This window comes from Larus michahellis, chromosome 2 (assembly GCF_964199755.1).
Source record: "Larus michahellis chromosome 2, bLarMic1.1, whole genome shotgun sequence".
NCBI lineage: Eukaryota > Metazoa > Chordata > Aves > Charadriiformes > Laridae > Larus > Larus michahellis.
In genome coordinates, this window is record NC_133897.1 from 78,784,302 (window position 1) to 79,361,017 (window position 576,716).

At 41.2% G+C, this 576,716-nt stretch overlaps 2 protein-coding genes across 2 annotated transcripts; one reads left to right on the forward strand and one right to left on the reverse strand.

Annotated features, from left to right (window-relative positions):
- The first annotated feature begins 364 nt into the window (after positions 1-364).
- On the forward strand, positions 365-4,738 carry FOXC1 (forkhead box C1). Its single transcript, XM_074576071.1, has one exon. The coding sequence runs from the start codon at positions 2,358-2,360 to the stop codon at positions 4,080-4,082; it is 1,725 nt and encodes a 574-aa protein (XP_074432172.1). The 5' UTR covers positions 365-2,357; the 3' UTR covers positions 4,083-4,738.
- A 10,883-nt stretch (positions 4,739-15,621) lies between these two features.
- On the reverse strand, positions 15,622-443,259 carry GMDS (GDP-mannose 4,6-dehydratase). The gene is made up of 11 exons (XM_074576072.1): positions 442,948-443,259; positions 374,626-374,670; positions 370,810-370,897; positions 366,150-366,259; positions 275,079-275,271; positions 274,119-274,223; positions 246,305-246,432; positions 99,239-99,357; positions 89,943-90,039; positions 16,987-17,055; positions 15,622-16,595 (listed from the first exon to the last, which is right to left on the reverse strand). Exons 1-11 carry the CDS (start codon positions 443,050-443,052, stop codon positions 16,533-16,535), a joined length of 1,122 nt encoding a protein of 373 aa, XP_074432173.1. The 5' UTR covers positions 443,053-443,259; the 3' UTR covers positions 15,622-16,532.
- Between the last annotated feature and the right edge of the window lie 133,457 nt (positions 443,260-576,716).

The following is a 576,716-nucleotide window of genomic DNA, read 5'->3' on the forward strand; positions in this document are numbered from 1 at the left end:
CAAAATGAATGAAGAGCACTGGGTTGGATTTCGAACATCTGAAGTAGTGTCAGAATACTACTGTGCAAATACGTATACGAATCTCCTCGTGTTTTAAGTCCGAAAGGAAAATCTTGTTTCTTAAAATACAACAGCAAATTAAAAGGAAAATTTAAAAAAATAAGTAACTAAGCCCTCACTCCATGCTCCCTTTGAGCTCCCGTTAAATTGTTATTCTGATTAGAGCCCAAATATTCTTTCAGATATTTAGACAAAGGCAACAGCAACGCAAATCAAATCTTCACAGCAGAACTGGCCAAACAGTTTAAGGAACATTAATTTTATTGTACTTTTCTTTTTTCATTTTTTTTTTGTCTTTTGACACACCTGACATACCACGGAGTCCACTCTGAAGCAGATTAGGAACAAGAGTATGCCCTCTCCGTCTTAAATAAATAAATAAAGAAACCAAGGACCCGCTTTCCCTGTCACATCCCATAAGGTCTGTAAAGATTACCTGAAACGAGCGAGCTAAAAAAGACCCCGTACAAAGAAACGCGCCCGTGTTTATAAACAGCAGAGGCGGCGGGCGCTCGCTTCGCAGACGGAGAGCGGAAAGCCCTCGGTGGCTTTGATTAATAAAAAAAAAAAAAAAAAAAAAAAAAAAGAGCTTTGGAGGACTCGTCAAAACCTTGTCAACCGGAGGAATGCAATCTCTTCAGGAGCCTTTGGTCGGGCAGCCGGCTGCAGTGCCGGGGCAGGAGCATCCCACCCTGCGCACACACACTCACACCCCACCACTGTCCCCTCCGTCCCCGCGGGCGTGTGGGGGGGCTGGTGGGGGTGGGGGTGGTAGAAGGGAGCCGGACTGAGGCAGAGCCCTCCTGGCCGGTGAAGGCGGGAAGCCAGCCGGCACACCGGCGCGGAGCCTGCCCGCCGACACGGGCGGCAGCCCGGGGGTAGGGAAGGGGAGGGGAGGGAGGAGGGAGCCCGACGGCAGCCCGCGGAGCAAAACAGATCGACGAGGGGAAAAAGAAGAAAAAAAAAAATAATAAACTGGGGGAGAAACACGCGTGGCGGAGCGCGGGGTGCGCGCGTGGGTGGGAAGAGCTCCGGGGAAGCATATACATATATATATATATACACACACACATTGGTGTAGGCATGCACGTCGTGCGTGTGCCTGGGGCGCGTGTGCCAGGGCGACCGGGCGCGTAAGGACGCGGGTGGGTGCGTGGGCAGGCAGGCGTGGGGCCGTAGGGCCGTCGCGCAAAATCCGCGGGCGCGGAAGGGAGGGTCCCCGCGGGTGCGGTGCGCAGCGGCCCCGCGCCCGCCCGGGGCTCCGCGGCGCTCACGGCGTCCGCCTGTGCCGGCGAGCGTGTGTGGCCGGTCCCCGAGAGCTGCAGCTCCCAGGGCTGCTGCGGGGATTTTTATTTTTTTTTTCTCTTCATTTTTACTCCTCTTTTTTTTTTTTTTTTCCCTCGGTCGCTCCTTTTTTTTTTTTTTTTTTTTCCCTCCTCATTCAGAGCCCCGGGTGTCTCCCGGTTCTCATTGGCCGCCCCGGCTCGGCGGGGCGGAGCTGGACCGCCTGCAAAAGGAGGAAAAGAAAAAAAAAAGAGAGAGAGAGAGAGAAAAAAAAAAAAGGAGACCAAGAGAGGAGAGGGAGGAAAAAAAAAGGGAGAAAACTGTAAGTGCGTAAAAAAGTTCTCGCCGTGGTGACGGATGCTCAAAAGTTCAGGAGTTTTTCCGATGCTTCCCAAAGCAGCCTGCGACTGAAAAAGAGACTGAAAAAAAGCGAGAGGGAGAGAGAGAGGGAGACTTTGCACTGGGAGATCGGGAAGGTGGATTTTTTTCTTCTTCTGCTCGCTTAAAAAAAGCCAACAAAACACATCCCTCTACTTTTGTCCCTCCTTTGCAGACAACTTGTTGCAGATCCCCGTGGAACAAGGAACTGGGAGCGTGGGAGCCTCTTTGCAAAGGTTTTATTCTCTTAATACTCTTTCTGCGTTTGGAAGTTGCTTTCTCCGCTGCGATTACTTTTTTTTTCCCCCCCTCCCCCGTTTTCTTTTTAAAAACATTTTTTCCCCTTTTTCACCCCCCTCCTTTTTTCCTCTTTTTTTTGAATTTTTTTTCCCCCCCCTCCGCGTGGAGTGCGGCAGCTTGCCGGTGGGCTTTTCCTGGGCGACGAAGAGGAGACTTTCGGCGCTGCCGTCGTTATTCTTCCTCCCTTTTTTTCCGCGCTCCGCCGGGGGGGTGGGGGGGTGGGGGTTGCCCGGCCGCCCGGTCCAGCTCGGTCCGCGGAGCGGCGGAGGGGTGGAGGGGGAAGGGACGCGCTGTTTGGTCCGGCGGGGAGGGTGGGGGAAAGCTGACGGGAGGACATGCAGGCTCGCTACTCCGTGTCCAGTCCCAACTCCCTGGGAGTGGTGCCGTACCTCGGCGGAGAGCAGAGCTACTACCGCGCCGCCGCGGCGGCGGCCGGCGGGGGCTACACGGCCATGCCGGCCCCGATGAGCATGTACTCCCACCCGGCCCACGAGCAGTACCCGGCCGGCATGGCCCGCGCCTACGGGCCCTACACGCCGCCGCCGCAGCCCAAGGATATGGTGAAGCCGCCCTACAGCTACATCGCCCTCATCACCATGGCCATCCAGAACGCGCCCGATAAGAAGATCACCTTGAACGGGATCTACCAGTTCATCATGGAGCGGTTCCCTTTCTACCGGGACAACAAGCAGGGCTGGCAGAACAGCATCCGCCACAACCTCTCCCTCAACGAGTGCTTCGTCAAGGTGCCCCGCGACGACAAGAAGCCCGGCAAGGGCAGCTACTGGACCCTCGACCCCGACTCCTACAACATGTTCGAGAACGGCAGCTTCCTCCGCCGCCGCCGCCGCTTCAAGAAGAAGGACGCCGTCAAGGACAAGGAGGAGAAGGACCGCCTGCACCTCAAGGACCATGCCCCGCCGCGCCCGCCGCCGCCCGCCGCCGCCGAGCCCGAGGGCGGCCCCGCCGGGGGCAGCGCCGCGCCGCCGCCGCCGCCGCCGCCCGTCCGCATCCAGGACATCAAGACGGAGAACGGCACGGCCTCGCCGCCGCAGGCCGTGTCCCCCCCCGGCGCCGCGCCGCCGCTCGGCGCCGTGCCCAAGATCGAGAGCCCCGACAGCAGCAGCAGCCTCTCCAGCGGCGGCAGCCCCCGCAGCACCCTCCCCTCCAGCCGCTCCCTCAGCCTGGAGGCCCCCGAGCCGCCGCCGCCTCCCCCGCCGCCCCCGCCGCCGCCCCCCCACCACCACGGCCCGGGCTTCAGCGTGGACAACATCATGACCTCGCTGCGGGGCTCGCCGCAGGCCGCCGCCGCCGAGCTGGGCGCCGGCCTCCTGGCCCCCGCCGCCGCCGCCCCGCGCACCGGCATCCCGCCCGCCCTCTCCCTCGGCGGCTACTCGCCGGGCCACAGCTCCGTCTACGGCTCGCCCTGCGGCCAGGCGGCCGCCGGCGCCGCCGCCGCCGGCACCTACCACTGCAACATGCAGGCCATGAGCCTCTACGCGGCGGCGGGCGGCGCCGAACGACCCGGCCACCTGCCCGCCGCCGCCAGCCCCGCCGAGGACCCGCTGCCCGACTACGCCATGCCCACGGGCGGCGGCGGCGGCGGCGGGACGGGGGGCGGCGGCGGCGGTGGCGGGGCGCTGGGGCACGGCGGGCTCGGCGGCGCGGCGGGCGGCCACCAGGAGGGGCACCACCCGCACCCGCACCCGCACCAGGGCCGCCTGGCCTCCTGGTACCTCAACCAGGCGGCGGCGGCGGCGGCGGCGGCGGCGGCGGCGGCGGGGGAGCTGGGCCCGCTGGCGGGCGCGGCGGGCTACGCGGGGCCGCAGCAGGGCTTCGCCGCCGGCCCGCGGGAGGTCTTCGAGGCGCCGCGGCTGGGCCTCAGCGCCTCGCCGGGCGGCGGCGGCGGCGGCGGTGGCGGCGGGGCGGGGGGCGGCGGAGGCGGCGGCGGCGGCGGCGGCGGGGCGGGGGGCGGCGGCAGCTGTCAGATGGCCTTCCCCGGCAGCCAGCCGCTCTACCGCACCTCCGGGGCCTTCGTCTACGACTGCGGCAAGTTCTGAGCGTGTCCCCGTCCCCCCGTCCCCCCCGTCCCCCAACGCCGCGGGGAGACCGGCGGGGAGACCGCCCCGCACCGCGCAGCACCGCGCAGCACCGCGCCGCCGGCCCCCGCCGCGCCCGCGGAGGGAAGCGGGCGCACGCGAAAAGCTTTTGTACAGAGACAGCCCCCAAAGCATGTCTTGGTTTGTTAAAGGACAGTGTTACTCCAATAACACGTAAGTTGTTTTGTTTTGTTTTGTTTTTAATTGCTTTGAGAAATACTTCTTTTCCCGCCCCCCACCCCTCTCTCGTCCCCATCCCTTAAGGTATCGTCATGCCCCGTGTTTAAAAGGGGGCGAAAAGTCCAGCGTAGAGTACCAGCTTCTTCCCCCCGCCCCCCTTCCTCTTTTACAAGGACTTGTTTTAAAATGTAAATTGCGACATAGTAATTTATTTTTAATTTGTAGTTGGATGTTGCGGACCAAACGCCAGAAAGTGTTTCCCCCTTCCCTGAAAAGTGACGTTAAAATTGACTGAAACGCTGATTTTTTTCACTATATATGAAAAGGGAAACTGTATTAATCTTATTCTATCAATATTTTTCTTTTTTTTTTGTTGAAAATATTCTGAAGGTATTGCATTGTTTGTTTATTAATAAATTACCATTCAGTTGGAATGATCCTTTACACGTCTGTATATTTTAATACTTTCATGTAGAGAGAGAGAGAGAAAGAGAGGGAAAAGGGATTTCATAACTAACTTTGTCGCTGGAACAGCTCGTTCCCCTCCGCACAAATTCCAGAGACCATTTAGGAACTGCCAGGTCGAAAAATCCCTTTTCAGTCTCTTCTGCAATATGTTCCACTTAGTCAGCTCGCCTTATCCGCTAGGAAAAAAATACTTTCCCATGGCAGCTCTGAGTTGGCAAATAAACAAACACGTTTTCTTAGCAATTAATGGGCAAGACCTGGAAACATTTGACCATACACAGTAGTATGACAACATTACGGCTTTTTAAATAATATGCCTGTGTAAGGATATATTAAGCGATAACTCCGAGGTAGAAGTACATGCACTAGATTCCTGCCCTTGTGAAACTGTGTATATATCGAGCTATCGATCTCTGTGTGTGTATTTCAAATGTATTTATATATAGGATTTACATATGTATCTATATTTAAAGAAGGATTACGTATTTATTTATAGCTTTGTATACGCATTGCATATGTTTCTAAACTCTACAGTGTATAGTAGATGCCAGATATTCTGTAGTACGTATATTCTTAAATACAGTGTGAGCGTATAAATCCGCATATAAATCACTGCTTCGTAGATCTGATAGCAATGCGCGCAATCACATCCGTGAAGCCGCTTCTGTAATATATATATTTTTAAGTACTATTTTATTGTAGAAAAAAAAAAAAGTAGTTGGTTCAAAGGGCGCTTGTACGGGCTGCCCTTACACCTTTATAGCTCAGCTTTACTCCTGTTCTTTAGGGACATTACTGGTCTGTTGGAAATGCCCTATTTGCTCGGACTGAAATTATTTTAGAAAGACTTTGTGTGAGAGAATTTTTCTTCTGTAGTTGTTTGGGCCTTTTTTTTTTTTTTTTAATTTGTCTCTCTTTCCCTCCCTCCTTTTTCCTTAAATCGTAAGGGAAAAAAATATTACCAGGGTAGCAGCTGAGTGCTGCATAGACTGACGTCTTGTCAGATCAAGAACCTCACCTTCTGGACAATTTGCAATTAAGAACCTACGGGCAATGGGGATCACCTTCCCCCTTTGTAAATAACCACCAAAATGCAATAAATTCATTAACTTAAAAGAATCTGCCTTGTCAGTCAGACTTGGGAAGAAGATTATTTGATTACAGAAATTTAAGGCCTAAAGTTTGCTTTCAAGATAATACAGTTTCCTATCAGTCTCTCTTATCTAAAGACAACACTTAGCAGTAATTGCTGTTGCATTGTTAAGGGTTACACTGTAAATAAATACAGAGGTATTTACAGTTAAACCTTATTACCTCGCTTTTGAGCTGCGCTTCCCCTCCAAAGCAATAATCTAATATTCAGAAAACACCTTCAGCAGCTCGAATGAACTGGGGAGGGGAGAAGGTTGTCATTTTGTAACGTTGGCTTAAAATATGTTTATTTAAGTATCGCATAGTCTCTGCTTTTTCGTGCTAGTCGCTCTACAGAGATTACCGGCCTTATTTATATTTATTTGTTTGCTGAGTTGGGTGAGAGAAACTCAAAACGCTCCGTAGTCCGCTTGTGGTAAAACTGAAGCGAAGCTGAACTGAATCGCTCCGGGGGCACGTTTTAATAGCAGCTCCCCTTTTTTCACCAGCAAAGGGAAATTAAATGTTACCTATTCCCGGTCGGGCTCACCTTCTGCTCCCCACCGTCCCTCTCCCGATACCGAGCGGAGGCAGCTCCCGCCTCCCCCCTCCTTGTGACCGGGGTTACCGGGCCGGGGACACGGCGGGGCTTTCACCGCCTCCCTCCTTCGCTCCCCCTCCCTGGAGAGGGGAGTCCCAGCGGCTGCAGCTCCCTCTGCCCCCGGCAGCCGGGTGGTATGGCTGCCCGGTAACGCCGTTCTCGCCTCCCTGCCCGGTATTTAAAATAAAACTAAAAAATTAAGAAAGAAGAGGGTAGAGAGGCGATTGCATGTGCTATTTGCCTGTTATTTTTGTTGCGATCAGGCGCCGGCTTTCCGGTATTTTGGGTTTTCTCAGCGGTCTTCAGCGGTAGGGTGTTTGTGGCAAAAATAAATAGGAGGGAAAGCAGTTTGTTAGCTCGGCTTGTTTAATCGCCCGTTGCATTGGTAGTGGTGCTGCTCCGTTAGGGGAGCTGGGGGGGGTTGTGCAGAGCTTGAACAAGTGCCGTCTATAGTTACTGCTAATGCCCCGGCCGCCCCGGGGCGGCCCGCTGCCCTCCGCAGCCCCGGCACCGCGGGGCGGCTGCGCAACTTGCGCTCCCCGCGGCCCTGGCTGCAAAAGGGGTGGGTGGAGGGGACTCGCCTGGCCGGGGGACGTCTGGCAGTCGGGGGGGGGGGGCGAAGGGGAACGCGAGGTAGGTCGTGCCGGGATCCTCTGGCCCCGGAGGGGATCCCTTTCCTGGAGTGACGTGCGTGGTCGCGGCGGAGGTCATCTCCCGGTTCTCAGTGCGACGGTCTGGCTCACCGCACGCGCGTGCTTCGGCTTGGGCTTTATTAAAAAAAATATTATTTTTTAAAAAATTATTATTATAATAATAATTTTCTCTTCCCCCGTCCTCACAGAAATCGTTCATAACGAAAATAATAACATTAGCGGTGCTGAGGGTCCCTCCGGCGGGCAGTGAATCGTGCGGGCTTGGCAGCGGGACCCGGCCGGGGGGGGGGGGGTGGTGGTGTCCCTGCGCGGCGCTGCGCGGGGCTGCGCGGAGATGGGCCGCTCCGCGCTCCGCCGGGCCAGGGCCTCCGGCGTGAGACGGTTCTGCTGCTGCTGGGAGGGGGGGAGACCCGGCGGGCTCTGTAGAAACCTTCCCGAGCTAGGGCAGAGCAGCGGGGCGGGGGCGGAGCGGGGCGTCCTCCGGCGGGCAGCGGGGCCCGGACCCTTGTCCCTCTTGTGCTTCCCTCCCCTTGCGAGCAGGAGGCAAATGCCGGTGTCCCTTCTGACCTGTGATTGTCTCCCAGCAGAACCGGGCCTTGCCCTGAAACGCCAAAAAGAGATGCGGTCCGACCCTGCGCGGCGGCGGGCACGGGACGCCCGGGCGGCAGCTGAGAGGTGCCTCCGTGAGGCCTCTGCATCTTTGGTGGCAGCCCCGACAGCCAGCGGGGACTCTCGGCCCCAGCCCGGCCTGCAGAGCCGTCCATTAGGTGCCAGGTTAGCACGGCGCTTTTTGTTGTATTTTCTTAGTTCAAGCTGCATTTTTAGTTCAAGCTGCATTTTTTTTTTCAAAACTATTGCTTTGCTTTCCGTCTAAGTAAAAACCCCATTCTTTTATTTTATTTCATTTTTAAAAATCATTTGAGGGACAATTCCGTTTATCTGGTTCTGGTGGTTTCTTGTATTTTCTCACCTCTCACTTAAACTGAAGAAAACACAGAGAAGGCGAATATTCTCCCTTCTAAGTTTTCTCCTCGGAATTTCTTCTTCAAGCGAGTGACAGTTCATATTATGTTCTGCAAAGGTCATAACCAAAAATAGCAGAGAAGTGCATGCAAATAGTTGAGAGGACATGGATTAAAACCCCTTCCCTACCTCCTCCACAGGCCAGGTCAGAGGGAGAACACGGTGGACCGTGTTGTGGATGGAGACGTTAAGGGAATGTTTCCAAATGGGCGTTTTACGATGGCTGGGGCACTTTCTGAAAGCCGCGAAGTTCGGGAAAGGCGCTTGGAAGTTAGCGCGGGAATATTTTCATAGTCGGGTTTAACTTTGTAACGCTACCGGTAACCCGGCGGTTCCAGCCCATTGACCAGCCTGTTGCACTGCCGTGCCGGGCTGTCCTCTGCTCTCGTCTCTCCCAAAAACACGGGGCGACCTTAAAGTTTCGCTCGGGGCTCTGGAGGATTCGCTTGCGCGTTGCGCGCAAAGAGCGCACGCAAAGGCCGGCGCGGGTTTTGCGGGAGGCCTTTGAGTGGGGCCGCCGCGCAGAAAGCTGCGCAGCGGCCGCCCACGGGCGGGGGCTGAGCGCGTCTCGGTGCCCACGCGAAGACGAGCGTGAGGTAACAACGCGCAGTCTTCATTACGTCGCCTTGATTGCGTAGGCAGAAGCGTGCAGCGCCGAGGCGCGCACATGGCTGCGCTGCGCGCAGGCAGGTAGAGGAGCGCAGCGGTGCGGAGCCTGGAAACGCTCCCCCCAGCCTCTCCCCGAAATCACCCATTTCAACAGCAACCGCTAATTGAACATTAGCTTTCAATTAATTTCGCTTGTAAAGTAATTTAAACCCCTCGGCGTGGACAGTCCGTTTTTCCCCGGTTCCCCGTGTGGTGGATGTTGGCTAAATGCTTCCGTCGTTTTAAGATGCGCCGGTGGGGGGTTTTTTTCGGGGGGGACGGGGATAAGGAGCGCGGCGGCGGGTGCCTCCGGGGTGCCCGAGGCCGAGCTGTCGCTGCGCGGGGGCGCAGGTGGCGCGCCCGGGTTTACGCGGCAAGCGGCGCAAGAAGCGCTCCGCGTCGACGTCGCGGGCCTAAAGTGCGGCGTGAGGGAGCTGCTGGGGGCTCCCCTGGGACGTGCGTGGGTTTCGATCCGCCGGCATTTCGCACACAAGCTGGCGGGCTGGGAGGATGCCACTTACTCTTCCCGTGTGCGGGTTTTTTTTCCTTTTTTTTTTTTTTTTTTTTCCCTTTTCCCTTCTGCCTTCCCCTCCCCGGCGGCTTGTCTGTGTTGTGAATCCGCCCCAAAGGTGGTGCGGTGCCGCGACGAACGTAGCCCTCCTGGTTTAATTACGCTGGGGCTCATAAAGCCATTCGCTTCTTTCCAAAGTAATAAACAAACGTCGCGTTAGGTCAAGATTGATGGTGTCCATGCAATAAAAACGGGCCAGGTCAGGAAGGAATAAAATTCAATCAGAGCTCGCGGAATCATTTTTCAGGGGACAGAAAGACAGAAAAGGAGACGGGGGTCAAGGGAGACGATGTCGCCATTCACAACACACCAGCCGGGAGGGAGGAGGGCGGGGGTTAACGAGCGATTGTTTTTTATCAAGCGGAGCCTAATTGAACGAAACAATAGCCGCATCGGCGGGGGAGGGACGGCTCCTTGCGCGGGGGAGTCCCTGCGGGGCCGGGCTGCAGCCCCGCACCCCGGCGGGCACCGGAGACCCCTTCCAGCAATGCTGGTTCGTCGTCCCCCCCCTGAAAACTTTACACATGCACCTGGGGCAAGGGGCAGGTCTCCTTGTGCTAGCTGGGGGGCTGGCAGTGCAGACAGCGGTAGCAAACGACCGGGCGCTTAGGGGAAGAGAGCAGGAACCTCGTTTTGCAAGAAAGCGTCCGAAAAAAGCCTGTTTGGAGGGCTGAAGTAAGCCCCAGGTCTCCCGAGGGTCACTCCCGGTTGATCCGGCAGGAGCAAGGGGCCCTCGGTGTCACTTGCAGCTAACCCCTCTCCCCTTGGGTTTAGTTTGGTGCGAACGCTGCTGGCGCCCGGAGATTTGGGAAGCGGCCGCGGAGGTGGGATTTGATGGGCACCCCACGGGCGGTGGACGCCGGCCCAGCGCCGTCGGAGGGTGGCCGTGGTCGGCGGAGCGGGGCCGCGGTGTGCGGGGAGCAGGCGGTGGCATAGCCCGGCAGGGAAGGCCCAGCCGTCCGAGGGGCTCATTTTCGTCCCGTCCCGGCCTCGGCTGCTTCGCCATCCCGACGGTGTTTTGTGCTGCGCAGGCCGGGGAACCGGCCGGCAAATGCTCCCTCCCTCCCGTGTGCCAGCAGGGGGTTGGGGGGGGATTTCTCTCTCGCCCCCCCCCGACAAGCAAACGCGTTTGTGGCGCGCAGCTCCGCGACCTTCTAGGCCTGTAACTTGCGCCTTGCCTGGTATGCGTGTGCCGCAAAATAATAGCTATTAAAAAGCACTGGGATGGGGGGAAGGCGGCCCGGGCTACCGGTGAGAGAGAACTCACAAGCTCTCCGGCTGAATGGGAATTGTGTGGTCGGCAATTTTTTTTTTTGCCCCCTAAATAAACACAGCTTGAAACGACTTGGGTGGGCAAGAAGGGAACAATTTGTGAGCCAGAGAGCAAGTGAGCTGGGCAGGCAGCCGGCCCGCGACTTACCTGCTGGAGACTTTCACCTGACCTTTAGGTGTCAGGGGGCTTGGTCGCGCAGCGTATTACCCCACATTCAGGTCAGTTGCTTTGGGCTGCGTTCAGCAGAATTAAAACAACAACAATGAAACCCCCAAACTGGAATCCCCCCTCCTTTCCAGCCCCCACCACCTCTGGGGAGAATGCAGGAAAACCAACACATTTAGAACCATTAACTCTTAAAATAGCCGAATTTCCTCCAGTAGAAAAAACGCAAATTATTACACTCATGAGTTCAGGATATTTATATATTATATGAATCGATGAATAAACGAGTCATATCGCTACAGCCGTTGTCCCTCGGAAGGCAAGTGCTCGGTTTTGAAGTAACGCTATAGCCGTTTTCTCCCCACCGTTCCTGGGATTTATTTACTTGCCAGAACATTTAAGCGGCCGAGTTTAAATTTTTTTTTTTTTAATTTTAAATAAATATTTGAAATAAGGAAAAAGAAGAATGTTTTCCATTGAACGATAATGTAAAAGTACTGATAATATCGTCCAAAGCAGAAGAGAATTGTTTAAACAATGTCGGTGCTTGCAAGATTGCCCAGTATAAATACATTCGCTCTGCCTTTTTGATGCGAGTTTCTACTGGGACTCTTTTTCTGCATATGCGTGTGTGGTGTGTAGATATATATTCCACCCCCCCACCCCCTTCCCATGGCGTGAAGTAGGTCTGCAGCCGCAAGCTAGAGGAGGGGCAGGTCGCCCTGCCGAGCCCCGTCGCCCCGGGACGGGGGTGCCCGGCTGCGGGACGGGGCGACGGGTGGGATCCGGGCGCTGACATCCCTCGCTTCTGCCAGCGAGAAGCTGCTCGCCGCTTTCCCTCAGCGAGGATTTATGAAAGTAGTCGCGGCCAGCGCTTCTAACCTCGCCTCTCAAGGATGGGATGGATTTAAAACCGAATAACGAATTGCAGAAAAATTACGGTTTTCTCCCGACGCCATTCCCCGCCCCGCAAGCGCTCCGCCGGGGGGGGGGGGGTTAGGGGGGGAACGGGGACGCAGCGCGGAATGAACCGGTGCGAGCTCATTAGCAAAGCAAAGGTTGCAATTAGCGTCTGCTGCGCTGCTAACCGACCTCTTCCCCCCCGCCCGCCTCCCCTAACCCCCATCACCAAATAATTGCAAAGTATCTGTTGATGTTTTTCTTCCACCCGTCAAAACGTTGGAGCTCTGCCTGCTCCAGCGCTCCTTTCTGGGTTTGTTGTGTCTGGAGACAATGCTCCGCCAGCGAAGGACCAGAGGTGAAGGGGGGTCATCGCAAGGGGAGGCAGGGAGCGCGGCCCTGCCAGCCGGCCGGGGGCCTCCCCTCGACTCCCACCCCTGCAAATCTGCCGCCCAGAGACCGGGGGGAAGGCGGCGACCCCCGCCCGGCGCGGCCGGTCCCCTTCTCCCCGCGCCGGCCTTCCCGGCCGGGCCGGCAGAGGATGCGACCCTCATGTCCGCCCGGAGGGGATGCGGCTTCTTTATGTGCAGAGAGCCGGGGGACGGGAGGGAGCCGGGGGACTCCTCGGTTCCCCCAGTTTACACCTAAAATTTATTTTTCTAAATACGTTTACAGCAATCGCTCCGTCTCCGTGCGCGACCAGGGCTGGCCGCGGAGCCATTTCCCCACTCCGGGCACCGAGTAGCGGGTCTGTCCCCCCTCCTCCTCGCCCCCCCCTCCCCCCCGGCTTTACTTTTACCCTTCAGGCTGACGCTGCGAGCAGGAGGTGTATTTTTAGATGGCGCTGGCTGTTTTGCTACGCGACCCCGAGGAAAACCCCGTCGCTTTGTCTCGCCGGCCTTCCGCGGCGGGGCCGGGGCGGCGGGCGGGCTGCGCCGCCGGCGGGCCCCGGGGCAGGACCGACCCCCGCCCGGGACCTCTTGCAGCGGTGGTGGTGAGGCGGGGGGCGGGTTGTGCTGCCGTGGAGCGACCCCACCGCAGGCCCCCGCCGCGCTCCTTGCGGGGATTTTGCGTCCCACGAGTGGTCTCGGTGGTCCCGAGCGCCCCTGAAAGGCCTCAGGGGAAAAAAAATTATATATATATATATATAAATAAAAAAAAAGGCTTTCGTGGCAGTTTTACCTTTGGCTCCGGGGGAAGGGCAGCGGCCCGCACGGCGGAGGCGAGGGGCCGAGTTACGGCTGCGAGATGCGCGGCGGCGGCGCTGGCAGGCGGCGGGGGCAGGGGAGCCAGCTCTGCCTTGGCGGCTCCCAGCTCCCGGCGCTGCGGGGCTGGGAGCCGCGGGCAGGGCCAGGCGGGCTCTGCCGAGCAGGCCCCGGCCCTCCACAAGCTCCCGGGCAGGCGCTGGACCCGCTCTCCTCTCCCTGCCCGCCTGAACCCCCCCACCCCTCCCCGACGGGGAGCACGCCCGGGCAGCCCCCACCGCCCCGCGCTGCCGTTACCATCCCGCTTCTCCCCGTAGTAGCGGCGCAGGGGGATCCCTGCCGCTTCCCAGGAGGCGGTGGGACAGGCTGCCCGGGTGTGGGCCCCCCAGCTGGCTCCCGGCTTCGCGTTCCCCTCCCCGGCCCCCTGGCTGGCAGGGCGGCCGCACGCTGGCCCCGGCGGGCAAGCGGCCTTCCGCCGTCCGCGCTGCCGCTCGGCAGAGCCGGGGAGCAAAAGCAAAACCCACTTCGGCGTTTGCTTTGTTCGCTGCAGCCGGTGGGACGCTTGTGAAAGGGACAGGAGACCGCGGGCCTTTTAAATTAACGCAGCTGTAATGACCCCTGGTGAGACATGAGACGGGCAGAGGGGAAAATGCTTGACACACACATTAAACTAATGTACAGAACATTAGTCTGGAACTGGTGTCATACCTAAATACATAGATGGAATCTTCCTAAATCGGCGCATGTTGTTGGGTTGGTTTTATTTCTTTTTTTGTTTGGTTGTTTTAATAATTATTTATTTCGTTTTCAAGAAGTGATTCCGTGGTCATTGCAAAGAGCGGTACTTTCGGAGGAATTTAAAATCGGGTGGGAAGGTGGTGGTGGTGAAACCGAAAAGCAGTTCGGAGCTTTGCCAAATTGTAAGAAGCAGCGGGGCAAGTGCTGGGACGCACGTTTTGTGCTGCCACGACCAGTAGCAATTTTTTTTTTCCTTTTTTTTTTTTTTTTTTACAAAAGCAGCAAAAAGACATCCAGCACAAGGTCACCACGGAGCGACCGCTTGGTCTAGAACCCTTTTTTGCCTTCTCATCCCTTTCCCCGCTCGCCCCTCAATATAGAGACCGAAAATGGAGAATAAAACTGCTTCTCCTGAATGCGTCACAGTTAAGAGATGCCACAGGAAAAAAAAAAAAAACAACAACAACCCAGAGGTCGAAGGAAAACTGGCAGCTCATGTAAAGGTTCCCAGCCCTCTGCAGAGATGTGTGAACTCATATTCAGATGTACCAGCAAGCCTGCCGGTGAATCACTGTAAGCAAAAAATAGTTCCCAGCAATACAAAAATACCTTGTCATAAAAGCGCTTTAATACCTTCTTTTTTTTTTAATTACTTGCGCCACCAAAGATCCGCCACCCGCAGCCTGTGACCGCTTATCCCAGGCCCCGTGGCTGAGGGGGGAGGGAGGGGAGGGAACCCCTCTGCCGTGGGGATGTGCGGCAGCGACCCGCAGAGCGCGGCCGCAGCCCTGCGGCCACCCGCGGGTGGGTGCCCGCGGCACGGCGGGCGAGCGCGTACTGTCGGGCAGCGCAGCGGCCCCACGCGGGGTGAACGCTGCGGGGGGAGGGCAGCTAAGGCAAAGGACACGCACCCACGGGAGGGGTTTTATTGTTATTTTACTCTAAAAGAAAAAAGCGCAGCGGCGGAGTCGTGCCCGCACTCCTGGGGTAAAGCACCCCAGCAGGCTTTGTATAAATATACCCACGCGTGGATGTGTACGTGGACGTGGCAGCGTGTGCGTGACGCTGCGCGCTTCCAGGCCTCCCCACCGACGGGGCGTTCCGCGCTCCGCTGGGCGCTGGTCTGTGCCGGGGAAGCCCCGACGGCGCCGCGGGGACCGTGGCCGGGGGGTGCTGCTTGGAGGAGCGAGTGCGACGGGGACACCAATCCCTCGCCCGACAGGTCCCTCGGCTCCCCCCATCCTCTCCGCCCTGCGAGGGCGCGCACTCCGCGCACCTGCAAGCAAGGGCTCCCACGCAGCGGCCGGGCTCCGGGCGTTTCTCCTTCCCCGTGTGCTGGGGCTGGCCGCGCTCCTCCTCGCTCCTGCGGGGACAGGCCCCCGAAAGGAGGCGGCTGCTCCCCTCCGGCTGCCCGGGGCCGCGGCCACCGTCAGCTCGCACATTTTTCCACCGCACCTCTGGCAAGTGCCCGCCTTCCGCGGCAGGCGCACAAAGAGCTCTCTCTCTCTCCCGGCGGCAGCCCCCTTCCCCGCAGGCTGCGCCCCAGCCCCGTCCCCCCGCACCCCTTCCATCACGAAACCACTCCCGAGCCCAGCTCCCTCTGCCCCCGCCCCGTCCCTTCCCTTTTCGCAGGGGTGTCCCCCCAATACAAAGTAAAAAAAAAAAAAAGCGAGAGGTGCACTCGGAGAAGGTGTATATTCTGTGTGTCTCCCCCCCAGCCCCCGTGTATCTCGCCCTTTGCTCATTTCCAGGCATAAAGCTAAAAAGATGGGAATAATCGGTGGGTGGAAGATCCTAAACCAACAGGAAATGTATGGGCTCGACGACCTCTGGATAACCCGGGCACCTTGGCACGAAAAGTGCAAAAATATTTACTCACCTTGAAGTTTCTATTTTTTTTTAAAAGCTTATTTATTTATTTATTTATTTTGTTTTTTATTTCTTAAGTCATCTTTTAAGATGGTTCAAGCTCCCGTCTGAGGTCTAATTATAGTAAGCAGGAAAAGGATGGAAGGGGAATGGGTTGATTTGGGGGGGGGGGCGGTGTGTGCAAAATCCAAAACACACTAAACCCCCAGATCGAGAAGGCGCTGGACAAAAAGGCTTTCTGTGACTCACGCACACTCTGAAATGAAGATCTGAAAAACGCTTACAAGCCCCCCTCTGACTGGTTTGAAAGCGATTCCAGCAATTAGGAATTAATTCGGCATGGTCAAAAGGCGATTTCACTGCAAGTTATATCAAGTTATCCAAACTTTTACAGAGTTCAAGTGGTGGAAATGGGCCGCTGGGGTGGAGGTAAGGCTGCAGGAAAGAAAAACAAGGAGTGTTCAGGAAAGGCAGAAGAGGGGAAGCCATGGAGCAAGGGCCGGAGGGATGGCGAGCCCACGTTTGCGCCAGAGGTTTGCTGCTGTTGTTGCTGGAGGAGAGGGGAGGTTTGGGGGGCGGAGGGCAGGGGACACTTGTTTTCAAATGGGAGAAAGTACTAAAAATGTGCTGGAGGGCCTAGGTAATAGAAAGATGAGTTTTAATTAAAAACGGAAATCAGCGGGCTTGCTGGCTCATCGGTAGCGCAGGTACAGTATCGGGGGTGTGTGCGACCCCTCCCCAGTTAATGTCAGGAGCCAGAGTTAGCCCAGGCAGGGTTGACCCTGGGATGACGTGTGGGGCGAGAGGTACCGTGAGGGTGTGGAGGGTGGAGGGGGGGATAAAACCGGGCTTTCACATACAGGCAGGCCAGCAATAAAACCACCACGGGGAGGGGCGGCCACCCACCCCGGCGGCTCATGGCAGTGCTGGCCGTGGGGCGCACCCCTGGCATGAGTCCTGTGACGCTCGCTGGGCCCAGCCAGGGCTCAGGCGTTGGGGTTGTTCCTCATAAGCTCCACGTCGGCGTCCACCATCTCCCTCACCAGCTCCTGCGAGGAGGGAGAGAGGCAGATGAGGGCCCCGGCACAGGGGATGAATGGGCAGCATGTCAGGAGCACCCCACAGCGTGATGAGCCCCCCTTAACCCCCCGCATCAGGACAAGGAGGGGACAGGGCTTTGCTGGGCTTTTCTCACAGCATCCCTGGCCCCAGCCCCAGCGTGTGTGTCGGTGTGCTGCTGTGCACCGGGGCTGCCCATCGCTGCCATGGTGGCTGCTGTCTTCAAAGCAAGAACCCAGGCAGGGTCACCGAAAATGGGATTTCTCCGTGTGCCTGAGTCACCCCACACAGGGGTCCCCCCTTCCCTTTCCCGCCCCGTGGATTTCTTTTAGAGGACACGAACACCCGGCAGGTACAAAGCATGCCAGAAAGGCCACTCACATCAAACGTGACTCTCGGTTTCCAGTTCAGCTTTTGTCTGGCTTTGGTACAGTCCCCTTGCAGAAAATCCTGCGGAAAAGAAGAGAGAGGTGATGCGAGAAGTGTCCACCTTCCCCACTTCGATGGCTCCCTGTTGCTCGTGCTTCCCCATGAGCTGAGCATGGCTTGGGCCACTGCTGGGACTCTTCTGAGGACAAAATATTTCTTTTTAAGATGCAATTTTAGTGGGAGCTCATATGCCTATAAATCACCAGGAGGCAGCATCCTTTCACCAGGCTATTTCAGACTGAAAGAGTTATTCTTTGTTTTTGTGTGTGCGCGGGGTTTGAACTCCAGCCTTATGGCTGTATAATGCTGAACATTTTAAAAGAAGTCATCATATGTCTTAGTCATGCTATTGAATGAGCTGTTTCAAATTCTTTTTTCCCTCATTTGTTTAAATAATGTAAATCACAGAGCAAACATGGCAACTAGTCTCTTTCAAATAAAAACGTGATCACAGACAGATGATGCTGAAAGACTGTTATGAATATGGGTAACCATATGCAACAGTAGTAAACATCCAGCTTTTGAACACCTACATCTTTTTTATAGAGTATTTTGAGCATCTGCATGCAAAGAAAAGTCTAAACACCTCATAAATGAAAAGAAATTATCTTGAAACCATTACAGAAACCAAGACTTTGGTCATATTCGCCTTACTGTTCAAGTATTGTTAAAAGTGCTACCACACCAAAACAATCCCACAACTAGTCATCAAAAATAACATAACAAAATTAAACAAAGAAAAAAGCTCCATTGACTGCATTTCTAAGTGAATGAAAGAAGTGACTGAATATTCGTTTAAAATGCAAATACTGTGTTCAAATAGTTACCTTTCCCCAATTGTATGTGTTGATTTAATAAAATATATCATCTCTCCTCACAAGCTTCCTTTCTCTGTAGCAGTAAATACTACAATTATATCTGTCCGGGTTTAAAGAAAACCAACTCAACCCAACTTTATTACAGAACAAGAAGGCTAAGGCTGAATTCTGCTCTTGCATTTGACTTTATGGTGGTAACACAGCAGGCTTTCCTGAAAAATGCCTGGACTGCCTTTCTCCTCCCTCTTCCACTCTCTGGCCAGCGGTGGAGCCAACGAGCATTTTCTGGCCGTAGATTTTTTAACTGTACTGCCGCACACTACATTTTTCAGATGCTATCTTTTGTGCATGTGTGGTTCAGGTCATGCTAACTTCCAAAATCACCTCATCCTGTGCAGTAAAACGTAGGAAATTCTTCTTCATAATTGTGCTCCAGAAAGCTAGACAGCTCGCTTCCAGGAGCAGAGGAAATCCACCAAAGGAAATATCGCACCGAAGAAAGGGATGTGGAACAAACACGTCTGCCGAGGCTATTCCAGGCAGCAGCGTTTTTACTAGTTCAGTCTTTAGGCTAAAAACATTTCAGCCTGCCTTCAGAAAAGAGTAAACAGATGGATCAGAACAAAATGATATGAAAATAATAAAAAAAAAAAGGCTGTGATTTCCTTAAATTAGACTAAATGATTTCCTACTGCGGCCCTATAATGGGTTTTTAGAAACTGCAGCAGACATTTGAGGCCAAGTCATGCAAAACCGCGTCAGCTCGAGGGATCCCCTGGAGGGTCGTGTGAATATGGATTGCAAAATCTGGTTTGAAATGGGAAAGACTCCCACTAGCTTTGATAAAATTTGGATCAGACCCTAATGTGCTCATGGAGGTATGCCTTTTATCTGGAGTTTGGTTTAATTTACACTATATATGTGTGTATATATGTGCCTGGAAACAAGGACATCCTTCTTATAAATAATAATTTAGGTGGAAAAACAATTGCCTTTTATTCAGTCCTAATTCAAGCCATTAACTAGAAGTGAAGTGTTTTAATACCATCTAGTTTTAAGTCATAAAAGCCATACCATAAAACTTAGGGTTTCATTTTCATAAATGCCGTGTAAGTAATAATTTTACATCTACAATCTTTATATTGAAACATCCTTTCAAACCGAGCCTATCTAGGATACCGGCTTCCCATTTTTATTATTTTTTTTTAAAAAAAGGACCAGGAAGAACAGAATGAATTGCCATTGCCTGCTGTATGTAGCTGCATTCTGCTTTTGAACAGCTTGGGAGCAGTCTTTTAACTTTCTTGGACAAATGCTTTTTGTTAAAACAGTTTATCTAAAAAAATACTTTACCTAATTCCAGCCCTTCATTCAAAAACATAAACACTCAGCTGCTGAATAGGCCAAAATAGGGTTGGGGGGATGGTGCAAATCAGTAAAGTGAAGTTACTTGCAGTGCTGGATTATACATAGAGATAACACAAACAACTAGTATATCAAATCAATTTAAATAATTTAAAAAAAAAAAAGAGTATTTTTCCTTTAAAAGTTCACATGCTTTAACAATGATGCAGTAAAGGTATTATGGCATAATCCGTGAGCAAAGGAAAAAAAAAAGAGAGAAAAAAGAAGATTTAATATATATGATAATACGAATTCCCCAGCTGACTTAGGTTAAAAGATTTTTAATGGCTCTCCTGAAGAAGCTTGTGTACTTTTGAGAAACACTACTTCATAGTTAGATTTACTTGAAAATAGCATTACGGATCAAATGTCTCCTAGACACTTTTTAAAATGTTCTCTTATAGAAGTTACTAGGTATAGAGATCAAATGAAACCGTAATATTACCACCACATTACATCTAAATTCAAGGTTTGATTGCATTCTTCTTAGTCAAAGTTTCAACACTGAATGGAAATGATGACTGGAACAAAGCTATTCCTGATTAAAGGATTGTATTGCAGTCACGTTTCCTGTATTTTTCTACAAGTAGCTCATAATATGAAAACAATAAGGTAATTACAATAAAATAAGAATATTAAAAAAAAGCTCCTCATGGAACGGAATGACTGCTTGTTTATATTATTCAAGTCTTTCACTGAAACCAGAGATGCATCTGTCAGGCTTCCAAAAGGGAAAAAAAAAAAAAAAAAAAAAAAGGCACAAAAAACCCCACAACCGAAAAACCTCTGGCATGCTGGTCATTAAAATGTATTGATTCTTCAGTGTCAGGGCTTCACTTTCTGGAGGTACAACCAGATCAGAAAGCAAAGAAGAGGTGAAGTTCCACAGGAGAAAACCTGGAATTTTTTTTTTTTGGGGGGGGTGGAGTGGGGTGGGGTGGGATGGGAGAGTGTTCTCGAAAAACAGCAGCTGCTGCAAGTAAATTGCCCAGTATCCCTATTCCTGATGGAAAGGCACCTGATGAAATGACACAAGTTTACGTTTTGTATTCCTGCAGGATAACTTTTTCTGCGGCGTGGCGCTTTACCTACTGACAGGAAAACAAAGCCCTTTGACTCCGTGAAAACCCTGAGGATTTAGATACCGAGCTGAGAGTTTGCAAACCTGAAAACACCGATTAAGGCTTTCTGTTGTTTTTACAGTACTCGGATCATGAACATAAAATTAAGTCTTTGGTTTTACTTATACATTTTGGGAGGAACAAGCCCTTATTTTCCATGCAAATGTAGTTAACATAAGTGCACAGTAATGACGAGTTTTAACTGCAAGTTAAAGAGTTAGAAATAACATCCAGGTAAATATTTAAAGGGCAGGAAGATGGAAAAGACAACAGTCAAATTCTCTGTTGCCACTTAATATGAGAGTAAACTCTCCTACGGCTTTATAAGCACCTCAATGTAATAAGACTGGCTCTCAGAGGAAAGAATGGGTTTATCCGATGTGAGTTTTTCTGTTTTAGCTTTTCTGTAAATGAGGCTGTGGAACTGCGTAGAAAATATCCCGGTATTACTAAATCTGATTTTATAATAATTAATTTTTATTGTCCAAAACCATACATGCAAATACATACAGAAAACAGAGAGAAATTTGCTATGCGATGTAGTAAGGCATTTTTAAATTTGGTTTTAAAACCATGAGACAAAAATGTAAAGTATTTTAATGTAAATATCACATTTCCCAAGCTCTTGTTCTGAGTGTCATCACGACTCCTATTTTGACTCGCGCAGTGATTGATCTGGTTTCACTGTGCAATGTATCACTGTCTCATTCAATTAACTTTAACTGAAAATTTAAAGCCTCGAGACAATGTGAGAAAAAGGAGATAGCATGGCCTGAAAGAAGGCCAAGGCTTCCTTTATTCCGACAACTCAGCTGATTCCCTTTAGAATGTGCCTTCGCTGAAGCCAGCACCGAGCGCCAGCTTTTGCTCTCTCTTACACCAGAATAAAACTGAGACCGAGTCCTCAGCAAAACACCTGCGATGGAATCGTGCCCAGCTCCGCTCGCTGCAGCAGGGACAAGGCTTTACCTCTAAAAATAAACAGGCTCGATCTAAGCACACAACAGTTTTACTGCATCTGAAAGGCGGCCAGGGTTACGTTCACAATCAGCACGGCTGCCTGGAAGATGATTTGCTACATCAGAGCTCCCCTAAGTAAAGAGCACAGCCCCAGCTCGGCGCAGGCTCTGGCTTGCGTGTTTAGTCTTGCACTCTTTTGTCGGGAAGGATTTCAAGAGTGTAGGGGCCAAAGTTTCCTGCAAACCCTGCTTGTGTTTTATTTGCCTTATTTCCTTCTTAAAACAGTCGCCTTTCAGCTTTAACTCGTCCCATTAAAAGCAAAATTAATAAGCATAGCTACTTAATTAGACAACATTAGCTTGCCGTTTTGCATTTTCACCATTATATCTCAGTGATGTATACATCAAAGTTTATCTTATGAATCATTCTCCCCTTTTGTGCACTTTTTGGAGCATTTTTCGTAGCAATTTTTAATGAGGGTTCACATAGCACATCTCAGTAGTAACGTCAGCCCCATGATGTATCTGGGCATCTGCTGCAGCTCACTGCTGGAAGAACAGCCCTGTTAAAGTGTTTGTTGCAAAGAATGAGGAGACTGCATGCGTTGCCCACCAGGCAGCTCTTCTACCATCACCCTTATCCCTCCGTTCCCTGGTGTTCTTGCCACCAGGCCCGGGGACGTTGTGTCTTAACCCAGATGCAACACTGGCGAGCAGCTTCTGGGACTTCAGCCGAGCTATTCCCTGTCCAACTCCGTTAAGAAAAGTAGCAGGATCTCACTGAATTCAGAGCTGTAGAGCCTGTAAACGTGCACCTTGCTGGTGCAAAATTCAATGCACGGTTCAGCTAAGCTCAGATCAAACCCCAGAAGGAGTCACAGTAATAAGCGCTGAGTCTGCCGTACGTCGCTCTGTAAGTGCTTTACGGAGATCCACGAGGCAGAGAGCGCTGGCTCGATTTCTTTGCAGAGGGTAGTGTTTGTTATAATAGCTATAGTAACAGGGGGAAAAAAAAGCACAGTTATAAAGCAAGAGACTCCTATCTCCACAGAAAATATGAGGAGACTGAAGATAAAACATGTCAATGAGCAAAGCCCAAGCCTAACAGGAACACAGTAAACATCTTCAGGAATTTAAGAAGAGCCGTAATGTGTCGCTCAGTTTTCATTTTTTCTTTTCCACTGTTCTTAGAAAAGCAAAGTTGTGGAGCAGTTAGGGTACCAAGGGAATAGAAGAATGCCAGTGAATTTGGTTCCTGATCTAAATTTGTTTTAATGCAGCATGAACAGACTGCTTTCCACTCTTGGGTCAGCAGTCTTTTGCAGAAAGACAGTATTGTTTGCAAAGAACCACAGGAAAAGGCAAAAGGCAAAAGCAACCAATAGGCTGAAACTCACATATAACAAAATGCCATTTAAAATAAGAGGCATAATGTTTTTTCCCCCTAGCGTGTTTTCCTGTGCAAATCCCCTCCTTATTCAGAAAGCTCCACTTTTACTAAAACCGTGTCGAGGGGGGGAAGGGGAGGGGGAAGAACGACTTGAGGAAAGGGCTGATTCTGCGTGGGGCTGAGCCCCGGCACTTCTGACAGACCTCGGCAGGCTGCGAGTGCCGGGCATCTTTAGGGTAAGGTCTTATCTCGGGACTCCGCTGTATGCCAGCAACAAGGTGTCAACACAAGCCGGACGGTCAATAAAAACCTGAGCACAGCCTTCGCTTTTCCGCCAGGAACCAGGGGCGTTAGAACAGCGGCTTTATCTTATCGGTTTGATAATCTTTAATTTGACCAGCTTCCAAAGGGTTAAGGCAAATGAACTCGGTGCAGCAATAAACATTAGGGCGATAATAACAGTAATGGAGCTCCTCTCCCTCCTCCTCCTCCTCTTCCCCTCCCTCCCCTGCGCCTTTTCCACTTCGCTGCTGCCTATCAGCCCAAACCAAAGCCGAAGCCAGACCTCTCTCTTTCAATGACAGGGGGTGATAAGAGACGCAGAAGAAAACAGCAAGCTGTCTGGTCTGCTCAGGAAGTCGGGGTCGGGTGGTATTGTCCATCAGCGGGGGCCACGCGGCGGCCGGAGGCCGGGAACAATGCTCCGCTCCGGGGAAAGGGGCTCCCTCAGCCCCGGCCCTTGGCAGCCCCACCGGCACTGCAGATAAAGCGGCGAAGCAGGGGGAGCCGGCCCCGGGTGCCTCGGGAGCCTCGTTGCCCGAGCCTAATCGCAGTGCCCCAGTGAATGGAGGAGAGGCCACGGCCCGCACGCATCCCCCGGAGACCCACGTGCAGACCTCGTCCACGGTGCAAGCACTGGCGGAGCTGCAGGCACAGGAGCCCCCTCGCAGGGCTGAGCACTGCTCAGATCTATTAGCTTGCCACGCCAAGCCTGAGAAAACATCTTGGCCAGTGCTGTCCCTCGAGCCAGATAAAATTCCTCCCGAATTACAGCCCGATATCCCTGAAGCCAGTGCTGAATTTCCCTTGCTTTGGATCTGGAGCTGAGCTGTCTCGGTCAGGAGCCGTCCCGCACGGGAATCAGCGTAGCTCTGCGCCAGGGCATCCCGCCGCGAGTTGGGCCATGGGTGCTTTTCGGGATCCCAAGCGTGAGGTGGGCTGAAGGGTGTCCGCATCCCCTTTGCCAGCAGGGAAAGCCCCGCTGCTGCCAACGGCAAAATTGCTGCAGCTGGCTGCGGTGCGACGGGTGCTTCCCTCCCTCTTGCTTTGCCCCGAGGCCCAGCTCTGCTCTCTTGAGAAGATCTGGAAGGTGTTCCCCAGCTTGGACGAGAGTGTAATTGTAACCTCAGCTCACAGCTCTGCAAAACACTGAAGCAGCTTCTGAATAGAATGATAGAATCATAGAATAGTTTGGGTTGGAAAAGACCTTTAAAGGTCATCTAGTCCAACCCCTCTGCAGTAAGCAGGGACATCTTCCACTAGATCAGGTTGCTCAGAGCCCTGTCCAACCTGACCTTGAATGTTTCCAGGGATGGGGCATCTACCACCTCTCTGGAAAACCTGTTCCAGTGATTCACCACCCTCATTGTGAAAAGTTTCTTCCTTATATCTAGTCTAAATCTTCCCTCTTTTAGTTTAAAGCCATTACCCCTTGTCCTATCACAACAGGCCCTGCTAAAAAGTTTGTCCCCATCTTTCCTGTAGGCCCCCTTTAAGCACTGAAAGGCTGCGAGATTGTTTCTAGTTTACGGGAATGCCTCTGCTGAAAAAGCAGGGAACTTCTGGAGGAGAGGAAGAAGATCAAACCCATTTAATTTGCCATGTACAGACCATAATTATGATAGTTCAGGTATTAGAGCTGGACACATAAACACTTTCTTTCTGCTATGGCATACCCAGTCATCCCAACGCACACATCACAGCTAAAAACCTTTAGCATGTTTGCTAAAATGCAAACTAATACTTAAATGCTATGTGTTATTACGAACCAAACTAAGCTTTTCCAACTCTTCTAACAAAATAGAATTGCTCTTTGCGAATGCTGGGTAAAGGTGGTACCACTCCCATTGGCCGTCACTGCCCTGTAGCCTGGCTGCCGATAGGAAACGACGTGCGAGCTTCAGGCATGCTTCAAGCTAACCTGTGCATAAAAGAGGTGTTTGAACAACCTGGATTTTGCATGACATGGGTTAGAAGCGTTTGTACATTTTCTCTTTGCAGCAGAGGTTTTGGGAAGGTTGCATACGAGCAGGTTTCTTCAGGCTCCCGGGCCAGAAGGTAGAGCGAGCGGCCGTGTGTCACCTTCACATCACTAAAAACCAAGGCTCTGTGGGGGACGAATCTCTTTCACATGGGTGGAGATCAGCTGCAGTATAGGAAAAGAACAAGTTCCTTCTTTTTCCGCTCCAAGTCCTGCTTTTGTTCACTATTAAATGTGTTTGCTTCTTGCTTCATTGTGGCCTGTTTGCTACTCTGACAACAATTTTGGGTGGGGGAGAGTAAGATAATCATGTCTTCAGTGGACATGGTTTGATTGCCACACACAGTATGTATTATTTAGGCAAGGGCATGGTACCTTTTAAAATTATTAAATGCGATTCGCACAATTTTTTTAATCCACTCCGATTATTTTTTCTCATCGCTCCCTACTCTTCAAATTTTCTGCAAACACCAGGAAAACACTCTTTGAAGCTGTTTGATTTCAGAGAGGTTAATTGTGTAGTAACGGCTACATTTCTTCCTGGAAAATGGAACATGGGCCCTTAGGGTTCGCTGCGTTCACTGATTGACATGTCAAGGTGAATAGGAAAACTGATAACCCCAGAAATCCATGCTGGAAGGCTACTTAGTTTCTTCTCTTCTTCCACTAAAAAAATACTTAATTTATAACAACTTATATTGGAAAAGTTCATAGGTTTAGTTATCATTGCCAGTCAAATACCAAATGATAAGCAACAAAACAATAAACATTAGGACAGTGATCTTGTATTCTACCTATAGATATTTATCTATCTATCTTTACAGCATTAAGCAGCAATTTAATGAATGAAGATCTATGATTAGCAGGATATTGCTACTCCATAGGATGAATTCTTTATCTTGTACAGGATGCATTGCTTGTGGTGATTTTACTACCCCTATGGATATTCACCCCTCTGAAAAAATCAAGGCGTTTGTTATGTTAACATCAAAATGATACTAATTGTTGGTTTTTTTTTTTTTTTGGAAGGGTGTGCTGTTGTATTTGCTCTGATAAAAAAAACACTCAAAATGTCATTTTTCATCTAAGGAGCATGTCATTGGAAAATTCTAACCCACCTGTAAGAGCAATTGCTGCCTTTGCCGTGTGTGCAGTGGTCATCTCACTACACTGAAGGCTTGCCTGTGACTCAGGTTGGGCAGAAGAGGTGACACTGCCTCCCTTACCTGTTACGTTACATTACCTCTCTCCCCCTGAAGCTTGTGCTAAGATTGGGGTGGGGAAGGACAGAGAAGGGATGGATACTTCTCTCTTCCTGCCTTCCTTCCTGCTATGGATTAACTAGTACAAAAGGGTTAGCATGGAGGATGGTTAGTCATTTCTCATTGTTCGAAAAACAGTTGTAAAATACTCCCTCCCTGCAGTACAGGGGACGAAGCAGCGAGCTGCCACTTCTCTGGACAAAGCAGTTAGGTACTGCCTTTTACTGCTGACTGGTTTTTTTTTTAGAAGCAGCATCCCTCTACATGGTCATAAACCTGACCTAATTTATGAGATGCATCACCTTCGCCCCCACCCCTCACTGCATTCCAGTTTCTCACTAAAGCCCCCATCTGATTTGAAAACCCTTTTCAAGACACAATAAATGGAAAGAATTTAAGCTGTGAAAGGCTTAAAAGGGAGCTCATGAGCTGAGGCTTTGTTACCCAAGGAAAAAAAAATAAATCCATTTCAAACACAGTATATGGAGGGGACTCAGGACAGGATACCATGGGTCTCCTGTCTGCAAAAGTGAAGCTATCCTGGCCCGAACACCTCTAGTTACAGAGCAAGCAATGGTCCGCAGAAGGGTTAAAGTAAAACAAGGTAGGATAATTTCTGATTGTGAGTACGTCCCAAATGTATTCTCCAGCACGCTTGATAGAGAAGGAAGTCCAAGCAGTGGCCTTTCACATGACATCATAAAAGCCTAATTTATCACCAGCCACCAAACATCTAGAAAATCATAACATCCTTTCAGGAAAACCACGTGCAAAATAATCAGATTTACTTTGATGAAAGCTTTAGTGCTTGAGTCCAAGTAGGACACTACAAAGAATAACCCTTTGCAGGTACTGGCATACAACAAAGCAGGTCACGTTTAATGCTTCAAACTCATGCTTTATCCATTAAAAGGCTTATGCATTTCCTGCCCATAAACAAATGTATTTCTGTTCTGCATGTGAGTTCAACCAAGACTGCCAAGATGAAACACTGGTCACTGGTAAGTCCATGCAAAGTAGCCAGCTGAATGTTTCCTTTAGCGATGAAAAGCATGCTATTGCTGCAAATCACAGAATCGTAGAATCATAGAATGTGTTGGGTTGGAAGGGACCTTTAAAGGTCATCTAGTCCAACCCCCCTGCAGTAAGCAGGGACATCCTCAACTAGATCAGGTTGCTCAGAGTATCATCAAGCCTGGCCTTGAATGTCTCCAGAGATGGGGCCTCCACCACAAATAAAGTCATTGTGCTCCCCCCAGTCCCTTGCAACTATGTTAGGGATGTGGGCTTGCCACAGCATCTCACAGCTTTTGAAAGGATAAAGCCCTCCCAAGCACAGTCAGCATCATGCTTATGCTGAACCAAGGGCTGCATTCCACCTGACAACCACCAAAACACTTTGCAAAAGACACTCCCCTCCTGTCTATCCAAGGCTCTCACTGTTCTGGCTTTTCTGCATCATCATTTTTTGATGGCCACTGTAACCTGACTGCCTTGATGGAAAAATACCGCTCAGCAAGCAGTATATCTCCGTAAAATCAATTGGTTTCACGCTTGCAAATGAAATCAAACAAGTCCGCTTTCTGTGTTGATTAGGTAGACAAAACAGATTGCAAAGCAATTCATGAATGGCTACAAATATCAGCTACATGGTGTTCAAGATTTTTTTTGTCTGTGATGTAAGTTGGTTGGCATATATTTAAAGACACACAGATTCCAATAGCCATTCATTTCACTGATCCTGCTGCTGAATAATCTGACCCTTAGGCTCCTGCTGGTCAATGGCCACAGGTTCTTCTGGTCTGACTGGAAAAATAACTGGATTTTCCACACCATTCTTGGTAGTTTGTTGTTGCATGTTCTCTGATCTTGGTTAATAAAAATAACTTCCTATTACATTTCCTGCACAGGAAAGCCTGGAAAACAAAAATCACAGTTTTTCCTATTCTATCTTTCACTTTCTCTCAGAGCAGACATCTGACCCACCACAAAATCTTCCAAGAAAACAATAAAATTAATACAGCTATTTTATTTTGAAGATCAGTATTTTGTTCTGTTCCGTCCTTCCCTTTCCTTGGTATTTAATTTCTCTCACTTTCCTTGTTGTTTAAATCTTTCCCATGATTTGGCTAATTTAGTTTCCTGTGAAATATTATTTATCTCTTTTTATTGTAAGACATTTTTCTTTCCTAATTTGATGTCTCTCCCAATCTCTCTCTCTCACTCAAGCTCCTCCCATTTCTCTTTTGAGCATCATTCTCCTGTTCCTCACAAACATCCTCTTAAACCTGGCCTTACTTCCCCATCTCTCCTTCACCCTTAAAATATGCCACCTCACACTGAGATTTTGTTTTCCTCTCCTTTCTGCTATAATGATCTTCTCCCTTGAACATTTTCTCATTTTTTTCCCCCCAGGTACTCTTTATGTATCCTCACAGACCTGTTGCTTTTTCTTTTCCAGTGGTACTACATCACATACCAGTGTCAGCTTTCTCTTCATTCAGGTTCTGGATTTTGTGTACAATATTGCAGGGTTTGGGAGACAATTTATATTACCACTAACACAGCAGAGGTTTGCTGACAGGGCTGAAGTATGTTGAAATAAGTTTTAAAAAAGCAAAAGGACCTCCTAAAGCTTACAGTGCCAGTTTCAGTAGGGGTAAAAAGCAGATTCATTTACTGCTATTACTGTTCACAGTAGCTGCCTATAAAATTCCACAGATTTGGCAGTGCGTTCGCCATATATACTTTAAAAGCATGCATAATATACTCTGTTTCTTTCCAAAGCATCACCAAATGCAAATACCACTTCTTGAAATCTGTCCTCTCAATGACCTTCTTCTCTTAAACAGTTTCAATTAAACGAGAAAGGAATTTTTGATCTGTTACCAAAAAAATTCTTCCTTATTTCACCCTGCAGCAGTCAAATATGAAAAAGCATTACAGAAGGAAAACAGTTCGCATTGTCTAATGGTCCTGCCCTTCTTACCAAACCTACTTCAGTTCCACAAAGCAAACTACTCAGACACACAGAGTGTAGGCATGGGCTCAGAATAATCCAGTGCTTTCACCTGTATAATGTTTAAAATGCGAGATGCCTCATCCATCACTTGACTCCTTTACAAGGAAAGTGTCTCTTGAGACCATTGACACAGGAATTGTCTACTGCCAGGTTTCGATATGAAAGAAAGAGCTGTTTCTCAGAGAAGCAATCCTATTTTTCGTTCACGTTTTGGCAGGGCAGAGACGCCAGTTAAGGGTCCCATCATACATTGCACAAACACGGAAATGGCAGCCCTTTCTCGGAAAATCTGTCAAAGTCAAATATCACCTCCTGGAATATTCTGTTAGAATTCATCTACGACTCGCATCTCTTTTCCAGTGCAGGTCACCAGTAAACCTTATGGCTGGGTTTACTTTGTTTGATGTAATTGGAATACGTACGGACACATAAAGCCATAAATGACAGAATTGTCATGTATCTACAGAGAATCTAAAAAAAAACAGCTGAAGAAATCTAGATAAACTTCTTGGCAGCTTCATTCCACTTGTAACCTGAGCAAGACTTCAACTAGATGTAATACCATTTAGACAAAATAGAACTGCTTCACAGCAGCACTACAATGACTATGAAGGACCACCAGAGAAGAAAGGTACAGATTTTATATAATTAAGCAATAGTAATGACATTATAATAGCAAGAAAGCACTGTCATCCCCATTTTACAAAGCTGAGAGGCAGGATGATTTAGGGACTTCACCAACACCTTGGCGGGAGGAGCAAGAAGAGAACCCAGGCTGTATCCCACCACTTCCCTCTGATATATGGCTTACTACAGATAAAACAGCTGCAGCGTTCACCTCACAGTGCATCTGGCATAATTTGCCCTGAATAAGTCCTTGCCCTTGATTTGTAGCAAGCAGCCCCCCAGCAGCAAACTGCTCCAAGGATGAGTGGACATACGGCACCTTGATGCAGCAGGTGGCTTATTTAACCACGTATTTCTTGTTTGTCTGAAGTTTCACTTCTATTTCTGCCCCTGGATTTCCTTTTGTATCTTCTTTCACATAAAAATCAAATACTCACCCTAGTAATGTTAAGAAATTATCATCGTTTGCTCAACTTTTCCTCTCCAGGCCCCTATTATTGACTTTGGAGTAGCAGAACTCATGAGTTTATTGGTTTGCTTTCTGTCTCTCAAAGATTTTCTCTACATATAAAAGGTCAGAGCAAAAACGTAACATGTCAAAAAGTTGAGATTTGTATAATCACAGGATTCCAGAAATTTCTGCTTTATGAAAACAAACAAACAAGCAGGATAATATGGTATTAATTACAGGACTGCAAAGGTTGGCAACAAAGAACAAAAAAATTTATTTCACTTCACTGCCGTTCAGGCAGGGATTCACTTTGTCATTTGCAAGGAAGGACCCTGAAGTGCACTGATGCTGCAGCCCACAGAGGAATGCTTTCCCTTTTCCCTGATTCCATTTTCTCTCCCAAAGACATCAGACTTCAGCAAAACTTTTTAGAAGTGCATCATCCCATGCATTTGTTTGTTTGTTTTTAAAGAAATATAAAAGCATTCAAACTTATCACAAAAGCTGGTCAACACTTTATAAACTTTTGCCACGGTATACACAAATTATATAATTAAATCCCCACTTACTCTTAGAAAAGTATCAGAAAAGATGTCACGTTCTGATAATGTACTACTTACTACCAGTTGAACAGTGCTACTCACAACATCTCACTGCAGTAGCACACAACTGACGCATTAAAAAAAACCCCAAACCTTTAGTAACCAGAAAAAGCCAAACCAAAATGATACTGCAGCTTCTAAATGAGCTTCACAGTACGCTAGCACACGGTATACGGCAAAACTGCTAATTTCTGTGGTCTTGAGGTCTGATTTGAAAATATAAAGACTGAAATTGTTCACTGACATTAAAAAAAATAAAATCATATCAACCTAGATGGGCTGTCTGGCAGTTTAAACTAAAAAGACCCAAATAAACCAATTGTATCTTTCAAAAATAAACCAGTATATATTTTAACAGCACATACTGCAGTAAAGTCCCATGAAGTTACTATTCCGTACAGGCAGCGAACTGAGAGAGCTCTGACTTCTCATAGCACCTTTTGGCATCGTTTATATTTAAATAATAACAGTCAGGAACATTTTCATTCAACATGAAAAAGAAGTTCAGATCTAATCAAGAGACAGCACTGTCTCCTGACACTGCCTGCTCTATGCTTGCTTGAGCACGTAGGCAGCAGCTGGCGCTTCCACGGCTTGATCATTACTGTTGCTCTTCAAATTATGCCTGTCACACAGGTTAGGAAAACATGAGTAATTAAACATAAACAGCGTCATAAAATAATAGTAAGAAAAAAATTAATAATCATCCAAAAGAGCGTTTGGGGCGCCTCCCTAAAGCACCTTGGATTTCTGCCCCTTCTGCTCAGACAGTTTTCCTCTGCGTACTTTTTAATTATTTCCTTCATGAGTCCTTTAAGGCAAAGAAGTTTGTAGAGGCGGGAAAAAAAACACATATTAGATCTGATGAGACCAGTGATATGCAAAAAAGCGAAGTGCCGATTAAGTATTCTCTGAACTACTGCAGCCTGATTTTGAATTGCTTATGGCAAAGACTTAACGCCTCACGACGACACAGCTAGTTCAGGATGCGTGTACTTTAAATGCAAAATTTCAGAAGCTGCTCATTCCGTATTTGAACCATCCGCTACGGCTGGTCACTGGGTGCAGTATCTCTCTTCTGGCCCATATGCATATGCTAAGCCATATGCAGGTCAATGCAGAAATTCCGCAGTCCTGCAGCCCCAGCACTACATGTGGATGTACGCCTCCTTTTGCTCGAATAGGCAACAACAAAACTCATTCCTACCTCATTTCTCTTGCAAAAACAGCGTAAAACAACACAACAATAAAGACTGAGACTTTGGACCATGTTATTAACCGTCCTAAGCAGCTTGTTGCAGCCTATTTTTGTGCACGTGGTTACTGGAACTGAGCATGCAATTCTGGTAATTGCATACAAAAATGGCCAGCTACATGAGTAACGGGACATTTACCATCTGCAATTATTATTGTGCAGGAACTGTGTGAAATGTGTGATCCTTCATGTTAGCAGACATGCAAATATTAGGTAAAAAGAGCATTGTTTTCAGCTACTTTACATTCAGACTAGTTATTCATGTATCTAACCAAAAGGTGCAACCAATTCAATTTACTCCTACTTGGTCCGTGTTTTGCATGGGTATGAATTAGACAAAGTACAACGTAGGGAAGACTTGTGCCTGTCTACATAAGAACTAAAATAAGTGCAGTGACATACATAATGTTTAACACATTCAAATCCACACATAAAAAGCACATTTAGAGATGGTTCTTGTTCTCATTGGGTAATTTTTGCTCAGATGTGTGCCGTAAGTTATGTATTTTCATATAAACTTCAGCACCTCTCTGAAATAAAGCTCTTCTTCCCACAAATCTAAGTGTTTCACTTTCTATATTCAAGATCAGAATTGTTTAGCTTACCACATCAGAGGTGCTAACTAGTGTACTGAAAATACGCCAGGAATTCAATACTCTTGCTCAAGCTATCTAACAGAGTAGTTTGGCAGGGAATTCCCATTTTTGGGGAGGAGGGACTCGCACCTTCTCATGCGAACACCCACTGAAATCAACAGGAGCCTGGCCAAGCAGTGACCGAGTGGGCTAAATACAGCCAAGCTTTGTAATGGTCACCATCACTGCTGGTGGCATCCCACCAGCCTCAACTCACAAATTTGACAGTAGGAAGAAATGAACTGTCTGCATCTGTCATTATTCCTGCTCTTTATATATCTCCTTGATTTAGTCTGCTTTCCACTAGCTTGATGTAAAGACCACTAAACTCAACAGCAGATTCTCTCTTTGACTCTAGGGTTTAGTTTAAGCTCTTTTTTACTCTGCATCAACAGATAACACAGGATGTGTACCCAGCTTAGTTCCTCCTTGGACCAAGTGTCCTCGTACATTCTTAACATCTCCAATTCATGATTCTTTTTATCTTCCTTTTGATGTTTTTCTACTACACTTTTTTCCTTTTTCACCATTACCTTCCTCCCCATCTCCTTAAAGGCTCCATCCCTTGACTTCCTATTCCCCAGCTCAGTTCAATCCCCGTCTTCTTCTTCCTTAAGGCTTTTCTGCCTTTCACATGTATAAATATATATACTTCAATCTTTGGTCACATCCCTGGAGAGGGTGTTCAGTTAAGTTGGCTCCCCCCGCTAATCAGCTTTCCAGGAGTGTTTGCTTGCCAGGACTGGGGCAAATTATACTCAGATTCATTAATTAAGATATAACAAACTCCATTTACTATTTACTGATGTGCCATATTTGGCAAAAAAAAAAAAAAAAAAAAAGAAAAAAGAGAAGGTATACGAAACCAGGAGACTCTCTGGCTGGTTTATGGACCCAAAGTCTTTCTGGGTAGGTCACAAATCTCCAAGATATCCCTCACATTAAGTTTTGCACTTGGATTTCTAATTTAGCTGAAAGATGTGTAAAAACACATGCAGTCAGACAGCTCCTTGGCTATACATCTAAAGAAGCTCAAAGCATAAGTTATTACTTCCAAAGTCAATTGTAACTTATGCTCACTAAATTGGCTCCAGATCCACCCTTTTCAGACAGTAGTATAGGAATAATTTATTCTTTTGGTGAAAAGCACCCATTTTAGCTAAACCACACCCCCAGCTGGGAGTCTCACCAGCAGAAGTGCCAAAGGCAGGGGGATTCAGAGGCGCACAGGGCTATTGGAGGCCAGCGGAACAGGGGTGAATAAAGCACAGCATGTAATAGTGTCTGTCAGCACGCTGAAACGTATAACCTCTCCCTAACACAGGGGGTCCGCAACACAAATCCGAGAGGAAAATTTGTTCCTGTGGTTCAATCATCACGTTAGACGAAGAGGTTTCCTCACAATTTATACCAGAGGTCTTACGCATAGTGGTGAAACCATTGCAGCTTTCTGGGGACCTAATGTTTTGATCTATGCCCTCAGTGTGTATCTTGTTTTCTCCCATCAAGAAAACGCTGTCCGTAAATATGGCACGAGGGGTTTGAAAGCTGTGATTTTAGACACCTAACCCAGATGCCAAGTTAAGAGCCTAAGTAGTGCAGAGATACAAAATCTACTTAAACTAGGAGATTTTCTCTCGCTAATTACACTGGAAACCTGAGCTAAATGACTCGCATGAATTTAGCCCCTTCCGATGGCAGCAGTGACTTGAAGCAATTTGCTCCACCAGAGAGTTAACGTCCCCACGAGAGACTGCTTCACTAGGGAGCTGCAGAAACACTGCCCTATATACCTTGCAAAGGCTTTTCTTTCCCCAGGTGAACTCCTGCATCACCAGCTATCCAACAGGAACCTCCTTATTTGAGATCTTTAATAGCAGCAGCTGCTGAAGGAAAGGGAACTGCAGAAGCACGCTTGTTGCCAAACTGTGCATTTAAATGGAAGGAGGAGAACCAGATGGGGAAATCACTCTTCAGTGTTTACTAGCACAATCAGCACCTGAGGCAGCACTTATTCAGGTGCTGAAATTACAGAGGTAAGTTTTATGATGAGAAATCTGTTCCTCATATGACAGCTATATTTCTCATCATGGATCATAAAAAGCAGATGATCCATCAGATAACTACTTGATTGTAATGTGCATCACAATAAAACCGTCAACTTTCTGTTTTGTTTTATGACCCTGGTTACATCTGGAATGCTTTCAAGAAGGATGCTGATGTTCGCTTTGGGTACAAACTGACTCAGGGTACTTCTGGATTGCTACTTATGCTGTAGTAGATAATAAGGATAATGAGAAATGATAGCAGAATTACCTCCAATTTTGCTACCAGGAAGACTGCTATATTACCACCAATATAACTTTATTGAATATTTTTCTTGGACTGGACCATAAAGAGGATTCTTAATTGTCTAACACCTTTCTCTTCCTTTACAGTCAAACAAACTATGCCTTTCAGTCTTCTATTTCCTCTTACATTACAAATCTTTTCCACAACTACTAATTCAATAATAGTAATGAGACTACTAAAACAGGTATTTGTACTAACTCACATAGTGCCATAATTCTATCATAATAACAGTAATTTCTTATCTTCACATAGTATTTGTTGTCAGGTCATTTCTAATTGTTGTCCTCTTAGAGGTAGACAAAAAGGTGAAACTACTTTGCCAAGGTTGCAGAGCAAGCCTCAAGTAAAATTCCTGATTTACCTAAGAGTATGTAGTGGAAATGTGAGCTTTGCTGTAATTCAACGCCCCAAAGAGACACATTACCAAAAGCAATTTTTAAAAAGACTTAAAGATCTGCTCTTGAAGATTGTTGTGATCTCAGCAGAGCACTAAAATTGGAAAAAAGTTGTCCTTACTGATGTGCAGTCTGCCTCTTTGCTTGGCAAGGTCACAACCCCATTAAACTAAACAAAACAAAACAAACTAACCCTCTGCTCTTGCACAACTCTGCCAGGAGGGCTTGCAAGTTCTCTGGACAATTGAGGTTGCTCTTAAATTGTGGGGTTGATCCATCACATGTCGAAATCAACAACACTGAACCATAGCTCAATATTCAAATCAGTTCTGCATGGAGGAACAGCATTTCTGTAACCCGCCAGGACATTGAGTCACTTCATTCTTGACCTTAACCAAATGGGGTAAAGCAACATATACTTCAGATTGCCCTGCAAAAGCTCAGCCGTGCTTGGTATTAGTGAACAGTTTCATTCATTCCAAGTACCAGACTTCAGCCATTTTTTTTTCTGACTGCATGATAAAATTCAGATGTTTTAGAAAGATCCTTCTTCCCTACGTGTGCCCACCCAAGCAGCAGCAGCAGGGTTTCTGCTAAAACCTGACAATGAATTTTGCCTTTGGAGAAAGACCAAGCATGGAAAACTTCAGTGTAAACAACAATTGTTTCAGAAAATTATGAGTGCACCAGCCTGGGGTAGGGGAGTTGTAAAGGAATATCTTTTGCCAGCTCAAATTCAACAGACTTTATCAATCTCCCGCCTTCTTAGTGCACCATGAGTACAGACATTTAAAGTCTCTCATCATACAGTCCAGGCCTCCTCCACTGCACTTATGGTGGTCTGACCAGCCCTTCACCTCAGATCTCACCTTTCGTCCAAGTGGCAGCAGAGTACTGTTTAACCTGGATCCATAATCTTATTTCTGCCCCAACTGATGGGGATTCCAGGCTGTCCCCCCATGACTGAACTCATACACCCTGGACTGAGCACCAAACTCCCACTGTGTCTGGCTCAGTTACACAAATGCTTTTTTCTTTTGCAATAGTTCCAGTAGGGATACAGCCAGCTCCTAAGGGGGCTTTAAGCGGCAGACATCAGTCCCCAAAGGCAACTGTGCCTATGTGTCTGCTAAATCACCAAGCTACTCGTGCTGAGTAGCTAGAAACAGAAATGACTGAGCCCATCTTTTTCCTTGGTATCTTACCCTACAGATATTGGGGAACAGCATGGAGGAAGAGAAACAAAGATTAAACGATGGAGAAGAGTGCCGTGCTCTGGATCCGTAGGGACAAAATGGGCAGGAATAGGGACTGCACTTACAAAAGAAATGGGATGTCTCTCTATTGCGAGGTAGGTGTTCTCACTGAAGGTTCTAGAGATGCTTATGTGTCATTAAGATGGTGAAAGGACCTTTAACACCTGCCTGGTTGTGCACAAACAATGCCCCATCAAGACGTAGATCATGCTACTTATTGGATGGAAACAAACACACTGGAGGGAAGAAGTAGGGCTTGAATTGCAGAATGGAAAAGAGACAGCAAGCAATATGTCTTCCTTCCCCCTTTTTTGGTTACAATTACAGTATTTAAACTCAGGGGTGTAACTAGAAACTGGGAGTTTAAAAAAAGCAATGAATATCTTACCTGTATCCACAGAAAGCAAGCAAGATGCATGCAAGTGTTGCTACTGCATTTCTACAATCTTTCATGTTATCTAATAGGACTATTATTTCATCCTGCAGATGAGGCATTGCTATTTTAAGTTAAAAAGTATGTCTAATTAAATATTCATGTTTCATTGTAAAGTTAACCTCTGCAAAACATGCCTATATTTACAAAATCAAGAAATACATTGGAAGCACGTGCTTTTAGATGCTTCTGTTACTGCAAGCACCAGCTATCAGAAAGAAGAAAAAATTATCCACCTTTCTTTTTCTTCAATAGTTATTAATTTTTGTATTCCAGTAGTTCTCTACAGTATGTAAAGAGGTGACTTCACATGTAGGAAGACGGAAGCTCCTGTATTTTATAAGCAGAAATTCCTTTTGACAGGGAATCAAACTGGGATTTAATGGTTGTTCTAAAATGCTTTTAAGGAGCTAGCCTTCATTTATCTGCTTATGTCATTAGTTGTTGATACAATAAAAGTTTGGGTACTCTCTGATGAACCCCAAGCAAATTGAAATAAATTTATATATTTTTTTTTTCAATCAGGCTATTACCTGATATTACTCACAGCTGGGGAGGGGTCCTGCACTTTTCTCTTAGTACGACATTCAAAATCTCTCATGATAGTTAACTCCAATAACAAGACATACATTTCGGTGTCATGAGATTCTGCACCGGGGTTTACTACTACGCTTTCTCCTTGAAGGTCCTTTTCCCACCCCTGCGGCAATATCTCTCTGCCAAACCAGTCCAATGTTCTCCTCACATTTCAATTGAGGCTAACTGGATCCATCTGCCGCATGACTCAGGGGTTGCTCTGAACCTTAGAGAAAAGTCCATTCCTATGCCAGATCTTAGAGATTTCAGCCCTGCTTTAAGAGAATGCTGTTTTCTGTTAAAATTTTATATAACGGAAGTTTAAATTTTAGCACAGATGTTGGCACAGCAGTGAAGAGCTGAGTAAGACACTCGATGCATCTCTGTGAAGCAGCCTCAAGTCAAAGGTAACAAACATATGGTTGATACTCTGCCTCATAGCTTGCTTGCTCTTATTCCTGATGCTGAAAGGTCAGTCCACGTTTTTACAACTCACTACGCTTTTATTAAGGCCTGGGACCTGACAGCATGCTTCGGCTATCACAGAGATTGCTGCTGTCCTTGTGCATTATGATGGGGAGTGTTTACAAATGCCTGCGGAGATGGGAAATACTTATGCCAAGTAAGTGTTTGAAATGGGCACTAACGTGAGGAGGAGTTTCTACTTATCATTGCTGACAGCCAAAAAGAAGGCAGCATTTAATAAGTAGGACCCGTGAGTGGGTGAGTGTGTGTGGGGGGAGCAACGCTCAAACAAATTGGAGCATATGATTACTTTTTCACTGGCAACTGAAGAATCGCAGTATCATTTTGACATAGCTTGGCCACTGACATATTTTTAACTGAGGCATAAACACATAATATCATATTACTTCAACTGCTATTATAACATTGCATACGAGTAACTCCTGCTGATTTAACAGTGCTTGGAAAAAATAATATAGCATTTGTCTCCAGGGAATAAAATTCTGGAAGATCCTGGCAATTAGTTGAATGAAGCAACAGAAGCAACAAAAATACTAAAAGTGCTAAATAACTAATGGGAACCAAACTTGAGCAGCTTCCCCTATGCCAAGAACCATAGAGACATAATCTTGATTTTTGGCAGTTCTGCCTTTAACAGAACTCCTAGTGGTTTATATTGCTCTAAGAATTAGTATCTGTTTCCATGAGTTCAGTCTTGTTCTTCCTAAAATGCAGTCTGAAGCAGTAATGAATAAATCGTACATTTTGGGGGCTACTACTGAATAATTTACTAAAAATGTGGAGGCATTTGGTACGTCCGTGGGTGAAGAATTTTCAAGTCACCATCAAGTGCTGAACTGTTCCGCTCAGCACTAGAGATCTTCCATACTCTTCAAAAAGCTGAAGTGCCATGACAAAGCATGATGGACCTCTCCAAATATTTAAGCAACAGAGAACAATGGTGTGAGACAATACTGCAAGACAGTGTTGCATGCAGGGAGTGTTGCTGGCCTTGAAGTCACCTCTCAAAGTGTCGTAACACCCTAGGGTGTCTCCTGCCATTGCATCACTCAAACTTGAGCGTGGTTCTGTGGGTTTCTGTGGCTCTGGTCCACCATGAAGTTTACACTAGAACTAAGGTGAATGTAGCCAAGTATTTCAAATGTCTTGATTCCACTGAGCAAATATTTTCAGATATCATCCTAACTCAAAAGTTTTCCATGTTTGATTCCAAATGAATCTTTTCTATTACAGTGTTTATATTTGGCTACCTGCCGAATCACACCAAAGGGTTTCTATGGAGCTATGCTGGGAAGGAATTTGGCCTATTCTCTTTGAAACATATTGTGCTTGAAAAGATGTGACTTATGATGCCAACTGGCTGTCTTTTATCTTGAGTTGTTTCAGATAAACAGGGCCTGTTTTCTAGTAGGCTGAAGTACATCCATGGGACCACTGCTTCATGGGAAGTGGAAAAGAAATACTTCCATTTCAACTGCAGTCACCTTACCATGTTGAAAGCCAAACACTCTGAATGGCACTGTAGTCAAAAACAGCAGACACACAAGTTTAAACTGTATGTCAGATTTGAAATAGGTGTGCAGTGGGTCGCTTTGATTAAGAGAGGCGTATTTCACCTGCTAGCAACTGAGGATTGCATTCCCCATTCTTCTGCAAATCAACTCTGGCCGCACCTTATGTTTGCTGAAGTCATTATTGAGAACACCTACTCTGCCAGCAGAATATTGCACGTGAACTGGGAAGTAAACTGCTGCTTCATCGTGGGTGTCCACTGCTAAACACTTGGAAAGGCACAGACCGTGAAGCCCCCATCGCTGTGAATAGCACTGTTATCTGATACAGCAAGACATGACACAACCAGTCATGGACAGGGAATAAACTTTTCATCAAACACCATAAGTACACCTAATAAAAATAAATGCTGGCATGTCTGTTTAAGTGTGATTTTTAAATTAGGCTTTTAAGAATGTGATGAGCTAGCTTTGTTTTGCTGACATGACTTGCTTCCAAAGAGATGCAGATTGACGTTTTTGTCCAAAGTCAAGTGCCTACGGGACTGGTGGATTTTGCTTTGTCACCTTTGTGCAACCAGGTATGTCTGACATTGTGTGCTACAGAACCAGAGCTGAACACTATGACTGTAACATGTCAGGACGCTGTCTTGATTTCAAATACAAAGCTTGTTGGACTTCCAGGTGTTTCAGTTATATTGTAGACTGATCTTACATGATAGGCAATTTCATGAGCTCTAGCGGTTAACTGATGCACCAACTTCCTTCCCTAGAACTGATTCAAAATTGTGTAAAAAGATACTTCATGGTACAGATTGGCTTTTTGAAGTCCTTAAGGTGATTTGAATTGATATAGTTTCTTGTTAGGTTTAAAAAAAAAACCCAAAAAACAACCCACAAACCAATAGGTCTTCCGTTTAGCAGGCTACACGTACATTAATGTGAGTGAAAGAAGAAATACACCCTGTACCAGAGTCACATGAGGATACAGTCATGTACAGAGATCTAATCAAAGCAGTAAAATGAAACAAGCATGTTTTAGCATATTTCAGTTTCACTTTTCAGGTTTACTGAACATTAGCTGCATATATAATGAAAATAAATTGCCTGCCTTCAGTCTTCATTAGCTAATGAAGTATGCTATAGTGATACAAAGCTGTCGGAGTGTGTGAAATACATCTACTTTGTAGAATATCAACAAGCCAAAAAGCCACAGCATCGTGACAGGAAAAGTAGGCAATACTTACACACTAAGTCTAAGTACAGTTGATAGAAAATAATTTCCCCTAATAATTATTTTTATGATTCTTCAATTGTAATTTGTAAATAAATAATAAATAAAAGCTTGCAACTTACAGTTGTCTTGTCTATTAGCAATTAACAGATATAGACAGAGGCATTTCTGTTTACAGAGAAAGTGCTTGAAGAAAAGGGGCCTGAATTATTTAATAATCTTTGGCATGAGAAAAAAAAACCCACCATGAATTCTAACATTTATTTGCAAACATGCAGGCAGTCCTGTATGACTATTATGTGTATGATGTCAGCATGCTTTTAAATTGTAAAAGATATGAATGACTTAACATATAAAATAACCCCAAGATGTCATTAGGAAGCTCTGACAGTCATTCCCCCTTTAATTTTCCACATAAAACACCAACAGCCGAAATGGTTCTGGAGCAGACGGCTATGAAAACAGAGTGGCAGTGGGAAAGCCCTCCTTTTGAACTCCTGCGAGATAAAAGATAATTATACTGGCTGCACTGCTGTGTTTTTTTTTCACTGCTCGCTTAGCATACAAATAGTGCAGCCGGAATGAGATACATCGGCTGTAGAAAATGCGCAGTTCCTGGCCTGTCTGCTTGGATTAAGATGGCTCATTGCGTGTTGGGACCTGCGCGGTCTTGGGGACACGCCTTTGTGCTAATGCCAAGGGTGGCAATATGCTCCGTTTCATGTAAATATGATGCAGCCCTTGGGCTCCTGGCAAGCCGCCAGGGCAGCCCACAGCATTCTAATGAAGGTAATACTACTGTGATATCCTACAGAAATCAATCAAAATGCTGCAGCCACTTTAGTGTCATCTGCAGCACGTGGGATCCCCTAACCTAGAATTTTTAAGTATGATTAAGATGTATATATTTATTGTAGCCACATGCGCATATGCACAAAAGAGCCGGAGTGGTCTCAATAACTTCTCCTAACTGAAAGCTGAAAAAAATGAAAAGACGAATGCAAGGGCTTGGAACTGGATTTTAAATGTGTTGTGCAACATGTTAGTGGGACCACTTCCACCACTGACAAAAGAGTCCATTCCTGCAAATCTGTCTCGCTCACTAGTTTTCTGGTAGTCCCTGTGTGATATTGGCAGGTTAATAATAACTTTTTGCTTTTTTCTCCAGGCAAAGCCATACGTTTCCCTAATATCACAGTGGGTTGTCATGAAAATTAGCATACTACAAAATGAGGATGGCAAATAACTCCATTTCCAAATGCTATGTTCAGCAGCCAGAGGTATTCGTGGATTTGGCATCATTTGCCAGCTCCTTTGCACATGAATTAACTCTACTCACATGGTTTAAACAAATGAAACTAGGATAAATGAGATTAATTTGCCAATAGCAAATTACATTCTATTTAAAAATGTGAATAAGCCTGTATCAAATCCACATGTTTTTTATATATTTCCCATATAATTTTCATGCATGGAAACACTACAGCAGTCTAGCCGAGAGTACAGGCTGCAGTGCACTCAAGTAGTTGAAAACGAGAGGAGCATCCTAGAGCAGCGATACCTTTCCAAGTGCCTGGAGACCGCAGACAGGCATGTCGCAGGGACCTGACCCAAGAAGAAAGAGCAACCATGAACCTCTTGCACAGCTCGTGCCACTTTGGAGAGGAAAGAACTCTGTGTTAGAACGGCCTTAGTCAACATGCCCAACTCAGACGGAGGGGAACATAAAGCTGGATTAACCTACTCTTGTACGTCTTGTTACGTATCTAGCCATAGCTGGGGATACTGGTTATCCTGTCCAGTGGAAGGCAGAGTGTGCTGTAAACACAACATCAAACCTAAAAAGGTTATTTCTCTTATTGTCTGCTTTGTCCATCACATATTCAAACTGGTCCTCCAAACTCCATTTTGTCCTCAATTACTGCATTCCTCAATTGGCTATGTATGTAAAGTCAGCGTAAGTATGGGAGTTTAGGTCTCACTGATGGACAGTGAAGATTTTTTGATTAAAATAACTTTTTACTTGAGTGCCACAAATACTCTATTAAAAACGTCGTGTTCCCCTCTCTATGATCTTCATATATCCTCCCCTTTAAGAAGTCATGATCTCTCCTTATCTTTCCTTGGCTGTTTTTGTTTCCTTCATTGCACGCCCCTTTTCCACTTGCCATATTCCCCTCTAAATCACCTCCATTTATCTACCCCTTTCCCTCATAAGCCTTTCTTCTACCATCTATTCCATTCGTCCTACCGGGACCTTCAGACTTTTGCCATTTCTTCCCTTCCCCATTTCTCTGAAGGGTTTTTTCACTCTCTTTTATCCATTGGGACTTCTCCTCGCACCCTGGCTTTTGTCCCATCACCCTTATATAGCAAAACCGTGTGCTAGCTACTCCATCTCCCAAATGCAAAGCCTTCAAGATGGGGCCTAATGCCAGTGGAGGCAGAGGGAGCACAAAAGCTGCCTTCTCTGCTTGGTTCTTCACCTGGGAAGAGTCACTTGGAGCACAAAATAAGGAAAGGCTCAAGAGGGCCTCCTTACTTGGAGATGACAGTATGGGTTAGACCATCCTTCCTGCAGGTAGTTGCATGGGACCATTCACTGTAGGACCAGTTGCACGACCATCCATGACAAGCTCTGACTACAGAGAAGGGTAACCAAGAACACAACGACTCCCTCTAGTGATGAATCTTTCCACACCTTTCAGGATTGGCATGACCTGGGGACAGATGGTGTCTTCCCTTGATAAAGTCAACTAACTTGGAGGCGGGATGGAAACATCCTTCTCTTAAAAGAAGAATAGTCCTGTTTTAAAGGTTATCACTTATCACCCAGAAAATTACATGCTGGCTATTTCAAAACTTCTTGAAAAGCAATAAAAAAACAAATAGCAGAAAAGTGATGTCATTTCTGACATTGTCAGTGTGGAAGCCTCCAATAGGAATTATTGTAAACCATTTCCCAATCTGTTTTTATACAGGCCTAGGAATTAAAAAGAAAACTTTAGTGTTTAGTGCTTAAACCAAATGTTTAATTTTGAACATCCACATAGAGTCACACTGCAGTGTGGAGGTTGCAGTTAAAAGCCCAGATTCCTTCATCTTCCTGACACTGAATCTACAGTATAACAAAAACATTTTGAAACTAGTGTAGAAATAGTTCTAACTGGAGCATTAACATAATTTACTTCAGTCACGTTCATCGGGATCATTTATATCTTACACATGTGATGTGTAAATATTCACCCTCCCTATACATATACAGTTGGATTTTAAATATTATATATAAAAACACTCCCTTAGAAAGTATGATTCATTAGTTTAACTGTTGGCATTTTAGCTTTTCCAGGATGTTCAAAAGCAGTTTATACGTTTAGAAGTATGATGTATATAATCGTTACTGCTTTAAGTAGGGTCTTATCCCATCTGTATGAGAAGACACATTACACGCACGCTAAGCTGAGCACTGAAAACTACTGAAAAAATTCAAAGCTGTGGAAGAACAGCGAGCCAAGATTTGGCTGGCTGTTTTCTGTGCCATTAGGAAGTGGTTTACTACCCGATTTATAATTATGGATAGTAAAATATACATATCAAGACAAAAGAGTGTAAAACGCTACCCGTTACTGTGTACAAGAGCTGATCTTACAACAGGGTGTGCCTCGGCCCAGGAGCAGGACTGTGGTACCTCAGGATCAGAGAGCAAGATTTGGAGTCAGATCCCATGGTCTGTCCTACCATTGATCTGTGGGCAAGTTGTCCAGTCTTCCTGGGCTTTGGCTCCTCAAAAGGAGTGGCAAACCTTATCAACCTAACCTGTATCTTGAAGTTTCTTACTTAATGAATCTCTGAAAAACACAGAGATCTGCTGACTGGCAAGAATTATCCTATTTTCTTTTGACATGAATGAAAGGCATCCCCACTGAATACACACTGAATATCAGCAAACCTAATGTAAACACATCATAAAGAACATCCTTACACAAACGTGGAAGCAGTTCACATGCATGTGCAGAGAAAATGGAAAAAATTCTTGCCCCCATCCAGAGTAAAGCTTGCGCCATATGTGATCACAAGGACTTGTAGGCTGAAATGTGGCTGGGTATATTCAACATTTGGATCCCACGTTGGCTGTTATGGATCTTCTTAATGTTGTCTCTCACAGACAGCCCACCCACACATGCTTTTTGAGACAAAGGAGAGCATACTCCTTTTTTGAGTGACAGATGCAACTGAGAACCTGCTTCCCTGTTTTGTTTGCAGCCAAAGAATATTTCATGGGACCTTTGCTGAAAACAGTTAGGTTAGATAATCGCTAACCTGCTGGGCTTTGAGGCGTGTGCTGTCTCAATGTAAGCAATATACTTGGGAATAGAGCTCTGTACCAAGTGGCTCCTCTAACGACAGAGAATGCCATGTGTTGGCACAGATTCATTCAGTTCAAAATGACGGTATCGGCAGGGTGGTGGGAGCATGCTTGATGATCCCCAGAAATAACACATCACATTTAGCACCATCAGAAGTCTGAATACGTTGAATATGAATTAAATATTCTGCCATTTTACCTGTAAAAATTGAAGACTTTTTGCTAAGTGTGTGTAAACTGTGATTTCTTTCTAAATGTCATAATGTGCAGTGATTTTCACAGGAAACAAAAAAGGATGTCAATGACACACAAGCGACAGTATCGCCACATTTCAAGTTCCCACTTCAAACAGGCTGTTACCGAAGTCCAATGACAACAACCCATTTAATTTCTTTTCTGTAATGATTATTGGAAATTATTTTGGCTGAAATTTCCCAAATTCTTTACCTTGGGGCAGACATTTAACATGGAAAATTTCAGCCAGAGTGGATCAAAATCCAGAAACTTGCTCAGAAAAGAAATAAAAATGATACGATAGGAAATTCTGTATAGTACAAAGAAGGCAATACCTTTTTGTTGACAACATTATTTGGCTGGCAAACCCAGACATACATACTCTGTATGCAAAAACCCTTCTTCGGGTCTGAATTAAGATCAGCAGACCAGACTTGCCTATGATTAAAATCCCTCAGGATGTCTTGCTACCTTCTCCTAGCAAGTGTATATTTTGGGGCCTGCCTGGCAGTAATCTTGAATATTTAGGTTGCCACACACCAAGCTGGACAGTACGAGACAGGAAATATATAATTGAACATTATGCTTTCTCACGTTAGAAGGGCAGCCCAATTCGTTATTCTGTCTAGCACATTTCCTCAAGCGTTGTCCCAGGTCACTCGGCACCCGCTGAAAGCAATGCCTGACCAGCAATCAGCCGCACGCCTATGCACTAGGAAACCATGAAACTTTGTCCTGGACCTGACAGCCCCCCACAAGCCCTTGGAACGGGCTGCACTCCTTCCTTAGAGGAAGACATCTCTGTCCAGGTTATGCTGGAGAAAGGCTCTTCATCAAGTGAATTGATAACAGGGCTGATCAAAGTCTGGCAGTTGTACCTTATCTGTCGGGGATCATAATTCAGGAATGAAGCTGCCCTTCAGTTTGCTCCTCCCCACCATTAAATTACATTCAATCACCGCACGGAGAATGCAGCCCATGCGCTCGCAGCCAGATGTTATCATTACAGGCCTTTTCTTATAAACTGATGCTGAAACCCGAGTGGTTGATGAGACTAGCTAAGCAGTTGTACCTTTGACCTGATTGCATTAAACTTGCCCTATCAATTTAAGCTTAGTATAAACACCATTTCCCAGAGTCCCTCATGACTTCAGTAGTGAGAAGAAGCTGACTAAGCCTAAACATTTTTTAACAGCAATCTTGTCTTACAACACCAAGGGGATTTGCCATGTATCTGGGGCTTTATAAAACCATATGAACATGCTGAAAGAATTAAAGTCCTTTAAAAAAGTAAAATTGATGGTGACAGTCCTTTTAGAAAACCAGTTTGTAGAATGTCAGCACAAGAGGAGTTGGAAACAGGACTAAAATAGTTTTAAAAAATACAACAGATTTGTGTTTGTTTCACACAGTTGTTCCTGAATACTGACATTTAGAGTTAAAAGGCAAAACAAAGGAAAAATATCTCCCAAACTGAATTCACCACCAATTAAAAAGAACTGCCCCCCAGCACTCCACAGCTCCAAGCCCTTTCAGATATATCACTCATCTGAGATCTCCCATAAAACATAGAGCATCTTTACCACACCATTTCAGATTTATTTTTAATAAAGCTTGGTCTATTTCACATTGAGGATAATTCAGTTAATCCTATCAAAAGTTTCTATGTAGCTGCACATAAGCTCCAGCATATGGTATAACATATGGCCACCAAAGCTTGGCTAGGCTGAAGAAAGGGGGACACGCTTATAACTGTAAGCATAAGAATGGAAGTATCATGCTTAAGTCAGCTGTATTGCCTCCCATGGAATGATAAAGCAGTGGTTTGGTACTTGAAACGTTGGTAAAACAATGGGAGGCAAACCAGCGGAATATGGATCTTTATCTCGCCAGGTTGCAAGCGCTCTGGCCCTGATGGGGAAAAACACACTTGAAGTTGAGCAGATGAGTATTCCTGCTCATTTAACTGAACCTTTGACCCAGAATTAGAAAACGAGAAAAAAATTAAAGAAATATCCAAGACTGGCACTCGTTTTAAAACAACAGCAGCTTTGTGCTGTTGGTTGGTTATACTAACGTAACAAACCAGTCCATGGAACTGCTGCTAGAAGTGCAAAGAGGAAGCGCGTTAAGCGCATTAATGATTTCATGCTTATGGATATTCATGCAGAACATGACTCAGAGCACTGAAACCTAAAGCACGTAAAAAGGCAACAAAAAATTGCTAACTTGTTTTCCTGTTTTGAAATCTAACAAAGAACATGCATGTAAAGAAACAAACAAAAAAACCCCAAACAAACATAAAACCCCAATCCAACCGACAACTACTGCTACTTAAATAATTATGGAGAAGTTTTTTCAAGAACTAGTTTAGCTGAGTTGCTGCCTTGATTACTCTTAGCAGCAGCAGCATCCGACTTCAGGTACATTAAACAAATGCCAGTATTCCACTGTGGGAAGAAAGTGCAGGTAAGGACAAAAAAAATATCTGGTGCATGATTTTACATAATATAGAGGAAGAAAGTAATCTAGAACTTGATGCAGAGTTCTTTTGGGATTCGAATTAAAGCGGGGTCCTTTTATGCAAAAACCTAAAGTACACATTTAAATGACAAAACCTAAACCCAATGTTAAAAGAAGACTTGTACAAATTGCTTGCCTTTCAGAAAGCATCTTTGTTTTTCTCCTTTTGGGATCATTTGAGATAGGACAAAACCAGTGACCTTGACTCTCAATCCAGAGAGGAGAAAAAATAGAAAAAAGTATCAACTCTTTCCTGCAAACTTTCTAAAGTAACATTGATTTATCTAGCCATGCCCTGTTACTACAGAAGATACTTCTATCTCATAGCTTACAGCACAATGTGGAAGCATCTGAGCAGCCTTCACCCTACATTTGCTATTAAGAGTGACGTAGCTGTGCCATGATAGAGCACAATATAGACTAATTTACCCTTCCAATAACTGGAGTAACAGCTAAGCTGGAGAAGATGAGGTACAGCAGAGCAATAATAAAATATATGAAGGGGGATGGCAACAGGTCGCAGAAGGGGAAGTCTTAGGCCGGCATGAAGTTACTGGTGGGGCTTGTCATTATCAGTCTTAAGAGTCACCACAGGCACTTTCAAAAATATTACAAACAAGCTGAAGAAAGTTGGTGATGGCTTAAATTTGAGAAACATCAGGACAGAGGAGGCTCAGGTTTGAAAGAAACACCTGGCTCAGCGTGAAGGCTGACATCATGGAAAGGAGTTGACAGAGTCAAGAGGAAAAAGCTCGAGACAATTCACTTAGAGGCTAGAAACAAAAGGCTCACTGTATTTTGAAATAACTGGTGTGAAGAAGAACCTGGAGGTACCAGTTCATCACAGGTGACTGTGAATCAGAAGTGTGATGCAACCATGAAGGGAAACACAATCTTAGTCTGCGCAGTACGAGGCGTTTCCAGCGAAAACAGGGGAGTATTTCTGCTAGCGTATGAGACACTGACTGATGTGTCTTTTATTTCAAATAACGTGTAGCATTTAAATACTACTCTTGGTAGTGTTGTTAAAAGAAAACAAACTGGAATTGGAGCAGACATAGAGAAAACTTGTAGGGATGGTCAAGGGGTGCAGAAACATCTTATAAGAACACAAGGATGAATTTCGTTTGTTTAGTCAACCATACTAAAACTTGGGAGGTGACGTAAATGTGTACTATACAGTCATTTGGGAGAAGATGTTATAGCGTCACCAAAGGAAAGAACTATTTAAGTGAAGGCCAGTGGTATAAGAGTAGATAGATACAAGCTTGCCAAAAATGCCAGTATTGTGGGAGGTTAGACGAAAATTCCTAACTATAAGATCAGGCAGGCTCTGGACTGCTGTACAGTGGGATTAGCTGGGGCTAAACATCCTCGTGACTTTCAATGTGCAATTCACGAAAAGGGTTTCGCGATGTGACACCTGCACCAGAGATGAAATGTAGGTATCTTCCAACTTGCTGTTAACATCATGGCTATAACATGAGCTTCAGCATCTGGTAATGTTCTTACTCTTCTTAACGATTTAATATCTTAAATTTATATAATACTTTTCAACCCAAAGGATCCCAAAGCAGTTAAAAAAATGCAACTGATGTGCAGTCTCTGAAGAGAGGGCTTCATTCACTGCAGAAATAGAGCTGTAGCGCAGGTGAGAGGCAGCAGCTGTTTAAAGTGTGGTTATACTCAAACTATAAGGAAGTGTTTACATTTTATAATAGGGAAGACCAAAGTGGTCTTTTGGGGGAGAAAGTATTTTCACTGGAAAAATGTAAGTACTCTGTCTTTCCTATTTTCTTCTCCAGGCAGTTCTGCTGTTGATGTCATGGAGGGACCAAGGTGCAGCAATCCTAGTAGAATGGAGGCAAAAATATTTCCCCCCTTCATGCATCTACTACTCATAAAAATAATTTTGCTATGATGTGTACTGTTGCAAACCCATCACTATCCTCTTATTTTAGGGACTTTCCTGCCTTCTTCAGGGGATATTATCTCAGGAGGTTCACTGGGACTTGATAAAATTAATCTCTCTAAATCAAAGAGGGTACGTTTGTGCAGGATACCCCAGTGAGTGGGACAATTGCAGGCTACCTTCCCTGAAAACCCCCAAAAGTCAGAATGGACATTTGCAGGCCACATACAAAAGCTTGGCCAGCTGTCAAACCCAAAACTTCAAAAACCGAGACAGGCTTATGAGTAGGATGATGCTACGCTCCCTCCACCTTGACTTTGGGATTGTTTTGATTTGTCTGTGTTAATAAAAACTGAGAAAGCTTTTTTTTTTCCAATAAAGGCACGACATATAATCACACTGCCTAAAATACAGATGTGACTTTTAAGACTGTCATGTGGCATCTTTCACCAAACGTGACTGCAAAGAAAAGTGTGAGCTCATAAGAGCAGTAGTTTAAGAGTTAAAACTTAGCATCATCAGATTCGGTTTAGCTTTGGAAAACGGTCAGGACAGCACATTGGTCATCCCATTATCAGATATAAGTGAAAAATAAAGTCAGTTCTCTGTAAAAAGAAATCCCAGTGCAATTGTGATTCTTTCAGCGATAAAACAGAAGTAACATATAGAAACTAAAGAGAGAGGACCGTTGTTACTGGTAACACCTGAAACAACAGGCAAATTACTAGCTATCATAGGCTCAAGGTCTATTGTTCTGGAAGCTGCAAAATGACAGCAAAAACAACAAAAAAGAAAAACCCTGCTTGAAGAGTTTACAGTAAAAGCTCAGCATACTTGAATGTTCAGAACGGTCTGAAATCCAGATAAGGAGAAATCAATGCCATGTCAAACTTGGAAATAACTTTCTCAAAATAAGCCAAATAAGGAAATTTCCCTTTTAATTTTAAGGAATGAAAGTTTCTCTACAGAAAAGCTGAAATAATCATAGATGTGTCTCTTCCATGGCTTTTTTCTTTTTTTCTCCCTTTATTCTGCATTCCGCAGCTCGAAATGGAGAAGTCATCTGCAGGTCACACCGCTGCCTCCGGTGCTACTTAAACAATTTTTAAAAATGTATCTTCACACTGGCAACACGCACAACCCGTGTAGGTTGGATTTCCACGAGCGGTTGTTATCTGAGCCCCCCGCTGCCGCCCCGACCCCCCATCCACTTCCGCCTCCTGGCTCCCGCGCTCCCAAGGCTGGCTGGGATCAGCTGCCGGGCTGTCACAGCACCACTGCCGCGGGGCTTGGGGAAATTTTAGATAAGCTCCCTCACTTCCATCAGGCTCTCCTCCCAATGAACAAACGCACGCCCCTGAGATGCCTCCAGGGCATCGGCTCACCTGAAGTATCTGACACGGGCTTCCTTGTAAGCAGCAGCAGTTGATAGGAGGCCCATAAGGACGGTGCTAACCACTGTGTCACTCAGTGGATTACCAAGGAAACTTCTTAGAGGAAAAGTGCTTGCTTGTTTCGGCCTGGTGGTGGGCTCAGCTTTCTCCCGTCCCAGGGCTGCCGGGGCCTCATCCAGCCTCTAGCGAAAGCCACCTGGCAGTGTCCCAGCAGCCCTGGAGGACGCGTGCCCACCTGCGCCTCCTTTTTCTCTTCTTCCCAGGACACTGGGTGAAAAGCTGAATCCTACCACCTCATGCGTTGGAAATGTCCCTCTTGGCCCCTGGCCCCTTTTTTTACCAGCCTGGGTGGAACAGAGGAAGACTGGGACCCTGCTCTCCATCCCCAGCTCCTGGGTGTCTCCCCTGGGGCATTATTTCTCCATAACGCCTTGGCTGCTGCCAGATGAAACCCGGGGTCTGTTTAGAAAGCTCTATCCCTCCTGTATTTTACAGCTGTGACTCAAAATAAAGCAGAGATTTGGCAGCTTTGCCAGGTATGTGTGTTCTGCCACCCTGGTGAAAGTTCACCCCAGCCTAGTGAATACATGTGCCTTTGAAAAAACTGAAATATAGCAGTTTGCACATGCTCAGCAGAGACCTGATAGGGATGGATAGCTTAAATTTCTGGACAGTCCAACCTCCCTCAAACATCTTACATGCTCTGGGTATTGGCTGGACAAAACAAGCAGGTAACCCCTGTTTTGACATACAAAGAAGGGGGCCAAGCGAAGATCCTGCAATGCTTGCGTTACCTAGCTTCTAGGTATTTGACTTTGTACCTTAGTAATGTTCCTTTAACTCATGTGTGGTTTCTATCTTTTTTCTTTCTGTTTTTCTAGTGTATAATACTGTGTGTACACAGACAGATAGACAGACAGGCAGTTTCTGTTTCATAAAGGAGGAGATTCCTGCATGCTCTGCTTGCACTAAAAAGAAACTGTGTTCAAGAATGAACTGGCAGACAAGTCAGTTTGTCGGTTCATAATATAGCTGGATTGCAAAGGGAAGATAGGAAATCAGTGATTTTGCCTAAGGGAGCAATCTTAAGTATAAAAAGAAGAGAAGAGGGAAAAACAGACTAAAAACCTTTAAAAAACCTTCATTGTTTAACTAGAAAAAGAAAAGTAATCCCAAACCATCAATTACTGGAGCATGTGAACATTATTTAGAACACATTTTAAAATTTAAAAAAAGAAATACCTTGGATCTAATTTTAAACAGGTTTTGCACGGTGTGACACCATTGATGTCAGCAGAATAATTTCCAAGTTATAAATTTGTTAACATAAGGTTAGTGCAAGGTTGCAGTACAGTGGATGAGAATCGCTTTGAAAGTACAGTACGAGATGGAAGACTGTATGCTAATGCTGAATAGTCTGCTAGGAGATTATTTGCTTTCTGCCTACACAGCCAAGCTACGTAGGAATTAATGTTGCCGCAGAGACTGTCATCTCCTAAGGCATAAAGCAAAACAGTAATATTCTAACATTAATAATAATTAATATTCCCTCTTATGAATATTGTTCAAATAAAAGGATGTTGTATTTTAATACACATGTTTACCAAGACTGTGTAAAATAAAAGGCTCCTATTTTACTTGTTGTTCTTCTGACAAACATAGACAATCATTAATAAATACCTTTGAGCTGATGAACAAAGATAGGGGGTTACATCTTTAGAAAGCAATAGCAACCTCCTCAGAAATTTAATTTGGCCGTAGTTCAAAAACCAATGTAAACAGCCTGGACACCCATCTTAAACAAGGCTTATTCACACTTTGAGCCAACAAGAGTCGATGAAACAGTCTTTAACAGCCTGGTTTTGCCTTCTCAGACAGACACACACATGCAGCCCTCATAGTTAAATATACAGCAACAGCCTTGGATGAGGCAGGGTCGGGAAGCACCTCTGTACCATGGGCATCAGCTGGGCAGGTGTTTTACGGACAGCTGGCCTGGCTTCCTGACTCCTTCATGGCTTTGGGTGGCTGCAGGAACACTTCCAGCTCTTGAAAACTCCTACGTTGAACCAGTGAGACAACATTCAAAATAAAACCCCAGCAGCAATACTGAACACTGGGAAAACTCCCGAGAGACGAGCTGGACCATGACCTGCTGCTCAGCTCCAGAGCCGCGAGGTGGTGGCTGAGCATGGGACAAATACCAGGTCACAGAAACCAAATTAAGAATGGAAAGTGGAACAGAGGCTCAAAGCTCAGTTGTTACTGATGTAAACTAGGGCTGCATTTATTATTTAGGAATGAGGAAGAAGGCGGAAGGACTACATCTCTATCAGTGCAACAACAAGCAGAACTGGGAACAGCATATTGACCTTGCAGGGTAAAACATGCACAGGAGCAGGGAGCGGAGGGCAATCTAGCAGGCTGGGGTGCTCAGGGAAATAATGCAGGAATTAAAAATATAAAGCAAAGAAGTCACTGGCTTATGAAAAGTGAGAGGCCAGAGGAAAAGAACAAATACCCGATGCTGGTGCCATGGGAGTAAACAGTAAACCCCAGAAGAGTTGTGTGGCAAGATAAACTGAAGAAGACATGACATTTAATATAATAATTTATGCATTGTGACAATGGCATTTGAAATAAAAGATAGTTGTAGTCACAATAGTACATGTAAACGTAGCACTTTGAGAACCAGAGGACATCTAAACAAAGGACGTCTTGAGAACAACCAAAACTGGCACATCTGACATGCCAATGTTACAGAGGTCAGGATACTGGAATATGATGAAGACTGGAGAAGACATTGCCTGCAAAAAATAATTCAGAGGAATATAAAAGTCTCAAAAACATAAGAAAAAGAATTAACTAAGAAGGGAAAGACTAGGGAAAAAAGAATGCTCTCAGAGAAGATTTGAAAAGGCCGACCGTGTTCTTGGATCAAGAGTACTACAGTACCCAGTGTGACACACTAGATCCTCAGGAATGAAAAATAAAGGGATATTAAAGAAGTAATGGATAAATATGATGAAAAATGGCATGCAATACAAAGGTTCAGAGAGGAACAAAGCTTCAAATCTGATAGAAGGCAGAAAGCAGTGGCAAGATTTCATTTCCACCCACTGCTACCACAAACAGTAATTGAAATAAACAAACAAACAAACCCCTGTTCAATTATTCAGACCAGTTAATTTAGAGTTGTTTGTTTGCGGCAGAGGACCGAGATCTTTTGTTGATATAACTGAAATCATGCCAGTTAAAGGTTAAATTCTGCCTGCCAGACATAACTTGGGGTGCGGAGAATCATGTTACACGTCTCAGAGAAAACTCAGGCCTCCAAACACCCCTCAGAGATCCCGTGGCTGGTAAGGGCAAATCGTGCTCTCTGCTCTCTGCTGCACTCTCCTACTGAATTCATGTTGCAGCCCCTCCTTCAAGAACATCATGATCCCAGATCTTTCTGAAGCCTCAAGATCTTGTGTCTCCTGCAGTGTAGGGACTGTAGTTTCTCCTAGCACTTAGATGGTTAAAATATATTTATTTTTGCATTTCCCCCCTTGTATTTTAGTTTGCCCCTAAGTTACCATTCATACTTACTTTTCTCCTCATCTTTTCTATAAGTAACTGTACACTGCATATGCTGCACGCTGGCCGAAAATAAATATAATGTCAGAATTATATTCAATACTGTCTTTGATTGAAGCACCATGCCCTTCCTTATCAACGACATCAAGTTCCTACTTTGTAATTTCCCATTTCTAGTTACAGGCTTCTGATGCATATCTGCTTTTTGCACTGAGGTATGGTTCGATGAATACACCTCAGTCTTCTTGCAAGTTGCTAAAAATAGCGAAGAATATCTGACTCTATCGAGTGGAGTCACCCCATTCTGTTGAGTAGTCCGCCTGAGAAACCTCCTTGAAGACAAAAGGACAACTCCCATATTTTCATGATGGACTTGTTAGTGGGCTTGATTCACTGTTTCTCCATTCCATCTTTACGCCAGTGTAATTAAGTCAATGGGGGTTACATCAAGATAAAACTGAAGAGCATAATGCAAAGGTGAGTCAGACCCCACATGCTACAAAATGTAAAAGGACCATTTCATAGCAGGATAATGTCAGAAAACACGTGCTTCAAAGTGATTCCTGATAATTTTGGAATTGCCATTACAAAATCAGCATAGGTTGGTTCTACTGTTAGTCAGATCACAATTGGGCAGGAAACGTGCCAACGCAAACCTCCTGAAAGATACTTCATATTTACTCTTGAACAATGAATTGGTCTTCCAGAGGGAAAAAAAATACAAGATTGACAATGGACTACATTGTTCTTTGATGTTGCAGCATGGACAAGTCACAGGTGTATTACGTAAATACCTGTCAAACTGACAATTAATATCAATTAGGCTTTAATCTGACATATTACATTGGGTGCAGCAAATGCAAAATCTGTTCAAAGTAGATCATAGATATGTACCCTTCAATTAGACATGAGGGAGGAGGAAATTCTGCTCTCTGGGAAAGAACTGCATTTAACTCCTGAACTGCTAGAGACCTCTGCGGACGAAGTTCGTCCTTGTGAAGGTGGCCAGTCCAAAACTTTTTTGAGTCCTAGCAATTTCAAAAGCGTAAGTGACATTTAAGTAGTCAGAAGGAGCTGTTCCTCCTCTCTCTACAAACACACATACTCAAGTGCACAGTGTTGATCAGCTTCTTTCTTTGACACATAGAAAGGCCAGAGTAGAGGAAATAAGACAGATCTCTCTGGATCAGACCTCCTGAAACAATCACTTTGGAGTCAGAAAGTAAGAGAGTACTCACAAAGCTACACAGGAGATGAAAACAGGCACTTTTATTGTGTGTCTCAGAGCTGGAAACTGGACTAGAACATACATCAGACATACAGTCGCAGCTTCCCCAGACTAGGTATGTACGTGTGAAGAGTTCCCTGTATGACCATGTTTGATACACCTCTGTCATTTTTTTCAGGCTTTACAACATCAAACAGACCCCTAAAACACTGCAATACTGTAATCTCTCACCAAAGTGAGAAACTGCAAATATATCACCAAAATGGACCCAAAAGATTATGCTGCAATGGGTTGTCCTGGGGTTAATCAGACAGAAGTAAACCACACAACAGATAGATTCTCAGCAAGACTCTCAAGCAAGCCACAACTGCTGTCATGACTTAATACCTCAAAACCTCAAAAGAAAGCAGACATGACTACATTATTTTGTGGCATATGAAGAATACATAAATGAAGCAAAAAGCACATTACTTTTCCTCCTTCTGGAGTAAACATCTAACCTGTGCAATGCTATTTCTACTGTTTCCCAGCTTTCCTTCACATATGCTACATCTGCTTCCCCATTTTGAATTAACCTTTTCATTTTATTTATTATCTCCTCTATTGCCTCCAAAATAGGATGCCATCTCAATTTTTATCCAGCACTACTTTTTTTTTTATTTTTTATGCTGTGTAAAGCTTTATGTATTCATGGACTTTTCAGAGAGCTGTCTGAAAGAAAACGCTCACATAACTTCTCATTAGTCCTGAAATATGCAGATAGAATTTTGGGTCTTGTCAGCTACCAACATAAGCTAAAAATTTCGTTGATCTGACATCCCACTAGCCATGCCTCAAATTCATATGAGGTTTAGAAATGCAAACATTCATCAGGATGCCTTTAAATCAGCAAATATGCTCCGTAACAGAGATTTGCAAAAGAATGACACTTTTAAATAACTCTACTGTCATTTAATAAACATTAAACATAATCTCAATAATTTTAATCAGGGCTGAACTAATTGATATTATTGAAAATCTCCCCTTTTGTTTGAGAACATAAACACCTACTCTTCCATCCAGTGATTTCATACTCTTGAGATGATGTTACACATTGCCTTCTGAATCCAAAGATGGGAATGACTTTGTACCTCTCAGCTCAGAAGCGAGAGAGGAAATATCAGGGAAATACACAGTGGCTTTATTTTCAGTTTAAAAGGAGAAGGAATGTGACTCCTGGCAATTAATTGATAGTATGTATTAGATAAAAACTAGATTTAAAAAAGGAGTAAAAGAAGAACTTCACACCTAAACAAGAAAGCCACTGCTATGTGGGACTCATGTTTTCAGTTTTGTGTTTACACAACGGAGGCTAAATTCTGCTCTCTTTGCTTGTGGGATGAAGTACTCTTGACTCTGGTGACCTCCTTATGCCGAGGAAGTAAAGGAGAATTTAACAGTTCCCATGGTTGTCTCTGGAGAAGTTTAACTCATGTCATGGGTAACTCAGACAATCATTGCTCTGACAGAGATTATGTTAACAATATTATCTCATGAATTCTTTTTCCACTGCTTTAGGTACATACAGGCTTTCATTCACCTTTATAATAAGCCTTCTACTGCTGCCACACAGCATAGAGTCTTCGACAAAACATTCAGGAGCAAGAAAATCCCTCTTCCTTCTTCTACTTGGCATTCCTAACTTTGTTGTTGACCTTCAGTAAGGTGGAATACCTACGAAGATTATTTTTTCTGTCTTTTAGGATGTGAAGCTCTGGGATATCTACACAGCTGCCAAGGGAGCACTTCTGAACATGAGCAGCATTGGGGTAATTCTTGGTGTCACCTTTTGGAGATGTCTCTACTGCAGTGTTTGAAAAGCAGTGGGAGAAGCTTTTCATTTCACTTTGTACTTTCACAAAGCATTTCAAGCTGCTGTCCTGACATGTCTGAGTGAAGCAGGAGGAGGCCTCCTGCCAGAGAGCTACCCCGTGGTATGCAGCCGCCCGCCGCTCCCTGCTCCGGGGCTGCCTTTGCATAGTCAGGTGGCCGGCTGCTGTCGATGGTGTGCATGCCTCCCAGAGAGTAGAGATCAATGTGAGGACAAAGAAGGGGAAACAGGCTATCACTTAGTTCTGTCATAAATTCATATGCATAAGGAAAAATGAAAAAGGGAAAGAAAAAGGAAAAAAAAAGAAAAAGAAAAAAGGAAAAGGAAAAAGAAAAAGAACTGGAAAAAGAAAAGGAAAAAGAAAAAGAAATGGAAAAAGAAAAGGAAAAAGAAAAAGGAAATAAAGAAAAAGGAAAAACAAAACTAAAAAGTAAAAAAAAGAAAAAGGAAAAACAGAAAAAGGAAAAGGAAAAAGAAAAAAGAAAAAAGAAAAAAGAAAAAAAGAAAAAAAAAGAGAAAAGGACTTTAATAGGAACAGACATGTCTTAGAGACCCTTTTAAATAAAAAAATCCCATTCGAATAAACTGTGAGCCACCTAACAGACATTTGTATAAATAAGAGCAGTTCTAGTTAATCTCATGGTCCCAGTCCTGACCACATTGAAGCTAATGACCATATTTTCAGTGAGGTAGTAGCAACTATGTCTGTAGGATTTCCAAAATCCTTACTTTTCCAAAGCCATCATTATTTCTCTTTCTGTCCTCTGCCTCTCAGTATTATTTTCCAGTATAATGACTATGCCGTTACTGATCAAAGTTATATTAAAAAAAAAAACCAAAAAGCTGAGCCACATGTACTTTATGACCTTTAGAAGTTACTTGATACTGCACTATTACAGCAGTCTGATGGAAACAAACCTCAAAGTTTTGCTACATTTGTTAGAGCAACGTATGGCATCAAGTATATCTATTATTACTGTACGTAGTTCCATGTCCAAAAAGTAACCTGAGGAGGATTCATACCACATACTTCACATGAAATATGAGCACAAGTTTAGGTAATATCCACCCTTCACTCTATGAAGAATAGAAATTCTGGGATTTCCAAAGGCTCCTGAGCTTTGCTAGTGAGCCGAGAGTCCAAAGCAAATGGCATTCCCAGGAAACACCCACAACACAGGACAGGCAGTCTGGCCTGATGCCATTCCCTCCCAGTTACAGATATATGGCAGTGTCATGACTGTGGCTGAGGTATGCCATACTCTAGCCATTGACGGTAACACAGAGAGAGAGCAGCAGGCAGGCCTGTCCCAACAAGGAAAGAGGGGATTTGATAAGTTTGGGGAGGAGAGGGAAGGGATTATTCTGGGCAAAGCAGATCAGGGTTCACCTATCATCAATCCACCAAAAACACAGCCAGATCCTTGGATCAACACTGCGATACTGCGTGGCCATTGTCCGTTGTTACAACATTATCAGTATGTGACAACACAATGCAAAGGCACAAACAGAGTGCATGACTGGCCTCACCTTAGTGTGAATTATTGCATTTGTTACTTTTTTTTTTGCTGTAGTGCTCATATTCTGAGTCCATCAGCTGCTGTGAGTGTCAAGCATGAACTACATTTTAAAGCAGTTCATCAAAAACATCAACAGTCCAACACAGATATTATTTTATGTACCTTTCCACAACCTATGACATATATGTCAACTGGGTTCTTTTACAGGCCTCTGTCATTTGGCTTATTTTAATCCTTGCTCCACAAGCTACTCGTAACTTCACTGTTGACTTTCCCAGTTTAACGAGGGAAAACGGCAAGAACTGCTCTTCCATGTTTTTAACAAGAAATGCTTCTGTTTAACTCGGGATTCCCAAACAGCAGCTGGCACTGCTTCTGCAGAGACCTGCTGCACCTAAAAGCAAGGTGATCATCTCATTGGAAACAAAGCTACATTATCCTTTGAGGTGTCTTCTCCTTCCAAGAACTTAATCAGAGGAAAAATTGTAACATTCTTAGCACCCAGTGCCAAGCCCATTGATTTTCTTTCAGCTGACATAAACTAACCAAGTTATTATATAACTTTTGACTGTATGTAATTTTTGACTAAGGACATGATCCAAAATGATGGATTTAAAGTAGTTCATGGATTGCCATCCACTAAGCTGAGCAGTAGCTCCCAATAGTGGATCCTAGCCCACGTAGGTAGCTAACTGAAATACGTTCACCTAAACCACTTTCACATTCTACAAGGAATTTGAAAGGAAACGTAGTTAAAGTTGTTATAATTAAGTTCCCTTTTAACATACTTAAAATATACTAGTAGGTAATCTTGAGCTACTTAACTGGTACCACCAGTTCCTACTATCGCCTGTTCTGTGGTTTTGCATGCATATCCCACATCCCTCCAAAGCTTTTAACTTTTTACTAGTTATTATTTTAGAGGAATGTGATACATAAATTTAAACATGTCAGACACAGTGTTCAACACTTCTAATGATCTATTACCCTCATATTATTGAAGTCCCTGAGGAAGTTTGGCAGACGTCATTCAATCATCAAGCTATCATTACTATGCTTTAATTTAAAGTGCCTAAGAGCTTTGTGCTTCTTAATTCATATTCTATCACTCTTAGGGAAAAAAAAAAGGGTGGGGGGAACGGGTGGAAATAGTTCACCTTAACTGGCCTACAGTTTGTTGTATTTGGGGAACAGATTTTGGTTTTCCAAACTAGATTACTTGTTCTTGTTTTAGCTACAAACATATTTCCCCTAAAGTTCTAATGGTATCTCAATAATTAGTTAATATACATCTGGATTACATTATGAGAAAAATAGCATACTATGGTAATACAAAGGACTTCAAAAAAACAAGAGCTGTTGATCTATCTAAATCTTCTCAATACGTGAAAAGAAGTGCAAAATTAACAGCGTGTGCACAAATACATTATTACTTATAACTCTGTCTTGTAGTACCGCTGCATTATTAGTATATCAGTTTCTCGTTACCTCTCGCAGGAAATTCAGGAGCATACCATTATTAAGCAACAGTATGGCTTTATGATTACCTCGCTGTTTGGGTACTTTGCTCCCTCTGTTGAAGACAAGATTCAAACTGTTTGTTGTAGGCAATAATACCTCAAGCGATGATTCAGAATGTCTGCTTTCCAGTGTCCTAAATTCAACAGGGCCAACGTGGGTGTGTATGAGCCCAGTTGCACTTCTGTGGGCCAGAACATGTCCAATTCATAATGAAACTCCACCTTAACATAGGTAAATGCCTAAACATAAGGGCCCTCATGCCCTGTGGCTTATATGCACCATTGGCATGTGTTGACCAACCTGAAACCAGCGTATAGCAGTTGTTGCGGCCACAAGAGATGATATTCAGATTTTGTGCAACAGATGAGCAGTTACAACATATATCAAAAGACATGGGAGGTCTGGGTTCAGTTCCCTTAACATCCCAGGAAACCTTGCAGTGGGAAACATTTTTTTCATATCTAACAAACCATTTTTGCTGCAATTTAGGATGTTATTTTTTGTCCTGTTCAGTCAATCCAGAGAATAGCCAGCTCCCTTCCCCTTTATAGCGTCCTTCTACCTGTTGAAAGACTTATCAGGCTTAGTACAGAGCCTCCTCTCTGTACTAAACAAACCAGTAACCCCATCTTTCTTTAAAACTTACGCTTTCTAAACTTTCAAACAATTTTGTTGCTTTTCCCTGAATCAACCTATGTCCTCCTGCAATGTGTCGTGCAAAACAGACACCACCCTGCGTCTTGCCAGCACTGAGTAGAAGGATCACTTCATGTTTTAGACGCAATGTTCCTGTTCATCAGTTCCAGTAGGATACCTGCTTTTCCACAGTACTCTGACAACACTAACAAGGCCATCCCCTGCGATCTCTTTTCTGGAAAATGGCTTTTTGGCTCTTGTTTTTCATCCTATACTGGCAGGTTTGATATCTACTCCTTAAGTACAGTGCTCTGCATGTGTTCTTGTTGAATCATACCCTATTCATGTCAGACCAATTTGCCAATAGTCAAGATCACTTTGAACTCTGAGCATTTCCTCACAAGTTGGTATCAGGTGCCTTTCTGGCCTTGAATGCTAAGCTAATCCCGTCTAATGCTCTTCAGATTCAACAAATATGCCGCCTATCCCATCACTCCAAAAATACTGATGAGACTTTTGTAAAACCCCGTTTGAAACTTGTTTGTAGGTTGAAACTCTACACAAAGGCAGAGTATTGCTTAAATATTTCTTTGTATAGATCTACTTCAAGATACTACAACTTCTTCAGTAAATCCTCTTCCAATCTACACCCTCCCCTAATCAGAAATGAGTCAGGATGACACTTAGTCAACCAAAAACAGATTCTGGCAAAAAGAGACAGGATTTATTTTTTCTGGATGGAGAACATTCCTATGCAGGGTAGAAAGCTAAGTCAACAAAACAGTACAAAAGCCCAGCTCTTGCCCACAACTATCCTTTCTATGCAGACGATTGACACCAGGGTGTGATTCTTGGGAACAGCCCACTGGATTTGGCTCCCAGCCGAGCCCAAGGAGGTACAAACACCGTTCACCCACCCCGTCTTCCAGAGCGGCATACAAACAGGCAAGGCTTCACAGATCCTCTCTTGCCACCATCATTTCCTTTCAAACAACCATCTCACTTTGCTCTCACAACAGGTATACCACGCAGACTCGAGTCACATACACTTCTAAGCCAAAAAGAAAGTAATGTGCTGAGTGTTGAAGATCTCTTCCCGTGCCCACTGCAGATAATGCAAGGGTTCCCACTCACCTGACGTGTTCACATGTCAAGTGTTCACAGGGCCCTGTAAAGCTAGCTTTCATTTTTAAATTGTGATCCAAATGGAAAGAACAAAGCTGGTTATGTGTTAAAGACCAGCTCGAATTCCACCTGCAGCAATTAGAAAGGGTATGTTGCAAGGGAAAAGAGCAAAATCCAAGCACAGGCTGCTTTCTAGCAGCAAACTGTGTAAGTCGTGAGGATCCTTGGGGTCTTATGGTTTTCAGAACTTTTTATAATGATTTAATTAATTAGAAATTAAAGATAATGGAGACATGTTATTTGAATTGTTGAAAAATCACAGAAAAGAAATGAAAACAATGGGTTGGATGCTTTTTTTTTTTTCTTTAGGTTGATCAGTTTGAGGCAGAGTCTTTTAAGATTGCTTCCAACATCAGCCCCTTTCAAGTCTTCTTTTTTTGGGGGGGTTAAAATACTACATTTGTATTTTCAAACCAATTAGAATGTATTATAGGATTAGATTGCTGGGAGCTGAGGCCTATCTGGGGACATAGAAAATTTATTCACACAGAGTGTCATTTTACCATAAAGGAAAATAATTTACATTTGACTACAATACTTCCTGTATGTCCCTTCATATGTCATGTTGCCGTTGTCTGCTTTCATACCACAAGTTCTTTAGGATGAAAACATTCTTTAGTTTTGCCTTGTGTGGTGCCAAATACATTGCCGGTACTTAAAATAAATAGCAGTAATACAGGCTCATTATCATGCAATTTAAGCCCTGGCAATCTATACTTGATCCAGGAAAGCCAGTTTTTTTCTGACACTATCTGTGCTATCTGGGGAGGGACTGTGCTAATACCTTCCATGTGTGTTAAAACAGCCCTTGCTAAGAAGGTTTTCATGCTGGCTCTGAATCTGATTTCACATACCCGGTTTCACACTGATGTAACTGTTTTCTTCAGTACAGTTGCACTTCACACAGGGCCTTCTCCCAGTCACTCTCCACGAGAGAGAGGGAAAATGTGAACCATTGTTTCTTGGGCCAATGAGAACAAACCTTATATGACTTTACTTTTAAATATTTTTTTTAATAATAGATGCTGCAGTTTTGTGATTACTTTCCAAACACTGCCTTCATGTTTCCCTTAGGACCTGAAGGAATTCGCCATTTCTCTATCATTCCACTTCCCACCCAGTGCACTGGCAATTTAGGCAAATTTTGCCTTTGTGGTATTTAATTTAAGCAACTGGAAATGGGTCTGTGCTGTGTGGATTGTGCCGGAGCACAAACACGTTTGCAAGAAAACAGGCTTTACAGTGCTTTGGGTGCCCTGCAGCCACAGACTCCCGAGACAGGAAATCACAGCATTAACCTGATGATCAAGCTGCAGACAGCAGCGTCTATGTGCCACGAGAGTCACTGTATTCTAAGTGAAAGGCAAAAGCAATGAAACCAGATTAAAACACAAAAATCTGGCAAGCCAGGAGAAATTTGTCTCATGCCTCTCTGTCTACATGCACATATACAGGCGTATACAGACAAACATACCTCTTCTATGTGTAAACAAACAGAGAAGATATAAACACAAATAGATTTCCAACTTCTCACACAAAAAACCTGCGTTCTGAAATGATTCATATTACCTTGTGGTGTGACAACATATTATTTAATAGCGGTATAAAGCGACACATGCTCTGAAGGAGCTTTGCTCACAAGAAAAGCTTCTTTTGGAGTCAGTTGCATGCATTACATCACTCGTGGCCACATGTGAATGTTATTTGTGTATGTACTCTGAAACAAAATAAGGGGGGGTAGACAAAGAGATATTCCTCCCACACCCTGCATGCCAGAATCTCGTTTCCTATCCTCAGCTGGTGCTCAAAAGTCTGACTCCAGCAACAACAGTCTCCCACTGAGATTAAAGCACTGGCAAACACAGCTTATCTTGGTTAATGTATACTTAAGTTTTGTGTGTATTATACATACATATATTTACATATATAGGGGCGCACACACATGTGTATATATTTATATCTCTCTCTCCCTCTATGATACACATTTTGTGTTTATACACATTTATAAATATGATATGTAAGAAATCTTTTGCAGAGAGGAAATAGTCCGCGGGTGGGAAAACACTAGTAAATTTGAGCCCAAGCAGATATGAAATTTGACTTCAGCAGCTGCCCCTCCCTGGTCCTCTGCAACTCAATGGACACAACCAGTCTTGGAGATCTCTGGCTCCTTCCCGCAGGGAACGCTGGGCTCTGCTTCTGCTGCAGAGCTGTGACTCCCACCTGGCCGATCCCGGCCACTCTTGCAGGTACAGTTCATTCCTCCACCTCATACGAACTGTGCTAACACCGTCCTAAAGCCCAAAAGGCTCAGAAACCTACGTCAACCAAAGCAACAGACCACGTTTTTGTGGGATCATGGAACAACTGTGCCTGAAGTATGCAGGACAGACCCTGAAGGCGTTGCTCGGTGACTAGCTTGTTCAGCATTTCTTGAGGCATTGCAACATTTACCAAATTTCCCCATGGGGAAAATCATATTGGTAAATGTGGTTTAGTTGATGATCCTCTTTAAGTTTAAATTAGGCTGGGCAGACATATTTAGCAAGGGAAAAGACACGAGAAAGTGATCTAAATTTTGTGGCTCATAAACAAACACTTTTGTGGACTGTGACCAGGAGAAGATTTAGTGGGATACGACCAGCTCTTACTTACTCCAGGTAAAGCGATAATAATGATCCTGAAAAAAAAAAAGAATAAAACACCCCTGCTAGCAAATGGTAACTCATTAGGAATATAGAAATATAGGCATGTATGCCCATGCACGCATAGTTGTCAGCAGCGAAGGGTTTGTACTTCAGATTTGTGTGACATCTGTTGATTACCAGAGCAAATTAACTTCCCCTGAAAACCAAATGGAACTGTACCACGCGTGTACACTGGTGCTTAGAAGATACAAACAAACCAGGAACCTTCATACAGGGGAAATACTAAAACTGCCAATTCTTACTATTGCATCATTTTGGCACAGAAAAAGGGAAGGACGGGATGTCCATAAATAAAAGCTGTTATTTTAAATCTACTGAAAAACTCAGGTATAAATACATACCAGTGAGTCAGAAAAGTGAGATACAAGTAGGTGGAGTTTGATCATGCCCTGTTTTAGGCAGATACAAACGAGATGGAAGCAGGGAAGTTAAAACCTTTAAGTGCCTGAAATTCCAAGACCAAGTCGCAGACCTGTAAAGTAGTAAGCCAAGGAAACCATGCTAGCACACCTGCTGGAAAGAGAAACAGATATAGCGAGAGTACTTCTATGCTAGGATCAGCAAGGTGGAAAAGTTGTGAAGGACAGAAAAAAAAGGAAATACTGTGGAAAGGTACAGATAAAAGAAGGAAGAGATTATGGCAAACGATTGTTCTTTAACACCAACAAATGCAATCCAAGTCTACAAAACAGCTGAGGTTCCTCTGAATTTACAATATGCAATGCGACTAGAATTCCTTGGGGGTAAATAAATACCTGCACATGAAGCATTTGTATGAAAAAAGAATCAGCAAAATATTTTTGGCAGGTGAACTACCTATATATGCATAATATATTTCAGTAAGAAGCGGTCACATAGTCTGAGAGCATTTAAAATGAGCAGCATCAGATGCACTGGTATAAAACAAGAAAAGCATAGGAGAAGGAACCTCAAGCCCAAGCCTATCAGTCTCATGAAATGGTTTCTTCCCAGCAGCTGGTCACTGTGCTCCCGGTTTCTTTAAATGTTTCCCTGAGCTCAGCCACTAAGTGAAGCATCATTCTACTCAAATATCCATTTCATCCTGGCAACAGTGTGTTCACTTCAATGGATATGTGTTGGCTTAAGCACAGACGAAAGTCTGCTGCTGGGAATGCATCTAGGAACGAAATCTGTTTTCACAATGATCCTCACCACTCACGAAAATGCCCAATTCCAAAAACTCCTGCCCATTCATATTTTCAACTGAATTCATATGTCTATAACTTTGTTTTCTGTGGGGCTCTGAAATCTAAACTTCTAACATAGATTACTTTTCTTCACTGAAAGGCTTTTCAAGCATTAGAAAAGGTTGCCCAGGGAAGAGGTTGAGTCACCATCCCTGGAGGTATTTAAAAGATGTCTAGATGTATCCATTAGGGGCATGGTTTAGTGGTGGACTTGGCAGTGCTAGGTTAAAAGTTGGACTCGATGATCTTAAGGGTCCTTTCCAGCCTAAATGGTTCTACTTCCTCGGGACATTTGGGGACAGACTTCCTAAGGGTCTCACCTGAGCAGATCCTTGACTTATATGTCTTTCTGTGATGAGCACCAGCAGAGATGCCTTTCCCCCATCCACTGGCTGGATCTATTTTCCTCCACCTTGTCATATAACAGATTCTGCATTAATCTGCAGAAGCAAACAACTACAACAAAACTTTGCTACTCCTAATTTTTCAGTTCATTCATGTTACCGCCTCAAGCCAGCCACGGTACCGAGAAAAAGGACACTTTAGCTGTAAGTCTTGGTTCTAATCAACGTTGCCCCTTAAAAGCCCTACAGCTCTTCCATCCTTTGGGATGCCCACAACCTACTTTGAGCTCAGCACCGCTGCTCGTGTAGAGAAGTGCTGCCGGATTAGCCTATGAAGTCAGCTGTTTCTTTACACAGCTTTTCACAGGGTTTCTTTAAGGTTCTGATTCTTTGAGTGATAAAGTGAAGCTGCCAAGGAGAAAGGCCACATTATATTGAAAATCCCAGCAAAGATATGGGAAAGATGAATGGCTTACATCCATGGAAACTGAATGGCAAACATGGCACTCGGAAGCAGGCAGATTTGGTTGCACCTTCTGAAGGCTGGAGGTGTATTAAACACAGCCAGCCCTCACAGTCTGCCTCGGCCGGATCTGAATTTATCAGCACACCACAATTCAAGTAAAGGGCAGCCTTAACTTTCATTCTTAGATTCGTGTTGCCCCTTGAACAGCATTTCACTCCAGGCTGAAAATGTGGACAGATACCCCTCAAACATCATCATTTTACATTGATCGCTTAATTTTATTTCATTTTGAAAACTGGAAATCTGAGACTATTAGCACATTTAGAGAAATAATTGGATTAAAGCAGCAAGGGCCAGCAGGGATGGAAATTGTCTATCCATTAAATAAATCTTAGTGACAAAAGCAGAATGTGTGAAAGGCATTTAATGCTGCTCCTTTAGTGCAGCCCAGCAACACGAAAGGCAACTTTTAATTTTACAATGGGCTTTGCGCCACCAGAGATATGATGGAAGGGAGTGGGAGTGAGAAATGAAGCTTAGCTAACTAACGAGTTAGGGCTATCCGCTGTTTTTGGCTGAAGAGCTGTTGCTTAGTTAAATATAGCAGTTATTCTCCTGGCAGTGCAGAGATGAACACCTCATGAAATGAATTAGTGACATTCCTATGGTTTGATTTCTCATGATCTGTAAAATTTTAAAACTGATCCTAATTCCCAGATCTTAGTTTTTGTGCCAGATTCACCAGACAGGAAAATATTAATCTGCTGGGATTTTTCAAGGAATTTTCTACATCTAGGGATGCTGAGAATATGTTTCGCCACAATCAAATAATAGCCATACTGCTCTCATCCTTGCCCTCAAAAACACTTTTAACCTCTGCAACTCTACAGTGCCTGTACCACTCAGTCTCCAATGGCTTTTGAAGGACAGGAGTGGAGGTAAATCTATTCCTGCTCTTTCCATTAACCCACCCATGCACAAGCCCTGTTTCTCTCTGCTCTTTCCTCTCTTGAGACCAATAACAACCTTCCCTTTTTGGTGCTCAATTCAGTGTTGGAAAAACATTGTCTATGCAGGAGCAGGAGCTCTGCAACTTCATTGAGACTTCATGTGAGTCCTGCTTGGGACTTTGTGTCACTGCTTTGACTGCCACTTCCCTGGGCTCTCTTCACCCCAGGGAGAAATCAGAAGATGCAGTGGGAGGGTGCAGGTCACCGCAGAGCTCTGCACGCCAGGACTTCAAGACCAGTACTCGTGGGACATGAAGGACAAGGTGAATGCGGTAGAACGTACTGAATAACTGAGGGACAGACTGAGCTCCCATTTCCGTGCTCAGAACCTGCTTCAGAAAATGTGAAAAGCAAACAGCTAAGTCTCTGTAGCTGTGACAATCTCTATCATCCCATGGCTACTTTGGATTCAAATATGCTAGCCTGATTCCCCTGCATCATACAAAACGGGGAAAAAAATTTAATAAATATGGAAGAAATTAATGTCTAAACTCTTGCAAGGAGAGAACACCCAATACAACCAAATGACACTCTAACATTTGTGCAACTGGGAGGAGGCATAAAGTGTTTAATGACAAGGCTCACGAAGCTTGCTCAGCCTGTGGATATTTTCCAGGAAGAGAAGCTCTGAATGGGCTGTGTCAACAAAACTATCCCAAATCCTTATGCCTGCCTTTAAAACTGCACTGAAAAACAAGCCAAAGAGGGTATAGCAATTAATACCAGCAAAAGATCCTCAGATCTCCTCAAAACTTGATTGTACCTTGCTTATTTATACATAAGGTGATACTTAAATGCTGCTGTCCGTATAAAATTGAGAACTGATACAGAGTGGTAGTCAGGCTGACTTTTGAGTCAAACATGCCCATCTGAAAATAATACAAAAAACTAGCTGAAGGTTAATCCTGATAACAACATTTTGCCTCCTCAAGGCAGACATGATGTTATAAATGTAAAATTTCCAAGTTTTGTGGGGCGTGGGGGATTCCTTAAAACTGACGCATCTCTTCCCTTGGGCATTGTCAAATCTCAAACTGAACTGGGAAGCCAACACTACTCTTCCTACACTAGACAGACTCAAAAGGGAGAAGATTCTGCTGGAAACATCTATGTTAAGCTCTGCCAAGAAAGTGTGTTTTCTCAACAAGAAATGACACTCTATTTGCTTTGTGACAGACAAGCAAACAAATTATTTACTTGATTATTTCACATTTTGGACATGACAATCACAGTTTTGATAATGAAACTCCTTCACACTTTGGAGCTTTTAGATTGAGGTGCCCCATGAATGCATAATCAAATACCCGGGAGCCCTCAGAGGGAATTCAGTACAACAAATACCTAGAGCAAAGATTATAATCTATTTCCCCTCCACAGAGTCAACAAGACGAAGGACTGCCCACTCGATTGTGTCCCTTTCCTCAGGGCAAGTCAGAGATGCAAGTCAAAGTTACTTGCTTGACAGAAAGCACAGGAAGAAAGAAAAAAAAGCCTGAATTTGCAGCCTGGATGGGTCATGCCTGGTGGCAGATGTGGTGGGCTGGGGGTATAATGGCATTTCTTACTGTCTGACTTTGCATGTGTCGAGGCTAAGAGCCCAGAGTCTGGACCTTTTTCTGAGCAAGTCAAATTACGCTTAACCACATAGCCACACTGCCCCATCTGTGACCTCTTCTAGATCTGGAAGGACCCACCCTCTCAGTGAAAGACAGTTAATTGCATCTCCGCGATAATTTAGCCTGAAGACTGCTAGTAAGTAGAGGCTATCAATTGTGTTGAAGTATGACTGTTGCTTTTTGTGTTCCAGATTACTATCCACCAAGGATTTCCTAATGCTGTTGGACTCCAGCCCATATATGCAAAGACAATCTGAAGTGTTAAATGAGATGCTTGAATTGAATTGTAGCTCTTGCTATGGCCAATGCAGATTATTTCCACTGAGGAAACTGCCCCCTTTCTTAATTGCAGGGAGGTGTTTTACTTACTCATTTTACGGCCAATGTTTGCATCGTACACGGAGGTAGCTGTGAACTCACAAATGTAAAGTAAGAATTAAAAAGTTTCCAAGGTTGCAAAGAGCACAGCAACTTAATAAAAACTTGTTTAAGAAGCCAAGCATAATGTGTGTTATGTTATACCAATCCTATATCAAGAGTTTAGGACTGAATACACAGAGAACTTTAAAGTCCCCAAAAGATTCTTAAGTTGAAAATCTTGCTGAAGCAATAATTATTGTTTTACTTTCCCAAAGAACATTTTACTTTGGAGAAATATTCTTTTCACTTCAAAATGCAAGTAACTTCGACAGTGAAAAACTTTTATCAATTTAACTCTGAAAGTGTACAATGACTCTTCTGCTTGTCTTCACAGATGTCACATTTCTCCAGCCCAAGGACTGAATTGTTACTGAATACATGCATGATTTTGTACTTGTACTATTCCGTGTCGTCTAAGTAGAATTTGTTATTCTCAGCTCACAGCACCCCCAAATAAAACACCAGCATTTTATCCAAAGGAAACTGAATAAGGCTATCAACAGAAAACACCACTTAATTGCCACCTTAGTCACTACTGAAGACAGTCATGCTTGGGCAAGGTTACTTGTGGTAAATATAGTGCTTTCCTTTACCATGTCAACAATGCCCGTCAGTCAGTATTAGCTGATTTGGAAAACCAAGGTCACTTCTGACACACTGATATTACGAACCTTTGAATAGGGTAAGACTGGTGAAATAAAATACTTGTTTTCCAACGGATGAAAATTTACAGCTAAAGTAAGCCTTCACTCAGTGTCTGTCTTTCCACTGATCCTGGCTGTGGGGGAGTATTTATACCACAGCCCTGCTGAACTGCAGACCTTTTCATAGTGCTCCAGCTTTGCTGGCAAGCATTTCAACCCTAAGGGCCAAGACACCAGCCACCCCTTCCTTCCCCTGTGAGTAACCCTGGAGGGGATGCCTCGCTCACAAATTCCACCCCGAAGCAGGACTCAAGATCCCAGGGATCTGTCTGCAGCTCTGAGGTCCAGTGTCCCTCTAAGCCTCTACTCTAATATTAGGATGATTACTGCCAGCTATTAATGTGAGACTGACTTTGGGAGTGAATTAAGCATGGTATCACCAGCTTTTTTGCTTCAAAGCTGACTTTCAATTGATCACAGCAAGTAAGTGTAAGCATCTGAGTGGCAATGGAGCTATTGCTGCTCTTGCAGCCACACAGAAGGGGAAAGCTTTATAAACTCATTCTTTAAACCAACACTTCAGAGCAGCTGTACAGTGATACTCATAAGCCTCATAAGCAATTAGAAATTGCAGCATTTCATCAGAAAAAAGGAGAGGGAAAGAGGCAAAGGTTTACGAACTGACAGGACAGGTTACCTTAACAAAAGAAAAGACTGTACCTGCAACTCCCTTTCGTACCCTGACCAGATGTGGGGTGGGATTCCCGTCCCCTCCTCCTGCAGTCACCCCACTGAAAACCCTCACTGAGGGGCATGAAGCATTTTGCTGAGAGCGTTCACTCTCCAGGCACCAGGATCCCTTTTGTGAAAATACACCTGGGCTCCACTGAAGGCAGTGGCCAGGATTTCAGCCTCCACCTGACTCCGATCATTTCCATACTTTACCACTTTGGCCTCTGTATGCTGCAAGGTGGTCTATGACAGGCGCCAGCACCGTAGTACATTAAAATCAATCTCACCTCAAGAGCCAATAGCTCCATTTGTAGTGTATGTCAAGTGTTAAGAGATTTGTTTCACAGCCCACAACTTGCAACCATATCAATTCAACATATTTCCTAAGAGGATGTATACCATTTGTAAGGCTACCTTCTCATTCTCAGCTAACAATAGTCCCCAAGGTTCACTAACTTTTTAGTGCGCTGCCTTGGCAAAAGATTACAAGCAGGAAGGGTAAATAATATGTACTTAATTCGAAGATGCCAAAGTCCAAATATCCTTGTAGCCAGGTTATAACTCGTAGCACCATCAAACATTCCCTAAATCTGCTCTGCTACAATGCAGATACCAGTTACTTTGTTATTTTTGAGCATAACACCAAGGCAATCCAGCGGGAAAAAATCAGTAATAACAACTATGACATATTCACCACTCACAATTATCCGTTGTCGTTTATCTTTTCTATTGCCGAAGCTGTCTCTGCTTAGCATCTTTCTTTAGCATTCCACTCATTAGCCAATACCCATAAACAGAGGTATTTATTTTTAATAGTGCTCCCTATTAAAATTCCCTTATAAAATTCTACAGTTTTCTACACTAACAGTCCCTAGCGCTTTGTTTTACAGAAGTGTTAGGATAGTGCTCTGGGCAATTACTCAATAGTATTGGAGTACCGGAGTTGTTAACCTATGGCTCTGAATCAGCAAAGCTATTAATACACCCTAACACATTTTTTGATTAAAAGAATGGTAAACTTCCAAACACCTGTGCTTCTTCAGATAACCACCTGCAAATACATCCAGACAGGGACTTTAGAGATGGGTAATGGAAACGTGTATCAGAAGTAGAGAACCAAGTAGAAACATTCACGTTGTTGGTGATTCAGGTAGGAGGAAAAAAAGTTTCCTTCAATAAAAAGCAAAAGATTTTGTTTTTCTTTCTATGTAGTAAACAGCAGATTTTTATAGGTGCTTTCAGTCTTCTCTGAAGCTGTGTGAAATACCTTGTCAAACAAATCTGAGAAAGTACCAATTTGGCTGTGAAGTTCTGTCATTTTCTGTTTTGTAATCTTGTCCCTGGCTAAGCATAAGAAACTGTACAAGATACAGACTTTGTAGCTCTTAAGAGAGTGTAAGAAACACTTTCCAAAAGGCAGTGGCTGAGGTCTCGTGAACCCCTTTTTCCCTCTTTTATGACTCCTCAGCAACTCAACCGGTTGCAGAGCGCTCTGTAGAGCCGTCCCTCCAGCTGGAGTTTGCCTCATGACAGAGTTGCACATGGATTACAACTCCCAGCAGTCACCGAGCACTGTTTAAATGGGATTTAAACAGAGAAGAGAGAGAGAGAACTCACATGTATGTGCACGGCACATGCATCTCATCAAGAATGAGAACCAAATCAAGTTCTGTTTCACTTACTTACCAATATCTGGGAAAAAAAAAAAAAGATCAAAAAGTTGGACTCTCTCCCCTTTTTTTTTGCCTGTAGAGTACTTCCAGGCATGTACTTTTTTTGCTTTTGTTCTGGGTATAAGCACAACCTGTGATTCTTGGGTATCTTTTTAAAAGGCATCTCCTAGAATAAAACCTAAAGTTCTCTTGGTGCAGAAAGACCAAGACACTCGTGTGTTCACCGAGCTGGGCAGCAAAAGCAGAGAGCAGCAGTAGGTGCTGGGGAGTAATGGGAGTGGGGAATTTGTTTTCTAGGGCAAGAGCCTTATATTTCTTTTGGGGAAAAAAAAAAGTGTTAAGTAAACCCAAAGTATTTTAGCTCTGAAGAAATTTAACCGAGTAAAAATGCAGTGTCTGAATACATTTCAAAAGGCAGAACTAAGTGATAACAGACAATTGTGGGGAAAGAGGAAGGAAAATACTAGAATGACTAATGATGATACACGAAGATGCGTGATTAGATGATCCCAATACAGAGACTTAAGTGGAAGTCTAGGGAGAATAATAAAGACAGTGTAAGTCAATAAAGAGGTATAGTCACCCTTTACACAAGCACATGGTGAGAAGAAATGGGAGAGGAGACAAGCCTCAGCCCTGCAAAAATATTCTGCACTCTCCACATTACATGTGCCAGTAGCAGAATTAAGCTGATACCTGAACCTTTGCTCAAGTAGTTTGATAATAATGAACTTCCCCTGTCAAGTTCATTTTAATAGAAGAAGTATAAGGAGGTCAGAGTGTAAACGAAAATGGGTTCCCAAACTCTCTACACAAAACTTTCTGAGTCTTTAGCATCAGAAAGTGTTATGTAACTCACACAAGCGGACACAGCAAATCAATCCCCTTAAACCATCTGATCCCTAACCCTGAGTTTTCTATTTTTAGTAGAAAAAATACAGGATAGGTCTATCTGGATCTATTACATACTAAATGCATCTTTTTGAAAGAAGAAAAGGGCAGGTGCCATAAAATCCATATAGGGGCTAGATGAAACCACATTTACCTCCTACAATATTTTAGTAATTTTGAATATAAAATATGTCTTTTTAAAGTACACCACCAGGAATGTTTTTGAAGATATCCTGCAATTGCTGAAAATGTGCACTGGTTTGAAATTTATAGTAGCACGGTTGCCAGTATAACACTTGTATGATATAGCCAACAAGCCACTAATTGTAACATTTTTTCCGCATGAAGACTAAATTTGTAAAATTGGCTAATGAGCTGATAGTGGAGACCACAGCTCTATGCCAGATATTCTCATTTTCTTTGGATCTTCCTTTAACTGCAGGCACACGAGAGCTTTATATTTAAAAAATGTGTCAGTACAAATATGTGAGTTTACAGTTGCAGACCATTAATTTGAAACTGTAATGCAAAGAAAGAAGGGCCTAAAATTGCAGAACAGAGTTCCATTGATCCACCAAAGAGTGGAAAGAACTAATAAAAATACCGTAAAACATTTAAAGATGGTGTCCAAGGAGTTTCCAGGAAGAGGATGAGCTCCTTGGGTCTCAGGGCACTGAAAAGCCTGTCCTGTTACCCAGGCACTGAACTAGGTTTGGTGTGCTTGCTTTGGCTTTTGCATGCAGGCGGAAGTCTGCGTTTAGGGGTCAGAATCTTAACAGATGTAATAAGTAGCTTCCCACACATGTTGCTCTAAAGTCTTAGCAAAGATATAATGGAGATTATTACAGTTTGTGTCTGAAAACCTCTGCCATCAGCCAGGATCCTCCTGCTCTAGCTGTGTTGCAATCCAGGACCAAAAGAAATGTTCCCGCACAAAGTGTTCATAATCCAAGATCATGCTGCACATTGCTGAACTAGCTAACAACACGAAGCCATACTGCTACCGTGACAAACATGGGGGTTTATGAGCTAATTTACCCTGCATCTGCCACACTGAAGCATTTCACACTCTTCTGACCAGATTGTTTCCTTTACTCAATCTAATTCGTGAGGTCAAGTTGTGTGCACACGCCCTCAGTACGTGAAAGAGAGCACAAATAAATAGAGATACAGGGCAGTGGGAGAAGACAACAACAACCAACAACCGTGGTCATCAGGACGCACAAGAAGTCATAGCTCATCATGAGTACAGTGATTTTTGAGGGCAACAGAAGAGTTTTCAGCAGGGATCTGAGGGTACAAAAAGAGGAATCTGTTTGCCGCCTTTGCAGCAGCAATCAATGTAGAGAAGGCTTTGTAGAGGAGGCAAAAAAGAAGCAACAAAACAGAACGCTTGTAAGCTCCCCCTCCACAAAGCATCACCTTATTAGGCAAAATAAAAATGAGGACAAACCAAAGCAAAACAATATTTGGGACATGAGCAAATGATCTTGTCGGCATGCCTGGAACTTAGTTTTGGAGGGAGCCATCTCTATATCTATGCCTAAGGCCATGTGAATATGCAAGGCCACTTACCAACATGATATTCATTGCTATCATTTTAGTTCAGGTCCACATCAGGTCTACCATGCTCAAGGCGCTATGTATTCTTTTTTTTTTTGAAGAAGAAACTTAAACTTGCAGCTGAATTGTACTCGATTTGACACAAAAGCAACACGGGAAGAATCTACCTAAAAAAAAGATATTAATCCCTTTCACAGTGCTAGGCTTAACTGTACAAGTGTTTCTGGAAATGTTTAATAGAATAAAAGTAGATGAAAAAAGGCAAAAAGCAAAAAACTGCAGGCACAGCTGATGTAAATGTTTTGGTTTGTTTTTTTTTTTTTTTTTAATAATAATTTTTATATTGCCTAAATCCCTAAAGTCAGTGTCTGGACTCTGTCTGGAGGCTTCCCAAAAATCACTGCTTGTCAACACCCTTTCCACAGAAATAAGTCTGTTTGCCTCCACCCGTGCATTGTCAAGTCATCTCTTCCCATTCGCATTGCAGTTTAAATTGGTATCCTTACAGAAATGTCTATCCCTCCCTTTCCTTATCCAGGAATCTCTCTAATATCTAAAGCCCATGTTAAAATAATTTATATCAACAGAATGCCTCTCCTCAAAGTGCATCTCTACAGAGATCGCTGTAAATGTTTGGACAGTACTTATTATGAGAAGATAAAAATTTGGCCAGTTGATAGCAACGAACGAAAGGGTAACTCAAAGAATTCTAATTGGATATTCATTCACTTTGAATCCTGATCCAAAAATGAACATTTTCCTGTAGAGGAACTTGATAAAAAGTTTCTCCCTCTGCTTGAACAACCTACTCACGGCTTTTGGAAGAGAGACGCAGGTGTGATACATCTGCTGGAGCGTGCCCATCTCCCGAACTGTCTTTGACAGGTTACACAGGATCCCTGAGAAAGCCTTCACATCACCTTGTGTTTGAGGGCATTCTCAATATGCTGTGTCTTGTGAAGTTTTGCTCGTTGGCAACTGCAAACACCGTCAAGCCAAGTTCTCAGCAGTTAAAAAAGACACTGGAAGACCTGAGGGACAGCCCAACTTCTTCAGGCTTTACAGGGAAAAAAAAGTAGTCAGTAGCAAGGGGAAAGTTGATACGCAAACGAAGGATGCATCCACATCTATTGCATTTAGCTCTTTCTGTCTCTAGCAGTCACTGTCATTCATCAGTGTGTGGAAAATGAGTTACTGATTACATTCCTCTCCCCACTGCACAGATCCCTTCAACAGACCCTTTCCTCTTACCACCATAAAGGGGACAATCCTTGGCAGTACCAGCCAAAAGCAACAGTGACTCCAACTGCTTGGTCACATTTCTAAGTAGTCCTTCCCAGCTCAAAGTCCTGGTGAGCCGTACATGCATCAATGGCAGCTGTCTGTGTTGTCCCAGTGCCGTAGCTAAACCTTCCAGTCAGTTGTCTGTATGTCAGTATACAAAATGGCCATTTGATGAGTTCCGGCACATACTGCTGATCCTCACAAAACCCACAGCAAGTGCATCAACTGACACCTCTCACACCCCTACGGACATGGAGGGTTTCTCCCGGGAGTTTTCCCCTGGCAATCACGGCCTTGACACCTGCTTCCTCTGAAAGCAAATCACTAGCTGAAGTAGCTGCTGGATGCAGATGTTTGCATCCAGGGTATTCTCAGTCATAGCAAGCTATGCTATCAAGGGTATAAAAGATAATTGTTCCAGGCATTAGTCTGGAGTAGGAAATCCTTCACAAAGCTATATTTAAGAACTTAATTAAGTCAATAGTTTTTTTTTAACTCCATCCAGCAGTTAAGCCAAAGTAGAACTAATTGTGATCGCTAATACTAGAAGGCAAAAATAAGAATACTTCTTGTGAGCGTTCCAGCACACAAACTGCCTGTCATCCATCACCAACTCCCTTTGGCTGTTCTTCAAATGCACATAAGTCTTCACTGTTGTGAATCTCTACTGTTGAGAATAATGCACCTTCCTGCGTTTCTGTTTTCACTCCTGTGTCCACCTTCCCCTTTCATTCATTATGCCACACAGCTATTGAATTATCAGAGAGGTGGGTGGCTTACCTTTAGGGTTAGTCAGATTATAATCATGCCAACTTTTTGTTTACAATGCCTGAGCTGTCTGAGTCTTTTGAGATTCACTTCATCAGTCAAGATTAATTTTGGTCTTTATTTTAAGCCTAGAAGCCGTCCAGAAGGCATCTAACAAATATGCGAAATACAGAGATAATACCAATAAGCACCTTGGGGAGGAGACAGGGAAAGAAAGGTCAGGAAAGGCACCTAAATACTACTTTGGATACTCATCTGCAGCCCTTTCAGCCAACTGTGTGCAGGATAAAAGACTGTGGTAACCTTATAGGATTAGCACCACAGAAGAATTGTTTAGAGTGAGGAGTGAATGTCACAACATGTGATCAGTGGTGACACTGCAGTATAAGAAGAGGCCCCAGTAGGCTTTGTTTCCTGGCTATGAAAACAGTGCACAGAGCAAACTTGGCCCTATCACTCACCTGAGCTCTTCCTAAGACCTCACATTTCCTCTGTTTCCAATTTCACCTTCATAACCCACTTTTTAATCTCCCCCAGCACATGGAAACAGAAACTAGGATCAAGAGGGGAACGCTGCCAAAGATTAGAAGTTTGGGAATTTACAACTGTTATCTAAGGGAAAACTATAGTGGGAGCCAATTGCTTTAGTCAGAAGTTTTTGTTATTGTAAAGAAGTTTTAATATGTGTTTTTGCTTTCTAAATCAGAAAGTGGAAGTGTAGTATTTTATGGGGCTAACAGAAGAAAAAATAAAAGCAAAAGCAATTCAACTCCTAGTCACCCAATCTGGAAATTTGTAAAACTAAGGTCTGCAAAGCACTAACTCGGCAACAGATGTAGTGAATTATAAACATGAACTCGTCACAGATTACTGTAAAAAAGCAGGCAGGCGTCCTATTTTAAAACACCTTTTTTGTTTCCATTATTGTTAATTCACCTTTCCCCTTACAGCTATTCAATACAAAGCACGACTGCAAAGTACTACCAGTTAAGCAATCTGGAGGAATAAAAAAAAAAAAGCGTTTTCAAAAATTACCGAACAATGTTCCAAGAAGAAAATCTGATTTAAAAACTCATTTCTGTTCAGCAGTCAAGTGGTCTGTTTTGAATTTCAATGGCTGTCGGTAATGCTGAGGTTTCTGTGTCATTGCATACAGAAAAAGCTGACGAGGAATGGTGCTGTCTTACTCCATTCCTAACCACAACCGGGTAGATAAAGTCTGAAGTCACAAGTCAGCTGAGAGCTCTACTAAGTCTATTAAAAAGTACTGGCAAAGCTGGAAGGAAGAAATTTAAATGAGGGCAGGTTAGATGTTTCAAAGGGATGAGTGACTGATCCTGTTTTATGTTATGCCAGACAATGCTAATAATTTAAACACTAGCTCTGTCAAGTGAGAAATAGATGTATTATCGTCTGTGAATTATTAAAATTGACTTCACCTACTCACCTTTAGACTTTTCTGGCTGAAAGGAAAAAAAAAATCAAGAAGAAAAACTCTTGCAAGAGAGGCATGCACTCTTAATCTATTACTAATGTCTTCTCGAATCCTGTTAATATTTTTCATATTGTCTGCTTTGGTGAGCTCAGACACTATATGTGAGGAATGAGCAAAAATTCCAGCTGATCCTAGGCATAAAGCCCTTTAATGTTTAAGTCTCCTCTGCCCTGCAGATAATTACTGTCTCCTCTTTCACCCATCCAGCTGGGACATCAGACAATTTGGGGAGCATCCAAGATGGGCATGAAGATCCATTTCCTGGTTCATGACAAATACTGTAGTTGTTTATGTCACAGAGATAATTTTCCAGGGTTTTATTCAACAACAAACAAACAAAAAAACTTTTAAAAGTTGTTTAGATCTACAAGGCTTAATCTCCCCTGCAACTCAAGCACACAAACTCCCCTTGAACACTAGGGAAGTACTAAGGATGCTAAAAAATAATTAACAATGTAAAATGTTTTTAACTTCTGAGAAGGTCGGAATCATTGCTACAGGTTTTTAGTGGAATACAAAGATGAGACTTGAAGATATGGAAGGTGGTTAAGCACTCATCAACATCATCACGACAGGGCAGCAACAATAACAAAGGTCCCACCTCGTCTACCTCTATCACGAAGCTGTTAATTTACAAATGATGACTCTAAAGGTGATAGAGGGGAAAGGTGAAGGTTTATTTATTTTTTAAACAACCACTTCCAAACCTCCGCTTCCTTTCAACCATTTGCCCCTTTGAGAGAAACTGTGAACAGTGAAGGACAGAGATATAAGTCTGAACAAAAACTTCTTGTGGATTTTTTGGGGGAGACTGAAGACCTCTAGCATCAGTCTAAAAGAAAGCCTGACCACTCCGGAAAAGTACCTTCCCCCTCCCCAAATTAGACTTTTCTTAGAAAAACTGAAAAGCCACTTTTGTTCTCTTTTTTTTTTTAGAATATTTTTTGACCTTTTTTTCCCAAAGGTAAAGTTAAAACATTCCACATTTTCTAGGGGAATAAACCTCAAATAACTGAAGAAATAAAAGAAGAAGGTGAAATAAGCCTACTGTCATTATTGTACTGTGAAACACCTGAATAACATAAAATGAAAGCTTTAGTAGACAACGCCCCAAGCGCCGCTGCTTCCGCAGAACTGGCTGCCTCTTCATGCATTTCTCCTAACCTTGTCCACATGGCTGTTTCACGCTGCCCGAGGATGTCCCTCTGAAGGACAACTGCACTCACTCTGATAATGTCTTCAGCAACACCAAAGTAACACTGATACATATTTTGCAGGAGGTGGCACAGGACTCTGAGAATCTGTAGCTTGAAGTACCGTCTTTCAATTAGGAAAAATGCCAGGTGCCATGGCATACCCAGGCTCGAGACAGCTATGTCTCTGGCAAACCACTGACTGGAAGACTTCATGCTGAAAAGGCTGATGTCAAGGCATCTGCTGACCCAAACTCGGCAGAAGCTGCTTTTAATGACACTAAAACCATCTCATGGCTTCTCAAATGAAGCACACAAACACTCTGTGGCTGTCGTCTTCCTTTGTGCACCCACTCACCCATAAAATAAAATACAAACAGCTGAAGGCAGGCAAGCTCTTGCGAAGGCTGGAGAAATAAGACAGGAGTCTAGCCCTTCATTCCAGATTTGCTGAAGGAAACCTCACCTCTGTCTCATATCCTCTGTATTCAAAAGCCATTTTTATTTTCATATAAATCATGTCACTTACAGTTCTGTGCTGCCGTTCTAAAACCATTGCAAGAGTTGAGTTGGCACAGCACTCTTAAAAGAAAAGGTTACAACGTGGTGGGAAACACAGTCAAAATGTGAGCAGCATTGTTAATGTATTGCTTGACTTTTAAAATCCCATTGTAAAATAAAATAAACAGCTTCTGAAAGGGAGGCAGATCTTCAGACATACTCCTACTTTTGAATGCGAACCAGCAATCAGGTCTGTAAGTGACCTCAACCACCTCTGACACCAAGGTCTTTAGAAAGCCCTGGTGGGAACATGGGAACACTTTTGTGTTGAGCCACTCTGCCAGTACTCCAGTCTCACTGGGCTCTCCAAAATGTGGTCTGAACCACAGTTCAGCTCTTTTGAATGTCTGATCTCATGTAGGAAATGGGGAATAGGCTGTAGGTGGTGGAGACTGTTGGCAGGAGGGAATACGTGGCAGTTGTGACAAATGTGTCTTTGGTGCTGGGCGAGCCTGGACTTCTGTGGTGGCTTTTGCCTGCTCCTACCCACGTGACTTCCCTTCAGAGGCTTTGCATTTCCCACCACATCTGCTGGAGCACAGGGAGTGTTTGTATGGGACAGGCATAGGACAGGCAGTGATAAGAAAACAAGGGATGGTCCAAATGAAGATGAGACAACGGATAGAGATAACAAGGGGGAGGAGGAGGCCAAATGGCAGGCCAAGAGAAGGGGGAGGCAAGGGGATAAGAAGCGAGATAAAGAGAGACTTACTGTGCATGAATAAACATGAATAAGTGAAGAGGTGGCGGTAAGACCCCCCACCGCCAGGAAGGCAGAGAAGAATTACGGGCAGGAAACATCACTGCAGGAGCAGTTGATTAAAACTACAAACTGCATGAACTTGGTCTAATCCCTTCTTGCCTGCAAAGCCACCCTAAGAGAACCTGGTTAAAGAAACTGTCTTGAGTTATTTCAGCATCTCCACTCCCGAGTGCTGTGCTCGCGTACAACGGGGCAGGCAAGCAAGAATAATCAGCTGGCACCTCCTGGAGTTCCCACAAACATATGGGCTGGACTTCTCCGTTCCCATCACAGATAAATTGCTTTGCTTCATATTAAGATGCAGCAATGCACGTAAGCACACTCGTAGCTCCGAGTATGGAAACTGTCCCTATTAACTATTCATGCCCTTGAAGTGAAGCACTTGCTTGGATGCTTGGCTGAATCAGGCCCTAATTAAGCAGGTAAACAGCCTTCTATCCTCATTCACCTCTCCCTCAGCCTTAATCCTCCAGTCATCTAAGTTTAATTTAAAAATCTGTTTTCAGGAGTTGAGCCTGGATCTGTCACATCCAAGATTGCCACTAATTGCTATGTGTCAACAGCATTTTGAAAAATGAGCAATGACTTAAATTCACCAACCCTTCTGCCTGGATGACAGCTTTATCTTTACACACTAGCTTTTCAACGGGGTTGCAATCTCTTTACCCACACAGAGTGGAAAATTGCCTTGCCCAAATGCAGTTGGAGGTTTCTTCAGCTCGCCCAAACATTTCTGAAGAAAAACTACTGATCTTGTAAGTGAACATATGGAGCAACACCCAGGGTGCAAAACCACTCCAACTTAGAGCCCAGGAGGTAAGGACACCCTCTTCCTCTCGCTAGTCTTGTCAGATAGTTGCGGTATTAGGGGATCAGAAACCAGACTCAGAGAGACAGGCTGATGTTCTCAGGAAGATCAATGAAGATGTGAAGGTCACAGATGACACATGGCTGGTTTCAAAACCTCAGGAATGACAGCAGGGAAAGAGGTGGTGAAGAAGGAAGGGGAACAGAGCCAGCTGTAGAAGCTGCCAGAGAAATATTTTGTTGGAGGCACAGCAGAGGAGGAGCAGGATGACGCAAAGAGAAGCAACTGAGTAAAGCACAGCATATGAGGACTGCAAACAGGGGAGTCCAGAGGGATTCCTTTACGGGATATGGCTGTCTAATACTGATGTAATGAGCTAGTTATGAAGCAAAAAGTCAGAAATGTGTGTGGGAGTGTTGGAGGGGCACATATTAGGTATCTGCTCCCACAAGAAAGGAGGTAAGCTAGGGCTCCTGCTAAGAGTCTGTTAAGAGGATTAAACAAGACAGTGAGCAAGACTGGACACGAGCCTGCTGAAGCTTCTCAGGTTTAGTGACATATTGAGAGGAAAACCTGACAGCAAAAATGATCTTCCTATTTTCTGAGGAACAAATAAGATGAACAGAATCAGGGTGAGTTAAAAAAGTAGAAAGCTGCCTGTGGAGGGACAGTTGTGTCCACTAGGAATGGCAGCAGAGCACAACGCCACCAGGCCCTCCTCCTAACTTTGACGCCGCCTCATGATTTCGCTCAAGTAGCGAAAATGTCTGCTCTGCCATACATGTGTTTCAGAAGCAGAAACCCAGTGATGCTATTTTTTTAAACCTTTTTCACATGCTTGTTGAGAAACATTTAAAATACATTAACTGCACAGTGCCTTGTAGATGCTATACAGAGACGAGTCACTACTAATCATTATTTTACTTGGCTGAATTCGACAAGCGTGTTTTCAGAGATACCTCTGAAATGCCTGATATGTAAGGCCTTAACTAAAACAAACAAACAAAAATCCACTGCAGGTTTTATTAGCAGGAGGGACAAATAAAAGGAAGAGGGTGGCAAAGCAATGCAGAGATAATGTTGAGTTTGAAGTAAGGAATGATACAAACGTTTTGGCTGACACAGCAGCAAAGTCAGCTTGGAGGAGAATTAAGGACAACAGAGCTAATCATTTACCAAGGCAGTAGTTTTCAGATGCTGACATACATTTTCAGAACAAGGAGAAAAAAAAAAACAAAACCAACAGATAAGAGAAGACTGTCAGAATTACGCAACTTGCAACTTCTTTACCTGGCTGCTAGTGAGGAAAATAGACAGGAAAATCATCTGAAGATTATTCTTCCTTGAATGCTCCCATTTCATTTTCATGACTATTAATACAGGCCACATATTGACACTGATGAGCAAAAAGATCCTTGAGGAAGGGAAGCACGTGTTTCCTCCTGCAGACATCCGAACAGTTTGCAGTCACAGGCGGCTCTGAACTTAAGAGTAGGAAATGAAGCTTGTATGAAAACTAAAGTGGAAGTGTGGGGCATTTAGGGTTTTGTGATCGTGGTTTCATTAGACTCTAAATGCTCTTTAGAGCAGGAACACTTAGAGGAGTTCAGAAATGTTTTTGACTTTAAGAAAGCTGACTTTGGGAGAATGTGATATGCCCCAAGGAATTTTTACTGGAATCCTATGAAACATGGGAAACATAGAGCTGAATTTTTAAAAAACATCTGAAGAGACTGAAATTTAAAGCCGTCCTGCTTAATTCCAAGGCGGAAAAAGGGCAACTGAGGCCAAATGCAGTTAAGTAAAGATGTAAAGTTTCATGTAAGCAACACTAACTAAAGGTTTAGTCTAGTAAGCAACTAACTGAACTAAGACTTGGGAAATTTCTGTTCTATCTCTCTATATATATATATCTGCAGATATTTAGATACTACAAACAATCCTTTGAAAAGTAAACAACCTGGTAAGGAGGGATACAGAACTTCTTCAGAGTTAGAAAGAGCAATTGGAAAGAAATAATTCGGGAGGATGAAGTACCTTTTGACACTGCCATGAATTCTTCTCCAAACCATTACATGGAGTTTCATTTACATCAGTGCTAGAAAGGACTGGCAGAAAAATGCTTGATTGCTTAAGGCGTATAACAAAAGGAAGAAGTTAGCAGGTTAGCATGCCCTTTTTTCTTTGAAGAATAATAAAAGGCCAGATGACTGCTTAAATATTAGCATCACATTGTGACAGTGTTTCCAGGGCTTGCTTAAAGGAAGGAAATTTGCATTGATGTATGTACATCCTCAGAGTTACAGCCATGCCAGCCCATAACAAACGCGATGCACGAATACAACCTTCAGTTCCTATCCTAGGCAAGCTGTAGGACACCTGCAGAAGCAGGTGGGAGGGAAGGGGAAGAATCCATGTAACACATGCAGAGCACTAGATTCAGAGATAAAAGCAACATTTACATATGGCTGAAAGTTTCTTTTTTTTTTTTTCCCCCCCTTTTAAAAAGTAACCTAAAGTCCTAACTGAGAGACAGATACATCTTAAGTTCTGTGATGACAGGACAGACCACTGAGACCCGGAGTCAATCTTCATTGTTGCAGGGAAGGACAATGAAATGAAGCAAGCTCCTGTAGAACTGTTAACTTAATATCTGCCATGCAAAAATAAGGGAGGCAATTTTACTCTAACACCTTCACAGGCACAATTTGATTAGAAGCAATTGTGCAATTCTTGGAGGGAAATTTCTGCATACAAATTAATAGTAATTGTCTTGCTGAAAGATAAGAAAATTAAAGACAGGCCCTAATTCTCTAGAAATTACCCAACTTCAGGGGCCGAGAGACCTGATGATTCTGACATCCTGTGCTGCAGGGCTGCTTCTTTCCGCCGACTGCCGTGGCTTGTTGAATTTCGGTTTTAACTTTGAAAAGGAATTTAAAAATAATTTTAATAGTATATTTTTGTGAATACCAAATGGACTATTTAGATCCAAGTATAGACTAAGTTGCCTACCTACAATATGAACGTTCTGATTGTAACAAAAGTAGAAAAGACTAGTGAGATAATTTCTGAAGTATCTACATTTTACAGGTGAGTAAATGGTAGTGGAAACTGTAGTGGAAACTTATCTTTACATGCTTAGGGCAGCAAATGACTGTGAAGTATGACCTTCCTAGCCATGTGCTAAAAAAGCCTGCAAAATGTGTGAAAGCATCTTTCACAGTGCATCAAGTTTAGTATAAAAAGCAAACTTGTCACGAACCTCCTGTGAAAAAGGCTGATTTTAAGAAAGGCCAAAGTAATCATTTTTCCCAAATCCTTGCAGCAAGTTAGAGTCTCCAAACACAATTAAAAAGGGTCAGAAAAGATACCAATAGGAATTCGATGCAAGCCGAAAGAAACGATACCGATAGGTTTGTAGTTGGCAAGATGCAAGGAGGGAAGGAGGGAGACAGGCATTAGAAGCATTAGCAGGAACAATTCCCAAGGCCAGTAAATATCAGGGGGCCCCAAAGCAGTCAAAAGCAGAGTGAAGAGATTTAGAGTCAAGGCATTCAAAGGGTCTACTTAATTTGACCAGAAGACAGTCTCACATTTCAAGGTTTCTTCTTCAGTACAGCTAAGCTTTTCAATGGGAGGCCTTGACCCCAGGGATCACCAACTGAAGAAAACAAATGTGTTTTCAAATGAATGTATTGGCACTGTCAGAACTGACTGTACACAAGATTAAATGATATTTATTTTCACTTTCCAGAATACCATGTTAAATTTTAGAGAGACAGACAGACAGAAACGTTTCCAAATAAGACATGAGAATCTGAGCATCAGATTTTCTGTGTCAGCGGGGATTCAACAACAGAATTCCTGTTAACTGATCTGGCTAAGCCTCCTTCCAAAATGTCAACCTGAGGCTTTCTTGCCTTCAGTGGTCTTGGTGAGGGTGGCGGGAGCGGACACGTGCCGTCAGTCCATTTCAGTTCTCTCATTGCTTTTCCTCGCTTTCTCACGATGGATTGGATTTTTGTCTGGCATTTTGGAATTGCACAGATGTGATTCCCTGAGTGAAACAAACAGAAGTTTGCCTGCCTTTGATAAGGAACAGAAATAAAATCAGAACAACAAAAATGAAAGTGATTCTGTGTACCCATCCTGAGATGCTCTAAAAAGGAAACTTTGATTGCAGGAAGTGGATGCCAAGCCAATCGCCAAAAATCACGGCACCCAAAATAACAGCTGAAAGTCCTGGAACACCCCTGCCCCGCTTCTCTGTGTGGATGAAACAGATCCAAAGCTATTAAGTTCTGCATCTTACCAGCTTTGAGAAGCATTGCGTACTTGAGGATTTAGGTTGGATCTTCTTTGCATCAGGTAAGGAAAATTAAAGTTACAATCAGATTCAGTGTCTTTGCTGCTTCCCATGGAAGAACCATCCCCAAAGAAATCCCCATTCAGAAGTTATGTGGTTGACATTACTATACAAGAAATGCAGTCAGCATAAAAATATAAAGAACTGTTTAAAAAGCTCTTTGCTGTTGTCGGTCAAGAGAAACCAGATGACATGATGAGTATTTCAGTTGGTCCCCCATGTCTTTCATGCCACACATGAGTAGTCTTGCCTAAACTACATGGACACATGTTTTACTGTTTCTGAATATGTGGATGACAGAGTCCACTTAACTTAAAAATTTAAATAAACCACTGCAAATCAGGACAGGTTAAACTGGCTTGGAACTAAACCAGGGAAAGATACACCAACCTTTGCCATTTCGTAGGCTGAAAAAAATAACACCACTTCTGTATCCTCCAACAAGCTCATGACAACATGCAATAGGTTCTACCACATCTCTGCATAGAGGACTTTGCTCACAGTTCATCTGCATATTCCTTAAGACAAAGATACTTCAAAACCCATTTTATGCTTCTACCTTGATCGCTCTTGAGCAGCTTCATGGCCTTCTTGTGTTCCACAGGAGCCAAGTGGGAACCGTGTTAAACACAGGGCAAGATGAGGGCAGTGGAAGAGAGAGATGGAGCCCAAGGAAAGGTGGCCTAAGACAGACCAGATAATTTCAGACATCTACTAGTAGAGTTTATACGCAGTGCTAATTCAAGGCCACATTCCACTCTGTATTTGAATACATCCCTATACTCATATATGGACCCACTAGCAATTTCATGAGCATTCCTGAGGGACCTGTGCTTACTCACTGTCCCAAAATAGACATGCGTATAGTGAGCTAAATCTAAAATCCAGAAACTGTGCTCCCAAAAGGAGACCAATAAGGACAGAAAGGAGACCACAGGCACCACTGTTTCAGCAGAAAATAGGCACATGAATAAGGTGGAACTAGAGCGAGGGCTTCAGAATAGCTATGTACTACCCATGAATTTTGAGAGAGTGAATATGTGCTTGTTAGTAAGAGGTATGACAAAGTAGGAAAGTGGGTCTCACAAAGCGCAGACTTGTTGGGTCAAGTGTCCTTTTCCTGTTTGGCAAGTCCTTTTGTCTCTGTGTCCTCCTTATCATCCTGACACCTTACCAAAGCACAGAATGACGGACAGCTCTTAACGACTTCCTAGTGTTTGATTCTGATACACAGGCCTCGCCCTATTTTGAATAACATGAAAGTCTCTATTCCCCTCTGACTTTCCACTTTAGAACCCATGTCCACTTCCACACACACGGGTCCCCACTCCCACCCTGCAACCTGTATCAAGACAGACATGCTCTTGTCACACCTTGCTTGAATCAGGCGGCTGAAGCCAGCACTTCAGAACAGACGGACTGACAGCCGATGCTGCGTCAGCAGCCGGTGGGACTGGTATCACCCTCCCGAGGGGACGAGAACATCCTCTCCTGGGCACACCCGCTCCCACACCGCACAACTGGGGCTATTGTTCCCTGTGTCCAGAAACCAGGCTCCATCCTGCACCATCTCTGTGCGCTGCCACCACCCTGCCTGATTTGGGAATACTGTTTCTTCCCCTCTCCCTAGCATGCTCATTAGGCCATTTGAGCACAGGGGTTAGTGGCTTGGTCCTGCCAGCAGTGTGCGCAGGCTGGGCACCCACAGTAGACTTCACTGAGGCATTCCTGGGAGTAAAGACATGTTCTGCAGATGAGCATTTACTGAGCGGGACCCTGCAAGGCACCCGAGAAAACAAAGCACACATGCACTTCTAAAATGGGCATTCTGTGGTACCCACAGTTACAAAGATCTAAGCTGAACGGGGGATACTCACTGGGTGGAGTTGAAACACTGTCACAAAGACACAGAAGGAGGTACTTTAAAAATCAAATCTATAAGTGCCCACCTTCCTCTCCGCTCCCTTCTTGTGGCTGGAGAGGTGACCACATACCCATTTGAGACCAGAAGGAACGAGAAGTTTGTTTTGCACTTTGTTATGTTTCCCATAAGGTGATGTTTCACCCTCCCCAGGCATCGCCTCTCCTGTTCAGAGAAGATGACCAGAGCAGAGCAGTGTCTCTGTGACAGGATGAACCCGCTCCTCTGGGCAGCGCTGCTTGCTTGCTTGCTTGCTTGCTTGCTCGCTCGCTCGCTCGCTCCCAGGTAGCTGGCTGTGAGGGGGCCAACAAGCAGGCTAATTTGGAGCTCTAAAAGCTGGCAGCAGGAGCACAATTAAACCGTTTTCACAGACTGCTGGCCAAATGCAGCAATTTATTGGCTCAGTGATTGGATTATTCATTTGCAAAGCTAAGAGAGGGCATTTTCTTACCACTTCAGTTGGCCTGTAGTACTTGTGATTGACTGTCACATGAATCTTGCCAGTCTCTTTGCATCGTCCTACTTCATTTTCATTCTTCCCTTCCCACCTGTAAAGAAGATAAACATTTAATCAACCCATAATTACTTTAGTGCTCTGATCTTACCAACATTTGGCCTGCTTTCATTTACTTGAGGCTGGTGTCAATTCTCCCTGCAGGACAGTATAAACTCATTAGCTATAGGAACAAAGGCAGAGTTTAGACTTGAATGGAGCAACAATGGCTTTTGAAGTCTCTTTGTTTTGGTTTTTGATTCAGAGGAAGGTCTAAAATACAGGACTTCCAAATTAAACACATAATGCTAAGGGAAAATAAAATGTCCTGATTTCAGAATGTCTCATGTATCTGCAAATAAATATGACTGTAAGGTTTTTCATTTGTGGATTGGTTCAAAGCTGTTTTCTTAAAATATTTTTAATTCTTGTATTTTGGCCAATACTTTCAGGAACTCTTTAACCTACTAATTTTATGGACGTGAAGCTCTGTTTGAATAGCATTAAGCTGCATAATTTAATTTGTGCTTAACTAGGAAAAACAAAACAAAGACAGTTCTTGAGTTTTCAGTCCTAGCTCGACATGGCACTTCACATACACGTACTGTAAACAGTACTCACTACCTGTGAGCTGAAAGCCCGCTACTTTGTCCAAATTAGTTTCGTATGTGTTGAACAGCCTGCAATTTGCTGTAATTTATGTGATCTGCTTGTGCCGTGAACTATTTTGTTAGCAACTGTCCTGGTCTAAAATTTCAGGAGCAGCGGAAGAGGAACGGTTATGTGGGTGACTAGCTCTGCCTTTGGAGAGGCCAGCCTGCAGCCTGGAAATGAGGACAATTCTCTCTCTCAAAACAAATGCTTCAGATGACACGTGTAGGAACATACATTGGTGCATCAACCCGAATCCACTGAATGTACAAAATCCAGGGTTATGATTGAAACTCTATCCTCTCTTTGCTTTTTGCCTCCCAGTGTATACCGTGGGGCTCCGAACCAGCTTGGCATAAAAGTATAGTGATGAAATCCTTTACATTTTTTTTGTTCAAGTAAAATCTACATAATTTAAATCAGCACTGTGATTTAGACTATTTAGCCTCAGTCACCAGCAATGAAAGAAAAGTGCCGCTTGCCTCCCACTTACTAACTGTACTGCCAGTTCTTGGGATTTTGTCACAGATTTGATTTCTCCTTGCTCCCCTGCCCCCCTGAAGCGCCTAGAAGAATTTAATTCTTTGACAATCTCAGCCTTCATTTTTGAGTTTCTAGCCCTAAGGGCTAAGGAGGAAAGTCTGAAAATGTGACCTCTGTGTACCCATGAAGGTTAAAACACCGAAAGGCAGAAGGAAATACCAAATATGCGTTATTACTAGTTTTTAAATCCCACGATTTTTTAAGTACAACTCATGACTTTTGGATGACTAGCAAAGCCTGTAGGATGCTTGATACTGGGAACACTTCACATTGAAATAATTTCCAAGAGATAACAGCCACAGTGAAGTCAGCTCTTAATAGTCATGCCATGATGCTAAAGATGATTTATAATTTAAATTTTCTTTCTTTCTTTTTCACAGTTGCTCTGTTTGAAGCCTGAACTGCAAAGTTTTCATTCAGAAGCCAAAACTAACATTAGTCCCTCCCTTTAAAGGGCAGAGGGTAAAAATGTGCAGGACTCAAATGAGCTTAATAGAAAACTAACCGTCACCAGTAAAACAACAGGAAGCGCTTAGATCAGGAGACGTCAGTTGTTGTTGGAGGTCACTGAGCAGAGAACCCCATTTAACACCCAACAGGCTCCAGAAGGCTCGGCCGAGCCAGTAAAGACTCACTTAATGTTGCTATCAAAGTTATATAACAATAGAAACAGCTTAAGAAGAAATCTCCACCCGTTTTGTTCAGCCCAGTAATGTGAAAAGTTCACAAGGGAAAAAAAAAAAAAGTACTTCTCATTGTGAACAAAGTAGCATTTGACAGCCCCACTTCTAATTACTGCTGGCACCTCGGCGCTCACAGCTGGGGACACCATACTGCTGATAAAAGGGATCGTGCGGCGGCCAGCCTGACACCAGGAGCAAGACATCCATTTCGCTAACCAGCTCCCCCTCCCTCCCCTCTTCCTCTAACCACAAGGAAAGGACAAAAAAACCCCCACCAAACCCCTCCTTAATGTATAGTCAAATTGCGGTCAGAGTTATTAACTGGAAAACGTAATGCCAGCTTATCCTGAAGGACGAGCATGGTGGAAGAGGCATGGAGAACTCTCATGTTGCTGTGATTTTAGACAGCTCTAGCCAGAAGGACTTTCTGCTCCTTAAGGCAGGCGCCCAAGTGGGCAAGAAAACAGCCTTGTGTAACTTGGGGGAAACACAAAGGACCCCTGTCTAAAGAAAGTCTGGCTAATCAAGGCTGGGCTAAATTTACAGAGGATAGGGAGTGGATCCCACCCCAGCTGGTGTCAAAGCCCAGGGCTACCAGGCAGGTGCCTGCTAGGCTAGTATAGGCTTTTCACAAAATGCTGGTCCTACAGCCTGCAGGCAGTGAGCCACTACAGCAAGACCATTGCCTGCCCCACGCTGGGGAGCTTCACCCTCTGACTGAAGCAAAGGATGGGTTTGCTCTCATGGCTGATGGTGCCAGCCACACACCGGAACGCTCTGCACCCAGAGAAAGATGCATGAGACCACGCGTCTGCTACTGACAAAGCAGGTTTGGTGCCCTCTGCGTCCACCCTTCCACGTCAAATACCTCACTGTTGGAGATGGGTGCTTTGGGATTGCCTAGTATGAGAGTCATTGGCAACTCTGATGGATACTGCTACTATCACTGACCTCAGAAATTTCCATAAAACGAAGGTAATCACATTTCAAATGCATATGCAAGTTTACTTGCTTAAAAGGCTCTTCAGCTCAAGAGCTTTTACGCTTTGGATTTACAGACGAACGGACTTCATTTAACTTAAGGCTAATTCCATATCTGCAGCTCACTACTGTTCTAATACTTATTATCAGCGGTGATGAATGCTCCTTTCCTCTTCAGCTCTGGAGATTCCAATTATTTTTTCATTTCCTATAACTATTCAGTAAGACAGCAAGCTTCAAGCTATAAAAACATCCACAGGTACGGAGGATTTTCTGAGGACGAAGAGCTGGGCTGCCCACCCGGTGGGGTGTGAGGTAGGCAGGGAAGGACACAAGGAAGCCAGGGTGATCGAGGAGGGTGGGAATAGCACTGCAATGGACCAAATGGTCCAAATGGCTGTAACTGAGAAGCAAACAAGGCAAAGTACGTATATTTTGTAGGTGGTGGTGAAGTCAACTAAAAATGAAACCTTCCACAAAAGCACAGAAAAGCAGAACAAATATATGCATTTCATCTTTACATAGAAACAGAACTGATTGCATTTTAAAAAATGGTAGCTACAACTGCTTAGCCTCTTTATGGAAAATAAAACTACCACGTGCGCCTTTTAAATCAAATATATGCCAATAGAAAATACTTTCACATTTGAAAATGAACAATAAATTAATTTAAAAAAAATTAGGAAAATTTTGCTCTTCCTCCACAGCTAATATGAGATACCATTTGCGTAGACTTCTCGGGTTTGTGGCCTGATTGCTATTACACACGCAGTTAAGCCAAAGCACTTCATTCTGTCCTAGCACTTTATAAACAGCAAAACCGACACCATATAACAGATCATTAATGTCTTTTGCAAGTAATCTTTTGTAGGGAAACTTTAAATATGTTCCTTTGCCACCAGTTCAACCACCAACCTTGCCAGCAGCTCTGATGCATCAAAGCAATCAAGGATATAGGGATTGCTTAACCACAATCTTGTGCTTAAATCTAAAGAACAAGTAGGCTACCATAGAGGGATGTACTTAAATTTTTTTTCAAATACTCTGATGAATCAGGTCGTCAGTGTTTGTTCACTAAAGGAACACAGTTAAAACAATGCTATTGTTGTTGTTATGCTCCCAGCATTGTCAAGCTCAAGTTTCAAAAATCTAAACTGTGACTCCCCACAGTACAAGCCTTTAAAAAAGAATACATGCTAGGCTCCCTATTTTTTGGTTTCTTCTTTTTTTTTTTTTCAGTCCATTGGAAATCTTTTGAAGCTCTTTTCCCTTTACTCCAAATTGTGAAAGTTGGTGTTGAGAGGAAAATGTTTTCTCAAAGAATATTAGTGCTTCTGCAAAAATCAAAACATTTTGGAAAGAAAAGTTTTAGTTTCCAGTGAGTTCCATTACTGTCAACCTGAAACAAAATTATATTAATAATATCTAAAAAGGATACTTTGACATTTTCAGAATGGATTTTTTTTTCTTTCAGAATGGCTTTAGAAATTCTTTTTATGTTATTCTTTCTTTAAAAGGAGGTTAGAAGAGAAACAAAGCTGTCCAGATGACCTGAAATCAAACGCTTTTCCAAATTGCATTTGTGAGAATTATTTTCAATTCCTTTTTTTTTGGGGAAAAAAAAAAAGGAAAGTGGCATTTCCCATGAAACACCACATTTAATTCTCACCCAGTCTTCCTATAGGAGAAACTCTCATACTTCTTATGATGTATGAAATCTTATAATTAAATTGTTACAGCCTTCAAACTTTGAGTTCTGAAACAGTTATCATGTCTGCCTACAGATAAAATCTTGTATCAATAAGAAAGTAATAAAAGCCTGCTCAGCTGGAAGAGTTAATTCTCCAGCTGAAGTGGGTTAAAAGCCGCCCTAAAACATATACTCCACAGTGAGAATGGTGACAGAAGTGGTGCAGTCCTAAGCGAGGACACTTGCTCATGTGAGTTTACCCAGGCCAGCATCCTTCACCGACCTGGCTGGGTTCCTTTCAACTATCATCTTCAAAATGCCTCCAATTTCTGTATGAGATTCTGTTCCTTTCCTTCTCATCTAAAGGCTTCTGATTTTCCTGAGCTGTTAAATACAACACATAGCACTGGCCAGCCAGCAATTTTTGGTGGACAAAAGCCAGATCTGGAAACAGCAGCTGTTTTGATGGTGACTTTTGATGGCTCTTCTTCCATGTCCCCCCAGCACCATTACTAACATATTGCTGCCTTTCCAGTCTTACAGCAATCGTTCAAATCTCATGTGTTTCTGTAACCCAACCTTCCATTTTAAGGTAAAAAGAAAAAAAAAAACCCAACAAACAAACCAGAAAAACCCTCCTCCCTCAGTTCAATCTCAGTTCAACCTTCACTGTCACTGAAGAGGCCACTGCTCCACTTCTGCTAGTAGTTCACCTCATTAGACCTTATAACTGATCTGCAGACTTCCCCTTTTTTTGGTGATCTTTTATAAGACCAACCGGCATGTTAGTTAAGATAAAATTTGTATGCAGAGCCAAGTGACTAGAATAAAATATTCATTTTTACTGAATTAATTCTGAACTTGGAAGCAATGAATACAACAAATGTGCCTGTATTTTTGTATTAATAAAAACCACAATAAATCTTTCCACTGCTTGAACTTCTTTTTTCTTTTTCTTTTTTTCTTTCCACAGTTGCAGACAGCAGTCTTTGCAGCACTCTGCAAAGAACTCTGAGTGCTGTAGTGGTTTCAGGCTATCTTTGCAATCCTGTTCTAATTTAATAAGATTAATGACAGAAAATTAGTCAAGACAAGCGTTTGCCTGTTTCGTTTACCCCGCTGTAGTTCAAATTATAGGCGGGAAGTGTTTCCCCCAAGTACTACTTAATTAGTAATAAGTAGAAGGGAAAGTAAAAGAAAAAAAAGTGTAATCCTTACAGGGGGAAAATATTTGTAGCTCTGAGGCTTTCCTGTTAGTACAAAGGACTGAATTTGAATGATTCAGAGGACTATATAAATACAATTTGAAATTTCTCCCTTGAAAAAGAAATGTTACAAGAAAAAAACCACACACGGCAGATAAACCTCTGTGTACAGTTTACAGTCAGTTTCAGAGAGAGAATCAGTCTTATTGCAGCTGTACATTTCATTAGTTACAAAAATGTAGTAAAGTTTCTCTCTCCCTTATTTTGGCTAGAAGACATAGTCCTGACATGTGCGAATGACTAGCTGTGACAGTCTTTCTTGGAAAGACTTCTTCGGGCTGTCCTGGATTTTCATCTGTATAAGGTAATGTGAATTGTTAAGAAGACAAAAAACTATAACAAGAATAAAATAATATTTTTAGTTGGTTCATTGGGCAAGCCATTATTGCTTTTCTTCCTGTTCTCTACTGCAATATCAAGATGTGACAGCTAAGATTTTGTTACATTTGCAACTTTCCCTGCCAAAGCACAAGGTAGGGATGGTTAAGAGTCCCTGCACACGTGCCCTGTGTTCTCAGATGTGCTACGAGCTCTGCCAACTGCTGCTTGCCCTAACATCCCTCCTGGCCGTTTACTCCATCATTCCATCAGTTTTGAAAGGCGCATTGTACAGCGCAATACTGGGAAGCTGTGCCATCACTTACAGCAGTGGAAAGGACGGCTGGAAATTTCCCAGATAAGATTTTGAGATTGCAAAATCTCATAATGCCTGCAAACCTGCAAAAAAAAAAAAAAGTGTCGAACAACTCAACCAAACTTTGTGGAAGGAAGATAGGAAGAAAGCAGCCATCCTCACAGGAACTCATAAATTGCAAAGAAAACAGATCAATGGGACTCACCAGCAGGGTCCCACAATGCTAAAAGGGAGGATTTTGCTGCCAGGCTACTCCCTGAAGAAGATATATTCAAACTGGAGGAGGTGGGAGCAGAAAGCCCTTGGGGGTTACCAAGAATGTAAGAGGTTACCAGCTGGCTGGCCAAGAAGCCAGCGAGGGTAAGGAGAGAGCGTGTGTGTGCTGCAAAAGCATAGGCTGGCTGACACCTAGAAAAATTATGGTGGTTCTTAAAAACCTTTCAAATCCTGAGAAATATTTCACATCTAGCACAATTTGAAAGATGAATGATGGCTACAGGATGAGTAGTGGGTCTGTTGTGACACTACCCCCACCCTGGGAGCAGGGGGAACGAACGGCTGGCTTATCTGGCTGGACTATACCTAAAATGACCAGAATTACACCACTGTCAAAATGATCAGCAACAAAATTGTCATTAGCACCTAAAATGCCCCCACATGTATAGCTGTTTATATACCACCTGTAAATGGCTTAAGGAATTCATAACTTGCAGAACTGCCAGGGGAATTAGAAGACCAAGCCCTCTTTCTAAAGCGATTTAGGTTCCTAAAAATCCACGTCACTAGATGTCATGTGGATTCCTAAGCAATTTGGGAAAATTACTTTTATTGATTAGTAAAAAAAAAATAATGCAACTATGCCTTCGTACACACGAAATACCTGCCCTGCCTCACCACTCGGAGTCATACTGTAAGGTTTCCCTGAGAGAAAAACTTGTGACTGATTGATTCAGTCCAAACACTGACCGCAGTAATCACCAACATGAATGTCCACCGTATGGAGCCATATGTGAGCAAAAAAATTAAACAAACGGGACACAAAATTTCGTGTGTTAGGGCCAACTAAATCTAAAGTAAGCCTTTAATATCCTCTCTATAACAGAAGCTATTCATAAAAGAGCTGTTGCTTTTATTTGTGTAATTGTTGTTCTTTTCTTTAGGTTTTCTGGAGGGCTTAATTTGCTTTCTGAAAAATACATGCTGATTTATCAAACTTGCGAAACGCTGAGATTTCTTAGGCCAACACCAAAGCAGGGAGTTTAATTTTAAACTAATGGAAAAATGTATTGACATCAAAAGAAACTGAGATGTTGAGAACATCTGCAAATAAAGACATTCAGCTAGGTACTGACCTATACAGTTCAGTTTCTAATTTTAGGTAATCAAAATTAAAAAAAAAAAAAAAAAAGAAAGGCGTTCACCAAACATTCGTTCTTGCTTTTGCAAACAACATTAGACAGGGACAAAATAGTTTTCAAAATCACAAGAATTCTAACTTATATGGAGCAACTGAATGCACAGCATATTCGTATCAATGGGAGAATTAGCTTATGAAGACAAGAAGTAAAAGTATAGAAAAAGGAGAAAAAATAAGAAAGACAAAGCAATTACTGGAGCTCCTACTACCACCCCTTTACCCTGTCAAACCCCACTACTGTTAAGGCATATGGCACAACGTGTGATCATACGGGGACATCTCGCTATTGAGAGATGCTAAAAATACGGAGAGAAACTTATTCCCAAAACTGAGCTTTTGGGCTAGAAATTCTATTTATACAGCCTCTCTCTCCCCCACCAGAATTTTTTCTGGAAGTTGATGCCAAAAATTGAAACCAGACTAAAAACTCATTGAGGAGAAAATGTTATTACCTCCCCAGCCACCCACTGGCTGTTCAAATAATATTGTATATATCTGTGCACTTCTGCATATTTATTGAATTTGTCAAGTTTTTGTTCCCAAGTAAAACTTATTGGCCCTGTCAAAAGTTCACCAGCTGCACAAGTGACTTTGATGGCCTGAGGAACAGCCCTGGCGCTAGCGTCATGGAAGAGCCTGTGGCTTTCCTCTCCCTTTTCCAGCTGAGATCGGTATGTTGATGCATGGGGCCCAGAGAAGATACAGAAGGAGGGAAATTGAAAAAATAATAAACAATAAAAATATAAATTACAGAAAGCGCTCACCAAGCCATCCTGGTTTTATTATATGGCCTTGAGAAGGAATTTTGTATTTTCAATCAAACTATGTGGAATATGCATTGTAAACATTCTGCACCCACTGCTCAACATTTTTATGGCTTAGTAAGGGAAGAGCTAATAGGAACGTAGAGTGGGTTGCTACATAATCCTTGTGATGTGGCTGATGGGCTGTCACGTGGGAAGAACAGGGTTGGCAGGTGTCATCTCTTGACATTGCAGAGGATGGGAGCAGGACTGTGGGGATCCGGGGGAACGAAACAGAGAACTGGGCAGAAAAACCCCTTTTGCAGCAGGGTGATGAACAGCACCCTGGTACTAACGTCTTTGGAGGGGCATCTGTCCCCCAAGGTGGGGAGCGAATGGGAGAACAGAGACTTGGAATAAAAAATTAAGACATACTCGCCTACATTTTTCTCCTAATGATCTAGAGGGCAACACTAGATATACATGCCGTGGTAGTCATTCATGCCCAGAAGGCCTCACACGTTACAAAATTAGAAAGTAAGGTGGAGGGAGGGGAAAGAAGAATGTAGAGAAACAATACTCTGTAACACAGCAAACGTAACAGGCTAGAAATGTTCAACCCATGTCTATCTCATGTTGGTACTTACACAATGGTTTTCCCAATGTGCTTAAATGACTTCTCCACAAATTCACGGACACTATGGACTTCCCCAGTGGCTATGACAAAGTCCTCAGGCTCATCCGTTTGCAACATCAGCCACATGGCCTGCGGAAAGACAAAGTCAGATTCAGTGCACATGTAAGTGGCCTCTTTGGTACATGATATTATATTACCGCATTTTTGATTTGGAAATAACTATACATACACATACATATCCCAAGATGGGAAAATTAGCACTTTTCTAAAATGGTGGCTATTAACCAGTTCAGTGCAGCGCTGAAAAGAGTTCAATTGTTTCTTATTATAGAAAACAATGCTGTATTTTATTTTCAATTTGTCTCACAGCAGGGGTTTCTGCAGGGGAGACTTTAATATGTTTACTTTTGAACACTGAGACTAGCTTTAGTGCTCAAGAGCATGGATTCACTTGTTTAAAGCACTGCATGAATTGACACAGATATGGGGAAAAGAATAAAATTTTGTAATGTTTCAGTCCTGTTGTCTGTCATAGAACGATGTCAAACATATTGAATAATGAAACTATGGGTCCTTTTGGCTTTTTCTTCCATCATATTTATTTTGGCTAAGTTGAGATTTTAATTACAAGTAACTAAAAAGGTAACTAAGAATAGTCAACAGTGTATTTGACCAGATTAATCTGTTTTTCCCCGCTAAATATGTGCTGAATGTTACATATTAAAGCACCATAGCAGAAACCTTTTCCTTTGCCACAGGAACACAGAAAATGTTGGTAGACAAGTGAGACAACCATTAACATCTCTCTCAGAGAACCGTTTGTGTAGCGGCAAAAATCGCAACAGGTTTTGAAGCAAAACTTCATGAGATTGTCAACATATTTGCATTTCGGTCGAGCAGGTTTACTTCCAACAGCAATGTCTTTCCCAGAGTCCCCTCCCACAAACAAGTAATGATGGATGAGCACCATCTCAGAGGGTTGGCCAGCTAAGTCAGCATGAAAGCGGGAAAGCAGATGGAAAAAGAGGCAAGCAAAGACAAGCGTGACTTGTCTGAGCTATAACGGCAGGTACATTTCAGCATTCTGATGTGCAAGCCACTGCTCTAGCGACTGGACTATTTGACTGCCTAGGAGCTGTAGGTGGACAGAATAATTATTACTTTAGATCAATCAAAATGATGTAAACACTTCATTTCCTTTGGAGAGGAAAAGGGAATACCTGTATGGCATGATCCTCATTTAATAAATAACCAGAAAAGAAAAACAAAATAATTCAACTTTCTCTCCATATGGTAAAAAGGACTGTCATCTTCTCACAGCGTAATCCACAACGCTATTTGCATTGACCTCTTCACATCAGCTTTAAAGAAAACAACTTTAGTAGGTCCCTTGATGGTAGTGGATACTCTGCAAATCAGATTAATAAAAGCTTTGGGACAGCTCAGTTTCTCTTGGTAAATACCACCTGAAATATTCAATTTTTCCCCTCTATTCTTAATAAATCAGTGTCCAGCATAGCAAGGCGATACATTCCACTTAAATGGTTCTATTTGCAAGTCATTTTTCTTCCCAGTTATTATTTTATGCATCTTCCAAAGTTTTGACAAGATTTTATTAACATGTTCCTTTTGAACCTTTTTGCTTCTTAAACGTGTGTGGAAGGCTGGGGTTTGGGCAACTGCTGTGTAAGTCCTTGACATTAATTGTGCTTTAGGGATATGACCTGCTGGGCAGGACAATGGCAGCAACTTTATTTTTCCTTTCCAGGGCTGAACATCCTAGCCAATGACGCAGAAATACCCGACTGGCTGATGAAAATCCTCTTGTGGAGAGGAGATGTCTTAACTCGTATCTCTCATATGAGCTTTCTTGGAACACTGGGGTTTCCCTGCTGATTTGAGAGGTCGCCGTAAATCACCAACTCCTGTTTCTTCATGACTGGACAAGCTTGCAGGATTCACAGTAGCAACAGCTTCACAGAAAGGTAAAACGAATATCTAAAATAAGTAATTGATAGCTCTGGTTCTCCTCGTCCCTGATTTCACAGACCTTCAGCTTTCATTAAGTAGCTCAGTTGAAAAGAGAGTTGAAAAGAACAAACTTCTTCCTATGAAGGCACTATTAGAGTGAATAAAGATTTCCAAGATTAGACAGTCAATCAGTCAGAGTCAGAAGTTATAGCAGTCCTCCTCCCGACTTTAGTGGCTGTTTGCTGTACATAACGAATTCAAGATCTTGCCTTTGAAAGGTACACAGCACTGTAGTCCAGTTACATCTGACAGAGATGTAACAACCAAACCTCATTTATTGGTAAAAATCACATCCACTCCCAAATTCAGTAGATTGACCAAATATGCAATATTTACTACACACTTCTGTAAAGTAGTGTTAGCAGGTCTATGTCGAAGCAAGATCAGACTTATGATAATTTTTTGCCGTCCCTCCACTTGTCAAGACCTCAGTATTGTAATTCATTGGCCACAAATTTAGTGAGGGTGCTTATGTTGAGACATTCAACAATCCAGTGAGTGTTTAAAATATTTACACATTAATTTTGTGTATTAATATAAAATACCATTAGAGGTTTCTCCTTGCTCTAAATCTTGCGCGACATTGAAGGAGACAGCTACAAAATGCTAACAAAAACCCAGCCTTCGACAATTGGTCCCACCAAGTTTTACGCATTTGGATGTATCAGCTCGTCTACCATTTCAAAGAGCAAGCAATCACCATCTTAGAAATACAACTTAAACTGCAGTAAATTTCTACCGGATCAACTTAGCAATGATCAAACAATGCAGATAGAGTTGATAAAAGCAATTTTTGCCTCAGCTCCTACCAGGAAAGAATGTTTAGATTAATGATTACTTGAGAATCTATCACTGCTGGTTCTTTTATTTTTTCTGGCATTCACAATTGTTGGCACTTACAGTTACCTCCATCAAATCAGGTATGAAAAAAATGAACATGCTAAAAGTTGCAAACAAAGTAAGCGATAGCTCTGTTTTGCTTTGAGGAAGGCGACCAAATGCTCTTGCTTCGAATGGGTCTGCGTGAACGGTCTGTAAAAAAACCACAAAGGCGAGCCAGAAGATAGGAAAATCTTTGAACAAGCTCCGTATTCAAATCTGCATTTCCACAGGTACAGCCTGTGACAACCAATGAGAAATCCGTGTACGAGCAGTAGCTATACGCTTTCCCTACAGCAAGCGCCAGGAATGTGCTTCCCCCCACATCAGACTCATAAAGGCCCTTGACCTATCAATTTCTAGGCATTTCCTTTAAGAGTTCACATTGTACCAGACTCTGAGCTGAGAATGAGAGGAAAGGGGGAGATACAGCTCCAGGTTTATTTGTCATTACTGAATGGCTTACTGGTTTTAACAGAGGGGAAAAGCTTTGTTTAAATTTCCACTGAAAGTAATTAATGGTTATTGACTGGCAAATGAAGAACAGGTGACACTCTGAATTAGAAGATAAATGATCTCATGTTCTAGCGTGATAATGGGTTAGTAATTGCTACAAAGCCTCAGCCTAGTGCGTCCCATCATAATGCTAGATCATGTCCAGAACACAAAGGCCTCTGTGTGAGAGGTATTCAGCCGTTCACCTCCTGATACAGCTGCAGAGTGATTTGCTCCATTTATTCTCTGATGGACTGCACAACTGAGGCAAAAGTTCACCCATTCTCACCTTCCTGTTCACATGCTGAACCACATGACCCATGACATGGCTGAACTGGGATAAAAACATTGCCCAGCTTTGGCTCTTGGCTATCTTTTAACCATCGCAAGGTCATGTATTTTAGGAATTTTTCTGGTGCAAGAATGGAGAATCGTGGATTTTCCTGTATTTCTTTGCAAAGGCTTTTTTGGACAGGCTGACAGCAAGTAATGAAATTACTTGTGTTCAGTTCTGCTCCCTCTCCACAATCTTTTGCTCGATCCAGTTAACTAAATGTGGGCAAATGCTGCAAAGGAGGAGAAAACTACTATGGAAACAATTCAGTCTTTGGCTCTCTTAGAACAAGACTGTTCCTTTAATGGTGAATGTAACAAAACATATTTTTCATATTTGAACTCTTTTTGGCTCTGGTCTAGTGACTCACAAAGTCTAAAGGCAATACTATGTCATTTACATTTAAAGACAGAAACCTAACCAGAAAGAGATACGTAGCAAGTCTAGCAAGCGGACACACTTTTATGATTATGTGGACTAGGATATCTGTTCTGCATGCCTGAACTGCAGCCTCTGCCAAAAGCTTTCCTCTTTCATCTTTCCTCTCTTCCCTTTTCTGTATATAAACCCCTGCCAGTACTAAGCACCATTTTCAAGCAACAGATCTAAAACATGAACCAGTCTTCTCCCTACCCAAATTTCTTTGCTTACATAGTGTTTGCACCTGGACTAGTGAAGGGGAAAACCCAAGCTGGACTAACACAGGCCCCATAGAGGTACATTCTGTTCATGCCACTGCCATTATGGTTGTAATGCGCCTGCTTGTCTTGAGCATCTGGAGTACGTTGTAGGTGTGTTTCACCATTAACTTCCAGTCCAGCATCCCAGTGAGAAAACATTTATTAACTGGGCTGTCATCCATGGATAACAAAGACTCGGTAGTTGAGATTATGTTTAACTCTATATTTTTGATACTTTTCTTTCACTGTCTGCTCTAGCACTGTATACTGTTAAAATGGGCCCATAATCAGGTATCTGCCTATTTAACAGACAAAAGAAATACAAATCCAACTTTCTGAGACTTTAAAGCACAACCAATGATTTCTGCTCTGAAAATAAAAGATGATTATGGAAGAGAATGAATAAAGCTTTTTCTTATGTCTCATCCGATGCAAGACTCAAAACAGATATGAATAAACACACAATGGGATAAATGGAATATGTTCGTGTTGGTACTAATTACTATTGCCCTGCACTGCTACAGAGCATTTTTTTCAAGCCCTATACTGTCAAAAAATCTTCTGTACATATTTCTAGGTATTATGCAGAGGAATTCTGACTTCTTTGCCACACACACACACACAAAAGCAAACCAAATCAGTAATGTTTACTTTAGAAGATGGAATAGATAGTTGTAGCTTGATGCAGGGTGCATTGTCCGTGTGTTTCAGAAACAAAGAAGCAGACTGGTGAATGTCTAGCTCTACTTACTTATCACTTGCAGAGGGCATGGGTTACCTCAAGGCTGTCAACAATTAAGGAGCAATTTCTGACTAAGTCAGAAAACACTACCACCCAGAGAGACCCAAGAGTACATTATCACCATTTATAGAAATTCTGTCTTTACAGTATTCCATACTCTATTGTCTAGAAGTGGGAAGAAGAATTCAGTGGGTTGGACATGGTACTCTCTAGCGATCCCAAACCTAGCTATCCTGCTGGGGTCACCACTGAGAAGGAGAATTGAGCATTTTGGGCCAAAGCATGATGAGCCTTCACAGGGATGTGGCAGCAAAGGAGAACCTTCTTCCCATATGGTGAGCACAAAGGCCTGGCATGACTGCTGTTCCTGCATGCATCATGAGGGACTGCTGCCTTCGTGCCACAAAAGACAGGGCTATTGTGTCACCTCCCTCTCCGCATTGTCCCAACTCAATTACACTGGCATGGAAAGAAGCTGCTCGGCATCTTCTGTGCTGCACAACGTGGGGAGATGTCATGCCCATACACTTCCTGCCTGCCTGGATGTGAAGCCAGTTCCAGATGCCATCACCCGGCTCCTGCTGACACAACCCAGCTGACTGGCTGTGGTTTCTCAAGATGCTACAGAAATTACCACAATTGCTGATTGTGCCTTAGAAAAGTGAGACTGGGGACATCGACTCAGAGCTCTGAACCCAAACTGACTTCCATTTTACCTATTTATTTACTTTTGGAGGAGCAGGGAGGGAAGGAGAGGTGCTACACTGGCTGAGTCACATACATCTGATTGACTTCTGCAACTGTTAAAAGCGTAGGTGTGTACTGGGTGTACCCGGTAGGCATGAGAGTGTGTTATATAAGAAGACTATATAAAGAGACAGTGATACATACATATAATGCACAACAGAGGGGAAAAAACCTCCTTACACATGTTCTGCACACAATGGGGGCATAGCACATATGGCTGAAAAACACTAACAAAGCTCAATTGCAGCAAAAAAGGTCTTGTGATCAGAGTAAAGTATAAGCTGCCTCTGCCTGAAAGCCAACACAAAAGCGTTGGGCATGATCCCATGCTCCCTGCCACAATGGGAGTTCAGTCTAAGTAATGGCTATTGCTTTAGTACTTGTTTCTGACGATGTTATAAGGCAAGGCAAGCACGGCAGGGAGTGTCTTGCCAAAGAAAACCACAGGGATGTGCTGCCAGGCACGCTGATACTCCCAAGGAGCCAGTGACAGCAGGAATATGGGAGCATGTGTAATCAATGTGCTCCTATGCTTTTTTTTCCTAAAATACAACCCTTCCTGCTCAGTTACTTAAAAAGTAAGGGTGCACACCTGTCAAGCAAGAACCTTATTACGCCATTACAGTTTGTATTTGAAAGGCAAACTGAAGTTCATGACTGAGGTCATTGTCTATCATTCCAACAAGAGTGACACTTTTCATAAGCTCAACCCTCTCTCAAAGCCTACAGTAAATGAGATATTGCCCAAGAAGCACAGGACACATGCCTCTTCCTTTCCCCTGAAGAGTCATCATCCTGTTTTCTCAGATCACCAAAAATCACAGCGTTGGTGCAAGATCTGTTGCTCAAGGAACCTCCAGTCATGGAAAAACCCTTCTGAACACCATTTAAGTATCTATCAGATCTCATCAGTTTAAATACGTTTTGATATGCTTCTTCCTTAACAGGGTAATGCTGAACATAAGGACTCCAATGTCTGTGTACAAAGCTTTTCCTTTAGCGTTGTCCTTTCTACTCACGCAGAGGAGACATTGAGTACTTATGACATGGCAGCTGCTTCCATTCAGAAGAGCGACGTTTGCAAACCATAGGCAGTTACATCACCGACAGAAAAGGTATAAAATGAGAACAGATTCGAGATGAAAACATTTTCCTCTGAGAGGAAAACCACACCATTTGATAAAAAACAATAATGGAAAATTTACCTTAAGAATCCCAAGAAAGTAAACAAACAACAAAAATTACTTTTACCGATATACATACTACAAGTATCCTCAGGTATGGTTACAGAGATAATGTATTGCGACTCATTTTATAAGCTTTCTCACAGATTTCCAAAGTTACAGTTGATAACTTGCCACAGAAGTAATTTGAAGTACTCTTGCTGATTTAGTCAAATCCTACGGTTTGGCTGTAGATGTGAACTTGTTCAGAGCTGAACTGTGTTCGGATCCATGATTTTTTTCTTTCAAATTAAAAGAGTGTAGTTGATAATATTTAAAGATAATAATCCAACAATTATAAAGTTACTAAGATAACAAAATACCTGATAATCTTAGTGGAGCATCTTGAATGAAAACAATATCAATGTCTTCTGAAACAAAAGCCCTCACATCTGTAGGAAATACTAGGAAATGCTGTCTAACTTTTCTCTTGTAAGCAGATAGGCCGATTGTTTTACAGATCTCAGGGAGGACTCGTGAAACTTTAGTAGGCAGTTTTATTAATAAAAACCACAAGAATTATAATCCAGATAAACCTTAAAGGTCAACCTTCCCTGTTAACGCAACACGATGTTTCTCACATGCACCTTGGTTGAACACAAAGTTCTCATTGTGTTATCAAAAACTAGATTACTGCTTCTTTTTTTTTCTTTTTTTTTTTTTTTTTACGTGTGTCACTGAATGTCAAAATATTGTTCTTTCAATACATGGAAGTATTTGTATACAGTTTTATAACTGATCTTTAGTTGCTAGCTGGAGGCAAAAAAGAAACAGTAAAGCTGCTTGTTGGGAAACCTTACCAACAATGAAAATTAATATAGTCCTTTTCTCCTGCCAAAAAAATTTGAACGGATTTTTAGGTCCACAATGGTTTGTTTATTCTTCAAATGGTTAAATTGGAAGTGACATGTGTGACACAAAGCAATTTAAATGAAAAGATACAGAAAGGATGCATATATGCTCTGTTTCTTTCGTTTTAATTTTGGAGGATATTGTCGCAATTGCTAACAAAGGGGTGCCTTGGATTCTGTTTAAGAAAAAAGGGAAAGAAATTCAAAGCTAAACAGAGAAAAATGAGAAAAATTTGAATTACAGAAAGTACGTGTGAGTTTTAACCACTCAGATTTGTATTACCTAGACAAGACTATAGAACAAATAAATGTTTCCCAGGCTCCACCTAGCAGACAATTCTGAAAGATATTTGACCCACTTCCCCCTCCCTTTTTTTTCCCTTCCAGAATTAATTTTCCCTGCTATTTTTATACGACTGAAAGACAAAATACCTCTTCACAAAGAAGCAGACTCCCATTTGACAGGATTACTCACCACTAAAGTAAAGGGTTGTACCCAGGTTGCGGTGAGGGCAGAGAAGTCTTAGGGACCCATGCCAGGAAGGACTGGTTGGGGCCACGATCTAACCACAAGAAAACAGACGAGGCTTTCAAGTCAAGTACTGGCATGTCTACTGGAGCAAACCGAGCAGCCCCAAAATAACGATCACAATGTAGATATTGATCACAAAATGTTTACAGTGCAACATTTGACTATAAAAAGATCCTGGTTCATGCTTCTGACACCTGTTTGCCTCCTATTTCTTTCCTGGATTGCTCAGACACTTACAGCTAAGTGCAACCTGACGTACTCCTTTTGACCGGGGTCAGAGGAGCAGCATGATGTATGGGTCAAAGTACTATTGATCTCCACACAATCAAAAATGCTGTTACCTATACCATGATTCAGGCAATTACTTGGTCTCTCCAAATCTTCCTTTACTTTCCTCCCATTTGTGAACGTTGCCTCTTCGGCTTGCTAGCTTCCCCACTCAAGGTTTATAGGTCTGCAGGGATCTGCCCAGTGCCTATCCAGAAAAGGGCCCTGACTCAGGTTAAACCACTAGTAGTGGTGTAAAAAAATGCTGAGAGCAGCAGAGAACTGCCAGAACACAGGTAGACAGGCTCAGAGATAATAAATCAGTACTTCATAATGTTTATACACGTTTGAGGGTATAATTGGGAAGGAATAAGAGCAAGCCTTTATGATAGTAAAAGCAACAAAGCAAGAGCACCAAGATAAAATTTATGAATAGTGGTGGTTTTTTTTTTAAAGAAATACAGAGAGATAGAATGAGTTCATAACATAAAATTAACCTGAATTCTATCTTATAATTTACATTTCCCCCCCAAATTTCCAGAATTCTTGCTTCATGCTTTTGAACATTAAGGCATTTTCTCCTCAGACTGCTACCAGTTTCCAAATGATGTTACACTCCTGAATAATAATCTAAGACAGTTGACTTGAAATGTTAATTTACTTATCCTGAGGAAAACATTTACTATTCATTGGGTTCTTATAAAATTAGAGTTACCCTCGTCTGAATAATCTGTGTAAATAAAGAGGCGTGCTATCTTTAACACATCACTGAAACTTCACCTTCTGATTTTAGTCCAGTTTTCAGTCTACTGGAGTTGGAAGTAAAAAAAGATTTTCACCATTAAGTCATCGCTACTTACAAGGCAGTGGTAAAAATGCAAGCATCGTTTTACTAACTATAAAAAGCAAGAAGTCACCTGAAAAAGTATCAAGATGCTGAAGTAATCTCATTCCCGGTTCCATGGAATTTTTCTTTTCCTTTACCAGAACATTTCAGGTGACAACATTTTGGAATTTGATGCTAAATTCTCTCGGTTGAGTAGAGGCAGAGACAAGAGCACAACCTTGATGCCTGGGGGATATGGTAATGCAATACAGAGGGATTTATTTTCTTTTTTATTTTTACCTCATGTCACAAGTTCAGTTTTAGGCCAACAGTACCCAAAACCTCCACCATGTGATGTAGCAGTTTATGCAAAGAGTCTGGCGGTTTTAACCCAAACCCTAGGAGAGAGGAATCCGCCTCACAGATTTGCTGCCACAGCGTTAGCATTAGTGTTGCTCTGACCAAGTTCCTCCATGTTCAGGGTCGGATACCAGCTCGTTGTCTATGCCATCTCAAATCGGGGCATGGGAATTTCAGCTGGAAAAAGTTAACGGGACAACAACCCCAGAAACCAAAGGACGTATTTTAGAAGTCTGTCTCTGCAGCGCAGATGTGAAAAGGCAACAGGAAGATTTGAGCATATTCAAAAATACATTTGGAGGGCACTTCGCATTGACCTTCCCTTGGCTAGTTCTGGTCATTCTGATTCCACCGTCATTAATAATAACTACTTCTGCAATGGCAGTTAGTCGCACCAAATCCTAACTCAGGGAAAGGGAAGCGTCTGCATTAAAACTGTAGATACGGCTGCTCTCCGCGGGCTAGTGTCAAACTGGAATAGAAAATTTTATTCAGTTTGTTCCCAGCAATAAATACAGTCCTGGCATCCTGGATAAATCCTTCACATAACAGCATGTGTTCTTTTATGCACCCTGGGAGCGATTCTATTTAAAGCCATGGAATTGTGGGTGTGAGACTGTAAGCACATCCACTTACCCAAAACAAAATTAAAACCTGTCTTATATTAGAGTCAGGAGAGCTGTTACGAAAAATGCAAACCATATGAAGTTTTAAGTATACTTATGTTTTTTATCTGTCTCTGTGTAGCATATACAATTGACTTTCACTGCCTGAGATGAAGTGCTGACAAGTGTTTTACCATATTATTACAGAATACCCCAGTAGCATTATCACACTTCAACTTTTGCTGCAATAAATCTCTGCTGCATGCACGTCAGAAGTCATTGCTCATATCACATCCAGACAAAGTAAGGGCCCTCCCTCCCCAATGGACACGAACGAGACTCTACACACAGGAGGTATTCTGCCATTAAGGCTGGAATAACCCCCACAGGCCAGACACCAGGAACAACATTCCCACAAGCATTACTTGGCGAGGGCCAGAGGTCTGTTCTCAGGCAAGTAACAGTGGCACAGGCGTGAGTCATTGCAGAACGCAATGGATTTATCACCAGAACGACATTATCTTCCCTTATATGTTGGTTTCCATATGCAAGTCTCTTTTAATTTTTTATTTTTATTTTTATAACTCAACCGCTGAAACACGTTTCACATGAATGCAACTCTCTGCTCTGTATATTCTTTTTAAATAGCTGTACCACAAACCATATTCTAATTGCATGGGTCCAGCTTCACATCCAGCCTGTTTATTGATTTCAGTTTGGTCAAAGCAAATGACGAGCAGACCACCTCCAGTGTCTCAATCTCAGTGGTGACAATGACTCGCTTTATGGCCTTGACTAAAGCATTTAATCTTACCTCCTAAATTCTGCTGTCTGTGAAGCTGGAGTGACAATATTTATGCAATTAGAGTCCTGTAAGAAAGTTAAGGGTAGCACAGACATTTCAAAGTGCATTATTTGTTATAGAATTAGATAGCTTTGCCTGCACTTTTATAGTGAAAAAAGTATTTTTCCCTCTAAAAGGTGGGAATTCAAACAGTCTTCCTTTATACGCTAGCTCTGGACTAATAAAAAAATGAATTAAAGGAGCAAGGAAACACAAGGACGAGAGCGCGCAGAAATGATTGTTAGATTACACATTCTGAAACTCAATGAAATAGACATTTCTTGAGATACTGCACATTTCCGTTGTGATGCAAGAGATAAGTGAGATTAACTACTCAGGCGATCAAGATACTAATAAGCAAGCTACAGTGGTTCCTTGGTGTCTTTCTCTCTCTCACCTAACCTTCAGCAAATTTAATTTTTTCCCCTTTTGCACAATAATTGCAGGAAACCTAGGAATAAACTCTTTGAATCTTTTCCCATAGAAGTGAACTTCATCCTGCAAACTGTGACCGATTCTGACTCCCCAGGAGATTAATTTCATGAATTTCTACAGCCTAACTGTCAATGTAAGAGAGAGGAAAGTGGGGCCTGTAGTTCACGTTAGCGTAAGCAGCTCTCTGACGCTGCAGGATTTTCTACATCAGACCCAAGATGTGGTTGTAAACCCAGGTATGAAATGAACTGTTGCATCAAATGGTGAAACAATAACTAAACTTGCTATTAAACCTCCTCCCTTAGCATTCTTCCCCTTTCCAGCACAAAGAAAAAGACCAAAGCATGAGACCATGTGGGAAGGAAAGGGAACAAAACCATCTAAACTGCACATCCCAGGGAAACATCTAAAGCCCGAGACCGCCGCAGCCAGACCTCCCTTGAATCCCGCTCTCTCTAGCTGCCACCTCTCCTCAGTCCCCATGCTGACCCCCTGAATCAAGCCAGATGGGACTGGCGGAGACATGTCAAGGAAGTGCTGAAAAGGTGACTTGGGTCTCTGGCAGCTAGTCTGGAGCTCGTTTCTATGCAAAATCTCTGGGGGCTGCTGCTTTGCAATTTCTCAGGAATGTTTAATTCTCCTCATCCCTTTGCTGAGTCTCTCTGGAGAGGTCACGGAGGCCTGTGACATCCCTGGAGGGCACTGCCTAACTAAATTAGCATGAGATAACTTTGGACTCTCTTCCAAACAAGAAAATACAAGGGAGAGAATTTCATTAAAAGCAGAAGACTAGGTGATCCAAGTTAATCCCAGCCCAGAGCTGCTGCAGAAATGTTCTCTGTTTATATTTTGACTTTACTCTCTGTTACAGAGTTCACTGACTATAATGGAAGCTGTGTTAAGTGCACAACTTGACCTCAGTTGACCAAATCTTAGTTTCATAATAAAGACAAAAAGTGGGTTTGGCGGCTCTAAAAGGTTTGATTAGTCGCTCTTTTGCCTGTTTGTGTGTGGCTACGTAGGGTGGTAAGTAAATGGTAAAAGATAAACACTGATGTACTTCACTCTTTATATGAGGTTTTAAATCAGGAAACATGAACTCTTTAATATGCAACAGTATTATAACTGATAAATATACATGTATAGACTTAGCATTTGTTAGCAAAGCAAATACGACCAAGTCCCAAACTTGCTTTTTTTTTTTTTTTAAGACTTGTGCACACAAAGTTTTGTTTAGGTTCCCTCAGTGGATGAAAGAAAAAAAAATCTACCTCAGGAGGTAAAAAGAAAAAGGCAACTTAGAGAGAGGGAACACCGACATCTGCACACACTTCTGCAATAGCCCGTTTCCCATGCAACTCAAGGGAAGGGTAAGACACAAGGGTAGCTCAATGCACCCTGCAATAGCCCACCTCATCTTCCAGCAGTGAGAGAATCGTAGAAAACACCTCACCAAATACCTCCAAAACAGGGATTCAATGCTCTGTATACAAACAGGATGGGGAGTGAATTAGAAACTTTTCACTTGGGCTGAGGTCATAATAGCTGACTCTAGGGAAACAGGGGATGAAATAAAAATGTACTGAAAAAAACTAATTGCTTGAGCTTGATCTATTGGAAAAACTGGGTTGGCGAGACCCAGGAATTCACACTTCAAAGTAGTATTAAATATACCGGTAGTAATAAACTGAGACCACCTAACTTAGTGCAATATGAATGAATACCATATTATTCTTACAAACCTGAGATTAGAAAGTGATTTAACATTATTAAATGCTGTTCATAAGCCAGTCCTGCAAAACAGCATGTTTTGGATATGTTGGGACAAATACTTCTCCTTCTGAGAAGACAAGAAAAAAAGGAAAAGGTACAAAAGTTCATGCAGTTCACATTAAGGACAACCCAATGTGCTCTCTCCCTTCAGGAAGGAAACATTAGCATGGCCTCTTAGCTACACTCTGAGGGCAACGATCTGCTGGGAAACATGACTTCGAGTAGACAAATCTTGGGGCACCAACAGGCTAGACTAGACTTCTTACTCCTGTCATAACTGTCTCCTTTTCACAGGAGGACTGCTGCTTTGCCATGGGTGCCACCGAGATTGTACACGCACCGTTAAAAATCCAAGCAAATTTTCCGGCTGAGCTTTTCTGGGAGAACTGAGTGTCTGTTTACTAGGTGCTTTTTCTAGTCTTTCTCAAAAAGACGAAGAGATACACCAAAGGAGGAAGTTATTCCAGCATGGGAGTGAAACTGGAGAAAATGCATGAAAATCAACTCTTCCTTCCACAGTGAATACTCCTTCCCCCTCCCTAAAGCTTGTTTCATCACCAAAAGCATACCCTGAAATCAGGCATGTGGGCCCAAATCCTGCCCCCCTGGACTCAGCCAAATCTTTGCTAGAGACTTCTGTGAGGGTGGAATTTCATTCTCAGTGCAGGAGCCTGTCACGGCCAAAGGGGAAAAAAAAGGGTGTTTTCCACACAGGCTCTGCTTTTCTACTTTCATGCCCCTTGGGAAACTGGCGCAATTAGATCCCTATTATTATATACTGGAAGGGCACATTTGGCACTGCATGTGAGTTATGTACTTTAAAAAGTTTATATGCTTAAAAAACAGAGGGAAATTTTAAATATAAGCTACTTTCCTTCAAACACCAGACTTTATATATAAACAGTTTGGAGCTGCTATGGTCTGGTAAGTAAATAATTAGGAAAAAAAATGCATGTGAAATATATGATAAGCTGGCAGAGAAAGATTGCTAAATCAGATTCTTCCCCCTTTTTAATGCCAAAACAAGAGATAACAATTCATATTTGTGTCCAAAAAATAATCAAACTAACTTCAAATATTTGAATGAGAACCACGAGGAAGGAGACCTTAAATTTATAGCTACAGGCTTTTGTCTTCAGTGTAGGGCTCCTGGAAAGGTGCAAATAGGAAAATTAATCCAAACAAACTAAAGGTGTGATCTCAACAAATCTACTTATAACTGCATTAAAGGCATTCTTTGTCAAAATGAGAGTCCTCCCTTTTATCTACCTAAATTCAGAACACACTGGTCCTGAATACAAGCCCACATTGGGGTTTAATGCAACTGAACTGATCTACTTTACGATCTCATCCAGGCTGATTTGCCTGGACTAGACCCATCGGTCTACTGCACTGCGAGGAACAGTTTGCATGATGAGTGATAGACTCTTGGGGTTCTTACTATAAACACTGGATTTTCTTGTTTTTATTTTGACCTAAAGACAGCTCAGCTTGCGTTCTACTTCCTTAAGAATCTACTTTCTCCTCCACGAGTTTTAACTGGATACATCAACCTGCATTGCCCTAAATTATCAGCAATGGTATTTTGAAGCATTTACCAAATAATCTGTTTTGTCTTCTGAGAAAGCAGCAAGTCAATGGTGAAGAAAATCCTTGCTTTTTCAAATACAGCATGCACAGGATACACATACACTCTATCTATCCATCCTCATATATCATATACATATCCTGGTATGTCAATTAGTCTGTAATACGCTTTCATATATTTCTGGGTAAAGGTACAACAGAAACCTAAATAATTTTAATCACATCTGAGCTTTTATATGCCTTACCGGAACAGACCTAGATAGTGAGGAAGTGTTTTGTCTTTATGTCGCAGGGCAAGAAAGGAAGATGTCTTTTTTTCCCACTCCCCCAGCAATTCAATGCCTGGAGGAGCAACAGGAAAGAAACCACGGTGACCTTGCTGAACTTATGGAAGCAGCTGCCAGCTCAGCAGGAGGAGCATTGCTGATGGACTGGAGTACCTACTGCTGGAAGAAGCCTTTAAGCCAGTTCTTTCCCTCTCTCTATCTTTTTTTTTTCCACATCCTCTACCCCTAAATTATACAAATGTAAGAGCAAGAGAGGACTTTCAGAAACCTCAGAAGTCAGCTTGTTATTAGACTGGATAAAGAAGTCGCCGAGTTAAAGTTTCCAGTTATCCATACACAACCAAAACAATATAACTGCCGTATTGAGCAAGCAAAGCATAACTTTGTTCAAGGTATGATTTATGTATTATTTCAACCTTCTCAAACACTTTGTCTTTTGACACATTAACATTCTTGCTCTCTGAATTTAAACTTCTAAAAAATATTTAAACTTCCAAAAAAATTAAAACTTGGCAGATGTGAAAAACCTGTGTCTCATACGTAGAGAAAAATATCACATAAAAGGAAAATGCTGACTTTTCTAATTCTAGTTTTAAAGGTGCCTTTGAAAGTCTTCTAGACAGTTATCACAATAGAATTCAGCAGCAACTTATTTCCTCCACCTTTGAGAAAATGAAGTTATTAAAAGAATAGGAAGCAAAATAAGCAGAGATAGTGAGAGGAATTTTTATTTTTTAAGATTAAAAGTGCGAGAATGTCAGGGAAACCAGAACACAGCTGACTTCCTGATCCTGAACACTTTAATACACGCACGTAACCTTAGGCATCAAAGTGGTCTCATGCACATATACATGGGGGAAACGCACACATCTTCTCGTTGTACCAACGCCATGCAGAGATGCCACATGGCACTGAATCATGACAGGAAGTTAATCAAGGTTTCTTTTTGTTTCCCCGGTTGTGAAGTCAATGTAAATGCATCGTTTTAAGGCTCTGTTAGAGACCTTTAAGTGAAGGCACTTGTGCTTGTGATGGGTTAGGAGTGCACAGCAAATCTGCTATCCTGGCTCAGCTACACAAGGCAACTCACTAAGCCACAGTAACTTGTACATGTAACTCACCGCTAAGTGCCTGTTCTTCTTCTGCGTTTAGTTTTTTGTTTGTTTTGGGGTTTTTTTTGTATGTTTGTTTGTTTTCAGCCCCAAATCTAGGAAAGTCAAGCACAGGCCCTGGTTTTGCAAATATTTCAAAACACAGGGTGTACACAAAACAGGGCTCTGGCCGGAAGCTTCATCAAACTCAGACCTTTAAAGAAGAAGTTTAGGCCCTGCAGTTGAACGAAAGAGGTGTTATGGGGCTCAATGCAAAAGGCAGAAGAAGAGGGAGGGGGAGGAGAGAAGGAGAACGTTTTCTGGCATCTGACTCAAGTTTAAAACTGTGTTTCATTTTCTTAAACAAAACCAAAACACTCCTCCAACTTTGGGAAATCCCTAGAAAAACAACAGAAAACATTGTTTCAGAAAGCAATTATGGTCGCTAAAATGACACATCGTTTATGAATGAAAGTACTTAGAAGAGAGTAAACTAATTCTTAAGGACAATAGCAAACACGCATTGGACCTAAATTTGCTGTTTCCTTGGCACTGTTACATTAGAAATTCAATTACTCAAGATTTGCACTACTGTAACAAAAAGCAGAGCCAAGACCCTTATTTCCATCAGTGACGAAGAAACACTTACATCCTAACTGTGGAAAAGTCTTAATAAGACTTCACAGAATGAATTATTTAATCAGTAAATGAAAACATAGACTGATCAGAAAATTCCTAATAGTATTAACAATAATAATAACGGTAATGATTTGGCCATACATTACAGGCACACATTATTCAGCTTCAAAAGGATGCCTCGGTCTATCAGTTGTATAAGTCAAGAACGTTATAATTGTCCGGTTAAATGATATCTACGAAATCATAGAGCTCAACAACTAAAGATGTGCTAAGCAAAACTCCTGTTGTTAATTAGTAAATTTACAAAGGCTAACGTGTCCGGTTTAACAGCATCTCAATAGTACAGATATCGAAATCAAAATAGTAGCCACCAAAAATCAACCAGTTCACAAGTCAGACTTAAGATTGCATGTCGTAAAGAAAAACCCATTCTTTAGCATCTGATAAAAGTAATGTGTTTGTTTATTGTCAAGGTCAGATTTAAGGCTTTCCATGTCGTTACTTTTAAGCATTCCAGTCTTGAAAGCAAGAGGATGAATACTTCCAACTGCATTTCCCCCCAGTCACCTCTACTGTACAGTTAACCAAGCTCACAATAAAAAACTTTTCCTCTCCTTTTATGTATTTAGTGTAAAGCAGGCACATCTCACCAGATTTCTAGTTTTGTTTACTGATGAAACAAGGCTTATACACTTCACATGCATACGGTTGAGCATCCAATAACTCCTACTTTCCTACTGGCTTCTTTCAATCCAAATTTGGCAGAGGGACAGCACTACCAAAAATATTAAATGACTGCAAGTCTTGCTGAAATAGGAGTTGCCAAGGGGGGAGATACCCTATTGGATCACTGAGGGAACAGCCAAGCCTGAACGTAACTCCTATTAGGTACCAGGCAATGCACAGAGGAAGAAGCTATTGCAAAGGCTCAGAATGCATGGGAAACTGCAAGCGGAGGTTGCAGCTCGTTAGATACTAGAGACGAAACCATGTGTTATAAAACAAATGGCTTGCTTACAGAACTACATCTTCAAAAAACGATGTTCAGACTTGCCAGCTTTGGAGAAAGATTTACTGTGCAGGAACACAGCCTTTGTTTTTTTGATTCATTTTAAACGTTGTTGGCTTGCGTAACAACTAACACATAATAATTACAAACGGACAGGCTGAGGTTTGCTCAACACACCTGAGCAGCAGTATGAAATTTTGTGCGAGTTTCCCCCCCAGCTGCTCCTATCCTACCAAGGCAAGTGCATGGGATGCTGGCAGGGAAAAGCTTTGCCCCTTCCAGTCAGCTGGATACTGCAGCACCAGTGACCCAAAGAGCAACTTAACCTGGCGGAGGCTGAGGGCAGACCAAGGCTGGTCTGGAGGCCCACAACAATAGCAAATTGCTTCCTGCCAGGACCAAGGGTTAAACCAGGAAACGTGCTGCTGTCTTATCATTGCAGTGCACTCCCAGGTCTGCGGACGGCATCTGTTTGCTTGCCCCCGATTCCAGGCAGGACCACGCATGGATGGCATAGCCCCAAACAAGACACCAGGTGGGCACCCAGTTCTCTGCTTTCCTATGTGGATTGACATATAGAAGTTAGTTTGATCAAGGAGACAAGAAAGTGTAAACAATGAATTGTAGCCAGTTCAAACTGTTTTTTCATTTCCTAGCACTCTCCGATGAAATTGGTTGAGAGAGACTACTTCCCTGTACTCCCTGTCTCAGCCCAGATGTACAGAAAGCTCTCAGTGACCACCACCCTACAGGTTGTACCTGTGGCTCTGACTGTGGCAGCTCGGTTGGACAACGGGAGCCTATAACATCCTTCAACCACAAGGGGAGAATAAATGTCTGCCAAAGTCCTGAATAAGCTGTCATCAAGGCACTTGTCTTGGATCAGCCCTGATCTCACCAGCAGGCATTGCTGCTCAACTGGAACACAAATTCTTTGTACATATGCCAAGACATTTCATCTCTTAATTGAAGTAAAAACATCCATATATGTTGGTCTCTAAAGGAAGCCATACTTGCCTTGTGCAATCCCAACATACCCCTTTCTAAACACCTCTTCAGTCATGACTCAGACCCGCGAATGCCATTGAGGAAGAAGAAGGATGCACCGCAGCACAAACACTTGCTAATCCAGCCAGATTACTGTGGGCTATTGGGCAGGCAGTTTAGAGATGGAGGAACATCAGAGAGTATATCATGGTCTCTGGGGTAACAGAAAGCTGGCAGATCTTTTATTTTGTATCACATTGTGGTATCTACCAAAATCCCTTTGAAAATTTTCACAATTAGATGCTATATAATATTTTACCATGCATCAACAATGTGAACAGAAAGTATTTATTGCTGTTTGGAACAGTAAGCTATATTAGTCCTATGAAAAGCATTAAGCCATCATCTTTCACAAGTAGGATCATAAGTATTTTTCTTCAGATGTCTGTGTGAGTTCAGTTTGCAGCTCCATGCCATTAGAAGCATACAGATGTTCTTGCCTCTTGGTAAATACTATGTAAATTTGTTCCTATGATTACAGCACTTGCTAAAATGAGCATAATAATTAGGAGGCAATCCTTACTTTATGAATTTTCCATAGTAGGTTTGATGCTGCAAGATAAATTTCCAGTTCATCAAAATAGCTGTGCATGTGCTTAATTTTAAACACAGTCTTACTCCACCACAATTAAGCAAAAGACTTAAGTACGTGCTTGTTCCTTGAAGGAGTTTAAATCTGTTGACTTTTAATTAGATTTATGTCCAGACTGAAGTTCTTCCCTGAATTGAGGCTTGTGAAGTACAGTGCTTTGAAAAAGGAAGTACTGAAGGAAAACTAAGAGAGCCTATTCGGATTATCATTTTAATATGAATACTTTATATTTTTACATTCTCCGTATGCTTTTGCTATTTAAGACCTACATCATTATGTGTAAAAAAGATAGCAAATGCTTTTACTTTATTTTATGTTATCCAAATCCGTTGTAAAAAATCCCACGCTTATATCAAGCCTCATAAATAGCAATTCGAACTACAAAAAGCAAACTCTTTTCCTTGTGAATTAGTCTTAGGAGAAGAGACAGAAAGGCTGTTGTAGATAAAATAATCATATGCTTCTTATGTGATTACTTGTGGCTTTTCAGGACAATGTCTTTATGGACACATGCATATATTTTAAATGGTTTGGTGGCAACTTTTCTACGTACATACTGTATTAAGTCTTCTTAACAATTTTCTTTTAAAAATACCTTCTAAATAATGAACAGTGAAGCAACCTCCATAAGAGAACTAGATACTAATCATAATTTGAAATCAGACAGACAGGAAATTGCCACACCCTCCATTAGCAAATGCATCCAGGTCCCATGGTAGTCTTTATAGTGAGTTTAGATTGTCTATGGGAAATGAAATCATGTGCCAAAGGCCAAGTAAACCCAAAATTAAAATTCACAGTAATGTCTCCCAGTTGCATTCATAATCCTGCTTATTACCTCTTACATCATTATAAAGTGTTCTCCAGAATAAAACAACCCACTGCTGTGCTATGTATACCACTGATACGCCATAGGCTGTCCAAGTTCTGCTCCAAAGGCCAAATATCACCCACTCAGTTTTAAAAATTGTGCTGAAGGTCATCATTCATGTCTATGTGGTGGTCAGACTCTGGGATACTGCATGCCTTGGAATTATCTGCTGATAATTCCCAGGCTTGTTTTATCATAAGCCTTCTAATTCACTTTTAGATATTATATTCTATATAATGACGACGAAAGCAACTACAATCTACATGCTATTATGGAACTAAAGAGTGGCTCTTCAATTACCAGAAAGTTATCACTGCAATTACTTGTGGTGGCATTTCTGGGCAGTGCCTTCATGGACGCGTGCATATATTTTAACTAGTTTGGTGCTAACTTTTCTTTTACATGCATTTGTAATACCTACCATCTCTCTAAAGTACATACTCGGTGGTCTCAATTCCCTTCACTGTTATTTGCAAGAACAGGAATTAGAAACTTTGATGACCTGGTGAAATCACTCACTCAAGAAATTAAACCAAACAATAAAACTAAGTAGCCTAAATATTGTTTAGCAGAAACGTGGCACCTGCAATCCATTACTGAAAGAAGAACTCAGTACCATAAAATATAGCGATCAAATTTTCAGATAGTGCAAAAGATGTTAGTGGAGAATGAAAATAGAGTAAGTTTATTTTCTTCTGGCTTCTAACTTCATTTAGATTTTGTAGTTGGCAGCATGTCAGGACCAACAGGCTTCCGGCAGGAGATCATTATTTTAAAACATTAACTCCCATGTTAATGTTTGATTTTGCTAATGTTTAAATTGGGATATATTTCTGAGCAGGAGAATGGAGGGGGAAAAGGATCACACACAACGCTATTTCTCTAGTAAAAGTAGCCAGAGGTGGGTTACAGGAAAAAAATAAACAATAAAAATCACCCAAACGTGATTTCTTCCTCCCTTTATAAGAGACGTTGCCTGCTTAAAATTAATTGCTGATATTACACTCAACCCAACTTTTAAAACACATTTAAAATGTACCTACTTAAGCTAACATAATGTAACAGACATAATGCAACGCACAGCGGTAACTGCTAAATCCAAGTTGCAGGAAAGACAGGAAAATACAAAGAAAGAGTTTAGTGATAACGGAAGCAATTTATTGGGCATAGCAGCCTTTGCCAGATTTCTGCTATCCCACTATTTGAGTGAGGGCCTCCTGCAGAGCATCAGCTTTGAAGCTTTCTGTCATCAGAAAGGCAGTGTTTTGGGAGAGACCTAAATCTCAGCCCCTGACTATGGGAAGTCATCAGAGATCCCACCATGCTTTTCATTAAAAAAAAAAAAAAAAAAAGGTATTAGCTCCTGGTCAAGTAGTACCTGGGTTAAATAATTGGCAATCTGGCATGGGGAGTGTGGGAGCGCAAAGACAGAGATGAATCACAAATGCATAAAGGCAGATCATACAAACAGAAATTCTTGCCTCTTGGGTTACCCTCCAACTTAGCTCCATAAAATAGCTGATGATCTCACATAAGTTCACTAATGCAATCTTCAAAATAAGAGACAGATTTTTTTAAAGAACCTCTACCAATTTTAGTGACAACAAGGCACCAAAGGACTCTGAAGTATCTGAGCTAACTCTGAGTTGGATACCTCAGGCATCAGAGTAATCAGGATCCATTGTGTGTAGTTCCCTACTCTGCCATCCACTCCTGCAGCCACACTTATCCCCGTCGTCCTTGCAGTTCTGACTGCATCACATATATTTCATTCTCTATTGGTAGCCTTGTGTAATACTACTGTCATGCCTTAAAATTCGGCTCACACCTCATCTAGTTTCTACATTTTTTCATAACAGGAAACGTGATTCATACATATCTTTAACTACATGTATCAATGTAATACACTGAGCTGTTGCAATAGTAAAGCCTGGGTATCAAAACTTTTCCAAAAATTCAGGGTGGTTTTATAGAAGAAAGGATTTCATGCCATGATTTTCCAGTGACACTCCGTGGACTCTTTAAGAAGACCGTGACTCCAACATTGACATCCAGCTACCAACAATCATGAACTTTTGTCCTCTGCAAGGAGAACTTTAATCAGAATTTCACACCACTTCTTACATAAGAAGGCACTCTGCAGAGTGACACTAAATCTAGATACAAATGAGGCTTCATCCGGGTTTCAGAGGGCTGATGTTGCTGAAGCACCCTTACGGGCAATCTAACCAACAAAAGACTGTACAAACCAGCAAATTAGAAAACTACTTCTGAGATGACACGGATTATTCCCATTAGTTTAGTCAGCATGATGCAAAACACAAAAAACTTATGCTACACTAAGAGGAAGAACAGTAAATATCATAATTTTCTTAGCATCTAAAAGTAACAATGCAGATTTTCAGTCCAGTTGTGCACTTGCAAAATGAAGTGATTGTTCATTGCATAACCCAGTGGGAATTTACAAAAATAGAATTAAAAAAATAGAGAGCAGATAAATACAGAATACTGTCCTTTTTGAGGACTTTAATTGCCAGCGTAACAAGCTGTCTCTACTGTCAAATAATTGTTTTTCATAAATAGATTTTGTTAACTACTCAGTAGCTCAATTATTACTTTGTTGTCTTGTGTCTAAATAATGGAAGTAGAAGTGTAACTTAAAACAAGAAATATCTGTCAAGCAGGAAAGTTCAAGATACCTTTTATTAACATACCAGTGAGCTGTTTTACTGTGCTGCTGCTTCTTTTGAACTCCTAGATAATATCAGCTGAGGAACATTAGACTGTTCTACGTACATTTCCCTCATCACCATAGTATCTGAAAAGCTTCCAGTAGTTCATTAAGCAACATGACTAACCTCCCTCATTTGCGGTTTCTCCATTCTCTCTCTCATCCTCTCCCTAAGGGAAGAGCTCTCTGCGTGTGTGCGTGCAGTGTTTTGGTTCATTGTGTTGGTTTGTCTTTTTTTTTTTTATTATTTTAAATTTTATTATGTGCATGCTACTCTGCATTTATAATAAAGAGATACATGGTTTTATCTCACTTAATTTCTGGCTTTGCTACTTGCATATTACTGAGCGTAACCCGCATTCCTTGCCCTACCTCTTTCTTTCAGTACACGCTCCCCTGCCACTCTTCCATACGCCTAAAGGACACACAGCAAGTTGATGCAAAGTACAAAAAAGATCAACTGTGTCGGAGAAAGAGAGTGGAAGGGTGGGAAAAAGGCCTCATAAATTATGCAGGCCATGACTTCATGGCTGCTGAAAGGTCCTGCATTTTGTAAGATGGACTACAAAAATCATTTTCTCTGCCATTAAAGTGGATAGTGAGCGTATGAGAATCCCTGATAAGGGTGCATATGGAGTTGCAAAATTTGTCTACCGTGCATGAGGTGCTTACATAGGTTTTTTGTTGCCATTATACAACTGTGTGAATGGAGACAGCTTTTCACATCTAAAATGCAGATATGAAAAACTTCAAGAAAACTAAGCCTGGCTCTTCCTCTCCATTACAGTAGCATATGCGGAGCATAACTTCACTAGCTCAGCATATCTCTGTGCAAGGAGAGACTACATCTTGGTAGCATATGTGTCATTCTTTTCAAAGCCCAGACTGAAAGACATTATGATAGGTAAAGTATTTAAGTTAGAGGTAGACTGCCATGAGTATTGCGCAAAGCTATTTCAATTTTCATGCATTCACCAGCTTGGTACCGAAACACTAAGGACAGCCTCATTTCCTCTAGTCAGTATTTCTGCTATCATCACCTCTCTCTATTCAAGTTCATATGCAAGTCTAGCTGTAACAAGCAATATAAAAACGCCCCCTATTTCTGCAATGCTTTTCCCCAGTACATCTTGAAATGGCTCAAGAAAGAGCAATATCTGTTATTATTTTATTGATTAGGAAAGTGAGAGAAAGAAAACCAAGAGGACTCAAAGTCAGTCAATAGATCAGGGCTGAGGTCAGAGCGAAACTTCAGGGCTTGTACACTCCAATATACTAGTCCGTTCACAAAGCAACACAGCCACACAAAAGTCTATGGTAACCCTAAAGAATCTGCTTTACAATGAAAGGAAAAATGACACTGTTTGCTGGTGTATATACAAAATTAGCTTGATTTATTTTTTTTCTGAAGGCAAACTTCTGTGCAAGTTATGGGAGATCTAGTCCAGCATTATCTGCTATTTGATTTCTGTCATCCAGAATAGTTGCAGGTGAGTTGAGACCCTGTCCCCTCAGACAGGAGGAGACAGCTAATAAATGACTGAATATTTAGTCGTGTGTTGAGGACATTTCTGGAAGCCTTTACTATCGCAACACTTAAAAACCAGGAAAGCGAGAGTAAAGGCTATTATGTCTTAATATGAAAAAGACTGGGAGCAGGGCTAAGCTCTCTGGCTGATGAGCATGAGCCTTACATCCTGCGAGACTCTGAATGAAATCCTGAGGGTTTGCCTGCTGCCTTCAGATGGCAACATGTCCAGAAACGACACACAGAGCTGGGCGTCAGCTGTCATTGCAAGGGTCTTGCTGAACGTTAAAATACTCCCTGCACCAAGCAAATGTGATTTCTGGTGTAAAACCAGCCATTCAAGGGCCAGCTCAGTTCCCCCTCAGCTTACCACTGACAGTGAGAGCAGATGGGGAGGAAAAGCAGGGGCCAATTTTTTCTCCTCGTGGTGGCTTTCTTGCTTGGGACTCAGCAAACTGCAGCACTGATATCAACAAGTGTCACAATAAACCTGAGCTTGCTCTTTCCCAAAAGCCAGCAACATCATTCTGACATGCAGAAACAGCATGATTCTAGACAAGTTTCTTAATTGCTTAGGGATTTCTGGCTGAGCCTTCTGATAATTTGGCTCGCTTTTCACCTTGAAACAGTTTTGCCTCTGAGATACTCTCCTGGTCATAATTTGTTTTCTCAAGTGTTTTTTTTTTTTTTAAACAAGTTTTCTTGGCCAAAATCTTTTCTTATGGTTTTAATCTGCTGCCAATCACCTGAGAATTTAAGCGTGGGTAAAATCTAAGATAGCTGCTTCTTAGCAGAGTTTGATATACAGCAGGAATGATGCAGATTTCCACAGTTGTCTTGGGTTCTGAGAAATCTTTTCTGGTTTTCTTGTCTTTTCTTTTTTTTTTTTTTTTTTAAACAATAGCAACATCATTATTTTTCCCACAGCACTTGTAACATCTCGGCCATTTACACCTTCTTTAGGTCTGCACACACTGTAGAGGGAAGGCCAATCCTGTCCTCTTATTCGTGGCTCAGACTTTTGCACCTAATGGAAAATAAAGCAGTGCCTTCACTGAAGGTATCAGAAAAGGACGTTACAAAGATGACAAAGAAAGTACAAGCCCAAATGACTGAGTGGGAAATGTGCTGCTATTAAGCGATACAATAATAGATGCAAGGGCAATTGCTTTCATAAACAAGTAGGCAGAGAAAGGCCCAAAGTATACCGACTAGTGAGGTGTTTTGTGTGTGTGTGTTTGTTTTTTTTTTTAAAAAAAAGAAATAGCAAGTTAAATATTGTCCAGACATTTGCTGGCTTAAGCTTAAGGGCCTGTGTGCAGAGTACTCACACTGGGACTCTGCTCTCTTCTCTCAATAACATTATTTCAACTATTGAGTCGTGCTGCCACTGGGAAAATACGAACATTTCAACAAAGAAAAATAAATTGCATTTGTGTTCTCACTTCAGCTTCCAGTTTCTCGCTGGAGTGGTGCCAGGCCAGTGTTTCAAGGTGCTGACTATCTCCTTCTAGCAAAACAGAACAGATGGGACAGGGAGCTAGGCCGGGACTCGGCGTCTAGATGCAGACACATTTAAGTCCCATATCAGGGCAAGGCTCTTTTCTCCCCTTACCCTCTCCACCTCGAGTACTTTGGATTTCAGAGTACGTACATCTAAACACAGCAGCTAGGAGGGAACGATGACACATTCGGTTCATGCGTTGCACCATGTGCTGATGTGGTTTGGACGCAGCCAGGACAAACAAAGTTCGCTTCCCTCCTTTGTCACCTGTAACCTCAGGAAAATCCCTCCACAGCTCTCAGATGTAGTTTCCCTCCAATGCAACAGGAATAATCCTCTCTTCCTGGGATACAGTGGTATGCCAAAGGCTCCAAGATGGCCTGACACTAATACTTCAAGGCCACATAAATGAGGTGGGATCTACAGCTTGTGCCTGTGTGTGTGCACTTCATGTCAGTGGATGCTGACACTCTGCCAACTTTGACAAGACGGGCACAACAAGCGCATTCGTAAAAATAACCCTAGTGTGTTATCCCCACAAACTATTCACAGGAGCTAGTTAAATAAAACATGGCATTTGGTGGCCGTGAGCAGTGGAGGAAAGGAGGGAGGGCGTGAAACATGAGCCTAATCGGAATTGGGGAGCTGGGGTGAAGAGGGTTACGACTCACATTTGCAGAACACTTTTTGAATACCAAAAGCTTTCCTCTTTATAAAACAAAAACTTCGTTCACTTCAGTTCACTCACCATGAATAATGAACTGGGGAATTAAAAGCTTTAAACCTGTTAAAGAAGTAATATTAACTTAGGTATAAATATAGCTGAAATAATCCAGACAGTTTTATGACCTTACACCCCCAAACGAAGGTGAAACACAGAATTCTTTCCCCAGGAATAGTGGTAAACACAGCTAACAGATGGAAGAGCTGAATGGAAATTTCAATAAAGTAGGCCACAAAGAAACATTTGTAAGTGCAGGGGTGCTCACTTAAAAAAAAAAGGGGCGGGGGGGGGGGGGAAGAAGGCTAAAAAATGGAACTTTGTTTTATTTTGATAGAGTGCCAAAACAGTACTGCATTCCTTAAAGAGCAGAATAAAGGATCGAGTTAGACTGGCCTTCTCAACACCTCAGCAAAAGCCCCCATGGGTCTCATTTTGCTAGGATGACTATTTATATGACAGGTAAGGGAATAATTTTGTTGGATTCAGTTACACTAGGCCTCCGTGACCTCTGGGTCAAAAGAGCAAACGCAAAAGTGACAATGTGGATAATTGCCTGTTTAGGATAATGGAATACTGATTGAGGGTCAATTATTATAACACCTGAAAGATAAATGAGCTGATGTGAAAGGTTCAGCAGAGACAGCAAACAAGGAGAACTGTCTGCATGCACCATGCCATGGCTAATAATGCAGAGTACAGACTGCTGCGTTTGATAGCAGGGAAGCATATTTCCTGAGCTGAGCTACTAACGTGGAGCAGTTTCCAAGCCCTAAAATATTTTAGTTTGTAAAACATGCCATAAAATAGAAATTCAGCTCAACTGCCCAAAGCTGCAGGATTAAAGTAATATTATTTAACATGCTACCCAGTTAATTTCCATTATAGCCCTCGTCTGTGCCTCATGTCCCAGACTCATTCTTTCTTCTGTCTCCTGAGTGAACTTTCTTCCATTGCTACACAAATAAAGAAAACCAGCTTTGACATTTGTGTTTCTAAATCCCAGCAAAGGGGAAACACCATTCAAGCTGCTACTGCAGCGAGGCACTGTGGTTCATAGGGTTTTTAAAGAACTGAATTTTGCCCACAGAAATCTTTTGAAACTTCTGTACATGTGGCTAGCCTGGTTACATTGCTCTGCATTGCTTTTGGGTGGTGTGATTCTTGAAACGCTCGTTCCTCACCTTGGTTTTCTTCCTGTTTCTTGTGCCCCACAAAAGACGAAGATCCTTCTTCCCTCCTCTACACATCATGACAGGGAAAAGGCATTTTCAAGGGGAAAGCACAACTCGCCCCTCTTTAGGTTTACAGTCCAACAAGAGTTCAGTCACTATCCTCTCCACCACGTGAAGGCACATCAACATGTGCAGTGCTTTGAGGTAGCAATATGCTTAGAAACTGTCTTCCACAGAAGTGTACTGGAGTAAGCAGATGACTAGCATCCAGACAGCTAGAAAGCTCACTTCTGGTGTGCAAAAAATATTTCCAGATAATTTGAAACATCCATTTTCTTGTAGCATCAGATGAATGAGCAGTAAGAAACATCTCCATGAAGAGCAGAGCTCTGATAAACTGCTCTTGATATGAATATTCATGGTTCAAAAGTATGCCACAGCAAAAAGTGTTATTTAGAAGATATTTCACTCAAGGGAGGTGAAAATGACTCAGGGAATCTTCTGCAATAAACTCACAACTCATTATGAGCCTCCCTCAGTGCTCTTCCACTGCAGCATGTGAGGACCTTGCCTGCTCTTTCTCCGCAGCCTCTGTGTGAACAGAGATCTTGGAAAGAGCAGCAATAAGGCATGTCTAGATCCTTATGACACTGTCAACAGAATATGTTAGAATACAACAGGCTACCAAGGAAATGAAAATATGAAACTATACCACCTTCAAGGGGACTGGATCACTGCGTGAGTCTGCTGCTAGGGGCTATTGCCCAGTTTGGCTGCAACAATCTAGATCATTACTGCCCATGCCTCTCTGCTGGATATGACATTTTCCTTAGTAGCTACAACAATGTTAACCTCCCAAATTTGTAATCTCATATTTTGGCATAAATCTACCTCTGTAAAAAATTACAGCTATAATGACTATAAACACAGTAGTAAAGTTATTTCTTCCCCCCCATCTAGCATATCAAACTCTTATAGTTCATTTGTACTCATCATGTAAGCTGGGAAAAGGTGAATGACCTGACCATGAGAGGAGCTTGTGTTTGGTTCTTATCTCTTATTTATTTGATGCGAACATCACTACCTCTTCTGCAATACCATCAGCTACAGGAACAGCAGCTTTGATGCCAACCAGGAGTTTCAAATCCACAATGAAACTCCCATATCTGCATGGTAAAGGATGAAAACTAACCAACTTAATGAGAGCCCAAGTGTCCTGCTGGAAACACCCCTGGTAGGAACAACAAGGATGGAGAGTAAGTCACATGACTTCGGGTAAGAAAACAAAACAGAAAAAAAATCCCAACCCTGGGCCAACGATCGAACACTGTCTCACAGTGACTAATTTCTGACTAGAACCCTACTGCTTTGGTTTTCCTTTCCCTCAGACAAGATGAATCACTGCGTGCAGGCTGAAAGAAAGAGAAGGCATCCTTTTCCTTTAGCTGCCAAACCCCTCATGATTTTCCTGTATGACAACAGTCCATCCGGCAGCAATGAGAGATCTCTCAAACCCACTGAAGTCTTCAAGGCTTAAAAGATTATTGAGATCTCTTCCAGCATGGGGATAAGTTAGCTCCTATTTCAAATATGATGTAATTTTCTTTTCCACTGTATTTAGCTTCTGCAGGGAGCATACCTCTCAAATGTTCCACGTTTCAGGAATGGCTCTCATTTTAGTCTCAAAGCTATTTATCTTCCTTGCAAATTTGCTAGGTCTGTGCTTTTGTTATTTAAAACTCTTCACAGGAGTAAAAACAAAACAAAGGAAACCTTCTACAAGCTGAGCTGACAGAGACACACACTTAAAGGAGTAATTTCCACAATGTTTTCAGTTCCCTGCAAACATATGTTTTCTGTCTCTTTAGACCACATTTGGGTGCTGGCACTCCAAGAGCCATACGCAAAGGTTTCTAGCACAGAGATCCAGTGCAAGTTTCATGAAGACCCAAAAGTTCGAGGCAGAGCCCTCTCTTCCCTCCCACCTATGTATGAGGGACCCACGGAGCTACTTGGGCTGTCCTAACAGAGCATCCCCAAGCAAAGCTTGTTCCTGAAACCAGCTGTGATGGGCTATGCTGGATATTTCACATTTGCATAAGTTAAACATGGTCCTGAATTCTCATAAGTTACAGGAACTGATTACTGCTGTAAAACAGTACAGAGCCTCTGGAAAGCACCATGCAGTTTCATTCTATAAAGGTCCCACAGGGGATTCTTGTTCTGAGGCAGCTCGTACAGCATAATCAAGCCCTCAAGAGCAGCTCTGTGCACGACTACTGCGTAACATCCACCAGGTAAAATACGGAAAGTGACAGTTATGATTACATATATCTCTTGAAAGAAATGCTGTTGCTGAACGAGTAGAAAACCAAATGTGAGGGCAACTGATTCATTAGCACACCTCCAAAAATTGTGAACCAAACTTGCCTGCAACAGCGAGACAAAAACCTTAGCCCCAAAAGAGACCAGCAGTGATTTTGCAAAGGATGAGAGAGTTAGTGATTTGTTACGGCTCCTTTTAAAATAGCTATCCTACCTCCCAGTCTGTTCTAAAAAGGCCACTGTCCTGGAGAAGCAGGATGTGCAGGAAGCTTGTAAAACCATAGACTTGGCTGGTTCTCTCGGGGATAAATGTAACACCTGGTTCCACTATTTATTTTTTTGGAATATTAGATTCTGCTTCCTTACACCTTACTTATTATTTGTGTAACTCAGGAGGGATGTCCCTTATGCTGAGGGCCTCTGCAATGGGTACCTGGGGCCACAGGAGCTGCCTCTGGCATTTTGGCTGGTGTTGATTCCTGGCTCAAGAGTTCCTCTGTATGGTACAAATGTTCCAAAGGAGCCACTGGCTAATGTTAGCCTGCTTGCACAGCACAAGCCTCATCAGCCAGAGGAAGCTCTGACCTGTGGGATCTTTGCTGCTTCTCATGGAAATCTCATGAAGTCCAAATGACTAAAAATTTTATCATTCCATCAGAAAACTGAAGGTGTCTTTAGAGAGATTCAATAGATATTGTGTGGAAAAAAGCCTTGCAGAGTAAGGGAAAGAAAATCTGAAGCGACAGTGAACTAGGAACCTAGTGTGTGGATGGGTAAGGAAGAAAATGAACCCTTTAAGTGTTTTAAATGGAGAATATCTGCCATTTAATTAAGAATGAAAGAGGAACATGATCTGTTGTGAACAAACACCAAACTCAAATGAGTAACTTTGGAAGAGGTTGATAGCAAACACATCTGCAGTAACAGCCAATATAACTAAGGCAGACCAAGTGCTGAAAAGCCAGCAGGAAGAAAAGAGGAGACTTCCTGCATAACAGAAATAAATTCCTAATGTTATCCCGTCTTCAGCTAACTTACATAGCTTGAAAGATGGGAATAAATCAAAATCAAACCCATCTTTATCAGCAAAGAAGTTGGTAGGTCTACTCTGTAAGCTGGTAAACTTCTGAAGATCACTCATGAGGACTTAACTCACTAGACATCAGCTTAAAATAGCCTCATATTTGAGGGTTTGCTGAATATGCTGCAAAAGGCAACTCCTTAGTGTAGTTTTGGAGGAGAAGTTTCAGAATGATGAAAAGGTAAAAGGGGCTTTTTCCTTAGGTAGCAGGCTGGGAAAATTGTTCCCAAGAATTATTTCAATGCTTTTGGGCTTCATTGTAATACTAATCGTCATGGTGTCAAGGAGCTTCCTTTTTCTTTTTTTTTTTTTTAATTGCATCTTCTTATTTCCATTTCAGTAAAGGCAAACATTCTGGGATGTTAAAGCTGAGTTGTCAAAAAGGACATTACAGTAATCTAGATGGTAAGTACCTGAACTCAAAAGTAAACTTACTGGAAGGAATCTAGAACAAGGTGCTAAGAGCTGATCAGATGTATGTACAAGAAAATGAGAAATCACCTTTGAAAAACATGTTTTTTCCTGTAGCTTTTGTCATTGATGTTTTTTTCTCTGTGAAAGAATAATTTTGCAAGTAGCAGCAATGTTACTGAAGACGTAACTGAAGCTTCACAGTCTGTGTGATTAAAAGCAAACTTAAAAGTAGATTCCTACACAAAAACATGCTGTATCTATTAAAAATGAAAAAGGACCGAAGTCAAAGCAGTGTTCAGATTGTTTTTAGACAGGCTGCCAATACTCTGCGCTTTTCCCCTTTTTCTTTGTGAACAGTTTGTATGCTGTTGTTATGCTAAACTACTAACATAACCATGATACAATGACAGAGAAAAGATGCATGCCTGACTCAAGTAATTCTTAAAGACACCCTCACACCCCTTAAGTGAAACCAAAAAGTCAACTGCAGGCTGCAGTCAGCCATGAGAACTCTCAGTCAACACCACCACAAAAAGCTCTCCAAAGCGTCATCATAAGAAAACCAGATATATGAATAGAGACATCCGGAACAACATCCCAATTCGGCTCCAGCACTGCAGCTTAATATTTGGCATCACTGCTGGCCCCAGGGTGGTGTGATACGATAGGTTTCCCTTCTCCTTCTGATCCTTAAAACCGCACACCCCACACCCACGTACTTTCCCAGCTTCTTCCCAGCCTGCCTCCTGTGTCCCTTGCGTGAATGAGGAACCCAGAAGCTGGAATGGACAAGGAGGGTTTCCCTTGCCGCGGTTTGAAGAAGTCAGGAGAATAAACTCAAATGAGACATGCTGCAGAAGGGAACACCTGAAACTAAGTTTTCTGTTGAGTTATTTTATGGAATCTTGTGGGTTTGGGAGCTATGATGACTGGGAGAGGAAGAAGGAAGGAGCGTGAAACGTCACATTTCAGAGGAAGAACTGAAATTAACATCAATAGTGAAACTCTCTGATTAAAGGGAGGCTTGCAAGAAGAAATATTAATTAGCAGTTTAAGCAAGCCCTTGAGACTTTCAAGTTTTTAATATACAGATTACAATGAAGTCATCTTTCCTGCTGTTCTCCATGAGGTTAATATTCACAGAGCTTTAAAAAATGGTGACCTACTCCTGCTTGGATATGCCACACGAATTCTGAGAATATGCAGGATGGGGAAAAAAATTCATTAGCAATGAAGGAGATGATGACAGAAATAGAAAAATCTTCTGAAGAAGATCTTAATTTTAAGTTTTCACTGAGAGAAGCTTAGGGCTGTTTTTGTCTTTCTTTTTCAAATCAGTATCTTTAAATGGTTTCTGAAATAAATAGGACATTGTAACATATGAGACGTGGATAGTACAAAATCTCTATTGAAAAATCTGAAACGGACAGGAAACTTGAAAACGGAAGGCACGGGTTCCATAGCTGTGCCACGTACCATTTTAATGACCCAGGCACGTCAAGGGAAACCAACATAGGCGGCGACGTACTAAACTTATATTTCACACAGACTTTAATCTGCCATACCAGAAAATGGATGTCCATTTTTCCCCTAAGGGGAAAAACATTTATTTTAACAATAGTCATTTACTTCAACAGGTCTGTATCAGTCCCTTTCCTTATTTACAGAGAAATAAACCGCTTGCTGTTTAGATAACATTCTCTTCAGGGCAGGCGTAGCTTATCGGGGCTGCCTGCTGCGAGCCGAGTCCAGGTTGCAAACAATACGCTTTTACCAACTCTACCGCCTTGAAATCTGACAACATAAAGTAATGCACAAATTGCTTCCCGAGCCTTTCTTCAGCTTTCCTCAGCATAGCTGGGACAGACTTGGCCCATTTATACTAAAAGTGAGAGAGAATGAGAGTGAGGGTATGAGAGTGTCAACTGGCTCCTCCAGGGAAAATCCTGGCCATGGGCTGGGCATCCTGTCTAGGAATTTAACCAGCCTTTTTACCGTGGTGTGACATACTCCTCTGGTAGATTTTTAATCCATTCACTCAATAGCACGCACAGAGATAAAACCAGCAGAAGCCGGGAGCAAGAAACTTAGTATTTTGTGCCACTCTGCTCTTTCATCGCTTTCCATTCGCTCACCTGTAACTTATCCTCTCTCGCGGCCTTAACTCTATGGCTGTGAGTAACTTCAACGCACACTTAAGGCAGGCGAAACAGCTTTTCGCAGTTGCGCTGTATTTGCGTGCACATGAAAAAAACTCCGATGCGGTCACTCGCCTGCCGGAGAGGAGCTGCCCTCCCCGCCTGCCTGTGGCTGGCAGGAAGGGCAGGCAGCAGCGAGGCAGCAGCAGCCTGTCCGGCCACCAGCGCCTCCATCTGCCGCGAGCCACCGCAAACGTGTCACGGACAAACTCCATGCAAGCAAATAACACAATGTGACCTGTGATGTGCCTGTCTTTTTTTTTTTTTTTTTTCATACCATGATCCAAGCCAGGTTGGCAGCTTTAATTGTCGTCCCTTCCAGCTGACCTACATACACTCAGGTTTGAGGCATCGTTCTGGAGCGGTCTCCAGGTTTTGGGAAGTCCACCTCTCTCCACGGCTGACACCTCTGCGAGGTGTCTCAGAAAAAAAACACCCCAGGATTGAAATTCTGGCAGGGCACTGAAAGAGGGGTTGGCCAGGAGGTTTCTAGTTCTGCTGGCATTAAACCAAAACCACATCACTTTGTCTTCAGAGGAGTCCAGCTCTAAAGCCTCTGGAGGTCCTGCAGCAAGAGGCACTGCTTCAGGGCAAGGTGCAGCGAGTGAGGGCAGCCACTCTCTAGAGTTCTCCTCCCTGCTTTGACAAACAGTCCGGTCTTTGCACCTCCTGTTTGAGACTAATAAACTCTATAAAATATCAAAATTACCATTACCAGGGGATACGCCAGTAAGCCAGGGATTTCTCTATTGGCTGTGTAGTGGTTTGGTGCGCTGTGACCCACCACCTTCAAAATTATAATCCCTTCACTGAATGAAACACAATTAAAAATAATATAATATTTCAAAGGACTAAGTGCTCCCATATGGAGATCAGTTCTTTAAGTGTCATAATTTGCCAACTATAAATATGCTGGAATTGTTTTAATGAAATATCCTGTGCTATTATGTAAGTACAGTATTGTTTCCATTCACACTTCTGTTCTACACAACTATTCCAGATGGTCTACCCACCATCTCAAGATGTTCTTTAGGCAAAAAAATATATATACACGTGTGTACACATTTAAATATGTATGTGTATAAAGAAATATATATGTGCATAAAAACCAGCTTAATAAAATAAAACCTAACGTTAAATGTTTTTACATTTAATAGAGGTTCTCTGGGCATGTCTTAATCTTCTTTTAATGAACCTGCAATCATATAACTCAAACCCTTAAATTATCGTGATCCTAAGTTGTAGTAAAAACAACAATAAAAGTTTACTAGAAGGGCAAAAACTGTCAAGTACAAGCAAGAGAAAATACAGAGATGCAGAAGCAGCGGAGAGGTCAAGTAATTCTGAAAAAATTCAGGTACTGTACCTTCAAGTATATTGCAGCAGTAGGTGACTGGTTACTGCTGTTTTATTTAATAAGACTTCACATAAATTCCAGCTGCTAACCATGTGATAAGTCCATCTCAGAACAGAAGGGCTTCTATTCTCCTGCCCCACTGTGATCCTGACTTCCACCCACCTCGCTGGGAGTTACAGCTGTACCGAGGGCTGAATAGATCCCATGGACCATTTTCCTGCATTCACATTTGATTATAACGCGTGAGTTGTGTGAACGAACAATCTTCGGATTTAAGGAAAAAAACACCTCATTTTATGTAACCCTATATGTGGTATGGTAATAATCCTGGGGCTTGACTGCACAGCAATTTTCTCAGTGCTGTAATGCAGTGATGGCACTTTTTTAGAACAAGAAGCAGGAGGGTGAGGGGGAAGGAAAATGCACACAGGAAGAAGAAGAATGAGATTAAAAGATTAGCATCTCTGACTTTTTCTCCTCTTGCTCCTTCCCCCATTCTCTTTTTTCCCTGTATTCCACTTATCCCGCTTTTTATTACGTAACTCTCGCATTTGTATTAAGGATCCAATCCTTTGCAAAGTGCTGAGGGCCCTAAACTTTCATCTTTTTCCAGCAATTTTACCCAGGGAAAATACTTTTTTTTTTCCAGGCAGTCTGTGCAGCTGCTCCGTAATTCCCACTGCAGCCTCAGGTGGTGGTAGGTTCTGCCATACAAACAGGTATTTCCCCATACGAGGAGGAGGTGGACCGGAAGATCCACATGGCAAATTGCCGTCCAGCCCTGGCACTATGTGACTGATAGGTACATCAACTGAACAGGAATCGGGGAAAATAAACAATGTAGATGCCGGTCAATTAGCGAAAATTTGCTATTTTTTTCCCCTATAAAAAAAAGGAACTTCTGTTGTTGCCTCTTCAGCAGTCTGCTTCCACTCTTCCATGTGTCATTTTTTGTAGTCTTGGATAGTTGGAAATGAAATATTAACAACTGGGGAAACACGGCGATACTTTGCCCCTGGTTTATAATGGAGGTTTTTGAAAATAAAAGTAATACCATAATTTTAGTGATGTTTTTCCGTCATTAAAATCTTATTGAAAAAAAATGAAAATCCTAATGACAAGAAAACTATTCTATAAAATAGTTAGTGGTGAAAAAAACATTTTTTGAAACGGAATATTTACTATTAGTGGATGCTTATTTCAGAACAAAATAAAGGTATAAAATAAATACAACCTTTCGTTTTTCTTCTAACGATTATACAGACAGAGCTGTGTTTTAAAGCAGTATGTAGTGGTTTTTCACTTTAACATTTTTAATCTCTTTGCAATGTTCTCCTTAAAGGAAAACTTAATTATTTCTCTTACAGTCGGGAAGCCTTTCTCTGGAGACCTACATCAAGTATCTGTAACACAAGCTGAAACTACATTTAATAACGTCCACTGTGCCAAATTCACTCTTTAAAAAGCAAAAGCTTCAAAATCATTACAGCATAAGTGTTTAAAAAAAACACGTGTACAAATTGTTTTAAAAATTCGCTTTTTAAAACGTTGGACATAGCACGTGTAGGTCGTCAAGAAAGAGCGTGACAGCCTGGGAGGGTGGTGAGGACACGCCTGACCAGCGACCACACGGTCACAAAGAAATCCAGATCTGGACAGTCATGCACACCAAACATGCCGGTGTGAACTAAACCAGCAAACACACCAGTCCTAGCTATTTGTAGAAAAATAACAATAATAAAAACCAAAAACAAAACAGCAACCCAGGTGCTGTTCCAAATTCATATTTCTCTGCTGCAAGCTGAGTTACACTATGGCTGCAGCCCTTGTTGCCTGTGGGGTCAGCACCCAGGCAGCCCAGCTCTGACCCAGGTGCAGCCTCCACTCGATGCTCTCGGCATCCCCGAGCAAGAGCGTGGACGTTTTTGCCAGGCACGATGCTCTTTCGGCATTTTTTTTCCAGGATCTGCACAGTGAGCAACTGCAGACCAGGCAACGGCCTGGCGCGGAGACATGCAGGGAAGGGGTGGGAAAACCGAAGGAGGCTTGCTGAAAGGGTGACTGCAGTAGCTTGGGATGATTATACAAACTGCTCTGCATCTTTTGATGTTTTTCCTCTTTTCTAATAATCAGATGGTCATCTGCACGCTTTGCTTTCTGAGAAACGCCGCTTCATTTCTCTCCCATAAAAATGGTGTGTTTTCTCTCAGCGAACAAATTAGAGGAAGAGGCCTACAATAATTTACTGTATATTAGACAGTTATTACTGTGCAATGATATAAAATGGTGATTATAGTAAGTGAGAACTTTGGTAAAATTCACCTACTGGAAACGGAAGAGTAAATTCAGATTTGGTGCCACGTGTCTGAAGTCAAACCATCCGGGGCAACACATAAATTCCAAATCCCAATCACTTTACTCATTCATGTAGTTTCATCATGATTATTCGAGCACTGACGGTGTGATCATGCCATAAGAAATAAAGAAGATGAGAAATTACAAGGCTGACTTGTGTGAATACGACAGGCACCGTTTGGCCTCCCGTGCCAAAGCATCATAGCGAGACCACGGGGGGGTCTTGCTATTGCGACCTTTGTGCGTCCTGAGCATTTCTTAGTACAGCTTAGGACAGAAAAATGAGGAGGAGAGGTAACTTGTTAGCTCCTGTTTAGCACCCAAAACACGAGAGGCAGAGCTCTGTGAAGTGGGACGTATTTCATAGACCTGATACAATTCAAGAGTTCAACAGTGTCACAGCCTGGCATCCGCATTAAACCTTATTTTTTATTAGCTAATGTGCGTGTTACGTTTTAATGGATGCTAATGTAAATAGATGTGCTTATTATGACTATAGTGCACTCACAACAGCTTAATAAAGCATTTTTATTGTCATCATTTATTGCCACATTCTTTTCGCACTTAGAGTGGTGTAAGTCCAAAATAGACCCCTAGAAGTCACGGGTTTACCTAGGTGTAAATCTGTGGTTACTTTAGATGTTTATCGGCCTGAAAGGAGACTCTGGCTCACAGAATCTAAATATCACTTTGATTTAAGTGCTGCTGAGTTTAAGCAGACTGTAACCAGATCCTGAAGAATCACTCTAGCTTGGGAGGAGAGGAGTAATAATTTTAAGTAGGGGAGATGTCTACTCCTTTATGTAGCTTTGTTTTAAAAAAAAAATAATTTAAAATAAGATGTCTTGCTTTCCCTATGAAATCGCTATGAAAGAAAATTAACTTTCAGAAGGTTATCAGACCATTCGGTGTTAGCTTGCAGGTCCTCAGTGCCTTTTAATTACTTTACCCTTGAGAAAGCGTAGTCTGCCACAGCCCCTTTTCTCCTCCTCGTTTTTCAGATTGATTATCAACGTCATTAATAGTCTGACACATCAAAACACTGAGAATTTTCATCCCAGGAAAGGTTTTTACACAAGAATACATAATGAAGGACATGGGAACCACACAAAGTACCGCTGAAACGCAACTGCACCTTAAATGAGCCCAGCCAGGTTTAACAGGGCAAAGTGATGTCAGAGAGTACATTATGGCCAGAAAAGAGAAATAAGGGGACCTCTCAGGGGAATGGGGAAGACCAGCAAGAACGTAAAGCATGGGAGATCATACACATCTACACCTGCAGCTGCGGGAACAAAACTGGCTTGACATTTTACAAAAGGTCATCAGATTGTGAGCACTCAAAAGATGTTATTTACACATCACAGTGAAAAAAAAAAAAGAAAGGCAACTTTAGGAACACTGTTCCCCTGAGTCAGAACTGGTGTGCTGATCAAGAAGAGCCCAGCACCAGAAGATCAGGTGCTATGAAAGATGCCACCTAACTGAAAGCACGACTCGACTACTGCGGTACACGCTTCTTGAAGGACGCAACCAACCACAGCTGAGCATGAAAGACTTGGGAGGAGGTAATCTCAGATTGGCAAAGTCCTTGATAGTATATAGGCAAAGTCCTTAATAGTGTATAGGGAGACAGACACTGGAACAAATCACCCCAGCAAAAAATGAGAGCCTGGCTCCACGGCACGTCAGTGGTACCCTGGCAGCAGCAGCAGCACACGCATGCAGAACTGCACAGAAAATGCTACACTGCATTTATCACAGCAAGAACACCCTACGTGGAAGCATTTACCACAGAGCAGCTGAAATGCTGCGGGTATCTTCAGGTAACGCATTATATATCCGTGACTGGTGTTTTCCCCAAACAGTTTTTCCTTGTGTCAGCAAGCTCAGACAAGAGAACGTGCTTTCGCTCTAACCAGTCAGGGACGCTTCTCACCTTTTTTCCACCCAAGCTCACTCGACTTAATAGCTCTCCCTTACAAGACTTCACCATGACTCAAAATTTATGAGGGAAGTTTTCTAAGGTAAAAGGGCAAGCAGGTGCCTGGTTTCCAGTGACTACCAGCACTTTGCTCCTACATGTGCTGCTGAACGTCTCCCCAAACTGGCTCTGTAAGTGCCTGTGAAAAGCAGGCTGAAGAACAGGCGATCCAGCTGGCACCTGCCACAGCCAATATGCCCACAGAGACGTGAGAAACTTTTGCAGTGAACTCCCAAATATCCTCTGGATTTCGGCTTCATTACAAGTACGAATTTCAGGCCAAGTTTGCCAAAAGGCTCGCAAAGGTGTGCGTACCTTTCTGCAGACCTAGCCCCAATTATGACTTCGGGTAAAAGCCATGAGAAAAACCCGTGCCTGTTGTTTCTTCCTGAAGCCAGGCAACCGTTGGCAGTTTAGCATCAAACCCGCAAGTCAAACACAAAATGTGAGACAGGAACAGTAAATGAAGGAAAATTTCCTATCAACCTCTGCAGGCTAGAGCTGCGTATTGTTACATGCCTAGGAACACCAATTTGGAAGGCAGGGATAATAACAAAATACAAAAGAAAGACAGGAAGCTGGGGTGAGAATCTCCTGATGTGCTAATTAATTCTTGATTCATTCTTCCGCTGTAGGCGTATAAGAAACTATTAGGGAATTGCACAAATGCCTGTGTAAGCTGTGGGCCCAAATTCTGGTTTCTGTTAATCTGGCAGAAACCTTTTACGCTGACTATGGCAGAAATAAATTATTTAAAATGACGTAAACCTGTGAAGCACAAACACGCCTTACCCTTGACAGAAAAGAACCTACTCATTTTTTGTCTATTTTTCTAAGTTCAGAATCTTGAATACAATGTAATGTGAAACAATGAGGAGGAGGGGGAAAGCATGCACCCAACAACACACTCAGTTTACTGAGCTCAGATTAGTTTTTTGAAGAAGCTAACACTGAAACCAGACTGAACCTAACTTTCTTTTCCAGCATTTTTCAAAGGTAATACAGGAATATTGGACCAACAGAGCATGTAGCAAATCCTCAAACACTTTGAGTTCAGTAGCTTGGGGATCTACACCCAGATCCTTTCCTTCTTGGTGGACTGGGTCTGCACATCTCAACAAAGCACTCGTGCTGATCACAAGGTCTTATCATCCCGTCGCAGTCAGTCGTCTGTCAACAACACAGAAGGTCTCACCTCTCATCTGTCAGTAAGTGATGAGCTTGGGGATTTCTCCAAACGAACGATCTCCAGTCCCAAATGGAAGCAGCCACCAAGCGCTGCTTTGAACAGGCTGTTTTGCTTGCATTCCCCTTGCCACCCCATCATCTCCTTGCCCCTGGAGTGCTGGAGCACCCCGATTTGGGAGGAGCTCTGAATTCAAGTCTTAGACCTACCATTGACAGCATGACTTGGAGATTGCCCTAGCCTCAAATGCATGTTGCATCTACACATGCAAATAGTGTCTTTGGCAGAACACATAAATGCCACTATCCCACAGCGCAATTAACAAATCCATGGTGAAAAATTTTGTATCGATTCCCTGCTCTCACACCTACACAGGATTTTTGTGGCCATAGCTACTGAAGGTCTGTCTCTTCAAGGAAATACTCTGTGCCTGAAACCTGTGCTGCCTCAGAGGCACATTCCACTTCCTCAAAGACCTAGCAAAAAGCCGGCTTAGTTATACCCACACAAAGCTACAATCACTCCCTAAGTCTTTGGAAATCCTGGCTTTGGCTTGGTTTTGTACTGAAGTTCTTGAGAAAGCTGCCATTAAAACAGAGCATCCACTTTTCGGAGACCCAACCTGCGATCTGAAGAAACAAATCTATTTTACTATTCTGTGCCTAGGCAAAGCCCTGAATATGACTGCTACATTTCACAGTACATAAGCACAGTTATCACTCCATAGTACCATTTTTCTCGCAATATCAAGAGAAAGCATATAATTTTTTCACAGATTTTGCATTAATGATTTCTCAGAAACGTACTTTACAGTAGTATAAGACAATACATCTTTCCTGCAGAGTCAGTTGTGAGCTGAATCACTGGATGTTTTCCGAAATGCCTACTTTAAAAATACTTTCACTGAATGACTGCCGTTCAAACAATGTAAACAAAGGTTATAAAAGGCATCTTCATAACATGGGGTATCCTTTAACACAGTCACATGTTTTCAAGCCCAATTTTAGGGATGCTTCCTGAGATTAATTTTAACAGCAAAAGCAGGTGGTGTGATGTCCTTCGTTTTTAAGATAAAAAAGACATGGCCATGTAACACACAAGTCTCTTGCATTATATAATTCTACAAGCATGCGTGTACACTGAATCACATCCAGGTAAAATTAAGCTGCAGAAGAAAATAATATGTCTTTTTGACCTCCCATCTATCTCATAAATAGGAAAAAAAACCCCAACCAACCCCACAACCACAAAATGTAAAACCACTGAAGTCAACCCTCCCCAAAACCCTGCAACCCATGGATATCACCAAGAAGAGCCTACTTTTCAGTACTTTTTGATGGTTCATCAGTAAGAATTCAACCAAACATTCTGGTTTTCTCCCATGTCTGGGCAACTTTCCAGAACTTCTAAGCTCAACAGGCAACCTTTAGTCCTATCTAGGTTGCATTCCTTTTTGCTACTTGCGTGTTTCCTCCCTGTTGACATTTGCACAAGCTACAACAGCAGTTGCAGTGATTGATTCCTTCACTAAAATAGTGCTGCAGTGCTGTCTTCAAAAACATTGAAAAAACTTACCAAGAAACAGAGAAAGATTGACAATACTCTAGGAATCCAGAAGACAGATACCAAAATTTGCACGCTGTGTATAGATAAACCTTCGTTTAACCAACTGATCCTTCATTTCAAATAATTTCCTCTAGTCAAACAGTTCCACACCTCCTCACCTGACCAGATGGAGGGATGCAAAACATTATCCTACCAAGTTTTACCTCCTTGTCATCTGATTCTTCTGGGATTTTATTAGCCCATGCGTGGATATAAAAAGGGTAGCGTGCACATAAGTTGACAAAAGACAGAAAGAAGGAATGACCTTATTTTTAAAAGAAGGAACAACCTACACAGCTGAAATGAAGATAATATGTACAATCAAATGTTTACTTCTGAACACCTCCAGAATTCCGGACAGAACAAAAATCTGCACAGAAGCATAACACAGTTAAGGAATTTACTTCATTTCATGATTCATCTAGATTTTCCTCTTCTATCCTCCAGCTTTCTGACCAGGTTTCCATATGCCTGTTTAACTTTTTAAAACTCCTATTGTTCCAATAAATAGCTTTTTGTTTACAGACCACGTGCCTAAAAACTCTTTTTCTTACGGCATGAAAAAACCACTAACAGAAAAAAATACATTTCTCTATATCCATTTGCTTCTAAGATACTTCTTCTTAATCTTTACAATGGTTCTCTTCTAATCCAAAGCCCTGGAGGCATTTTAGAAGGTAAATGAGTGATTAGAGGCATTCCTGCTGTAATTTATACGCTTTGTAAACCCTAATTGTTCTGAGTCAAAGATTTCATTTTTCCTAAAGTGCCAAGTTTAGTAGGCTTCAAGGCGCACAGCAAGATGTATCCGATTGGTCAGGCTTTAATAGATTCTAAGCCCACCTTGATGTGTGTTTTGCTTCATATTTTGAAATACAGAGATTACTGTTGTTGGAAAAAAAAAAAAAAAGCCCAACAATCTTTTTGATTACTACCTGAAAAATGCTTTTGGTCAAGATGAAAATTACATTTTGAATTTAAAAAAATCTTGACTGGCTCTAATGTTAAGTCATTTCCTCAGGTCTTTTTAGATGCTTCTAAAACTTACATATCTTATAGCAAAGATGAAAGAATATAAATATTAGGTCCAGCAATTTGCTATTGACTGGAAAACCAACCAAACATACGCCAGTTGCATACCTAATATGTGTGTCACAGATTCACTGACTGCATGATAGTGTACCATAATACGGGGGGTTCAGGGGTAATAGCTTGGAATGACTTGCTTGGAATAAGAGCTCATTTATAGCTACTTATGAATAATATGGCCAATAAAAAATGCTACCAAAAAAATCTTCATACTTTGTCGTCATGTACTATACATAATAACGCACAAATGCCTAAGGAGAAAACTCTGCAGGCATGATAAAACCATGCAAGTCCACAACACTAGGTGGTGGCTATACAGCAAGAAGGAACTAGCTTGAATGGAAAAAATGTACCTATAGTTTATGTACACAAACATTTAGCATGTATAGAGAGGACTAAAAGGCATATCTCAAACTAATATGCAGGAAATGCATACAATTTAGGTTTTTGCTTTAGGTACAATATACTTCTCTTTCTAACTACTGGGCATCTGAAATCTTGTTTCCTTCAGCCCAGTGTAATTTCATGCTTAATTTACAGAAAGACAATACCCAAGGACTGTTTGAAAGGTAGAAAATATGGATAGTATAACATTAGTACAGGGACCTGCTACTCTGTTATTTGGCAAGCAGAGGGGTCTGTGTAGTTTCTACCCTTCAGTGCATCAGAGTAAGATTCCAGCAAAAACACATGTTAAGGGAGGGGAGAAGGGAGGGCTGGGTGTTCAGCTGAATGAACTTACTGTTACCTTTTTTTTTTTCTAACATAAGTCTTCTTTTTCCTGATACTGTCTGAATTTGAAACATCTAATTTAATCCATTGAAGGGCCCCGTCTTCCTTTTATTTCCTGTCTGTACTGGAGCAGTCGCCTGTTTCAATTATGACTTTCTCCAGCTCCTACATTTTTCGTGCTCCAGCTGGCTCAAAGTGCACTTCCTTGGAAGGTAAAATGCACTAACGGTGCTGATCGGAGACTGATAGCTGGAAAGCCACAATATTTAATAGCTGAGCTGATAAGAGGAGGGGCTAACAAAAAAAACCCCAAGACCCCACAACAAAACCAAACAAAATCCCAACAAAATAAAACCGCCAACCCCCCCAACACAATTTTGAGCCTAAACAAAAGGATATTATATAGCTGCATGTTCAATTAAGGCCCCATTTAAAATATATATGTACATAGAACGGCAGACTGCTTACATAAATTCATACTTTTATGGTAAATTGTATCCACTTCTATGTATGTGTGTTAAATGCTTCTTTCCTGCTTTTCAGTCAGTTAGTGCTGACTGGGGACTAACTCGATGCAATTATTTCAAAGAACAGGATTGTGGGATTGATATGGCACTACTGCAAAAGCCTTTCCAGCTAAAAATAAGATTGTTTTGTAGTCAAGACGGCAAAAGGAAAAAAAAAAAAAAAAAAAAAGGCTCTGAGCTGTAAACACCAGTGAATGTATTTTTTTTCTGCTTTATGAAAACCACAAATCTTTTTTTTCCCCTTTCTTTCTTACTCACAGGGCAGTTTAATTACAGTTTAATCTCTTTCAGTAAGCACCCCTTGAGACCTTATTGTCCAAGTACTGTATTATCAAGGCTACAACTACAATTTACTGCAGTAGGTGGGGGCTCACTTTAGGAAGGCCAGGAGGTACCAAAGAACTCAAACGAAAAAAAAAAAAAAAGGAAAGCAAAGAAAAGAAAAGGTAGTTCAGATACTTTATTAATAACTAACAGTGCAAAGCTTTACTGGACCCTAGAGGTACTACTCCAATAATTAGAGAAACACTGCAAAGGCGATGGCCAACACTCCCCCTCTCTAATGCTCCTGCGTCAGTAAATCTGAACGAAAACTTGAAGTTAACAAAGTTGTTCAGTTGCTGCAGCAGCTTAGATACATGGGGGGAGGCGGAGAAAGGGGGGGGACAAGGGAAGAAGTTAATGAAGAAAAGCAGGTTGTTAGGTGTGAAATGCAAAGCATGGATATTTTGTTTAATAGAGTAGTATTGAAAATAAGCAGGAATTAGTCATTAAAAAAAAAATAATCTGCAGACCCATACCAGCTTTGTTTTCAAATCAATTTGAAAGTGTTTCCCTGAGATGTGAGAATGACTTTGGGTGTAGAAAACCAGACTTAATTCAAGCTAGCAATGTGGAGGACATTGTAACAGCTAGTTTTCCCCTGCTGTTTATACTGGTAAAAGCACTGTGAAACAAATGCAACCAAGAAGAGAACTGGTCCGCTATGAAATGACTCATGCTATTGAGGAGAGTGTAGCTACCTGATCTTTCAGGTACGGTTTAACTTTATGTTTGCATAGGCAATCAAATTATATCCAGGCACACAGCATATAAACATAGTGTAGTGAAATCTAAGTGATGCATTACTAATATCCAGGAATGACATTCCAATTATTTTTTGTTAAAAAGCCCAGCTCTACCGTCCCCCGTCTGCTGTCTCACAACTGTGTGCTGCACACGGCAGGAACTTGTTGCCAAGTGCACAGATACGATACGGTATGTAGACAGTGACCTAAAGGGAATATTTATTTCTGTGCAGCATAATAGGTTATGGTTACAGCTATCAAGCTGTTTCAGTCACTGATTTATTCACCCAGAAGGATAGATACAATATTTTTCTAAATCTGTTTCCTATTAACTTTTCCTCCCCCCTGCCACGGCCACCTCCCTTCAAGATTCCTAAAATGGATGAAGCCTCTTCTTTTCTCAGCCACAAACCAAGGTATACAGTATATAAAAAGCCCCTCATCCTTGAGGCGATGATCAAGGAACAGGATATCCTGGTTAATACTAATGCGGGAAGAAGGCTTGCTCATTCTCACAGACTTTTCAACCCACTGGTGCCTTCTGAACCAGCCTAAGGCATGCTTTCCTTTTCTTTGCTGGGGAGAAAAAAAAAAGAAAAAAAAAAAAGAAAAAAGGAAAAGAGAAAAAAAAAAGGAAAAGAGAGAAAAAAGGAAAAGAGAGAAAAGGAAAAGAGAAAAAAGGAAAAGAGAAAAGAACAGAAAAGAGGGGAAAAGGGGGGAAAGGGGGGAAAGGGGGAAGGGGGGGTAAAGGGTGGGAAAGGAAAAAAGGAAAAAGGAAAAAGAAAAAAGAAAAAAGAAAAAAGAAAAAAGAAAAAAGAAAAAAGAAAAAAGAAAAAAGAAAAAAGAAAAAAAGGAAAAAAGGAAAAAAGGAAAAAAGGAAAAAAGGAAAAAAGGAAAAAAGGAAAAAAGGAAAAAAGGAAAAAGGAAAAAGGAAAAAAGAAAAAAAAGGAAAAAAAAAGAAAAAAAAAGAAAAAAAAGGTAGAGATTGCTTTAAAAAGTAAATCTGCCACAGGATGAGGCAGCATGGCACCGCAGATGCGTGCTCCATGACAGGCGAAGGCACGTTGGGCAGCAGTGAGGAGCCACATCGCGAGCACCACGTGTTTCCAAAGAGCCGTGCTCCCTGAGCCCGCACCGCTTCCGGGCAGAACTACGTACGGCAGCAAATATTACTAAAAGTAATAATAGCAGTCATGACAACAGAAGATATTCCAAAATCTGTTTGCGGAACGTGGAGAAGGTCCCAAATAACCTGCAACTGCAGGTGACAAAAAACGCCTGCAGAAACAACCCACAGAAATAGTGCTATTTCTCACACACAGAACTGGCCCCTCAAGAACGAAAAAGAAAAGTCAGTAGTACACACCAGGGCAAACCACCCATTTTACAACATACAAACACATGCCTCACTGTTCAATATCCCCTATCTTGTTGTCTCCTGACTGCTGATAAATTACCACCAATTAAGACGGATGCTGAGAAGATAAGGTTTTTAATAACTGCTTTTATTTCCCAGAGCAAATGTTTATGCAAGTAGCGCAACACCTTGTTCTTTTAATTTGTTTTAAGACATTATGCAAATAGCAAGATCTAATCAAATGACAAACATGTTAGCCACATGAATAACTGAGCAGCCTTTGGTTTTACTCCTTTTTAACACCTATGATACAGGTGGGCCTTGATTATGCGTGTTTTATATTGGTATAATCTCACTAATTGAAGTGGAAATAATCCTGATTTATCTGCGTGTGAGTCAGGAGGGCAACAAGAACCACAATCACTTAAGCATTAAAAAAAATAACAAACACAAAAGCTTCTCCTGCTAGATACAAATCACTGTGAAAGAAATAAAGCCAAAATTATTTACCTACACACACAACTATGAACTCATGCAATGAGATTGTATTAATTCCCTATGGTGTTACAAGACTTCCTTCTAGTGAGTCAAACAACTTTATTAGGAGAATTTAGTCAGAAAAAGAAAGGAATTAAACCCCCACATTCAGTTCAGGAACAGCACTGAATTCTTTCTTGCTTATCACAGGGTGATTTTGCACTAGTGATTTTTTTTGTTTTCTCTCAATGCTATTTTCCAAGATTAATTTTATGCTAGTGTAAGCCACTAATATTTCAGCCATTTTCTCCACTGCCTGGACTTACTAAATACCATGCCTCATAAAACAGGGATTTAAATCTTCCCAGAATAAATGCATTTTATTTCTCGCACTACCCCCTCCTTCCCCACCCAAGGTTTCTACTATAAACGGCTGGTTACAGCCCAATCAAGAGCATAAAAGCAATTGAATAAATAAAACTATGAAGTAAGTGTAAAATATTAGTGTCCAGACATGCAAGATGTATGCAGGTACTATGAACCTTCCACAGCTGTATGGGCCTGGAGCTCATGCGGTGCCACAGGTTTAACAGGACCCGCTACCAATAAGAGTTTTATTTGCTTAATAAATTATATTCAAAAGCACAATAGTCCGGGCTCTTAGCTGTAAAATTGCCAGATATTGTCAATGACTGCTCTCTGGTTATAAATAGTAAAATAATGCACGACTCATTAGATTTTTGATTCCCTATGCAATTCTTTCTAACCATTACTCAGAAACATAAAAAGTGACTCTACACGACATTTTATAGAGGTTATAAATTGCTATGAGGAGATGACATGGGATAAATTTGTAGGCAGGGTGAAAGGGACCCAGTCAAGCCAAATGTGTAAATTAAGAGTTCGAGTAAAGTGTGGGACTACATGAAACAATACTGAAATCATAAAGATAGACGGATAAGGATTAACTACAGCTAGAAGAGGTTTACACTGACGGAAAAAAACACTAATAGACCTCTCCACTGAAGGCAGATAAGTTAACTGTTCCGGGTAGTATATAAAAATCTTAAAATCAGATCCATTTCAAGTAACTTTAATGTCCAAAGTAAGATTAATTAAACTTGGAGAAGCATTCTACAATAGCCATCTCATTTAGATGAGCCAAAGTTGCAGGATTTTCTATTTACTTTTCAAGATGAGTTTTGGCAGCTCTACAATAATTTTACTGGACCATAGGGAAGATAAATGTTTCACTGGACAATGTTCCCAGAAAATTAAACAAGTTCCTTATTTCTTTTTAAATAAAGGAATTTTTTTTTTAAGACACACAAAATGATGGTTTTGTATTATGCATTTACATACTTAATCAACATCGGAAAAAATACTTTGAAACAGCCCAACAAAGGCTTGCAGGATTTATCACGGTATTTCCCTTTCGGCATTAGGAAATAGGCAGAGAAGCTTTTTCTTCACCACATTATCTCAGTCTCCTTGAGGGACACTAACATTCAGAAGATATTGCACAGCAATTCTTGCGGTCTTGCGAAATTCTGGGTGCTTTTCATAGGCTAGAATTGCCTCAGCTCCCAGGATCCTGAGCCCGTGATCATTCTCACACCTTAATGGAGGTCCACATCAACAGGGCGCACCCCTGAGGTTCAACAGGGGTAGGATTTCACCTCAGCAGTTGAGGCACTCAAGTCACTTGCAGTGTCAAGCGCTGAGGTTGGTGTATTTGGTTCTCACCGGGTATTAAAATGACTTAATAAAAATGCAAAGCTTCCCAGAGCAGCAACTGTATTGTCTCCCATGCTTCTCACAGAGACTTTCAAAAAAGGCGTTTCACCTGCTCCATCTGAACAGTGTTAAAGCCCTCTTTGGTAGTGCTGAACTTGGCATCTCCTATCCAAATGACTCTACAACCCCAGTGCTATGCAATAAATGTGAACCTGAACGTCTTGATGTACACATTTCACTGCTGGGACAGTATCTAATAAACATCTCTCCACTAAGAAATGTGCCATTTCTTTTGGACAAAAACCATGGTAGAAAACAGAAAGATATTTTGACAACCTCATTCACAACAAAAGCCTTCATCAGCTAACACCTTTACATAGGTACTGGTATTAGAATAAAGCAAGATAAAGTTTTTAGGGAGGAACTATAGATTTTATGAAGTCAAATGATACAATATGGAAAACCCCCAGCCCTAATATTTTCACACATACAAGCCTTTTTTTAGGTCTTGATCTACTTCAGTTAGTGCAATACATGGTACTGCCTCCTCCATACAAACTATGCCTCATCTACAAGCTTTCAAACAAATGCACTTTCTCACCTACTCTCCTCCTTTCTTAAATGGGGGGGGGAAACGTCCCACAACACTGAACATTTCCCACCGATAAATTAACATGGCAGAGGAAAAGTGCTCCCAGTGCAATCACAGCAGCAGGGTCCTCCAGTGGCAGAATATCAGCAGACTGTCCTATGTGCAGCTCTGCCACGACTTGACCTTTGGTACCTCTCTAACCATTCCCTCTTTCATCCGTTATCTGGCCTGTCTATAACAGATTGACAGTCCTTTGGGGCAGAGCCTACTCTCTCCCTACATATTTTTGTAGTGCCTAACACAAAGGAATCCCAATCTGCTTTTAGCAGTGTGCAAACACACAACTGAAAATGCAGCTTCTTCCTCTGGGACTTCGCAATCTCGGGCAAGCGACAACAGAGATACACGTCAAACAGATGAAAACCACAAGTTAACTCAGAGCTCCAAGTGGTCTGTCTGAAAAGCAGAAGCTGGTTTGCTTTGCAAAATTTGGCTTTTACCGAATTCTGAAGGCCCCCATTAAAACTCTCCGAACTCTCCAGCAGTGATCACTTTTCTATGCTCTTTAGGTGAAAAAAACCCAGCTTTATGGTAAAATAAATGGGATCCCTTCTCAGGAGTCATTTATTGCTTACAAATTTGCATAGTGGAATTTCAAAACCGAAAATAGGATATGGCTGTCTTCTTCCATTTGAGCAGTTTATTTCCAGCATTACCTTGTACTTTGCTGGTGGTTGTTTTCATCTGTTGTCTCTTAGATCTAATCTTCTGCGAACAGATTATCCTTCTGCTGTACACATACTGTGCCCACAGACCAGAGATCCTGGACTAGGAGATAGGTCCCAAAGTACTACCTCAACGTAAAAAGGAAACGGCAACAGTTTATAAACAAGTGAAATATCAACCACTGTTCTTGTCCGTATATTTGTGATAGGGGAACTAGATTGTCTTGGTGTTATCTGAAAGCAGACGCACAAGCATTTGAATTCCCTGTGAGCTACAACGGTTATCTAAAGAAGTTTAGAAAGCCCAAGATACCTGACAAAGGAGCTCATAGGGAACAAATGATAGACTTATTCTAAGAAAAAAAAACCAACTGGAAAAATATCTGATGTGAGCTGGGACATTTCCTATGCTTACCCAGATGCCACAAATCCCAACTGAGTCACAGGCAGCAGTAAGGGCATTTCCAAGGAAAAAATTTGCAACCTCCTAGTCAGCTATCGTTTTTTTCATGGCTGAATGAATTGGGTCCTCTCAGGCTAAGACCTCGAAAAATCAGGACCTTGTAGAGCTTGCTAACTGTCATCTCTCTCATTCATGAAAAGTCTAATCTGCTGGGCCAGTAAAGAGCTATAAATATAATTTTTACCCTGTTTCTTTTTCATATTCCTGGCTCCTGGCCACCTGGATTTGAATAAATCCATCACCGGAAGATTCCACATGTTTGCTATTTGAGCAAACATCTGTTGGTTAAGCTGCTGTTCCCTTGGGAGTATGGCCTGGCTGCTCCACCAGTCAGTGTGGTGGCTTGGTTTCCCTTGTATGCAAATGCACGTTGTTTTTATTAGCTCATTCCTTTTCTCTCCAGCTATGGCAGAATCCACATTGCGCTCTGACGTAAGCTCCAACGCTTGGTGCCCTTTTATTGCTCTGCTTAGTTCAGTCCTCTTATTCTTTTGGAGGATTGCTAGCTTGGTGATTGTCCTACTAAGGACTTCACTGACAATTATTTTTTCATCAAGTATATTCTGAAGGATTTTTTTTTTTTTTTGATATTGGGAAATGATCTAGACAAGGAGTCTTTCTGTAAACACAGTCCTTTTTTTTTTTGTTTGTTTGTTTTAAATTATGTGGACCTGAGTATGTACCACCCTCAGTCTACTTTCATGAGTACTCCTAAGATCTTTCTCTCCTCTTCTGTTTCTCCACCTTTTTTTTTTTGGTTTCACTTGAGGCTTTCCCACCTTATTATCTTTCTACTCCTTCCGTTACTTTCCTTATAGCCTAGCCTCTCATTAACCATCTCCCACCACCTAAAACAATTGGTAATAAAATAAGTAAGAGTTGATTACAAAATCAACAGTTGTATAACAAATCCCAAATGAAACACACACACATATGTACATATATACAATGTCTTTCTGAGCTATAGCTTCAGGCAGTTTGCAGACTCAGGAAGACAGTGTGGAATTGGTTATAGGCTGCGCATTCATGAGTCATATCACCAGTCTAGACACCATTGCTTTAAATTTTCCTCTGAGGATTCAGCTGTCTACGAATGAAGTTAGTCTCTGTGTTCAGGCCAATACCAGGCAGACACAGCACAGAGATTTGTACTGTTTTTTTGGGAAAAGAGATAGGGTCCACTGAGAAGAAAACGCTAATTTTATTCTTCAGACTGATTCAGTCCTCTCTTTTATTGAATAATCTATATTTACTGTCAACATGCAATTTCTTCCCCTACCCATTCTATTTTTTCACATATGCTTGTCCGCTTGAGAAAGCTCTTGTGCGGAGGATTACAACCAAGTTTCTAAGGATGAAATACCTAGAACACCCTGTTTCGGACAATGGATCCTCCATCTCCAGCTAGCCAGCATGATTTTCAGGTTTAGAAACATGTTGGAATATTTGCACATTAGAACTGGTTTGGAAGTACTGAGATTGTCTTAAGTGAAGAGACATTTTTAAAAATGTGATTTTTCTCTCTTAACCAGACAATGCTGGTTATCTCAATTTCAAGGCAAAAAGTGGTTAGTCCTTCTCAGAGCTGCTTCTATTTTTATTTCAAAAAGCAGCGATAGGCCCCTTCTGATGACATCTGGAAGGGTGGAGTCCTCACAACAGGAGTCCCAGGGGGCCCACAGATGGGCCCGTGTGGAAGCAGTTGCAAGATAAAGGCCAGAAGTATCGAATGCAGGATTTGCTCCATCAATCAGTTTATCAAAACAAACTATTATTTAAGCTTGAGAAGGCCAAGAGCAGGATTGTATCTCTGTCAAAGAACTATTTTTCTGTTTGTAAATTTTTTGTAGTAGAGGAAAATCTGGAGAAAAGCAAATCAATTAAGTTCAGTTTCCTTTTTATTTTTCCTTCCACTTTCAAAAATTTAGCTTCTGGATTTCTCAAGAGAGAGAAATAAACCCCGGGGAAGGGGAGGGGGGGAATATTAACTCTGGATTCATATTTCCTCTAGCTCTCAGAGACATCTGGTAGTAGCCTGGAAAAGAGGGATCATGCATCTGTGTGAAGACTGAAGGAAGCGCCTCCGAGACACGTGTGTCCCGTTGAGAAGGATGTTTCCCTGCATAATTCTTTAGATTCGTGGCCTAATCTGCTGTTCAGCAGGGAGGGAGCTGTATCCAACTTCAGCTAATGTCTTCTTGTCACAGTCTTCATATAAGGAGCCAACAGCTTTGGCTTTCTGGAGGCGCCCCACGTTTCCTCTTCTTCATGCTAAGTCGCTTTTTGGCAAAAGGTCTTACGACGCAGCAGAAGACAGCGCATTAACCAGACAATCAGCTGAATTCCAGAACTGACCGAGCAGGCAAAAAATGAAATCAGAAGTCCTCACCACCAGCAATGCATTTTGCGAGCTGAGTTGTCCATTAAGCACTGTGGCCACCTGGGCTAAACTGCAACGAGCGCTTACTGCCAGCTGGCCTTGTCATCACTTTCCCTCTGCGGGCCACGGGCCGTGCAGCCGGAGGAACAGACAGATGATAAATTGCAAAAAGAATTAGAGGACCTGTTGTCCCAGCAATTGAATTTTTTCAGACCAAATAAATGGACATTTTTCTCTTTGAAGGAAGCAAGGCAGCACATCTGCTTCAACCTAAGAGCAAGAATAACTGGGGAAATCTCACACCCTCACCACGCATACGTGGTGTGAAGGGAAGGGGGGTGCACCCATCAATCAAATGCAGCTGTCTCTGCCAAGAGCAGAAAGCTCTGATGGCTGGCTCAAGGACTCCTTTTCTAAATTTGCACTGGGTCTTATAATATTTTAAATTAGACCACCATGGCTGTGTGAGTTGAGCAGCTTTAAACCTGTTTGGCAACATCTTCCCCCTCCCACCCATTTAGGGCCAGACCCAGCAAAGCGTTTCTGCTTGCCTTTCTCTTTAAAGGTCTCATATCAGTCCTTTGAACTCAGCAGACTATTCCCATGCTTAAATGCTTTGCCGAACACCAGCTGAAACGGCACCAGCTCAGCACCGATATGATCCTCCAAGCGTGGCACAGATGTAAGCGTACCTTGCATGCTGGGATTACATTAGATGGACTCCTGGTCATCCCTACCAACATAAGAAGTCATAAGGAAGTCAGAAGATGAGCATCTAGTTTTAAGGGCTCCAGTTACATGAGCGTAATTGGTCACTACTCACACTACACCTTACACTGCTGTCAGACTGCTATTTTTTTTGCCCAGACTTCTTTCTCCAAAAATGTTTTGGCAGAAAAGCTTGCAGGATGGAAAGAGATGCAGAAGCAGTGGAGCCAAACTCCTAGAATCCAAATTCCTAAAAGGTGTGTTATGGAATGAAATCTTAGAATAATAAATGAGCGTGGCTGCTTTGGAGATACTTCCCCACAGCTTGAAACGGAGATGTGGGAATGTCTACGCTTGTACTCAAGCTGTTTGCATGTACATTTAGTAGAACTCTAATATTCATCACTCGGCAGAAATTGGGCTGATATTAAAGCAAATGTTTCAAGAGAAGATTTATGCCCAAATCTGCTTCTACTTAAATTGTTTCTAAAATATGAGTTCATTCACCACGTGCCTAAAGCAAGGACCAAAATGAAACAGCTGGTGCACGGACCAGAGGAGAGAAGCACATGCCTGTTGAGATCTGCTGCATCAGCACTTTTTTTTTTTTTTTTAAACATATGACTCTGCACTAACGAGAGCTCCGCCACAGACCTGATACCAGTGATGGAAATTCAGGTTGCTTCTGCTCCTCTGATTTTATTAGAAGGTGAGACGGGAAGCCAGGGAGCACAGGAGGAAGGTGCCACCATCAGTCTCTCCTGCCACAGGAGCATAGCAGAGAATCCAGGCCAGAAGGATTCATACCCATTGCAAAATGACGGACTTGCTCGTGCTTCCAGCTGTAATTGATGCGAATGATTTCATCCCCAACAAGCCTTGTTCACTCAAAATGAGCAGAAATCACCTCATAACTCCCTTGCGGTGGTGAGATTTACAAAAGAGACATAAAATGCGCATACAGTGCCAGGTTCTTATTCATTTAAGCAGGACTTAAACCCAGCAAATGGTCCCAGTAAGTTCATGGGTCTGGTCGCAGAGCAAGTCATGCCGCGGGACAAGGAACTTGTCCCACTTCTTGCCTTAAACTATCTTATACTGTTTGATTATGCACAGCACACCTCCCCCCACCCCATGCATGCCCCTGGTAAATCACTGGCCGATTCATCAGATGTACATGCCTTTCTACTATCTTTAATAATTATTCTCCTCAAAACATCCACCACCACCAAAGTTTTTCCAGGTTACAAGTTAACCACCTGCTGAGTGACCAAAATGCTGGCCCAAAACTTCAAACACATTCCATTACTTTCATATGTGAGTAATTTTATGCTCAGGAATAATGTCAAATGAGTCATAATATCCTTTGAGTTCACTGTCTGAAGGATCAGAGTCCAGAAGTATCCTCAAGTTCAACAGTTGCCATGTTTTCCCCTCAAAGCAAAAAGGAAAAGAATGCACTGTCTGTTTGCCTTTTTCAGGAGTAAGATGGCCAGAAATACTGTGGTTTGTTTTTTTTTTTTAATATTTGATGTATAAGTCATAACTAGAAAAATTTACCTTGTACTTGGAAAGTTTTCCCCTTGTTTATACGGGTAAAAAGACTCCACAAAGAGCAAGTTTGATTGCTTTTCTTTAGCAATGTAAAACTCAACTCAGTTTCACATATTAACACAAAAGCAATTTTTCAAATTAATTCAGGCAAGCATTTAACTTACAAATTATAAGTTATTTTGGCATTCTAATATGAAAACTTTAATACAATCATGATACAAAATACTGGAAAATCAGCACTATGCATGATTGTAACAACCTTTATTTATTTTTGATTTCCTGTAGCTTATTTGACGAGCTGGAATAGATCTTTCCCTATCTAAACTCACAGTAGACGTAGCTGATACCTACTGGCAGCGTAATTCTTTAGAAGGAAGTATCTTCTCTAAACACATAAATATTTGGTGTTATTTCCAGACCCTTACTAATACAAGTTGTACTGCAAATTTCAAAGCAGTAGTGAGAAACTGCAATTAATGGGAAAAAAAATAATTTTGTATTGTTCATGCGAGAAAACCATTCCAGCATGACCTGCCCTGGCTCTGATTCAAGTAAGTCTTCAAACATGCAGTTAAGTACAAGCACAGATGTTGTAAATAAGAAAGGAGTAGGCTACCCCATGAGAAATGAGTAAACTCTGCGTTGCCCAAAATGAGAAGCGCATGGACTCCCTTCACCTGCATTTGCCCTGATCTACACTACGGCAAATACAGAAGCTGGTTACCTGGGCCTCTAAGCCAGCCAAGTCTCCGTAAATCAGATGGCCAAGCTCACCAGCAGGCCATCATAAGAAAGCTTCAACGTTTAGCGACTCAGTCACAAGGAGAGCCTGTGCTGCAGAAAACACGTGCTATTTGTAGTCAAAATGACTGCACAACAACCATTTGCAAGAGTTATTCTGCTCCTGGCACAATTACGCTGTTACCTGGAACAAAGATATGACTTATAAGTTCATTAGCCGCACATTCTTTTTAATATCTCCTTGACAAGTAGTAATGACAATATTAATAGTTATAATTAACTTAGTTACAGCATCCAAAGCAGTCTCCTAAATCAATCGTCTGGAATACACCTCCTTGCTTAGTCTGGACTTCTTCAAATAGAGGGGTTGAACAAATCTGCTTCTTTGCAATGTGTAATACCTTGAGCAAAAATAGCTATCTTTAAAGATTTTTTTTTTCCCCTCTTTCAGCACAAAATATACAACACAACTTGACGAAAGGAAGACTCCCCTGCCTAGGATAATGACTTGTTATTCAAGTCTTGGGAGCCAAGCTGCAAGTGGGCCTGCCAGGGATGAGAAAATAAATTGCTAATTCTGACGACCTTGAAACAACAATTTTTCTCATTTAATTTCCAAACTTAAATTAAGTAAATATTTCAAGAGATACACACTTCTAAATTCAACACAAATTACATGCGTTTGAGTAACGATCCTTGCACACTGGCTGAAGACTGCAAGAGGCAACGTGCTTCAGAGCAAAGCTATGGTTTACTCTGACACTGGCAATTGAAATTATATCCAAGAAACACAATAATTACAAACGAAAGTTCATTACAGACATTTTATTTGTAGTATATAACTGCATAAATTCTTCTGCCCATTTTCAGATAAAGTTCTTACAAGCCGACACTTACCAGTAGCCCCAGCAGGCACACCTGATCAACCCTTATACTCAGCTGTGCCATCAGCTTCATGTCTGAAGGGGATGACGTTACCATGCAGTGGATGCTTCCAAACTTTTACAGCAGGCCAGAGGTTCAAGTCTGGCACTGACTGATAACTAGACAGTTGTACAAGAGAGACATACCGGAAGTTGTTTACAGTGATGCTAAGAAACACTGGCCTGAACATACACCAGGTTCTACAGGAGGCACAAGGAAGGAGGTTTGAAGTCATGTTTGTGGTAAAGCTGGGAGAAAGGCAGCGTACCAAACGCTTCCCATTTCTCAAGGCATTTGTCTCTGAGGCAGAATCCACCTTCATGTTAACCGATGTACCCTTAATAGGCTGAATAAAAATGTTGGTATCACGCATTCCAGATGTAAGAGAAGACTAACATGCCAATTCTGTGATGAAAGCCTGACTGACCTTTTAAGAAATGCTAGGAGGACAGGGGATGACTAAACGCCTATCCAGCATTCTTTCCCTTAAAGCTAATAGAAGACCTTCCAAAAGAAGCGAACTTCTGATCAAATTTGACAATCAGTTGCAGCTACTCTTTACCAAAGAAAGAAAGAAAGATGCATTTGGAAATAACATAATTTGTTTATCTAGATGTAGCATTCTAATACTGCCAGTTCCCAGGGTTCTCCTAAATTAAATGATTGTTCTCCACAGCTTTCCCTAATGCAACATCCTCTGGTTTTTATACAGTTCCGGTTTTTAATCGGTGCATTGCTGGATCAATTTTATGTGTTAAATACTGGTTACATTCAATGCTACTGTTTCCTGTCTTCTAAGGCAGACTAACCCTCAAATACAGATGAGGACATGACTTCATAGGTGACTAGCAGGCTAAATTAACAAATGAGAGACAGCAGCAGAACATACTATCAACTGATTATCAAATTAATTCCAGTTGTCTTGCTTTTCCCAAAACTCAGGCTTTGAAAGGCTTAGAATTAGCCCTAATAAAGCATTCACATTAAAATGTTTAATAGCTATAGTACCGTAGTACTCCTCTGACTATCTCCAGACTACCTGTGCAGCCTTACTGGTTACAAGCTGCACTGTCAATACCGAAGTCTGAGCTTTATCAGTTGCTTCTAGCAAATATCCTATGTGTAACACCTACATGCAATTTTAATTCCTTCAAAACTCTTTTCAAACTTGGTCCATATTGAATGAAGAGCTAAATTTAAAATACATTTTCTGATGATATTTACAAAACTTAAGGTGAAAGGGAAGATCCTCCCTTTGTGCTCCAGAGCCCAAGCTTAATGGTTTCATGTCATAGGGTCCATTCACACTCATAATAGATAGTGACTTTAAAAAAAAAATAAAAAAAATACTTCATGCATATATGCTAGCATGTAACTGTTCTACACAAAATGCAACAGTGTCAGGAAGAAAAAGTACCTGTGATTTAAAACATTAAATTATGTGATTGAGCTGGGGCAGAGATTTGCACAGAGGTAGTACAAATAAAAATGCAACACTCTTGATTTCCATCTTAGCAACAAGCAATGGAAGAAGAGAGAATGTTCAGATCAAACTGCATGAGAACTTCTCTTTTTCTTCCACTTCGGTCTCAGTGGATGAAGAGACCTTTTTGTGATAAGCTAGAAAACTCCCTTATTACTATTCTTTGCAGACATGGTACAAATACTTTTGAAGATTGTCCTGTAGCTGCTGCTGTGTCCTGGTCTCCTTCATTTATTGTTTGTCTGCATCTACTTGTGTTTTTATTCCTTGCTTGTAAACTTTCCAGAGTGTGTTTGTCCTTTTGCACTAAAGTTAACAGTGCAAATAATGGAATTCTGGTCCAGGAGTGGGTTCCTAATACAACTGCAAAACAAGCAACAGTTTAGGCCAACTGATTGGAAGAGTGATCTGAACAAAATTATCTCAATGTCCAGGATGTGACCCATCAGATGTAATGTGAAGTGAGATAGGATGTGTTATTTTACCGTTCTTCACAGTAAATTATTGCTCTACCCTCTGCAAAAAATGGCTCTTAACTTGGCGTCTCAGAAACACCAGAGATTATCCAGGTTATGCAGGAAAAAATCCATATTAAACACTTTGAAAGTTAAAAATTTTGCAATTTGAAGAAAAATAGAAAATCTGAATGGGAGAGGCCTTTCGAAGTACAGCCCTATATTTTAAAAACGCACGTCCCAGGGGATCACCAATATTATATTGTGCCCAGTAGAGCCAAACTTTATATGTAGTCAGAACACAGTGGATCAGAGATGATAGCGATGAGGTTGGTAACAGCCATAGTAGTAATGGGAACTTGACCAGGCTAGGAGAATGGATGGGGCAGCAGGGAGGAGAGAAGGGGGATATGGAGAAGATGCAGCGGGGAAAGAACTACATATTTTTTGATAAAAACAACAAAAGTCAGACTTTATAGCTAATAAGAGACTTTGTGAGAAAGTAAAAGAGGTAATTGTTCACATTCCAAACATTTTGATATATAAACTGCACAACCATCACCCATGAATAGCCCAGCTGTTAACAATTTCCCTCCCCCACCCCCACTTTTTTTTTTCTCCAAGATAATAATCAAGCTTCATGCCAAACAACTTTTCTCCAAGTGAATGATATTTTGAAAGTCTGTTCCAAACATAGCTGTGACATAATAAGTTTTTAAAGAGCGCAAGTGACTCTGAAAAGATCCCAGTCTGGGTTTGAAAGAAGACCCAGTTTATAACCCAATTAGGAAGAAAGCACTTTCAGGCTTTCACTCTAGTGGAATTCTCAGAGAGTCTCCCAAAAAAGCCAGCCCTGCACGCACATCTGTTTCCAGTGCGATGCTGGTATGCAAACTATTGTCTATTGGAAGTGTGTTGTGGTAACGTTTGCCAGGGTTAAAGACTGGGTCAATTTGATCAAGAAGCTAAAATTAGCTTCTGTGTGTTTTCCTGAAAAGAAAAAAAAAAAAAAAAAATACTGTAAAGCTCTTTGTTTTCCTTCAAGTCTTGTTCTCAGATTTCTGTTCGGCTGTGTGAACTACCATAAAAGAAACTGTTCCAAAACCTACTTCTTCCCTACTTGTTCTTTTTAATTGATGCAACAAGAGCAGCAGTCATTAGCTTCTACATAAATGAACAGTCTGATTCCATATTTCATTCATCACAAGAGTTTAAAACTCATCAAGGCACTTAAAATACCTGCAGTGAGACGGATGCGAGGAAAAAATTTTGTCTAGTGAAACTAAAACAAACAGAATAATTTTAGCTACTAACAGAACTCAGGAAAAAAAAAGAATTTATATTTCTGACAGTGATAAAGTTGTGGATGTTTCTGGAAATGTTTTAGTGGTTTGTCTTTTAGTCATACGCACCTTTAATTATCCGTCACTTGTATCTGCTATATTACAGTCGTATACACAGGAACAATTTTATGTCTATTTTCATAAGAAACACAACAACTAATTTATTCTTAAAGCACATAATTAAAGGAAACTTCTTTATATGGAAATATTTACTAAATTAAATGCTGGTAACACTGTCCCTGTTTATGAAAGCTTTTAATTAAAAATATTTAAATTACTTAAAGGTAAAAAAAACATATTAAAAGAAAAAAAAAATCACATTAAAACTGTACCTGTCAAGATCATTGGGTTCAATCTTTACTGACCTCAGCATAGCAGGTTCAGTTTGGGAAGAGGATCCCCCTTCCCCAGAAAGCAAAAAACCATGAAGACAAAATACTCTTCACACATTTTGCTTACACACACTTTAAGTGAGGCTCCTACAATGGAAGCAATTGAAATGTTCATTTTAAAGCATTATAAAGACAAAGATGTAAGTATGAGAACATACAATAGAATACAAAGAGCCTGGGTGAAAAAAAAAAAGTCAGCAAAGGCTCTGATCTTGAAAATAATGTCACACGAATACTTTGATAACTATGAATAACCACAAGAACTCTACTGAGAACTACTTTACATGTGTAAATGTTTTTAAGTTTGGTGCATCGAAGCACACAGTATAAAAGTAAAAAGTTACTTTACATACTCATTTATTGGTTGGAAATTCTGTAAATTAGGAGACAAAAACTTGATTCTCTAGGATATGCCATCTTAAAGCAACTGCTTTTTAAACTGGCTTGAATTTTGTCAATGTTGATGGCCACAAAGGCCTAGGATATCAGACTTACACCATCAGAAAAATCAGTTATTTGTTATTACATTGGCTCTGGGAAATAAAGAAATTACTGGAAACGTCTTTCATTTCAGCCACACTGTACAAAACAGCCCAAGACCAACACTGTTTCCTTGCTGCAGATTCTCTTCACAGAAATGTCCCTTCTTTTACTAAAGACTAGCTAATCTTTTAACACTTAAGAAGTAATAGGTTATTATAAGGCAGTGTGGAGTTACGTGTTTATTTCCGAACGAGCAGTAGTTTTAGAACTCGTTTGCTAAGTTAGCACTAAAATGTCAAAATTAGAAAAATGCCAGCTTGACATATCATCAGTGTTCAACAGGCTACCCTGAATTTAGTGAATATGTTTTCTGTTCAGTCAGCTATGGATCCAGGACCAAACTGAAGTTAGCTGAGCAGAAGAGAGGTTTTTTTGAAGATTGTATGCGTATTATCAGGTCGTGGATTGTCTTTGTTTTTACATTAACTGCACACAGTGGCCTACTTCTATTGTTCCAAGTACAGGTTTGTCCTCACACACACAAAAAATCTCCATAAGCTTTCCTATAGTTCTTCAAAATTTGCAAGAAGTCTATCTTTTAAAGACAGATAAAGCTTAATAGGCAAGAAGTTAATATTTTAGTCTATATTTTCTGGCTTTTCAAACCGTACACACTATGTTTTCCTAATTTTTAAACTTTTACTCTACCTTATACTACTAGATATTTACTAGATATTACTCTACTAGATATTTAAATCTAGTGTATGGATGTGATACGCTATCTGTGTTACCTTCATCACCCTTGAAAAGAGAATTTTTAGAAAGACACATACACACACTGACATTTCAAATCCACTCCGATAAACTGAACTGAGAAAAGTTTACTGGCATCAGAGATAAGGATTCTACATCTGATATTGCATTTCTGCTTTCTCCCTCCACCTCCCAATAATAAACAATGGTTTAATTTCCTGAGCAAGTAGTTTTGAGGTGAGCATTTTATGGTGTACCTCACTATTTCTTAGATACAAGTTACGCTCTCTGGAGGTGATCATGTAAAGTCACTATATTCCTAGTAAAATCAAAGGCCACTTGCTCAAGAGCTTCAAGCATCTGGTTCTACATGAAACACTTTCATGCAGAGTTTTCCCATGGGCTCTCTGGGCCACAGATTGTAGCTGAGGGGAGCTTCTCCTTGGGAAACAGAAATACAGGCAGCTTTTTACTTTCCTGGGAGTGTTCACCATGTCCCTGGTTTTATTGGGGATAAGCCTATGAAAGATAAGAGAGACCAAGAAATTCTGCACTACAGTGAGTTCAACTGCATGCAAATGTCTACCCGGAAATACAGCAACATCTTTCAATTTCTCAATCAAGATGCATTTCAAGCAAGATATGAACTTTATTTATCCTTTCTATGCCTGGCTCAGAAAAAAAAAAGCTGAAAAATATATTACGCGTAACATCAGTAACTTTTTAGAGCTGCTTGTAGCAAAATAAGAGTCCATCTTTATTGAGACACAAACAGGAAACTAAGGGCATTCTTTCTCTCGCAGTTGGCAATGAGTTTGTGCACGAGTAACATATATCCCATCTTCCAACATAGTCACAGTTTACCTGTCTACCTCCAGCTGGGGTAATGAAATCAAGGGACTCGCCTGTTTCTTCTATTGAAGATCATCTCAAGAGCTTTAGAGTTTCCTGCAGTGGCTGAAATCAAGCTCTGGGAAAGGGACCAGAGACATCCACAGGCACCCAGAGCACTCCCTGGTTGGTTGGAGAGATCACCACATGCCCCAGCAGTTGCACAACGCAGGCCCTACAGTTGCACAGCCAAAACACAGTGGATTTCATCAGCTTAAATTCACGGAGCTGACTCTTGGGTGCATGCTGGCTGTACACCCTGCAGCCCATCTGTCTGGAGAAGTATGCTACACCAATGAGTTTCCAAGACTAACCACGATCTTTATGGAGATTTTTAGGAGCAGCTTTTTTTCTAGATCCCACAAATCAGGTAGCTGGAGATTCAAGGCTTAATTATCATTTCTGACTAGCATTTTTGTATGTACAGAACAGGGAAGTAAGAAGAAACCTTAAAACAAGACCAACACCTTTGCGACTGCTCCCAACTCTACTAGGTTGCCTCAGAAAAGCTTATCTATACATACAGACCTCGTTTAATTTTAAAGACGTTCCCTCATGCTTTGTCCTGCATTTCATTATACCTTTGCCTCTTTTTCAGCTACTGAGGAGTATGCAGCTATTATTTGTTTTGGATAAGATACCTTCTTATTGTGCATTTCTCATTGTGTGCATTGCCCTGTTATTAAGGTAATTTGAAACAGCCACGTGCAAAGTAACAGGGGAAATCTCTCTCAGTCATATGCCTCATCCTATGGGCACAACTGCGTTCACATTATTCAAACTGACTCTTATGTTACTACAGAAATGTTCTTGTTCAAGTGTGATTCAGTATTTTTTCTTAAAACAGGCAGGTTATTAAAAGACAACGTTTTAACTGCAGAATTGGCTCTCATATATAAATACTAAAAGGAAGGAGGAAAAAAAGAGTTTGCTAAATTAGATTTTTTTTTTATATTTAGCCAAAGTAAAACACAGTGGAGCACCAAAAGGAAAGTTAATGTAAAACTTGCTGAACGGCTTCTGTAATAATACCATTTGATGAGCTCCTTGAGAAAAAACATTCTGGAAAAACATTACGTGTGCTGCCCCCAAAACCTCAACCAAAAAACAAACAAACAAACAAAAAACCAGAAGAGGAGAGAAGTTATCATTTTCTAAGGAAGAAGAGTTAACATTTTCTGTCTCCACAGCCACCATACAGATCACCCATTTACGCAGTAAGGTGTGAGGGCCACACAAGGAAGGAAGGCTTCAGCTACTGAAGATCATGAGCAGCAACGAGGGAGGCCGCTGTCAGTTGCTTTGGACTAGTTTCTCTGGATACTTGTACAAAGGAGGGAAAATTATCGGCGCCACTGGGCCTCTGCCCAGGTCATCCTACAGCTGAACACATGAAACGTTATGCCATGAGAATGAATGCCCTGGAAGAAGTCGAGGGGTGGTTTGAGCCCCTGCGTACATTAATCACACTGAATGTGGTCTCATGCTGGGATTCACAGCCAAGGCAGCCAGCAAGGTTGACTCCTCTGAGAAGGGGAGGCGTCAGAATAATATTAGAAGCATCAAATGTCCTCCCTTTCCCTGGTATGGAAAGCTCATCTAGGAGGTGTCAGGATAAAACATGAGAGCTGCAGTTGTACTTAGAGACATGAAGGAGTGATTCACTGTTTCATGGCACAAGTGGAGGAGGAGGCTGCAATAAAAACTTTTACAAGGTGAGATCTAAACCCTGAACGCAGGACAGGATTACAAAGCCTTTTTTGTCTTTTCTCAGGTTTTTTTTTTTTCTTTCTCCTGAGAGAGCTGAGCGTGTTGTAATTAAACTGTAAATTTCTTTAAGCGAAAGCACAAATGATTATGTTCCTGACACACCTGCTTTATGAAAGTTACCCACACACTCACATGCATTTTTGTTGACCTGCACTCTTTAAGAAGGAACCCAAAAGACTTAAACGGGAAAAGTATGCTGCAAACTGCTACCTATGAATGGCCACCTTTTAATTAGTAAGGAAGGCAAAAAAAAGATGGAAGGAAGCACCTCCTTCATGCCTCCTGGGGAATAAAAGCCAACAACCAAACCTTTGGGAAATATACACGTCTGAGAAAAAGAAATTATTTGTATTTTATAAAAATTAAAGTATAACTGCTGACATATTAACTCTTTACAAATATATGTTAATTAGCATTTATTGTCTGATTAATTTTTTGGAAGGTACTAATAATAGTAAGACCTCTGATAGGATTACTCAAAATTTAATGGTTCAAGGCAGAAATATATCTGCCTGACAAGGCCTGATGAGCGAATAATAACACATTAATATTTCAGATACAAGTTCTATCCATTCAGGAATTAAGTCATTTAATGACAGCTAAAAATCAGGGTAAATCATCAGGAAATGATAAATTACACAATTAAAGCAGTAAATTTTCACTGAAAAACAGGAGAACCAGACAAGGAAAGAAGCTTTTCCTGTGATGTGAACATGCTCACTCCTCCAGCAACAAATTTAGGATTATTTCTTATTTCTGCTGTCCAAGCAACTCCAAATTTCACACAATTCTCGGCCTTGCCCAAATCTAACAGAAATTTAACTTTAAAACCCCAAAGCTAAAATGTGCCACGATTCAACTTTGAACACTCTAGTACAAGCAGGAATGTTTTATTTATGAGAGAATATTGCTTTTAAGGCTATATAGGGCTGGTGAGAAGTCGAAATGAATAATACCATTCTGGGCTTCACTGAGCTACAGAAAAGCTTAAGTTGCTCATTACGCTTAAAAAAAAGAAAAAAGAAAAAAAAAGAGAAAAGCGCTCCTATTCAGCATTTGTTGCATGCGTGCCATGTTGTCCAAGATACGTACTGTATCTACTTTTGGCTTTACTGCCATATCACTCAGATAAACAGAATATCTTCTTTTACATGAGACACCCCTACACCTGTCTTCCCTGCTCAGAGAGTCTTCCAGGATCTTGGCTACAAACAATTATGTAAATTTTTTCAGTTAATCTCACAGAAACTTAGAAATATAATTCCATACATAAGTGCCGAAACAGAGTCAGGCCTTGAAAAATTCACAGGAATCGAACCCCTTGCTCATCGTGGAAGCTGGGAAGGATCACTTACAAGCTTGCCTTGTTCCTATGCTCTTTTCCCAAGCTTTCATTATTGGCTACTGACAGCGACAGGACATTTAGCAAGGTGAAATTCTGGTTTGAGCCAGCATGGCAGTTCCTATGAATAGTTAATACACTGTTGAAAGTTCACTATTTTCATACTAGTTACTCTCAAGATTTCCTTGTAATCCTCTGTGATGGCACATTTCTCTAATCCTTCTCACTCCATCTGTAGACCAGCTGGAGTCTTAACCTGATACATCCCTGGTCTGATGTTTCTTTAGCATATATATAAACTGACTCGCACACAAAATTTTGCTGACTATTTTAGTTCACCCTCTCTGTATTTTCCCCTCGGGGTAGGAAAGCATTGGCACTTCATGTCTGTCACTCTGCTGGTCTTCGTTCAAGCAGGTTTCCAGAAGAATACTCTGGAAGCCAAATGACTTTCTTTGACTGCAGCGAGCCTTGCTCATACCTCCCTATAAAAAACAAACTCACTCTCTCTGACTCTTTGCATTTCCTTCCTGTTTCCACTTAACGTTTTTAGTAAGAACATTCCGACCTTTTCAAGCTGTCACTTGCTGTGGTGCCAGGACCAAGAAAAGATAGCAGGGCAAAGCACAGAATCCTGGTCGATGAGTAAAGATTTATGGGTCCCAGCTGAACTCCCCCAGAAAGAGAATGCTGCTTTGGGTGATTTCAGACACCTGTGGTCCCAAAGTCCAAAACCTGTTCCCAGCGACTCTAAGGACCCAGACTCAGCTGACAGGGTCTTCATCCCACTTCTAAACAGGAATTAAGCACCCTGCAACAACAAAGCCTGATGGAGTGCAGGGAAAGCCTGAGATTAAATAGGATTTTTTTTCTTTTTTTAAATGGAGAGAACTCAAACAGAGAGGTAGAAGTGGTATGAATTGCAGGACTGGCATCCTGACAGTAATTCTGAAATTACTTAATTCTTTTAAAAATAGGACAAAGACAGAGATGCACTGAAACATTTCCAGACTTCAGAGTCTTTGGGTGTGATTGCTCTTTCCTAATTTTCTGGACTTTGTCCCTGAAGACCTTTAAAGGCTGGAAAACTGTCCTCAAATATATGTCCAAGCTTGAAATGACAAAGAGTTTCAGAAGAGGGTCTTGGCCTCAAGAAGGTTGCAGCTGGAGTTTGGCAGCCATCAGACCATAACATATGCTACACCTGTTGAGGAAAGTTTTCAAATGAATAGATGTAAAAAGGGTAGTGTGGAAAAAAAGCAAAGCTAACGCAATACTGATCATCTGGCCCCTACATGATGACAGTATTATGTATTTTAAGTTTATGAGCCATACAAATATTATTACATATTTTAAAACATGCTAAAAAATAAAAGTAATTACACTATGATGGTGACAGTTTATTGTCTGCAGGTGCGCAGCACTGGAGGGTCTGTCTCTCTGGATTAACAAGCAACAGCACTGGCAGATACAGACAGCTGTCAGTCATCTTGCCTAAACTAGAGAAGTATCCCAGAGATGATGCAAAAAAAGACAACACAACAACCACAACTGAAAAGCACAGGTGCAGACTGGAGACTAGATGCACAAGAATCCAAAGCTCTAAGAATCATCTTTAAAAAAAAATAAAATACTTTTTTTTTGGCCATCCTTGAAAGGATTTAGCCACAGGAAATGCAACTGCTCTGCCTGGTATTGTTTGGATTCCTATGTAAGCTATCAGGTTACAGTCAGAAATTACTAGGCAAGTGGCATGTACAGATGGTGCTGTCACAGCCTAGAAAGGTGTGATTGTCCCACAGCCGATAGGAGAGCTTCCATGAAGTATGAAGACCAGCAATTCTCTCTCTGAAGTCCACTCTTGCAACAATTTGTCCTGTGAGAAGCAGAATTAATGATGTGTCTTCTCACGGATTTATATTTTTTAATGTCCTTCCCCATCTCAGCTGCTCCCTCACTCCTCCAACAGCTCCTGCTCTTCATATGATCCCTATAGCACCTCCCCAAGCAAGAGGCAGCCTCTGCTAGAGCCAGGCAAGAGCATATGTGTGCTGTCCGACCAGGCAACTCCTGTAAAACAGAATGGACAACAGCAAAGTTGTACTTACCATTCCCTCAGTGGGGCGTTAATTTTGGTTCCTCTCCCTTCCCTGGCCACTGATTTTCAGACTTAAAGAAAATTAATTACCTGTGAGACTCTCACTTGAAATTGTCTAGCAGGTTCAAAAGCCCCCAGGGAGGAGGAAGGCACAGAAAAACAGTGTGATTGCCTAAGCCTTGTTTCCTTAGGAAACCAGCCTAAACACACATTCAAATGAGAAAAACCAACTGTAGGCTTCCTCTGGTCTGGTCCCTTAATCAGCAAACATTAATACCTGTGTGGAAACAGAGGGGAGTATAAAGAAGTTAATTTCGAGGGAAGGTTTTCCTCTTAAGGTATTACTACTGTTCTCGGCCTCTTCGACTAACTTCAGCACCGACACCTGCTGCAAAAAGGTCTCGCTTAGAGCATACTTGCAATAAGACAACGCACTCACAAAAGGGCTGGAAGGGTTACAGGCAGATCTGGGTGAGAAATCACTATCTTGTTCCTAATACCCTTTCTGCAATGCTAAAACTTTCCCACTTTACACCAGTCTGAACCCAAGCCTTTTGAAGTTGAGCGAGGGAAAGCAAAACAAAACAGTGGCTCCAGGAGAGACCTATCCCAGAAACACCTGTTGCTCAATGCATAGAGAACCCTTACCCATTTCTTAAATCCCTAGTCCACTGAAAACACATCAGGAGCTTGAAACTTAGCCTTTCAGACGTATCCTTTAAACATCTTAGTGGTTATTCTCAGGCTGTCCCCATGCATCTTTTCTGTTGGAGTTGTGACACCTTTGTATAAATATTTTCCTATTTTTATGACCAAAGAGCACACAGCTCTACAGACAACAGACCAGAACTTTCAGGTGGCATGTGGGAGACCAAGTCATTGCTTGCAAAATTATTTCTATGATCTGTAAATACCCATTTTAAAATATCCAGCCGTGTGGTAAAATGTACTGCTGTAACGTGGGATTGAACTTGTAGGTCATTGGTCTAAAATTGGCAGTGCTGGTAGGGATAATGATGACTTGAACCTGTTTTTTTGACCACCACTGAAATTGGTATGCTCCTGTAAACATTTGATTTAAACAAAATGACATTTTTTTTCATGATAAAATATTTCATCAGAAAAATCCCGAACCAAACTAGTCACTGGAAATTGTAACACAAAACAATTCCTTCTCACTCTCTAGGGGATAAGGGTAACACTTCTCCAGCGCTCCCATGCTCCTCAGGGCAGTGTTAGAGGAAGAAGTCCAAGATGTAATTTGATTCCCCCGGGGCTGGGTGCCATACCAGTAGCGGACCACTCTGCTGCCTCCAAATTTAAATTACTTTTTAAATAAGTTAGAGAAATTTAAAACAAACATTAGAAGTTAGAAATTAACCACGTCGGTTTATCAGGTAATGAATAAGAGTGCATGCCATTTTTGCTTTAACAGGAATGCACCCATCAGAATATTTAGTTTTAACGCACACAGAAACCAGAAACAGATTTGCCATCAAACATCCTCTCTTGAACCAACCAAAATAACGCTCTTCTTTCACTGACACGAAATGACGGGAGGAGGGACGATTTGAGGTGGGGCCAGGGAAAGGGGAGTCATTAAAGTCCTTGTATAAACTCATGTTTTTTCACTGAACTTTGTAAATTTCATCTTTTTTTCTCCCATAAATTTCTATTGACTCTACTTGTAAACCTCTTATTTCCACTACAGTCATGCTTTAATTCGGAATGGAAGACACCTGAATTACATAAATCTCCAATACAAAGTAACATTTTCTGTGCAAAGTAAGAGCTGTCATGAAAAAGGTAATGAAGAAGAATAGCTTGTACAGAGGGCTCTAATGCTATCCAGCTGCTGCTATATGGCACTCGCTGATAAGACTTTGTTTTAACTTTACAATAGAGAAAGTTTGGGAAAGGTTAAAAATCAAAATACAGGAAGTAAAACTCTTTATACTTCATCTGTTACATTTCCTCTTAAGTAGCATTTATTTTCTTACATAATTTAGTTTTCCATAAAGAACATGTATGTGTGCCACGTTCTTTTTTAATAAAAAGAGAAGCAGCATTTTAAGTTGTGCTTTTTAGGTACATGTTTTTAGGCAGCGTTCCTATTTTTCTTGGGAGGTTTAAAGGAAAGGACTGTGAAAGAATGGAGTGACACAAAAACTCCATCAGAGTTACAAAAAGCATAGTACGATTCAGAGTTATGTTTTTGGGATACTCCAATCATAACAACACTCTGACACTGCTACCATCCTGTATCCACCATTACATTTTAAAAAGGGGCTAGTTCATTCTAAATTTAAAATGCCAGGAATGTGCAAATAAAGTGCTATTATGCTTATTACTTTTCTCCGTTTATGCAGCAACCATTGGGAACATGTTGTTGAAAGACTTTTTACCAATAACTCTGTTGACAATTATATTCACAAACCAATTTTTCCACAGACCTATAGAAATAACTTTTAGAAGTGTGACTGAAAAATAAGCACAGATGTTAAAAGGGGATAAGAAGGGTAAACCCGGCCTTCCAGTTTGACAAATGCAATACTTTCTTGTCATATTGAGGTGCAAATGCAGTAATATGGTGCCCAGCCACAAAAACTAGGATGACCTCGATTAGAATCAGACTAGAAACAAAAGTGAAACTGACTAAATTATTTTTGTTTCCAAGAGAGGAGAACCAGCAAAAACTGTAAAAAAGGCCCCTAGAGAGAACTTGTAGCGTTAGTATTTCAGAGACTATATCATGAATAGCTGGCATTTTGAAATATGTCTAAAATTAACCAACTCTTCAATTGGCTTAACCTATGTTTCAGTGATAAATACATATCCTTCCCCCCCCCTATTTTTTTTCTTCAAATTTATTTAGAGCTCCTAGAAGAGAGGCCAGAAGAGGCAGATATTTACCCTACGTGTCAAAAAATGATGCAGGCTGATAGCGATTAGCGTAGAGCAATGAGAAGCTCCATTCTTCCCTTGCAGGGCACGTGCAGTATCTCATTAGAGTTAAATATGTAGGCTGAGGGAGAGCAGAGCCCCAAGGAACAGAGTGAACTACACTCCAAAAACGTTAGCATGCAAACCCCTTCACACATTGTGACCATTTGCTGGTAAGCCAAGCTAACCTGTTGATGCTATCCTTTAAAGTGTTTTTATTAACCTTGATGATAGTGAAGATGAATTTCCAAATACTGAAGTCGACATCAATAATCTCTGAATCAAGCACTACTAACATCTCCCTGGGGAGGAGTGGGAAAAAATGCTGTTGTAAAGGCTCTTAATGGCAAACCTCTGCTAGCAATTATTTCAAGAGACAATGAACATTTGGCAAAAAAAAGCCAAGGCGGCTTTGTTGAGGCAGCTTAATGATGTAGGAGCCAAAGAGTTAAAGCAAAGCTGCGAAGTTGTGCAGACTGCTGAAACCTTCCTGTTGGGAGTTCCTTTCAGAAGGAATGGGAAAGGAACAGTATTAATAGCTATTGCTGGGCTGCACTTTCCCACAGGTCTGGACAGGATCTCCACATTGGCTTTTGCCTTTCTGAAAGGAAGACCTGAAATGACTGCAGACATTGGAAACCTCTGGGCCTCACAAGGAGGAAACAGGAGGACCTGAAAGACAAGCCAAGGGCTGTGCCATGGATGATGACTGCCCACAGCCGAATGGCTGCAGAGGAGAAAAGGCGGGGGGGAGCGGTGAGAGAGGAACAGCAAGCAAGAGGAAGAGAAGGCGGCAGCAAGCGAGCAACAGCAGCACTGATGTCAACAACAGGTCGCTGTCACGTGGAGGCCACTCACACAAACTCACTCTTTCCCCGAGGAACCTGGAGAAACTTTCTGTCCCAGCAGGAAGCTTGCTGGTACAGGAAAGGATTAAAAAAAACCCCAAGAGGCCTCAAAACAAACAAAAAAATCCCTAAACAAATAAATAAAATAGCTCAAGTTTGTTACGAATCACCTCATTTTGCACGCTTGAGTCAAGGTTGTTGTTCTCAAAGAGTTTTACCTCTGGGAGGCAAGAAGACACAAACTATGTCCTCTTTATTACCATAAGTAGGAGGACTCTGTCAAAAACTGTAGAGATCTGCAAGTGTACAGGAATTTACTTAAATTTATTCATGCTGACAGTAAGTTGCTTTGTCTTCACTGCCGCTTACATGACTACCACTCCAGTTAACTCAGTCCAAGTTAGAGCTGTCAACCTGTAACCCAGCACAAGCTGCCAGAAGGAACTGAATTATCGAAGACCAACACATCCTGCTCCATTACAAGCAGCGGTCAAGCTTTCAAGTCACTTCCCTATCTCTGCCACAGCTGGTCAACCTGGGTATAAAGAACTATACTTAAGACTTTTTTTGAAAACGACCAGGAATTTTTTTCAACACTAAACATATATACCTTCAGTCACCTTTTTATTCATGACAATTTCTCACAGTTACATAAATTTGGCTTAGTTTGCATTGTTCCTTTCAAACCCAAAGATTATTAAATCCTGTTTGGCATACATGTGAAAAATTATGCTTCTCATACATGTGAAAAGTCATTTGCCTTTCCTCCCAAATAGATCCTCCTCTTTAAGTTGAGCATGATTGCAACAAACCTTTGGTGATGCAGAACACCAAATGGACTGGAGTCAAGGGGACAGCAGGCAGGAGCAGAAAAGTTTATCTTTCAAGCTTCTCAAAATAATGGGATTTAGCTACAGAAATTAATTTCTTTGAAAATGGGATGTGAGACAGTTTTGGGGGCTACCACACCACTTCTTTGAAAAGCATTTTAAAACCTCTTTGCTCTGTTCCAAGATTAAATAATGTTCCCACAAATCTTGCAAATGAATCTCTTCTCCCACCAGACCCTGTGCTAAGCCCCTCCTTCTGCAGACAAATAGAAAAATTATTAAACAGTGAGCTGTACTAAGAAGAAACTGGTGTCTAGTTTAGGTGATCACCTAAAATACAATAGAGGAGATTCTGCAAGTAATAAAACCTGCATCAGATGTACTGTGCATCAGTTTCCAGTATTTGAAACCACATTGACTATCAACCATGGTTTTAAGCATATTTGGAAAATTTTGGCTAAAATGTTCCACAAGTGCAAGGTTTTAGCAGATCACCAAGAAGAGCTTATTCAAGAGAGGATTACCCAATGGTAAAAATCTGCTTGGGAGCAGAGGCAGGGAAAGAAAGGAATTTGTCACAACCATTAAATGCAGACATGTCTATCCATGTTGCTTTCTGAATGTAAAACAACTCAGAAAAAGATATTACAAAGCCACTGTTGTACCACAACTTTAGTTTTTCCTTACATTCAACTTCAGGGAAGAGTTGAGGACATTGTACCGTGATTACATTCACTTTTGAGATTCAAGCAGGAACAGCCTAAGGATGTTTATTTTAAACAGTAAAATGCTGAGTGAAGTAAAACGAAGTCACTGTAATGATTAGTGGGCTTCTTTTTCTCTTTAACACAGAGAAGATTTAGTTTTGCTTGGTACTGTGATGTCTATGAGTAAGCAATCATTCTACCTATTACTATTATGTTAACAACTGTAAACCACCTACAATTACTAGCATGATCCCTAACCTCTGAGAGGTGGTAATCCAGTATTGGTTGTTAGCTGTCAAATTTATTTCCCTTTGGTGAAATATACCCTGGATTTAATTACCAGTCATTCTTGGTACTTTATGGAGTTGAGCTCAAGTACTGTGGCTCTGACATTTAACCCATGACCCTTAAATATTTACCAGCTTTACTGGTTGTGTACAATTATCCCTTCAAGTATATCTCAGATCCATCATTCTGCCCATGACTTACTACTCCAGTCATTCTAAATCGGATACATCTTCTCCCTCCCAATGAAAGGGGAACGTTTAATTTCCACTCTAAAAAATAATAAGAAGAAAATATACCGTTGTACTGAATTGCATGGTGTGGTCAGCATCTGCTAACCGCACTTTTACTGTGTTAGAGGATGACTTGCATCAGAGGGACAATAAACTCAGTTGTGGGCAATGTTTATTAACAGAAGCATCAAACACGGTTTCTGTTACCCATTACGGGCTTGGTGTTCCTCTCCGGTAACAAGAGTGGACTGCAGGGTGAAGAACAACAATTCTCTGACATGCTTAAATGATGACACTGAGCCCACACAAGCTTTTCCATGGGGTCAAGTTCCCATGGGTGAGAAGATGACAGTACCAGGGAGTAGCCATACTTCAAACAACACAAATAACTTCTCAGAGTTAATGCTACTCCAAGTCACAAAAACTCCTCCAGATGCTTCTCTCTAGCAGATAGGGAAGAGGCCGCTGATGGCCCTAGAAAAGCCACCCATGCAGGGGGGAAAGGGTAACATGCATGTTCCCAGAGGCGAAGTCCGCCTGTGAGGACTCCGGGTTTGGCAGCAGGGTTTGAAGCAGATAGCTAAGGCCTTTCTGTGACCACCAAAGATTACAAGTTCTGCACAGAGCTGGAGAGAGAATTCAGAGCAGTAAAATCCTGTGCAATGGCCTGGGTATGCTGTGCTTCCCCCAAAAGGCTTTTGAGAGTTAGTACGACATGAGCTTTACTTCATCTGATAGGGATAGCAGGTTACTAGATAATCTAAAAAACTTCCTTCATAGAAGCAGCCAGCCTCGTTTAAGATACGCAAACTTATCCTCTGTGCTGCCAGCGCTGCTATAGCCCAATCTAAATGTAAAGAACCTGGCGAACAGCACAGGAAAATACTGCTCAGCTGTAAACAGGCATTTTTAAAGTGTAACACATGGCAGTTTACAGTGTTTGCCTATGCAGATGCACATACATAGCTTTGCAAACAGGATCTGAGCCTGAAAAGATTTACAATTACCTTCGATTTCACTCAGCTTGACTTGTCACCTCGAGGGGAATACTCACATGGCACAGCATTAAGCATACCTGCCAGGCTTTGTAGGAGGGGAGCCACTGGCACACATGAGGTGATTCATAAGTAGTGTTCAGCAGACGTATTAGCTTCAGAATATTGCTTTAATACAGTTAATCAGCAACCTGGCTCAAGAGTGTGTAACCTAACCTCATTGTTTCCCCTCCAAAATCCAAGTCACTGCACAAAATACGTATTAAGAAGTTTGCAAGTTACGTATTTTTTGGAGTTATCTTACTTTCAAAAGTGTTTAATTTGCAGGTAATTTGCACTCTATACAATGTATTTTAAAAAAGCACAACTAGATACTGCCTTTAAAATTGCATATTACTTGTACGCATTACATAGTCAAAAGCATTTTAATCTAATTTTTCATAAATATTAGGACTCAGATAAAACGTATGCAGTGTGTGTAGCTTTTCAGAGGTCTTTTAAGGTTTTCTTCCAGGATTCCATCCTGCATTCAATCGTTTGGGAAGTAGGAAAGGACATATTGGTTTCATGTACGTAGTTAAGAAACTGCAAGTACTTATAGGATAAAGTCCTTCCGTTGAATCAAGCTTCCTGCAAATGTGAACATAAGCCTCACTCAGAGCAAGAAGTCACGGGATGGGTGCCCAGACAAGCCTATGAAAACGCTAGAAAAAATCCTATATTGGATTGGGCTAAGAAGATCAACAGAAAAAAACCCCACAGCAAATATGGCATCCTGCTAGATTAGCACAGAGTGGCTCAAGTGAATCTGTCCGCTCTTTCTGCTATCTACAGAGTAACTTCACTGTAAGACAAGGCTCATTACAGCACCGTGCACTTCAGACCTCCAAAAAAATAAAATAAAATAAGTTAGTTGCACTTCACAGTATTATCATTACACAAGCATTCACCATATGAATGACACTTTTCGTATCTCTGGGAAAAACTAAAGTCAAAATAACAATAATTAATTTATTTCTTCTAGACACCTCCGATTTTAATCAGAAATACAGCCTTCTCTTGAAATAAAAAGAAAAAAACAACCACAATTCATAGTGTATGCCAATCCAATGCATGTTTATGAGCATGAGTTATAAAGCATTTAAAAAAAAAGACGACAAAAGGAATGTAATCCTTCATCACCAGCTTCTAAAGTTATTAGTGGGCAATGATACCTACGAGATTATTACCTGTGTGGGAGGGGAGAAGTAAGTATACCCCAAACGAATACATAACACACTTCTGGCTTAAATTGAGCAAATTAAAGACCAAGAAGAAAACCCTAACTAATTTTTTTTTTTCTTTTGTACTGGTATAGAACCCTCTTTTTAGAGATACAACACTATGAAGAGCCAAATCTTAAAATAGCTGACACACGTGACATCTCTAATTTTAAGAAAGCACTAGCAACCAATTTATATTACGTAAGATCAGAGAATTACAGAATAATTCAGATTGTAATGGACCTCTGCAGCTCATTTAATCCCAACTGATCTAATCATATTTGCTATTCAGACATTTTCCCCTACACCCTCCCTGCTTCTGGTTTCTCTTGGTTCTCTTGAAACCATCTATGCTACGTGAATCTTTTGGCTTGCATTTCACACTTAGCAGGATAATTTACAACGTGATGATGTCTTTATGAAAGTCTAAGAGATGCTTCAGACACAGGAACACAGCTTCTGACAATGTATGCTCTGTTTTTCTGCAATTTCTGAATTCTCTATAAAAATTTATTTGTGAAACTACTTGTATTCAAAACCATGTTCCAATGTTTCTCCCCCACACCCCCCTTCCAACGTGGGCACAGTCTAATTTATTACTGTAGAAGAATGAATTATTGGCGACAATCTTGCACAAGGATAGCTCCCAGAATACATGACTTTCATTTGCCAAGATTATAGTGGCTCTCAACATGCTACAGCACAGACATTTCTGAGATAACTTAGCTGTTCAGTCAATAGTCCATCCCAGTATTGTTCTACATGAGACTTAAGCATCAATGTGAGGAAAAAAACCTAATGACCTGCAGAGTATTTGCAATGCCTAGGTGACACACTGCTGAAAGTGCGCACAAAATCAGGTCCCTTATCAAAGGCAGCAGAAACTGCTATCAACTTTTATTTGCTTTGGTTCACCTTACCCTGTCTTAAAACACAGGTAAAATTCACCCATTCTGCAAAGCATTTTGCATATTTACAGTAAGAGAGTGCATAAATAGGTGTAACCTAAGTAATTCTCCAGGATATGAGGAAGTGTTTTGATGAGTTAAAATAGTAATGATGAAAAAAGTAATCACTCAAATCCATATCAGTTTGTCCATAAATTCCTGTAAACGATGTTCCTAAATCCCCAAATCTATAGCTGTGCGTTCAAATTTCAATTACAAAAATGCAAACCATACCGTGTTTTGTTCTTTACAGCTGGAAGAAATTCTTGACCGAGAGAAAAAAGTAAACATTATAGCAAGGCTTGAGTCTGGATAGTACACAGAGCAATAGCTCTGCAACTGAACAGTGTCCATGTTAATTTCAGTGATATATTAATTAACCTTTCTGACATCTAAATGAATTACTTCACGGTGACCAAAAGCATGAAAGAAAGCACAGTGTCTCCAACAGAGATACACTTTGATTAGCATTTCATTCTTACATTAAGGACATTGGTAATTGAGAGGCTCTTACCTCTTTTTACCTATCTCAAAGGTGAGGCCAACTCTGAAGCAATCACTGTCCTACACAGCATCTTGAGTGACACAGGGATGCCAAGAGAAACACGCAGATCTACTCAAACTTCATTAAGAGTAAGAGCATTAAATGCAAACCGAGACCAGTGAAACATGCAGTTGTGTTGCAAAAACTACAGAACTGATTAACTTGGAGACAGAAGCAGCCTCTCATTCCAGCATTACAAAAACCAGTGCAGTTAGAAGCACACCTAAGCCTTCCCCATCCCCAATCTGACCTGATCTGTAAGGAAAACTACTATCCTAGCTTTCATAGGTAGACCTGAATCCCTCAGCCGTTGCCTGTGTATCTAAACTAGCTCATCAAGTCCAAACAACCATCTGCTCTTGTCTGATTACACTCATCACCAGAGCTACAAAATCAGAACAGAGGTAGCCATTCTTCATGTGTCCTTTCTCTTTTCTTCTTCTTTTAGTAGGAATATTGTAGCATGCTCAGACAATCTCTGGAACAGTCTAAACAGGAGTTAAACCAATGGCAGTTTTAAAGGTGAAAAACTTATAAGAAATGAAGCAACAGAAAAGATAACATTATGTGAGAAAACTGCCAATGTAGGTATAAGGAGTGGAGAAATCATGAGCAAGGAAATGTCCTGTTTGTCTTCAACCAACCTAAACCAGTTTGGTTACCCACAACTTTCAGTGCAACCTATGCTGCCACAGGATCCTGCAGGGAAACCCCGATATCAAAATCATTTCAGACCTGCACTGATCAGTGATGACAGAGAAACAAGGAAGAGGAGAGAGCGTCCTCAGCTGCTCCAGAGTGCAGTTTGTCTTGTGATCGTCACCATTACTGATATTGTATCTTAGCCAACAGAACCGAAATGTGCGTTCTCCCTGTTTAGCCTCCGAAGTCACTTGATGTATCAAAACTACAAAAGGTCAGGGGATTAGTTTTACAAACTTGCACTGGCATCTGGAATACGTAACCACGTTTTGGAAGAGGTTATCAGGGAGAGTACAGGTGTGGAGATCAAGGCTGCATACTAAATGCAATGTATTACAACACCATTCAGCTTTTCACCACAAAGGTATTACTGCCATCTTGATGTTTCAGTCCTATTCCATTCTCCACACTGGAAATGACTCCAGAGTTTTAGATACCAGAGGGCAGCCCTACCCGTTCCCCCCCAAAAAACAATAAGACAGTCAACAAGCAGTCAAAAGTAGAGCACAGAGAAATAGTTTTTGGAATTGATGCTGCTGCTACATACTGATCATTTTATAATCCACTGCAAAATCTGCTGTCTCCAAGACATCATAAGGAAAAACCCAAAGAATTCTTGCGTCTTCCAGCATATCCTTATCTGCCAAACAGAGCAGTAATTATTTTCCGGTCTTATTGAATTCAGTTTTCTAAATGACCATTAAAAGGCTCTGATGCCACAGAATCTGACTGAAATGACAGATTATTACAAGGTCACTAAACAGCTCGTCGTGAACTTCCTGATATTTTATAAACTAGACTGCCTTCACACATTGTGACATACGAGCGATTGCAAAACTCCTTTCAACAAAGAACTTTTCAAGGCCTTTTGTCTTTAGTACTAGAAGTGCTTGGAGGGAGAGACAGCGTTCTCCGAAAAATACGAGGTTTAGTTTTTCACAATGAGGAAGCTGAGTCTTAAAGAGCTTTTGTCCCTACTGAAAAGCCTTTGAATATAAAGTGGAACTGGCTAGAATCTCCTGTAAGTGATCCCTGGATGAAGACATAACACATATCATAATGCATTTCTTCTTAACCTTTCCACCTTCTGCTCCTTGCTTGCTGAATTCTTCCAAATCAAATCAGGCAAATGACAGCAAAGTGCACTTTCATGCACTTTTGACTGTACCGTAAATGAAGAATGTCTGTCAAAAATCAGTAAGCACAGTGGTAAGGATATTTCTGCGTTAAAAGCGTTCTCCATTTCAAATAAGGAAGGAACCACTCTAAAGCCTAAAAAGGCCTCTGTGAGTGTCATGTTGTCAGCTAGGCTGATAATGGCTCAAAATGCCACGATTCATTAAAAAGTTATGGTTTTGTTGGTTTTTTTTAGTACTACCCGCACACCAAATCTGGATCATTAGTGTTTTCTGTCTTTACCATAGACAGTAAGATCCTGACATGGTGAAATGCCCTTTTAAAATGTCCCTCTGTCGCCATAAGAATAAAAAAAGTAAAATTTCAAAACTATACCTATGTGTTAAGTGATACTTTCATCTTGGTCAGTTTTCAATTAATTTACAATACTGTGTTGTTTATCAGGGCGGGAGCTGAGCCAAGCCCCCAGCCCATCTGATGAGCCTCACAATAACCCCGAATGCACCTGTTAATTTTGCCTCTGGGTAAACAGTTGAAAACTCCTCAGCTATTTCCTCAAGTTGGGTGGAAACAAAGAAACATGAGATTAAAAAAAAAAAAAGGGGGCTAGATTAGGGAATTGGAGATGCATTAATTTAAGAAAGGAACAGGGTCAAACTAGGGGCTAGGAGGCTAATAAGCACAGAGCACACAGCAAGAAAGCTCACAGCAGGGTAAGAGTTCACTTAATTTATTCAAGCGATCTATTCCAGACGCAGTAAATGATACATTATTGGATCCAGACCTGCAACTGCTTACTAAGACCAACCTCACTTAAGTGTCATTACCCTCCCCTTTAGAAATATTGCTATTACCCAAACCTGTTCACAGTGAGGGCTTTACTCAGCTGGCAATCCACTAACTTTTGTTCTTTATGATGCTCCCCCTAATTCCCCCTCTCTGCTGTGGGAATTAGGCATAACAACCACCATGCTAACCGCAGAACACCCAAGTTGATCCAACTCTATGAGATTTTTAGTACTTTATTACACCGAAAACCAATCCCATGGATAGCAGACTATAAACAACAGCAAATGCTATATCAAGCAAGCAGTAAGTGGTTAAGGACTTAGAGATTTACTAGAGGGTTTCAATCAATCAAAGTCTCCTTCGTACAAATTAGAGAAACCTGAAAAAGAAAGCAGAGAAACATTTATCATGGAAAATTTTAAAGGAACTTCAATTTTATGGCTTTTTCTTTGAACAAAAGAAATAAAGGGCAGATGGTTTTACTGTAACAGATTGACGACTTTTCCCCCCCGCGCTGAATTATGATTAATGTATTTATTAAGCAAGAACAAAAAGGAGCACTTTTATGATGGCGAACCTTTTCAGTAGCTGGCTGTTGATGTCCTTAAGAACATCCTCTCATCCAGCGATCAGGTTACACAAGATTTCAGAACACATTAAAACTGCACGGTACAGACAGAAAGCGTAGGGACTGTGAAGCACATGGAAGGCATAAACCTTTGCTTAGCGGGACTTTCTTCAGTCCTTGGAAACCTGGTAAGGTCACACATTAAAGACTGCTTCTAACTACCGGTCCTCCCATCCCAAAGAGACAATGAACCCTTCTGGTTATTGTGGGAGGGGCTTTAAAATGAAGTGAACCACAAGTCCCTGCCATTCTTGCTCTGCGCTTGGGCAGTTTCTGAAGATGGACAGTAGTCAACAAAGAGAAGATCATAACCCACCACTGCATCACGGAGGGAGACCATGGTGCGTACTGGGCTGTGCTTACAGATTACAGCATGGGTTTGCCTGTGCTCGCTTCTGTACTGTGTTGTGGTTTAGATGGCAACCCCGATGAGATTTCACAGTGTGGGGAAGTCCCTCTGCTAGATAGCTGTTTTAACGCGTACTTCCCACACGGCTGGGGCAATAATGTTCTTATGCTGCTAGAAAAGGAAAGGCTAATCAGCCACGACAAAGATAACTGCTGCAAAACCTACAAAGTTCCTTCTGTCCTCCCCTGGCCAAAATTAAGTAACACTTAGCTTGACACCAAACACAGAACAGCTGGAGTAGTGGGGAACTACTGAAGGTTTTGTTTGTTAAAAAGTTAATTGACTGAAACTCATATATTCAGCCATTTGCTTCCCATGTTTGTTAATTTCCACACTTAATAGCCTTTGCAAGGTCTTTTGCATTTCTCGCTGGGAGCACTCAGTTCTTTATCTCTGGAAATTAGCACCTCTGGAAAGAAAACAATAGTAAAAGGCTGCTCAACAGAAGCCTGTAGGGTGAGAGTGTTATGTATCTTTCAGATTTGGTGTCCATTTGCAGAACTGATTGCAAGGCTAATGACGGTGTCAGCCGCTATTCTACTTTATCTGTAGCAGAAGACCAACAGCTCTTCATAGTGCTTAAAAGAACATATTAAAAAATAACGTTTTGGTCATCTTTCTCTACTATAAAACGTTACAGATTCCCCTCAAATGCTTTTGTAACAGGTTAACAAAAAACAGTTTGGCTCACAGTGTGAACTTTCAAGATGGTCCAGCTCTGGGGTTTTAGGTTGGGACAATCTAGAAAAGATAATAAGCAGGATGCACATCTGTCTCTGTATGTAAAAATCAGAAACAACTAACCCTAAGACTTTCCTTTGCCCGCCTCTAGGTGATAGCATTAATAATTGGAGTGCTGGTGGCAATTTGCATTCCAAACAGCTCTATTCAAATTGATTATATTCAAAGTATTACCACTGCAAGCCTTCAAAAGGCCTCTGCAAAAGCCATAAAACATTCAGAACTGTAGTTTCTAGATTTTTTTTCGTTGTTACATATGATCTTCTAGCATTCCGATTTTCATTCTTTTCTTGGAAATCTCAAGGGCCGCAAAGCAAAAAAGCTGAGATCTTGAGGTAATCATCTAGCTCCGGGAGCTGGGGCTTTAAGAAAACACCAGGTATTGCAAGACCCACACTAAAATTGTGAGAGCTGGAAACGCTGTGTGAGGCTTTGGTTTCTCTTTACAAAAAGCACTGAGGAAAAAAAGCACGTAAAAAAGGTGATTAGATCACTAGTCAGATTTATAAATGTAAGGGGGCTTAAAATACCCAAAATATATTAGACTGATAAAGAATATTTACTACATCTGATATATCTGTAATGTACAAAAAAAATCAGAGTATCATATACACAGACCCAAACTAAAGCCATTCATTTAAAAATCCCCTGAGTTTGTATGACTCACGTAAGGTGAATTTTTAATTTTAAGTTATTTTTCCCTTCTGATACCAGTGCCAACTCTCCCTGACCCCTCGACATGATTAGCAGCAGACAATGCCACCACTGTTTCCAGAGCAAGGACATAAGCTAGGAACAAGTAATATAACAAAGTTGTTCATGGCTCTACAGTTAAAGGTTATGTCAGCATTTTCATGATAGAAACCCTGTTTCAGAAGTCAGTAATTCTTCTGGAAAAGCTCACTCCATTTAGAAAGTTGGCACAGAGGGTTCCTGCCATAAGACACATTCTTTCAGGAAAAATGAACTACATGCATGTATGTCTGTGTATATATATGGGTAGCTACAATGAGACCATAATTAAGGGTGCAGGATGGTCTTGACTTGAAGTGGAGTTCTGTTTCCTCTCTAACATTCAGACACGCAGTGTGATTTGAAAATTGTTAGGTCAGGTCCAGGACTGGGACAGTTCATGGCAATGTGACCTTACTTGATCAAAGGGTTCCTACTATATACCTTTGCTTTTAACCTCCCACGACCTGGCTTTTTAAAATGCAACATTTATGAAACTTTTTAAAATTTACAAACAGGGCTATGGAAATGAGCCAACACTGTATGAAACTCTTGACACTGAAATCCTGGTCTAGTATCTTCATCAGTGACCTGGAGGAGGAGATGGGATGCTCCCTCATCAGATTCACAGATGACACCAAGCTGGGGCAAAGAGTTGGTATTTTTTTTTCATTCAGAGGGATCATGACAGCTGGAGGAATGGGCCAACAGGAACCTTGTAAAATTCAACAAGGTCAGATGCAAATGGGACAGATTAATCAACTGTTGAAATATAGCATGGCTAGCTAGCAGCTCTGCTGAAACAGACCCCAGGTCCTGATGGCCAGTAGGCTGAACACTGCCCTGGCAATGTTGAAGGCCAACAGCATCCAGGGCTATATTAAAAGTCCTACAGCCAATAGATCAAAGGAAGTAATAATTTCCCTTTATTCGGCACTTGTTATACTGCATCTGGAATGCTATGTCCAGTTTTGAGTCCAACAGCACAAGAAAGATGTTGAAAAACTGGAGTAAGTCCAATGGAGGGCTGCCAAGATGGTTAGCTGGAGTTGGGAAAAATTTTTGGATAAGGCGAGACAAGCAGTAGAACAGGTTACATACAGGGAGCTTTCACAGTCTCTGTCCTTGGAGGTTTTCAAGACCCAACTGGACAAAGCCCTGGGCAACTGGAGCAGTGTTGACCCTGCCCTAAGCTGGAGGTTGGATAAAGACGTCCTGAGATCCCTTTCAACCTGAATGATTGTCTGACTCCAGTCTGAAGTACACTGGTGAGGCTGGGACTTCACCACCCCAACCTAGATAATGGACAGTCACTCCAAATCCAAGCTGGGCTTCTTTGGTTCATGAACACATTTTTCTCATTCTCCTTTTACCCTTCTCCGTAGGGTTTCCAATCGTGCTGGTGAGGATTTCCAACCATGTGCTGCAAGGTGGCAGATGAACTAGTGCACAAGGGCTACAGCCATCATGGCATGTCCTACCCCTTTATCAATTTATGCTCTTGACATGGAAATACCACACTCGGTAATGAGGAGGAATGGTTATTCATACCTCCCAACTTTAAATGCCTCAGTTTAATCTCTCCAACTTTCCTCTACAGTCAAGTGAGTGAGTCATATCAGCCTGATTTGGTGTTTTTACATGACTTTGTGGATGATGATCTCTGTCTTTCCATCAACCAGGGAGGGAAAATAGAAGATCAACTGATGCACCTTGCCAGTTAGGCTGGGTGTTGTGAATAACGTGTAAGTCTTTATCCTCATTGTCCCACAAATCAGCGCTTACATGGGTAGCAGTTTCACACTTGTGTATGTCTCTCCTCTTATCTGCTTTATCCAACTAGGGACAAATATGTGAGGCTCTGAGAGCCCTGCAGGCAGCGTTGACATGCAGGCAGTTTCACAAGGAACCTCTGGGCTGGATGAGGCAATGGACAATGAGGCAACAGGCACATTTGCCAACAGAGCACCTGGCTGATAGGAGTATTCAGTGTAGCACTTCTTGAGACTGATACTTAACCCCCTGATGCAACCACGGAATTACTTATTTGTATTACTGTGGCATGACCTGGTGTGGGTAAGCTACAACCCTTGCCATAGTAGTTCACATAGTAGTAGTACACACATGAAACAAAAGGTCTCAGAGAGATGAAACCAATACAGACAGAGATATCTTCAAGTGGCAGTGCTGGAAGAAGGATGTAGGAAAACAAGCTTGACTGTCATGACAGGCAATGGTTGCAGTACATCAGCTGTCTAACCATTGTGAAGATTCCTGTTGGCATTGCATGCTGAGATTTGAAGCACAGCAGTGATGAAACATCTTTGAGAGTGTTTACAGCAGGCTCCTCCCAAGCCTGACCAGTAGCACGGAAGAAAGAGAGAGGTGCTTGTTTGAAAATTTAAGAAGTGGGTGCTGAATGTGGGTGTTGGAAGCTGGCTGCAGGCAGGAGTCGGCCAGTCGATAGTGAAGGAGAGATGACAGATAGAGTGAATACAAGACATGAAAGGCCTGTGAAGTGAAGACAAGTAACGCTGGTCTGATGTGATAGAGGAAAAGGAGCTACCAAAGACATATGTGACATGCTGAAAGCAGAAACCGAGGGAAATGATCTTCCCAGAAACCTTCTGAGTTGACGTACACCAATTTTGCACATCCCATTCAACAAGCCCATAGAAAGGGATGCTGCCCCACTTAAGACATGAAATAATGACAGCCTGAGTGTGCTAAGCAGATGGACAGAAATTAGCATCTTTTAAAGACATCATGCACAGAGACTCGGCAAAATGTAGACTTCACCTGGTGCATCTCACTTTGTCTACGTCTTTGGCCAGAGAGCTTCTTATGAGCTCATTCAAAGACTGCATTTCTTTACCCCCACTGCCAGGGAGAAGATTGTAGCCTGGCCTGTCTTTTTCACACAAACCTTTACACCATCGTTGCTTCAAAAACCCCTGCGACAGGTCCAAGTAGTTAGGTATGACAAAGGCTTGAAATTTATATTTATTTTCTTGGCAGATTCACGGTTTCTTCCTTCATGTGTGGACAATAATTTACTATTGGTGAGTTGCCAGTCCATTCTGTCCACTGCCATTTGTGCTTGTGTGCATGTGCATATTTTTCTTTTATCTGACCACTGAAATGCATCATATGCATTTAGTCTGTACCCACCTCACTGTGTGTACATTAAGAAAAAATTATATTAAATCTGCAGAGATACACCCATATACTGCAAATCTTGGACATATGCCAGAGGGTGCAGTTGGACAAACTGCTCTGGCTGTTGCTGATCTGAACACTCAGTGTATTCTCATTCCTTTTCTGCCTGAGCCAGAAGTTTCCCTCAGATCTACTGGTTAAATTGTTTATTTACTAAACAGGATTCTGTTGCATTTTGAGATTCCAAAAGAAAAAGAGAAAGGTGGTACCAGTTATTCCAACAGAACTACTCACAAGAGTTAAGATAAGTACGCGTCTACACTTCTGTACAGTTTAGGCCAAATACGTTAAGAAAGAAGGAAAAGCTCAGCTCGATTGAAATTGGCCAGAGGTGTCAAAAACTTCAGGTACATAAACAACAAGCAGAAACAGAAGGAAAATATTGGTCCACTGTTAAACAGAAGAGGTGAACTAGTCACCAACAATGCTGAAAAGGCAGACTTTCTCAATGCCTTCTTTACCTTGGTCTTTACCAGCACTGTTGGGCCCCAGGTCTTGGAAATAAAAATCCAGTTTGCTGCAAACACAGACCCACCACCAGTGAAGGAAGAGTTGGTATGCGAACTATTACAGGAGCTTGACCCCTACAAATCAATGGGGCCTGGCAATATCCACCCAAGGGTGTTCAGAGAGCTGGCTGACATCATTGGGAGGATGCTCTCCATAATCTCAGAGAAGTTGTGGAGATTGAGGGATGTCCCAGAAGACTGGAAGAAGGCTAATGTCACCCCCATCTACAAGAAGGGCTTAAAGGAGGATCCAGGAAATTATAGGCCCATCAGTCTTACTTTAGTCCCTGGGAAAGTTATGGAACAAATCCTCCTGGGGGCTATCACAAGTCAAATGAAGCACGTGATAGGCAAAAGCCAGCATGGATTCACCAAGGGCAAATCATGCTTGACAAACCCGAACGCCTTCTATGACAAAGTAACCTGCTCAGTTGATGTGGGGTGAACAATGGACATTGTCTACCTGGATTTCTTCAAGGCTTTCGACACAGTTCTCCACAGCCTTGTGCCAGAGAAACTGATGCATTATGATCTAGACAAGTGGTCTGTGCGGCGGGTGGTGAACTGGCTGACAGGCCACACTCAGAGGGTGGTAAATAGCTCCTTTTCAAACTGGGCACCTGTTACAAGTGAGGTCCCCCAGGGATCACTATTGAGCCCAATGCTGTTTAATATCTTCATAAGTGATCTGGATGATGGGGTCAAGTGTACTCTGATGAAGTCTGCTGAAGCTAACAAACTGAGTGTGGAAGTGGACACTTTGGAAGGGAGAGCCACTCTGCAGGAAGACCTGGATAGGCTGGAAGAGTGACCTAACAAGAATTTTATGAAGTTCAAGAAGGACAAGTGTAAGGTCTTGCATCTGGAAAACATAATCAAGGAGTGCAGCACAGGCTGGCATCTACCTGGCTGGGGAGCAGCTCTGTGGAAATGGACCTGAGGATCCTGGTGGACAGCCAGGTCAATATGAGTGAACAGTGTGTTGCTGCAGCAAAGAAACTCAACAGGATGCTGGGTTGCAGAAAAAAGGGCATCATCAGAAGAGATAAAGAAGTTATTCCCACTCTACTCAGCGCTTGTCAGGCCACACCTGGAATACTGTGTTCAGTTTTGGTTCCCACTGTGCAAAAAAGATGTGGGTAGGCCAGAGAGGGTGCAGAGAAGGGCCCCAAAGACAACCAAAGGACTGGGAAGCCTGCCCTACGAGGAAAGGCTGAGAGAATTGGGTTTGTTCAGCCTTGAGAAAAGAAGGCTTAGGGGAGACATCATCACCATGTCCAGTATTTAAAGGATGGTTACAAAGAAGATGGAGACTCCCTTTTTACAAGGAGTTACATGGAAAAGCGGAGAGGTAATGGGTACAAATTACTCCTGGGGAGATTCCGACTGGACACAAGAGGAAAATTTTTCATAATGAGAACAATCAGCCACTGGAATAATCTCCCCAAGGAAGTGGTGGATTCCCCATCACTGGACACTTCTAAGAGTCAGCTGGACAGGGTGCTGGACCTTCTTGTCTAGACCATGCTGTCCTGGTTCTGGTGGGGATAGGGTTAATTCTCCCCAGCCTCTGGCAAGGACACAGGTATTCCATGCCATGTGAGCCATGCCCACCCTGAGCTGCCGGGGGAGGGGGCAGGAAGTCGCGCTTGGAGCGGCCTGGGGCATCCCTGGTCCGGTTGGTGAGCAGCGGTTCCGTAATCGTGGTTGTATATTTCTCTATCCGTGGTATTGTTGTTGTTTTCTTGCTACCTTTGCTGTTCTGTTAAATTGCCTTTGTCTCAACCTGAGAGTTTTGCCTTTTTCTTCCGATTCTTCCCGTTTTGGGAAGGCACGAGAGAGCGGCACGTGGTTCTTTGTTGCCGTCTGAGGCTAAACCACGACACATGCTCTTGCCAAGAAAAGTTGGACCAGATGATCCTTGAGGTCTCTTCCAACCTGGTATTCTGTGATTCTAAGGAAATACGAGGCTTTGTCACTGTTTATCTCAGCTACCAGAGACTAGGAAAACAAAGACAAACCCCAAAATATAGTTAAGTTCAACTTGCTTGGGTATTCTATATAATTAGAATAATTCAATAACCATTAAGTCAATAAGTAACTTGTTCATACCAAATGGAATTAGGTAGGTGATAATTCTTTTCATACATCAGCAACTTTACAACATTTTTTTAGGTGCATTATTATTTGTCATGCTTGCAACATTACAAGAGCTTTCCCTGAAAAGAAGCTATAAGCCACACAGTCTCATCCAAAACTTGATCCTATTTTAACTGAAGTCTAGGGCTATAGTTGTCTTTATTGGTACAGGATCAAGATGCTGATGTGAATATACAATATTTTTTTCTTTGCTTACCATCCATATGGAATAGAACATAGAACAGAATATTCTTTTTAAGCAGGCAGCTTTAGGAAATGACGTCCCCGTCCTCAGCTCTGTGGTAACAGCCAGTCAAAAACAAAGCCAAGGATTGTTATTTTGACAAATTATATACTATTCATTCAAACCAGCTCTGAACTGCCAACATAAATTGCAGACAATAATGTGTGTACATATACACATGTATATATACCCCCTAAAATTAATAATTGCTATTCCGAGGCCTTTGTAAATTCTGAGGACTAGGATTTTCATGCAGCAGGTGTGGAACGTCACTATTACTAGGTTTTGATAGACTGAGGATGGACTGCAACCAAGTTCCAAAACAGGGGCGTGGATGGGTTAACTCTGCTACTATTGCACCGCTTAAGTGCCTAGCAGTCAAAATTACACATTAGGTCCCCATGGAAGGTAAGGCCACAGAGTCTAACAAGACACCCTCCCCTTCAGCACTATAAAGTGGGTGAGAAGCTAAGAAAACAGGCAAGGGTCTCCCACCGGGGGAGAGGGGCCAGAAGATGCCCTTGAAGACAGCTGCAGTAGTAGCAGAAAGCCAGCCAGGGAATTTGCGAATAATCTGGGACAAACTGGCAAGGAACTTTTCAACAGAGAGTGTTGCAGGCCCTGCGGAGTGGTTGAAACAGCTGTGGCGTGCCCTGAGCAATGCCTCCAAGTGGGTGTTCTGCTCCCTCCTGGCCCCGCACCGGTGCCTTGGGCAAAACTATTTTCATTAGGCTTTACACGGGGATGTGAGTTCCACCTTCAGCGCCTGCATGAGGAAGCTACGTTAATGCAATAAAAGGAGCGCAGGCTCTCCAAGAGCTGCCATGGTCTGAAGCATGGAGGTCCTCTTAGCATTGCTTAACACAAGAAGTAGTGACATGGCAGGCTACCGCACGAGAGCATGAGAAGACAGGGCTCCATAAACCTTGCAGGTTTAAATGGCCCTCATACCCATCTGCAAGTCACCCCAGCATGATTTCACTTCCATCTAATAGAGAGGCAAAGGAAACTGATGAAGCTGGATTCATCCATAGTCCAAAAAGATTTTTTTTTTTTTTTTTTAAATAATTTGCTCCTTAACATGGCAAAATAGCAGAGCACAAGCATGCAAAATACCAAAATCAGAACAGTGACGGCACTATGGAATGAGTACCTGCTAAGAGCGAGCACCAGGACCACCCGCACGGCACGCTGTGGCTGTTGGGTATTGACAAGGACCATCTCAGGGGAGGAGCACGGATGGAGAAGCACCGTTTCTGCCAGCGCTACACAGAAGCATGCAATGTGACACAAAAGCCGGGCTGGTTCCTGCACCTCCACAACGCTGCCAATTTCTAGCAATAATTGCAATATCTGAGGGGTTTATGTTTTCATCCAAAGCCCAATTCCAGGAGCAAGTACACAAGAATAACAGTTTTCAAAGATAAATACATACTCTTTGAGGTTTTGTATTTGCAGAAAAATGCCTGACACTACAAACCCTAAAGGCTTACGAACCAGCAAGAAGTAAGGAGGAAAGCGATACTATTTTAAAAGTCTCCTCATCTTTAACCCAGTGTAATGATTTTTTTTGGATTCTCATTCATGGCTTTGAAAACTCGGGTGTTTCCAGTTGTATACTCATCTGAAAATAGAATTTTCCCTTAAAAGACAGTCCAATATACATACAGAAATATGCTTTTCTAAATGGGACCTCATTTTAATATTCTGCAATCTACTTCATCCTATAAAGCAATGGTAATTCTTTTCAGTATGATTTCTCGTGTGCCTTTCAATATTTGTCGGTGTTTTTTTGGCTGCCAGTCTGAGACTCTAATGTTTTAAAAAGAGCTTTTGCTGCTTGTGAAAATCTTTAGTCACCAGAGAGATAACACACATGTAATGGACTTGATGATAATGTCAAAGTCATATACAATTGACATTTTATCATATACTGTATATTTATTAATATCTATGCATAACTATAAAAGAACATATTTTTAATCCAGGGCTGGGATTGCCATCCTTACCGAAACCATGGATTTGAATATCCCTGTTGAGTACAAAATGCAAAAACAGACAAAATGCAGCTATAAAGCAATGTAAGCCCTTAAGCAATAATAAAACACAAAGAAAAGTACTTGAGACGTTACCCCTCATTTCTTGCAAAGTAAGCTCATATTTAAGTTCAGATGGACCAGGTTAACAATCACTATTTTTAATGTTAAAATGCCCTGGGGAAGTTATAAACTCACCAAATATGCTGTTAAACTTACTTTATATTGTGTGCAGCTGTATGGCTTCATACCAGTGACCAAACTTCCTAAATGGGCCAGTGAAGTAAAAGACGCTCTCCCTTCCCCCCTCACACCCTCCCCCCCTAACAATGACTTACTTGTCACAGGAATTTAATATATTTTGGTAGTATGTCAGGCTACTATTCAGTTTTGACTTTCCCTACCTCTCTTACCCTATGTTTTTGCATCTGGTAAGACCAGGATGAAGGAACAGATAAAGCAGGAGAAGTATTAAACATGAGTGACGCTTTCTCCCTCATAGCAGTCATTGCTATGAAACATAAAGGTCAGATTCCAACTAATTTTGAATTATGCTATATGTACCACTTAATATGGATTTATTTTATATTCACATTAGAAGCATTTCTCTAGAACTATCCAGCATAACCAATTCCACTGGACTAGTTCTCAAGCTAAACCCCACACTTTTCCTTTTTTCTTTTTTTTTTTTTTCCCCTCTATAGATCAAACCTATAAGCCTGCAACATTTATTTCTTGCAGTAAATGTATTTTCCTGCAAATGTTTCTGTAGCCTGTATTGGAGGTCTTAAAGGAGGAGGTCTGGCCTGTGGATTCAGATTTTGTGAACTTAACAAGGAGGCCGTTATGAAATGGAGCTTTGGCACGCCATGGCTCATTGGCAGTGATTAATTGACCGACATAGTTTCACATGATCCATTCCGACATCTAGACACAGACCTCACCTAGGAAATCGCAAGTGGATATTGATACTGCATCACCAAACATAGCATCACGAACACTTTAAGGCTATTTTAGGCTTTGCTGGCAGAAACTGCTTCTCCTGAAGCCTCAGCTAGGATAAATGGCCATCAATGAAATAATTACCGAAAAATGGATTTCAGCCTAGATAATAAATAATAAATCCGTGGAGTCAGAGCAATAAGGAAAAACTGTGCCAGGCTGAAATGTGTTTCAGAAAACCAGGCTCTTCAGTAAAACAGCAGACTATACACAAATTAGCAAGATAACTGCTGTCAACAGCGCAGCAAAAGGAAAACGCTCTCCCCAGTATGCTTTGAAAATCTGTATTACTTTTGGCCACTAACAAAAGATAATTATTTTTCCTATTTATTTTTTGCACAGAAATCACTTCCAAAGCTCTCAAGACACATCTAAAGCACAAAGATAAATATAGCCAACCAGCTTTTAGCTAGGTTCAAAAGAGATGCTTTTTAGATCCCCGGTCAACTGCTGTACTTCAGTTATAGCACAGAAGAAATAATTTATTTTGCTACATTATAGTATAGTCATTTTTCATTATAAAGAGATAGCTGTCTTATTCAAGAAGAACCTTGATTAAAACCAGATGTTTTTTAAAAAAGTCAACAAGTTTAAGTGTACTATTAGTGCTTTAACTTGATTGGATTAGAAGCCTATAAAAATCTTCCCGTAATATATACATATTTGTTTTAAAAGTAATTCCCTGGATTTCAAGTACAAGGTCAATCAGCCGCCCTGTCCCGTTGGTGACCAAATCTGCTCCACGGCATGCTGTTGGCAGAGAAATGAAGGAGCCGGGCAAAATTAAATCACAACACAGCATCCTGTCGCTAAGTAAACAGCGTTGCACAATGACATCAGAGGAAATGAAGGGAAGATAAAATAAAAGAACGCAAAAAAGTGCGAATATTCCAAGTTTGCCTATGTGAAAACAAGCGGTAGGAACAGCTACCAAAATGTTCAGTGCCTGGGGCTGAGGCAGGATCAGACTTTCAATCAAATTAGCCAAGGGGCACTAGTGCAAAGGGGATACTTCTCAGATCAACACTGACTTGATTAGCAGTTTGCAGGTAAATAAGGAGGGCAACATTTGCATTAGCATTAATAGTGAATAAATAGTTTAGCTCAGGGCTGCCACTAATGCAAACTGCAAAGTTCATTGTGTTGATTCTTTGCATGTATTTTTTGATTCTTTACAAGTATACCATGGCAGGCTCTGTGAAATATTTAGTATTTATTTATTTATTTACTTTTAAGGTTAGCAAAGCTTACACAGCAGCAAACATACCACAGACCCCAGGTATTACTGAGAACGGCTTTCAGGAGTACTGACCATCTTCCTTTGTTCTGGATTTCAACGGAAACAGCTTCACTGGAAATGGACTCCCTTGCTCCCGCCCTCACACTGTTCAGCGCTGTAGTCATACAGAAATGTATTCCTATGGTCCAGAAAACATTTTCAGCCCATAGTCTTTGCTTAATAAAAGTCTAGAGATAGAGGAAACTTATTTGCTTTAGAATACCTTTTCTTCTAAAGAGCAATATTTCATGGAAATGTATCTGTTTCAGTGAAATTATTCAGGATGGAATTTCTAGTGGGTGTGAGAAAGAGTTCAGCATCAAAATGAACACAAGTCCCAAAGCTCCTCTCCCCTCCCTTAAAATGAAATTGTTGGTCTCTGACTGGACTTGACTCTGGTGGAGTTCTAATGGGATAATTGCACATTTGGAAAGCTAAAAACACAGAAACCAGTGCATTAAATTAGGTTTAAAGCATCTCTCAGCAGAAAAGACACGGCTATCCCAAACTCTGGTCACCATTTCCATGAACTAAAACCCCCATACAACACACAAAAATGATGCAGATCCACACCGTCTCAAACTAGAAACCAATAAAAAGAGGAGAGCAGGCTCATCCCCAGCCGTGCCTTACCTACAAGTGAACTATGTCTATCACAGAAAACCTGAATCCACAAGCAGGCATTCAGGTCAGTGGATTGGGAGCTTATGGAGCCCAGGCTCCAGCAAAAGACAACCTTGAGAACTCACAGTTCCCTCTAAGGAGAATATTACAGGCACTGCTGCTAACGTTATACCATTACTTTATTATACATAGATGTGAAAGTACCTGTACGATGTATGGAGGAAGGAGATCGATCTGGAGTGTAAACAACTGTGCAAGAAGGCCAAACGATTAACCTAGTCTATAAAGTTTGCAAAGCCAAAAATAATTTGCGTGGTTTTATGAGGAAAATTCTTCCTCAAATAAAAACCATCATGTCTTTTGCAGCTGTTGGAACTTTACAATGATTAGAAATCAAATTGGGATTAGAAGATATTGGGCAAAATTTAAGCATGAAGGGCAATACTCCCTAGCCAGTGAAATCCCTGCTGAGAGCTACTGTGCAGGCACACAAATGCAGGAGAACTCTGTAATGTGCTCAAGCAGTAGCTAATAAAAAAAATAAAATATATTTATGGAAACTTCTTACATGTTGTAAATAGCTCTTGCATGTTGCAACTCGTTATAATTTGGGGATTTCACTGGCTATCCCCCAGCGTATTCAGGCAGAGTGTGAAAAGCAGTACGCAGGAGAAAGTTACAAGGTCCTTTAGAAAGTAATGAGTATTTTTTCCATTTTCCAATGCACAACAAATAGATAGTCTCACTTTGTTAGTACTGAATGTAATGAGCAGTAATGAATAGCCCAGGCTGGTTTTGGTTTGACTGCTGTTCCTCTCGCCTGTCTCCCTGGTGTTAGGCCACCCCTGCATGTCACTGCTAGGACAGAACGACAAAGGAAAATCTTAGTGAGGGCCATGCAGTTCTGGTGGGGATGGATTCTGTCATCACCACAATAAAGTAACGCCCAAATCCAACCTGAACAAGACAGGCAAGTGGGGATAAAGGGCAGGAATGTACCAACTAAGTCTCTAGTACAAAAGGCCTATTTTGATGAAAATGTGCTCCTGTGCTCAGCCAGGTACGGGGCAGGCTCCTTTTGCCATATACCTGCAGGTGCATGAGCACAATGAAGCACAAGGTATTTTTCCAAACTCTCTTCCTCTGCCTACCTGTTCCTAGAGGCAGGATTTCTCTACCAAGGATAAAAATGGGGTTACATTTGGAAACATTAAATCAAATTGACCTTCGACAAGATGCAGCAGAAAGATTTCCATACACAGCAGACGATTTCCAACTGATTTCAGTAGGAGCTGGATCAGGACTTCACAAAATAACTGATGAGGAGAAAGACAGCGATGACAAGATGAAAGAGTGGCAATCCTGAAGAATACTCATCCCCTATAAGTCAAACCGGTGAAAACAGCGTTCCATCTGACGGTTGAAAGTAATTCATTAAACAAGCTCCAGCTTATACAACAGTGTTGCTATGACTATAATGTGTTAGTGAAAGAAAAAAAGAAATTCAGTTCAGTGGCTCCTTCACTATATACAATAACCATGAGCAAAAAGTAATGGGAAGGGACATGCCAAACAATTGACCTGCATAATATTTTTTAAAGCTTAGTCCATTTTATCAGTGAAATCAGTTTGACAAACATTGAATCTAATTCATTCAGTTTGAACCTAGTTACAAGAAGAATAACAACAAAAATGTCATAGCATAATTCTTTTAAATATTTGTGCAGAAGTAGTATCATATGTGCAGTTTCATGTATTTAGGAATTATCTGTTCCAAAAACTTGATCCAAGAGCATTTTTCTACGGCTAGTTAGTTGTAAAAGCTTTTATTTTAAAATACCGACTCCAATTTCTACTGGGACTCAGCAAAAGTACGTTACTGTATGATTAGCAGAGCTCAATCAGTACTTCTGCTTGCATAACACTGGAAAAGTTAATCTGTCGGGAGTTCATGTCTAATGTGAACGTTCCAAACAGAAAAGTCAGGTCGGACAGATTCTGATAGAGTGGCATTTGCCTATAGCAGAAACACCTGTGGCTGTAGTAGACAATAATACTAACTGATTGACCATTACCTACAATTTGAATGCTTCTGAACAGAAAAGACTCTGTTAGAGAGACTAGTACGAAACCTGTAAACCAATACAATCTACAAAAAAAGGCCTACCCTAAATTTCAAAATTCATCAAGATGATAGAGAAGATATTCAAACACAGTTCTGCAAAACAACGCAAGCATGCATGTGCAGTATCTAAACGGATAACAATACAAAATACTCCTAGATGAACCAAGTTAATTAAAATAAATATCTATTCCTTGAATAAGATAAATCACAATATAGTATTAACTTGACAGTGTGAACAGTGTAAATCCAAGGAATTACTACTTCACATAGTAAAAAGAAAAATGAGGAAACTCTGATTTTAGACACTAAACTTAACAACTTCTAATTCTTATCTCTAGGTCTTGATAACCTTTGTTACCTTTATAGCTTTCAACTATGTGTACCTAGGACCTGGAAAATGAATTAGAGTTGCCCATTAGTCTTTTTCTGGACTCTGAATCTTAAATCATACTATTGTTTATTCTAACCTTCACATGAAAACCCTCCGTTAGAAATGTACAGCCCAATGTTTTACTCTTAACAGGGAAAATGAAAAAAAGTGACAGGTAAAATTAAATGTTTCAGATGTTTTCTTTGGAAAGTTACATCTCAACTATTTTATGGGGGAGGATAAATGAGGCGAGATCATTTTAACATACTACCTCAATAATATATGCAGAGTGCCTCAGGAAATGTAAGAACTGTTGGCCCTATAAATGAAAAATTAAGAGGAAGACAACTATTTATTTCATTAGTCATCTGTATTTCTACTAAGAATCGTTGAATAACCTGGAGGCTCCAGCTGGCTAAAGATTCCTTGTGATCTCAGAAATCAGGAATACTTAACCCATCTTTTAAGATAACATTCACTTTATTTTTCCCTCAAGTCACAGTTGTATAAGTTTTCTGGAATTTTAGAATATGTTAAGATATGTCTGAATTGCCGTTATTTTGATTTGCAAAAATACATAGTAGCTTTATGGGCTAGAAAACTGTATTCCTACCCCCGTTTCCAGCACCCAGTCTTTCTACCGTGTATCTCCAAGATAATTAAGGGAAATAATCTGTTTTCCTAATGCTAATAATTGTTCATTTCCCACTCCCATTTTTTGGTATATTTATCAGTAGAAAACACAGTATCTTTAGGCATGCGTCCACTATTAAAATCTGATAGGCTCCTTTGCAGTAAGAACTGTGACTGCAACCTCCAGTCACACAAATGGCTACTGTGATGGGTAAACACCTTCAATATCTGTTCATGTCTTTAATTTGACACTTTCTTTATGAAATTACGGGTCAAAATACAGTTCACCTTTTCTAAATCTCAAAGAAGCAGATTGCGATAACTGGTTTTGCAATCAGGAATTTCAAACGATCATGGTAGGCTTTTTGTTTTTAAGGAGATATATTTAGGTCTGAAAACACAGACCAAATGTTGCCATGTCTCTTCCATTTTTTTGGTCACAAGAACATGCTAGTCAATAACGAAACCAACTGAATTAAGTCATATTTGGAGGAGTCCAACATTTTGATGAGTCTTCAAAAGGAAAACAAGACACTTTTCAGAGCTTTTGAAGCATTAATAATGATTAAAAAAGTCCATTTGGAATAGTCAAATCTTGTAAGAAAAATGTGCTCCACTTGGAACTCAAAAACCAAAATGAAATCATATCACCACACTGAGGGAGCTTTGTCCTTACTTGTGTTTTTTTAAAGGTATGTTTATTCCCAATGACTATTTGAAAGTAACTTAGGATGAGTAAGTGTTAATGATTATAACTGATATTCAGAATATTTTTTCATAGTTGTAAAAAACTTAAAGATGGATTGTAGTATACTTAGTTGTGATGGGAATCATATAAATTTCTTTTTTTAACAGCTATATTCTGCACCACGTAGACCCTCATGAAGTCACGACCACAGTCAAGAGACACACGTGCATCCACACGAGGTAAAACTTAGTACTAGGTGCCTTGTGTGAAAAAATTAACATGACTTCAGAACAAAAAAGGAAAACATATCCAATGTGTTACAAACAATAAACTCGATATTCTGTGATGCACTCAGAATAGATCATACAGAATTGCAGGATCTGGCCTTGCAAATCTCCATCAGGCATTTTCACCCTGAAGTTATGGGGCCTGCTCTTAAGCACAGAATTACGGACACTTAAACTCTTCAGTATCCTATTTTTACAACATTTAGTACATCCCAGGTCTGAAGGTGCCTGCTTCTAAAAACTCACAGGAGTTGGACTCAATGATCCTTAAGGGTCCCTTCCAATTCGAGGTATTCTATGATTTCGATCTTTTACAACACACAACACCGGTGTAAAGAGAGGGGAAAAAAAAAAAAGTAAACCAACTAAATATCACAGCACATTACACAATCATAATTGTACAAAATTTACCCAAATGAGTGAAAGTCAAGAACGAGAACAAGAAAATGGTGATGATCTTATTATGAAAAAAGGAGAAAGGCAAACCTTGGGACTTTTAACACCACTTTTAAAATGAGGAAAAGCCTTATCAGCCAGTACCCCTCGGGTACCCACTAATCTAACAAATTGGAAATTTGATCTCCACCTTGGCCTCCACTCTGACGTCTGTAAAAGAAATTCCTGTCAAGACCCAGGTAGTGACTCTCCTGTTGTCTTTTCCAGCACGATGTTTTTTGACAGACAAAGAGGTCAGTGATATTCTATATACTGTAAATTCAGATGATCTTTCTTTCACTCTCCCTCCCCTGTTTTTTAAATGTGGCTGTTCGTGTACAATTTCTTTGGTTTCTAACAGAATTGTGATTTGCGTCTTTGATACCAGATAAGAATCTTTTGCTCCTATTTCAAATATGTTTCTATTAATGTGCGTTATGGAGGAATGGGAAAGTTAAGTTTGAAACAATTTTTCTTTTAGAAACTTGGCATCAGCTGTTACACACTTTTTCACAGCTTTAGTACTAAGTAGTGGTTTTAACAAACTTTTGAGTGATTATTATCTGAATAATGCCTACATTTTAGATTGCGTTTTTATGTTTGAAAACTAGAAGCAAATTGTGCCAGCACTTGTTACTTTTATTAACGCACAGCCCTCTTCTAGCTGCAGTTCTATGTGGCTTCTTACTCCCTTACTCCATATCTGTGTTTTTTTCCCACTTCATTTGTATCCTTTTTGCAATTTTTGCATTCTCTTTTATTTTCACACCAGTCAGCTTTGGGAAAACTGACAATGAAAGAATGAAAGTGGTGTGAATCATACCTAAGAACACCTGGTAAAAGTTTATTTTATGGCATCAAATAAAAATGCTGAAAAATACCTGTCAAACGATATTTTTTTTTAAAAAAACAGAAAACCAGAAGCTTGAAATACAGAGAAGCAAAAAAAAGAGGTGTAAATTTACAAGAAGCTAGGCAATGGTGATAAAAAGCAATTTTGCAAAAGTTAAAAAAAAGAAGAAAAAGAAAAAAAAAGATTAAATGACATTAAAAAATACCCAAGTCTTCATTTGATTATCTTTAATCTAATTATAAAAAGGAGCTGCTTAGTTCCCTGCAAAACAAGGAGACCTTAGATGGTTTAAGCAGAAAAAACAGAGGCTAGCGCAGCAAAAATAGTGCTAAATTAAAGCACTTGGAGGCCAAGGGCTTTGAACCTGGGTTTAAGCAGTCATTCCAACCTTGTGAGGCAGGGGCTACAGAAGTTTGGGCTCCTGCTAACAGAGCCCTCATTGTTCCACCAGGCAGCTAGAAAAATGCTGCTTTATATCTCCTCACACCACAAGCCCAGCACACAGAGCCTAGGAGGAGAAGGAGTCCGAGGGTGTGCTATCCATTGAAAAGCCATTTTTCCGCTATAAACTACCCCATGCTCCAGCCCTGGCTCGCCAACCGTGCTAACGGGATGTTATGATGGTGCATAATTTATAACTGGAAATTTCTGATTTATGTGGGATTTGGGGCATTTGTGTGCCCGCCCTCCCAAACTTCCCTCCTTCACTCAACCCTGGGCACGGCGAGGTGAAACCTTTCAAACTGCAGAGCCAAAGTATCCACCGCGCTAGTAGATAAACATTGCACAGTTGAACGTTCGGTTATTCCACACCTGTTTAATATGTTTATCCAGTAATTAAAGATTAATGCCTATTCCAGACTAGATAAATATGTACTGTACACACGCACGCATTCTGTGAGGAACAAAGATTTTACTGTTTTGGGCTACTTCAGGGTACCAAAACATACAATTTTAAAAAGCCCAAGCCATGTCACATTTAGGCTGTGCTATAAATTACATTACATACGTTGGTAAAAGATGCTAACAGTAGGTCAGTCGGAAGAATTACCAAAGACAATTTAGAGATGGGTCACCATTTATTTGCATGGCTCATAATTATGGCTGTTTGCAGAGATGGCTATTGTTCATTGCTGTTCTGCAGCAAGCTCAATATAAAGCATATATGATGATGTTTGCATGATTTAGACTTGCTGAACCTGTAATAAAATATATTAGGTTGAAGTGCTCCAAAATGTTTTATTCATATATATGTACATATATAGAGAGATAGATTGTATGTCTATACTTTTATATACATAGCTACACACAAAAATATTCTTCATATGTATGTGCACACACAGAAATTATATATATGTACACACATACACACAAAAATAAATGAAGAATCCTTTCATAAGTTTTCCATATGCAAAAACCCACACAAAATAAAAGGGCCAGATCCATTGCAATAATAAGATGATAATATGAGACCTTAGTAGGATGTATTGCCAAAAGAGTATTTTCACAATGATTGAGAAAGACTGTCTTTTCCTTAACAAATGTCCATTTTAAAAACTTCATGTTTGGCCAGGTTAATAAATAGATGTAACATAACAAATCTCATCTAATTTCTTTTTTTTTTTTAAATGCATAGGGGAACAGATATATTCTGCTTACATCCTGATACACTTCAAAGGAAGCTCTACATGTACCTCTCCTAAGGCTCTTTTGAAAAAGATCTGTTTTTCTGTACACAACCTCACTGTGCAGTGTACCATGGAGGTTGGAAGCAACATCTTCACAGTCATAAAGGGCCATGGGAATAGCTGAATCATGGCTGGCTGCTGAATTCACACCAATTATGCTAATTCTGTAATTTCAATTATTTGAAGTAATCAAATACAATTCAATTAACTCTGCTTCTTATAAAGTTCATAGGTTTATAATCAGAAGCACCTGAATAGGAAAAGATTTTTTTTAATTGTGTTATTTGGGATGTTGTTGTGCTTAATTAAACCTACAAAGCTGGTAAACTAGCATGCCTGCCATGCTGGAACTAAACCACTGCTAAGGAACACCTCCTTGAAATACTTTTTAGGGGGTTTTATATTTGTAGCTCCAAAGAAGAACAGCAGCTAATGATGTTCTTAAGGTTAAATCAATAGTTCCTATGCAAGACTAAAAGAATATACTTCAGTGGACTTAATGTTTAACCCACGCTCTGCGCTGGACTCTTATTTTGCATTGGTAATGCTCCCAGCCTCTTTTAAGGAGAAGGGTTCAGCCAGTACTGATTTTTTTGGAGCCTCTACCCACTGCATGGCTTGACCTTGCTCCCATTTAATAAGGGTAGGAGGCTCCGTACGCCTGAATGGGGAGCAGGGCAAGCCCTGCACGGGATGAAGAGCAACTTCCAGCAAAGTGCTCTCAGCCCGCTCACCAGCTAGCAGAAGAGGAAAAACGGGTCAGGGTGATTCACGTGTAGCAAAGGTCTTCCAAGTTTGTTTTTTAATTATTTTTGGATATATCTGCTGTTGCTGAACTCACTGCAGTGCCTCTCACAGAAGCAGTACACATCTTGCTTTGTCTAGCGTTTTCTAGATGGCATGTTAAACAACTCAGAGAAAGGCACGTATGAGTGCATGTGTTCAAAAGGAACAAGTTTGCTAAAGCATTACTATAAATTCCCAAACTGACTCCTGTATGCAATGGCATGGATTTCTGACCAGTCATCCTGCTCCCTTTCTCAGAGAAACAGAAGAACTGTTCTCAGTTGTAAGGCAACGCATGCCAAATTGCAGTGGCATACACTTTGCGTGCGTGTGAAGTAGACATGCATCTGTAGTAGTGTGTGCACAACTGAGTACAGTGGTCCTTCTCAGGGCCATAAAAATAAATGCGAGAATAAAAATCATTAAATCAAAGCCACAAAATCAGAAATTAAAATCTCAACAGCAGAATTACTTCATGTTCCAAATTCTGGAAATGACAAACTTTCTTCCGTCACTTCCGCAATGCAGTGGGCAGAAAGGAAGGCAAACGGAAAGGAACTGTATATCACAAGAGTCCTGACGCATTCTTAGCTTTCACGATGCCCCTAGAACTGTACAGAGCATCAGTAACCGGACACAAAGAAAAGGTGCTTCAGATCCAAGTCTCAAATCAAGGTTTCAATGCAGGGAATCACAGGCTGGGTTAAAAGGCACCTCTCGAGTTCATCTGGTCCAGCACCCTGCTCAAAGCAGAACCACTTTAAAGTTAACCCAATGTCTTGGTTAAAGCACACAATGTAGAATAATCCAGCTATTCGAATACCATTCTGGTCAAGCAGCAGTGTGTATCTTTGCAGAAAACAGAAATGTAGAGGAATAGTGTACTATGCTTCCACTTGGAAACAGAATAGCAAAGACATTTTGCTTGTTTTAGCAAACAATAGCTCTCTCGTATTGTCTTTTTTAACTAAGGGGCAAAACTCAAGTATTATTGTTATCCTTCAGTGATGTATACCATTAGCCTCTATTATCCCTGTAACAAAAATTGTGTTTAATACAATTAATTTGCATGTAATTAGTGGGAGGATCTGTTTGGGGGTTTTTTTTGAATTTTTTTATTTATTTTGTCTGTTGTAGTAATAGGACTGTGAAAATATAAAGCCTAAATAAAGAGTGAGTTCTAGCGAGCTTGTCACTCGAGCACATCGTAGTACTAGGCATGTACATTAGAGGCAGATGTAAATAGGAAAAGCACGTGAAAAGTTCTCCAAAGGTCTTGACTTTTGGATGCCAAATCTGAGCTTTCTTATTGAAGAGTATCTCTGATTTTAATTCTTCAGCCTCAAAGAGATTTTATTTTTAGCAGCGTAACAGATTAAATTTCTGAGTAATTTGTTAAAGGCATACAGATGAAATCTACACATATATGTATCTTAAGGTAGGATACATGACTGGCAACTAGTCACCGTTGAATTTATAAGCCTTGTCCAAATGCAAAAAATTTAGTTATAGAACATGTAGTTCAGAACCAGAACATATTATTTATTGATAATTAATTGCATACCATAAAAATGTCTCTACCTATCTACTGAGATTTAATTATAAAGGGAACACAACAAGGCACAGCACAAGAGGACACTGAAATCAGCGCCGTGCTAAATTCCCCACCAATGCACTTGGTACTGTTTTCCAGGTACAGAGAGGGCAGGAAGGGACTAACCTAGTCCTGTTAAGCTAACAAATACGACAGAAAACACAAAAGCACATAGGGATCTCTGGGTTAATAGCTATACTCCTTCACCCTGGGCAAATGCCTCCTATCTTGCCTCCGCTGCAGCCAGCTACACTGGATTAAGCAGACTCCCGAGGTTTAAACAGAGAAATGAGTCTTCACACAAGAGAAGTAATTTGAACAGGCATTTAATTACTGCAGCCATCCGAACTGCAGTGAGGTAAAAGTGCAGTCTTAAGGGGGTAAAAAACCCAACCAAACCAAAAACTCCAAACACACGAACAAGTCAAGCCTATAGCAGCTGGGAGCTGTTTGTGACTTCTCTGTTTCACTCCTTTAGACTTTCTGGCATTTTTATTGCCTGTTATCCCAGTGATAATATGTAAGCACGCAGATATATTAAATTGAGAGGGAGGGAAAAATAGGGGCCACATAGAAAGCAGCAGACTTGCAGTAACTAATAAACATCATTTTCTAATAAGCTAAAAGTTTCTAGAAGTTTAGAAGTTAGCAAATAAACTGTTAAGATAATATTCTGATGGAAAGCCTAAAGGGAAGTTTAATATTGGTAAGAGCAAGCATTCAAAAATCAGGGCTTTAAGCTTCCCTACCCCACTGCTCATTTGAAAAAATGGATACACATTATTATTTTTTTGTTTTTCTTCTTGTTTTTGTGCTTTCAGGTTTTGCTGTATAACCCAGAGTGCCATAATCCTCCCCTCTCTTTTTTTCTTCCAAATGGCAACTGGTATTTTCATGAAATCATTTGACTCCGGTGCTGAGGTTTTAAGAAAAACAAAAAAAAAGCACACACTCTCCTAACTAATGAGAAAAATGAAAAAAGTTGGAAATGCTAGGGTATGGTTAAAAATATCTCTCTCATTTAGAACCAGATGTTACCATAGATCTCACAAAAGTCTATGAAAGATGGATGGACCAAATTTCAGTCAAAATTACAGGATCTGGACATACTGCTTTGCAAAGGTGAACCAGCTAGAATATTTACCATGGTTATATTTGTTTACTTGCTCAGCTAATGAAATTATGGAAAATTCTTTCATAAACACAAGCAAGTTTGGAATGCCTGAAAATGGGCTTTTTGCCAAACTAAAAAGAAGATATAGTTAAAGCAAAACCTTAAATAAACCCAGGCCACATGGGAAGAAGTTTCGATCTCACTGACTTCATGGGTCCCAGCATTTCACTCCTATATAATGAGTCCATTAAGAATGAGGATAAAGCTACTTTCATTATTCTCCTCAATTCAAAATCAGAACTGCAGCCTCATTTTCTTCATTGATGTGAAGCATCTTTACAGAGAAGTCATGTATCTCTCATTCAAACACTGTAAAACACCAGTCAGGCAGTCACTGGAAAGTACGTACCCATTTGTACCGTTACTGCCTGGAGCCTCATCTCAAAATAACACTAAGCTCCCAAAGCCCTCAAAAATTAGATAAAATCCTGGCCTAGCGGAAAGGATCCCACTGAAGATTTTCAGATTAATTCTCCAAGCCCTTGTGCATCAAAACAAACGAAACACCTTTCCCAGTTTTCCACGGGGAAATGATAAAAGGCGCAGTGAAATAGCCAGCAGCTCAGTGGGCTCAGTGGCCTCCCCGGGAATGCCAAAGACAGAGGCGCAAGTCCCTGTGGCATTTGATCGATGCTAGAGGCTTGAACCTCTCTCTCTGTGATCTGCAGTGAATAGCACAAACATCAGCTCCTTAATTAAGCCCGAGGCTGGTGAGCATTGGCCTCTTTTGTGTATCAACCGTAATTCTCATCCTTGTCAAAACTGATATGCACAATCCGTCAACAGCTTTCCCTTTTGATGAAACAACACATGAGAATAATTTCTCCTCACCCAACCGGCCAGAAAACACCCACGTCGTGGGGGATGCAAGAGGATAAAGAACTGTAGGCAAGCCCCTAACTTAGGAGTCTTCTGATGGTTGGCTTTGGGGAAAAGCACAACACATTTAGGAAGAGCCATGGGGACCACCAGGATGTTCAGCAGAGGCAGCAGAAGGGGAGCCTTCCCTAATGTTAAGTAGCTGCAGTGGGCTCTGCTAAATTAACATGACCGAAAACAAAGTGATTGCCAAGTTGGGAACCAGTTTAACAGCATGAGCACCTGAAAGTTCAAATAAGAGGAATGCAATAGCAAGGGTCACTGCAGGAACAGGCTTGTAAGGGACTGGTAAGGTTTATTAAACGCCACTCATCGCTCTTCGTTTAGTACAATTGTGGGAAAAGAAGATTTTATAGCCCAGTAATCCAGTCTACAACAGGAGTCAAATCTGCAAGACAAGTCCTGTTTCTTGGGAAGAAATCGCCCTTTAGCTGTGAGAGAAACCACATTTGCTTCTTTGGCAAAACGTTGGGGACTCTCCTCCCACGCAGAAATCAGACAAGACTTCTATTTAACTAAAGATGCCAAGAACTTATTAATATATATTCACGTCACCGTTCTACCACATTCTTTCTAAAGGTATCGCTAACATTACATGTGCACAACCCCTTACAACAGGACCATATTTGTGCTTATAAATTAAGCAGCCCAGTTTCCAACGGGCATGTGTATGGAAAAGCGCCACCTGAAAAGCACACAACCAGAACTAAGACTGAGAGTCAGAAAAAATATGCCCTACATATCTAGATAAGCTGCAGAGAAAGTGGTCAAATTTATTAAAGAAACACCAGAATCATATTACAGGAGTTACTCCTAGTTTGCCGAGAGGATACTCACTTCACAAGAGGATGCAGGATATTTTCAATAACTGGGAAACAGTTACCTCTTTTTTTCTTTCATAACTATTCCTACATAAATTGAAATAAAGGTATTCTACTATAAAATCATACTCACTTTTAATTAGCTACTCAAAAATAAAGTTATAATCATGTTTTACTAAAAACCCAAAAAAGAAATTAATGCAATTTTCATTATACCTCAAGGAGGTGGGTTGCGTTTTCTTTTTTTACCTGCAGCCCTGTCAGGCCTTATTATTTTCACAAAGATCTGACAATCATAGGGTCATATTTGTTAGCTGCTTGTGACAACATTCAAAAGGTGCACTATATATCACCAAAACAGCTCACAAACTGGCTAGTCACATTATTTATTATGAGCCACACATGTGACAAATTATTTAACTCAGTGACTCCTAATAAGTCAAAGAGCAAGCAATTAGCTAACGCAGTATGAGGGCTGTTTGTGGCAATTTATAGATGCTCTCAAGCTGTCACAGCACTTCAAAGTACCATTGGGGGGGGTGGGGGGGAAAACCTCTTAATGACTCACTTGAGATGACAAGCATTACACAGCACACATGGCAGCGATGAATTTGGCAGCCGATTCTGTTACTTGAAGCTTCCTCCCCTTCCCCCAACAGCTGTTTACATGTTTGCAGTTTGCATTTCTCTCCCGCGAGTTGCTCATCGCTGGAAATGCAGAGAGGGAGGCACTCTGCTCCTTTGCAACCAGAGCAAATGCTGTTCGGGGCCACTCTGTGGGCAGGCCCTCGGGACTACAAGGAACTCAGAGAGCTGCACGACCATTAACTAGAAGAGATACCACAGGTAAAACCTGCTGGATGCATATAAAACTGCTATTTCCAGCTCACATGGAGATTGGATTGAGCCTGATGGAAGTTGGGGTCCTTTTCCAGTTAGCTGGGATTACTCTTTGTAATAATTATTTTTTACAGCAAAGGAAATGAGGACTCTTGGACAAGATGACCTCCAGACTTTTCAACCTCAACCATTCTGTGAAACCAAAGATTATCACTTGGAGTTCACTCAGGATCCAGGAAAGATGCAAGCTTTAGAGCTCAGAGACCAGCTTCTAAAGCTCAGTCCCTAGCCCTCTGTAATGAATTACAGCAATTGGCGACTATCTTGCATTTTCTTCTTTGCACCCCGTTGAAAAAGTAAGTGTATCCCTTTCTCCCGAGTCCCCTCTGGTGTTTCTAGTGGCACTCAGTTGAGCGACTCCTCAGCTGTATCAAACTTAGGCACCTCGTTGAATTACGGACTAATGCTGAAGCAAAGATCCCATGGGATAAATCTAGTCTGGGCGTTCCCATTCATACGAATGCAGCGACAGTGTACGACAAGTGTAGGAATTAAAAATAATCTGGCAGCATCAGGTTAAAAAACCTGGTGATGATTAGCAGATACTCTGTGTTGGAGAGTGGGGAAGTAAGAAGTGAAAGAGGGAACTCAGGGAGGGGGCAATTAAATGGTTACTTTGTGGAAACTCAAGATGATAAAACAAAGGTCAAAGAGAAGAAAGATACAGCTTGAAGCCACCGTTACCCTAAAGGTTGTACCTGCAGCTATGAGAGCATGACATAGCTATGCTTGGTGAAAGACGATAATTAATCAATGGGACTGACTGGGTGACACTGAAAAAACACAACGTGCTGCCACAACTGGACGTGACTGTTCTATTTCAGGAGGGGAGGAGAGGGTAAAAAAAGCAGATGTCAGACACGCATTCAAAAGCAGTCACTCCAAGCCATCCAAGCAAAGGCTCCCCCACACCATAAGACATGTAGCAGGAGCAATTAAACCTCTCTCCGCCACACACATTCCTTTTTAAAATGCAACGAGTCATTGACTGTGCTTTAGCATTCCTCAGCAGCCACAGCTGTATTATAGCAACTCTGTTATTCCAGATAGCTTGAGGGGAAAGTACCTGCAGAGAGGAGTGTTAACCTCTGCCTTTAATTGCACGGTGACATCATCCACGAGATTTAACTTGTGCTTTTGACACAACATCAGACTTTCAATGCAAAAGCTTCATTTAGTACAACCATGCAAAAGTGTTGAAATCCTCTTCAGTATAAAAATCAATAAAGTTTTATCAGGGACAATGCAAGTCTAAAAATGCAATGAAATGTTTTGTCTATGAGAATAGGTTTCTATTTCCAAGCCTAAATTTGCATATTGAGATTGCTTTAAAATGTGGGAAGTAAAAGGTAGAAATTATTTTAAGGTGTGGAGTTTGAATGACAGGAATACCTTTATGAATAGCTGTAGCACAAGACTGCATTTTCCAAAAGCACTTTCTAAGTTCTTCCCAGTTACTTGGGAAAGAAAAAGCAACATACTCAAATCTTCATATAAAAATATAGCAATCTTCAAACAATATTGTTATGGTTTCTTTTTTTTTTTTTTGACAATGTTCACTGCGGTCCTTAACTACCTGACATTTCATCAATCTTCTGGCACCTTGCCCTTTTTTTTTTTTTTTTTCTTTCTTCTGGTATCACTTCATCTTTGTCAAGGTTTGCTTTTCTTCCCATGCATTTATGCCATGCTGCTGAGCTTTTCAGAAATTACAAAGTAGAACTATCTGAACACTGTGCCAAAGATCATTTTACTGCAGTAATGTAATAACTCATCAATCAAATTTTGGATATCCAGGTATTACTTATTCTGCTCTTCTAACTTATAAAAACTGTTATACTCTCGGGGAAAAATCTTTCTAGACAAGCCAGGTTTGGGTAGTGGGGAAGACTCCAGCTTGTATTAGGCAGAAAAAGGCTCAGTAGAAAAGAGAAGAGGTAAGAGAGTGTTTCTTGAAGTGTCACTTTTAAAACTGAGGAGTTATCACGTTGGCTGTTTGACCAAAAGCCACAAGTGGTAGAATACAGATTTCACGTATTGTAGCACATGAACAGGGTGGTGATTTTTATTGCTACTCTCAGGATCTTTGGTCCTTTCCTTAGAGCCCTTCCTTCCAGAGTCATGAGATTTCAGAGGCCTCTCAGCTTTCTTTTTAAAAGAAATAAAAATAAACCAAAAATATATTAAAGCCTCTCTAGTTCCAAGGGAAAATTTAAAAGCAGAACTTGAGTATTCCCTGAAAGTTCAGAAAACCAAAAAGGCAAATATATCAACACTTACTCTTTTTAAGTGAAATAAATCATGAGATGTTTTTTAATCCTGTTTTGAAGATCCACTTCACTTTCCATTTATTTATTTATTTAAACACAGGGGAAGAATCCATGGTGAATGCAACAAATCATATTGTAGGCAACCTCATACTCCTCACAGGTACTTTTCATCAGGATAACAATTTCCAGTGACACTCATAAAATGTATTCATATTTTTAAATACCTTCTCTTTAATCATCATGACTGCTTTTTCCCAACATCTGATCGCCTAGTAATCAAGGAAAACAAACAGCCTTCTTTTGCAATCCTTTTCTAATCTGTGGAGAAAAGGACTAATAGTACAATGGTGCCTATTCAGAAACAGTCAAAATATTATTCGAACACTAAGCACTAGGGCAGAAATCCTTCAGGCTCTCCTGCTTTCTGACAAAGAGACACAAGTTTGGTGAACGTATGTAAAGTGTATTTCTGAGGTGAGCAAAACTAACCTCTGAATTTTGTTTTTGAGATGCTCATATTTAAAAAGCAGAACACAGCAAGCATGTATACAAAAGTAAGCTGGAAACTCCAGGATTTGGGGGAAAGGGTAGATGGCCATGCCGAGGTGGAAAAGATGATATCTTACATAGATAATCACTTCGTACTTAATTTGCGCTTTATATTTTGCCACTTTTATTTTGCAGGTATGTATTGTGTCCATGGCAATCTATTAGCAACTGTAGCAGTCCGTAACCCAGGCTTATCCTCTGAACTGAGACTTAGTGCATGCACTAAAACCTGTCACAAAATAAGGCTGTGGCTGAATCCTTTTAGACAAGGTGCAGGGGACAGGTTTTCAGTGATGACAGCCCTGGCTGTGGGGTTTACAGTCGGCAACAGAACACAATTGGAAATATACAAAATTGTGCCTTAATTTGGCGGACTCCTTATCTTCTGAAACGAGCTTTGACAGGACATTATAAGGTCACATTTCCCAAGTAATACATGAACAAGAACACATTAAGGTCTCCTCCATGTGATTAAGGTGTCCCATCTTGCCAATAGGGTTCTAAGGAGAATCACTTGCTGCGGTCCATGAGCTATTCCTCATGGCTCAAGTGACTACACCCGCCTTTGGAGTGGAGCAAAGAACAAGCTCTTCATAAATCAGATGTGTCTATAATCTTTCTCCATCATATCAAAACTATTCACCCTCTTTTGAATGCAATTATATTTTCATTACTTATACCATACTATTTCTTTTCCTCTGACCAGGATTTTTTTTTAAAGTAAATTTCTTCCTTCCCCCACTCCAACATCTCCTTTATCCCATTTCCCCTTGTGCATGTTTTAAAAAATGGCCAGTCCCAACTGTTAACAGCATCTCACACACCCATATCTGTTTGTTCCTTCCCAGCTCCATTATTCTGATCAACTTGAGTTTTCATCTTTCAGTAACTCTCCGGATATTTTTCACTCCACACGTTCCTGAAGTGCAATGTCTTTATCTAATGCCTGGTGATCTCCCTTCCACACTGCTATGTTTCTTAGCCTGCCTGTCTCAAATTACCAAACTGGTATATTCCCTGGATATTTGTCATAGCAAGATGTTATGTGCATATAGAACACTCATACCTTGAAGATCAGGGTAAGGAGACACAAAAAGTATGTGGAAAGCATTGTTAAATGATGTTAAGGACAGTATGTGGTCAAATTCATACCATTATGAATGAATCCCGAGAACCTGAAAATCCTTCGCACCGTGTGAGAAGCGTTTCTCCTGCATTGATGTGATAGACAGCAGTTCAGCAACTTGAAAGGGCAAAATATTAGTCACTCTGCTCAACACAGACGGCATTTAGACCAAACAAGGTCTCTGGTGAGCCAGCTGGCCCACGTTTGAATGGGTCAGCTAGCTTCCAGCTAGATGCATCACAGAGCCACGTTCCCTTCGCTCTCCCATTGGATATGGCTGGTCTACTACGTTCTTCCAAATATTTCAGGACGGTCAACCACAGAAAACATTAGCTTTGCTACCTTAATGCTATGCAGAAACCAGTCAGGCTACTAAACCACACTAGTAAAACGTAGAGTGGCTGCACAGGAGTTTATTTCCTGCCTTTATTGGCCCAGATAGGGCAGAGTCTGCACCTCATTTGTGAGAAGTCTTGCTGAATGCAGCTGTCAGTCGTCAGAAGGACACCCCGCTTACACAAAGTCATTGCTGAAATGAAATGCTGCACGCAGTAATCTGGTGTTCAAACGGGTGTTGCAGACAAGCTTGCAGAGAACATTGCAAAGAGTCGCTGAAGAAACTTCCAGGGGTTTTGAGCGCGGCTCAGCGCTCCCCGCTCCAGCATGCAGCCAGGGTTTAGGCTATTACTACCATGAAGCATCCTCGCTAGACCAATGACTGTCTGAAGTCAAAACACACAGAAATCACTGACAAACTTAAAAACCTAACAGAACACCAGAACCCCCCCACAACACTTGTTTGCATCGTTATGTTTTGTTTTTTTTTTTTCCTTCTCCTTCAACAGCTCTGGGTGGAAGAGAGACCATCTTCATAAGAAATCCTGCTAGGTCAAACTGAAATCTGAGGATTCAGATTACACCATATGATCAAGAGCATCTGCTTTCATCTCAGGCACAGCAGGGACGGGGCAAGAGTCATCATTCAAGACCTGAAAAATGAATCAGCAGCAAGCGTGGCACAGGGAGCACTCTAGTGGGAATGGAGACAGAACAGAATCAGCAAATTTTATTTTGCTCGTTTGCATTCCTGCTTGCTTTTTTTTTTTTTTAAATAAAAGAATCTGCAGTGTTTATGTGTAGGTGTGCATGCGTAAGTGTGTGCACACAAAATTACGCAGAGCATAATCCAGCATACTATGTGGAAGAAAGTGTGAGAGAGTCAAAAATTTCAATTTATAGTCATTGTAAAAAGCCCATGTCACAGAAAATGTAAGTCCTCAAGCACTGCAGGATTCTTTGCAACCTAGTTATATGGAAGAACAGCTTCACAAAATGATTGCTTAGGAAGGGACTGTGCGCTTTGAGAGCACACTGTGTACAGACACATCTACTCTCTCAACTACACAACTACAGGGCTAATTTCAGAGTTATTCTATTTTCTTTCAAAGAGATCTTCATACTTTTACTTATTTTTTGAAGCAATGAAGTCCATTTGACAGGTGGAAAATGTAGCAAACACCCAACCACCTCCCCCACCGCCAAAAAAACAAACGAGAAGAAATCAGAAGAAATCAGAAGAATTCAGCTACCGACCTATACTACTTGAAAATGGAAAACTGGAAATATTTCATTTTACTATATAAGACAACATCCGTTTTCTCTTTATAACACATTTATACTGATATTGCATTGGCCTTTTGAAGGTTAATGGCAGCCTTTTTAGTCTCATTATGAATATTACGGTACTCCCTGCACAGCAACCAACAAATGGCTTCAACAAGGGCACATGTTATCTCTTAGGTGACGACAGTTGTGACATTTGTGCAAGATCTCTGCAGTAGCAGCAAGGAGTCTGAGACATCATTTGTGTGAGGATTCAGTTCTACCTGAAGTGCCGTGATAAGGGACTACATTCTCAAATCTTCTTAAAATATTGGATTTCCAATTCTGCTTGTACATATAAAACTCAATTCCTTATACTTTCTAAAGAAAGATAGATGTTATTTAGAGAAAGGTCATTTAGCTCTATCACATCAACAATATTTGCACCTAGGTTTTCTACATTGAATTTTTTATGTATGGTAAATACATCAACACAGAACAGACACCAGCATTAGCCATATTTAAAAAACACACAACTGAAAAAAAAAAAAACAACCCTCCAAAAAAACTTGGGTTTGACTCCTTGTGCTTCAGGGTACAAATGAAACTCTAAAAGAGGGAAAGAAGAAGAAATTTCCCTCATGACGCATTTATTCCACAACTGCCCACTCCAAGTTTCTCATCCTTTCTTGGTAGGCATAGCGAGCTGGCGGCTGTCAGAGACACTGGGCTGAATGACGGCTGGGCTGGGCTGCTTCGGCAAATCCTATATTTAAATGTACAAGAATTTGTCCCTTCAACAGTCTGGGTCAGATCTGCTTTGCTCAGCAATGCAAAGAAACTTTTAATTTTGCTCTATTTTTAAAGAACGTGAGCACACGCGTGCAGGTCAGAAGGATTTGTACAACAATTTACAACACTTTGCGGAGCAGATTAACTAGATTCTTCCCTGCTGAAAGGATTATATGAAGATTAAAACATTCAAAGTAGAGAAAAGCATGTAATACATAAGGGTAATTTACGCTAAACCCATTATTAAGGAGATGAATATATTTAATTAAAAAAAAAAAAACAAAAACAGGACAAAACCTGAGTCATGAAGCAGTGAGATGATACCCCTTTAAATGAGGGCGGCCTTCAAATAAAGCTGTGGTAGAAGTTATTTCTTCACCAAAGTGGCATTTTTGCCAACAAGACTCTTGGCAGCCTTCAAGGGTCGACGCTAGCACAATTGACCAAATATGGTTGGGAATTTGAAAACATTGAAGATATTAGCATTTGTTCCTGAGTCTAACATAACACAGTCCAGTCTTGCCACCAGAGCCTATAACTACTAAGTGATAACTTAAGCACTGGAATGCAAATAATCCATTGGTTCACATTAGTGTCATTTCCATTTGTTGATGTTCCCAGTCCCCTTCAAATCCTGGCAGTACCTTACTTGACTTCTGAGGGGAACAATCCACAGGAAATGTACTAAAAAAAGTTAAATGACGAGAGCAGAAGTCAGCGGTGGTTTACTTGCAGAGAAAGGAAAAAAGACGATACATTAAACTACACTGTCCAGAGTTACTTGACCTCAAACTGATTGCTGTTAAATTGCTTGAATTGAAGTTAGTCATTTACCTACTGGCAGCTACTCAAGATTTATCTTTACAGGCTACAAGGTTTTATCATTTGTCCGTAAACTCCCCGCCAAATGTTAACTTTCAAAATACTGGTTTAACTGTGAAGTGTAGGGAAGCTTTGCCGACGTCAATGAAAAATTAACGTAAGTGCATGATAAAACATTAAATACTTAAATAACTTGGCACCTCTCCTCTGAGAAGATAAAAGGATGCTTGAACACTTAATGGGTAAAATAGAACAGCATAATAATTTTTAAGAAACAGTCTGCGATCTGAAGTAATTTGACCTAGAAATGTCATAATGGGCATCTCTGTTGGAAAAATAATAAGAGCCTATAATTTATTAGAATATACTAGACAAAAAATTAAATTATGGTGGAGATAAGCTTCATGCTACAGAGATAAGCACAATTACTTCTCATTTTAAAGAGAAATAAGAAAAGTTACCCTGGGAAAAATGAAGTCCTCCCACACTTTTAACTACACCTTTATCTAGCACATATATCAATTTAATGTGTCCACACATCCCAGCAAAGAACTGCAACCTTTAATTTAAACCTGCATTCAAACAGATACAAGAAACAGGAAGATGAGCAGTAAAAAAAAAACCCATAAACAAAACCCAAACCCTGGATTTCAACAAACTCTGTAGTTGTCATCAGGGTATTTTTTATTGGAGGGGGGGGGGGGGGGGAAGAAAAAGAAAAGGACAAAAAGACGATGAAAGAATGCAAAAAATGACAGTGACCTTACAGAAAACCTGTTGTGCTTCTTAAACACTGTATTTTTATGGAGAGTGAGCAGCTGCAGGAGGACTCCAGCACTTTGCTGGACTGGATCCTGAAGCTACGCCCCAGAGACCATCAAATTATTCCCCTAATACGCTTCACAGCTGACTTCGTTCCTTTCTTATTGAGGCCGATCGGCGATGCAGGCAAGGGTAAAATGCAAGTGAAACGAAAGACACTGAACTCTGAAGAAAAAAACTCCACACCAGCCTGAGCTCTCCCTCCCACAATCCAGCGCAGTGGAGCATTAACCAGAGGGAGGGCATTACAGCCCAGCCCACGGCAGAGCACCTTAGCTGAACCGCTCTTGAAGAGCCCAAAGTTACAAATATCTTCGTAGTTTGATATATTTTCCAAGCCAGTGCTCCCTCCAGAACCTAACAGGTCGGACAGACCTCCATACCTGAAAGAGGTACAAGCACAGACTTTTCAGGCCCAAGAAAAAATACTCAGAAATAGGGAAAAGTAAATTTTTTTCAGCTATGTGCCATACTGCCAGACCAAATTATTTATTATGCCATTCCCCAGAGCATCAGAATCAAAGAAAACTGAAAATCCTGAAGCCAACAATTAAGTCATCAGACACATCAGCCTCTTCAAAGATGTTCCGCTGCATGTTAGAAAACCTGTGTCTCCCTGGAAAATGTTTGTATTACTTTTTTTTTTTTAATTCTTTTTTTAATTTATTTTACTTAAAAGTAGTAAGATAAAGAAACAAGTATTTCTGCATTTTCAAATGTTTCTGCATTTTCAAAAGCAGCCCTTTGCTATAGGCACCTCAGCTCCTGAATGCTCAACTTCAGATACTGAAAAGGGACTCGATTTCCTAAACTGAATGGTCCTAACCTATTCAACAGCCAGACTAAGTCTTTACAGCAAAATGAAAGCATTCAAGTCCTAGAGCACTAATCTCTTTTAAAAGTAAAAATGAAATGTAGAAGATTGTTAGATTTATATTCCATCTGCCCATTCGTAAGACCATGCATCCATAAGACCAAGCATCCACATTTCCAAGATGCATCCCATTCCAAGCTCAGGAAAGGGATTTTCACAACTTCCATGGACATCTAATGTCCTTTTTTTTTTTTTTTAAAAGAATGCAGTTGTGCCTGGATGTCTGTAAAGACAATGGAACTCTTCATGGCTCAACTATTTTGTTCTATTTGTAAATCAGAGAGAGATGCACTTTGCTGCTGTCTCTCCAAGTGTATCATTCACTTGCGACTCTCTATAAAAAAAAATCTCAGTGAACGAGATTCTCAATGGAAAAACTCAAATGTGAAAGGTGCCCTGAAATGATTGCTACTGTACCTTCCCACAAGCAACATTTCAGCTAATTTCAACAGAGTTTCCAAGTAAGCTGGGAATGCCGGCAAAGACCTGGATTCATCTGTATCGGATAGTTCCATCAGATGGCACTATGCAGATGAAACAGTAACTTCTGGTATGGAAATATTTTTGCAACACGGAGTCTAGATTTTTCAAGAGGCATTGAAAAAGATATGTTAAAAAAGTGAGCTGGGTACGCATTCACACATAATAAATAATATCTTAATAAAAGGAAAACTAGAGGTTGTTGTAAAACTAGAATTTTAGAAAAAAAAAATCTAAGCATCCTGAGATTAGGTCAATAGTTTTGGATCTAATAGGAGAAAATGCTTCCATTTTCTTATACACTTGCAGATTTACTCAATTTATTCAAGAAGTACTTACTCAAGAGCTACTACTTCCTTTCCCTTCTTCCTCCCTCTCCCTCCAAATTCCTAGAAATTATTTTAATATGTTATCAATACATTCACTAAAAAGCAGAACATAACATTCCCATGGAAAAGGTAACTCTGCCTGATATCTTAACTGAGAGATTAGATTTGAATGCCCCAATAGTCTATGTAAACTTAGTTGTGACAGTCTAAACCAGGCTTTAATTTTAACAAATGATTATTTGCATAACGTCCCCCTTTCTCTTTGGCATAAAACCTACTATATGAATTGGTTTCCCATCAAATATGCCAATTGGCTTTGTCATACTTGTCTTCCTAATCTATGTTAGTAATTATTTCTAAGAACCTTTGCCTAATGCATAAGAAATTAAATCAAATGATCACATACATTTTGTATACAGACTTGTAAATTGCTTTTCTCATTTCTTTTTGGCTCCAAGACACTATTCAAAACATTTCTAGAATAACAGAACCATATTTCATAGATAAGAAAAAAGGGTATGTGTGCCTCAGTAGAGAGAGAGAAAAAAAGTACAGCAGTGTTTTAATGCCAATGTTTTGACATTCTCTAAGGAAGATAGGAAAGGGTATTTGCCCACAGAATTCAACGATTCTTGCATTTCCACTTACCCATTTTCCTGTCACATATCACAGCTAGAACAAAATGTTAACTTCCAAGAAAGAAGGCAAATGGGAAAACAGACATGAACCCCACAGGAAATCCAAATTCTTTTTCATTTTGGTGTGCTTATAGAAACAAAGTCTGGAGTTTTATGCAGTTCTAAGATGCAGATTTTGAAAATAAAAATAAAAATTAAAAAATCTAAGCAATATTCTGTATAGAATTTCTGAAGACATTTGTGGCCAGCACCTTTTGTCACAGGCAATTTAAAGGACCCATAATAGAAACTACAAGGTATTCAATGGCAAAAACATTATGAATAATGACTTATAAACAAAACTAAAAGAGCATTCAAAGGCAACCAAGGCTGTGTCAAAGTATATAAAGCCATGAACTCATAATTCTTAAATAAAATATATGGCTACACCTTTGCCTTAAACAAAGTTTTCTGGAAAATTATTAAGAAACTTCTTTTTGCACCTAGATTTTACAATGAAGTGAGTTTGTAATTTGATGCTATTTTGTCTTATCCTCACACTGCCTCTTTTAGAATAATGGTTTGCAGCATGCAACTACCTATCTTTAATTAAAAAACAAGCAATACCTGACTATTTTTTATTGCTGCTTTGTTTTTTCTGGATTGAAACATCACTAGTGTTCAACAAAACATTACACAAGGTGTCTTCTACTGAGAAAAGTTCATTGGAGATCCCATTTCAGAAGCACCAGAGGTGAAACAGCCTCCTCGTTTCCTTTGGCCATGTGAACATGAGGAAGAAAAGCTGCTGAGAGAAAGAAGCCAAAAACCGAGCTGGCAAGATCCATGACAAGCAGCTGAAAGAGGGACCTTGGGACAACAATGTCGTCATCAGTGTCCAACTTCTTTCTTTTTTTTTTTTTTTTAAAAGCAGCTCTCACATTTTTTCCCCATGACGAACAGCTGTTTCCAGAGGTCCCCTCCCACTCCTCCCTCAGTCTCTACACAGCAGCACCATTCCACGTGTCTGCTCTATTCTACTTTTTCATGTAGTATTTTCTTACCCTATTCTCTTTGCACTCCTGCCCATTTCCCATGTCTATTTAAATGTCTCATGGTGTTCATGCTGCTCAGTCTGGCTGTGTAAAAGTGTAAATTCCTTCAAGAGAGGACTTGCCACGATCTCCTCGAGGAGTTCCTGCAGAACCGGGGCTCTGATCTTGGTCTGGGTCCCAAGAGAATGGGCAACACATAAAATAAACAATCTATTTCATGATCTAAGATGTTTGCACAATCAGTAATTGCTTCCCACACAGAGTCATACTTCAGAAACAACTCAGTAGTAGGTAGCTTGCACTGAGAGCTCGTTGAGTGACGAGGAGATCTTTAAAACATCTGGGGACATAATTGGATGATGAGCATTTCTGAAAACCTGTCCTCGGTGCTTTTCCCTCCCTGAAAAAGTGCAGACTATCTGCAAATAATTTTAAAGACGTTGATTCCCACACTGCAGTTGTACGGGTCAGCTTCTCAAAGACAGCACTGAAGTTAACAACTAGTATGAGTGAGTCAGCTGTTCCAAAGTGTCAATTGCCCCAGCACTTTTGCAGCAACGTACTAGATATCCATATAATTGAGATGACATGGAAAAAACTCAGAGATCATCATACTAGGCATTTTTGCAAAATTACATTTCTTCACTGATGGGGGAGTTCCCAAAATCCTTTATACTATAATAAAAATAAGCAGGCACACGGCACACTAGCCAGAGTCTCTTCTCTGCAAGTGCAATAACCAGAATAAATGCTGTTTACCTACATAACAGTTCCATATAAAATTCTAAAGAAATAAACCTACAGAAATATTTAAGGTTGTCTTGCTTTAGTATATCATACATTCCTAGACTAACTTGTTTAAAACTAAACACAGGGGACAATGAATTTTATTTTTAATCCTGCTTTATTTTAGATAGAGTAGTTTAAATTATCATTATGATCTTTTACCATGAAGTTGTACGCTTATGACAAACAAGGCTTTTTTTTTCCTTTGATTAAGAGAAAACCCCACAAACTTAAGCAAGTACTTACCGTTAGGCAAAGGCATAAATTCACTTCATTAAAAATGCTCATCTACTTCATGCTACTAGATGGTCATATTTCTTTTAATCTTTTTTACCCATATACAGATGCTGACATGTAATTGTCATGACCCTGAACTTCAGCTTTTGCAGCCGAGATCTTCTAAAATGATGGTGACCAAGATTTTACAGGGAACATAAGCTTTAGAAGGCAAAGGAGGACAAAAATGTGCATGCGATGAAGGTAATGATGCATACAGGCATACGTTGGAAGCTATTAGTTAAATTGTCAGTAGCGGACGTCAAGAACTCTCTTTCCCTTCCTTTGGAAGTCAAATAACACTTTCTAAATAAAAATATCCAATGGACCACATTTTCCTTTCAGAGCTGCATTGTAATCCTACCAATATTTTCGAAGTGTTGGGGAAAAAAATTCCACCCACACAAAAACTTACGAATGTAGCTGAGGATGCTCATACGAAAAACTCTGCTTTTCTTCCTCTCCCTCCTGATGGTATCTTTGTGACTTCCACTAACCTCAGAAGATATATGCCTCTCCTTACCTTCACTAAGTTGTAAATTAGTTATTTACAACTAATAACAAATTTAAAAAGGCTGTGATTTTTTTAAGAGATTCTACTACAAACAACAGGAAACAATCCCTTTTCCTTAAATACAGATACGGTCTATTGGACAAAGTGTTATGTGGGCACATAAGTCTTGTGCTGTGCTCCCTAATTATTGTGATCTATATACAGGATCAAAAAGTATTTACATAATCACAGTGTATATGCATACTTTTCTTCTTAGCTGCAAGACCAGACTTTCTGAGTGTTGCCTATTTTGGAATTCTAGGTTTGCCAAAGGGCTTTCATTAACATGTCTGTCTCTATAAACTGCAAGACATGCTAAGGTTTTCTATAAAAGTGCAACAATAAATCCATGCTTAATCAACCCTTTGTTGAGCTGCACACACATGGACACTGTAAAATACAACTCAGATCTAATGGCAGGACCTCTGTTCATCGCTTCAAGTTCAATGGTGTTTAAGACATGGAAGTGTTACTATTTTTTACCCTTAGCCGTGTAAATACGAACACTTGATGCCTTGGACTTCTTTGATTAGACATGCATTCTCACCACACAGCTGCAAACCTTTTTTTTTTTTCCTTCCTACTATTGCTCCCAGATAAAACCAAGCTATTTTGCCTCAATACTAAACTCAATCCTGGTCTTCACTGCCAGTTCACCTCCAGCTGCCTGTACAGAGTTTCACACTAAGCCCCTTGTTTATATCAGTGCTGCAATTAAGCCCAGGCCAAGAAGAGAAGTCCCTCAGAGGGTAGCAGAAGTGCAAGGCTAAGAATTGATTTTCAACTTCTGCGACGTAGCCCATACACATCCTTTCGCCCCAGGAAAAAAAAAAATCCCCAGCCAGATCTCCTCACGCCCCACCTTTCTTTGTGTGTGTTTTTTTGGCTTTATTTTGCTTTCGGTGGCCATTTTGGGACATTTTTCACAAGTTGAATCCTGTTTCCAAATTGGCCAGTGAAAAGTTTTAGCCATGCTGAAATCATTTCCAGGGCTAAATTGGGAAACCTGAGGCAGCTGGGCAATCTTACAGCTGGCTGAACTGTGGCTTGCAATAAAAGGCAGTGTGAATAAGGTATATTGAAGCTAAATTGGATTCGTGTGAAGGGCCGTTTATTCTGAAGGGGGGCGTGGGGGAGGAATTAATGAACAGAAATTAAATTAGCTCAACCAAGCTTTTAAAAATATACTGAAAAATACCTGACCTGCTATGAACCTTTTAACAAAGCAGGAACTTTGGGCTAGCAGGACCAGCTTGGCTCAGTTTCATTTCCCTGCCAAAGGTACAGATTTCAGAGGATGTACACTACTTCTCCGCCTGATAAGAAACCAGGTTTGCGATGGATGGGGCAGGCTTTATTTCTCTAACCTGAAATCACCGCAGCACACGGTCGCTGCTATGGGAAATCCCGTGTAAACCAATATGCGACCCAAATACAGAGGTCATTGTGGCTGATGAAAATATTTAATTAAGTAATCAGCGGACACCTGGAGACAAAATAAACAAGCTCTTTCATCCTTGTTGCCAAAATTGTCTTCACTGAAATACAAAGAAATGGCAGACTACCCTGTTTTGGAAAGATTATTAACCTTACAAATATTAATATCATAATTAACTAGAATAATATTTTACTTACACTCTCTAATCTAATCTAGGACCTTTTTCAACGAAAGAAATGCTATATGACTACAAAAAGTGGCTGATTTCAGAATTGAAAGCCAAAATTTCTTTAGGAGGATCTGTTTCAGGAGGTTTTTTTGGGGGTGTGTGTTTGGTTGGTTTTTACATTTTTTTTTTCCCCGTAGTGCAATTAAATAGTCAAACTGCATATTCCTGAAAAGCAGGACCCACTTCACTGATATAGTTAAATCAACCATAAAAGCCACTTGGCTGCCACAAAGTTTCACTTTGAATTGTGACTCCTATTACATTTAACTTTTATATCTATACAAGGGCTAGTACTTTTTCTGAAATCCTGCAAATTTGTACATGTACCTCCAGAATAACAGTATTTGTAATTAGCTATAATAATACCTACGGATGTGACAATTTACAGCTTAACTACCATTCTTAGTAAGCTTGGCTTCGTAACCGTCTCCATGAGGCACCCAGACTATGTTCATTTTACAGATGTAAAAACCAAGAACAAAGACTGAAGGAAATCTTGCTCGGACATTTCTGACACCTTATCTGCGGCAGTTCCTTTGGTGGCCATGGCATCTTAAAAATAGAAAAAAATTCTCCTGAAAAATATGCTCAGGGATCAGATGTTCTCAGTCACATTTGTTGAGGCAAAATTCCAGAGACACCGGTACTTTGTGCCATTTCTTTCCCAAGTGTGAGAGGGTTTTAGGGTGGAGTGATGGTTTGTCTGTTCCTCCTCTCTTCTTGCCAAGAGGTGCCACCTTCCCCCCCACCTTCTTCCAACTATGAGTCATAATATTATGAACTCGATGATGGCAGAAATCAGATTTTCCATCACTCCACTGTAATCTTGACCTGGGTATTATTCATCATCCTCCCAGCCCCAATTCTAGCCACAGGAGAGTCAGTTCCTCCAAAGTCAGTCACAATAGAGGTATCTACAGTATATCTAGAAATAAAATATAATTTATGTGTCTGCGTAGTGACATCTTTCCCTCTATATGAGTTGAAGATTTGCTGGGGGCATGGGGACTGAGTGAGCTGCGGGTGTCACGAGCAGCCCGACAGCCTCCCTAGGAGCTGTGGTCACATCAGATCCTAAAATACTTGAAGTATGGAATGGATACTCTATAGATACTGCTGCAGGCTGAAATCTGGAATCATAATGTGATGAAATAAATTGGGTCATACTGCACATGCAAAACATGTTGCAAGTGAGAATGGGTAAAACTTAAAATGTCTTCATTTTATTTTGTTTATGAATAGAAACATATCCTTTGTGCATTAAGTTATTGCTTGCGTTTTAACAGTGGGCAGGAAGGAAAAAGAAAATGGTTTCTAAGGGACTTCACAGTCACTTATATTTATTGTATTGATTGGCTCCTCTGGACCCTGTTACCCGGCTGTGGCAGGCAACAAATGCTTCTAAACCTGATCTCTTTCCCTGCCTCAAATTCAGTTTTGAAGTTTTCATACAAATTTCTGAGAACAAAACAGCATTTCAGACAGGCTTTAGTGTATTTGAGGATCCCCCAATTTAAACTCTTCTATAGCTGGTACTCAATCCAATATGTCTAGGAAGAGGCAAAGGTATCAGGCAATTTACATTGTGTCCTGAAGGCTACAGATCCCTATTCCGAGATGAGAAGGAAGCAGAAGAGATCAAAGCCTGCAACCAGTTCAGCTCTGTGTGATGCTCCAGAATTTGTGGCTGGCACCTTAAGTGAACCCCTAGTTAGTTTAAATGCGCCACAATGCAAAAAAGCCCAAATGGACCCACTGCACATTTCTTCCAAACAGGCTTTCAGTGTAGATCATGTGTTGTGGGGGCTGTGGGACTGAAATCAGTCGAGTTGTATTGCAGGACTGTATAAATTCGCATTGGGATCTTGCAATAATCACTGCTGAAGTTTCTCAATGTTTTTTCATGTTGCAAATTTCAAATTTCCTTCCCATGAGTAAATTCCATTTAAAAGAAATGGAATTCTTAATAACCTGAGCCAAATGCAAACTTGTCCCAAACTGAAGCCACCATGTGTAGGACCTTCAGGGTGTAGCACCAGCATGCGTGGTCTAAAGAACGCTGCAGGAGTGTTCGGTCTGGCCTGCCTCTCTGGTTTTTAGAAAGGGATGCACTACTTTCTAAGACAGAATAGTTGAGGCAGTAAATTTTATTCAGCAAGCAACGCTTATCTGGTGGCTTATTGACTGAGCTGACTGCCAGATCTTCTCTGCCAACAGTAAACTGGTATTTAATTCAAGCTACTTTTTATCAGTTTATAGAAAAAAAATAAATCGCTACACAACAAGCATGGGGGGGGACAGGGGTCAACTTCCACAGCACCGCAAACCAAACAGAAAAACCAGTGAATAGACCTGAAAATAGAGAAAGAGGAGTCTCCGGACATCACAGAGACCTCTGAGCAGGATCACTGTCCGCACCAGCTTCTGTAAGAGGCACGGTGCCTGGAGGGCGGGCAGGAGGGAGAAGCAGGCCCTACTTGATACCTGGTGTCTCCTAGCTGCCGGAATGAGTCCAAGGGCCCCAAGCAACCTGTGGGCGGTGCAGTCTGTAGCCAGCCTGGAAGTGCTGCTGCAAATAGAAAGATGCCATTGCCCCTTCCTTATGACGCGACTCAGCAAATTCTGGGCACGGCCAAGGCTCCTGACTGTACCCTGCACACTGATTATTCATAATAATAACTTACATGCTGAAAAAAAGACATTACACGTTACAGACAGAATATGAACCCAGGCTAAATTCAGTATAAAACTTTACACCTGGGCTCCAACATTGCTTGTCAAAAAATGAGCTGGGTAATTTTTTTTTTTTCCTGTTTTCAATGTTAGGTTAAAAACGCAAGAAAACATTCTCTGTTAATGGAAATACCAAGAGACCCCTAATTATAATGACACGAACAGGCAGCACCGTGTAAAATTTCTGAAACACATTTAAAAAGCCAAGTTACTAAATCTAAACAAAGTTAACAGATCTACTTGTATATTTTTCTAATCCCTACATGTTTCATTATTTCACCCATGATAATTTTCATCACCTATTCTCTGTTCCGAAAAGGATATTTTTTTTTTTTTTATAGAACGCATTACAATGGAATGAAATGCACTGACATGTTCCTCTTTTTCCATCTCAGTTACCTTCTTTAAACCGTTGCAAAATTTCTATTTGTAAAAACATTATTACAAGGAAGGGACTCCTCACCACCCACTCAGCTCCCAGAAGCCAAGAGAACAAACTTGAAGATATTGTTTTTCTAATTTTACACTGATACTCTTTGGCCTTAAAAAAATGTTCCAGGTCTAGTGTGCATTTTAAAGGGATTTATAAAGAATTAGCTCAAGCAATGCCAAGAGCTAACTTCAAGCTTATATTAATTTAAAACATGACATATAGGACAAATAATTCACTAACTACTTTTTTCCTCCCTTCCCAACTTTCACATTTAAAATGCTCTCTCTTTTTTTTAGGACAGAAACATTCAAGGGCTATGGAATAACCTAATTTCTACAGCTTTTAACACATATCATCCATACTATGGAATTCTGATCTTAGAAATATGAACAATCAACCAAAAGACCTCAGTCAACTTGATTTGAAGCAGGAATGTGTTGTTTTTTTTTTTTTTCCTTTCTTCCCTCTAGCTAATGATGAATTATTATATTAAAAATATATATTCCAACTTCAAAGAAAAGCCAGGTTGTTATAAAATGCAGGCGTTCAGAATTAAGTTTGAAAAGATTTGACCTTTTGCACACAAAAACTAACACCTACATGAATGAAGTACTGTAGTAAGTGATGATATATGATGGATCATTTAAAATGTGTGTATGGAGCCATGCACATTTTTTAAGGCAGGGGCAGATGGTGGTTACAGCACATCCAACATTTTCCAATTACTTTGTTTTTTCAAAATATATCCAGCCCGTAAAAATATTAGCAGAATCCTTGTACTTTCGTAGTAATAATACTTTTCAAATACAAAAACTTTAAATTATATTTAAGTTCAAATTTAAGTTCAAAAAATATCTTCAGACAATCCCTTTCTCCCTCTCTTCCACAGTTTAATAGGTTGCAAAGGAAGAGGGAATTACGAGGTGCTAGACCCAGAGTTTTATCCCAACACGTTAACTAGAAATTTATCCCGCCTCCTTAAATGGGAGATAGGAACTAAATACAAAGAGCTGATCCAGCCTGATCTGCTTTGAAGACAGGGCTGGTCAGATGCAGGGTTTTGGGTTTGTCCGAACTTCAACAAAAAGGTATCTAATTTGAGACTGAAGATAACGTGAAATCTTCTACCTGCATGAAGACATCAAAAGCAAAATGGGGAAAACAAACACAACACTATTAACACTTTCAGATAATGAAATTAATATTTCTTCCAATCTTTATCCAGTTAGATAAAACTCTAATACAAGATTTCAACAAAACATACATTGGGCTGTCAATGGAGCACGCACATCTTCAAAACAAAAATCAAATAAGAAATATGTTGGAATTGGACCTCAGTGTGAAGGGAAACAAAAGTTCACAAACACAGCTCCCTTCCAAGTTAGGCTGTAAACCAGGAACACATGGAGAGAAGAAAAGGCTGTTTGTATTGTTCCAGGAAACTGGACCAAGGATTATTCCATAATTACATTAAGCAAATACAGTGCAATATCTTACATAGTGAAAGGTTCAGAGACATCATAGGCTAAGTGATTGACTCTAAGAGATCACAATACGCTGCAGTCCTGTAAGCCATTAATTCCTTGATCACTACAGTTACAAGCATTGTACACCAATATTGTTGTGTTCTATAGCCGGGAAATGTGGAAATAGTATTCTGAGACATTTTCACTTTAAGCACAATTTTTTTTATTCGTTCATTTTCAATTTAAGGTCCCATCGTGCCTATGCTCATGAGTTGATGAGTTGTACACAATAAAGTTCTGAAGCAAAGATAAAAAAATAGCTTTTAAAAACTGTTACTGAACTGACGGAGTTGAGACTCACACTGTTGTTTCAAGATGAATACGAGTTACTACACCAAGCAATTTCCATACTGTAGGCATTACTTACATCTTCCAAAAATCACATTATTCCTATTCTTACTGACAAGAAAACTCAGGCAATGCCTTCCCATGGGTCTTCAAGTCAACAGGAGCTGCTGTGCACAATGTCATTGAGACCCAGAAGAGAGACTGAGGAGAATTTGTTTCTGCTTCCAGCACTGCAGAATACTTCCGTGGTGACTATAACACCTGCGTATACCCAAGACAAGATCTGTTACCGTACCTTTACACAGACCTACCTGCCTTCAGGCTGCAGGGAAGAGGGGAAGAAGTACTGTACTACTATAATTCAGCTGATTTAAGAGAGGCAGATCCCTAAAGTAGATACAGCTTGATCTAAAGCTCCCTCCAGTTGATTTCAGAGACCCACCATGAAGACAAACCTGCTGCACGGTACACAAAACTTCCTTGCCTGCCTGTCTCACAGATACACACTGTCCAAGCTAATAAACTTCCTACCATCCAAAAATGATACCAAGAAAAGTCCAGAGATACCCTAGAGAGCTATGCAGCCATCATAAATTAGCATAATACTATTGTTTTGAATGGGATCCACTGACTTGCATCAGCTGAACAGCCAGTTGTCTAAGGAAGGAAGGAAAGATTTTTTTCCAGAAGTGCTAAGGACAAATCATCCAGCATCCCTGACAGCCAGGACACACGCCTTGTGCTGTTCATCTGAGCCCAGCTTTGGGAGGTTCAAGATTCAGCATAATTCCCCACATTAGAAAGCTGTCATCTTATCTTCTGTACCACTCGTCTCTCTTTGGTTCTGCAAGCATGAAATAAAGAACCTCACTGGCTGGCTCCCAAAGGGGTCTCAGCCTTCCCAGCAGGAAAGACAGTGACTGGGATGAGAGGGCCCCCATTACAGGGAGGGCGAAGACGGGGAAATGGGGGATGGGGTCTCAGAAGAACGGACAGGGATGGTGGGGACCACCCAGGAGATAAAGAAAACATGGGCTGAGGGGAAAGCTGGGGAAGCTCCTGAGCATGTACAGTAGCTAATTGTCAAATTTTAACCACTTAGCCTTTTAAATCTCTTTTTTTTTTTTCTCTTTCCTTTACACACACACAGAGCAAAGGCATAGTTCACTTTCAGAAGTAACAGCTTGCGAAGGCATTTAAAACTAAAGCAGATTTTTAAATTTAGCACAGCCTTCTCAGTGTTTTCTAATCCTGGCTCAAAGGCTGAACTTTGTTAAAATTTGTTACATACAAAAATGTTAAGAAGTTCCCAGACTTTGATGGGCTTTGCTAAATTTAAACTCATGGTGAAATTTTTATAGAAAGTCACAAACTGAAAACGGTATAGCCATAAAGAAAGACCACAGCAGACCTTCTTATATGCGTTTCTCTCTTGCAAAGCTCTGCAGTGCTGGTGTCACAACACCTAGCTCCCTGTGCAAGAGTAAGTTTCTCTCCTCTGGTGCTCTCTCGTCCAGGCTTTCCCCTGCACAGTAATGCATTCCCAAAAGTGACTCTACAGCAGCCCCCGAAAGGAGAGAGGAGATGGAGTGTGGGGGCCAGGCTGGCCGCCTGAAAGCCATCTATTGTTCCCAGAGGCGAGTGGCCCTGCAAGGCACACTGACTCCCTGTCTCCAGAGTGAACGCCTGCGTGGGGCTTGCTCTCCACTGCCCAATATGCTGGGGCACAGAAACACTATAATTTGGTGTTAATTGGGTAAACCTCAACTTTTAATTAAATGAAACTCCAGACTCTTCCCGTTCTACCTGCAGTTATATTTTATTATTGTTTAGTTAAAACAAATATGCTCTGGCAGTGGTTCCTTAGCTTCACTGCACAAGTGCTCCACCAGAAGTCTCCTTCCTTCTCGCATTGAGGGCTTGCTCTACAGATGGGTCCAGGGGCTCCATTTCAATCCACGCCCAAATCTTGCCTGAGCTGGGCTGTGAGCGTACCTTGGCCCCGTTCTGTCACCTGCTGTCCTGGCTCACTCACTGGTTCTCCTGGATGGTCTCCAGACCCTTTTGTTGCTCTGACTGGACCCCCTGGATGGAGTCTGGACCTGATTCATCACCTCACCTTGGCTGGAGCTGTCACTGGGACCTTGTTACCCGCACTCAGCTCTGCCTATCCAGTTCAGATGCTGCAGGACTGTGCCCTGGTTGGTGAAGGCATTGCCTGTGCTGGGGTCACTGTCAGCGCCCAGCCTGTCCCCCTCATGTTGCAGCCCCTCTCCTGCTGCTCCCTGACACTAACAACCTCTGCAGCGTGACAGGGACCTTCTCCTCAACTCTCCCTGGCATCAGAGAAGTTGCCAGTTAAAAGTTGTGGCATGTTTACTCTTTTAGCACCTGTAACTAGTGTCAATAACAGCACCAATAGCAGCGAGATCCGTGGCATGTAAAACGGGTATGGCGAACACATCAAAGACATGAAGCAACATTCATCTGGGAGCACGCCAGAGACCAGAGTTAAAAAGAAGGAACTGCTATTGGAAGAAGTAGGGTATGAGGAAGACAGCATAGGTAAAGTTTGATGAAGAAAATGGAGAGCATCTCAAAAGCAAGACTGCGTGGAAAACATAGAGGGGTTGTGCCAAGAGACTTGAGATATGAGCAGGGAGCTTGAAGGTGGCTAGAATAATGTTGAAGGGCTCCTTTGGAGACAGGACCACACATGAGACAACCCAACATAAGCTGTCCTTGGGTGAGCTATGGAAGACCGTGTACACAACCAATGTTGCAAGTTTCTCTGAGGCACAGTGACTCTGCAGAGGAAACGTATCATGGTCACTGGCTGTCTCCTCACTGCGCAGGAGGATGGACTGCTGAAGAGCAAAACCTATTACTTGCTAGCCATCTGACATACATGTTACAGCCAGGGCTCATCACAGTTCTGCTTTGCCAACGTGGCACAAATGTGCATCTGCCATGTGCAACAAGGACAAGCCGCAGACGCAGCAGGACTGTGAACCTGACACTGAACTTCCCTCAAACCCTGGCTTTCACCAGGCCTTCTTGGGGCCTTAACAAAGAACCATTACACTCTTGGCTCACATTTTGCAGAAATAAGACCTTAATCTAACCCTTTTGTCCATCTCCTTATCTCCCCCTTTTCTGCCTGCTTTGCAAGGTGGCACTCATTTATTCTGGGCAGAGAGGAGACTGGAAAGGATGTCACCTCTCTATGAAGATACATAAGTAAATGAATACACAAGTCCATATATATATATATGCAGAGAAACATCCCGTGCCTAGGAATACCCAGAATATCACAACTGACTGCTATATAAGTAGTGACACATCTGTCACTACACCAGACTGAGGAGCCAAGGGCAGCCCTGCACTGCTCAGTGGATCTCTCCTGCCGTCCCAGAACCACTCATCCAGGTCTATGAAATTTTAACGTCACATCTCATCAGAGAACGTATGCACACTCATTACTTACACACAACAAATTCCAAGAAACTGAATTATTTTCCAATTATGAAAATAAATGTTGGATTAATCTTATTCAGGCAATTTATTTAATTTCAACATAAACAGTCAGATACTATTATTTTAATTTTTTTCCCAAGAAATTGTATTTCTATGCATGCAAAAAAGAGTGAGCGTAGCATATACCGTGTCCCACAACTGAGCTGCAACACTCTTTCACTGCCTGTCGCGTTTTTAAAAGGGGTCATTCCATGCACACTGTTCATTTAAATTGCTGTATCTTTGGAACCGAAGTTGGAGTTTTACGAAGGCCATAACGCAAGCAGCATGCAATTTAACTGTATTTTATGTATTTATATTCAAATATACTGAATTTAGATACATGAACATTTCCATATCTGTCCCTATCAGAGCCTCAGGAATCTTCAGCTAAACTATTTTAGTCAAGATGACTTTCAGGAATTTAATGTAAAACAGGCACCGAGCAAACTCAGTCACCGGCCATGCCACATTTATATTTTTTTTGACCATAAAAAGTGCAAAAGTTCACTCACTGTGTTAGTTTTATCCCACTCCTGATTAATGTTGAACATTTGAACAATTATGTTCTCTGCTGCTGTTAGAAATACACACATGCATGCTTTGTGTTTTTTCAGAGGTGCTCTAGCATAGAGCTTGTCTTGTTTTCCGCCAACACAGATGCTATAAAATCATGCTTGATTCAGTTTATTTCTTTCCTCCCCTCCCTTCTTCCCTTTTCCTCAGCCTTATCCTCCTCCATGTTCTTGGGTGGGCAGATTCATGGGGAGACTTGGTTTTAGTATAGCCACCACCAGGCAGTTTGCTACTCTCCTGAAGCACATCTGGGCTTTATATCAGGCCTTTAATTAATCCTCAGTGAAAGCCAAGCTATGACATTTTGACTGGGCAGGCTCCAGTTTTGGACAGGTCTTGATTTATTGCGACTGAGTCTCAACCTACTTTGATTTATTTCAGCTTTGGGGAGGAGGGCAAGCACTGAACAGAAAAAGCACTGTTGGATGCAGAACATGTGATGCACGTAAAGGACCTCCAGAGTACTGTGGCCCAAATGACAAACAGCTCAGACAATTTGCAATAAAAATAAAATAAAATAAAAAAAGCCTAAGTGATGAAAAGATTTTGGTGAAAGAAATCACTTAAAGCAACAACAACCGCCACTACCAAAAAAGCAACAACAAATAATAAAAGGCTTAGTGAACTAGGATCGAACTATTTGGCAGAAAGTGCCAACGAAGGAAGCCCGTGACTTATCTCTAAGTAAACAATAAATCCCTGGTCGCTCATTAGTGTTAATCGTGCCTCTCATCTGCATTCAGCTAAATATGGAGAGGCCGGACCAATGCTTTCCTGATGAGTTGCTTTCAATGAAAAGGATGTTCTGCTATTGTCTGCCAGCCCGCCTTGGGTGGATGTCCTTTTTGCAGGTCTCCCTCTCTAACCGTATTCTGCACGGCACGCAATGCGCCAAGTCTTCTGGACAGCAAGAACAAAGGCAACCAGGGCCAAACTCTTCACCTAAATAAAGCAACGAACACCACAATAATAGGAGCCACTGAGTAACAAATCCAATCTGCTTAAGGTGTAAATCTTTATCGTTTCTATGTGCGGGCTTGCTCTCTTACTTAGGCCCTTTTCTTGTTGTAATTAAAATTCTGTTGGACTAGATGACTCAGCGAGTTAATTCTGAATACACTGTAGCTACTTCCAATTAATTCCTGTTGTGTGTACACGCAAAGAAACTCAGTATCTTGAAAATTCTAATGAAAACAAGTAATTTTATTGTTTTCCTTTAAGTGTTTTTGTTAAAAATTCAGATGCTCTGATTTCTCCCTCCCTTGTACTTCCTTCTCACCAACTGAAATTCAGTTTTTGTTGTTGTATTTTTTCCCTTCTAACTATGGGAACTAGAGGATTTATGGCTCTATCAAAAGAGAAGAAAGAGTGAAGTTCCAGCAACTGAAAAGCCAAAAATTTTTAGCCTAAGCAAACTGGTACTTTTTATTTGTTGACGCCTATCAGGCTCTGGTGCCTAGTGAACCTCCAGCAGAAAGGATGTTTTTGGTAAAGAGTCGTCACCGGCTGCTATTGAAATATCAGTAACACCTCAGATGCTACCTCAACAGTCCGCACACAAAGCCTTGGGAGGACAAATCTTTGCGCTCCTGTTATTCCCTGTATCGCAGGACGGAAGGACAACCCACACGTGGCACGTGCAAGCGAGGCATCTATCTCACAAATCAGGTACAAAAACATTACTTTAAAAACATTAAAACTGAATGATTGAAGACATTAGTAAAAAGACGTCTATGTGTTAATTTTTAATTTTCAGGGTGAAATCTGGAAGAAAGGCCTACCGTAGTTGGTTGATCAGATGCCTGTGTCAGTGAAGGCTGCAGTCCAGCCGTGTATTTTGCCACCAAGCAGGTAAGCAGTAGGGCTGAAATCACCATCTGGTTTAAGATGACTTGGGTCTTCTGCTAATTGAGAAGCAATTACATTGGTGTTCTCAGTCTAATCCATGTCACATTGACTAGTTTTATCATCTGTAAGAAAGTTGCATTTATTTTAGCTGTGGTAGGCTGGTAGGCCTATTTCTGCTGGTAGGCTACCCAGGGTGCCTCTGTTTGTTGTCTTGTCCCCTAACTGGGTGGGCAGGCTGAGGTGGCTCTCCGTGCCCAATACAAAATTACTGATTCTGCAGAAATGCAGAATATTCATATGCCAATAAATGGCCAATCCCTTTTAGTTTTAGGAGTAGAAGTCAAATTGGTGTTAAGGACAATTCTCAAGTCAAAGTGTTCTACTGAACACATATGTCCCTCACTGCTCTTCACTCTGTGAGAAAGCAAATCATCAAAATCTAATGCAATTGTTCTCTATTTTCTATGTATGTTTGTGTTTTGTGCCCCACTCAGTTTGGAGAATTTCAGGCTCCTTTCACAGGCAGAATCAAGCGCAGTTGCAGCTGGTGGTTTACTTTGGTCCAAGAGCAGGTGATGAGAACACAGCATTCCCTTATCAACTCGGGTCTTAATCCTCGTCCCCCCATATGGGGATGCAGCATATCACCATTGGCTGTGCTCCTCCCGAGGATAAACTTGCTTTTGTCTGCCAGACGGTGCTTCTTTAGCTGCTGCAGAGCTGGTTCTGTGTGGGATTCCAGATGCTAGCTTTCACCCTGAGCCTGAACACCACCATTTTTCTTACAGGCAGTTTTATTTTCTAATTTTTATCTGCCTTCATGAAATATAAAAGTTGGTGTAATTTTTCCTCTGAAGAAAATGTAGTAACACTGTAAGCTCCAGTAGTACTTTCTAATACCAACACAGCTGGTATTTGCAGTGACAAGGTAGTAGGCTATTTCAGTGAAAGAAACTTCATATGAACCAGCATCCCAGCGAAAGCCCGTATCTAGGCAAAAAGGATCCCTTTAAGATACTACTAATAAAACTATCAGCTTGCCTAGTCAACTGTTTTACATGCAACTCCAGAACGTAAAAAACTATTTGAGACAGTGTTAAGATAGTGTTTTCAGAATTTGGAATTTTTTCCCTGACTTGAAGTATTTATGACACATTGTATTTACATGTTCAGCCTGCTACAAATCAGTGCAACTAAATGCTTATCATCAACATGCAATTTTGCTACGCAACTTGTTTAGAAACCTCGTATGAATAAATTAAACCAAGGGAACGGACGCTTGTTTTTCTTTACCACATAGTGTATTTTAAAGGTAAATGTCAAGCGTGCATGATTCTGCTATTATTTAACACTATTTTCTGTAATCACTTTAAAATGAATGTGGTAACAATGATGATTAATTTACTTTCTTTTTGGGTGGACTTTTTACTCAAGCTTGTTATTCCGCCAGCTACACTTTTACACACGTGCCTGTTGTTTTTACACTGCCCTTCTTTAGATCTGACCTTATGAAAATCAGCAACAAAAAAGCCTTCTTTGAGGAAAGTCTAATTTACTTAATTACAAGGAGTGGGCAGTTGTGCACGAATTTCATCATTCTGTCGTACTTGAGGCTAAAAACTGGCACAGAGTGGGCCAGGTGAAAACTCTTTATTACGCTTCCTGTTTATATTGGTAACGCGTTAAATGGAATTTTAATGTCTCCTGAGGTCATTTTTAGAGCCAAATTGTGGCTGTCCCTATCGCAGGTGTACTGAGTAACTCTGTGCCGGCACAGAGCCTCTTTCTCTCCTGCCAGCCTCCACCTCCCCCTGCATAAATGTAAGACGCAATGGATGAAGTCAAGTCCCACCGAAGTCAATAATCATATTATTAGAACAAGATCTCACTCCAAACCAGTTCCTGCAGTTGGTTTGCAGCCTGCTCGGTCCTCAGGCTTGCCAGGAGAGCAGGGAGGGAGTGCACCGCCCTCCAGTGCTCTTGGGGCTTGCGCACTTCATGCATTTATTGCTATCAGGATCAGAGAGAGTATTTTGAAAAATGTTTTCTTAGCACCCATATTTGTAAGACTCCACTAAAAAGCTATACATGATATGAAGTGTTACGTTAAGTGCGCTGAGGCCATAAGAACTTGCACAAGCCTCCAACCAACACCAGTTCTAAACTGCTACTCACCTGCTCTTGAATTACTTTAAAAAGAAAAAAACCCAAACTATTCTCCTAGAGATGAGGCAGCAGATAGTACAGCTAGCCTGGGAAAGCACCTCAGAAGGCGAGCTCCTTCGTGCTCCAGCTTGGCATCCCTGGAAAGCAGAGCACAGCTGCGTCCTGATCCACAGCAGGCTCCTCCTTGCAAACCAGTATCATTTCTGCCACCGGTACTACCGATTCAGAAAGCCACATTCCAGTGGTGCATGCCATGATTATGGCACAGGAGTCACCAGAACTGGTTTATAAGGTATTATGGGCTGGAGTAAGACATCAAAGAAACGTATACACAGAACATGCACAAATAGGAGCAGTGTTGATCCCCTGACCGCACGGAATATGCCCTGAATATGCCCCTTCAAACACAAACTCCTCTCAGCACGGGGGTTCAAGAGCACGGCTGCTGACAACTAGGAGATTACGGTGGTAAGAGGCACAGTGCCCAGCAGCAGCCGAGTGCCTTTTGGGCTTTCCCTTGTCAGGAGACAGACCTGTCTTTTCTTGATGTACATCTGTCACGTAGCCTACAGACCATCCTATCTCATGCCAATAACCCCAGATCTGCGTGTAACCTGGGAGATGAACACTTTTAAACTGGCAGTACTTTTAATATATATCTACCTTGGATATCAGTAACAACACTGGAAATAAAATGAAAAGGGTTTACTTAAAATATTTTTCCCTTGTCAATTATTTCCCCTTTAAAATAAATACGATATATTAAAAACCTGATGCTTGCTGAATTTAAAACACCTCGGAGGAAGACAGAAATTCCCACCAGATACAGAAAAGTAAGATTTGTCTGGAAATAAACGCAGTGTAATAAATTAATATTGAGGGGGGAAATATGCCTGTATTGCATAAGGAAAAAATACTGCATTAGCAACACAAAGCATTACTTTTTCTTGTAAAATAAGGCACAGTGCAGCAAGATTGTATCATTTGTACCAACTTTTCGTTATGTCAAGAGTAACATGTGTGCCTGGTATTATAGCATTAGGGTTGCCTTGATAAACAGTTACAATACAGAGTAATATCTCACTTGTTAGAGGTTAAGGCAGAACTAGGAGTAAATGATCTACAAATGCAATTTACCACTCCTTAAAGAAATCTGTAAAGTGCACTTGGAAGAAAGAAAACCTCTTTTGATATTAAAAAAAAATAATAATTTCAAACCCATTTGCCATTTGCAGATCAAGAAATAACAACACACAACTTGCACTAGAAATATCAGCTTCTAAAAACTACAAAGCTTGTTATTAAAAGCTAGAGAGTAAACATATTTTCATGACATTTAATAGAAGAACAGCACGAGTGTAAGTAACATTGGTGCAACAAGAAGTCAGTCTGAACATTCCCAACGCTCCTATGGACCCAGCAGTTCAGGGAATGGCTCACAGCAGGGGCTCCTAGCAGGAGATCATGGTTCTTTGAGGTTTCGAATGGTTGAGTTTGCCCCGCTTGTCTCATGCTATTGCGCAAGAGAGACGAGGCTAGGCACAATGTGCCTAGGCTGCACTCAGCTCTACAAATAATTTGCCCTTGCAGACAGGCAACATTTCATATAAATAGTTTGGGATCCCCTGCTTTTGCTTCCTCAAATCCAATGCCAAAGATCCTTTAATCCCGCTGCACAACAGAAAAGCAGAAAGCAGATACATGGGCCCACTCGCTTAAGAAACACCACCAAAATCCTGATTTCACTAGAAGCAATGGAATGGCCACCAATCTGCCTGGCACCAGGAGCTGCCCTGTGCACCAGCAGGGCCTGGGGGGAGGAAAGCCGCTGGGCGCCCCTGCACCTGTCAGCCTCCACCTGCACGGAGGAGGACGAACTAGGAGGGTTTGAGGGAACCACCAGCTGTTTTGCGCAGACCTCACGTAAGCTGCAGACACAAGATGTTGTCATGGATCCACAGTTTACTTCATTCTCCTTTTCCATGGCTGCAGGCAAATCCATCCCAACCCCACTGCTGAGCTAACTGGGGACAGGGAAAAAGAAAATGCCAACGTCACTCACCTACCTTACAAATGTAACGCTCCTCATACTCCCGAGGAAACAAACAATTGCTCTTGTTACAGAAATCACACAGTTTTTGAGAGGAAGGGAGAGAGGAGTCAAGCACATGACAGCAATAAGCTTTCTTCACATACTTAACCTGGTAACCAAGTCAACCGTCCCCGGGGGAAACTTAATGCCGGCCAAAGAAGGCCAACTGGAAAGTTCAGCTGCTCTATCTTTGGACCATTAATGTTGGTTGTTAGGTCAAGGCTTCATCCAAAAACACCTACAGCTAAAATTCAAGTATTTCTGCTAAAACTAAAAGTGGCATATTAAGTGCACCCTGTGGGTTTGGGGAATGTTTCCCACTCAAACAAACAAAAAAATCGTATTTTTTTTCCATACCCAGATCAGGCAAGAACAGTCACTCTGCTGATAACCAGTCTTCTTAATAATACACAGAATATTAACAGCTAGAGTACAATAAAAGTGAGCCCTGACATTTTAATTTATCCTCTGAAATATTTCTTCTTTCAGTGGAATGACCTGAAATTCTTGGAGGGCTAAAAACTTTGGTTCTGGGAATGCACTGCCCATGATGTTTTACTGGCTTCAACTCAAATGAAAACAATTACCGCGTAGTGAGGATGTTACCACACAGACATAACACCACCATTAACTATTTTTGACTTCCAGTGTAAATTGAACCATTATGGGGTTTTAAAAATGTCCTCATTAAATTTTAATGGTCTGTTTTAAGAGATTTTTTCCCCCCTTATTAAAATTAAAACCAACTATGCTATACAGCTTTCTCAGAATGTGGTGCATGACTCTAAGATTCAAATAAATCTGTAAACCATAGATTAGTTAATAAAAAGAAACTATCTATCTGGGTTATTACAGGTGGGGTTGGTAGCAGTACCTGTTATTAATGTTGCCTAACATTTACCAATAAAAGATGCTGCTTCCCGTTCTTTAAAATGTTGCCAAATACCATCTGACTGAATAAAAAATTTCTGAGTTCAAAGGTGGACACACCTGGTTGGGTTTTCAGGTTTTTTCCTTTTTTTTTTTTCTTTTACCCCGTCTCATGATAGAAAAGAGACCAAAGAAAGGAAGGAAAAGTGTCAATTGATATGATTCAGCTGATTAAAGAATACATTTCATTTGTATTAACTGTCCCATAAATCTCAATTATTTTTTTTCCACGAACTCAGGGTTTCCTTGTTGTATGGTAAGTATTTGAAATTATGCGGGCAGAGGGTTAGAGAATGTTTATGAGAACATTTCCATCAAATGTGTCCTGAACTTGCCCAATTCATAAACTTTGTGTGGACTAAAACAGAAAAAAAAAAAAAAGTTTTAAGAAAATCATGGGTTTATATACAATGAGGAGAAACTTGTAAGACCTTTGCTGTTAAATTTTGTGAAGATTCACTTTACAGTGAACACGCTCCATCCCGTGATGGGGCAGTGGTTTCCCTCCAGGCGCAGCTGCAGCCTCAAGCAGGCTCCCTGGTGTCCTCGCTCCCTGGGTGCAGGCAACCCCATCTCCCTCGGGAGATTCAGCTCTTTCCCACAGTCTCACCTGCAGTTGCCCCAAGTTAAAACCACCACTAGACTGACTGGAAGGTGGGACAGACCTTCTTATAAAAAGTCTCGTTTGTTTTCACCCTGGTGTTACATTGCCACCTGCTAATGAGTAAACATTGTCCTCCAGCACGCACCGACGTGGTACTGCAATGACAGTTTACGTATTGCATTATACAGTCTCTCTGCTGGCATCCGTATGTTTTCTTCTACCCTATCAAAAGTATAAGTAAAGCTCCTAAACACCTAAAGACCCTGTCATAATTTTACTTGTTTTTCCACACATTGCCAGACAGAGCAGAAAATTAAAATCATAGGAACACAGCATGCATTTAAAGTTCTGAAAAGCGCCTTAATTTGGTATCCTACAAGGAGAACATACTACAAAAGCAGAATTTTTCAGGAGGACTCCTGTAGTTGTGTTATTTGAAGAGATAGTGTTTTCAAGCTACAATGGCATAGTAGGTCAGTCTCAAAAATATGACAACAATACATAATTTATCAATCTAGAAACCTTATACTTGAAAGAAGCCTTAGTCTAACCTTTCCATCACTCCAATTGAATTGTAAGACCACCGCCGTAACAAGACCACTTAGAAAACCACCGGGGTGGCCTTGATAATAATACACATATCATTGTTGAGGCACAGGAAACTAAACCAGATGGTTTTGCTGAGGAAAGCACTTTTTTTGGCTTTGTAAAGCCTAAAAACATTAATAGGTCAAACACAGAAGTGGTGAAAAAGAAAGCTAAAGGAAAACTTATGTAAATAAGAAAAAAAGATTTTTCACAATTATATTTCCCTCACATAAAAATGGTTGCAAGAAAATAAAAAGGGGGAAATGGTGCTGTAGTTCTGAAATAGATCAGAATGGTTTTCTGAAAGGAAAAGGTCTAAGAGCAACACTTACAGTAGGCACTGCTGCTGGAAATCAATACCATATGATGTGCATTAGACAGAACACCTACGTATTGTAATTAAAACCCTTTTCTTTCCGCATTTTTATGTTTTAAATATGGAGAACATTCATGTCTACTGCAACCATGCTCTTTCTTGTTCAATCTCTTATTATTAACAGTCATACCAAACTTAAAGAGAAAATAGCACAGGCATGCACCTCTTAAAATACATGAAATTGAAAAGAATTTCCTCAAAATCATCCATGCACAAACAGAAACATGTATACACGCACGCACACATATATACACACAGGTGGGGTGTGTGTGTGCATGTGTTTAAAGCATGTTGGAATTTTCCTACTTATACTGCTGCAGTTGTTTAGAATCACATTATTTACACTCTTCAACACTTCAGGAGGTTTATAACTAAAAACCATGAAGAACTTGGTTTTGCTTTTCTTTAATGCAGACACCATCTACATGAGTGAAATTAAGATGATACTGCATTACTCTGCTGAGAATTGCAACTATTTCTAATAGTCAAGAAGTCTAATCTAAACTACATGCAATGAAAGAAATGTATTATAAGCTCTCCTATTGTGAGAGCTTACAAAAATGTAAGCTTTTATTTGGCATTAAAAAAGAAAAACTTTTACTATCATGGTTGTTCTAAAACATGTTCTCTCTTCATAAGGGAAGGTTTGCCCATATTTTCAAAATCTGAAAGAAGACGTTTGAGAATTACACCTACATTTTGCTGCTATAAACTCGTGCTCTATCTGAAAGAAAGCATCATTATTTAAATACCAACATTTTCTCTGCTTGCATGGGACAACACAGAACATTGAGAAGAGCTTCACTACATGCTTATCACTTTTAAGATTTCATTTTGGTACTGCTCAGAAACAGCCTTGGAGGAAACGTTCCAAGTCTTCATTTCAACTCCAAAGTTCTTAACTAAAACTAGAGAGTTAAAAGAGTGGTTTCTGAAGCCAGAAGTGAAGTGGGATGGACCACGGGTACCCTACTGAGCCAAGGGAGCCTGATGGAGCCCACCTGGACAGCAACAGAGAGGGAGACATCACAATGGGGTCTGGGGTCTTACAGCACCCTATTTTGATTCTGCATGAGAGACATGATGGGGAGATGCCTGCTTTGTGGTCAGTGACAGCATCTACCACCTCATGTCAAGACTTGAACACTTTTGTAGGGTTGGAACATTTCAGTTGAGGGGCAACGTGTGCAAATAATTCACTAAATCAGTGGCATCATGAATTTACTCCGGTAATCCACTTCCCTGTGTCTTTTCCCTGTACACTCAACCAGAGGGAAGTCACTCTACTTCTCCTTGGACCTGCTGTTCCAGCACTCTTGTTGTGTCACGACGAAGTGGCTCTTTTGCAAATGCCAGTGCCTGTGGGTCAGTGCTGAGTGAACTTCACAAAGCAATTTGCCATCTTTTGTTTGAGCCCCGTTATCAGTGCTGTGGCCACTTACATTGGCTGTGCCGTAACCTGAGAATTGTATCATGGTCAACTGTGACTTCCTTTACCCTGGACACATCACACCTCCACATGTCCAAAGTATTTACATGAGGAAATCGAAGAATATTCTGACATTGGTAAGTGTGTACTTCCTGTGGGAAGGTACTGCCTTCTCAAAAAGCATTTCAGCACGAGGCTGGCTTACTTCGACATCTTACGAAAAGGACAACAGATTTTCAAACTATCAGAAAGAAACTAAGGTGGGACAGTCATTGTCTCCGATACACACACTTCTAGAAAAGATACTGCTTCAGCAAATACCTGTCAAGACTTTTATGAATGTTCAGTAGTTGTGCCAGACAATGGAGCACAGTCCACCAAACTTTTCTACTAAAGGTTCATACATGCCCTGCTGCTCTCACAATTACTTCACCTAGATGGCAGCAATAAGATAATCAGTTCAGTTGATCGTGACATCAGTCAGAGCAGATTGGATATAATTTTAATACCAATTTGGCTTAATAGAGCCAATAATTATCCAAGCTCAAGCAAGCTGATGGAAAGAAAAAGTTCTATTGGAAATAGATAAAATACTCTTGAATATCTGGATGGCTCAAAAATCTTTACGCTTACACTCAAAGAAGTGCAACATTGAGGGTTTAAAATTATTTAACTTTTGTTAGAAGTGATCAACTTTGATCATAAAAACTAAGCAGTAAAGAAGGAAAAACATTTTTCATTTCAGTCCATAACAGAAGGGTAATAACCCTCACTTAAAAGCATGCTTTAAGTTCATTAGCCAATCTCCTAACTACATGAGGTATTGATGCACAGACAGATATAACTGACTTTCCTTTTATAACCAACAATCCTCAACAAAGCAAGACTCTCACAAACAAGTATTCTGCTGGGCTGATGAAAGGACGTGTCAGAAAAAACTTCAAGTCTCATCAGACTAAGGTAAAACGTATCTCAAAAAGATGATACATCCTTAACACTCCAAGAAAACAAGAAAACAGAACCAGAAATGCCTTGGCCAACAGTCTCCCTGGCTGAATCCTTTTCTGATGTACAAGAGTAAAGTAAAATTTTAAAAACTCTTGCCAGACAGAATTATTTATATTTAAACGTACACACAAACATACAAGAAGGGATTTCCCACAACAGAAATGGTAGCAGCTGTCTCTGAGGGTCAGCCTCTACCTATTAGAACGGTGAACAGAAGAGTCGTGAATAAAAGACCAGGTGATGCTGACTGGAGATTTAAACGCAGAAGACGTCACTGTAGATTAGATTTTACTATCTCAATTTCAACATGCACAGAATAGTTTAAGACAATAAAAATGACTGCATTTTCTTATGCATTTTAATTACAAAGTAAAGTATGAATCAGTACCAGTATCAACTGAAAAACAAAAAAAAGATGGAAAGCCTCTCTCTAAACAGTTTCTTAATGTGCTTGGCTGGATTGTACAATAATTTACTCTATTATTTATAAACTGTTATTTTTTTGCTTTGGTGTTTTTACATTATTTAAATATAAATTAATGGAAGCTGATTGCCATACATTTAGAATATCAAATGGTCACTGATTTCACCATGAATTCAGGCACACGCTCAATGTTAAGCATTTAACTAGACCTGTGATTAATTTAATTGGAGCCAATTATGACCCACTTATGAGTCCTCTGTAATTATTGCTTGAAATACTGCTGGATTTCTATTGAAGGCAAAAGAAAATATTTCTGATCTGTACGAATATTTAAAGACTATTAAAACTGTTACCTTCGACCTGTTCTTTTACTTTTGTAAGATATATATTGATAGGCTTTTCCACAGCATTCATCAGTGCAGTATTTCTGCTCTGTGCACAGCACTGAGGTGTGGGCAGTGCAACTGCAGAAGGCAACCTGAACGTCAGTGGGTGATAAAGAAGAAACTGAAGGAAAGGAAGAAAAAGCCTCAGCTGTCGAACTCTAATACAAACTTGGTCTTTTCCCAGAGCCACTTTCCAACATGACTATGTTCTATCTGTTGGCTTTCTCTTTACATCTTTACAAATAAGTGTGTCTGCTACATCCCCAAGAGCAACACTTTAAGGTTTCAGTTGCACGTTACCTTCACGACTTCAGTTACCATATTTAGCAAGTAGGAAATTAAAAAAACAAACAATTAGTGATGGATTGATAGGTATTTTTTAATGGTCCAAGTTAAATGTTTCTGAGAATCTATATTGATTTCAAATAAGGCTCTTGAGTGAGTGACTGAGGAAATTCGTATGATGCCTTGTGTTTTATAAATGGCATAGAAATGAGTCAGACTGTTAAGGCTTGCTATTGTACTAATATTTGAAAATACCTAGCAGATGGCTTACTAGAACTTTCTGCAACAAAGAAAAGGTGTACATTACCCTCCCAAAACAAAACAGTGCACAGAAGATTCATATATCAATAGTGCTGATATATTGTTTTTCCTCTTCCCACTCAGTGGCATTGATCGTCGTCTCTAATACTACCCCATGAGACTTGTGCTGGATCAGAGTAGAGTGAAAATAGAGAAAGGGGGAGTAAGAGGCAGCAGCAATTTCTGCAAAAATCTTAAGAGTTACTAATATACTTTTAGGATAAAACTAATAATCTCCCCCCCCCCAAAAAAAAAAAAATTTCACTGCCTCCTTATTTATATTTTGTTCTCTTCAAACAGTGAATGGAAACCTTTCTTTCTAGTGAGTTAGACTTCCTGATTTTCATTCACCAGCACGATGCCGCTGTACCTGATTTTCATTTTCTGCACGTGGCAGTTCAAGTCCCAGCTCAAAAACCTAATCAAACTCATATTCCAACTATTGTCCCCTGATATGAACCTACGTTTAAACTTCTGAATCACCTGCTCTACTAAAGCTGACCTCAACCCACAGCCTAACACTGAGCACGCTGGCAGCCCATCCCTTGGTGGGCACCTACATGCTTCCATGCAGGCACGTGCTTCCATGCTTTACTGTATACAGAAGTGTTTGCCCAAAATCACAGTGGCAGTCGGATGAATGTCTGTGATCAAAACTCAAGAGTCCTGACTTCTGCTTGTGCTGTGTAACCACCAGAAGTTCTCCACTCCAATACATACAGGATACGATCTCTCCACCAAGTCAATGGGAGTTTGGTCATCAACTTTCATGAGATCAGGAATTGACCCATAATGTTTTATAAATCAACAAAAGGGAATGTATTTATGGTTTTATTATTATCCCTAATAAGGAAATAAGGAGAAAGAAAACACAGTACATGGTCTAGTCTATACGCACATGTGTTACTTGTATTAATATCAATGGGATTTAAAAGTACATATGGAGAGGATAAGATATATCCCTATGTGTTCAGCCATATGCTTAAGGAAGCTCCCCAAATGCTTGTAAATACGATCATGCTTTCTAACATACTATGTATTTATTTGAACAACGTTAAATCTCTAAGCCCTACTTTCCAGTCCATTAAAGCCTCAAATAATTGTTTATTTCCAGTTTAAAGTTACTCTCTTTTTTAGCCATTAGAAGGCTGCCTGTAACCACATTTCCACGATATTCAGGGAATTAGAGAATTGATAATAACTCTCCCATTATCCAAAGGGGTACCTCTCTGGGAAGAGAAATACTCAAGATGTACTATATTTTAGTGAGGAATTCTTTCCAGAAGGTTTTGGGACAGGCCCAAAATGTGTAGCTGAAAGGTCTGGAATGCTACTTACACAACAAACATGTGTTCGTGCTGTAGACCTCGGACAACTACATTCCTTCTGGAGGCCAAAGGCCTTGAAAGCTAGTCATTCTTCTGGGTAGACTTGTTCTCATTTCCTTTTTGTTTTTAAAGGTTTGAACACAGGACAACGGTCTGACCCACTAGGCACAAGAGGGTTATTCTGGATTTCCCTTATGGAAGAAGACATCAGAATGCATCCCACAATTTATGATCCGGTGCAAGTTGTCTTGGAATGAGATAGCCAAAGTATTTATGGAATATCTAATGCCTGCTAGCAAATTATGCTCATTATGTTCATGCAATTGAACATTTCCTTTGGCTTATCTTTTACTTCCTTTCAGTTGAGACTCGGTAACTGACTTTATGAACGCTCTTGACTACAGTTTTATCCATTAAAAAGATGCTTGGGATCATTTACTGGATTAACTGCTTCAACTAATGTAGCCACAGATATAAAACAATAGTCACGGAAGCATAGTCCTGACATTCACAGTGCCCTTACCACCTTACAGGCAAATTCAGCACCGAACCAAAAGCCAACTTTATTTATAGCCAGCTGTGAAAAATCACCTTCTTTGCTTACTTGATGTAACCCTTTCAATGCCAAGGGGATACGGCTGTTTACTTTTTTAATATCAACCAGAATGAAAGTTTATATTGTGGTATTATGATTTTGTTTTCTTTCTGTTTCTTTTTGACCATAAACAAGATTGGAGAGCTCGCTTTTATTTTACCTTTTAAATCTCAATTTACGATAAAGGTCCCAAATCAGACTTTTTCCTACTTCTTACTTTGTAATATAGAAAAACAAAACAAACAGTCGTCATCTTTTTAAACTACATCAATGAATGGTGCAGCCAAATCCGGTTTCCCAGCAAGGAATTATTAAAAGACAGAAATAGTCCAATGACCACAGGAAATCTTTAAGCACCAAAATGGGGACAAAAGTCCCCTGGGGAAAAGACAATATTTCCTACATGGTCATTCATGTCTCCTTGTAATACAATACAGGGGTATTGTTTGTTTATCTGCTTAAGTAGATGCATAGAATAAAATTAGAAACAAATCCTGACTACGAAAACATTTCAAACACTAGATGCAGGCACATGTGCTGCAATACCTGCCATCGCAACTATGTTCTGATGCTTCTGTCTGATGCATAACCAGCTAGACCTTTGATCATTAATATATACATCATTCTTGCCTCGTTATAATAAAGGCCACCAACCTCCAGCAGGATCTTTGACTTCAGGTCATACTGCATCTTGCTGCAATCTTAAAATTTGTCAAAACGATAGGAGAAATTCTCTAAAACAGATGCACTTTATAGTCAGCCCCCTCCCCCAAGGAATCCAGTCAAGGAATGTAAACCCAAAGATTTATTTTTCTGTTCAGGTCACGCCTGGGGTAGACTGCTGTGTTACTAAATTCCCGAGTCTGAAATCAAGAGCAAGATAAAGTTAACAGGCCTCAATAGGCAAAACCATCCTGAGATAGCCCTCCGTGGACTATGACCTGAAGTTACAGCAATAAGCATTATCCCCACCACAAAGATGATTCAGAAAAAGGCACGTGGTCCACAGCTTACCTCAACGTAGTCCCTGGCATGGCCCCAGTCTCTCTTAGCATCCAGATTGCCCAGGCTGAAACAATCCAGCTGTCCAAGGTGAATCTTTGCTACCGATCGGCTAATTTTTCGAGTAACAAAGTTAGCCCCTGGAATAGAAATAAAAGGCAGCATTCAGCATAGCCACAGTGGCAGATGATATGGCCATAAGAACCACCTTGTATAGCTCAGCACTTGCTACTTTCAGCCTTCATTCACTCCCCTCACACCACCTAGACCCATGCCGTCTTTTATTGTTTTAGTAGGCTAAGAAGTTTCCAGTGCAAGTGTCACGTTAAGCTGCACTTCCGCAGCAAACATCTTTCTTTGTGGGACTTCTTAAGCATTCCTAATTTGCTGCCTCAGTATTCAAGTCCAGGCATAAAGCCAAAGAAAATCACTTGGAATGTCAGTTCTTAAACACAAAATGCAAAAGGTTACATAAAGAAGACAGACATCTTAGACCACCCTCAAGTTTTTTGTCGCTGTTTCTTTTTTCCTTTTTAATTTTTGTTTTTTAAGGAATGCATACATCTAAATAAATTAGTTTATTAATAATAATAAAAAAGAGACTATCCAAATACTACATATTCTCCAAAGGACTGTAATGGTTAAATGTGTTCTGCTTTTCTAGTTATTTGGGATTCTTTGTCCCCCAGGTTCAGTGAGATCATGAAATTGTGATTTCAACTTCATCAGTTGAAGGCTGTACCTTATTTTATCATATTTCTGTATTTTGTTCACAGTATTGCTTTGGAAAATTTGCATTCCCATTTCTGCTCCCTGTAGAGTTGCTTTAAATAATATTTGTTTCTAGTTATTTTCATATCTTGATTTTTAGATTATGACGGCTGCGTTTCAAAAATGTGGTCAACAGTCTCCTCAAAAGCAAAGGGATTTGAATTTAGACCATGAGTTCTGGCTAAACAAGCCCAATGGCATTTGCACACTAATGGGCCACAAAAATTAAAATTACATGCCTTTTTAATAGCTAAAAAAAAAATGATTGAGTGGTGACAGATGATACTTCATCCAAATGGAAAGCAGGAAAGTTAGTGAAAATGACTGCACTTGTAAAATGCTCTTAGCAAATTTCAAAAGTCCTAAGTAGTGCAGCTTGTACATTCAATGCATATATGTAGGTTTTTCATTATGGAACTGCTCTTGAGATATGCATCTCAATATTATCTGTTTCCTGTCAAAAAACCAAAATTATTAAATAACATGAAGTGTCTTTTTCAGACTACTAATTTTTCCTGTAAAGTCAAGAGAACTACAGTACCTTTTTGTGTCATTTGACTCTGCCAAAAGTGGAAAGAACTTCTTCCTAATGTTTAATCTAAACCTACCCTGCTCTAGTTTAAAGCCATTACCTCCCGTCCTGTCACTGCATGCCCTTGCAAACAGCCCCTCCCCAGCTTTCCTGTAGGCCCCCTTCAGGTACTGGAAGGCCGCTATAAGGTCTCCCCGGAGCCTTCTCTTCTCCAGGCTGAACAACCCCAAATCTCAGCCTGTGGGAGGTGCTCCAGCCCTCGGATCATCTTCGTGGCCCTCCTCTGGATCCGCTCCAACAGGTCCACGTCCTTCTTGTGCACAAACTTATGAGGATTATCTCTGGAACTTCCTAACCTTCTGCACTGAAATAATTTCAGTTAGCATTATTATTCAATAAATTGCAGTTGAAGGAGAAGCTCTTTATCTAGGATAAAATATACGGCTTTATATTCCAGACTGCAACTGCATAACAAGCAAAACTGGCCGCTTTCAACGCTACGTTCCCATTTGCAGCAAAAGCAGTGAGAGTTCTAGTCATCATCTTCATTAAAGCAAGTTTTACTGTCAACCTACACGACTAACGATCGTCAGCTTCCAGTTTGAAGCAACCACTTCCTCAACATAAAAAGAAAAAAAAGCATATTACGTTGTGTGTGCGTGTAAGAGAGAGAACTTTTACGCTATCAATTTAACTTGAAAGACATGAAAGAGAATTCACAAGAAAAAGCAGATTCGTCTAGCACGACAGAGCAAATACTAGTGACTGCTGTCTTCTTGCAGAGTCACTGGTATCTGGAGAGAAACAGTCTTCAAAGTTCTTCTCCAAGCAAAATCAGAATATACCTCAAAAAGCTGAAATGAAGAATTAAAGAGCACCACAGTGAAAAATGAAAACTTTTATTTTCCAGAAATATTCCAGTAAGGGTTCAACAAAATAATACCAACCTTCTTCTTGGAAGTGCCTCAGCATTAAAGCTGTGGAAGAAAACTATGCTACTGTTCATCCTGAGAAATGTGATTAGATTTTTTTTTTTTTCATGCAACCAAGGACTTAATGGCACATTTCAGAAGCATTTAAATGATATGGTTTGTAAATAATGTTTAAATACTGATTCTCTTCAAACACAGTATCTTAAAATATCCCATTACACTATATGCTTGATCCCGTGTCATTAAATGCACATCATAACTAGAATTTAAGCTGATGACCACTGGAGTCATACAAAAGAGTTAAGGCTATGTCAGCATTTCCATTATAAACCCCTGTCCTAGGGGTTTGCAATCGGGCTATAAAATCTTGCTTTGGCCTGAAACTTGGCAGACATAACGTCTCTTTCCTCAGGAATGATTCTATCTAAAATTCTATGCGGAGTGCTACAGATATCTTTATATAACTGAATACGAAGTACCTTTTGAGACACAGAAATGGTTAGCTTCCTTCTTCCCCAGGAGGTATTGAGGACATGCTAATGTTGAACCTACAAGAGCATTTTCCTCCATAGAATGGCCAGTTAGTACCAGTAAGAGCATCAACAGAGCCGCTGGTGTGTTAATCACTTCACCCTTTGTGTTGATTTTCATCGGACCAAGATGATGCAGCAGCTAAAATGCCACCAGCTGTCACTGCTGAATAAGGCCTACACTATTATCCTACTAACATTACTAATTCACAGGGAAATATGTTGGTGGTAGCAAGAGAAACTAGCTTAGGTTGGCAGGGAAGAGCGAGGTCAGAGCCCCACATTTGTCTCCTGGCTTTGTTCTGCTTCCTCAGTTCAGAGGGGTTTTGTAAAACACACCTCCCTCCTCACACCTAGGACAAATGTGGAGTGTTCAAAACTCTATAAACACATGATATATTTTGAGTTATTTGAAGATTCATTCAAAACGTGGGAGGGTTGACACTGTTGTGGGAGCTTACTATCCTACTGTAACCGAGAGAAGAGTCATTCTTGCTCCCTCGGTAGGGCCAAGCACGCTGGGATAACTGCCTCGCGTAGTTTCCTATGCAGCAAATACACCCGAAACATGACGGACCAAGTTATGCTCTGGTTTGCATCGCTACTGACAGCGCTGGAGTTGCTGTACCGCAACAGCAGAGCTCTGGCCAGACATTGCAAAGGATGCTTTGGTGAGTCCGCACATTTCAGTAGTTCCAAACAGGCTTGGTTGAGGAGTGCCTTACAAGTTTTTAAATTTTAAAAGGGACCTTAAACATGCGTTTTCATTATGTTAACAGCTGGTTCAGCAACGCTGGGCATTGTCTTAGATTTGTTTTCAAAAGCCAAGCCCTCCCTCTGAGATCATTAGCATTTCAATAGGATTCATAAGGTCTGATTTACAAACCCAATTTTTCCTAGATACAATTTAAAGCAAGGATTCCTCATCAAGGAGACCTGATCTGTAAAACACATAACTTGTCAGCAAACCACTATAGGAAGAATACTCCAACAAAAAGAAATAGTAGAGGTATAATGCAACAGCATCAGCTCTCCAGCCCAGGCCTGTCGCCCACTGCACCACCTGGCTCAGGGTGGAAAACACCGCTCGTAGCACATCCCTCTGAGAAGGACACTGCCTACAACTGGCACAGATACAGTTTTGAAAGCTGGACATGTGTTTAAAACTATTGCTTTAGGAAGCACGCTTTCAAGGCACCTACAGTTCCAAAGCTGGATGCCCCGAGAAAAAAAACAAATCTGTGTCTCTGCATCAGTACCCCATTCCTCTTATCAGCACTGGGGTTTCACCCTTTGTGTATCAGCAGGAAACCAGCTCTTTGAAGTAGGTGTTTTTTCTCTAGAATCTGTGGTTTATAAGAGGCAGCCAAATAGATGAAGCAGCTTTAAGAGCCACTGTTATAGTAACTATTCCTTTTCAAAACCCCTCATTTTCCAGGCTCTCAAGGCTACATACAAAACTCAACCGATGACAAAACTATGGTCTTAGTAAGACTGCTATCCCTGTATAACAGTAGTCATTTCATGCATAAGAAAATCCATCATTAATCCTAGTAATATCACACAATAAAAGTCAATCTGATCGCACTTAACAGCCACACTTATCTATCAGCTGAGATGCAGTCCTAGCACAGTCTATCAAGTTGCCATAACATCTTTTCTTAATTTTGCATAAAATATGATAAAAAGGTTTCTGTCTCTAAAGATGCTGGCACAAGAAAAAGGGTGTTGTTTTTTTTTTCCTCCAGGTTTCTACAGTTCTGGCATAGATTCTAGTGGAAGCCTAACAAGTTCAAACACATTGTGTACCCAGTGCTTCTACTAACCCAAAGGAACATATTTCTTTTAACGTATATAGGTTGTAAATGACACATTTAGTGAGATCATTATAATGTTTTGATTGCCTGAAAATCCACACTGCTCATCATTTCCATTCTATGAGAAGCTTTTCCATTTTTGTAGCAAGCTGAAATTGAAAAACAAAGCAACACCCATTTTTTCTAAGAAAAGAAGTCCAGAGTCTCCTTTAGCTTACACTGATGAAAACCAATAATAATTATTCTGAAGTCAATGGTGTTATGTCAATATAAGTCAAATGAAAAATCAAGTTATGCATCTTTAAATTCACCTTCCATATTTTGTGTTTAAATGGAACTTTCAAGTGTACCATGATTGAAACAACTGATACAGCACTGCATTTTGGTAAAACCAGTAAAGCAGATACTTCATAGATGTTAAACACTCACGCGTTTTAATTGTGAATCCACTCTCAACTTAAAATAACAAATTGTTCTTCTCACAACAAGTTATACAAAGTAGAAACATCACTGCTTGGAAACAAAGGAAAAATCATCATTAAAAGGGGCTTTTTCCTTCCCAGCTCTTCTTAATATGCTGCAACTTTTACACAGCAAGTACAGCTACGTTTGGATGAGCTTGCCAGAAAGTCCACAATCAGATTTTTGCAAAATGAAACATATATGAAATAAGGGTGATATGATTCATAAGCAACTCATTGTAAAGTCATGCACTGCACGGAAAACACCTTCCTGACCTGCGCAATAAATAATTTTATTTTCTGAAACGTGAGATACAGTGCTTTAATCCTTACACTTTAACCCTGTACAGCATAGCTGGAAATACTTTGCTTCATCATAATATTTCCAATCTCTTTGTCTGACCTTTAAAATTGTAATAGTGCCTTATGACAGTGGGTTTCTCAGATTTTTAATACATTTGCAATGTTCTTCCCACATTTTCAGTTTACACACCCCCAGCTGTTTTCCAATGGATACGTGATGTCTAAGCAGGAAAGATAAAGCTACTGATAATAGGCTTGTTTCTAAAAGTTATTCTTCATCAGTCTCCTGGGAAATAATTACCTAACAATAAAATCCACAGACTGCAGTTTGAAAGCAATGGTGCAATAACATGAGGATAAAATTGTCCCTCCTTACCAAGTGATCCTCATTAGGTATTACTCTAAAATGTGTGATTTCAATAGAATGAAACGGTACCAATTCCTTTAAATATTGCTAACAAAGCTGTTAATCGGCATATCAATTGAATTATTTCCCCGTATTGATGCATATTTTGAACTTTCTGATGCCAAAAGTAAAATGTACTAAGTCTGCCTGGCCCCATTGTCCATTTGCACCATGCTTTTCGATAGAATTCCTCGGGTAATGGAAAAAATATACCACTACCTGTATTTTAAAAATGAGGAGACTGAGGCAGAAAGGTAAAGGTGCCCAGAGGCAGGAAGCATCAGCAGCGGGAGGGCAGCACAATGGAGGAGGCTGATGCTCTTCAACGCAAGAGCACCTCTGCCCCTGACATCTGCTTGCACACGGAGAACATTTGGACAGCTGAGAGCAACAGGAGGGCATGTGAACTAGGCACAGAGGGAAAAAAAATTATTGATTTTTATAATCTGAGAGGAAAATAAGAGCGAGAGACAATCTTGTGAGCAATGACAGGGTACAGAAATTGGGAGGGAATGCAAAAAGTAGGGAGACTTTCCTTTTTGCCAGTGGGTGGAAAGACAGCACGAAGCTTATGTGGAGGGACAACTAGTAAACCCTGTAAAAGAGGCGCACGGAAGTAGGGCAACTGACCTACCAACCACCACCAGAGGATGAGACTCAGAGGTGACATTTGTCACAGCACAGCCAGTCAAGCACCCCTGTGATTCAGTGGAGCTAACCCTCAGCCGGGGATCTGTCATCAGGGCTTTAAACTCTTCACGACTGTTTTGCATACAAACAGATATAGGTTTCCCAAAGAACAACGACAGGATGATTTCTATGACTACACAGCAGCAGTTCCCTAAAGTGACTGTGAAAAAAATGATGTTTAATTAGCAGACAATCTGCATGTGTAATGCATAACACAAAGCTATTAGATTTCACGTTCAAAATCCCCTTATTCAGGACTAAGTATGCACATCAGCTCTATCATATGGGCTTGTTAAAAGGGTAGGGTGACACACCAGCAATAACTGCTGGGTAAAAAGTGCTATTTTAGTATATTTCCTCCATATAATTTTTCTTAAATTAAAATATTTTCCCCTCAGGAACTGTGCACTGAACAGGAAAAGGTGAGGCATCAAAGATGCCAAAGGAAAAACCAAACATTAATACTGAAAACAATATGTAAAAGTGTTATTTCTGTTCCCGAGTTTATGCTGTTAATGGCACTTACATAAACAGAGCAGCTTTTTGCTTACAGAAAACTTAACCTTTTGCTCCAAACTATTCACTTTCATTTCTTAATCGCAGTTCATATGCCCTAAATTTTAAAACAAAGGTAAATGCCTTTAGCCACTCTGATTTGTTAACACTCATTTAAGCCGTGTTTTTTAAATTGTACAACTAATGTTACTGAATTAAACCTCTCATTTAAGCTGTTACAGAATTAGGCAAGCCCTTGCATGTATGCGCTACGGGTAACCATGAGCATGCTCACCCATCAGCACAGACTCTTTATATTGTTTAAGCATGTGTAAACAATTGGAGTTAAGTACCTGCTTTGCTGAATTGTTGCTACAATAGCAAGAAACATACGCAACCAAAAGGGAAATCCAGCACTTACACAAAATGGAAATATCATGCGGTCTAAGGCAACTTGCACAAAACAGAGATTTTAAATTACCTTCTTAAATAACTATCAAAGTTCAGACATCTGTGCCCTTAAATTTAACACCCTCTTCCTTTTCTCCCTGTCTTTCCCCTCCTCCATCCTCTCAGCAACCAGTAGCACATCAAAAAAGGTGCTGTTTGATGGTTCAAGCTGAGACATTCAGCCTTTACCCTATCACTCCCTTGAGATGAAGCAGGCGAGGCTTTTAATCTTACCTGGTGACACATGACTGACTAATACAGTTTCTTGGACCTTCTGACCTCTGAGGGACTCAGTCTGGTTGGTCTCTCAGCCTCTCCAGGTGGCTGGGACACCAGCTTGCGGTGGGCTGCTGTATAATCAACGTTTTGCACAGGCCGTCTGTGTCTTTCTGTGCACCCACATAAGTGCTAACTTTTCGTGTGCAAATTTCTGGGTATAAAACGTGTTATTTCACTTCAAGTCAGGTGTAAAAAGAACTTTCCTTCGCTTCTACTGTAGGCAAAAGAGACTGTAATAAGAGCTAGCTTTAAAACCAATCGCAGCAGCACACAGCTTTGCTGAGTCAGTGCTGATGTATTTTCTTGGAGAGAGAAAAATGGTCTAGCTACAGCCAAGTAACTTATTTGAAACTTCGCCTCCCACACAAACTAATAAGCAGTACTAGATGGGTTTGACACTTATACAGCATAACTCGAGATGTCCCTAAATCCGTGTACCTCCCTTTTGAGCTTTGTTGCTCAACTGTTTTTCTCTTAGGACTTTCTTCTGGTTAGCTTTGTGACAGTGGTAGTCCTCAAGGCACTCTTTAGGAAGCCCTCGATACATCGTTTGGTAAATGTGTTTCAATTTTCATAAACCGCCCTTTGCTACAGGAGTCCTGGAGCCACCAAGAGGGGGTCCTGGAACACAGTTGAACTGTACTCCAGGGAGCTGGAAAGAGCCATGGGCAAAGAGCTGATCGAGAAGTGACAAGGTGGGGAATAGTGAGAGCTGAAGTAAGGAGGAAAAGAAATCTCAATTTCTACAAATACAGGAAGCACAATTTTTTCTAGTTCTTGAACTGGGCACATAAAACGCAAGGCGCTACATTTCGTTCCATCTTCTGTGTTATGAGTAATTAGATTCTTGGCTAGGATGTGGTGAGAAGTACATCTCCAACACCAGTGATGATACCAACAATTCAAGGTACAAATCATCAATTGCAATGGACTGCGATTACCAGCACGAGGACAAATTGTTCCAGCTACAGATACACCTTCAGACTCATAACAGACTAACCTAAACACGTAGCTCCGACAGATGAGCCAAAAAGACCTTCATTCACAGTGCGTGCTGTGGCGTGCGGTCAAGTTGGCGTGCGACCAGGGGTATGAGATTGGCTCACAGCGCTTGCAGCCCACCCTGCCTGCCCCGGCAGTCCCCAGCTCCCCAGCTCTGCTTCTGCACAGGGACAAGTGGGGCTTCTGAGGACAGAACAGGACAAGACGGGAAGTCATTATTTTGGATAAAACTAAAGCAACACCCCTCAAATGTAGTATTTTAACAACGAACCCTCTTGAAACAAGCTTCAAAGTAATTATGGGGGGGAAACCCAACCCTAAAGTAAACTCCCAACCCTAACAGTTAAAGAAGAGGATAGGAGGGAAAGGCAGAGGCGAGCTGACAATATACCAGGAAGAGTGCAAGCCAACAAAGACAGCATGTCCCTTCTCCTCCTGAAAGACTTGGACATATTTGGCCTAGCTGTGTTGACCTCCTGTATACAGAGAGCCAATAAAAACATTATTTTACCTAGCTGTAGTTACTGCCGGTTGCCTAAACTTCCCATAAAAAGTTATGTCCTTATTTCAGAGCAGGCCATGATCGCTCTCAGGGGACCCTGAAGTTAAGCAAGGGTGCTATGGCTTCCACACCCAAACCCTGAACTGGAAATGCCACCAGGCAGAGCGGCAGCTCTCCCACAGGCAGAAATGATATGTCAGGGGGTTGCACAAAAGCCGTTGCTGAGAGCAAACCCCCCCTCTGGGACAAACCCTGGGCATGTTGCTAATTTTCACTTTAAAATGAAAAAGGCACCGAGACAAAGAAACGGACACTGAATTTACTGAGAAAATCACTTGAACACAGTAAAACAGTAAAATTACAGCAGCTTTTTTGAAATGTACATACATTTCAATGAATATTCCCTTTTTCTAACATTGCCAGTGAAATTGAATCCCACTTTTGCATTCTTTCCATGTGGGAATAATGTTTCTCTAGTGTAATTAATACTCAAATTAAATAAAAATAAATATGGAGCTATAAACCCAGAGAACGCAGTTTTCTGGCAAGACAAATTGGTGCAGTTTCACTGAAGTCAGAATACTTAAGTTTACAAAGAAGGCTCCAAACTTAAACATTCATCCATTAGCACGTCCAATAGCCACAAAAATTTTGCATAAGAAAATGCAAAACAAAACATCTGGAAAACGGTTAAATGGCAAAAACCAGAGGGTCTAGATAAAATGTCTATTTACCACTGTTCAACTTGTCATGCTCACTACTGTTTTAATATCTGTATTTTTAAGAACATGTCTTCCTTTGTGGACTCATGAAATTCATTGTTATCCTGTTTTTGTGATATTTCTCATTTAAGTTAGTTTACACTTCCTCTAGGAACAGAAGAGGCAGTCAGATCACCTGCTGTTCTGAGATGCCTACAATACTTGAACACAATGGGGTGAAACCAGGACAGAAAGTTAGCCCAATTCTGAATTTCCTGGCTTTGTATTTTTAGTGGGACCTTTCGCATAATTTTAATATCCCCATAGGTAGCTGTGCATGCTCCCAGAAACACACACATACACACGCTCTGTACATGGTCAGGAAGAAAGCTCTAAATTCTAGCGTTAAAAGTTTGGATTACGTGTGCCAGTCTTGTTTTTGAAAGCACAATGGTACAGTTTCATAAAACACCTCTAGATTAATTACATATGGCAATTTTTTTCCTAATAGGATCGTCACCTGTGCAGAGGATAGACTTGCTCTGAGAGCAGAGACTACTGTCTTGTGAGAAATTCAGTAGGCTGGGATCCTATGGAGTCCGAAGCTAAGGAGAGATAAAGAACTGCAGAAAGAGAAATGATGGATTCACAGTTCAGTCTGACTGATGCTGCGATGGAAAAAATGAATACTACCCTGGCTGCTTCTGCACATTCTGAAAAGGTGCTTAGAAAGTCACTTAAATCAACTCATTTAGTCGCTGCTCCATATTCTTCTGTGTGCTTGACTACCAAGCACTCAGAGGCAAACAGATGGGAGTTGTATTCTGAACACCAACCAACCAGTCAATGCTGACTTATATTTTTCATGCCTTAGTTTCTCACTCAAAAAACGGAGATAAAATGCCAACATTTTACAGGAATTTGAGAATGTTAAGTATCTTGATATTTGTGAAACAATGCCAGTGAAGTATCCTGGAAGAGACAAAAAGGCACAAAATCATTCTCAGTGCAAGGCTTGAAGAGCAGCCTTGAAAGGGATGCAAAGTAAGCCTGCTGTCCAAGAACTCCTCTCTTGCCCTCTGACCCCAGAGAATGAACATTTAGGCATTCAGGTGAGAAATCCCCATCCTGCGCAAGGAATAAGGGAGAGGGAGTCTGGGGGTGGTGGGGGGGGTGGAAACAAAAGTGCAAAAAAGGGCTTTATCAGAACACACAGGCACAAGTTTGAGTTAAGTTTGTGGAGGCACCCTTCCGTCAGCCCTTACGCAATTTTTGAGCTAAACAAGTTTGCAATGTTCCTTTTCCCCCGCTTCTTAGTTTTCAGGATGTCTTCATATTTACCTCATTTCTCGTGCCCGCACTGATGTCTTTGGATGGTGAGGAAGACCGTAACTTCTGTGGCCACAGAGCACAGCCTTCTTAAATTTCCCTCTGCAGTCTAGAACCCACTTTCAAAACTGAACTTTAAATAGTTTCCCAATGCGCACTGAGGAGTTCGTCTCTCAAAGGGCAGTTTATCAAGGGGCTTGAGGAGCAGGGAGGGAAATCGCTGAAATTTAACCCTGAACCCCATGTGAACCCAGGGACTGGGACTGCATATTTTCCACTGTCCTGCCATCTGCTGCTTCACTGCACATGGTAATCTTTGGCAACCCCACTGAGAGCCGCCTGGGCTATGGCTCTGTTCAGACAGGGTGTAGAAAGAAAAGACACTGAGAATGTCATGGCTGGCTGACCAGACTGCTGAGATCAGAGAGATTATGCCTCATTTGCTCACCAAGCCCTGCCAAAAGCAACACCATTTAACTGCAGGTACTCAAAACCCAACAGGCATGTTTAAAGGAATTCTAGGCTTAAAAAGAGGACCATTCATAATGTGCATTTGTTGGGGATACCGTAGCTACCACCTTTTGGCAATTATTCATGAGAGTTTTAAAAGAAAGTTTACACTGCCCAGCGTTTCGGGTATAAGTGATATCCGGCAGAAAGCATCATACCTGATTTACAGGACATACGGACCTGGAAGATGACTCAAGGCAGGGATAAAGAAAAGGGACCTAATAGCCCAGCAAACAGAGATAAACGGAGAAAAAACATAGCTGTTATTTTAAAACAGCTACAGTCTGTTTATCTCCCAGCTGTGAAATGCTGCACAGTACGGGAGTGTGAGGGTTTGGAACTTATATGCATAACCCTCATATGTCATCTCATGACAAGGGACCTCCCTTGAGCCGGAGCCAAATCTACTTTTGTTCCCCAGAGCATCCCCACGGGCCCCGAATGCGGCAGGCGAAGAATCAGCTCTCAATCTCTGACTTCCTCTGGCCACAGTCTTCTGGGTAAGGGCCCCAACCGTTTCAGTGATAAAGTACCAAAGGGTTACCTATGGAATTTACTATTTCCAAATGATGACTGTAAAAGCTAAGGAATATTTCAGAAGTGTCTTAGAGCTGCTAAGGGATATTTTCTAAGGGTGTTAGACCTGCAAGAAAATTACCGTAGGATACAGAGTTACTGTAGGATTCAGAATCAAATCTTGCCGACACCAACTGCCTGTTGTTACCATATCTCCCTCATCCTCTCTGCTTCTGCCAGAAGTACTAGAAATGAAAATGTAATTGTATATGTGTCTACAACAACATCCTGCCCTATTTCTTCACTCAAATACTGATCTTGGAAATGACAGTGCCTTCTCGTATCTGCTTGGGAAAACAAAGGCACTTCAGTAAGATAAGCTTCTCCAGGGGCTGCAGAACTGTGGCTGGCAGATGTCAGGGTTGAGAAATGTTCTTCTGATTGCAAAGGGACACTACAAAATTGTCCTCTGACTTGGAATAGACAGCCGCTGTCACCCTCTCTTCTTCCCTGCTGCTCTACTGCCTCCACTCTGTCTGCCTCACAGGGAGATCGGAAAAGAGACAGAAAAAGCCACGTCAGAGAGGAGGAACAGACATCTCTTTCCCAGCTCCAGCTGTGTTGGAGCCAACAAGCTCCATTGTTTTGATGATTCCGGGACCCTCGCGTCTCATTTCATCCCTGCTCGACCGAAGTGTACAGCAGAGGTGGGAACTGCCTGCACTTACAGAGGGAGCTTCTGAAATCCTTAAGCTGTTTCCTCCTCAAAACGGCATGTCTCTCTGAGAGCTGAAGTCAAATAACCTCGATCCCAACCCCTTGTCAGTAGGTTCTGCACCCAGGTAACCCTCGTGGCTCACAAGGGAGTTTTGCTAGTGCTGAGCTTTGTAAACAAAAGGCAAGGCAGAAGCAATCTACTAAAATCAGTAAGGCAAAGAGATCAAACGTGCTTTCCACAGTATTTTTCTTTTGCCACAAATGCATAGCTTGAAAAGAGTAGGTTTGAAGTAAAAAGCTACCTGTTAACATCCTTAGTTTAAACTGCTTCTCTGCTGCTAAGCTCCACTGAATCAGAGCTCCCCACTCCCGCTCTCCTTCTTGACTCATAACCTCAGTGACAGCCATGAAGCCGGGCAGGGCCACTTCATAAAATGTACTAAATGAAGCAACTTTTAGTAATAACAAGGACTGGCAGGTAGCCATGTCAGAGGAGGAAAGACCTAGTAGGAATGTCCTGCAGCATAAAAGTCTCTGTTGTTCTCATTACTGCAAAGGAAGAAAATCTCTTTAAACGCTTGTGATTCAAATGATCGTTTGACAGAAACGACAGACAAGACAAATGGCTGTAAAACAAGGCAATTGGATTTCCTACTGCGACAATATCTTACTTGGCTCCCATGACACAATTTCTCTGTTATTCTGCCTTGCCATGGTAAAGTAAACTTACAGGCTACCCAGAAAACAGATGAGTGTAATCCGTCCTTTATAAATTATATCCCTTCACTCAAGGAAAGCAAATAACTTTGCCTGCTCTATAATAACTGTTTCTAATACTTCATTTATTCTTTAAATTGTTTATAAAACACTTCAAGAGAGGTCAAGACGAGAGGGCAACAATAATTGGAGATTAAGGAGACTCTCTAAGTATTTTGCGCCTGTGAGTAAACACTTTGGCAATTGTTATGATACAAGATAGATCTACTAAAAAAAAAAATCAGCTTATTTATGATTTTTTTGAACACACAAGTTATTTCATCTGAGAGAGAGTCCTCGTCTTTTCCACCGCTATTTCAATTCAAATTTAAGCAGCCGCAGAGTTGCCTCATGTCACGTGATGGGCAAATAACAATAGATTTAACCTGGTCTCTTATGGAAGAAATCCAAAGGAACAGTGAGCCAAGGGTAACTGATCTTGTTGTGAATTTTTCTCCAAGTCTCCTGAGGAAGCAGAGGCTTTCCTCCTCAGAGACAGATGTTTTAAAGCCCACAGAGTCAGGAACAGGCAGTACTGAGCCTGAAGGACAGGGATGTGAACTTGCCTGGAGGACTGGTGTCTTTAGGTGGGGCTTCAAAAAGAGATTTCAAACAAAAAGGGGCTATCATGTCCTTTTACAGTCCCTGTGGCATGGTTCTGCCCATTCTGGTTTTTGTTCTTCCTATGCCCATGCACAGCACTAGCAGTGGTCATGGCACTGCTCTGGAAAGGGAACTTGACAAACTCTCTGCAACATCGTCTTTTGAGCTGCCCAGTGTCACAACTGTGCAGATGCTTAATGAAGCTGACCTGTGATGCATCGATTAACACCAATCAATATCATCCGTACGTTGTCAGTACATATGGATAAAATTATATTAAAATCTTTAAACCCTCAACCCATTTGGTTTTTTGTTTGTTTGTTTCTTTTTCATAAATAGCACATCAGAAAAAAATGCTGCAGTCATGTTTCTGCATAGCCCAGAACAGGCTGCTAAAGAAACCACTCACGTCCCCTAACATCTCACATCACCAATTAAAAAAAAAGAACCCTAAAACAAGTTGCTGAAAAAAAAAAATCAACCAAATTCTGAGTAATTATGCAGAAATAATAAACTTAACAGAAATATCTGCTGAGAGATTTAAAAGTAGCCAGCACTATAGGCATATCGGCTTACTAAAGTGAAAGCAAATTTTTAAGTTATTCTCAAGAGTTTCAATGGAATTCAGTAAACAGTATTTTATTCATGACAAAGTATTCACTTTACCCCTTTTGTACGATGACAATGTTATACAAATGCAGGTTCAAGATTCACATTTTATATCGTCCCTCTTCCCCTCTCTTCTCCCTTTTTTTTAAATACCCACATTTCCTCGATCTTCGCAAAGGCACATTGTCATGTGGATCTAGACACAAACACAAGCTCTCTCCAAACTACTTCAACCTAATACCAAATCAATACGGATTATTCCCACAATTTATTTTAATCCCAGCGAAATCTTTCTCCTTGAATGCACACATTCCTTGGCACTACTTGGTAGCCGAACACTGCAGCACTGTAGAGTGCACATGTCAGCCCGGAGGTATACTACAACCAAATAAAGCAGCTTACCCAAGCAGAGTGAAGTGCACGATGTAAGTAAGCAGCACCAAATTATGAAAAAGCTGTTTGGGATTGTTTGTTTTTTTGTTTTTTTTTTTTTTCCCCCCACAGTCAAACTGAACCAAAAATTGTTTCAACTGATTTTTTTTTTTTCTAAAATGGGAACTGAACCACAACTGTTACCTGAACCAAAGTCTTTGTCGAACCTAATCCAGAACTGAACCAAGAAGAAAATACCTGATTATTGGGTCAAAATAATTGTCTAACAGATAATTTCCCATAGGAAGTTCATTTATCCCACAATTTTACATTTAAAAATTTTGTATTTTTCAGCATGAACTGACTCAGAAATACCAAGGCAGATAAATAACTATTGATCTCACCAAACTGAACTGACTTGAGTCCGACTCAAAGAAAAACTGACCTGAACCAAACCATTTACTGCTTCTCCATGCTGTTTTACTTGTTTTTTCAACTATTGGTATTTTTTCAAGCACCACAAGCCCATGTTGTTGTACTACAAGAAACACAATTTTGATTTAATTTTAAAATGAATGATATTAAACTTAGCAGTTTTCCCCACAAACATTATTTTAGAGTAAAAGGGAAATGAGGCTAAGCAAACATTTCCAGGTAGCTGCCACCTACATCATTACACAGTTGACTAGTTCTGCTTTTACAAGCAGGGAATTATCAGGTCCTCTTAAAACTGTTCCTTAGTGTTATGATTGTGTCCTGAAAGCCTTCTCTAAAGCACCCACCCTTTCAATACGTAAGCCTCCCGGTGCTTTGAAAAATCCGAATGCTCTTGTTGTCATTAAACAGCAGGTTTGAAAATTTGATCAAGGCAATTGAACTATTATTCATTTACCGGTAATAACATTCTTTTAAAATAATCAATAGAACCAGACTTAGAGTCAGAGCCTGTAAGCGTCAAGATGCCTCTGTAAGTATTTCTAGGATCACAGTGATAATACTCTGTGCAATAAAAGGCAGAAACATTCAAAAAGAACTTACTGCATCATGTGTCTGCATAAGCATTTCTTTCCGGATAGGCTACGGAATAATAAGAGGCATTTCCCTTAATCCATTGAGGATTAATGTTCTCGTTTTTCCCCTCTTAGTACTCTAGAGGAAAAGCATGTTTTTAAAAAGTGTTAAATCTTTCAGATTTTTTTTTATTCACTACCAAGCCTTTTGTAGTCATTATTAAACTACCTAATTTTAACCTGTGGAAAAAACATTTAGTTTGAATGAACCGTTATGTACACGATCATTTTGGACAATTTTGATTCATTCTGCTTTTACAGCAAATTTTACTGAACATACTAATTCTTTCATCAGAATTTCATGTGCAGGCAGTCATTTTCAAGCATCATCCACATACTCACATGCATACATAATTTTGGAAAAAGTGAATGAACATTCCCTCATGACTGTGGGTTTCTTTATGGGTGTTGATGCCTGGTTATCATTGTCTATAAATGTGACGGTAAACCAGATGATATCACCCCACCACCAAACCCACAAGGAACCTGTAGAACCAAAGTGACAGAAGACACTTAACTTACTTGCAAGTAGACCACAGTTGTGCAATAACTGCAGCACACTAATGAACTCAAACCCAGAATTGCTTCATCCCATGATTTCAAAACAAAGACCTTATTTTTCCTTTAAGTGCAATTTAAGATTATGATACTTCTCTTAAGAAAAGCATCATTATGAGACACAAGTAAAAATTTAATAATGACCTGTTATTTATCGGTTAGTTTTCTGACACTATTTTGGCAATAGATCTTGGATTCATCAGCATGACAAAAAGTCTTGCCAGTTCTTTAGTAACACCAGCACTTTCAGAACTAGGCAGCAAAGGTAGCATTTGCCTACTGCTGTTACATGAAATCAAGCTTTCAAGTTCCCAGCCTGAGTTACTGTTACACTAATCTAGATCTGGCTTTCCTTAAATATTGCATGGTCTGTGGGGACCATTAAATATGCAAAAAAAAAAAAAAAGAATTATGTCCGTGCAACCCCCTTTTTTTTGGTGTGAAACTCAAAAAGTTTAAAGAAAAATGCCTATTATTTGTACTACATGTCATTTGACTAGTTTATGGACTCATTCACAGTAGCATCCTCACCTGAAGATGCAAACGAAACATGAGCTACCTGGTGTCCATTGCGTATGATTTAAAGAAATGGACTTGAGACTATGAGAACATCAAAATTGTGTTAGAAAACAGAGTACCTGAAACTTGATAAGGACTGCAAATAGAAACCATGAACTAGAACACAGTAAGGTCTGTGATGCTAGAATATGCTGAGCTGAACACAGAGACACTCTCCTAAATGTAGGAACACCAGCATTTCTATGAGGACACACCAAATATATAGGAGACCCGTGGAGCTACCTTCTAGCCCAGATGCATGACAAGCACATGCAATTTTCACCAAAAGTCAGATGATTCAATTCACTACCCAGAAATCACAGCGTTTCTGGACAGGTTATGGCCCAGGACACACCGCAGCACACCATTCTGTTACTCAGAAAAGGAGAAGGGCACACACTGCCTAGTTTTAGACCTTGCAGAGAGAGCAGAGGTTTGTCTGTGGTACCTGAATGACTACCCCAATCGAGAATGACAGCAAATCACACTACTGGCACTAGTCTATCCCATTCCCCTATTAAAGAAGAGACAGAACACTTCTGCCGTCTCTTACTTTCCCTACCTAGAGGATATCAAAAATCAGTGCAAGGATTTGAGAAAAGGAAGTCACATTCCTGCATAAATGCTTAAAATGAAGTATATCACTGGTACCAACCCTAAACAACAGAGTGCTTAAGACCAGGGAATATTTTCAATTTAGTCCATTTTCAAGAATTATATACAATTTGGGAAATTTAAGAACTGTTCCTGATCTGCGAAGGTGCACAATGTCTCCATTTGTCTTGAAGAAGTGCAATACTGCTAACAAAAGATCTTGTATTCCTTTTTACAGTCTGCAGCAAATAGACGTTCAGTGTAAGTGAGGCAACCAGGCAACTCAGGTATCCCTAATAGATGCACACATGCCTGCCAGTGACTCAGAATATGGGCATGAGGTGGGGCTGAGAAAGGTGTCAAAACAGCACGCACACGGAAGATTCATAATTTAAATGCAACTGTTTAAAAAAAAATTCACAAGACATGTAAAATAAAATGTTTATGTGTGTTACTGATGCTTTTGTCTTGTCATGCCGATTTCTTTTAAGTCCAAAATGAGCTCTAAATTTTCCAGATTCACTCTGCCTAGGCTTGGGATTACTATAGGATTTTATTTTAAAGTTTCTGGCAAATATTCCCAGCCCACCTATTGATGGATATTGATGCAATGAATAAACACCTTCAATCTCTTTTAATGTAACTTTTTAAATCTAAATGAGGAAAAAATAATTTAAAAAAAGGATGTCAACTGGAGGTCTGAGTTGCTTTGCTGGACAATTTTTACTACTTGTAAATCTATTCACATTTAATGTCATGAAATCAAGCTCTCACCGCCAGAAATAAAATTCTATCGACATTCCTGCAGCATTTCTATAGCAGTGGTTCTCAAACTCACATGTCCTAGGGCAAAAATTAAGAGAAAGTGGAGAAAACATGGTATTATATTCTCTCTGTTGGCTTAGTTTTAATCTGTTTTCCCATACCAGAGAGTAACCCTGAAGGGTTTCATGGGAAACCTGCTAACTGTGACAGCTTTTTTTTAACAGCTATCATTCTATATGGATGAGATACAATACACATCAAAATATGCAACTGATATTGCAACATCTAAATAACATGTGGTATCAGGTTTAATTACAATAAATACTTCTAAAGTGTTTGAGAATACTCATGCTTTTGGACATAGCTTCCATTTGCCAATTGGTGCCTAACAATTAAGTAGAACACATAATTAAATTTTAAGTGTCTATGAAAGGCAAATCCTTGAAAAGGAAATATTTTATCATGGTTGGCAAGGTGTGCACTCCAACAGCGTGGGAAATGTATAACCGACATTATATACTGCTGTAAGTCCTTGTAACAGAGGTTAAAATCTGCTCAAGAATACCTGCAGTGAGATGAGCAAGGCTGACACAATGCAGTGTGTCCCGATGCTGAGACTTTCAGCTATTTCAAAGTGACACAGATTATGTTTATAACTGGAAGTCTTTAATGCACCCCCAAAAAGTACATAATGCATTTAATGGTCTGAAATCAAACTAACTATACATGCAATGTTTGTCTGTGTGGCTTTGCTTTGTATTTTTAAATACACCTTTCTGGGAACTTTCAGTAAGGACTTAATGCAATCAAGGCAGAAAAAACTATGTTCGTAAGTTTAAACCAAGCTCTGACCAAATGCTCTGGCCCTAACCTTCTCTCTGACCTCAGATAAAGTAGCTTACCTTCCTGTGACACCACTATAAAATCCTACTAGATGATGAACCTTATCAGAGGTGACATCTGATTACATTGCATTTCTCATTTATTTGCTTTCAATGAAGCCTGAACAGTTTATTGAGGAATAATCAGTTGACATTTCCTTCTGCAGTCTTTTTTGAGCTACTAATGGTGGAACTGTCTTATGGTCAATTAGAGTCTCTCTTGTTCAGTTTCCCAAATGACAGAGTGGGTTAATTTCAAATAACCTTCCCAGAACAACATGCACTTTCAATGGACCTACTTTTAAAATACTTTTATTAAATTATGCAAGAGAAAGTAAGTAGAGTTCTAATGAGAGGGAATCGTCAGCCTTTGGGAGAGCTGTTTTAAGAAAAACAGGGGGCACACTGCTGAGAAAATGTTTTAGATACTAAGGTGGGCCTGGTAAGCGTGGCAGTCACACCATCGTTGCAGCATGCTTCTCCCTGGCAACTGCTGTGTCTATCAGCAATGCCCAAGTGTTGTACACGTACGAGCTGTGTGTATGAACCTCCTCTCAAGTTTCTGTACCTGGTAGAAAATGCCACCCAAAATTTGAAGGTTGCAGAACAAGGCCTGCAGAGCCTCATGTTCTTAGTAACAGCTCTGCAGTGATACTCAGCACTCTGAAGATGAGCTGTAAGCAATTTCTAATGGTTGTTACTTCACATTCCCAGGGGAACACTGGCATCACTGACATTGGTTTACGCACTAGGAAGTAGACAAAGCAGAATTGCACTAGAGAAATATATATAGTTGAGAGAATTTATGCAAAAAAATGATAGTGAGACACAAGTCCTCAGAAGTTTAGGAAATAATTAGTACAATAACAACTAATAAAATACTAAACATTCATGACTTCTAGAATATCAACACTGTGAGATAGATTCATTTATGCAACCTACCTCTTGCAATAATGATGTGACCCTTGCTCTTTGTGTGATATTTTTCCTTTCTTGCCTCTGACTATTTCAGAAAGACAACATTATTTAAATTTGAGGGGGAAATGCAGGAGGAAATCTGAGTGAATCACAACAGAATGAAATAATCAGGTAGAGGCAACTGCAAGAAAAAAGCCCCAAGTGACAAAACCAAAAATTACAGAAGTGGTTGGCTGTGGCTGAGTCTCCACATCTGGGGAAACTGTCCTGTGGTATGTTCTCTTGTCCTAGACTCTGGCTAGTATTTCACTTCGTGTTCTCATTTATACATAGGCAAAAAAGCAGAATGGTCACATTTCCCACTGTGTTTTGCCCAGGGATAAATAAATGTAACAAAGGGAAAAAAAACCAGGGAATTAGGCACCTAAACCACATAATTTCTAAAAACCTTACTACAAGTTTATGCATTAGCAAAGCCATAAGAACACTACAGGTGAGCACATGCTCTGACTACTCCATTTCCCACTGCTGACTTCCTTATCTTCCATAACATTTTATTTCAAAGTTTTGGGCTGGTATTTCATTAGAGAGAAGAAGTCTGCAAATTCTTAGTTTAAGAAACTAACACTGACATCTGCTAATATAACTTGAGAAATGTTAAGAATTACATGGTAAGGCTTTCTAAATTTAGTAGCTTGGACATTTTGTAAAGTGTGTGGATGCTCTGCTTTTTTTTTCATATTTAAAAAAGTTGAAATCAATCATGGAATATAGCAAAAATTGTAACCTACTTTCTTCTCAACACAGCATAAGCCACAAGGGAGCACATGATTTAATGACAAGAAGATGCACCTGATAAGATAATATTTTGCTCAAGGAGAGATCTGGGTTGCGAATGCAGCTGTTCCAAAAATCTAAACCCACAGGCAAGAAATTACTTAGTTTTTGTACGAGCTATATCCATAACTATTTAGATAAACTGATGACAGACCCCAGAAAAGTGCATCAGATAGAGAAGTATAGAATTGAGGCTACTTTGAGATTGAAAAGAAAAAAATTCAAGAGATGGTAAGGATTCCCACAAACTATATTTGCAAAGACTGAATCAAAAATAATTCAATAATTAGACTATTCAACACAACATCTTCCTTCATCAGTGACTCACTTGAGAAAAGTCTATCCCGATTCAGTTCATGAACATGATTGTTTGTTGCCATATGTGACAAGTTCCGTGGCTCTCAGCTGGACTACCTGGATGCCCATAGCTAAGGGCATGCAGAAATGTTCTCAGCCTTCAGTTCTTATTTCAGAAGTCTGGCACTGCTTTTAAAACACAAGCCCACCCATATTTTGGTGCGATTACACTGCATTCATACATCAGTATTGGCTAGTACTAGGAAAGTGACACCAGAACTCAAGATTAAAATGACATAAAAATTAGACAAAAAACTTATACTGTGATGTCCTCTGATCAGCACTATCTAGTTAGTCAGGTTCTACATCAGCAGAACTAACTGAATTCACTTATTTTGGAAGGTCAGATCTTTTTCATAGGAAAATGTGTGTACTTAGGTAAAATAGCAGAGAGGCAATTCTGGCAATACCTGGCAATTCTCTCTTATTACAGTCAATATTACCGCAAATCCGTCTGTACAAGTAGACCCCAATGCCCACATATATCCCTACTGACGTTTCACTGCATGTGTAGATAAGAAAACACCTGCATGGATCACTTAGCAGGATCAGTCTCACAGCAGGGAGAAAAAGCCAGTAAGAATGCATGTCTTCAGGACACTGCATGCTTTCTCTGTTGAAACATGCAAACTAAAAAGCATGAAAAGATCTTGGCTTCTATAGAGCACACAACTGTCTGAGCAACTCCTTTTACATTGGCCATGGTACCTTGCCATCAAGTTTTCAATATGTTAGGCAGACGATCCCCGATGATACTAGCCAGCCTGCATTCTTCTCGTCCAGCAAGGAGTCAGCAAGACACAAGGCAACACTCTGCTGCCTTCTGCTATTCAGATGTACTCACGGGTTGAGAAATTCTGTATTAAATGAAAGAGACATAGCTCTGCACTGAAAATGTTACACGCTTACGTCTCTCACTTGCAAATTGAGCAGCAGCAAAAGCCCTTAGTATTTCCAGTGCTATTAGGCTGACCAAGCTCTTCTCGCACAGAACGTGTGTAGGGAGACTAGCAATTAGTCTCCCTGACCAAAGAAACGAGAAAGGGAAATCTGGCAGATGTTGGCTACATCTCTTTACAGGAGATGCAGAAGAGCAGCTGTTACCGTAGGGATTGTAGGGATTTCTTGTGAAAGTCGGTAGCAGATGTCACCATCTGCTTCTGCCCTTTCTATTAAATAGAGGCAAAAGGGAGACTGAAAGCTTGTTAAAAAAAAAAAGTAACACCAAAAACCATAAATTCAAAAGATACCTAAACATATTTACAGTGAGTGGGGGAACCCCTCACCCCCTCCCTCCTGGCAAAACTGTGATCCAGATGCACAATAAAAGCAAAGAACACTCCCCATTCTCTTTAACTCATGATTTCTTTTCATTTTAATCTTACTACATGTACTTTGACAACCTTCAGCCTGCAATCTAACACCTAGCCATTTCCTTCCCGGCTGAAAGAGATCACAGAAATGAGCAGTTGTATCCTTTCCCTCTGGCTATACAGCAATGGTCTGATGACAACTGCTTTACCAGGGCTGGTATCAGACAAATAAAAATTCCCTACTGAATGATCTACGCAATGATGTCATGTGTGGAGGCAAAGTATTTATTACTTAAGGAAAAAAAAAAAACCAACAAAAAACAAACAAAACTTCTGTTGCATTGTGTCAGGAAACATGCTGTACATGTTTGTACATCTTGGCAGATAAAGATCAGATGAGGCAAGCAATGAAGTGGTTAACCAAATCAGAAAGTTATCTCAGACATCCAAAGGCACATCTTGTAAACCTGAGAAAACTCCCTACACAGAACTGAGGAGAAAAAAGGGCTTGTCTGGGAAGAAACAAATGACACTGTCAACAACTAGTTTGCTTTCTCACTAAGTAAAGAAGGTATTAGTGAGATCCAGAGCCCAACAAAAGAACAGGAACCTTTCCAATGGTGTAAAAAAGGCTTGGATCGAGCCCCAGCTTTCCTGAAAACTAGACTTGCTAATTGCCTCACTCTTCCACTGTCAAAACCGTCATCTCTCTGAACTGAAATACCCTTCCAGTATTGCTATAGGGCAGACATTTCCACACTGGTAATACCGGGAGCCACATTCAACCACCAGCAGCAACTTGCTGGCCACCATTTCCCCTATTTGGTATCCCATAGTGTTGTCTTCAAAAAACAAAACCAAACAAAAAACCAAACCTAAAAAAATCCAACAGCATTCTGGAAAAGTTTTTTAGGTTTTGTTTTGTTTGTTCCTTTTCGGAAAGAGAGGCCACCTTGTAGCTTACTACCACTGTAGAGAGCATTTTGCTTTCCAGCCAGTTTCATATTTAGACAATAAATAAGCTTCAGAAATGGAAGATCACATTCTCCTTTGGTATTGCCATAAATCAGAAAACACTTGAGCTATACCTGGTAAAAGGTGATGAAAGTAACTGAAGAAACCAGCTTTAGCAAGGTGTACTGCTAATACAGGCCTTTTCCCCAAAGCAAGCAAATTGTGCTTATCTTACACTACCAGACCGTCACTGGAAGTATTATGCCAGAACCCTCAGCTGGCATAAATCAACATGACCCTATTCACATCAGTGCAGCTGTGTTGATTTATGTGAGCTGAAAAGTATGTACTGGTTAAAAAGTGACTATTTCATCTTCTAAAACTATAAAAGTGACTACGAAATGAAAATTAGTAAGTATAATATAAAGAAAAAATTTGAAAGGAAAGTACTACAGAAAGGCTCAAAGTAGATGTATATTTTCTTAAGATTAGTCAAACATAGCCGCTCATTTACTCCATATGACATTTTAGATAATATCCTCTGCTGTCGCATACACACATATCTTGAGTATTGACACAAGTATGTGTGCAATTTAATAATGCTGTACTATTCCCAAATTAAGACGTAAGGCTCAGGCAGTGGGTTCAACCAACCTGGAATTTATCACTGGTGGTTTTTTTAAAGTTACTGTGGCTGTCAGAACATGAAACATCAGACTTAAAAGCAAGCCCAAACAGTGAACTTAAGTGTTCAGATTTGCAGTATGGTGTCACATCTTAAGAACTACTCCTGTTACGGTCTTTCTCTTATAGAGTAAGACAAAAGTAGAAAAATCAAACAAACTTCTCCAAGCCAGCACTTTTCTCAAGCCTTAGTAATTTTCAGAAATAGGAAACCTCTCATATTAGACTTAAGCACTCTTTACCCTTATGAACTCTGTGTAGACTTCCCTATTATTATAGAGGCTACATGAGATTAACTATTGGTGCTCCTTTCTGAGCTAAAACTGAGAAGGCTAAGGAGAGGGATTGGTATTCTGAAATAAGAGGGGTATATTCCTAAATTCCTTTCAAAGGGAAGCAGCTCTTGAGATTAGAAAGTTCTCATTTTCACTAGGCTCATGTACCGCTGCCCCAGCAGTATAATATCTGAAAACCATATGAAGAGAGATCATGAAACAAACTCTTTACAATTGTCTGTTCAATTCAGCCTCAGTGACCGGCTGCTAACAGCCACTCGTCAGACAACTGCAGTTCATCGTCCTTCACCATGAGTACTGAAATACTCTATTTGATCACAGTCCACAACACAGGCTGCCAGGTACCAAAAATGCATTCTCTTCATCCTTACCACTGCCTGGCAGTGTAACACACTTCACAGATGTCTGCCTACAAGAAACAGGAGGATTTGTCTCTTCACAGTCTTTCCCTATAAATACATTCACTGTAGGAAGCTTACAGAAATTTTCAGAAGTGCAATTAACACTTCGGATATGGGGAAAAAATATGCACAGTCTGCCGGGACAGATGGACCCTGCACCTCAGCATGCAGCAGTGCCACAAACCCTCCGCTCTCCACGGATTCCCGGGCATTATGTTTTGTGCGGGCAAGATGCACGTAGTATCACCATCAATGGGATGTTGTATTTGATCAATTCATAACATTAAACCAATAATGGTATGTAATATTGGAATAAAATATGTATTGTTTTACTTAGGTATTCCCAATCTCTGAAATCAGTAGAATTAAAAAAAAAAAAAAAGCCAAACCATAAGGCATTTTAAAACTTCCATGTATATTACCATCTCTGCATAGGAATTAGAAATCCCAGTTAAACCCTCTTTTCCTCCCAAAGCGCCTTTGCAGTCTTCAAAAACATTAGGAAAGTGATGAATGGCTATTAAGAAACAGCCTCAAAACTACTTTTCTTCCATTGTCTTCTCTGCTTAAATTTTCAGACTTTCTCCCATAAAAACACTAAGCAAATGGCACTGGGCTGCGGTTACAGTTGCTTTCATGGTGTGTACTCCCACTAATGTGAACGGAGCCAAATGAAACCATTTCTAAAATGAGATTCCTGTCCGTGGCACAAGGGGCTTAAAACTGCACCCAGCACATACACACAACCAAAAGCATGGCCTCAGACTTCAAAGCGCAGGCTTGGGTTCTCCACAGGGACGTTGAGTGTGTTGAAAAGAGACTTTGGATTGGCATCTCCATTGCAGCAGTGTCAAAGCTGGAACAAATGTCAGAGGGATCAAAACAGCAGAGAGCACTGAAGTTTTCCTCTTTCAAAATGGCAAGAGCCTATAGAGGAGGAGCACAAATGGTAAACGTGTTCCTATAATTTCCATCTCATCTTGTAGTTCCTTAGTGTTACTAGAAATCATGCCAAGCTAATATCTGTCATTGCATATTCCCTCATTCTTTACGTTGGTCGGAATGTTTTAATTGCATAATGATAACTCAGAGCAACTTGGACATCAGTTTGCAGTGCACCAAGAGTATGTCACAGTGAACTGTTTAAAAGAAAGCAAAGTATTGGGGCTTCTGAATGAAACAATCTAGTGAATTTGATTCTCTTTTAATTTTGGACTTGTACTGTCATCTGCTCCAGTGAATTGATGCACCAACTTCTACCACCACGTATTTGATGCACCACTTACTGCAAATGCTGCCTACACACTGCACTTGAGGTTTTGCAGCTGTGACTCCCAACGACTGAAATCGATATTTAAATCCTATTGACACTGACTCCTTTTTTCTCCTCTTCTTTTTTTTTTTTTTCCAAGCAGAGTTGCAATTATGGTCTATTTTATATTTGTAAGTATGATTAAAATTATTATATTTTGTGCCAGGCTATAATTTATATAATTGCATTCCTGTAAAACTTGAATTTATTTTTCATTTAGAAACAGCCCACAATAAAAAGCTTCTGCACTGAGAATCCAGTTTTCTGTGTTAATTTAAAGTTTAATTTTAAAGTGTTTTCTCCAGTCGCAGCACTTCAAGGGCAGAGGAAAACTGTCATTGTATAAGAGACTTTTAATCAACCGTGGACTCTTACTCAAACTATATGCCAGTATTAATTGTTCATAAAGTACTGCAAGAGGAAAAGGGGTGATTATGTGGAATTTAAGCTGTGTTGCTATTAAGGATTAAACAGAAAGGCATTTTAAAGCCATGTGTTAAAAACCATCTTGTCAGAAGGTATGGGCCATAATCCATAATTTTTTCGAAAGATACCAGGCTGCACTCATTAGTCTTATGAATTTAGAGGGTCTATTGTTTTTGCCTCTTAATTTGACATTTATACATAAATAAAAACCTTGCGTACAAGTCACACCTGAAATTGCATCTGTTACGCAGTTGCCCACCAAAATGTTTAGAAAACCTGCCTTTTAGTGTGTCACTCTAACACTTTAGCCTTAACTTACCATCAAGAGGGAAAGAGAACTCACAGGTGTTACGTTATTGCAGTCTCTTGAGAGCACTGATACCCAAAATCAGCTACACAAGCCTCCCTTCAGCATCAGAGGACTACGAAATGCAGCAAGATGCTTGAAAGAGAGAGCTGCTGTTCTGCAGGTTCCAAGACTGCCATGAGCAGGCTACGAGTCATGACACCCTCCCTGCAGAATTTTGGCAAGTTTAAATGAAACCTGTGGATGCATTGTTTCATTTTTCCGGTCAGAGGTACGCAAAGTTGGGAAAAGTTTCACACGGGTTTTTCTAACCTCTCCTGGGGCTTTCGTGATTGAAGAGAATGCCGTTCACAGCAAAGAGATTGTAGGCCTCTCTGAAGTTCACCACAATCCAGTAGGCATACAGCTTTGCTGCCCCTAAAAAGTAATTTTAAAGCGTTACGTATACCCACTCTGCTCATACACAGCTCAGACACACGCATACACACCTCCCTCATATGCCTGGTGAAGTCCAATATTCAACAGCAGAATGCATTAGAATTTGATTCATTCCCTATATGTGTTGACATTTCATATGGAAAAAATATCCAGCAGCTAAATGGGAAAATACTCCTTTTCTGTGCAGCCTCTGAACTGGCCAGGAGGTGTTAGGGCACTTTCTCACTTGTTTTCTTATGCACGCTCAAGCATAGCACTTTTTCTTTTACAATATAATTAACACAGCCAGAGCGTGTGAAATATGCCACTGTAGTGACCTCCGCTAATAAAAAAAAAATAAAATTACTTTGGAGGAATAAAAGCGAAAATCTGGTGCCTTAACACTCAAATTGATTTGAAACTTTATCACCAAAGGCCTCCATGCACATTGCTTTAATAAGTGTTTCGAATTTCACGCGAGTTCATGAAGGAAGAAGTGAGCTCTTGGGAGTTTTTCATTTAGGCAACAAAAAATATGAAACCTTATCACTTCAGTGGTCTCCCACAAGCCTTTGTGAAGGAAGAGCCGCCCTTCCCCCCCTCTCTGCAAGAGCTCTCAACCTCTGAGCTGAATGAACACGGTCTTGTGAAGTGAGACGCTAGTTTCCAACCCCCGGGCAATGGCAGCAAATACTTTTTATATAGTAATTCATAAAGGTATGCCTCTCGACATGTCTAGTCACTTTAGCTCTATCGTCATTCTCATCTCACACCCAAATGACTTCAGCCCTGAGACATGAGCAGGGAGAACAGACAGACAGACAGACACTCCACACAGGCATCAGCAATCCTCACCGTAAGGCGATCTCGGGTAAAAAGGGGTGGTCTCCTTTTGCGGGATTTCTTGCACTTTTCCAAAAAGTTCACTGGTGGAGGCTTGGTAGAACTTCACAGAGTTGATAAGGCCACAAGTCTTAATAGCATCTAGGAGCCGTAAAGTGCCAACCCCATCAACGTCAGCAGTATATTCTGCTAGGTCGAAAGAAATCTTGGGGAGAGGAAGAAAAAAACATCATCAGTTTTACTAGGGGAGCCAGAACATGCCGTGATCATGTACAACCAAAGTAATACATCACTTGTCACAGACCATCTAGACACTTTTGTACAGAATAGATGCTCAGTTTACAAAAGTACCCTCAAAGGATTTCTAAGAATAAACAAGTACTTCCATAAATAGCAGAACCAAAAGACTGGTGTTCCCTGATCTCTCTCTCAGGATTATTTTCCCATGTGAAGTAAGGGGTAAGCCTCCCATGGGCAGGAGCATTATCAGGCTCTCTCTCATCCCCACAGCTGCCAATTTTCACAATATTCACTTGGGCTTAATATCTTTGACACACTTGAATTTGGATAAAATTATCCAAAATATATTTAAAACAAATACTAGGTTAGACAGACAGCATGACTACATAAAGATTTATTAAAAAAACCCACAAACTTTAAACACGGTCCAAAGTTTTGTAATTTAAACACACATCAAAATGGAGAGAAGACTAGAAATATCTGCTATCAAATGAGACTCTCAATGCCACCTGACTAAGGTGTACCAGAGTTGTGGCTTTTGCACAGAGGTTAGGGGGATGATGAAGTGGGAGAGCAAGTGATGAAGTGGAGGCATCCAAAAGAAAGCAGCCATCTCCCCCAGCTAACATATCCTTCAAAGTATGATAATGAACTCATGTGCGCTGCTGGGCCAAGTCTCCTCTTTCTCTCCCCGCTCCGGTAGTTCTCCGTTATCTTTGCAATGAGCTTGATTGTGGCATAGGCCACAAGACATGCTTGAGTCTAAGCTTTCAGAGTGTTTAAAAAAATATATTAATTATATTCCTTGCAGTTTCAGAAGAAAAATAAAAACTGGGAAAAGTTAGCTGAAGGTAAGAGATGTGTTGTGACCATCCCAATCTGCGGGCAGTAGAAAAAATGCTCGGACAGGAGTTGACTCTGCTTGCTTGATGGGTACAGGCTGGTTGCTCGGACATGCCATCAGAGCTCCTGGAGTCTGAAGAACTTTCTTCCACCAGTGCCCACCGAAGAGACACATTCCTCCTTCCTTCTACGTCCTCTCTCCAACCCAGGATTTTGCTTCTGTATGGCAGCTTTAAAAAAATGTTTCCTGATTATACTGCCAACATCATAAAAACTGAAAGGGGAATGGACCTGTAGAGCAATCTCTTCCATCTCTCGGACCCAAGGAAGAACTATTCTACCGACGTCCCCTCTGACTGACAAACAACTTTCAGGAACGAGCTCTAGAGTGATGGCAACGTTACAGTCTCTTTACATGATCTAGGCTAGAGGTTAGTGAGACACCACCGAAGTCAGACACTACAAACGTATGATCCCCCCCTTCGTTAGTCTTCAGTGACATGGTAACTACTAATGGAGTAGAGGGTAAATGACCATAGCTGGACAAGCTGTGCTATCACAGTGAAATCAGTGGGAAACCTCTCACCAGGTATTTTTTCAGGCTCTGTGCAGATTCAGACAGATAGCCCTGTATAGACTTCTCCTGTTAAGCCACTTTCCCTATTCAGTAATCACTAGAGGTTTAAGGCTTATTTACACAGCAGATGAAATAAAAATAATTAGATTAATTTGAATTTGCACTTATGGTTAATTCAACACAGATATGAAATAATCTAAATTGTGTTACTGTGCTCCAAAATAAAAATGTTCTCACATAGTTTTGATCTGAAATGGCTAATGCTATGAACGAAAACAAACTTTACTTTTTAATTTTTTTCAACCAAAATGAAAAAAAAAAAAAAGAAACCAGATACTTTGGCTTGTTAACCTGGTATGACCCAGCTGAAATTGAGCACTGATCTACTAAGAAGTGCTGAGCATTTTTTGTTTTAATCCATTTGGCACAAAGATGACAGCCACTTAAGGTCTCTCGGCTTCGCTGCCAGAGTAACTCTTGGGAAAACATCTTAATGAATAGGTGATGCAGTCAATAATGCACTAATGAACATAAATTAGTATATCTACCATATGGCTAGCACCTTCACATACTCACTGTAACATCCTAGCTCTCTAAGTAGAGGCAAAACCCTTACTAATTGTAGCAGAACTAGGAATTTACCTATATTAAAGAACGGTTTCCAACAAAAAACCTGCTAAAAACATCAACCCAAAATGCATACCTTTGCTTACATGTTCTATGAGGGTAAACGGCACATGTAACTGAGGTGCTCTTAAATCAGGAGATTCCAGATTATGAAACTTCTTAAGCAGCGTGTGCAATGAGCCTGCGGCAGCAGTACCAGGGACTGCTCTCCTTGGCTGATGCAGAGACCAGTTTCACAAGAGATGCTTTTCCCTATTGCCTTATGAATGACCTCAGTCTTCACCTAGAAAAAATCACTCCCTGGGGTGTGAGGTAATTCTGCCTCCGCGCTGGCTGGGTCTGAGTGTCCCCGAGCAGAAACCGCCAGCTTTGTGCCTATTTGGTGGTTTTGTAATGCGGACTATTGTTCACCAGGGACAGGACTCAGACCACTAAATCCATTTCATTTTGGAGTGCAGGTTAGACTAGAATGGCATTCATGAAAATAAAAAATGGTTTTATCCACTAAAACCTCCAACACCAAAAACATAGGACTGTTAAGACTGTAGGGCATTATCATAGCAAATACAGATAAACGCACAGTGGATTCTAATTCAGAGTTAACAACGTAAAGGAGTTTGATAAAATACTGGACTGATGAAGCAGTTACAAATGAAGCAGGGCAGAACAGGAAAAATTGCTGAGTTATCCATTATCACATTATTTTCCTCTCCTTATGCGTATTTATCTTGTGCAAGACCAACAGGAAGACCAAAGTAAAAATAAATAAATAAATAAAAATAATGCAGGGACCTCATTAAGAAGGATGTGCAATAGAGAACTGATATGCACGCACAACACAAAAAAGGCCAGGGTCTGTGTTATAGAAACAAATATTGAATCAGATTCAATAAATGTTACTCACAGAAATAATCTTGGCTGGTGCACTGAGCTCAGAGAGGCTACCTGAGAGAGTAAAAACTTCATGGAAATTACTGTAAAGGCAGGTGTAGGAAGGCTAAAACCAAGCCACGCTTTCTGAAAGATTAAACATTTATACAGGGGGGAAAAAAGAGTGTAGGTGATGAGTTTGGATGACCTTAGATGGGAGTTTTCAAACAGTCTAATTTACGACAACTATCTTAAGTGTCTGAATTAGAAAGCTCATCTCCCTAAAAACGACAGTGAGGGAGAGCAGAAAGCCTAACAGAGATGCTCTTGACTGCTTTGGAGTAACTATATACGCACTAGTTTAACTTAGCTACCTAAGACAGATGCTTCATTCTAACTTCAAAAATCCAAAACTATCAGTTACTGTCAACCGTGTAAAGCAAGCCATGCAAATAACTTTTTCTGAAGACAACACCGGGAGTTTTTGTAACAACTGGAGTAGAGGAAAGAAGCTTCTTTGCCTGGCAGAAACTTTAAACCTGAAAGTTTTCTCAAAGAGTATTGAAGGCATGGATCCAATACTTCTTTGCCCCCTTTGGACAGACTTTGTGACAAAGGGAAAGTGTAACGTACCAACTAAACAGAGACTGTCTACTTGGAACGTGTTAGCCTGAGTGCCCTGGCACTCCCTTCCCACGTACAATGGGGACAGCATGCTTTTGGATTTGTCATAGTTGTTCTCTGGAGGTACTGTGAATGCATACGTTTCAGATGCGTCTATTTATTCCATTCAGGAAGTAGTGATAGCGGTATATCATTAGCAGAGGACAGAACAACATGGAGACACTTAAATCCTTGGCTAAATGTACTTCAGTTCCAGGTTTTCAGTCCTGAACACCTTGCAGAATTGGCTTAAAGAATACTAAAAAGGAATTCTTTCGTACATAGGACTTCTATATACCGAGTATATTCATCCCTAATACAGCATATTTCAAATATCTTCTTGGGCAAGTATAAATTTCCACTGCAAGGCTTACTCATAAACATGATAAAATTTTCTTGAGAAAAGCATGGTTTCATTAGTTGTGTCCTGTGATTCTAGGAATGTTACAATACAAATACACTGAAACACATTATGGCTCTTCTTTCACACAGTTCCAAGAATGACAATGAGTTTTGTGAACTGGTTTCTACCTTTTGAATTTGAACTCTTCCCCCCGCCCATTTCTTTCTTTCTTTCTTTCTTTCTTTCTTTCTTTCTTTCTTTCTTTCTTTCTAATGGCCAGATTCAATCTTTTCAAGAGATTTGAATTTAATAGAGCAATGTTAAATATGATGTTTCCCAACTGATTATTCAAAACCAAGCCTAGCAAGATCTTTAACAAGATTTAAAAGCTTACTGAAAACTATCTAAATGAAAACATATGGGTCTTACCCTCCACAAGAACACATTCCTATCATGTCTACAAGTACTATATACAAGCCTGTGGACTTAATAATACTTGCTTCTGACCAACGCGTTGTCAACTGTGGTGATACTCTGAAAAAACGTATCAATTTAGCACACACACAGGTTTGGCTTTGCGAAATACTGCTTTGTTTTGTCATTTAGAACAATACAACTGATGGTCTGCAATCATATTAACTATTAGCTTTCAATCAAAAATAGCGTGTACTAGCAGAACATGTTTCAATGCTCTACCGAAGGAATATAAATAATGATTTGAAATTTCATCTCCTTCTTACAGCCTTCTCTGTTTCAGAAGATGGGATTCCTGGAAGGCTGGTGTTATGAGAGGGAAGCTCATGTGAAGGCCCAGAAGGAAATAGGATAATATAAATGTAAATTATTATTCCTTCACTGTAAAAGCAAAGGTGGCTAACCTAACTCTAACATTAAAATAGGCATTTTTGCTCTCTTGAAAAAACTTATAGTAGATTCTTTAGATTTGTATCAGGTCTCTTTAAGCATTGAGAAAGGTTTACACCTGAGAAGCAAGTCACGAAGTGGAAAAACTGCTCAGAAATGTTTCAAGTCTCACAAGTATCACAGTGGTTACTTTTTTGTATTCTTTAAAATCAATTCTGTTTGCTTTGAATATTCAGTGTGCCTTCCACTGCCAATAAAAACCACTGGGATCACTTATATCATCTCAGTAAACAAACTGCTCAACCCCTAGGAACAGGCATTTAAAGCAAAACATTCCAGTTGCTAAATCTAATACAGACTATGGGCCAAGCATTCCTATAAAGTCCTAACACATTGGGGAAAAAAAAATACTAGGGATTTTAGGAAATACAAAGAATTTAGGGGATTTGGGGGGTGTCAAGAGGACAGGGAAGAACCTATATATATACTAAAATGTCAGGTAACCTTCCAGGAGAATATGACAATTCCTCTCCCCCCCAACCCCTTAAGTCATAATGAATGCTTAACTCATTGCCCTCTCACCCAATGAAAGAAGTAGTTGCAAGATACCAAAATCCCCCAAACAACTATATATTTTTTGTTATATAGAAAAATAATCAATTCAATAGCTCTGAACCGCTTATTATTAAGCAACACTCTTGATATCTTAAAGCCCTATTCAACTTTTTAGCTAAATAGAAATTGACTGAAAAAACAATGACTAGAATTTCAAATAAAAGGAATACGCCTTTTGTGGATTTATCTTCTTTCCTATTTCTTTCCCTGTCCTCTTATAAATAAAACAGAAAAAATAAAGTGATTTGTATAAAATCAGACTAATTTGAAAACATGATTGTAAGCAGAGAATTAGCAAGAAAGAGTTTTGTAAGTGGAAGAATTTTTTCCTAAAATTCGTGTTAACCCAAGCTATTCACAACACTGCTGTAGCAAGAGCGCTTGGATAACTTGGATTTTCAAGTTATTTGTGATGCAAAGGAATAAGCAGTGCAGATGATAAAAGACCTGTTTCTCTGCTAGAGACTATGTGGAAGCCCTGGTGGTTGACTTCCACTGCAGTTCTGTCATACTCTGTATTGCAGGCTGAGTCACCGGAAAGACCTCATGAAGTGGTCTGAAGTTTGCTTTTGACACCAGTGGGCCCGTATTTCACTTTCACCCCTAAGTGAGAAGACCCAAACCAAAGTGCAAAAATAAGCTATTTGCTGTTTAGTGATCTTAAAATGATCTTCATGTTCTATCACCTGCCATAAACCGCAACAGACTCTGCTTCAGGAGCCAGCTCAGTCTTACACAAATAGCCCCGAAGTGGTTTTCATTACACACAAAAAAGGGGAGCTTGAATGTAAACCTGTTGATCGCCCCAAACACAGACACATGCCTTTGCACCCTCAAAAGGAGCACAAACGAGGGATGAAGCAGAGCTGAGCTCATTCATCGCTCCTCACTGTTCATTTCTCCAAGCATATTGAGATACGGGAAATGTGGGGGCGATAAAGGGGTGGAACGAAGCCGAAGCTTCACACCAAAAATGTGCTTCTAAGTCTGAAAAAAAATTACTCAGGATAACAACAAGAGCAAAAATATGCATCACCTTTCACTATGTCCCCAAGGGTCAGGCACTGCAGAATCCAAAAGCAGCTACTACCTTTCACCTCCATGAGCACTAAAAAGTTCATGAACGGCCAGTTCTACTCCTATTGCCCACACAAGATGCAACAGGAGTGATGCTAGACTGCTTGAAGTCCCCAGCTATCTTGAACTGCCCCACAGTAGAGCCTTCCCTTAGGGCAGTTACTTTCTTTGTGCAGCTAAAATACTCAAGGATGTGGGGCAAGCAGCCCCTCACATACTCCACAGTCTATGTCCGTATGGCAAGTTCTGACGGTTTGGCTTGAGTAAGTTTTTCTTATAACTCTCCTCCTGATTAATTTCAAGTTCTTGATACAAACTCTCTGAAGTAATTTTTAAAGAGAAATAGCTTAGCATTATTAAAACAGGTTTCCTTTTTCCCTCTTAAGAGTAAAAACTACTACTTGATTTTTGCTGGGCAAAAAAAGAGAAAGATAAAATCCAACACAAAGCAGAGAATACACACATGGAGAATAGTTAAGGCTTTATATTTATCAGACTAGTAGGGGTTGATAGTTGAATTAATTATTCAGTTTGTTTAACAAGTGCCTCCTCAGGGTACCCTGGCAAACCACAGGTGTAGTTGTAAATCCAGCTCATGAGGTCATCACATTCACCTGTGCCTTCAAAGCAGCCCACTAGTAGATGCCTGACCAGTTAAAAGGTATAGAAGAACCACCATTATTTTTAAAAATTTGAATGCCACAATCCTTAAATTGGAGTATCCATTCCCTTTGAGATCCATTTTAACAAAACAAAATCTCCTACATCCTGTACAGTTGTCTTGGCTGCTGACTATTGATTGAAAGGTGTGTTTCGGAACAGATATCTAAATAGAGACAATTTGTAAATTGTTTATTCTTCTGTTTCTTGGCTAGCTAAGTCAGTGGATTAATTTCACAGACTGGATTAAAAGAGAGTTGCCCAGAGACAGGTCAAAAGGCAGTGGACATAAGTTGAAACATGAAAAATTACAATTAGATATTAGGAAAAAAGGGTTCACAACACAGGTAGTCTAACACTGAAACAGGTTGTGCAGAGAGGCTGTGGCATCTCCACCCTTGGAGATACTCAGAACTCACTCAGACATAGCCCTGAGCCACCTGCTGTGAGCTGGCCCTGCTTTATGGAAAGAGTTGGTCCAGGTGACATTCAGAGATTGCTCCCAAACTAAATTATTGCACAATTTTAAGAAGACACAGAGATGGGGTTACAGCAGTGTGTTTCAATGCTCAGACACACAGCACCATCCAATGAGTAGAAAGCAGATGTACAGTGTGCAAGGACGAAGCCTAATCTTGTAGAAAATCAAAGATTTCTACAGAGGGAGTGAAGAGTTGTTCACAGCAGCTTTTCAGAGACACATAGTCCAACTTGCTATTCATCATATCTCCTCCACAAAAGAGCTTCAGATAGAGGAATGCTCAGATCTGATAGTAAAAAAAATACCAAAGTGGAGGAGGAGAAGGAGGAGGGATATCACAGAACATGAGATTCAGTATGGCCATAAACCTTTGTCACAAAAATGTAACCTCCCCATTAGTTTTGCTTATCTTCTCATCCATTTGTTATTAATTTGATGGAACTGGGGAGTTGTCAGGGTTATATGATGCAAGGGATTTATCTTGCAGAACAATCTCTAACCCACTGTTCAAAGTCTTTAGTTTCAAATTACACAGATCAGAAAAGAAGCTTTTAAAAAAGAAGCGTTGCTTCTTTATTAGTTTTCAGCAGGATTTTGTTCAGGGACAGTTTCAACAATATACACGTTTACCCGAGTCTTTAAGTGCAAGGCACAGGCAGCAAAGTCAGGATGGGCTTCGATGTTTCAAATTTTGTGGCTTCAATGGCTAGTGACACTATAATACCCTAAAAGCTTTCTTACGCACTGAAGTCCAGCTGTGCCAGAAGCTCTGAATGCTATTTAGTAGAAAGACAAAAAGGGGTAACTTGCAGAGTCACTAGAGAACGTTCAAAGGGAGATGTAAAAAGATAGCCAATTCATTTTGCTTTATATGTACCAGGGGAATAGAGAGCTATGAATAAAATGCATGCAGGGAATGCAGTCACTTTGGAAGAAATAGCACCATTTTTACTCCTTTTCACATGTAAAGAAATTAATTGAAAACATACAGGTTATTTAAAATTCTAACATGACAACTAGGTTATAGTATTCTTTTTTTCTTTTTTTTTTCTTTACTTCTCATGCTTTTTGAAAAAGTTTTATCCTTGATTCCTTGATGCTTTCAGAACACGTAGAAAGATGCTTTGCACAGAAGTGATAAAACCTCATCACAAGCAAAAAGAAAGAAGAGAGAAACAAAACCCACAGAAACCAACAAACTTTCAACACTTTATGATTTTGACAGACTTTCGCTGGATGGCAATATATATATATTGAATTAAAGTAATAATCTACTATTGTACAGGTTTATTGACAACAAATAGTATCTCCTCTCTTTTCCTTCCTAGCCAACAAGACTGCAAAACATGACTCAACACAACGGACCCTCCCAAATGTTGATACAACTTTCGCGTTGCCTAGAAGCTAGAATTACCGCAATGCTTTGCAAATGAGTACCTTGCCCGACTCTCTTGTAACTCCTACTGGTGCATAAGGTAAAATTTCTCTAGGTTTATGGGCCCTGTCAGAAGCCTTGCTTTTAACACCACAGCAAAATTATATCTTTTCAGCATTTATTATTATAACTTAAGATGATTACTTCTCAGACTGCAGTCCCTCATGCCAAATGACACAGTTTTAGAAAACTTAGAAGCAATTCAAACAACTGGTTCTCAGGTACCCCTGAAGTACCAAAAATGCTCCTCCTTCCATGAGGAAATAAAATATTTCATATATGGATTTTTGGCAAATTTGAATATGGACTAGGGTGGGTCTTTTTTCCTTATAAGGGCATTTAGTCTAGAAATAAAATTTACTGGAAAAATGCATAACTTTCATAAAATAATTTCTCAAATTTTTCAAATTCAAGTAAGCACAAATTTAAAACTTTCTATAAAATTGCAAACTTTTTTTAACAATTTTTTTTTTTGTGTTACCTTTCCCCCCCTTCCCCACACATTAGCTACCGACAATCCTCTGAGCAGTTCTCCAAGTTATCTTTTCTTTATTTTGGGTTTGGCTTTCTGTGCTATATCCACATAGTAACTGATGTAGCACAGCTATCATGATAACAAGATAAGAAAAAACACTGACTGCTGGTTAAGTCCTATAAGTCATTCTGATGAAGCTGAGCACACTCTGAATGAAGCATCTGTAGAGATATGACACATACTTCATAAAAAAAGCCACACTTTCTGTAACGTTTAACAAAAGCTTTACCTCTCACTGTATGGAAATCTCTAATTTTTCATTTTCTAAAATGAAAAGCATTTTCTCCTCCTCACAACAATAATTAATTGCTGTCTCCTTCCTTACAGCTAACTGGGGGTTGAAAGAGCTTCCCCACTTCACAGGGATATTGCAAGAAAAAATGAATTAGATGAATATGCATGTAGTATTTGCTAATGGGACCATAAACCAAATTAGACCGACTACCGAAAAATATGCCTGACTCAGCCTTTCAATTTGAAAGCTAAGGGTACAGACACAGCCAAGACACTGCAAGAAAACATGTTACTATTTCTCTATGGAGCTGAGGTAACCCTATCTGGAAGCACTCTTAAGCCACAGCAAATGTAAGATAATGCAATTTATCATAGCTCTCTTCTATTGTCAGCTACTCTAAAATCAAATCACTTCATTCATCACAGCCTAAGAGCGGACAGGTACCTCAGCTCTGACCACACATTGCAGCTTGTGACGTTGTGGTGCTTTGGTTGTGGCTGAGCTTTCAGAACAGCTAGGACTTCAGGGAGACAAATGAGAACATGAAGCTTTGAGGAAATAAATAAGCATGCAGATACACCCACGCACAGAACAAAACATGACGTCTTGTCTTGGGCACAACTACCTAGGCAACATCCTCTGGCCTGAAGTACCTGGGTGGGCAGTGCAGAGCTCAGAGTCCGACACCTGCATCAGTGTGGCAAAGGAGATGCAAAGTACTCCACCTCAGCAGGCAAACAACGTCTGCCTCCGTTCATGCACTCAGTTTACTCTTAAAATACTAAAGTCATGTTCTTCACAAAGATACCACCCTTGGAGAAAAGTACTATAAAAACACATCTTCTAAACAAATGCCATCACTTCAGAACTATTTATTTCTGGTCCACTCAGTCTTCTCTGTACATCCAAATTCTCCCCTCAATTGCCATGGCTACTAAAAGCGATTGGGAAAATGCTACACCACCGCAGCCCCAGTTCTACCTTCTGGTTTGCCATAAAGGAACCAAAACCTACATCAACTCCTCCTCAGGTAGAATGTTTTCACCATACCTCAGACTTCTATGTAATTTATTTCTGAGGCCTTTCTTCATTTTTACTGCATAGACATGAAGAATTAAATTGGGACGGCTAATTGCACAGGACGAATTTGGATGGATATGTATGTGCTGACAAAAGACATGCTCCCACAGTCACCACCTTCACAGTTCCTGCTCCAGTACTCCAGCAGGAATGATTGGGAAAATGAATGAACACGCAACAGCATGTCAAAAAATGTCACCAGGGTTTTTTTTCAGTTTTCTTTTTGAACAGGGCCTTTTCTTCCAGGCCTCATCTTCTGTGAATTTTCACTCCAAAACCTTATTCAAAGAAAGGGCAACAATTTAAAAAAAATCAATTGCTTTTTTTTTTCCCCTCCACAAAGCCAGCAAAATTCTTTTCCTTTTCCTTGTTCTTGAGAACAGTTGACATTTAAAAACATTCTTTAAATAAATACAATAGTCTGAGGTTTGTACTTGCCCTGAAAGAAAACCACCGGATCCTTTAAATTTATTAAATTTACAACCAACAAACCAAAAAAACCCACCCCACCTTGAAATGCTAACGTGGGTGAACCCTAGTAGACGAGCACTAATACCCTCACCTGTAATGCATGTACACACATGCAGGCACTACATATGATTAATTTTAAAATCAGAGTATTAATAGCATCCACAAATACAGTAGCTGATGATGGCTTTGTAAGGAATGATGTAATAAACCTGTAGAGACATCATTCTGTAAACTCACAGTAGTAACACCTAATTTTAACTTTCCATTTCAGGCAAGATGGGGATAGCAATAACTACATAGCTCAAAGTGGACTGTGATAATTCGTCATCCTGTGTAGGAAGCTACAGGAGTGGAATACACTGTTATCACCACCACCGCTAGCACTCAGATTTTAATGTGGTTCTAATACTTAAGAAACCATGAGCCGTACATCTCCTCCAGTTGCACCCTTTCAGGGAGAACACTGCTGTTTTCTATGTGGCAGTAAGCACTCTGAACTCAAAGGCGATCCCCCGCATAAAATGGTCTACTTAAACAACTCATCTGTCTCAGAAGGATGTGGGTGGCTAGCTAGAAAGAAACCTGTGGGATGAATCAGAAAAAAACATGTGTCTCGACAGGTATGTGGGGGTAAGGGAGAAAAGGCCAAGGGCCAGAGAGCTTAAAGGGATGAGACCCACTGGTTAAACCTTTTTATTATTTTTCCCTTTTCTAAACAAGAAAAATGACACTCTCGGAAAATAAATAACTCTGTTAGATTTTCTGCTGGCATCTCCTTTTCCTTCACTTTATTCTTACATTTATTATTGACTACTAAAGCCTCTCCACTACAATTCTTAGAAAATAATGTACAGGCACTAATTTTAAAAGGTAGCTTTGGCACTCATGAGGCATGGTGATCATAAACCAAAGCAGAAAACTGCAAGCAATTTGGGTACTGTAACCCACAGCACCAACCTCAGCCTTCTTTTTCACCTATCTCTTGGTGTCTGACACAAAGGACTTTAGCTTTTCTAGCTAAAATAGCTAGTAAATAATATAAATATATTAATAATATTAATCTATTTAATATATTAATAACATTAAATATAAACAGCTGCTTTTGACTTGAACATTAAGGTAAGCCATCCAGGAAATAGGGATGTGGTAGTCAACTAATCACATGAAACCAACAAGTGTGGGAGTTTCCCCTCTCACCCCCATGAACAAATACTATATTACTTTAGTCCACTTGACCGTGCCTCCAGACAGCATTGAAGTTTTTGCCTCTTGCAGTGCTAGAACCGACAAGAGACCATATTGACCCCTACAAGACAGTGCTCCTCTTTGTCTGGAGTGTGGCATTCCGTGTACCAGTAACCGCCCTCCCCCCTGAGCAGCTTTGACTAGGACTTGACTGGCATATAAAAAGCTTCATCAGCTTTCAAAGGAAATTTTGCAGCCTCATGATGAGGCATGTTGGAAAAGCAATGTGGAAGACAAAACCCAGTTGCCAAAAATGTAGTGAACAAATCATTGGACACGATCAGTGGGAACATCAAATTTCACAAATAAGGTTAAGCCTGTAAAATTGTGTACGGCTGCATTTTAGTTCTAAAAAAACTTATAGCTCAGGCAGATGCCAGGTCTCTATTGTATGCAAATATTTTATTTCAATTAGCACTTTTCAATCATGCTTTTTCTTTTCTGAATGACTCATGGATATCTCAGTCAAGAAATGGCAGGATCACAAGCACATGCCAAGAGGGTGCATTTATCTCACAGAGAGATAAATGTGGAAGGAAACGTAAATCTATCTCAAGATTTTTTCAACCTGTCTTACCTTCCAAACACGTTTTCTCTACATGACTGCAAGCCTCTATAACACAGCATACTCAGTTTCCGTCTCCTTCCAAGCAAGCAGTATTCACAAGAATTTAATTGAAACTAAGGACATCGTGTTTCCAGAGCTTGTTGATCAGGCAGAAAAAAATAAAAATAAAATCAAGTTCGACCTACAAGCTTTATCACACCATATTAAGCCAAAGAAGAGGTAGTAATACTAATACACCTGCAAATGCACATACAAAAAGGGGGAATCTTTAGAACGTCTACATGCCACTGAGAGAGTCCTGCTGCACAGGTCATTATGCGCGGTGATTGTCCATGAGGGAGATGTGCTGAATAGCTGTGAAGTACGGCTGGATGAAAAAATACCGCAAGTTAAGATCCGTGATTGCACACAACACTGACATAAGCTGAGCGCGCTACGTCTGGTGGCTGCAGTAGGAGTTTTAGCTAATTTCCAGAGTGCTGACCCCAAGCTGCTTTGGGGCTCTGAGCGTCCTCACCTGGGATACAAGAAGTTCTGTCAAGGAACTACAAGAACATGGGGAGAAATATTCTGGTGCTGCCCATTAGCCAGAGAGGCAGAGGAAATTGCTAAAGTGTCACATGGGAGCTTGGAAACATTAGTTAGTTTTTGATCCTGCATCACTAGTATGTACCAAAGAAGCTGTGCTGGGAAGGCTGAGAAATGTAAATAGTCAATGTTGATGAAGAATACTGTAATTGGTAAAAAATTAAGAAGTTTTGGCATGAAAGCAAACCTCAGCCAGTGTTTCGCTTTCCACTCCTATAGATTTTAACACCTCTCATGTTGCAAGAGTGCTCTCTCCGCACACAAATTTAAGCTGATGTTAACTGCAGTTGCATCTGAAATTATGTATTTTTAATACTGGTTAGGTTCTAGGCAGTAATCCCTTTCTCAGAAACTGAAAGATTTAAATGAAGTCATGGTTGCTAAATGCACTATTCAGCCATATATCATGTTCTCAGAAGTACAAAGAGTACTCAAGGGTGACGGGTTTTTAGGATAATGTATGATTTCTGCATTAAATACAGAACCACCATTATATAATTTTAGCATCTTGCCAACTTTTTTTTTTTTTTTTTAAGCAGGAGAAGGAGGGAGATATAAGGAGGTTGAATGGAAGTAGAACAGTACTGTTTGTACCCTGGTGAATACTAGGGAAATGATAAATGATCCCTAAGCACACAGACTGATTTATGCAATAAAAAATAAAATACGGTGGGGTGGAGCCTTCGTGTGAGAATCTCATCCTTGGACAGCTACAAGGTATGAAATGCACCCAAGTGTCTCAAATCCCTCGGGGCTGCAATTATCTCATGATAACCACACCCTCGAGAACTGCCTCTTTTGCTCCTCTACTGGGTGGGAGGAAAGGGAAAGAGGTGCACTACTTATTATGAAAAACAGAAGATTGATAGTTTACATTAGTGAACCCTTTAAGCTCAAACTGGTAAGAGTTCTCATTTTTTCCTAATTAACAGCATAAGTAAAAAGCAGTCATGTCTCACGTCAGTATGATAAAGGAAAAAACAGAGATAAAGAAAAGCCATTAAGACAAATACAAGTCAAAAAAAGCCACACGTACGTAAATCAAACTTGTCGGTACCTCTCAGTTAATACAGTCTTGGGATTAATAAATGCAACAAACAAAATGCGATTAAACCTCATTCTGCAAAGGCTGTTACTCAGAAAATTTAGATAAACTGTGCTATCCTTAAACCTTCAACATCATTTGACAATCCTTCCTGCATACTGCTTGTAGTGATAAAATTTATCATTAGAGAGCACTGAGGTTTTATACTCTCTGTATCGTCTTGTAAAAGTCTGAACTCTTCCTAAAAAACTAAGTGGATAGCGCTACAAAGACTTTTATTAAAAAAAGTGAGAATCAAACTATTTTAAATTTCTGAGCTATACTAGCTATACAGATAATCCTCAGTTCCAGGTAAATAGACTTAGCTAATATACATTCAAATCAAACTAATTGGTATCTACTTACCTCTTCAGTGTACGTAAATGCAGGTGGAGACACATTTTTTCATGCTATAAGCTTGCCAAATTTATGGAGAAAACAGCTATTATGCTTGTAAAGTATAGTGATGGATCAGCCTAATAACATATTTACAGGGAATTTTTATTCTATAGAATGAGGAAACAAACAATACATTTTCTTCCTCAAGTGAGCGAACACATAGATACTTGATTCACTTTACTGAACGGGTAATATTCATTCTCTACCAGCAGACAGTAACACTGTGCAACACCTTGTCATGGGAGCTTATAAACATCATATGCAGGTATGAGATCTAATTAGATGCCACGCCAAAATTACACAGCAATCTGATCCTAGGAGTCTTGTGTACCACCAACACTGCCCTAAGAATTTAGTTCTCATCAACGTTTAACAACCACTAACACTTTTGAAATTATAATTTCTCACAAAATTCTAAATGCCAACCCCATTCAATTAATGAATTTGAATTATATTCAGTATCTGAAACAATAGTATGCTCATAAAACTGTATGTAAAGACATTCCAGAACACAGTAAATATATACTGCATCTCAGTAGTCTATTTCAAACATATTTTATTTTCTTCAGATCTACTAGAAATGGCAAAACTGAAGCTATTTTAAGAACAGATGAGATGCAACAGTTGCTCTAAAATGCACACCTTACATAGCACAAGCTTTACTTCAGATTAATTCTTTGTCTTTTTAAAATCTGCAAGTTCATCTTTGAAATCTCTCCCAGCTGAAAATTGTGCTGCCTGCATTGGGAATTCTCACCTAACCTTAAATATATAGGAAAATTTAGAGTTCAAGACAGCGAAAGAGCAGATAACAAAAAGTTTTGAGCTGTGACGCTATTTTTCTCACATTTCCCTTTGCTATTCATCAAACCCCTAAATTAAGTCTTTCACTGGAGCTGAACTGTGACTCCACGATGTTTCTTCTGTTGTTACAAGAGGGAACGACTGCCTTGTCAAGGAGGGACTGAGCTTTTAAAATGAAATAGGTATTTCTAACACAATGAGCCTACAGTTCATCCATCATCTGTTCACAGCTCTGTCTAAAAGAGGAAAAAAAATGCAATGTAGTCCATGGTAAAGAAGAACTAAAAATTTCACAGCTGGCAAGTCTGAGGTACTGTTTTCTCAGTAAAGAGTAAGGCCACATACAGAGAAACTGATTGACTGCTCACCAAGGGGGTTTTTTCCCCCCTCTCACTTTACTGTTTTGGTCTTGAACTTTGTAGAAACCTGTAAATACAGGAATTTTATTTTTATGATTTGATTTCTTTTTTTCTTCAAAACTATATTAAAGTATTCATGCATTTAAAATTGGGGTTTGGAATTTATTTCTGATATTCTAGTGTATTTTGACGAAAGCAGTTATCTGAACTTATTCAAAAATTCCATTTATGATGTATAAAAATACATTTCAGTTCCCTTTCTTTGCAATCTGAAGTAACATTTTTATTTTTGGAACAAAAGACTGCAGATATTATCTTTGTTAACTAGCTCCAGATCTGTTCAGCATGTTGTCCAGACTGCAGGTCCTACACTCATAGGTAATATGCTACAGAACAATAAATCAACAGGCACAAATTCCTCTAAAATTTCTTACGTGTCTTATTCTTTATGTGTCTGTATTAGCAGGCTTTTACTGCAAAAACAAATAGATTATGTAAATATAAAAATCCTCAGCTTAACCAGAGCTAATTTTGAACTCAAAGTGCATAGACAGATTCAGCAAAGTTGAGAAGTTCCCCATGGACACAGGGTTTCATCCTGGTGGAGATGCTGGTTGGGTCAGGGTCTAACTTTATGAGACTTCACCTTTTTAAGGAGGAGGGATGTGACCACCAAAAACGTGGTATGTTCACACACACTATGGTGATATCACATATGATCAAAAAAGCATACACACATACATTTGGGGTGGTTCTATACTTTTAAAAACTACTACTGAAATCTGCCCTCCTAAACCCATTACCCTCCCCCCTGCCCCCAGTTCAAGAAATCAGTAAATCTGAATCCAAAGCCTGGAGCCATTAGATCATGTTTTGGCAGACCTTGATGTTCACAGAGTTGGATGCTGGTTGGATGCCCAACCAGCACTACGCGTCGACGGGATACTGCCAACCATGTTTCAGAAACGTAGAGCTTCGCAGCCGTGACAGTAAGAATCCTGCACATAAACAAGGGTACTATGGAAAACGCGTACAGCTACACAAGCAGCAGGAGTACTTTCTGGAATGTAACCTCACCATATCAATGCACGCACCGAAAAAAACCCCTTAATTGCATACTGATTAAGTAACTGCCCAATGCTAGGCTAAGGAGAGCCATCAGCTGCTCAGAACTGCAGCATAACCCCCAGAGAGGCTGGAAATAGGACTATAGCAAGGGTTTTATTAATAGGAATGAAAGGGGCAAACTCCACATAACTGTACCCATCCATGCCTCACAAAACAGTCTTTCCTATTGCTTCATTCAAGTCCCGAAAACTGAAAAAAAAAAAATAAAAATGACACTGTATTGTTTCACGCTAGTCTGTCTTGGCAGTTTATTGCATTCTGGCTGGAGAAGTGTCTGCTTTCAAATTTTAAGCCCTTGCGGCAATTACCCTGCGCTCAGACTAAACCTACGGAGCATATTTCAAAAGAAGTTACATCTAAACAGAGAGAATTCAACAGTGATCAATGTTCAACGGGCCTCAGTGGCAATAAACTATTTACTGCCTTAACCTTTTAAGCTTGCATAACTGAAGCACTCAAGAGCCCCGTGATGAATTAACTGCAGTGTTTGATTCTGAGTCGAGCAGCCGCTGGTTCTAATCATCTGTCCAGCAACACCGCCTGCCTCACGGTCCCTGCAAGCAACTGCCCGGTGCCAAAGCCAGTGCCTTCTCATCCCTTCTGGAGTTCCATTGCCCAGCCATAGTTTCTGCCAACTTTTACTGTGTCCACCACCCTCAATGGAGTCATTTATGTAAAACAAAGCACATCAAACGCCAGGCACGATCCTAATCATCTTTTTATTACCCGCCCGATTATTACCTTACAGAAGACAGAACATAGGGAAGACATCAAAGCGCATTCAGCACGCTCACTGCTACGGTAGCTGATTTAGATCTGCTACCGTCCTCTTGCAAGATTGCCAAAATAAATTGCAAGGGGAAAAAACCCCACGCCAATTGCATTAGCGTCGTTGTCACCAATGCTTTCCCACCACCCCGCTGCTGAAATACAGTAAGAGGAAGTAATCCGCTGCAGATGGCTGAAGGCACCACACCTAAGGTTTGCAAAGTACTTTTGGAAAGCCTGTCTTTGAAGAAGATAGTTTTTATAAATTTCAAACGGAATTACTTTGCCTATAACTAAAATGCAAGGCTAGCTCTTTTCTTTTAAAGTTGTGGTTGTTGATTCTGGGATTATTAGAATAGGTTTTTAAAACCTGTGAGACCTCTACAGGTCTTCTGGTTTTTACCATTTCAGAAGAATTTGATTTCTATCACCATTACTTGGAAATAAACCAGGTGATCTCTACCTTGTCTTTTCAGTTGAAACATCTTAAGTTGTGTTTTTCTCTTTATGTAGATGTGAAATCTGTAGGCTAAGATACTACATATACCCACCACAGTTAGTTCAGGCTTTCTAAATAATCTAAGGAAATACAGAATCAGTTTTATGTTCTGATTTTCCATATAAAATTTGGAGATGTTATTTGCAATTTCCTTTTAATTTCAAAAGGAGACAGGGTATTTCTTATTTTTTGTGGTTTTTTTTTTTTTTTTATTAAACACTACTTCAGTGTTTATAATGCAAATGCTTTAGTATGTAGCATGCTAGTGTAAGAATCTGGAAGGAAAACCAGAAACAGCAATAATGGCTTAATTTCATAGAGAGTAAAACATAAAAAAACCCCATAGCTGGTATTATTTAAGTCTGCAGGTGAGAAAACTGAAAGAAGATTCAGCTATTCTGATACATGCATAAATCTAAAGAAAACATGATTACTATAGGAGAAGGAACACTTTTTGGCTGCAATTACTAACTTAGTAAGTAACAATTATACACCTATAGCTAACAGTACTTACATTTTTCCTTTTTCTAGTATAAAAAAGTCCTGCATAACACAGGCCATATGACTTCACTCACTGATTCTTGTATCAAGCTGTATAAATAGCTAGTAGTTATTTATATCTCTTAGGCAGGAATCCAATCTTGATTTAAGGACTGCAAGTAATGGAGAATCTTTCACATCCTTTAGTAAGCTGCTCAAATGCTAATTGCCTTCACTTTTAAAAATTTGCACCTCTTCTCTAGTTTGAAGTTGTTTAACTTTAGTTTTCAGCACTGGATCTCTGCATTATTGCCTGCGAGGTTAAGCACCCTGTAATACCAAACATCTTATTCCCTGTGTGAACAGGATCAAATAGCTCCTTCACATTCACTCTAATGAGGTAACTCTAGTGGTGCCCTAATGTCACATTTACTGGGAAGGCTGTTTTCCAGTCCTAAAAATCACTTTTATCTTTCCTCCGAGTTGTTTCCTATTCTCAATATATTCTAAAAAGTGGAAGATCTGCGGGGTTCTCGTATTAGTTTATATAGGCAATACTGACTCCTTATTTCTACACAGTAGAATCACAGAATAGTTTGGGTTGAAAGACACCTTTAGAGGACATCTAGTGCAATTCCCCTGCAATGAGCGGGGACATCTTCAACTAGATTAGGTTGCTCAGAGCACCATCCAACCTGACCTTGAATGTTTCCAGGGATGGGACATCTCCCACCTCTCTGGGCAATCTGGGCCAGTGTTTCACCACCTTCATCATGAAAAATTTCTTCCTTATATCTAGCCTGAATCTACCCTGTTTTAGTTTAAAGCCATTACCCCTTGTCCTACCACAACAGGCCCTGCAAAAAACTTTGTCCTCATCTTTCTTATAAGCCCCCTTTAAGTACTGAAAGGTGGCGATAAGGTCCTTCTTGGCAGAGCTGCTCTCAGTCCCTTCATCCCCCAGCCTGGATTGATACCAGGGGGTGCCTTGACCTTGACCCAGGTGCAGGACCCTTCACTTGGCCTTGCTGAACCTCATGAGGTTCACATGGACCCACTTCTCAAGCTTGTCCAGGTCCCTCTGGATGAAATCCCGTCTCTGAGGCGCGTCAACCTCACCACTCAGCTTGGTGTCATCTGCAAACTTGCTGAGGGTGCACTCGTCTAGTCTCCTGTCAGTGTGTCGCCTTCACTGTTTTTCTGTCATGTCACCACACTGCGTATAGTCCGGCATAGAATTTTTTTTCCCCCCTTTTACATGATTAACTGCTTTCAGACATAAATGTGCCCTTCTGCAGAGGATGGAGCCTGGCTAACACATCTGCTGGACCCTATCTGGCTCCTCACAGAGTCACCTTGTGTATCCCTGCTCTATATTCCCAAAACCAGGGGCACTGGGCCTTGCGAAGTGCTAGACAAAGTTAGCCTGTCTCCAACCACACTCACTGCTTGAGTTGAGCAGCACAGCCCTGCTGCGTGCAAGCGACCCCCACCCCATGCAGTGCTACAGGCTTGGGGAAGAGTGGCTTGAAAACTGCCTGGAGAAAAAGGGCCTGGGGGTGTTGGTCGACAGCCAGCTGCATATGAGCTGGCAGTGTGCCCAGGTGGCCAAAAAGGCCAACAGCATCCTGGCCTGTACCAGGAAATAGCGTGGCCAGCAGGACTAAGGAAGTGATCGTCCCCCTGTACTCAGCGCTGGTGTGAGGCCACACCTCAAATACTGTGCTCAGTTTGGGCCCCTCACTACAAGAAAGACACTGAGGTGCTGGAGCGTGAGCGGAGAAGGGCAACAAAGCTGGTGAGGGGTCTAGAGAATAGTCTGATGAGGGGCGACTGAGGGAACTGGGATTGTTCAGTCTGGAGAAAAGGAGGTTGAAGGAAGACCTTATCTCTCTCTAGAACTACCTAAAAGGAGGCTGTAGCAAGGCAGGGGTTGGTCTTCTCCCAAGCGATAGGACAAGAGAATATAGCCTCAAGTTGCGCCAGGGGAGGCTTGGGATGCATATTAGGATAAATTTCTTCACAGAATGGGTTATCAAACATTGGACCAGGCTGCCCAGGGAAGTGGTGGAATCACCGTCCCTGGAGGTATTTAAAAGCCGGGTAGACATGGTGCTGAGGGACATAGTTTAGTGGTGGTTTTGGCAGCATTCGGTTAATGGTTGGACTTGATGATCTCAAAGGTCCCTTCCAGCCTAGATGATTCTGTGATTCTATTCCACAGCGATGCTGTACCTACCAGTGCTGCCAGGCCAAGTACAGCTGTTACGGCAGAGGTGAGGTTGGCAGTGGCCCCAGGCATACCAGTGGGAAGAGGAGGAGAAGAGGAGGTGGCAGAAGTCATTGCACCATGCTCCACAGCACACCAGGAGGCTGTGCGAGTGAGCCCCATGCCACAGAAGCAACGCAGACCATATTCCACAGGACGACCCAGTTGCTGCTAAACTTCTCAGGTCCTGAGCGCAGATGCTCAATGGCTCTGTAGCACTCATGCCCTGCCTTGGGGGTCTCTGTATTTGTGCTCCCCTGTGTGCCTCACATCAGAGTGCCCCAGTGCCTTTTCCTAGAGTAAACACTGTATCTTACCCCAGAACACTTACCTTTATCAACCCAAGGTGAAATACAGTTAAAGGAGGTATTAAACTAGTTTTATTAAACCTTTTTTTACTTAAGAACTTAGAAACCACAACCAATCCTATTTGCAAACCGTAAAGCAACTCAAAGGCTATAGCAAGTTACTAAGAAACAAAACACAGGGATTCGTGAGCGAAGAACCTATTTGGAAGCCTGATAACATGATTGTAACGAAAGAAATAAAAACAGAGTACGTGAGAAGGAAGAAATAGGAAATGTCTCAGTATTATGTTATAATTCTGCTTTATTTCTAACAAACAGTAGTTTTGATGACACCAGGAAACCCTCAGACAGATAGCTAATGATTCCTCAGCACTCACCTTTAAAAAAGGCTTTCTGGTTGCGGGTGTGGGGAGTGGGAAGGTCTACTAAAAGAAACCACTAGCGTTGCTTCTCTGGGGTTTCCATAAGGGAAACTAGCTAACTGGAAGTAGTGTTTTCTTGTGGTTTTTAAATTAAATGGCATGTCAGGAAATTTATTTGTCTTTTAAATTTGTGCACAGAGTTCATACTTTTAAAAGACAGTTCCTACACCGTAACTCTGCATTAAAGACAGGGTTTTACACTGGTACCTGGGAAATCTCAGCAAATGGGTCTTCAGCTCAGGACCGCAGCTACGTGCAGTGCAGCAGCAGTGACTTACACAGCTGCAGACAGGAAGTCCAATTTCCAGGTGGTCACGACCCCTCTCCTGGCGCCGACCTTGAGCATAAGCCAAAGGCATGTTACTGCAGGCACCCGAGCTTTCCTTGCTGCTGTGCCACACAAAAGCTGTGAGACACAGTTAAGCCCTTGCTGTGCCTCCCAAAAAGGCAAAGTGGGCAGGAATAAGACTCCAGCAAAGACTCCAGCTGCATCAGACTAACCTCTCTTTCTGGCTCTGCTTGCATCAACCAACCATCCAGTCACAAGCAGATGCACTTTCAAACCTCTGGAGCTCATTTGCCAGATTATGCTGCAATGACGAAGACAGTTTACCTCCATCAGCATCTTTATCGAATTAGGGACCTCACTTGGATTGATCCAAAATGAAAGCAGGAAAAAAAATAATCTCCTAGATCAAGCAGGCAAGATGACCCTCCATCCCAGGCTTGTGTCTCAAAGTTGCACTCCTACATTTGCCTCCTGAGTCACATCACAAAACCCCTTCATCTCGAGGCAGAAAGAAAAAGTAGACGAGGGGGACTGGAGCTCCTGAAATTCATTAACTTTGTCACAATGCTTTATAAGACCAAAATGTTCGCAAACCTACGCCAAATCTTGTTTAAGCAAGTAAAGTTTTACTACAGTTCAGGTGAATTTTGCTATATCTGTTCTGATTTCATCTGCAAAGAGGAACACATCAGAAATAGCTTTTTTTACACTGTGAAAGCACTTCATTAGAGACTTAACAGTAATTTGAAAGCAAATGAAAGGTTTTCCCAAGCACCTTTCACCTGCACTGATGGGTTCCTCCTTTCATCTGTGTTAGTTTCTGCCAGCAACACGGGATACGCTTTTGCTAAACTTCACTATAAAGGTTAGGCGAATTACGTCCCCTCCCCCCCGCAATAAACAAATAAAAATAAATACATGAGGTGTTTGAAAGTATCATGAGATGCACTCTTTGTCTGAGGTAATGGGAGGAAAAAGCCCAAAAAAACAGAGAGCGCTATCTGTATTTGTTGGGAAAAGGAAAAGAAGTCATAAGAATCACTCCTTTGGCTCATTTTGGGACCAGGCATTGTAGGAGTGAAATCATAAAAAAAATCGTTTTCTCCTTGTTGGCTTTGTCTCTCTGGCATGACAGGATCTGGAGAACACAAATGAAGTAAACTCTGGAACGTCTGTTATGCAGCCAAAGAGCATTAAAGTTATTGTTTTATATATGTGACTATACATAGAGGGCCTTGATTCTAATTTACTGAAAGCAACAGCACACCGCCTTTGGGGTAGGTTGTAGAATAAACCCTAGGGAGAATGTGCACGCACACTTAAGTTTACATATAGATATGTGCATACTAGCACCCCTCAAATACATCCATTCGTGATATTCTGATTGTTGCGTAAGTAAAAGAATTTATCTGTATGAATCTGCTAAAGATTATTTTGAGTATTTTAAAAATACTATCATCGATCGATTTTTCAAAATCTTTTCCCAAGTTAAACAGGAAAACAAATTTGTTGATTACAGTGCTGTTTTCAAACCATTTAAACTACATCATTTAATGGAAAAGTTTAATATGCTTATTCACAGATTTTTCACATCCTTCTTCAAAACCACAATTTTAATGAAGGACAATTAACCTCTAACTATTAGAGCATTTTCTTCTGAAAGCAACCTCTTTCTGCAAATGAACTGAAGGAGGGGGGGCATGGAAGAATAAAAAAATCAGACTTGACATACAAGTTTCCACAAGTTGTCTAAACATCCAACATCTGCTTTGGGCTTTAAATATAGATACATCTAAGAATACATAATGATTGTGTGTTCCAAAATAGCAGCAGGCAAGTTCCATTAGCTCAGAGAAAATGAGTGCATCTCTCGATACTTTCGAGCACCTTTTTTTGGCACTACAAGACAGGAAAAACACATTATGTGATGAGTAGGAGTTTAATTGCTCCAGTGTTTTAACTTAGCCTATATAAATGCAACTTGTTGCATTGTCATATATAGTGCGAACAATAATTTATAAAGAATTTCCCATGCTATATTAGGAAAGCACATTACTCATTAATAGGCAAGCTAGGCTATATGCTGTCAAAGGAAAAAAAAAAAAAAAGGAGTAATTTGTTGCTTTCTAACAGGTGCTAAAAGCCATAAACAACAGAATGATACCCGCTAAACACTGAAACGTGCCTCCTTTCCTCAAACAATGCCTGTTTGTTTGAAAAGCCCACCTCACCTCTCCCAAGGGGAAAAACCCTCCTGTTCCATAGATGAGAAGGCAGCGCAGTGGTGCAGGACAGACACCTGCTCACGGCTCTTCACTTGAAACACCACGTGAAGGTCAGCCTAGCTTCAGCCAAAGTCCCGCGTCCCTCAGAAGAGTCAAAAGAGGAAGAGAAAGTACCTGAGGTTTCTGTTTTATAGAAGTTTATGGAAGTGTCCTTTTCTCTCAACAGCCGCAGAGCCTCTTGGCTTTCCAACTGTTTATGTAAGTATCACTTTGCTTTGCTTGATGACCCACTGTTTTAGTTGACATACACTAAGATGTTAAATACGCAGCCCCGGAGATCATAAAATTTGGCTGCAGCTGTTCTCACAGTGCCATGGTAAGCCAGCAACAGGCCCAATACTCCTATGTCAGGCACACAGTTAACACCAGTTCTCAGAAAATGGTACCAACATCAGCCTGGAAATTCAAAGAAGAACTGGAGGTGTAGAAATGGAGAGTCTGGCAAGCTTCAGTAAAGAGAGAGGAGAGGAAAAGTGGATGCTGTCTGGGACTGTTGGATTTACTTTAGGCATGTTTTCCTTTATTTTAAGATGTGAGAAAAGTGTTTCGGGCACATCTTTAAAAAGAAAAAGTTTTTTCTAAATTTCTTGCTTTTCTGAAGCACTACAGTGACAGTCGTCACTCTGATCTCTGATCCCCTGGCAGCGCTGATGCTGAGAGAGAAAAGAGCCGAGCGGTGGATGCCACGGTACCGAGTGCTCGCGGCAGGAGGCCTGATCCAAAGTTTAGGGAAGCCAAGAGGAGTCTTGCTCCCGACCTCGTCGCTTGTTGGATCAGGCCCAGGGACTGCAGGAGCAAACGGCTCGTGCTATCGACACGAGGTACAGAGAGGAAGCTGCGCACACATAAAGTAGCTTTGGGATGTGAGCGCAAAAAAGCTGTTATCGTGGGGATAATCACATAAGAAATTACTTCGAAAAATGTTAAAGAAGGAGCTTTGTCTTAAGGTTCTTGGAAGATTTCTGACACTGAAGTAATCCCTGTATTTTAAGCGGCAAACCACTGTATGACTATTGCTGTATCTACAGCATATGCTACAAGACACTTATTTTTTGTGCTTGGCTGTAATCTACAACACATTCTACAACTGCACGGGGAAAAATAACTGCTTAACACTTATTTGAGAGTATGCGTGTACTCCAACGTTTTAAAAAGCTGTGTTTTTTATGGTTTCTAGAACACAGGAGCAAAGGTTTCACATTTTTTTCTGTGTTTCCATTAAAAAAAAAGAAAAGAAAGGGAAGCACATTCACTGAGGGGCTCTGCGTGAGCACGCAGCAGTGAAAACTACCACGGCGATCCAGATGGAAAACGCATCTGAGTCTCCACGCCGCTCCTACAGCTTTTGCTTTGCTGAAGGTGGGTGGGCAGAACTTGGAGAATTTGGCACCTGCACGATCAGAGTCTGTAAAGTTAGCAATTTGGCTATACTATGGTGATGAGGAATGTCGAATAACATCGTGACCAAAATTGACTCTGCCTAGGCCAGGCACATACACGTGTAGCTTTTTCCTATGTTCTGTACATTGTATGTGGTTTCTAAGGGGTCCAAATACCAGAGGAAATAAGTGCTTATCTGTCAAAGAGTCAGGAAAACAAAACAACAAAGGTGGAAGGGATTTAAAAAAATTCTTTTGCTGTCCTACCCCCAACTGAGAAGAGCTTGGCGCTTCCTCTTATTCCCAGCTGTTCCTACTGCATTTGGCTTTAATCAGGTGCAGGGCAGGAACTCAACATCCTGTTGCCTTGCTCTGATTAGGAGGAGTCAAATTCTACAAATTGGCAGATTTCTTCTTTTAGTGTTCCTTATTTGATGAATCATTTGTTTTAAAGTATTTGGAAAGGGCCATTACAGAGGCAGCAGACCCAGCTTGTTGCTATTTCCAAGTCTATTTATAACCGCTGCTCTAGAGAGTTTCAGCAGAATGCAGTTTCTTCTGCCTTAGCACACAGAAAGAACCATCCTGTTAAAGCAATGGCACAAAGGAGCAGTGATAAAAGGCCTGAGGCATCTGTAATCAGCAATGTGCTAATAAAAATACATAGAAATGTGATTTAGAAGCCATATATTCGAGGTTAATGATCTTCTCTTTAACGTCCATTCTAAATATTCTCCGTTCGAACATTAAAGCAATTTAAGCTATTCCTACTATCACCTTCGCAAATCTCCCTTCAAATCTTAAAGTCACACTCTCTGTCCTTTCATTTTACACCTTTCTTATGACGATTTTGCAGTCATAATTTAACTGACTGAGCACAGCCTGCTTTCCCACGCTGTTAGCAGCAGCAAACCTGTAACTCTAAACGTTTAACTTGTGGGGATAGTTACTAAATCAGTTGATGTAGTTAAAGATAGCACAAAAGCCATTAAAAAAAGAGTATCTTTTTGTCCAAGGCAAGGTAATTGTTTCTCTAACTGAAAGTACAGTCAAAAATGCACTTAGAAAAGTTGTATAGAAAATAAACAATATGACCATCTAAGATATTTTCCCTCCTTCAGCACTGAAAATAACAAGAACAACAAAAGAATAAATGTTTTACTATTACTCCTTTTCACTCATCTTTTTCCTCCTGCTTTAACCTCAGAGAAACCAGCCAAAGATGAGATGACACCCCACCCTATCCATGCACAGGATTTCCTCTTCCTTCTTTCCTTCTGCTTTGCATTCTCTCCCTTTAAAAACATAAAAATATAAGATGCTGACCAGACCAGAACGTATTAGATTTATGAATAGACTCTCAAAATTACCCTTATCTTTCTCCTCAGGGAGGACTCACATTCATTAAGGGAAGTCTAGAAATGACATATATCCAAGTTTGACTCAGATACTAATCAGTTTGGGTTCACTACAAAGCAAGAAGTTGCTGGAAAAAAATCTACTTTATATGTTACTCGAATTCATTGGAGCATTGAAAGTCAACTACACTGTACTTTGTTTCCAGTTTTTATCTGCTCCCAGTTACAAGCTGCTGCCCAATTTTATCATAAATCATACATCTTATGATTTACGATTCAGACCATCGTCTACCACACGGAAGTCTAGCTCTTATGTTTGCTAACAGGATCTCAACCATGATATGCAATTCTGTGCAATAAAAAGTGGACAAAATGACTACATCTACCCTTCACCAAACCGATGATAGCTGATAAGAAGCCAGCTCCCAAGAAGTAGATAGGCTTGGTGTTGCTGAGTGGCCAACACCTGCTAGCCTAGAAACTCTCGGAAGAAAACTGAGATTAAGACCTCTTAGCTGCAGCTCTCTTCTGATGAAAAGCAGCTGCAATACAGAGACAACCACCACCAGTAGTAGGAAAGCTTTCTAGCTCCTGACCTGCATTCTCAGCTGGGTCCTTCATGTTTAGAAAGGCTCAAAGTATGCCGTGGGGCGAAGAGGAAAGCAGCGGGGTGCAGCCTTTCAAAGAGAAGCTCAAATAACTTTCAATACCTGCATCACGTCTGTCCCCCTCCGTTTCACATGCAGGGACGAACAAGGTACAGAAAAGTCTTCTTCTAGTGCTTCAGTTACAGCTTACTGATAATTCAGGGTTAAAGAAAATGGACTTTAGGAGCAATGAGGACCTTAACACAAATTACTATGTGAGAAAGATAAAAATAACTGGTAGGCAATGCTTCCAACCCCTCCCCTCTTTTGTTCAAGGAACAAGTATTGGAAGGAAGGCTGGTTGCTGGTCCTGCCAGTCTTCAATCAAGAATGAAATTAAAAAAGGTATTTTATCAAACTCCAGTGCAGACCACCTGTATGCAAAATTTAAACAGTCTACTTCAAATTAAGCGTAACAATTTCAACATAAAATATCAAGTTCCCCCCCAATTTCAGTGAAAGCCAAAGAACTGCTCACTACCATTCCAAAAAACCCCTATTTATGCAGCTCCAATATAGGGCTGGTCAGCAGTAGAATACCAGATTAATTTTATTTACTTCGGATTTGAGCTCCTTTGTTTATGCTACCTTTGCATTGCATAAAGTAGGCATTTAATTTTGGTATTTTTCTCTTTTTCCAAGAGTAACATTTCCTCATTTCAAAGTCTACAACTGATTTCAGTCAACTGATAATTAAACAATACCCAGACTATATTTAAAAGTTCTTGGTCCCAGGAATTTACTCTTGTCCTGTTGTGCATATCAAAATCAAGCTTAATTAGAAATTATATCCACGTTCACTTTGAAAAAAATGCGCCTGATGTGATTTTTTTGCATTTTGAAGCTCCCCATTAAAACAGAAAAAAACCCACGATAGAGAAGGGAGGGGAGGGGAGAGCCGCAGGCCCTTGGGCTTTTTTGGTTGGGGTAGTGCCTCAAGAACGGGAGGGAGGCAACGATGGCCTTAATGTTTCCAAGAAGGCTGAAACAGAAGTGACTTGGGAAGACACTGCTACTTCGCATTCTTTTTAACACGGCAATACAAATGGCAATTAAAATGTATTATCATCCTTATTATTTCAAATTTTGATTATGTTTTTTTTTAATTAAAGGTTTCTTTACCATCCTAAAAGGTATATTTAGAGAGGTTTGGTGGGCTTTTTTCTTTTTTTTCTGTTTGGATTTTCTCAATGAATGCATAATTTAACCATCAGAGCAGGTACATATTTCTTCACCAAAAAAAAAATAAATGTCCCCAAGCCTGTACATGATTAAATGAACCATTAAAATATTTAATGACACATATCAAAGGGAATATATTCTCCACAGCTAGCATAATGCACTTGGTAAGTAAATACATTATTCCATGAACCTACCATTTTTTTATAAATCTCTTTTGCCAACAGAATGAACGGCCTCTGTGAGCCAAGACAGTCAATTGGCTACATTTTTAGATGTTAAAGCATTAAGCTAATTGTTCACAAGGACTCTGAAAACATTTAAAACTAAAAGTACTGGTTTTCATCAGTCTAGATCAAGTTGAAGTCCAGTGTACGAGTGCAATGCCTTATACACTCTGCAGCAGAGCTCCTATTCTTTGAGCAGCAGCAAGAACAACTGCTCACTGCTGTCCTGATCTAAATGGGAAAAGCTTTCTTGTTTTCTTATTCACTGAAGCGACACCTCTCCCAGTTGTAGAACAAGCCTTTAAAAACTGAAGCTTATGCTGCAAGCACTGGCAGTCTTAGCTACACAAGCTCAAATAACTTCTTTTCTTTTAAGGATATGTATTCTGAAAACACTTATGAATTTTCTTATCTTAAATCTGTGGGAAGTCCCTCCAAAATCTTCATATGCTTACAGCTAAGTGCATATGGTAATGTTGCATTGTTGCACAAATCAATATTACTTTTACTCATACACACAACATAGGATCCAAACACAGTATCATTCCACAGTCTAGTTTTCACCATACTGAATAAACTGCCTACAATACGTAAAGCACTAAGTCAAATTTAATAGTCTTTACTCATGCAAACTAGCAGACTGAGTTGGCTCTTTCCTTCAGGAACTGGAAGGCAAAAATAAAAAATATTTTATACATTCAAATAACATAAAAAAAGATAAAAATTATTGCAATGCGGCCTCAGAAATCTTAGCAATTTATTTGATTAAAACATTCAAAAATTTTCCCCTTAAAGACATGAGACCCTCTTGCAGGAATTCTGAAGAACATTTTCCTTAAGGACTCCATATCACAGTCCTAAGAATTGGAAAAAAAAAATAATCTTCCCCTCCCATTTTTTCCTATTCTCCTTTTCCACTAGAGCAAAGGATGACAGAAGTGTTAAGGTCATTAGCCAGTTGGTTTTTGCCTTGCACACGTACACTCATTAGTCAAACAGGATCTAATAAGATAGCTGTCTCAACATCTTTCTTAGGGGTGAAGAAAGGACAGAAGGGCACATGAATTTCCTTTGCTGCTAGTATCTTAATTAACTCCAGAAGAAACACTCACTCAAACTTGTTAAAGAAACAGCCCTGCTTCTGCAAACAGCCGATTTGCACTACCTGCAATCAAGTAAGGATCTCACCCACAACCTAATCACAGCAAGCACCTGGTCATAAAGGTCCCTTCCGAACTGCGTGTGCAGAAAGTGGCTGTTCTAAAAGGTGCGTTGCTGTCATTCAAGAAGGCTGGCATATATTTTGTGACATACAGGTTGGTCACAAAACAACTCCAGTGACCACTTCACTGTATGGAGGCCATAGCAAGTCACTTTCCAAAACTGCATCCTCAGAAAAACTTGCCCAAATTTCATGGAGGCATACATATGTTTTTCCATTTTCACTTTTTTAAATATAGTCCTGGAAGGCTGGCACCAGGACTCAGCTGCGCCATTGACTTCATTGCAGATTTGGGAAAGTCACTAACAGGTTAAGCGTTTTGCATTCAGTGACAGCATTCCAGTTGATTGCAATGGGTGTAAGATTTCACCCTAAATCACAATGGATTCTCAATATTCCCTGAAGAATATGAAGAATTCATTTTCTTCCAGCTTCTCTTTCCACTGCAGGTTGAAACCATCTCGTATTTCATTTTCTTCTTTTTTATACCTCGCCTCTCTCACTTGTGGTGTCTTTGTCCCTGTGATAAACATCCTGAATTCTTGGCTGATGCATGGCATACATGGGGAAGCTGGTGAGTGGTTTCCACCTTGGCGTACCCTCACAGGTAAGTGCATTTGCTATGAAGGACAGGCAACGTGGAGGTTTGAAGTCCTCTAGGATGAGGAAGATTTACCATGCAGGTTTCCCACTTCTAGGGCAAGTAGCTTAAGCAGAAAACCAGGAGTCTATTCCAGCCATATTTCTGAATAAAAGTGGCTATGACTATATAGTCAGTACAATAAGCTGTGGAAGGAGAGGATTAAGCTCATCCTCTGATTCACCCTCTAGAGCAAAATCCCTCCCCCAAGTAATTAACAAGATGCCTGTGGAAATCCCCTCCCTGGGCTCAGGTCAGGAGGGGCTAAGGTATATACCAATTCATGTTACCACCCTCTAAAGTTTCACAGGTGTGAACAGTCCCCTAGAAATTGATGGTATCACTCATGATAAGCATCCCAACAAATCCGGGACAGAAAGGATCATCTCACAGAGGAAAGCTCTGGGAGTCCCAGTCAACTCCACAGGACCTGGCCTGAGTACAGACACCAGTGTTGGCTGGCTCAGGCCAGGAGAGACCCTTTTAAAAGCTTTTTAAAGAAAGCATTTACCAATTGCCTATGGATATATGTTCCATAGGATAAATAGAGGATGAAAACCTAAAGAAAAAAGAACCACAACAAATGGACAAACCAAAACACCAGTAGCAGCTCAGCAATTTTATGGAAAATGACCAAATGGAGTTAATATGTTTTCACTTCATTTTCCTTCATCTCTGATTAGTGAAATACTGTACCTGTCTTTAAAGAGAAACTACCTACAACCTAACTTCTATCCAATTAATTTAATAATGCTATAAATCCAGTGCCTGTGAAATTAATATGTCTTCCACAGCAACTGATCTGTGACACTGCCAGGAAAATGAAGCGCAAGTAGTTCACAGAATGAATTATTTTCTGTTAAACTTAACTCCAATAAAACACAATAAATAAACAAAAAGTAAACCCAGGCAAATAAACATGCACTGGAAGATGCATTTGAAATTTCAAAATAAATGTTGTAGTAGTACCTGACTATATGTCCGTGCCTACATACAGAAAAGGTATAGACCTATAATTTTGTATGTAGTTAAACATATTTGGACAATTTTTGATCATATGGATCAAAGGAAAATAAATACAGTATTTTATTTGTATGAAGGATTTAGAAATCTATAGGTCAAAGTTCTGCCCAAAGGTAGCGACTGTCCTTTGAGAGCTGCGTGAATAAACCCTGCTCAGTGACTCCCTGGAATTCAGTTCCCCAACAGGCTACCAAAAGGCACAACACACTCGACTGAGCTTTCATTTACACTTTTTAATTGGAAAATATGACATGTTTCCAAATTTAATTAGCAAAGAAAAATTTTTTTTCTTCGTTTCCAAAGACATCTCATGGAGCAGCTCTGATCAGGGAGTCGACTAAACAATGCAACTTACTAGCATGGGACAAAAGGTCATTTGGAAGGGATGTGCCTTTAAGGGCTTACAAAGGCTTCATCCTCACTCCTGTATTAAAAGAGGAAGCATATCTCAGTAAAGGAAGGATGCCCACTTTAAATAAGGAAATGAGTTTGCAGGATGTACACATGCTGCTTTCTATTAATGATAAGCAAAGTCTACAGAAAAAGCAATAGACTACTTCAGCTTTGGCAGAAGGCGTCTTCTTGTGGATTACCTGTAAAGAGCTTTAAAATAAACAGACTGCAAATAAATGTCCTCTACCATTTTTTTTAAACTGATTGATGTACATATAATGGGGATTAACAAACACTGATTACTGTACTCTGCAGCAAGTGATATAATTACTGACCGATGATTTTGCATGTAGGCCAGACACAATAGCAGTGGTTTGAGGCAGCAAGAATGACTGGTTGCAATACTTGACATTTTCTTCTTCAAGCTAAACTTTGCCACCAGAGAGACTAGCCAGACTTAAGGTCTTCTAAGGATTTGCAAATTTCTCTCTTTAAGCTTAATAAACCGTCACAAAGTGATTATTATTTTCCATTAGAAATCTGTCATTTGTTTAAATGTGTAATAAAAAACAGATTCTGCTTTGCAGCAAGGATTGAATATCTGACCACAAATTTTAAATAAAAATAGAGGGAATAGACTGTTTTGCTATACTCTCGTTTCACTCCGCTGTGAGCACATATTATTTGACCACTGAAGCTCAGGAGAATGCACATAGTCCCAGACAAATTGTTTTAAGACTGGAAAAGGCACATAAGTTACAATGTACAGAAATCCTAATAATGACATGATTAGTTTAAAATATACATATGTACACATGCACACACATATGCTTTAAATAAATATGTAAATCTATATGCACATTCAGATTCAGGTACAAGCGTAAGCTCAAAAGGACCTCATTGCCTTAAAAAAATTCCCAGTTAATGAACACAATCAAGTTTCCCATTGCCCTTCAACAATTCCAGGATTCAGTGTTCCCATACATTGTTATTATTACTTCATAAAACATTTGGGGTTTCAAAGGATGATTTCCCCCCCCAAGTCTTTAAGACAACCACAAATTCCGGCTGGCTTAAAACACTGAGCAGGCATCGCACAGTATTGGCTTACAACTGATGGAGAGAAGCAGGCGCGCTCGTTCACCGCAGCTTGGACCATCCCATCCAGCTGGGCCTCGTAGTTGGTCGTGCTCAGCTTCGTTTTCTGCAAGGTACTCATCCCATCCAAGCTCAGACCCAAGTAAGCTCCTTAACAAATGCTTTGGAAACAGTGTTTCCAAGATGAACATCAATGGACCTCTGCATAATTAATGGAATCATAGAATGTGTTGGGTTGGAAGGGACCTTTAAAGGTCATGTAGTCCAACACTGCCCCCCACCCCCATCCCCCTGCAGTAAGCGGGGGCACCTTTAACCAGATCAGATCAATAACAATAATTGGCCAGAACAAGGCTTACAGACCACACACAGAAAAAAAAAAAAATCAGCATTTTTCTTTTTTTTTTTAGTTGCTTTTGTTACGCTTTTAGAACAAATTCCCCAGCCATTCTTCTAAACAGCAAAAACTGTACAAGGAAATTGTTGTGGCATGGAGTTTGGAACAACTGCATACCGAGGTGGCCGTAATCCTTATTTATCCTCTTCCACCACGTTGCAGAAACAAGTGTAACAAGCTCAGGGGCGTAGACCCAGACCCACACCAAGTACTAACATACTGAATTACTGCGAGCTGTTTCTTTGGTGCCAGGGCCTGACAGTTCTCCTGATCAAATGCCTTTTTTTGGATCACACGTGACACTCCCATGCTATCTGAAGAGACTTTGGTTTTAAAGAAATGGTTTGAATAAGACTTCAAAACATCTAGGTCTAAAAAGCAAAATTCTTATTACATGAAAATTATTTGTTCAACTAGCCTTGGAGGTGTCAACATTTCCGTTACGCACTTATGTGTTTAATGTTTATTATTCAGCTCTAAAAATTTGCTGTTGGCCTGCAACGTCACATAAAACCATTTTTTTAAAATTCGTCAGAAGTCAGACTGCGTATTATATTACATAAGTTTTTTTTTAAAAGAAATAATTACTAGGATAAAGCTCTTCTGGGTGCTTGTGTAATTCCAAACCAAACAATTTTCTTTAAAAGTGTCTCTAGGTATTTATGGGAGAGAAGGAAAGAGGGAAATTAAAACTGACCAAGCAATTTGATTTATAAATATAACTTTCTGTATATGTTTTTTTCAATCAAGCATTTGTAAGGATTTTCAGCAAGCAGACTTTACACACATGTATGTCTAAATGAATATGGATAGACCACAACAGGTCCCATGAGTTGTTACTGTCTATTGGGTCAATAATATGCAAACTGAGAAGGATTTACAAGCTGGACCATAATGGCTCCTCAGGACCCATTACTTTCTGATGGGTAAATAATACATGTTTTCTAAACTATTGCCATGCCAAAATATGTGTTTGCCCTTCAGGCTGTAAAGGTTCCAAATAAACCAACAGGATTTATCAGATAAATAATACATTTACAGAAGCAAAATACATGTTTAACTAAACAAATAATGCACTTAAATGCTGACTGAAAGATGAATAGAGATGCCCCTAAATATTGTACATATTTAGAAGCTTATTAGAAACCAATGAGCAAGGAAAAAGGGACTTAGAGTAGCTAAATATAAAATAAGTTAGTAGGGATGAGGGGGATTTTCCCCCTTTCTGAGCATACTTGCAGACAGCTGTCTGAAATATCTGTCAAAAATCAAACCCATAGCAGACAATCAAATGAAAAGCTACTGAAACTGTGCATACAAGAAGCAACTACAGATGTTACAACCTTTTGGGCTCTAAAGGCTGTCACGCTTCTCAAGTGGTCTGCATTTCATGGCACATCCTGTTATTAAGCCATTTTCCTGACCATGTCCCAGGACACTGCTCACACATCATGCTTCTTGTCTCTGGGCTGTCTGATCTCCTCACACTTTCCTCCCAGCTTTGGCCAAGGCATATGAGCAATGCTAGGAGGGAAGCACCGATCAAAAGCGTGAGAATTAACCTGATGATGTTGGGAAATGCTGAGCAGCGATCCCAGTGCTTGGGAAGGGGAGATAACGCACAGGGATAGCGCAGAGAGCACCAAGGAGGAAGGAACAACAAAACCTGAAAGGGAAGAAGCTGATGGCAAAGACAAAAGGCAAAGGAGGAGAGGAAAGATGAAAGGACCACAGACAACAACAACAAAAAATGACAGAAGCGGAACAAGATGTCCTGCGTTTCAGAATCTGAAATTCTGCAGAGAAACCTTTGTCTCTCCCAGAAGCCTCGGGAGCTGTGAGACGTGGTTGAACAATGAGCAAAAACAGTGAGCTCAAGTATAACACCAAAACCAAGCTCAAGAATTACTTTAACGGCCCACCTCTACTCTGAACATATATTTTCTGGGGGCATTTTAAACACAGAGGTGGTTCTGCTTATTTTATGCTATGCGTTTGTTAGTATCTGATGCCAGGAATGAAAGAACATGCGACACTCCTTTACCTCACATAAGTACAGCACAGTCTAGTCATGGAATTATTGGAAAATCTTGATTAGAATGAACCAGCTACAAAACAGGGTCTTTGGGACTGACAGGAAGAATCAATAGACAATTAAATTTACCACGAACTGAAATAGCAGCAACGACCAAAGGATGGACTGTAGCGGGGAAAGGTGCTCTGCTTGAAGACCCCATGAAAGGAGCGCAGGTGGTGGAGCCTCAGAGCCTCCACTTCCAGCAGAGCTCTAACTTTAACCAGCAGCAGGCAGCTAAAAGAAAGCTGCCGTGGTTGGCAAGGAATCTGGTGTTATTTTTGTCCTGCAGCCCAGGTAAACCTTTGCAGTTGGGTGAGGAAGGGATAGATATCGAAGCAAGCCAAACGCTTGAACAAGACCTACATTTAGTCACAGCAGCAAAAACGTTCTTGTTTCCCTTCAACTGTTTGGAGAGCACTTCCTAAAGGGAAGGTGGTGAAGCTTGTATCGTCACCCTTTTCAAAAAGGATCCCACTGAATAAAGAGTTTCTTTCAGATCTGCAGGAATGACAAAATGAACAAGATTCTCCAAAGGGCACTTCACAACCCTTTGTTTCTTACGTTGACAATAATTCTTGAAACAATAGGCCTGGACAAATCATTGCTTGTTCATTGCTCCAGATACAAAGGAAATTCTATATTCAATCTCGACTTCCTTCAGCAACATTCAAATCTCACCTTTGACATTCAACAGAATATGAAAGAGAATTTTGTCTCTATTTTCATTTCAAAAACTTTTAACAGTTTCTTTACACCGGAGGGCAATGTTTTAGCAAATAAAATAATTCATATTCTATAATAACTTACAATGGGTGATGCATTGGGGAATATATCCATTTTATTAATGTATTTGTCCCGCAAAAAGAAAGATGAGACTGTTGTGTTTTGCCAAGTTTTTTAAAAAGAAATTTAATGGGCACGCGCTGGGGTGTAAAAAGTTTCAGTTTGACCTTCATCTCCCACAACCAGTCAATAATAAAAATCATCAGGGCAAAATTAAATGATGAAATTAAGTTTCCTTTCTGAAAAATCTATAAACCTTTTCTGGACAGCTCTTAAGTTAACAAGGTGTTAATAAAAATCTAGGCATATTAATGCAATATCCAAGCACGTCTCTCCAAAGGAATCTACCACCACCCACAGCCATCTTTATACATCATGCAGAATCATGAACAATCAACCCTCTTGAAGACTAATAGTGTGCTATAAATACTCTTAAGAACAACCTCCTGTATGCTTTAAATAGCTCACAAATAGCGTTCAAAGATGTAGGAATTTAGCGTTAGTTTTAAAATTAGAGGAATGAATCTACTGGGAAAAAAAACAAAATACAAGATTTACTCTAAGATTTAATCCTTCCAAATTATTAGCTCATACATCATAAGAGATGACATAATAACTTAACATGGGACTAAAAAACGTCAGGTTCTGATTTTATTTATAACATGTACCCGTTATCAGGCATAAACGAGTTAACATCTATGCCCTACAATCAGCAAACAATTAAATCCTTTATTTACAGTCTGCTGGGCAGGGAGATAGAAGAGATGATTTCCTGGATCCAAAGGTCACTTACCTAAAACTCAGGGTTCACCCAGTTGTATTGCTGTATTTTTCTGCAGTGGCTATGGCTCAAGATGTACCAACCTGCTATCATACCACTTACCGACCAAGGTTGATCCCTGTCCATTTAAGTACTCAAGACCCCTGGTCACTGGGACTTGCCCTCATCCTTTAAGGTATACCTATTTAAAAGCACATTTGCCTTCCTGACGCAGTCTCCATTCCTCTGAAATTTCTGATGGGGCTATGCCAGTCTGACCCTCAGAAGAAAAATCCTGCCCAATATCTATTGCCGCAATTCACCCACTGTTTCCTCACATTATTAAAGCATAACAGTTGTTGGTGAAACAACTAAAAAGTTTGTGCTCCTGAGGCACGTCCTTGTCTATAATCCTTTTTCCTTGCCCCTCTTTCTTGCTTATGATTTCCTGTCTGGGACTCACCATAAGGAGGAAAGACTGTTGTGACTCGCCTGAAGATGGTTTTGTCTTAATGCCCTTTATCTGCGTCACCTAGACTCTCCATTTGGTGACCAACTGGGATATTTTCCTTTATGATTCTATTTCAAAGCTCAGGATATCTGTCAGTTTTAACTGTGATATGTATAACTAGCCTAAACTAAATGTATATTAAAATCAGTAGCTAGACTGAGTTATATGTGCATCAGACAAACTCATCAAATAATCGGACCACCAAAACAAACACAAATTTTTAAGAGTGCAAAGGCAAAAGGAAATCCCACCTTCAAACCGCTGCACCTGCCTTGAACAATGAACCATACAGATTAGAAATTGTAAAAAAAAAAAAATTAAAAAAAATCTTTATTCTGCCTGTTTTTGCTAACCTTTGAAAATTGCTAACACTTTATTCCTCAGAATTGACGATACTCATTTGCCTCACGTTTACCTCCTCCTGCCTTTGAGGTATGATTCACACCTGTAAAATGCATTTGAGGATCTGAAATAAACAGCAGCGGAGCAATCCCCAGAAAGTGACCTTCCTTTAGCATGAGGCCGGCTAACACCTTACCCTGGGCAACAGTTTCTCTTGGTCACGAAAGAAGGCCCGTATAATTTATAAGAATTAAATTGAACACCTCCATCAGAAATATAAATGCACATTAAATTATTGAATGTTGTTGATAAGCGCGTGGAGTCCTCTAAATCAGACAGAGATAGCAAAAATACCTATAGCACAGCTGCTTTCTAGTATTTAGACCGCTTCATTGCAAAGGCTGTCTAGTCACCTCTACTGCAGTAGTTATGCTACGGCAGAAGCTGGATGGGGGCCATTGGGAGGATATATTCCACAAACAATTTAAGAAGTTACACCGGGCAAAATAATCTGTACTGAAGGAATGTTTCAGGAAGTCTCCAGGTAGCAATTTGCCAGGAGAAATAACACCTTTCAAGAGGTATTACAAGAGTTAGAGGTACCTGAGCCCTTTTTTGTGTACGGGTTGTATAGCACTGTATCCTAGGTAAAACTCTCTAGCAAAGTATTTCCATTGTAGCTGTGTAAATTCATGCTGTCCAGATTTAGTCACTGATAGCCTCAGTGTTTCATACTGTTGTAAGCACATTTGCACGTTCTTCCACATCTTGTAGAATACAAGATTTATAAAGGGTTGGATCAAATAGTTATGATACATTCCTTGAATGAATATAAAACTAGTATTTTAGAAGGTTTTTTTGAAAGTCTTCTGGATCCAAGATGTTAAAAGAAAGTTTTTTATTACACGTACAAGGAAATGGATCAAATAATCAGTACTACAATTAAAGTTCTCCACTCTCCTCTACATTTCTTATTCATTTGCTATGTTTAAGGGAAGGAATGAAAACACAGTCTGGTAACAGAATTCCTTTGTACAAGTTCAAAGACCAATATATAACTCATTAACAGGATTTGTCATACTCCTGTCAAAGCCAGCCAAGTAAATTGTTTCTAGACTTCACTTACATCCCATGCAAATACTGAAATTCTGAACGAATTGAATATTTAACACTCCTTCCTCCTACTTTGTCCCCAGGAAAAAGCCTTCTGATGACAAACATCCCTCACGTAGAAACGCAGTTTTGGAAAGTCACCATAAAACTGTTCCAGGAGGAACCGTGAACCACAGCCTGAGACTCAGCTTTGCCATCAAGAGGGCTGAACAGAAGGTGTTCAGAAGGCTGCAGTGTTTTGAGATTCAAATCACTCACAGTGGTGCAGGGATAATCTTCTCTTGGGATGCCCGTGGTCTGCAAGGTGAAGCGTTCTGCTGTAGCCTGCCAAAAATCAGTAGTTTCTCAGTGCAGTTCACCCAGCTGAGAGACATAAAAGCCTGCGGAGCTTCAGAAAGACACTGGAGCAAAACCTGGCTCCATCACCGCCCCGGCGGGATTTGTCCTGGCAGAACGGCATTCTGCTCCCACCACTTTCCGTCTGCAGTTAGTAATCTCCAGAGGACTGTCGCAGCTTGGAAATTTGACAGGGCACCTATGAGCTCGGGGGCCAGCATACGAGGTAAAGGGCAGGACGGGGGAGCGGAGCAGCCGTGGCCAGGGTAACACCCCAGTCCTCGGTCTAGCAAAGGCCCCATGTGTTGTGGGCACCCCCTGAGAATGAAGAAGGTATTTTCAGCAAGTTGCATGAACTTTGCTTGGAAATAACCCCTCTGTATCAACCTCTGGCTAATACAGGAGGTGATTAATAAATATCCAATGCCCAGTTCCATCTTACACACCTCCCTCTAGCACAGAACTAAAAAAAAAAACACCCTTGCTATTCCGCTGTTTTTTAATCCGCCCTAGACCCTCTTAACTACTGGGTGGTCTGTCCACCTACCCCGCCACCCCACAGGTTCACAGCTGCTGGGGTTTGGGTTTGCTCTGCTGATCCCCTGCCCCTCCCCGTCCCCACTGGACCTCTGTTTTCTGGGGTCTCCAGGCCCAGGAGCAGCCTGTGGGAAGCCCAGCAGTTTCACCATCGCACTTGGATTCTGAAGAGCAGGCGCGATATTAACCTTTTCTCTGCCGCTTCCCACAAAACTGCACTAAATCTGTGCGTTTTCAGAGGGTTAGGTTCACGTCCATGAAAGCTAGACGTTTAATTTGTGTTTAAGTGAGAAAGCAAACACTGAAGGAACCAGCAAATTAGTTTTCCCCACACCAAATGTGCTCTGAACCCGCCCCTCAAAAATTGCTCAAACTCAGTCTACCTTTGAATCTATTTTTATTTTCTATATACACACAGAGGAAAAAATAGAATGGAAATAAACAGAAATATAGGTGTACGCATTCCCACCCTGTATCTATATTAAGGATATACCTCTCACAGAATTCTGATTGATCTGGTTTGCTATATTAGCACTTGAAACAGATATGTTGACATTTTCCAGAAAGGGGAGATGGCTAGGGGTTTACCGGCAAGCAAAAACCCCCAAGCCGGTTCTCCAAAATCCACATTTTTGGCCATTGCATATTTTAAAATGTACACACATACACTTAACTGTGATGGGGAAAATACCTTTTAAAAAAAAAAATTAGAACAAAGCAGAACCTTGGAGCTGAGCTTGGATTTTTTTCCCTTAAAGCTTATAGGAAACTAACTCCAAACCCGAGCAAGCTCCATAATACAATGCCGTTCTTGTCACGGGCTCTGAATCAGCTCCGCGGCACATAGTGTACGTATTGAAAAACAGCTGTTGGGTGACAGACTGCTAGCTGGGATGTTGGAGTTGAGTGAAGTGGTTAACCCACATCCCTTCCCCACTGATAAAGTGCTTTGATAAGCAGGCCATACTGGTGAAAGCTAGCGAAAGAGCCAGGGCTGAGACTTTCAGGAATGAATGTAAGACTTGTTTGGTGGAAGCAACCTGAATCTCTTGCGCAGCCCTCTCCAGTTGTTGTTTTTTACCCACCCGTCCCCAGTTACTTTTAGTACACGCTCCCTCTTTCTGTTTGCAGCAGAACCAATTCTTTGATATGCCAAAGCAATATCCTGTACATATGGGAGATAAAAACAGAAAAGTCTGCTGAAAAGTCTCACTGCAATGTTTTATAAAAGTGTTTTCCACAATTCAGAATGTTACTAGTGGTGCAGCATTTAAAAAAAAACCTGGAAAAAGCATGGCTGGACTAACCACAAGCAAGAAACACATGGGCATAATTTTTTTGCTATTTTATTAACAAAAAGTAATTCAAGGAAAAAAAGATTTCTTGGGATTAATTTCTGAGCTTCAGCTAAGCACTTTTGGAAATAAACTTGTTAATTAAGTACAGATGTCATGCAGACACGTACAAAAAACCCTATTTCTCTTTTCAAAAATCTTACATTTTAGAAATATATCCGCAAGACGTACTTATTTAAAAAATCCTACTAATAAAAAGATATTTTTCTCTTCGCATGTCACCTAAGTTGTTTAAGCAGGTCTTACACACATATACACAAATTTATATAAGGGTTTCTATCCTTCCAATACAATAGTGTAAAATTCCAGTTCAGTCAGAAGTGGGCATATTGCAAATTCTCTCACTCTCAAATAAATAATTACCTCCATAATAGGGCTGAAAGTTAGCTGTACTGGAGATATACACTGGCACACTGTGAATATTCTCCTTCCACTACATTCGGATCTCTGTGTCACTACAGTTCTGGCACTCAACCTCTTTGAAAATTGAAGAAATAAATTACCTAGCAATTGTTGCTTGACCGCAGAACCACCATGCTATTGCTGTAGCTTAACATAGTTACTCAGCTGGCTTTGCATCAACATGCATGTTAGCCTACGTGTCGAGTAAGACATTCCTAGACAAAAAAAATAAAACCTCCAGATATATACTCCTACAAACCCTTTTAAATTAACGTAAGATTTTCTGCTGCTAATGCTTACTATTCTACAGAGAGAACACTAATGAAAACCCAGCAGCAAGTATTTCAGTAAGTTCTAATAGTTCTGCAGATGCAAGTTTGTAAGAAACACTTTTTAAAAGTATTTATTTTTTCTTAGCATTTTCATATACCACTGCCTGGTCAAATTGAACAGAAGTAATTTTTGAAGTAATCAAAAAAAAAAAAAAAAGACTACTTGAGGGGGAATACAGCAATACCCGTATAATTCTGTAAAGCCAATTAAGAATTGTTTAAAAGAAAAATCCTTCTAAGTACCCTCTTCACCATACATTGCTAACCAGAATTGTTTCTCAGTATAAAGTGTATTAATTTTCCAGAAAAGCAAGTAGAAGTGTAAATGAAGAGTAATAACAGTCCTCCCTATACTTTAATTACAAGCATATTGTTCTAACATTCAGAAGGTTTACAGGGTTTTTTTTTCTGTTCTTACCAAGAAAAGTGAGTGGTCACTCATTTTATTTTCTAAACTTTCTTAACTACCTTCATGAAAAAAAGATACTGTACAGCAAACCTAGAAAGTGTTCTCTTGCAACAGAACAGAAACCTGAAGAGATTGGATTGTGTGCAGGCCTAATTTGAAACCGCTTTGTTTATTTAGGCAAAATAAATCCCCACTAAGTTGAGCTTTATTATTGTTATTAAAGCCCGGCAGTTAATTGAATCAATTTTATATTGCACAGAGCAACAGAGGTCTCACTGTCCAGCCTGCAATACCGCAAGCTTCTGAATACTCTGATCATCTATGGAGGGGAAAAGGACATTTTGGCTAAGGACATCAAGAAAAAAAACTACAGTCCCATGCAAAGGATCAGAAGAATATTAAGGTCCACCAGTGCAACCCCCCTCCCCGTGCCCCGCCCCCCCCCCCCGGCACCCCCAAACCTCAAAACAAGTTGAAACAAGAAATAAATAACATCACTTTCAAAATTTCATTCAAATATTCACCAATACATTAAATAATTCACTGTAAATGCCCATGGTTTAAATGGAGGACTTGAAAATGGAGGAGGATTTGAAGCTTTGCCTTCAGAGGCAGGAGGGCTCCTAGAGGAAAAGGGAATGGTCTAGAGAATAATCAAAGGCAGAGGAACCTCTGGTGAACTTTCTTCTGTGTTACGCACACATAGATAAAGCTCACACATCTTCTGAAAAGCCAGGGTTGGTCTCCTTTTCATTGATTCAGTCTTTTAGAAGCTGGTTTTACATGGAATCTACCTACTGGAGTATATATGCAAAAGCTACAGCATTTGGACCCAGTGAAGTCCAATAACCATATTTTTCCAGTGCATTATTTTGTTTTGGAAGAACATGATGTGTTTCAGAGAAATACAGTGAAAAATTACCGTGTGTTAATAGGGCTACAGCACAAATCTGAGACATGTGTGCTTCTGATTCCCGAGTGCTTCAGGGTCCAGAGAAACTTTCCATTTCAAAAGAGGTTTGTAGAAAGGTTTCGAAAACACGCCCCCAGAGCAAAACTGAAGTATAGCTTTAGCTCGGACACACAAGCTCAAACTGAGCTAGTATGGATAAATACAAAGCACTGAAAGTAAGTTACAAACTAACATTTGCACCAAAAATTCTCGGACAAACAACCTCGATAGCAGACTTTGATAGATAGAAAGCTTGCTAGCCCAAAGCATAAGTCCACGACATCACATCTCTATTGTTACCTGTGCTTGTATTCATTAGGTGAGCCCTTAGAAAGATGTACCACCATCCTGAAAGCTACAGCAGCTAAGCTACAACCCTATCCCCACCACACTGACCTATCACAAAGCCGCTGACGTGATTCCCAGTGCTCAGGTATGAAAGGCGACTCTTAGCCTGTACAACAAAACTTGCCAGGGTGAATTCTCCCCGACCTTCCCCTAGCTACCTCTATATAATTATTATTTCTTTAACGACATAAGAACCAGTAAGAAAATAAGAATCACAACCACTGTCTCTACCCATAATAGGGAATGGCATCAGACAGTAGAGGACAACTTCAGTACAGCCGTGCTGGAATTTGCTAACTTCTCTACAGGTACCAGATATGCCAGTGCAGCCATGGATGAATTGGGTCGGGGGTCTTTTTCCATCATTGTGACACAATTTATCCGCATAAAAAGACATTTTTCTCTAGGTACTTTATGAAGTAGTACTAAGCTTGAATGAAAAGCTCTGGCTCGGGCTATAAGCAGTGTGATACTTACACCTCCAGCCCCTAAGCCATGCTCTTTGGCGTCTTGTCAATTGCCAGCTGTTACTTGTTTTAAATTAGATTTTAAATTCTAGGTTGGGGGTAATATGTGTTTCGCAAGGAAGGAACAAAGCCTAGCAAGATAGCCTATGTATTGCTATATAACAAATAACGAAGCGCCTCATCGGCTGCTTATAGGACAGCCCATATTAGCAGGCAAGACACTGTTCCTGAAATTGCCAAACCAGGATGACCAGATGGGAGGGTCAACCACCAAACTCTGTTACTCAGGGAAGAAAATTATTGCTGTCACACAGCATGAGTCGTATCACCGAGCTGGAGTGGAGAAGGCTCAGCAGGAGAATGGGTATTAAGGTCCTGCCCTGGCCTGATGTTCACTTGTGGAAACACAAAGGAAGAGCAGAGATATCTGTCAGTGCCAAAACCAAAGTTTTCTATAGGAACTCTCTTCTCTGGCCCCTGTGAGCTGGTTGTGCCTGTAGCCCTCTAAAGTACTCACCATCAAACTACTTTTGATGATGAAAAATTCAGCTTTTAACATAAACTATCATAGTTATTTGCAGGATCAAAACCAGAAGACAGAGTTTCCATTTATTTTTGCAAATGCAAACATGTTAAATACCTAGAACAGTGCTAGAAGACCCAAATTAGATCTCCCTTCAGGAGGTCACAGTTTAAAGACGCTTTTTTTTGTTTGTTTGTTTGTTGTTTGGTTAGTTGGGTTTTTTTAAGAGGCATTTGGACAATGCCCTTAACAACATGCTTTAACTTTGGGTCAGCCCTGAATTGGTCAGACAGTTGGACCAGATGATTGTTGTAGGTCACTTCCAACTGAAACAGTCTGTTCTAGTCTGTTTTGACCAAGACATTGGATTGGACGTAGATTTACTGATTAGCGACAACACATTATGGTTTGGGGGAATATTTTGGTTTCTACATCACAAATCAATGGCAGGGAGTTATCCAGGCACTTAAAGGGAGGCACATTAGGCATGTACTTGTATCTTCAAGGATTAGAGCCTGGGAAAAATACAGCCCCGAGGACACATTAACGCTGGAATAAAGTAGAAGCCACTCACAGTTTTAAAAGATAGCCCTGCAACTTTGAGTACTAGTCAGGGTGACCAGCAATGCACCTGACCAGCTTTATGTGTTTTTTCTAATTGGATAGCTTTCTCATGAGATTGCCCCCCCCCCGGACAGCTGGTCATTTTGCCATCAGGCTGATTCAGCTCCTTCTACCGAGTTGCAAATTAAGTGTGCTGTGGTAAAAAAAAAAAAAAAACAAAAAACCACAAAAACAAAAAACTACAACAAAAACAACAGTTACCCAAAATAGGCCTACTCTTCCTTAAACAGAAAATGCTCACTTTATTATTAAAAATAATAGGGAATAGGGAATATCTCAGAACTAGAGATAACTCAGAACTAGATAATTCTCTAATTGCTGGGTCAGCAGAGGAGATTAAAAAAAGAAAACACCACCAAAAAATCAAAACAAAAACCAAACAACCCACACAACTGCAATTTGTGTCCTGTTCTCAATGTAACTCCTACTAACACAAACAAAAACTGTATGAGAAAATGTTAGGGGGAAACTGGATATCAAAATATTTTGCTGCCTCAGTATTTAATAAATTTTGAGGGATAAACCCCGCAAAGCAAGCAAAATTTCAGCTCTCAAACAGGCAATGTGTTTCTGTAAAAATATATTCTGATAGCTCTCTCAGCCTACATTGTGCTATAAAAATGTAAGGCATACTACGAAGCAGGTTTTCCATTGCACTAGTGGAGTGCACAACTTTCAGCTGCTAGTTTTGAAGTTGCAAGACAAGTTTTCATTGATGACAGTATTATGCTTGGGTGTGAAACCTGCCCTTTACACATCGTCTTGCAAAACAAGCCTCCCTACCTTCAATCCCACCTTTCTTCTCCGACAGCCAAAGCCCAGCTACTTGGCTTGCTTATTCTGACCAGAACAAGTTTCAGTGCTGCAATAATTACAGAAGAAATATCTAGTAAACAAAGTCCAAACATGATGGAATAAGGCTTTCAGTCCATTTTATCACAGCACCTTTATGACGCAAAACCACGTTGCAGCTTTACGCGTATCCAGATGGAATTAGAAATCATTTCTTTTAAGAATTGTGCACAGAGATTGTGCAAAAGCTATAATAAAGACATACCCAGACAGAGACACTTCTAACAAATTATGTGCCAGGAGCACGACGTAACTGTTGGGATGTCCGCAGGAATTTCTGGAATTAAGACTTGGAGAAAAAAGATCATATGCTTTTAATGAACACAGAATCACCCAGGTTACGTGAAAAATGCAGTCTGAAAGATACAACTACATATAATTAAAGTCTCAGTAAAATGAAAGATTTGTAAATCCCACTTTGAATCATTATGTCTAGTTGTCTCTTCCTGATCTTATGCAAAAGGGAGCACACAATGCAAAAGGAGCAGTAGAAAGCTTCTGCAGTCCTCAAAACAGACACAAAGTGAATCGAATATATTCATTTCATCATCTAGTGAACTGCATACATAGCCTTCCCTGTCAAGATAGAGTTACTATACATGATTGCTTAACCTCACACTTCATTTCCGATTTTGACCTATTTTTAATCTCTTTTTATGCACAGAAATTGATACAAATTTGCCCTTTTTGGCCAAATTAGAAAAAATGAGGACATCAGCAGAACCAAGATCTCCTCACTTCAAGTATGTTTGATTTATTTGTGTATCCCATATAGGAGTAAGCCCACGGCCCACACTCTTGATATTTCTTAAGCCAAAACAATTCATGATTAAGCTGTTTATTACACTCTTAACCCTTCATGTATAAAATCTCAACTGCATCAATACTTTATAATGATAGAATAATACAGGTTGGAAAGGACCTGTGATACTGTGAAAGTAGGACCAGCTTCTGTTGGTGGTCCATGGCTTTGTCCAGGTGCGTTCTGAATATCTCCAAGGACAGAGTCCAGTATAACAAAGATAAATCTTGTTTTGTGTCTTTGCAAGAACTGGAGAAAGATACAAAGTTAGCTACAAAGAGGAGAAATACGTACTTACAAAACGCTAATTTGCAGCAATGCCTGGTCAGTTCTGAGATAACCAATATCAATTTGCAGTCTGATGAACATCAATGCTTTCGGTCCTCTGGCAGCATGTGCCTGCCAGAAATTTAGCTGAAGCTTCGGAGCTGTGAGTCTTATAAACACTGTGTCCTACACATTGAACTTGATCTGAGCAGAAAATGCTACCAAAGCAATTGTTTTAAGCCATTTTTCACAGGGATAAATGGGTGTCAAAAAGCAAGGTGGAGGGGAAATGACACCGCCTTTTATTACTTATCAGAAAAAAAAGGCTGAAGATTAATAATGCTGTTACAGCCTATCATAATTACCTACTTTGTTATTCAAGAGTCTAGATCCTAGATTCTCCAGGGTATTCGCACACCTAACTTCCATGGAAATGTGATTATTTTTACAAATCTGGCCCCAGGGAAACAAGCTGCCTTCTGAAATTGAGTCTTCACTACTGAAGTTCAGAAACAGGTTTGAAATCACACCTTCTCTTATCATACCACCAGCGTGCTCTCATTCATATGAGGGCACAGGCTTGCCCTGTCTCATGCCTGCCTCCTGTGCTCCGCTGTAAGGTTTTGTTTTCAGCTGTTCTTTGTCAGACATTAGCCATTTATGAAGCCAGTATTTTCCATATTTGCATTCTGCCTAGGGCTGTGGGATTTTTTTATTTTGGTTTGGTTTTAATTTGTTTTTCTCCACGTCACCCTAAAACATAGTTCAGAATTTTTGCAAAATTGAAGCCAGGAAAAACCAGGGGATTTTGCCAATGTTTTAAAAAACCAAAATCACAGACATTTTAGAAGAGCTACGCAGCCCACACAATTTCAAGTAGGAGCACAAAAATACGACTAGGTGGGTTATAGGTCTGAAATGTGGATTTGCTGACCCTCTGGAAAGCTATTCAGATCTTGCTGAGTTTTAAAACTTCCCAAATACTAGCACTTGCTTACAATTAGCAGGTGTGGGTATTTCATTAGGCTTTAAAAATACAGTTTCCAAAAACCTCATCAAACCAAGCCCAAACTCAAGCATCAGACCTAAGTGTTAGGTGACAACATACCACCACCAGTCTCACTGCTGAAGCCCACAGAGGGACCAGATTAGAGGAGGAGGATCTGGTGACAGTGTCACTTGTCAGACCCAGACCCTCCTCACTTGGGAGGTTAATGCTTTTCCTGTTCCTGTTTCAAATTATTTGAACTGCTGTCCCCGAACCATTCAAACCTTAAAGAGATGGGAGCGCTTCCTTAGGATGATGGAAAAGCAAATTTTATTAGCAATGATGTCTCTTGGCAGGAATAACTTACCTAGCTTATATCCTTAGCCCATCACACCTTGACATGATTGCAGGGCCATGATCAATAGATCAGCTGGACGTAACCAGAGCGCGGTGCATAACATCACCACCTCTCTGCACACAAATTTTTCCTCTTCCCCTCACCCCTACGGCTGATCAGCTGGCAAAACAGGGGTGGTCTTTGGAGCACGGCGTGCCTTGCACACAGTTTCTACTGTCCTCGTGTCATGAAGGAGGCACTTCCTTCCTGCGCTCTGTTAAAATTTACACGCCACCTTGAGCTTTCCAAAAGCTGGTCACCGCTTTTCTCTGCGGGAATCCCAGCATCACCGCCATCTCCCGTGCTCCCACCATCCTCAGATCACTGGAGGGCAATGCCAAGGCACCGGCCTGGCTGTCAGGAACACAGATGCTGCACGGGACTGGCTTAGGGCTGCTAGGAAAGGAGTTGGGTCTGCTTTTCCCAGCTTTTTGTCACATGTCATTGCAACACGGAGGTTCTTTTGCTTTTTCCTTTTATCAGACGTACAATAGGTGAGATTTAAACTTCCCCAAAAAACTACTATTACGTAGAAAGCAGCAGCTTGGAGAAGAATGGAACACCTTTCACAAAGCTTAAAATTAGCAAAAAGAGAAAAATTTCCCTGCTTACATTCTACTACCCTTAGTCTTCTTCAGTAATTAAAATCTTGAAATTTATATTAAATGCCTGCAAAAACTGGAATTCCATAATTTAAAAAAAAAAAAAAACAAACAAAAAAAAGGATGTGTAATTATCTCAGTGAAGATAGCAGAATTTCCTGTTGGAAAAATACATGCAAATAAATGAGTCAGAGCCCTGAAATTATCATTTTCAGTCATGAAAAGAAAACATTTGCTGGATGCAACAGTATTAGGCTGCCACTTTACAGTGACCCCTAATCCCTGTGCAGTTTAAAACTAACTTTACCTCACTGCAGGAAGATGCTTTTCTAGCAAACACTGACATGGATTTTCAGTACTGCATCCAAAGCATGAAAGACATTTCCCCTCCCTTTCTGAGGGAAATCCTCGATAGAATCCTTTTTTAAGGGGAGGGAAAAAAAAAAATAAAAAAAAAAATCAGCCTTATACCAGCCTTTTAATTCTGATACATGCCTCAGTTACTGGCAAGGCATGCAGCAGAGAGTATGAATTGCTTGTTTTTGTTACATTTGGAAAAATTCCAAGGATTTAAAAAAAAAAAAAAAAGGGAAAGAAATTCAGAAGTAGTTTGAATGTGTAACAAAACTGATACCCAAGTCACGCCCCAGATTACTGCCCTTATGCAATTGACATTGGCCAGAATCCATACAAAAACACACATCTCCTGGCTCCCTCCTCTAAAACTTTCTCAGTTTAATTTGCAATCTATGCCTTTATTCTTATAGCCAGAGCAACGTTATCATATCACAGTGACAATACCTCTGCAGAAACTCAATATAGTATATTTTCAAAACCATGCTCCCTTTTTCACACCCAAAAAGACATTATTAAATTAGACATCTACTGTAAGGCTAGTGGAATGGTTATAACATACAAATCTAAAAGGTAGGGAGAAGAACACAAGTAGATTTACTTTTTTTTTAATGGAACATTCGCAAAAAGCAGTACCAGTTGTCTGGCAGCTATGTTTATGATGCAGCTTTTAAAATCACGCTTACTTTTAAAACATGGAATTATTTTTACAAGTGTAAACTAACAGAACTTTCTAATCAAATGTGGATCAGTAAAAAGAAGATTCAATCTGCACACACGATCACTTATTTTGAGCGTTAACTATTACAAAAACTGAAATATACCATTTATGCTGATATTAATATAAGGGAATTTGTACTGTCTCACAGACGTTTTATTTTTGAAAGCCAAGGGAGAGTTTTACAAGATACCAGCCCTATCGTTTTAAATATATCCCTGCAACAAAAGAAGAAAAAAAAAATAAAAATCAACTACCAACAACATACTCAATCCATGATACAAATCCATCTATTGCATTTCAGTTTACATGATTTCTGAATCATTTTACAGAATATGAAATTTCTTTGCTGTGAACAGTAGTTGCACATCGCTAATAACCGTTAATTCAGTGTAGTCTGTGTATGTGACTACTGTTTTCAAAATTACTATGTATTATGCTGAAAAAATTAGGCATTTCCACAGAAGAATGCAACACTAAAGGCATCATCCAACAATATTTTTAGTCTTCCCCAAAATCATGCTAATGGGAACCATGATTTTTATCAGGAAGTAAAAAATTTGCTTCATGTGGGTTTCCTTGTAGAAATAAACAGATTTTTGTAAGCTTCCTTGGAAAATGTAAACATACTTAAAGGCCCAGAGTTTTAAATGTGTGAATGCCCAATGCCAGGCTTGAAAGACACAAGAAGCATTTTCAGCACCTCTCTTCCCGCTCCTCCGGCATGAAGATGACCAGGAAAAAAAGAACATTTCTGTGAACATGTAACTTGGGATATTTATGGTGACATTCATATTTGCGGTTATACCCAGTTGATCAAAAACGTGGCAGTCATACATAAAACATTTACAAAGGCACATGCCAAAAGCAGATCAAAACAAAAAGGGAGATCAAAGATAGGAGATCATCAGTTGATGGGGAATCTTCCTCTTGGCAGAAGGCCAGCTGTGTTTGGGTTTTTTTTGTGGTTTGTTTTGTTTGGTTTTTTTTTAACATAACAAACAAATAAATAAACCTCAGCTTGTAATATCAAGCAGGTACTCAAATTTCCAAGCCACAGAGCAGAGTGACTTCTATGCAAAGGAAAAGAACTAAAAATTACTTGAAAGTTTTGTTTCAAGCCACGTAGCGTTTAGAAGTAATCCTTTGGAAGAAAAGGCCCTAATAAGCTGAAGCAACTCCACTCTGCCTTCAATGGACTTTCTAGAAAGCGAAAGAGAAATGAAGGGGCAAAAAATAAAATGGAAGTGTTGAGTGTATTTTTTGGACTGGTGAATTTAAATATGAGAAGGGCTCATTTCAGCTAAAGTTATATTTGTTTCACTCACATCTATATAGCTTACTCTATAGCTCAGAAATCACAGCATGGCCTTTCAAACACTGACAGTATAATGAACTAGACAACCCTTAGCACAAGTTAAGTGAAAAAAGTAGGTAAAGTTAGCAGCAGATTTCTAGACTTAATGAGACTGTAATAGTAATGAGTAATGAATAGTAATTCACTGAAAAAGAAAGCTTCTCTGAAGAAAACATTTTTGTCACATTGGTACAGATACTTCTACAGCTTCTTCAGACAAGTGTTAAAGGAAAAAAAAATAGACAGCACAGGATCTGTAGTACTGGTAAGTAAGTGTAATTTCACAGAAAAATTAATTTAATTTGGTCATTCTGGAATTATGCTGAAGTAGCTGAAATCAGAAAGTGACCATATCACAAGAATGACGGCACACAGGCTTACCCGACCCAACCAACTATGCTCTCTCAAGCCAGCCACGATCTCTGCTACTAAACCCAAGTGGTATTGTACAACAATAGGAAGGCCACAACTAGTGAGCAAAGACTCATTTTGCTCATAAAATGTCTTTCTCAGATATTAACAGATATTATGGTTTAACTTCTATTTAGTCCTTCAATGTTTATTCCAACATTTAACGATCATCATGTTCTGCATTTTCAAAATGGGATGCCATAGCCTTAACTAGTTTGTGTAATGAGGGATGGAAAATAATTTTTGAAGTTATGGCTTCAGCAGTACTACAAAGTAGTACTAGTCTGAATTAAATTCATAACCATTCCAGTTAAACTATTTAACTAATTTCAGGCAAGATATGTTTTGAGTTTCAGAACATACGTGCACATGATCAGTTAGAAGCGTGCACATATGCACCTCCATACCACTAAACATCGAGTTCATTACACAGTTCACAATCGTGACTTACACAGTCTATAAATTCAACAAAGTAGAACAAGTACTTGTTTATTATTGTGAACTATATTATATGTACAATATCCATACTTCAAAAACATAATCCCAAGTGTCATATCATATAATTTGGAGAAAAAATAGATCAACAAAACATGCTATTTTTTTTTTTTTATCCTCCACATACCATGAACAATTTAAAATTCAATAATTACCTGACAACAACTTCTTGCCCTTCCCAATATGCCTTCTTTAAGGGTCAAAACCTAAGTCTATACAAGCCTCCACCTATAGACACATACAGGCTAACAGTAAATCCACGCTACATGTGGTACCAGACAAGGACATCCAATTCATAGTCCAGTAGCTGTAAAACAAAAAATCTGCCCTAGTCAGAATTTGGGAAGAAGGTTACCAAAAGGGCTATAGCAGGAAATTCAGTTGACACACGGTGCCAAAAAGGATGCAGAGCATGCAACAAACCTCCATTCTGGCACATTGGCAAACAAAAATTTCACAGCACTTACGGTGTAATAACCTATAATCTAGTATATAATGTTGCCTTTATGCGTGCCTCTCTCACAGGGAAGTTTTGTAGGTATTGGGCATAAGAAGTCCATTTCTTAGTCTCTGAGTGTACAACAATTACCTTATTGTCACTCGGTCCACTGTGCATTGTAAGTCTGATTTCATGTAACAATCTTGCTGCATGCTGTCATGTCTGGGTATAATGACTGTGGTATTTGCACTGTTCAAAATCCTACCTCGGGGATGACAGATTCCCCCCCTTTTTTCCTCGTTTTCCCCTCCTCGATGGCAGGACATTTTAATCCAGGCACCCTCACAACAGAGTGATGACATCATGACCTTTACTTACATTCGCTGCCTGAGACGCAGGACCTGGCCCGTGGTTTAAGGTGTTGAAAGGGATCACGGGTTCACTTCGATGCAGGTGTTTCAGAACTGATCTATCACATTTACAGGGACAGACTCGGTGAAAAGCCAGTCACTTAAAATATTACATTAAAATGTGCTTCCAGTCATCATTTCTAAAATGTTTTCCTCAAATTCTATTGGGAATAATTTGAAAGGTATGTTTTATGCTGCAAAGCAATAGGCCACCAGGTGATTTTAACTTTTTCTGAGTGGTTTGTTTTCTAGTCAGACTTCATTTCTCCTTTGGTTTACGCTCTGCAGTTTAACAACAGGGCTAACCAGCCAAGTAAAAACAAACACAACAAGAAGAGGAGGGGGGTGAAAAAAAAAATCAATAAAAAATATATTTTTCAGAAAAAATATATAGAAATAGTGAGAAACAGCTAACATTTCAGGGGTTTAGTATGAAACAAAATTCCTTTTAATGCTACTGTTATTAAGTGATATATATTTCTTATCCAATAGCAACAGAAAATAGGATCTTCAAGCAAGTAATAATCTTGCCAAAAAAACATGCTGGAAAAAACAAGAACTTTTTATGAAAAAGTTTACAGTTCTGATTCACATTTGACCAAAATCCTGTTGTAGAAGTGGCAGTGTAGACTAGACTAGTAGACTAGCAGTGAACTAGCATTAGTAGACTAATACAGAAGGGAAATTATAATCTTAACAATATACTTATAATTTGAAAATTAGATGCTTTACATAAACATTCTTACTAAATAGGAATATTTAATGAGATCAATTTGAGGATCAAGTCAGCTTCCAATAATTTCCTTCAAAAGATTCCATGAAAACCAGTGATAAAAGAACGAATCAAGCACTCAAAGTGATTTCTGTATTTATTTTGTCCTAAAGCCCTATGGACCGTAAATCATGGACAGTAGTAAGAAGCTGCCTCTGTATATTAGTAATTGGACTGCTCCAGAGAGAAAAAGCCTAATTAGAAAAAAAAAAAAATCCCACAACACAAAAACCCAATTAACTTTAAATATCGATTTCTAAGATACAAAAAAAAATATTTGAGCCTAAAATCCCAAGGTCTTGAAAGCATACCTCTCTCTTTGACATTAGTTCGAACAAAACAAATCAGGAGTTTTACCATGCAGATTACTATATTTTATCACACAACATCAACATTTTTTTTTTCCACAAACAAGGGAAACGAGTAGGCAATAAGACATGACAACCACCTTTTCAGGCAAGTGACAAGGTCAGATCAGGGAGACAGAAAAGTTGGTGTATTTGGAATCCTTGCGTATTCTTCATTAGTATTAGGATGTTCTTTTCTTTTAGCAAGAAAGATTTCCAAGTTGCATCTTTCAGAAATTTATCTATTTACTAGCTAAGTGGAGATAAATCAACAGCTTGAAAGAACATACAATCCTCAGCCAAACGTAGTCAAACCATGTTGCATATCAAGAAATGGTTCACAATCTCCCTCAGACAAAAATTAGGGGAAGGGATGGCCGCAGGGGCAGGCAGAAGCTCTCCAGTGGTTCCACCATCTAAGGCGGCACTGCCTCAGCCTTCTAAGTTTGGGCACCCCAAATTCCCTCTAGTTCCCCAACAGGTATTTTCCTCTCTTCACCAGACATCTATGGAGTTTGGGTACCCAATGTGCATCTTCTGATTTGCTCCCAAGTTTGATGACCAGAAAAAACAACACCGTTACTCCCTACTCCACAAAAAATTCTCAAGCAGTGGTTGCAATGCAACTGCAATGAAAAAAATAAACAGGACAGGTTTTCTAAAAAATTTAAGTGTCCAAAAGATTTAAAGCTAATTTTGAAAGTAATCATGCCCCTACTAGAGCTGTTCTACCTAACTAATCGAGTGGGATTTTCCTTTTTCTACTCAAATCTATATAAGCAGGAACATTTCATTTCAAACACAAAGTGATTTCAGATTTGATTTTTCCACAGGACGTATTATTCAGTGTTTACTGCTTGCAGTTATCACTGCTGAAGTTCATTTCGGGCTACTTAAATCAGAAAGGCCATACATAATACAGATTCTGTTTCAGCTCCAGCTACTCTGTTGTCTAGGATTTAGAATTGCAATTATTTTGTTAAGCCACATAGTGGTCTTACTCAATATTGTAAAGGTCTGTATGGCTGAATGCCTCTGTCTCTAAACCACGGTCACAAAGTTTTGAAACATCAGACTTCTGAAACTACTAATTTTGACATTGTGCCTCGGTCTGGAAGGTGCATTTTTCATAGCCGTCTCACGAAAACATCACAAAAATAACGGTGTCGCTCTCGTTCTCACATTGATATTTTCAGGAAGTACAGATGCAGCATTAGACATTCTTTAGGAAAGCCCTCTTTTGAGAAAAGAATCAGGTTAAATTTTAAAAGTGGTACGTGTATACTAAACAATGTCTGGGATCTTACCTTAGAGAAATTCACCAATTTAAAATTAATAGGAAACTTGCCACTAGGCATGACGGACCAAGGAATTTCATTTTCTTTCCTGGCTTGCTTCAGTCATACCTCATGATATTTGCGATCTATTACACTGTTTCACAAAACACTTTTCCACTCATTTTGAGATAAAACAAATACTGATATTTTGATTACTTATCATTTTCTCAATTTCAACATAACAAACTATTAAAATAATATAAAAAAGACAATATTTCTACTCAACAGGTATCTCCACCCACTCTGTTACGACAGCCTTTCCAGGTCAACTTTCCTGCCAGAGGAATATGCTGCCATAAATTAAATGCGTGCATAGTCTTCATTGAAATAATTTGTAAAACAAATGTTAGAAGAAATGTTAGAAGAACAAACCAATTGTTCTTGTGGAAAGCTTTCTGATTTGTTTTTTGCGTGGTATTCCAGATTTAAGTCAGTATCTTTTCCCGCATTCAACAGAATTGAGAAGTTTTGTACATTTGCAAATATGAAACCTAAATCTCTATTTCTCATGCTTGTCATGTAATTTTTAATGCCAACTTATTATTTATCGGCATTGCACACATTGTGTGGAATCATTTAGACACATTTGCTGACACAGGGAAATGATTAATTTTTTCAGATTCATATGATCATCTTTGTATGTTTCTCTTTCCACTTTGTGATTTTCATATTAGCATGGTGACTTCAAATGTTCCTTTGATTGCTAGCATATATACCATGTATATAACTATATAGCATATGTACTACACCCTTAACGCAGATCACATGGAAGAGCGCACAGTCATCCCAGCTGCTTCATTCCACTACTTTTTGTAACTGTAACAATTTCGTTTGGAATTCAGCTTCAGTGGCCAATTTTCCCCCACTTGATTCTATTTTTTCACTGGAGATTGTAATCAGTTGTTTCTTTTATTAAATTTGTTTCAATAAAAGCCAGAAAAGTTTTCTCTACCAACTGATATAGCAGCAATATGCTGAGATCTTTGCACAGCTTACACAGCCTGTGGATTAAAAAAAAAAAAAAAAAAAAAGCGAGTTGCAATGGCATAAACCAAGTCCAGTCTTCTGCTACATCAGGTCTTTTCACAGGTCACCTTATGCCCCAATTGCTTGTTTCCAACTCCTTCCATGCCATGCCAGGTCAAGCAACTTAAAATCATATAAGGGTGGCACGCAGCAGTTAAGAAATGCATCTTAAATTCAAGCATCGGCTAATTACTTAGTAATTCATTTATCTGTACATCTTTGTCAGACTTACAAAAGAACGTATGTAAAGGCGATGGTACTCGAGAGAGGACCACCAGATGTAGTTCTTTGTGGTATTCATCCTGAAAAGCAGTCAGAGTGTTCTCCTATTCTATGGATTTTAATAACCGTAAATGCTAACAGCAGAGTGTTAGAGCACAGGTTCAGCAGAGGAACAGTGAAACAAATCCCACTTTTTAAACATTAAATTAGGTTTGAAATCTAGGTGAGGCACTTTTCAGGTGTTATAACATCACTAGCATTGTTAAATTTAAAAGCTGGAGTTACTGCTAACAGATTACAGCAGTTACTTTGAACAAGCTACCAAACTATACAGTTTTGAGAAACTTTGTAGTCAACTCCTGAATGCTAATCTTTGAGAATACCTTTTAAATTTATCTCGAAAGGAGAAGATCAACACATACACACCACTAAGGTACAGATATTTGAAGGTACTCAGGAACCTAGCAATAGAAATTCCATAACTAAAACACTTACCTACATTTAGTATGTAATCTTACACAAACAGGATTTATTAAACAATTTACAGAGGGGGCATACTAAAAATAAAGTATCAGAAAGCCATTGCAAGACACATCTTAGGCTGCAACTGTTGAAAACAAACCACACAACCGATATGCAAGACAATGGTAAAAATGCATTTTAAAGTGATTAGACAATTACGTAGAAGCCAAATTTGTCAATGGCAATTCAAGTAAAGAGAGTGTGGACACCACATTAGGTTTGGTAAATCACCAAGTCACTCACTCCCAATTTCTTTTTAGTTCAGCAACCAGCCTGGCCTGGGACCTCTTTCCAATTCCTTGCTAATTCAATAATGTATTAATTTATTTCATGCTGCAGATATAGCAATTAATTACAAACCCTGGATTAAGTCCACAGTATTAAGATTATACAGTATTCAGTCTTGACATTCACAGATCCAGGCGAGGCTGGGTTTCGTGTTTCTTTATTAGCATCTGCTTCCCATATTGCAAATCAAGAAGTTTCTGGTTTGCCTTACCTACTCAGGACTCTTACTTAACTCACACAAAACTGGGTTCTTACTATCTAATTTTAAGCTTTACCTTCTTTCTGTTTGTAAACTGAGAAACTGAAGAGGCTAACTTTACCCAGAAGTCTTCTACAGCCTAGGAGTTCAACACCCACCCAACTCCTCAGGCTGCCCCTTGCTGCCCATTCCGCTCCATCATTTCAGCACTTCCCCCACACACACACCTCAAATATACTTCTCATGTTTATAACATTACAACATAGTCTAATATAACCTGAACACAAGGCATCCTGAGTAGGTCATTAACATGTCATTCTTTGAAAAAAAAAAACCAAAAACAAAAAACAAACAAAAAACCCCAAACCACCTAGATTTATCCCTTTCCCAAAATTACCTTGCAGGTTTCGAAGTACCCAGAAATATCCAGGTAATCCTTCACTTTATGCCATGTGTTTTACCCGCCTGAAAACTGGAGGCTATTAAAAGAAAAACCCCAGGGACAGTTCTTCATGCAATGCTAAAACAAGAGCCCAGCCCTGGTATAGACGTACAAATTTTTATTCAGATGGAACCGAGGTTCACCAGAAGCTCCTGGAGTAGTTCTGGAAGGACTTGCTATCGCCCCGTGGCACACAGGCAGGGGCTGCGGTATGGAACGTAGGCTGGGTGCCTGGGCAAGCCTGAAGGTACCTCAGCCAGCGGCCTCGCAGAAGCAGGATTTTTGACTATAACGGGGTCCAATGGAGGAGCAGCTGCCTCAGTGCTCAGGGAAAACTAAGCAACCTGGTCCCTTCCCTTCATCATTCCTGACTTACGGACAGCCTTTGACACGTTCTGTCAATCATGATGCGCAGCAGAGAACGCCATATCGCAACACCAACAGCCTAAAGAACCACATAATGCATAAAAATAATGACAGTATTTGCTTAATCTCCTGGTGGCCAACAATTCTTTCCTACTTGTACTGTCATAAACATGACATCATGGCTTGTTTCCTGCTGGGATACTCTTGCATGGAGACAAGAAGCCTGCACTCTGCCAGTACCAAAACCCAAATCAGCTGCCTGACTCCCAACAGAAAGAGAAGAAAACTCCAAGTACTTAGTAAACAGATGTTGAAGTTGTATAATTTAAACTCCCCTCCGTCAGACCGCAGTTTTAGAGGCACTGTTTTAATAAAGGTTGCTGAAGAAAAGAGAATTTAAATATTTTATTCATGACTGTATGTTCCAAACTAAGGGTGAAAGGGAAAAAAAGCACGCACACCTAAATATAATGGGTAATTTACTGTGGAAAAAAACCACACAAAAGGAAAATTTTTTAAGTCCTGTTGTACAATTTGTTTCAGAAACATGTTAATAATGTAGGAAAAAAAAAAAAACAAAAAACCCTCAATGTCATTTATAAGGCTAACTCTTGCAGGCATGTTCCAAGTCCAATCAAGATGGTTAATGCTACAATGGCAGTCAGAAACATGCAAGTCAAAACACAATCTAGGAGGAACAAAGCACCCCATACAATCCAAATTTCAGCAGCACTAAATAATATCCCACCTGTCAGTATGTCAAACAGCTTGGCGTGTTTCCATTACAAGACAAAAGTCACTTTTGTTTGTGTGTCAAATGTGCTCTGAGCAAAAGGGAGAAAAAAAAAAAAAGAAAGAGAAAAGCTTTTGGAGAGTAGAGACAGTTCCGATAGGTTAAAAAAACCCAGGCAATAAATAACAATCATGCTTACCACCTTTGTGTTTGTGTTCAAAAATAGCATTTTGGTCAGCCAGCTGTTACAAATATAGTTACAAACACACGTAATGAACAAATTTAGACATCATTGATGCATGAATGATAACACAGGGCGGAACATACCCTGCAACTTAAAAAATTATCTGCAATTTACAAATGAGATCCAAAGAGAAATGTTTGTACGTTAGTACCTCATGTTTTCCATTTCTCTAAGAATTTTTGCGTGCTGATTTACATTTTTCCTATGACCAGGGAAGAAGGGAGGGAAAGAATGAGGGTGGACAGCATGACCTAGTGTTGCCTTTTGATTGCCTAATATAATTTCACAGAACAAATTGATTTTTAATTTTTTTTTTTTAATCATCTGTTCCATGTATTTTAAACACAAATGTTGAACTCGGACAAACAGTGAGATAACCGATCACTTCTGTCTCAATACAAGATGAGGTGCCTTACTAAGGAAGCAGGCAGCCTATCACTGGTTTTAAAAATATTGGTTTAGTACACTCTCTAGCAACAACAACAATTACTTTATTCCAGAGCATAGGCTGTCAGACTACTTGGTTTGTGGGACAAGGAAAAGAAAAAAAAAAAAAAATCAGAGTTGGAAAACGCAAATGGGAAGATAGATGGCAATACTTTACCATTCTGCCCTGGATGTCAAAGAACTTTACAGCTGTGATTTATAAGCCTCATCATGGGAGACAAGCAATATTTAATGATGACGGTCATCCCTAATTAGATGGCAAAAGCAGCCCCCATCCCAAATTCATTGCATTACTTTACAATAAGGAAAAAAAATTAACCACAGGAGAATACAAAAGAATGTTTAGAATTACAAGAAAGCATTTTAAGTTACCAGAAATTTATTACGCTTAGGTTATCCCTGAATAACCAAGAATCCTGCAGTTCCTCTGTGTCCTTTATCTCAGCCATAAGCTCCCAGATGAGCCTCGGGCGGCAGGGGAAAATTCAGCTTCAGCTGAGCCTGGAGCCCCCTGGCAAAGGCATGGGGAGAAGGACTAACAGCTCCCTGGCCAAGAAGCCTCTGCAAGACCCATCAGAGAAGCCACTCACACCGCTACAGAGGTCCTGCCTCACACTGCTGCACTTAAGGCTGCAAAAATGTGCACCATCGGCAGGTTTTCAGAGCTGCTTAAGTTAGACGAGGAACCTCTCTTGTCTTTGAAGCAGCTATCTTAAGTTGTCCTTAACCTGCTTTACTAATTCCGTAACTTTATCATGGAAGCATAATCCAGAATCTCACCTGCAAGATACACAGGCAACTTTGTAAACGTACTAGCTGGTAAGAACCTTCCCAGTTGCCTACTTTAATTCTTAGATCGACTTTCCTCTCTAAAAGGCTACTCTAAGAATTTTAGGTAATATTTCCTACTGCTATTTGAATCACTTCTGGGTGGTTTTCGATACTGGGATCAAGATTCAGAGTGTGAGATTCACAGAAAGGTAAAATCCTTGTATTTCTGGAAACAAAGAAAATAGAAAAATACCTAACCAAATGAAATTTGGAGTACTGACTTCATTCAACAGAAAAGTGAGTACTAAACAAACCTGAGATAATATTTAACATTACCTCAAATAGTCTGTTTGAAGTGTGTTACAGTGAAGATAAAAATGCAATAAAAAAAGCCAGAATCCTAGATCCTGTAAATAAGATGACAGCCACGCACAGAAAAATGTCAATATAACAGAAGAAAAAATCCTCATACCTTGCAAAATAACCGGGCACAGCTTTGGCATACTCTTAAAGCATCTACACCTGGACACTGGAGAGTGTAAAATATGAATTGTAACACGCTATGTACTACTATGCAAGAAAACATGGGTTCAATAATACTGGTAAGTAACCAACTAAATCCTTTCAACTTTTTAGCTGGATGTTCTGCCTAGAATATTTTCAGAACATTGGCAACCCAAGGAACCCTTCTGGACACAACTCAGTGACAAATACCTGATCTCATGATTTCGGTTCCTGTGACAAGGTGGCGTGGGGAAGTCAAAAGGACAGCTACATCCAGTGGCAGCCACTGAATGGCTACTCAAGATGCTTTCACCTACGTAAAAAACAAAAAAAGCTAAAAAAACCCCTTCGCTACATGAATTAATGTAGAATTCAGGCTCAAAAGCAAAGCCAAAGTTCTTTGGCCCTGTATTTGCTGCAAAGGTGGTAAATTTGTGGCTGTTTTATTTTGTTATTATTGTTATTTAAGATTAGTAGGCAACTAACATCACTAAAGTAGATGAAAGTTGTTAGGAATGAATGTGATCATCAACTACCTCATAAGGGAAGTCAAAACATTTACTCCATTCAAAAAGAAAACGGCAAAGATTTAATCAGTCTGTCAAGATCTTCTAAAAAAAAAAAAAAAAAGAAAAAAAAAGGTAATTCATGTCCAGGCCAGGGTAGCCTTTGCGGAATTAATCTCATCTCATGGGGGTCTCAGCCAGAAGGAAAGTTCGGCCATTCTGGAATTCAGACTTCAAATCAGAAGAGAAACTCCTATGGTAAGACACAATTAAATTGCGTTAAAAATATATTTTTTAAAAATAAACTGTCACATGCTTATTTGCATACTCTTTCTTACATAAGCACATGCCCTTTAATTAGAAGGATTCTAAATCAAACAGTGTTGTGATCACCACAGGAGACCACACTTCCCCCCCCTCCCCCCAAAGAAAAAGGAATAACGTACTGATACCCTGGCTAAGGTGGAGGGCAGGATAGTTGGTAATATAGTAGTTTCAAAGTAATTTTAAGTGATTTTATGAAACGTGTTAGTCTTTCTATGTCTATATCAAGTCATATATTCACCACATGCAAAAAAAAAAAGTGAGAAAGTGAAATTCCCGGCCCTACAAAGGTCATTGCAAAGGAGCATGGTGGGAGGGAGGGGAGGGAAATCAGAGGAAAAAGGGGAGAGCTCGTAAAATATAAGGTTTAAGGAATGACACTGGAACACATCCAAGATCAATCTCCATTCAATTTCATAATTTTTGGGACAAGCAGCAGGTCCTTCACACTGCATGGAGTAAAATCAAGAAATGCCAAGAACAACAGGCATAATTCTTTCAAGATCGTTCCATCAGGATTTTGCAAACAAAACCAGACTGAAATATCTGAAAAAAAAAAAAAAAAAAAGTGGCTGAAGAGAACAAAATTTTCACTTTGCTCCTCTCTCACCACCATTTTGAATCGACTTCCCCCCCCATCTCACAAAGACCTTCCAAAAGACAAGGCAAGAAGCTGGCAAGAGAACACACAAATACCTCAGCTAGGTAAAAAACTGAACTGTTCGTTTGTTGTCTTTTTCGTATTTTATATGAGCCTTTTTCAAGATGTTGTTGGTTCTTCTTTCTGTACTTTTACTATCAGAGTCTCCTCGATCTTGCAATATTAGCTAGCAGTCACGGGTTTACGCTGCAATGTTTACATTAGGCTGTCAGTGCACGGAGAAAATTAATACAACTCCCACCTGCAGCTACTGCGGTTCATTTATGGCCATGGCACACGCGTGCGGGATTCGGAACACCACCTCTGCTGCACCCCCGGGAGGCCTCTCCAAATATCTCCCGCTACATTCGGTCTCCGTGGTATCCCAGTGGGGCAGAAGCAGGGCTGGCTTTAGGCACAGGCAAAGGCAGAAGGAATCTAGAGCAGCAGATTGCTGGGGAGCAGCAAAAAAAACCAAACAAACCCCAAACCTCCAAGTGAGGGTATTCATGCCCATACGCTGCGCTACGTCAGATGGCCGGAGAGCCAAGTGGGCTGCTACGGCCCCAAAGGGAGAGGTCTGGACGAGGCAGCAGCCTTGCCCGGCTCCGGCAGGAGATGCCGCCATCTCCCACTCCCATCTGCAGTGACAAAATCAATTTCTGCCTACACCGCACAGAAATTTCGCACCGACTCTGGCAGAACAATATACCTGTAAGTCCTCAAAGGAACAGTCAAAGGACAACAGGACACAAAACCATTAAGGAATACGTATATTGTAACAGGTACAGCTGAGACTGCTCTTACCTGGTTTCAGAACCCCATCCTGTTTATTTCCAGGAGGAGTTATATATTATCAGATCCCCTGAGTTTTACGCCTTTTCTTAAAATTCCAGCTCATGGCGAAAACAACTCACTAGAAAAATGTTACTAATGAAAGTCTTCAAAGTTTTATTCAGTTATAGTTAGGATCCCCTCCCCCCCCACCCCAATTTTGTACTCTTGTGACTTTCAAAGTTTGCCTTTTTCAAATCAGATTCAGGATGGTCAACTTTATGAGACTGCCCGTACTACAACAATTGTTAAAGGCTAACTTATATATGAGATCGGAAATTGGACGCAGCTAGCCAGTCTACGTCACAAGTTTTAATGTAAGTTTTCCATTCAGTTCTGTTGCTTTCTTCCTTGAAAATGAATTCTGAAAAAGGAAGGCTATTTTTCAGTCACGGACCTATTCTAACATTAAAGATGTCAAGAAATCTACATTCATTAAAGAACTTAATGATTCATAAGCTGCGACTGTCAAAGCAAGTACATGTCTGTCTGCCTTGTTTCTTGGTCTAGGTAGGTTAATCCCATCCTATTCCTCTGTGAGTATTCTGAGACCATACACGATCTCATGGTACGCTTGTAGTAGTAGATTTACAACCAGAAAACACAAACAACCACCTCAGCAAGCTAATGGAAGTCAGCTGAAAGGTCTGATACGCTACAACAGTCAAATGAACATTCACTCAAAAAAAAAAATCTAGTAATACAAGTTGCTTGATAAAGTTTAATTAGGACCAGAGCTGTGACCACAGTAATTTTTTCATCTCACAATAAAAACTCTCAAAATTTTCCTGTCAAGGACACAGCTTTTCATGACTGGTGTCAGAGCTGTTTTTGAGAATCAGGGGAAACTCAACAGGTGTTTTTGCAAAGAAGAGTGAGGAAAAAAAATGTACTTCAGGTTAAAATTTAATACTTAGCATTTTTGACAACAAATAAAACATTCATCATGTATCCATGAACATGGATAGTCCTTTCTAAAGAAGCTACAGTGTATGGAAAAAAAGTGTTCCAAGTAGTGAATTAGACTGTGCATAGGCCATCTCTTAATAGTTTAGCAGATCTTTATAAAACATTAATTCCTCCTAATATTACAGTGATTAAAACATGAACTCAATCTGACAAAATTTTGGGTTTCATCTATGACAGCCTGCAGAAGAGCATTATTGAAATATCACAAAGCCAGAACATGATTAGTCATCCTTACTCAAGTTTAGTGCAAGACTATCACCAAACTCTCTCGTGTGTCCTATTTTTGAGTAAATGAGGGGGTAAATTCAAGAGAATGGAGAAGCAGAGATTATTGCATTTTAAATACCCTGTTCCTGGAGTCCCATGATAAAAAAGATGGGGTTCCTTCATTTTAAAAAGTCAGAAATATATAATATCTACTCTTAAGACCACACTGAAGCTTCCTAAGAAAGAACACTATACACTAGGTTCTTAAATCCAAAAAGGCAAAATTCAACTATGGCTAAAACCACATGATTTTGAGTAGCTGGATTGGTTATACCAGAAAAACTATTGCAAGGTGTGCAGAATAGACAGGCTAAATTCCAGTAGCCCCAGCAGATGTACTCGCCAAGCAGAAGAGGGGCACTTCTCCCACAAGAACCTGCTTACCAGAACACTCGTGGTTGAATCTTCTGTTTGAAGCATAGCGACAAGAAAACGTGGTGTAAGGGGAAGAGTCTAGCATAGGTTCCACCCAAGTACAGCAGAAACAAGAGGAGTGCATGCATGTGCATGTAGATATGAAAAAAATACCTCTGAAACATGGAAACATTTTACATAGCATTGAAATTATGACCAATTTTCCCTAGCAGAAAGGTTTTTTGCCTCAGTGGACGGAATGCCTCCTGCAAATGCACTCCCGACTCCTCACCGTAGTGCCGTCCAAACCACCCCACGAGAGGCATAACCTTGCTCCTGGCTGCAGCTGTTCTGCAGATGTGGCACTGCCGCCTTTTTCCCATCCTTGCGGGAACAGCCTATGGACACCAAAGCGCGAAATCCATCTTGACCCACACATTTTACTACCAGCTAAATACGTGCTCCAACATTCCCATTTTATCTCGGCGAGGTGTGATATTCAGTGACAGGCCAGGATCATAGAAAAGCTATAAAAACAGTGGTTTTCCCCTCATCACGCCCTTTCCCACACCACCTCCCCCTGAAACAAAAGGAATGGAAGAGGAAGAAAACTATTGCTAATACAAGTTACTGTTTAAGGGAAAACCAAAGAAAGGCAAGGGAATGCAAAACTAACTCACCCAATACAGCGAACAGATAGTATCGGGTAGAACACTGTATTTCCCTAATGAGATGAGCATTAATTGTGCTTGTATGACTGACTCAGAATGACACTTGCTTCCAAGCAGCATCAAGAAACACGCTTCGTCATATGGCAAATTTACTCTTTCGCAGATGTTAAACTGAAAACCTCTTTACAATATCTTTGAACATCTATAACTTTGACTTTGCACATTAAATAAAGGCATTTTCAATGCAGCGTTCCATCTGGTGTATTAATAGTAAAATCATACTTGTCTAAACACAACAGTTTTGGCTGATAGCTCAGTATCATTTTGTCCTGTTAAGAAGCTTATATGTTCTTGTTCTTCTGCCATGATACAAACTACCTGCCAGACACTCTCCTAGTTCTCCTGGCTGTATTTTTTCATGAATGAACTCGCCAGCACATTTCAAGGTGATGTTTTAAATTTCCCACATCTCCCTTTACGTACACAGAGGTTCTCTTTACTCCCTCTTCCCATATACATGATTTGGCAGGAGAGGGAGGGGAGTGTTTGTTTGGGGGGTTTTTTGGTTGGCTGGTTGGTTTTTACTTTTCCCATGCAGCTATTGTGGTTTTACTCAAAGTGCCAACCATTTAAGTAAATTGTGGAGCAGATCATTAGTAGTATTACAAACTTACTGCTTACTTGTAGAAGAAAAAAAAAAAGTAACCTGACATAGTCTAAGTAATATCAGAAGACCTAAAAATGCATCTTTCTAATGAAAGGAAAGTGCACTCATCTACTCCCAGAGAAGTATTTTCTTTATACCAGCTTGCTTCTTGAACAGTAAGCAGTGTTTTGTTTTGATTTTTGCAGCTGAATGAACTGTACTGATGACTTCTACCAATACAGAAAACTCAGGGGAGGAACTATAGTCTTAATTAATATGATCATAATTAATTGGTACTCTAATTTACATCTTCTTAGGGGATCATATTTGATTAAAGGCAAAGGAAAACATTTACAAGATTTTTAATGAAGCTTTCACATCTGCTGGTGAAAAACATAAGTTTTAATGCTTTACAGCATAGGATAACCATATAATGTCTGTGTGTTACAGCTAAAAGGGGGATCAGCAGTGGGTGGAAAAAGCTCCTAATTACATCTTCAAGAAATGAAGCTGAGAGACAAAGCAGTTGCTGCTGCTTATTAAATATAGCTGCTCAGCTATATTAAATTAATTCCGTAGCACACTGCTTTCCACACCCCAGTTTATAGGTCTCTGATGATCCACAAGCTCAAAGTGAATAGTCTACAGGACCATGTGTCGTTTAAATGTTTTTAATTAAAAACTCAGCAGAAATGCACACAGTAACCTCCATGAAAAGGCTAAGGGCAAACAGTGGCCCATTGGTACAGAAACCATAGGAACCACTGTCCCAGCATGATGTCAAAGGGTACCATGAAAACATAAATACCAGTACAAATTTCACCCAGTAGACCGACGTCAGGATCTTAGTCGCTTCAATTTTAAGAAAGGATTGGGCTTTCTATCAGACATCCAGGACTAGCTTTTCCACACCACCTTAGTACTACGAATACACGACTGTTACTTGTACGCCAGACTAATGGTCGGATACTGTCAAAGTCTCTTCAGGTCCAAACATGTGACTCAGTAACGAGCCAGGTATGTGTGAAAAGCTGTGATGCTCATCATTGGTCACTGCAAAAAAACCTCAGGAGACTAATGACGCCCAGTCATAATAAGCCCCCTTTCCTTCAGGTAGCTTTCAAGTAACTCAAACAAGTGCGCTAGCTTTCAGTCAGAGAACCACGAACCGACATGCAAGCAAGCCACAGCTGTTAGTCCAACACAACATTTCAGATGCAAGCAGATTATAACCAGGATTATAACAGCCTCTAGTTCATCCGCGCAGGTATAAAACAGAAAAATGCTTGCTCATCCATTTACTAAATCCATCTCAGGCGAGTTACTAAAAGAACATTCTGCCTGCAAGGTTCACGGACCTTAACCTTGGTGTCACAGCCAGGGAAAAAGTCTGTAATAAACTCCTCCTCGTTCATGGTGATAAATAACAACTCTTTTCTCTAGAAGTCCCGAAAGGACAGAATTGCCACCAGAACAATGAAGAGGCAAATCCCCTTTCCTAAGAATAACTAGGACAAGGGTAAATTGAGTAAATCAGCAGCTATGACATATTTTGCATTAGTTTTTAAGCTTTGTTTTGCCACTTGAAAAAAAAAAAAAAAGACAAAATCAAAACAAACACCACAAAACAAAAACCACAACAAAAAATCAACCCACTTCCCTCTCTCCCCAAAAACCCACAAAAAACAGAAGTACCCTCCAAACAGTACTGTAACTCTGCAGTCCTGCAATTCAGCTCCCTATTGCTCCATTAAAATCTGTCTTTAGATTTAAGAACAGTTTGAACTTTCTTCCTTAAAGCTCCAGGCAATGAGTTACCAAGCGCCAAACTATTCTACTGATCCTTTGAGTAATAAGAGTCCTATTACTAGCCAAAACAAGGACACAAATCCTACCACCAGAAACATATTCAAGGGTATTTCTAGCCTCAGACTTTCTAATTAGCTACTGTTCTTTCCAAAGAAGTAATAAAAATGTGTGGATTCATCTGTGGAAGCTCGATGTCGCACCAGCGCTTCCGCAGGTTAGGAAAATGGAAACCAGAGTCCCTTACCCTGCTCGTTCAGCCCTCTTGCAGGATTTATGCATCTGTTCTTGTGTTGATTTGTTGAATCCAGTCATGGCATTAGGCAGCTACCTATGCCAAACCTCTGGCTGCAGTCACACCGTTCTCTACATTCTCATCCCAAAGCAACATCATCATTAGCAGCATCAGCAGGCAGCATCTTCTCAGGAAAATACTAAGGTTAAGTCACAGATGGGCTGAGAGAGGTTTCCAAGACATTTTTGCTCTAGTGGTTTTTTTTTTTTTTTTTTTTTTAGAGCTTCCAACGGAAGGGCAGAGGGAGTTTTGGTGGCAATGGCACGACAGGAAACCACGTCTGGTCTTGTTAAAGATCCATTTGTTCTTTGCCAGATCGGTGGTGATTGCAGAGGTGGGGAAGTGCTGGCACAGCTTCTGCCTTGGCTATGTTTTCCCACATCCATCTGGAATAAGATGGTGAAAATCTCCAGGAACCTCAAAACCACTCCTTGCACCAAAATGAGGTACAGAACTGGACTCGTGAATTTCGAAAAAAACAGTTTTTTTTTTTTAAACATGGATTTTGGAGCATGCAGTAGCTGCTTGTAGATGTGTGCACACAATACATATAAAATTTTTTATCTGTAAGTCCATCTCTTTAGTAAATATCAGTTTTTCCAACTCTAGGAACATTGTCAGGGTTGGTTTTTCCTCTTTTATTTATTCAGGATACCAAGATCCCCCCATTATTCATGAAAAAGGATTCCCCTCCCTCCCCCCCTTTCTTTGCTGATGATCCAACCATCTCCAATACATTTCAAGGTTTAAGTACACACCTTAACGTTTAGGTAAGACCAACATACTAGATCAGGTTCTCACAACTCAAGAGCTGCCTGCACTGTTCCAGTGAGCACTTCATTTGGAAATTTGCTAACAGCTCAACATCTGTCTTTACCAAGCCATTGCTACCGATAAATAACAAGAAAAGGAACACTCAAAGATTCTCCAAGACAATTTAAGAGAAACAAAAATAAAAGAGCAGAGGCTTTGTTCTTCAAAGTCTAAATAAGCTTTTGCAGATGAACAGCAATTGCTTGCATATCGCAAACACCAGAACCAATTAAAATAATTTTTGGTCTATTTGTATACACCATAAATCAGCTAAATAAATCATAACAGAAAGGCAGGAGTTTGTACCATAAATTGCAAAGACTTTAACAAGCGCGCATCGCACCATCCTGAGTATCAGAAGCTTAGCTTGCTCTCACTTCTCAAGTGTCAATGGTGAGGAAAGAGTTAAAAAAAACCTCAGGACTGCTACTTTTAGCCTGGTATTTTAGCCATTAGAATGTTTCCTACTAATCTCTTTTTGCTCCTAAATATTTTTTCAATAGTGTTGATTGCTCCAAGGCTCCTATCTGCAGAACTCTAATGAAACTACAAATAGTATTTAAGCTTAAGATTGAATTATCAAGTATTTTCAGGATATAGAAGGCAGGAAACAGCAACACATTATGTAATTCAGCCATTATATACTGCCATAATAAATATTTAGAAATTCCAAGACTCTCTAAAGAAGCCTTTCGTGCACAGTATCAGCATTCATCCCTTCAGGGTGTAACATGCAGACTGCCTCTCCACAGGGAGTTTTATCTTATTTCATTTTCGTACTGCATTCCACCTCTATGTCGCCAACCAAATTGTTTCCTGTTTTATTGTACAGAAGACCAAGAAAGTGTTTAGTAGTCACTATCTACTTTTAATGCATACTGATGAAATTACCTAGGGCATCTAATATATCTACTGTTATTTAACTGTAAGAAGAGTCAACAGGGTCACAGAAGGTCCAAAATACTCTATTTTTACACCTAATTTTTACACCTAATATTTAAAATTACTTTACCAACTGCTTTATTTCCATTGTAAAAACTTGGCATTTATGTTTTTATGGGTATCAAATGCTTTGCCCACTTAAGAAGGGGCATTGTCACATAGGTCAGAAGGTAGTTTTTAATTTCATCTCTCAAGAACAACATTACAACAACAACATATACTTATTATGACCACTGGCACAATCTTCCCCTTCTGAAAAGGGACAGTTTCTCTAACCGGATATCAAGAAGCACGAGTTTGGATTTTCTTTCCCGATTTCTAAAATAAATTTATATCAAAATAATATTTTTGGTTTTAAAATTTCTCTATTCTCACTTATCAGACATCAAATCTGAAATAAACATGTATTAAAAAATGCTTCAGTTTAATTGGGACAGACTGAGTTACAGAGGCGTCCCACATCCTACCACAGTCCACTAGCCCTGCTAGAGCGCAACGTATTAGCTCCTGAAACCTGCAATATAAACGTTATACAAAAGTAATGCCCAAGAAAGCTTTAAGGGCAGTAACCTGTTGTTTTGAAAGAGCTACGGGTGAATCACAAGTAGCCGGTAACTAAAATGTGAACCCATAGGTCTTTCTAAACAGCGTATGGTTAGCCCATTACTCAAAGGTGCAATGGAAACAACCCTCAGTGCAAAGAGGCCTTAAACAAACTCCTGCCGCATCAGAGATGTTTACAGCTGAAAGCGTTATTTTTATATCTATGCTTTTGAGATGAGTCACTATCATGTCCACTGCCTGAATTAGCGATTACAATCGGAACACTAAACAAATTAATGTCACTGCCTAGTAAAACAACTAATGTTTTGGTTTCTATTCCAAAGACATATACCAAGTCCCCCTACTGACAGTACAGTGAGAGGAGGGGGGAGAAACCATCCTTCCCTTCTCCTATCAAAGGATCAGGCTCTGACTATGGTCAGAAACACCATATACATCAAGTGCTATCTGCACCTGTAACACCAACGGAGACGTACACTGGTGTCCTAGGCGAAAAAAAGTCAACATAAATGTTGGAATAATAAGAAAATCTTTTTTTTTTTTTTTTTTAACAAAAGCAAAAAACCAGTAATCTCCATGAGCTTGGGGCACAGCCACGTCATGACTGGAGCGTGCTAATAATAGTGCCTGACACAGTAAAAACAGTTATCACGTTGCAAAGTCTGAATTATTCCCACAGAACACAACACTTGAAAAATCCTAAAGCATTTATTTTTCCAGAGCAGTTTTATAAACATAACCTAGTCATTAGAATATGCAAGTATAATTTATAAAGTGACTTATAAAGTACTTATTACGACTAAATGGCTGTAACACATACATTCTGGTGGGGAAGCATATGAACTTCTGAGACCAGCCCATCTTTGAACCTCTACGCTGCAGCTTGTGCTTTGAAGTAGGAAACCATAAATGGAAGTTGTTGCTTTCTTCACTTCACGTACGAGATGAAAGGTCCTTACAAAATGCACGTAGGATGCCACGACGACAGATCCGAGAAGGAAAGTGGTAACACAGAGGAGCTACAGTCCTTGCTACAGGGAACTTCAGATCTACATTAGCAGCACAAGCCAAAGGGAAAACCCAACACACCATCCTACCTTGTTGGTGCAGTTAAACCCTGCTGTTCCTCACTATGAAATAAAGCCATTTCTTAAGAGGCAGATGGATACCCTCCCCTCTGCAGAAGTGTGTTTTAAACAGGCTAGCTCAGGGAACAGCAGCATCTTAGCTACAGATGTGCTGGAACATGCCTCAAAAGTGTGGGTTTCTGGAGGAAGGATTCGAAAAAAGTTAGACATATAGATGAGAAGGGAGGAGGGTCTGGTTTTAAAGATTATTATGCATTAAGGCAGTCCTGGTTTGGGGGTAAAAGGGTAGGAAAGTAGTTTGTATCCACTGTCAGCTGCTCAGTAAGGATCTTAAGTCATCACAGGTGAAGCATGATGGTGGTTTGCAGGTGGTGAAACAGCCTGAGGCCAAGTAAACAATTTACACTAGACTTTGTTTTCGGCTTTCTGAGACACATACTGTAACACTTTTTACTTTTTTTTTTTTACATTAAAGATTTTAAAATTCTTTTCATAGGTAGAGAATGAAGAACTCTGAGCTATGGGGCAAAGCTACTCTAAATCCAGTGGTATTTAACCAGGAATTATGCAATAGACCTTCCCACTTACAAACTTACAAAATCAAGTTCTTTAAAGACGAAAAAAAATCCCACAAAAACCCAAAATGAATAACATATAACTTAATATATAGCTTCTTATTAAAAAAAAAGTAAAAAACAAAACACAAACCACAAAACAAGAGAAAATACTATTCCTGTACCACTCCACAGGAGGCTGCTGTTTCTGTTTTGGTTTGTTTTAAATATAAAGCCAAAAATCAGAGTAGCAGTATTACAGCAAACAGACTGTGTTACAAGCTGTAGAAGGGACTGAAGAAACAGTTTATTCGGGTCCCAACACCAGTTGCGTAGCACACAAGTTTCTGCGTGCTTGGGATCTTCCTCTTCTGAGCAACACCTGAGAGACGTACAGAAAAATAATTCCATGATCTTCTATAATACTAACAATGCATGCTAAAAAGAGATTCTTCTGTGACACCTCTCGTACACAAATAAATCTAGTGTATTTGAAGATGTCCCTGCTCATTGCAGGGGGGTTGGTTAGATGACCTTTAAAGGTCTCTTCCAACTCAAACCACTCTATACGTCTATGATTTTATTTAATACACAACCAACAGCCTCTTCCCAGCTCTCTTTCCATGCACACACCTACATACATACAATTGGACTTTCCTGACCAGGAAAACACTACAGGCTACACTAGCCTATAGCTACCTTTTATTTAGGTTTGACAGAGACGTACAAATTTATTCATTTTAAAAATTGAATTTAATTCAAAAATTCCGTTCTTAAAGTTGCCTGGAGAATATTTCTCTTCGAGGAACAAATACCATAGCCTACAATCTGACTTTTGCTAAGTACTGTACCTCTGCACTGATGGCCTACTGGCGTACAGCTGTTGTGGAGTTCATCTTGTGAAAGGTGAGGTTCGTGTCTCCAGCACCTGGGATGAAGGCACCCAGATATGCCATTAGCAAACAAGACATATTCTCAGAGTTGACTTGGTACAAAAAGGAAGATCTAGGTCAGGGTGAAGATGTTTATGGCATAACTGTCTTTATTGGCGAAAATTATGCCAGGTTCAGCTTTCGCATACGACGTGGTTGTGTAGTTACAAGGAGCCGTGGTCACAAATCACTGTAACAGAGTCTTTGCCCATAAACTGCTGCACAATTTTCTACCTCTGTTACCTCACTGGCCCCTACAACTCGTTCAGATGGATGCCAAACGGCAAAGAGAAATTTAAGCTGTGGAGGACAGTACGTCTATACAGCAGTTAAAATAGAGCTTTGGACTCAAAAAGACTGACACAAGGCATTAGCCCCGAGGAGTCTCCGCTTACCTTTAAAATTACCTTGTTGGCAACAGAATTATTTAGTGACCAGCCATATCAAGGAAAGGGTGTAGCAGGATGCCGATGGTGTTTTTTGTGCATGAAACCCACTCTCAAAAGCATCATCCCTACGCTGAGGCTTGTTTTGATGCTTGCAGGGCATTGGTTTATTTGTTACTTTAAAAAAAGGTGAGGTCCAGACAACAACTTTTAGTCCTAAATGTGACATAATGGAACATTTTCCTAACTTGGTCTGAGGGGAGGGAGTGTGTGGAAAATCAGTTTCTCTGTCAAAGTGGAAACATGTGCATGTGGCAGATGATGATGTTCCTTTCCAAATTTCACCGTATACTAGTGTCCTACCGTTTAATGTGCCGACAAATAGGTGGCTTCACTCCCACGTGTATCCTATATTCCCCTTCCCACTACGGGAGTCAGACCTGCAAAACTATCCAGAAGCAAGAGTAGGCTGCTACAGATCACCGAGCTTTCAGTATCTGTATATTTTGTATTTTTACATCTTATTATTGTTGTAGATAGTTGTATCCACTAGCCCCCCTGGGACAAGGCTTGGCCTATTTTTCAAGAGCAACTTGAAGATTAGGAGGTGGGAACAGATGGTTCTAGTCAAAGCCTTTTAAATCAGTTCCAAAGTGTAATATTTTCACATACTCCCCATGCTTACCACACATCTAAAAAGAAAGAAAAAAAAAAAAAAAAGAGAGAAGAAAAGAAAAAACCTTAAATCAAAAAGTGACAGAATAGGAGAGAAAAGATGAAACGGACTAATTTCTTCAGTCTGGCTTTTGTACTTTAACTTAATACGTAATGAAACAGCCAGTCTACTACACTTGTACTATTATCATTACATTTAGCACATGACATGACAAACATCTGAAATCTTTAGCATTATTAATATAGGAAAAATAGCTTTGATGGCATTCCAAGTAAAACATCTGTGCCACACAATGCAACTAAGTGTTATAACAATGCAGTTCAACATGTCTAAAATGTGATATCTAATAATAAGAATTTAATAAACAGTTAACAGAGCACTCTTTTCTGCTACCCCATCTCTTAATAATTTCATGCATCTTTTGTATAACAGTTTCCCACATAACGCTATAAAGAAAAAAAAAACAGGGAAAAGAACGAACATAAAAGTTAAGAGATAAAATACATCTGATTAATAGTCAAAAGCAACAGTACAGATAGTATAGCCTCCAGATTTCATTGCCTGTCAGGCAAGCAATTTCTCATTTTAAACACAGCATTTTAAAAATAATTACGATATGTTTCCATGTTAAGAGAAATACAGTAATTAGAACCCTGCGGGAAAACTACCATTTTACAAAGATCCTTTAAATCAGTCATTGACAAAATTAATTATTTCTCTATTGCCCTCTCATTTTCAATCACAATTTCTAAAGTAAAGTTTTTTAAAACTAGTTCTAAATGTTATGAGACGAAGTGGGCAAATACACTAATACATGTACTAATAACAATTTCAGTAAAGGAAACAAAGTGGGGACAGGCCACTATAGATTGTCAGGAAAAAAATAATCTCTACACCTACGTTTCCCCTTATTTATAGGTTACAAATAATCACATCCGTGCTTAAGTTTTTTAAAATGCATTTATAGGAAATATTTTCAACTACAATTTTATAACATACTGACAAAAATGATATCTTAAATGAGCAGATTTAATTTACCAAGTATACAGTTTCTGATTTCATGCAAATCTAGTCAGGTTGTACAGATTGCTTTACGTAGGCTGAAAGCTAAAGAAAGCAAAAAATTAGCACTAATTCACGAAGATCAAGAGCATACAACCACCACCACCACCGACGCTGTTCAAACAGCAGTCTCCAATTAAAGCCAGGAATAGACACGTTAGAAACCTTAGTCTGAAGTTAAGGTGTCTAACAGTGCATTAGTGGAAGTGAATCAAAGAGTTATTTCCACTCAACTCTTCATTTAAATTACGTCCTAACATTACAGCGTGATACTGCCGACTAGAAGAGATGTTATAACCGCAGTAGGGCCCACTTAGTGTTTAGGAGATGCGTATCCAGCAGGGAGACATTAACACACAAATGAACCAAATGGCACCTAAGCAAAGGCCTAGTGACAGCCAGATTTCCATACACCCATGTGCCCCTTGGGATGTTCTTTTCAAACTCGTAGGCACAGTGAACGAAAGCCACTTCAAAAAGTTTAAAAGTTATTTGTGAAGTTTTTATTCATGACGTTTAATTACATTATGGAAAAAGTTCCTCTTCAAATATTAAAGACAAAACGCTCATCCTTCCACACCCCACATAAAACCAAAAGTGCCTGCCTACTGAAAAAAAAATAATCCAACCATAAATTAAAATTTAAGCTACGTTTAATTAAGGTTCAATTGCTTCCTTGCCTTGAAACGTAATTACGTTTTCAATATATTGTTCTTGTGATCTTTAAATCTTCAAATTATTTATACTCCATGGCATTAGAAAGCCACATGTTTCACTTTGTAAATAGCGCAGTTTGTGAACATGTTAACATCTAACAGTAAATATGCATATGTAACATGTCATTAAGAAAGATACCTCTCCTATAAAAATGTTAACATTTGCTTACAGAAGCAAAGTCAACTTTAATCTACACTTGCTGACAGAGAGGATAATATATTGCAGACAGTTCTGTTTTATCCATGGGTCTCACTATGTTAAACTTTCTTTTGCTTCCCCTCCCCGCTACTATTTTGTTTTGTTTTAAAGCAAACCATTCGTGGACTAAAAATATTTCAGCTTTATTAAGGAAACCACAGAATCAATGGAAAAATTGACCTGTGAATGAGGACAGGTTTTCATGCTAGTGTTAGGTGTATTTTTCAATCATTAAATTGCAACAATATTAGTGTTCTTAGATTACTAAATCTACACTGAGGCTATCATAAATTACTTCTATTGATCAGTTGCATGTCATTATTGTGAAATTTTGACTTCAATATGACTCGATGCTAATCATTAGATTTCCAATTATTTATTTTAAGTTGAAGCATTGGAGAGAAAGTTCAAGTCATTTGCTTTGATTTACTTAGTATAAATAAAGAATACCCTGCACTAATATTTATAGAGGAATTCTAGTTCAGTACCTTAACCACGAATTTAAGGCAACAAATTACAAGTAGTAAACTACTTACACAATTTAAACAAGGTTAACAGTATGTGATTCTCCAAAAACTACCTGAAGTTTTGGTCCTCAACTGACTTGTATGGCATTCTTTTAAATCTTAATGAGCGTCCAGCATTTACAGTCCAACTTTCTAATGCATATTTCCCATCACTGGAAACCATTTAATAAAAATAAAGCAGCAACAGATATAGTAACACTATAAAATGCAATTACTCATTGGAATTTGCAACATGCAGTAATGATAGTCCAATACACCTAAGCGTGACACGACAAAAAACGCACAACAGCTAGAAATACTGATACCTGGACATCGAAGTATTAGACGCAGAACAGTACTGAAAACTTGCAAGCACAAAATACTCCCAAGCACTGTAGAGAATCCCTTCCAGTGACTTGAGTGGCCTTCGGATCAGACCTCATGACAAGTCAATCAGTCCCATTTTCATTCATTAAAATTATTGCAACCAGCTTCAGGAAAATCCAGTACGAGAAAAAAAAAACAAAAACCTGAAAGGTTTTACAGTATTTCTTGTGTAGTACATTTGAAAAGAATTCTCATTTATCAGCTATTTACATACCATATTGTTTCAATTAAGTTGTACCTTTTGGAATCTGCAGGGAGAATTATATACCCTTTTATTTCAGATAAAACTTGCAAAGACTGCTACTATAATTAAAGCTTATACACGGACAAGATTACAGTATAGAATAGATCAGTATCATAAATAATTAGCATCTTACATTATCCTCTACTCCATGGAAGTTTTAGTCTCTATTTTTTCAGTGGAACTGGCATTTTAGATAATGTGGTTTTAGTAAACTAACTGAATCTTTTACTAGCTCCATAGACTCAGGTGTGCTGAATGTATGCAATGTTTTGAGGAGCATTTTAGAGCTTTGCAATTAAATTTTACTGCCCAGCTAACTAAATACAGGTTGCATATGCCTTGTAATTAAAATACATCATTTCTGGAGGATGTTCTTTGCCACAGTGGAGTTTCAGAGACAAGTCAAAGGAAAAAATATCACACCAGTATAAAATTAGAAAAGCTCCATGGAACTCACAGCTTGTTACACAAACACACGCACAAAGCTTTAAAAAAATTTCAAGAACATTAAGCGTATTAAAATCTTTAAAGCAACGCTTCAAACCTCTAGCATCCTTTAATTTGTTTTTACATCCTTGTTTGATGCTGTATCCTTTGTTCTGATGCTATGCCAGTGAAATTGCATCACCGTGAAGCAACATTATGCAAGAATGTCTGGCTAAAATTAAAATGCTATTTCTCAGCATCACATAGTTACAGGAAAAATGCAGATCGGGCATTCACAGTGCAATTATGCAAGCCAGTATATTCAAGTAAATACTTAATGAAAAAATAAGGCAATGGAAAGCTACTACGGAGAGCTGTATAGGAAGATAAACCACCAGACTGCTCCCTCCTGTTGCTCTAACTATGCTTTTGGAGTCCGAGTCTGTTGCCAAAGATGCTCGATACAGCTCCATTTCAAAAAGTCAGAGCGATAAAAACTAATAGAAGCTGAGGAGTTCTTCATGCAATGGCAGATGGCAGACAGTACTGAATTTTTAAAACAAAATGTTTTTCCAAACAATCTGCTGTTATGTAAAACATACCTAACTTCTCTGCAAAACACTGATAAAGACGTTCTCTCTCTCCAGACCCAAGTGTTCCGTACAAGCGGGGAATGCTCAGTTGTTCCTAAGTTATAGCTCTTCATCACTTCTGAAGAGAACCGAGACATTTCTCGAGTAACTGTTTTCTGCCTGCTAAAATGTAACACAGCAGCATCACAATAAGATTAAACTGCAGCAACACTATTTAAACTAATCTGATTCCAAATTCAGATGGATTATCAATAAATACCAGATGTACAGTGTTTACAAAGTAGGCAGTCGTCTCATTCACAGGAGACACTCCGTTAAGATGCAATATTCCATACGGATTCCCTCAAGATCATTGCTATAAACAGAAAAATGAACACAACATCGAGTGATCCTAAACATCCCAAAATGACAACTTATATTTTTTCCTAACCAATAAATTTTTCAACATAGCTAAATGGAGCAACAATGTCTACTCTCAATATCCACAAAATTTATTGACATTAATGAAGTAGCAAAAAAAAAAAATAAAATCTCATTACAGTTCTGGAACTCATAAACAAATTACGTTTTATCTTCAATTTCTAAAATGGTCAAGGAAAAAGAGAAACTTGTGTCCACAGACTATTGTAACAGTGGAATTAATCCCTGCTGATATAAATGTGTTCTGTCACTCCCGACCACACAGCCGTTCTAAATCATAGGTTGTGTGAGCTTAAGTGTGTGCGTCCCATTGCAACAGTTCTTCGACAGAAATGTTTTGTGTGCTTTAAGTTATCTCTATGCTGGTTTACGCTCTAAGAAAATAAGCGAAACCGTTTTTACCGCAGAAAATATTTTATTTCTCTTGTTTTGCATGCCTGTAAAACATCCCGAGCAGCTTTAAGACGCGCAGTGCGTTTCTTCCACCGACGAAGGAAGTCGAGAGGATACGCATAATTTTTAAAGCTGCATAAACCACAAAGCCAAACTTACACAGAACAAAGAACAAAACTAGCGTTACTCAGCAAGAAGTCTAGAAACATGCACGCACACATACACCCCAGCAGTCCTAATAATCCTACAGGAAAAAAAGAAATACTGCTTTGTTATGCAAATATACCATTTCAAAATTGAGAAAATTAAATGATGTCATTCAAGCTAATATCCTTACCTCAATGGAAAAAGAGGCAAGAGACAACAACAATCCTCCCTCCCCACTAACCCCCTCACAAACATTTATTTTGGTGAGTTTTGGCTTAAATAGGAGTCTGCGGCACCTAGTCCCAAGAAGAATTACAGAGAGAGTGAGGGAGCTGCTTATTTAGAAAAGTCTGTGTTTGTTCTGCCAACTTAATTTATCTGAGTTATCAGTGCAATGCACATTTTATTGCATATTCACAGATATTTCACAGATTCCATTTACAGTGTTTAGAACAGCAACTTAGTAAATGCTTTCTAAAAATATAAGAACAACCACATTATTTCTTCTAAGAATTTAATTAATATGCCTCCACGGAAGCATGTTCAGAGGCACAATAAAAGTTTTAAAACAAGATATACCAAATTAACTTAATACTTAGCAAGAGGAAAAAACGGATTAAGGTAGCTTCACATTATTACTCATCCAACAAATCACATGCAATTCCTACATTTAATAGCAGCGCTTTACCAGTGTTAAAATAGCAGATATTGCACGTTGTTGTTATATCAACATTTTTCCTAAAATTGTGACTTTCATTTTAAGATATTAAATAAAAATTAAAAAAAAAAACAACAAAAACCACCAAAATACATGCAGACCCAACTCAGCCAGCTGTATGAACAGTAAATTAACCATAATGAAAAAGCTCCAGAAGTCAGAGCTATTATAGTAGCACTTCCTATAGCGTACGATGAACGATACCGAAAATCACCTACACCCCCACAGACCTGTCTTACCCTCTGATTTCAGTAAACTGTAGCAGCTAGCACAAGTTGCAATACTTCAAACTGAATCAAATACACTTTTCTTTAAACCTGTAAGAAATAAATTACACGGTGGTTTGGTTTTCTTACTAGCCAGCTGAAGGGGGTGGACGGATCACTAAAATACCAAGTTTGAGAAAAAGAAACATTATATGAGAAACAAGTTATTGCAATAGAGACCTGCCAGGTATCACCGAGTTGTTGTAACAATTTTTCAGGCAATTTGGTTACAAAGCATCTGTTTACAGAAAGTAAAACCCTCATTTTGGTCCATCAGAAATATAAACGGTAAAGCTAATGCTTAGCCAGGACGGTTGCACTCAGAGATGTAACAGAAATAAAGTGTTTTGTAACTTTAACATAGCACCCCATATTGACTTTTCCAGCCTTGACATAATTTGTAGTCTACCCTAGTCACACTATAATAATAATTTCTCAACTTCTTTTCTATCCTCCTCCTATGATATCTTAAAAACTCAGGGCTTAAGCAATCATTGACATCAAAGTTAAAGCCTTCAATTCTACCTTTTATTTTGGGCTCGTCCTACTACAAAATTTTAGATGAGCGTACAACAAAATATGTTAATGCCTAGATGACCACAGCTATTTTGCAGCCACTAATTTTGTAGTTAATAAATACTAAGTCAAACGCTATACTACTTTTATTAATCAAACACTTCTCAAGACAGATCTGCAGCTTGATTCATTTTAATAGCAAATCTAATTTTGGGGATCGGAGCAGAACAGACTGCAGCTCTTTTTCTAAAAATGCTGACATTTGAGCAAACCTTACCAAAGAATGCTTGCCTGATTGAGGACTGACATTTCCTTTCTCTAACTCGCTTAACTAAAAAATAGGCATTCTGGCCAATTCCTACAGTACCCCAAGGCAGCTGTATATCACTTTCAGTTGCAACTTGTGAATACTTTCTTTTTCTTTCTGTCTCTTTATTTTGACATGCATATTATATTAGCTGATTTCAATCATGTTGCATGAGTGGATGACATACCTTAAAAGATTAAGTTTTGCCACCTGGGACTATTCCAGAAATTCAGTACTTTATAGCATCTCATACCCTTCTTCATCCTCTATTCGCCCGCCTTATCAATAGTAGCTTTCTTTCCTATTTTATGCCTAACGACAAGTTGTTCAAGGCTGCAGTTGAGACAAGTCAGCTTGAAGTGTCATTCCCCCTCTCATTCCCATTGCAGGAGGGAGCTGCTCCATTGTGTGCAACGCTCTGCTGCCATCTATTTGACACAAGAAATACAACGCCGCGAATACCACAACCGCGTCTGCCTTCCCTTTCCCCAGCAGCAGCTATTGGAAGAAAACGATCAGGGAATTTTTTTTTGATCGCTCCTCTCCGCTCGCACCCAGACACAGAACTCACTGCGGTAATTACTTTTGCGCTTAGAAATAGCTACGATTACAGCAGAGATTTGGTTATTGAAAATATATTGAAAATATAACGAAGCTCTCCTCCCTAACAAGGGAATCCAATTTAACAGCCTTCTTCCGTTTATAACCTCAAACAAGAGGCCAGTTCTAAAGTTTGATTTAAAGCAATTACTTTCAAATTTGTAATTTAATTATGTGGCAATAGCAGTCATTGAGGGCTACAGCTAACTGGAGCCATAGCACTGAAGGAACACGGATTCGCCCGCCGCTCGTCCCTCTTCACTACATCAGACTTAAAATTCAGAAGTCAGTCAGGAAGTCAAATTACGGAGCCTTGAAGCAGAAACCACACACAAAGCATGAGATGAAGGAGGTGGTACTTTATCCGTCATCGGGGTCGCAAAGATAAACACCACTTCATTCATCACAGCATTCAGCCTGCTTCGTATGCGATTGCACAACGCAGGAATAGCAGCTAAAAAATGTCCCTAACTTGCATTTGTGAAACATCATGCAAGAGACGCCCACTGAAGCTGCAAAAAAATTCAAAAGGAATCTATAATCTTCAATTACAGATTCATGACAGCGTACATTCTGCTGTTTAATTACCAAGCCATACGGAAAAGTTCTGTTTCAGGGTTCAACCTGGTCCTTTTCACATCCCCGATTAAGTACTCAAACGCTTCATTTTTCTACATGGTTGCTTTCCCAATACACTTACAAAACTTATTGGTAGAAACGTGCTTCAGCATTTACCCTGGAAGTGACCCATAAGAAAAAACAACAAAATGAAAGATTAAAAAAGCAGAAACGTAGCAAGTTATTCACAGAAACTGTAAATAAGGTCACTGCAATCCAAAAGCATATGAGCTCTTGTGTATTTTTCTATAGAGGAGGAACAAGGGTAGGGAAACAAGGAGGGGTTTTGCTGAGGGAGGGGAGGGGGCACGTAAGGAGAAAACGAAAGGTGTGCTGGGAGGGCACAGAGGCCATACCAGCCTGCAGCACAAGTCATGAGATACCTTCTGTGGTAATAAAACGTACTCATAATACCTTCATTTTCTCATTGGTATTGACATAAATAGTACTTGGTCTGGGGAGCAATTTGTTAATACTTGTATTTGCTAATACATACTAGTACCACTGAGTGCGTTACTCCATTGTTCTTTTTATGTATTCATAACATTTACAGCCATAATACATATATTTAACTATTAAAGTCCATCTGTCTAATAATATTAATAATTGCACTAAGTTCCTTAGTAACGCTTGGTTTTAAATCTATTTGGTCTGACAATACAAGCTGCAATTACGAAGACTGTGTAAAGTTGCCATAAATATTTAGTGGACCAAGTGAAGAGACATACAAAATGCCAATTGCTGGCTATTACTGGAATTACCTTTCTTTCTAGGCCGCACACAAAATCTGTTTGAACAGGTACTGCAAGTATTATATTAAAAAAAATTGCCTGGAATAATCCAAGTGTAAAACTACCTAAAACCCGATTTGCTTAAAAGGAATTAGATTACTTAAAGAGTTTCAGCTACACACAGCAAAACAACACTATAAGCATTTGAAAGAAACACTTGAGAGTCTTATTCTGCCCTCTGGTGCGCTCCATCCCACAAGGACAAAACATCCTGCACAAAACCCAGGAACGCATCCGAGCAACTCCAACAGCCTGAAGTTAAAGCAGTTAAAGCATGTGCTGAGCTATATTAAGACCGCTCAGCGCCTTACAGGATCGTACCCTGGATGATACCAGCACGAGTGAAAGCAGTAAAGCGTTCTGCAGGACAGAAGGTAGCCCAGATAATTTTTAATTCCTTTGCATTTACGGCAGAGAGCCTAATTGCCCTGGCTAAGGACCAAGACCCCATCATGTAAAGCACTGCACAAATACAGAATTTGCTGTTTTGCACAACAATTTTCTAGTGAGGCTGTGTTCACGAGGCTGGCGTTACGAGCTGCCACCACCAGTAAACAGATGACAGGAGATGATGGACAGGCACCCAAGCACACCACAGAACACAGTACCACAGGCCCATCTTATGCTAATCAGAGGCACCCCAGGGCAACAGGTTCCATATTTATAGTCTTATTATAGCACAAATCAGGTTTGGAAACTCACTTTTTCGCTAATAAAAGGAACTGCCATACACGCTAAATTAGAAGTAATTCGATATCATCTTGAGACAATAAAATATTCTATAAAGCATAACTATAAAATTCTGTAACTCCATAAAATTCTGTTAGGCTTATTTTTGCCTATGAATAAGTCTTACTACATCTCTACAATGAAGTGCTGCTAATATTTTTTCCAATTAACTACACTAGATCTTGTTACACTGAACAGCCAAACTGCTTGTTTTATAACACACACACACAAGAAATCCATTAATTTTCTCAGAAGCCGTGAGCTTCTGTGACATTCATAACAAGCTTAAAACCTATGCAATAACATAACAGCACAACAATGCATACTGAACGATAAGACCCATGAGGTACAGTAGATAAAACATTTATTATGCAAGCTGTAATGCACAATTCTAAGCCTTGTTACTAATGCAATAGTGGAAAAGCTTTACAATTAATTCCTTGAATTATTTAGCCTGCAGTTTCATACAAGCAAGATTCTATCAAACTAAGAAAACAACTTTCGCCGTGAGGAAGCATTGCAGGATCGGAACCAAAACAGGCAAGTACACAGTTAGCATATAAGCACCCAAGCAACATCATTAAGATTACCGATTGGTATTTATGTGTGATATAAAAAAAAAAGAAATGCAACCTACAAACTAGTAGTCCATGTTTAACACATGGACTACAATACCAAAACATGTCTCCAGCGCAAAAGAACTATTTTCAGAACTAATCTACCAAATAGGCAATAGCAACAATCACTAGAATCTATTTTACTTCAGTGTTATTGACGTGGTTAAATTTAAGCCAAACCAAATTGAAGGGTTTTCAAAAAAAGGATCCTAACAGCGAGCTGTTCTGTAAGGAGGGCACATTCCCCAACCTGGCTATTGAATGGCATGAGGACGGACCTTGAAAGGATCCCGGAACTCAACAATCAGGAGACTTCAGTTCTCAATTCTGGGCTAAGTTATTTGAGCTTGTGCCTCGACTTTCCTCGTAGCTAAGTACTCACTGGATACATGCAGTGGAAGTACCTTCTTCATATGAGACTGCCTCAGAGTGACACCATCCTCTCCTACACAGACTTTCTCATAGATTAATTTCAACTATGCATGGATAGAAAGGGGACTGGCCCTGTAACATCACTGATAAAATCTGCAGGAGAAAGTCAGCAATAGATAATTAAAATTATTTGATTCACTTGTGTCCTAAACAGAAGGATGCCAGCTACCATGCCGTGTCTCAAACACTGCCTTACTGCCTTCCTCACCATAAAGTTGCACAGCACCATCTCCCCCTCCAAAGTGTTCGTAACCACAGTTACAAGTGCAGGAAGAAGCATCCCATAAAAGACTACGGTGGGAAACGAAAAAGACCACCAGGTTCACTATATTCACTGTCACCAGGGAAGTGATCTTTTTCCTCTACAGTGCTGAGTGGTGAGACCACTGCGCATTCTGGGCTCCCAGTACAGACATAACAGACCACAAAGGACTGAAGGGTTGGAGCATCTGTCATATGAGAAGAGTCTGAGAAAGCTGGGTTTGTTTAGCCTGAAGACAACTCAGAGGGGGAATCCGAGTGATGTGTATAAAAATACCTGATGGGTGGTAGGAAGAGTAAAGATGACTGAGACAGTGACAGAGACTGACTTCTCCGTGGTATCCAGTGACAGGAGGTGAGGCAATGGGTACAAACTGAAATACAGGAAATGCCATTTAAAAATATGAAAAAGTTTGTGGTGGTGGGTGGTTTTTTGTTGGTTTTGGGTTTTGTTTTTTTTTTTTTTACTGTGAGGGTGATGGAACTGCACAAGTGAGGGAACAGGATGCTCAGGGAGGTTGTGGAGTCTCCATCCTACTTAAAACTTGACGCTGCAACCTGTTCTAGCTGACTCTGCTTTGAGTAGTGGGTTGGACTAGACAGTCTCCAAAGGTCCCTTCCAACCTTCAACCATTCTGTGATTCTGTAAAATTATATGATGTAAACTTTTGCTTGTGTACTTCAAGTTCCCGCTCCCTGCGGCAATCCCACTTTCCCACCACCCAGCATGCAAGCTCTAACTTCAGGATACAACAGAGACACAGGTGAGCACAGGTTTTTACATAAGTTGGATTTTTCCTCCATGGGTACTGAAGACGTTGTTGCTTTTTTTGTTTTTCTTTTTTCTTCTTCATCTTCCCTGCTGCCACTCTACCCTCCATGCAACATGAAAACAGACATAGTCACATTAACAAGCACGGGGTTGAAACCAATTAGTAGTTCATAACACGTTTGGTTCACAGCGATTAGGGGTCAGTATTTGATACAGATAAAAACACAAAATAATCAGAAATGCGTAAGTTCTTGAATTTTGCCAGCATGGGAAAAGAGAAGGCTAAAGGTCTCCCAAGGCTGAGGGACTTCTCTGTGGAGAGCACAAAAATATAGTAGCAAAAATGAAGGAGCTAGAGGTAAAGCTGCATTCAATAGACAAGTGAAAGAGATGCTTACTTGAATGAGGGGTTACATGTTAAAAGTCCTTTGATTTTTACATTTGACCTTTCAACTAACAGTGGTAGGATTCGCTTCTTAAAATTAAATCCTGCATGACTCCAAGCACCCACATGCCTGCAACGACTTACAACTAAATAGAACCTCAATATCCCCTAAACTAAAGAACAATAAAAACCAAACCCACCACGTATATCTCTTGCAAGGTGGGGAAAAAAACCAAACCAACCAAACTGAGCATTTACTGACTTTCTTTAAATGTAGTTATGTGCAAGTAAGGATTTACTCTTCAATAATACGTCCACGTTGCATATGTACGGAACAGCTATCACAGAAAAGCCAACCCATTATTTTCGTATCTCATAAAATACATTCACTATGAAATTTCTGGCAACAAATAAGCAGGCAAAATAACCTACTACCCAATACAATTTAAAAGAGTAAACTGAGCAATTGTGGCTACCTGCACTACAGCCAAATTGGAGTGGGCTATTTAATATGTGACTACTAGCATAGTAATATCCATAAAACCATTTCTTTAGTCCTACATCTAACCGCTCAGTGCAAAAAGTTTCAAGTTCTGAAAGCAAGAGATCTTTTACTAAAGGCATACTGCCTTTTTGCTTCAGAAATTTGTAGAAGAGTATTTACCAGCTCCACCAGTTCAATACAACTCAGAACAAAAATAAAAAAATCCTACAGCACAGTCTAATACTGATGAGATCACTTGTCCTTCAGAAAAAATAGTTACAAGTTCGTATCTATGTGTGTGCATTTACTGAAACACTGTGCAAGAAGAGATATTTACATCATTTTAGCCAATCTAGCATTTGGACAATGGATTTTCAAGACATTCAACAGAGGGGTACCCGTATACAGTTATGGATAACAAAATTTAGATGAAGCCATCTGCATGCTACGTATCCATAATAACAGATTATTATTTAGAATCAATATACTGTAAACAATCACTCCCATGAAACCTAATTAAATGAAAACAAATCATGGTCAGCACACCAGATGCCCAAACCACCAAAAGGCAAAGCACCAGGACACATAGAGACTGAATAGAGAAATGAGGCTAAACTGTTTACTTAGTAACTATGAAGTGAATGTGCTACTGTTTTCTGAACGTCCAACGGAGAAGCTACAGTGCAGAGAGCTAATCCCCATTTCTCACCAAAACGGACAGGAATGCACACTGGATAATTTGTTCCTACTGATGATATCATTCTGTTAAGTTTACTGTTTTTAATAAGGAGCAAGTTTCAGTATTCGCTCACTTTCTCCCATGTACAAGATCAGATCAGCCTCTCAGTGACCTACTTTATGACTCATAGTCCTCACTGTTTATGATTCAGAAAAACGTCTTCTCTGACAGTATTTCCCAGACTACTGTGGGTTCATTCCAAGAACCAATTTCATCTTCATTGGTTTCCTACAGGAAACCAGACCAACTTCCTATTATTTTATTTTCCTTCATTTCAGCATGGCTCACATAAACTAACTGGAAGCGAGAGTGATAGAAAACTTTATTTTGCATAAACACAAGCCAACCTAAACACCACCAAAAAATACTGAAGACGTCACTGGTTCAAAGTCACCAGAATGTGAAGCAAGCTAAGATTAGAAGTTCTTTTCCCTCCTTCCCCAAATATGATACACGCAGGCAAAAAGAGTAAGTTTACATAACCAAGGTTTAATGGGAAGGGCTGTTCAGGTCTCTGGTGAAAACATTCACCCCTAACGGGTAGCCAAGTTCTACTTCCTCTTCTAAGACTAGGAATTTTTTTTTTAACGGTAAGCACTGTTGGACTGCTTTTAAGTCCTATTGATACCATAGTCAAGTCCTCCAGTCACCTCAGTCAACAGAGCTGGGGTGCCTAGTTTCTCTCCTCAACTGCAACAACAGACGTGTTACTGGACACGCTAGGAAGCATAAGCAGGACACCCTGAAGAAGTCCATCTAGATTTCCAGTAGAACTTCTAACGTCACCTAAGTATTGGCCTGGTGCATTCAGGCTAGCTTTTAAGAGAGCCATTTTGATGTCTCCTCATTGTGCTCCAAGGCACATTAGATCTCCAAAAGCCAAGACTCAGTGCCAGATCTTCATGGGCTCAAAATGTTCATGCAGTGAGATACTCGAGGAATAAACCTTCCCAGAGCCTGTGGCAGTGCCATGCAAGAACCTATAGCAGTATCACCACCAACACCACCCCCTTCATGCCCTCCCAGTTGCTGTGATTTGAGCTGTACTTGTCAAGGTCAAGTTACTCATCTTCAACAAGTCCTTCTTATTTCAGTTTCTACAACTTGATTTTTCCAACCAAAACCCCAGAAATGCTATAATATTGCAAGTAGCAGCAAAGCTGTTTTCTCTACTTGTTGGTAAATTTTTCAAAGAATACCACCTGCATGAAAACTGGTATAGGCAAAGCTTCTCTAGAAGTGGTACTCAGATACACGTATAGATTTTAATGCAAACAGAATAACGTGGTTCTAAGTGGTTTGACCTAGCAACACTGCATAACTGCGCCACTAAGACCGATCCGCAAACTCTACAGCAGAAGTTGCCTCACATGTTAGAAAAATCAGATTTTTAAGCCTGTAGATTTTGTTGATAATGACAATTTAACCTCACTTATTCTGACACCTTAATATATATACATTTGCAGGACTCATTCAGTAATTCAGCACCGCAGCAAATCACTGCCTTGACTTAAGGCAGTGTTAAAGTCAGCTGTTGCTAGATCAGCTATAAATCCTGCAGTCTAAAATAATCAAAGCAGTATACCACCACTAACAGGTATTCGCAATTCTCAGTGTTAGAAGCTACTCACCTTGACATGGCTCTGAGCTCCCAGGTTGTATATCTCTGTAGGTTTGACTTCATTAATGATCTTCACCAGGCAGGTGCTGTCCGTGAGATCACCATAGTGCAGCTTCATGTCTTCAGAGTTTAAGAAGACAGAGTTAATACACTTTAGTCCCAGAAAAATATGGCATTCTTGGTCCAAATCCTACTCCAGTTATAAAAATCCAAGTAAACATTTATTAGAAAAAGTTAAGAGATCATCAGCTGAACAAGGTTTTGCTTGTTAGTTTTGTTCCCCCGCCTCCCCCCGCTTCAAGCATAACATGTATTTTCCTGCAGGAGTAATAAATACCATTTCAGATTCTCTTTTCAATAATCTGATTTACCTAGCAACATTTATATCATTTGTTTAATAGTTTACGCTTCATTAACCCAGCTTGTACAAATTAGATAAGTGCCTATACAGGATTTCAGCCACTAAAAAAAGTGCCCACTATTTTAGTTTAGGCTTCCAGTTTTTCCAACCACAAAGGTTTTTAATAACTTCTTAAGTATACACTGACAGCATTCTCCTCCTTCCCAAAATGTTACACATGTTTACGTTCCTCACTGTGAATAATTTCACAACACAACAAAAATGCCTAAGGTCCAAGATGAACATTCAGGCAACATTACAGTTCAACCCACTGCATTTATTACTATTGTTTTTCTGTTTGAAAATATAGATACACACTGGAAAGGAATTTCAAAGAACACTGTAACTGTCAATGAAACACACTTCATGATATTGCACACCAAAGTCTCACACATGGTTCGATATGTCAGTCACACAGCTGGTAAACTGTTATTCATCATTTCCCAATTGAGTTACTTTCTAATTTGTGTATGAAAAAGTAGGTGTCTTTTTTGATTTTTTTGATGTCAAAATTAAGAGCAGGTTGCAATGACTTATCAACTTGTCCTTGGTTTCAGACGCTGAACTGTCAAGAAATTATTCCAGAAGTGAAATTCACTGTGATAAAACTGGTCTCATTTTCCTCTTATAAAAAAAAAAAATAAAAAACCCCATACCACCACACTGCTATTCGTATATCTAGTTACAAAAAAAAAATTAAAAAAAAATTCTTGTTATAGCTATTGATGAATTAGCTGTTTACATTTACTTGCCATATTTATATAGATTTTAATTTGATGGTTTTGACCTTAATAAATTTATGTTTACATTGCAGTCTCTCCAGGAAAAACAAGAAATTCCTATTTCGGTACAGTTTAGCAGTCTTCCCATTTGACAATAGTCACCACTTTTTGGGGGCTGTATCCTCTACAGATGTAATCAACTCAATTTTTTTTTTTCTAATCCTGAAACCAAGAAATACAAGCTTTAATACAAGAGACTACCATATGAATCCACAGTACATTTTTTTTAAAATGCTGTAGAGATATGTGAACTTTGCTTTTATTTAAGCTGGTTTGGGGGGTTATTTATTTATTTTTTAAACAGTTTAAGGCAGCAAGGAAGTAACAGATTATGCAGTTCTGAGGTGTTCAGCTTTGCCCATTCCTATTTAACAGGTACTTAAGGCTCTTCAGGTTGATAAAGGGATGCAGCCCAGCAGGTCACAGTATATTCTTGAAATCTGCTTTCACGTCCACATTGTTTTTAAAGGACTGTTCTGAAGAGACTTCAAGGCCCAGTCGAAGCTGTGGCTAACAGGTCAAGGAATGGTAATGCAACTTTTTTTTTTTTTTTAAGAAAGAGATAACTGTGATTGATTAAATATAAGGGTGGCAAGCAGGTTATGACCCATTTTGTGCATACACATCAATTATCCAGTGTTCTATCCAGGCTGTGCTGGGACACCACCATGCTTCCACTTGTATGGAATGTATCTGCCCTGCTTCCCCAGTGAAATTCAATACATGAAACCCATTCTGTCTGTGGCGCACAGCATGCACAAGATGCCAAGTGGTTATAGGATAAAGCTATTTGGATATTGGTGTTAACCTCCAGTCCTCAAAACTGCTGGCATCCAGACCACCTTAACAACTGCTGCATTTTTCTTGCAACACAAAATAGACACCAAGAGCAAGCACCAACTAACTAATTTCCCTGATGGCAGTGATCACCTTTTTTGGGACAACTCTGTGGGCTAGTGGGAGCAGGGAAGAACCTGAAGACACTTCCCTTTCTGTCCCAGAAAAGAAAGCTTCCCCTAGGCAACAGGGAGCCCTCTTCTTCCTCTGCTTACCTTGGCTGGAAGTTAAACGAAATCTCCCTACCAGCTGAGCCAGCCTTTCAGAGAGGACAGAGCAGAGGACACTGCTACAAGAGGAAGCCCAGGGAGCAGCAGCAGCTCTAGGCTCTGAAAGCCTAGAGGCTTTCAGGAGCAGGAGCCCTAGGCTCTGAAAGAGCAACCGGTTCCTCTCCAGCCTAAGCAGCAGCTGAGCAGGAAAGAGGTGCCACAGACAGGGTCCCTCTTCCTACACCAAAGACATCCAGTTCTGCCACCATCCCCGGGCCAGAGAGCAGTCTCAGAGCTTCCCAGGGAAGGTGGGCTGCCAGCTGGGCTGAGCCAAGCATCAGAGATACCCTCCCACGATTATCTTTAAATTAAAGGTCTCAAAGGGGAACACTCATTTTGGCCTACCATCAAGTCTTCAAAGCTTCTTGTCAAACAGCTTTTTTTGAAGGGGAGGCAGGGCATGAGGCATTGTTCACTTTCCAACCCATGAAAAAGAGGTCTTTCAAGAAGAATAGGCTACATGGAAACACTCACTATAAATGGAGTTTATTTGGTGCAAAGATTTATAAACACAGATCAAGTGTCAAAACTTTTGGGTTTTAGTAATATCCAACCTAAAAACCTCCTTAGAAAGCAATAGCTAGATGGCTCACTTCAGGAAACACCTTATTTTCCTTCTTGTTTTCCCTACATTTTTTTTTGCATGAAGAGGTTCACCGTCTATGAAGATTGTCATCTTGCAACATGTAATCAGTTCCTCATGGGAAGAACACACAGGGCAAAGACAAAATTAGGGTTTGCTCACATCAACCACTATTGCTTCTTTGCTTCCTCCAGTACTGCCTGGAAGCCCATTGTTTCCAAACAGTTTCCATAGAGCAGCCTTTCCTGAGATTCCAAGTCCAATTCCTCCTCCTCCTCCCATTCATATGGCTGCATTCCTCAGTTAAAGGAAAATGAGATAAGAAGTGGGGTGAAAACATTTTAAGGTCTGCTTTCTTTTTTCTTTCTTCCATCCCTTTCCTTAAATGTTCACATATATATTTATCACGATCCACATTGTCTTCTCAAATCACTTTTCATATTCACAAGATGGTCCCCGCAATGCACAGGTTCCTGTTTTATTTCTTCTTCTTCATTTTACTTTGTGAGCCATGAATGTAAGTCATGGGAAACACAGTTCTTACGTTGTCCTTGATGGAAGCACAGGTATCAGTATTCTTCATGAAGATATTTTATTCAATTTAACTCCTCTCTCGATCAGGTATTTTAAGAAGCAATGTACAGTAAGCAGCAACTATTCACAGCAAATACCTCTGAAGACATGTCAGAAATGATTATTTGTTTAAAATTACAAAGATCAAGTGAAACCTAAAAGTTGAATCATATACGACAGTTCGATAAGATCAGACTCTGTTTAACGATAGTGGGAAGCAGACTTCAAAAGACATGATATTTATATACAGCACGGAGATACTTAGCGTTAACAATACCTTAAATTGGACTATTTAGGACACCGTCAGTCTGCACAACTCTACAAAGTATGCATAGTGTAGAGAACCATACACTTGTTAAGATGCTCAATCCTTCTGCTGAACCGGTGCTTCTTCTCATCAAGTGAACAGTTAACCTTCTTTGAGGTAAAATACTCAAAACAATTTTTGCAAAGTGTACACTAAAGGTAACAATTTCAGCTTTGCAAATTATCATCGGTAACAGAGAACACAGTAAATTGTTAGCAAGTTTCCAAGAGCAATGCCTTTCTTTCAGGAAAAAGAGGTAATAGTTTCCTTGGGTGCAGAAATTCAGAAGGTCCAAAGATTCATTCTTCCTGTCATCAGTAAGAAGATCATGTCTTATTCATGCTGTCATACAGGCTGTCCCCAAACCTTCACCTCGATCAGGCACTAAGAAGCTCATGAGGAAACAGAAGTGGAGTGCTTAAGATAACTGCCTCAAAAAGACACATTTTACTATTCTGATACCTGTGTTTTCAACCTCACATAGATTTTTGCAGGCCCAGCCATTTTCTAATTGCTACTGCCCAGCTATGTGTGAACTGTGTCAGCATTTCTACGCAACCGAAAGCGCTTTCCTTGGCCCCTCTCGTATTTTGCCCTCTTGGTAACTTACACACACGAGTATCTATACTTTGTGTCACATTTTCATCAGAGAAAAATCATCACTTTTCTTTCTGAGATGGGGCAGCTAGCTAACACAAAGAAAAGGGAAACTTAGCTATCAAGGTTTTTTGTTTGTTTGTCTTTTTGTTTTAAATAACCAATTATAAGTCAAACACAGCTTAAAAATAACTATTTGTTAATAACATTTAGGTAGAGGAAACTGGGATTCCCCTTCCTGCTCCCAGGGACCTTTTCTACCAAACACACACCACAGACTAAAAAGAAAAAAACCCGCTTAAACATAAAAACAAAGTCTTACTTCCTTCAATGTGAGCCTGTGGGTTCTTATAAAGGTGTTCAATCCGGCCTGTATTAAAAGAACTAGACCGACGAACGATGCCATGCACCTGGGAACAAGGAAAAATACAAAAAGGCAAGTGGTAAACACTAAGTGGAAAGTTGTCACCATCATCACTCTTTTCATATACTGGGGCCTAGCCCTTATATCAGGTAATCAGAGGTTGTGTCTATTCCTAAAGGCAGACAGTTATCCAAATCATAACAAAATACTTGGAGATGAGTTCTGATGCTGTCCTATTTATTTTAGTACCCTTCAGTAGTTTTACCTTCTCCCTTGTTGACACCACCAGCAGCCCAAGCATCAGACACAGTACAGAAAACACAATGAATTGCCCTAGAGCACTATCTCCTAGTCAGTGAGATTTGCCAACAATACTGGAGTCAGAAAAGCAATATGTGAATCCCAAGACAACCAATTCTCCCTGGTTGCAGAGTCTTTCTGCAGTGAGAGACGATGGGCATGAAAAAAGCAGCAGCAAGAGATGGGACTAGAGAAATGAGAGAGGGGTCAGAGAGCAAGAGAAGGGAAGAAAAAGACCAGGGGAAAGAAGGGGCAGCAGCTGCAAGGCCTAAATATATTTTAGAAAACAGCTGTTATTCAACTTTCTGGGGTATTGGAAGAACAGCCAGAACACTCAGTGCTATTTTGTGGATCTCATGACTCAGTGTTCTCCGGTGGGTTGCGAGACACACAGGCAAGCCTAAGGCTGAAACACAGGTTGGGAACTTCATTTAACCAGCTACGATTAAGTCGGTAAAAAAAAAAAAAAACCAAAAAAAACCCAAAAAAAACAACCATGACTGGTTCTGACTAACATTAAAGAAAAGCCCGTTTGTGTCTAATACATTAGAGAAATTGTTCAAACACTGATCCTGTATCCTCCTTATGTAAGGAAGCCACATGCCTGCTGCCAAGATTCCTGTTAGCTTAGGTTACCAGCTGCAGAAGTTGTGCTTGCACAGGTGAAATCAAACTTCAGCATCTGACTGTCCTCCACTTTTTCCTGCCCTTTATTATTTCTGAAAGTGATCCTGCACAACTTGATGCACCCTGCACGTGGCTGGTTTGGGACATTGGTTTACTCTCTCACTTTGTATTGAACTTGTACCTGTAAGAACATACCAGTAGGAATGGTCAGCATTTCAGGTTTTGGTTTGGTTTTCTTTGGGGATTTTTTTTTTTTTTTTTTTTTTTTTTTTTTTTTTACACATAACACAAGCTATGGTTATTAACACAGAAGACATTTTTATTCCTTCTTAAGTCTGAAACTGAACTGAATAAAAAGGTATTCACAACTGAAGAGTGAGACCAATTTGCTGCTTTACAAATACTATTTTGGTGGCAAGACCTCTAATAATAGCTGAATAGCTTCATCTTTACAAGTTGCAAGTTACATTTTTGATGCCAATTTCCTTGCATAATATCTCTTGTGCACCCAGTCAGGCAACAGGCTCACAATGTACCTTGTTCTACAGTTCAAACACTAAATTTTCCACAACTGGGTAAAATATTTGCATTTTGAGGATTAATGGGGAGCTTCAAAACATGGCGCCCAAAAAGAAATTTCCATCAAATGAATTTGTGAAGATCAATTTTCAAAGTTATGTAGTTGAAAGCCCTATCAAAATAATTATTTATGGAATGTGTGGATAATTTATATAGACATAAGGTTTACAGAGAAGCTTTCAAAAAAGACAGTTCCTTAACAACTTTGCTTTTGCAAGAGATCCTGGAAATATTTTGAGTACTGAAATTAACATCTGTTTTGCTGAGTAAAAAAAAAAAAGATAAATCAGGCTTACCAATTTTAGAGCATCAAATTATTCTAAAGGAAGCTAAATGAAGTGCTCTACAACTCTTCTAGAAAAATTAAATATTTCGGCTTAAAGACCTGATGAGAGACTTCTTGAGCTCTCAATTATCTGTCTCTGAACGAAGTCATGCTGAAATTCAAGTTCACACAAACGATTGACCAATAAGTCAAATCTTGCCAGCAAGCCTCAAAGCTTGATGAAAGATTGTGCTTGCAAGAGCTTTGTGTCAGCTGAATGACTATGGTACCAACATTTGACCAATGAGATGTACTAAATGCAATCACCCCAGGACTTCAAAAAGTTTCATCAAACAAACACATCCAGAGAGCCTGTTGCATCCAGTGATAACAAGAAAACATGCAAACCCAGCTTTTTTTTTTTTCCCCTCCCACTCCTTTTTCTGGTATGCACATACAAGAGAAAGAAAATCTGCCAAATGCTTAATCCATGACAGCAATAGTACAATAGAAAAAAAATGATGAAAGGTACCTTTGTCTGCATAGGAGAGGTGAAATGCAAACTTTGTGACAAGCCAAGATGTGTGCAAGCTGGTTAATCTAGTCAAGAACGTAAGATCAGTAAATTTTTCTCAATAGGGCTTGATCTTTAAATAGATTGAAATTAAAAAAAAAAAATCAAACAAACAACCTTAGTTAGGGAGGCAATCAGTTATCACCTGTACTTTTGTGTTCAGTTATTCAGGAACAGAGGTCTCTAACTGGAAGCACAGGAAAGAATTCCAACAAATAAATGGAGGGATGAGGAACAGAAAAAAACCACACCTCTACCAAATTATTATAGCCATTCTATTGTGGAAAGGGTTATATTTCATTTTAGTTGCAGTTAGCAGTTCCCAATTTCATTGTGGACTAGGAGAGAGCATGTGCTTTTGCCACAATGCAACCACAATGATATCTCTCTACCCCAAATGGAATGGAGACAAACTGTAAAAATAATCAGTTTACAACACTGAAAAACCAACACCAATAAGCAGATTAATCACCAAAGAAGGAGAAAGGATGGAATAAGCAAGCCAAGACTAACCATGTGCAAGAGCATGGAAAACACAGACTGGCTGAGAATAGACTTTTCACTAAGCTATGAGGCAGTATTACAACAGAAGTAATGAAATCCAACCCTAGAACCAGCATTAGCTTCACTAAAACCCAGAAAATACTATATTGCGGGGAGATTAATTTCACCAGCCCTTTCCTTCCTTTATCACACATTTTGGAACCATCTTTAGTGACAGAGAAAGCAAACATTCTCACATATACACCCACAACAGTTCAAAACCATCAAATAATACCATAATACTGTGATTGTTGCTTTGCTGGGCCACAAAAAAGATGATTTTGCCAGGGAAAACTATGCAGCAAAAAGTAAGGAATCAGATACCCTTTATTTTAAGGAAAAGGTAAACAAAAATCATGTGCTAAGCATATAATTAATCCAAGAGAAGGGGTGGAAAGTAACACTACCAAAGTATATTTTTGGGTTTTGTTTTGCCCTCCTCACTTTTTCAACAGAGAAAGTAAAATGCAAGGTTTTTATTGCTGAAGTATAACTGCCAAAATATAAGGGCCTTTGGTGGGGGCAGGGGAGAAGAGAACAAACAAGATACTCTTATTCCTTTATGCAGTACATTGCATCATAAATTATTCCCTAATTCCTTACAGTTTTGGCTCACACAGGTCACTGCTTATCTGAGTTGGCGGGAAACATGCAAAGCAGCTATACCCTGAGGAGAAGAGGGAATCCACCAGTGGACATTAGATGATAAATAGTACAATAAGCTGGCATGATTACAGGCCATGCTGCACATTCCTCCCCGGAGTTATGATTTGTTATCTAGGGCCAGAGTGGAAAACATACACAGAAAAGGACAGAAGCAGAGGAAGCTGGAGCTGCAGCATCCAAGGGACTCCATCAGCCCGCAGCCGGTCACCGAGTCACTCACCTCGTAGCCTTTTTCCAGCAGGAACTCAGCCAAGTACGATCCATCCTGGGAAGAGTAAGATATAGGAAAGTATTAGAAACACAGTGAATGGGTCTGGGAGGTTTGGACTGGTTAATGTCTCAAAAAAAGGGAAGAAAAAAATTGCAATGAGTTGACCGGGTAACAAGCACATACTTTGATTTCTGCAGATTTATACACTGACCTAAAAATACTATAGACACTTTTCGGTTAATTTTAGATTAAGAAGCCGTATATTTTAAGATATCTTGCTTACAAATGCTGGTTGAGAACTCCCGTCTCTTGAACCTCTTCCCAAGTTCCATTATAAAGTGCCTGGGGACATCTTTCCAAAATATCCTAACCACAGTTATTGAATTTGAACTATTTTAGAGATAGGGAAGGAAAAACATTTAGAAAAATTGGTGCAAGCTTGGCATACTCTGCAAACCGACGTGCCTCTGTAGCACTGCGTCACGCTCACATCTCCCTTGCACACGAGCTCCTTCAGGCAGCAATAATTCTGCCTGCCTGACCAATTGAGTTTTCAAAAACTTCCGTAGCACACCCTATATTTATACTACAGAATACAAGCCATTTTCACATTTTATATATCATTGAGAGTTGAGAGTTTGGGTTGTTTTGGTTTGGGGGTTCCCCCCCCCGCTTTCCTTTTAAATCCTTGTCAAACTTAAGTTATTAAACACCCCAAAAGCACATACTTCAAAACACATGCTAGAGCATGTTTTCCTGAAATAAGATGATTTTCCTGGCATCACTATTGCCAGGATTATCAAATACACTGTCATATTATCCTTATAAATGTGTACACACCATCACAAACCCAGCAGTTTACCCCTCCAGAAGAGGGCTCACCAACCAATGGAGTGAACATCACCCATGCCCAAAGAGCCTGCACCTTTTCACTGACTTTTTGAACTCGTTGTTCCTTTAATATGTGAGATTATTCCAAAGTCAATTGACTTGCTACAGAAAAACCATAAAAACACGAGATGCCACCTATGCTTACACTGTTATGTGGATCTGCTCTGATGTGATCATGGCCAGACACGTTTAAATTCAAAACTAAACAGACCTCTCTGCTCCCCTTTTTAAAAGCATGTTAGTCTAGAGAAAAACCTCTCTCACCTCAGATTAAATGAGTTTTTCTTGTCTCGTAGGCAGCCTAAGGAGAATAACACACTGAAGTAAGAAATTTGAGATGCACTAGGAGGTCCTAGAGCAGCAGGACTGCCAGAGGAGACTGCTTACTACACTGATGGCAAAATCATGCCTAAGTCTATGCAAAATGGCACAGTGCAGTGTATAAGGGGCATGTCGCTCTATGTTTAAAACTGCAACATTAGAAAAAATGAGTGACTTTATGGTATAAAAGTCTCATTAAGTCTTACACAGTCTAGAAGAGCTTGAAACCAAGAAAGTCTCAGCTTACATACCTCTCCCACTACATGTGGGTGTTCACAGAACTTTACAGTGCTATAACCCAAAAACCATCAGTCTGTGGCACCAGTTGATCTGGAAAATGAGAAACTACATGTACCATGGCATCACTGGAACGGTTATGTATTTCTGCACATCAAATGAAGAGAACAAAACCCTATAGAAAGAAGAAATTCAGGGAACATGCAATGGAAACTCTGGAGAAACATAGAGGCAAAGCTGGGGGATGACAACTACCTTTAATGTATTTGTCATCTTTTTCATTAGTAATTCCTCTAGGATTTAGCAGAGGTGGATCAGAGGGAAGAAGTCTTCCCAATTCTCCTTGGTTGCTCAGTTCACTAAAATAAATAAATCTATAAAATAAAAAGGAAGTGAAAGTGGGAGACCCAGAGAGTGCAAAGGAGATGAAAAAAAGAAAGGCTATGATTACTTAGGAAGTTGATGGGAAACAGACTTGACTAGGATTGAACCCTGTCAATAAGGTCTTGTTCTTCTCACCCAGGCCATTGCTCAAACTTTCCAGTTGCCCTGGAACATTTTGAACCAGCAGTGGCACTCGCTTCCTCTGCGCTTCCTTTCCAGGTCTATCAAGTGATAGGGCAGGGCTTTACAATGAGTGGGAAACAGGCAGCAAGTGTGAAAGCTACTGGTTTCTGGCTCTAGCACAGCACAGCTGATTTACTGTCTGGTAATCGCACACAATGCGGATCCATGCTGTCCTGCACTGCGATATCGTATCACACACGGCCCCCAGGTTTTGCATTGCCCTTCCTTTTCTTTTCAGTACAGCAGCTGCCAGTGTGAATGACAATCAGAACAACGATCAAAGTGTCGAAGAGTTTGCAGCTTGTAAGGACAGTACGGTTTCCACCCTAATGAGGTCAAGGAGTAAATAATATTAAGTAAGCTCTATTAAGTGATTTAAACCTTTATCTATAGGAGACTGCATTATGCATATAAATTCTATTATCAAAGCTATTGATTTCCATTTATACTACAAATCGAGCTTTCAAGATTCAGGAATCACTAAACCAGGAAAGGAATATTAGAGGAACTAGGTGTTTAGCAACAAATCTCAGTTTTTGTTAGGGTTAGCAGATTTCGCTTTACTTGAGCCACATGCTGCCAACCATATCTGCTCCTGGTCCGCATCTGAGTAAGAATGGACCATCATGCATGACTTGGTCTGATCCATGTCTTCCCTTTTGTAAGAGGTGCTTATAGTCACCTTGACCCTATTTCACTGAGTGTTTTATCCAAAGACTATCAGTCTAAATCATGTCCGCCTTAATATTGAAAGAAACAATACCAGCTTAGGTGGTGGTGAGCACATGCAGCCAGCAAGGCATTAGTGTGCCCAGAGCCCAATCTGATCATGGCTATAGGTACCCTAGTCCCCAAAGCCAACCACAAAAACAAAGTGAAAAAACACAGTCTGTGCAGATTAGAGTGCTTGGTTACTGTGAATGAACCCCCACTGGACAATACAGTATTCTATTTTAGAAGTGTTGTCACATTTGAGAGCTTACTTTTGCTAATGTAAAGTACTCGGCAATTGCTTCAGTTTATAACAAATCCACAAAACCTCAGAAGACAGAAGTAGGTCCCTTTGTCTGTGGACAAAACACCAGTCTTAAAAGAAAATAACCAACAAACTGTCTTTAAGCAGGATTGCAGTGAGACCCGGCTCATAACAGATATGTCAGACCAGCTTGAACGGTCAAAACAGTTTAAACTAGACTGATTAAATAAACTACCTCAATTAAAACAGTTCCCCATCAGCACACTCTGACATATCAGACTTGAAGAATCACTATGCTGTCTTTAGCCAAATAGTAGTTTGAAAGCACATGCAAAGAATGATACTTCAGCTGGCTTCCAAAACACAGCAGCAGGTTTCCAACTGCAGCTGCCTTACAACATGCCTTTAAAGCTCCCAGACAAAAGAAAACAGTCACATAAACTAGAGTGAGACAACTTTAGGATGCAATATTTTATATTTAATATAGTAGTTAATGTCAAGAACTTCAATAAGCTCTGACACACTATCAAAGAAAACCTCTTCCGAGTGAAGAAATTGAAACATAAACAAGAGTCAGACAGTGCTTTGCCACAAACATCTAGAAGAAAAAAAAGCATCAAGTTTGACTTGATCTGTGAGCAAGATGTTTCATTTACACAGAAAACTCAAAACAAGTGGAATAAGTAGCCGTTTAACAATCCAAATCTCCTTTATTTTGCAGTGTTTTACACAGGGAAATTCCTTCTGCAATGGAGTAGTTTTGAATTTTATCGTCACATTCACAGAAGGATGTAAAAGCAAACCCAAATGCAAGACATCTTCATCCTCTTCCTTTGATATGGCCAGTTCCAACATCCTTCCGCACAGCTCCTGGATTCAAGAGCTAGATTACATCCCACCTGAGCGTTTGTAATTTAGAGAAAGGGACTCCCTCTTCCCCACAGCTCCTCTCTGGTAATAAAGGGTAGTGGAAGAAAGTACTAGACAAATGAAGAAACACGGGAAAACAGACCAAGAGGAGGAGGAATAAGGTTCTTTATATTACTATTCATAGAATTCCAGAAGTACACGGAGTGCTTTTTCAGAAGGAGGGAAAAGGAATTAACAGCCTAACACAAGTGATGCAAGTGTATTATGACCCTAACACAGGGAAAAGGGCTCCCATTGCAGGGGGGTAGTATAAACATCAGAGAAGAAACATCCCCAACAGGATTGTGGTAAAAACGACACTCCCTACAAACATGCAACATTAGGAAATCCCAAAGCCATGCAAAGGATTGTGAGAAATCCTGCTGCAAGATCCCTAAAGAAACTGTCAACCAGCTCTCTCCTTTCTGAAACAAGGGAGCTGCTAACATCAGACTCCCAGACCTGACTCCCAGCCACAAGAGACATGGTCACTTGAAAAGCGACATTTCATCGGATAATGCAGCAGGGAAGAGAGTCTGACTACTGTGCCATCTCCTTCACTCATGCCTGCCCATGGGCAAATGGATTAGCAATAAAGCCTGGGAACATAAAAATGCAACACACCTACTGTCAGATGCACTGTTTGAGGGAGGGTTTTTTTTATATTTCTAAGGTGGGCATGTATGGCGAAATATCTGTCCATTTGCTACATGCTTATAGTTTTGCTCTGTACTTCCATGTGTCACAAATACCAAATTTTCAGACTTTATTATTCCTTTGGAAAGAAGTGCCATAATTTTCCACATATTGCATGGAATACCAAAGTTGGCTATACTTATAAAATTCAAAATTGAGTAAGGATAGTGCCATGCCCTTAGGAATAACACTACAAAGGTAAGTTCTTGGCAGTTCAACTATAGATGGTGTCAATTATCAAGGTCGTTCATAGCAGTTACAAATTCCTTTCGAACTACAAACTATAGCTGTGCTCTGATGAAGTGAAATTTTGACAGGTTCAATGAATATGCTCGGGGGACAGTACATGGAGAAGAGGCACATGTTCAGCCATAGGACATGGTACATGGTTTTATTTCTTAAAGGGATCTTTCTGCAGTAACGTCGCCAACAGCGCACTGTCACCATTTTCATTTAGCCTTCTTTGAAGAAATACTCTATACTTCCATTAAAATATGCAGAACCAGTGCCAGTAGCAGCCTTGCACAATAGATTGTTGCTTTGTCAAATTTTAAACTTCTGCATAGCTATAAGCTAATGCTATTTCAGTTACTTAATACGCTGGAATATGGTGTCAGACCCTTTGGAGCAGGGAACACACCACTCTAAAGTGACATCTATATGATCTAAATAAAATCCACAATAACAACTATTCATTTGTTTGTAGCACTCCAAAACAGCCTTCCTTCCAAAAAAAAAAAAAAAAAAACACCAAACAATCCACAACAACAAAAAAAGAAAAAGGGTAATACAGTGTAATGTTATTTTTGCTGAAAAATGTTTACTTCTAATCATTTCCGATTATTTATGGAGGAAATCAGTAAATTTTTGTGGCCACTATGAACAGAACACTGCTGCACTTTGTCTCAAGTCTTCAAGGCAATACTCGAGGTAAAGCATTAAAGTGTTCATAAAAAAAAATTCTCCATACTGAAAAAAAAAAAGGAAGAATTATGAACTCTGAAGTTTTTAACTGATTTATTAAAGCTGCCACCCCTGCAGTAGTTAGCTTGCTATTTTGATTTGTATGCTGGCCAAGTGAGAATAGGAAAACAAGTGTCCTTTTGTTCCTGTGGTCAAAAAAAAAAGTCAAAAGGCAATAAATGTTAAAAAAAATTCTTTGTTTTAAAACATTCCCCACTTAATTGATGGGTTTTTGTAATGCATTAACTGCAGTGAAACGAAAAAATTAAGCAGGAGGAAAAGTTATCATTAGCAACAACAACAAAAACGTTCTAATTACATTACTCTGTTCTTTTTCAATTAAGAGTTGTTTAAAAGTAGAAGAAAAGCAAAGTTGCTTTGGAAAAGTGAATCACCCTGTTATTTCCTAGTCTGAGCTCCATCTGACCTCACACACTATTCCACTGGTAAACTATTAAGTTATATTAAGAGCTGCAACTCCAGCTACAGACAACAGCAACAAGTGTTTTTTTTTTCCCCTTCCTTCCTCCCTCCAATTATCTTTATACAAAACAACATTATTCCCATCATCAATATTTATAGCTATTCTACTGTGAACCTCAGCACAGACACTTCGTCTAAAGAACAAACCCCTGCACCACTCTAAAGCCAACACGAACAGAACAAACCTGTGCAATTCAAATTTGCTCCTTACCATTAGGAGAGGCAACCAGTTACGAGTTTTGACTTAAGTTAAGCCAACAACAGTAAGGTATGTCAGTGCAATGCTGCCGATTTTTGATTATTTTTTTTTAAAGTGTCATTATCTAAAAATATAAAATTTTCAGTCTAAAACACGTAAGATATTCTACAATGATCAAACAGCTTGCATCTATCACACAAAATCCCCCAACATCTCAGCTTGAGAAAAACAAGTAACACCATCAAACTGAGTATACTAAGTTTTTTTTCCTGATTACATGAACCTGTCACACTTAATGTGTTATTTCCAAATACACTTACCACAAATTTCCCAGGGACGACAATCAGGTGCTTGATAGCTTTTTAGAAAAAAAAAATTTAAAAGTCATGCCCCTAAATTCTCGGGCTGTTTGCTCAAACATTCATATACTCAAAATAACTATTGGTTTTCAGATGTGTCCGAAGAACTATTTTTATACAGAGGAAAAGTATCAACAGAGAGCCTTTCAAAGATTTTAAAGATCAAGCTTTTTCTGAATGCATGTTTTAAGCCATAATATATTATGGCTTCATTTTCTTCAAATATGAATCTCTGCAGTATACTAATATAATACAAATCGGTTATGAACTCTGAGTTTGAGAGCAACCTAGTTATATTTTTCTGTCTCACTAGTGAAACCACAGCAATCAGAGGAATGTGTCTATAAACACGGAAATGCAAGTCATATGGACAACAGTCCACAAGAAAACTAAAACCTCTACTTATAGTGTTTGTACTGGGAAATCCATAAGAGTTTTTAAAAACCACAAGATGATTGTTTTGCCCATCCCTATTTCCTCCTGCTTTCAAAAAGCTACTGGTATCAGATGATCTTTCACCTTTCCAAAACAGTAACAGCAGCTCCAGTCAGCAGCAGCTACCAGCATTTTGGACGTGCCCATCCTCAGCACTCAGACTAACCCCTCAGCCCCATTAGGTGACTAACGCTGCTGCAGCCAACTCCAGGAGAGGAAAAAACCCTCAATCCACAACAAATGCGAACTTACCCCAAACCTAGTGGAAACCCAAACACGAAAACCTAGTTGCGCAGAGTGAAGAAACCAGAAAATCCAGGACTAAGCTACAGGACGCACTCTCAAGAGTCATTTTGACCTCAAAATTTGAAACTTCAAATTTGTCACAGTAACAAAACAAACAAACAAAAAAAAAACACCAACCAAAACCAACAACAACAAAAACAAGTCATAAAGCCCAGAAATGGTTTTGGAAGAAATACAGTGTCTGTTATATCGAAGAGAGATGAGTAGTTTTGTGAGCTGACACCAGGAGGAAGAGATGAAATCTCAGCATGCCATCTTTACCTTTAACATCCTACAGAGGAAAAACCAAAACAAAAGCAGTAACGTGACTATTACTGTAACTGTGGAGGCCACCTGAGCTTATGACTTATGGCTCAACACACATCCTGCCAGAAATAATGGACCCATCTCAGACAGAGCTATGTGTATTTTTTTGCTGCGGCAGCCTCCCACTGCTGCTGAGGTTAAAGCTGCTTCACCATGCTAGCACCAGCCTCCCACACTGCTGCTCATCTCTGGAGTCTGTTACTTTAAGTTTAGCCCAAGACATCGTTTCCTAACAAAGTGCAAGGTCATTTATTTGAGAGAAACCAAAATAAACATCGCACTTGCTATCTTCTTTGCATGAAACCTAAGCCTAATGAAGGAGAGGTAAATGAGTGTAGCCAGGGACAAAGGTTTTTAATTCATTCTTCTGGACTCAGCTTTACATATGGACATAGCAATTTAGTCTGAACTATGATTTATTTACAGAGAAACACAAAACCAGAAAGCAAGCATGTTCCAGTTGGAGTAGAGAAGTAATGCACAGTAAGACAACTTATATTTTCTTAAATGCTTGCTCAGTTAGACATTCAAAAATGCTTGATTGGTATTTCAGAGCTTTAAAAGCTCTCAGTCTTGCAATATTTGCTTGGGTGAAAGAAAAGCAGCAATGCTGCAATGATATGGTCTGCAAGTCATGGGAGCAACCACTCTGTTTCCCGGACATTTGAAGTTCTAGGACAAGACAGCTTGTGTTGCAACTGATCATTTCTCTCTCAGGTATTGCCTCTCCCAGTCAGCGTGGTGGGAGCCCAGTTTTTACTGGTCTGATATCTACTAAAGCACAAATAGATTTTTCAGGAACTCTGCTTGTTTACATAATTCCTGCCTTTTCATTTCAAGGTTCTCACACTTCCCAGTTTTCAACAGCAGACGTCTTTAAAAGGTGGCCCCCAACGCTATCCACATAGTTGTGAATATTCAGTGGCCAAGAGACCAGCAAGCCAAAGTGTGATCCATCATCATATCAGAGCTCCAGACAGCTCAGATTTCTCTTTACACCAGGAAAGGACACAATAAGAATGAAATAAAATCATAAAAAAAACCCCACACCACCAAACCAAAACAACAATAAAAAAAACACAGAAAAAAAACCACAACAAACCCCTATCACAGCAATAAACTTCCTGATACTTTTGCAATGGAACAGAAAAGGAAATATCCAATTGAAATTTCAAAACAAACAAAGAAAACCCCCACAGAAATCCCAAAGCTAAACTCTTGTGAAAGAATACCAACATTTGTACCAAAATGTTACAGGTTAAATGACTCTTTACTCGGCTATTTGTATCCTCTTTTCTTCATGAGAGACCAAAGAAACTGTAACAGGGAGAAATGTAACAGGAGAGCTGTCAGGAGTTATTCCCCAAGGTTCACTCTATACACACACTCCTCTTCTCCGTAACGGGGGAAGCATTTTGAGGCCTAAATACATAAAACTATGCTTCAATTCATTAAAAAAAAACCAACAACAAAACAAACAAATAAAAACAAACATGAAAAAAACACCAAACAAAAAAACCCCCACACACCAAAACCACAACAAACAAACAAAAATTACAGGAATCTTAAGATGGCAAGTTCTTCCTATGCCTTCCAAAACACTGTCCTCACAAAAAAAGAAATAAAAATAGAGAAATAATTAGCAAAGTCCAAGGCACATAGTCTACAAAGATTTGAATACAATGCTTTTAACCAGTTTTTCCAAAGATAACACTCACCATAAAAATGTGTGGCAAAAGTTGGAATTATTATGCCCAGAAGTAGCTTCACATTTTGTCAGGTATTTTTAGGGAAGAGTAAGTATGCTTTAAATTTTTTTTTTTTTTTTTTTTTTTTTTTTTTTTTTTTTTTACAGTCTAGGAGTTTTTTTTTTGTTTGGTTTTTTGGTTTTTTGTTGTTTTTTTTTTTTAAATATATAGTATGTTCTGTCGTACAATTGTAACTAAGTGAAATACATGGACTGTGTGGTAAAACCCAATTGAATGAACAGAACTACCAATTCACACGGTGCCTACCTTCCTCTGTAAGCAATGACAACTGTAGTGAAGATGCTTGATTACATAATAAATGCACTCATGTTTGAAACATTTATTAAGTATAGAATCATTGAAATTGGACGTTAGACCTGATACCTCTGTTCCATGTGGCCGCTTTTTCTAATCAAGCGCTGCGATGCCACATGGACTGAGCTTCCTGGTGGTAAGAAGCCAAGCAGGATAAGAATTATCTACACGATAGACTGCAAAAGGATGCAATGTTTTTCCAGAGAAGGTTGCAGAAGGTCATCCTTATATTTGCAGATACCATACAATGCCTTGTGTACCCAACTTCACAGCTTTCCCTTGTCAGCTTCAAAAGGGGAAAAAAACCACCCAGTTTCATTAATTGCCAAGGTTCCTCTCTGAGAGGAACTAGAAAGGGAAAGCGAGCAATCACATTTGCTTATCCTATCTGTCAGGAACAGGATTTGGAATAGACAACTACTACAAAACCACCAGTAAAATACCTATTTCTTCAATTCATAAAGTACTAAAAATCACCTGCAATTTGAGTTAGCAATAACCCCTCGTATCATCTTCGCGTGCAGTTATCCAAAGAATTGTTTCAGCTGGCTAGCTTTCATGAACAGCCTCCTGATTAAGATTAGGACAGAGCTATATCAAGGTAAAGCAACTGTATAGTTTAAATATTTCCACATCAGTTTTGTTCCAATGAATTACGCAGTTTTGCACAGATCTCTGAGAACAGAAGAATTATTTATAACTTTTACAAAGCAGCCTTTAAGAAGCACCAAAACAAATTACTTCAAAGAGCTTGTCACAAACATTTCTTACTTTAACTTCTTTCATTTGCTGTTCCACAGAACCTGAAACTAGTTAAATTTAACTGACTTTACAAGCTGTGGAGAGACTTAGTACACAGGCCACATTTTAGTCATTTTTGTCTGTATTCATAGTAATTTCCTCTAATCTCAAGGTTTCTTAGCAGTTCGTTTGAATCGCTTTGCACCCTAGGAAGTACAGGAAATACTACGGAAACCTCCCTGTCTCACTTTGCAAACTGTTCTATTGCATTTATTCATGGCTACATTAATAACAGCCTAACAAAGCCAAACAACACAAAATCAAAATTTATATTAAAAAAATAATCTTTAATTTAATTGCCAAGGGATGTGAGGATACACTTTAACTGAACAAACACAGCAGTTTGCAAAAAGGCAAATGTGAAGAAAATAATATCTGGTTTTCCTTACAAACATCACTGGCAGTTAAAAAATGGCAGTGTCCTAACTTCTTTAAGAAGAACACTTAAAATTCCCATAGCAGACACCGGAAGAGAACTCTTGGATTTGTTAACATCAAACGTAAACATAACAAAGTGCAAGAAGGTCTCGTTTTCAGAAACACGGGGACTCAAACCGGCCCTGTTCTTTGAACAATACACTAAGTCCCCCTAGGAGAAGATTTATCTGATATGTGTACACAAAAGCAGTTCCTAAAATGTAGTGCACGGGTCCTTCTTTTTATACTATTAAGAATTACAGACTACCACCACCATGCAGCTAACTATTTGGAATAGTCTTCATGCTTCATATTTGCAGGTTCACCTGCAACCTAGATTTTGCCTGGGCTAAGGCAACACCTCCAGCAAATAAGGACAACAAGCAGAAGTCAAGAAATTGCACCTTACACCTTATGAATCTTCTCAAATGCTTATCTGAAATGCACTGAATCACTGCAACATGCTTGAAGTAGACAGAAAAAGAAGTTTCCATAGTGAACTACATCACGCATGGAAAACTAACTTGGGCAGCCTTTGTCATCACATCAACAAAGACCTACTCGGCATCAAACCGTCTTTCTTCTCTCTCTGCCTCACTCCAAGAAAAGGGGCATCATCCATTTTCCTTCCATCCTTCCCCTTGAGGGTTATCCATTATTTCGAAGGCTTGAAGACACATCATAACAGGACTATGATTTAGGTACCTGATTACATGACCCATACCCTGATCAAATTATTCTACATGGTACCCCTTAGGATAAGCATCCTTATTCTTTAGGGGCTAATTGCATCATTTGGGGCACCTGGAAATAGGCTGAACAATGCCTCAAGAGTATTAGTGAACGTTTCTGTACTAGTGACCATGCTGAAAATCAGTAGGTGTATACAACCAGACAGCTAACATAACAACTCTACTCCATCCTCACAGAAAACCCTACTTAAATGACATCACACCAGCAGGCATTTTGGAGGAAGTTATTAGATTTATAACAACCTGGAAAGAAGTCTACGAAGTGCTTTGAGATATTGATAAAAGCCCACCTTCAAGATCTAAGGCATCACAGATGCACCCCTTCCCTCCCCTCTCAGAGGTCAGTCATGCTGCCTGACTCACAGCACCACATCTCATTCATTCAGAGCTGTGATTAGCACCGCAGTCATCTATGCCATCTGCTGTGTACAGTCCATCCGCACATGCAGGCAGTCCTCCAGCCACACACACGCTGCTCCCATGGCACAATTCCAAATAAAAACTGTGGCTTCATGTTTGCATATCTTGTTTGTCCATGCCGCTTTGTTTCTCCAAGAACAATTCAGCAAACGGACAGGCTAGAAGGGTGCTAGACGGTGCAAAGCGTCTCCTTTCGGCTGGACACATACACAGCAGTTGACCACATATGGCAATTCAAGCATTCTTCATATCTGGACAACCTGTGATGGAAATACAAGCTTTTCTGGATCCTTTAGAAAGTTTGCTTGTTTCTAAAGATGACAACAGTTCTAGATCCATAGGGAGAATATTCCCGGTTTTGTTTTGTTTTTCATTCCTAGATATTTCTACTTTACTCAAGACAGTGGTTTACATTAAAGGTTATTCAAACTTGAAAGCAAGTGTTTCCAGGTATTCTCATGTACTTCTGTAGGGCAATCTCAACCTGGCAAACTAATTTAGCCATCAAGTGACTAAAGTTTGCATTAGAAGTTAAACAGCAAGAGTCCCAGGGACAGGGTGAAAAACTATAAGGGCAGGCAGGGTGCTCATCCTGCTGAAGTGTAATACAAGAATTTCTCCAAAATTACTGTGATGGGACCAGCAAAGGTTGCGCTTGTTACTCTCCTAGTGACATGCAGGAAAGGTAAAATTGCCAGTTGCAGTGAAAGTTGTTGTGCAGATCTATTCCAACAGTGAATGCTATGTTTTCTTCCCACAACCATTGTCGCATTTTAATTTTGTTCTGCTACTTTCCTTAAAATGGAAGTTCTTCCCCACAGATGTTGGTGCCAGATATCTGTTCACCCATTCTTAATGTATTTCGTGCTACACGGATGCCAAGCTATGTTTTCCTCCACATACCCATGCTTACACACATACAGTACACGCAAGAAGCTCATGTCTAGTCAGAAAAGCATTTCATGTTATCTTGCATAAGAACAGTTTTCTTAGTAGTTTATTTACTTAAAAGCAGTAGCACAGCCCTAGCTCTTGAACAGCGTCAGGAACCATTTGTGCACAAACACTACATGCATGGGGTCAAATGCACTTCTGATCTATGACAATTCAGTTTTCATTCAAGGACACACAGAAACAAGTGGATGTATTCCTCACCGGATCAACACCATACCTTCATCAGCTTAGTTGTTTTATGCTACATTGATGTGGAATCCTGATGATTGCATAGCTGCTTCCTCCACCCTTTTCATGAAAGCTAGTAATTTGCAAACACTCACTTCATTTATCATAGAATTGCCTAGGTTGGAAGGGACCGTTCAGATCATCTAGTCCAACCATCAACCTAACTCTGACAAAACCCATCACTAAACCATATCTCTAAGCACTATGACTACCCATCTTTTAAACACCTCCAGCGATGGTGCCTCAACCACCTCCACGAGCAGCCTGTTCCAATGCTTGTATTTAACTTTTCACATCAAATGGGGAGAAATGAAACTCAGTGGTCCTAATGACATTTTGCAGAAGGTGGTCAGGAACCAAGAAGCAGCACAGGGACTGGCAGTCCCAGACGTCCACCAGAAAAACAAACATAACACCAGTACCTTATGCGCTCTATTTTACAATCTTCTCCATCTCCAAGTATTTATGCTTTCCTAAAGTCTTAGAAGTTAATAACATCTTTGTAAGACAGTTCTTCACTTTGCCTATGTTTATTTATAGCTTGAGGAAAATCCTAACAAAAATGCATCCTACAATGCAACTGGCTAGAGTAGTAGTGCAAGATACTAAAAGAAATTCTTTCTTCCCTTTTTAATGCATAGCAAGGTTGAGCAAAACAAATTACTTTTTCTGATGCCATGCAGTTAAAGGGCAAACTGTGAAGTCATTTCCACAATTTTTGTGTCATTCTCCCAACAAGAACTAAACCTCTAAAGATGATGTTGTAACGAGAGGTAAAGATGTAGTTGCACTGTCCCGCCTAGCTTAAAACATGCAAAGAACCGTCCTACGGGGCCTCAACTTTTGCCTCTGGCATGATTTGTGTTTGATCTCACTCAAGCAACTTAAATTTGGTTTTAAGCCTTTTTTTGCCATAAGCATGAAATCAATGATTATGCATAACATTGCCTATAAAACACCCTCAAATATTATCGCGATGTATGCAAACCTGTTTTCAGCACTGTATCAGGAACGAAAACTGATTAGAACAGCTATAGAAGCACATGTTCCAGCAAAAATTCTTAGGCAGACTTACCCTGCTGTTTGGAGGGGGAAAGAAGGGAAGGGTTTGGACTTTTTTTTTTTTTTAATTGCACAAATATTAGTAAGTGGCACATTCAAATGTGTTTTTACAGAACAGGAATGAACAAACTGGTGTTAAGATTGCTGGAACCAGTATGATGGCTGCACCAACACATTTAGAATTGAACAGTTCTGCTGAAGTACACAAGAAAAGCTTGACTGAAAAATGAAGAAGCTATTAAGGAAATATAAACCTTACTAGCCTTTATTGGATCCACTGTCCATGGCTCATTCAAGGATTATTCAGCTAACTGACTCACTGACAGTGTTTTGTGGGACCATTTTTAATGAATTCACCGTTTTAATGAATGACTTTACTGACACTAATAATATTTTATAGGTAGACCATGGAAACAAAGACAGACCTATGGGATAACCCAGTCAGGGAGCAGTACTAAATCAACTGAAAGGCTCAGAAAGAAGCCTTCAGCTTCCCTGTCAGCAATCGTTGACTACATTGTAGAACAGCTGGCAAGACCTTCTATTGCATCTCATCGCTTCTTTCTCTGGCCTTCTCCTTTATAAAATTATTTCCTCTTGATATCACCAGACACACAATAACTCTGCTAAAAAATTAAGCTTGCTGTCTAAAGCAATCCTCCCACCTCTTTTCTCCATCTGGAGTTCAAGCCCATACAGGAATATTGCAACATTTTGGGAGGGTTTTCATTATTATTTCTTGAGAGAAGCTTCTTTTTTAACTCTCTTGTGAGCAAATTGACAATACCCATGAATTGGGAATACTTTATTAAGATAAACCAGGTAGAATTTATATAGCTCTATTGCTATGTATGCCACTGTATGCTACAGTTCTTATGCCAATAAAAATAAACTTAATGGCCTAGTTTATCACACACAAAAATGCTAGAAGTTGTTACCAAAAGGGGAGGGGGGAGTAGAGAGAAGTTTAGATATGCTAGATGCTGAACAGGAGTATCTTATTCTTAGAACTGTTCTAATTCTCCAGGCTTCAGAGTGTCTTATTTTGTGTTCATAGAAAGAGTTGTGTAATACCATATAGTGAATTGTCGGGAAAAAATGTTATGGTATGAACTATTCAGTTTCATTGCACTTCCCATACATTGCATAATTTACAAGAAAACGACAATAGAGAAGTAAGGATGAAGTTTAGAATGTATTTAAAATGAATGTTTCTCTTTTACATGACTATTATGAACGGTCCTTAAAATTTCAGGCCCATGGAAATTCTTTGCAGGGTTTTAGTAAGAGAAAGGCTACATAAGCCCAGCCACATATTTCCTGTTTTGGGAAAGAAAATGATCCAAGGTGCCTTAATTCAGTTATCCCTCCCAAAGATGAGATCTGCTGAAGGGTAGAAAACAGATCAAGAATTCTTCAGAATTACCAAATTCTGGAACCATAACCAAGCTTTTACTGATTCATGAACTGCAGATGCACAAACATGATCTCTACTACAGAAAACTCTATATGTGAGATAACTATATTAAACAAATTCTCAATAATTATTGCAACTCCATCAAAAACACTCCCAGTTGCTCAAAGCAGGGGGCTTGTACGTTACTATTAGTCTTTGAATGATCATTTCAACAAACTGAATGTAACTGCAAGAAAAGTATTTTAACATTCCCAGTTGCTATTAATCAAATGAGAATAGTTTTAAGCATTACAGTATTCCAGAATGGTACAAATTGGTGGTGTCTCCGAAGGATACTAACCTTCGTACTCAGGAAAAGTCCAACCTGAAGAGAGACTAATAGAAGGAAAAAGGGAAACATTCAGCTTTGGTTTTTAATAGCGTACAAGAAGTCTTTTATCCCCAAGCCCCATGAACTATTTAAAAACCACTCAGTATAGCACAAATACAATCCTTTACGCTGATGACCAGTAATTTTTCAGTGTTCACCAGCAATATTACCTAACATGAGGATGCTCTTTAGTACTTCCCCAGAAACACTTCAGTCCAGGATAATTAAAACATGTCTATCCACTTCTAGCTCAGAAGAAATACGTTTCCTCAAATCAGAGGCAGTCTTAAGCACGCAGACCAAAGACTAAGGTCAAAACTTAGTCACAGCAGGTTAATACTCCAAGCAGAACAAATTACTTTCAGATAAAGTAATCAAATCTTTCCTTTGTATTTCAAAGTAAAATGCAATGCTAGCATAACATTGGATCCTTCAGTACCATGGTAGGTTGAATTACTTATACAGATATAGGGTTCCACCTCTGAAATAATCTATAAATAAAATATCGACACCACTTCTTGCAACTTGCAGCTGAACGTGAAAGCGCACAGCCTTGGGTATCATGGACATCACCAAGATCCAGGGATGGAAATGCAGAGCACAGCACACTTTAACAGGTCTGTAGCGAGGCTGCAAGTACCTTCCTGCAAGGCTTTCATCAAGATACCTGAAGTCATTAGTCTATTTTAAAACTTGAATAGACTTGACAAAAAGATTATCTCACATACCACGAAGAGTAAGAGAGAATTCAGAGCCAATGACAGATCGCAGACCCCTAAAATGCTTCCCTGATAATTCACTGCATTAAAAAAAATAGGTGTGCTCATTTAAAAGATGCATATGAAGGCCACATTACTCCATGTCAAAAGCAGAGAGAGACTTTCTTCAAGATCCCAATTTAACCAGTTACCTTCATACTGTTCTACAGTTAGCTCCTGTCTTTATACTCAGAGTGAATGGAATAATGCACCAACATGACCTGCAGGTAATCAGCCAGCTATATCTTCCTTCCTCTCATGTGAATACCACTTGGTTTTTTGTTTCGGGGTTTTTGGAGGGTTTTTTTGTTTCTTTTTTCATGTTAAGCTTTTTTCCTTCAACAGTGGTAGAGCCCAGGCTGGAAAAAGGTATCACTAGACCACGAGAAACAGCAATTCTTCACTGATGTGTCCCCAGAGCAGAAAGTGTTTGGCTACAACTTGATGTGACACCTTTAGTTTTGGCACAATATAACAATCTTTCAGTCACTGTTTGAAATTACAGAAGAACAACGTGCAAGTCAAAGTCTAGCTGTAAATTAACACTCACTTTAATAAAAAATAATTTTAAAATAATGACATCAGCTAAGCTACTCTTTTGTAGACATCTTCTCACACCTGCAAATATGAAATACACAACAGATGTTGGAGAAAGAGGATTAACTCCGTCCCCCCCCTACCCCAACTGAAATATGGAGTTTCTACGGGAAAACTTACACATTGTCACTCTGCTGCAAGTTGATCACACTCATATCTTTTCTAAATGTTTGGTTGTGCTGGCAGGTATATAAATATAAGGAAATCAAATTTTCACAACAAAACAGGTCTGAAGGCCTTGATATAGATTTGCTCTGATTACAGTATGAGACAGGAAAACGGGAAGAGCGAAGCAGCTCTAACCTGGTGCAAAACCTTTTCACTAATTTGGCACTCGATTGAGGAAATAAAAATACTGGATCTGTTCCAAAGAGAGCTGAACTTCCACAGTTTGTAGCTGACAGTAATTAAAAGTTGGATGGATGGTTTGCATTAGCAACCAGTGTGAAGTAGCCCACAGCTTCTTCTGGATGTTCCCGATAAAACAACTCATCAGCATTTAAGAGGAAGCCTCTTGTTTCCTCAATTCCTACAGAAGGCTGACTGACATTTCAGCCTACCTGAACCCAGACTGACAGCAGAGACCAGTCTCTCACAGTAAAAGGGTTTGGGGATTTTGTGGTGTGGGTTTTGTTTGCCTTTTTTTTTTTTTTAATTAAGAAAACACCATGCAATAGCAATACCACTGTTTTTTCAATTAACATACCACCTCAGGGACAATCCCATCCTTAAGAAAAATGAGGTGTTAATGGAGTACATATGATACCAAATGCTCCCTTTCAACCTTAATAGAGCAAAATTATTTTCAGCTCTGGTAAATAAGCAGTTTGACTCAGCATTCATTTTTACAATGTAAAAAAAAAAAAAGCATTCCAGTTATTGCAATCGGATTTTCATTGCATTAGGGACTTCTATATTTTTTTGGGACACTGCCCCTAAACAAAAGTCAATGAACTTCAGTAGGACTTAAAATAACTATTTCCACAAAAGGAAAGGTAGGGCCAAAGATTGCTCAGGTTACTGTCAGTGGCATTTGCTAGAAGAATGTGTTTGCAAAAGCTTCTTCAAATCTTAAAATCTAGGATTTAAGGAAGACAAATTCTAAAGGAAACAAGTCATTTTTAACAGACAGGCAACAGTTCACAGGCTCTAAGTCACTACAGTCTTCCTTTTCTGTCCAAGCCTTTATATCATTTTACATGTCGTGGTTCCCTGGTTCCAAACACTGACCTCTTAAACTAAGGACTAAACCACAAGTAAACTCTGACATTTTCAACTTCCGCTCTCCAATGCACAGTTCAAAGCAAGTCTGCCTAGTGGAGACGAACAGGGTGTTCGTTTGAAATCCATAGTTCCCAGATAACCATCCAAATGGGGAAAAGGTATCAGAGAGTAAACCCATTTCTAGCTACTCCGTTTTAATTCCAAGAGTATCATAGACATATCCATAGACTTCAGATGGCATCATTACAACCTTCCGCATTTGAGGATTTCATTTCCAAGAAAAAGCAAAAGTTATAATTGCATTTAATCTCACTGTAAGTGAGATTAAAAGGTTAACACACAGAAGCTGCCAAACATACCACCTCTTGGCAACAGCTGTTGGAAATCTGCAAACTAGGGAGGCCAGGTCTTTTTTAAGCATTCAATTTAGATTACAGATTAGGATTACCTGAGTATAATATCCTTTTACAGTTTCTGTAATTTACAGAATTTACAGGTCTTTCAACTATCTGCACTACCATCTTTAGAATACAGTCTACATCCATAGTATTTAGTGTATAGCATAGGCATCAGTATTTTCAAGTAAGTCTCAAGTTTTTTTCAGAAGATAGGCCACCTAGTGTTCTCGCAATGCACTTGAACCCTGTAAATTTTACAGTAACTAAAGCATAGGAAAATGCATAGACCTGACATCCAGTTGCACTGCAAAATTAAAAGGCAGAGGCAAAAGCAAAGGCAGGGAGACAGCAGAAAAATACAGTCCAAGCAAAGCCTAAAGATGCATTCCAGCAAATATGCCAACAAACTGATCCTCGCTAGTGTTCACTATCTCATTAGGAAGCAAAGGATTCTTATAAGAAGGGCCTATGAAAGCAACTGTTTTGTTGCAAGCAAATAAGCTAATGCTTTTATTAGAAACATATGCTAAAAGGTTTATCTGTTAGGCAAGAGTTGCTTCCTTTATGCGGTGTTCTAAAAAATGATGATTGAGTCGCTCGCTCTACTACTTTGCCACATGCCAGTGGCATGCATAATACTCTGGTGCAGTAATTACTCCTGTGGTATTAAACAAGTCCTTCTGAAGGTAAGCTAGTATCAGTTACAAATCTGCCGTTGGCCATCATTAACAGTAGTCTAGAGAACAAGATTTAGTAAAGAACTGAAGAACAATACTGAGCTCTGAAAGTATTTCACTTCAGAACGAGAGTTTGAAGACTTAAGGAACACTATAGAAATTGCCAGTCTTCTTGTTCAGCCTGGAAATTATTAAAATAAGCAAGTAAAAAACACTGATAGAGAAATACTCAAAACCCAATTAAGCGACTTGAGGTTGGTTCTTCCTGAAATTAAGCCATTACTTCTTTCTCCCTACCCCTTCTCAAAACAGGTTTTTCCAACACCCCTCCGAGTGCAGGTGTAAGTAAGGCAAGTCAAAACATACTGTCAAGATTCCCCTGTTTCAAGTAAGTTGCTGGAAGGTGCTTGTTTACCTTGGTGAGAGATTCAGGCACCGCATGCCTTAGTTACTACTTCGCTTTTATGACTCTGCAGAAATAAAGGCTCATTCTGATATCAAAAACTTATGCCAGATTTGGTCCTGTTCCATAAATACCAAAGTCAACAGATGGATATCCTAGACAAACTTGAAGGTATGTAACTGTACTTGCCCCTTGATACATTATTCAGAACCTAGATTTTATAGCACACCATATTTTTTTTTAAATATGTTGCAAGTAAACATCAAATTGACATTAGTGACTATCTTCTTAAAGAATCTTCAAATTTACTGACAACAAACATTGCTCAAAGTACTCAATATCCCATACAATAATATACTCTTTGTTTTTTCTGCTTATCAACTACCATGATATCGGGTCATGAAATTGTATGTGCTTGATAGCCTCCAAGGCTAAAAAGAACCTACCCTCTCCTCTAAAGAAGGAATAATATTCAAAGAAGAGTAACAGGAACTCAAAACTGAGAAGCAAATGTTACTGCACAAGTTGGAATTTGGGTGTCCCAAATAAAGTGTGTTAATCTGTCCCCAAAGATAGGAACTGAGAATGTTTAAGTATGCAGAGCGAGCATGCAAAAGCAAGCCAGAAAAAAAAAAACTATAAGATTTTTTCAAAATGCACCACATATTTAAATTCAACTTCCTTCTTCCCTGTCCTCTGTAAGGCCAAACATGAAAACTCCAGTTCTCTGATCCTCCTCTGCGCTTGGAGCTTGCAAAAAGGGGAAGGCAATGCCAAGTCTGATTTTTAGTAAGTTAAGATGAAGAAGAGAAGCAGAAGGGAAGAAAATAAGAAAGAGCTAGCCACAGTTGGGAAGAGGCTAAAAACTTCCTAAAATCCCAGGTTTAGCTCCTTCAAAGGCAGCTAGACATTCCTGAGAATAAGCCAAAAACCCATACATACTAGATTTCAGCTTTCATACTGGTATTGAGATGAGAAGGACACAGTTATGTTTAAATGTAAAGCCACCATAGAATAGGTGAATGCCAGAAGGAAATGCTTTTTCAATAAGAGTGTGCTTTAATAATTCCCTCTTGAGAGCAAAATTGAGAATGAAAGGCACTTGCTAATTGCTCAACGAGTGAATAGGGTGAACTAGTCAAACAACTGTAGCTGCTACATTAGGAATACAACATGTTTTTATTCTCCAATTTCAACTTCCAGGGCTTTGCAGATGAGGGGGTTGCCACTTTTTCTTTCGTTTTTGACACTGTACAGGGCCTGCCATGAGTTAGCTCAGAAGTTAAATTAATGCAACAGCCTGGTATTCATCTAACATACACACACTAAGTGATGTTACAAAGAAGCTTCAGCTTTCATCGCAGAGGAAGCTGATTCCTACCTTTTCCTCTTCCTAAGACTCCCTAAAACACCCTGGTTCGCATACTGGAGGTGCTCACACCATCCAGCTTTCTTTCCCCAGACTGTTCTCCCCTTCAGACAAAGCTTGGTGTGTCTTGAAAAAAATTGGATGTTCAGAAAAGCTAATTAGTTTATTAACTAGCATAATTATTTATTAACAATTTATTAGCAATTAACAGTCCCTGTTTACTTCCAAGAAAGAGACTCTGTATAATTTTATTGCCTGCTCCCATGCAAAAGGTTTCACAAAACTGATTTTTTTTTTTCCCTTTAAGTTTCCTTCGCAGCCAGCTTCAAAACTTTATTCTCAGAGCAAAAACTCTCAGCACTTAAAAGGTAATGGGGGCACACTAAATATTAAAACATTCCCTAGCTGAAATAAACTGGGCTATCCTGTGAAGAAGGTGAAGTGAGAACAGTTTCCTTCCAACGAATTTACTGTTGAACGTTTTGAGAACATACGCTTGCAAATTACTTCCACGTTGATAATCCTAAGCAAGTATTCTAACTAGTCTATGAACGGTATAAAGCATATCTCCCCACTGGAATTGGAATAAAAAGAAAGGGGGTAAAAAAACCCACAACTCACACAGTAGCCATTGTTTGAATATCAGAGGGGGGAAGCCAGCACTGGCATAACTCTTAATCTGCTGAGCTACAAGTTTATCTTGATGAAATTTAACTAAACTATCAGATTGCTTTGAAGGTATGTGCTAAGAATTTAAAAAAAATAATCATCAGCAGCTTCCAGAAAATAGCTTCCAGAAGACTAAATGCAGATGTAGACACCGCTTTAGATGGAAATTTAAATGCACCTACGCTTTGCAAGGCCAAAAAAATACATTTAATAAGGAAACTTGAGTCTTACTAAAGAAACATATGTACCAAATTAATTTTTTTATCTCTACATAAAAGAACATGCTTTACAAAGAAAGGGATTGTTTCTGAAGCTACTGATCCTAGATCTTGATAAAAGACTAATATAAATATTATTAGTTAAATTTTCACCAAGGTCGAGATGCTAGAGAAAAGGATGCACACCCATCTAATCAAGTAAAATAAGATTCATATTCAATAGCATACATCTTCACAGAACAGTATTGTCTGAACTACTATCCTCAAACACACCAGCAGATGACTAACGTCTTTTAAAAGCATTTATTTGTAGCAATCTATTCTATCCAAAAGAAGAAACACTTCACTTTTTTTTTTTAAGAGACCAGAGTTAAAGTTACATTGCAACACCAAGAACCTACACATATGCTCCAAAACAGAAACAACCAACTCTTCAGTGACTCATAGCCATTAGTATCAGATTTTGTAGCTTAGTAGAGACTCAAAATGAAACAGCAAATCCTCACAATATCGTCAGGTAAAGAGACTTGATAAAAGAATCTGTACTATTCTCAACCTTATTTATTAGGCTTACAGTAATTACTGTTGGAAAAAAAAAAAAAGACTAGCCCTGCTACTTGACAGCATTTAATTCAACTGTAGCTTACACTTCCCATCTCTTCTTTTCAGGAGACAGTTTCCAGTGTGGCACACTGCAAGATGACAAGGCTTTGTAACGAGTCAGTTCAGGAGGAAGGGAGGAAAGAACCGCTGCCCAAACCCACCAGAGAAGAGTAAGCCAAAGCAGGGTTGTCTGGCTTTGTGACAACAAGCAAATATTTGGCTTTTCCTTCCCTCCCACCCCACCTCATTCAGTAAATCAGACAGCTTTGTGAACTCAAATTAGGGAACAAGAAACTTCCCCCGCCAGCAACAGGTCTGCTCAAGGTATTATGAAAGAATTTGCTAATTCTCATCCAGCACCAATGGGCAAAGATGGCTGTCATAGTAAGCATGGTCACCTTAAAGTTAGAACGGGTACTTGGGAGGCATGGAAGCAGATAAGTTGTTGTTCTTGATCCTACGCTGTTGATCCTTTTCTGCAAGTCATAACGCAAGTGGTGCTTCTCCTCTCCCACGTTGGAGGAGAGTTACAACACATACACACACAGCCCAAGAGTTGGCCTTTGAAAACTGAATGGGCTGAGGTCCAGCAGCACAAAACTAAAGTCAGCTCTTTAGTATCCAAACCAATCCTTTCCAGGACTACTTTTTCCAGTCTACAGTCTTTGCCTTCATAATTTCTTTGGGTTTAAAATGAATTCGTCTTCTGTTCTCTCTTCAGCTCTGCCTTTCTTGAATTATAGTCAATCAACCAACTTTCACCTATTCTTCTTCCTGAGGCTGGCTGCCCTTTTCATGCTGACCACTCCCAAAGAATCTTTGGTGTTCCCAGGACTGCAACCTGCTACCAGGGTTAAGACTTGACCTCTAAATCTTCAGGTTTACCAAGTGCATGCAACTGCTAGTTTTACAATGCTGTCCCACTGCTCTCTTCACCTGCACCGTCACCACAGACCAAACTCTGTCTGAACATCACTATTTTCAGCAACATCTCCAAGCTTGGGGTCTTAATTTTCTTTGAGATCTTCAGGAACATACAGCTACACCAGGAAGCTGTGCTAGGAGTAAGTATATTGACCTATTTGCCAGATCATCTATTTGATCTCCTCTCCTCCATTGCTGTCACAATGGACTTTTTTCTTACTACTTTTCCTCATTCTCTCAAATCTGAAATCCAAGCCGTCCCTGCAAACACCCCCCTGACAGACCCCTCCGCTCAGCAGCCCAGTGTTCCTCATGTTGGCTTCCTCAAGTACTGCTACAGCAGCTCAGGAACAGCTTTGTGCCGCTGTAGCAGCAGCAACAGAAGCTTCCCACACTGTGCTGAACCGTGCACAGGCACCAGAGGCAGCAGCAAACCCTGAGCCCCATTTTCTGCTCTCAGAAAGAGATGGTGGCAGCCAACTCCCCTCTTTACCAGCCACATATGAGGCCAGACCTTCCTTGATTTCCTCTGTGCACCACTACATATATCACACACAGTATGCATAGGAATGTGCAGAGCGCTAACACCACGTGCTACTGCTCGACAGCCACAGATGCCAAAGTGATACCAGACAGAAAAGACTATTACAGTTCAACCCATCACTTTTTACTGGTGGTATACAATACGCCTCCTATACTCCTCTGGTGCTTGTACTAGAATCATTCTCCCGATAAGCAGTCTGGTCTGCACAAGTCAGAACAGCGTATTTCTGACTTATAAATGTAACAAATAAATCATTATCCTGCTTAACTAAAGTGTTACATGGATCAAGTGTAAGCCACAACCATTATTTAGCATCTTATTAACTGACTTATATCTTTGACAGATAAAGCTGAGATTGCCTTTTTTGTTAAAATGATATTAAGGTATCAGTCTTTCACACGCACGGATCTCTGTTAGAGAGGTTTGCAGGCATCGCTTTGTTAGTGATGCAAATACCATCTGTCACGCTTACCTTTTCATCCTTCTTTTACCTGGTATACATGAAGATTTGTGCTTTTTTTAAATAGGCAAAAATCGGAATCCATATTCTTCCTTTTTCTTTCCTATTATCCACAGTATTATTGTCAACATAATTTGCATGTTACATCATCTTCACTGGTTATTGCATTACAGGAAACAAGAAAAAACAATCCCTCAACAGAAAGAGTTTATTACAGTATCTTCTATAGAAGCCTTCAGCATTACAGTTTTCCTAACACAGATTAACTGTAGTCTGATAGCTCATGTTCTTTCAATAGTGTCAAGATATGTAGATAGTGACATATAAATGTCTTATAAGTGCACCAAGGATCATTCTTCTCTTCCTCTGCCCTTCAAGAAGCCAAACCAAAGAGAATAACTAATTCTAGCATAAATTATAGTTATCCTATTTTGTTATATTAACCATCCTTTTGATAAAGCTTAAACTTGAGAATTAGAGAACCAGTCACAATCCCTGTTAAAGCCCTTTTGATGTTACCTCTTTTCAAGGTACATAGAGAATTCCTTGTAGTGGAACAGCTTGGGTAGAAACATCAGAATTAACACCCATCTGATACTGTTTCATGCCTCAAGCACATGAGAAAGCCATCCTAACAAAAAGACCACATTGACCAAAAATAAAGGAAATTGTAACATGCCAATCCTCTAATATCAATAGATTTAATTATTTAATTGTTTTTACTCAAACTCAGTCAAGTAGGATTACAAGTTTCAAGGTAAAATGTCAAAGAGAATTATACCATTTCCCATAATTTACTCCAAAACTAGGTTAGACCGTTTACCCTCTCTTCCCGGAATGAAATGGCACAGACACAAAGAACCTCCAAGACCCACGGTACTTGTGGGTGGAGTGTCACATGCAAGATGTGTCAGGGCCCCAGCTAACATCCAGAGCCTGACTCAAACCTTAATGAAATTGGTGACTACAGGGTATGAGTTTTCCATAGGAGAAAAATGGAAAAGTTATTTAATTTTTAATAGTTAATTAAAAGACAAAACCAACCTACTCTTGTGAAAACTGAAGTCTGGTTACTTCCAGTTCTTGGCACAGAAGTCTGTCCTTCAGATATATTTTAATTTTTTGGGGTACCTTACAACCAGGAGCCATAAAGCAAAACACTTTTGCTTGTACGTTCAACTGCTTCACATATATAGCATCATTATTTTGAAAGAGTGAAATATTTTTAATTTATCTTTAGAGACCATACAGAACCACCTGATGCTGCAGACACAAACACTTGTCTGTATTTTATTTTTTAAACACACACAAGAGCACCATTTCAGACAACTATCCTTCTAGCCAGAAAAAAAAAAAAAAGATAAAACACAACATAACTCTGCTGTATCAGATTTTATATCATAAATATTTATCCTGTGATAAATACTTCTCAGGGAACACAGAAACAAGCAAGTTTATAAGGAGACCTTGTAGTCCAGGTGATATGCCTGACCTTTTAGTTTTTCCTTTTCTCCCAACCTCTCTCTCTCTGGAAAGCACAATGACTACAGACATCTGCTATTTGACTATAGACACATCAGAGTGGTGATACAAGTTAATATTGTACAAAACAACAGCAACACATGAGAGTGAACTAGGTTTTCCTACCAGGACACTACTGTTAGCATGCTTAGCCAAAATGAGAAACGCTTTTACTACTAAATAAATAGTGAACATTTCCTCATAGGAGGGGAAGGGGAATCCCCATTCCCTCCCTCACACCAGCTTTTCCTACAGCATCCTTTTAAGTCTCATCATTTTAATACTGGCTCTTTTCAATGCCAGTTTTTCCTTTCTCTTTTTGCCAAAAGACTTGTTGTTTAGCAGACAGAGTGGAGGCTGGAAAAATATTCCTCCCTAAATACTTGCAAGAGAATATACTTACCCCACTTACATGAGCTTTGAACCTATCAAAACTGTCTGGGAGCTACAAAAGCTAGTCAAATCTAACACAGAGTAAACTCCAAGAGGAAAATTTCAGTTTTAGAAGAAAGGAGATTCCAACCGTTCCTGCCACTTTTGTCAGTCTAAGACAAAAGAAAAAAGTGACTTCACCAGAGGTGAAAGATTTCAGGTTTCTGTAAGAAGGCAGGAAGGCATGATTCAGCAGTTGCCTGTGCATGAGATGCATTTTTACTGTATGCAGTTTTGGGCCCCTCACTGCAAGACAGACATTGAGATGCTGGAGCGTGTCCAGAGAAGAGCAAGGAAGCTGGTGAAGGGTCTAGAGAACAATTCTGATGCAGAGCGGCTGAGAGAACTGGGGTTGTTTAATCAGGAAAAAAGGAGGCTGAGGGCAGACCTTATCAGTCTCTACAACTACCTGAAAGGAGGTTGCAGAGAGGTGGGGGTGAGTCTCTTCTCCCAAGTAACAAGCAATAGGACAAGAGGAAATGGCTTCAAGTTGCACCAGGGGAGGTTGACGATTGATATTAGGAAAAATTTCTTCACTGAAAGGGTTGCAAGTCATTGGAACAGGCTGCCCAGGGAAGTGGTTGAGTCACCATCCCTGGAGGTATTCAAAAGACTTGTAGATGCGGTGTGGAGGGACATGGTTTAGTGGTGGTTTTGGCAGTGCTCAGTTAACGGTTGGACTTGATCATCTTAAAGGTCTTTTCCAACCTAAACTGTTTTATGATTTTCTATTTTCTCTTAAAAAAGAGAGAAAGAAAAAGGCAACTATTCTATTATAACACAGAACACAAGTTTAAGGCTGTGTGGTTAAGAAAATGCTGGATTCATTTTAAAATAACTTTGCCAGCAGACTTCAAGCATTTCCTTTCTCATTCTAGGAGATGGCATACAAACTAGGCACACCTTATAAACCCCACCACCACCCTGGCCCTAATACATTCAAGTTTTTGCTTCACAAAAGAAAAACTAAATAGTGCATGTATTTATACACCCAAATATTTACAGACATACATATCTTATAGCAAAAAAGACTGATAGTACTACTAAAAAATAGATGTACACATTGCTTGAGTGTGAGAATAAAAGCATGTGTCCACTTGTAATTAAAGCACAATGAATGAAGGCACCAAAGGAGATAGGCACTCTGTACTCACTGATCCAGGGCCTTTCTCCACAAGGAACATGAAAGTTTTCAGTCATAATTTGTTAATTGGAGTACTATCTTCTGTCTACCCCAGTTACAAGTCAATAGAAGGTTGTATCTGGCTCCAGTTCCACGTCATTCCATCTGCAACACTGGAGGACATGTTTGCATATTACCCAGTATAGGGAGGGGTACAGGGACAATATAAAACACCATCGTAACAATATTGCCTTTTGCCTGGATACGCCAGTGGCCTTCAGTAGAATATTCTGGTGTCCTTACAAGCTAGGGATGTTGAAAGTATTTGTTGTTCAGAGTTTTAGGTTCACTTAAAATAAGTAAATCTCCTTATTGGTATCAAAGCTCCAAATCTGTTCTGAATCTAAAGTCTCCAAGCGATGATTAAGGAGTATATTGATACACTGCAAATCAATGAATTAAGTGATACATTAACATCACTAATGTTTTCATCCAACCCTGTGATGAATTTCAAGTAGCCCAACTAGCAGCAGTCTGTTCAAGGATTGTACACAGAGGCCATAGCGGCTTCTAAACAAGTGGAAAAAAATGTAGGGGAAGGAGTAGAAGAGAAGGATGACTTTTTAGTTTAAATTACACGGAGTAAAGCCACATTAGAATTTGCTGTTACGTATTGTAATAGGAAGAAACAGCAATTTGTGGCTTTGTCAGATGTGTAATGTTAGTGTTGCCAAGCAACTTTCAGCTAAAGAGACTTCGCATTGGAGGGGTGGGAAAGGAAACACTTTCTACCATATCAGGCTCAAATATAAAACCATTTACCTTTAATATGTTTCAGTTGAAGCTTCTTGCTAAGTTTGTAAACTTATGTTGAAAGACCACTTCCCTTTACCCCCATTAAAATCTCTATTTTGCTCTTGCCTAGGCAAGTAACACAAGACCCGCCCATTTGTGGGACAAACGTCCTTACATGGGGCAAGTGTAAGAACTTGACTTTCTTTGCCTGCATCCTGAGTGAGCATCTAAAATAGCCTATAGCCTTAACTGTCGCACCAGTCCCTCCATTACATGCTTGAGTTGGGTAGAATTGGCCACGTCAGAGGAGAAAGAGCTGTGGTTTAGTCTAGACACAGCATTTCCCCTTTCCTTTGCCATGGTCCTGCTTCCAGCAAAGATCCTTTAGTCAGTACGCTACGCAGAGGAGATTCAAGAGAACTGGGCTGTAAAAGAAAGAAAAACCCTGCTATTTCAAAAAGGAAGATCTCAGAACAAAGCTATGAGCAAAGCAGCTGTGGTAGCTTGGTATTCACCAAATTTCCCTTCTTGAGGTTTTGTCTGTGCTTAGAAAGGTAGCGCTAAGCATCCTGGATCCTCCCATTACAAAGATCTGTTATTCGAGATCGATGTTAACTAGTCCATTACAAAGGCATGTATGTTTAAACCAAACAAGTTCCGCCTCAAGAAGTGTAGGCACCGTCCTGGACAAAACCTTACCAACGAGAGCAAAGACTATCGTAAAGCTCTCCACGAGGGAATGCTGTCCTCAACCACCCCGAGCTGCCGGGCTGCACGTACTGCAGCTACCTGCCAGCAACCTGGTAGAGGGCCACATGAGCTCTGCCGCCTTCTCTGCAGTCCTCCCAGTATTTTTTTAGTCCTTTCATAGTTCAAAACCTTTATTATTTATTTCCAGACGCTAAATTAAACTAGAAGAATTGGGTGAACTTCATCTTAAGTTCTGACTGCAGCAGGAAGACTTCTGTTTAAAAATACTTCTCACTACTGCTGGATGAACTCCAAATATACACTACATGTTCATTCAATACCCGAAGTTAAAACAGATTAGTAAGCACTTGAGCACTTGTTTCTGACTCTAATTCTAAGCGTGCCATGTCAGTGTGATTAGTGAAACATGTCCATCATCATCTTATATTAGAAGAGCAGTACAGTACTTTCAGTATCCAAGATGCCTTTGCTGTTCCTTTTCTCTTCTTGATTTTTTTTTTTTTTTTAAAAAAATCACATGGGGTTTAGCCTGGTTAGTTAGTTAAAGATATAATCACTTCACGCTGGTCATTTTTCACAGCTACAGGAAAAAACGTCAGTTTCATTTTCTGCCAGCTGTGAAGCCTAACTACAGATCAGAATAGTTCAAGATTTAAGGGGTAACTGTATGATACCCATCTCTTCCAGCCAGACTTGTTCTGGCCTCCATTCCCAGTCCCAGAAAGATCAACAGTTGGTGACACTCAGACCATCACATGCTTACTACTTATGTGCTGACGAGATGTAGTCACAACACGGAGAAGCAGGAGAAACAGTGGAACCCAGGACTCCCCAGCTCAAGTCTGTTTTTTCACAGGATCCATAAGATCTTAATACTGGAAACATTCAGTTTTTACTGGATCTTCAGCATCCTCTTTTCCCTACCTCAGTGGCAAACCTACCTCTCCCTGCCCCATGCTAGCACCATTAGGAAGCATTAGCTGCTGTCAACAGGGGATGAACCTGCATCCATTCTAGCTCAGGCACCACTGCCATTCTTGGTTTAGCATTCCTATTGGTACCCAAGCCAGAATTAAACAGAAGTTTTACTAGGTCAGATTGGAAATTGTGTGGAAGGAAAGATCATCTTGTTCTCAGAGAGCTTCCGATTTTATTTCAAAACATGGTGACGCTTGTTACTTTTTGGTCCCAAGCATATTAAGAAGATTAGGATCCCAAATATCATGTTTCTTTCTGCAGCTACGTGGTCATTTGCATTTTAACTTTTTTGGAAAGAGTTCACATATCAGTATCATAAAAATATTATTTCCATCTTCTCTCCCTACAAAGAGTAAGCCAGCCCCTACTTCGAAAGGCTTAAGAACAAAGTTTCAGTTAAAGCTTCAAGAGTGAATAACAAGTTACCTTTGGATGAATCGATTCCAAAAAGTCTGACCAAAATACAAATCTGCTGTAATACCACACTATAAGAGCATGTAGAGGACACCTTGCTGTCTCTACACTTGTGCAATACAGACCACACAGTGACACACTGAAGTAACTATGTATTTCTCCAAGCTTGATAGCAGGTTGCAGCACTATGCAGAAGAAGTGTTTCCACATTCGTGTTAAAATTCATGTGAAATGCTGTGGTGAGAAGTGAACCAAAAACTTGTAAGAAATGCTTGAGGTGCTATATTGTTGAGCCACCTTGTGGCCTCTTCGTTGCATTACAGTGCTACCCACCAGAGGACAACAAGGCTGCGTACTTGTTGGTCTTTTCAAATTCGGGTAAGAAAACAGAAAGCACATAAGAAGTTCAGCTACAGCATGCTCATGAAGCAGCACTCCCTTAGTAAGGAAAAGATGAATTTTAGAAGTTAAGCTACATAAGACCAGCCAAGTGCCAGCGTCAATCAAGTTGGTTGTTTTTGTTTGGTTGGTTGTTTTTTTTAAGCACTTGGTTATTCCAACCAGTAGCTCCTTGCAAAGCAACCTGCTACGCAAGTTCTTTAAAAAAAAAAAAAACATTCAGGCTGTGCATATAAAACTCCTTATGGATGAGAAAGTTGTGGTCCACGGCATCAGCTGGAAAAAATACTCAGCAAGATTAATAAATTCTTCCCCAAAAGAGGTTCAAGAAGAGGCATTCTTACATTTTCGGAAGACCGACTGTAAAATATTTTCACTTGCAATAATTTTCATAAACTTTCACACACTATCTTCAAAACAAAGTCCTACAACCCAAGGTTTGCTGTGAAATTGTTACATTCTTGGGTTAATGTAATTTAACAAAAAGTGCAGCGAAGCCAGAAAGTAATACATGTGGGTCTTCTGAGGCCTCAGACAAAGAGGAAAACATTGCTACTGCAGAGGATCCCTAAGCATCAGTGAATACACACATATGAACTCTCCAAACTCTTTGCACATATAGGATAACTAAGCAGGTTACTGCCAGGGCAGGCACAACATTGGTTACTGCAGGTCAGCCCTCATGTAACAATCTGTTTTATTCCAAAGTGATTTATTTCCCCTTCTAAACCCTAAGTCAGTACTGGTTTCTATAACAAAGAAAGCTGGTTTCTACACAAAGTGAGCATTGTGTGACCAGTGGCAACGTAATCTTCTCACCACTCCACTACAACCATTACTTCAAGAGATCCTTTTTGGAATGATTATAGTTTTCCATTGTTGCCACTTCTGACACCACGGAAAGACAGAAGCTTTTAGGAGCTAAACCCTCCCCCCCCCCGACCTTACCCACTTAAAGACATTTTAGATCCTTGCTTAGCACTGTATACTAGCCATACTCTTAATAAGTTTCTTCTGTACATATATTACGTATGAGACACAAAGAAAACCAACACGCTAACTACAAACATTTTAAAATGAGTTACAAGCCTCAAAATACAGGAAAACCCATCAGACCAGACCCTCGCAGGACACAACACACACACACACACCACTTCTGGACAAACAAATGATATGGGCAATCTCAACACAGTACCAACAAGCCACGTTCTTTCCATTAACTCCAAAAGTTTCAAAGTAAGGGAAAAGATTTACAAGGCCTTAACTGGTTTTATAGTCTTTTCACAGACATTAGGACAGTACTAATAACTAGCATTGCTCGGATAAGGCACACAAGATACTTCACTGGAACACCCATACTATGGTTGACAGAACAGTAAAACCAAGATTTATTTACTGCCCTAATTGTTCCCTACTCTATCCTCTACTGAAGTCACAAAACCACAGCTCCTAATCTTGACTCTAGTTCCTTAATAGCCTTGAGAAAGGTGAAATGTAGATAACCACAGGACAAATTACAGAGGCTCTAACACAGGCTCTCGTGCATTTCCTACCACCACCTTCATTTTGCCCACTTCTTTCCCTCTCTTACCAGAAAACTTCCTACAACCAGTAAGGTTTCAGGTTTCCCCACTTTTGCAGCAGAAGAAAAGTAGGGCTGGTACTGGCAAGAAGATACATAATTGGAAGCTGCAATACACATCAGCTTAAAGCACACAACTGAAGAGAGCAAAAGAATCAGCTTAATTCGAAAAAGCTTTTCTCTCAAGTGAACAACAGTTAAAAAGAAAAAAAAAAAAAGAGATGGGTGTGAGGGCAGTCCCAGATGCACCTCAGTCTCAAAATCTCATGCAGCTCTATCCCCATAGTTTCCAAAAGCTTTTCACATAAACTCAATTTACAGCAGTAGAATTCTTCATTTTGCATCATAACCTCACTTAAGGTAACGAAACTGGAAAATTCATAACATCCTTTGATACAGATATCTAAGTCTGGGATGAAAACACTCAGGACAAACCCCACCAAGCTATTTAATCTCTTTATGCCATTTTTCAATAGGAGGAAAGCATCTGCAGTATGTTTGCGGATTACGGCTTTAACTGCAGTATTATCAAGAATTGCTTTTTCCTAAGGCTAGAAAACAGGCGCTTCTACATTTTCAGTCTGCACCATGCCAATTACCATCAACATCCTGAATCAATGTGGTTTTAGAGATGCATGTCGTGAGCATTGCCATTCACACATTCACTAGCTGATGCACCATTTCCTCATACCAAGGATCCATGGCAATATCCACACAATTACAACTTTAAAAAAAAATATGGTTCTCTTAAAATCAGCTTTGCATTTTATCTTCCCTTAAGACTTCTGGAGTAGGGAGGCTGTGTGGAAGTGACAGACATTTTACATCTCCACAATTACTTGGCTTGGAAGACAGGATGCCCTGTGGGAACTTGGCAAAATGCAAACCAGTTGAAGGGAAAAAAAAAAACACAAAAACAAAAACCAACAGCTCACCTTTCTTTGGCTTTTGATTTACATAACGTGATAGACAACATAATAAAGCAAAAGAATTTGAGTAGTGATGAGGCACTGTATAAGTTAAAGATGCAAAGAAGACGACTTAATCACAACAATAACAATAAGTCTTAAGGGTAGGTAGCTGTCTGCTGCATTTCGTGAAACATCTCTACCTGCTTATAAGGACTCAGGATAAAGACTACAGTCGATACTGACACAGCCATTTCACATTTAATAAGAGTTAAATGATCTTGGTGCCAAAGACCCAAGACTTGTACAAACAGCATCACATACACTTTGATCAGTGAAAAAGTTGAGATGTTCCTAAAGATCCGAGTTTTGCAAAGCTTCAAATGGCTTTACAACAATTAGTCAACTCTGGATTTTAATGCTGAAGTTAAATCTGAATCTGCTAACTTTTCTCATGTGAGCAGAAAGCTTTAAGAGCTTTATACCGATATTTAAGAATAAATCTAAATAACCCAAGAATATTTAAGAAACGGCAATGCATGTTAAATTAAATAAACACTGTATAATATATCAGCATGGGATTTTGCACTGGTCTTGCTCCTAAAATAATAAAAAAAAATAAATCAATGAATACCAACAGAAGGCACGTTTAGAAAAAACGAGTATTAAAATGTTAGAACATTAGACTCTCACTGACTATTTTCAAAACACTCCTCTGTCCTCCAGTTAACTATTGAAATAACAGTATGAAATGCATTGAAAGCAGTCTGTGTCAAAAGCAATAAGGAATATTCAATAACAATACAGAAAAAGAAAATCCTCAAATGTTGCTAGACTGCCCCCAAGTTAAAACCCTTCAGCAGACAGATTTTGAATCCCAGAGCAGGATTTAATCAACATAAAATATACTCATCCATCTACGTAACCATCACCGAAAAATAGGTTTAGGTTTAACCAGCTTCTTGCGAAACATATCCACGCTCCCCATAAGCAAGCCACAGGCAGGCATTGTGAAGATTGCTTCAGGCAATGCAAGAAATTTATTTTTAAATCTGTAATTCAGAGTACTACTGCTCAGGAAGGAAAGGGCTCACACACAGAGGACATCTGCACACAAGTAATTATGCAACACAAAAATGCCTGTTAACTTTTCTAAAACAGCTGATTCACATCTCATCTGCCTGTAAAGTCTCTAATCTAGATTTAGAGAATATTCAGCTCTCTTCAGTAAGAGGAAATGCATCTCCTCTGTCTAGACATCCAATTTAAAAAAAGAGAGCAACACTTTTTCAATTTCAATTAAAGAACACATATGCCAGAAACTTCTTTTATCTAAGATTTTTTGAAACTCATACAGTAGTTTTATTCATGAAACCAAGCCTGTAAATACAAACCATTTCTTTATTTCCCCCTCAACTGCAACAGTATACTAAGTTTAATGACCTGTTTCATGTAAAAATGCCACATAATCCTATATTGTAAGCTTTTGCTGTTCATGGTTACACAAATATTTATCCTGATTAGTTTACTGTGTGCTGTTAACTTTTTTGTACGCATTACTTAAAATTTTTACTTTTGTTCCAGAACTGAGATTTTCCTAGAACCCGTTTGATGCAAAGTCGTAATTTTACATGGAGCACTTCAAATTGGACAATTCTCTGCAATGCTACTTGCATCCAACAGTTTTGGACTTTAACCCTCTGCTGGCGGCAGTATGGGGTTCCTCAAGGCTGAAGTCTTAATAGCAGCATGCATTTGCACTTGGGTCAAGAAATACAAACACGCAGCTCTGAGGGGTTAAATACCGAAAAAAGTAGACATTGCGACGGGACTACGTGAAAACCAGCAATTCATATGGCAATTCATACGGCTGTGCTTTTGACCATGACTTTGCTGTAGCTGCAGAGGGGCACAAGCAATATTAGGTTAACAAATAAAAGCTATTGACCTTATCAGAAGAATTCAGATTCCCCCCCCACCCCCCGAAAGGAACAAAACAGGAAACCTATAGTCTGCAACTATCCTAAACTGTACATTCCCATGGCTATGAAGATCTAGTTGATAATGGGAATTCACTAAATTAAGCAATCTGATCAAGATTATGATCAGCCAAATCACCAAACCTCAGGGAGTAGGGGGAAGCTACATATCATATGTGTTTGTGCATTTAGTGATGTGCTTTTAAAGCACAGAAGTAAGAATGGGACATACCAGCACTGTTTCTTCACATCTATGCTTCAGAATAGTAACATTAGTTGGACCAAAGTAATATACTTATTTCTCCATCAACTGGAAGATAATCCAACAGTGCTAGATTGTGACATGACCGCAGATCAACTTTCAGAGAAAATTTTCATTGTTATTGTGACTTTGAGTAGCACCTTTTAAGTTTTTAATATCACACTGTTAATTTTTATTTTAACATACCTACTGAATTGATGCGAACTTCAAGGAAAAGAACAAAAGAAATATTTTTAATTTCTACTTTCCAAGTGTAATTTGAGAGAAGCCAGCTAGGATGGCATACATATTTACTTTCAACTGAAGTGTATTAACACTGAAAAACAGTTTTATTCTATAGTAAGGAATACAGCAACCTAGAAAAAGGTTTTCCCTTTAGCAGATCGTCCAAATACAACTGATGTATAAGTGCTCAGCACTGTGGTATAGTCAGTGCATTTAACAGCAACTCATTGAGCACATTTATTACAACACTTTTGCCAATAAACCTGATAAAACAAAGCTCAAACTAGACACAAGCTGCTTTATAAAATATGAATGGTAGGATACATTTTAGCAAAGTGAAGTCTGCCCACAAGGGACCTGTCAAATATGTAATTACTTTTAAAACACCTTAACTGTTTCTAAACTATATATGGCATTTAAACTAGCCATTTTATTATTATGAGCATGCTTGGGTTCAACATTATGTAGTATCTGTTACGCTGCTGGAGTACTGAAACAGTATCTTTATCATATGAGCATCTTCAAGATGCAGCACAACATGCTAAGAGCTCACAGACTGTTCAAAACAGCAATTTAGGACGGTCTTTGTGATAAGAATGAAAAATACTGCTCAAAGACTAATGTAATTCCGGCCCCGGATATGGATCTTGTTGGCAGAATTGCATAAGGTCTAAGGTGTTCTTTGCTGCTAGAAATACAGGCAATAAAGGAGTTAAAGTGAGAGGAGAGAAAAAAAAAAAACAAACCCCAAAAACCTCACAACCTTCACCCCTCTCAATACAGAATACATGTTACAATCATTCTGGTTTACCCCCATACTTGCTAGAGTTTATATTCTCACTCATGTATCAATTATTATTCAAAAATGCTTGCGATACGGCCATTTTTAGAGTCTAACTTCAGAAGTGTTTTAACTGTTAAAAAAACCAAACAACAACAAATAACAACATAACCAAACACAAAACAAAAAACCCAAACCTAAAAGGTTTAGAAAATACAGTCAGGAGGGCTGTCCAGCCTCTTCCTATATTTAATAGGTGCCATATAAGGTAAGAATACTGAGAAGTTACATTTACTGGCAGAGATAACTACACAGGAAAAAAGTTTTCTCTTAATTGAAGTTGTCCGTAGCTTCCGGTGTTGAAAGAGTAGTTTAGTTTAAGTGGTTATTGTATTCAGGCAGAAAAACCTCTGAGGTTTTGAAAATCGTAAAAAATGATCTCCCGCTTCTGTGAAGAAGTACCATTTATCATGGTGTCTCTCTAATTCTACTGGGATTATTACTTGGCATAGAAACAGCTCTACTCTTGAGCTTGTTAAGAGTTTTCTGACAAAAGCAGAGGGGTTTTACAAGGGAAAACTCCAGCTAAATCAAACTTTTCATGGGAACATACTAGAGAGAACTTTCACCAGGAAAAATATTATGGTTTTGTTGAGCACGTGGGGCTTTGTTTTGGGTGTCCACCCCTCCCAAATCTTTGGGGTAGCATTTCATAAAGAGCAACATCCCTAGTCTGACAGATAACAGTGTCAATGAAATCAAAGCAGTCTTCAATCTAGATCTGAACCTTACTAGGTGACAACCAACGCCACAGGTTATTTGCTATTCTCGAGCGAGCATCACAGGTGCTATACAAGAGGTGGAATTACTGAAATTACTGAAAAAAGTACATATATGATCTGAACTAAAAATACAAACTATCACCCATAACAGCTCATGTGAACACCCTAATCAGTGGGCAGCAAGATTATTTTGCCCTGTCTCAGAATATATAAATAACCTAAGTTTAGTTTACTCCTAAAGAAGCTTCATAATGAGTAAGCCTCCAAGAAATTTTCCCTTGAAGGACTAAGTTTCAAAGCTATACAACCCACTATGGCTATATCAACACATTTGTATACGACCTTTACAGACAACCACTAAACACAATATTTACTCGTTTAATCACAGCAACTAGTACATGAAAAATAACTGGGATGATTACGTGAAAACTTTCTTCCAGACACGCTTTGGTCAGAGAGATGAGGATCAAATTGCAAGTTTCCCTGAGCAGACAAGAAGTAAATGGCTAGATATAACCCATACTTTTAGATGCCTGCCAAGAAAAAAAAAAAAGCGAGAACTAATGGTTGCCAAGTTGATTACCCAACCTTAAAGTGGGTTGCCCCATGTCAGCAGCCAGGAGCCACCAAATTCCAGTTTGCAGACTCCATACAAACTATATCACAACACAAGCAAAACCATTTCCGCATAAAAACAGAGCTGATGCTGCCAGCCTCACATCATTCTCCATGGCTTATTCAAGTTTGATTCATGGTTACTCTCCAGTTTTAAACTGAGTCTTAGTGTGTATGTAATCAGAGACTAATGAGACACTATAATGGATGTTTCTGTGATTTAAAGTAGGCATTTCTTAAATGAACTTTCTCATTTAAGGCCAGATGGAACAACTAGCCTCAAGAACATCTAGAAGCTTATCTTTTTAGGCTACGAGCTAGATATCTCAATTACCACAAAGAAGTATTCTTATTGCAGTGCTCTCTCTAATATATAATTATACTTCCCTTCTGTATAGATCTTCTGTAATAATAACTGTGAATTTCTTCTCCGTAGATCCGTGAGCAAATTGACCTTGCAGACTTTGGAGGCTGCAAAGGTCCCATCATTCCTTGTGACACTCAGCCAACTCAAGCTCCTTGAAGCCTCAACATTCCCTGTAGAGCCATGAAGGATCTACATTCCCATAGTTCACGGGAATTCCTCAGGCATATAGGAAGGGGCATACCAAAATGGATGTGCTGACAAATCAAGTAATGGGTTCTAGGTATACATTTTAAACATAACAGGAACAGTATGGGCAGCAATCGTAAAGATCTTCACAACCACCATTGAGCTCAAATTCGGAAGTTAAGGTTTTCCTTTAAAGGCCTGCAAATGTAAGCATATGGAAGGTGACTGCAACAGTGCTGAAGATCAACGTCTATAAAAAAATAATTGTTCCATACAGGAAAAGAAAAAAAGACTTTTTTCTTTCTTTTAAAAAAAATCACACCAGGTTTGCCATCTCAGCACTGACAATATTTAGCTATGATGATTTTATCCTATGTGCTTTCATTCAAAGACCACAAATCTCTCCAAACACTTGAAAGAGTAAACACCACTTTTGCTGCTTTAACTTCAGACTACCTGTTACCTCAGAAACTGCTACATGCTCAGTTACCAAAAGGAAATAGCTCCTAACAAGTCAGTAACTGTTTAGAGCCAAAGAGGTCTCCCATCTTTGTTTGGGTTTAGGACAGGGAGTGCATTCCCCCACACAGCGAGGGAACAAATTAATGAGTTCAGCAGAATGAGCCTGAAGATGGTCATGATGCCTAATTTTTCCTGGACTGAGGGAGTAAAAGAGAAAGGTGAAACTGTTCGTGACATGTCTTTACTAATAATAGCTCACATTATCTGTACTTTAACTGTGACAAGATTTCCAGAGTCCAGCGTATTACACCTCTATGCATTCACACACAAGCAAGTAAAGAGACAGAAACACAGAAGAAAAATATTAGACTTCTGATGCTCTAGGATTTCCAAAGGTGGCCTCCATCCCCCATCAATTTTTCTCCCTAACTGGAGTCTTTCAACATCTGTGAAACTGAAAATAGTACCTTCTCTATGTCCTCAATTCAGTATGAAGTGTTTCCAAGTTGAAAATAGACCTCTGGGATAAAGTAAAATGAAAAAAGATGTGGGAATCTGAATAATGCCACATCACTCAATTTCTCATCCCATTATAGTGAAAAATACACAACTTGTTAAAAACCTTAAGGGACAAACACAAAAGAAATTGTGCTTACAAAAAATCGTAAGAAAATGTAAGACTGTAGAAGCCTATCTCATATTTCATTCTGCAAGTTTGCTTTCCTTTTAACACAACAGAGCCTTACCTTGAAACTACCATCTGCTTTTCAAAACTCTTTATCCTCCAATAGAGCATTTTATAAAATGCTGTCGATAACTCCTTTCAAGACTTGATTTCAACACAGGAGTTTGATATTATTTGAATAAAAACAAAACTTCCATCATTCAATTTATGCAATGAGGTTCAAGTTTTTATATTGCATGACTAGTCAAAGCGGTAATCAAGATATCAGCTAAATTCTTGAATTACAGGATCCAATTTAAATCAGAAAAAATATCTGAAGTTACATGATTTGATTCAATTTTTAAGTATTACCTATACCAGTTCATTAGGATCCTGTCCCATGCTTTGCCTAAGAGCTTGCAATTTATAATTCTGCAAGACTTTTCAATTAAATAATTTTACCAGCTAGTCTGTGTTGTCTTGCCCCATCCATATCATATCAATTGAGTGCAAAAATAGTGGAAAACAGACAACAGTAACCAGCATAGCAGGACATTCATTCGCAGGTAAGGCTGGAAAAATAACAGCTAATAGTGGCAAGGCAATGAACACAGACTGTTCGTTCGATGCTTGATCGCACTGTGAAAATCCACCATGTCATATTCCTGAGTTTTTAATCACATACAGTTTGCACCTAGAAGTTAACTAGAAGTTTGCTATGAACACCTGCCTATATCTTCCTGTCTCTTCTGTTTCTGTACACAAGTTTTGACTGAAATCATACTCTTTATGGCATACCGGCATCTACTTGATTAGTTTATGGTTCTACTAACAACTCATAAAAGAAAATCAGTCCACACAGCTAGCACTTCCATAGAATATAAGGCTAAATCTCTTTTTAAAGTTGGAGCCCTCTAGCTATAATTTACAAGTCTCCATAACACACCCAACAAGTTACATGCATTCTGCTATTTATTACCATCTTATGTTTTATCTTACTAAAACTATTCAAAAGTCTTACTGTCAAAGCAAGGAACAACAGGAAAGATGGACAAAATCCTCAAATCCCCCTTTCCAATCTCTAAGTTAAAGGCTGCGAGTTGGTTTGATGAATGACTGTGACCCAAACCAAATCTTGGAAAGTGTTCTCTATCATCCAAAGCAGGAAACCTCACTGCAGGGAAGCAGTTGACTGTTAGTCCCCGTCACAATTTTTACACAACAATATTTTTCTCTGTATTTATCAGTATTCCCTTGTACTGTTACACCAGTCTTATTATGAGGAAGGCAAGACATTCAAGTACAACTGGAAGATCCCATTTTTAAATGGGTCTAGTATTCCTTTCAGAAAACAGTTTTCAGAAATACTTTTGTTTCTAAACCAAGAGTTATTTACATAAAAATTACACATTTGCAAGTCTTAATACTCCAGCTTCTTATTGAGACTGTAAAAATCAAACTTAAAATTAGTTTTTACGAGCTTTTTTTAAATACTTGCTAGCACTGATGATATTTTCTAAGACGTTTCTGAGATTTTTCCATAGCAAGTTTCTCTGCTTTTATCAAAACTGCAAGATTAAGAAAACTGTCATTTAATCAAATGACCTGAAAATGGTAATAATGTGTAATTCAGCTGTTTTTCCCCCAGGGAGTGAAGTTATTATTTAAATAGCCCTGCTATTGTATTTCTGATGATTTCGTAGCTCTAATAAACTGACCTGTGAGCTTTGGGTGTTGTACATCCCCAGTCTTAGTAATCTAACTTCAACAGTTTAGTCAATGTCTTAACTGATACTTCCTTAAATCAAAAGTATTTTTATTTAATAAAAAGTTTCTAAAAAAGCAAAAAGAAGCTATGTATACTTTCTTTTAAAGATTGGCACATTTATACTCAAACTTTTACCCTAAAATATCTACTATCATTATAACTATTTAATTATAATGACTTAACCTCTCTCCTCTTTTTTGAGGCAAGTGTTGCTCAACCCCCTGGACCTACAGCCTTCCTCCCCTACGACTGAACAGGTGGCTGAACCCCTGATTTTGTTTCCCTTTGCTGTATATTTGGAAACCATTAGAGTAAACTGAACAAGACTATCATTAAGAGTACCAGACACCTGCCATCAAAAAACAAACCCACAACTTATCTTGAGTTATAGATAAGCTAGCTAAGCTTGAAGAGCTCATGGTGACATTTTCTACATTAAGTTTTGTTTACCTCTGTTGAGGGAAGGGGTGGGAATTTAGCATTTCCAAGAAAAAAAAAAGCGAGGGGAGATATTGTTTAATGCCACAAAGCTGCAGCAAATGTACTTTGCTTTTCTGCCGCGCTTTGATTATACTGCAGATCACCTTTCGAAAACTGCACCAGTACTACCAAAACCAAGCCCAAACAACTAATAAGCCACTCATCTGACACACACGTCTTCAGTGTATATAAAAAAAAAGAAGGATGAGAGCTCACATATCTCATAATACAATTGCAAAAAGATTTGCAAATGCTTTTGTTTCGCATTACCCAGGCCTGTTAAGGCATCTTATTAAGGATGGTCATTTTCTTAACTGTTGCAAAACTTGCTTAAAAGCCTGGAAAAAAACTGCCAAGAAAATAACCCTAGAAACAGAAAAAAAAAAATCTAAAAATGTCAAACCAGTATTTGCACAAGTCTCCCACAGTGGACCTACTGTATTATGTCTGGTTGGAATTTGGCATTTTTCTCTAGAGCCAGTCAATAACAGGAACTTGATCATAAATGCCCTGCTTTCCGGCAAGCACAGCAGCCTCAGCTGCACAGCCTAATGAGCCAGGGGCACACCAGTTGCAATAACAGCTGGAAGAAAAGTCCACCAGAGAAGGTTAAGAGTTTTTTGTTTGTTTTTAATAAAGCCAGAGTTGTGGGGGGTTTTTTTGTTAAAGCAAAAAAAAAAAAAGTCCAGTTTCTCAATATTAACTTATTGAAGATGCAGCTCTTCTGCTTACAGTCCTTGTACTTAGAGCACTATGTATCTAGTGCAAGTTACCACTCTAACTTGAACATATTTAACTGATTTTGAACATTACAAGCCTTTCAAATTAGAAAGAAACTGAAAACAGCCTGTTTTCCATTAGCCTAAAGACATTACTACTATAAAAAAGGTAACCTCTTCTTAACGTTTTATTTCTAATGTTCTTCTTATGATAACCTTTTTAACTCTTAACTGTATTTTCACATGGTTCATAAAGGAGATTAATCAGTTTATTGGCTTTTGAGAGGAATACTGTAACATTCGTAGGGGAAAAAACATATTGTTGAGGGAGCACTAACACATAGCTTGCTGTTTGTACACCGTATATCTAAGAATCACTTAAGACCTGAATTAAGAAAGTCTTTACGTGAAGCTCCCTCCCCACAAGAAAAAAAAAAACAAAACAAAAAAACCAACGCTTGCTGTAAATCTAAATCTGGAATTTTGATTCCTACTAAAAATGAAAAATAATCAGTAATTTTAATATGTACATAAGTTTTGGTATTAAAGTTGCCATCTTAATTACAATTAAGGCACTGAGATCATTTCCTATGAAAAAGCTGTTCAAGTTTATTACTTTAGTGGGGAGTTTTCAACCTCAACCTTAAACAGAAAATCAAGACTTAAGAGTGAAGGCATTTTCTGTGCTTAAAGTCGTGCTCACACTTAACATACTGCAGTCACTTGATTCAACATTATAAATCTCCAAGAAGTTCCTGAACAGTATCAAAACTGATTATAGACACCTGTAGGCACACCTCACTTCATTTAGGGTAGAAATGCCTGTAGCAGTCCAGAGCCCTCAAATACTTGTGCGGCTAAAATCTGCACTCATTTAAAACAAGATAGTTTTTGACTAATGCCTTTGTGACTAGCGTATGAGTTCTCTAGTTCACATTTGTCAGCTTGCAGCAATTGCTGAGGGGCATTCAAATCCCAGTCTCCATCTGCACGCAGTTACAGTGAAATAACCAAACGGCCACCACATATGCCAACGTTAACCTAGAAAAGTGAGATTTTATTTTGTTATTAAGCTGACAGCTCAATGCTTCGACTGGAAGTTGGCATCACTCACGAGTATGCCCAAGTCCATACCTCCTGCTTAGTTGAGGCTGATGCCTGCGCGCTGCCTCCAACTTCCCACTTTGCATTGGCCCAACAGCTAAAATAGAGCAGCCCAGCTCCATCCCCTTCTGGCAGGGAAAGTTTCAGACAAACTTCTGCAGTGGGTATTTGTCCTATCATAGTGCTCTGGAGCAGAGCACTGTATTCACAACCCTAATAACACTGTGGGCTACAACCTCACAGAAAACAGATACCAGAAGATGACATGCAAGGGAGGAAAGACCCTGCAGATCATTCCACCAAACCAGGACTGTCTGCCTGACCAAGGCTCTCCAGACACCTTAGAGTAAAGTTTGACAGAGCCTGTAATTTCTTTTCCCAGATAATTAATGAAAGAAGAAAGCGCATACACCAAGACATATTCAATGCCTCCCTCACTGCTGAGAGGATGAGAGGAATAAAGGAATAGCCAAGCTGAGGGAGGGCGCCTCAGCTGGATTCAGTATCCACCTTATTGAGGAAGAAGTCCTTCCTCTCTCCCTTTCTTTCCTTTCCACCTTAGTTGGAGGCTGCCAGAAAAGCAGGTCCTCAGCTTCTGGAGACAGATAAAGGGAACTGCAGTGTCTTTCGACTCTTCTCACAAAAGGGCCCCTACTCAGCTCCTCATCCACCACTAGAATCAATACAGTGATCCCAGCATCCTCTACAGTCAAAGCACTTCTGCTGCTTCAGGCCCTGCTTCTCCCACTCCTTTTCTTCTCCTTCATTATTGAATAGGGTAAACAGTGGTTAGAGGACTAAACCTGGCCAACACACCACATAAACCGCAGCCTATTAAGCATGATGTAGTTTACAGATATCCTATTTTGCACTGAATATTTTTTCTTTTGATAATTATGTACAAGTGGCTTTAAAATATTTATTGAACAGGCACTCACTGTTGCTATTTCTCAAGCATTTTAAAAGTCACTTCTAGATTTAGTTACATCAAAACTGAAGACTTTTGCTATGCTCCATGTTTATTATATGTAAGAATGAGTGATTTTGCATTCTCAAAGTTCAAAGATATCAGGAGAAGATACTCGGGAACAGCAGCACATATTTATTACGCTTGGGAGAAATCCAACATTTCCAACACATTTATGTTCAAAACTGAAAAGGTCACTACTAACAACCCCAACGCATAAGATGACAGTCATTGTACTACAGCACAAAGACTGTATTTGGCATAATACACCAACACAGAGCAGAAGGAAGGTTATCACTGTAGCACACATGGTACTTACAGAGCCCCTATACTTGAACCGGGACAAACAATGCCTGTTTCATTTTTTAACTAGTCCAGAAATAGCAGTAAGTTATTGGTTTTTTAGTAATAAAAAAAAATGGTCACAAGCTGTTATTCAGAAATCAACAAGTCATATGAACAGCCTATCCCAGGCAGCATTCTGATGGAAAGGCTGCTGCTCTATTTTAAACTTTGGTCAAAAAAGAACATGAGATAGCTTCAGTCAGTCATGACATATCAAAATGTTTTTTTAAAGGATTAATTTAAACATATAGAGTATCCACTCGATAAAGACACCTGTGTCTCCACAGGGATAAACCATACAGAATTTGAGGGTTTTGTTTTTGAAATTAATAACTAACAAGGTGTCCTTATGCTATCAAATTCAATGGCAACAGAACTAACTCACTTCAAGTATAAAACTCCACTCTTTCAATACCAGAATTAGCATTCTAAAAGACCAAAGTTTCATCCTCTTCACATGCAGAAAAAGGAAGCAAAACACAATTGTATTTGTACCTCCATCAGTTCCCAGAACAGTAAGGGTGCCAGCATTTCTCTACAGTCAAGAATTTGACTCTAGTTCCATGAAGAAAGTTGCCTGCAATGAAGCTAAGGTTACGAAAAAGACAATTACTTCTTGTGCATTGCTGCACATCACTAGCAACCACACAATTCTTAGAACTGAATGTATTTGTCCACGGGGAATCTGGACTATAGGATGCACTGCAAGTAAAAACTAGTAAACCTTGGCAGAGCAGCATGGGAAAACATGCCTGGAATCCTTCTGTATTACATATATTCTATATAACCCACTACTTAAAGTTACTATTTATGTTAAGCATTACCCCAATTCCCAAGAACAAGGTGCTGGCCCCACTTGCCTCACCAGCAGCTACAACCGTAGCGACACCTCATACTACAATACCTCAGGTCACAAGCAGCAGCAAAAGACTTTTGAATTGAATAAAAGGATCATCTCTAGAACTATTCTGCATGGGGCAACAAATTTATTTGGCATACTGTAAAAGCACTAAAAAAGGATGAATAAAAACCCATGGACAAGCTTGAGCAGGTCTAGAGGAGAGCCACGAGGATGATCAGAGGGCTGGAGCACATCTCCTATGAAGGCAGGCTGAGAGTTGGGGTTGTACAGTCTGGAGAAGAAAAGGCTCGGGGAGACCTTACAGCAGCCTTCCAGTACCTAAAGGGGGCCTCCAGGAAAGATGGAAAGGACTCTATCAGGGAGTGGAGCAATAGGACGAGCAGTAACAGTTTTAAACTGAAAGAGGGTAGATTTTTATTAGATATTAAGAAGAAATTCTTTACTGTCAGGGTGGTGAGACACTGGAACAGGTTGCCCAGAGAAGTTGTGGATGCCCCATCCCTGGAAGTGTTCAAGGCCAGGCTGGATGGGGCTTTGAGCAACCTGGTCTAGTGGGAGGTGTCCCTGCCCATGGCAGGGAGGTTGGAACTAGGTGTTCTTTAAGGTCCCCTCCAACTCAAACCATTCTATGATTTACAATTACTTCACCAGAAGTTTTGTAGAAAGAAAGCTTGAGCTTAAGGATGAGTTGCTTTAAAAGAAATTAGAATTAAAAAAAAATGGCTGGAGTTTTGTTTAACTATGTTTTTCCTTACAGAAAAGTGTAAGGACAAAAAAGAAAAAAAAAAAGAGAGGTAGCTATGGAAGACCAGGGTGTGAATTGCAGAAAGGTACCCTTCTCCAAAAAATACCCCTCATCTCTGCTACCAAATCCCTAGCCTATGCAAATCACACGTGAGACTGAGACATGGTCATTAGTGATGCCCTTATTTTCCAAGGGCATTAAGGTGAGATCTTCAGGGCCAACAACTGGGAGATCTTCTGAACGTGCCAAAGCAACAGCTAAAGGAACTTTGCTCCTCATGTACCAAACGTCTTTGAAAAGCTTACGAGGAAGCCATGCACTTCTGGTGAATGAGGTTCAAACACTTAAATGTGGAGCCACAATTTCAACACAGCAAAGGGGTGTCCTCCGCTGTCCCTCTCCATCCCATACAAGAAGGCGTGTGGCTACAAGGCAAGTCAGATCAGCTCAATAATCCGGTGAAAACCTTTTTTCCCCCCTTGCCTTATGTTTGTTGATCTGACTTCTCTCTACAGGAGAAGTCTCTTCTCTCACACCATGCCTGTAGCAGAAGCCAAATGTCTGGGCAAGGGCTGCTTTTTGCTCCCTTACATACTTCAACGTTTTCACTAGCACCACGAAAAGGGTCGTGAATTCTTACTCCAGTTTCACCGCTCAGCCAAAGTCATCTGTACTGCCCCTCACCACAACTATCCTCTGCTCTCTCCCCCTGACTACCACCTCCACTTAGCCAACACCCAGCACCAACCTTCTTGCCCAGCCTCTTGTGCAGTTAGATCCCCAGTAGGGTTTTAATCATCCCCTTCAGCAGATGACCCCTGCCTCAGTTTTATTTCAAAAACTTCCTGTCCCCATTCCTCTTCTCCTATACAATGCTGACCCACTTCTAACAGCCCTCATTTAGATTATAGCACAGTTCTGTCTTCTGATCCAAACTTCCTAGAACACCAAAACCAGAAGAGACATGCTCTCGAATTTTGCTCCTGTTTCCCAGTCTCATCCTAGCTGACTGAGGAAGGGAAGTCCTGTCAATCCTCAGCTATGATAGTCTGGAAAATACTTCACAGGCCCACAGGGATGCTGAGTCTGGCAGAAGCAAAAGCTGTAAGGACTGGAACACGGTCAGCATGGAGAAAACCTTCTCAGAAGTCAGACAGGCAACACCACAAATTCCCTATTTAACTCCAAGAACAGACTTTTTCCAAGAGTTTATGAATATAGCCCAATTGGAGACAAAATCCCTTGTCCTAAAAAAGATCTTAAGGACATGCTCCAAACCACTCACCCCACCTCAAAGTGGTATGAAGATTATGCAACACTGTAAAACATCCTCTCCCTTCCTCACACTTTATTTTCTCTTATAGTTGGCTCATTTGGATTGAAATGTTATGAAACAGACAGCCAATATAGGAAATTTTAGGATCAACTCTGAAAGCCTGGCAAAAGACACAAAGGCAGCAAAATGGGACAGTCTTAGAACAGGAAGTTTCTGCAAATCTAGGAAACAGCTACCAAACTCACCCATCAGGGCAGTAGCAGAACCCTACAGAAGATCCCTGACGCTCTGCATCAACACTACATTATTTCATCAAATACAACCTGCATTAACTTACGGCTTTTTTTCCCTGAAGTATTAATTCAGACATCAGCAATTCAAGCTGATTTAGTGAAAAACTAAGAAACAAATACCATACACAATAGCAATAGCTAACTTGAACCTGTAACTCTTTTCAAGAAATACCACATACAATCCAGCAGTTCCCTCTAGATCTGCCATATTATAGAAGTACTACATTTTGCTTTCCCTATCCTCTATTGTCACGCCAGTTATCTGTAAGTAAACTCTCCTCACTGATGCTGGAACAGAAAAATAGCTCTGTTCATAGGATGAATCTAAAAGTCCAGATGCCAGTGCTGCAAATCTCAAAACTGAACACACAAGGAAACCAAAAATACTCCAGGCATATGTAAGAACACAAGGGTTTCATCCTATGTGCAGTTAGTTTCCTTCTTAAAAAACAAACAACAAAAAAAAAAAAAGAATGAAACTAAGTTTTCTCTCTTTGTCAAGACAACATAGCTAGAATCTTTAACACATGCATTTTCCACAAGTACCGAAGCAAATCCGCTTTTTGCCAAAAAACAGAAACACATACTTCTATCTTCATCAGGGTCCAAGGTTTCTAAAAAAAAAAAAAAAGGCTGCCACTATGCCAAAGCAATACATACCTTCTGCAACAACCTATTTTGTATCCAGATGAACAAAATATATATAAAATTTCCCAAAAGGTTAACATTCAGCAAATGACTTGAAAGGTAAGAACAATTTTCTGCTTGAACGGAAACCTTATCACCTCCTGAAACTACCCTTGGATGCAACAGCTCCCCATGCATGGAAGTAGTATGTAAATCTCTGCACATCTGGACAACACTAAATCGTTAATAGAAAAGAACAAAATTGTTGTTGGCTAACTTTGTGGGTTTTTTCAAGCATGTGAAAAACTCAAGTCTGGGAATAAACTGGCAACTTCTCAAGTCCCAGAGTAGGACAGATAGAAGTATCATGAATTACTTTGCTCGTTACCCGGCGCTACATCACTGCATAGCCTGCCAGCTGTCACACAGTGAAACTCTGTTTAGAAAGACACATACTTCATAACTCCATATCTGGAGAGAAGACTGCTCATTGAGGAGTTTTTCCTCCCTTCCCACTCATATTGGGAAGCTGAGGGACTGACGTCAGCTCTAAAGTTAGCCATCAGTTTCTCTGAAAGCTCAGAAAGGGAAGGCTGAGGCGGGGGGGAAATGGTGGCAGCTACAGCTGCTTGATGACAGTGATTCTGGCAGCAGTTTTCCTAATAACGAAAACCCAACAGCACAGGAAGTGGGCAGCTAATTGTCATATAAAAAAAATAAAGCTCAAAACAGAAAAGACCCAACGAGAAAAGAGATCAGAGGAAAAGGCGGAGAAAGCTAATATACTGGAGGGACACAATTTCTTACTGCTTACAAATATATCCTTTCACTTGTGATAAAAAGTTCAGGTTTAGGCACGAACAGGTCTGTTCTGGAAGTACAGCCATGCATTCAGGCCGCGTTGAGAAATGCGCTTATCCAAGTATTGTCTTCAGCCAGAGTAAGGGGTGCAGCTGCTCTTTAAAAGCCTGCTTTCAGATCAAGGAATGGACGAAGCAAAGACAGTAGCTCTAGGCAAGTGATTTTCAAAGCATACAGAGGCCTGAAAAACATGAGGACTGTTACAATCAACTTTCTATGTATTGTACCCTCTCTTATTGACTAGGAGAGTCTAAGGCTTTTACTAGAAATAGAGTACTAATCAAGAAAGTTGTCAGTTACTCCATTTTCCCCCTTACTAGAAAAAACAAACAAACAAACAACGAACATAACAAAAACCAACAAAACCTTCATGATCAATATCTCCTTCATGCGAAGTGCTGATGTTCCAAGCCCAGGCAGCTCAGCCAGCCTTTCTCCGGTGGTTGCCAGCAGCCTTTCTGTCTCCTCCCTCTAGGTGGAGAGCTTTACTGTGCCACCGCTGCACAGCCCCGCACACAACCGCGCCATTCCTCTGTCAGAGAACAAGAGTGTCATCTCCATTAAGTATCAGTGCTGGGCCATGCTGCAGAGGAAAAAAAAACACCAAGATAAAGAAATGGAGGGTACCCTCCCCCTTCCTCAGCAACAGTTTCTCCTCTTGCTCATATCACCACACACACAAAGCTTCTTTTCCCATCACAAAGTGGGTCTGAAATGACAAAAGTTTCCATGCCCATCTTAAGCTTCACTACATTTGACATCAGCTTTGAGTAATAGAGGAAGAACTACAGAGCTGACTCACTCCTCTTCAAACTAAACTCCCAAGAGGCCTGGTCACTCAACAAGGTCCACTCCCAGGTGTCGAGAACAGCAGCGCTCCTTGAAAATATTTAAGGAAGAGATCCAAAGCACCTTCTCTCTATATTAAGTCTCATTATTTATTAAAACAGTAAATATTACTCGCTACAAAGTTCAACCACCAGTGTTCATACCTTATCAAGAGGAATTCATAGGAAACAGTTTCAAAGTGGAAGCCTAAGAACAGTTGGGTACAGCTGAGGAACTGAGAATGGTGACCAAGTCACTGTAACAAAGCAAATGAGGAATGAAGTCAGAATTTGCTTTAATAACCACTGATACAGAACCGATGATGCATAGTAACAGTATTTACCTTCAAGCAGCTTGCTGTCTCTCACCTTTAATCATTACTTCAGGAGCATCAAGTTTATTCACAATATACTGCAATGCCTAGACAAAACAATCTGTTTATTTAAACCCGTAAGCAAGCTTTCTTAAAAAAAATAATACTTATTTTGTTCAGGAAAAGCATGCAGTTTCACTCTTGCATGCTTCCACTGAAAGGGGACATCCTACCTTTACCCTCCATTCCCACTGCCAGCTATATATTTCTGCCGTTTTTCCAGCACTAGTACCTGTGTGGCCAACCAAGGTCAACCACAACTGAAGACCAATCAAATAACCCTGAAAGAAGGTTTTCAGCTGGAGCAGAATTTAGGAGTCCTCATCTTTTCCTAGCTCTTAGTTTAATAGCAGCCTCCAGCATTAAACACAAATAATCTTCCATTCCCTGCCCTAGACACACTCTTGGCATCCTCCGTCTCTCATCAGCTGAGGATTTTGATTTGGCTGGGCTTGACGGCAGCAATGCTGATAGAGCCACTGGAACAACATGAACCAGAGGCAGAACAAGAAACTTTACCTTTTTGATTTCTCCTCCTCACTTTCTAGTTCCCCCCACCTGCCCAGCATTTCCACTGCATTAGTCAGCCTTTTTCCATGTAATTAATGAACTAAGTGTGGCTAAATGTATTAGCAAAGATTGCAATATGTGAGGAGTGTTAGTTCTGCAAGGCTGGTCTCCACACTAATTAGGCCATTCCTCCTATGAAATCTCTTAAAAGCCTAATAACAACTTTCAGCTAAATCCAGATCAAGTACTTCATTACCTGAACTGTTTAAAGGTGCAACTATATACACGTGCGTGATACGGTATCTGATACATCTTTGAAATGCATATTAAAGCATTATCGTTTGCAAATAAACTTCACATGCATTTTTCAGATGTCAACAAGCTCAGGTACAGACCAGGGAGAAAGAGAAGTGTATCGGTACCACACCACGTCTGCTAGCCGTGTTTCAACAGCAGTCCCAAAGAGGTTGTAACTGGAGTTGAACAAAGACTTGTTTGCTTTATAAGATGCCAGGAGCCACACACAGAAAATTGCTCACTTCTGAAACAAGTTACTCTCAGTTCAATTTCTCCAGAGGTCGAGATAATTATATCCTGGTGTATTATTGCATTAACCGGCACTACCTGGTAGAGGCAACACGCCAGTCCTAAACTGCTTTAAAATGGGGCTCAATGATAACCGCACGAGAGAACAGCAGGTTTTACAGTTCACTCCATTACAGGGTGTTTCTCCAAGCTGTCTGAGGAGTGACTATAGCCACCTAAGCTGTTCCAGATTCATGTCTTGTACACAGTCACTCCTTTGTCCTCCTAACCCCACCACGTACACCAGACCCAAGGGAGACCAACAGAAAGCCCTGCAAGGGGATCTCTGCCATCCATCATCCGCTCCGCTAAAAGCATGAGACATCCATATATATATACACCCAGCAACAGTGAGGAAAGCCTTTACTACTGTATTCAGTTTTCCTTGCTGGTGTCTGAAACAGAAGCATACAGGCTTTTCTTCATGGTTTTGCTGCACCTGGTGTTCCCTCAAAGAGAGTAATGCTGCACCTACAGCTCCTACGCTGTCCTGCCAGCCCAGCAGCAATGGAAGACCAGGAAGACAGAGAAATCATTACTTTTCCCCCCGCAAGGAGACTGACAATGGAAACGTCCGATCCAGTGAGGCTGCCCACTATCACAGGCAAGCCAGTTTCTCTTTCTGTTTTCCCCTCCTAACACAAAGCTGCACTTGAAGAATTAAAAGTAATGAACATTTTCAACATATGGATTTTTTATGACCAAAAACCTCAAAAGGAAAGAGTCAAAAGGTCTCTCTGCAAAAATTAATCCTGGAATTAACGTGATTCATTCAAAAACTTACCAAGTGTTGTCTTACAAGTTTTTATACACGAACACCTGTAAGAAGCCAACTATTAATAGTACCAATGAAACTGTTGTACAAAAAACAAAGAAGTGCTACTTGTGGCACTATGATTAAGGCCATGTCAGCAGTTTGGTTTTCATGACTTTAACACCCAGCTGTAAAAACGTCCTTCAGCAGAAGCAAGCACATTGCGCCTGTATCCATGGGGAGCACGGTCTCTGTTTTCACTGGATAAAATGCAAGAATCAACTATATTTAAATACATAATCTCCGAACAGTAAGATCTAGAATTTGCAAGTTGTTTTCGTATATAATCATTGCCAAATAGGACTACACCTTAAAAGACAGTTTGGTAAATACCGCAAGACAGAAACTTGGTAGAGCACAAGAAAACTGAGAAATAAGAGTGTGTGATTTTTCTATTTTGGCATACATTCTTCAAGAATTAGAGGTATACCAAAGAAGCTGCATGCTAATACAGAGTTCACAGCTATAGATCTTTGAAACTTGGCCACCATTTGCTTAGACACAGAACGGCATTAACAGATTTATGTTTGAAAAAGCACCACTTGAGAGTCTTCAAGCAAGGAAAACTGTAACCAAATAATAAGCAGTGAGCGATTAGCCCTGTACGTGCACAAAATTAAAAGCCCCACTTATGCTGACACAGGACCCACCTCTGTCCCAAACAAGCATGAAAAATGTAGCATTTCAATCTAACGTGTGTTAGCGACATACTACTGAAGAGGTCCCTGCAATAAAAGAGGCAGAGTTAAACCACAAACAGAATGCGACCAGAAACCAAAAGCACTTCTTCCCAGTGTGTTTTGATGCATCAGGCACACCGCTGAGGTTCTGGATTTTATTCTATTTAACTATGAAGTTTAATTACAACAAACATTACAGACTGGCTTAGCAGGCTAGCACCCTTAACTGCCTCAGTGTGGAAAAGCTGTAGTATCTCTTAGTTGTAATATTTAGTAAGATAATTTAATTGAACATTGAATTTTAATAATCTGATTCCCCCTTCCTGCCACTAATATATAAACAGAGCTATATTTCTTCCACATACATAATGCCAAGGGCAATATAGTCCTACTGTAAAGATAGAAACAAGAGTAGTTTTTCCTCCTGGCTTTTTCTATACCTTTTCTCCTTATCCCACATTAAAATGAAGCCTCCTCATTAAGATAATCAGAGAAACATGAGGAACTAGAAAGACTTAAAGGCAACACCTGACAAATTCTGTAGATTTATAAACCCTCCCCCTTCTCCATCTTTCCCTCAGTCCCAAACATGCCAGAGGGAAAGCTGAACACACAGACACACACCGCAAAATGGTAAACTGAAGGGAGAAAAAAAAAAATCCTATCTGAATCGTTAAGAGTAATCTTTTAAGCCTTCTTGAGAGGTTGGGTTTGGGTTTTCTTTTTTTTTTTTAAAAAAAAAACACAAAAAAAAGATATTTGAGTTGATAACTAGCCAATGACATTCCCATAAATTCAAATTATGTCTTAGTGAAAGCAATTTAAAAAAAAAAAGTCATCAAAACCACCCCCACTGAAAGTCAAGAATTGGTCAGGATCAAACTGGTGATCGTTATTTCACTCAGCATATTGAATTGCTCACGAGATTTCAGACCCTTATTAGGAATGTGGGCTTGTACTTCCTTCAAAAGAATCTCTCTTTAATTGATTTTTGGCCACCCTTTCCCTTTTCCTACCATCCAGGCCTATAAACTGGCCCCATCCTGTCCTTCAACACACAGAGGCCATACAGTAGGTGCCAACATTTGTAAGTAATTATAAGGAGGTTTTACAAGGGGAACATGGACAGTTGTTAGCTTACACCAAAATGCCACAGTCTCAGTGAGCCAATAGACAAAAATACCTGAACTCTCCAGAGAGTTTTGGAAGCAAAACCATTACATTTTTGGCTGGAAGCATGGTTTAACATCAAAGTGACAGCACACATGTGGTAGACAGCAATGTAAGGCACATCACTGAGGCCCAGCAAGATGGAAATCAAACACGGCAGTCAGTTCCTCAAACAAAGACTAGAAGGTTGGGGATGGAGTGACAACACAGCTTCAGTGGTGTGCAGAGGGTGCTCAGGGGGCAGGTCGTGGTTTGGAAGCACCATTCCTCTTCAGATCAGCTCCAAGGCAGCAGCCTCACAGGAGCAGTACCTGTAAAAGCACTCAGTCCCCATTTCTTTAACTGCATGTACACACATTTATTGCACAATATGCTCTTCTTACTAGAAGAAACACCACAAGTAATCAAGTTCTGCCACCTTTTCTTAGCCTATAGAGTGCTTCACATAAAATAAATGCTTTCCCATTGCAAGATGAAGTGCTACTCAGGACAACACAAGCATAAGCCCCATCAGGCAGCCACCCTAAGCACCTTTCACAGTCAGCGGAGCAGATACGCCTATTGCCAATACAATTCACAGCGCCAGTCTTCTTATCCCAAGGCAGGCACCTGCTCAAACAAGCCTGGGCTCTCAATCAGCCAGAGGGTTCTCACTCACTAAAAACAGCTGCCTAGACAACATGCTCAGGTGTAAAGACAGTTAAGCAAGAAGGTTCCCACCCGAGATGACAGAATCCATCATCAGTAACACAGGCTTGTACAAAGGAAATTAAATGGCTCCAATTAATTAGTGAAGGTTCACCATCACATTTCGAAGTCCACCAAGTAATTCCAAGAGAAACTCAATCTACTTAAATCAGTGTCCAGAGTAAGCTGTATGTCCACCACCACAAGTACTAGTTACAGCATTAACTGATGGGGAAGCTGTATATTTCAAATGCACGTGCACACTCATTTCCTGCTTTACACACCTTCATATTAACTAAAAATAATTTAAACCATCATTTAACAGTTTATTCAATTTATCAAAACCAAAACCTCAGAGTTATTGCTTAGGGAATTTGAGTAGTTTTAAGGTTCTGTTTGTCTTCAATTTGCCAAGTCTGTGTTACACTTCCCTTTAATCGATCAAGGCAACAGATAGATATGAGATCCTGGGACATGACTAAAACTGACAGAGTTTGTGTGTGACAGAGCTGAATTGCACTGTAAAAGGAATTAGCAGTCAGTATTTCCCCATCAGAGTTACTTTCCAATTTTAAGGAAGTCCAATCTCTCACACTGTTTATACAAGAATAGCAACAGACAAAGTAATGATTTGAAATTCTACCTACACGAATCAAAAAAGTCCACAGCATAATAATGCATTTCCACAAAGGTGGTTTATTTATATAACATGACTAAATAGTGATCGAGCATAACTGCAAGAGTATGAAAGTACAGAGATGTAGAAATGCAGTCAACAGAATCAGATCAGCAGATCAACAGAAATGCAGTAAGTATCATTTTGGAGACATGGTCAGTATTAAGACCCCTATTTCACTCTTGAATAACCAAGAACTCTCAAATTAGCAAAAAAATCCTCTTCTCACTTTAAAATGCAGAAAAAGGACTGAAACAGCTGCACTATATATTCAACTATAAAGAGGGCCAATAAGAACCCAGGAACATTTAATTCATATCAGGTGACCTTCAGAATTTTAAGAAATCAAATAGACAAAGCAAAACCACACAGTTAAAAGTTTTTCAGTTTCAGATCAGCTGCAAGTATGACTATTTCCCTAAAATGGGCTGGCAAGGGCATAAACTGAAGTTTAACCATTAGTCTTTATGACTTCCTTGCCTTCACGTCTGCAAGAATAATTCTCCAACTTTATTTCACCTTCAAAAATGAAGTGATGTATGCTACTGAGCCTGCAGACCTACAACCACAGAGCCCCCGCTGCTGTTCAAAGGCCAGCCAGATTCTGAAAAGGCTTCCAGCATCACTGCAAACATTGAGGGGAAAAAACCCAACAACTTGTAAGCGAGGATGCTGTGAAGTTCTGCTGGCACAGTCCAAGCTTGAGCACCCTGGCCTGTATTAGGAACAGTGTGGTGAGCAGGACTAGGGAAGCGATTGTTCCCCTGTACTCGGCACTGGTGGGGCCCCACCTTGAGTACTGTGTCCAGTTTTGGGTCCCTCACCACAAAAAAAGACATTGAGGTGCTGGAGCAGGTCCAGAAAAGGGCAATGAAGATGGTGAGGGTCTGGAGAATAGGTCTTACAAGGAGCAGCTGAGGAAGCTGGGGTTGTTTAGCCCAGAGAAAAGGAGGCTGAGGGGAGACATTATTGCTCTCTACAACTACCTGAAAGGAGGGTGTAGCGAGGTGGGGGTTGGTCTCTTCTCCCAAGTAACAGACAATAGGACAAGAGGAAACAGCCTCAAGTTGCGCCAGGGGAGGTTTAGGCTGGGTATTAGGAAAAATTTTTACACTGAAAGGGTTATTAAGCATTGGAACGGGCTGCCCAGGGAAATGGTTGAGGCACCATGCCCGAAGGTATTTAAAAGATGGGTAGTGATAGTGCTTAGAGATATGGTTTAGTGATGGGTTTTGTCAGAGTTAGGTTGATGGTTGGACTAGATGATCTGAGAGGTCCCTTCCAACCTAGGCAATTATATGATTCAGCAGAGCAACACTTCACCAGTAATGGCCAAATCAGCACCAGTAAAGAAGCTTCTGGGATGCATCTTCTTAAGCATTCCCATAGAACACAGATACCTCACAAAGCCACCAAGAAGATGGAAAAATATTCTATTTCGCATGCAGGTCTGAAGAGCTCTGTATCCCTTTTATACTGTACATCTTGTAGGACTTTAATAGTATTTTAACTTCAGAGGCAAACAGAATGCTAAATTTTGGCAACAATACAATGACAGACTACTACTGTGTAATCATGGGAAAAGTTACACTGACATCAAAACCACAATTATTTAGTTGTATGAAATCCAGAAAGCATAGCCAGAAATTTCAGCATTTCAAAAACAAATCTGCTCCACAGGAATGTTTATGGTTTTAGAGAGCAATATCAGCACTAAAGAAGGCAAGGACACCAACCAGCAGCCAAAGATAGTGTGTCTGTTCCTTATCTTTTTCTAACAGAGGAATCACAATCAAGAGGAAGCTACAGGTCACCACCAGTATCACTGATGAAGCCTGCCACTGCTAAGGCACCTGAAGAGATCCCCCATGCACAAAACCAATGTTAGGGAAAAAAAAGCAAACAAAATAACCACACCCCATGACAGCATGCCTGCAATTTGGCAAGTAGCAGCCTAAACAGTCAGATGTTGTTTCCCAGTTCCAGAATAGCACCCACAGAAGTGTACAGGTACGGACGACAGTAGCAGACAGAAGGGACTGCAGTATATCAAACTAGAAGCATAAAAAACAGTAACAGAGCACGTATAGGAGCAGTCAGGCATATTCCCTGCCTGACTTCAGGTTTTATTTCCTTCTAGACATAAATACCATTCTATACACCTTGGGAAAATGGCTTATTTCCATTCATAAAATGGTAAATACGTTCAAGCCTCTTCTGGCACAGGTTCAGATGTTATAGGATACAAATAAGAGAGTTGTCTACACTTTTCAAGATGCTATGTGTTTTCTGATTTTCAGGTTGGGGGGGAAAGAGTTGGGTGATTTAAGTACGGTGACGTGCTACCTCCAAGTGCCTATGAATACAGAAGAACAGTTACAGTAGACCTGACAGCCTATCTATTAGCACATGCTTCAGCACTGCCCTGGAAGGTGAAGCTTTAGCGATTTGTATGTGATACACATAGCACACTCAAAGAACGTTACCTCCTCAGGAACTTGGAAGAGGAAAAAAAAAGCCAGGAGGCATACATTTAAATAGCTGTGAAGGTGTCAGATACGCAGCAGAGACAAGGTATTGTCTTATTACAGCAAAAGCACTCAACTAGACATTCAACATGGCAAATTTTTTCCTTCTGCATTTGATTTCACCATAGGCTGTAGTAATTCTCCTTTGAGAAAAATTTCCAAGCAGCAATAAATGAGTCAAATGACAGCTAAAGCAAAGCCCTGCAGAAACCTTTCATAAAATTTGACTGTATGTTACTGTATTTAATAGATAAGCAGATTTTTCCAGAGCAGGCATATTTTCTTCCTATTATTTCAAAGGTGTTTAAGCATGGCAAATGCAGCACAAGCTAGTTTATCTACTTGGAAACTCTTTGCACAAAGCTGGGATCTGTGGCATCCCACACCCAAGTCAAGTACATTTCTGTGGCCAACATATACCTGCTGGATCACAACACTTGGCTGAGCATCACTACAAAAGTGTTGGGCTACTGTTAACTTTAACTGACCAATTTGACTGCATGACACAAGCTGTACCATTATTCAATGCAACAGAGCTGTCTCAGGGCACAGCATCAAATGCTCTTCAATGGTATTTATCACTGAACTAACTGCAACCAGATTATAAAGTCAACAGACGTGTCCTTAGACTTAATCTACTTACTATCAGATGACATTTTTGAGTTACAAAGCAAAATTCATGTTTCCCATTTAAAAAAAAAGAAAGTCTTTAACAAGTAACACTCCTGAAGGAAGCCTGGCTTAAGTATACTACTTTGTGTGTATGTGTGAATAAATGAAAAGAAAAATTGTTGCAATATTTACATTGCATATGAGGAAGTTCAGTTGCTTAATGACACATGTAAAGAGCACAGGTGACAACAGATAAGTTAGTTTACATCAACTTGTTTGGCAGGCTTTACAAAAAGCTTCGTTATGGATTTAGATTATGAAGTCTGTGCACACCCTAGAAACGGAACAAGCTATAGGGACTTTCCAGTAATAGAGGAGACTGGAGAGAATTGCATTCTTTTCACCTCACCTCCTATAGCTTTGCTTAATTGAAAATTTTGGACACAACTGCATCCCCCAGTTCATATACACATGACCCAAAGGAATTCCTTAGCTGAGGTCCTGAAAAAACAATCAGTGAATTCATATGAAAGAAGCAGGAGGTGACAAAAATATTAAGAAAAAAATCTTTTAATTTTGCTTGTTTGGCTAAAAAGCAAGCCAAGTAACAACAAGAGATTTAGAGCAGGAGAAAGCACACACCTGTGAGAGGAAGTTAGACAACTACCACGCTGCTGACTTGCTCTTGTGTCATTGTTTTCCTAGTACTTCAAGGAAAGCATGCTTTCCAAAGTCAGCTTGATTGTGCTGCAACAGTGTAGGAGAAGCAGAGCTGACAAGTTTGTGGGAACAGATACTTAATCAGGACTCTACTCCAGACCCAGAAGTCTGAAGAAGCTGGGATAAAGCTGCTAGAAACTGTCAATAAAGTACTTCCTGCCTCACAGACTAAATGAAAGCGTAGGTAAGTGCAAAGAAACTTAATCTCCATACTCCTCAGAGAAATAAGGTGTGGGCACCTTATTTTAGGAAGCACCACTAGGATGAATATCAGTATCACAACTGCACTGAAAACACTTTTATTCAGCTTTTTTGGATTACAAGGATCAGAGTGGTGACTTTTGATGTGTTCTCCACACAGGCCATCAGCAGTTTTAAGTATTCCATTTTCCTTGTCCTTCTGCATAGCTATTTATATTTTAAGAAACTGACTCCCTTGTGCAGAAGGCTCAACACCCAAAAGGATCTGAAAGAGACAATCAGAGGAGGAAAAAAAAAAAAGACCAAAATTTATCGGGAGAGGATGAAGTCACAGGAAAAAGGCTTTCACAGGAGTTCTCCCTTCAGTTTGGATTGGCTGTAGGTACACAGAGAAGAGGACGCTTCAACTCTAAAACCTTAGGAAATAGAGAAATACAGGTTCTGTTTACACTGACAGTCAATCTTCATTAAATTAAAAAAATAAAAAACCAAAAAAACCCAAAACACCACAAGCCAAAAAACCCAAGACTAAGCAAGTGGCACGCTGCTGGAAATGGGATATTCTGCTCTCCTTTCAGTCTGTGCAGTGGTGGCAATAGCCCCCTATGACTATCCGCAGCATCAGAAACTTTCATGAGAAATATTGCTTGGAGGAAGTCAGCTTCCCAAACCCAAATTGGATACCATGCTTCTACCTGTTTTGTATCTTAGTAGTGTTAATATGAACTTTATCATTTTATTTTTCCTGGAACATTTTCAGTATTTTTATCTATTTTGACAGCATGTACACATCACAGTACCTTATAATTCACTTGCTGTTCACGATGTTTTTCAATCCACATCCCATGGTCAAACACAAGGAATCAATCAGATTGCCTGCACTGGTCCTTGACTTAATACCTGCTAGCTGAGCCAGGCTACCACAACTTCCCTCTCCAGTAAGCAACTAGAGAACAGACTTCACTGGCAGTCACAAACAATGAGTAAAGCTGTGCAAAGATGGAAAGAAAAAAAAAGGGAAGTTAACACATGAATACACACATGAACTAACCCTGTATCAGCCATACTTTTTACCATGACTATTTTCTAGCTCACTTACGTTCAAACACCACCACGAACTGCACTATTCTGAAAGGCAATGGAATAAAGCTGGGCTCCTCCGGGCAGGCACAGAGAGCAGCCCATGTCCTGGACTCCAAGTTCTTGGAGAAGACAAAAGCCCACCCAGTATGCACATATTGTTGTAGGGTAGATTCCTTTGGTAAGAGGTCAATGCATTAGCTGAATTAGACTATGTGGTAAACCTTCTCCCTTCAAAGGGGTAGCAAGACAATCAGAATTCAGGCATCTTTCTAAAAGTAGGACCTCTGTTTTCAGATAATAATCCAGTCTCCCATTTCGGTACTTGTTATACTACTTTTCAATAAAATGCCTTTTTCTCAAGAGTCTTGGATAGCAATGCTTCTTATTTATATCCAGGGAAATAACCTGGAATCATATTTTAGGCAAGCTCAGGTTTCACACTACAGCCACTATTCATTTGCTGCAGAGTTTTCAACAAGCCACTTACACCATCTTGTCACAAATTGCAGGTGTTCAACTTCTGATACTGTGGAGGACTCACAGAATCACACAAGTTTACATTAGAAGGGACCTGTGTGGATCACCAAGTCCAAGATCCCTGCTTAAGCCAGGGTCAACTACAGCAGGTTGCTCAGGGCCATGTCCAGTTCAGTTTTTAATACCTCCAGGGACAGACACTCCACAACTTCTCTGCGCAGTCTGTTCCAGTGCTTGACCACTCTCATCATTTAAAACAAAACAACCCCAAAAAAACCCAAACAGCACACACCCTCTCAACTTTAAATGAGGTTTCCTATATTTCAGTTTGTGCCCAAATTAGCGTTCCTACATCTCTGCATCCTCAAGCTAAGATAAGGATGTTCAACATGTCTGAAGTTCTCACTCAAGACAACTCTTAGATACTCAGAGACAGCAACTGAGATAGAGTACCTGGTTTCAACCAAGATAATGTTTGTTTTAATGAAAAGGCAGCAATACTAATATTTAGCTTTAGCCAGAAACAAGACAATATTTGTTTTAATGAAAAGGCAGCAATACTAATATTTAGCTTTGTCAGTTTCAGCAAAAACTATCCTCCCATTTCTATGCCGAAAAGCAATCCTTTGGATTTTATCCTCCACCTGGCAAACCAGTGTCCTCACTCTGGTACAACAGGTGATAATGTTTCTCTACATCTGCCTTACAGGTATACACACCCCCACCCCAGTGACAAAGATTCACACCTCACCACTTGATCACAATACTTAAAAAAAAAAAGAGAGCTTTCCTAAGAAGTTGTTTAACTGTTTCCTTTACTACTCTTCTCCAAGACACAAAGTTGCTTTAGCCACAACGTGTCAAAGGGTATGTCCTGGTCTGAGGTAAAACAGAACCAATAGTCACACGTCACACTCCATATCCTATTTGTTACTACCTTTTTTTTTTTTTTTAAAAAACGCTAAGCAATGAGTCATGTTCTCTTATTACTGGTAGATTGCCCCACAGAGTCTGTCTTGCTTAGTTTCATTCTCAACAGCCAGTCTTGCTTTCTCAGCCTTTCCCCCCCTACTTCTAGATACAGTTAGGCTTTCTCAAACTATGAGCTGTAACTCCTGCATACAACTTGCAGTACACACGTATAGGGGTTTGGTGCGTTACAGGAAGAGCAAAGGCCGTAAGCAACCAAATTGAACTTCTCATACCAGAAAGATAGAGGCAGACCTCATATTCTGCCTACACCAATCAAATAAAGAGAACGTTCTTGCATTTCTGCATTCACACTTGTCAGTCGCATTTACTTTATCTTAGGGTTTGGTTGAAACTTCTGAGGCTGCTACCCTACGTTTTGCCAAATGGCAGTTGAATTTTACAGACCCGCAGGCAAGGGAGCAGATGCTGGTGCTAGTACTGCTGCTGCAAGAGCTCTCACAAGGCAGAAACACAACTCTTTTCTTCATCTACAATTTGCAATAGCCTCTGGCCATGTACTGACACTCAAGTCCTAGTGCAATGCTTCATTCAAAACTGAGTTTTATAAGTGCCTGTTGAGTGATCTTGGTCTACAAAGTCTTACCTTACTGTCTCCTCAAGTAAAGCAGAACAGCACCAGACACAAGATAGACACTATTCACTGCTCATAATCCAGTGACTGAGGGGGAAAAGTAGAAACATCAACATATAACCTCATAGTTAGACTCAACCAGAGCATTTCTTGGCATTTCTCCAAGAAGTCGAATATCTAAATAGTCTTACAAGCATCAGCATACAGAAAGACAATCAGGCTGATTGCAGCGCAATCAGACTTTCCGGAAAGATATTTAAATGCAACTTTAACAGACATTTAGTCACAGTGCCTAGAAAACAATGCTGTCAAGAAGTACTGCTTTAGTAGCTCCCCCAAATAAGAGATAAGACATAGCTGCATACCTAGAATTAAATTTATTAATTATACTAGCATTTGATTCAAAACTCCCATTTTTACAAGGTAATTCTTCAAGGTATCAAAGCTGGAAATGTCCGGCACATCTATTTTGCATTGTGAAAACACTCTTCCAGTAAGAGTCACATTCTAGTTTTGTAAAAAATATTTTCATTTTAATACATGCAACAGGCATGTTTCATTTTAAATACTTTTCCTTAAATTAAAAAAAAAAAGTGCTATGCATTATTCACAAGTAGTCTACCAGCAGACCAATACCTACGTGACACTTCAGAAATGTTTTACCCATCCATCCATCCACAGCAATCGCCTTGCTCTGGAAGTCATTTTAGCAAAACAGTGAAGTGTGGTTCATCCCACTGCTGTGGTGTGAGAAGGGAGATAAGGGAAATCTCAATACTGCAAAAGGAGCATACAACACCACTGGCTATGTACTTAGAGTCTCTTATCAGTAATGCAAGTGGTAGAATGATACTGATTTCACTCTAATCCCAAGGGTAAACACAGAATTTGTAGAGGTTCATTTATCTGCTTTGATTTCATAAAGACTAAGGTCCAGCCCTTGCAGTCGGAATGCCGTTTGAGTCCTGACCAGAGAATCATGGAGTTTGTCTTCCTTTGTTGCTTCACCATGCATATTGCAAACTCCTCCTTTTATTTAGCCAAAGGTCAGAAAATCACCTTCCTATCAGTAACACATTCACCCTCACAGAGACGTGTCCTTTCAACATCTTGTATCCAGAAGAGAAGCAAGACACGTGAACTGGCTTTGTTAACTGGTGCGGCAAGCTGGCACATGGCACCAGCGTCCTGTCACTCACTATACAGAAGAATTTGTGCAGACAGCCCATCCTCATCTGGCATGCTGTAAAGCCTTATGAATGCCATTAGAAATCCATAAATCGGAAGTTACAGCTGTGCCATATCTCCATGGTATATTTCAGCGGAAAGCTGGATCATCAGTCAATTGCGCCATTGTCAAAATATAGCCCTACCTGAGCTCAACTCTTTCTCCATCATAGCAGAAACAAAATCTCATCATTTGTCAGTGGAAGAGATGGACAATCGAGATGTTCACGGCTATACAGAAGTTCTGAAAAATAAAATGAATTGTCTGATTTCAACACTATGATTAAGCACGCTTGCTGTGGCATCATCTCAACTCAGGAAGGGCTGCTACAGTTCACGCAGCACCTTGTTTGGCTCAAGAGTACTCTAAAGAAAAAAAGCACAACTGTACATGTGCCTAAAACTGTCACAGCCCAGTCAACTCCATACTTCTCCCACCTACCCTTGTTCCAGGAAACCAGGTACCACTGTGCTTTAATTCAGCAAATACTCCCAGAGCGCACTGGCCACACACAAACAAAAGCAGGTTCATTATACAATGCAACTGTGCCAACTTGCTTTTAAAGGAAATTTGCTCTAGCAGAAGGAGCACAGTTTAAGGGGAGTTTACCATCCTATTCTGTTCTAAGCCTTCCTCAGTCTGGAGGGATCCAAGCCTTTATCACCCACCTTGAAGGAGGACGCGTTTCAAGGAGGAACATGAAACACAGCGACTCTCTTTATCCCAGTAATTAAAGCAACTACCTGGGGAAGACAAAGCCTGAGCTCTAGCTTCCACTTCAGCATATTTGTATGTTTTACACATGGTAATTAAGTTTAAAAACAGATGGCACTAGGACTTTCTCCCAGGAAGCAAGACATACGAGTCTGCTTATTCTGAGATAAGAAATAGAACTCAGGTCGCATTTCTGGGTGAGGCCTCTCCAAATAAAATGAAAGCTATTACGTAAAAATAAAGAAACGGAGTGAAAGAGGGGTGAGGAACAAGTACTATGGTGACTTTCTTTAAAGTTCATCTGAGAAAAGAGGGACAAGGATTCCTAGTGGCAGATCTCAAAATGATGGAAGAGTACAGGACCCCAAAAGAGGCCACCCTCAACATAAAAATTCCATCCTAAGCCAAAAGTTGGTACAGTCTCATCACTAAGGCACCCAGCCTCACTGGCTAACTATCACAGGCCTTTACTAGCTCTGGTTCTCCACATGTTCCAGCAATATGCCTGACAAAGGTTAAATTAAGACAGAAGAGCTGCTTTGAAAAACGGAGAAAAATAACATAGAGAACACAGTGCTGAAAGAATTGTAGCATTGTAGCTACAGGCCTCTAACTTACTATCTCTGGTGAAGAGAAACGTACTTTTGTCAACAAACTGGAAGACTGTTCACACAGTACCAAAGTAGTCCTTGGGAAAGCTCTGACTGTGCTCTTGCTAAAAATAAACATCAAGCAAAAATGTTAGTATATACAGATTATTAGTTTTTCCTCTTCTCAGACATAGTTACATCTCCTTGTCAGACAGGTGCTTGAAGGTGTTTCCTCAGCCCACTATTGGCAGACAGCTGCTAACCCACTACAGTGCCCACTAAAAAGGGTTGTAAGGACACACAAGAACAGACATAATGAGGTAAAACATGAACAGCAGGTAAACGTTCAAAGCATAGTGCAGATTCTCTTGGATAACAGATGAAAGCTACTATAACACTATATTGTCTCTGGATTTACTCCCCACAAAAGGTCAGGTGGCTCTGCTACAATAAAAAAAAGCATTGACTTACATTGTCTCAGAGGGAAAGAGCAACATGTTTATTTTGACATGTACTTTTCCACAATGCTCACGGCCTTCTAAACAATCCACACCAACACCTCACAAGTGGATCTGCAAGCGTACCAGGACAAGCCACAGTTGAAGGGGAAGTAGTTCTTCCCTCTATGAAGTTGTCACTGATCAAATGCAAGTCATAAAGGAAAAAACTGGGATTCTAAGATGAACATTAATGCTTACTATAAAAGGGACCTAGGTTAATAGGTTATACCAATCACAGAAGATATACCCTCCAAGCAGAAGTCATTCAACACGTTCCAAGAGACAAAACAATGCGCGAGCAGAGTGGTTTTTTTTCCAGGCAGTGGGCAACATCTACATTGCAAAGTAAGGTGTTCCTCAAATATGACTAACTATGTCCATGACAGCTTTTGTTCAGCACCCATATGCCAGTGAAGTCACAACAATGCAGACCTCTGCACGGACAAACAATCCAAACAAACATCCAAGCTGCCTGTTAGGACTGTGGCAGCAAAAGCTATAAACTGCACAGGTCAATGCTCCTGCAGGTCTCACCAGGTTAAAACTCACCACCAGAACATCCTTTTTCATGGTGCAGAAGTTGCTCCAAGGGAAAACGATTTTTCTTTCCATGCCACCTTTCTCCTGCACCTTCTGCTCAAAGCACCAGGACTCTGAGAGCATCATTATCCCTATGAGTAATACAGCCAAAAAAATTGGAGACTGCAATGAACGTACAAGAATACAAAAACAGTGGCCTGGGGAGATGCTTTTGTCAACCATTCAGGCCTGGGTATAAAGCAGGCACTGACTGTAAACGCATGGCTGCCCAGTATGTCAAAGAGACAGGTGACAAACAGGCCTTCTGCGTGACAAGCCTGCTCAAACCAAACCTGATGGTGGACTGCCTCACACCTGCACGGGTACCACTGCACCGCTACCTTCACCGCTTCAGACTCGCGGGATGAAGAGTCCCAGACACAGGCTCCTGGTATTATCTTTTATAGACGTGGCTCCTTTCCCACTGATGCTCACTTCACGCCTCACCTCTGTACCAGTTTAGCTGATTTCTTAGGAATTCCTGGTGAAAGTTACTATGAGACACTCCAAAGCCAAGATAAACAAAGCGATGCACCCCACCTCCCCCCCAGACACACCTGGTGAAAGCCACCTCTAACCCAGGGGCGAACGAGCCCCAGCCAACGCGTGGGTGAGGCCAGCGAAGCCCCGTACCTCGGGGCGGTCTGTCCGTCCGCCTCCAAGCCCGCCGGGGCTGTCAGAGGGAGCAGCCCCACAGCTGTCGGCGCAAAACCGTGAGGGGAAGCGGGCACCAGCCGCAGCCGCCCCGTTGCAGGGTGCTTCAGGGGCCGGGAACGCACCGGCGGGGATGTGCCCTGAAGCGGGGGGAGGGAGAAAGGGCCGCGACCGCCTGCGGACACGAACGCGCCCGGCAGCCCCGCGCCAAGCCCTCCGCTCCCACGCGCGGCCTCCACTCACGGCTGCCCGCGGGAGCCTCTCCCCACCCGCCACCACCGGGAGCCCCGCAAAACCCGGCCGCCCAGACGGGGAAAGCCTGGTGCCGAGAGGAGCCCCCCACCCTTACCTGCCCGGTGATGCCGGTGATGAGAGCCACCTTCCTGCCGTTCATCTCCTCACCGTCGCCTCCCGCTCCGGCCCCGGCACATACCTCCTCCGCCGGCTGTGCCATCCTCCCGGCGACGGGCGCGGCCCAGGTGCGGAGATAGCCCGGGGCGGGCACAGAAGGGAAGGCCGACTACCGCTCCGAAGCGCGGCTCAACACATGGGCTACCCCCACCCTGGGGCTACCGCTGCTGCCGCCGCTGCTCCGCCCGCTGCCGCCGCGCCGGCATTTCCGCGCTCGCTGCCCGCCGCTGCTCCCGCCCCGCCCCGCCCCGCCCCGCCCCGCGGCGGCCGCAGGTGCAGCCCCGCCCCTGCCGCCGCCGCCGCCGGCCCCGCCACCGCGCAGGCGCGCAGCCGCCGGGCGGCCTTGCTTCGCCCGCCCCCTCCCCTCGCTTCGCCCCGCCCCCGCCCGGCCTCGCAGCCAATCAGAAGCCCCGGCGCGTCCTTAAAGGAACAGGATCGTGGGCGCGCCGAGGACGAAAGCGAGCGCGGTGATTGGTTGAGAGCGCGGAGGGGGGGCGTGGCCTTGTGCAGTGCCGCTGCCGACTTCCTGACTGCGTGTCGGGGGAGGTGGCAGTGGTGGCGCCGCCGCGTGAGAAGAGCGGCACGGGGCGAACAGCGCCCCCTGCGGCGCGGAGGAGCGGGACGGCGGCGGCGGCGCCGGTGGCACCGAGTGGGGCGAATTAACGTCCCGTCCGGCGACTGTGGGTCGTGTCCCCGCAGCCCCCGGGCCTGTCGCCGCCCAGCTACCCGGTCCCCGGGGCCTACTGGCCGTGTTAGACATTAGAGAGCGAGGCCGGGAGTGCCTGGTCGAGAGCAGCTCCCCGTGAGGCACCGGCTCCTCCATCCATCAGGGAGAGGAAGAAGCTGGTCCTCCTGGGCCGTCCCCACATGTAGAAATACCTCTTTTTTATAAACGACCCAAAGGCTTCTGGAAAAGGGCTTTATAATAAATATGCCTCCTCCTGGTGAAACGCTGAATTGGCGCCTTCTTGTACTGGGTCGGCAGCGTGTTGCTGTATCGACAAGAAAAAAAGGGGCCTGTCTGTATTTTACATTTCGTTCTGTTGAGGGATGTTGATTGTTTAGCATAAATAAGTAAGTTCTAAGTGGAATAAATTACTGAGGATTGTAATTGGGTGTGACTTGTGCTGCTTGCTTAGCTCCACCTAAGCACGATTTGCTAGAGTTGCTGGAACCTTTAGGCCATGAGAAAGCTGTTCTCGGGACTTCTAGCAGACAGTACAGTGTTGTTTAATCTTAGGGCCACAGAGATGATGTAAGGGCTGGAGCACCTCTCCTATGAAGACGGGCTGAGAGAGTTGGGGTTGTTCAGCCTGGAGGAGATAAGGCTCTGGGGAGACCTTATAGCAGCCTTACAGCACCTGAAGGGGGCCTACAAGAAAGCTGGGGAGGGGCTGTTTGCAAGGGCATGCAGCGACAGGACGAGGGGCAATGGTTTTAAACTAGAGCAGGGTAGGTTTAGATTAGACGTTAGGAAGAAGTTCTTTACAATGAGGGTGGTGAGACAGTGGAACAGGTTGCCCAGAGAGGTGGTGGAGGCCCCATCCCTGGAGACATTCAAGGCCAGGCTTGATGAGGCTCTGAGCAACCTGATCTAGTTAAAGATGTCCCTGCTTTCTGCAGGGGGGTTGGACTAGGTGATGTTTAAAGCTCCCTTCCAACCCAACACATTCTGTGATTCTGTGATCTTTCAGCCTGGGAAAGCCCTGGGTATCACACTGATGTTTGGGTAGTGTTTCTCTCACATCCAGGACTTTTGGGTTCCCTGTGTTCTGCCGACAAGGACGGGTGCGCAAGGAACAGAAAGCAGAAGATACAGAGGTTCCAACCCCTGATGTAAACTGCAAATCAACAAGATAAGAGCCTGCCTGCCTGGACACAGAAAAATAATCCAATTAGATGTTAGAAGACCCCAGACCAAAAACCACCATTGGACTAAAAGATGCGTGGAGGGTGCGTGAGGGGCGGGTGTATGGATCACAAGGGTGTAATTGCCCAGGGATTTCTTAGTTCAGGGTCCCTCTCTTTGGAGGCACCCAGCCCAGGCTGTTCTTGCTGCTGCACTTTCCAACTAAATTAATTATTTTATGAAATCTGACACCTGAGACTCTGCTGTGGGAAACCTAGGGATGAGCCTGAAGAAGGAGGAAGCACACCTGGGAGTAAATGTGTGTGTGTGCGTGCGACACCATGAATGGTGTGAGAGTGCTCAGGCAGCAACTTCTCCTTTAACAATTCCTGTCACATCGGAGTTTCCTCGTTATGCATGTGGCCTACAGGAAGGATAGGGAGGGACTCTTTATCAGGGAGTGTAATGATAGGACACAGGGTAACAGCCTCAAACTGAAAGAGGGTAGATTTAGATTGGATATCAGGAAGAAATTATTTACTGTGAGGGTGGTGAGGCACTGGAACAGGTCGCCCAGGGAAGTTGTGGAGGCCCCATTCCTGGAAGTGTTCAAGGCCAGGCTGGATGGGGCTTTGAGCAGCCTGGTCTAGTGGGAGGTGTCCCTGCCCATGGCAGTGGGGTTGGACTAGATGATCTTTAAGGTCCCTTCCAACCTAAACCATTCTGTGATTCTGTGGATGGTGGGGCCTCTGCATACGCAGACAACTGTATTACTGTAATTTTACTGTTGTTATGGCTTATACAGTGTGTGGTCAGAAATTACTCAGTGTCATTGAAAGCCCATGATATATTTAAAAAACAAATAAAAAAATGCGTGAGTCTGGGAGCGTACTGCCTTTCAAGTGGGACCGTACTTTGGAAACCTGAATGCCTTTTTGGGCACTGCTGCCCACACTCTCAGTTTAAATCCCCTTCTTGCAGCCTTGTAGTCTGTGATGGAACAGAGGAACTGTATTATGTCACAGTTACTCAGTTGCCAGATGTCATCCCCATCGTACCATTTCTGCACCTTGGTTCTGAAGCCTTTCCCTTGCAGTTTTATAAAGTTGGCAACATCGGCTACTACTTCTGCAAAGTGATTTCATTGCATTAGTGATTGCTTTGTGGGTGTACAATCTCAGATTCAAAAGAGGAGGGACACCACAAATAACATGAATGCCACCCTCTCAGTTTTAAAACGAGACTGGAGACATAAAAAGACATAAAATTCTAAGAGCTTCAGGACCCCGTACACCGGAAATAAGGCACAGAAGTTACTTTTATTTAAAAACTTAGGATTTGAGATTAGAGACATTTAGGAGCAAATTTTCTTTACTTATTTATATAGATGTCCTGGTTCGACAATAGATCATTCCCTCTCCTGCTAGATCAGAGCTGCATAAAGCAACGGATGAGCTACAACATAAAAAATTGCCCTTTATGTGGCCAGGTATGCTTGTCATTTCTAGCTTTCACTGGCAGTCCATTAAATGTACTCCAAAGTCAAGCTTGGCTTCTTTCTGTGTTCTGCTCAAGAAAGCGGTGAGTAGGGCTGACAATGCAAGTTCTGAAGCTGGGCTAGAAGAAGAGCCCCCATCACTGGGGCCTCCACGTGCAGCTAAGAGGCTTTTGCTGGTCACTTTCTCCAAACAGAATTTCTTCTACCCTAGTTGTCCAGTATCCCACAAGAACTGTTTTGTGGATGTAGCATTTTCCTTGATTGTTTTTTCCAAAAGCACTCCACCTGAGGGGGGGTGGAACCGGTTCACACCTTTTCTAACTCATCTGATTAATCAAATACATCAGCTGAATGCCCGTCTTCTCAGGTGACAGACGCCTTGTGCTCTTCCCCTGGTCAGGGCAATAGCTTTCCTTCCAACTCAGCGTGTGCACTCCCAAGTGAATCAGAACAAAAGACTCTGCAGCCTGTGTCACTTTTGCAAGGGGAGCGTCTCAGCCAGATTGTGCTGGGAACACTTTAGCAGGGTTCATACTTGTATTTTTGGTCAATCCTAATACTAGAAACAGGCAGATGAAGCCAGACAGGATGTAGCCCAGTTCAGCTTCCAGCTGACTGAAGCAAAAAAAAAAAAAAAAGCCTTTAACTTGTTTAAATTTCTGTTCCATTTATAAGTCTGGCAGTGGTAGTTGCAGACACCGTTAGCCAGCTACCATAATCCTGCTAGGTCTGCCCCTGGCATGCACTGGAGCACATTCCAGGTTTCATGCACAAAGACCGTTCTGTCACCAAAGTCTTCCAAGGTACATTTTGCAGAAGAGACTGAAGGCTCAATTGTGGCACAGGTACTAGGTTTTACCTAAGTTGTGCTGGTGTCGACAGCAATTTCTGACAGACTGCAGCTGCAAACTGGACCCGCAGCCCCCAGGGAGCCTGGGATTAATATTCACTCAGAGCACTGATGTCTTCTTGCTGCCTCCAGCACCTGTGCCATTGCATTTGCTACCTAACTTAAAAGCTATGTCTGCCCACACCATAATCGCTTTTTCACCTGTCTGTGTGGACCTGGCTCTGGCCTATGAAACTGGCAGGATTCTCATGTGAAGAGGAGACAGCGGATTGACACACACCTGCACCCCCAGCCAGCCCCCTTGTGAGAGGAGATGCTTGTGTGGGCATGGGTGTCCAGTAAAAGTTTTATACCCAGAGAGTAAACAGATTGACAAGCTTTGAGGAGACAAAAAGAATAGTATGTGTGGTGTTAACTCTAAAGCTGCCACCCCAAGAACTGGGGAGAAAGAGATAGGTCAGGTGTGAAGAAGTTTGCTCGGTGGTGGTGGATAAAAACATGTGTCACAGGGCAAGAAGGATGCAGAGCACGGCTGATTGAAGTTAAACTAGAAATAATGGAAAATGAGCAAGGAGGAAGGAGAGAGGGAAAATTAAACAAAAAATAGATGTTGCTGAGAGTAAGGAAGAAAGGAATAATAGGAGGAAAGACTGAAGTGTATTAGATTACAAAAAAATGCCATGTTAAATGTTAAGGGAAAGGGAAAAGGAGGAAGAAATCCACGTGCTGGAATTTTCTTACACTTCAATACCACATACATCGCAATCCTGATGATCTCAATGTTTGAATGGAGATTTGGCCTCATTGCGAATTGGGATTTGGAAAGGTAGCTATGTGAGGTTTAAAAATCTCATGTGAACCCATTGTAAGTGCTTGCAGGAAAGAAGTAACCTTACTTTAACTTCAAAAATAGAATTTACTGATTTAAACCACTGGTGTTATTTATTGTGGGTCATAGGTATCCCTAGTATTATTTCATTAATAGTGTCACCCGTAATAGAACTGTGGTAGAGGTTGATGTGATACCACTGTAGCCTGTTCTGTACAGGAGTCAGAAGTTGTCACTGGACGAAGTGGAACCCTCTTTCTTTGCATCACTCAGCGCAACAAAGGGGAAAACTGGTTATTTGTCTCTTTCTGAGGCGCTTTTGAACAATCCACACCCAATAGTTTAAGCAGTTTCTGCATCATGCTGCCGTGAACTCCATCAAAGCAGTGTCCAGTGATCAAAGAAGAACCTGGCCAAAATACATTGCACTTTGCTTTATCTTCAGCTACCAAATATTTTGGATCCTGTCCTCAGCTGTGAAGTCCATGGTGGCATCTACGGATTGTTCAAAATCCCACCGGAGCTGGTTCGGAGGCTGCAGAAAGGGAGCCGGTGGAAGCCGGATAGTGTATCCGAGTGGACTTTCCTCCCTGAGGAGCTTTTAGTTTATACAGGCAGACAAGTGAGGGGACTGTGGTAGGCCCAGAAGAAAGTACTGTAGAAAGAGTTTCTTTTTCTACTTTGCTGCTTTGAAGTGGTGTCAGAAAATGATAGTATTCATTGACTTCACAGAGCTAGAGAGCTGTGGAAAGGGATGTGGAAGAGGGGGAAAGGGGGAGTCCAGGGGAGATCCATCACGAAGTGAAAGAAGGTGCAGATATTGGAGTGAGAGTAAGGGGTCGCAGAGGGAAGAATGTCAGATCTCATGAGGAAATAGAGAAGCAAAGAGTGGGCAGAGACAAGAGGATGAATGGCGGGGAAGTCTCATAATTGTTTTTCTAACTGTTGGCTTGAATATTTGAGGGCATGTGGAATGACCCACAGCCTCAATGCCCTGACATGGTGATGGGCAGGTGCAGCAGCAACAGGAGGATTCAGGGGATGGTTCTGGACAGTGAGCCTCGAGGCCAGGTCCTGGAGGTAAGCAGCGCTTTTGCATCCCTTGCCTCTCGGGTGGTTCTTGTGCATCTGACAAATCTTGCATTTCAGACCTCTCCCCACGGGCTGTTGTATTTCTTTCTAACAAGACCTTCTCAGTGGCAAACGCAGTCATGAGAAGTTGAGACATCAGTGCTGCAGCTCAGCATTACAAAGTGGAGGGGAAAGATTCCTGGCGGGACTGTCTCCCAGCTGGAGCTCTTTGTGTTCAACATTTGTGGCCTGTGCCCAGCCCACAAAGTACTTTCAGCCTCCTTTTCCTCTCCTCAAACGCTTGCATGCTTACTTTTCAAGGGGTGGGTAAGATTGGCCAGATTTGCTGGCTTCTTGGCAAAGAGGCATCCTTTGAAAGGCTGAGACCCAGTTCCTGTTGGTGCTGTCACGATGTGATTTATGCAGCACTCGGCGCAGCATGGTGTTTCAAAGGCAAAGGCAGTGCCAGCACCAAATTCTTCTCTCACATGTATCTCCAACACCAGAGGGAAATGATGCTACCCTGCAGTAAAACTGATGGACGAGCAGGATCCAGACTGAGCTCTGTGCCACCATTTGTTTCCATCCTAAAGGTTTGTACCTGGAAGTTTTACTCAAGCCTGGAACAGCAGCACCATGACCGGGCACACGAATCCCAATCTCTCCTGTGCTTGGTGCAGGAACAGCACGGGCGTGAAGAAGTGGGGATGTTGGCTGAACTTTGTGTGGGCTTTGTACTTCTGGACCACTGAAAAGGCTGCTCTCCAGCCCAGGGGAAGGGAGGGAGTCTGCCCATGTTCACCGCTTCACGAAGGAAGGCTGGGGCAGGCCTCCGCCTCTCAGCCTTGATTTCATTTTCTGTGTGATCAGGAGGAATCCTGCAGCAGTGGTGGGCTACGTTTGGTAGCCTCAGGCACAGGGGCAGAGCCTTGGGGGCTGGAAACTGGCCCTTCTGCAGCATCGCTGGGGCAAGGGCTAATGGCTTATGGCTGGCCATGGTCCTGGGCCAGGAGCTGGGTGGGGGGAGCCGGCGGCAAGCAGGGGCAGCCAGGCCTGTGGGTGCTCTGGGGGCTTGGTCAGAGCAGCCAGGGATCCAAGCCAAGCCCTGACTCAAGAAGAAATATTGTTTTGCTGAAAAAGAGCGTGGCAGTGACAGTCTAGTACCTCGCTGCTTGTGGTCTGCAAGCGAGCCAGCCCTCGGTGCAACGTGTTCCTCAAGCGCACGGAAATAATTAAGAATTGTTCCTTTGTATCTCAGCCAGCACTGGAGGTACCTAATTATGGGCATTGTTTCTGTAAGAAACACCAAATAAATGTCCCTTTTCATTCCCAGAAGGGGGTAAATGAGCCATGAGTACAAAAAGCATCAGCCCAGCGGTGTGTTCACGTATGCAATTGTCCTTTACAGCTTTGTAAGCTGGTGCTAACTGGACTGGAGCCAATGGAGTTAAAACACCTGAGAGAAGAAACAGGTTCCTAACTGGAAGGAGAAGGAGAATTCTCTGTGCTCAACTGATTAGAAACATTTTTACCCAACATGATTATTTCAGTATGTACAAGGAGTCACGAGACTTTTAAGGGAGATGTTGGCAAATCTTTGAGAAGAAGTCTAGGGGTCAAAGTTTGGAAAACTATATAATCGTAATTTTTCTAGAGCTGACAAGCATCTTTGCATATTTTAGAGAAGGTCCCAAAGAGGGAAGCTGAATCCCAAACATCCCACTCCCTGTGAGCATCTTCACATCCAGTGCTTCCAGCAGGATAGCAGTGATACAGAAACATACCTTACAGAACAAATGCTGTCAAAAATTAATTAATAGGTTTGAAAATCATCAACCAGAAATCACTGGGCCTCACTGGAATGAGAAACCTCAATATAAAAATGTGGCTGGTTAAAATATTATTTGTTGGACTTGGTTTCCTTTTCCCTGAAGAGGGTATCAGAGAATGTACTAAAAGTTATGTGATAAGCCTTGAAAGTCTATAGAAAGAAAGAGAAAAGAGTAACTATTGGCAGGCCAAGTTTTTCACAGATGCCACTACGCAGGTTACACATACACAGTCACAGTGTGTATCTCCATCTGTGGCCCTGACACGTGTGCCAAAATTCATCTTTTTATTGCTGACATTTTCTTAATGGGGAGTAAGTTTGAAGAAAGCAGAGCTTGTACCCCTGTTGAAACTATTTAGTCCACTCACTAGCACAAATGAGGACATCAAAGACTGATTCTCTGGAAAGCCATAAGAATATAGTACAGGGATTCTCTTCTTTCTTTTGGCCTTACACAAATATAGTCTAATATGCACCCAAATCCTTACGTAAATCTTGTCCAAAAGACTTCTAATCAGAAAAGAAAACAACAAGCCTGTATTTCTCACACTATAAAAAAGACCACCTTGGGAAAAGAGCAATGCAGTCACAGAGTGGTGTGGTGTCTGTTAAGAGAGTTCACATGAAGCAAGCATTAGCTATTCAAAGAATTAACTGAGACGGGGCAGTAAGCGAGCGTCTGTTCCTTGTCACTGAACTCAGGGCTATAGCAGAGAGCAGAGAAAGAAGTAAGTTACAAAAATTTTTAGCAGGGAAATAAAAAAATCACTTCACAGTCCCCTAGTCTGGATTATTCACTTAGAAGGTGCGTCAAAATATCAGTGGTTGCTTTTCCAAGTGGTCTCTCCAGTCACAGAACGAATCAGTAGCAGAACATAGGAGAGATCCAAGATATGGACCAGAGGGCACTCTTACTATTGCTGGAACTATGTTTTTTGTCACAACACATGTATTTGGCTAGATATACACTATTCACACTCTTTATATATTCCTTTGCATTTTATTTGTGGCTAAGTGGTAAGGTAGGAATTAATGCTGTTATTTTTAACGTGTATATTTCAAGTGGGTTAAAGCTGTCTCACAGTCTTACGTGCCTGGGATAAATCATTCTGTGATTAGTTGTGACCGAACCTAGAAGAATGATGCCTAAAATTACTTCTTTATTACCCCTATTACAATGCATTAACTGTTTGCCGGGTGCTGACAGAGTTGGACCACCACGGCCTTTCTTTTGGTTTGTCACAGAGTGCTGGCTTCAAATCAACAAACAGAGGAACGTAGTGGAGCCGGTCAAAGAGGAACTTGGGTGCTAGTGACGGGGAAACAAGAGAATTCACATTTCCTTGGGACTGGAAAGAGGCAACACTACAGTAAAAGCAAACGGGACTGCAGGAGGACAGATTTCAGTTATCCAGAGGGTTGTTAGGTAACATTTCCTGGAAGGCTGATCCAAGGAAATATGGGAGTTTAAAAAGGAATTATGTAATGCGAAAGAAATGGTATTAAAAGTGCAACTGCAGACTTTCCAGGTGCAGAAGATGGTCAGGAAGCAGAGTAAGTGATCAACTTGGTTAGGGCACTTTGATCCCAAACATAGGAGGAAATTACACAGGAAGTAGAAACTGTATCAGAGTACTAAAGACGGATTTTCAACAGCACACAGGAGCAACATCAGAAAGGCCAATGAGATGTTAGTCCTAGTGACCATTGCTTGTGAAATCATTCTATCGGTGCATTAATAACAGGAAAAACAGGGTTAGTGAACTAGTCAATGGATGAGTAAGTCTATTAACAGATGACATTGCAAGACAGCTTATTAAATGCTTTTTGCTAAAAAGGGGCTGACAAGATCAATAGCAAAGGAATGGGTGTATACAAGGTGGCATTTTGTTTAACAGTCTAGAAGATGGAATAGAGAGATTTCTGTGAAGCTGAGGGGGAATGCAAATAAGTTAAATTGGAAATCAAAATTATCTCCAAAGATGGTCTTGATAAAATAAAGAAAAGGTCTGTGGGAAAAATCAGATTAATTCAAAAGGGACAAATGTAAAATACTGCATTTGTAGGGGACTCATCAGTTTCAAAAAATACAGGATAAGGAATGCTAATGTAGAAAAAAGTATAAAGCTCGTAATGGAATCAGCCGTAGCCTATTCTTGCTGAAATGGGCAAACACAGTATAGATACATGTGTATTGTCTGTAAATGTATGAAGTAATTCTGATGTGTTGTTTAGCGTTAGGGGCTCAACTGGGGCACTGCATTTGGTGCTGGATCTTGAGAGGCTGGAGGAGAGCCATGAAAATTGTCAGAATTCTAGAAAACACGTCATGGAAGCAGAGATAGGGAAAAGATGGGGTCTTTTAGCATAAGAGAGGATGATACTGTCCAGAAAGGAAGGACCAGGACAGTTTTCAAACACATAAAAGGCTCCTAGAAAGAATTAGGGAGAAATCTATTTTCTGTGCTCCTTGTGGATAGGGCAAGATACAGTAGATTTAAACATGGGAAAAGTAATTTTAATGTTAAGGATCTACAGCACTGGAAGAGATTTGCCTAGGCAGGTTGTGACAGCTCCATAATTCAGTTCTCTGATAACAGACTAGATGAATGTTCATCAGGAATGACCTGCTATAGCTGACCATGCCCTGGATGAGTGGCATTCTACTTGATGCTTCAAGGTTGCCTCCAGCCTTACAGTATTTTGACAGAGTGGGACCTTGACCTCCCCAGAGTCAATACCAAAGAGTCCCACTGACTTCTCTCAACTCTTCAAGCGCCAGGCAAAACACTCATAAATGGCACTAGCTAATCCTACTGCGGCCAAAGTTTTATTCTGCTCTTAGAGGACTCTTTTTATTTTGGGAGGACGGGGTTATGTATAGATAGCAGAACTGCTATCAGAGAGTAGAAAACTGAGTCGCATAGATTACTCTTGCCTCAGCCATTTCACCACTTCCCTATTGCTTGACACCACACTGTTTTTTTCAGCAATAAAGTTGACAGCTGAACAAACCCTTGTGACACCCCCAGTTTCAGGGAGCAGCAGGGGTGATGCTGGGAGCTGAGGGGGACAGACAGGCTGGCCGGGCAGCAGCCTCACTGAGAAAAGGTGCATTACTGCAGCACCCAAAAGTGAGGAGCAGAGCAGGTCCTGTGATGGTAACGAGAGTTAGCCAAGTCTAGTTCACCAGCCAAGTCTGTAGCAGTGAGGCAGAGCCGAGGTCAAGCCAGAATGTCGAGTCTGCAAGTCAGAGCCAGTATCCAGATCAGCAAGGCACGTGGCCAGGCACAGGGACCAAGGGTGAGTGCCTTAGCTTCAACAGAGCTCCTAAGCGAAGGGGACCAGGCCCCCACTTCTCACCCATCCCTTTCCCTAGCAGTGATCCAAGGTCCTGCAACGGCACCAGATCCAAGCTGGCCTCAAGCACCAGCTGCCAAATCACTGGGAAGGGCAGTGCCTTTACAATCCAAATACAAGCATCTGTTGCTCGTTTGCCACAGCGCCAAAAGAGCAAATTCCCCAGCACTCCCCCCGAATGACAGACACACTTTGCATTTTAAAGGACAGCCATGGGCTGATGTCAGAAAGGCCACTGATAAGCGACAGCCTCAGGAAAAGAATCCCAAATACATATTTTTAACCTCAGTGACTGGTTTTAACCAATTCATACTCTCAAGGCAATTGCCATAAGAAATGAGGGTACGTTCAGGGTTTTTTGTTTGTTTTAAAGGGCAGATTAGCAGTGACATTTCTGATACCCTCATTCCTGGCTTCCGTAAGGTCCAGAGACCAGATCTGCTAACCACAACTCTCTTTCCGACACACTTTCTGTATTGTAGGCTCCAGTGCTACACCCGTAACCTCCTTGAGTGTAACTGAGGTTGTTGCCACTTTTCATTGCTGCAGGCCCCTGCCCCAATTAGGCTCTCCAGCAGCAAAGGACCACCAGAGAATCGGGCCCAAAATGTTCAATGTTTTTATTCATGTTCTACTGTCTCTACATGACTATTGAAACAAAAATTTTTTTCTTGGTTAACTGTGAGGAAAGATTTGTTTGGCAGCACTTGAGCCATCATGCTGAAGTGTTTGACTATAGCCTTGGTGACACAATTGGCCCGTGTGTGCGAGGAAGTGACAGCATCAGCTAAGTCTGTCCCACCACTGACCCTACCAACAAGTCTGACAATTTTGGAGACTATAATTACTTGATCATCTTTGTCAGATGCTTTCACTGACTCATGGGTTATAGACTATGAGGTAGTGTCTCTGCTTTCTGGATCAAATTAGCCATTTGATGGGGTGGCTGAGCCAGATGGTTAGCAGAAGCATCTGCTTAATTCTGGTGGTTAATCTCTTTGAATCCCACCCTGCTTATCGTCCGGCCTGTTTTCCTTTCCTTCAAGGATGTTTCTGAAGAGCTGTCTCTTCTGGCCAGGCAAACAGCAGTTGTACAGACATCCCTATGGCTTGGGTAAAAGGACATGCTTTTGTAATCATGACCTGCCTTTCACACCAGGACATTAAGCTCACTGAGTCAAACAGGGAAAGATATTTCATGAGACTTACAGAAAGTTCCTGTCATCACTTCATGATGAGCACTGTTTGGGCCATTGGGAGAACCAGAACTGAGGGACAGAAAGAAGGAAAAGGAAGCAGATATACTGATTGACCAAGGTGGGGTTTCTGTGTCACGCATGCAGGGACCTCACCCGAAATGATACATATGCTTTATTCTCCTGATGGCAACTGAACCAACATTCATTTAAATGCAAACCTGTATCAGGTCAGGTACTGGCTTTCTGCAGAGTAGGGCAGGGGCTCCCAGGACAGAGTCTCTGGAGTGGCCTCAAGCTACTTGGGATAAAGTTTGCTTTTTTCCATTCCTGCCATCACCTCTGCTTTGAATACCTGGGGATGTTTCTGGTTGCCTGCTGGCAAGACGGCACTGGAAAGAAATTTGTTAAATTAGCACGTCTTGCCGCCAGAAAACTTTTTTGACTGCAAGGTGGAAATGTGAGAAACCTCCCACTCTGCACACGGGGCTAGCACATTCGGCTGCTATGCTCCACTGGAAAAAATCTGGTGTAATTTTAAACAGAAACCACAGAGGTCTGACAAAGCCCATAGGATACTCCTAGAACTTTAAACCAAATTATTATTATATTTCTAAGCTGTTGGACTTTTACTGTTAGCCTGCATTATTCTTCTAGTAAAGGCCTTATCCTGATATCCAACCAAACTTCCCATTGACTAGGATGAGATGGCCAGCAATGCACAGTGTAAAGGACAGGATCTCCACAGGAAAAGGGTATTTAGATTTTTGTGGGGGTGTCCATTTTTCCAAGCAGGATTTTACACCAACATTTTTAACATGTTTTTCTTTTGGCAAATTTCTGGCAGGTGCAAACTCCACCCAGGGAAACAGAGACCCCATTTAAAAATTAGGAATTAAATTATTAGCTATAAACAATGAGGTTAGGCGTATCATCTTTTTCATTATAAGAGAGCAAGGTGTCTTCCCTTAGATTCATTCTCCAAGTGTCACAGTCCTCAACAGAGCTGGCACAGTCAGGCCTTCTCTTTGGGTTCTGGTGGCTGTACGTGCTTAGGGAGGGATTGCAGGCCTGGACTCCGTATCACACCTGGTGTAGGAAACACAGCAGTCCAGATTTATCGCTTCCTGAGCTCCATGAGCTTTGAATCAGATTCTCTCTCAGGTTCATCAGAGAAGTGATCAACAAAAACTACAGTAACCAAAACACTGCTTGGCAGGCTGAATAAAAAGGAATAAATAACATAGTCACCTCATTTCGTCAACCCAAATTTCAGTGTAGTCATTTAAACAGTGAGCCTGTGAACCACGAGGTTGGAAGCGAACTAATCCAGTCAATGGAAAGATATTCATTAAGCTAAATGGCTTCGTATCAAGCTTTTACTGGATAGAGCTCTAAAATATTTCCTCCAGAAGTTCTGCAGGCTATTTTAGTCTATCCAAGCTGTAGGGAAGGAAAACAGAAAACAATAGCTGGCCAGACCAGCAGAAGATGCATAAATATGGGCAACTGAAATACAGCATGAGGTAAAATCTCGTCGGTGTATAGCTGAAGTATGATCAGTATGCTTAACTGTAGCTTGAAGACTGCTCTCCAGTGGCTGTTCAGCTGTACTGATTCACAACTCTGTGCATGCAAGTTCTGCAAGGTTCGTAGTGTTTTCTAAAAATAATGTAAAATGAATCCCAGGTGGGGTATTGGTAAAAGCAAATTATAGCTGGAGTTCTAAAAAGATCTAAAGTATGAAGCATAAGGCATCCCATTTCGGTTAAAAAGAGGGTCTTTATTTTTTTATCTTTTTTAAGAGCAGTCAGTTGGCCTGACAAAAAGATGTTGTTTGTACTTTTGAATCTGGATATCAGCAAATATAATTTTTTTTTGTTAATTTATTAGATAACATGATTAATTTATTGTGTTAAAGCACAAAGCATTCAAATCAACTTACGCAACATGTGAGTGATTCACTCTTTCAGTCTGTTGGTTTTGAATCTCGTTTTAACACCAGCCACGTCTTTTTCTTTTTTTTTTTCAGCTAGAATAGCAGTGGTTTATATTGCTGTGTTAATTATGTGAGCCTTTAAACTGCGGTTTGGAAAACATTACACATCTAAGGTATTTGTGCAAATTAAGGGATTAATAACAAGACCTGCTTTCTTTTTTTTTTTTTTTTAAATGGAAACCTTGAAGGCAGCGTGCGTGCGTGAGACAGAGCTGAGCCAGGACTGGTGTGTGTTTGTGTGCGTTCCTCTCCCTCCTTTTTTACCTTACCCTTCTCCCCAGCAAGATATGGATCGTGTTGTGAATCTTGTCAGCTGGGTGACAGGCTACATTCTTGCTCACTTGCAGGATCATATCCTCCAAGCTAAAACCTAGTTCTCAGATGCTAAAAAAGAACATATATGTACCAACATGTGCATTCAATCACGTAAACAAAAATAATAGCTTTCTGCCTCTTTATCATTCAAATAAAGATTGCTTGCCTTACTGGAAGCCAAAACACAAACTGTGCTTTAGTCAAATAAAAGTTATTGAGCTCAACAGGGCAACTGAGTAAAATTTAATGGCCTGTGACTTACAGGTTACACCATATGATCTAGTCCCTTTTGGCCTCCAATTCTACAAACCTAAATGGAATTTAAGCCCTGCTTATTTTTTTTAATTAGAACATTGGTGAGACTGGAGGGGCCTATCTAGCTTCAGCCGCGCGTAGGTGTGGATGGATGGATGGCTGTATTTTCGTTGGGTAAAAGAATGCCCTTCTGCATTGTATTTGGCTTCATTTTTGAGGTGGCTGGATATCCAGTCCAAATAAAAATTGGCCCAGAATTAGTTTCCACTTCCTATCCTTCCTTTTGCTGAAACAAATAAAAACTGGGATTCAGCTTGCAGAACTCCTGGCTTTGTGGGCAGGGTCTGCGAGGCCATTTTTGCTAACTAAAGAGCACAGTACATAAGGAGCGTGCAAGACGCATCCAGAAATTCTTTGGGATATTAATCTGACCCAATACCTCCAGTTAAGAAAGTTAATTATTTCCAAGTAACTTTTGCCAGACAGTTCTGCAATTGCTTAATTGCATATATGCTGACTCAGGAGCGAGACCTGAGAGGCATTTCAGAGAAGATCCCCACAGACAAGAACATGAAAATAGATCAAAGCAGATATTGAAATACATACCATATTGGTTCCAAATGTAGCTTCCAGGTCAAACTGACACAGCAGAAACCCTGGCAATAATGAAGTTGGCTTTTTAAATAGCCATTAGAATTTCATCTTCTTACCTGGTTCTAGTTAGCGCTTGAAATCTTTTTTCCAATTACTTCGCTCAAAGACTGAGAAGGACTCACTATGTGCCAACCATTAGGCATCTAACTTGTCCGTAAGGCAGAATTTGCCTGATAGAAAGCCTGCTCAGAAGTTAATGGGATACTTTGTTCATGGAGCAGTTCACTCATGACGGTTCCACCTACTTCACAATAAGCAAGTGAAGCAAATGTTTGAAGACTTGTTATCCACTTCTCATGCCAATACATGTTCTCTACAGAATACTCTTCTCTGAAAACTTCTGTGTTAAAACTACTACCATAGCATATTGAGAAAGCCATAAGCAACACCTAATGCTTCCTTCATTCTAAAATCAACTAAACTCACACCAGGATTTCTTAACGCTGAGCAGAGCAAAGGATTACGCTATGTATATTACAAGTTGTACCTGTATTTCTGCAACCCAGCACCATGTTTTCCTGCTTTGCAACAGCATGAAATGTTCATTCTCACTTGATTTATCATCCACAGGTACTCTCCATCCCTTCTCCCAAGGAATGGCACTTGTCAGTTGCTCTTTATCCTGCTTGTGAGCGTCTGATGAATCCTGTGTAATATCCCATCTTGCACTTGCCCCACTGAATATCATCCCATTTTTTCCAGACCACTTCTGCAATTTGTTGGAATTGTTTTGAATTATTCTCCCCCCACCCCAGCAAACATGCATCCTCTGCCCCCACCCCCCATCCTGCTTTCACTTGAACAATTTAGTCTCGCAAACTGCTTAGGACCGTCTTGTGTAGTTCTGGTTCCTGGGCTGATCCCTGTGAAAGCCCACTCATTACATCTTTCCAGTTTTGATAGCCAACCACCGAAAACTACTCTCCAAGTGTAGTTTTCTATTCGTGAGTCTTCTGTGCTAAGCTACTGATCTTTACAGGTCATTTTGGCAGATATTTGAGACAACTATAATTGCACTTTTAATCCAAAAGCAAGACTTGTCTTTAATTTCAAGAAACTGCCGAGATACCTAGTCTTCAAAGCTGGTAATACATTAAATATTTAAATGAATACCAGTTTAACTTCATTAGCTACTTGGTCGAGCTGTTGTGGAGCCTCAGAGGATCGCTGAGGTTTGTGGGTTACTGATCTACAAAAAATGACATATCTGTAGTTTGCAATATGGATAAATAACATGTGAGTAATGATTTAATTTTTAAGAGTGCTCAGAGGATAAGCTAGAGGCCTGATTTTCAAGATTACAACTGAGACTGAAAAAAATGCAAACAATAAAAGACATATATTCTGTTAAAAATCAAAATCAGTGTAGTTAGACAAAGACTATTACCCTTAACATTTAGAAGAAATATGTAGCAGTTTCTATGTATGTTACAAAATAACTCCTGATATATGTGCAGAAACATATTTTATCCTTAATTTAAAAACCATATTTTGTCATGCATAGCCCTTTCTATTCACACTTGTGAATATTACTGAGACAATATATTCTGTTTGAATCAGAATTTCATTACAAAACAGCACGTCGAACTTAAAACCTTCATAAGTAGATCTTTTTTTTCCCCCTCACAATATGCGTTGCCTATTAAGAACCATTTCCCAGCAATATCAGCCCTTAGGATTTTCTGATATTTCATCTACCGACAGTTTGAAAAAATGTTTAAGTGAATGGTGTAGCAAAGTGAAATAATAATACTGCAGATGCAAGCATGGAAAATGCGATTAATAATTTTTTTGGGAGTCAAAGTAAATTGCACTGGAAAGAAGATTGGGCAAAATCAGATGCTCCAGCTGGATTGAATAGGTGGTCTTCATCTGAAGACGCCAGCAGTCCTTCTTCTGTGAAGCAGGTTGGCTGGGAAGTACTGAGGTGCTGTGGTGACCATTGTAGCATAAAGCCTTACCCTGCACAGAGAGATTTTGTATAAACATCTTCGCAATGGTGTAAATTAATTAGGAGCATATGTTCAATGTTCTTTAGTATAATAGCTCCTTGTGAGGCCAGCAGCTGTAAGGTTAGTGGTGCTAAATGACTTCTGGAAATGGAAATCACCTACTTTTAAAAAGTACTGCACACTTATTTAAAACATAAATAGACTTGGGCCCAAACAAATGCTTAAGTAAAGATAGACAAGAAGAAGTACCGGCTCCATTTCCTTTTCAAAACAGCAACAGTCTTTCCTACATGTTTTTTACTTTATGTTTTCTCTAAAAGGCTGAGTGTGGGATATGTAATGTTTTCTCTCAAGTGATTTGTAGCAAAGGTTTGAGCTGTTTCATACAGAGGATATGGGTTGATTTCTGCTCCTTGTACCTCCCTTCCCAAGACTTTAAGGAATAAAGCTTAGCTCTTTAATGGTGTGCAGAGGTGTTACCAGCCCCCAGCTTCCTTGGAATTGCAGTAGGTGATGGGCACGCAATGCACAGGCTCTTCAGGAATCCTGGCACCAGTGAATGCTGGTGGAAATGCTGAAGTCTGCTTCTTTGAAGGGGCAGAGGGGTTAGATTTCAAAAAGGATTGTCCTTACTAGTGGGAGGCTTCCAGAGGAAAAAGGTAGTCCTTTGAAGACTCCTGTTGTTTATTATACGAAACTGCCACCATGGTTCACTGCTCACAGAACTTCTCACTTCAGCTCTCTGCTCTCCTCCTCTTCCTGCCCCGCAAATCTGGGTATTTATTTCTTTTTATGCCTTTAGTGCAAATGGAAGTGTTATGCTCTAAATCTTGTTATTTCAAGATTTCCGGGAGAGCAACATTAAAGATGAAACCGAAACTGCAATGTAGCCAGGATATGCCTCTTTCTGCTCTTCAGGAGTTCTGATCTCTCTCGGCTCCCTGCAGGTACTGCACCCATCTGCCACCCTAGAGGAAGACAAGACTGCAAAGCACAATTGCCAAGGAAGAACTTGTCCCGCTCATCAAATAGGAGACATAAGGAGTTTACAGGTTCATTGCTGCCATCATAACAAACTGTAGATCTTTTGCTCTCAGAAGCAGGCCCATTACAGGGTAATATCTGAACTGCTGTCATGGCAGGAAAAAGGTTCTCTGTCCTCTTACTTTGGTGTGTCATCATTATCCCTCGTGGTCTGAAGATCCAGGGTTGATAGGAGATGTTGTTTGCAGGTATTGAAAGTTCTCTTTTTCCAGACGGAAACATCCTTTTGTTGCTCAGCTTCAAGGGATGCCACAACATGTGGTAGATTTGTGAAGCCCTTTGAAGGGCTGAATGTAATGGGAGTTTCCCTAGCACAGAAAAGAGGGCCTGTATTGATGGAATTGCGGTAGAGTTCTGCTCTGTCTCAGCAGCGTAAATTACCATTTTATATTTTTTTTCAGTTCTTGGTGGTGGTGGTATTAGTACCATGAGTAGGTCTTCTCTGTAGAGTAACCTCAAAAAAACCCCACCCCTAACTAAAAAGCCTAAAACCAGAGCTATTCAAACCTTTGCCAATGTGGAGTTATTTGAGGTGATATTTCAAGTTTTAGTTTATATTTCCTTTCTATGTTTTGCATACTGCTGGAATGGTTTGCTTTCATTACTTATGTCCTTTCATCTTGTGCCATACAAATGCAAGTTTGAGTGTGCATACATTCCCATGTTCCCACCTTGAAGTCCTTCATGGAGAGCTACATATATGCCTGCCCCTTGCCTTCCCAGAAAATAGTTCAGTCTTGTAACACGGTTTAATTTTGGGTGGATAGGGGCTTGGCCAGTGCTAAAATCTATAGACAAGCAGGACTCCAGCGGTTAAAGAAGGGACCATACCCTCAGTTTGTCACCAGCCAGCCATGCGGGGCTCACCCCTGGGGCAGCATATATTGCACCCAAAGGTGTAGTAGCAGCTGTGAATGTGCACGCTACCTCAGTGGGCAGCGATGGGTGAGATCCTGGGTCCATCCAGGAGCAGAAATGGGTCTCCTATACCATGGTCATGGTGTGGGTGGAGGTCCCAGGTGAGGCCAGTCAGGGCTGTTAAGGCTTGTTGGTACCCCTGGCAGAGGTACAGAGCTGGGTTATGCTCGGTGATGCCATGCTTTGCAACAGTGGGGTAGTGGCTACATTCCTGCTTGCAGAGTCACAGTGGGCAGGATTCCACTTTCACAGCTACCTAAACATGGGCACCCCGAACGCAGAGGTATACCAAACTAATGGCCACAGTGGCAAACCTTGGTGCTAGACGTCTTCTTCACGAAAGGGACAGTAAACTAGAGACATTGATATTACAGATTACTTAGACCCACTTTCCCATTCCGGCATAAAAATAGCTCTCCTTCCCATGTTTCTTCCCCACTTTAATTCTATTGCCCCATTTGAAATGGACCTGAACTTCCAAAAAATATCCCTAAGTCTCAAAACCAATACGAGCATATTTACTTCTAAAGCTCCTATTTTTCCTCCCTAGCTTCCTCTATGTAAATACAGGTGTTTTCATGTTTTTCCCCTTTCTGCCACCATTCTGATTTCTTGCAAAGAAAGTACACTTGCCGGGGTGAACAGTAGTTTCCCCCTCACCTATGGGAATAGTGAGTATCTAAGTTAGCTCAACGAAACCCTGAAAAATCAGAGAATTTCCTTTTATCTACCAAACAAGACATGATGCCAAAAGCAATATACGGACAATGCAGTACTTCTGAAAGAGGGCTCACTTTGGTATGTGTCACAAAGGACAATATCTTTAAAAGCAGCAAAACACAGATAAGATAAATTTGCTCATTTCTTCGGAATTACCCTTTCACAGAAAAGTTCATGTTAAGGTTTGTGAGTGCTCTGGGATAAAGTCAACACTCCCACCTACTGGTCTCATCTAAGAAAGTTTTATCTTTTTTCCTTTTCTCTTTTTTGTCTTTTTTTTACTGTTTTTCCTCTTTTTAAAATGTTCTCTTTTAAAAATTTCCTGTTCTCTCTTCTTCTTTTTGTGTTTCTTTTCTCATTTCTTTTTCTGCTTCTGTTTTCCTCTTTTCCTTTATGTTTTGCTCTTCCTTTTTTTCTTTCCTTCTTCAGATTGAAGTTCCTATTTTCCATCAAAGGTTCTACAGATTCATACAGATAGAAATAAGCACAGAAATAAGCAGGAAAAGCACAGTATTGGAAAATGCACATCCTCAGAATGACATATTTGTTCTTTTCTGACACTTGTGAACAGGTTCCTTGCTGTTGCAAGTGGAGCAACTTTCATCCAATCACTGCACCCTGATAGAACAAGTAATAACGCAGAGCTTAGAATGTCTCCACAGTAAGACAAAGCACCCTTTGGCTCATTTTTTGAAAACCATTCCATTGTACTGAAAATCTTGCTTGCCACTCACTGTAAGTAAGATAAACAATATAACTTGGGGAATGTATTTATTATTATTCAGTGACAGTCAGAATCCCCCCTCTTTCCTGGTTCATGGTTCCATGGTGGCTCTCATTTGTTCCTGAGGACTGTTTACAACTCTGCGTTAACGCACCCTGCCTGAGGAAGGGTGTCAGAACGCCGACTCCATTAATTGACCCCCGTGACTTTGTTTTCTTTTGCAAGTAGACACATCTCATATAAATATGGGCTACAAAGACTGTAAGGCCCCACAGAAATTATTTGCTCCAGCTACCTCAGAATCATGTGTTATGCATACTTGCATGTTCATAATGGTGCCAGTTGTCCCAGCTGCAAGACAATGAGTAATTCTTACTAAGAAGCTCAGCTCAGCAGAAATCCATTTTGCCAAGTAATCCTTACATATGCAGGATATCTCCCACACACCTTCCTATGTCCTGTTCTTATTTTTTGCATACAGTAATTCTTCTGTGTTTTGATTTTCTTCATTTTTGGTCCGAAAGCCAGTAAAAATACTGAGATACTCTTTACAAGAGGGAAACACAGTATTTTACCTCAAAGCACTTCAGCTATTTTCACTCTTTTATTTCCTCATTTTTGTAACTCTTACAAGATTACAAATTATTTTTAGAAATGTGAGAGGAGAAACAGAAATGCTGTTTAAAAAACCCTCCTAATCACTTGTTTATAATTTAATAGTAACTTCTATAAATGACTCTCTATTATTATTTGTGTTACATTAGTGCCTATGGGCTCCAACCAAGAAGCACATGGGGATGAAATGACTTGCCCAGATTTGCACTGCAGCCAGAGCCAAACCAGAGACCGAACCCACAGCTCAGTCGCAGACTTATGGCCGAACCTTTGGACTGTGCCGCTCCCCTCCCAGCCAAGAAGCACATTTCCATTGGCCTTAATAGCCGGTTGCATGAAACCAGCCACGCTTTGGTTAATAAACATGTTCCGAGCAGAGTGCTGATGCCTAATAAACTGTTTCATTTTGAATACTTAACTGCCTGCAGAAGGTGGCTTAATCACCCAAGAGCCAGATTTCCAAAGTCATTTAAGCATCGAAATGCACAAAAGACCATTGACCGGGATTTTCAGAAGTACCTCCCTGTTTCACTCCTCTGGGATATTCATTCAGCAGATTTGGGCAGCTCGGTGCTTTTCATAGCCTGTCCCTAAACAGGGACTGGAGTTTTTACAGGGAAGAGAGTGAAAAGGAGGCCTCTGTATCACAAGTATGGTTCACACCCTCTGCCAGGGGATGGTGGGGCTCCTGCATACCTCCCCATCTCCTTTACCTCGTGGCTGCCCTAAAAGCTAGCCTCAACTCTGCTAGAATTGTGAAGATCCATATTTTGACCAGGTTATGCTGCTTACAGTTCATTATGTGTGGGCTTTTCTGATGTGCTTTGAAATTCATGGTGCCTGTTTTCAAACCATGCTGTTTCCCGTTGAACAGCATTGACTTGCTGGATGGAACAGGTCGGCTGCTCTGCTCCCGTCTCCTCCAAAGTCCGTATTTGGTTTTATAGTGGCCTGAATAAATACTGCAAATGGGATGTGACATCCACCATCCTTGCTTCGCACGGCCAGCTGTAGGAACTGAAGACACGCGCACCCTGCAGGGAATAGGTGCCAGTGCTTCTTGTTGAAATGCAAGTGCCCTTGGTGACAATGCTGGTGCAGGTACAGTGTCAGAGTCACATGGACTTACCTTCTCGTTCCCACTTTTACAGGAAAAGAGGTATCAGCCCACCACTGTCTGTGTTGTGGCAGTATGGTCTCTTCTTGCCAAAGCTAGTTTTGTGTTCTGATGCAACAGTGATGTGAATTGTTCTTTCACGTCCTTGCTGCCTTTAGTAACTGTTTGGGCACCCATCTTTTAGTGGCCCAATACATGTGGTCCAATAGTGCCATCAAAAATCTCCAACCTGTGTGAACATTAAAAACATCAGTAAAATAAAAGTGTTCAACCTTCTCAACAAACAATACCTTCCTTACTTCTGCTGGTGTCAGTAAGTCTGCTGGCATGTATGAAGTGTGTGTAACTCTGCATCCCTACTGGGTGCTCTGGGTTCAGTCTGCTGAGCACGCCCACGAGCAGGGAGGTTGTAGAAATAGCATACGGGTTGTAAAGTGCTGCAGGATGAAAGGTATCTTAAAGGCAAAATATTTTGTTTTATTGGATGGTCCTCCAGCTGTATTAATAAAATATTGGTTAGCAATGTTTATACATATAAGATTTATCATGGTAAGACTGATTCCAAACTTAGATTTATTGTGCAAGAAAATGAGGAGAAATCAGTCACGCTGTCAATCCAAATTCATTTCCTAGCACTTTTTCTTCTGAACAGACAGCCCCCTGGAAATGCACATTTCTTAACCAGAAATATCCTTCAAACTTAGCCCTGGTGCCAATTTGAGGCTCAGCTTCATCACCTGGTTTTTTGATGCTGTGCAAAACGCCAGAATTTCTGGCCCCCTACCACTTTTGTGGTAGTTCAATTGACAGGGAATTCCTGGCCATTTTTAAAAGAGAGAAGCTTGCCCGGCTGTTTTCTCTCATTCAAAGAAACCCATTGAAAGCCCGAAGCGTGCACTATTGCTGTACAGTCAGCCTCCCTACTCTTCTGCTGTACAACAAGCTTTTAGCTCAGTACTTTGAAAAAGAAACATATATTGAGATGTGCATATTCCACCGCAAACCTGTCTTTGTGAAACCACAAGATTTTTTGCATTTAACTGCCAAAACCCAGGAAAAAGGTTCCTGGTTCAAGGAAATCCAGACTTTATGGTACAAGCGTGCACAGATATGGGTCGCAAACAACTTTGACTTAGTCTTTCATTGACTTTTTGGAATAACTGATGCACTACCATACTTGTGGTTCTAGATGAAATACAGCGATTTTTAAAGACATGCATGTTTTTTTCATATCCCTCTTGGTTTCAGTGTATCTAAATCACTACATTTTTACTTATGGATTTTAGGTATAACTACTGGGGCTATCTTGAGGTAGGAAATCAGTTGCCATTGAAATGCTAGAGGTAAAAAGACACATTTGAAAATATTATTCTTTATTTTAAGTCTGCCCAGTTCTAAAACCAGCAACTTTGCCTATATTCTTTTAGAAATGTTAAATTCAATAAAAAAGACTAGACACGGTGAAGTTAATTGCTGGAACTGACACATATGAAATTGTTTAGTCTTGAGTCTGACAGGGATGTCCATCAGTTTTCGGTAAACAAACATGGTGGGTATTATTTCTAGACAGGATATGTCAAGTTTTATGCGTGCGGGCGTCTGCGAGGGCTCATTCGTCAAATTGGCGAAGGTGTAAAAGGTTTTAATGACCTCCTAAATCTCCTTCTCTGGCTGTCCTGGTGGGATGCCTTCCAAGGTCAGTCACCCAAATAAGCGGGTTCACTTGTATTGTAAACAATCATAGATCAGACTGAATGATAATCGCTGGTGGACCCTGGAGCAGAGAGCTATATATATCACAACACTTTCTTGTCAGGGCAGTACAGGTCAGCTGTGTTTGTTCATGGACATATTAGACTTTGGTTTTCCTGAGCCTCTGCATCTTTTACAGTGGTCTTGTTTTCCCATTGTATTTGCTGTCTGGACATGATGTTCTACCAGAGGAAGCGCTCCTTGTGGAAAAGGCGTCAATTAGTGGTCCAACTGACCCTCATTGATACTAACTACCTCCCAGACGCAAGGTTAGTTTATTTATTTAGATAGGAGCTTACATTTGTTTTGTTGCTTTGCCATACCAGTAAAGCAGTAAGGTTTAAAAAAGTTGCTGACTAAAGCAGGCAATAATGCGAATTTCCATTTTCACAATATATTGTCAGCTATTTATTTTATATATAAGATAAGTTATATAAGTTTTATAAGGTTTTGAATGGAAGAAACATTTAAAAGGGCATGGCTGGTCAACAAGGTTAATTAATTGCTGTGTTGGCAGGCAGCTTTCTTTGAGAAGGCCGGGATGCTGTAATCATCCAGGACTTTCAAGGCTTTGTTGAGGAAACAGGTCATTGAAAAAATACAGGATTTAAACTAAAGTGTCTGATAAATAAAAATGGGGCGGGGGAGTGAGGTGGGGAAGAATCATCTTTAGCAATATAGTGTAAATACCAGCAATCAGGAATATGATACATTAAAACACATACATGCTTTGGGTTCATTTCCTCCAAATAATCTATTCCAACATATAGGAAAGCAAACATTAGAATACCACAGGCAGTTTTTAAAAGACCTCTTGGTCCCTGGGCAGAGTTCTGGCAGGCAAGGGGAAGCTCTGCCTGATCACACAGCATGTGTTATGAACTGCATTTGATTTTATGGCTTTCCAAAAAGCTGTCCAAAAAGGAGGTTGGTTGTTTTTTTGGTTCCCCCCCTCCCTTCTACTTCTTTTTGTAAGGGGTCTCAGCCATCTTCGCCTGTGTTTTTCCTCACCTAGTTGACCCAGGCCAGGGAGGTATTTGCCAAGAAGGTAAGCAGCTCCCAGAGGCAGTGAATGGAGTGCAGAGCTTGCTGGTCCAATCTGGAATAGCTGGGCTTTTGCTCACCTCTGTCTTCTGGGCTCCATATTGCCCGCCCCAGCATTTAAAATTCTCTTCCACCCTCCTTTGTTTCTTTAGTACTGCAGCAGATGAATTTGCCACTCTACGGTGGTAACAGCAATGCAAAATATCTTCTTCTAAGATGGCAGCTCTATGGATGTTTCACAAGTGTTTGAGAAAATAAGCAACCGAAAACCTGAGACGCAGGCAATGCCATTGGAAACCCCACACTGACTGCAACTGCTCAGAGAAGAGAAATCTTTTACGAGAGAACCAAGGTCCATAAAACTGAAGCAGGATCTTCCAGCTGAGCGAGTCTCTGTGGAGGCGTGTCATTAACTCATCCCTACAAAATTCACCCATACCTTTGACAGTGTAGAAAGAGACATTTCACCTGCTAAAGAAAATTCAGTAACAGCACCAGCTTAAATGGAAACTGCTGAAATGTCGGGCGACTTCAATGGCGCTGTTCATCCATAGTTGCCTAAACGTCACCTGTCGTTACCACATCTGAGGAACGCCAGTGGATTCTTGTCCTCACAACACCTTGGTCAGGTCAGGAGGTTCCCATTTTACAGACAGGACGCTGAGGTGTTGTGCTAGGTAAAGCCACGCACGTATGTGTCCCATCACCGCCATGCCTGTGGTCGCACAGAGGTGAACACGGACCTCTTGGTCCTAGGGAAGCTGCATATGGACCAGACCTTCCCCTCTGGTATAACATGAGTGTAGTAAGGCAACCTCAGGCACCATTTATGGCATGTGTGGAAAAAACGAGCCAAAACTACCACAAATAAAAATTATTTTGCTTTCAGAAGGACTGCCAAAGGGAAATCTTTCAGAGGATAACTCTTTGATACAGCTTCCATTACTCAGGCTTTGTTTGCTCGTTTTAAGCAGAGCGAATTTAAGAGCTTATGAAACTAAATGTGGATGAAATTAGGAAAATAAAATGCAATTATTTGTTGTTCGTGTTTACATCTCATGTTTCAGTTGAAATGTTATCGATGCTTAGGCTCGTTAGAGAACCCCAAACGGAACAAAATCGCCAAGTTTTATGGTAGGCTGCGAGGCTACCCTTTCCATAGGCAGCGAAGCGTGTGTAATCTTGTAAATACTTGGAAGACATGGCAAGTCCTGCAACATGGTGTGTCTACTGGGAACATATAACACCTCAGTGCTGGTCTCCTGAGGCAATTTTTGAAAAGCTCTGGTGTCGGCTTGATTCTGCTGTGTTTATGAAAGTTACACAGTTTTAAAAATTGGAACCAAAGTGACTTTCTTCCCACACAGCTACACTTGCAAAAATTAACAGAAAAAAAAGGGTGCCAGAAAGGGTGGAATGTAGCTGTTCTTCTTTGCCACAAAATGTCGGCTTCATCAGCACACGCTGTCAAATCACTTTATTATAGTTCTACGGCGTGGGTGTGGTGTTTGCGATTTTGTCGTTGTTTCATTGTAAAATCTTTTCTGTCAAGTCCTTTTTACACCATGTGCGGTTTCTGCACATTCTGGACTATCCAACGGAGGAGTTTGTATTTTTACCAAGATTTAAATAAATGTAAGTAATTCTATTTTATTGCATTGTTATAACCCAAACACTTTCATATGTCTCATGTACTTGTATGAATTACTTAAAGGCAATACACGTTGCCTCACAAAGATTTATAATGCCTTCAGAAACTATGTCATTCTAATGCTTTTTTTATATTTTTAGTTAAAGTACATTTGGCTCAGCTTTTAAAGAATAGTGACTTTCAGGTAACTGGCCAGACTATGTAACAAGGCTCAATTTTAAGTGAGTACTCTGTCTCTGTACTCTGAAAGTCGAATTGGTTGGAGAACACACCAATTCACTAGTCATTTCCCTTTATGTCTCATTTATAGCGCAGAATCTAAATAAGAAAGATTTGTAAAACTGGATTACTTCTTTAGACTCTTACCAGATTTAAATATGCACATCATTGTATGGCCTCTGTAATTACAAAGCCCTACACCTCATAAAATCCCACTGTCAGAATGGGATGGATCCCTCCGCTGTTAAAGTCACTTTTAAAAATTCCTACTGATGTTGGTGGTGCAAATCCAGATCCCCAAATGCTCTTCAGAGTCACCTGAAAGCTCACTCCTGCTACTGAGAATGACACCATTTATAGCATTAGTCCAAAACCTCCTACACAAAATGTCATGGCTTAGGAATGAAAGTTGAATAAATCGAGCTCAACTAGGGAGGTTTCTCTTGGGACTGGGAACTTGGGCATCCAATAAAGCCAGTCATGGAAAAAAAAAAAACCACCAAACCAGAAAATAAAAAAATAAAATAAAATCAATGGATCTTGCTTCAGCTAGGTGTACAGAATGTACAAATCTGTGGGCTGTGTCTTCTGGGTACCTATGTTTTTGACCTCTAAGTGTACAGGCACAGGGAGCCCAATACAGACCACTAGTCTTTCTCTTCTGGATCTGTCAGTCCCATGCAGTACTATTTTCTCAGTTGTCTTCTCTTGATACTACATTCTTTACATTACTTAAAAAGCACAGGAATAAGACAGTTTCCTAACGGCTTTCTCCTCACTTATTTTAAAAACTAAGAAAACAGACCTGCCACCCAGTGCCTGCCAAGCTCAAGTTTGTTTCTGGAACTATTTATTGAGTAGACAATACTCTAAAAATATAATTTTTCATAGCAATAAATATAACACATACACACTGTACTCTGTCTGCACTTCTTCTTCTCAAACACAACCACAGACGCGTACATACTGCTCTCTGGAGGCTCAATAAGAACTATTGGACCCTGGACTTTTTCAAAAGCCTGGCACAACACAGGCAGCCTGTGTGTGCTCGTATACGCATGCACACATGTAAGATGTGAAAGTATCTCAGCTTCTACTGATTGCCTGCACTTGCTTCAGTATGTACCTTTGCATTTCTGTCTACTTGCATTTTCTACACTTGCTTTGTCCCTGCCCTATTCTCAAGTAAATGGGGTAGACAAAGTGTACAGTGCGGTGGCGAATGATGCCTAGGGTAGTGAAAAATAACAAAGTTACGTTCCAGTTTTTAGGACTTATGTCCCGTGTCTTCTTACATAGCTTCCCAAAAATAGCTCGGGGAACTATGAACCATTACAAGACACTGGGAAAAAAAAACATAGCTGCTTGTGATGCCAGCAAAATGAAAGCATGTCATCAGTGTATACTTAGTAGATATTTATAAAATCTGCGAATTTCCACTTTCCTTATTTCATAACATATTTTGTGACTGAAATTTAAACACTGCAACTTAGTGTATTTAGTGAAAGGAAGCTCAACCTCAGCCTACTGCTGCTCACAGGTGATTGCAAACTTGGCACGTGACGTGGCAACATGTGGAGCGTACCTGAGGAGCTCTGCTACAGCCTCCACTCCCCTCATTCATGGATGTGTAGGTCCTTTTCATCTTTCCTTCTGGTTGCACCCTGCTGGTAGGCTGAAGCAATTATGGACACAGAACTTAGCAGGGGGAAAAAAAAATTGCTCTAATGAACGGTCAATTGAAATTTCCCCCAATCATTGGTCAGTATATTTAAAGAATTACTACAGTAATTATATTTTACGAGCATGAGTCATTTTTCTGTTTTTAAGAAAGTACTTCACTTTACCCATCTCTTTTAGTACATTTCCATTTGGTGTGGTTTGGCTGCATGGAGAAATGCGGCAGCTGGTTACTTGAAAATATTTAACAAAGCGCCAGATTCCTCAGCTCTGGCATACCTGTGGACCACATATATGGACATAATTGCAAACATCTGTCCACCCACCCATGTAACAGCTAAGAGGAGTCATTTAAGAAAAAGAAGGCTAAAATAGTCAACTTTGAGGGTGAAGAACTGCAGAACTACCTATTTGTAGTTATATTATTTGTAGTGTATATCATGAATTATTTATTCATAATACATTACCAACTAATGGCCATCAGAGGCAAATTGCTCTGTGCTTTTCTCAGGAGGGCCATGACAATGCGATTTATTGCAGTACCACAATATATACTCACTAAACCAGGCAGTGATATGTTACAACAAAAGCATGAAAATCTTAAGAGTGACCTTATCAGTTAAGGACTTTCTATGATGTGTATGAAACAATGAAGAGGGAAAGAAAAAAGCCTTGAAGGTGCATTGGGAAATATACCTTGGAGATGGTTGTATGAAGAAGAGTTCAACTTCGGTTTTGTGAACCAATTAAATTACTTGAGCAGTCAAAACTGAGACTCCAGATCCAAACTGCCCTTGTCTCCTGCAGTGAATTGCGTACCACAGAACACTGACGTGTCCTTGCTACTCCTGGTGTGTTCTGAACCTCTACCCAAGATGACCCTGACCCAGGAGTTCCTGAATTCAGTTGGTGCCATCATATGCAACAATGACTAGAGTTATCCTAGTGTATTTTCTATCCTCCAAAACTGGTTATACTTATACCCTATATTAAGATCCCCTTTGGAAATGAGTCTTTCATGGTAGCTTGAATATCAGAACTAAAGTCCTTGACTAAAATTCTTCAAGCTTTGGGATACTCAGAATCTAGACATACAGTAAAATTTGCTAATTTATATTATATTCACATCACTTTTACACTCACTGGTGTCACACCAAAACCATCCCTTTCCTCTAACCGTCCTTCTCCCCTCTGCTAGCTATTCAAACTGTGGAATGGCAAATTTTTGAGATCTGGAAAATCCTCAGAACTGGTAGAGATGACGGAGCCAGCACCATGATTCCTTGAGCTATATGAATGGGATATTTGGAAGGAAGACAACGCTGGGGAGCTGGTATGCTTAAGCAGCAGCAGGGAGGGAAGTGTTGCTTCTTGTAGACTTTCAGCTCCTGGGTCTGTAAACAGGGCACATAAGGGTAGCTTAGAACAGCCCCAAGGCTGCTCTAAATCTCCTCTAAATTATATTAGGATACACAGTAAGCCTAGGGCACTCTGTCATTGGAGCAAAAGTGATTTGCAAGCATCTTCCTCCTTGCCCAGTTAATTTCTATATACTACATATAGACTTTGTACAAGTTAAGAAAATACAGCTCACGTTTATTTCTTTCAGCAGAAGACTCCTTCTTGTACAGCAGTGCGGCCCTGCAGACCAGACAGACAAGAGCTCTCGTTAATCCTCCTGAGGCAATTTAAAACCCTGCAATGTCCAGTTGACCATTCTGCTCCGCTGCCAGGGACTTCTGCCCCTGCCAAGGAGGCAATGGAGTGGAACACCTCAGCACGGATATTCAAACCCCTTCATACTGAGACTTCATCCATATGCAAATATTTTAAAGCTAAAACTGAGTGCTCAGTTTACTACATATGCAACCAATCCACAATGAATTACTAAACTAAATACTAAGTTTTTCCTGCCCATTTATTTTCTCCTTCTCTTGTTGTTAGACTGCAGGTTCTCCTGAAAGGAAAGGGACATCTGTCTAAAGAAATTTACCCTGGGCAGAAAAGAGGTTGAGCACATGGCTTTCCCTGCTATGTCTCAAGGCTCTGTGAAAAACCATACAGGTGAAAAAAGATCTGTCAGTGCAGCGTTACAAGAAGCAGAACATGCATTCACAGCCTGAACAAAAGTAAAATTGAGGATGTGGTGTGGTACGGTATTTGCTTGGACTGATAATTTCTGGCTAGTCAAGGTCTGAATGCTTTGAATGGACTTCATTTGGCATTTGGATGTACCTCATGGTGATTTACAATTGATATGATACTGTGATACCATTACTCACCGTACAGCTCCACAGGCGCATAATATATAAAATCTGCACCATGTTAAAAGGCGAGTTGAAATTCAGCTCCAAGCATTTATTTTGTGGCACAAATTCTAACTTTTTCCCAAAGCCAAAATGCTGTCTCCCATCATAAATGCTACACATAAATACTGTATAATGGGAACAAGGTGTCAGCTAGAGACTTGCAGGCTCTGCTTAGTTCTTAATCTTTTTTTCCCATTTCTTGACATATAGCATGGCAGTTGTGCTACTACTAGGCTGACTGAAATGTTATTTTCCAAACAGATGCAGTGAGACCTAGATCTATATCAGACAGAGGCTTACGATCTGAGGAAGGACTTGAAAGCCAGGCACAGATTGTTACTGATCCGGTGATTGCCAGTTTCATTGTAGGATTGATCTTCCACCATTGTTGTTTCTGTTTATATAGAATGGCAGGACAATCTTCACCATCTCACTCATGGAGAAGTATTGCTAGAACAACTCCCGGAGAACGATAATAACACCTCCAGATAGATACTGAAGCCTCTAGCAGGGATCATGCCCTGAGTATAGACTGGAGCTGGGTTTTTTTCCCCCTTTGCGTTGGTTTAGTTATCTCAGATGCTCACAATTAAAGAAGCAATGAAATCACTGGTCAGTAACATGATGTCAACCATGATTTAATTGTTAGTAACCATTTCATTAATAGATAGATAGGCAACAGAGTCAGTATAATTAACTGTAAACTCCGACATCCAGCTATTGTCTGATGTCTGGGGGTTTGTGCCAATTCTCCTAGCATGTGTCGCCCTTTGGAAACTAAACTATAAAGTCACAGCATGAGAAAATAACTGGGCATGAAAAAGTCTGTATTCAGTTAGTAACTCCTAGTGGTTTCACTGCAGATGGAGTGTGAAGAAAGCATCTTGCCACACAGAACAATGAAATCCAAACACACACACTATTGAAAAACCTTTCCCCAATGGGCGAAGGATGGTCCTGTGGGAGCTGTCAGCACAGGATGTGGGTACAGCTCCCTGCTCTTCAGGGACTCTGCAAGAATGGGCTGGACCTACAGTTTTAATTATTCTTGACATTTATCAGTAAAATACCTGCTTTTTCATTGTTAAAGAGTATTTTCCATCTCTCACTGGCCTATGGGTAAGAACCTTGAAGACTCTGAGGTCTCCTGATGCCATTTCCAGAATCACATGGGACACTGTGCTTCAGGGCTATCCTACCTTTCTGTCCAGCAGGATTACTCGACAGTGCACCTATCAAACTGTTAGACAGATATGCAAGGTCACATGAAAATAACACTTTCAGCTCCTTCCTTCTGCCCCCCAAAGTGTAGGTCATGAATGAACAAAGGCAGATTAGAAGGAGTTGCCTCATGTTTAACCTATTTATTGAGTGTGATTCTGACCTCATTAAAATTCTTGGGTAGAGTATGGCCCTAATGAAGAGTGACCAATGTCCCTGCTGAGAAAATTACCCAAAAGGCAGCAGTGAGTGCATTGACATGAACTGAGTGCTGTTGTGGGTGCTACTGGCTGTCCTTCTCTTCACCAGGTCCTCCAATGATGGGAGCTTAACTGGAATCTGGAAGGAGCAGCAGCAGAAGTTATTTTCTTTTCACCGTGATCGGCGCATCCCCTCAGTGGTCAGGGGTGGTGAGGATGAAGCCAACCAGTTAAGAGTTCCCTCAAGAGGTGGGTGGCCAAAATGAATAATGACAGCACCATCACCTGACAGAATAAGCACCCGGGAGAGGGATGTCTGCAGCAGGAAGGTGTGGACATTTCTCCTGAAGTCCCGTCTCTTCACATTCTGGGTCTTTCGTCTGCATTTTGGTTGTGTGGTGAAAGAGGCCCCACAGATGCCTTGGAAAGAGGCTGGTCCTGAGGGTGGACAAACCGGTTCCTCTGCAGTGTCACCTATTCCTTGGCTGTCTTAGAGGAGCCTTCCAGAAGGAGAGTTTCTGATGAATTATGCCATGTCAGATAGGTTTATCATTTGTTGCTTGGCCTACTATACTTGTCTGAGTAAGGGCTGAACACATCTCCCCATAATTTTTGCCCTCTTCTGTATGGGAGGTTTTATTCCACACTTGAGTTTGTTCATCTGCTAGTGCCATCTATTTATCCACTTAGCTGGATATTTAGTCACCTTGGAAATAAGGTGACTACCAAAGGACCAGATAACAAATCCTACTAAAACGTGAAAATGAAGAAGTAAATTCTGAGCTGTTGTAGAGCAAAGAGGATCCACAGGCTTCAAAACAATTGTGCTGAATGATATCCTGGCCTGAACTATTTTGGGTAGGGGTCAGGAGTGAGAAAAACCTCACAGGTAATTGAGCCCAATCCCCTGCCACCATATAATACATTCTCTTTTGCAGTCTCACTAAGTTAACAAGCAGCCTAAATGTTTAGGTAGGTTTTGTTGGGGTTTTTTTCCCCTCTGTTGCTTCAGTGTCTGACTGTCCTGGTTATTAGAAATCTTATTTTAGCCTAAATTGATAGATAGTATATTCATGTTATCTCCACGGTCTCTTGTGGCAAATCTCTTTACTGTAATTATTTTTCTACTAACTGGTGCACATGAAGAAGTAACAAAATGGCTTCTAGCACTTGGGTTACTGGATTGAATAAATCAACTTCATTTAGGTTGTGTGGCCTCTAGTCAGCAGAGCCAGACCATGCCACCACTAGCTGGAGCCCTGGAAGAAATAAAGCTGTATTTGGCTCTGGCAATATAGTCCAGCAGCCCGAGCATGCTGTTGATGTGACTAGGTCGCTCTGAGCATTCATGCCATGATTTTTGTTTGTGTTCACAATCCTCCTTTTGAAATAGGTTCTCTACCCCCTTGTGCATCTTCACAATCCTATTCCAGCTTAAATACCTTTTTCTTGAACACAAGTCATTAGAATTATATATTGCATTTCAGATAAAGCCTCAAAACTGTCTTATACCTGCCATAGAAATATTCCACCTGCTGCACCCTAAGATCACAATCACATCCAACATGGGGATCATAGTAGTTCTATATTTAACTGGTATATCCAGGTATGCCGCTCTCTCCTTCCTTGCCTCCAGCTGTGCTTCTCAAACAGAAATTATTGTCATTCATCCTGAAGGGCTGGATTTTGCACTTTGTGCTATTCACTTTCATTCCATTTCCATTACTTCTGTCCTCAAGGTCATCCAGTTCTGTCTGCATGGTATTCTAGTCCTCCTCTGAATTGACAGTGCCTTCCAACTTTGTGTCATCAACACATTTCATAAGCCCACTCCTACTTTTTCAGCCAAAACCAGTCCTTGAGGAACTCCATTAATAGCCTATCTCCAGCCCAATACTTCCTCTCTTGACACAGTCTGCTGTCATCTCTGCTTTAACCAGTTTTCTAGCCATCTTACAGTTTTTCTCCTAATCCCCCTTTTCCTTACCTAAGCAGACACTTTCTCACATGGCACCAAAACAACTGTTTAACTGAAATCCAGAACACTGTATTTCCTTTGTCTAGAGAAAACAGTCATCTTAAAGTAAGCTATTATGTTACTCTGGCATGACCAGACTATGACCAAACCGGACTAAAAATGGCATTTTCCATTTTCCTGCTTATCTTTATTCTTTCCTACAAAATGTATTCTACAGACTTGCATGTTGTTGCAAACTAAATGACCCCGAGATAACCAGACCACGTTCTCCTCTTCTTATCCCATTTTGAAAGATGGGTATGGTGTTTTCGCTCTTTCAGTCATCTCCTCTATCTCAAGTGTCTGGGAGAGGGAATTTCTAGTGAGTTGGTGATTTCATGTGCTTCCTCCCCAGAATTTCTGGAGTGGTGATTAACCTGTCCCCTCCAAAACAAGTTTAATGTGGCACTTTGAGTTCTGTTTCTATGCCTGTAAGACTAATTCCCTCTGGCCATACTGTGTCTCTCTCTGTTGTTTGTTAATGTCATTGTGCACAAAGGGAAACAAAAGGCACGGTGCATCAGTTTTAGGAAAAAATCATTAATCTCCACCCTGGCCTAGTGCATGGATGTTGCCTTGCTTCTTTTGTGCTCAATTCCTAGTTACATGGCTGAAAAATTTTTTGGTATTTGTTTTATTTCCTCTGTAAGGTCTTAACACAGCTTGACTTTTGGCAATTCATACTTTATTCCTGCACTTTGACCTCTTAAGATGCTGCTTTCTCAGCTGATTAGTCTTTTTTTTCTCATTCCTCTTAGGCTCTCTGCTATTATCCATGTGATTTTTAAGGTGGATTTTTATTCAGTTCCTTCCTACAAGGTCCCCTCCTACTTTTACCCTCAGGAAAAAATGTTCCAGATATTTTTTGCACCTCTGACTCAAAGCAATCTCGATTTTAAGTAGCTGTTGCTTTTCAGCGTATATCGAGAAGTGAGTGACTCCTTCCGGAGGTAATACATCTTCATATCTTTCATGTATCCATCATTATTACTCTCAGTCTTCTTTTATTCCTGACTTTTCCTGATCAGTGCAGAGCTTGAAATACGTTTAGTCTAGTCAAGACTCCATTCTGTGCCTGTGCAGAATGGAACAATGCCACAGGTAGTAAAAATTATAATAATAATTTTATAAAAGCATATTATATTTTTTGTCAAGATATACATATTCACATATATATATATGTAGAGAGAGAGTGTATGTTGATGTGAGACTAAAAGTGATCTATCAAGCCTAATTATTTAAATGGCATTATCAGTACCAAAGTATGGTAATGGACCTTAGCAAGCCATTGTACCAATGAGAACTTGAAACAAAACGAAACGAATCCACCTGTCTCACAGCTCACAGAAAAAAAAAAAAAGGCATTTTTTCTTAGCATTACTAAGTTGGCCAGGTGGGACTGAAAACATGCCTTAAGCAGACCATTGGGTAAGAAAGTACCATTTTTACATAGTTACATTTGAGAAAAAGACCATACTTAAAGAATACTTAATAATTATACATACTTAAACCTCTGACAGAGTTACCCAAAACCTGTTCTCAATGTTTAGCTTCTACTTAACAAAAAGCGAAAAAGCGATTTAAAGAGTTATTTCCTCCACTTGACTTGCTGCCACTCAGAAGGTGGACTAAAGATATTGGGCAGCACCAAGCATGAAAGTGCCTGGGTACTTAACAAGGTACCTAACGATCAATCCCATTACGAGAGATAACTAATGAGAGTAATAAGAACAGTTAAATTTAATCTTTGCTGTTTATGTCTAGACCTAATCCAAACTAGGGCAACGGAGAAGGTCTAAACTGTTCTCCATCTGAAGAGAATTAGCACAGGCTAGCATGCAGAATGCCAAAGCCCTAACAAATGTGTGCTATTTTGAGTAGAAATTTTTAAGTAGAAATGTCTGAGGTGAAACACTGAGCCTTGTCGTACGGGGCTAAAATCTGCCTGGCCCTTGGCTGGCAGAATCGAGGCACAGGGAGACAACCTTTAGCACAGCCGATGTCAGGATGGGGCAGAACTGCATTTCTGATGTTCCTAAGAATGCATGGGCTACACCCCTTGAGCTGTACAACAGAGAGGAAGGAGGAATATAGTGTTGCTTCCTTCCACGCACACTGTCCAGCTGAGCTGCTTGACTCTTTTCCAAGGAGTATACTCAAGGGAATGCTAGGAGACATCCTGCCTCTCTGAGGCGTCACAACTGAAGCATTTCACATGCGCAGCATGAAACACGAGGTTCAGGGCAAGGTTGTGCATAAAATGAGATGTCTAGGCCCAGATGAATGCCCCCAACTAACCTAACTAACTAACTAATCATGCATTTGCCTGAAGCATTGCTCCTTATTACATATCATGTCTTTGGGAAGATCATTATGAGTCATTAGATTATGAGTTCCAGACTCCTATTAATAACTGCATTATAGCACCCCATGTCATCATGGCCATGTTATTTCACACAATTCCCCCTTAGTTAGGCAAAGCATTATCTTATCTATGAGGATGCAAAACAGTTTCTACTAAAAATGGATACTCACTAAAGGGCAGTGCCTTTTCAGACAACTTTTAAAAGCACCAATAGAGGTTCAACTCTTAAATCTACAGCAAATTGATGCTTCCCTACCCCTCCTGTGTTTTTGCCTCCTGAATGTGGGATTTTTTTCCTTCTCTGAATGTGGAAAGAGAAACAGCCCAGGCAATACAGTAAATTTTGCCCGATTATATAGACACCCATTTTTTAACTGCACCCAAAATGTGCAAAAAAAATGCCGTGCAGCTCTGACACTGGCAGCTCTGACACATAATCTTCAGAGAGGCTGCTGCTCTGGATCACTCCATGGAGAACAGTGGTTGAGTGCAGGCAGTGAGTTTTCTCTCCTTTTTTCTCCTCTCTGCCAGAGGAGAGAGATGCCAAAATCAGGAGACTAAAATTAATGCCACAGGAATGCCTTCCTGGTTAGAGAGAAGTTAAACGTGCTTTTAATGCAAGTGTGTTAATTCAGACCTATGGCAAGAAAAAGTTGTGTTGATTCGGCTCCCAGGCAACCTGCTGCAAAAATGCAAACCAGCTACTTTGCCTGGATCCCGGGATAATGGTTTGGACTCGGGAAGTTAGTTTTGTGGTAAAGGAAAACATCAGGTTCTGCACAGTTTGAAGCTGTCTGCATGCATCCGGCCAACCTGCACGTTACACACACGTTTTCTGGCTGTGGAAAGTCAGCGCTGAGCTGCCACACAGTACCGATGGCACAGAGCACTTCAGTGACAGGTGCCCCCTATGTCTGATGTGAGCGAAGCAGACATATCACACTGTCTCACTCGAATGGTGTCTGAAAGCAGGGCAAAAAAGCCTGACCGTTATTCAACCGTCTGTATTTCTGATTTTATTCCCCTAAGATTTTGATCACTTTGAAGGCTGCTGGCTTCAAAACAATGCCAAGCATAATTTCTTTAAATTTTAGGAAACACACTGGAAGAAAGCGACGACTGCCAAATATTTTTAATTTGTCAGGGATCTTCCTAAATCCATGCTGTGAACTGGAGCGTGGTTGTTTTCATTCAGAACTTGACACTGGCTGAATGGGGCCATGTGTGGATACACCGTCCCTGCTAAACCTTCAGCCTTCTCCCACGTGCCTCTGAAGCTCGGAAGGTTTCAGCGCCCATTTTCTTCCTCACCTAAAGGGCGGAATAAATTTTGCGTCTCATCTGGCTTTAATTTCAGGCGGTGTTACTAGAATCTCCAGCATTGTAGTGGGGATTTGGCTGGAAACATCCCCGTCGCGGCCAGGGACACTGCCCTCCCGGAGATCGGTTTGCCACAGCACAGCCGTAGTGTGCAGCTGATGCAAAACACCATTTTAAATATGGAAACATCCAGCATTTTTGCTCTGCGGCCAAGATAAGCCTTCATTTCTGCCACTTTGCTGGGACCCACCCTGTGGAACTGATGCGAGAGTTTAGCTCAAGTTGTGGAGTGAGTTGGATGAGGCCAAATTCTGGTCTGGGATGTACCCACATAAGTCTACTGAGGCAATGCAGCTGAACAGGTGTAAGTCAGAGAAGAATCAAAAACCATCCCGAAGCCAACGTTTCAAATCCAAGGCTTCATTTTGTCCAGTGTTTTCCTTTTGTGGCCCCATTTCGCAAGAGGCCGAGTGACTGCTGTTCTGCCCAGGTTCAGCCACTGTGCACGGAGCTCGGTGCAGCACAGGAACTGTAGTTAGGACCTCGTGTACTCCCGGGCCCTAAGGCTGGCCGAAAGATTCCTCAGGGACAACTTCGTAGATGCTTAGTATTCAGCTCAGGTGCCAGAGTCTTACAAAGGGCTCATTATAAATCTTGTGGAAAATCTGAGAGTGTAGGGAAATGTCTGAACTGGAGCAGGTCTTTTCTAGAATTTGGATTTTCAGTGTGCTGTGAACTGCTCTGTTTTCAAATCTTTATTTTAGGATACTGGATTTTTATCAGTCAGTTGGTAGCTAATTAACAGGGTTTTTTAAAAAACCATAACCCCCGCCCCATCTAACTGATCATCTGAGAGAGGAACAGCATCAAATTACTTTCCTTCATATGACATGTCAAGTGGACGGTATCTCGCAAGCCAAAGACATAAACACTAGCTCACCCACATAATTTTATTACCGACTAAAATAAAACCATATGAAGTTTCTGTATCAGTGCCTGAAAAATTAGTTCACTAGATTCTGGCAATATAAAGTGTCCCTAACACTTCTGTTCATACACATATAAAATCCAATGAAAAATGGTAATAGTTATTTTCAAGGAATAGCTGGAAAGCAGTTCCCCCAGAACAGGAGTTACCTCAGCTGTTTGCCATTACTGCCATGGGTGATAACTCAGAAAATGTTCAAATTGTAGTGTATACAATAAACTAAATTTTATAGGTCTTATTCAATAGGCAGTGCAGTAAATGAAAGGGCTTAGATGAAGTTCAATGGATTTTGGAGCTGTCTCTGTGCTTCACACCTAACATTACAGCTACACGTCCAAACACTACTGACACTGTGTATTACTCACAAAACTTAGAAATGGTGCTACCTAGTTTTAGGAATAACTGTACAGTCAAGGTAACATCTATCCAGAAGACAATTGCTTCCATCTGTTTAAAAGAATGACATTGTGTAGTTATAGTTGCATACTTTTATAAGAAGAATGGCAGCAGAAATATATGAATTCTGGCTACAGCGCTGTTTTACGAAACTACTGTTATTTAGCATAGTTTGATTTTTCCAGGCAACGGAGCAAAATATAAATTACCTACAAAACCTGCTATCCCAACTAGCACATTTGAAAATAAAATATCATGATTTATGTAATATCTTGTCATCCAGGGATCTCGAAATATTTTACAAATAAGAATGACCTTGAAGTATCCTCTCTTATTACTTCCACTCCACAGAGTGAAAGTGTGGCGCTTGCTCCGTTGAGCGGCTTGCCACGTTTGACAAGCAGAACCAGGAACAGGGTCTCTAATGGTATTGTCTTATTGCTTTTTTCTTCCGTGGTATTGCCTGCCGCTTTCAGCCGGATCTGTTAAAGCTCGGAGCCTTGTAGAGCGAGGCCAGCAGGCAACGTTTCTTACTATAGATCATATCTACTATAGTTAGAAACAGCTGTTTGTGCACAACACCTTAAAATTAAAATGATCAGAAGAGTCAGTGAGACTGAGAGGTCTGGAACAGAAGCCTTCAGTGCCCAGGCTTAGGAAATGCCTCGTAACTGTCAGGTCCTATATCCTGTAGGTGAGGCGCTGGAGAGCAGTATCACACACGACCGCAGGGCAGAACGATGAAGTCAGGGTAAGATTTCAAGCTGCAAGTCCTGGCACCTGAGGAAGGGGTTGGGATAAATCAGGTCTGTAACACATGGGCCCGTAGGTATGAAAGTTGAGCACCCCTGCTCTGATGCTCGGGTGGCTGTGGGCTCTGTTGTACGTCCTCACAGCATCCACCCCGTCTCCTCAGCTCTGCCTTTGGCAAATCACTTGCTCCTCACTCCTCACCCGCCTGGTGCCCCTCAAACCAATGCTCACGCGTGGGCACACAGCCTGCTGCTTGCCTGCCTTGTTTGCTTATATTCCCATGAGTGCGAATCCAGCATCAAGAAGCCAATCCGTAACGAACCCATGGACTACAGCAAATTGTTGCTTTTCACAGCTTCTGTGGGACACTCAGTCCTCTGAACCTAGGACCCACTGGGTGAACTGCTTCTTAGCCATGACAAGATGTTGCCTACTGGCTCCAGTGGTTAACGGTGTTGTCCCATGATGGCAACGTAGTAGAGAGGATGAGAGATGCCCTGTTGCTTTCCCCCCAGGTGCATGTGGCCATGCCATCAAGTGGCGAATCCGTACGTTTTTTAAAGCTAAGGTCTATTCACAACTCTATATATTTAGGTCATCGAATGCCTGTGGGTTTTATTAGAGAATAACTTTGAGTGCAGCATGTTGATTTGCCTGCCATTTGCAGCTAGGGAACTGCTGGTGTGATCTGCACCCACTGTTTCACACTGGCTCTGAGGACATCTCTGTGCGTCTGTTTTGCCTACTCATTCTCAGACATCACTGGCCTCCGCATGAAATGAGAGATGTGATGTTTAAGTTTGCATGAGAAAACCATCAGACCCGGAGTTTCAAAATGCAAATAAGATGTCCAAGAATTCAGGAGAATTTATAGGCTATAAAATCAAACAAATCTGGATATTTTCTGAGCCAAGGAGATACAAGACAGATGCTACTGACAAGAAACAATCCTATTTAGGTTTTTCATTCATAATAAAATATTCAGTAATATAATCAGAGCCAAAAGAAACCTACACATTTTTTCATTGTAATTATTTTAAGTAAAGTACGTCATTTTTTCTCAGCCTGATCTTTGGCACCAAGATAGAATTGTACTTGAAATGAAGCAGTAAAACACAATTAGCCATTTTATGTAGCAATAGTAGTTTCAAATCCATTCAGCTCTAATAAAAGATTGTGGAGTTCTTGAATTGACAATAAATCACAAATTAAGATGCTTACCAGAAACAAATACCAGTTTTATATTTTTACAAGTAACACTTGATACAGTGGCCTCTCTGCCTGTTCTTTGCTCTCCTCCTTACCCCTTCACTCCATCAAAAGAGTTGATTTATGCCGCCATGATCAATATTTCACTACCTGCTATTTAATGCAGTGGAAATAAACCCTGTTTTAAGCAATCTGGAATATGTGAAAAAATCAAAGTTTGCTTTTTGATCTATTACTTTTGGATATTGAACAGAAACTCCTTTTCTTTTCTCTCAGAAGCAACTACCTTGATTATTTTTTATAATTTTTTTTAATTTCTTTCAGCAACAAGGAATGGAAGATTAAAGAAACTGGATATGGTTTATAAAACTTTTTTCCATGGGCGTGCCCTATATGACAGACTGTGTCCCTGGAACACCTTGGCTCAAATGTAGTAGCTGTGGGTGTGGTGATTATTTCCTGGCACAAGGAGGGATTTCAGGAAAGCACTGACTCTGCCTTCTCCACCCAGGCAGGTTCCTGACCTCTACTTACAAGTGACAAGAGCCCTCGTGTGCATAAATCCTACCGGATCCTTAAGGCAAAACCACTCACAGTGTTTGCATTGTGGGACTGTTCTCTTGAAAATATAAATGTATGTGTAGCGTGCCTGAGGGTACCCAGTTTTGAATTATAGAGTGTCTTGTGAGCAGTCGTGGCATTTGGTTTGAAGATACTCCCCCTGCCCCCCTCCCCGCTTCCCGCTTCTTATTTTAAATTCAGCTTTTCAAAAGCTTGTTACCAAAAATATTCTGATAGATTCGTGTGGTGCTGACTAGCAATAGTTTAGCAAAAGAGAGTGAAAGATCACTTTATAGACTTCAGCTTCTTCCTGGAATTGCTGCTTTTTTCCTTTCACTATTTTTTTTTCTCTCTTGGCAGATATATTTTAAAAAGAAAAAGAGAGTGTATGAATTTATTGCTGTGTGGGGCTCTTAGATGGGTAGCCACAGAGATCAAAGTGCTCTCTCAGCTGAACAGGTGTGGCACGGAAAGTGCCAATTCTCTCCTTTCTATGTCTAAGTCCTGCCCAGAGGGAATATATTTGTTGGGTGAGACCTTGCACAGCTAAAGTTGGAGAGACCCTGAACCAGAGAAAGTCACACTGAATAGGGAGAATGGACACAGGAGCTGTATATCCAGATCAGCTGGAGAAGGCCGAGGTTCTCAACGACTTCTGTTCCTCAGTCTTCACTGGTAAGGGCTCCAGCCACACTCTGGGAGTCACAGAAGACAATGGCAGGGGTTGGACAGAACTGCCCATTGTAAGTGAAGATCAGGTTCATGACCATCTGATGAACCTGAAAGTGAACAAGTCCATGGGACCTGATGGGATACACCCACGGGTACTGAAGGAACTGGCGGATGAGGTTGCTAAACTGCTCTCTATTATATTCCAAAAGTCATAGCAGTCTGGTGAAGTCCCCACTGACTGGAAAAGGGGAAACATAATCCCCATTTTCAAAAGGGGAAAGAAGGATGAACCAGGGAACTATAGGCCAGTCAGTCTCACCTCTGTCTCTAGTAAGATTATGGAGCAGATCCTCCTGGAGGCACTGCTGAGGCAGAAGAATAATGAAGAGGTGATTGGGTACAATCAACACGGCTTCACCAAGGGCAAGTTGTGCCTGACAAACCTGGTGGCCTTCTATGAGAAGGTCACAACATCAACAGACAAGGGGAGAGCAACCGGCGTCATTTACCTGGACCCGAGCAAAGCCTTTGACACTGTCCCGCATGACATCCCGGTCTCCAAGCTGATAAAATATGGCTTTGATGGACCGACAATTCAGTGGATAAAGAACTGGCTTGATGGCCGCACCCAAAGAGTGGCTGTCAATGGGTCCGTGTCCAAGTGGAGGCCAGTGACAAGTGGAGTCCCTCAAGGATCAGTACTGGGACCGGTCTTGTTAAACTTCTTCGTCAGCGATATGGACAGTGGCATAGAGTGCACCCTTAGCAAGTTTGCCAACGACACCAAGCTGTGTGGGGCGGCTGACACGCTGGAGGGAAGGGATGCCATCCAGAGGGACCTTGACAGGCTGGAGAGGTGGGCCCATGCCAACCTCATGAAGTTCAACAAGACCAAGTGCAAGGTCCTCCATCTATGTTGGGGCAATCCCAAGCACCGACATAGGCTGGGCAGTGACTGGCTTGAGAGCAGCCCTGGAGGAAAGGACTTGGGGGCACTGGTGGACAAGAGGCTCAACATGAGCCGTCAGTGTGCACTAGCAGTGCAGACAGCCAATCGTATCCTGGGCTGCATCAGGAGAAGGGTGGCCAGCAGGTCGAGGGAGGTGATTCTCCCCCTCTACTCCACTCTCGTGAGACCCCACCTGGAGTACTGTGTCCAGTTCTGGAGCCCCTACTACAAGAAAGATATGGACATGCTGGAACGTGTCCAGAGAAGGGCCACGAGGATGATCAGGGGGCTGGAGCACCTCTCCTATGAGGACAGACTGAGAGAGTTGGGGTTGTTCAGTCTGGAGAAAAGAAGGCTCTGAGGAGACCTTATAGTGGCCTACTACTATCTTAAGGGGACCTACGAGAAAGCTGGTGAGGGACTTTTTAGGATGTCAGGTAATGGTAGGACTAGAGGGAATGGATTAAAACTAGAGATGGGATGATTCAGATTGGACGCTAGGAAGAAGTTCTTCACCATGAGGGTGGTGAGACACTGGAACAGGTTGCCCAGAGAGGTGGTGGAAGCCCCATCCCTGGAAGTTTTTAAGGCCAGGCTGAATGGGGCTCTGAGCAACCTGATCTAGTGGGAGATGTCCCTGCCCATGGCAGGGCGGTTGGAACTAGATGATCGTTAAGGTCCCTTCCAACCCTAACAATTCTATGATTCTATGATCAGTCTGGATTTATAAGTGATAATAAGCTAATTCTACCTCTATTCCTTTCCACACAACATCTGGCTTCTCCTGGGAGCTTCTCAAGGCAACTGTGACAGTCGTTAAGTAGATCATCATTGGGCTAGTGGTCTTTCCTTTGTGGTATGTCAGCAGTGGGTTGGACCAGGAAGTCTTTTTGCCTCATACACAGACTTTTTTTTTCTTTTTCTAGAAAAGGACAACAGAACACCAAATGTGGTCAATGCCAAATAGCGAAACACTGTATCTGTTCAACACATGACCCCTCCCTCTTCTTTGTAGAGAAAGACACAATTAATCTTGGCAAGGAGAGCGTGGTGGAGAAGAGGAGACAAGGAGCAAGAGGAGCATGAACTGGAAAAGGACTGATCATGTTTTAGGCACATACCAGAGCAAACCTGCCTAGGGGCTGCAGCTTCTGGTGTCCACTGGTACCAAGTCAGTCATGGTTTGACCCATGGCAGTGGAGCTGTTGCTTTGAAGTCTTAGGAGGAGCTTGTGAGACATCTTCACCCAACAGAGCCTGGCTTGGGTCAGCAGAGGGGATTCATCAAGGGACAAAGCAGTCAGCCAGCAAGCCTGGTCTTTGAAGCCTCAAAGTTTAAACGGGCTTGAACACAGCCCTGCCCTTGTTTAACCAAGTCCTGGAAAAGGGAAAGCCTGGAAAGATCAGGGCAGAAGCATCTGGGTCTGAGAAAAGGAGGTTAGGGTAAACAAAGGGGAGACTGAAGTGCAGAAATGGGCTATGCCCTCTAAAGCATCCTCTTTTCCAAAGTCTTGGCTGGAACCCAAGATTCCTGATAATTCCTCTGCTTGTCAGCAAATATCTATGAAACCCACAGGAAAAATCTGTTTGATTCTCCTTGGGTGCAGGTCTGCACCACTGTCCCTGCCATACATCACGCTAACGCACATCCCTGTCGTAGCAATACTATTTACCACTACCACAGCTTCCCATTATGCACAAGGAAACTACACAAAAACACCCCATCGACTAACAGGACATTATAGTTTTGAAGTCAAGTGCTCAAATACAAGGAAATTGCTGTGCAGACTACGCTATACAATGTGTACCAAGCAGTATCAGGCATTTTAGCTTAGTTGAAAAGTTCGATTTTTTTTCCCCACCATATGTGGACTTTTTTGTTACAGAACGTAAACAGAATGCACCCAACACAGCACCTAAGCACATACGTAACTTCAGGCTTCAGTGGAACTACTCATGTGTTTACAATTAATGGCACTTACATTATGTGGGTGGAATTGTCAAAGGAGCCCAACGGAGAAGGGCTGAAAACTCTGCTGAAAGCCGGTGGGAGTTGGGCATCTGACTCCCCAAACTCTCTTCTAAATGCTTTTAAAAACCCCCGCAATGCTGGGTTGAGGCTCAACAGGGTATTTTCAATTCCATGCCAGTACACTATGATTCAGTGGTCGGATCAGATGCTATTAACTGAATGAGGCAACCACGACACATTTATTTGCCATGACTTACAAGAAGAGAAGAAAAAAATGCTGCATGTAACTGCTTTCAACATTCACTTGGTTGCAAACTGGCTGTTCTTTAACCGTGTATCTGTGTTTGTCGCACAATTACTCCGTTTGCACCTAAACTGCACACACAGATTTTACCACCACCTTGTCTGTCTTCTTTGCAAAACATTATCTGCAAAAGAAATGCATGCCACTGTCATTTAGAACATGTGAGATTATTACCAATTAAAGTAGAAATGAATGGAAAGAATATCAAGGAAACCAGTTCCAGTCACTGGTCCCGTGTCTCACTTTCTTCATTTGAAAAAAAGGGAATGATGATTCCAATTGTTTCTGAGTACTCATGAAGAAAACCCCCACACTATCACAGAATCACAGAATGGTAGGGTTGGAAGGGACCTCTGGAGATCATCTAGTTCAACACCCCTGCCAGAGTAGGGTCACCTAGAGCAGGTTGCACAGGAACGCGTCCAGGCAGGTTTTGAATGTCTCCAGAGATGGAGACTCCACCACCTCTCTGGGCAGCCTGTGCCAGTGCTCTGCCGCCCTCAAAGGAAAGAAGTTCCTCCTCATGTTTAGGTGGAACTTCCTATGCTCAAGTTTGTGCCCGTTATCTCTTGTCCTGTTGCTGGGCACCACTGAGAAGAGCCTGGCCCCATCCTCCTGACACCCACCCTTTAAGTATTTATAAGTGTTGATAAGGTCCCCCCTCAGCCGTCTTTTTTCCAGACTGAAGAGACCCAAATCCTTCAGCCTTTCTTCATAAGAGCTAACTTCTTATTAAAAAACAAGTGCATATAAGTGGAAATTAACTGTTGAGTACATATGATTTGGGTAAATCTTCATCTGTTTTCAGGCGGCCATTGGAAGGTACCTTTCTGTATGAAAAGATTTGGCCATTATTACCTACTCCAAAGAAAGCTGCAAGATTTGGGGGAAATGGCGAGAAAAAGTGTATTTTTTTGTTAAGTTTTGGTTTTGCTTGATTCATGCTCAAGCTTTCCCAAAATAGTCACTCTTGGAAAGAGAACAACCCTGGAAAAAGTTCAGCCAAAAAGGCTAAAGTTTATGAAAATAATAAATAACTGAAACTGGGCCTTTAGAATGGAAATGTTTAGATGAATTTCATATTAGTGCTTCGACACATAGGAACTTCACTGGATTTTTGAGTCAGAAATATAGAAGGCAGGAAACGAGTGGGAGAAAAGCACTTTTTTCTTTTCTCCTGGTATAATTTTAAATGAAAACAGGAAGAAAATAGAAGAGCATGTCATATACAGTATGTGGTACTGATAGAGTTGGCTTAGACCAATGACACATCCTTGTGCTTCCAGTGATTCATCTTTAGTGGGTAAAATGAATTACAACCGAAAGTGGAAAAGTTTTGTACAATTTATGACAAATGTTGCAAAAATCTAAGGCTCCAAAGTCAATGGATCAGTTAGATTCAAAGAAGATTAAGATCCCATTGAAGGCAATAGCATTTAACATCATACTTCAGTACGTTAGTACATAGTAAGCCCACAATCAGAAGCCCCCCTTCTGCAGTTGTGCAATGGGTGAAATGAAAAGAAAGAATGAAATCATGTAAGTATTTTAATTGTAGACTGACAACATTGACAACATTGGCAACAGTAAAACTTGGAGACAGGTAAGGGATAATACATAAAATCAGAGCTTATAAATTTTTTGAGATAACGTTTGAAATGTTCCTACTGTATTTTAAAGCAAATTCGTGCTCACTTGTGATGAATGCTGCTTGGAAACATCTTTTTGTACAGCTTCATTGGTTACTACATTTTCACAGAAATGCTCAGGCCCTCAGTTAAGCAACTCTTCAAACTAACAAACCCAGAGCCAAAGCGTCCATTCAGAAGCATCTGATCTATATATACTATGGCTCAGAAAATTAGCGTTAACTTCCTCCTCCTATCAATTTTCTACTGAAAAATATGTTCACAAACACTTATTGGAAAGCAAATAGAAAATAAGTCCTATTTATCCTTTTTCCTGAGTTTTATTGATGTGAATGCCTATACATATTATTTGTAGTATTTGCTTTGTCTCTGGCAATGGTGTTTGGTGTTCCACAGGTCAGCATGAATAATCCTTCCACAAGGAAAGACTTTGGGGTTAATAATGGATAAAAATGGATGAGCTCTGAGTTCTTCTGTATGTATATTAGTGTTTTGAATTGAGTAACGCATGGCCAAAACTTGAAGGATTACGCACGGTTTTTGTTTTGCAGCCAGCAGCCTCTCTCTCTCTCTCGCTTCTTACCCCCGGATCGGGGAGAGGGGAGGTCTGCGTGGCACTCCACACAAGCTCAGGAGCTGCCTGGGCAGAGCAGGTTATAACATGAAATCTCAGTCACTGATAAACACGGCCTTGCCTCCAGTGACGCAACAGATGCATGCAATAATGTTATTTATCTTTTAATTCAGGGCACACAGCTAGGACGGAGCAGTATTGTTATTAGCTCAGTTTGCTCTTTCACAGGATTTGGAAGCAATTTTCACCTGTCTGTACAGAGACCATGTATTTCTCATGAGTCACCTTTTTGGTTTCCGTAGTGGTAATCTTCACAGAAATTAAACACTTTTTGTGAATCATTCTTGTCACCTTTGGCAACAAGTGGAACTCCAGGCTTCTCTCGGTGGCCATCAAGCTGGATCCTGATCTTCCCTCTGCTCCTTTTGCATGGACCTCAGCAAAAACCAATCTGACTCACAAAACGTGAGATCAAAATCTGCTCTTACCATTAGCATTGTAAATGGTCTAAAACAAGAATAACCTGCCAGAAGCATCTGAAGGCCTTTGAACCTGGGGCCAAAATGGCAGAGTTGGAGGTCTGGCAGGACGTATTCACCCCTGCGTAACCAGGGAGTGGACTGAAAGCTCTGGCAGCCATCAGGAGTGCTCCCAGCCTCCCAGAGCCATAAGTGCCTGATGAGTTAACAACTGGCACAGGGGTCCAGTTATTCCAGTTATTATGCTCCATCATTGGACAGATTTTTCTAGCTCCACTCTGAGGGCTCTGGGTTTTCTTAAAAGATTTCTGGCAACATTTTTCAACATCTAAGATACATTTCCTCTGATGCAGAGATAACTGTTTCTATTAGTTACTAGATTGTTGGCGACTTCACTGAGAATGCAGTTCCTAACTTGAGAGATGACGCGAGTATGAAGCACTCAGGCCACTCGTCCATCCTCAGCAAGGAGGAGATGTAACCAAAACAACAGAAGGCAAATGTTACAACAGGGGACTCGGCATGGTGTTGGGAAGAGAATAAGCCCTCAAAAGAGTGAAAGAGAAAAGAAAGAGAATAAAGAGAAATAAGAGAGTAAAATTCAGAAATTTCAATCCAGTAAACTAAGTTAGTGAGGCCAGGAGAGGGGAAAATTTGAATCCAAGTCCAGGACTGGCATACATTCATCTAATGCTTCTGCTGCAGAACATCACACAAGAAAACCGTGATTTTTTGAAGCTTCTTAAGTGATGTGCATGCACATTCCTGTGACTTTTGTTTGGAGATGAATGTTTGAATTTCCCCCAGTGGAACTGAAAATCCTGCTCAAAGTACTCTGGTGCCCTGCCAGGCGAAGCAGCTCATGTGGTAGTGTGGTGCTGCATAGTCAGTAAGAAAAAGGAGTAGCAGAAACAGTAATTTTTTGGTGTGTCTTTATGAATTTCATAGAAATACAAATTCTTCTTTCACCTCAAATACTATACTGGCCAGTCCAGACTTAGTATAGATTTAGGCAATCAGAAGTTAAATGTTGATATATATACACAGATACACAGAACTGGCATATATTATCTTATTTGCCTTTTCTTTCCTATTGGGTAGACCAAGATGTCAATGAAAACATCACTTCTGAGCTAATTTTTAAGTACAGCAAGCTACTGGGCAGATTGAAAAGGCAAGATATTCCTGTGTCAAAAGTTTCAAAACGTCATGTTGCAAGCTTTCTCTGTGTGATTACACACAGCACAAGGCGCGGAAACTTCTGCCACAAAGCTTAATCCCTGTTACACTGGTAAGACTGCCCACATGGACGTCTGACCTAGTGATTCCAACTTTTGTCCAGATTAGCAGCCGTTTCCACTTTTGTCTGTGAAAGTCCTTTGCCTGTGCACTATGGTATAGTACACAGGTTGCCAATCACTGCATTTACGTACATGTCTATGCCTGAATTGACCATTTGTGGTTGTGCACCCACTGCCCAGGAGAAGGAAAAAACAACGAACTCTTGCAAGCGAATAACACCAGACTCTTTTCCCTACTGCCTTTGAGATTTTGCAAGGTCCAATCCCATCCCGTGTAATTTTTCTTCTAAGAGATACAGCTCAGCAGGGGCTGATTGCTTTCCCATTAGCTTTTCTACATTTACAAAACATAAATTAATACAGACCACATTAACGCACAGTTCTGCTAGATCCATTGCAAAACCTGGAATTCCTTCCAAGCCAAGCAAGCACTAGTGCTTTATTTCAAATTACTGTAAATCATGACTGGCCTGTTTTGCTTTTTGACTAATGGGATGTGATACAGGACATGACCTTTGATTGGACATGGTCAGATCTTTATTTTGACTTTTGCTGCTCTTGGCTCTCTTTGCAGCAAGAACCAACATTGCTTCTAGCTTCTGCGGAAAACGCTGTCTTCTCTGATGCTTCCATGGTGCTCAAAAGCTGTTGTTCCCATTGCAGAGCAAAGGGGTGAGACCATGCAAAAGGCTGTGATCTCAAATGGTGAAAGTGGAACAAGTATCTCTCAGAGAAGATGAAATAAAGCTGATAGACAAGACTCAAACCCATCAACGTAAATGCCTGATTTTCAACTGTGTCTCATTCTCAGCTTCAAGAAGCCCCAGACTCCTACTGACATCATTTGGGGATAAAGGTGCTCAATATCTCTGGAAATAACCACAGCTGAATACGAGCCAGCAGTGTGCCCGGGTTGCCAAATAGGCCAACAGCACCCTGGCCTGTATCAGGAACAGTGTGGTGAGCAGGACTAGGGAAGCGATCGTCCCCCTGTACTCAGAGCTGGTGGGGCCCCACCTCAAGTACTGTGTCCAGTTTTGGGCCCCTCACCACAAAAAAGACATTGAGGTGCTGGAGCAGGTCCAGAGAAGGGCAACGAAGCTGGTGAGGGTCTGGAGAACAAGTCTTATGAGGAGTGCCTGAGGAAGCTGGGGTTGTTTAGCTCAGAGAAAAGGAGGCTGAGGGGAGACCTTATCGCTTTCTACAACTACCTGAAAGGAGGGTGTAGCGAGGTGGGGGTTGGTCTCTTCTCCCAAGTAACAGACAATAGGACAAGAGGAAACAGCCTCAAGTTGCGCCAGGGGAGGTTTAGGCTGGGTATTAGGAAAAATTTTTACACTGAAAGGGTTATTAAGCATTGGAACGGGCTGCCCAGGGAAGTGGTTGAGGCACCATCCTGGGAGGTATTTAAAAGACAGGTAGTGATAGTGCTTAGAGATATGGTTTAGTGATGGGTTTTGTCAGAGTTAGGTTGATGGTTGGACTAGATGATCTGAGAGGTCCCTTCCAACCTAGGCAATTCTATGATTCTATGATTTCAAATTTCTTCTGTAGGGTCCTATTTTGATTGCTATAGTATGGGGCAAGTCCAAAATAACTCCTTAAAACAACAGAGCCTGTAGTCAGAGGGAAAAGTTTTAGCTAATCCTTAGAGTCCAAGAAGTAGCATAAGACTGAGTAGACAAGTCTTCACATTCACTATGTGTTAAAGCCTCTACGGATCGTTTTGTATTCATGAATGTCGCAAGTAGTGACAGCATGGAAAAGAGATTGACTGTGTATGAACTCTGAACTCTAATATGGATTGTGATAATGATAAGAACACAAGAGGCATTTTTATTAATGCACAGATTAAACAGAACAATTGCATGAGTGTAAGGTTCATGTAAGGTCCCCGAAAGTGCAACTCATGCACAGCTACACTGAGTGCAACACTGACCTTGTTCTATTTTGGGGGGGTTGATTTTTTTTTTTAAATTGTATTAAATTTATGTCTAATCCCAACCTAATTAAATCAGATTTCAGAAAGTTTGTTACAGTTTGTCTGTCAAAGAGCTCATCGCATGTGGAGGCTGTGTTTAATAATGAGTGAATCATATAGTACATCAAATAAGCAAGGGCTTTCTGAATCAAACAACAAAACTCTTTGTGCATTTCAAGCCATCTTTGTAAACTGGCCTTGTGTCCTGGGATTGCACAGACCTCGCTCAAGGCTTTTCTGAAACTAAGCAAAACTCAGCTGTAGATTCCCAAAGCTGGTATTGGGAACATTAAATATTTTTAGTGACGTTTACTTCCCATGACTTTATTTTCACATACATAGACAAGATATCCAGCATCCTGGGAGGTAAATCACATTCTATTTGCTTTCTCACTGCTTTTGAAGGTACAATGTACAAGCGAGTTATCCAGTTGCAGACCATCACCTACCAATGCTCCAGTGCTGTGAAACTAAATGGAAGAAGTGGATCTAAAGTAAAAGTTCACACTGAAAAAAAAAGTTGGGGTTCGGTGCAAAAACCAACCCGTAATTTTCATCGCAGCAACTAGCTTCCACTTGTTCAGTTTGTGCTATACTTGTGGCCCTTAGGGACCAGGTGTCACTTCTCAGACATATATGAATGGATGGACCCAGTGCCCTAAAGGAACTCCAACACAAGTCATTACCTTGTGTTCTTCCTACGTAAACTCTCAAGCCGTTTTAGTTGGCTATATTACCTTTTGCTTCCCTTGCTAAAAACAATCTTGCTGGCAGTGCTGCTTTTCCTCTGTAGAAGTGGCCACGTTTCAATGACGGGTGACGTGAGCTCTGCAAATACAGAGCCAAATTCCGCGGTAACGCAAGAGCAAGAGCATGTATGTATGGCAGCAATGGATTTGTGCCTGGTCACACTGTGGCTGTATGAGGTAGACAGACGATAAAATCGTCTGGTGTGAAAAGCATTGTAAAGTATTGCTAATGTAGCAATGGTAGGTAAGGTCTATCATGAATCTGTTTAAGGATCTCATGCTTAGTCTTGCAAAATACCGGGTATTTACACAAATGTATTTCAGAGTTCATCAGTAAGTTCTTTGCCTTTCATCCTTTATTCATTCCATTCTTCTGTCCACAAAACCGTTAGTTCATTGTTTTTGAAGCACTGCTTGCTTTACTGTAAGCTATGGAAAACTGGTCATCAATGGAATACTTCAAAAAACAGCGTTTGGTTTGGAGACGAAAGGGCCATTCCCGCAGCATCAGCAGCCCTGGCTTGGAGCTACACTGCTATAAACCGTGGCCTCAAAAGCATGTGTGTGTGTATGTGTGTGCAGTGACCCAAGTGGAAAAGGAATTTTTGACATGTAAACAACTATTTGTCTCCTGCACTCTTGAACATAGACCCATTATCTTATCGTTCATTAGCAGACTATTGAATTCACATAATCAGTAATAGTTTCTGGAAGCTGTTTGGCAAGCAGATATGGAAATTACTAACTCACAGCTGGGTAAGAAAAAATGGCAAATACACACGTTGTGCTTGCTCTCTTCCCCCCTCTTCCCCCCCACCCCCCCCCTTCCTTGGACACTGCAGATTTATTGCCTCACAGTATTCACAGATGATGTTTTCATAGTCACTAATGAGGTCCCAGCAGTTTCTTAACAATAACAGGACATTACTACTCCTAAGATATATTATGTGTTTTCCCCATTTTTCTCCATTTCGGTTGAATACTCAGAAGTGTGCTAGCTTAAAAATCTCCTGGTTTATTATTATTATGATTGATAGTCCAGTCACGTGATATCAATGACTGCTGAGGTGTAATTTTTAAATTGTTAATTTGTATATAACTTTAAAATATAATCTTTTAATATGCTGTTCATGGCTTTGTACATAAAAATGCCAAAATACTGGTTGCGTTGTTTTTGTTTCTACAGGCAAAAAGACAACACAGCAGAGATCGCTTTTCAATACTGTTGTGCATTCATTTTTCCTCCCTGCAAGAATCTGGCTTCAACCCATTCTAGTTGGCGTTGACGCACAAGGTAAGCTGAAAATATTTACTGGTAACAGTTAAAATTAATTTGTTTGGAGATCTGTGGTCCTTCAGTGCTTATTCAGCAAAAACAACTCATTCAAATCCTGATTCAGGAAAGCATTTAAACATTTGTTTTATTTTACACATGTGTTTAAGTTACACTAACTTTGAGATAAGTCTAAGTATGAGGGCTTTCTTTTTCTTGAATTTGCGCTTTCATGCATAACTCTTCTACAGTAAAAAAGTAAGTTTAATTTAGAGCAGTTGGTAGCATGCTGTTTTCCAAAGTCAGATCAAGAAACTGCTGTCGTTTAAGACCATAACGTTTAGAAGCTGTTAAAGACGAAGTCATATTTAATATGTGAGTATTTAGTAGGCTATAGTAGGTAAACCTAAGCAAAACAGAGTTTAGGAGATCAGCCTCTCGTTCGCCTAGTTCTCTGAAGTATGAATTTGCTGTCTTCTTTGCCTATGATTTAAAATCTTTGCTCTAAAGTGTGAACCTAAGGAGTCTTCTGCTAGACAGACACTTGTAATGAGCACCATTCATAATACTGAAACTATCCAAGGTATCAACCATTCCAACATCTACGCACTTTAGCCTCAAGTGAATATTCAGAGTGACTTCACGGATATGGGACTATACACACAGCTGAAGTTAAACTTGCGTGAAGCCTCTCGCAGACATGGGACCAAAGAAGCTATTTGGTGGGAATGAGTAAAGCTGTGGCCAGGAACCTCCCGGAGCTGCTATTTTCGCAATTAGCTCACACACCTTACTTAACACCTTGCAAGTCCCTTAGGTCTGCATGCAGACTTGCGACACTCTTCAGAGAGTATCCAAAGCAGAGGACAAAGCCCACACCCACTGAAATCAACAGGAGTTTTGCCAACAGGATCAATGTGACCAGAATCCCTCCCAAAGGAATGTGCATCACTTCTTTGGGTTTCATTGTTTATGAATGCAATCTGGGCATTCACTCTTCTTTTTTTTTTTTTTTTAGATCATTTTCCTTAAGTTACTTTCATCTTCCCTTCTCTCCTCCCCGTGCGTATGATTTGACGGGGAAGGCAGTAGGCACAATGGACAAAAGAGTTTGTGGGGTAGAGGAGGAGTTCCCATTAAATTGGGAAGCAAAGCAAAGATTTTATCAGGTCTAATTTCTGTTCTGCTTGGTGTCACCTGGATTTTCCCAGGAATTTTAGTTAATTCAAAATACTCTGTGCTAAAATTTTGTTCCTGAGAGATATATGGATGAGAGGCTGTAGCTTTTGTTTATCAAACCTTGACCCTGAATCTGTAAGGAGACCCTCATGGCCCGGCACTTTCTTCTGTTGAAGTTGGATTAGATGACAGTTAGATAGATTTTAATGCTGTAATTTGTAAGCATGGACTCTTCGGTCCTGCACTCTTTTAATGAGTTGCCAGATTCAGTCAACACATGGTTCCAATTTTGCCCCACCTCAAATTCTTATGATATAAATTTTAATGGAAAAGTGTCACTTTGAAAACCAAAAAGCTCTATCAAGCAACTTAACATTTCATCAACAGATATATTTGCAGCCATTATCAGCAACTTGCTCCTGGCAGTGCCCCAGCACAATCTCCTAGACACGGTGGATGTCTGCCCCTTGTTAGCTGTTAAAGCTGTAATATTTTCTTTGAAAGTTAGTTGCAAGGGTCTTATCCCCCGGTCCCTAGTATCTCCTTCTCTCTTTGAACTGCTTAGGCCATTTCCAGCCACTGAAAAAGAGCCAGTCCTTTAGAGCAGATGACTGGAAAGAGTGGTAAAGGGGGAATAAAATCACAGAAACATAGGGGAAAATGAATTTTTTTTTTCTTGGAATGATAATGTCCCCATCTAATTTATTCTCTTCTCCCCATTACATGCTCCTAGCTCTTGATTATCTCACCTGCCTGACAGTGCTCAAACACACACCAGATGAACCAAGGTTTCCATTCCCATTTTGTAATCGCTTTTCTTTTCCATGAGACTCAACTACAAAAGAGAAGAGAAAAACAAAACATTGGTGATGCTCAAAATTAAGAAAATACCAAGTTGTCTCATGAGTGGCAGAATTAATGCAGCCTTGCCTCCTACAGGACTGTCCTTGTTCTTCTGTTTATCACCCCGAAAACTTGCTCATATTGCCTATGCCAGCCATATCAGACATAAACAGCCTTTACTGGGGCTAGTTCATATTAATGCATGTGCTGACTGACCAGCTGGCTGCAACCAAAGGAAATCTATAACGACTAATTACCAAATGCTTTTCCCTTGGGGTCTCAGGGGTGGGAGCAGAAAGGGGACTTTTCTCCATCCAGCAGCCAGTTTTCCTAAACTTGATGTTTGTGAGATTCCTACCCCTCTTCTACCCTGGCTAGGAAAGGCACAATGGATTCAAAAGCTGTTTAGATTGGGAAAAACTGGCAAATACTGTGACAAAAATCCTCATCTTTGTACAAATCCATGGAAATGAAAAAGGGGGATACAGTTCTAAGTGCATCAATGTGTCCCTGTCCCTCACAGAGAGTTGGGGGATATCTTGTTCCTAGGAGAGGCAGAGACTTCTGGTTCCTGATGAAGTCTCAGCTCTGAGGTGGAGAACAGATGCTGCTGCTGATTCCTTTTGAAACCGTTCAACCCACGGTGGGCCGGGGCTTCCTCTGGTTATGAGCTTGTTTGAGAGAAGTGGCAACATGCTAATGTTTCAACCATAAAGTGGCATTGTGGGAGCCATCCCTCATAGCATGTGACTTGGAGCAGCAAACAAAGCACCAGGAAAAGCCCAGCAATGCAAAAACATGGATCTGTTTCCCTGGCCCTTATTCATATGTGCCATAAAGGAGAAATCTCTAGCTGCTTTTTCTCATAAAGAAAGCTCCAAATCTCTTCTTTCAGAAAAGGGCTTTGAAGGGTTACTTTGGGATGCAGCGTGAACTGTTGTGGGCTGGGCACTTGCAGAAGCTCTTGTACGGGAAGAACAAGGGCCTGAGGCAAGTGTTTTCTTGGAAACAAGACCCTCTAGAGCCAGGTGGCTGGGAAGCCTTTGCCACAGAAGGACATTCTGATGGATGGAACCTGCCCAGATCAGATCTGGAGGAAAGGTCCTGTATCACCACTTTGCATTTTAAATATGAAGGGTGTTTGGAGGTCGATGTGTTCCTCTGGATGCTACGGGGAAGCTATTGAAGGGAGGAGCTCTTACTGGTGAGGATGTGTCCCCTTTTGGGTGGCACAGCAGGTGCTGTCTCCCCTTGCAGGTACCTTGCTAATTACACGAGCAGAGATGATACATTGCATGAGGGCCACAGGACTGGACACGGTCCTTCCTCGAAGAGCCCTGCTCCTGCACAGGCTGGCACACTGGCTGCCTCCTGTGTCTTACCTGTCTCATTCCCAGTGTGCAAGGGCAGAAGTTACCATCTCATGTTGAAGAGCAGGCTTCATTCCCCTCCACAGCTTATTAATGTACAGCTGCCACGGCATGCTAGCCATGGTGGGGCAGCCGTGGATGTGGAGGTTAATCCCGTCTCTGTGTTCTCCTCCTTTCTGTCCTGCCCTCCAGTGCTTGTTGGCCTTGGCCAGGGGCAGAGTGGTGGTAACAGCCCTGGGTTTGCCACAGCATCTTCATGCCTTTACCTACGTTCATCTCCTTTTATTGATTTCTTAACACAGCCACAAGCGCTGCTTGCTCCAAAATCCTGCTGCAAAACCTGTGACCGGCCTCTGAGCAAATTCTTCTTGCCTGGAGACGTGTCAGCCATGAAAGTGGCGTCTCGCTAGGCAGAAGTAGTATTTCAACTGCAGTCAAGCAGGCTTTTCCCTAAAAGCAAAGAAATTATCGCTTTTCATGTAAGCGCCTAAAAACGTGTTTCCCTGGGCCAGGTGTCCATGCCTGGTCCTGGTAGAGGGCTCGGTTAGTCCACGTGGATCCCTGTCAGTCTCGGCAGAGGCATGGGGACCCTCACGAGCAGATTCCAGCGAAGGACTGGGACCCAGATTTGATAGACAGAGCTCAAATCTGTCTTTGTGAGCCGGTGCCCCCCATCGGCCCTATCTCCTCCACGGGGAACCGAAGACAAGAAGTAAAGGCTGGATGTTCAGAGTGTACTTTAAACTTAAAATCCACTGATTTGAAAAGGCACAAGGCATCAGCTCTTCCTATTGACTGGAGTTGGTAGTATAGGGCCCTTCACATGTCAGATCGCTTATTTAGAGCCCTAAATTTAGAACTTGAACTCTCAGCAAGATGGGAAATATTAGCCATGGGTTGTTACTGCTATGTGCACAGTGAAAGCGTACAGCCCTCCTGCTGCTTGCCTTTCGGGCGATTTGTCCTTTTTTGTCCTTTCAGGCAAATTTAATCCTTTCAGGATGTTTGTTGTCCTTGATTAATAAAACCAGATGCCTATAATACAATTTCTGCCATTAGCTACCATCTCTGCTGTCAGACAACCTGGTGTTACAAAAAGCATCCTAAATGAAAATACATTTTTCATTTCAGAAGCATATTTTCATCTTCAGAGTGCAACCTCATTCTGATGAAAGCTAGGAAAACCGTCTTAATTTTAGAGCTACAGGACAGCGTTAGACTCACAGCACAGTCTTAGACTCAAAGATTCTCAGAACTATGCTTTTCCTACTACAGAGTCAATCCGTCTCCAAAGCTTTTGCTTTTGTTTTAACTGGAACAGAGAAGAAAAGATTAATAAGATTAAAATAGAAGAATAATATTCTCAGGTCATTTACATCCTCTCTTTAGTTTTCTGTAATGATGGAGAACAAGGCAGTTAACTTGTTCTTACCAACACAGGAGTACTCAGTACAATAAAGTATTACCCAAGGTAAAATCTTTCATTTCAACCACTCAATTATTTTCTAGTTATGTCCAGTTTAAAAGAAAAGGCGAGAATGACTTGGCTCAGTTTGAAGTACTGAACGTGAATTGACAATTTGCAGTTTGGAACACCTCCTTCCCTCCCACGCACAAATTCATAAATATAGGGATAATATGATAAATATATCCACTGATCATTTGAAATTCCAGATAATTTACTACGGGCAGACGTCTGGTTGGGGACTTTCTTTCCCCAGCCAATTCAATATGTGCTGTTACCTAAAATCAAAATCAGCCTCATACAAAGCCGCTGAAAGCTTTATGTGCTCTGAGAACACACCACACCTAAACGCAGTAGGACATTGTTTCCTCGCCGTAAGAGAGATTGCAGAGAGTTACAAATAATAGTTCAGTTGCCCAATGTATTTTTAATGGATTAGCAAAGTTAACAAATGGTATTTTATTTCTGGCTCGTTCTGATGTAATGTAATTCTTTCAAAAGCACACTAGATGTTCCAGTTTAATGACCCTTCCTCTTTTCAGGGAACAAATATACACGTCCCTGTTGCTCAGTCCTTCACACCGACCTTCCAAAAAATAGCTGGAGACAGGACAGCTTTTGTCCTAGCTGTATTAGAAATACTTGGTTCTAGCTTTACTTTCTGATGAGAGGAATTTTGACAACCTGGGCGGGGCGGGCAGCTTTAAGTAAACTGAATTAGGTGGGGAAGATGTCAGGCCACCTTCTCAGAACAAGCCACAAGCCCGTCAGGGACTACAGCTTCTCTCATGCTGGTATCAGTTTATCATGGCCATCGTACGTGTTTCTGCCAAGGGTCGCTGATGTCTGAGTGTGGGTTACACCCAGCCACGATGATCCTAACAGGGTGGGGGGAGGGAGCACATTTTGTCTTCTTTTTTTTTTTCCTCCTCTTTTAAATGTGACCTTCTTCCATCGGAGTGACCGCTTCAGGCTCCCGCTTCTGGTTGGAAGGGCGGGGTGAATGGTTTCCTCTTCCTCCTCCCTTCCCGTCCCTTCCCGTCCCGTCCCTTCCCCGCTCCCAGCTCTGCTGCACAGATCACTTGGCTGGGAGAGGCGGAGGGGAAGGGTGTTTCTAATGCCAAAAGCTTGAAAAGGACCGTGAGGATATTCTGCATGATTCCTGTTTCAGGCAGAAATAAATGAAGAGGCAAAGCACAAGGCAAGGAAGAACAAAACGAAAAATCCCCAAGCCCCCAGTGAGATACTGAAGCCACAAACAAATCCAGAGAATGGCAGAGACGTCCAGATGCCCACGAAAAGCCTAAGCAGCGGCAGGGCTCATCCCTCCCATCAGCTGCCCTGAGATGAAGTCTACGGCCTGTCTCCCAGTTCGAGCGCTGCCAAATCCTTTCCAGACTCACTGCCAGGCCACCCTCACCATGTTTCAAACCAGTCAGAATCATTTCCCTCATAACCCACAGTCCAAAAGGGATCGGAGCTGAGGTGCAAGCACCGTGGTCCGCACCGTGGTCCGCACCGGGCCGCGTGAAGTATTTTGAGGGCAAAGGATGGTAAGAGCACCTTCATTAGGAGAAGGCAGAAGAGCACCCTCATTTTTTCAGCAAATGTAAATGAAGCTGAGGGGACGCAGCCGACTGCTTTTCCTGGCGGTTTGAAGGCTGCCCATCAGCAGAGAAGCTGTTTGAATCTCATCTTCTCCATTCCTAGGTAGCTGAGGTGGTGACTTCCCTATGCTTTCAAATTAAAATAGTTTTGTCTTAGACCTAAATCACAGTTCTCCGCTCATTTTCAGGTCAGCCTCTTGCAGTCTGATGCAATCGTGGCAAAACTTACTGGCTGCTTCAGTCAAGAGCAGGCTGTTTTGAATCTCCTGGATCAAAAATACCATGCTTTCGAACACGCACTACCTGTCCGCTTCCAGGAACCCCACCAAGTCCTACACACTGTGGGGGATGATATGATCACATCTGCCATGAGAAACAAGGAGTGACTATCAGTGGCTGTTCAGCTAATCCCGCATGGCTCACACGGCACCGGTGCCCCCTTGGAGGCCTTTTAGGAATTCTGCCATGTGGCAGAAACGTGGTCCCTGTCTCTGTCCCACTCCTGGAGGCTGGCGGCGGGTCATGCCAAGGGGAAATCTGCTCCCACGTCGAAGCCAGCACAGCCTGCTCTCTTTCAGAACATGATGGAAAATGCACTTCTTTGTTCAGTGTTTTTACTAAGTGTAAAAGTGTAAAAACCTTGATGGTTTGCCATCTGGATGGAAATTACTCCCCGTGCAGGGGAAGACAGGTAAAATGCACGGCATGTGGGTGCAGCCTTTTTTGCCCTGGGTTTTGATGTGGAAAACATTCAGTCTCTCGGGTGATTACTGACATATTTATGTGTAATAACAGTAAATAATACTAAAAGAACAACAACAACCACCTGACGAGCACCACCACGGAGCGGTGCTCTGAAAACTGAAGCGAGTCGACAGCTCTGTGAAAGAGGGGGCTGCAAAGGCACTGCAGGTTAAGGTGCAAAGTGACTTTGGAAATGCGTGTCTCCAGCGGGAGAGTGGGGGGAAGAAGGAAAAAAGAGCACGTGTTTGTTTGCAGAGACTGGGTGGGGGGCAGGACAGCGAGGTGGTGCCGGAGACCTCGTGGGGAGGAGGGCGAGCAAAACGGGAGGATGTAAAAAAAGAGCAAAGGACTTTTGTGAGCTTTCTGGCAGATGCTGGAGCAGGTGGAATGCAGAGTGTTTACACAGTTCATATTTCAATATACTAAGAAAACACAGGGAGTCAGGCTCTAAGCTGTTATTAAGCTCCCCTCCCCTCCTGCCCCAACCACTTCTTTAAAATCTGCCTTCAGATCTCGAATGAAACTGCTCTCTGCTGGACTGATGGCGCTGGGGCAGCGACTGTGCCACCAGCTGAGAAAACAAATTTGAGAAAGAGAGTGTGCGCTCAGGTTAACAAGCCTTGGGCAAGCAAGTCGTGTCGTGTCCCGTCCTCCCCCCCTCCCCGCTTTCCCTGTTCTCACCTCCTATTCCCCAAAGCCTGTAGAAATAGTGCGCTTTGGTAGGAGAAGCTGTTCGGCATTGAATGGCGGACGGGCTTCAGAGCAGCAAGCGGGGAGGAGAGGGGAGATTTACAATGTTCCAGTTTTGACTTTTTGCATAATGAAAACCAGAGGTCTAATAAAATACAGCAGCAGTGACACTGCAATGGGGGAAAAAAAGGAAAACAAACTTTTAGGATAAAATAAACATTGTGTACTCAAGTAAGGAGTCTATCTCTATTTCCATCTATGGATACATACATAAACACACTCTCCTCTACTAATTCAAACTAAGAAGATTAAATGCAGGTAAAGTGAACACAAGATAGGTAGGAATATTTCCTGTTAGCAAATCAGTGCTTAGCAAACGAGCCCAGAAAGCATCTTTGGCCACAGGACTGTATGAGTGGCCCAAAGGTGTTCTCATACCTTCCTGCCACTCAGCCGTGATCTGACACTGGTTATTCAGAAAAGGGCCAAAAATATATTTTTGAAAAGTTCTCGGTTTGTTCAAAATTACATTGGCAGGGGGATTATTGCATTTATACTTTTACTACTTTTAGGGAGAACTTTTTTTTTTTTTGCAGGGGTGGAGCAGAGGAAATAACCCATCTGAATAGTTCAATGGGCTGCTTTACGTCCTGTGGGATGAAAATTGCATTGTCCAATAATTTCTAACATTGATATACATAGTGCTTCTCATCTTTAAAACAATGCGGAAACATTATGATTAGGATATATCGGCCAGTTAGAGGAGCTGGCAGACCTGTGCAGCACACAGCTTGCATCCTTCAGAGCTCCTGCGTAGTGTGTTCACTTCGGGATGCAAAAGTAAAATTTCTCCATGGTTGTGAGTGTGGGGCAAAACTGCGGGTGGAAAGAAAGGGGTCATGGGCTGCAGTCTCTGCCCCTTCCAGTTGTTCTGGGAAGTTCAGGTTCTGAGTTTAATTCACAGGTTGGTTTCATTCTCAATCTGCAATCCTGGGAAAATCATTTAACTTCTTTGACTTCTCCAGTTACTCATCCATAAAACAGATAGTTTTATTTGAGCTGGGAAGCTCAAGTAGAATATATGCTTGAAATTTTTACAGGAAAAGTAGTATAAAGGTAAAAAAAAATTGCCTGAACAGCAGTAGCAGCAAGACATACTTGAAAATCACAGTGGGCTTCTTTGAAATGCATTTGTTAATTCTATGCTATTTACTTGGGTTTTGGAACAGCACATCCTTTGACCACATGCCATATTATTAATGATATATTCACTAATAAAGTCGCAGTGTCCTGATGTCAATGAAATACAGCATTTGAAATTCAATAACTGTACCCTGCATCCTGCGCAAGGTCCACAAGCAGCCAGGCTGACTGGCTTGCTGAGCTCCTGCTCTTAGATCACGTTTGGCTGATGCAAGCTCAGCTGAAGAGCGCTAGTGCTGACTTTGGGTGTCCAAACATAATCTCCCAAAATTGAGAGCAAGGCTTGCCATACATGCATTTATCATGGCTTCGTGACTTCTGGCCAGCACATTGAAGAAGATGTACTGCACTCTACCTAATTCAGAACACACTTTGGAAAAGCAGCGAGCGCTTAATGGACAGACTCAGAACTCCACTGGCTGAAAAACAGATTCCCCCGATTCCTCCTCTCCCTCCTCCCTCTTCTCTCCTCGAGGAATTTAATACAAAATATCGTCTGTGGACAAGAGGCAGTAAAACTGTTAGGGAACACACAGCCATAGAGTGAAAATCCAAACCTGCGTTATTAGATATCATTCTTCGCTCACCGCCCGGACAACGAACTGAGCTGATGCCTCGTTGTCCGGAGCTGTGTGTGGGTCCTGGCCCCTCTCTGGGACCCCCCTGGTCCCCCGGTAAAGCCAAAACTGGAAGCCTGTATCTGCGAGCTCTACCTCGGGAGCTATGAAAGCAGCGAAGTGAGTTGATCCCGGGTCCCTTCGAGTGACCACCTCAAATACAACAGCACCCTCCACTGTCTGCTCGGGGTAGAGGGAAGGCTGCCCGAGTAACTCCCTCTGACAAGATGATAAAACCCAGCCAGTGGAGATCAGTCTAATTATGACAGATTATCCAGCTGTTTGAAGAACACAAATTAATATGGATGATGGTAAGTAAGCGATTGGAATGTGGCCATTTGTTTGAAAAAAATTATAAAAGGGAACGACACTTCAAAAAATGCGACCCGCTTCAGAGCAAAATTAAAGATGAAATCGTAATTAGTCTACTGTGTATATTCTACTATGATATCATTCCAAAGAATGTAAAATTCTTTATGGTTAGTATTTTTCCCTTATGCTGTTATTTGAAGATACTTTTTCAGTCTCGAGGAAATACAAGTCAGATGTGCTTTCTCACAGTAAACCTCAGCCATTTTAAGTTAAGAGTGGCTTATAGCCAGAGAGCTATACACATTTATGAGTCACAGCTCCTTTCAGTCACAAATGCAAGACACTAAACATGACCACCAGCTACTATTTCTGTGTTAGGAGGCCTTTCTGCAACAACAGTGGCAGGAATATTTGATGAAAAGGCACTGTAAAAATAGGCTGGTTTACTCAATTTTTTCTTTCCCTCACAGACAATTTTTTTTTCCTTACTTCTTTTTGTTTCAAGGATGTTTCTTTTCCTTAAAACACTCAGGACTGAGCTGAGTTTTTCATTAGCAGTCAATGGTGTAAACAAATAGGACAGAATTGCCACTCGTAGAGAGTCACCTGGTAAGCAGGGAATGAGGTGCACGTACCGAAAATGTTGGCAGAGGGGAGGAGAGGGCAGGAGAATGACAGGCAATCAACGTAGCTGGAAGAAGAGGGAAGTGGTGGAGACCATGAGGTCCATGAGGAAAGAGCAGGTTCCTCCTCCAGCTCTGTGGACAGTCCCTCATGGCCTCCTGTCAGACCTGGAAGCCCTCCTTTTGGTTGTGATTTCTGCTGCACTGCAACTATATATCCCAATTCTTGTGCCACACATGCTGCAAACACACAGTAACTCAGCAGCTTCTCAGTCTGTGTGGCCAAGGAGTGGAAGTGTAACACAGATATTACAGATCTGCCTGAACACCCTCACAAATTCCCTGATTTCCAGCACAGAGCATCAGTTCCCAGCAAGACAGACACATCTCACTGGGATGGTTTCCCGGTACCAGCAGCTGGGAAATACGGGGAAAAGTTTCTGTACTGCCACATCTGGACAATTGCTGCAGAGCCCAAGTTAAAGAAGACATTCCTGACTTCCTGGCTTGCTTTTTTTTCCATACTAGCATTGCTGGAGCTGGTGACAGGACAATGAAGAGGTAAAAGGAAAGATTGAGGTGATAAAAGCAGGGATTTAGGTAGAGGTAGCAGACAAGGCAAAAGGGAGGTTCCAGTGGGCAGAAAAAAAAGGAGGAGGAAGATAAGGCAGCAGTAGCGAGGCTTACCCCAAGAGGTTTGGACCAACCCTTCCCAACAGTAGAGTGCAGTGAGACTCTTTGGGGAGAATGCTTTGCTTGGGGGCTCTTGGCTCCAAAAGGGTCATACCAGCAGCTCCTTACAGCTGAGCCATTGCTCTGCTCACAGACCTTGGGAAGGACTCTGGGAGCAATTTCAGCTCTTTGCAAAGCAGAGCAAGAGGCAAGGTATGGTAAGCGTGTATGGGAGGGTAACAGCTCTCTGCCAGCCTTCCAGGAAAAGACCTGCTGCAGGTGCAGCCAGTGCACGAAGGAAAGTCTGCTACCACAGCCTGATCATCACTCTTCTTAGTCCACATGGCTGGTGAATAAGATCTGAGTCCGGGGCAGGAGCAGCATAGCTGTGACAGTCTCTAAGGATGTAGAGGGACCCCTGACAGCAGGGGTCTGCGGCTGTAGGGGAAGAGCCAAGGAACTAAAGGCAGAGCGGTCCCCCCTACTTGCCTTCATGAAGTCATGCTTGACCTGTGCTGCAGCCATGGGTACACTGGAGCATGCTGCAGAGACACTGGGGCTGCTTTAGGGTCTGATAGATCTTTAGCTGCAGCAACGTATGTCTTGGTATGGTCGCTTTGTACTAGTGGAGTCGGATGAGAAAGGGACACTGTGGTGACAGAGCTAGATTACTACTGGTACTAAAGAGAAACAGGGCATCTCTGCACCAAACCACACTGTTTGCTCTTTATTTAGATTTCAGGACTGTTGCTTAAATGTTTATCATATACCTTATTTGTAATTAGAATTGGAATTATCAGAGGGAGTCCAACTCTCTTGGAAAGCTGGAGAGAGCTGGGAATACAGTTCCCCTAAGATCCTTCCAAAACTGTCAGCAAAAAAATAAAGTGTCCCATTTAATATTCCAGAAGCTTTTAACAAAAACATACATAGTGCATCCAAAACTTACTTCCTGCTGCACAAAAAGCGAAATACAGAATCAAGAAAACTCCAGTCCCAGCCTGAATTTTCAAAATGCCATTGTGCCAGTCTTTGGCAAGACTTTATCCAGCTCAGGTCATCCACATTCAAGAACAAATTTATTCAGACTGGGACAGTTGTGGAAGACTTCAGGCTCAGAAAACCTTGCCTTTCTGGATGAGACCAAAAGAGCCTGTCTTGTTTAGTCTAGCAAAAAGGAGGTTGAAATGTATTCACTTTTTATAAATACATCAAGGCAGTAGACACCAGGAGGGCTGACGAGTTATTTAAGCTTAAGAATGATGTTGTCATAAAAACAAATAGCAATAGGCTGGCCTTGAATACATTCCCACTGGAAATTATGACAAGTTTTCTAGCAGAAAGGGCAGAAAATTTCTGGTAAAACATTAGCAGTAGTTGAAATGTGAAGCTCGATCAGTTTATGAGAGGGCTTATGTGACATAATTGCCTGCATTAACAGGGGACTGAGTCAAAGACGACTACTCAGGAGGTCCTTCCCAACCCAGGCTCCTCAGCTGGCTGGTCATTTGGATGCCTTCCTCGTTGGGTTTCCACACTTAGACCTGCTGGAAGGATATAATTTCCAGAAAGTGTGGAGCCTTTCTGAGTTATATTTTGCCTGGGTCAGCCTTAAGAGATATACCAAAAAAAAGTCAACACCATGACTTAAAAATACCTTATTTTTTACACCCCACCCCCCAAAAAATCTCTTATTGAGAGCTATTTGGCCTTGGACTCAGGTGACAGGTAGACATTGGCTTGAAAGGGGAGTACCTGGTACATTATTAGGTAGGTATTAATTTGTTAACATCAGTGTGTTCTGGTGCTCAGGCCCTAAGGCTAATTTAATTGTCCATCACTGTTCAGTAACACCTATGTCTACCAGATACTATCTGATGGAAAGAGTAGTAATGAAACACTCCATTGCCTTGAGGAACCTGAGAGAAGTCATTCAACTAGATGAAGCAAGAGGACACATTACAGAAGTATATAGGTAGATCACAACAGTCTGTATCAAATCCACGTTCCCCCTGGTCTACAATACCCAAAACCTAAGAGAAGACAGCAAGTTGCGCAAACGTTTACAGACACTTGAGTGTGTTCACACATCACACTCTGTGATTACTACACAGATAATTATAAAAATAAAGACAGGCAATCTTGGCAGCAGAAATTCAGTTAGTGTTCCACTAGCATCTGCTGCCCTATAATACTGAAATATTTATCATTTTTAAAGCAGCTTTGAAAGAATTTCATGATAAAATTGCATACATACATAACTGCTTCCAAGCCATCTCATGCTTTTGGCTTTTCTGAGATTCCTTACACAGCTTCCATCAATAATTTAATTTACTACACAAGAAAGGTACAGCTGTGACTCCCAGCTTGGAAAGTGCCTGTATATAATGCCTGTATCATGAGATTACTATTTGTAGCAACGCAAGTAAGCAGACAGAAGAATGCATTAACTATTCCTGGTATTTAGACATTATGAGGATGCAGACTGCGTTTATGCGAAACCACACACATACACAGTATCTGAACAGATAGGTCCATATGAGACGAAAAGACTGTCACTCACGTCCTTGATAATCTATGTAGAATCTGGTATGAAAGCCAAAGAAAAGCAACACATTTCTGGAAACCGAGATTGGCATTGCAGAAAGATCGCTATGTCTTGAGTCAGTTATACTGTAAAACGGAGGCCATTCATAGTTGCCGACGAAACGTCAACGCAACATCAGCTGACCGCGGATCTCATTGTCCCATTAGCAAATGCATGTTGTTGGACACGCTGCAATGTGAGAATCTTCCTATTTTATGCTCAAGCCAGGCTAACCGAACAAAAGGGAGAAGTACACAAGGGAAGTTAATTTCTTTCAGACAGCTTTTCAGGCATTGCAGCTCCTGCTTGCTTTATGTCTACACTGAGGTCAAGCTAGTGTGGACTAACATCGAGGACTGTTTACCAGAATGCCTGAACTAGATGAAAAGCTGCAAGCCTGGCATTTCTGCACATTTAATTCATGGAATTTGAGAGAGAACATGGCAACCGGGGTCATCCATTGATAGGAGATACTTTATTTTCTTGCTAAAGACAAAAAGTTTGACATAGCTTTCTGAACATCACAAGAATAGTTAGGTTTTTCTCCCAAGACCAGCAATAATGAAAAATGGTTTACAAAGTAAGGCATCTGTGGTCAAATCAATGAATATCCCAGCTGCTTGCAAGAACTGTATAAATCTGAACAATATTAGTCAGCTACCTATATTGGAGAGACCTCTACTTTCAAGAAAGAAGTTCTCCCCCTGTGAACATTCATCTTTAAACTGGTCGCAGCATTAATTCAGACAGGAAAGCAACTGGTGAAGGTTGCCTATTAACTACGGGCAGTCTGGTAGTTACAAGGCACTGGAGACTTTTGGTAGGTTATAAGGCCCTTCAGTGAACTGTTAAAGTATAGGTGTGTTTTTCACTAGGACTGTGCAGTTGATTTGCTCACTAAAAAGCACATATGCAAAAATAGCATTAATTTTCAGTTATCACTTAGCAGCTTTGTCTGGAACAAAGCAAGGTGAAAAAGCATTTCCCACTGGAACGTATAAATATTTGGGGATTTTATTTTCTTTTTATAATATTGCTTTTGAAATTTAATTAGGATCTAATCTAAGATCAACATGGATAGGATAATGAAGTAAAAATATTTCTACCTCCTTGAAAACTCTCTGGGCAGGTGATATTCCCAGGGGAGCTGTTTGGATCGTTTTTATAACTTCCAGAAAAACAAACAGCTATCTCTCAAGTGATAGCTGCATTGTTTTACAAAGTTTATGCCCTAATGACTTAGGGCACAGTAACCTGGTGGACAGTGCGGCTCTCCCTTGCGTAGACACGATGTTATCTGCTCTGTTGTTATCATGCTGTGTCTTTAAAAACTAAAAGTGAATCCAAGCAGAAGAGTGGGGTTGGTTTCTTCCAACATATGGGAAAGAAAAAAACAAAATAAATTACATGCAGAATAAGAAAAAAACCCCCAAACCAATCCCCACGTGTGCAGCATGTGTAAATGAGCCATAGCTTCAACTGGTTGTTTTGAAGGCCTTCCTCTGTGGTCTGTATTTAAAGTATCAGTCCTACTCTGGTGAAGATTTTTGAATCAGGTGAGCTGCTAAAATACAACTCGTCTGGGCTCTGTGGCATGTCTGTTCACTACATTTTGAAGGCAAGATAAAATGTCCCATCTTTCTAAAAGATTTGACTTGCCGTCAAGTCATTTGTGCCCATGGTAGGACTGATAAAATGGTCTTAGCTGAAGCACTATGCACAGCCAATGGATCCAAAGAGTTCATGTTTGTATTAATGCTGTCCTTTCCAACCCCTCATTTATCAGATCCCTCCTCACCTGCCAAAATATGCAAGCATTCAGCAGCACAATAAATTCGCGCTTTTCAGTCTTGAGAAATATTCCCTAAGTCCAACACTGCATCATTCACTTGGAAAAATACAACCAAAGAAAAGTTTGCATGCAGAAACAAAAATCAGATCACTGCAAAACCTAAACTATGTCTGAAGTTTTGCGAACAGAGAGGTTGGATTTGTTCAGGCTCACGCCAGGCTTGTTTAGGACAGTGAAACTCCACTTCCTTGTTAAAAAAAAAACACAACAATTTGGCAAGTCTCTGCTAAAACTGACTTCATTTTACATATATTATGCTAGTTTCCTCAGAACGGTGGCTCAAACGAGATCAAAGCACAAAACAAGGTAGTCACCAACCTAGGCTATGTTCCAGATACAATTTCTCTTGGCTGTTTTGCCCAACCGTGGACTTGTCCCTTCTTTTGGCTCTTAACACATCTCAGAGTTAACAGGAACAGGCAGTGGGATGGTGTTCGCTGTGGTCCGCAGACCTAACATCAGCCATCATCTCCATTTCTTCACATTTCATTTATGGCTTTCCTTGGTTATGGCTTCCATAAGATTTAGGGGGGGAAATGGTTTTAAAGCACATACAGAAAAGGGGCATTTTGATTTCAGCTCTCCCCCAGGTGTGGGTATGTGGAATCAAAGCACACGGTGCTTCCCAGAGCACAAGACCCAAGGCTATCTTCCTTTTATGCTGAGAGCTTTTGTTACTTCTCTTCAGGAAAAGATACTGACTAAACAATGGTCATAGTCCTCAGTTTGTGTAATCTGAGGTAGTTATGCTCTTTCCAATCTCTTTTGTGGAAAATGCAGGACCACACACTCAGTTTTACCTTTTTTTACTAGGTCATTTCTTTCCCCCACGGTCTTTTATAAACCTTATAGCTGACCACATAAAGACAAGGTGATGTGGTAGAGTTCTTGTAATTGAAAGTGCTGTGGAACAGATTTAAGGCCGCCTTGATGATGGAGAGGGGCACGGCCTCACAGCTGAAGGCCAAGTTCAGAGACAGTATTGGCGCAGGGGCTTGCACGGACTGCTTTAGAGCCATGCTCGCTTTCTGAATTTGGCCCAGAGTCTCTTTGGCTAGGGAGTCAAACAACGAGCAAAAAACTGGTGGTTATGAAACTGTGCAGTTATTACGGCCTCTAAGAACTCAGCTTGTAACATATTATAGTTGTAACAAAAAAAAAATATTGCAATCTTTGCCTAAATTACTTCACTTGTTTGACAGCTGATTCCTATTAAGGGTTTGTATGGATCATACCAGTAATCTTGATAAACCTCTGATAAGGTGTCCAGATGTCCTGGTTTTGCCAGTTTCTAATTAGCAGTCCTGGGGTCCTGTCAATTTAAGTTGGTGTTTGCTGCCCAGGGCCATAAAGTGAAAAGTTCTCTGCATCTGATGTCAATTCTTCAAAGAAGGACCCCCTCCTTACCACTGGATATTGAGTCCCAGTTGGAGAGACTGCAAATTTGATCAGCCTAACAGAAATTACAGGCAAGCCTGGAAACAATATTCTCATGTGTATGTCCTAAAAAAGTGCCATTCTTCCTCCATGCTTTGCCTGCGCCTATGGCCAGACGTGCCCCAACCTTCCTAGGGAGAGACAGGGCTTCCTCTTGTCCTGTGTCCTGCACAGACAAAATCCCATTCTGCTTCTCCCTACGCCCTGCCAAGCTTTGTGTCTCAAATATGACCAAAGGAGAAAAAAAATAAAAAAACAAAATGCTGGCAAGATAGGGCTCATTTCCTCACAGGAATACAAGGGCAGCCGGAAACATATGTGAGTGGAGAGGTAAACATATATGTGAGGCTGTTCTTAGAGCCTGCAGTCCAGAGAGAGTCCAAGTGGCTTGGCGCTGAACTGCTGCTCCAAGGATGGGGTTCTCTAGCCTGGGACAGGAAGCACAAGTCATCTCCAAGGACCGCATGCTTTAGGGAAGCTTGGGGGTCTATATCTAGGCACACTGCTGTCTCTGTTTGGCAATATAACAAGTAAAGGAAAAAGCAGCTAGAGAGAACTCCCTCTGGAGGAGGAAAAACCCTCCGGTATCTGAAGTGAAAGAAACTGGTAGCTGATTTCCTGTCCCTTGCCTAGCACTGTTTCAGTAACGAGGCACATCATTGCCTGCTGCTAAGAACATACACCACCGGGACAAAAATCTCCCCACTTTCATCTTGCTGAAAGACAGGCACTGGGAGGAGGTGGAGGTCAAGGGGGGAGCCAAGCATTCAAAAAGTGAAAACCTGAAGGGCAGGAAAAGCAAGTAGTAGGTGTGCAGATAGAGTTAATCTGATTAGTCCTTCAACAATGTGTTCACAGCATTTCACTCCCTCCCTAAAAATATCATTCATTTATACCAAGCAGGCTGAAGCAACACCAGCCACTTCCCTGCCTACAGGGATCTCAAGATGACACCCTCTAAAAAGTGGAACCATTTAAATTTAGAATTCCCTGGCCAGATAGATCCAGTTTAAAGACTGAAATGAAAAGTGCAGGTCATCCACTACCTTTCAGACAAGTGCTGGGAAAGGGAATTGTGTGTGACAGTTCTGTCAGCAAATTCAGCCAGACCTTCCTTTGCTCTAAATGCCCTTAGATCCTGTAAAACGCCTATCCTTTTCTTCTGTAGCTCCAAAGGATAACATTTCCAGAACCAGCAAACTAGGAGTTACTGAGGTGGGAGGCAATCTAAATGTTGCCATAGTGGTTAAAACTTAAGACACTGAGATTTCTCATAGCTTCTATAATAAGGCAGTTAGAAAGCAGTGGATACAATCTTTCATGATGCACATCATTTTAACACTGCTGGTTTAGTGTCAACATTTGCTCATCCGCTAGTATCATTAGTTTTTATCTTGTTTCTCCTGCCATTATGTGTACATGCACATTGGAGTTGCAAATTACAGGGCTGCTGGAGTCTTCAGAAAATAAAAAAGCAGCTACAGAATGCTATAAATATCATCTCAGGCACTGCCTTTTCATCTGTATTCAGGAGGAGAGAACTCTTGCCGACAATCCCCCTGTGTTTTCCATGTTAGGGGAAGGCGTGACCCCAGGAATCTGCCAAAGCGACTCCACTGCCACCTTCTCCACCCTCTTTCCACTTTCCTTGTGGTTGCAGAAGGAAAGCAGAGATGTCAGAGAGCGCAGCGTCGTCGTTGAGACCATCAAGGGTCAACCCACAAAAGATTTCTCACCCAAGGCCTTAAGAAGGGTATTGAATTGTCACGGTGAGAGGTAAACGTGGGAGCAAGGCAAGCCCTGCTGTGAGCCTGGATGCCCTGCAAGAGGAAAGCCGCCGCGGTGCCGTCCTGCTGGCACCGGCTGCTGCCGAAAGCACAGACGCAGAGCTAGATACAGACGCACTCAGCTCAGGGGTTTGGTATGCTTCCCCGGCAGACCAGAGTTGTCCCTGTTTAGTTTCAGGGAAAACTCGTCCAGCCGACTCCACAGAGGAGAGCCTTCAATACGCAATGCGGCTTGCCAGGAAAGTTAGCCGGTCATGTGAAATCTCAGAAGGAAAATGAGGAACCCCATTTGTCAGAATTATAAACTGATAAAGTTGGAACCCTGCCTCTCAAATAATATTAATGGTAAATAAAATGCAGCTTTTCAATGAGCAGGCAAGCTAAGCAAAAAGAAATAAAACAATTAAAGTCAACTTTCTGGATGCCTGTTCCATCACTGGCCCTATGAAATGTGTTGATGCGGGAAGCAGAAGCCCTGCTTTGTAGAGATGCAGGTTTTCACTCAGTGCCCACTAGACTGTATTATGTCCTTTACGCACGCTTTATGCAGTGCAGGGACCTCACCGAGCAATTTCCACTCACGCTGCTGCTGCCCGGTATCAAGCTGTCTGCAAGCTTTGCATTCGTGTTTTCTTTATGTGCAGTGAACTACGGTAGTTCAGGCCACAAAAGGCTATTGTTGGATGTGTTAGAAAAAGCAGGATTTATAGGCTGTGCCTTTTTGTTCTTTTGACAGATAAATGCTAATACCAAAATTATAGCACAAGCTCTTAAAGTCCAATAATTAAAAACAAAGGTTAGTCCCTATGGCAAGAGGTACTAAGGTCTGCAAGATGTCCTTCAAATTGAAGCCGACTGTGTAACTCACAAATAATATGGATACAAATTAGCTATATGTGATCATGCGCTTCTGTTTATCCAAAGCATATTCTTTTCTTGTGGTTTTTGCATACATTGTGTTTACAGTGTGAATAAACCACACATACCTAGTGTTTACCATCCAGTATTTCACATGGGGAAGATGGCAATTAATGTTTTGGTTTAAATTCAAGAAAATATTCCCTCCTTTCCATGTCCCAGTGCCTGATTTGATTCTTATGACAACTACAGCTGCTTACCTTAGAGCAAAACAGAAAGAAACATCTATAAAACACAGTACTCCTCTCCAAAAATACGATACCCACTGAAAAGGAGCTGCAAAAAATCATTAACGCAATGCTGGAAAAAAATAAATCATGGAAAGACGAAAACATGTATTTCAAAGTTTGCCCAGTGAACTAACTCCTTTTGATGTACAAATTAGGCTACACATCAAACAAGCCCCTGAGACATTTTCTTGCTCTTCCTGATTTCAATAACATGTGAAATAAAATTTTTCTGGGCATTTCCAAAGACACATTTTGTAATTTTAACAAAATGCTGAGGAACAGCCAAGCCCCTGGGTAGACTTACTTTTACTATGCTTTTGATTTTCAATAAACAGAAGACAAGTTGCTCTCATCGTATGTTAGTATTTTTACGTCAGAGCCTTGATGGAGTCAGGGAGTAGAGAGTAACGGCAGTTACCGAGGAAAGCTAAACAAAACCCAAGCAGGATCAATAAGCTTTTTGCAGAGCATCTGAATTTGGACTGGGCTGCATTCTTGTTGATTTTTATCTTGGCTGAACCCCCTCCCTCGCGTCTCCAGTCTGCAGCACGGCATGGCGCTCGTACCAGGACAGTCCAGTGCCTTGGCAGAGATTTCCACTGTTGGCGGCTGGAGCTCAAACCCTGGCCAAGGTCAAAAGGATGAGTGATGGTGGTGGTCTAGACCTATGCCCCGGAGGGACTCTGTCCACGTCATTCGCACACACGCAAATACAACCCTCACCACATGCGTGTGGAACTCAGGGCTTGGGAGAGCCCCCGACCGCTCCCCGCAGCACTGGGGAGCTGCCAGTCAGGACGGCGTCGCATTAGCAGAGCTGTGTGGGAGGCTGGCACAGCCCCTGCTGACGCCCTGCCTAGTTCCAAGCAAGCCTGCGAGCCCCTCCTTTTCACTAGCATTGCACTGCCACGGAAGATTTCACCATAATGAAATGTTTTGGCCAGGTCCTCCAGAAAAGTCCCCAGTCCCTTTAGCGATGACGGAGAAATGGTGTGGAGGAGGTTCTCACCCAAGCGCCGGGAGCTGAGCTGCAGAGTGCAGGGGGATGGCCGCGAACAGGGAGCACGGGGCAGCGAAAGCCCTCCCACCCATTAGCACTTCTGACCCATCCAACTCATTCCCAAGGAGTCTTTCCTGGAGAAACACACTGAACACGCTCATCCATACACACACCAGCGCTTCACGGATCCCTGTCTGCTAACAGGAAAATAAACATGGCTGGTCTGCAAGGCCAACAGGGGTGGACTGAGAGCTGCAGTCACGTAGCTCCTGCAGAAGCACATGTCCCACTGCTGAGGGAATCAGACACCCCAGCTAACATCCTTAACTTCCCCTCGCCCCCTTCTTTCCCACCCCTTTCTCCTCCCCCTCCCCCACATTTTATTTTTTTTATTGACCCTTTTCCTTAAATACCCGGGGCTCCTCCTTAGGTCTGACTTCCCTCAGGAATGCTACCAGCCCCATCTCCTTTATGAACTACTGGACCTTGGCATCCCTCCAGCACTGCAGAGTTAAGAAAGACATTTTCTATTCAGCAGTTCTGACTCCATCACATATGTCTCTGCAGAGTAGGTCAGAAGGCAAAGCCTGCAGAGTGCAATAATATTTGTACTGCTGTCTAATCCTAGAGGGAAATTCGTAGGAGGGAAGCAGAACCAGTTAAGAGAATGCCAAGTACCTCCAAACCGCAGGGCTCTGCAATAAAAAGGGGAACAAAGAAAGATGTCTCTAACAATACCCACAGTGTTTCTTAATTTAATTATATTTTTACTCTCAAGTTTATCACTGTAAGAAATACCCCCCATAGGCTTTTGTTATCTTTTCCTCTTTCATAGGTAAAGTTGCTCACCTGGTTAAATAGAAAGCTGCTAGTAAACCAGTCCAAATATATAGCAGATGCATAAGCATATCTTGAGAAATGATTGCTGGAGACATAAAATCTGACTTTCCCCCCCCCATAGTTCAGTTTCGTTTCTTTTCCTCTTCTCTTCTCTTTTCTTCTCTTTTCTTTTCTTCTCTTTTCTTCCCTTTCCTCCTGTGATGAAACTGCACCTCTCTCAAAATTTCCCCGTTTTCTCTTGGACTGAGGCATGGTGGTCCTGCTTCAGGCTTGAATTATAGCATCACAGAAAGTATTTAAACTTACATTTTTATGAGACAAGTATACTATAAAGGAGAGCTTTTCCTTGCTCCACAGAAGAAGCTTTACCCTTTCCAACATCCCGAGTGAGGACACTTAACAATACAGCTCACTTATCTATTAGAAATATCTCAGTTGACAAACTGTTCTCTATTAAAGGTCCAAAGAAGAGGAATGAGCCCCACCCATCAACAACTCTGCTACTACCTGTGGCTTCCTCTTCTTCTATGTGAAACTTTAAAAAAAAATCCTTCCTAATTCTTTCCAGGAGGACAAAATGATCACCTCTAAGTGACAAAGGTCCTGAGTTAAAACTATCACTTTAATTATGTTGGTTTTAGAGAAGGGAACCCTGCAAGAAAGAAATAATATAAAACAATCTATCTTGTGAGAAATTTCTGTAATCACAGCGAAAATGCTTGCAACAAAGTATTCTGAGGTAGTATCACCCCAATTTAGAATCAGTAAGCATACATGATCTTGTCTGTTGTCCTTCCATTACCCTTCCTTGGAAAAAGCAGTCAGAAATGCTGAAATGACACCTGCTAATTCTTCTCATTTCCTCTGTAGAATTATTCTTTCAGTTGATCTGTGTAAGTTTTTAGTAGTTATCTTTCTTCCCTCAAAACCAGCGTGTAGTTTCCCATTTTCACTGGTTCAGATTAAGTGAAGTACCCCAGGCTCAGCCCAGCTGCCCAAGTGTCTGTCATTTGAGATGCCATTGAGCATCCCACTCAGCATCCTGCTGCTGGAGGTCTCAGTCATATTTTGGAGCTGTGTAGTTGCATAAACTCTCTAATCCACTCAGAGGGGTCAAAACCACTTGAGAGAGATTGCCACTCCTTAACTATTGAAAATAGATCCTGTACCCTTGGCTACCAACAGCTCCAGAAACACACAACACCATTCAAGAAATGATAGCCTTGGCATGGTTGCAGCTCTCTCAGGCTTTGCAGACAAAATGGCCTAAATACTTGTGTACTTCATCTCTGCCTTTACTAATGATGAAAGGACTCCGTTGGGTTACCTTTTGGGTCTTTGTTTGATATACGTGGCATTATGGAACTAGGCAAGAGGCCAGTTTTCAAGATGGGTGCTGAACACTTGCTGCAGAAGTGGCAAGAATCATTAAGGTAATCATTTGGAGAACAAGCTCGACTCGCTCCAGAGAAGAGTACTTTACTTCCGAAACGTGGAGGCATTAAAAATAATTTTTTCTTCACGTTCGGGTCATTCCAAGTATGGTTTGAGATACAAAAAATAGAAGCAGGGAGAAGAATGCTATATAAATAAAATTAAAACATCTTTTCCCCTTTCCTCCCCACTTTCTCTTTAATGTAATGCCTGATCTCAAAATTTCTCAGGAATATGCCAGCATCCTCAGCCTCTCTACAGAGAAAAAGTACCAAGACATGAACAGTATGAAGGGTAAGAATATGCAAAAGAAAGTGGGAGGCAGAATTGCCACAATCTCTTAATTAAAGAAATGAGGGATGAAAGAACAGACTTATCATCTCTCTGCTGAAGTTGAAGAGCTGGATACGCAGATCTGAGACTGTATTACACTACGGCCTGTGATGATATGGGGGAGTCCTGTACCAAGCTAGATGGTCCATGAAGATGCAATATGGGAAGAAACAGTTTGGTCTGAAGGTAATAGGTGAAATAGAGCTGTGGTGAAATAGACTTCTTTTTTTTTTTTGAGGGTGGAGGTGAAAAGTAATCACACCATTAAAGAAATAAACCATTTGTAACTAATTAATTTGCTTGCTTTTTCAAATGAATCTATGAAAACTAGATGTAAATTTTCCTGTCCTGCCAGTTCTGAGAAAGTTTGTTCTCCAAGAAAAAGAAAAAAAAAAAGGAAATAGCACAGTAGACAACATTATTCATGAAAGATGGGGATCAGGAAGCCATGTCTTAACACCCATTTGTAACATTATTTGCATCCAAATGTATGTGCATTTTTTGTAAGTCCCTGTTCTACTTTTATTGGTCCTGGCAGATTATGTGATATGAGATGTGCTGCCCCAGCCTGACAGATGAGGCTGAAAGGCTTCCTACTGCTTGAAGATAAATCAAAATAATAAATGTAAAAGTTATGGTGGACAGAAGAAAAAAAGATTTGCCTGTGGCTAGATACAGATCCCAGGCAGGTTTCATACCTGTCCCACTCCAGCATTTGTTCCACAGCAGCATTCACGTTCTCCAGGATTGCCTTTCCTTCTCACTTATTGACGATTTCAGTAGAGACCTTTAACTACATGCCAGGGGAAAACTGACAGCTCAGAGCTCTCTTAGTCTTGTTCAGACCTCCCTCAACAAGAGGAAAAAATTTGCTGTTCTTCTTGAGCCAGATGGAGAAAGTTGCTCCCTGCTGCCCCCCTGACCTGGACCAGGAAAGCCCTGGCGCAGGTGCCTTCTCTGAAGCAGCGTTGCACACAGCTGACAGGATGCCAGCACAGCCAAAATAGCACACAGACTTTATTGCAAAAGAGAAATACACACATGAGGGCGGAGGGAAGCTGTGGCAGTGCTGTCACCCAGGTAAAAGTCAGAGCACTGCCCTTCTACTCTGCCTTGGATCGAGCCAGACTTTGAGGGCTGCAGTCTGCTCCAGTATGACTGCGTAGAGAATTTCAACTTGAGCTTTGGCCTGGCTCCAGGCAAGATGAATGAGACTAATTATTGACAGGTTTTTGCAATACTTTTAGGATTCGAGTATACATTTACGTCACAAGTCACCTAGGTCTTCTTTCATGATGTTCTGATTAAATGTTAAGAAGGCTGGGTGGATATATATGGTTTGGGTTTTCAAAGATGCTCTGTTTCTCACAAAAGAATTACCCATAAAGCTAGAATAAACACAGAAGGAATAGCAGGCAAGAGAAAAGAGTCATCTTTGAACTAGGAATTACAATACACAGCAATCAAACACAGCATGGGATGATTTAACGAGGTTTTCAAATGTGCTAGAGTGGCTGCACTTTGGAAAGTCCTCGTTATTTTTAGTGACCTGCTAGGACATCAGTATCGCCACATAGGCTAGCACACTTCTTTCTCCTGAGAACAAACTTGTTTCCTACAGGTCTCAGGAAGACTTTTTCCTCCTGCGTGGTGCCTCACAATGAGGGGTTGGGGTATTTACCAGCTCTGCAACGGGATATCAAATAATAGTTCTTTGCTGAGTCACTTCAGGGGGTCACACAGGAGCGCCCTGCTCTGCTAATTTCTGTGATCTCATTAGCTCTTCCCCTTTGCAGGCATCTTGTTCACCCACAAAAAAAATATGTATATGCAGTCTAGTCATTACCCCATTCCAGTGGCCTGTATTTTTAATCACTGCTCCGTTCCTAGTTGCTCTGTGATGGGATCAGGCATAAAACAAATCTGCTCCTGATTCTTCCTGTCAACAAATGAACTAAAGGCCATAAACTATCCTCTTCCTAATCTACTATTTCAGCATATTAGCTAACATAAACCTGTTCCAGTGACCCGTGTAATAACCACACTGACATTTTATGCTTGGTTTCTCAGTCCCATATGTAAATGATTAAAAACTACAAGGGTTTTCTTTATACAAATCTATTAATAGCTTGGGGATTTTTTTGTTCATTTTAGGGTACCGTATTTTGAGCTTGAAGTGCGGCGCGCATAGCAGTGGCTGGCGTCAGGAGCCGCTGCAATATACATTTCAGTTTCCTTCAGCCAGCCACAGCAGGAAAATTGATGGCCTGTTCTCTGGGGCTCGTGTGTTCCTCCTTGGCTGCTGTCTCCCACGCTGCTGGTGTAGTACTCTGTTTTCACTGGAAAAGAATGCAGGACATTCAAGCTATTCCAAGCAGCATCCTTGATGTCTGGATTTCATGGGAATGTTTCACACCGCAGTTACTGCTAACTGTTAACTTTCATACCTCGGACTGTTTTTTTTGGCAGCTCCCTCTGTTTTGCTAGCCGGACAGACGTAAGTCAAGGCAGCCTTCGCTGCAAACACGAGATGCGTCGCCGTCTGTCGTATTGTTGCCAACTGGGAGACCCAGCTGATGGCACCCTGCTATGTGGAAAAAAGGAGGGAAAGAAAAAGAAACAGAAAAAGACCCTTTTTTTTTTTTTTAAATAAGTCCATCTTTGCTCTGATCTCCAGGAAAGGCTTTCAACTAATTCCATGGAATAACTTAGAATTTCAGCATCTTAGTGTAGTTAACAGGCATTTAGGCAACAGTGTGTGCATGTATAGGAGCAAGGAGACAGCGGCTGTGTCCAAGAAATTCCGGCCCTCTTCATGATGTTCTCCATGCTCTAGGAAATCTTTTAAAAGCAGTTACTCTCTGAGGAGTGACTGGAAAGGCTTGAAGGAGATAGGGGGACAGTAACACATATGCTGCCATCCCTACCACTTGCACATCTCTTCTGTGGCTAGTGCTGTCTGCTGTCAAGCCAAGCTGGGTTAACCATTCTTTACAGTCTTACAGCTGGCAGCATGTCAAAATAGCCCCAAGACCAGCTTGACATTGCAGGAATGAAGAAGGGGCATGGGAAGAGAGGGATTATGTTTGAAGCTGCTCCTGTAGTTGATTTGATTGATACCAGAGAGATAATACAATACTTGGACTCAGACCCAGAGTTCATGGGTCTTCAGATGGAGAGTTTGGTTCAACTCCTCAAATTAGGGGCTAAAAGAAGTTCATATGCCGATCTGGTTTGCAATTTTCCTCATGTAGAGTATGAAAAATTAGGGCTTTGGACTGAGTCCACATACCGCATAGAGAATAAACTATCGTTTATGTCACAATTTAAAAACAGGATAATTGTTATTAGGAAGCTGGGTCTACGTTCTATTCAAAAACTCTGAAAATCCCACAGAATGTGGGGAGTAGAAAAACAGAGCAAGACGGGAGTCTTTCAGCAGATTATTTAACAGGCTTTTTACGCTGTTTTTCTTTTCACTTGGAGTGCTTCTAAACAGAGAGCGGGTTGCAAAGTGTCATCGAAAAATCTGCTGAGCACAAAGCGTTTCCTCAAAGCATCTTGAACTCGATGGCAGTGCTGGGAGAGGGGAGCCTGCCTCCAGCCCTGGCAGGTCCCCTGCAGCCACAAGCCAGTCGCCTGCCTTCCTCCCATCAAGATTTGGGGAGCCGCCATCCCGATCTCCCTCTGCAGTCACTTGGAGGGAGAGGTGCACACTTCCAGAAGGCAAAACGGATGTTTGGCTCTCTCAGAGAGTGGTTCAGCACACGGTAATAACCCTTGAATTCAGAGGGTGTTCGGGTTATCTGCATCCCTTGGGAACTCAATAAAGACACCCCAAATGAAATGCCATCATTCTTCTGTAAATACAGCATGAATTAGGCATCTTTGTCAGCCAGCAATTGGTGTAAAACCAAAGAATATCAAGCTGTAAGGAAACTACAGGTTTGAGAGGGTAAAAAAAAAAAAAAAAAGAAAAAGAAAAAAAGAAAAAAAAAGTATTGGGTTCTGTCCAGTTCAGATCTTTCCTGCTAGTATAATCATCATCTTACTGACAGAGAAGAAAAACACAAAGGCATTAATGGTTTGTTTGAGGCCACACAGGAAGCCTGAGAGAGGCCTGGAAACTGAGACCGTATCTTCAGCATCCAAATCCTTAACCACAAGGCCATCCTCCTTTTCATAGCTGTCTGTCTTGGGGAAGAGAAATAGAGTAATTCTGAATCCCGTGGGCCAATAAATTATATTACCATGACATGCAGAATCAGTGCTTTGTGCTGGCGTATTCTTTGCTGCTTGCAATTACCTTACCAGGGATCACTGGGCTGCATTTACTATAGGACCAGTACATAATTTGGTGGAGATAATATGTCTTACTTTTTCGTTAGACCTATAAATGAGCTTGGTGATCTCTAAATCTATTGTCCAGTGAGTAATGGCCCATGTTGCAAAACCTCTCCACAATTTATCATCATCTGCAATATATTTTGAATCGACTTCTGACTGGAAAAGCAAAGGCTCCTGCAGATGAGGTTGAATGACACAGCTGGCTGGAGGAAGCTCAGACATACTGCCAATATGTCTATCTGGCAGTACTTCCTCATGTTTCTTATCACTCCTTGTGCTTTTAAAGATTGTGATGGGGGAAGAAAGGAATGAGGCTTTAGAAATTTTTTTTAAACGCAGCAGTCTAAGGATCAAAGGTGAGGTGAGACAAGGCTGGTAGGGAGCGGTAATGACTTATTTTAAGCACATGAAATAAAAACATCTGGCCTAATAGAAGATACTAGCTCTGCCCTGTAGTCTGGCTGGAGGTCAGTAACAGAGTGCTGCTCTGGTCTGGTATGTAGCCTTCATTAGCTGGTGTTGCAATCATGCACACAGCAGTTCTTCACAACGCTGGCCCTTGCAGAGCTCAGAGATGGAAATAAATAGCTTACTGTTTCCTTCAACTCTTAACAGGAAAATATCAAGCTTTCCTGTGTAAGATGTCTGAAATGTTAAAGTGAATCAATGTGCTGTGAAGGGAGGATACAGAACAGAGAAGTCACGGGTCATATTCTGGACTTTTAAATGGCGGAGATTTGGGAATTGCTCTTCATGGCAAAGAGTAGTAATGACCATTTCAAAATTGCTCCATCATTCAAAAGAAGTAGATATAAGAGGAGACGGGAAGGAAAGAACACAGCAATTAATTAGTATGAGCAGGAGCCACAGTGGACTTTAGTATGGGTGATCTTCCTTTCCCTTCCAGAGGACAAGCAACCACGTTATCTGCACTCTTCTAAAGGTGTTTTGATGGGAGAACAGTGATGCCCCCTCACTCGGGGGATGCCCCTTGTAGTTTTTCCACAAGTGCAGGACGAACCAGGTAAGGCAGCTGTAACTGGGCTCCTCATGCTCACGGTGCTACAACATCCCCCACAAAGAGCAGAGGGTCTGAGTCCATTCCTTTCCACAGGTACTAATTCCACCAAGACATTGTTGACTAAGCCTGGGTATAGTCATGCTGCCAAGCTGCTCCACACAATCCAACAGACCATAGAACAACTTATAAAGGAAGAAAGTCAACCTCGGGAGCAATTTAGGATACCAGAAAATGTTAATTACCTCACTACCCTGAGTCAGTCCTTCCTCTGTGGCTCCCATGGCGATCCTACAGCATTTTGGAAAGCAGTGCGGTGGCTAAATGGATATTCTCAGAAAAGGCAGGGTGAAGATCTATACACACATTTCAACACATAGATCAAGAGGTGGAATTTCATCAGCCCACACTGAAAACTAAGTATGTCAGTGCCACTCATGAGAATAAGGCCTTTTCTTCAACTCTTTCCAACTGTGGAGTTAGAGGTCTTGTGAAGCATTGTCCTCCAATTCTAGACACAGACGCAAATTGATGAGCTGCTGTCCAGATACCCTTTCCTCTTAGCTCATGACCTTGTCCTACAGTAATTCATAGACATTTCAGGACCTTCTGAAAATTGTAGAGCTGCTGTGACTAGATTTCATGCAAGAACATGTGGCTATTGGAGGCCATGTGTGATATTGGGGTAGCTGCTAGCTTACGACTCCGTCCGCTTACCAGTGAGAGAGACTAAACAATTTAACTCTGTCATAAATCATTTCTGCATGTTTGAAGTACTAAGGGAAACCATGTGAAATGCAATGAGAGAAACGGTGTCAAACTTTACCCAGCGGAAGCACCTTATACTCATTTTAGAGTGAAATAGCTGACCTTCACACCTCCTAAGGCATGCAGGGGGCGTACTCCACTTTTGTAGCCTTCACCTCTCCAGTCTTGTGCCTGTTTCAGGCTCAGGCTTCAAAGCCACTCAAGAAGGACCTGGCCAGATGCAGAGATTATTTGCTAAACATCTTGAAAATATGCAGGTTTGTAAAAGTTGTGCCTGGCAGCTACTTTCACAGTCCCTCGCCAATGGAAAACAAATCTAAGTGCCAGAGGCTGTTCAGTAAAAGTTCACTAATAAACTTTGTACTGTGTGTTATAGGTATTCTTGTTAGCCAGTGCGTGTTATGTTTGGCTGTAGAAGTACCTCAGCTTTCATTTTATGCAAATGAACCAGTCAGAGACATCTGACAAAATCTTGGATGGCCTGGCAGTATGGCTTTCTGGACTCTGTTGCACTTCAGAGAGAGGGAGCACGCATATATACCCAAATTAAATTCATCAGAGGTTGGTTTCTCTGCTGACATGAGCTTCATGGAAATGGAAGGCTCCTCCACGTAGGCACATACAAAGTAGACACACTGACACCTGCTCTGGTTCCAGGTTAAGAACATTTCATGTTGAAGAGAAGCCACCTCACTGCCAGCCTACTGCAAGTTTAACATCCATATTTCCCATTAACTGTGTGATATTGAGGAAAGCCTTATAAATCTGAAGCAATCTATAAAGGGACGGTGCCTTAAATAGTTGTAAAATTTACATCAACATAAAAAAACTTAATCCAGATGTTTGTGACTGGATTAATTACTTGTAAGTGTTCAGGTAGTGTGAGTCAACAATTTCTTGCTTGTAAGTTGTTCACAAGGGAACTGCTTTCTCCATGCACCATTTCTGCTGTGTAATTCATCACTTAGGCCCCATAATCATGTTTCTGATTCCTGGCTGAGTAACTAAACACTTTTAGTCCTGTGGACACATTTAAACAGGAGCATAAGGAAGAAACAAGTGAAAAAATAGCGAACAGACAAAAAAAGCATTTTTCAAACACACTAACAATCTAAATTAAAACAGTCGTGGCCCAAATATTTAATCCAAATAAAGTCTTTGTGCAATCATTGACATCTGTATCATCAGTTAATCGCAAGGTTGGTGAAGCTAGACAAGAACACAAAGAATTGGGTTACAAATGCCAATCTTAATAAAACCAACACACCCTGGTGTCAAACCTATTCGACTTCAGCACACGATGGTCAGTATAGATATCTTTAGGCAAAGAGAGAGAAGAAAATCACTACCTTTCTCTTGTGTAATTCTCTCTCCCATTAGACTGAGGCACTTTTTGTTATGTTGATTGAAAGGTATACTTAAGGTACTGCTTAGGTCTTGTTTCACTATAAAAAGTCCCTGGCATAAGGCTAGCTATAACTCTTCTAAACTATCCATTTTGAATGCCTGTCATTAGGAAAGAATTTAGTGGCTTTACATTTCATATAAGGTAATAGTTTCTAGAGGATTTTGGCGCAGCAAATAATAACTTTAAACAGTCTCAGGAGAAGTCTGGATGACGTACAACATTCAAAGCACCTGAGAGAGTCTGTCTTTTACCACCAGCTTTAAAGCATCTATTACTTACCTTCTTGTTCTTGTCTATACCAGTTCCTCCAACATAGATAGGAACAACTCACCCAGTATTGCCCTACCACTGCCCTCTCAGTTACAGCTCATACTAAACCTACCCAAGTCACTACCTAAGATATGTAGGAGCTGCAAAGCAATACAGTGGACACTCCTGTAGAAGTCCTGGGGGCATTTTGAAAGAGAAACAGTTTTCTTTATAGCATTACATCTTCAGTGGACGCTTCACAAACCAACATCTGCTGTCATGAACAGAGGGAACCCTGTCAGAAGATTGTGATGATGTAAATCAGGATGGATCCATCCAATGCCAGTTTACACACTTGCAGGCTTGCCCCATAGTATCCCATTGAGGAGAAAAAGTACTTCATGTTGTATGCTGCTAATGGAAGTGCTGCATAGCTTTACTGCATGCTACCTTTGAGCATTCATGGAGAGATTACAGAAGCATCCAGTGCTCTGCATATGTGGGCCCATGCAGCGTTCTTTGAATCAATGGAAATCATACCCAGATGAAAGTTCCTGGGAATAAAATCTTGTCAACTCAAGGAGAGTCGAGTTTTCCATCTGAGTTCAGTTCTTTCCTTTGAGACAGAACTCAAAGGAACTTTGAGACAGAAGAAAAGAAAGGTGATGGGAAGCAGACAGGTTTAAGGGGCCAAGTTCTGTAGCATTCAACTCCAGTAAGTTCGAATGGGTTGAAAGTGAGGGCAGAATTTGTCACATGGATGAAATCCTGGTAGTGCTTACATCATCTCACAGCTCTGTCCACAATGAAGCCAGCAGGAAGCACTGAGGAGCTTTCTTCGTTTTGCATGGCCTAAATTGTTTTTAGCACAGAAAACTCACGATAAGACAGCAGATTTTTGGTGTTTCCGGGATGGCTAAGCAGGTTTCCTCTTTGGGACAAGGAGGGATGAAGAGTGGGGAAAAAAAGGAAAAAGAAAAAGCTTATGTTCAAAATCTCTCTACTCAAAACCACTTAATCTTAGTTGTACTTGGAAGATGGATAAAAATAAGGAAGAAAAAAACAGGTTTTGGAAGTGCTAACATGTTATTTTACTAGTTTTCAAATACTTTAATTAACATAACTGGATTCCAAGAGCACTCAAGCACAGGCCACAAAACCAGAGTAGGCTACACACAATTTCTAGGTAGAGTCAGATAAATAGATCCTTCTGTAGTATGCAGTAGAATTTGGATGAAAACAGTATCTCCCCCTCACTCCATCGTAAGAGTCGTAGCCAGAACATATGTCTTTTCATTCTGTCTTTTTATGATGCAGTCATTTAAATCCTCAAGCTTCAAGAGGACAAGAGAAGGAAAGGCAGACTAGAATTCAATACAGCATTTCTCAAGGAAGAATGTCTCCTCTGAATCAGGTAAAGATGTGATATGACCTTTGTTCCTCTTGATTCCCTGATGAGTAACCACTGCCCACTGTTTAGGACAGAGATTACAACTCAAGTTTCTACTTTGTGTTTTGCTAGCAATTCCAAAAATGCTCATTCGTTTTTAGGTCAGCCCAAGACCATTTATTTGTTTTTCTCCAGTTGGCCAGCACACCAAACCCACCAAACCTCAAATCATTTATATTTTCCTTGTCTCCAACACTGTATCCCACCAGAGTGAGCAATACATCTCTTGGGATTATGCTGTTACCGTGACCCAATCTTTACCCATGTTTTATCTAACAGAGTTCAGGACAATAACTTCTAGCAGAAATAAATTTCAGGTCCTACCAAATTATTTTAAAAGAAAACTTGAATGAAAAATTAAAGTATTTATCATACACAAGAAGCTCCAAAATAACCAGAAGCGCTTTAAATATGGCTATTTCATCTATTGCATTTTTTGTTAAACTGGATCATCAAAAGAACAAAAGGAATAAACAATGAAGTCAGCACTGGGGGTGGTAAGGAAGCTTTTCACTAATGATAATATCTGTGTTTGAATTGCCTACAAAGAAGGCTTTTAAGAAGAAGGAAGACACGTAGGGGGAGAGGAGAGGAGCAGATAACTGGAACAGGCAGTTGTGGATAGAAAAATGCTTTTGCCATGTTTTTGTTCTCATTCTTGGCCACAGAATTCTCATGTGATTTAGGATGGCTCTAGAACTCCAAGAGGTAATATGCTCTTGTACTAGGGATAACATAATTATGATTGAACAAGTAGTTTTGTATTGTCTACAAAGGAGCTCTACTCCTTTACCCTTGACTGGAGTTTTCTCTATCTTGCTTTGAAACCCAGAACGTGGACTAGAAATTTGATTGGACCTTGTATAGTCTTGGGTTTGGTCTTGCTCCAAAATCTTCAGCTTGCTGCCTGTTTTGAGTCTGATTTTAACAAAGTACAGAACCACATCTCAGTACAGCCGAGATCAAAGGAAACTATTCAAAGTCATTTAGCCACGTAAGGGCTTTATTGTTTGAGGTCATAAGCATATACCGTTAACAGAACTGTGCCTTGTGTGTGGTTGAAGAAGAAACAAAAAAGACTGAAAAAAAATAATTGTAAAAACAAAAGAAATAAGAGAAAATGTGCTTATTCTAACTAACTGGACTTCGGGGCAGATGGCTGCACTTACAAAGGCATTGCAGAAGACAGATCTGCACACCAATGTTGTATGCCTCAAGCTCTCCAGCAGTAGGTGCGCATCCCTCCTCCAGAGGAGATTCCTTTCCAAAGTATCCCCCGGTCCCCACCTTGAAAACTGCTTTCCACCACTGTCTTAGACAAGTGAGGGACAACACTCCGAACTCGTAACAGAGGATTTTCACACTTCAGAGTGTCTCCCCACGATTGCACTCATCCTGCGCTGCTCTTAGGGTTCATGGACCATCTTTGCAGCAATTTTCCAACCAGATGGTTGTCCTCAAATATGGTTACAGAACAGCACATTAAAGAGTTCACAACAGAATACATATTGCATATATAAACATGACATGAAGAATAGCTCGGGATGGAGACAGAAGGAAGTATTACTGCAGCTTAAGGGGATGGTCCCAGTTCAAAACCTCACTTCTTCCCCCTCCCTCCATTTCAAGGGGTGAGAAACAACCTTAAATATCAAGACAGAATGTTAATCTTTATGTGAAGCATTTATTATTTTTTATTATTATTTTAAAGTTCAAACCTCTAGACTGTAGCCAACACTTGTTAATTTTTATTTGTAACAAAATTCATATATGACAAAGTAAATAATAAAAAAATGGAAAGCTATGAAGATGTGGATAATTACAGCTGAATCTTACTGACATCATAAATCATGAAAGACCCTAGAAGTACTTGTAACTATGTCACCCTAAATTTCCCTTTGGGTATTCTGTGCATTATTACACACGCTCTCTCTATAAATGCAGATTTAAAAACCCCATGAGTTTCAAATGGCACTTTATTATGGAGCATTTAAATCATTTCTGAGAGCAACATCAATTTAAGCATGCAGAATTTTTATTAGTAGCACAAAAGAGGAGTCCAGCTGTTCCTACGGAGCAAACGTGTGTGAACCAGGCTTCAGAGCAATTTCTGCTGTGCCAGCCACAGTGTTAAATGTTGGCCAAGAGGGACTTTCGCAGAACAGAGCAAACTGAGTCTGCAGCACAGCTGAGGCAACACTGCCCCACATTTTGCATTTCTTATTAGAATGACCTAGTCCCTGAATCACCCAAACAAGCCTGTCAGAGATCTTGATTTCACAGCAGCAGGCGCTGTGCAAAACATAATATAAGAAGTTTTTCAGGCTCTCAGAATATGAGAAAAAGGGTTGTGGTGGGGGAGGTGTTAAGTCTCAAATATTTGTCCATCTAAGAAGAGCATCTACGTTCTGGGAACCAATGAGTATGGCCTTTGCGATTGCATTATAGACTGGTGCATTATTTGTTTTACCCATATATGTAAACACTGGCTTAAGCTGTTTTTTTCAGTTGAACTCATGAGCTCACTCTTAACTGCCAGGAATATACCTCCTAATTTGGAAATCACTGCTATAGCGCAGGTAGCTAAGTCACCATAGGGCACCCACTGGAGCTACTAGAGTTTACACCAGTTATGAGTTCATCTGCCCCTGGAGCCATTTTTATTTCCAACAAAGTACTCTTCTTCCAATGAAATACATGCCTTTTTAAACACATAAGGAACATTTACCAGAATAATTGGTTTTTTTCTCTGAATGCTAAAAAAAAAAAATCAGACAGAAAAATGAACTAGGTCTGCCCTAGTTGGCCCCTGATGGCAATTGCAGAGTGAAATGTTTTAATTGCCAAAAAAAGTCCCTTTTGCCAAAAATCATGCCTTTATGGAGCTTGTCAGAAGTTTTCGGTTTCTGTCCAAAAAGCTGCCAGAGTGAAATCCAATCACTAATGACAGCAGGATTAAAAGTGCACAGACTGGCTGTCTGAATAGCAGCTTTTAATAGAACAAAAATGTTGTGGATTTTACACAGTTGATTCATGGCAAACTTTTCAATAAGACATAGATTTTAATATCTACTGCCCATCATTTTATCCCCTGGCATTTCTCAAATACATGGAAAATGTTTGGCTGGAATACTGAAAAGCAGAAGTATTACTTAAAGTACATTTCCCTTTCTCTAGTGACAATTGAACAGTAAATAAAATTAATTTGAAGTGGAAATTCGTATTGGAATTTGTATTGGAAATAAAAATTGGTAATTTGTATTGGAAATACAATGTTTTAATCTTTCCCAGTCTAGAACACTGATCTTGATCCATGTGTTTACCAAGGCTTCTGTATACTGTGAAAAGGGCTTTCTCTGCACCAGGGGAACAGTACAAAAGGACTACAGCAGTGCCCCGCCATACGTCAGCCCACATCTCTAACCACAGGATGGATTTGCAGTGGCAATTCAAAGTAATTAGCCAAGTATTGTATGATATTAGCTTATAGTATATAAAAGTGGAATGCGCTGTATGACGACTTCACAAATACGATTTATAGAAAGAGGTGGTATGGAGGGTATATAGAGTTTTGTTTTCTGTGTCTTTAAACACAGGCATTTCTGACCAGCAGAGCAATTGAGAGTTTGAACATGTGAAAGAAATTTAGACCTCAGCAGAGCATTAAGCCCTCTTCTTCTCTTTGATGACTAGACTAGCTTGAATCAGCTAGACTCGGGTTAGAGGCTGTGCAGCGTTTATACTCGTTCAGCTGCACACGCATGCACAGCTACACGCGTGCACATAAACACTCAGAGTGGCTCTTAGCTCCCCAGCTCTTCAGCACAAACACTTGGAGCCAAGAACATCCCACATGCAAGCTTTGGAAAAGACATGGGAACCCTTAACTACTATTAGAAGCCAATGAGTCAACAAAAGCACTATTTCGCAATCTGCGTCAGAGCTCTCAGGAGCTGGGGAAGGATAAATTCCAACCTGAACCACTGTAATAGAACTGCCCTAGCATAAATCAGAGCCAGTCAGGTATATTTTGACGTTTAAAACTCATGGCTTAATACAAGAATCTAAATTGCACATCTCCTTCATTCACCTACTGGGTAGTAATGTCACTGCATATTTACCTGCATGTACACTGAAGCCAACTATTTGGCTCAAATACAAGAATAATTTTAACCATCATTTTAATTCTTATTGTAATATACAACTCAAGTATGAGACTTTCTGGAAGAGAGAAAACTGTACTGTGTGATGGTAATACATCAAACAGTTTGGAAATGAAAACATCTGCTCTTCAGCTGTTTTACTGAAATCATTTGATGCTTATCTTGTCCAAGTCAAATCAGAGTTAACACCTATGGACTTTATTAAATCTATTCCTTTCATGTGAATGTTCAAATCACATCTTTGGGATGTCTCACTGTATATCATATATGTATATAATACAATAGGGACTATTTTGCTTTTACACAAGAACAATGCGAAAAAGCTCCTGATGTAGCTATACTGTCCCTTAACACTCTGGGAGGCTCCGCTGCCTTTAATGATGTATTCGTATTTGCTATACCCTCAGATTAAAAAAAAAAAAAAATCACCGTTTGGATAGACACAGTGGTGATTTTGCCACAGAAGTATTAAAGACTAAAAATCAGAATGAAAAATAGTGTAATTATTTGGACCAAAAACATTTGGACCTCATTATGTCTGCATTTATTAAGCATTCTACTTTTGATGAAGCACTACCGGCAAGCTTTCCCCCTGTCCCCCCAGTTATATGGATAGTAAAATGATGAGGATCAGAAAGAAGACCCATTCAGCACAGAACAGCAAGACAGCCACTAAACCCAAAAATATTAACAAAGACTTATCTGGGCACCGTCAAAAACAAACCCAAACCTCTTCCCCCTCCCCCCCAAAACCCCACAACCAAGAGCTCCTTTTCCTCAGAAGCAGATTTTGGAGAGATAACATTGATTAGCGTGGGAAATAATTGCATGGGTTGATGAAAGCTCTATATAAACATAAAAGGTCCTTTGGGCTCCATTAAGAAGAATCTCAGCTGTTATGGAAAGTTAAAATGAAAAAAAAGACAAAGCCCTGGCTCCCTTCAAGTCAATTGGACTGGGCTCATAGCATAAAAAGCTACGATGTGCTATACTCTGGTGACACAAAAGGTTGGGGCCCTAGATTTCAAAGCACTGAAGAAAACGAGGAAAAATATTCCTCTGGAAGGCTGAAAGAATCTATTATTTAAAAACCATGAAGAGATGGAGGGTAACATGAAAGTTTCTCCAAGGGAGATAAATAAGTACCAAACAACAAAAAAACCTTTACACTACTTTCACACTTTTTTGGAAATTCTTATTCAGCAGCTGAGCTGTTTTAAGCCAGTAGGCAGTTTCATCTTTTCTCTGTGTTTATTACTGTGATTACTGCAAAGCCAAAGACAGAGGTTCCTTAGTTTTTTTTTAAATGGGAAAAATGTCATCGCTGAGACTGCGTGTAAGAATCTCCAGCACCTTAAGAACTGAGGTGGTTTTAAATAAATAATTAATATTAAATAGTAATATTTTAAAATAAATTAGAAGGAGAGAAACCCCCAAACATTTGCAACATCCAGTAATTTCAGTTTAGATGTGTGATACAGATCCTTTTTTTAAGATCATCTGGTCTAAACTAGCGCTATGTACTTTCAATAAGGGACTTTGGTTTTTCCCTCATTCTTCTACATACTTTAATTATTTTAATGACAGTAATACACCTTCCATCTCGATGCAAACCTTGGTGACTGATGATTTTGCTTAACAGTGCCGTAATGCCAATCTACCATGCCATTTAAATGATGGTTGCTGTTACTTCTTGCTATTTTACATTACGCTTCTCAAAATACTTTGGCCAATCATACACCTTCTTGTTCAGGCTTGTTCAGTCTAATAACATGAGGTGAATAATAGCTGTCAAGAGATTTAATCTTTTTCTAGGGCTGTCAAACTAATCAGTTGATTGTTGTTGGGAGTTGCCAAATACATGATTTATGTTCCTTAGTTTTAGGAAAAGTGATTAGAAAAATAGAAATGACAAAGTGATCCAGATACTTTGCTGTTATAAAAGAACAGCACTTGCACCCAGCCATCCTATTCAAGCAAAGCGTTTTCTATTCATCTACTCGTTGCAATACCATGAAAGAATAATGGGAAACATGAAAGCCATCATGGGTAGGCAGTTCTGCTTTTCTGCATGTCTTTTAGATTGTTGGTATCTCAACTGTACTACTTTTTCCATGGAAAACACTTTCCTTCTCCCATCTTCCAGTGTCCACTTCTCAAGGGTGTGTACTGGAAATGAAGACTAAATAGTAACAATCGTTTTTAAAATACAAATGAAAGTCTGTCAACACAGTATTTTAAGCATTTGCCAAAGACTGACCTGGTTAAAACCAAATGTGTAGGGCAATATGAAAGACATCGTTGCCTTGATTCAGCACAGAATTCAATTATTTTCTTACATTTAAGTGGCTGGTTGTCATTATTGGATGATGAGCCATTAGGTTAGCCATTATTAGATGATTAGCATCTTGCAACTCCTCTCTTTCAAAACTATTCAGACCTGTTTAAGTAAAAATTATTGGTTTATACCTCTGAACTGCCCTGAAATCACTCATACATATAGGAAAAACTTTTCCTGGAAGTGTTTAGTTCGAAGTATCTCTTCCCCTGCCCCTTATCCTACCCCCTTTTATTAGGAGGATTCAAGTCCTACTTTAATCAGTATGAGCTTTGGCATTGACTTGGATCAGGATTTCACCCTTAAAGGGTCAGTAAAGGAAACTAAATAAGCATTAACTTCATAATTCTCAGTCTGAAAGACAGCCAGGAAAACAGACCAATGGAGTCTCAGCTTGCAATGTACCAAGATAACATATTAAACAAAAAAGACATAATACTTTACATTACTAATCAAAAGATGGACCACTATAGGCAAATAAGTGAGAATTTAACTTAAAGGCGGGGCGGGGGGATGCAGGGAGAAGAACATTAAATTCAATTGAGTTATTCTCCTACATCCATTGAGGAAAGGATTCAGTATGTTGTTTATTTCAGTCTAGGCTGTTCCTGGGCCTCTCAGTTTTTCTTAACACGAGACTCATCCTTACAATTGCAACTCATACATAAACCAGAAACAATTCACAGTGATCTTACTGAATCTTATTACCTTAGTTTTTTCACGTCATTCAATTCTCTTGTCCATTTGCTCCCAATCTATACTATGCTTTTGTGTTTTTCCTCACTGCACATTTGACGAGGAAAGTAATTGGAAAGGTAACATTCTTTTTTTTTTTTCTCTCTGTGAAGTTCTCTGAATGTCCATGGGAAACCATCCTTGCTAGCTACAAATTTAGTTATTTCCCTGTCTAGGGAAAATCCCAAAGCAAATTCTCAGAGTGTTTCTAAAAGGATTTAGAAATAAGCATGACAAACAGTCTAATTGACACTTCACTTGCAGAATTAGAAATGTGCTACAGACCTAATTCTGCCAAATCCTCACTGACTAAAAAGAATACTTCTCCTTCAAACTAGCAGAGAAAGCTCTTAGAAGAGTGTACCCTTTCCTAGCGCTTAAAAAACCCTGGTCGATTTTCAGACTCTGATGTACTTAATGGCAACTAAAAGGACCAATCAGTCTCTCATCATTCAGTGATTGATTCTTTGCAGGCACAAAACATTATTCAGCTATTTCTAACATTTTCAGGGGACTCATCAAGGTAAAGAGAAAAGACTTTATAAAAGCCTTCCTCTCTGTAATATAACTCTAGAGGATACACAAATCCACTGAAGAAAAATGGTAGTAGGAACAATGGGCATTTTAGAAGGGACTGTATCGGTCTCCACTTGTTTTCCATGACAGCGGAAACATTATGAGAGACATGCGATCATACCTGTCACATCATTCTATCAAGACCAAATGCTCTTCTTTTCTAAGAACATAAATCCAGCTCCTCCCAGTACTCCAGTCAAGCGCAAGTCATGCAGTTCATCACAAGTAAGAAGTTTCCTCTACCACAGCCAGCACATGACTTCTTCCAGCAGACTCCACCACAGACCTATAGATTTACACAGGTCTCTTTCCGATGGCAGTGATCTCAGTACCTCATCAGCATAAATATACACACTTTCAGTCTTACTACATGAGTTACTGCAGCTGAGGAACAGATGGTCTCTCTGTTTACTTATTTCTTAAGGATGTGATAAACCTCTTTAAAATTCAAGGCACTTCAGATGAACTAAGGTAGTACTGATGCACAGAGTGGCTTAACACCTTGATTAAGGCTTTTCAACGTGATTAAGGTTTTTTCAACATTTTTTCATACAATCAACAGAGCCACAACAGTTCTACAGATAGAAAGCAGGTGTCTATCTCAGGTAAGCTCGTTCTTTTGCTGTACTCTGACAGTATTGATGAGCTCTCCACTAATTCTGCCAGGAGCCTAGATATTACCTCACGTTTACACAGCTACATGCAGAAACCTTAATTCGTGTTTTAACATGGAGCTGAACCCCACGCACAGTTTCCATCCTGAGGTAGCTGAGTGCCACTTCAGTTGTGCCCTGCAGTGACTGAATCCCTCTCTCGCCTCCTCACACAGGCCAGATCCTCAACTCATCCCTCCTATACCTTTCCAGGAAATGGCTGGCACCCGGCCTGAGGGTTTATCAAACCCAAGCTCTTGTTGGGCAAGCCTCACATCCAAGCCTCGGGGGCTCTAGGAGTGCTGTTGCAGCTATTTACAGTTGCAGCAGCCTTGCACAAGGGTAAGAATAATTACAGGCAGGCAGCCTGGTGGCAAGCCAGGCGCACCTCCCTCTTGCAAAAGCTTGAGCAATCTCTAAGGCACCAAGCAGCATTTCAGTAGGCCCCCAAAAGGATCTACTGCTCAGTAAACATGTTGCCACCTTTTTCCACAGTGATCTCAACGCCTGACCACCATGAAAAGCCACTTCGGTCTGTAGCACTCGAGCTAGATCCTCAGAGTCACCCATCATCGCTGTATCCAAGCACGAGGTATTTCAGGAGATGATAATCCCTTTGGGGACTTGTACTACCATTTGGCACAGCAGCACTGTTTAAGTGAAAGACAGATCAGCGCAGCCTGGAGACAAGACCTCAGACTGCGTGATAAATTGCATCATGATGCCAAGGGAAAAAAGATGACTATGCTAAGTCTTAGTAAACCTAAGCACCGATGTGTAACAGCTGAAGGGACTGATCATTCTGTATAGCTCAAGCCTTATGACGAGCAAGGTCCTGCTGTCATGGCAGTGCTGTAGCCCACATGGAGCAATGGATCTGAAATCACCTGGTTCATATTTCATTGCTTTTGGTGCAATATACAGTCATCTAGCTTGCTCCGTCACACCACTCATCATACCTTGAAATAGGGTCCTTGTTGAGCTTTTTTTTTTTTGTTTCAGCTGTTTCACTGCAATAATTTGACCTTATGAGACATTTTTTAAAAATGTTTTCATATATGAACCATATTTTTTAATTTCTGCTTTCAGTCTCCAGACAAAGAATGGTTATTCTGTAATATAATAAGAGCTATTTACTGGTATTGAAACCACAGACTTACTGCAAGTTTTACAGCATTCAAAATGCAATGTAATTCTTCTCTTTTATTTAGCCCATATTAATTTATTGCCATAATCACATCAGCACTGTCTCACTGTTTAAAAAAAAAAAAGTTTGTTGAAAAGCAGACTATGAAATACTTCTATGTTACTATCTAAATTGCTATTTAATAGATCAACAACAAGCTAGTGGCTAAAAGCAACTTAAGTCTGAATAGCAGTTTAATTTTCCTTTTCTTTTTTACTACTCTCTTTACCTTCTCTCTTCTGACTCAGGTTCCCCCAAACACACATAGACAAACACTCTTGCTAGTTCACATAATGCTACTGACTGCTGAAGATCAAAATTTTGGCTCTGTACCTTGTCTGCAGCAAGAGATGTGGTCCTTCTTTTTCCCCCATGTCTGTTTAGAGAGTCTACCCACTTGGCTTTTCCTTGTGCATCAATGTAAGATTTGGGAAGTAAAATAAAACCAAACCACCACCCAACAACAACAACAAAAGAGAAACCTCACACTCCAAAGAAACCCAAAAAACCCCAGATCTCAAAATCCAAACGCTTCAATTCCTAGGCTCATAGGAGGCATGCTTACTGTCTGGACATGTTATTCTCTAGTTTGGACTAAATGAGACTAACTTTATTTACAGTACAGACCTGAAGCCTGATCCAAAGCTCTTTAATATCCATGGGTTCACTCCCACTGCTGCTCTCACCAGGATTTGAATCAATGCTTTGCTCTGCTTCTCAAGCCAATCTCATACAAATCTTGCCAGCTCTGTCTGGACCCAGACCTGTACAGATTAGTCCACCCTCTTCAGCTCTGTAGATGTCACTGGGGAACTTTGGCTCCCACAAACCAAATCTGTTTAACATCTTGAAATCCTGATCTGGGCTCACAATTTGGTGTGACTGACGCATCTCCAAAACTGTAATTTGCTGTAGGCCCCTACATTGCTCCCTATTGCACTTATTCAGGAGGGACAGAAGATTAAGGACACCTCTTCATACCACTCAAGTTACACACCGCACCCACCCCAAAGTCCCTGCAATAAGCAAGAAGATGTCCAGAGATGCTTATCGATATAGGAAGCCCTTCTGTCTGGCACAAATTATTGTCCTTTAGTTATGATGCAGGAGGTGGGCTGATGCTTATTAATTTACTCATTGCAGAAATCAGCATTGGTCATAAAAGCGTTCAGCAATTAAAAAGAAAAATAATCTGAGTATAACACCAAACGAATATAACAGAGAAATTAACTCTCAATGGAAATCTATGTAATTTACTTTATTTTAAGTTTACCTGGACTTACTATTGAGGTAGTGATTTTTGCTCACATTGCGTGACCAGATCAGAGGAGAGAAATGGATTTTTATTTATTTTACACTACAAAGGGAATGCTCTTCATATATTCATCAGTTCAACCTCTTTCAACGTATTTCACACAAGAAGATCCTAAGGAAACTGGGATTTCCAGAAGTGACTAGAGTCTCCTAAAGCAGACTTACTGACAGAGAATACTTCATCAGTTGCTAATGTATTTTAGAGTTTCTTTTCCTCCAAGCATTTATTTCAGCTTCTTTTCTCCCTTGTCTTACTCCTTCTCCATCTCCCCTATAGTTCCCACGCTCTCAGTTGCGGCAAATGTTAAGCCAATTGTTTGAGTGACGGCACACTAAGGGAGGAGAAAGGGTCTAGGGAAGGTTGATAAAAAGGAGAAGGGATGCTGGAAGGGGGAAGAAAAAGAGAGGGGAACTTCTAAATGTGATTCTAAAGAGTTACATTTATTGTCTGTAAAATTAATCTATGATTTTTTTTTTATTTTTTTTTTTTTTTTTTTACAGATCCAGATAACACGATCAAACAGAGTGTAAACTAATTGTAACCAGTCAGATTTTGTTCACTTTACTTGGCTTGTTATGCTTAGGGCATGTACATATAAGAGCACACTTGCATTTTTCACACTTGGATTTTCAAGAAATCTCTTTGTTCAGTCTCTAAACTTGCTATATTCTGATGGCACAGTAGGGACTGTCTCTGATAGATTGTTGTTGTGCAATCAGAAAAGTTTCCAGTTATCCTTCAGTTTTACACTGTAGAATGTAAAGTCCCTTTATGATCCTTGATTTTTCCACCACCTAACATCTTGGCGAGCATTCCACATTTTCTTGAAAGCTATTTCCTTTTTTAAGCAGTCAACCTAAATTTAGTAAAAGCTGGGATGCTGATGACCTCTACTCTTACTTATCCACAATTAGGTAATTCCACAATCACTCTCAGGGCTCTTTCACCAAGTTATTTGTCTTTGTATCACTGTGTAATATACTCAGAATGAACGGTTGTCTGCTTGACTACCCACATCTCGTTTGGAAGAACAGACCTATCAGACCTTTTAACATCAACATTATTCAATCCTGAGTCAGACCAGAAGGATATTAGGAAGAGGTCTGACAACATTTTAACCTCATAGCATGTGAGCACAGTTCGATTTTGAGATCGTTTAACCTTTTTTTTCCCATCCAACTCTCTCTTTCCTCAATGTAGAAAATCAGATCCCAGAATTTGGCGCTGCAGCGCTCAACCAAAAGCCAGAAAGATTTTGCTAAACCTATTGCTATAGTCACATCATAACAGACATAGTGAGTGCAGGAGGAAAAAAAATGAAAACAGGAAAAAATAAAAGAAAACAAGGGGAAAAAAAAGGAAATAAAAATAGGACAAGTCTGTTCTTTTATACTGGATATGGCTTTCTTATTTAGTTCCTTTCCTCAGCTTAAGTACAGGGAATTTTCACCATAGTCCTTTCTTTCCCTGATTTTCAGGCTTATGGGAATAAGTTCTTTTTAGAAGACACCACCTTTAATTCTTCCCTTGTGATAAGTCAGTCTGACAGCCTTTACTTATTGTTTTGTGTTGGTGGCAAAGCCTAGCCACCTCCACAGGGCAGCAGGAGACAGAGACGCTTATTTCAAAGCCTCAGCCCTATCCCAACCTGAACCTCAACCTCAGCAGCTTTATCTCAGCCCACACGTAACATGTCACGCAACTCCTACATTGCATATCTGTTGCTGTAGGAGCTACACAACAGGGGTTTTAAACTCTCTTCCTCAAACCTGAGGGTCCTCTTTGTCATCTCCCCTGGGGCAGGATCGCCAGGGTGGCAGCTGAGAAAGTCACAGCACACAGTCAGGGAAACCCACACAGAAGCAGACACACACATGGAGCACCTACTCTCAGGGCAGGAAGGGCAGGGCCACTGCAAACAGCCCTTGCTGCAAGGAAAGGACACCAGGGAAAGCTGAAGGAGGAAACAGAGGGAGAAATGTAAAGGGACCCTTCTTTCCTAAAATGGGCTTTCTTCCTAGAGGACTCGATCTCTCAGCATGTGCAGGCTTAAAACGTTTTGTCTCTAATGCAATTTTGTCCAAGAGGACTTCAGGACTCGACTCTACAGTCTGGGAGCAGAGAAGTTGTGTAAGGGAGAACTTTGAAGCTGTATTCAGGTCAAGACACACAAATATGATGGAGATGCCCATTATGGATCATAACTGCAAAATATGCATCTTGGAGGACTGGCTTATTCTACACCAGTGATTTTCAGTGGTTTGGTAATACAAAGTGCCCAAAATGCACCAATTACTTGACTGTTAATTTCCAGCAAGGATTACTACGACCCTTGAAGATTATACTCCTGACAAGTTCTTTAGAGCAAGAACTAGATATTTTAACTCCACAACATCTCTAGAATTTGTCACACCATTATCATCATATAGGGCATATCAAATGGCACAGCAGACGATATTCATGCAACTTATATAAATTTATATCAATTGATCCCAATACCTAGAAAGACAGCAAAAAATGTGTAGGAAATCTCATTCTGTGGGGAACAGAGAGAAGCGCCCCCATTTATATTTTATGTCTGATAATAAAATGCAGTAATGCAAAAGGAGTCATACTGTATTTATCCTACTGGTGTTTTAATGGAGTTGCTATGTTTTCTCGTTAGCTGAGAAGTAGTTTTCAGTCCACCTAGATACACACAATCCTTCCCTTTTGGGAAGGACTCCAGGTTCTGAATGAACTCAAATGTAAGTTTTATTTACCCTGCAGGACATATAAGCGGTAAAATAAATTACATTAATCCTTCATTTCCAAAGCCAACTGAAGCCAGTGGAGTCTTTGATTTCATATCAACAGCCTCTGCTCTCCTTTCTCCTGAGGTTTCCCAGCCCAACAGGGGGTTATATGCTATTCTCAGTAAGGGCCTTCAGGGTTCCTGGTCTTCACCAGGGGTTCAAAACGCTACCACGTAGCAAGTGACACAGGTGAAAGCCTGTTCCCAGTGTAGTGACATGTGACAACAGAAGGATTGCTTCAGAAAAAAAGGGAATTGTTTCGACAGTGGAAGAAGACTGATGAAAGTAGAAAGTCTCAAAGAGCAGCCAAGGTGGGAAAACCCCCAAACACTGACTGAGCTTTTCTTCTGAAGCAGTCATATTTCCAAGAAACAAGTACGTGCCCACACTAGCCACTTAGAGTCAGAGTGTCAAATATTTAAAGCTAAATTAACCTTTGCTCGCCTGGAGTGGAAGAATGAGGAGCTCAACAGCAGCTGCCCTTGCCCAATGCCCTGTTGCAATGACCACAAGAAAATGGCTGACGCCTGTCTCCTAAGGCCCCTCAGCCAAAGCCCTGGGCACAGAGCAGGGCAGGGGAACCACAGGCCCCTCAAACCCACTTCTGCCAAACACCGCTCGGCTGCCCCTGTCCCCCCGCTGCTCTTTGAAGGGCTCCGGTTCCCCAGGAGGCCCAAAGACCCCTTATGCCAGGGGAGGAAAAATGCCAAAATAAAACAGACTCTGATTGCCAGCTGAGCACAAGGGCTTACTGCAGGAGGAATGGAAATCAGTCCTTGTAAACTGCGTGCCTCTCAACTAACTGGGGGGTTGCTGAGAAATAACACTTGGGTCTATTTTTATTCAGTTTCTGGAGCTGAGCTCCCTTGGAAAGCCATAACTATTGCCCCCAAGCTTGATGAGTCCAAAGCTTTGAATCTGTGACTACTGTAAAGCTCACTGTAAGTCGTGTAAGCACAACAGACATTTTGAGAGGTCTACATTGTCTTATGCACTTGTATGAGCTGCATTTCCAAAATCAGTCAACACCCAAAGCTCTCATACAATCCCTCCTTACTGAAGTGCCTCAGCACCTTGTTATCCTTACAAAGAGAAATGTCCATATCATGTCCCCACGTGCTATTGCTGAGTGGCAAGGAGAAACACGGGGAGATTAAGGACAAAATCCAGAGACGAGGGAGCGGAAGGAAGTTCCACCATGTAAGAACATAAAACAACAACCTTGTTTGGAAAGAAAGGCTGATGGTCCCTACCTCAGGAGAAGGCTCCAGGCTGCAGCTCCAAAGCAGATTAAAGCACCTCCAGCACCCAGGAGAAAGGAGCAGAGCTGAAGGCCAATCCCACTCCATCCCAGATCCTACCAGCCAGGTGCAGGCATTTCCCTGCTCATCAAGGGGCAGGAGGAAGGGGAAATGAACTCCTTTTGTAAGGGCCATACTTTTCCCACACATCGGATTGGGAGCACTAGTTCTTAATATACCGCTCTGGACTACACTTCTGCCAAAAGCTAAACTTTTCAGCACCTGACTTTCAGACACTTAGGTAGTTTTTTGGATCTATCTTTACAAGATTTGCCAAAGATTGCATAGGAAGGCTGCAATAGTCCCAGGTCTTGAACCTCTGGTCTCCTGCAGTCTACACTGAAGTGTTAATCACTGTATCATTCTTCCTCCCCAACAGGTTCTTTTTAAGCGTTACAGTGACCAAAAGAGAGAAGAATTATATCCCATTATAAAATACCTGACCAATCATATAGCTCAAATTTAACGCATAGCAGCCACTTACATCAGCCTGCCAGCAAACTTGTGACAAAGAATTATTCACAAAATGGCAACTGGCCCGAACTGGCAAAGGCCTTTGAAAACAGAAGCTGTAATTACATAGAGCTTGGTTTGGGATAATTAGCTAAATACCGGTCTCTTCTTGGAGAGAGGTACTTTCCAGAAAACAGTGAATTTGACCTAAATAACAACTATGAAACACAGTAGAGGACAGAAAAATTTCGGCCTCTCCCCTCTCCTTCCTGCGTCTAGCTTTCAACTGCGGCCCTCGCCCTGCACCCCCCAGCGGGCCAGCAGCACGGCTGCCTGGCTCCATGCGCACATTGCCATCCTGCGGCCAGATTCTGCCAGCACAAGTGACTCTCAAGGCAAAAAAAATACTCCTGTGAACCCAGTGCTGCTATTTCTAGAGAAGTAAGGCACCACATGGCACAAGCGAAACAGGGCTTTATAGTAGGCGTAGGCTTGAGCTAGAAAATGCAAATGCAACCACATCGTTGGACCTTTCCAGTTCAAGGTTCGGCTGGATTTACGATTCAGCGGACTGTTGAAAAATATATGAGTAATATTGAGATCCAAAATAAGGAGAGAAGGAGCTTGAGGGAGAGGGGACAGGAACATCAGGCTTTGAAATCTTCAGCAAAAACAGAAGTGGCCATCATTGATTTGAGCCCCGTGCAGAGCATCGGGGAACAAAAAACAACCAGGGAAGTGTAAACACAAAGGAAAAGCCTCGACATGACAGATGACCCAAAAACCTCTGGAAACTTGACCCCCCCTACTGAGAGGCAGTCAGAAGGAGGGCATGACTTGATTAGGGCAAGTGATAGGAGAAAGAAAGCAGAAGCTGGGTGGGAGTCTGAGGGTTGCTGGCCCATTTCAGAAAGTTGCCCTGGGTGTTGTATCCAGCCCTATACGGCCAGGGTGAAGGGGACATGCAATTCTAGTAAGGCCGTGTTTTGGTTGCCTAATTCTTTTGACCTGCATGGAGGTGGCAATATTCCCCTTGCAACTGCTTAGGAAGGCAAAAGGAAAATGTTGATTAGCACTTAGCAGAGGAAGTGGCTTATTTGGCCTGATTATAATCATGGGAACTTTGTTCCCTCTGCCCTAGTGACCACATTGGTAGCGTTAACTGGAAAGCCAAGTAACTGGTTAAGAAACTGCTGAATCAAGCTTAGTCCCATGCTGCTTGCATAATTTTCCTTGAACGGACATACAAGGAACCTTAACTTTCTTCATATATTTGGCCCTTGGTGGCTTTCTCCCAAAAAAGCCATTTCACAGCTCCTTATTGGGTCAAAATCTGCCTCTCTTTCCCCTGGGTGGCTGCTTGGACAGTGATAAGGTTTCACCAGGGGTGCCTGAGAGAAAAACCTGGGCCTGGGATGTACTGCAGCTATCAGTCTATCATCATTAAATATGCTGAACTTATGAATTATGTCTTGAGAGCCTTTTCTAGGTGAGGGTTTTCATGTGTGTGTTTAAAACAAAAATTTACAGTGCCATAGACATTAATTTCAGCTCAGGGTCACGCAGGCCAGAAGCAATAATGAAACAGTATTTTTATAATTGACGTATTTTATGGTTGTATTATTAAATGCTGGAAAGCCAAAGTGAGATTTTCCTTAGTTCTGTTAAATTAACAGCTTAAGTCAATGGATTTATCAATTAATAGGCATTCATCTCAGCACGGGCTGGAAATCCTTCCACGCGAGCAACTAGAGCTTTTCCAGGGCCTGCTTACAAGTCCATGTAGAGCAGCCCAAGGAATGGTTTAGGTCACACTTTACTTTTCATTACGGTGGTGCATTTTAGCTACTTCGTCTCCCTGCCTTACCGTGTTGCATGTCCCCCAAGCTAGCACAGGCTCTGTGAGACCCCCTGAGGCTGGGTCTCTGTGGGCCATGGAGGACATCTGATGTGGGCATTTCCACACTTCCTGAGATCTTGTTGGTTTTCAGATTATTAGTGTAGTGGAAAATCAGGCCTGCTGGATGTGAACACCAAAAGCAAAATCCAAGAGAAAGACTGGATTTCCCCTTCCTAACAGAGTATCGCTGTTGACCTGCAGGAATGCAGGGTAGGTTTCTTTTTTCCCTGTTGCCCTCAAAGGCAAAACAAGAAGAAAAAAGGTAGCAATTTGGCAACTTCCAATGAACAGAACAGGTTAAAAAAAAAAAGAAGAAATCTTGCGGTGTAATTTTCAAGCCCTGTTTTGCACAGTGGAGACTACTGAAGCTTATTAGAACACCATGTGGGAAAATGATTTTGTTTGGAAGATGCAAATAGAAAAGAATAATTAAAAGGTAACAGAAGACCAGTCCACTTAGCGCTGAAACAGACACCCTGGGCTTAGGAGCACCAAATAAAATTATCCTGAAAAATATCCACGTAATCCTCCCATCTTCTCTTTCTCTTTAGATAAGAGTGGGGCAGAATATTCCAGGGATTTAAGGCATCATTTGTTTACATGGTCATATTTTAATCATCTGCAAGAAGCTAAGGTTACACAACCCCAGTGTTCAAACGATCCCCTACCTTGCTGTTTATAAGAAGTGGGGCCTGACATTCATAACGTTCCCGGGCTGCTCCGAGGGGACAGGAGGAGAGGGATGGGGAGGGAGGAGGAGGAGGGAAGAGAGGAGAGAAAGGTCAGCTCCCTTTTTAAGCATTTCTGAGCTTGCTGGAAGCTTTCAGCGTGTGGGTGGTAGGTGTATCGGCTGACACGGGGAAGTGTAAGCGTGAAGCTGGCCACCCAAGACCTCAGGGTCACTGCTGACACTCCAGATCTCCGAGCTAGGGAAGGCACCTGCTCCCTTGCCAAAACAAACCATCTCCTACTATGGGCATACTTGAAAAGACCTGTTTTTGTCAGCCCGGGGGAAGAGGGAAAGGGAGGGGGTGAAGGGGGGAGGAATTAGAGGGATGTGGGGGCTTTTGGTTTTACTTAAACAGTCTCAAATATCCAGTTTACAATGCAGCGATGTTCTTCAGAATTTATTAAAGGGGGGAAGAAAAAAAAAAAGGAGCCAAGGAGGCTTGACTCCAGATCTGGTGAGCATTAATATGCATCGTGCTAGAATTTCATGAGGCAAGCGAGTTTTGTAGCCCTTGCTCTGGTGGTCCTCTGCTGACAGGATCTCAAGCCGCTATTTGTTATCTTTAGGCCTGATAAGTACATCTGGTTTTGATTCAGGTGGCCGCGAGCTTGTCTCAGAGTTGAAAAGGGTGCTTTGCTCAAATTGAATTTTCTCACAAATTTCAAACTGGGATGAGAACCAGAAGAAGCTGGGCCCTGTCACACAAAACTCCCGTTTTGCTTGCTCGGCCCTTGGGCTCGTAAAAACCTGGCACAAATCAGTTTCACCTGTTTGGCTAAGTGAGTACATGCTAAAAGTAATAAAGCTATTAGTGCAATCAGATATTTCTCCGCATGTGTTCTGATGTAAAAAGAAAAAAAAAAAGAAAAAAAAAAGGAGAAAGAAAGTGGGGAGGTGAACTCTTCTCAACCCTGCCTGTCACGTATCTTCCTGTGTCCCTGCAAATTAATTGCAGAGAGGCTGCTGCCGGTTCTCCACGACTTTCTGCCCGGGCATTGTAGGCTGGCAAGGAGACCTGGCTGCAAAGAGCTGTTCCGCTCCATCGCCCTCCTTTGAGAAGCGATTTAAGTACCTGTCTGAGGTGAAGAGGGGAAGGGAACTATTTTTCTCACTCACCATCTTATACTTTCTAGTTCTCTTTGTGCCAATACCAGATTTGCCCTCACTTTTAGATGGGGAAGCCACACCTAAGCTCTCCAGGGAGGACTGCTTCAGTGCCTGTGCAATCCAAGATGCCCCCAGACACAGTCACTTCCAGCGGCAGGACATGGCCTGGGTGATTAGCTCCTGGGATTCTATAAAATTTGGAACAACACACACTTCTGACACCATTTCCCGATGCAGTGTATCATCATGTCCTCGCAGTGGGTGTCTTTCATGGCTTATGGGAATGACTCTCAGGCAAACTTAGAAATGAAAGAGTTTAAGAGGCTTCTGGCCCCAAACAAAGACCAGTGACATCTCTAATTACCTCCACTCTGGCAACACATTTTATTACACATAAATTTGTGGCATTCCAGTGGTGTCTCCTGCTCACACAAGATGCTCAGTAAAATGCTCTGGGAACCTGCTGGACAGAAGATACCATAAAAGCGGACTCTGTAACTCTTCACTCTGTCATTCGTCCACGCTCTGCTTGAGGAACCTTCAGGACAAAAGATGGGTGATTTTTTGTTTGATCTACTATCTATTTTCCACATCCCTTTTTTCCATTTTGTTATACTTTGCTTTGTTGTGCATTTTCCTTGCAGTGCCTTCTCTTACGCCTCATTTTATAAGAAGCTTCACCTGCCATAGAGATTAAGACATTACGTTTGTGATACATGCTTGTCACGCCATCCAAATCTAGATAGGCTCACCTTAACAAAATGAATAAAACAAGACCCTTTATATAAAATAATAATCCTCACAGAGATATTTAAAAATTGCGTCAATGCAACTCCCTAACCTAGATCCGACTGAAAGAATAAAAAGAATGATACTGTTGGCATTTTTCATAAGTATTTCTCCATATTTTCCAAAACTAAAATGCTGTAAAAATATAAACCATCTGTATAGCTTCTTGCAGAGAAGGATGTCTTTCTAGAGGAAAAAATAACCGAATTTCCCTTAGAATGTTTTATATGTTAACATCTTTTAAAAAACCAAAAAGTTGACTGGCTGTACCAGTTCCCTCTCCATCTAGGGTAAGAAAACTGGCTGCTTTCTGATATAAAAGATCAAGAAAGCATAAAGAGCTATGTGACAGCAATTTGCTCCAATATTTAATAGCAAATTTTTAACACACTAATTCATGTACTCTTTGGGGTTCTAAAAAAAGGTACCCCATTGGCATACTCCATCTGTGTACCTGAGGTCTGAGAGGAATTTAACTTTTGAAAGAGTCGCTGTAATTTATCATGTTGCCTTTTATTTAAAGTGCTATGTAATGAAGTTATCATGCCTTCCTCTTGTGGATGCTCCCATGGTGCAGGCATTTCTGCGTAGCATATAAATGGGCCAGTGCTCAATTACATGACAGAGCTCCAAAGAAAGGAAGAGATGTGAAGGATGCTGAGAGGACCACTGGCCATAAACCAGAGGAGGAACTGAATGCCAGAGACAAAGTGTTTCTGCCCACCAGGACCCATCATTATGGGGAATGGTTTCTGTGAGCGGCATTCTTAGGCAGACCAATGGAGATGGAAAGACACAGAGTGTCTTTGGGTGGTTCCTTCAGCCAATTCTACACCCCTTGGGTACTTGAGAACATCTAAAGGACCATTGTCTTCATGGCTGTAAGGGGGTTCCTACAGCAACTTTCTACCAGGTGGAGACTCTGCCACCTTTCCGGGATTCCCAGCCTTACAAATGCAATGCCACGACAGGTCTTTGTTGACATTTGGGGAGCACTGTGGAAATTATTTTCTGTAACAGTTCTGATACCACCAGGAATCTGGTGACCCACCCGATCAGACATACTCAGACAGAGTTTTCAGACAATGCCTACCCCATCTCTTCAGGGTGTAGCTTTCCTTTCAAAAAAAACCCAAATCTGCTCTTCACCATATATCTATTTATGTTGTTGAGGCGGTCACTTTGAGTCCACGACATTATGTAGGTCATAGCTCTCCTCCACTCACCTTCATTTACTTGGTAGTGAGTCACCCAGGTCTGGAACACAGAGGCAAGACGTGGATGAATGCACGCCCAGAACATACCCACTTAGGACATGGTTCTGACATTCCTGTTCATATCAATCTGCTCTTCTTGCATCTCATCACTTGCATTTCCTAATAAGTACTGGTCACCATAATGGCAAGAACCATAACAGCAGCATTTGTGACTGGGTGGTACAAAACTGATCGCTGATTTCCACACTTTCTTCCCTGAATACCTTTGCCTAGTTGTTCCTCAAACTGCCAATCTGACTTTCCCAAACTCTAAGTGAATGCAACTTCTTATCTTTCGTCCACTTCTGACATCCTGCCTTGCCTTTGCACCCGACCTACCAAAATTCTCCTCATTCTTGCGGTGTTTCTCTAGGCTGCAAATCACAGAAAAGAATGGGAACAATCAAAAAAGAAAACACGCTTAATTTCTACCGGTGGGATGCTTCCCTCCACCCACATGGGCTTTGCTTAGGTGGCTGTGCACATAGCATGGCCCTTTCTAAGCTGACAAAGTTCACGCAGGGGCAGCAAAGCCAGCTCACTGCAAGGTCACTGTCAAATTAATATCTATCTATCTATCTGCAGTGTTTCTTGGCCACTCCGTATGATCTTTAAGAAAGAGACAGATCAAAGGGAACGACATCAAGTTCGGCGATTTTTGCCTTCTAAGTCACAGGGACAAAATGTCACCAGCTGAAGAGCAGCAGCGGGAGCATCGGAGCATCACCGTGGGCAGGCCAAGGTGACAAGGAAAGGGCGAAGCCCTGGAAACAAGTCAATGCCCCTGTCCCTGCAGGAGCTGAGTAATGTGGAGTGACTCCTTTGGTCTTTGTTCTGCAGCTGACACAATCCCAATGATCACGGTTTGTCACCTGCCCTCTCTCAAAACTCACCCTAATGCTCACAGAGCATTAGAATTCAGAACAATTTTTCCTCCCTCCTTTCTATTCTCTCAGCTAAAATATAAGGTGGCAGAATTAATTTAAAAACCAAAATCTCAGTGCTCCGCTGGTTTTTCAGTAAGCTATTTTACAATGATGTATGCTTTTCCTCTTTACCTTTCTCATCTTTCTTTCCACTAAATATTTTCCAACAGCCACAGTCTAACAATAAAAGCAAAATATTTAAAGTACCAAGAAAAAAAATATCTGATTTAAACTGGTTGAAATTGATCACAGCCACAGAAAGCACATAGAAGCAGCAAGAATGTCAAAACTTCAGAAAAAACATACTTTAAAAACGAAGGAGTTGAACAAAACAGGTTGGAATAAGTAAAGTCTTTTTTTAGAAGTCCTGGTTTCTAGGTTTTCTCTCTAAAAAATCTTGTGCTGTTTGTCTTTTGCTCTTTATAGATCACACAATTCTTATGTGAGATTCTGTAAATTCAGAACCATAAATATATATTTTATATTTTGTCATTTTTTTTGTTTAATGAAATAAAAATCAGTAAAGAAAAAAATCTGTTTTAATTCAATATGTCAGAAAGATGCTGGAAATGGCAGGATACAGGATAAAAGCAGAAAGACAAACATATTTACTTATTCTACGGAAGGATACATGCAGTCAGTAGTATTTTGTGAATAGTTTTATTTCCAGGAAATGCTTAGAAAATTTACTTTATTTTTTTTTCCCCAGAAATCCACAGAGGATTTACTTTTCTCCATTTTAAAAATAGATCTTTAAAGTTAACCACGGGCATAATTACTTTTTGAAATAAGATTAATGTTCAAGTGATTTATAAAATTTAAAAAGTGTGAAATAAATGAGAGGTGAGTTTTGGGAAGAAATGACCCATTTGCACAAGACTAGATATCCAGAAAGTCAGAATATAATTAACCTTTGTTTGCCATACATCTCTTTCTGTAGCAAAAGCACAATGAATAATTTAATGTTTCTAAGTTAGAGAACAATGTTAAACCAAAAAGTACTCTGTTGCAAAGTCAACAAATTTTAGGTTATGAAAGAGAAGAAAAAGTAGAAAGAAACTAATTTCAAAATGTATTTTATTTCTTTAAGGATGGGTATTCTTGGTGCAATCTTGAGGTCTTAGGAATTTCAGCATCTTTCAAGTTATTTAGTTTTCTATTTCCTTTTCTCAGCCCACATATAATCTGCACACAGGCTGTGATTCAGTATGCATTTTGTTTACTGATTGCAGTAGAAAATATCATCCTATCACTTCTAAAGACATTTATTATAGTGTCGATCCCTCTTTCCTCAAAAGCAGTTGACCTTCACAAATGTTTGATTTTCTCCACTGACTTGGGTAAGCTGCAGAACCGAACAGCAGCCTTGGTCTCCCAGTTATGTGGGAACATGCTCAGAAACAGCTATTTTGCTGTAGAGTTCTGTGAAACAATTGTGCGGACTATCCAAGAATTTAACTGCTCTATCTGTGTGAATAAACTAAATCAGGCTATGTTTGGGTGAGATATTTATCTCCACTTTGCAGGAAGGGAAACAGCCTCATCTACAGCCACCTGAGATGCGCAGGTGGGAGTGGAACCAGCGCATCCCGATCTCACTTATGTTCTTTGTGAAAGGCATGGAAAAGACGTGCAATGGTCACACAAATTTTGTTTGGTTCCTAACCCTTACCCACACTTCAGTCCATTCTTCCTGTTGCTTTGACTTAAAAAATATATATGTATGTTTGGGTTTTTTTTTTCAATATCCTTTCCTTTCCATCCCCTCTCTTCTACCTGTGCTGAAGTTTTACATGAAAGCACTCCCAGCTTTACTGGAGTTACTGGGTATTGGGTAAGAGATTTTTTTCCACACTCAGGGACGTATATCACTGAGAGAAGCTGTCAAGGAACACCTGTATATTTACCCTGTCAGCTACACCTGAAAGTTTCATTACTTAGCCTTGTGGATTCATGAAGGGCTGGCACGGCTGTTGCAGCTGAGAAGAAAATAGTCACTGCATATCGCCCATCCTGTGCGTGGGGATGGTTCACCTTCGTGCGAGCAAACCCCTGACTCGCTGCAGTTTCTAGAGAGGCACCGAAAGGCGAAGTGAGATTGGTCAGGGTTTACCTTAAAATACCGTGTTTAGTAAAGCGCAGCTGTTCGGCAGCTCTTCCACAAGCAGTTTAGCCATCTGCACGGTGAAGGGCGAGTGGAGGGTGCCGCCTCTCCCAGTCCAACACATCCCATCTCCGCTTTGTGAATCGGGGCACGGGCAGGTTTATGCATCAGAGATTTTAAAGCCAGAAGGGAACACCATTGCCATTTTAGGCTGACCTCCTATGTGCGTTATAAGGCAACCTAACTTGGCAGTCTTATTGCAATTAATCAATTACTTTTTTTCATTACGTTTTGAACACTTTCCCCCATAGAAGAAAGTTAAGCATATTGGAAAAGCTGCTGTTCCCACAAGGCCTTACACTGAGTTCACAGGGTGAGGTGTCGCAAAGGCTGGCGCAGGTTATAGGTGCAGGAGTTTCTTATCATTCCTGTATTCAAACAAAAAACATTTTCTGCTGCTTTTTTATGGCACTGAGCTCTTTGCACTGTCGTTTTTGCATTGTCAAAATGCTACAAAAATTAAGCATAGACAGACCTATAGTGAAAACAGTCTGTGAGGTACATAATTTGAAGCAATAAAGAACCTGTCGAAGTCAGTGGCTGTTGCAGCCTAAGTACGCCCAAAGGCACAGCATTTTAGGGGTTAAGGTTGAAAACTTGGGTCCTAAGAACGTTTGGGAGATTTTAAATCCAAACCACTTCCAACCAGGTACCCACTAACCAGTTTTTTTCAAGAGGTGTACGAGAATGTGACTATCATTTTGGGGCAGCCGGAAGAGAAGTAGTAGAATAGTATAACTTGTGCACTATAAACCTGTCTGAGTATTTCTGGCATTATTGTTAAATTAAAGTTATATTAAAATGAAACACTTCACTATTTAGGTTCATGTCTGCCTGGCAGGTTTTGCTACATAAATCTAGTTGGAGAAAATTGGCCCATTTGAATTGGACATGGGATATGGCATTTCTGCACCATCAAGAAAATGGCCGCACATTTTTTTAATTGTTTCCCTCGCATATAATTTTTAAACAGTCTTATAAAAATGTTTTCCTTGTTTCACTCCCCACTGAATTAAGAATGCACATGAATAGTTGCCAGTTGGCCTATGCGATAGTCATTCCAGCAGGCAGCAAGGAGAAACTATGAAGTGGTTTTTGGAAGAACTACCTTTCTTTGCAAAATGCACTAGACTTTGCATAGCTTGAAAGAGATGCCTTTTATTCCCTACAGACCACTTCCTTCAGCTCAAGAAGAAAGAAGAATTTCCTCACCGGTGAACATAAAGGATAAACAGAAGAAGTCTTGCATGTACTACTTGCGATCTGCTTTGCAAGTAAAAAACTTTTGCTATCGCATTGAAATTTAAGTGGCTTATATCCTCCAAAGATCTTGACTGTGCGTTAAGATAGAAGTCTCATGTTGCTGTAGGCATGTATGGCGTTTAATTCTCTCCTCATCCCCTCCAGGTTCTGCCTTTCTCACAAATACACATGTGCATACACGCACCCATGAATACAGTGGTGATTGCCATGCAGTTGCTGGGTGATAGTTCTTTTTCAGGTGGTCGGAGGGGAAGTCACAGTTTCCTGTAAAAAATCATCATGCTGATGTTCAAAATGATGACTGAGATGTATGGAAAGTAAGGGCACCAACCAAAACGTTCTGTGCTGCCAGCTTACCGGACAAAAGCTGTACAAAAAGGTGCCGGTCGTGTTTTTGTTCTATCACTGAAAGAGAGAGAGGGGAAGTAAATCATAGAATCATAGAATGGTTTCGGTTGGAAGGGACCTTAAAAATCATCTGGTTCCGACCCCCCTGCCCTGGGCAGGGACACCTCCCACTAGACCAGGCTGCTCAAAGCCCCATCCAGCCTGGTCTAGGGCTGCACTCACTGCTGACGTCTCTGGAGCTGTTCAAAGGGCAGCGACAAGGAGACAGCTATTTTATTTTGTTGTATTAAAAAGAAAAGCCAAACGGTTTTCAAAAACAAAGGCAAAAAAAGGTAAGGCTTGTCAGAAGGAATAAAAAAAAACGGAGGACAACGAGTGGTGAGCACAGGCAGGGCGGTTACGTGGTGTGAGCGAAGGCAATGGCGTTAGATGGGGCTGCAGGAGCTCCCTGCCCTGCTCCACCGACCCCCTGTCTGGGGGGCACGGAGGCTCCCGGGGCCCCCGGGGCCACCGAACAATCGCTGGTTTGTTGCAGGGATCGGCTGCCCAGGGCCGCCAGGCCCAGCTGGAACAACACTCCCTGCTCCAGCCTGGCCTGGGGAGCTCCTCCGACGGGTAACGCCGGGCAAACCTACAGGAAGTGTGAATAATTGAAGGTTTTTAGCAAAAAAAAAAAGCCTCACAACTAATTTTCTACTCTGGCACTCGCTCGATGCTTTCAGCTCTCGGGTAGCCCCAAAAGACATCCACAGACTAGGACCAAAACCCCATCCTGACCCCACCAGGGATCTCAATTTGATTTTTTACACACACACACACAGAGCTTCGTCCCAGGGCTCTGCCTTCAGAAAATCAGGGGTTTGCTCAGGAGCTCCCAGCCCGTGACACAGGCACCGGTGGTTTGCTCCACCTTTCATGACACTCCACATAGCAGTTGCAAGAGCTCCCAAGGTGATGCCAGGGAAACCTGGAAAAGACACCTTTTATCACAATCTTTTCTCGTTTCTGCTTTTGAGGATTGGGTTTCTTTCGGTGTGCTCTGGACTGTGTCATCTGGCAAGCGCTGGCTTTATCTAGATCTAATTGTTTTCTCAATTAAGCCTAGAGAGAGAGAGATTTTCCCTCTTGGATTACTAGGCTCATTTTAAGAAGATAATTTAGTGGCTTAATTTAGTGACATTAAAATTAAATTTTAACTTCAGTTTTTCCCCCCATGCTGAGGCATGTAATGAATAAGTTGCCTCCTGGGAGGGGTAAATTTCTCTCCTGTTTTTCCTTAGTGGAGAAGACACTGGGGAGGAAAGAAGGAAGGAAGAGGGGTGTTGAAAAAAAATAATATATTCATGTTCGGATCCTAATTCAGAGAATTAAGACCAGGCTAAGAAAAATACAGGTTAATCCTGACACCCCAGCATGGAATCAAGAGCAAAATCTTTCTGCTGCCACCAAGCTTCTTCTACCCCAAACAAGTTGTGAGGGATAAAACAAACAGTGGAGCCATCTTTTATCGGGTTTGGAAACACAGCACCTTGTGCCCCCTTTTAGCGTTAAATTGGGTAGACCGAGGCATGTGTAGCACGTTCCCCTCTTTCCTGGCATCACCTGTGAAGGTGATGGGGCTGTGAAGGGCCAGGTGAAGAGGCAGATCTGCTTATCCCCCTCCACACCAATGGCCTCCAAACGTAGAGGAATAACATCAGTCAGCTGACTCGGGCTATTTAGTTTTACCTCTCCCCTCTTTAGGTCTTGTCTCCTGTTCCCCCCACACTAAACCCTTCCTCCATCGCTTTCCACCGTCCTCATCACTGCCAGCTCCCCAGCAAGCCCCCGCGCAGCAGCCAACAGAGAGGTCCCCACCCCACCATCCCCACCAGTGCAGAGAAATCCCGTGGGTAACTGGTCATCCTTGCATAAATTCTGCTCCTCCAGACAGGCCTCGTCACTAGTCATTCGAAGTTAATAATTTCACTGGGATTTGCACAACGTCCTGGAAGTTTCCAGCCTGGAGATGCTGCTAAGCGCCCAAATCTTGTGTTAATCTCCGCCGTGATGGATGGTTTTTAATGTTTCTGAAAATCAGAGTCACGGGGGGGGGGGGGGGGGGGTGCACACTGGAGGAGCAAGCAAAGAGAGCAGCACAGCCATCCATCCACTGCTTCTTCACAAAAGGACTGCAGTTTTAAGGGGACTTATACTATCATAAGTTACTTTTCTGGATCCCATTAAGACCCCCTTTCTTATGCTTTGCGCAGACAAATCTGTTGACTGCATCTGAGGTGAATGTGACCTTTGTCTCACAAGGATCTTAGGAACATTGATTGTTCCCATATTCATTTTTATTTTTCAAAACATACAGTGACACTTCGTAAGCAGATGACAATGCAAGTTTAGAAAAAGCTGATGAAGGATTAACATGCCAAAAAATCTGCTAAAATCTGTTAGAGAGTGGCGATTGCATTAAGAAAACTAACACCTGAGAGTTGAAATATAGTGATGTAGTTCTACTAGTACTGCTATCAAAGGACTGGAAAACACTCAGATGTCAGCTATATTATAAAGCACGTATGTTGATCTCCAAATTTGTAAACTAGAAGATATAAGTTTGTTGGGCAATGATAATTCTTTTCTAATGCAATTCAGAAAGTGTAGATGATACAATTTCTTCTTTACCTGAATTTTTACATGTATTTTTAAAGCATTAAGACTGCTACTAATGCCTACCTTACAGAATTATTAGCAATTCTGTCTTCCTACCTTTTAAACATGTGCCTCATCACATATCCATTTATTTCTCTCTCCCCATCATACACAAAAGTTCCTTTTCACACCTCACCTCTCCCCCACACAACCCCTCGCTCGTACCTCACACATCAATGTAAAGAACAACAGAGAAATGGCAAAGCAGACTTTTTCATGATGTCAAGAGTAAAAAGCACTTTAAAAATCCTCACTAAGGAATATAATAAACTTGATCATTTAAATGTCCTAACATTTTAGAAATAAAGCATTTAAATTACTCACATTTAAACACAAACCTTATTACACATTTGAGTACTAACTGACATTATTCCTGTTTTCTAGACAACTTTTCCTAGAAACTTAGACAATTCACAATGAAACCTTTCAGCAGTTAATCGATTTCTTTTTTGACTAAGAAAAAAGAAAAGGTAATTGCCTCAAGAAAAAAATCTGTAAAAGTATTCCTTCATAATTCTCTTTGCAGTCTTGCCTGATACTACTTAGGACCAGTTGTGCTTTATTTCTAGGCGCGCTTCTAGAAGTGATACCTATAAACATAAAAGTTAGACTTTAAAATTGAAAGCCTGATGCTCTCGGCTGATTTCAGACTTCAGTGCGTAGGCTGAGCTGATTTTGTGCCGGGTGCTGCGCAGAAAGAAGCAGGCAAAAAAATTCATCTCTGGTGTGACTCTTCAAAGGAGCCCCCGAGATGATCCTGCCCCGTAAGCACGGCTGTTGAGCCAGTAGTGGTGGATTCAGGGTTGCAGTGAGGCCTCTGAAAATGCTTTTCAAATATTTTTATAAAAAAGTGGAGAGATTTTTGTCCTTGAGAATTCTACGTGCCTCGCGGAGGGCTCATAAATAAACAGCTTTCAGGGTAATGTTTCACACTTCAGCTAGGTCAAGAAAGGAGAGTATGTTACTGCAACGATTTCTAAGGAAAACGGTTCCTCACACAGCCTTGTAAAACACAGAAGTGCTTTCTATCGAGCTTTGCCTCCATATGACTGTGTTTCCTTCAGTGTGAATTAATTACCTGTGTTCTTCGATCTCTTAAGTCGCCCTGGTCACAGACGTAACTACGATTTTATTACTGAGATCACAGTGTTTCCTGGGTCCACCCTCGCTCCCCTCCCAAAGTGTTTCTCAAAACCCTCAACACTCCTTTTCTGGTTTTTGCTTGGTTTGGGTTTTTGTTGGTTTTTTGGGTCATGTTTTTTTCAGACATTTCCTGTTTCTCTCGATTTTGAATTCGCAGTTCCATCAGAATAGCAGAATACGCACCGTAGTACACAGGTCACGCGTAAATCTGTTCCCACCGGGCATGAACAAGAATACACCGATCAAAAAGGTCCTTTCTCATTAACTTATAGTTTAAGCAGTAGTTACAGGGAACACTGCAGAAAATCCCTACTGCAACAATTGCCTATTTTCTGCTTATGTTTTAATTTTTTCCAAGCTATTAGATCTATCCTGTTACAAGAGAAAAAGAGTTTTTTGCCTCACCTTGCTGCATAATTTAAGAAACCTCTGTGCCGCGCGTGACAGTCCCCTTCAGCGTACTGCAGGTCTCCACGCAGGGGGCTGAGCTGCAACTTCTGAGCCACTTCGGTCCATTTTATCAGATTTTAAATCGGGCTTAAATTATGAGCCCTGTGTTTTCCTTTGCTGCATTCTGCTGCTTCTAGTGGGGTTTCTTGACAGCTTCTCAGCTCCTAATTCAGGCTACCTGTGAAACGCACAGAAGTGTGCTGTAGGGATCAACCGGCCGCTCTTTTCCCCGAGATGAAAATTAACAAAAACCCTGAATATTTCTGGCAAAACCCAAATGTTTCATCTAAGAATGAGAAAAGTCCACAGCAAATAAATGTGACAACATGTTGTTTTGTCTCACTCCCTCCTCTTCTGCTGCTTCCAGTTTTACCTCCTGGAATTTAAAATCTGTTCAAACCGTATTGTCCCACTCCTGTGCCTGTGTCATAGGATGATAACTCCACATTACAAACAGCTGCTCACTTCTTAACATTACGGTATAAATTGTTGACTCATACCTCTGTTAGTGCAATACAGCAATCCTAATTAACATGCAATCATAAAGCTGATCACCTATTGGATTTTTCAGGTCATTGCTAAAAACACAATATTGCTTTCACCATTTTCACATTATCCTGCAGGTAGTATTTTTCCACCCTATTGAGATAAAAATTTCATCATGATCCAAATATTTTATTAAAGGCATTTCATTTCCTGGATTGCTTTGCCTATTAAAATTTAATTTCAGTAAATTATATCTTGAAATATTTTTATTTTCAGAAGAAAAACTGAGCTGTTTTAGTTTGAGAGTGTCAAATCAGTATTGTGAAGCTCTCTCGCATTCTGTGGAGGGGCTCTTTTTTTTCCTGGTCAAGATCCTTCACCAAAATCAGGAAACAGACCAAACACCAAGGATCTGGACCATGGCCACAGCAAGTACTTTTAAGCTGTGGTTAAACCTTCCTGCAGGATTTTTCGCACTACGCCTGCCCACCCCTATAATTTGGAGTGCAGGTGAGCTAAAAGCGGGTTATCTGATGGAAAAAAACGTGTCAAATTGAAGAACAAAAGTGGCGAAACCCGTGGCACCTCACAGGGACAGAGCAGGGCTTCGCAGGGATGACCTCGATGACAGTGAAGTTTAAAAGAGAAATGGGGCTTTTCAGTAACTTGCTGGCTTTCCCGGCTGTTTTATAAACGAGGGCTATATCCACACACTGTTTTACGGCAGGGATAGGGTTGCTTACGAACAGGATCCCACAGCAAAATTTGGAAAACCTGCCTGAAGCTCGTATTTATTCTCCTTTAACCCATGGCCGGGGATGTGGAGGAGGCAGAGGGGCGACGGGGGCTGCCGCGGCGGCGGGTGCTGCCGTCCCTTTGCCTAAGGTAGGGCGAAGGACCGCCAGAGCGGTGGTGGCCTCGGCTGGCTGGCTGACCTCCCCCTGACTCGGGGCAGGCAGAAACAGAAAGATTTTGTGCTCCGGCGGAGCTGGGCCTTCCCGTGACCCGGGCGAAACCCTCCAGCCGCTTTCCCACAACGCCGCACCGAAGCCTGGCTGCAGCTCTCCGTTTATTTTTTCAGGTGAGTAGAGGCTGTATCAAGTACTGGTTTCTCAGTTGCTTTTAATTAGGCTTCTGGAAGCCGCTCTTTCATCTCGGGCGAAGCCTGCGTCACTTCGCTCCAGCTATTTTCGGTCCTAAAGCCGCGGGTTCGCTTTCATGCGGCTAATTGAAGGCACACGGGAAAGCAGAAAAGGGCTAATCCCAACGATTTGAGATATTTTACGGTTAGGGTAAAACCACACGTTTTTTAGCTGCAGAGAACCACTTTCTAAATTTTAACCTCACAACCAGTTCCCTGAAGGGAGGGGGGTGGCTCCCGGGAGAAACTGGATGTAACGACACGAGACCCCCACGGGGTCCCACACGCTGTATGGGAAGGTCGAGCAGGTGATGGAGACCTGATGGGATATAATAGACTGCCTTTGTTTTTAAACTCTTGCCCTTCTGGTGAGCTTCTCCTTATCTCCCAGGTAAGCAGACAAAGAAAGCCGGGGGAAGTCCAACGAATTGCCAACTGAACTTTCAAGGCGCTGCGCAGGGACATTCAAGGCGTGTGACTGCCATTAACACATCAGCTGGACTCCTGCGATGGGAATTGCCTTCGTGGGTTGGAAAATGAAGCGATAAAAGGCATTTCACCAGCTTACAGGAGACATTCATAGTTAGTGTCCAAGTTTTTTGGCCGTAACAGCTGTGCCATGTGTGGCCTTGGCATTCTTCACCCTGTCCTGCTCAAATCTGCTGCGTGACCATGTCGCCTTGGTGGGCAACAGGACATTGGTCCTCTGCGGCTGCTGTGTGTTGCGGCATGTGTGGGTGTTGCTGGTACTCCAGCGTGCACGTCCGGCTGCTCGCTCAGGCAGACACCCACATCCATCCTGCATCTCCTGGGGAATTCCTCTGCTGCATGCAGCACACCTTATGGACAGTCATCGTGAACAAGACGTCTTATCATCTCCATGTTTCTCCATATATGAAGAAATCACTGTAATCACAGCTTTGGAGCTATGCTTATAGACGCGTACACTTTAGAGGCAACTGGGTGAAAGCTGGTGCAAATTTACTTAAAATGCATGTACTGGGGATGAGTTTATACCCTTTGTGAACCCAGCCCGCAGTTTGATACACCTGAAACACCTCCTCACACCAACAACAACTGTTTGTAATCAGAGTCTGTCACCCCATGATGTAGACACTCATTTTCTCAGTAGTGCCACTGAACTGCATGAGGGCTTTTGGCAAGTGTTTCTCCTGTAACATCAGCATCCAACACTTAATAACTGGCATTTCTTATTGAACTTTAAGACAGATAATCTAGAGCAATACTCCTGTATTAATTTTTAAACATATATGTATAAAAAAAAATATATACCCATATACATACATATATATACTGGTTTGCAACCATCTGTTCCTGAACATGTAGCTCTATGTTCTGTGTAGCAATTGAATGAATAGCACAAGCAGTTAAGAGCAGAAATCCCTCCACCCTAAAACGTGACAGTGCTACAAATTGCCAGAGAAGGCCCACAAAAGGTTGAAGAAACAGACATTTTCTACCCTGGTTGTTCCACAGGCCTTTTACAGTTTTTTCCGTTCATGCTGTTGGATTCATATTTTCTTTTTCTGGCTAGTGCAACACACCAAGCACGCGAAGTGCAGTGAAGAAGTGTGATGAACCAGAGATATCAGGAATACTGCTGGTATGCTGGGCTGTGAGAAGGGCTCCAAGTCTGGGCACTTTTCTTCCTCTGGCAGTTGAGAGACCTGTAGGAATTCAGGAAAGAACCAACTTTACATTCACTGCACCTTGATTAAGTTATCTAGATGAATGGGCAAAGTTTTTGCTGCTGTTTAATTCGTCCCCACACTCGCTACGTACCATGGGACAAACTTTTCCTCTCCAGAACGTGGGTGCAACCTCTTGACTCACAGTGCCGTATGTCTGTACCTGGGGGGAAGCAGTTCCCTGCTCAGGCATTGGAGGTGGGAGTACCCACAGAGCGGTGGCTGCGCTCCGGGCTAACCCCGAAGCACCGACCCAAGGGCTTGGGATCCAAAGGATGCAAATGAGTGGACGGTGCAGGGTGGAAAGGCAGCCAGGTGGCAGAGGGGTCAGAGTGACAGTCAGCAGCAAACGCAGCCCTGTATTTGTTGTCTTTTCTTCCTTCTTTTGAACAATGAATTAGCTAAAAATGCACTTCTGGGACAAGGCCTTTTGCAAATTTGGAACAAAAAATAGCATGCTCATGGGAAGATTGTAAATTGCGGGAGGAGTTTGTCCTGATAGTCTTCTAAAGCAATAAGTTTTGGGAAGCCAAACCTCTTTGTTTGTAGGCTGAAGTGACACCATGACTTTTCACTCTGAAATGACATTTTTCACTTCACAGTCAATCTAGAGCTTCTAAAGCATTTTAAAAGCATTAAGTAATTTGAAACAGAAAATAAATAATTTCCCATCTTTTAACGTTTCAAGAAAATCTGAAAAATTCCTCTTTGGTTTAAACCAAATATTTTTTCCTCTGATATTTCTGCTCAGCAACTGAACTGAAAACCCACTATTCATCCAGTCCCTACATAGGTAATTGCAGTTTGAAAATGGGAAAGGTTACATAAATTATGCTCAACAGTCCCTCTACTTAATTATTTGCTGGCTATTTTCTTGTAGCTTCAAAGCACAAGTGGCTCTCAAAGCAGGATTTGAATGACGCGAAGGTATAGGGCTAGCTTACAGTGGTTATGGGTTCATATTTTGCATATGGAGCCATTATTCCAACTAATAGATCACCACCACGAGAAGCCATTTAAAATATCTTTATGGCCTATATCCTGGCAGGGTAGGAGTTGTAAAAAGGTCATAAACCGTGCCAAGAAGCATAAAAAGAAGTTGGTGTTCTGCGTTACAAGAAATGCAAGATAAGGTACTTGCACGTTCCAGGCATGGTGGGTGGGTGGGCAGGGGGCCTAACAATATCCAGATGGGCCCCGGAGCACGGGCTGGAGGGAGGCTCAGCAGAGCCGACCCTTTTCATCTGCCGTTTCTTATCCACGTCACTACCGCCTCGTCCCTGGGTTTCAGCCTTGGCATTTCATAGCCTGCCCGCTCCTTAGCCCTTGCTGGACTTGCTGCCTTGTGTCCCTAAGACCTCCTTCCTTCAGCGCCTGGGCTTCTCCTTTGCCATTCCCAACAAGCCAGGAGGCTGTACCCGCTGGGGCTTTGCTCCTCTGACCATGCTGTGCTATGAGACACCACAAACCCTCTCCTTGTCCCCCGTCAGAGCAGGTGCCGGCTATCTCAGGGGTTGCTTCAGGGTTGGCAGAGGAAGCCAAATGGGTGGGCTGGTTCTGCAGGAGTTTCCAGTTGCTGGTCTTGTTCCCTGACAGGGGTGAGGTTGGGGATTCAGTAATTCTGTCTAAATCCTGCCCCTACATCCTCTCACAGTTTCCCCAAGGAGCCTTTAAAGAAAACACTGTGGTGGCTGGTGGCCGAGTGGGGTTTGTCTGCTTTTGCACGACCACAGATTTCCAGGCAGGACACACTGATGTCCCCACAGGATTTAGCCCTTATGCAAAATGTATTGTGCATTCCTGCTTTGAATTTTGCTCTCTCTCTTTCGAGCAGAATCTTAATTTTGAGTTTCTGAGCTGACTGATATTTGGATGTTTTGAGAAAGCTTCAGTGCCCTTAAAATGATTAATTTTTTTCCTGAAGGAATATGCTTTTTCCAGTCTTCTTAACTAAATCTATCAATGGAAACTGCAAAGGGATTGATCCCCATTTATGCTGTGACTATTTTATCTTATGCTGCCAGTTTGGACGGACCATATGCTGAGTAAGTTGGATCCCAGGCTCTTCTGAGACATCACAACTGTGGAAAAGAACATTAGTGTAAATAAGATACAGGCTGTAACAACCAAAAGTTTGGGTATTAATTCAGTCTTTACTTTGGCAAAAATCTCACATTGCCTTCAATGAGAATTTCCGTACGTGAGAATGGAGCAAATGCTATACGCTAGTTTTCATAACCTTTGTACACGCTTGTGAGCACTTACGCAGATGCTTAGTCACACTGGGATGAATCTGGTGAGTAACGGCTCACCTATCTTGCTGTAGGTTGCACCGTCCACTTCTGAGTAAAAGAAGACGACCTTTGACTCAGAAGGAACAACACCTCTGTTCTTGGGACTCTCAGGGCTTCCCTGTCAAATTCGGTCTTCTATAGATAGTAACAGCAGAGCTCTGACTATAGCTGTGCTTGCATAACTCCCGCAACTGAGATTCACTGAATCCAAAGCGGCGGAGTCAGCATTATGCCATGATTTGCTGGCATATCACATGTTAACCCTCTGCCGTGGGGACTCACAAACCTGCTGGCGCTAAATAATCACTCCCTTTCAGCCTCTTCACTTGCACCGCTCCTTGCCAGGCTCCAGTAGAGATGACTTAGCCAACACCGAGCTCTGCAGGAGAGCATGGGTCTCAATACCTCCATTTGTTTCTGACAGACCTCAGCCAACGTGCCTCTCTTTTTCCAGCAAGAGGGAAAAACATACTTTACCATTTCTAGCTCTGCTCCCTGCTATGCAGTCTTATGAGATCTCTGTCTGACCTATATATTATATAGCTATCATACTTACGTAATGACTCTACTGAAGCCAGGGCCAGAGGAAGCTAATCCAGGGATTTAGGTTCGTTATGGTATGGGATCACCTGGAGCCTGTCCTTCCACTTGCAGTAGAGATGGCCAGAAACCTCCCTCACTCCGGTTAAGGTTGGCATTGTAGCCAGCAACACTGTTTCTCCAAATGCACACCAAGCACCAAGGGAGCATGTGTGGGACTGGAGACAAGGATAGGCTAATTTTGGACACTACTGGAATTGTAGCTGGCACTGAGGATTTACCTTTGGATGATAAGGCCCCTGGTGAAGCCCTGGAACTCACTCTCCAAAGGCTCTGCCTGAGGAGAACACACTGGTCTCAATTTCAAAAGACTCCAGAGGCTTAAATAACTCAAGAGTACGTAAAGCCCTTGCACGGCTACTCCCTTGTAAAGTCCCTTGTCACATGTGTTTCCAATGCTGTCATCTTCTAGCCACCTAAAGCTCAGGCTTTTAGATAGACTCAACATTGTTTACTTCTCTAAAAGCAAGTCCTCCAGACCTGGGGTTTGCCATGATCCACAAAAAACTTGTCCCTTGCCCGTTCACTTGTGAAGTTGATCCTGGACACTCTAACTGTATTGCTGCCTACAGAAACCACAGCCAGAGAAGGTGGTCCCCCTCGCCGTCTTCCCCCAAAGGCTGAAAGGTTAAAGCTCTCACTGGGGATCTGGGAGACCCTGGTTCAGATCTTTCCTCTCTCTGCAGTAATTTGAACCTGCATAAATAGCCGGTGTGCCAGAGAGAAAGTGAGTGATAATGTCACAGGCCACACACAAAGCCTCCCCTTGGGATGAATGACGCAGATCTCCGTATTCCCACATAAATGCCCTGACCTCTAGACCTCACCTGGTGAGAGTCTGGTGAAGAGTTATTACCAACAAAGCGAAACAGCTTCAGGGGTGGGAAAGGCCAGGCCTGGAATACCATGTACAGCCTGGTCATGGCTCAGGTGCACCTTCACTGGAAGAAGAAGATATGCATTCAGATCCCCTCAGACAGAAGCAAGAATTAAGCTAAGATCTGACACACCCCAGAGTACTTTTCAGTGGTATCGTCTGTGCCCCAAGGCCATGGCTGGAGACTTCATCACAATTTCTGGTGTTAAGCATGCCCATAAAAGCCCTGTAACAAATGCCCTAGCACCTTACAGACAAGTGCACTTACTGGCTATTGACTGCCCAGCAGGCAAGTAGGGACTGCCATCCTTACCAGAGGTAAGACAGGCCTGGCTTAGGTGGTTATGATCAGAGCTGCAAATCTCAAACTGATGCACGTGCTCTTCTGAAAGTGCATGAAGCGTAAACGCCACTGTCCTGAACACTATGGCAAGGAAACCTTCTTGAGGATCCTTTGAGTGTGCCAGGAAAAGAGAGGCAAAACCAATTTATGCAATGTCTTCTTAGAGGAGCGGAATGATGAAGCACAAAGGTGCAGCCTTGCACGTTTCTGATCCTCTTCAAATTTTCCTCTTTTGTACGTGTGATGCCAGAGTCACTGTTACCACAGTGTGGGTCTGCTGGGCATGTCGAGGTACAGGGCCTCACACAGGCTTGTTGTGTCCCGTGTAGGTACATCTACCTATATCCATTTTGTGTGAGCAGCCAGCACCTCCTGAGAGGGTCCAAAGGCTTGGGTTTTACATATAATGTTGCTCCTAAAGAGCTTTTGTGTTTTCTGTGTTCACTGCCTCTGGTAAGCCACGTAGCTCACAGCAAACAGGAAAGGTTCGTGGCTTCCCAGGACTAACCACCAGCTGTGAGTTTTAACCTCAGAATCCTTTATTTTCTTCTAATTTAAACACATTGCCTTCAGAGCAAGAAGACTGTGTCAGCAAGAGAAGAACTGAGACTTCATTTTTTTCCCCTCATCCTTCCCCTACTCAACCTCCTAAAGAACTGACTTTTAGGCAAGACTCCCTGGAACGTGGCCCCAGAGGCTGCAGTCAATGAAAAAAGGGATCAAGCAAACATTAAGAGCGACCTTCAGGGCCAATGCATTAAGTCACAAGACACAGTTGTACCGGTGACTACATTTGCGGTCTCCAGATGGAAGTGCGCTCCTTTGCAGCAAGATGTGGGAGGGAAAAAAGGAACCGAGTCTTTGTCCCTGCCTTCACACAGGTACACGATTCTTGAAGAGCGTACTTATGTCACACACATATATATATACATATATAAAACAGCACCCTAATATACAGTGTTGCCAAGTAATATAGTCAGAGCCCTGTGAAGTTAGGTTGTGGATGAGCAGTAACAGCATGTTAAATTTCTCGGACAAGGGGAGTTAATCTAATGTCTCATCAATAATTTGTGACTGCTTTCTATTCCTGATAATATTGCTGAGACATCACTCAGATGAACTGTGGTCTCTTCCAGTTCTTACGTCACCAACAGGATTTCTAAGTTCAGGAGAAAAGAAACTGCTCCTTCAGTTATATCTGGAACTGGAGGATGTGACAGAAAACAGGGCGCAGAATTTGATTTTCAGAATCCTTATTATTAATAAAGCCTCAGAAGCCAGCAAGAGCTTAGTTTGATTTTTTAGATCCAATGGTGAAGCTAGAGCAAATTGTCTTTCTATTTGCTAAACAGTAAATTTAATTCCGCATTTATTTCTGTTTTCAGAGTACAAAGGCATGTCTTAGTTTTCATGTATTTCATGTAATTGTGCTGCCCAAATTCTTAGAAACTTGCCTTTTCTTTCACTGTCACCCTAATCCATTAAGTAACAGTTTTCAGGCGGAGAGCGTGCCATCAAGTATAGCATTCTGTTCTGCTAAATTCTTTGGTGATTATCTCAGATCTAAAAGCAGCATTGGCTTTGACCTTTGGTTATAGACCAGTCTTTATTGCTTCTGTGCTGTAGAAACACCATTTGCTCTGTTGCCTAGATAAATACCTTTTGTTACGGAGTTAGCAGAAGTGACTGAGGAAGGAACATTTCTTAAGAGCTTCTTATGTGATAGACTGGGAAAAGAAGCGTTCGCACGCTGCCAAGATTGGAAGGTAAGGAGAGAAAGGGCATGTTTTGGGCAAGCTCCTTTGGCAGGATGGGGATATTTTGTGGTAAACTGTCTTTCTAACCCGAGGTATTTCAGACCAGACAACTACAGCTGCTGTCAGAGAAATGCTCCTCAGTTCTGCTGATCTTGCAACTTTGGATAACGTGTGTATTTGCCGCTGCCAGTAAAGCAAAGGGTTCTTCCAGAGGGCACTGCTGATCTAGAGGGCAAAGCTATATATAATATTTTTTGGTATACCATGATATGTTGGTCCTAAGGGAACTCAAGCATCCAGGAAAGACTGAAGTTAGAAATGTGGGTGGAAGCTTTGCAGCCCACAGATATTTCTAAATCCAAACGACATCCTGAGGAAGTGAGTCTGGAAAGGGACTTTCTCATGCTGTATTCTTTCCCAGCTATTAACAGCGTTATGTGCTTCGCAGCACCATTCATGCACCAGAAATGCAATCACTTATCAGAGATGAAGGCTATTCAATCTATTAAGGAATTCAGCCTTCGGATTAATGCATGGCATGCTGCTGATACTCCCTCTCCAAACATAATGTATTGCGGCCATAAATGGTGAAATTAGGCATGACAGATTGAGACTAGCAGTCTAACTGCCTGCCAGACGGGTTTGGGTTTTGCATAGCCACCCACACTGAAAAGAGCGTCCTTGGCTCCTCAGATGTTTGAGGGACAGTTGGAGCAGTCAAATCTTCAAAGAAGTAGTCTATTTGCAAGAGGTACTGGTCAAACCCGGACACTTATAACGAGATGTGTAAATGTATAAGGAAGGTGTTTTTGCAGCGTCTTGTGTGCACACTTTATGCACTTAATTTTGGAATTTTTGACCCAAACTTACGTTACTAGCCATTGAGCAGCCCAAAATACATGATAATAAGCTAGCTGGAGTAATAGCATTTCCTTCATTTGACTCTTAGGTGAAAATTTCTTTGGGACTCTCTTTCTTTAGACCACCCCAGTCTGTCCCAATCACAACATCTCTGTCTTTGTTCCCGATATCCTAAAAGCGAGGCCGTTTACAGTTTCCGTACATTAGTGTCTCATCTCTCTTCCCACCAGGGAGACAAATGAATAGTTGAAAGAAACAAAATGAGGGAAAAGGCAAAAAGAGCAGCTGCAGCAGAATGAGCGATGAAGCATACATAGTAGATTTTAAAAAATGCTCTGTCGGGTAGAGCTTTATGGCGATGCAGTTCAAGTCTGCAAAGGACTGGACTGCTGGGAAGGTCACGGCTTTCCGTGGTGGGACGGCAGTTCTGTCATGGGACGTCTCCTAGTGAAGAAGTACCAGCACCATACACACATGAACAGGCACACATACACACATCCTGCAATACGGCTGGCATTACCTGGCACTCTGGGAACACCATGGCTAGCGTGTGTTTTACCTGGAAGCCTCGGAATGCTGTCATATCACTGTTTCTTGAATTTATGGCACCCTTACGGCACAGAATTAGTTCTGTTTTACAGATGAAGAGATCCAGAGTCATTAAGCTTTGTGAATCAGGGACAGGTTAGAAGAAAAGGGATGGGTTGATAGGGACAAATATGCAAAGGTATTCAGGCAACTACAGAGAACCTGAGTCTTTTTGGAGCCTACATAACATCTAACTTTCATCATTCACTGTTGACAGCCTCATCAAAAAGGCTAAGGACTTAAGAAATGTGGAAAATAAACTGCTCTTCCCTCATTTTAGAGATCTCCAAAGCTGAGATGGAGCCCCTTGGAAGGGCAGATGTTTATACTGCTGTGTGTGCTTTATTAAGATTTTTGCAGTACTTACGTTTTTCACAACAGAGATATATCTTCAAAGAAAGGACCACCAACTATCTGCAAATGACTTAGCAGCCTGTAAAAAAAAAACAAAAGTATTTAAGAAACTCTTACAAGAATGGGACAGATTTTCTGATATTGCAAAGAGAAACACTGCTTTGGAACAATGTCTTGTCATTACAGATCCTGTATGACATGCTGCTCACTTGGCTGCGACAGATTTAAAATTATTTTGAGCATTCAAAAGCTATCATCTGGTGCATTAACCCTTTACATTTAGTTGCGTTATCTCGCCTATTGTGGTCTTTCCCCATCTTCTCTTATGCTACAGTAACATCTGCTGGTGGAAAACTTTCTACTACAGTAAATAACCCTCAAATAACCAACAACCCCTGAGCAACTTCTAGAGTCAGTTTAGCAATCTGCTTTAAAAAAAATAGTTCTAGGAAATGCTTTTAGGTGGTGTAGGTTTCAAATAAGAAATTAATTCAGATCATACAAATAAACAAGAGGGGAGGAAGGTCAGCATGTTCCAGTAGAGGAGCAGAATTTATTTCCCCAGCCTCAAGGTTACAATAATATTCAGGGTTCCACAGACTTTTCTGATCAAATATTAAAACTCTGCTTCCTACAAAGCAAGGCTGGCAAATATTTGTATTTTGTACAAGATCAAGGACAGAGAGCTGGGAGAAAGGAGAGTGACATGGTAGCGCTGGAGTTGGGTAGCGAGGAAAGAAAATTAATTTATATTGGGACACCTGATTTTCTCTTTCTTACAAATGTGGTGTTCTAGAAAGGGACACTCACAGAAAGCAGTTTGTGGATATAGGTGCATCAGTATGAAATCCCAATTTCTTACATCTAAAATTCAGAGGTCTGTCCAACTTAGGACACGAAGAGCTGTGTTCAGGTCAGGCACCTATGGGCAAGCTGAACAACCATGGATACATTAAACTATGTAAAAATGGAGGGATCATGAAGCTGCCTTCACCAGACCTTATGCCAAGTAAACAAGTGTGCTTAGGAGCAAACCCATGGGGAGGAGAAGTGATTTCTGGCTGTATCTTCATTGGGCAGGGGGTGGCTGGGGACCTGCCTCTCCCGCTTATCTTTGCTCAGGCTTTTCTGGCAGCAAGGCTGGTGTGACGTCAAAGGGCTCCTTCAAACGTCAGCACCTGCCACTCAATGCAATGAGAATTATTTCTTTTCTTCCCATCCAGATCAGACCCTCCATGCCGCTGGTGCATCCTGAAGTCCCCAGCAGATTATTTCCCGCTGTCTCCGTACAAGTTTTGGATGAGATGGAAAAAGGAGGAGACCAGTTTTCTGTGTTACAGAAGTGAGAAAGGAAACAGCTTTCACACGTACCCAGGGGCTTAGATTGTAAAGACCGATTCGTTGCTATCTCCCAGTCACAGGTGTGGGTGTTTTTTTAGCAGAGAGGTGAGGTGGGGGGGAACTCAACAAACTCATCTGAGTTTTCTTTAGTTAAGCATTTCTTGTCAGGACTTACTGAGGAAAAAAAAATATTAAAAGAGCAAAAGCAGGAAAGGGCCATTTGGCTTATCTTGTTCACTTCCTGAAATCCAAACAAACGTTCAAAAAAATCCATATCACACCCTATCCATTCACCCTGTTTCCCTGCGCTGAGGATGGGAGAGTCTAGACAAATCTGGGCTTTGGGAAACCTTTGGAACTTTTTCTGAAAATAGGTTCCAAATATTTTGTTAAAGGCTTCTAAAACGTTGAAAAACACTAGCTGGGGGGTTGAGGGAGGTTTTTCTGGTTGTATTTATTTGTTTTCACTCTAAGCACCATTGCCAAAAGCACAGGAGAGACGGGCTGGGAGGTCTGCGCCAGAGAGCAATTACTCACACGAGGCAGTCTCGGTGACTTCCTTGGGACACCACTTGCCAGCAGTGACTCAGCCGGCATCACCAAAAGTCAAGAGCCAGCCCCGGCTGGATGTGACAGCCCCCTTGTCCCTTCCACACCAGGTGCCTCGGGAGACCTCCTGCCTTTATACCTCTCACTCCAGGTGTAGGAGCATGGTTTTCCAGGGTCTACCTACCCAGCCCTCCTCTGGTTCCTCGGTGGCTGTGAAGTCCAGATGGGTGGCTCCTCTTTTTGGCAGGAGACTTCTGGACCCTGGGGCGAGAAGCAGCAGTCCTGGCCCAGCTCCCGTGCCTGGTTTGCACCGCCTGGAAGCCCGGTCTGCAGGCGTACGCAGGTACTTCATCTCAAATGAGGTGCCTAAAAGCCTGAGTGTATCTGGGCTTTGCTCTCTGTTGACCCAGGGTGTATTTCAACTAGTGGCTGCCAGTTCCTAGACTAGTGAAAATCCAATTCTTCTCTACAAGTCAGATTATAAAAAAAAAATAAAAAAAAAGGGGGGGTGAAAGAAGAGCAGCAGCAGAGATATCCACCTCAATATTGGAGAGAGGAATTTCCTCACAGCGTACACCTTTCCCTGCTCACTCCTCTGGCCTTCTGCTATGGTTGCCAGCTAATAAATATATTCCCCTTTTTTTTGAATCCCACCCTTTGCAAATATTCTGTTCTTTCTCATGTCCTGATGGAAGAAATGCTCCAGAAATCAGCCAGCCTCTCTAGGCATCCTGGAAAACACATGGCTGCTAACTTTCTGCCACAAAATAGAAGCGAGCCGGGCAGTCGCTTCAGTCCGTGGAGATTTAATTGACGATTCACTGAGCTACGTGGTGAAAGGTGGGAGCCTTTATCACAGATTTGACTTCTTGATGTCTTAAGCCTTTCTTGTAAGAACCAGAGAATGGGCATGTTCCATTTACAGCTGGGTTAAGTGCTTTATCTAATCGACCTATTTGCTTAAACGCAACAAAAATATATAGGAGGATTTCAGAACACTTTTACTGCTTCTATAAACTTTTTAGTTCTATTTTAAACAGTTTGAAAATCCTCACGCTGTTGAAAATTTTTGACCAGCTCCGTAAGGCAATTAGCAATCTTAGAAAAGCTGTCAGGAAAGAATCATGGGGCGATGCTTCTGTGAGACAGCTAAGGATTTAAGGGAAAGTGTCACCAGAAAGGTAACATGAAGGAGGTTTTGACCATTTCCCAGATAATATGAATAATAATAATCATAATGCCACGTTGCGAGATCCCAAGTAGCCTGACTCCTTCTTTTATGTCATTTAGCGGAGGCTGGATGGCTTTGGGAAAAAGTTAGCTCACACGTTCCCCTGGAATACAGGCTGGGCTTTGGGAAAGTGTGGGAAATGCATGTAAATGTTTTTCACACACTTCAGCATATCTTACATTTAGAAGTGCAAGAAGAGAGAGTGAAACCCGGGGGGGCAAATAGGTTTTGGTGGATCTGCGCTTCTCAGATATCCGAAACCAAGACATCCTGGGGAACTTGTAAGGAATCTCTTTCTCCGACGAAACAAGGAACAGTTTCTAGTTTGGCCATGCAAAGTAACAAGTCTGGCTAATTGCCTGAAAGTTTGGATTAAACTGTTAATAAATTAAGCCAAAGGAGCAGCCAAAATTCACATCTCACTGCTAAAATCCATATTTGATTGAAAAATCCTGTGGTTTGAAAGAGAAAGGAATGCTGTGCCAGTTTTATGTTGTTCTTTGGATCGGCACTTAATTGTCTCTTCAGAAGAGGCTCTTCTGTCACCTGCCCCGTGCCGGGACAGATTGGAAAGGGGAGCACAGACCTCCCCATCTTGCCCCCGACCCTCTCCTGCCTCACTCCCCACAACTTTTTTCATTAGCAAGCTGCAGGGCCCGAGTGGACGATGCCTCATTTCAGAAAGAGGAAGACAAATCCAAGGCTCTCAGCCAGTTTCTAGGGATTAATGGGCATAAATAGTCATGGAAATGCCTGGAACTCAATTGACTCCTAAGAAGGGAAAAAAAAAAATAAAATCAACCCTTAGCCCATCCTGTAAATTGCAGCACTAGCACAGAACTTAAAATTTCAAATGTGTGGTCCTCGTGTTTAAAAAGATGTCTTCCGCTGAGCGAAAAATATAAGAGACGTTTTTCACAGATTACATGTTGTAATATATTCTTGACAGGAACAGAGATAGGATTATAGAACAGAGCAGTCCAATACAAACTGTGGTCTCCAAAAATCCAAATCCCCAAATATTGCACCATGGGCCTTTCCACTTTCCTGGCCAGCAATCCCTTTAGATGGATTAGCTTCTGAATGCACTTCATCTGGTAAAAGAGATTCGGTCAGGTAAACCTCACTGAATACCAGACAGACAGAGGTGCCTTTTGATAGTTAAAAAAAGAAAGGGGAGGGGACAAAACCATTTTTTGAACGATGGCACCGGCGATCTGCCCCCCTCTGCAGACTACTGCTTTTCACCTCTCAGCCAGTCCTGTTGCACAAATATGACCAAGCGAAAAAGGTCAGTCTGGCAGAGCCCAGTAACTTTGGGATAAAGGGAGACACTGGTGTTATGTTTTGCTGTTTTCTTTGGTTTCTTTGTTGGGAATGTTGGGGTTTTTTTGTTCCTCCTAGTCTGAGCTCCAGTGATCCATCCATCTCTAAATGTTGACACTTTAACCCGATACAAATCCCCCTGCCTAGCTTTCTGTCTTTTCCATTTTCAGTTCAGATTTCCCTTGTGGACTTGCAGTTCACTCTCAGATCATTAATATCCTTTGCTGGCAAATCCCTCTCGATGTATGGAGCAAGAGCGCTTGCCGCCGACTGATCTTCCTTCACCTCTTCTTTCCAATAAGGAATGCAACCTCAGCTGCCTTTCGACATTTCCGGCTCCTATTTTTCTACCCCTATCATAGTTGCACAAGGGCCGCTTTACCTCAGTTATCAAGGCTCTTTATTTCTGCTCACTCACTGCTGGTGTTTGCCTGCAACCTCACATTTCTAGAGGGTTGGCAGACAGGAGGCAACACGGACTCAGGCAGCTGAGCACGGGCTTTTCTGACTATCCAGGATGTGGCATAAGCCAAGAAAGTTTCCCCTCCTTCTGAAGAAATAAGGACGGGGTGGGGGGGGGGGGGAGAAGAAAAAA

Coding starts and splice junctions, on each gene's coding strand:
- GMDS (XM_074576072.1), bottom strand. CDS start 443,052: ATGGCACAGCCGGCGGAGGAGGTATGTGCCGGGGCCGGAGCGGGAGGC. Junction 374,671..442,947: donor TCACCGGCATCACCGGGCAG/GTAAGGGTGGGG, acceptor TACTCTTCCCAG/GATGGATCGTACTTGGCTGA. Junction 17,056..89,942: donor ACTACAGGCCAACTGAAGTG/GTAAGAAAATGC, acceptor TCTTTTCCGCAG/GATTTTCTGCAAGGGGACTG.
- FOXC1 (XM_074576071.1), top strand. CDS start 2,358: ATGCAGGCTCGCTACTCCGTGTCCAGTCCCAACTCCCTGGGAGTGGTG.